The 449,721-nt window shown below is 37.6% G+C and overlaps 19 protein-coding genes and 2 long non-coding RNA genes across 43 annotated transcripts in view; 7 read left to right on the forward strand and 14 right to left on the reverse strand.

Moving 5' to 3' along the window:
* Nucleotides 1–11,754: 11,754 nt before the first annotated feature.
* Nucleotides 11,755–32,849, reverse strand: cd209 (CD209 molecule). Of its 2 annotated transcripts, XM_043250019.1 has the most exons (5): nucleotides 32,615–32,849; nucleotides 32,359–32,517; nucleotides 32,152–32,279; nucleotides 30,801–30,904; nucleotides 29,537–30,702 (listed from the first exon to the last, which is right to left on the reverse strand). In XM_043250019.1, the coding sequence occupies exons 1-5, from the start codon at nucleotides 32,787–32,789 to the stop codon at nucleotides 30,573–30,575; spliced, it is 696 nt and encodes a 231-aa protein (XP_043105954.1). In that variant the 5' UTR covers nucleotides 32,790–32,849; the 3' UTR covers nucleotides 29,537–30,572. The 2 variants fall into 2 exon arrangements, with proteins under 2 accessions (XP_043105955.1, XP_043105954.1); XM_043250020.1 differs by lacking the exons at nucleotides 29,537–30,702; nucleotides 30,801–30,904 and adding an exon at nucleotides 11,755–13,734.
* A 31,950-nt stretch (nucleotides 32,850–64,799) lies between these two features.
* mtnr1bb (melatonin receptor 1Bb) lies at nucleotides 64,800–82,657 on the reverse strand. Its single transcript, XM_043249973.1, has 3 exons — nucleotides 82,350–82,657; nucleotides 81,984–82,232; nucleotides 64,800–67,080 (listed from the first exon to the last, which is right to left on the reverse strand). The coding sequence occupies exons 2-3, from the start codon at nucleotides 82,177–82,179 to the stop codon at nucleotides 66,233–66,235; spliced, it is 1,044 nt and encodes a 347-aa protein (XP_043105908.1). The 5' UTR covers nucleotides 82,180–82,232; nucleotides 82,350–82,657; the 3' UTR covers nucleotides 64,800–66,232.
* Nucleotides 82,658–94,790: 12,133 nt separating this feature from the next.
* On the reverse strand, nucleotides 94,791–147,824 carry LOC122353179 (protocadherin Fat 3). 5 transcript variants are annotated; one of them, XM_043251124.1, is made up of 31 exons: nucleotides 147,434–147,809; nucleotides 143,542–146,841; nucleotides 136,617–136,934; nucleotides 134,036–134,097; nucleotides 129,992–130,306; nucleotides 128,528–128,738; nucleotides 127,926–127,997; nucleotides 127,169–127,305; nucleotides 126,452–126,727; nucleotides 125,319–125,529; nucleotides 120,998–125,092; nucleotides 120,290–120,486; nucleotides 119,972–120,125; nucleotides 118,213–118,446; nucleotides 117,553–117,945; nucleotides 116,713–116,927; nucleotides 116,292–116,429; nucleotides 115,847–115,990; nucleotides 114,469–114,666; nucleotides 113,461–113,738; nucleotides 111,993–112,534; nucleotides 110,974–111,105; nucleotides 109,711–109,868; nucleotides 108,341–108,815; nucleotides 108,089–108,242; nucleotides 102,700–103,502; nucleotides 101,284–101,385; nucleotides 99,398–99,457; nucleotides 97,115–97,153; nucleotides 96,808–96,873; nucleotides 94,791–95,743 (listed from the first exon to the last, which is right to left on the reverse strand). In XM_043251124.1, the coding sequence occupies exons 2-31, from the start codon at nucleotides 146,822–146,824 to the stop codon at nucleotides 95,181–95,183; spliced, it is 14,025 nt and encodes a 4,674-aa protein (XP_043107059.1). In that variant the 5' UTR covers nucleotides 146,825–146,841; nucleotides 147,434–147,809; the 3' UTR covers nucleotides 94,791–95,180. The 5 variants fall into 5 exon arrangements, 4 of the variants coding, with proteins under 4 accessions (XP_043107059.1, XP_043107061.1, XP_043107060.1 ...); XM_043251126.1 differs by lacking the exon at nucleotides 127,926–127,997; XM_043251125.1 differs by lacking the exon at nucleotides 96,808–96,873.
* Nucleotides 147,825–148,009: 185 nt separating this feature from the next.
* chordc1b (cysteine and histidine-rich domain (CHORD) containing 1b) lies at nucleotides 148,010–151,512 on the forward strand. 2 transcript variants are annotated; one of them, XM_043251093.1, is made up of 11 exons: nucleotides 148,010–148,187; nucleotides 148,556–148,605; nucleotides 148,703–148,759; nucleotides 148,836–148,993; nucleotides 149,193–149,296; nucleotides 149,383–149,441; nucleotides 149,541–149,611; nucleotides 149,738–149,843; nucleotides 150,072–150,191; nucleotides 150,371–150,433; nucleotides 151,144–151,512. In XM_043251093.1, the coding sequence occupies exons 1-11, from the start codon at nucleotides 148,124–148,126 to the stop codon at nucleotides 151,303–151,305; spliced, it is 1,014 nt and encodes a 337-aa protein (XP_043107028.1). In that variant the 5' UTR covers nucleotides 148,010–148,123; the 3' UTR covers nucleotides 151,306–151,512. The 2 variants fall into 2 exon arrangements, with proteins under 2 accessions (XP_043107028.1, XP_043107029.1); XM_043251094.1 differs by having other exon boundaries at nucleotides 150,072–150,204; nucleotides 151,144–151,281.
* A 338-nt stretch (nucleotides 151,513–151,850) lies between these two features.
* On the reverse strand, nucleotides 151,851–154,765 carry kpna7 (karyopherin alpha 7 (importin alpha 8)). The gene is made up of 10 exons (XM_043251092.1): nucleotides 154,577–154,765; nucleotides 154,336–154,476; nucleotides 154,176–154,261; nucleotides 153,830–154,098; nucleotides 153,642–153,724; nucleotides 153,304–153,567; nucleotides 153,005–153,238; nucleotides 152,358–152,540; nucleotides 152,109–152,255; nucleotides 151,851–151,981 (listed from the first exon to the last, which is right to left on the reverse strand). The coding sequence occupies exons 1-10, from the start codon at nucleotides 154,640–154,642 to the stop codon at nucleotides 151,892–151,894; spliced, it is 1,563 nt and encodes a 520-aa protein (XP_043107027.1). The 5' UTR covers nucleotides 154,643–154,765; the 3' UTR covers nucleotides 151,851–151,891.
* A 1,518-nt stretch (nucleotides 154,766–156,283) lies between these two features.
* On the forward strand, nucleotides 156,284–180,968 carry grm5a (glutamate receptor, metabotropic 5a). Its single transcript, XM_043250903.1, has 9 exons — nucleotides 156,284–156,441; nucleotides 157,830–158,568; nucleotides 163,721–163,970; nucleotides 169,670–169,905; nucleotides 170,898–171,144; nucleotides 171,350–171,518; nucleotides 172,526–172,652; nucleotides 175,928–176,867; nucleotides 179,023–180,968. The coding sequence occupies exons 2-9, from the start codon at nucleotides 157,884–157,886 to the stop codon at nucleotides 179,906–179,908; spliced, it is 3,540 nt and encodes a 1,179-aa protein (XP_043106838.1). The 5' UTR covers nucleotides 156,284–156,441; nucleotides 157,830–157,883; the 3' UTR covers nucleotides 179,909–180,968.
* A 2,167-nt stretch (nucleotides 180,969–183,135) lies between these two features.
* On the forward strand, nucleotides 183,136–189,280 carry rab38b (RAB38b, member of RAS oncogene family). Its single transcript, XM_043251203.1, has 3 exons — nucleotides 183,136–183,431; nucleotides 185,916–186,196; nucleotides 187,680–189,280. Exons 1-3 carry the CDS (start codon nucleotides 183,221–183,223, stop codon nucleotides 187,830–187,832), a joined length of 645 nt encoding a protein of 214 aa, XP_043107138.1. The 5' UTR covers nucleotides 183,136–183,220; the 3' UTR covers nucleotides 187,833–189,280.
* A 10,408-nt stretch (nucleotides 189,281–199,688) lies between these two features.
* Nucleotides 199,689–207,068, reverse strand: tmem135 (transmembrane protein 135). The gene is made up of 15 exons (XM_043250841.1): nucleotides 206,887–207,068; nucleotides 205,642–205,769; nucleotides 205,204–205,296; nucleotides 204,998–205,031; nucleotides 204,722–204,787; nucleotides 204,178–204,224; nucleotides 203,934–203,975; nucleotides 203,627–203,779; nucleotides 202,637–202,706; nucleotides 202,239–202,406; nucleotides 202,026–202,089; nucleotides 201,874–201,950; nucleotides 201,267–201,365; nucleotides 200,896–200,963; nucleotides 199,689–200,822 (listed from the first exon to the last, which is right to left on the reverse strand). The coding sequence occupies exons 1-15, from the start codon at nucleotides 207,025–207,027 to the stop codon at nucleotides 200,690–200,692; spliced, it is 1,383 nt and encodes a 460-aa protein (XP_043106776.1). The 5' UTR covers nucleotides 207,028–207,068; the 3' UTR covers nucleotides 199,689–200,689.
* Nucleotides 207,069–207,854: 786 nt separating this feature from the next.
* On the reverse strand, nucleotides 207,855–213,208 carry cct8 (chaperonin containing TCP1, subunit 8 (theta)). 2 transcript variants are annotated; one of them, XM_043250911.1, is made up of 16 exons: nucleotides 213,050–213,208; nucleotides 212,056–212,146; nucleotides 211,893–211,972; nucleotides 211,620–211,769; nucleotides 211,165–211,345; nucleotides 211,006–211,067; nucleotides 210,784–210,921; nucleotides 210,499–210,677; nucleotides 210,330–210,396; nucleotides 210,123–210,210; nucleotides 209,516–209,631; nucleotides 209,352–209,423; nucleotides 209,109–209,273; nucleotides 208,882–209,001; nucleotides 208,630–208,762; nucleotides 207,855–208,091 (listed from the first exon to the last, which is right to left on the reverse strand). In XM_043250911.1, the coding sequence occupies exons 1-15, from the start codon at nucleotides 213,107–213,109 to the stop codon at nucleotides 208,655–208,657; spliced, it is 1,677 nt and encodes a 558-aa protein (XP_043106846.1). In that variant the 5' UTR covers nucleotides 213,110–213,208; the 3' UTR covers nucleotides 207,855–208,091; nucleotides 208,630–208,654. The 2 variants fall into 2 exon arrangements, with proteins under 2 accessions (XP_043106846.1, XP_043106847.1); XM_043250912.1 differs by lacking the exon at nucleotides 208,630–208,762.
* A 1,309-nt stretch (nucleotides 213,209–214,517) lies between these two features.
* Nucleotides 214,518–222,236, forward strand: map3k7cl (map3k7 C-terminal like). The gene is made up of 5 exons (XM_043250678.1): nucleotides 214,518–214,869; nucleotides 215,291–215,372; nucleotides 217,045–217,103; nucleotides 219,217–219,332; nucleotides 221,295–222,236. Exons 2-5 carry the CDS (start codon nucleotides 215,297–215,299, stop codon nucleotides 221,473–221,475), a joined length of 432 nt encoding a protein of 143 aa, XP_043106613.1. The 5' UTR covers nucleotides 214,518–214,869; nucleotides 215,291–215,296; the 3' UTR covers nucleotides 221,476–222,236.
* Nucleotides 218,257–219,807, reverse strand: LOC122352922. Its single transcript, XR_006251939.1, has 3 exons — nucleotides 219,520–219,807; nucleotides 219,198–219,318; nucleotides 218,257–218,872 (listed from the first exon to the last, which is right to left on the reverse strand). It is a non-coding gene; the product is annotated as an uncharacterized LOC122352922 (long non-coding RNA).
* Nucleotides 222,237–222,520: 284 nt separating the features above from the next.
* On the forward strand, nucleotides 222,521–233,139 carry bach1b (BTB and CNC homology 1, basic leucine zipper transcription factor 1 b). The gene is made up of 5 exons (XM_043250677.1): nucleotides 222,521–222,668; nucleotides 224,411–224,661; nucleotides 225,107–226,159; nucleotides 227,207–227,413; nucleotides 231,999–233,139. The coding sequence occupies exons 2-5, from the start codon at nucleotides 224,422–224,424 to the stop codon at nucleotides 232,443–232,445; spliced, it is 1,947 nt and encodes a 648-aa protein (XP_043106612.1). The 5' UTR covers nucleotides 222,521–222,668; nucleotides 224,411–224,421; the 3' UTR covers nucleotides 232,446–233,139.
* A 7,106-nt stretch (nucleotides 233,140–240,245) lies between these two features.
* On the reverse strand, nucleotides 240,246–284,134 carry grik1a (glutamate receptor, ionotropic, kainate 1a). Of its 5 annotated transcripts, none has more exons than XM_043250674.1 (18): nucleotides 283,162–284,134; nucleotides 271,340–271,507; nucleotides 270,280–270,537; nucleotides 266,717–266,898; nucleotides 266,376–266,429; nucleotides 265,542–265,715; nucleotides 264,694–264,837; nucleotides 258,264–258,371; nucleotides 257,997–258,041; nucleotides 256,193–256,300; nucleotides 255,341–255,544; nucleotides 253,785–254,008; nucleotides 251,896–252,014; nucleotides 247,692–247,909; nucleotides 245,327–245,552; nucleotides 244,425–244,675; nucleotides 243,095–243,247; nucleotides 240,552–240,690 (listed from the first exon to the last, which is right to left on the reverse strand). In XM_043250674.1, the coding sequence occupies exons 1-17, from the start codon at nucleotides 283,283–283,285 to the stop codon at nucleotides 243,113–243,115; spliced, it is 2,742 nt and encodes a 913-aa protein (XP_043106609.1). In that variant the 5' UTR covers nucleotides 283,286–284,134; the 3' UTR covers nucleotides 240,552–240,690; nucleotides 243,095–243,112. The 5 variants fall into 5 exon arrangements, with proteins under 5 accessions (XP_043106611.1, XP_043106607.1, XP_043106610.1 ...); XM_043250673.1 differs by having other exon boundaries at nucleotides 240,584–240,704; XM_043250676.1 differs by lacking the exon at nucleotides 243,095–243,247 and having other exon boundaries at nucleotides 240,246–240,690; nucleotides 283,162–284,133.
* Nucleotides 284,135–284,227: 93 nt separating this feature from the next.
* On the reverse strand, nucleotides 284,228–285,910 carry LOC122352923. The gene is made up of 2 exons (XR_006251940.1): nucleotides 285,485–285,910; nucleotides 284,228–285,116 (listed from the first exon to the last, which is right to left on the reverse strand). It is a non-coding gene; the product is annotated as an uncharacterized LOC122352923 (long non-coding RNA).
* Nucleotides 285,911–286,744: 834 nt separating this feature from the next.
* Nucleotides 286,745–343,000, reverse strand: tiam1a (TIAM Rac1 associated GEF 1a). Of its 9 annotated transcripts, XM_043250663.1 has the most exons (28): nucleotides 332,089–332,295; nucleotides 315,425–315,517; nucleotides 313,321–314,263; nucleotides 311,713–312,187; nucleotides 311,028–311,200; nucleotides 310,345–310,569; nucleotides 309,555–309,740; nucleotides 307,444–307,590; nucleotides 307,216–307,290; nucleotides 305,401–305,571; nucleotides 303,793–303,897; nucleotides 302,965–303,046; nucleotides 302,799–302,885; nucleotides 299,965–300,177; nucleotides 299,282–299,409; nucleotides 292,924–293,148; nucleotides 292,691–292,759; nucleotides 292,454–292,579; nucleotides 292,213–292,321; nucleotides 291,631–291,810; nucleotides 291,302–291,420; nucleotides 291,027–291,135; nucleotides 290,581–290,639; nucleotides 290,160–290,256; nucleotides 289,681–289,768; nucleotides 289,035–289,207; nucleotides 288,198–288,726; nucleotides 286,745–288,136 (listed from the first exon to the last, which is right to left on the reverse strand). In XM_043250663.1, the coding sequence occupies exons 3-27, from the start codon at nucleotides 314,251–314,253 to the stop codon at nucleotides 288,209–288,211; spliced, it is 4,872 nt and encodes a 1,623-aa protein (XP_043106598.1). In that variant the 5' UTR covers nucleotides 314,254–314,263; nucleotides 315,425–315,517; nucleotides 332,089–332,295; the 3' UTR covers nucleotides 286,745–288,136; nucleotides 288,198–288,208. The 9 variants fall into 9 exon arrangements, with proteins under 9 accessions (XP_043106598.1, XP_043106599.1, XP_043106600.1 ...); XM_043250664.1 differs by lacking the exon at nucleotides 332,089–332,295 and adding an exon at nucleotides 342,941–343,000 and having other exon boundaries at nucleotides 286,745–288,726; XM_043250665.1 differs by having other exon boundaries at nucleotides 286,745–288,726; nucleotides 305,401–305,568.
* A 6,508-nt stretch (nucleotides 343,001–349,508) lies between these two features.
* sod1 (superoxide dismutase 1, soluble) lies at nucleotides 349,509–351,911 on the reverse strand. Its single transcript, XM_043251148.1, has 5 exons — nucleotides 351,754–351,911; nucleotides 350,719–350,815; nucleotides 350,534–350,603; nucleotides 349,943–350,060; nucleotides 349,509–349,856 (listed from the first exon to the last, which is right to left on the reverse strand). The coding sequence occupies exons 1-5, from the start codon at nucleotides 351,823–351,825 to the stop codon at nucleotides 349,749–349,751; spliced, it is 465 nt and encodes a 154-aa protein (XP_043107083.1). The 5' UTR covers nucleotides 351,826–351,911; the 3' UTR covers nucleotides 349,509–349,748.
* Nucleotides 351,912–352,618: 707 nt separating this feature from the next.
* scaf4a (SR-related CTD-associated factor 4a) lies at nucleotides 352,619–362,818 on the reverse strand. The gene is made up of 20 exons (XM_043250853.1): nucleotides 362,665–362,818; nucleotides 360,205–360,288; nucleotides 360,001–360,045; nucleotides 359,755–359,916; nucleotides 359,508–359,637; nucleotides 358,310–358,452; nucleotides 357,994–358,170; nucleotides 357,739–357,827; nucleotides 357,560–357,653; nucleotides 356,647–356,799; nucleotides 356,482–356,555; nucleotides 356,209–356,399; nucleotides 355,978–356,078; nucleotides 355,780–355,893; nucleotides 355,215–355,371; nucleotides 355,031–355,134; nucleotides 354,792–354,945; nucleotides 354,368–354,448; nucleotides 354,169–354,252; nucleotides 352,619–354,056 (listed from the first exon to the last, which is right to left on the reverse strand). Exons 1-20 carry the CDS (start codon nucleotides 362,692–362,694, stop codon nucleotides 353,194–353,196), a joined length of 3,030 nt encoding a protein of 1,009 aa, XP_043106788.1. The 5' UTR covers nucleotides 362,695–362,818; the 3' UTR covers nucleotides 352,619–353,193.
* A 3,148-nt stretch (nucleotides 362,819–365,966) lies between these two features.
* On the forward strand, nucleotides 365,967–369,304 carry ugt5d1 (UDP glucuronosyltransferase 5 family, polypeptide D1). 3 transcript variants are annotated; one of them, XM_043251199.1, is made up of 2 exons: nucleotides 365,967–366,136; nucleotides 367,639–369,304. In XM_043251199.1, exon 2 carries the CDS (start codon nucleotides 367,644–367,646, stop codon nucleotides 369,240–369,242), a length of 1,599 nt encoding a protein of 532 aa, XP_043107134.1. In that variant the 5' UTR covers nucleotides 365,967–366,136; nucleotides 367,639–367,643; the 3' UTR covers nucleotides 369,243–369,304. The 3 variants fall into 3 exon arrangements, with proteins under 3 accessions (XP_043107134.1, XP_043107135.1, XP_043107133.1); XM_043251200.1 differs by lacking the exon at nucleotides 365,967–366,136 and adding an exon at nucleotides 366,189–366,546; XM_043251198.1 differs by lacking the exon at nucleotides 365,967–366,136 and adding an exon at nucleotides 367,237–367,468.
* Nucleotides 369,305–388,038: 18,734 nt separating this feature from the next.
* Nucleotides 388,039–407,466, reverse strand: postna (periostin, osteoblast specific factor a). The gene is made up of 26 exons (XM_043250834.1): nucleotides 407,332–407,466; nucleotides 406,528–406,626; nucleotides 402,588–402,652; nucleotides 402,004–402,161; nucleotides 401,636–401,800; nucleotides 400,657–400,803; nucleotides 400,402–400,543; nucleotides 397,882–398,094; nucleotides 397,609–397,743; nucleotides 397,139–397,287; nucleotides 396,774–396,910; nucleotides 396,352–396,482; nucleotides 396,131–396,261; nucleotides 394,822–394,924; nucleotides 394,555–394,622; nucleotides 394,384–394,429; nucleotides 394,229–394,261; nucleotides 391,558–392,151; nucleotides 390,903–390,968; nucleotides 390,606–390,698; nucleotides 389,563–389,622; nucleotides 389,416–389,475; nucleotides 389,276–389,332; nucleotides 388,996–389,082; nucleotides 388,883–388,924; nucleotides 388,039–388,670 (listed from the first exon to the last, which is right to left on the reverse strand). The coding sequence occupies exons 1-26, from the start codon at nucleotides 407,448–407,450 to the stop codon at nucleotides 388,618–388,620; spliced, it is 3,153 nt and encodes a 1,050-aa protein (XP_043106769.1). The 5' UTR covers nucleotides 407,451–407,466; the 3' UTR covers nucleotides 388,039–388,617.
* A 3,308-nt stretch (nucleotides 407,467–410,774) lies between these two features.
* trpc4a (transient receptor potential cation channel, subfamily C, member 4a) lies at nucleotides 410,775–422,591 on the reverse strand. Of its 2 annotated transcripts, none has more exons than XM_043250835.1 (11): nucleotides 422,109–422,591; nucleotides 418,498–418,901; nucleotides 416,388–416,906; nucleotides 414,654–415,002; nucleotides 414,412–414,551; nucleotides 413,815–414,146; nucleotides 413,533–413,728; nucleotides 413,052–413,246; nucleotides 412,632–412,673; nucleotides 412,297–412,386; nucleotides 410,775–412,085 (listed from the first exon to the last, which is right to left on the reverse strand). In XM_043250835.1, exons 2-11 carry the CDS (start codon nucleotides 418,873–418,875, stop codon nucleotides 411,555–411,557), a joined length of 2,772 nt encoding a protein of 923 aa, XP_043106770.1. In that variant the 5' UTR covers nucleotides 418,876–418,901; nucleotides 422,109–422,591; the 3' UTR covers nucleotides 410,775–411,554. The 2 variants fall into 2 exon arrangements, with proteins under 2 accessions (XP_043106770.1, XP_043106771.1); XM_043250836.1 differs by having other exon boundaries at nucleotides 422,104–422,591.
* Nucleotides 422,592–448,739: 26,148 nt separating this feature from the next.
* ufm1 (ubiquitin-fold modifier 1) overlaps nucleotides 448,740–449,721 on the forward strand; it is a 6,852-nt gene continuing 5,870 nt past the window's right edge. The window contains exons 1-2 of the mRNA XM_043250767.1: nucleotides 448,740–448,897; nucleotides 448,998–449,054. Of these exons, the coding sequence (XP_043106702.1) occupies nucleotides 448,896–448,897; nucleotides 448,998–449,054 (59 nt within the window). The 5' untranslated portion in view covers nucleotides 448,740–448,895. The remainder of the gene's footprint in view (nucleotides 448,898–448,997; nucleotides 449,055–449,721) is intronic.

A 449,721-nucleotide genomic window follows, 5' to 3' on the forward strand; every position in this document is an offset into this window, starting at 1 on the left:
TTGCATACACACACGCACGCACACACACACACACACACACACACACACACACACACACACACACATACACACACCAAGTTGTGTTATTGTTTGTGAATATTATTGGTCAAAATCTTTCTTTCTTTGAAAAGAATTGATTAATTTTGCTGTTGATTTACATCTTAAATGAGACGTGACAGGAAACTACTTTGGGGAAAATGCTCAGTTTAACAAATAAAGACATCTCGACCTACTTCAGGTGCAGGCTTGGAAGCCACAGGATGCTAGTAATAATGTTACGTAATCAGGATATATAATTAGGGGCTGTCTGAATTTCAGTGATCATTTTCAAGTTATGGACAATATTACAATTCTGAAAAATAAAAAATAAACTAGTAATGTCATCACATAATTAAAATACTCGCACCAATGCACCAGTATTAAAATTCTGACTGATTGTTTTTACATTATGGCTGATATTAAATACTAAGCTTTTTTTTTGGAAATAGGAAGAACAATTTAAAAATTTCTGCCCTGTTATGGCCAATATTATAATAAAATAAAAAATGTCTAAATAACAGGATACGTGAAAGTATGCATTTATATTAAAATTAGGGAAGATAAGCCAAGAATTACTTTAAATTCTGTATTATTTTGTCAAAATAAATTAACACGAAAATTTAAATATTGAGTAAAGGAAAATTAATCTAATTAGGTAATCAGAATGAAAGATACAAAATGCAATGTGAAATAAGCTGATAATTACTGGCTGATCTCAAAATTATTGTAATGAGGACAAGGAGGCTGTGTTCGAATTCATATGCAGGGTTTATTAAGAACAAAAGAACGTCAGAAACCAGAGGGCAGGCAGAGAGTTAGCAACGTCAAGGCAGTTTGTTCAGTTAGAGGTTAGAAGTCAGTTAGAGGGCGAATCCGTAGGAGTGGTAGGTAAGCAGGCAATGGGTCAATAACAGGTAAACAGTCCAATCAGGCAACAAGTCAAAGGGGCAAATCCGAGAAACAGGCAGAGATCATACAATAAGTTACAGGCAGAAAAATCAATGGAACACTTGGTAAGGCAGGTAAACTGGCAATACTTCGAGATGAGTGAAACATGTGCTCTGGCTTTATGCTGGGCAAACAGGAAGTGAGTGCAGAGGGAGTGGAACAGAGTCAGTATTCAGGTGAGGGCTCTCTCTGCTGGCGTGGCGTTACAGAACCCCCCCTCTAAGAGCGACTTTTGGAGCTCGATGTGGGCGTCCCCGTGGTCATGGTGCTGGATGGTTGGGTCTGGCTTGATTAAATTCCTCAACGAGAGAGGGATCAAGTATGTCCAGGGCGGCTACCCACGATCTCTCCTCAGGTCTGTAGCCCTCCCAGCCCACCAAATTTTGGAGCCGACCCACTCTCCTTCTGGAGTCCATCAACTCATGCACCTGATAAGTGGGGTGTCCTTCAATGTCAAGAGGCGGTGGTGGTTCTGGGGCTTTATGGCCTGGGTCAGCTACCGGGTGGACCGGTTTCAGGAGGGAGACGAGAGAGGACGGAGAGATGTGGTAGTTAGCAGGAAGCTCGAGTTTGTACGTTACATCATTGATTCTCTCGAGAATTTTAAAAGGTTCAACATACCTTGGGCTGAGCTTCCTGGGTAGCCGCAGTTTGATGTCCCTAGTTGAGAGCCAGACCCATTGTCCAGGTTGGTAGGGAGGGTGTGGGCAGCGTCATCGATTAGCTTGGAATTAATGAGTTCGGATTGCTCTCTGGAGACAAACATGAGCACTATTCCACACCCTGTCACTACGTCGAGTCCAGTCGTCCAGTCTGGAACAGGTGAGGATTCTCCTAACCACGGGAACAGAGAGGGCTGCAATCCCAAGACACATTGGAAGGAGGTATTGCCAGTGGATGAATGAGTAAGGGAATTCTAAGCATATTCCGCCCAGGGTAAGAACTCCAATCACCTGTGCTGCTGTTGACTACAGTATGTCCTCAAGTATCGACCGATTGCCTGGTTAAGTCGTTCCACTTGACCGTTTGATTGAGGGTGGTACCCGGGGGTGAGGCGCACATTTATATAGAGGTGCTTACAGAAAGCCTTCCAGACTTGCAACGTGAACTGAGGACCACAGTCACTGACGATACCCTCCGGGATACCGTAGAATCGGAAAACATTGTTATGCTGGGCAAACAGGAAATGAGAGCAGAGGGAGTGAAACAGCAAAAGCAAACTAAATTTAAAAGCAGGGGAAAAGAGCACAACTAAAAATTACATATGGATCAGCAATTTCTTTTTTTTTTTTGTCAGATTATCATGCAACCCTATTTAAAATAAAGAAATGACTAGAACTGCCATCAGAAGAGCAAAAGGAAAACACAGCTTTGTCTGATTTAAACTTGAAGATGTCTCATACTTCCGAACTAACCTGTTACCTAGATATTCACATGCATTCGCATGTGCCATTTCCATTCCTTATGGCCTCTGGGGGCTGAAACTCATAATCATTGTCTTGTAGAAAAAGATCAAAATCACATACTATCAAATAATAATGAAGCAATGAGTGCCTTAAATGGGGAGGGAATTGATGGCTCTATTCAATTATTTTGGAAGGGATATAAGGGACGGTAATATATCCATGAATGTGGCAGCTGATCGCAGCTTGGGGAGATATAAACTGTAAAATATAAAATCTAAGCAGCATCTTGGTAATTATGCAGAAATGTGAAAAATAATACTGGGGACAAGTGTACTTTAAAGGTCACATATTCTACACCTTACTGGAGTTTTATTTTAGGTTTTTATGGCCTTAATAATATATATTTGCAGTATAAGTTCCAAAAACCATCTCAATATATTTTTATCGCTCCTCTCTCAGGAGCTCTGCTAAGAGCAGGTCAAATTTGGCCTATTTAATATTCATGAGCCTCTCTTCTGACGCAAGGCATGTGTGTAAAACAACAAACTGACAATTATATATATAATACATATATAATCATTTGTGATTAACTGTGGCTGGAATAATAATGCAGTTGTAAAAATAGTTCCCAGCTCAAATTGAAATGTATATACATTTGCATTATGACTAGATAGAAACGGTGAGATTGTCTTTACTATAGATGTTACGTGTGATTCACCTCACCTCGTCCTTTGAGTGAGCATGTAACGTTACAGGTCGGCCGATCTGGTTTTATCTCTTAAAGTTGAAGAAACACAAAAGTCACAACGGCTTGTAAAAAGACAGATACTTTATGCAGGCTGTGTTCATTTCACTGTGGATTGATTGTTTTGAAAAGTATACGGTAGTTTCATAGCCCCTAGACCTCAGTTATCATGAACATTGAACAGCAAATTTCGGTTTTGACAATATGGGACCTTTAATATAGGCATAAAGTATTTAGAGAGACAGGCTGGATGAATAGATCTGTATAAAAGATCTGATGTCCTCAAGTCAAATTACTTCAGAAGGTCAAGATCCGCTGTCGTCTGTAATATTTGCCTGTCAAAAGAACGCACATTTGAGACTTTGTATTTTGCCAAAGGACTAAAATATCCTCTTTCATTACAGGACTCAGTGAGCAATGCATTTGATTCAGAAATTGAGTAAGTGTCTGATGTAATCTATATACATAACCTCTAAAAACTGTGTTTGTGTGTGTGTCTGCGTGCCTCCCTCTGAGGCAAAGACTCAGGGAGAAATTCAGTGAGGCTGAATATCATGAATGCAAGCCTGCATCATTTTAATGAATAATTCGACGAATAAAATTGTGCAAATCAGGTAATCAGGCAGTCATGCACAAAATATTCCTGCTTGTCGTTATCAGCGATGACATGAATGTCTTTGAGCTTGTAAACAGACAGAAATTGTGCCCAGACAAGAGCGGTGAAACAAATGAAGTTCTGATGTAAGTTTCATCAGATGTTCAAAAAGGAACAATCGCTACGAATACATAAAATCGTGTTTATCTTCGCTATAATGAGGCTTCAAATTGAGTTTTGGTGAGTTCACCAGACTGTATCTTATCTTTAGATATGGTACGATATTTGCTTGTGCCCTAGTGGTTCTAATCTCAAAACCCCTACAAGATATATATATATATATATATATATATATATATATATATATATATATATACACTGTATGTATATATATATATATATATATATATATATATATATATATATATATATATATATATATATATATATATAATATTACAGTAAAATATTACAGTAAAAGTGCACTAATCATGTTTTTGGGCTGGATTGATTGCCATTTTTATTATCAAAGTTTTACTACAAATGCCATGATTAAACTATGGCTATAGTGTAGCAAAACCATGGTTAATGGTTAACCATGGTTGCCATGCTCTAACTCTAGTCAATAATAAATGTAATAGATTCATGAATAAATATATTGTAAAGCAATTTTCTGTCATTAAGCACCAAATAGATTACATCAGGCACCAAGCTGTCCAGCTGACCCTCATGGCGATTTTAATTTCATTTTAATGTGACATTTTAGGCTGTCTAGCACATGTCCAGCGTATGGCATTATGTATTCAATGGTATTTTGTTAGGACAGTCTGTACAAGGCCGTTCTGAAAAGAGCTCACGTCCATCATTTATTTGTGAATCTAGCACATAATCAATGCACCCACACCCCTAGTAATGATAGTCCAGAGCCTCTAATAGGATCTCTATTAGTGTTATGTGAAGATGAGTGAAAGTGACCTTTTCTCAAGTCTTTTTCTCAGTTAAGATGTCGCACATAAGCAGCACATGTGTTCCTTTGATCATCGTATCATTAGGCCACACATTATCATGAACACATCGAGTGGATGAAATTAGGGCAGCTAAATTCAGGTTGCCAAATAAATGCGTGATATAAGCAGGGTTAGAAATATTAAATAAATATGCATGAGATGTTTTTTTTTTTTTTTTTGCACAAATTTTGTTAGGATGTATTTATTTAAATTAAAAACAGTTAGCAGTGATGTTGTGGTGCTGTTTGCTTTACATTATTGTTTTTGTAAATATTTATTTATGTATAAAGAAAAATAATATAGTATGTATTTATTCATAAATAAACAAAAAACGTATGTTGTGGTTTTTGTTTTAGTTATTGATTTTTTATTTATTTATGAAAAACTCTGTGTAAATGTATGTGTTTATTTAGTTATGTTGAACTAGCTTGTAATGAAGGCCGACTAGTTTTATTTCTTTTGTAAAGCCCATTTTTAATTCCGTTCGGAATCATGAGCATTCTATTGGAAGGCTTGACAGACCGGTGGATTCTAAACAGCTCATATCTAGGGCAAAGACGCAGTACATCACGAGCTCATGTTAATTTGTCATCTTAGACAGGATGTTATAGTGTCTTGGGTGAAAGATGATGAGTCTCCATCCATCAGAGAGGTCAGGCTGCAGAATAAGGCCTGTCTCCTGGAGCGGAACTGCTTTAAGTGGTTTGCTTAAGGGTACACAGTGGCCATCTCAAAGAGAAGTCACAGAGCTAGCACGCTGCCAGTGATGCTGAAACCCCCGACCTCCTAAATGGCAGCCCAATACGTCCTGTTCTTCTATAGTACAGAAAAATTATCACGCCAGTACTTTGAGGAATATGACTGAGAGCCGAGAAGCTTGACACTGATTCAAATCTACACTGACCACTGTGATCTCAGACAAGTCAATGATGGAGAGGAACGAAATGTTCCAAATTGCTCTTTGTCCTCTGATATCTCCAGCACCAGTTGCAGTCATCATCCATTTCTCATGCCCACATTCTGTTATGTTATTTGCTCTGACTGTGACTTCTGTCTCCTTAGCTCATAAGACATGTTTTTTCTTTTTATCTAAGTGATAGTTAAAGGGATAGCTCACCAAAAAAAGGAAATTCTGCCATTAATTACTCACTCATGTTGTTTCAAACCTGTAAGACCTACGTTTATCTTCAGAACACAAATGAAGATATTTTTGATTAATTCCAAGGGCCCTCTGACCCTCCATAGACAACAACGATCAAGGTCCAGAAAAATAGACAAGGTTAAGATAATCCGCGTGACATCAGTAGTTCAACCATCATTTTACGAAGCTACGAGAATACTTTTTGTGAGTGAAGAAAACAAAAATAACAACTTTATTTAACAATTAGTTTTCTCCGCTTCACCCTGGTGCCGTTTTGGAAAGTATCACATGGGTAATATAAAGTTCGCTTAACGTTATTAACTTAGTAGTTGTAGTAATAATAATATTTAAAATATAGAAATTACTATTACAAATAATAATCATAAAAATAACTAATGTCTAATAACCATTCATCAATAATAAGCACATAATAAGTACATAGTAATAATAATAACATTAAAATGAGATACTAAGCATTTGTCATGCATGATAGTATTAATAGTATTTAATCATTTTACTTATTATTATTCTATAAACATTAGATCTCATGCAACTTGTTTACGTTCTTTTATTTGCTGTTATTGTTTTTGTACACAAAACACAAAGATATGTATTTTATATTCACATAAAACACTTTATTGATTTAAAAGTTTTATATTCCGACATTGTGGTACAATTAATTGGACCATGAGGTATACTTTGAAAACCTGTCAACAGTGTTAGTATGAGGAAGAAGTTAAACCGACATTGACCTGTGTCAACAATTCATTCCCACTCAGCCCACTGAGCTGCTGCATTGTTTGAGTAAATAAACCTTGATGGATAACCTGGTCACGTCTGTTAAGCAATGACTCATTGTCTGAATCAAATACTCCCACACGCGTAGTCACTGTGGCCCTTTTCATTAGGTTGTATATGCGGTGCTCTATTCACAGCAGGATCACAGTTTCTCCAGTATTCCACAACATTCAGTTTGACCCATAGAGAGGGGCCAGTAAAACTCTTTCTCTCAAACAGGTCAGTCTCTAGGGGGCTGCAGCACCTCTCCTGCAGTGATCTGCAGCCTCTGCACACTGAAACCCATCAAACCTACACCATTCTGTGCCAATGTCAGATGACTGTTTATTGCGGTAAACTTGTGATGTAATAATAGTTATAATAATAATACATTTTTATTTAGTATTATGAATAATATGAATAATATGTTTCTAATGCAATAATAATGATGATGATAATATATTATATATATTTTATATTGTGTATATATATATATATTATATTGTATTTATATATATATTTTTATTGATAAATAAAATGTGTGTGTATGTGTATAATAATTTATATCAATTTAATAATTCATTAATTGATTTACTTAAAAAAATACATTGTTATTATGATGTATTTAATTATGCAATAATTAAAATTTAACACATTCATTAAGGTGTAATATATTTATTGAGGGAAAAGTTGTAGTGTCACCCAAATTGTTAATTATTAACAGTAATTTTATATATTTATATGATTATTATTTATTTATTAAATAATTAGGTTGTAATTATGATTCATAAAATATTTTACTTTCATTTATGTAATATATATATATATATATATATATATATATATATATATATATATATATATATATATATATATATATATTTTTTTTTTTTTAATAAAAAAACCCTTAATGCATTATTAAAAATAATGTACAAATGTATGCATGCATGTATGGGTTTATGCCAGTCTATCAGTCATTGAGTAGAGATATATTTGTTGAAGTATCTATATACAGGCTCAACACATTGGCTATTGAATGAGACCCAAGACAAAACCTGTGACATTTTAATGTGAGTGACATCATATAGGTATTATGCTGAAATTTCTGGGAATTCAAGAAGTGTTGTATTCCAGTTGATACGTAAATCTTGTCCGGGTTAATATTACACAGTTACACAGAGCCTCACACAACTCAGCTCAAGCTAGGCTTGGCCTTCAGCCAGATATGGTTGGCAGGCATTGGATGTAGCGGGCTGAAGCAAGCTGGACAGGCTGCTCTCTGGGGTGTCGTGTGGCTCTGAAGTCCTTTTAACTGGCGTGTAAAGAGAGGATTCATTTAGAGCCTCTGTCTCTTTAGCGGCTGACAGCGGAGCTCAGGGGAGGATCAGAGAGCAGCTCTCCCTCTGCTGAGCCTCTTAATCACATCTATAACTATAGAAGACTACAGGCACACACTCACCAACACTTGGACACTCTTAAATGCAACCACTCAGAATAGCATATTCCACAATGTATGGGAGATCGAGGCTAGTTGTAACACACACCCTTAAGGTCGCTTTAGAGACACTTTTTTGACAGTTATCTCAAAGTCAGAAGGTATCTATACCTCAAGAACTGTAACAGTTTTGAGTCAAGTTATAGGGCCAGTGTTACTAAACGAGAGAAATTCCAAAACAGTGCAAATGGGAAATGATTTCCACGGGACTAAATGAAGGTTTGCTGTTTATTGTTCGGAAGACACTGAATAAAGTATGCGCATCCCTCACACTGCTTTGTGCGGTGAATACAGGCTTCTTGTAGTTGATCCATGCTTTTTTTTAAGGTAATAAAAAAGAGGAGATTTTCCTTTGCTAAAGTAAGGAAACGTTGTCTCCTTTGCTCCTACATTTCTCAGAAACACGTGCCTGATGCATACGTCTTACCTGTATGTCATCTGCTTGGACGTTTTCCTTGTGCCACTGTCAACAGAAATTGAGAAAAAAGTGTTTATATGGATAATTGAAATATTAGTGAAAATATATAAGTGATAATATAAGTGAAAATATGGATATTTATCTTACAAAAATTGCCACCCAACAGAGCAGAGTCAGTGATGTTTTGCTACGTTTGAGCGCACTTTATTTATTGTGTTTGGACTGTTAAAAGGAGTTTAGAAGTGCCGGGACAATTTGCCAGGATTCATCTGAAAGATTAATATGATTCTTTAAAGGTGAATAAAACACAGTTTAATTTTCATTTTCTGGTGAACTAACCCTTTAATGTTATTTATTTATTATTTATATATAGTAGTTTATATATATATATATATATATATATATATATATATATATATATATATCAGTTTTTATAGATAAAACATTCTATAAATATTCTATAAAAATACAATATGAATTGTTTTTTAGCAAAAACTTTAACGTATGTAAGATCAAAGGGATTTTTTTCAGTTGCTATAAATTACATTCATGTCACATATAGATCCTCGGTTTTTCTTTTCTCAAGATCACACATGAAGTGTACTTTAATAATTAATGCGACGCCGACCTTTCCCCGTGTTCTCCATTTTGCCCGCATCTCTTCCACAGACCACCTGCAAAATTCTGATAGCTAAAATCAATGTGTTTTTCCCTCTCTTTCTGCTAACATGCCTTTTTCTGCATTTCGTTCTCTCGTTCTTCCTTCCTCAAGGCGCTCTGGTGCCGTGGCGTGAATCTGCTTTAATGAGCGCTTCATTAAAAGACCGGACTTCTCTCGTTCTCGAAAACCCACGTTTAACGTCATCGTCACCTCCAAGCATTGTTTCATCTTCTGTCCGACAGGCGAATGTTCATTCCATTTTAACTGTATGAAATTGAAATTGCATTAAACACGATTTCATAGGCTATTATGTTTTTCACGCCTCACTCTCTGTGTAATTGGCTTGTTTATATGCAGCCTTTAATAATGAGTCGGTATTCGTTCATTCAAGAGAAGTTTGGAAATGAAATTTCATTCTTAATTAAACCCCTGATGCTGCTTCCAGCTTGCTTTTGAGATTAAATTGAACCTCCCTCCACATGTGTAATGCTACCTTTGAAGGTCTGAGCATTGTTTCCCTCGTACTATCTGTAATTGAAAGTCAACGTCAGACAACGATGACGTCCACTAGTCTGAACATGTCTGCGGTGCGCAAGTGAAACGTTCTTGACTTTTGTTTACATTGAATAGAGGGTTGGTGTCCACGGGAAATTGTTTTAATCTCAGCCCATATCATTGATTTTCTTCCAAAACTGTAATTTCTGCTGGCGTTTTAACCCTCCATCTCACACTGTGCAGTCAAGGTGACTCGGAGTGTGCTGGTTGCTGTAATAATTGACTTTCAAGCGGTTTACTTTTGAGAAAAAAAGATCTCCAACCTGCTTGTGTCATAGCACACGTTGTTCATTTCAGTGCACGGCGTAACCGAAAAGAGATGATTTGTCCATTAAGGAGGAGCGAATGTGCATAAGGACCTCTTACACCACGTCACTGCTTGGGGACGAACAGATCTCATCGTGAAGAACAGCATGTTGTGACATCTTTGTTTTGCATGAAGGATCTCCAGGGATGTGCTCATTAATCTAATGACTGATACTGGGCCTGTAGATGTTCCAGGCTACGCTGGCTTACATAAACGGGCTCAGAGGCTTGGAGAAAGACGCCCTTCTAAGGATTGTGTCATCCATGCCTTCGCTCTGTAAAGGCACGTGAGTTAAATGTCGAGGGGCACGTACAGGTTCCAGGATTGTGCTTCAGTGTATATCATGTAATTAATCAGGCTTTAAATTGGTTCCTAGCTGCAAGAGGACATGCTTAATCTACTGAGCGCTTTAAAGTAGACCAGTTTGTGATTAATTTAAAAGTGCAGTGACACAGTGTCCTTACATATAGCTAGACCTTGAGATAGTTTGTTTTTGTTGCTGCATGGTTGGAGAAATTGGTGTTTCATGCTACGTTCATGCTACATATTTTTTGCTAAAAACTAAAAACTAATAAAAATAAAAAAACTTAACTGTGTAAATTTTGCGACTTGGGAATCATTTTTACTTACAATTATTGCGCGTTGTAGTCAATAATGCAAAAACCGTCAAGCGCAGGAATTGTTTTCCAGAAGTCTTCAGTGGTGTTAGCTCAGATTTTGTAATATTCTGATGCTTTCCTGGGTGCTTCACAGCACTCTTCAGACTAATATGCCAACACGTCCTGCAAGCTCCAAGTAATTGTTTACCGATCCTCCGTAGGATGCTGTCCCCTCAAAATCCTTCTTTTCCTGGGATTTATTTCTTCCCTCAAAGCAGCCGTGCTACAGGGACACCCAGGAGGTAAAGCAAGGCTCTGAGGCTGCTTCATCCTGATCAAATCTCACGACCACTTACTGTAGCAGAGTGCCAGAAGCTATTAGCCGTATCCTGACAGAGACGCGCTCAGACAAGGGCTCCCGCCATCACAAAGATGTCAATTAGCATCAAGAACGACAGGTGCCTGTAGCCCAAGCAGCATTTATTTGTACACTGTGTGTGGCTGTGAGTGAGGGACAAAGGAGAGAAAGAGCCAGAAATCCACAGAGATGTTTGCTTTTACTTGTGTTTTAAACCTAGGAAGCTGCATAATTCCCACAAAGACAGCTGCACACTAAGGCAACACACTAAATGAAATCATAAACACAAGCGACTGTTTTGAAACGCTCTACATAGTGCGTCATACAAACAGAGATCTGCGCAGAAAACACAGGGGAGACTCGACTCATAATTGATTTCTGCATTTATACTTCAGCTACTGCTTCTGTATCGCTGTTGTTTTTCCTAAATCTTGACATTGCAGTGCTTCCGTTACTGTTGCCCCATATATGATGAACTGCATGTCATGGTCCTCACGTTTTTGATCAAAAAACACCCTAAAAAGAGTAATTATAAATGGAAATTTTAATATAGCAATGCAGAGCATTGTAGTATTGTAATAAGCTGAAAAAGACATACTCTTTAGTGTAAAAGTACTCTGTTTTCTAAATTATTTTTTATAATACAATTTAATACAGAATAAACATCTCACTCGTCTGTCAAATGGATTTATTTTTCCCCTGAGATTGCAAAGCATTATGGGATTTTATTTTCCATAAAGGATGATGCTGCCTAAGAATACGTTTTTGATGCAGATAAATAAATGGAAGGTTTTAAGAGGATTTGTATATCAAATAAATGCTGTTCTGTTGAATAAAGATACAAATATTTCTTGACCATCAAATCAAGATATTTCTGAAGGATCACGTGACACTGAAGACTGGAGTAATGATGCTGAAAATCGGCTTAGCCATCACATAAATTACAGTCTTTCTCACTTGCTAAAACACAATTTCTGAAACCTTGCTCCATTTTCTGAAACCACAAAACCTCATCTTCAAGCACCATTTACAAAACCTCAGACTCTTGTAAAATAAAACTTTCGCCTCAAAACAGTTTTACCTGTGTTCAAAATCAAGCACTGCTCTCTAATCATAAACTATCAAGTAGTCAGCATACAATACAACGAAAAATAGAAAACACATTGTTCAAAACAAAATATAGTTCTTAGGGAGAACTAAATTTGTAATCTCAAAAGAAATGTAATAATCTTCCTTCATTGCATTTGATAAGTGAAATAGTTATAGCACAGTAGCTCAAAATTGAGGATTTGTATTCGATTGTTGCTACTTGTGTTTACCAGTATTGAGGAAGTGCATTAGATTAAAGAATGTGTTTTAAGAATGAGAACGAGAACGTCTTTCAAGTTTTGCTGAAAATTCTAAATCTAGATCTGCAAACTGTGTTTGATCATGTGAGGTGGTTTAAGTTATTGACAACAGACTGCAACAATTAGCTAACTTTTTTTAGCGTTTTAGCAATTCAGTAAAACTGTAAATGAATTTTAACATCTATTAAAATAAAAGAAAATTATTTTTATTTGTAAAGATATTTTACATTACCTATAATGGTCACTTTTGGAAAACTGAGATGTATATCTGAAATGAAAATCTGACACCTGAATAAATACGCTTTCTTTTGGTGTATGTTTGACCTTTCAAGCTGTTTAAATTAAGTCCTTAGCAATGCATATTACTAATCAAGATATATTTATCTTCATGGAACATGATCTTTACTCAATATCCTAATGATTTTTGGCATAAAATAAAAATCATTTTCTCATTGCTGGCTACAACTACACCCATGCTTACCATATTTTGACGAACATAAAATAGACCTATTTAAAAAAATAATAAAAAATCGTATTGACCCCAACCGTTAACATCAAATTAACCTAAAATATGAATTTAAATGGGACTAAAATAACCCAAACCCACCACAAGCCCCAGTTGTGTTTGCAATAGTCATGTGCAAATATACAAGCACATGATAATAAGGTTCTGTATCTCAATCCGTCCCAAGTGGGAATAACAATCTTCTTCTTGAAAAGTGTTTGGGCATGGCTGTCTCGGTAAACATCCAACATCCCAAAGAGCACCGCAAACACGTTCTATATTCGACTGCAAACAGCCTCTTTCAGCAGCGTGTGTTGTGGGAGCCAATCCGTGACTAATGAGTAATGACTAATTTCCTTACTGAGAGACAGCTGGAGTTCTCTAGAGGAGCCCAAAACAATAAAAGTGTTTGTCTATGGGCTTCAAACCCATAAATTTAACAAATGTACCGCACATAAATCTGCCGTCATACAAATCCCTCGCTGGAGATGAGAGTGTAAGCCTGGTGACTTCACCACCCCCTTTTGAGACAGCAACATGGCTAATACCCAACGAAACTGATCCGTGACTCAACTCGTCTCGATGGGCCGTACCTGAGCGCAGGACTGTGGGGGTGTGAACCAATGTCAAGCCTTTCCAACAGATCTGTCGCTGGAGAATACGAGGCGTCCCCGCTGTCATAACAGAGAGAGAGAGGAAGTGGGACCTCCACTGAGAGTCTCCTTTGATGGGCCATTCGTCTTGGCACGCTCAGCTGATGTCAGATCAGTATTAACCCAAGTGTGAGTGGTAATGACTCACTGAAACGCTGGTTCTGATACTCCCACACCTGGAGAGATGGATTAAACAAAGAGGGCGTGAGACGGGTTTATCAGGTGTCTGTAATGCAAAGGCAAATGGCAATGTGCTGTAATTAATCACTATTAGTGCAAACCAATTTGCATTTGATTTTTTGCTCTCTACTGTCTGCTGTTAGCATCAAGTTGAGTGTTCTCTTTGTATTTCTTTCCCTTTTCTCTTTTTTTTGTTTCTCTTACTTCGTACATCTCTTTTTTGATGAGAGCATATATTATTTAGTCACAAATTTACATGAATATTCTTATTGAGGTTCAAGGGCCGGCTGTATTCACCAGGCCTCATTTGCACTGAAAGAGTTTTGTTGTCGTATTTAAGGCTTTATCAGCTGCCCTTCAACAGCAGAACTCATCCCAGACAAAATTAGCTCTGTTTATGTATCAGCTATTATTCATGAAATGGAAAAACTGTTAACTTTTGAAATGAGAACTTTTTTTTTTATTTGTTGTTATATTGTCTAGGTGTTTTTATTAGCTTTTATGTTGCTATACATTTGCCACTTGTGTTCTTTTAGCAAGTTGCCAATGCATTAAACGCCAAGTGCATTACTTCTGGAATATTTTGTTATTATTTAAATTTAATGCACCCCATGGGTTATGTAAGGTTCATATTCTTTTAGGAAGGGGTCTCAAATAACAGGTTGACATGCATTCAAGGTCAGAAAAACACTTTCATTTTCTTATAATGTGTATTTTATTTTTTTAAAGTGAGTGAGAAATTTTTTCTTCAGCCAATGAATGATAAACACATTCACAGCCAATCAGAATCCAACAAAGTAAAGAGCTTAAATAATTAAGCAAAAGATGACAAAACTGTAATGACCACGTAGAATAAACATCATTGGCAGGTTGGTAAGTCAGTTCGGGAAACCTGATTTTAAATATTTTTTTGTTTATTTTCGCAATAGTGACTCATAAATGACACACTACTGCTTTACTCCAAAGCACTTTCAACAGTTCTTTGAAACCCAGACGACTTGTTTTAAGTTAAAAATAAATAGTTTAGTTGAAAAACACAGAAATGAAAAGGTTTTTGGTATTTCATGTGCAAATGATTTCTAATGTTTTGGCCATGAAATGAGCACCAGAACACTCTCCAACTTTTTTTCCACATTAAAACTAGTTCTTACTCCACCAACTGAATCACAGTTGCTAATTACTTGTGAGTGAGTCAATGAGGTGAGTTGCTAAGTGCTTTCTGGCTGTTTCAGGCCAAAGGCCGCAAAGCTGGATGTGACTTATGCAAATCCCTGAGTGATAAAATTCAGAGCGGAAAACAAGAAAGCATTTAAACCGTGTGCCACGTGCATGTTCTAAAAAAGCAGTTAGATCTAGTAAACCCATTTCTGATTTACATATGATGTGACATGTCCTAGGGATTGCCCGCATGTGACTAATATGTGTTTGTGTGCATGCACATGTGTGTTTCTGATGATGTAACTGATGATGTAAATGTGTCTGGTGTCTGTTGGAGTAAGGTCACATTGTGTATCAGGGAATGAATCAAGGTGCTTCAAATTTGCTTCAAGTTAATTTCTTTTGACCCTGTCCTCAATTACTCATCTTTTCCTCCGCTCACAGCTGCTTTTACCTTACACTTATAAAATAAAACAATGAAAAAAATGAAAATGGTGGATATATCTGGCCTGACATAACAGTTTCAGTGGAAAACTCTGCCTTCAGGTCTTTAAAGCTGTGAAACAGTTAATACAGCATATGGAGCATTCACATGTATGCAGTTGTCAAAAATGTGCAGTGCATGTACATTACATTTTATGAGTTTTTTGAGAATCAATCCTTGGCATGAAATATCAGTGTGGTTGCTTGATTTCACATATTGTATCATTTATTGGGAAATGTAAGTTTCTCACCAATCTTTATGCACTATATATCATTATTTTTTCAGTATTTACTTGGTTTCTATTTCTGTTTATCTCTTCGCTCTGGTTACTAATAGCCAGTGGATTCTCTTTGAATTGTGATCCTTCAGTCTAAGAGGGTGTAAATCTTGACTTTTGAGCCAGCAGGAGTTGGACTAACCATCTTCATCTTTACCATGTTGATCTTCCTCTTCATGTTAGGCATGAGTTATCTTCATACTTTTTAAAAGTGGAGTGGAGGATCTGCAAAGGATGTAGGAGGTTGAGAAGAGATGGAGGAGAGTTTCTATGCAAACATCCGCTGAATCCTTTTCTTTTTCCTTTTTTTTTTTCTGAAAAACATCTAAAGAAGCAATTTTATCCTCAGGGAATGAGCTGGGCTTTTTTTTTTTTCTGAAAGCAGCCCTTAAGCAATTTTTTGTGACCCAAATGAGAGTGTGCTATACCGTTTATACTGGTTTATGTGTGATTTAATTTGACATCAAGCAGAAAACTATAATCTATTCTGTGAATTGAAGCACTTCAAGTGTAGGACGGTTCGATGATCGCACTGGGGGCGATTTAGATGTGACATGTTGCAACATTATGCAACTATTGGTTGTTTATTGCTAAGAAACATTGCTAACTATATTTTCAATATAGTAATTAAAACAACTTTTCTTTATATCAGATTTTTTAATTGAATTTTAAGAAAAAGGTAAGGACTGAACTTTTTGAATCCGAGTATCCTCAGAACACAGAAAATAAAGAGCCCACTCATATACACTCCAACACACAATGGATGATGAGTCCGTATTTTGAAATTGAAGTGTGTTTTGCTCTAAAAGCAAGCCAGTCATACTTTGAAGCTCTTCAGAAGCCATTTTCTCCTTCAAAGATTTTGTATTGAAAAAAGGTGTAAAAATGAATGAAAAATGACTCTGTGCTGACAAGTCATTGCATCAACTAGAGTTTAGAACAGTGAAGGAAGAAACAAGCATTAATAGCAGCGATGACCACTTTTTTGGTGAAATTCAGCGTAGTTTTTTCTCTAGTTGTTTAAAAAACAAAAATGCTACATGATCAAGAATTTCTGCCAGGTCTTTAAATTGAAATACTTTTTTACTAGATGTTATCAAAATCATAATCATGAGGTTCAAGTCAGCAGGAGTTGTATGAGTCAGACTATTTGATGAAGACGCACATCAAAAGGCAAATCTGAACTTTGTATGATCAGAACAGTGACAGAAGAGAAAATGTGATAAAATGTTTGGTAAGAGATAATCGTTAGTAATGGTATTCATTCAGCACTTGATATGTAAATAACCGGATTTAATTAAGCAAAAAAAAAAAACACTGGCAGACAATTTGCAAGTCACTGAATAGACGGAAGTGCAATGTGATCCAGGTTGGAATTGCTTGCTAAATTCAGGTCAGGTTCACGTTGTAATACCATGCCTCCCAATTTCAGATAACATTAGATTCACAGCTGTACAATAACAGCCTTTTTTCGTTTCCAACAAATCCCTGTGAGACTATGCTTTATCTGTGATGGGCTTTATCATTTAATTATGTTGAAAATACAGACTATTATGTGTGACGCACGTTGTGACACAACTGACGCACCGTTGCTTGGGTGAATCAGAAATGTAAACCAGGGATTTGCGTGAGTTCTAGTAGTTGCAACTACCAACAGAGTTTTATCACAACATCCTTAAGTCACTGAAACGAAACTAAGACCTCAGTACCTTATCAGGTATCTGCCACCGGAATTAGTTTGTAAAACCACACAAAGTAAGTGTAGATTGGACTTTTCTTAGGGTTTTTTTTTCTTATGATTTGGCTTTACTGGCGTGTGAGGCTGTTTCCCCCTCTTCCTCTGGTTATAAATGTAACGTTCTGAGCATCATCCCATCCTGTAGAGCAGTAAGTGAAAAATGCGCTTCCTTTGCTGAGATCAGCTGAGCTTTTACCAGAGGTAAAAACCAAAAAACATTATTAGTCGAATGTTACATTTTTGTAACTTCCACACTTCATTATCAAAACTTTCCTAGGGAGCTGCTTTATGCGCCTTGTTCAGACAGAGAGCTGTTTCAGCCATAAACCAGTTCATTCACTTTTCATCAGAGTCATTATGGTGAGATGTGCTTTTGTAGCGTTCTCCTGCACTACAGAGAAAAGGCGCAGTGGGAAGGCAGCTGACATGCATCTCCACACATATCTCCCCCGGAGCAAGGCAAGTAAAAAAACATTCACGCTCTCTTCTTCCACCTTTCTTGCCCATCATTTCTCACTTTCTCTCTCATGTCTGCACAGTTCATCTTCTCTACATGAACAACCATTTCTGAGATTAACATCTCTTCAAAAATCAGACATAGGCCTGCAAAAGTAATGTAAAATATCATTGACAGAATTAAGCAATCTTACAATGTGTCGCTTTACAGCATTCCATTTAGGTCAGGTTTCAGGTTTAATTGGGTTCAGGTCCTCCAGGAGTGGGATTGGACACTCCTAGCCAGGAGGGGGCACTGTTTTGTTATCAGCAGGGTGGCTACCCTAGAACGTCCTGTCCCAATGACTATGATTTTCAATATGAGACATTCAGGTGTTAGCAAGCTATCCTTTCTGTCACATCTACATAATGAATATGACATGCAGCATATCACAATAGTTTTGATGTAAATTTTATTAATTCAAAGCAATAAATACAGAATCGAGGAACATTATGCACAATTATGACTGCTTTCATAATCATGAAGCCACGATCAGACAATCACGCTTTTCTCTTGTTATCCCCACCCTCTCGTTCTCTTTCCACACCACTCATCTCCTCACTTGCTGTCTGTAAATAGCCACTTTTGTGAGCAGAGTGAAGACAAAAGGGAAGAAACAGGAGCAGGGAAGAAACGTGTCCTTTGGCTTCAGAGCACGGCAGGCATGGCTGATTTGTTATTGGCTAAAGGGCCTTGAGATTGGCACTTCCAGGCGATTGTATGACAGTGTTACGATGGCACATTCAAGCATTTAGAAAACCTGGGAATATCACCTAAACTTTTTACTTATCTATTTATGCTCTGAACAGATGCGGTCTACTAGAGCGAATTGCAATAGAATGCACAAATCATGTGAGTGACAATTACCAAGGCTGAGAATGCAGGATGAATACTAAACTGGACCTCTAAACTCAAGTAGGAGCCCATCGTTATTTAAAATGCATTGAACTTCTTATCGTCTTCTGCATGTGAATCTAGTTAACTTGCTAGTAAAGTGCCTCAAACAAAACTCTGAATCTTTTATGTTAATAACCTGGCAAGCTTTGATTGTTCCTCAAATACAGACATTGTATCAGCTTGACTTTTCTTCCAGGTAGACTCAAAAACACCTTTGTGCCCTTACTTTTGGTTGCAGTGTTAAAGCCAATCAAATGGAACTGCTGATATTGAGATGCCACTTTCTCAGGAAAGTTTCAGGAGTTTCAGGTAGGTATATGATTTTACATAGAGTAAGCCAGGAACAGTGCAGAGTTGAATCAAGTTCTTGCACATCAAGGAAGTGATAGGAGTAAATTTCCAGGTGTTAAAACAGGTCCTGCATCACCTTTTCAGGTGCCCTCAGCTGGCTATTAAGTAGAGAGTTGCAGTATATCAGTTTTCATTTTGAGATCTGTTAAGTAGAGCTTGATCAATGAAGATATAAAGATTTTGTGGAAAGTGGAGCTCAGTACTTAAGATTACGCTTTAGGTAATCGGTTGCCATCTAGATTGATCTATTAAAGAGGCATGGAGAGAACCTTTCTGAGACTGCAGATGTGGGGACAGAAAAATGGAAGGTAGTGGAAAGCTATACAGGGTGAAAGTTCAAAGCAACCTGGTGATCACTGAAAAAAGAAGAAAGGACCAAAGTCAATCCCAGTGATGAGGGTTCAGGTGAAGGAATCTTTTCAAGTGACATGATAGTTGTATAACTATGACATATAGTTGTAGCATTTAAAACAAAAAGCCAGAAATATAAGTAAAGAGTCAACCTGAACCATTTAATCAAGATCTCTGAGAAATACCAGCCAGATATCGGGACAGTTTAGAGCAAAAATCACTGACCTTCCAGAAACAAGATTAAACACCATCGCAATGTGTTATGGCAAAAAGATTGGATTATTTGATTTGTGAAATGTTTATAACCTGATTTTGATATGGGCCAACTAGGTTTCAATTCTCTGACTACAGCTTGTTCCATAGCTTTAGCTTTGAAAGGGGACTAAGTGAGACTTCCAGGTAGTTTCCAACATCAGAGAGCTCCAATTTGTCTTCTTAAGGTCCGAAAAGGCAGCTCTAATAGGTAAGGGAGTCTGAGTGCAGTAAGGGCAGTAAGGCAGAAGATCAGAAAAGATCTCATTGAGGAGAGGGAAAGGGATAGGTGCCAAGAAGCTGTTTAGTACTAAATGAAGATAATCTCACCTGGGAAGATCTCAAATTGGGGTCAGCATTGTTATCATGGCACCAAGTTCTTACCTGTCTGAAGCAGTACAAGTATGGCTAAGTTTTAAAACATGCAGGATATTCAGATCTCTTCATTTACCATTTTTCTAAGTCACAGCATGTCATTGCTAATGTTTGCTCAGTATGGGATGGGAGTAATTTGAGTGGCATGCCATTTGCCAGCCTAGAGTTTGACTTCCAGAGTTTCTAGTACATCAGCAGGGTTTCTGGCCAGCTCGATTGGCACTGTTTACAAGGCAAAACTCCATGATGTCCCTGCAGTCTAAACAGAGACATCAAGACAAATTCCCCAGGCCTTTATATTACAGGACTACACTGCTAAACTATCATTAGCCAACATACTCTTGCCAGAGCTTTTCTCCCTACTGTTTGCAGCTTTGGAGTTGTCCTTTGATTTTGGGTTAACACAGCTAAGCATAATTTTGTTTCCACTATCTCCATCCACCCCCTGCTGAAAATACGGCTACTTTTAAAGCGAAATCTGCATTCAGAGTGTTTGGAGTTTATCGAGATGAACTTGAAACAGTGTTTATGCAGCTTACCATTAAACACTCTATGTGTGTTGATGCTGAGGCTGAATAAACGGTTTGTATAGAGTTAGTAACTCCTGCATGGAAAGACGGATGATTTTGTAACTGAAATATCTTTGAGCCAAGCTTTACCGCTTCAGGCTTAGCCAATTTATTGTAATATTCTGGTTCAATGAGAGGTAGGCTTTTATGTGAATATGTCATTGTTATGTCAGTACAGCCAATCCTCTCTCCAGGCCGTTATAATACTTCACTCGCTATGGCAGGCAAAAATAGAGGCATTTTTGGATTATTACTGTCAGAGTGTCAGACTTTCATCACCTCAGTTTGCCTTATATTTTGAGCTCTATGTTCTGTTGTTATCAGTATCCAGTTGGTTTTGAAGGTGGCCTATTTTGTTGGTTGTAGCAACACGTTTGGATAAGCCATTCCTATAATACTTAAGATTTAGTAGCTAAATTCCTGATAAATCTAGATCATGTTTTAATTAATGACAGACATTTTTATAATTTTTTTATCCCTGTAATGTATGGGTACTCAGTTGTGAATTAACTTATAAAGGACTAAATTATATTGTAGTAATCTACAAGAATATGATGAAAAAGATGTAATCCATAAATATTGAATTAGTTCTTCATTTTTATAATTAGTTCTTATAATAATATAGGCCTAAAGGTTAGTTTAATTCCAGCAACAGTTAGTTTGTTGTCTAACTGTTATACACATAAAATCTTTGCAGGGATAGTTTGAGGGTTACTGCAAAGCAGTCATTGCTGCATATTAAGTAGAACGCTATTAAAGAGCAGATGCATGCAGTTATATTCAATTATAAAAGCATTGATTTGATTTGAGTGACATGTTGTGCTGTCACATGACTTTGAAGTGGCCTTAATACATATGCAAACAAAAGATACAAAGTTGAGAAAGTCTTTGTAGTGTCATTCATGAATGTTAAATATTAAGAATAAATGTTGTGGAAATTATATCTGGTTTGATTATAGATGATTGTTTTCTTGCATCAGCTGAACTCCGAAACAGTATCAAGGTTGGTGGTGTCTTTTCAATTACGGTGTGAGGTCTAAATCAGGTCAGACCACAAGCAGTTTCCCAATGCAACACTGGCGAATCCATCTACAAAGCAGAGTGGATTTGTGTTCATACTCTTTTTCTATTGTTCTACACTAATGTGGTGTAATGGAGAGACATAGGAAAAGCTGTGTCATTCATAATCCTAAAACCTGGATGCGAATTAGCATATTTCCCTATTTATGCAAAATGCTGGTTGCTAAGTTATATGAGTTGGTTGTATTAGCATTAGCATACCCTTGCATACTACAACATAAATGACACAAACAGTCATTCCTTGAATATAAATTTTGAAACTGCACAGCATAAGACTTTTACAATTTCTGCTGGATTGCAACCATTGAACGGCAAACTAACTTCCTATTTGAGCTGGCTTTAAAGGCTGTTGTCTTTAACTTATACTGACACCTACTGGTGTGGATGCTGCATTGTGTAAAAATATCCAGTAGAAATACTGTAGAAGTGCATGATTCAACAATTAGCTACATTTAATTTGTTTCATGAGGAGAAAATGATTGAGTCACTGTCATGTGCTTTTCAACAGAGCTGGATGAAAGGAGGTCAATTTAGACTAAGTTTTGGCACAAATCCTATAACTGGACATATGCCTACTCAGAGATGACGCAGAAAACAGATTAGCAGAATGATCCGCCTGGATAAATGTCCGTGGTAAATTCATTCGACTTATCTCACTGATTTAGGCGACGCCTGTGACAGTTTTTAAACAATGTCTCAACTTTTCCATACAGAATTTGTTTTGATATCACTGGTTTTTCGTGTTTGCATGACAGTTCCTGTAATCCCTTTTTTAGAACATCACACTTCCCAGATTGAACCAGATTGATCAAATGACTGTAAAAACAAGATTTTCAGAGCAACAACATTACAAATGGCTGCAACAGTATATGATCTGATCTGATAAAACACCCTTCTAGGAGCCGAAAAAGAGATTTAGAGAGAAGATTAAGGAGGTGCGTATGGAACAGGGATCAGGTAATGGAAATGACAAGACTGTTTCGGCGCCACTGGGCATGTCAGACACTATTTTGGCTTTTAACTGACAAAGTGCAAGGTGGGCAAAGGCAGATCTGATGGTGGAGTGATGTGACGTTAAAAATTTCAACTCTACTAATTACTAATTTTGTAAACACTTTAGAATAATGATCCGTCATTAATGAATACCTACACAGGAATAAATGACTAACGCACTATTAACATTGTAATAACTACTATTATCTAACAAGAAATTTGATTAACAATTTAGTAAGTAATAGCACTCACTTGAAACTGGTAGTTACAATTAGCTGATCAAAAACTATTCCACTTCATATATGCCAGAGAACTCCTAAGAACTATTGTATACAGGTTCATAATTAAAGTTAATTTTGCATAATAAATAATTCATTCCAAAATTAAGATGATGGTAAAACGGTATAATGACTATAAAAAGGAAATAAAGGAATACTAATTACTTGGTTCAATATTCTTCTTCTTCTTCTTCTTCTTCTTCCGCTTATCCGGGGCCGGGTCGCGGGGGCAACAGTCTAAGCAGGGACGCCCAGACTCCCCTCTCCCCAGACACTTCCTCCAGCTCTTCCGGGGGAACACCGAGGCGCTCCCAGGCCAGCCGAGAGACATAGTCCCTCCAGCGTGTCCTAGGTCTTCCCCGGGGCCTCCTCCCGGTGGGACATGCCCGGAACACCTCCCTTGGGAGGCGTCCTGGAGGCATCCGGAACAGATGCCCGAGCCACCTCAGCTGGCCTCTCTCGATGTGGAGGAGCAGCGGGTCTACTCCGAGCTCCTCCCGAGTGACTGAACTCCTCACCCTATCTCTAAGGGAGCGCCCAGCCACCCCACGGAGGAAACTCATTTCGGCCGCTTGTATCCGAGATCTCATCCTTTCGGTCATGACCCAAAGCTCATGACCATAGGTGAGAGTAGGAACGAAGATCGACCGTAATCGAGAGCTTCGCCTTGCGGCTCAGCTCCTTCTTCACCATGACAGACCAGTACAGCGACCGCATTACTGCAGAAGCTGCACCGATCCGTCTGTCGATCTCTCGCTCCATCCTTCCTCACTCGTGAACAAGACCCCAAGATACTTAAACTCCTCCACCTGGGGCAGGAGCTCCCCACCAACCTGAAGGGGGCAAGCCACCCTTGTCCGACTGAGGACCATGGCCTCAGACTTGGAGGTGCTGATTCTCATCCCAGCCGCTTCACATTCAGCTGCAAACCGCCCCAGCGCACACTGTAGGTCTTGGCCAGATGTAGCCAACAGAACAACATCATCAGCAAAAAGCAGAGAAGCTATTCTGTGGTCACCAAACCAGACCCCCTCCGGCCCCGGCTGCGCCTAGAAATCCTGTCCATAAAAATAATGAACAGGACCGGTGACAAAGGGCAGCCCTGTCGGAGTCCAACATGCACTGGGAACAAGTCTGACTTAATGCTGGCAATGCGAACCAAGCTCCTGCTCTGATCATACAGGGATTGGACAGCCCTTAGCAAAGGGCCCCTTACCCCATATTCCCAGAGCACCCCCCACAGGACACCACGAGGAACCCGGTCGAATGCCTTCTCCAAATCCACAAAACACATGTGGACTGGTTGGGCAAACTCCCAGGAACCCTCCAGCATCCTGAAGAGGGTATAGAGCTGGTCCAGTGTTCCACGTCCAGGACGAAACCCGCATTGTTCCTCTTGAAGCTGAGGTTCAACTATCGGACGGATTCTCCTCTCCAGTACCCTGGCATAGACTTTCCCAGGGAGGCTGAGAAGTGTGATCCCCCTATAGTTGGAGCACACCCTCCGGTCCCCCTTCTTAAAAAGAGGAACCACCACCCCGGTCTGCCAGTCCAGAGGCACTGTCCCCCGCGTCCACGCGATGCTGCAGAGGCGTGTCAGCCAAGACAGCCCTACAACATCCAGAGACCTGAGGTACTCCGGGCGGATCTCGTCCACCCCTGGTGCCTTGCCACCGAGGAGCTTCTCAACAACCTCAGTGACCTCAGCCAGGGTGATGGTCGAGTCCCCCCCCGGGGGTTTGCCAGAACCTCTTTGAGGCCGTCCGATAGTCATTTTCCATGGCCTCCCCGAACTCCTCCCAGACCCAAGTTTTTGCCTGCACAACCACCCGGGCAGCGGTCCGCTTGGCCCACCGGTACCTGTCAGCTGCCTCAGGAGTCCCATGAGCCAACCAGGCCCGATAGGACTCCTTCTTCAGCTTGACGGCATCCCTTACTTCCGATGTCCACCATCGGGTTCGGGGGTTGCCGCCACGACATGCACCGGAGACTTTACGGCCACAGCTCGGACGGCTGCGCGCCGACCAAAGAGGTAGAGAACATAGTCCACTCGGACTCAATGTCTCCAGCCTCCCTCGGAATCCGGTCAAAGCTCTGCCGGAGGCGGGAGTTGAAGATATCCCTGACAGGGGTCTCTGCCAAACGTTCCCAACAGACCCTCACAGTGCGTTTAGGTCTGCCAAGTCTGTCTGGCCTCCTCCCCCGCCAACGAATCCAACTCACCACCAGGTGGTGATCAGTTGACAGCTCCGCCCCTCTCTTCACCCGAGTGTCCAAGACATGCGGCCGGAGATCAGATGATACAACCACAAAGTCGATCATCGACCTCCGCCCTAGGGTGTCCTGATGCCACGTGTACTGGTGGACACCCTTATGCTTGTTCAATATTCTGAAGTGAAAATCATCATAACTCCCTAATATCAACTAACATCATTGTAAGCTTTTGAGGTGTACGTAAGGTTTTGGATAGTACTGCCTCAAGTGTTACTACATCCTTCTGAAGAAACTAAAAATTATTTGCATCCGTGTTGTAAAGTGAAGATCATGGTAACCTTCTCGTAAAGTGAATCACTAACCAGAGCCTTACAAAAACCTCAAAAGTTTACAATGACTTCAGTAATTACTAGAGAGTTATCACAATCTTCACTTTAAAATACTGATCCAAAAAATAGTAATTCCTTTAGAAGTATGTTGTAACACCTAAATAACTACTATTCAAAAGCTTACAAAGATTTCAGTCATGAGTTATCATAATCTCTACTTTAGAATACTGATTCTAATAATTAGTAACGTCCTCTGAAGTATTTGGTAATACTTGATTCATTACGAGTGGGTTACCATGACTTTCACTTTGAAATTAATTGTACATTATGCATTATTCATATTAATTATGAACCTGTACACAGTAATTCTTAGTAGTTCTTCGGGAGGTCTAAAAAATAAATAATAAATACTGATTAGCTAATAGTGAACTACCACATTTAACTAAATACTATTACTTACTAATTCATTAATCAGAGTTTCTTGTTAGTTAGTAGTAGTTAGAGTGCTAATATTGTGTTACTCATGTGTTCTTGTGAAGTTATTCATTAATGATGGAATCATATTCTAAAGTGTTACCCTAATAGATATAGACTTTCTGCCAGTGTTTCTGTCAGAATACATTATTTGAGTCCAAATGGTTGCAAAGAACAGATAAAATTGTATCCTGAGATCACAGACAACAGAAGACCTTCCTTCAGACAATCATCCTGCAAAAGTAGCATACTTTCTTATCTGTTTGTTGTTGCAAATTAGTACTGCCACCTCTGGCATTTGTTGCAATACAGTTCAGCTGTAATAGCATTGGATTATATGCTGTCTGGGAACATATATGCTTTTCATAAATGCCAACTCAATTGAGGTCTGTACTGAAAAACGAGGCGGGGGAAGAAAATTGTGAGTGTCATGAGAGGTAAAGTCAGAAATCTGCTGATTTTGTGCATTCCAAAGAGGATTTGCGAATAATCCAACAAAACACATAAAAGGAAAGAACCATTATACCGAACAGGGCCACGTCTGTCAAAACAGTTTGGAAATTGTGGTTGTTACTGTGCGCAATTATCGAAAAAAAGGTGGGTGGATGGTAGAAGACATCTGAGGGGGGAAATGAAAAAGGCTAAAGACAGAACGAGTGGGAGAAGTTGATGTTTTTGGGCATGTGACTCCTCGGACCGTCCCGTGCACCGTCCTATTCTCTCTCTTTCCTGTTTTTGGCTGTCTGTTTTTATAGGCTTCAGAGATGAGCGCACGGACACATCAGGCTATTTTGGGGGGAAGCTGGTTTTGTGATTCCAATGACGTCGAGAACACTGCCCTCCTAGTTTAGGCTGATCCTATCTGATGAGCCTCCAGCACTCTCTCTGGGTCCACACTGAACTCTCTGGCCCTGCTCCATTCGTGGACAATTCCCTACTGCTCCGAAATACAGCTAGATATTGCAGAGTCTGCTGTTATGCATGACTGGCTCTGTATTTGTGTGCGGATGTGCGTGAGGAGAGAGGGAGAGAGAGAACGATGGAGAGAGAAAAGGAAAAATTTGAGGAAACTTATATGGCCAAAAGTACATATATTCAAACGGAACAGTCTTGTTGTAATGATGGAATACAAAAATGCTTCAAGCTGTTGTCCCAAAAAGTTAGAAGAACATAGTCTTCTATAACAGGAATGTAAAATAAAGAAAAGTGTACATTGTCATGCATAAAACCGATTTAAAATTATTTATTATTATGATAATTCTTTTTATATCTGAATTTGTTTTTTCTTCTAAACCTTCTATTTATCTATGTATCTATCTATCTGTTTTACTTTCTCTCTATCTATCTATCTATCTATCTATCTATCTATCTATCTATCTATCTATCTATCTATCTATCTATTCATGTTTTACTGCATTTTGTATCACATAGACTTCCTGAGGAGAAGAAATGTCTTTACAGTTTTTCTCAATTGCTTTGGCTCAATTCTCGATTGTTCAGGTCACTAAACCATTAGCTTCTTGTTCACATCAGCTTGAAATTTCTTCTTGATTTTAGCAAACTGCAAATGCAAAATGTGTGCAAACATTAAGTACAATTATCTGCAGTTTGCGCAACAACTAATTGTGTATGGCTTGTTGATCAAAACTGATTAGATTCTCACTTAAACCGTCAAACTCTTCACAACTTCTCAAAGATTTTTCATTGTGTAAGCAATCACATTCAAAATGATACATTCAGTTATGATAAGTTAGTATATTGGCATAAATCAAGAACAAGGCTTTTATAGCACACATACATACATATATACTGTACATACACATATACTGTATATATATATATATATATATATATATATATATATATATATATATTGCAGACCCATTAGCAAGGAACCAATTTAAACAGTCCATTTAAACAGCTCTGCTCTCTAATGTCATTGCATGCTGTAGCATTAAGTCTTTTTCTTTCGAATATGTCTATAAACGTGACAGACTGTTAGTTTGCGTGATGCGTATGTGCATCATTACATGCTTATTTGTCTGAGTTGTGTGTGTGCTTGTCATCACTCACTGTTCTTGCTGTAATATGCAGCAGCTCATCTCAGTGTTAGTGCTCCAAAGCGGGATGGATTGCATAAGCCCTTCACAATCCGCGCTTTAACCGCAGGATACGAGGATGACGGGCTGGCTCACGGCTGCATGGAAAAATGAATCAAATCTCTCTCCTGACGGAGGAAAAATACCTTTTTTGGATCTTTGACAAACACTTTTTGACAAATGAAATCCTTGCCGAATGGGGTTTGGTGATGAACAAACGCACATTGAATCTAATAATCTTGCCCTGGGATTAAATTAAATTTAAATGCAAGATGGCAAAACAGTAGAAATTTTTTCATCACTCATTTGCTCAGTGATTCTTTTATTCAGGTGATCTGTTTCCTTCAGATCTCTTACTTCAGCTATGCTGAGGCGCACGCATTATTTAAAAAACTAGTATAGATTTATACGGAGCTCAGAATGCATGTTTAATTGTGTCTTTTTGCTTGCGCGTAAATCTAATGCCATTGGGTTTGTTGAAATTTCAAGGTTGAACTCTTAGGCTTGACAACTACCTAACTTGATAATCGGCTTGTCGACTGCAGTGCGAAGCAATGTGCAATGAGCAATCCAACATCCTGGTCCCGAGGCTGCATACATCCTCAATGTACATATTCTGTCCTTAACAACAACTGGCACTGGAACTGCTCATTGGTCAACATAGATGCATGTTTCAGCACCTACATGTCATTCTGTCTCAATCAGGATCAGTTTGCGCTAGGTATTGCTTCAGGGCTTTAGGTTCCTGTTGTATCCCACCCAGGAGTTAATCTTTAACATTTTGCTAGCATAAACGATTCACCGTATCCCTAAATACTTTTACTATCTGTCTAAAGTGATGCACACATCTTTTCAGCGACCACTTTTTGGGAACTTTCATGCTGCAGTGTATACAAATGGCTTATTTAGCAGCTTAGTACTGAAACAACTATATTTTATTCTTGCTTATATTCTGGAGCACACTCTGCGTGAGACCATTATAGATGATCAAAGGTCTTCTCATCTGCCAGGAGAGAGAATCAGAGTATGAAATGTTCAGAGACTTCCCGAGGAATATTCCATTCTCCACAGTTTCCATGGGAACCTTCTAGCATTCCAGCTTGCTACATCCTGCCTGAGACTTTCGTCTGTTGATGTGACACCGAAGTCCATTCAGCTAATGGGACTCTCTCCAAACCCCACCAGAACAAACAGTATCTCTCTAGACAGCTTGAAGGGGGTGTTTATGCAACATATTGCTATATTTCTAGAAAATATTAGCACCATTTTAAAGAAAATACTGTAAAGTTTGAATAAAATAATATTCTTTTTAGTACTGTTTATAAATGTGTGTGAAAGGGCTAAGTGCTACATTATTTCACAAATGCATCGATTCACTTCACTTTATTTTTTGGGTAAACCATTCCTTTAAACTAAATATCACAAGAGGACTTGAGCGCTGCATGTCATCACACCCTGAGAGGTTAAAAATTAAAAAGGTGGACACCATCATACGCTGGAACAGCACTCTTTCATGAACGTGCGCAACACAACAGCAAGACAATTTTTACATTGATGAAGAAACCATTGCGTCTCACAATGTGGTAAATGCAGTCAGACAGAGAAAGAATCTAGGAGCTCAGGATAAACTGGTCGAAGGAAAAACGTGTTAATGTGTGTGTTGTGTTGATCCCTGTTAAATACTTATCATTCAAGCCTCAGCTAGCCTGAACGCCTGACGCTGCTGGAAAACAGCGTGAGGTGAATTATTGAATATCTTCAGGTTTTCACCATCAAGGACGAAAATCATGGCCTTGAGAATAGAGAGAAAGCTACTGACATTAACACCCGTGCAGATACTTCTCTTCTTTGTAGTGCTGTTTGAAGAGTCTGTTTTTTGTTCCCTTTCGTGGTTTAGCTTACATACATACATACATTTTCCACGTTTCCACCTCCGTGAAGTTTAGTTAAGAATGAAGTCTACGTCAAAACTGTAGAGTAGTGTGGGTTGAACACATTTCTGCAGCAAAAAAGTCGATTATTTAGAGGACATTGTTATTGTAAAGATCTTTCTGAAAACAATAATGTCCGATGAATAATCTGGTATATTTGTGCTGGTGATGTTCTTCATTTGAAACGGGTCTAATAAACACAGATCAAAGCACAGACTCCAACTTGAAAGTAACATTTGAACGTTATTATATTATTGTATTCACTCATAAAAAACATTGGCATGTATGGGAAATTGTAAACAAACAGGACACAATATTTCATTTTAGCAATCATTTGCATTCTTTTTTTCAAAGCTTAAAAAGATGATCACCATTTACTGCCATTATGATCAAGCAGAAGCATAATTAAGATTGAAATGAAGATTTAACATTTGAACTGTCCCTTTGAGAAAAAAACCCCCAACATTTTGCATGAACTAGTATATGGTTTAACAAGAAGTATTCTTCTCACAGATCCACTGATAACCTTTAGTACATGAATTATCAACCCAGCCTGAAAAATGAGTAAAAACACAGTTCTCTTTTATATTTCCATTAGGTTCTCCAGCATTCCAGAACCTGCAGCAACGGATCAACATTAGATTTTTCATCTTTTTGTTTGATATGATACTGACTTAGAATCATCATTACATAATATTCCATCCATGATTCTTCACCCGGAGGTCATGGTGGTACCATCAACCCATTTCCATGAGTCCTCCACATGAATGTCAGTCAGACCAATCCAGACTCCACTGCCAGAAATCTTCCTAACGAAATCCTTACAACATGTGATGCATTATTGAACACAATTATATTGTATTTCAAAATTAATACAAACATAACTTTTGGTCAGGATGCCCAGTATTCTTAATTTAAGTGTCCTTAAGTTTGTTTAATCATTAATTATAATAATAACCCCATACCCATTACAGACACCTAGTTTCACATTTTAGTTTTCCATGCAAAGATGAAAACACAGTAAGTGTCTTTTTGTCGATGTTGAACTCTCAGTTTTGGCTCATCTCCAAGAACACAGGCTACCTTGAAGGAGCAAAATTGGAACGACTAGGACACAATCATTCCCAGAGATGTGCCGTATTGCTCAAATGACTCAGCACAATTTAAATAGAAAGAACGCTCCACTAAATGCACAATAATTATAACATCACAAATGCCAAAACTTATTAAAGTACCCCTCTTATGGGGTTAATAAAGGTTCATATTTTGGTTTTGTGAGTCCCAAACAACAGGTTGAAAAGCATGCAAAGTCAAAAAGATTTTTTTTTACCTTATTTGTTCAGTGACTTCCAAACAATTCATTCAATGATTAATTTTTCCAAACCCTATTGATGATTGGTCAATTTAATTTGAAACAGTGTTCGCAAGCTTTTAATGCTCCAAAAGTGGCACCTATTGGCAAATAATGAATATGCTAATGTTTCATTTTGACATCAACATGAAACGACTTGGGACTTGTTTTAAAAGGCGACTCATTTTAATGATTCAGAGTGGACTCTTTCTTTTGAGAGACAATAAGTTTATGCACGGTGCACTTTTAGATTTAAAACATTGCAGGATGTTTACAACTTAGAGTTGTGTTACATACTGTATGAAAGGCAATTTTCAAAAATCCATAATAGGAGCACTTTAAAACTAAAAAAAAAAAACATAAAAAAACATTGTCTGCCTGCAGTGATTTCTTACAGTTCAGTTTTTCAAGTCTGTATTCAATGCAAACTCAGCATCAAGAACACATGCATTCTTGAGAATTGAAACTAATCTTTAGCAGTTGATGATAGCGTAGAATGTGTGCATGTGGAAACAAGATTCATACTGAGAAATAGAGAAAAATCAATAGGTCTAACACAGCTCCTATAGTTTTGGCTTAGTTTCTGACGTTTTTACTTTGTAGGGCAGTTAATCAATACATTTTATTTGCATTTATTTTTCCACCAAAGAAGATCGTCCTGAATAGTTTTTAGATGTTTGTAAGAATAGAAAATAACTTTTTTCTCTTTCACTCACTTGTTCCTCTCTGTTGTTTATGATGATCAGATCCGATCCTCTCTTCAAACAGTCTTGTCTGCTATCAGCCCAGCTCTTCCACTCAGAAGAGACATAGTAAAGACTGGATTGATAGTAAATCCATTCATCTACAAACACAACCAGTTATCGCTTTATTCATGAATGCTGTATAAATTCCATTTTTAATGTTAAGTCGTTCATGATTACCGATTTCATGAAGACATTTCCACAGTTCAGCTGTGCAGCTTGTGTTGTTTGTATGGATGTAGACACGCAGCACTATGACCGCAGTCAGCAGAAGAACACACAGCACAACCAAACACACTACAGCTGACCTGTAGTTTCTGATCTTCACACAGTCATATCCTGAACAACACAGACATGATGTAAAACAACCGAACATGTTCAAACTGTTATGTTTTCATCTATTTATATATTTGATGGTAGAAGTAAAAGTGATTACCTGTACGTTGAAGCAGCTGGTGTGTGTTTGACTCTTTTCTGAAGTCATGATCTCTTATATTCATCATCTTTTCCACCGTCTCTCTGTCCTTGTCCTGAAGCTCACTGCTCACGCACTCATAAATAACCTCAGATATCTCTAGTCTATTACAGTCAGACTTTATAACACTGAACATTGCTCTGCTCAGTTTGGCTGCTCTGCGTGTCTATGCAATATGATTCAGTTTTTTATCAACACATACATCTAAGCACAACGGAAATTAAATGAGTTAAGCAAAACATCACATGATCATTCTTTTCACAGTTCCTCAAACTTCCTTCTGTATGATGTATATCTATTAAAACCACATCTGATATTAGACTGTATAACCGTCCACACCAAAACACTTGTGGAGTGGTTCTCAAACATTTTGATTCCAAAATCTTCAATTGTCCTCAACAATATCCATAGCCCAACCGCATCCGTACAAAATAACCAACTACAATACCTATCATTAAAACTAAAATGATACAATTTCAGAGATTTCTTCAAGGCTTTCCTAAAATATCCTAAAATATCCAGGTTTTTCACTTGTGCTATGTGGGTTGAGTTAAGGTTTCACAAAATATGATGACTAGTTATTATAAGATCATTGTGTTAAGGTTAGAATTGCTTTGACGTATTTGTATTACATAAGCTGGATATTTTTCATGTTGGCGACCTTGACAAACAAAACTCACCAGATCGGACATCGGAGCTCCCTTTTACACAGCATGTATTTTTATTTTATTTTATTTTTTTATCACATTTAGAATGTACTTTCTACTGTTTAAGAAAAAAACATTGATAACAAAAATCATGTTCATTTCAAAATAATATTTAATAGTACTTTACATATAAAAGCAGAAAAGAAAGTATTCCAACAAAAGTCAAATAAAATAAAACTTTAAAACAGGCTTGAGCCTTCTTGCTATTAGACCATGGATAGAAGATACTGTACTGGATTTAATGTAATGAGGGATTTCATGCTGGATGTTGTTAAACAACGTTACAATTCATTGATTGCACCATACTTTCTTTTCATTTCTATGAAAGATTAAATATGATGCTACTCTGACTGCAAGGTGCCATGTCCTCAGTGTGACATCTCATGTTTTAAAAGCAATAAATTATGAAGGAAGCCAACAATGTGTAAAATGTAGTTGAAAAATGTCACATGCAATTCACAATGGGGTGAATTAAACTAGGTGTTAGAATACACATGCATTTCAGTCAATGACTTAAACTGTGCTTCTCTCACACATCCAATTAAATTGCCCTGTACATGGATGATCAGCCCATTCTCCAACAGTTAGAGCACAGTTCTTTCTTCTATGTCCATTGAGCTCAGCAGATATCCAGAACCTGCATGAATAGATCAGCATTGTATGTTTAGTGCTGCTTTATGACACTGACTGTGATAATCATTTACTAAATAATCAGTTCTGTGTTTTCTCACCCAGAGGTGAGTGTGCTGCCATCAACCCATTTCAAGCTGCCCTCCACATTACTGTTAGTCACACCAATCCAGACTTTGTTTTTATCATACCTTTTTGTAACAAATTCCTGAAAAGATGAAATTCTTATAAGAATAAAATTCAGCTGACTGTACATTCAAGCAATCTGTTGTTTATGATGACCAGATCTGCTCCTCTCTCTGTGCAGCCCAACTCTTCCTCTCAGAAGATAAATAGTAAAAAGTGGATTGATAGCACTTCCATTTTTTCTAAGTTAATGATATGACTGTGCCTTTAAGAGTGCACGGAATGAAAACACTTTTACAGGTAATGAAATGAATAAGGGATATCTGTCACTAAGAAAAATAAGACGTCTAGCACAGATGTGATGACCCTCTCAGCACTGGCTGAGGTAAGTGTTAAATATTGGTTTCTGCTTAAAAAAAGGGGAGTGAATGGAAATACTAAAGCAGTTACATGAGGAAGTGGCTAAAATAAGAAAGACACCATCTTTCTGTCAGTTCCCGATGACTACAGAGTTGAGAAACAGAAAGTACAGAAAGTATCTCTATATTCTCAGCAGCAACACAGATGCAACCAAACAAACCAGTCCAACCCGTAAACTATTCCAGTGCTTGCGCTTTAACGTTTACTGGCCTAATGATTGGATATGTGCTTTCCCTTAGTTGACAAAAGCATCATAAAAGGTTAAATGTAAAATGATCACAGCATCCTACTTTCTGTCCTTACAGTGGTGTACAACATCAGATACCCACACTCGAACGCAGAACAAAATATGAATAAATATATATATATAAATAAAAAGTATTAACAGAGCAGAGCTATTTATCTACATAGTGTAACTAGACATGTTTTGAATTACTGTGAACAAATCCAACCTTTTTTTTCTGTTCATAATTTAAGTGATTTATATATATATATGACTTAATGATTTAAGTTCTCCTCTCACAGGTGTAGCCCATAATTACTCATTTCAAGTAGATATTTCTGCAGGTCATTGTCCTCCTGCTATAACTGCTTTCTTTGACTGCAGTCAGCAGAAGAACACACAGCATAACCAAACACACCACAGATGCTCTGGACATTAACATGATGCTAAACGACTGAACATGTGCAAACTGTAACATTGAATCTAATGAATGAATGTGATTACATTTATGCTGAACCTATCTGTACGCTTAATTCAGACGATCTGCTTTTCTTGTCACCTAAAACTAAACAGCGGAACTGAGACCAAGTAAATGTATGATTCATCATATGACCATATCACATTTATATTTATATTTGTATTTATATTACTATAGCAAGTATTTAGTTTACAGAGCAAGATGGGAGGAGTTTATTAAGAGCAAGAACAAGTTATGAAAGATCCACAAACAGTTAATGGTTGTTTTTTTTTCACGATCGCACTTTATCTCTTTAGGTGAAGGAGTTATAATAGAACACTATCCATTATTTTCATCTTTTATGCTCTTTAAGGTGTCAAAAAAAAAAATCATCATTTGTTTGTCAAATGTGTTTGGTTACAAATGTTAGAACAAAAGCTTCAGAATGCAGTGTGGTAAAGAGGTTAAAGGGAATGATGGACCGCACAGCATAGGACGTTCTTGCTCAAAGAGAAGCTACAGGAGCTACAGGAGAAACTGAGAGATACAGTATGAAGTGCAGCACTATCTTTCAGAATCACTTCCTGACAATTACAGATATGAAATTCAGAATGCGTCTCTATATTCCCAGACTTGTGCCTTCCCTCAGTTGACAACGTGCATCTGCTAAAGGGTTAAATGTAAAATGATAACCGCATTCGCTTCCTCTTAGTTACAATGGTGAACAACGTCAGATACTGACACTCAAACAAAAATACTAATAAAAATTAAATAGAAAGTATAAAGAATTAAGTCCTTTATAGTAAGTGTTAAAAATTTAAGTATTAAATGTAGAGCAGGTGTATTTATCTTTTATTATGTAACCATATGTTTTGAATCACTGTGAACAAATCTTATTTTACAGCATAAAACATGTAATTTATGTGATTTTCTTGCGCTACTCTCACAGATCTAATTAGTTACATAATTACATGGATTTACTGAGAGGTGAGTGTGCTGCCTTCAACCAATTTCCACCTGCCCTCCACATCACTGTAAGTCAGACCAATCCAGATATGAGCATCGACAGACATCGGGTTGTTGTTCAGGAACAGACTTTTTCCTTTTTTGAAATCTTTGATCATGATCAGTAGCTGATCTCTCCCTTCTGTGAGTTCAGTAATGTTGGTTAGCAGCTCATCTCTCTCTTGCGTGCAGTTTGTATGGATGAAGACACTATGACTGCAGTCAGCGGATGAACACACAGCTGCTTTGTAGTTTTCGTTCTTCACTGAATCATTTCCTGAACGACACAGACGTGATTTTAAATTACTGTCTCTGTCCTGAAGTCATGATCTCTCACACAATCTACACGCAAAAATGTTGTGATGAAGTTCTTTGCGTTTCCTATATCTCACAGACTAAAATAATTAAATGGCAATGGAACAGCGTGCGGTAAATGTGCGAAGTCTAAGATCATGTGACAAACTGTTAAGCCTTTTGCAAGAGATTTGCAGCAAGAGTCTGGCATTAGAGTTCATTGTTGCTTTCTGTGTGATATGGTACTGACAAAGAGTCATTTATTCAATAATAATAGGTTCCTCTTCAGGAACTCGAGCTGCGTCACAAACGCTTTGGGAACGCCTTCAGCGTGCGCCGTTCTGAACCACGTGTAAAGTCTGCCCAATGGAGGGGAGCGACGTCATGGACGAGATGACGTCGCCGACCAGGAAGTATAAAGTGACGCTCTGCGATGCCGGCACCAGCTTTCTGCGTTCAGTAAGCGCTACATGTTATTGTCTGTCTATTTATTGTCTGTATTGTCTAGCTTAAAAGAGAATATATGGCTGATGATCAGAAATTAAAGAGAAAATCTAAGGCGAAACACGCTGGTGTGCCGTCGCGTTTCAAGCGGTGTGCTGATCCCTGCCCTCGTTATATCACGGGTGGGGACACACACAGCTTGTGCGTGGCGTGCCTGGGAGCGGAGCACGCGGCGTCAGCCCTCGAGGGGACTGATTGTCCGCATTGTTTGCAGCTACCGCTGCGAACACTCCGCTCCCGGAGGTCTCTCTTTCACGAGGGAGACTTCACCAGCGTCCCCAGGGGTGCGGGACCCGCTTCCGCCGAGGCGGAGCGACGAGCGACGCCTGGGGATCGCAACTCGATCTGGCGGAGGAGATGGAGACGGGCTCGCCCCTTTCTCCATCGGAGTCCGCCAGGTCGGGCGCTCAATCCCGTGGGTCGAAGCCCGCACTCCGGCTTCTTCGGCCACGGGGAGACGCCCACTCGCGGCCACTCTTCCTCCGAGGAGGTTGATGTTGACGCAGGACGATGCGCGCCGCTGCACACGCCGCAATATGAGGAGCTCTTAGAGGTGGTAACTCGTGCGGTTGCCAAATTAAACATCGATTGGCCCGCCGAGCGAATTGCTGAGCCTCAGAAATCTAAATTGGATGAAAGGTTTCTGAGAGCGGCAGCCACCTCTGAGACGGAGCCTTCCATTCTTCCCAGACCTCCACAGTGAGCTGTCGAGGTCCTGGGAAGGCCGTACTCGCTCGTGTTTTCTCCCCACCGCTGCTAGTCATTACGGTAATGTGGCGGAGTCGCGGAGTGCGGCTATAAGGCGATGCCCGGGTAGAGCAGTCTCTGGCTACCTATCTGTCCCCGGTGCGGCATCGTCTTTGAAGGCTCGACCTTACCATCAAGGCCGCTGAGAACAACGTCGGCTTTGATGGCTGAGAAGTACGTGGCAGCAGGATTGGCTGGGGCTTGCATGCACACTATGGCGGTGTTGCAGGCATACCAAGCCGACCTGCTGAAAGAGATTGATGAGGAGAGGGGTCAGGTCCGATGACATCGCAGAACTGCGTCGGACGGCTGACCTCTGCCTCCGCGTCACCAAGGAGACCGCCCGTGCTGTAGGGCGGTCATGTCATCCCTTGTGGCCGCGAGAGGCATCTTCTGGCTGACCCTGTCCGACATGAAAGAGCGGGACAGGGTCTGCTCCATTGACGCCCCTGCAGCCTTCTGGCCTATTCGCGACTCCGTTAATGAGGTCGTCGATAGGTACCAGGAGGCCCGTAAACAGGCGGCGGCGTTCAAGAGTTTTCTCCCGCGTCGATCTCAGGGGCATCGGGACGAGAGATGCCCCACCGCGCGTGCCCGGCTCCTCATATAGGCATGTGCAAAAACAGAGCGTCGCCTCTCGTTCCCCTCCTAAAAAACAGCAGGGGGCGAAGCGGCGCTCTGGGCCGGGGGCTTCCGGTCCTAAAGACCTGAGGGCCTTTTTGGACAGGAAGTCCACGGCCAAGAAGCCCTGATATGAGTGGCTCAGGGCTTCTGAGGGCTGCCCCTCCTGGGGAGGATCAGTTAATGCCGGGTCAGACGGCACCCGTTCCTCCTCAGGGCCCTCAGGAGTAACTCCGCTGTCTCTGCCCTCGTGCCAGAGTGCGGAGGCTTCCAGCACGTTTCCCCAGCCGGATTCACCCGAGGGTGCGTCACGGCCGGGGAACGCGCTTCCCCTGCGGGGGTCCCGTTTACAGCTAGCCCGTTGTCTGCCTGCCGGTCAACCGTTTCAGGCCACCGGGTTACCTGTATCTCACACACCAGAGGTCAGCCTCGAGAGGCTGATTCCCTTAGTAGATTATTTAGCAGCGTGGAAACTTCTGCCAAATGTATCTCAATGGGTCATACTAACGATAGAGAAAGGCTATCGAATTCAGTTCGGTTTTCCACCACCGACATTCAGGGGAGTCACACCGACAGTAGTCGGCCCCCAGCAGGCTCTGGTGATGGAACAGGAAGTAGGATCCCTGCTCAGGAAGGAGGCCATCGAGGTGGTCCCTCCTCATGCTGTGGAATCTGGGTTTTACAGCCGCTACTTCATTGTTCCAAAGAAGGACGGGGGGTTGCGTCCTATCCTAGATCTGAGGGTCTTGAACCGCTCAGTCAGCAGACTGAAGTTCAAAATGCTTACCATCAAGCATGTGGTGACTCAAATCAGATCCGAGGACTGGTTTGTCAACATAGATCTGAAAGACGCATACTTCCATATATCCATCCTTCCTCAACACAGGAAGTTTCTGAGGTTCGCTGGGGCGTAGTATACCAATATCGAGTACTTCCGCTCGGCCTAGCACTCACCCCGCACATTTACGAAGTGTATGGATGCAGCTCTGGCTCCACTGAGACTCCAGGGCATCCGCATACTCAATTATATCGACGATTGGTTGATATTAGCTCAATCAGAGCAGATGGCAGTTCAACATCGAGATGTTGTTCTGTCTCACATGGGGGAGCTGGGTTTGAGACTGAACGCCAAGAAGAGTGTATTGCGTCCCGCTCAGAGGACCACATACCTAGGCGTGGTGTGGGATTCGACCACAATGTGGGCACGCTTGTCTCCTGCCCGTGTGCAGTCAATCCTCATGTCAGTCGAGAGAGTCAGGGAAGGCCAGTCATTCACTGTCAAGCAGTATCAGAGACTGTTGGGCCTGATGGCAGCTGCGCCCAACGTGATACCTTTGGCCTGCTGTACATGAGACCCCTACAGTGGTGGCTCAGGACCAAGGGGTTCTCCCGAGGGGAAACCCACTCCGCAAGATCAAAGTGTCACGCCGTGCAGTTCGGGCCTTAGACTTGTGGAGGAAGCCTTGGTTCCTGAATCAGGGCCCAAGGTTAGAGCTCTATGTCGCCGGACCTCCCTTGCGACAGATGCATCCCTAACCGGTTGGGGCGCAGTATTGAACGGGCGCCCGCCCACGGTCTGTGGAGCGATCACCACCAGGGGTGGCACATCAATCTGCTAGAGATGTTAGCGGTATTTCGTGCTTTGAAGCACTTTCTCCCAGACCTGAGAGGTCACCATGTGTTGGTGCACACCGACAACACAGCGGTGGTCTCTTACATCAACCACCAGGGAGGTCTGCGTTCGCGCTTCTTGAACAAGCTGGCGCACCAGATCCTTGTGTGGTCCCAGGGCAAAATCTGCTCGCTGAGAGCGATCTACATCCCTGGGCATCTCAATACGGGAGCCGACACCCTGTCGAGACAGGTGTTGAGGCCGGGAATGGATGCTTCACCCCGACGTGGTGAAGCAGATCTGGTCGAGATTTTACCAGGCAGAGGTGGACCTCTTTGCTTCTCGAGGGAATGCACAATGTCCTCTGGTTCTCTCTAGTTCATCCAGCTCCCTGGGACTGGATGCCATGTCACAGGCGTGGCCAAGGCGTCGCCTGCACGCATTTCCCGATTGCCCTGCTCCCGGGTTCTGGCGAGTGCGCCAGGACGGAGTCAGACTACTGTTGGTAGCCCCGCTCTGGCCGGGCCGAGTATGGTTTGCGGACCTTATCGGCCTAGTAGACGGTCATCCGTGGGAGATCCCTGAGGCCGGATCTATTTCTCTCAGGCGGGGAACAATAGTTCACCTCGCCCGGAGTTGTTGAAGCTGTGGGTGTGGCCCCTGAGGGGGCACAACTCATAGCCTCTGGTCTTTCAGCTGAGGTTGTTGAGACCATCCTCCAATCCAGAGCCCTCTACGAGGAGCGTATGCCAGGAGGTGGGAAATGTTCACTTCCTGGTGTGGAGATCGCCACTTAAACCCAGTTAACTGCCCAGTAGGTTCAGTGCTGGAGTTCCTTCAGGCGAGATTCTCCACCGGGTTATCCCACTCCACCCTAAAGGTCTCACGTGGCAGCTATATCTGCATATCATGACCCTATTGGTGGCCACTCAGTGGGTAAACACCCATTAGTTACACGATTCCTCCACGGTGTGCTGAGGCTGAGACCTCCAGTGCGGACCAGAATTCCCCCCTGGGATTTGGTTGTGGTGTTAGAGGCTCTGTGTAAGGCACCCTTCGAGCCCCTCGAAGAGGTTCCCTTACCGGTCTTATCTTTTAAGACAGCATTTCTCTCGCCATCACCTCTCTGCGGAGGGTGGGAGATCTGCAGGCCCTCTCAGTGGCCCCTACTCACCTGGACTTTGCCCCAGGCATGTCCAAGGCTTTTTTATACCCACGAGTGGGTTATACACCTAAAGTGCCCTCTGTTACACCACAGCCGATCGTACTGCAGGCCTTCTGTCCTCCCCCCTTCCAGGATCCAGACCAGCGGAAGTTCAACTGCATGTGTCCAGTGCGAGCACTGGACACTTATGTGCTTGCCAGGACTGCGTCTCTCGGAGGTCGGACCAATTACTTATTTGTTTTGGTCCGACAAATAGGCGCTGCCGCTAAGCGGACTGTTAGCAGGTGGATAGTTGAGGCTATCCACCTGGCCTATGAAGCCTCTGCACTCCCATGCCCTCTCGGGGTCAGAGCGCACTCTACAAGGGGTATGGCGGCCTCTAAGGCCTATCTTAGCGTGTGTCCCCTCGGGACATCTGCAACGCTGCGAGGTGGTCCACGCTCCACTTTTGCCCGGTTTTATAACTTGGACATGAGGGCTGCTCCTGGCTCCTCTGTCCTTTCCTGATGGGTGGTCTGAGGACCCCCTTTCAGGCAGGGCCTTGGAATTATGGCGGCGTGGGCATCTCGTTTTCCCAAAGCGTTTGTGGCGCAGCTCGAGTTCCTGAAGAGGAACGTCTCAGGTTACGAATGTAACCATGGTTCCTCTCTAGGAACGAGACGCTGCGCCCCGATGCCATACTTCCCGCACCCCTGCCGCGCTTACTTCACTACGAGGCTGGTGCCGCATCGCAGAGCGCCACTTTATACTTCTGGTCGGCGACGTCATCTCGTCCATGACGCTCGCTCCTCCATTGGGGGCAGACTTTACACGTGGTTCAGAACGGCGCACGCTGAAGGCGTTCCCAAAGCGTTTGTGACGCAGCGTCTCGTTCCCTAGAGGAACCATGGTTACATTCGTAACCTGAGACGTTCAGTTTGGTGATTTATGAGCGGAAGACACAGGGCTAACTCCCTGAACACCACTACAAGGTGCTGTAGATCAGCTTAGATCTGATCATTAAGAACATTTTGGGCTTACACAAACAATTTATTGAGATGCTTGCTTTAATGTGACTTTGAAGTCTACAAAATCTAGAGACTTCACTAACATAGCTATGAAAAAGCATTATTTTAAAGTGTCAAAACTTCCGTAAATGTCAGCTTTTTGTTCCGTTTCAGTACATCAGTAAGTCAACAGACCCTATGCCATGCAGAGGAAAATATAGTCTCGTTAATAAAAATACATGCTAATATTAAATTGTTTATAAGCATAGTCAACCCAATGTTGAGAAGTCCTCAAACAGTGATGAATAAAATATGCAAGCACTAGCCTTAATTAAAAGTTTTGTTTGCAGTTGGATGCTTTACATGCGGCAACAAAACGATGACTGTACAGATTAATTACCCTTGTGTGCCATGACTAAGATGAAATGTTTTGTTTTGAAATGGGAAAGATTGAGTTTGTATTGCCTCTGATAATAGATGTCATTTAAGATGCAGTCCACAGCCCTAACAAGGTCTTGAAAGTGTTTCGGAGCCTTGAGGAATTCTAATGTTTTGAATCTCTTAAGAAGTGACCTATTTACACTGTGTTAGAGAATTTAATTTCCACTAGATTCACACACACACACACACACACACACACACACACACACACACACACACACACACACACACACACATGCAATTTAGACTGCCTACTTTAAACTGAAATGTGAGTTACTAGTATGAATTATTATGCAGTACTTAAAACAAACTGAATAAATCTGTGTTTCTAAGAAAGAACTTCCATTTCCAACAGTGGGTCAGTGGTAGAGGTGAGCGATATGACAGTAGAGTGGTAAGTGTGAGGGCAAAAGATTTCCTCCAACAGTTTTTTGGTAATGGATATTGGCTACACTGACCTAGGCCTTAAGAAAACCACATATATATTATTTTGTAACTTGTTAATAAAAAAAAAAAAAGACTCCACCCCCCTAGTTTGCTCCTTCTGTTCCTTATATTGAAATCTAAGGTTTTGGGCATGTTGCCTACCAGTATGAAGGAGATATACCTTTCTGAGAGTGAAATAAGAAGAGAGTCTTGGCATCCCATTTCACCCTTGGTGCCCTCTATCTTTTACTCACCGTATCTCTGTGTTTTCGAGAGTGTGTTTGCCACTCATTATTTCCTCTCTCTTTCAACTCTAAGACTTCTCCAGGTGTTGGTCTGCCTTTTAGCAGGTCGAACAGCCACCTGTGGGTCACAACAGCTCCCTCTGGTCCATCCCCACCATCTGCCCGACACACGAACACACACACCAGCCCTTACATACCGACATGACATCTGATGAATACAGAATATGCGGTGCCAGTATTTTAGGTATGTTCGGTGAATGTAAAATATAGCTTAAAAGGCTGTTGCATCTCAGCTTTCGGTTCAATTCTCACACAAGCGAAGCTTTTATATGCTGAAGCATCTGCTAATCCAGATGTTTGGTTGGTGTGTATATTATTGTTATTTAATTTTGGTGCATTAAATCGGGGTTTTTACCTATTAAATGTCACTTTCTCTTTGGATTTTAGTGGTAGAAGTGTTTTGTGTTGTGAAGAATCATTGCTGTGAAATTATCACAACGCTACTGATTAACAGACTGATTGCTCGATACTGATTACTACAGCACTACTGATTAAATACAGAATACAAAAGCACAATTAATCTGATTACAGTCTCAGAGGACCGTGGGAGACACCAAACACTGTCACTGTCTAAACAGTGCTTTAGTTTTGCAACCTTATACTGTATATTCCTAAATTATATGTCATTAAAGCATATGAATTTATCACCATCAATTAGTCTGGAACCTCTATTGTGGTGTAAAGGTCAATTAACACCACACAGACAAATGCTAACAAACTCATCAATAGTATATCATATAACTCATATTCCAAGTCTTTCTATAGCTTTGTGTAACAGACTGAAAATTATTGTTGTTAATCTTACTATTCACTTTCTGTAGAAAAGAGCAACTTAAACATTCCGCTAAACATCTTCTTTTGTGCTTCAGAGAAGAAAGAAAGCAACGTGAGTTTCAAAAGACACGAGGTTGAGTAAATGATTTCAGAATTTTCTTTTCTGGATGAACTATTGCTTTCACTTCAAACTAGTTTAACAGGGCAGGTAAGGTACCGTGAATGAAAAATAGAAAGAAGGAATATTTCAGACACTGTATTCTCTTCAGGGCCCCCGAAGGAAGGATGTAAAGAAGAGGGAAAAAAACAGCTTCTTCTTAAGATGTGCTGTTTAATGGATTTTGGGGAGCAGAATCAAAGAGGCGACAGAGAACATTTTTTTTTCTTTACAAAAGTGTGTGTGCGTTTGTGTGCATGTGAGAAGAGCTGAATATGCATCTCTTTTACTTAGTTGAGGACAATCATCCGTATTACGCTGCTAAGTCCCAAGGACATTTCCCTTGAAAAATAAAACAGAAATTCTCATATCATTAAAAGCAGAACGAGACGTGCATCAGTGAGAGGCTTGAGCTCAGTTTTGTGTATCACACAGACTAAAGCCAGATTTTACACTCGTATTCATCTCCTCTACTGCATTACAGGATTTGGTCTTTAGCTGTACTATTGATTTTTATTTTTTTATTTTTTTTATTTTTTAGGCTTTTTCATGAAACTACAAAGCAAGAAACATTACTGAACTTTCATAAGTGGGTTTGCCTCGGTCCATGTTTGCAGATCTTATCCTTTTTGGGCCCTTTTTCCTTCCATTGTGTTTTTAAACTTGTTTCTTTGGTCTTTGTACAAATGGTAATGATCTGGCAGATATGATGGTTTGTTAAATAAGCTTCTTTATCTGTTGTTTCTTTGACAACACAGACTCATTCCTGAGACTTTTACAAAGGAGCTTGTAGGCACTAGGGTGTTTTGTTTTCTAGGTTGCTGGTTGAGTCTTTGTGTTTCAGCACACTGTAAAAATGATTCTAATATCAAGTAAATAATGCAGGAAAATAACTACTTTGTTGTTATTTTGGTCAGCTTACAAGTTATGAGTAATGCATCACTATCTATCAGAATATAAAGAGTATTCGTGTGATGTAACATTTTTAAAGTTGTATTAGTTTTCACTCAACTATTGTTTTTTTCAGTACTTTATTTTGAAAAATCACTCAGAATATGAATTAAGAAAAAATTACAAATCATAAACGTTTGAGTTAAAACAACTTAAACTTTCTTATTACTTTGAGTTACATGTGTCTCTTTCTCTCCATCCCTATACATGGATATACATTTGTAAATGTACAAGGCACTATGCATTAAAGTATGTACTACACTGATTTTGAGAAAATCTGAGTGTGACCAGCTCTCAGAGTTTGCTTCGGGGTAGAAGTGTTAGCATAGCTAAGCAAAAAGAGATCTTTTAGGACCGCACTAGTATCCTAATAAGTCTTGATATAACAGATGGCCTTAATTTGTGGGTTATATATGGGGGGTTCAAAAATGCTGTTGTTTTTGACAGCGTTTTTGACAGTGATTTTTCCCAGCATTTTTTTAACGCTGGCCTGTTGCAAAAGTGATATGTATTTGCAACAATACAATAATAAATAAGTTAATATTGTGGTATATATTAGACACAATATTGTCTGATTTGACCAAATTGTGTAAAAGAAAATATAACCTATAAAGCCAACAGAACTGTTGTGTGTCTCCTCACAAAACATAATTTGACTTGAAGCATCACTGCATGACTGTTCTTGTGAATGACATCAAAGTAACGCAAGAACCAAGATGTTAAATAAATCTTGCTGTTTTGCTTTTTTTTTTAAGTTCTGTTGCCGTTATGCTAAGTTCTGCTACAGTTGTTTTTTTCATCAGTCTGTATTTAAAACATTTGAATGGCTAAATGTAGAAATGCACACACTGCTCACTTTTTTCCATTTCTATATTTCCAAAGCTATATTTATTCCAAAGATACTACGAGCTAGTCTGTGTATTCAGTACAGTAGGTATAACGTACTGTAAGTTGCTTCAGAGGCATAAGGTATTGCAAGTATTAAATGCAACAAAAATAAAACCTGCAATGACATAAAAAAGTGGACATTTACTTTTGGTACTTGAGTACTTTTAAAGGCTTACGTAAGTAAAAATCTGCATTTACAACTATCACTTACAACTATCAACTATCAAATGTAATGAAAATTTGACCAGTTGTATATTTGATAGGTAATGATTTGAAATAAACTAGTATTGACATTTTTACTTTAAAGTTAAAGTTCAATTAAATTTTTTTTAACTAACTTTTTTTTTTTTTACTCTGAGCTCTATGGTCTCATTTATACACTGCAGATGGGATATTTGAGGGACGTGATGCCCACTAGGTCAGTCCCGTCCCGCCGTGCTTGCAGACAATTGACGCAAGTTTGAAAATGGCAAAGCCATAAGTGGTTTACAGAGACAATCATCACTGACATTAAGAGAGCGCCATGTCAAAAAAATCTCATCTTACACAACACTCAGGAGAGGTGTTCTCTCATCTGCTTTGTCCCCACCCTCATTCATCACAACCTTTTTTTAATTTCTCCATTTCTGTGTCGGCACATCTTTACGGTTGACAGTCAGAATAAGTAGTGTCAGCAAGCAGATTGAAAAGTTCTTTTCAGACATTGTAATCTTTTGTTTCCTTGAAGGAAAAGAAAACCCAAAGTCTGGCTCTCACACAAAGCCAATTATAGGCACAGTAAAGGGACATTTCATCAGGCAGCAAAGCTGTCCGTCACAGATGTAGATGGTTTGACTGGAGTCCCTCACGTATCACTGCCGGATGGTTTGAAGACAAGGTCATGCCTCTCAATAAGCGAGACATTAGTGAATGTCTCAAACTCATTCGCTGTTGCGATTCTTACATAATGACTTTATTTTGTATTCCAGGAAAGCCAAATGTAGCAAATGTTCATTTTATGGAATGAGCGCCTTACATTATGCGTCTTTTTGTACTTGCTAGGCTTCTACTGAACTAAAACATTTTCTATTATTGCATTTGTTAGTCCTTTGTGTGCTTTTTCACTGTGTCTCTACTCTTACACCCATGTAAAACTTATACTGGATATTACATAAACGCCCATATTTTATACAACAGTTCAGTATAATTTATAGATGTCATTTATAACCTACATTAATGAAGCACTTTACAGTAAATGCGTTCGGTGGGCCAAAATCAATATCTCTTTAGTGGTGTTAATAAATTAATTCTCTTACCCTGACATAAATCATTCTGCAATAGCACAATGTCCTCCAAAATCTGTATCAGTTTGTGTATTATTTAATGCACATGACAATTTGACGAAGGGAGAAGGAAAGAAGGGTTTGACAAATAAATCATGACTCATGACAATTAACAGCGTTACTGAAGCATTCCAGAGAGGCGAAATTGCTCAAATCCACAGCACACATTCAGAATGAGATTAGGGTGGGACGTTTCTGGACACAAAACCACCTCTGCTTGGATGGACCAAGAGGAGGCGTTTGTGCATGGGAGAGAGGAGAGAGCTATTCTCCTATTGTCACATATTGAAATATGTGAGAATAGGAGAAGAGTGGGTGTAAGTTTCTTTGCTGACGTCTTGATGATTTCTATAGAGTCTCCCACTCTACATTATGCAACTATAATGCTTCAGTTTTTCTACATTTGTTGTTTAACTTTTAATTTTATCTTCAAGATTTGATATTAATCGTCATTAATCAGTCATTTAATAAAACACACTCTAGGTGTTCTGAAATAGGGCATCCGCATTGTGCATGTTATCACTGCACTGATACAATCATAAATGGCAGATGAGTTTATATCACAACTTCATTTTTGAGATTTGATCTGTCTCCAGCCTCCTTAAAAAATGCCAACTGAAGTATCTGCAGTTGTATGTTGATGCTCAAGGAACTTAAAGAAATGACAGTAAAATTCTGATAAGACTCACTTCATAAAAAAACACCTACGCATATTCACACAGACGTGCGAAGTCAGCAGTTCAAGGACAGATATGATTAATCTAGTAATATATGTGGGAATTTTGCATTTAAGAAAAGTCCAACTCTGTGAGAACTGGTGAAATAATTTGAACCTTCTGAGCGCTGAATAATAACGCTAACAGCACATGACAACGATTCATACATCATTAAAGCTTTTGCAGTTGGCTTCGATATTAAAGCCTCAACTTAAACTTTTCTTATTACTTTGAGTTACAGGAGTCTCGCTCTCTCCATTCCTATACATTGACTGCATTTAAATTTGTAAATATATAAGGCACTATGCACTAAAGTATATACTTCACTTATTTTTAGAAATTACAGAGTTGAATTTGAGTGTGACCAACTTTCAGCATTTGCATTGGATCCTAGTATGCTAATTTATAAAATTGTGTCTTGATATGGCCTTAATTTTTCACATTTGTGATTACATGTATTAGATATAAGCATACATCTTAGCATAGATTATTATTACAATCTATTAAGTATGTTACATAGTACAATGGAATAAAGTTGTGGTCTCTAACCAGCTAAAACTAGCATGATGGTTGAACTGGTCAAATCTCAGTTTTTTGGCAAGGACACCACCTGTGATATTTACATTTAGGTAATTAGCACATCCTTGCCTCCCCTAAGCCCACTGAGTTTTAGCAGACCCCATAAAGCATGTGGTAGGTTTAACGGGACGTGATTAAGAATGAATGGGAAAAGTCATTGCGGTATGATTGGATATGACTGATTGTGTTTGGCTGTGATTTGTTCATGTAATAAATCTCTTGTGTTGAGTTATGTAATCAGATTACTTTTTTAAGTGGCCTTTTACGTTCACCACAAGACACTACATGACCAGTTACACGTCACCCTGGACTGCATTTCCCATCATCCACTGCACTGATTGTACACAGCTATTACCAGTCTCTCAACTGAAAGTCACACACCCTACTTTTTGCACTCTCCTAGTGCTAGCTACTTTACCAAGCCATTCCGTGTTTATTTTCTGTTTAGTCTCCTGTATTGTAACGCGATATTGTAATGTATTACTTATAAAGTAACTTTCCCCAACACTGAATGAAAGCTGTGTAACCCAACCGATGCCAGGCCTGCCAGTGTCCATTTGTCAGTGCATGCGAGTAATGAGTTTAATCTCTCCAGAGACTGTGCATTCATATGCTGTGATTGGGCCTGAGCCACGTCAGCTACAGGATCTTAATCTCAAATTGGCCTTTAATGTTTAAACTAATTTATGCAACAGCATGGAATATGTGCCCGTGCTGCTCCCGCCTTTATCTTTGTACCTCTCTGCTGAGCAAGCCTTTCGATTATTTATTTATTTCCTGCAGATAAATGACACCGAGGGTGACCATCTGCGCAAGTAATTCTACGTCCTTAGTCAATAAGCATGTGAAAGATGACCGTTTCCAAGAAGAAGCATAATGAGTGGCTGATGTGAATGAACATATTCATGCATGAACTCACAAACACACACTCCTCATTCCAATTATCTTGCACCTGTCTTGCTTTCAATAAGAGAGACTTTACTAAAGTAATGTTCCCATTATGGATCTATTCTTAGATCCATGTTAACATAGCCCGCATGGCCCTGCTAGGTCAGACAGGCCTGAGTGGCACATGCTGCAAACTAATGAGCACATTTCAAGCAAAATGTAGGAAAGATACGATCAATCCATCGCAGATATTACCCTTCTCATATAGACCATTATGGGCAATTGTGAATGTGCAGGTAATGGACAAAATGATTTGTATTTTACATAACCATTGCAAATCCCAGATAGCCAGATTTATGTACTACACTATTCAGACATAAATTGTTTGGCAAAGTAAATATTTTATAGGGCCCATAATACAAAACCAGCAGGTTAAGTATAAAAATCCATCAAGAAAGTACACAAAATAACGGCACATAAGTATCAAAATATTTTTTAACCACTGTTTGAGTGTACTTCAGTGCACTTTGTTTTGAACACCGTTTTTACGTACCTTACTGCACATTTCATAGCAGTTTCAAAAAAACTGTCCACTGAAAGATTCAATGATGGTTGACATAGGTATGTATTGCAATGGTTCAGAATTGAAATATCCATGAACTGCTGCTAAAAGTTAGTGCTTAAGTCGTAAAGGAGCTCTTCGCCTCAGAAATACATCTCTGTACTCCGTGAGCTACCAAACAAACCTATCGTCTATGAAAACCCATCAATATGAAGCTGGATATGTGTCATAACGTTCGAAAGCATCAGTTTTCAAATATTATTAATATTGATTTGAAGTCATAAAATGTTATTCTCCACATAATTGTGTGAAAATTATGCTTCATTAAACGAAACTCTGTAAATTCGTGTGAAAAGGACTAAAAAGCGTCAGAGTTTTACTGCCTCTAGTGTTTGTTTTGGAAACTGCAGTGATATGTACTTGTTGGTACATATTTTGTGTCTTGCTAAAAAGTGCACCCAGGTACGTTGTCGAGCCCAGGTAGGAAACCAAAAAAGCAGCTTTGTCTTTGTTTTATGTGGCGTGAGAGATCACACTAAAAACAACGTCTCAGTTCAAACGGCAAGAAAACTGTCCACTGAGTTGGTCATCCTTTTCTCATTACTGCTGTTTTTTTAATATGAATCAAACATGAATGAACATCTCTTGCCTCATGCAATCACTCAATTAGTGTTTCAACCATGAAAAACATCAATAAACAGCTTGTAAATAATATTCTACGTAGCATTTCATTTACTCCGTGGAAGTCATCAATGTCTACAGCTTGTCAATTCACCAGAAAAATGAAATCTAGTTAGAAGCATGTCACGAAATATTAGACAACTATATACTCGTCATATTTTACTTTACCTGTCAGTGTTACCTGTATGACAGCCAGTGTGTAAATGAATATATTTCAACAATAAATAATAATTTTACTATTTATAAGGTCATTTAAACTGCATTATGTTCTATTGACATGTTTGCATACAATTTTGAGTGTTGATTATCTAAAATTAAACAATAATAAAGTAATTTAATTTACATTTGGGCTCTGTTGTTAAGTGTAACCTTATAGTAAGGTAAAAGGCTCCCTATAGTTTAGAGCGTACAGATTTTAGTTCTAATTAAATTTATTTGGTCAATGAAAGTTACCATGGATTCCAGACCTTCAGCCTTCAGTCTGAAGGTCTGGCTATATGGGAATACACCACTAGTAGACAGATAATTAAGGATGGAAATGCAAAGTAAATGAACATTTAAATGTAAAAGACTGATTTTAAGATGCTTGGTGACATTGCAATACAACTATGGTTGATTTTCTAATGAAAGATGTTTCAGTATTTTCCTAGCACTGTTCGGGTGCACTGTTAACAAAGTTTCTCAAGGTTCTTTATGCTTTCGTATAAAAGGTTACCTTTTTACACTATACAGATGTAGTGCAATAGAAATGTTAAAGGTTCTTCAAGCAATCAAAGATGGCAATAAGAAGAGAATATAAAGGAAAAGAATCAAAAATGTAGTCCTTGACTGTTGGGACTCTTTTGAGAAAGTCAAAGTCATGTAAATAATTTCTAATAAAAGGCTGATAAATAACTTTCTTCTTGTATCTTCTTGAATCTTTCTTCTTGTAAGGTCATATGTAAGTTGTGTCAAAAAAAAAAAAAAGTCTCCTTCTGTATTCTCCAGAGCACAAGCACCACAAACAGTTAAACCTTGGAACGTCTTAATATTTTATTTACATTGTGAATGTGCTCAGCAACGTTTCTCAAATGCTGAACATGTTCAGAGAGCGCGAAATACTGAAAGAAAAAAACATTAAATATCAGCTTTTGCATAATTAAACACTTGAACTTGCACTTTAAATTGTTGCGAAGGCTTACATTTTTTAATATCAAGATTATGTAAGGGGTGTTTTGTGGCAAACTATTTTTTAATCAAAGACGCTTGTGTGTGTGAGAGCAAACAGAACAAGAGAAAGAGAGTGAGCACTGAAGCGTCCTCTGGATTGACAGGTTAAATGATAGTTTCAAGATAACTCTGAAGGACCTGAAATTACAGTTGTTAACTCATTTGAAACCAGGTTGATCTGCAGATCTACAGCTCGGAGGTTAAACGGCTCTGATATGGTAATCAGCGCATTTCATCTTATCATCGAGGGCCGCCCGGTCCACATGTACGTAGGCCATTGCATTACTACACAGAACATCACCTACGTCATTTAAGTATTAAGTGTCTTTTCACTTCATCCATTTGGGCCTTTGAAATATGCAAAAGAGTCTTTCAGTCAATTTTTTAACTTTGCATATTAATCAAAAGTGATTTGGAGCTCACAAAAAAAATAACTTTGTTTTAATACCGCCGGAAAACTAATGGTTTGTAAGGGTTGTTTATTTAAATGTGCATACTTAATGCACATAAATAAATATGTTCCCTGCCGCCTTTTAAGTTAAAATGGCCTAAAATGCACCGAAAAATGTTTTTAAAAACCTCTGACAGTTGTCGCCTTTATTTATTTAGTGAGGATTCATTTAAATGTAATATTAGCTGTTTCCTATTATATAATATTAAATATTATGTTTAATATATGAGCTTAATGTTACTTTAGGAAAATTCCGCGAGACTGTGTGTGTTTTTGTGGAGTCATCAGGCATGCAAATGTCATCATGGTGTTTATCCTGCGATCTGAGAGCTAAAGTCCTGCCTCAAAATTAAAATTTAGTCATGCATAGAGTTTAAGCTCACACTGACGGATCTTAAGCACACTTTTAAACTTGGATTACCGACTTGAACAAACTTGCGATTTAATATGATAATATGAAGTAATACGTTACGCTCACTTGAGCTTCCTTTTTAGCGTGACTTTTGTTTAAACTTTCTCTTCTGTCTTTTCCTCCTCCTCCTCTAACAGGGACACAAGTACACTTCAAATACGCAAGTCCCCTCATTCCCTCGCCGCTGTGCTTCCTTTCATTCTCTCAGACACAGAGGACACAAGAGCACATCCAGACAAACACAGCGCCTGACAGAACCGAGCGGCTGAGGTGGAGGCATCATTTAGTATTTATAAAACGAGACTGTCGGAGCGCGTTTGTCTGAGCGTCTGAGCAAACACATTGCCTTTAAATGCACCTCAATGAGGGTAAGTGATCCTTTGTTAGCAAGACATCAGCCCCCAAGATGGGATCAGAGAATGGGCTTCATTGGTGTGTAAATGGACCTCATGACTTCCCAGCTGGGACGATTCTGGCAGAAGGACAACTGACTCAAATCACCATCTGGACAGGGACCAAAAAAAGCCTGAGTGACCTTAGGAAGTCTCTTTTTCCTTTTTGTCTTCCTCGTGGCATCTCATTCTGTACGCTTTCAAGCCTCCAGTACGCAATGAATGATTCTCAAGTATGCGTTCTCACAATTACGCTGGAGGACAAAATGAAGAAGTGCGTGGATAACGATTAGGTTGAGCCCCAGAAGCACTTGGCATAACATTTGTACGGTTTAATTGACTTGTGCAAGTTAAAGTCTGCAGAACGGCTACATTAGAGGCGCACAAATCAGGTGCTATTGATTGCAACAAAGTGACTAGACGCTTTTTACAGTGGCCTTGGAACCGGGAGCCTTTTTCTTGTAGCTGCAGGGATAAACCACATTTAATAATTTCACAATATTGTTGTTTTGACTGTATTTTTTATTTAACAGATTAATATAAACACTATTAAATGCGCTACATTTGGTTGGATCACAATTGATTTTCATTACAAAAAAGAAAATATTCTTGAGCAGCTCGTGCTTTTTGATGTGGGGTATGTTTTTGCTGCTTCTTGTTATTTCTTGCCCCTTTTGCTGCACCATGGACGCAAACCTCAATTTTGAGCTTTTTCAAATGAACCTGATACTGAAGGCAGCGCTAAAATAATCATTCACAAACCTTGGCTTCCAACTTGTCCAAAAAAGCCAATGTTTACAGAGCTCTAGCCTAAAATACTTTGCCAACTCAACTTCTACAGTTTTACAAATAGCTTCATCGCGCTCCCTGGAGATTTATAGATTCATTAGTAATGGGAAGTCTGACTCAAATTGGCTCTTTCAGTCAATTAGTTTTGATGAACCTGTTTAAAAATCGATTCAGTGGTTCTTTTGCATCACTGTTACATGTTCCGACTCCTGTTGTGGCATTTTTAAATGTTCTAATAAATTCTCACTAAGCCATTTAATGCACAGATTGTGGTTTATTGTGCTTTTTTTTATTTTAATTTCGTGTGTCCCTGTTCGGTTTTAAGCCTACTTTAATGGAGATTAGTGTTCTTGCCACGTAATATCCTGTGACATTCAGTGATTTTCCTGCATATTGATTATGATTTTAATAAATATTGATTAAGTTTTTACATATGTGCTTAAACCCTGCAGCACAAATTCCAAAATAATTAATTGGGTCTTAAGGATATTAAGAGAATAACTTTTTTTCTAATCAGTTGTGCATTTTGTTTTTACAGCAGTCACGATTTAGCGCATAATAGCTTCGAGACATTTATTAAATGCAATTTGCATTTACATTAATCAGTAATAAAATTCATTTACATCTCTTAGCTGATAATGTCTTTGCATGCATAAAAAAACCCTTTAAATGTCTCTAAAATATATTTTACAGCTCATTGCATTAGCTATAATGTATGCCTTTTAGCTAGTATTTCTAAAGTATTTCTTTCCACCTCTGTATTTTTGATTTATTTTTATTGCATTTTTTAGTTTTAGTAATTCACCTTAAACTCATTTAATTCTTAGTTCATCGCCAAGGCTTTTAATGTTTATATTTAGTTTTAATTCAGCGGTTCAGATGGGTTTAGTGAACCAGATGTGAACTGATTCATTAATAAGATTTGACTCAGAAGATCCATTCATTCGCTGTCAGATTTTTAATTTATGAATAAGAATTTGCATAAAATACGCTTTTTTTGCATGACTAAAAATCAGATGAATGTTTACATACATTACAAATGTAAGCTAATTAATGCTAAATTATCCAAAAATGAGTCAAAGTAGCTGAGATACGCAAAGCCTGTGGATTAAGCGCTTATTGCATAGGTTTCTCTCCCAACCTGAAAGTAATTCTCACTTTTGTTTCACGCTGTTAAACTTGTGCATGACAGAGAGGATTTAAGATGATAGAACAGGTGTTCAAAAAAACACAGGTAACGACACCCAGTGTCCTTCAATACGGCGAGCGCTCGCTCTGTCATTAACCTGACAGGAGATTACTCTGAGCTGCCAGAGGCTTCCAGGGGCATTTCAGTATGATGAAGGAGAATAGGACCATCATCTTCACCGTTACGATTCCGTCATAGCCTCAGTCCGACCTGCAATCACAGCCCGTCTCAGATAAACGCGGTTTAAAGAAGTCTCTCGCTCATATTCCAAGGTCTTTGCGTCACCTAATGGCTCTGCACTTTCTCTTTGCTCAGGAAGGGAGAACGAGAGAGAAAGTGACTGTAAGATATGTGTGTCCGTTGCAGTATGTCACGAGGGCATGACAGGGCGATTGCTGCACACAGGCGTCACAGAGACGTTTTTATTGTGCGCTTTTAATAAATAGCTTGTGAGAAACTCACAGAGTCAGGAAAAGTAAGGATACTAACTTACCAATTGGACTGTACCATTTTAGCAGTCTACAGTACTATGTTTCCTTTGTGCCTGGCGTATCACGTAATGTCATCTTATGGTAGTGTATATCATAAGTATCATGCTATTTCCATCTGAAAACACCAGCACGGTACTACCACAGTACTCTTTTTGGTTACCAGAAGGCAACTTTTAATGGGACTCTGCGGAGGATAAAAGGAGGCAGAAAGGACATTGATTTTTTGTTCATGTTCCCAGACTGCAATAAGGTTAAACTGAAAGCAAATTAATTCTTTGAAAGTAATGTTACGCGCGTCACCTCTCTTTGGTTTTTCATAATTAAAAAAGACAAAGGACTCAATATGAACTGAAAACACTTCAAAAAGCAAATTAATGCAGTTGTTATGCAAAAAAATAAAAAAATAAAACAAATATCTGAATTAATAAGGAATAAGAGAAAATTTAGACAAAGGGGATACTTCAAACACTGCTAAGAACTCAATGAAATCATTTAAAATGATTGGAACTAGGATATTATGTTATTTTCTTCAAATTTTTTTAACTCTATGTATTTAAAACATTACATATTTGATTGTTTTTGTTGTTGTTTATTTAAAGTTTATCCTTTCAGATTGATTTAGTTTTAGTTTGATTTAGTTTTAGCGTTTTTGTAGTTTCACTTTATTTAATATTTAAGTTTCAGTATTTTACGCCATGCAACTAAAGTAAATGCTTTAACATCTAATATAAATATATCAAAATTGTTATGCAATATATGCGCACGTGATTTATATATTTATTATGTACATACAAATACACACATACAGTACCAAGGCTGTAACCGTGTCTTGAACATTATATTAGGGGTGATATTGACAAAAAAAATTATTTTAACAATCACTAGACAATATTTTTCTGAGTGTGTTGTGCTAATATTTTAAGGGCTGCTGTGGACCGCTGACTCATATCATTGATATTCTTCATATTCTGTATTGTGGTCAGTTCACACTGTAGGAAATTAATCTTTTACAATAAGTTTTAGCTGATTTTTACATTTGAGGGGCATTTTAACCTATATAAAGCAATTGCTGTCTAAAAGTGTCCATTGTGTTTTGAATACTTATATTTGAAAGTATTTAATAAAAGATACTCTGAATGTGAAATTAAAACCGCCAGTAGGTGGCAGTACGTCACGGAAAAAAAGTGAGTCATCACGATTAAACCAAATAATTTAAAGGGATGATTCATTTAGGAACGAAATACTGTCATGTTGCTCACAGACGCAAAATAACGCTTGGTCAGTTAACTAGGCTATACGAAGTGCTATAAATATATACATCTTCTGCCCCCGTGTCTTGGGTTTGTGATCAAATTAAATAGTAAAATAATAAAAATCACTACATTATTTCAACGACGTGTGTTTGAAGTAATATTCACAGCTTGTTTGTAAAGTCAGACTCTCTCTCTCCCTCTCTCTCTCTCTCTCTCTCTCTCTGTCTCAAAATGGCCACATTTGAGAGAAAGTCGAGTATTTGCTTCACTGAATATATCTCTCAGTCATTTAACATTTCGATCATAAAATTAGATGATCTGCAGCTCATAGCCAATGTATATGTCCTATTTATATAATTTGTTATTATTAATAGTTTCTCAAATAGTTTCTTAACTATACACGTATATGGGTGTGTATTTGTATATACTTTATATATAAAACTTATATAAAACAGTTTTAATCTTCCACTAAAGAGCAAAACAATACCACATGGAGGCAGACAGACAGTATCATCAAACACTTAGTAAAGACGAGAACGGACGATTAAACAGAAGCAACCTGGAACTTATATACACAGGAAATTACTAAACGAACTAGACACACCTGAACACAATAAGACAATTAACAGAAAGTAGGGCACACAGAGCACACGGGACAAGAGAAAACAACAACAAACAATCCAAATATTATAATATATAATTATAATATTTTATTTTGGCTGTGATTAATCAAAGTTAATCATTTGACAGCCCTATAAATATGTTTAATGGCATTAAATTTGATTTGCAATCTAAGAAAACAAAATCACTAAAATGTATTTATTATGCTTAATTTTATTTGAGTTAGTTTCCATTTCCCCCCATTGTGTTTATATTTTAGTTCATTTTTAAGCCATGACAACCCCGTAATGAAAAAATATATATGTGCTCACATGCACATTTATCTCTCACCTGCAATAAACTCGGCACATCTTGATTGAAACTGATTTATGTTTTTGGTCTTCAGAAGTCCCCCTCCCAACACGCTGTCCTTCCTTACAAGCTCCGAGCGCAATTACTCAAGCGTGGTCAAAGGAACAACAATAGTATTCCAAGGTCATCGGCAACGAGCTGAGCTGACAGTTGGCAGGCCGCACAGATACACAGTAATTTACTCTGTCCTTCAGGACATCTGCCTTTCAGGAACCTGCCACACCAACAGAACAAACGCTCTGTCATTACGGGCAGCTTCTTCTCTCCAGAAGAACCCAGCTGAGTTTAGAAGTGCGTGCTTATTATTTTATTACGGTGCAGATGGCGTGCCGGTGCACCTGTGGTTTTGCGTGTGCACTTATGGGTGCTGTGACTTCCGGGCATGTTGGAGCTCTGGGTTTTTGTTTGGGGTTTGTGAGGTCACGGTTTGCGAGAGGATTTAAAGTCGCTGCAGGAAGTGAGGTTTATGATTTCTGGACGCGGTTTTACTCGTTTGGTTTGTGAGTGCGCGCACACACACACACACACACACGCACACACACGCACGCACACACACACACACACACACGCACGCACACACACGCGCACACACACATACGTGCAGGCGCATAGCGAGCCCAGAAGCTATTTGGACTAATCTCAAATTAACAAGTTAATGCATAATATTATAATATTTCATAATTTAGTACTTTAAATGTGTTTATTCAATTTGACATTTCAACTTATATAGCCCCCCAAAAAGTCAGTCATTCCAAGCCAGTGCGAAATTCTTTCTTCTGCGGAACACAAAAGAAGATATTTTGAAGAATGTTAGACCATTCCACTTTATAGACAAAAACTATTTCTCAAAATATTGTGTATGTATATATATTTAATGCACTGCACACAGTGAAATCTTAGTGGCTCAGAATCATAAATCCTTTTATGAATGTACATTAAACATAAAAATATTTTCTGAATGACGCAGTACGATGACTAGAATGAGGAGAAGTGTTGTTATTGAAAACTAAAGGTAAAACTATTTAAAAAGAACCTTTTCATTATTTGAAAAAAGCTGGAATAAAATATAAATATTAGCTGAAAAAGAGTCTCGCACACAAAAAAACCACAAAGAAGTGTTATTGTAAACTAAAGGTAAAACTATAATTTGTATTTCTTTCTTTCTTTATTTTTGTAGTTAGATAAAATAAACCCGAAATAAGGTGTAAATAATAGATTACATTTTTTAGAAAGGTTGCCTTGGTAACTAAATAAGTGGAGCACTTAGTAACAGTTTCTCAGGCAGGACTTAGAGTAAACCAGGATTAGGCCATAGCTCAATTAGGACATTTAAATATTTTTTTAGAAACGTGCTTGTTTATAAAACTGATATATTTTAAGATCAGTCAGTGCAAGTTTATTTCAGTTGAAACAGCTAAGATTTACATTTTCATCTAGGATTAGGCCTAAGACTTGTCCGTGAAACCGGGCGTATAATTACTAAAAGTAAAATAAAAATGAAAGCACACAAGAAATACACCAAAAAATGTAATGAAATTAAAACGAAAACTCAATGTAAAATAACAAAAGCTAATAAAATCACAAAAATATCAGTGAATTGAGTGATGAATACAAGCATATGCGGACACAGCTGCTATAGCCTGTAAGCAGGCAAGCATTTATTAGATGCTTTTATCCAAAACAATTGAATTGACTTGTCACGTTAAGTGGCTTTTTTATAGTGGTAACTAATGGGTCACCCCTCGTGGGGTTTGAAGCTGCAATCTAGCCAATGCATTGGTTCAAACTGCTGAATTAAAGTACCCCCTCATGATCTGCTCCATGAGATCGCTGAAATGTTCCTCAGCATTCTCATTAAGAACAAACAGCAGCTCAGCATGCCGCATCCACGCCTTTAAGTCATAAATTACGCCTCTTTAGTCATTAGACTGAAAAAGCGTCAGTGCAGAATTATTCTTTAGCAAGAAATGGATTTGCATAGATGTTGAGGAGGAAGCTTTTATCACGTCGTGGAAGATTCAGATCAACATTTGACGGCAGCGGTGCTGGAACCCAGGGCGATTGTGTCTCTCTCTCTCTCTGTGTGTGTGTGTGTGTGTGTATGCTTGAGTGTTTTGCTTATTCATGCATGCATGTGACATTTCATGAGAAGCCAGTTTACATCAGTGCCTGTCTGTAACCAAACAGCATTTCCTGTCTGCAGGTTGGCAATTCAATATCACATTTTCACAAGCCCAATAACCTCCTTTGTGATTTTAGAAAGACAAGGTCGCAAAAGGTGAGAGAGCTTTTGAGAGAAGTTTGAGTGCGAGAGCTGGCGGATGTCATGATGTGTCGTAAGTGGTTTCTGATCTCTGTCATTTATGTCGTGCAGGACAGAGTGTGTCTGTTTGTGTTTGCTTAACCCTGCACTGCAGACTGTCACCCCGAGGAAATATAAAATCTTTTCGTAAGCAGTTGTTTACTGGATGTTTTAATCCGAAGCGACACACTCATTACACGGACAGTCTTTCTGTGGCGACCTGGGCTTTAGTGTCGTGTACAAGGACTCAGTGGTGATTGATAACGACTTGCTCTTTTTTTCGGTTTTTGATTTGCGATAACGTGCAAGGACGTGCGCTACAAAGACAGATGGACGAAACCCCACAAATTATGTTTTTAAATTATGCATGTTCAACAAGCTATGAATTTTTTTTGTTTAAGAATTTTTTTTTTATCAAACAGACCATCTTATATGGAATCATTTCCAATCACAATGGCATCAAAATAAGTATTTATTAATTGACCTTTAGCAGGGAGATCGTGACTGGCCAATCATAACACCACATCTGGTGTGCACTGATGTCTTTCTGAGGTTAAAATAATATTCATGTTAAAATGCTTTAGGTAAACCTGAAAAGATGATCAGTTCATGCGCCGCTTGAACTAAGGCAATGCAGTGATGTATCGTGACACATTAAAGAGCCGTAAAAAATTGTATCGTTTGAATTACTTCAATTACAAAATTTGAAAGCTTTGTTTCATAACTGAAGTAACCTTCCCTGTCTTGACTGTTGGCGTCTCGCAATGTGTTTTTGTGAGAGAGATATGGCTTGTTGGGCATAGCAACATTTACCAAGGGGCAGCGTTGGGCATGTTACTTTAAAAAAGTAATTAGTTATATTTATTAGTTACTTCTCACAAATAAGTTAGTAACTGAGTTACATAATAACTGAGTTAAAGTAACTAATTACCAGTAAATATTGCGTTACTTAAAAAAAATTATGAATTAATAAATAAATGAATAAAATGTCTAACTTGGATGCCCCCAGTATTAAATGTTAAATTAATAAAATAGACACTAATATAACAATATACATTCATCTACATTTATCTACTGACATATAGCAGCAGTAAGTCAAGAATTATAATATTATTATAATTTAGCATTATATGGCGATAGAACTTTTGTAATCAGAATTATCAAGCATGAATGCGTATTTATCATGTTGAATAATAACATTATAAATAACAATTCAGATGGACTGAAAAATACAATTCTAATAACATCATAGTAAATGATGGTACAGCACATTTATTGTCAGTAGCGGTAACACCGTTGTAACTGGGGAAACGGTAATTTGTTTGATTGCGTGTTACTGAAAAAAATAATGCAGTTAGCGACACAGTTATTTTTAATGCTGTTATTCACATCACTGCCAAGGGAAGGGTCTTTTCAAAGGGTCTTTTAAAAAGTATCTTTACAATGAGAACTCTAAGCATTCCAATGGCGACTCTAACCATACAAGTTATTATAAAATGTATGCAAAAACACTACAAAGAACTACTTTTAACTGATATGTATGTCACGATAATCCACGATTTGACCAAAAACACATCATCGAACTGTTTATTTGGACCCTCATCGCCGAACTTGACATTGTAGGTTTTGGTGTTTAGTATTTTTTTGGTGTTTTGTAAGACGCTCACGCTAAATGGCCTCAACACTGACTGCAGTCTAGACGGTTTTAAGCATGGGGGAGTATTATGTGTATTACATGAGTATGATGGTGGGGATTATCCATGCTGAGGGTTGTGATGGGCCGGTAAAGGTCCCGGGCTTATTTTTAGTCCCAGTTCATCCCTGAACTGTTTTGACCACATGATGAGATATATACTTGACATTTTGAAGAATAATGAAATCACGCAAATACACATGAATACCAAGAGTGTATGGCACCAGCAGGCAGTTTCTCCGGAAACAAAAATGTTTCGATATTATGAGTGTCACTTTTAATTACGGCGGTTTTTCAGACGTTAAGTGCGTGCAGGCAGCGCACGCGTATTTAAGTGAAGTACACTTACTGTATTGTTTGAATGAAAGCGGCTGCCGAATAATGCTGTAATGTAAATATGTTACAAAAGCAATGAGCCCTGAATAAAACACCGTAAACACTGTAAACATCACGTCGCGTGCAAAAACACGTGTTAACCTTCCGCATAAAGAACTTATTTGAATTTACAGCCGAGGGCTTTTCTAAGAGCTACAACAGTGATTAAGCTCAGGCAGTCTGCAATAATTTACCGACCCGTGATCGAACCTGCGATTGTTACTGAACAATCCCAAGCATTTTAGAAACGTGCATCTTTACGTTCATTGATTTACATGCAAAGTGTTTCTTTAAGCAAGGATATGAGTGCATGTGTGAATGTTTACCAGTCTCAGGGGCCTTTAAGTGTGCTGCATAAATGTTTTTAAATCAGGTTTCTGTATGAGCGCTCGTGAATGTGTTTGAGAGATGAAAGCGAGAGCAAAGGTAAATTAGAAGGGCTTGTAGTATCATCATTTTCCCACAGGGCAGTTTCATCTGCTGAGGGAACCACTTAGTTCTCTCACTTCACGCTGCGCTATACAGTTTAATTTGAAGTTTAAAAATTACTTGTTGCAATATTTACTTTCATTATGATTTCTTTTTTTTTTTGCCCTGGCAAAACAGTTGTCTGTACGTTGCATTTAATACAGCCAATTCTATCTGTGCAAAATCTTCTATAATTGTAGACTGTTGCTGTGTTCGGTCTGATTTTATTAGATGTTACATAATGCGTGCGATAAACCAAAGCGTAACGTGACCAAAGTGTGCGTTACACTCTCACAGAACTTTTCATATCTGCTTATTGATTCGCGATTTACGAATCAACGTATCCGACCGCCACGAGTATATGTTTTTGGTGCAGAAACATTTTATTTTTATCTTTAGGATGTCGCAATTCAGTGTGTGTGTGTTTGTGTTTTAGTTGCTTTTACATATATTTGACAGGTTTGTCAAGTCGCCGTGCAACTCAAGAGCTCTGTAAGGCAAGGTGAAGGGAACTCGAGCTCAGAGTCTCTTTTGGCACAGACACGCGCTCCGACTGGTTCACGGATGGAAAATCAAACCTGAACATCTTTCTCGAAGGTTTCAAAACCAGTTCTGACCCAAGAAGTGACCCACTGTATTTTTTTGTGCTCTGCAATCTTTCACCACTTTTCAATGACAAGCATTTCCCCTCTCAACAAGAAAAGGAATAATGCATCTACATGCTACATGCCGGTCTTTAGGATCTTTTAATGTGTTTGAAATGTGTGAAATGTATTTGAGTAAAACTACATTAAAACAGTGCTATTGTGAAATATTAAAACTATTTAAAATTATATATTAGTATATGTATAGTGCCAAAATGTAATTCATTACCTGTGATGGCAGAGCTTTTTTTTTCTTGCAGCCATTACTCACTGATTTTTTAAAAAAATATATGTTTACTATTATTAATGTTGACTGTAAATCAATGGAACACCATTTATATATGTTTTATAATATTATTTACAATATAAATGTATTTACTGTAACTTTTAATCAATTTAATGTTGCCTTGTTGAATAAAATAGTGTACCTCATATGTTTTAAATTTAGACTTGATACCTTTTATGTAAATTATGTTTTTTTTTTAAAATGTAAATTCATGTGGCCTTTTGGTGCTGTCGCTCTAATTAAAATCGGTTATTCATTTAGCAACCCTATTTGTTTTAGTGCCTTAAAAATCTGCCTCCGAATTAAGTTATATAATTAGATTAATATGAATTTAAATAGATATTGCCAACTTAAGTAACTTTCAAATTAGCTGGCCTCTACTATCTTAGCAGAGAGCACTTGACTGTGAGTGAACTACATTAAATCACAAGTAGCGTGTCGAAAGTAGTCTGAACTTGACCATGACATATTTATTTTCACACAAATAATATTCTACATTCGAGAGCCTCGTTAGTTACAACTCCCATTACATTCCTGCCGTGGTTTTCGACCGGACTTCTGGATAATGCATTCAGCAAATTGACGACAAGATCGCTCTCAACTTGGCCAAATGTTTATGTTATCAACCACCTCAGTTCACCATCTGCTGGGACGCCAGCCACACATCCCCCATAATTCCCTGTGCAGATGTGGCCATAAGGAGCGAGCTCATCCCAATCTCTCCATGTAATCCCTCTGCGGCCCATTCATACCAGAGAGAGGTTGCACAATCACCGATAGACTTGGCTTTCATCAGTTTGGTTCTTTTCTTTTATTCAGGTCAATGGTGAGGCATGTTCTCACACAGTACAATCACGCTGCATGGAACGTCTCATTATGGCGGGAGGATTAAATCGCACATCATCAAATCAAGTGAAAACAAGCACAGATAACAATAATACATTCAGACCAGGTCTCGTTAATACTTTCCTCTTTTGCCAGTAACCTTTATCTTGATCGGAATTCCTGCTGCGTTTTATTCGCAGATCATTTGTTGAAGAAAATACATGGTTTCAGAGTCATGCGCATTTCCTGGCAGAGTAATAACCCCAAAGTCATGAATGACATTTAATGTTTGAAAGATAAGAGGTGAAAACAGATTGAAACTGATTACTGACTGACCGCTCGCTGTCACCGTTCGCTTTGAAAAAGCTAAATTTGTCTTTGCGGAATCCGCATGAAGTGCTTTTTTTTTTTTCTTTTTTTTTTGAAGCTTGTGCTTTATCTTGCTGTGCTGGAAGCTCTTCGCTCATTAAAGCTCTGTTGACATTACATTTAAATTAGGTTGCTCTCAGAATCTCATTTGGTTCGATATGACAAACTGATTTGGTATATCAGATACTTACTGTCAAAGTATTAACATTTGGCACCTTGATTAAATATATGGATTTTTTTTTCAGATTTGATGTGAATGTTCAAGTGTAAGGCAGAAGTTCTGAATTGAAAATGGCTAAAATATGTGATACATACTTGTTTATACAACATATATACAACAGACCCACAAAATTGTACAAAATGTCTTCAATAAATATGCATGGATCATAAACAAATCATAAAACTTACTTCATTTAATTTTCAATATAAATGGTGAGATAAATATTTATTAATACGATTAATAATAATAATAGTGTTCTGAAATGGATCACAACATCAAAAATAAACAACCAAGGCTCACTGGAAACATGTAACTGCCCACATTTCTACATACTGCATAAACACATGTATACATGCTAAAATGAACATTAACCTTTGCATTACATAAATTGCTCCGTTTGAACATATTTTTTGTCATTCACCTGGTATTTTGGTATGTGTCCTGTAAAAATAGCTCAAAGCTTTGAAGCTCAAATGTTGTGGTTGCTTCACCAAATGTGTTTTTATCAAATATTTGCTCTTCTTAAAACTAATCGGCAGGGTTTAGTGTAGGTGGTACATTAATTTAAAATGCAATAGAGCATTTGTGCAGCACTCTTGACTACTGAATTGCCGTGTTACAAACAATGTAATAAAGCATTAGTTCATTCATGTTCAGCTGTTTGCTTTGAAACTGCTGTGAAACATGCTACAAGCAATGCGATATCATTTTCCAATGATTTCGTTCTCACAGGAATGTCATTTTCATGGTGCTGTGCTGTTTAATAAACCTGCATCTTCAACGGAGAAAAAAATGAAATGACTAATAGCGCTGTTTGTAGATGAGTCACCTGAAAAATTCAGTAAAACGTACTTAAAGTTTCAAGTTTTGCAGAAATTTAGGCACTCACAAATTTCCAATAAGCCAAGGATGAAAATAAAATAAGCACCCTGAGTTGTACATAATGGTTTTGTAGCATTAAAAAAGTCAAGTGTTCACAGTTCAACGCATATAAATTAGCTTCATGCATCCATGACGTTTCCTCCTAAACAGTGATCGGCTGAAAACAAAAGTTACTCGTTGTTATTAATGGCTGGTGAGGGTTTGCTCCTCATCCCATCTGTGGCTGCCCTGGAGGTCTCAGTCACAAACCTCCGAGGAATCCACACCGACGTCATGATTCGCACGTACTCCTTTCGGAAGTTCCGATTGAGGAGTCCATAAATGATTGCATTGAGGCAACTGTTGAAATAGGCCATAAAGTAGCTGACCACAAAGAGCCACTCTGGAATACGTGGAGCCATGACCTCTGGGTCGATGGCCACCACGAGACCGATTAGATTGAGTGGAGCCCAGCAGATTGCAAATAAGACGAACACCACGAACATGGTGATGAAGTTGCGCAGGTCGCTGGGTCTCACCCTTGAGCGTTCCTCGCTCTTCACCTTCCTCCTCACCTGTATCACCAGAACCCAAATCCTCAGGTAGCAGAAGGTCACCACCGCGATGGGCACCAGGAAGTGAACCACCACCACCACCACAGTGTAGGAGCTGCTGGCAGTCTGAGTGAAGGTGCAGGAGTAAACACGGGGGTCGTAACTCAGCGAACCCACAAAGAAGTTGGGCAGAATGGCGAGCACAGTGAGCGCCCAGATCAGGGCCACTAACAGCAGAGTGTTACGGAAGCTGTAGAGACGTCCATAGTCAAAGCTGTGACAGATGTAGCAGTAACGGTTGATGGCGATGCCGGTGATGTTGAAAACCGAGCCGATCACACTCAGGCCCATTAGAAATCCGCTGATTTTACATTGGGTTTCCCCCAGAGACCAGCCGTCGTGGAAGATCGCGTACAAGACCAGCGGGTAGGGATAGAAAGCCACCACCAAGTCAGCGAAGGCCAAACTGACAACAAACACGTTGCCTGTGCAAAAGAAAGAGGGTTTGTTAATCATCTCATTTCTATGAGCACAGATTGATGTGATAGCACAGAATGTTATGCCGACTGTGGCAAAATCGAAAAATGTATTACCTACACCTGCTCCTGGTGCCCCTCTGTTCTGTAAAGTTTATTTTCAACCTATTTTGGCTCATCTGTTCTGTGATTTTTCAAGTGATCCTGAAGAGTTTGATTAGCGGGTTCAGGTGTGTTTGATTACGGTCGCAGCTAAACTCTGCAGGACAGTTGGTCTCAGAAGCAGGTTGATACATATTACATGAATAAAAATCTTTTTGTTTGCTTGGTGAAGGATCAAGTGACATTGAAGACTGGAGTAATGGCTGCTAAAAATAATATTGATCATTACATTTCTCAATATTACTAGTTCTGTAATAAATGAATACAACTTTGGTAAGAATTAAAGTTTTCAAAAACGTAATTCTTTACTTTTTGAAAGGTAGCATAAGCTGACCCCAACCTTCCTCTTAGTTAGCGTTTCTGTTGCAACGAAAACAATGTCAGCTGTACGTGAAAATTATAACACGTGTTTATGATTCCTATAAGTACATTTATGTTGACTTTGTCTGGATTAAAAAGAGCCTTTTCACAGTATACCTGTCACTTTTGATGCCCTGCTTCCATTCTTTCCAATCATGTTTTATGCCTTTTAAATTGAATATAGGGCTACACTCATGTGAACGACATGCTGAGAACAAGCGAGCAAATAAGAGAGGAAACAAGAATTAAGGCTGACAAAGCTACAGAGTGAAAAGAAAAGACAAAGAATGAATCACATCAACTTCAAAAGCAGGATCCCCAGGGAGTGTGAAGCCTTTGATTACACTGTGACAGCAGAAAACACATCGCTCCATAAAACAATGCGTTCTCTTCTAGCCTCTGCCCTCTCAGATTAATCTCATGCATGGTCTGCTGTGTTAAAAGTTCTGTTATGTCAACCAATCCATTTACTCACTTTCTCATGTTAAACAGTCACTGTTTACAGCCGGCGTATAAACAGCTGACTGAGTCATCTAATTAGTCCAGCTCGCCCCTCATTCTGTGTTACTGGTAGCAAATATCTGCATACAGATACATTTGCTATAGATATACTTAAAGTGTCATTTTTCTCATCACAATAATGAAAGTGAAAAGAAGCGGAAAGTTCACATGCCCAGCTCACATTTCAGCTCAAAATAAAAAAAATAAGTGAAAAATGTATAGAAAATAAAGATTTATTTTATGATTTTTTTTTTTTGGTTTTGAAAAAAATATATAAAAGTCAAAATGCAGTTGATTGAGATTAATTTCTAGGTAAGAAATAGGTAAGTCTAGGTAAGGAATAACAAAAAAATACTTGCTAACTAACACAATAAATCACATTAAAACATGATAACAAAAAAAAAACATGATTAAAAAAACTAAGATTCATCTTCTTTATGCACAATATTCTTATTTTCTCCTTTTGGAGTAAAAGGTAATCTTGACATATTCTTGCCAAGTTTCAAGAGACTCACCTTTAAAAGAATAAGAAATGATTGTATCAAAGTCATGAGCGGTGAACAGCTTCAATGAGGCACACATTTTCCCCTCATCGCCTACAGCTTTTTAGACATCCAGAACATTTTAACATTCAGTCAGTGTCTTTCCCCCTTCCCCGCCCTAAGACTCTGGATGAAACGTGAGGGCCATAAACGTACGGACCCCCATTAATCAGATTTTCCTGTTGAAAGTGAAGCAAAACATTTCATTTGGATTTTGTCAGATATGACCAACAGCAAAGCATACACAAATCAAAAATGCTTGCTTTTACAAAAAAAATCAGAAGGGGAAAAGCTGTTTTTCTCTCCCATCTTTTTCAGCAAATGTCAAAAAGTATTTCTGGCACCTCTCAGCATGACATTAGAGAGATCACAACCCAATATTCTCTACTGTTCATCATGATGGCCTTTTAAAAATGATCCAAAAACCTAAAAACTGTTTTAGTCTGTCATGTTGAAATGACACTGACTCTTTTCAGCTATTCCCTTTTCTTAGCTTCATTCAGAGGATAAAGCTAGAGTCTATGAAATGATAAACACAATTACCCTGACCTACCTGAGCCCAACCTTCTTCTCTGAGCTTTCTTCTCTTTTCTTTGGACTTTTATCCCCAGCCACTATAATTCAGCTAGAGATGAAGCTTTCAAGGTCATAGAGCTGCTCTGTAGATGAATGTATTGTGAAATAACACACGATGTCAGCTGCTATGAATGGCATTTTTGTCTTCACATATGTGAAGAAACCAACCTGTGTTTTAAAATCTCTTAAGCCACTTAATGTGTGAACTTCACTATCCTAATCCTCTTACAAAAGGTTATGTTTCAGTAATGCCTTTGGTCATGATAAAAGCTCTTGTTTGAATTCATATTTATTTATTTACCTTTACATAACCCATCTCTGCATATTTAAACATTATCAAGAGATAATTATGCAGAATATTGATGTGTTTTCAGACAAAGATAAATAAGTAAACAGTGCCCATCGAGCAAGAACGATAATTACAGCATACAGCATAATAATAAAATGAAAAATAATATATAGTATTTTTTCAACCTGGTCTCATTAAAAATATGTACCACTGTGTGCTTTTTGTGCAACACCGTTTTATGTACCTTACTGCACGTTTCGCAACAGTTTCAAAGAAAAAATTTCACAGAGTGGCACTAAAACGCAGGTTTAATATGTGAACCCTGGCACATTTTTATTATGTTGACATAGGTAAGCATTGCTGTTTTTATTAGGCTGCTTCAGTTACACATCGCAGTGTTCAGAATTCAAATATAACATAATATCGCTAAAAGCTTTATCATGTTGGAAATATACCAATCCAAGCCTAAACCTGCTCGACAGTGTTAACCAATGCAAAACTAATATAATTTTTTTTTACACAGGATTCGAACCAGAGCTTTCCATCGCCACGTGAGCTACCGAGTAAACTACTGTCTATGAAAACCAATAGATATGAAACTGGCTATGTGTGATGCTAACATTCAAAAGCACCAGTTTTCAAATCTCCCAACATATTAATATTGTTTTTAAGGCATAACATGACATCTTCAAATAATTGTCATTATTAATCTAAACTCTGTAAATTTGTGTGATAAAAGGTGTCAGAGCTTTTGGAAACTGCACTGATGTACTTATTGGTACATATTTCCTGCATTTTTGTAGCATTTTTTGCAAGCTTCAGCTCACTCTGTCTTAAACATCAAAACATGACAACTACAAAAGCTGACAATTAGAACCTAATGAGTAATGAGCCTTTGTTTGATTAATGGTGTACTGTGTGTGTGTGCGTTTGTGTGTGTGTGTGACAGATCGAGACACAGCAATCTAGTCTGATGTGAATATGTGCACGTGATATGAATAAAGTCTAGGTGAAGTAAGAATAAAAAGAAATCTAAATTGCCATTCAGCTGTACTCACAGACCTTGCCACATATAAGATCATGCAGCAGGTTTCCCACGTCTTGTGACTAAAAAATGTCCATGATTTTTCTTTGACTTTGTCCATTTTTTGAAGCTGATGAAAGCTTTCAGATCTGTACAAATTTCCTGAAAATGTTCAGGACTATCGGAACTCAGAGACTTGTATTTAAAGAATGTTTAGTAAAATTTTGCATTAGATCACTAGCTCATCAGTTGATCATTTGCAGTGAATGGGTGCCGTCAGAATGAGAGGCCAAACACCTGATAGAAACATTCACAACACGTGTCATGTTTACGGCTTCGCGAGACTGAGCACTCGAGATGTAAAATTAACTTAAATGGATTTACTCCAAAACGGCAAAATAAATTTACAAAGGCAGGCACAACAAAAACCACATAAGGACATCAAAGGGACATTGACGTTCAGACAAACTGAATACAAACACACAGGACTTAAATACACAAGGTAATTAACTAAATTAACAAGACACGGCTGGAAGACAATTAACTAGAACTGAACGTGAAGGGAAGGTATGGCACAGAGAGCACATGGCACGAGACAAAAACAATAAACAAAGTCCAGAGACGTGACAACACGACTCCTGTTCATAAATTAATGTACTGTGAAGTGAAAAAGCTGCATGCTTTTAAGAAATAATTCTATCCTCATAAAACATTTTAACTTTAAACTGTCACTTCTAGCCAAAATATCAGCCCGTAATCAATGATAATGCTTCCTGTAGTGAAAATATCTATCCCCTATTGTGCATATTTCTATTTCTATCATAATTCCTCTTCACCTTTTTCACAGGAGAAACCAATATTATGTTAAAACAGTGGATTTTATTTTTTCATTTAATAAAATCTTAACTGATAAACTTAATTTGTATGGATTACTTGGCATCCCTTCACTGCAAAAGGATCCACTGGTGAGTGATGTAATGCTAAATTTCTCTGTTCTTATGAAAAAAAAAACTCTGGCCATGTGTAAGTAAATATTTCTTTAGAAAACTTTCATTATTCCTCTACTAGCACATAAATGTCACACATAGAGATGTGAAGAGGAATAGTGAGAAAAGAAAGGCAAGTAAGGACAAGAAGATGTCTTAGTTATTTCCTATTTAAAATAGTTACAGTGTAATGAAAAACATCACAGAGGAAGCTGGGGAAAAGTTCTGGAGGGAGAACAGAAGGCAAGGGTTCTTATTCCGTGTCTAAGGCTCATTATAAAAGCACTTGAACAGGGTCAGACTGGGTTATGAAACCCTCAGAGTACAGTATAAAATGATACGTGCATGCCATGCTCACCTGTCAAAGACTTTAAACGCAAAAAAGAAGAGCTACAGCTGTAAGACACACAGACACTTCTGCTTCAACATGCCCACAAGACAGGTGGCCTTTTTTGCTTCTCCTTACGGATCTAGACAACCTTTGCAATTTTGTGAAGCAATGCCAAGCACGATAATACATCTTGACCCTGCATTTTCTAAGGATTTCTCAGGAAATCCTTTATTGTGTCCAAGTAGTGTATCCGGTGAGGTACAGGATCTCTTGAGAATGAATGACCACCAGATCAACGGAATAAAATTGAATGACAGTCAGTACGGTGCACTAGTGGGCCCTTTCATATAAATGACTGTTTGACCTTTTATTTACAAGAAATTAAATCAATACTGTGATTAATTCACTGTATAAAAACTGTAGAGTTTTAATCATAAATGTAATAATAAAATGAAACTTTGTGAAAACCCAAAGGTCAGTATATCTAGAGAATGCAGACAGAAATCCATGCTCATACATAGTAAGTCTTTAACTGTTTCATTGCACTGTCCGTGGTGCTGAAGTCAAACAGTCTTTTTAATGTTTTAGCCTATTTCAAGAGCCTTATGCTCACCCAGGCTGTATTTATTTGATCAGAAATTCAATAAAAAACTGTAATATTGAGAAAAAATTTTACAATTAAAAATAATATATTAATATATTTTAAAATGTCGTTTATTCCTGTGATGACAAAGTACAATTTTCAGCATTATAGTTTTTGTCACGTGATCCTTCAAATCATTGTAATTTGATGATTTGGTGCTCAAGACAGATTTTTACTGATAAATTCACAAACAGTCGTGCTGCTTAATATTTTTGTGGAATGACATGCAGTTTTCAGGATTCTGATAAGAACAGCATTTATTGGAAATATACATTTTTGTAATGATATAAAAATCTTTGCTGTCATGTTATCAAACTTTATGATGTATTATTCCAGATTCTAAGAAAGTAATCTAACTGGAAGAAGAAGGAGGTAAAATGATTGATTTGTGCTTTAACCTGTTTCATGTTCCTTTCATTAAACTCAAAAAGAAAAAAAAAACTAACTTAAAATAATTTTGGCCAAAAAAAAAACTTGGTCTTTCAGAGAGTGAAAGGTGATCCATGCGTAATTAGAGGAAATTAAATTTCTGATGGAAGTCCTTGTTCTTGCTGAGCATGGCTTATGGTTCACTTCGAGCTCAATTCCACTTAAGTTCAAAAAGTGTAATTACTAATGGAGGAGGATGACCTTGAGGAACTTCACATGCAGCCTAATTTATGTTCTCATTAGCACAGCATCTGCGCTGTTACTCATAATTGATAAAAGCTGATAGCACACGGAGACCCCTCGACTGCATATGATTAAGGATCAAGACAAAAAAGAAAATGTTACAGAAAATGAATTAGGAGCCACGGTGTTGTCACAATATAACTGACAGTGATTATTGTATTAATATGTTTTGTTCTTTACTATATACACACATTATTATACGTTCATTATGACTGAAGAAATTCAAATGCTAAAGACAGGATGAGGCATGATGCAGAAAAGATAAAAACCTGGATTACCTACAGTTTTCATGTGTCATATGTATTATACATTAGAAATAAAATAGATAAAAAAAACATAATTCTTTTTTTTTTATAAAATTGTATTTATATTTTTTTTATAAAACATTGATTCCTTTTTTAGTGGGTGAGTGCTATAGAAAAAAAAATTGTATTGGTTCATTGCTGTATTTTAACAAGACTGATCTTTATTACTTCCTGTTTCAAAAGAGAAAAAATGACCTGTCTTTGATCACAACCTTTTAACATTTCAAAGGTTTTTTTTTTTTTTTATCAGTGAGGAGCTTAGCATTGAAAGTATAGTTTAAATGTTTAAAGTATAAATCTTGAACCTGAAAGGTTAAAGCACTTATCGATATTAACCCAGATGAGTATTATACTCACTCCAGCAGTTACATTTTTTATACATATATTACAACATGCAGCAGGGTGAAGGACTTGGGTCAAGGCAGATTACTGAGGAACCACTTTTCTGTTCCTTTGGAGTGATATATTCACAAGGTCATTTCATACTAGGTAAAATATGTAAATCACATTATAAGGCTATTGCAACTTTTGGGATATGCAGATGAGGATGGTGACATGTTTTTTTGTTGTATTTTTACGGATTGCAAATTGTGGCAGGGGTTCGGTCCTTGGGGATACGAGAACTCGAAATGATGAAAAACTGGACTGAGGCCCAAATAGAGCGGCACCGAAGGCTAATCTTAATTGGTACCCGGAAGCATGCACTCTCAGTAGCACCAAATGACAAGCACTACTATTGTGCCCTTGAGCCACGGCCACTGCCACTGCAGCTTCAAACAGCTGCCCTCTCACTTCCAAAGGATACGATGTCCTGTAATACTATTACAGCAAGCTGCTTATTTCATGACCAATTAATAAAATATATTTATTGGCACGAACTAGCATGAAAAAGCTGTAGTGTAATTATTATGATTATTGGGGAATTCTTGTGAACGTGTGTCGACTGACACGGAAGACAAGAAATAGTTATAGCCTTGAACGTGGTAGTCGTGTTGCTGGTTAAAAAAATAATTACCCAGCAACGAAAAAAATTGGGGGTAAAAAAAAGCACAAATATCTCAATTTGTGTTAAAAGGTTTATATCTTAAATATCTTAAAAATATCTTAATTTGTGTTAAAAGGTCGCTTGGAACGGCATAAGGGTGAATAATTTAAAAAATTGGTCCCCGAAAAAATGAATCATTTATGAATTATTTGGGTCACCTTTGACTTCAGAATTCAGAATTTTCCTTTTTGGGTGAAATAACGTTTTAAAGTATGCACTATACAAATAGTTCTCGTCACATACAAAATCTGGCCCTTTCTGCTTTAGAATTTGTCGTTGTCCTCTCAACGTTCAACTGCTGCTTGAGTTTCACGTCATTCTGCCAACACGAATTGAAAAAGACTATATCCCACCTGTATGAAACCACACTGGCTTCTTTCCAATCCAGGCTGCGATCAGTCAGCCCACTCTGAACCTCAACGTTCCTTCTAGGCAAACACTATTACATCATTCAGCCACATAAAAAAAAAACAGTATCCTCATTGAAGGCCTCCATCAAAATGTCAACATGTTGACCTTTGACTCCTTCAAAGCGAATCGGATGAGTCACGGAGTAATGTAAATAAAATGTCTCAGACTGTGTTATGTAACAGCAGGTTCAACTTAGTCTGAGTCGAAAGCTTTGTTAGGATGATATATGTTACGTTCAGTTTGCAGAATTTTTTTTTTTCTCAACAGTGTGGATTTTTATTTCATGCTGATGTTGAAGTAAAGCTTTAAAGGGTTTAAAATGCTTGAGGCGTGCAATCTTTGATCAGATCAAAATTGGGGTTCATGAAATTCAGATTGTGCGCCTCAGCCCACAATTCCCAATGATCAAATGATTCAGTCCAGAGCTTTGCATTATTATCGCTGGTTTTAGGGTGTAGAACGATGGATTTCATTAAACTAAAGTGATCAGATAATGCTTCAATGTACGCATACATAAATGGATCTCAGAAATCTCGGCACGCAGCGATTTTTAATTTATTTATTTTTTCGCTGGGTCTACGGTTTGTGAAATCGGGAAAGATGGGTTTGAAGATCATGGTGGTGTTCTCGGCTTGCCTGTCCAGGGTTTTGCTGTTTTATCTCGTGCCAAGGTACAGTCAGCATGCAGCATGCAATAAAATGTTTGCCTAGAGAGCAAAGTAAAGTTTGCAGAGCTACGAAACCCTTCAGATGCAATTCAGTTCAGTGTAATTTAACAAGCTTTGTTATGAATGCATTTTTATGGCATTTCCACATAAAAATTGGTTGAAAGAGGGAGAAAAGGCATTTTAAAAAGGATTGTGAGTTGCTCCAGGACAACTGTTACTGTCACTTCAACTATGCGACTGCAAGACCTTTTGTTTAAAGTGTCTCTTGAATGATACATCCTGAGACAACAACATCATGGTCCACTGAGAATCAGGGACGCATCTGTTAAATTGGACGGAAACAGAAAGGGTGGACATATTTTTGTTTCATGCATTCAAATCCAAGCGTCTTTCAAAAAGTTTAAAAGAGGCTGCCATCCTGAGAACAGACAGGCGGAGACAAACAGTTACTGCTGTGAACCTATCATCAAGTAAACCTGAAAGCAAAGCCGAAAGTCTGTCTCGTATTTGAACCTGCGGTAGAACAAAACAAGAACTGAATACAAACGGTTCGGTAGAGATTTTCTTTTTCTACCTGTTAAATTTCAAATGCCTCCCTGAGCAATGACATTTGCTGGTATATCAGTGAGGGAAAGACTGGAAGGAAAAAAAAAAGAAAAGTGAAAGAGGGAATAAAGGACACCAGCAAAGTTCTATTACATTGGTGAATTCACTCGTGACAGGCTCTCCTGGTGCCACTGTAGCTCAACCAGGCTGAATGGGTCGTAGAGAATTATGAGATATTCAAAACCTTTTGGCAAAACAAGTCAAATTCAATAAGGGAGATACAAGCCCTTGTCATAGGGGGTGTAATAGAAAAAAATCACTTAACATTTACTCTGTCGTTCATGTGATGAAGTATATTATTATGCCCCATGCCATACAGCAACGTGCAAAAGGTCGGAACGTTTTTTAATGCTTTAGAAAGAATCTTTTTTTCCCACTGTGGTTGCACTTATTTGATCAAAAATATCATTACATATAATTACAATTTAAAATAACTGTTTTTTATTTTAATATATTATGAAAGGTAATGTATTTCTGTTATGTTAATAATTCTAATATGCTAATTTGCTCAAAAATGATTTCTTATTAAACCAGATGTGCTGCTTAATATTTTTGTACAAGCAGTGATATTTTTTATGAATACGTTCATAAACAAAATTCAAAAGAACTACATTAGTAGTTTAATCAAAGACATTATAGAAATGTTTAATCAAATGAATGTGTCTTTACAAAAGAAAAATATTAATCTAATAAAAAACTCTACTGAACCCAAACGTTTCAACAGTAGATTTTTTACAAATTTTTAAATGAAAATGTATATATAATAAATAAATATTACATATTAAAATATTGACTGAAAATGTTTGTGACTTTAAATCATTTGACTACTGTTGCTATGTATCTATGTGACTTCTAACATACAGTAAAAAGTCAATGTATTAATAAATATTCGAAATATGTCTAATTTATTTTCCTTTTTCTAAATAATGCTTTAAGCAAAACATGTTTATTTGAAAAACGTGAAATCATATATAGTTGCGTAAAGCACTGGAAACAGCAATAGGTTATGTAATATTTTGTGGATTTAGCTGATTTTGCTAAAAATGATCTATGCTGTCCTGAAATTTTGTATGATAATCAAAAATGTTAAAAGACGCATGGTCAATAAATATCAAAATGTACTTGACATCTTCAGCCATATCTTTATTTCCTATTAGACATTATGCTCATTTTTTCCTACTATGTAAATAAGTTATGATTAAATGCCTAACCTTGGGAAAAAAGATTATTTAAGTCTGGTACACCATTTCATAAATGTAATTTAAACTGCTACTCCAGTAGATTCATTTTTTAAAGCTCAAAATGGACTGCATAACAGAAATGACCCTACTATTTTGAAAACAGTAAAACAAGAGTAAGGTCGACTTCTTGCTCTTGAGAAAAATCTCAGAAAGCTCAGCAAGTCATCTGCTACATTATGATCTTAAAGGCCATGCTTTTAAAATCCTTGGTATTGACTTTCTTTAAAGTGGCTAAAAATCCTTGTGTTGCTTGTCTCAAAGTAGACCTTAGTCACGTTAAGCTGTGATGCCTCTGAAAACAGTTTTACTGGCCTGTGAGGAGGGTCTCTAGGCACTAAGCAACAGCAGGTGGGCTTTTCTCTCTCTTTAGTCTGCAATGTGCATCAAATACAGCTTTCCAGCCCAAACCCATTTCCCAACAGAATTGCTCAAGGCAGTTACATAAGTTTCTTCTAAATGATTACAAAGCATTCAAGATAGATATAGAAAGGATTTGGGTTTGAATGACTGATCCATTGCTGTCCATGGTGCTGACACGCATTATCTTCATTCTTGTCTCTTGTAGCCAACTACTGATGTTGCTAATAGCTGTCTTTCTTTGACTGCCTCTGTTCTTCCTCTAAATGTCAGACAAACACACCCATCCATTTTGCTATTGGCTTAAATTTTCTTGGGCGTCCCTGCATGTGTCTGTTTCTTTGACAGGCAGAGGTGTTTCCACACTTGCGCAGGGCATAAACACTCTGGCAGTTGACAAGGAAAGCAGTTCACTTTCACGAGGCTCAAAAGCTTAGAGAATCATGGAGAAATTCAAAATCACAAACTCAAAGAGAGAGAGAGAGGGGGGAAAGCAGATATACACCTTATATGGGAAGCACCACAGATGCTGAAAGGCTTTGACAACTCTGCGGATGGACACTGACCCGGTTTAAGTTTAATCATGCATAGCCCTGAGGCTGAGAGAAAAGCAAGAGTGCACAAAATTCCCCTAGAACAAGAATCAAAGAATATTTCTTCAAAGACTTCTTAAAGCAATAGTTTACTCATAAATGAAAAACATCCACCTTTATGTTACATCAAAACCATGACCTTTCTATTTTTTGTTGAAAGCAAAAACAGGACTTTGAGTCATGTTCAAGCTGTTCTTTTCGACACAATGAATATTTAAAGTGACTAGGAACATTATGTTGCTTGTAATGTTTAAGATTTATTTTTTTTTTGCTGTAAGTAAGACTTTGAGACAATGTCAAGATGAGTTAATGCAGGCGGTTTTCTATAAATATGAATGTGAAGTTCAAATCTCTCATTTAATCTAAACCTACAGCTGATGCCTTGCCAGTCACAGTCATTCACTGATTACTAATCTTCTCCAAAGTCTTGGCTTCGAGCCCACTAATGTTTTATTTTATCTGAGCAAAAGCAAAATTACAAGACTACACTTCCCTAATCATAGAGCAGGAACACTCTGTCTGTCTTCACTCATTTTTAATGGTCTCATGTGGTTTACAGTGCCATTTTGACCACACACACATCAGTGCACACAAACACGTGCTGACGGTCTCGCTGACCACTGAAACGTCTATACTCATGTGGCACAGCACGGCCTGCCAGGAATCTGACAGCAGGAGGACTTTACTTGGCATTCACCCCCCTTTCTAGAATCGCTATTGCATAACCACACAGGGGACAGTGCAAGGGAGAGGGGCCAACGGACAGTGATACTCCAGAAGCCCTGGCTGCCATGTGCCTGACAGCTGAAAGAAATAATTCACCCATAATTTAGCTGAAAATATATTCACTTGCAGGGAATAGATATAAATAAGGAAACAGGAAAAAGCTTTGGAGAAATGTAACATTACATCGCTTGCTCTCTTATGGATCCTCTTTAGTGAATGGGTGCCGTCAAAGTAAGCATCTGGCATCAGCCAATTATCGATTATCAACCTGCGATGCAAAAAGCTGTGTGTTTATCTATAGCCACAATAAAAGTGTAATTGGTGCCTGATCTGTACATATTTCTCTACGGATTCAGATGAGATGCCATATTAGACAGAGGACTCGTATTTCAGTCCGAAGCAATGGTTTTGAAGATAAAATATTTTATTGATGAATTTGTTTAGTACATGTGTATTGTCGTGCTGTTCTGACATTCTTACAGCACCCATTTACCGCAGAGGATCCAATGGTGAGTAATTAATGTAATGTAATTTGTGACCATTGACCACAAAACCTGTCATAAGGGTCAATTTAATAAGCTTAGAATAAATAAGCTTTCCATTTATGAACGGTTTGCTATGATAGGATATCTGGCTGAGATACAACTATGTGAAAGTCTGGAATCTGAGGGTGCAAAATGATCAAAATTTTGAGAAAATCGCCTTTAAAGTAGTCCACATGAAGTTCTTAGCAATTAATGTTACTAATAAAGAACATAAAGTTTTAAAATATATTTGCTGTACAAATTTACATCTTTACTTAATATGCTAATGATTTTGGGCAGAAAAAAAAACGATCATTTATGTACGTTTGACTATTGCTACAAAATTCCAATGCTACTTATGACAGGTTTTTTGGCCCGAGTCACATTTCTCCAAATCTGACTGGGTGAGCAAACAAACTCATCTACATCTTGAATGGCCTACAGACGGGTACATTTTCAGCTAATTTAAATTTCTAGATGAACTATTCCTCAAACGTGAACTCAATATGGAAGTAATAAAACTAATAAAGCATGGAATCTGTTCTGCATAACATAAATGGAGAAGCAAAAGACATGGAGAGAAGAGTCTTTTTATACAGTCTCTTTCATACCCACCCTCTCGTCAGAATGTGCTTCGTTATCGTAAAAGACTGGCATTTTTACCAGTCATAAATCTTTTATATCCGCGCTTCACACTGGGTGATTACGCGGTGAATCTGCAAACAGGATTCTGGGAACATACGATTTTACTTCCGAATACACTTGTTTGGAGAACGAGGCTTTCCGTTTCTGTCGTTTCTCAGCTCCGTGCCCTTGTTAGTTCACACAAAGCGCACCGCTAAAGATCCGTGTGCCGTTCCTCGCTGCTTTAATGCTTCTTTGGGTGTTAGTGACAATGTTATTGCTTGCGTGAGATGCCTGATTGCCCCTGGTAATGACAAAGGGCTGAAAGACGAAGGAATAAATTCTCCTCCTTCACAGAAAATCCACTCAGGCGGGAGGCGAGAAGACATAAGCAGTCGCCACGGCCATTGAGGGGGGTTGGGGGGGAGAGAAACCACGCAAAAAATCTGACAGCGTTCACACTCAATCTAATGAGCCGTTGATGCCACCTCCATGTGCTCGAATTGCTTTGGAGGGGGAAGACAGAGAGAGTCAGGAGTGTCTATCAGACAGAGGGTGATATAAGAAGCAGACTTTGAAGCAGACAGGTCTGGCTCTTGCTCAATGCGAAAAAGCATGAGCTTTGAAGTGCGCTCTTGTGTGAGTGCTCTCCACGCTTATGTCCCTGCAGATGCACAAACTGTCAAGGGGTTCTGAATGCAGTCCCACTCAATTGCATCAGCGGCGTGTGGAACAACCCCACAAACATGCGTACGCATATTGTCACAGGCACTGAAAGAGACGAAATCTGTCTCTCCGAATCCCTCAGTGTCACACATCACAAGTACATCCGCGGTGTGACATCATAGTTCAACAGCTGTTCGCAAAAACACTTTTAAAGCAGGATTATGTGTGAAAACACAACGTGTCGATAGGGGTCATTTGAGTGGGTAATTAGATTTAACGTCAATTTTAAAACATCAAACATGTCCATTTACAATTAAATAAAGGGTCTAATAAGGCTCAGGAGGGTGCCAGATTTTCAGCGATGTACACGTCCAATTATGCCAAACTACAGTCAAAAGTCTTTGAAGCCCATACTGCTGAGAGCGATAAGCCGCTTTAAATTTTTCATGACATGGTCAAGGTGAAGTGAACTTAACACTACCAAAAGCTCAGACTTAAAAAAATGCTGAAACAAGGAGTTTCTCCACAAAAAACGAACTTTTATATATCGATACAGTCGCTGGAAGCCTCGGTTTCGTCCATGCATGAGCATATTCAGTACTAAAATGTTGCATTTTAATTAAAACAAACTTTTAGCTGTCGGTTAAATTTCCCGCTTTAAAAAAAAGGCTGACTTTTGCTGTTTCGCTTTGGAACGGTTATGTAAGATGTTTGCCAATTTCAAAGCGTTTTCTTGTTAGTGCGATAAAGTAATCCTTCATAAATAGTCACGCTTAAATGCGAGCAGTTACATTCACCTCAAGACCCTTAAAGCGCACAGGCAAATATGTTAGAGAAGCACGTTTTTTTCACCATGTATAATTTACACCCAAGGCAGCTTGTCAAAGGAGATTCTTGTCAAGCAAAAGGGGAAACAAGTCGACTAATTACTTCATTCAGTACATTATTCATTATCCGTATCCCCATTCAACACTTGAGCCTAACGGCACGTGAAGCGCTGCATCAATGAACGGCGCGCGAACGTGGCGCGCGCAGCCCAGAAAGATAAATAAAAGCTCACCAGCATTTCTCAGTTTCCGATTCCTGAACACCGAAATTATGACTAACAGGTTACCCAAAACATCCACCACAGTGGTGAAGATCAGCACGCTGGCCAGCACCGCTATCGCCCAGGCGGGGCGCGCGCTCGAACCCAACGCGCGACCGACGTGCCCCAAATCTGTGCTGTTCGTCAGAAAAGCGATATTGTCTGGCATCCCGGACCAGCTTGTTCTCTGAGGTTTGGTTTGCTAAAAGTTATTCACGCGACCTGTGGAAGTAAAGAGGAGAGAGAGAGAGAAAAAAAAAACTTAACGTTCTGCGCATGCTGTACAAAAAGCGTTCGTACTTGAACATATCGTATGATTTATTTCTATTTATATTTTACTTGTAAAAAGCGAGTCATTCCAGCTGGATTTCAGCAGAAGTTGGGAACAGTTGAGCCGTACATCTCTGTCGTCTCTGGTTGATCCGCTCTCCTCTCATCCCTCTCTCCGGAAATACGAGGTAGAGTCTGTCTCAACATCTTTTCAGCACCTCAAACTCTTTTCTGTCTTGTAGTTGAGTTGTTCGTCTAGCGCGAGTATTCGGCTCGCTTCCCCGTCACCTTAAAACTGCTGAGGAACTGGAAAGTCTTGGCGCCGCGTTGCCCCATGGCGACCGTTACGTTCGCTCCAAGTTATTTTTTAAAGCAGCTGCTCGGAATTGTAAATCCAGCGCGTGATCTGGGGGGTGGAATCTGGCCAGGTGATTGGCTCGCGCTCATAGCCGAGACAAATCACTCACTGCGCAGCGCGTCTTTTATTTGCGCGGGAGTTGTCATAACAACCCCCGCGCGCCTCTAACCTGAAACACAAGGTAAATGTTTGTGTGTGTGTGTGTGTGTGTGTGTGTTTAATATAGGCCTATTTGTATAAAATGTGTGTTTTGGTAACCAACGTGTATTAAATGTGCTAACATTTAAAAGAAATGAGGTTTTGAGGAAAACATTGATTTCTCTCCATAAAACATGAACACCTTGGATGACAAGTTATTGGTAAATTATTAGGACATTTTTTTCTGGAGGTGAACTAATATTCCCCACAAACAAATAGATTAAAATAATATTAAAATATTGTAAGGTGGACAATTAGTTCATCTACTAAAATAGTTTTATCTTAATCAAAGTATGATCTTTAGTTTTTGGGGTTTTTTTGGAATGGTAGTTTGACTGCTTGACATGTAGCCTGCTGCCAATAATAAATAATGCAAATTTGTTCATTTTTAATTTGTTGGAAAGACAAAAGCCTTCCAAATGCATAATAACACTTATCTAAATAATCCACTGAATTATAATTCTAATAACGATTAATGCCTTCATCAGCAGCTGACGCAATGTTGAGACGCTTGTTAAACCTTAAACGATTTTTATCAATTTTGTGGCCAAATGCTGACTAGTAGTGACAGCTTTTTTTGTGTGAATTTCCGCAAAACTGAAAGACTTTCTGAGTATATAATATATATATATATATATATATATATATATATATATATATATATATATATATATATATATATAATTTATAAAAATATTCCTATTTTAGAAAGGAACATTTAAAGGGTGAAAAAGAGGAATTAGAGAGAATCAAGAAAAATGTTACTGTAGTCTGATTACGAGTATTTGACATTTAATACGGTACATGATTTTTGGAATCTGATTAAATAATCCAGATTACATGTAATCAGTCACTACCCATCTCTGGTCATTGCATGGATGGGTAAACATGTATTACTAGGGCAGGAAGAAAAATATCATGTCTCTAAAACTACTTTCTATCTAATCAATCAATAAATTCAGCTCAACTGAATAAATAAGAACATTTCAATAAAAGTGTTGTTGAATGTTGTCTGCTAAAATGTACACTCTACGACAAGATATATTATAATAGCAAAAAAAAAAAAGTTAAAACAATGATTACCTGTACGAAAACTGAACAAAACCGAAATCACAGCTCAGTTTTATTTTCATTTCTAACTGTAGTCAATTACATAGGGGTTAAAGTTACTTTAGTAACTATAGCAACAGTAGGACAGGTGCATTGTCTTTGAGCATCATCATTAGTTGGCTGAAAGCAAAGATGTTGCAGACATGTTGATGGAAGTATCACAGGAGGGAAAGCTTGCTGAATTATAATATTCAAGAAATTCACAATGTGTTATTTGTTCTTTGCGAACAGCTCAGTTGGGTAATGAATATTATTTCTGTTCTCCTCTTTCTTTTTACTTTTATGCTACTTTACATATAAAGTCATCTGTGTTTGTATTTCATTGACTTGTGAAGACAATGTCAGGTGTAGCGTGTAATATTTAGGAGTATCTATTGACAGAAATGCAATATAATCTACGTCACCCTGTTTTTAAAGGTGTACAAAGACCTCACACAACGAACCTTTATGATTATATAATCGTTACATTAACTTAGAATGAGCTGTTTATATCTAATCCTTACATGGAAGTCGCCATCATGTTTGTACGGTAACCCGCGTGGTACAAACAGGGCGCGTTTCCTTACTGTGTTGTACATGCCAATACAACACAGACACGATGATGAACAAGTACATTTTCAACATTTTTATTGAACAATTAAGTACGTGTAATTTCTTAATTTACCTTTGTAAAGACCATGACATCTTAATCCTACATCGGCCACCGTAGCTTCTCTAAAGGGAGAGATGAGCGGAGGAACGAGACGTCGGGTGCAATTCAAGTCAACTGAGGAGCAATTGACAAACACATATATCACTTTTGAGGTAGACCAGCCACATAAGAGGGAAATCACCATACACGAATCCTAAAAATTACAATATTTTCAAGAATGCACCCACCATCTCAGTTGTTACCTCACCCACAAAAGGCTGAATGCCCAAGAGTGCTACAGGGATGACTTATCTTTACAATATAAACACAAGCTCAAAATATGCACACGTTATATTCTTTCGCAAACTATTAAGGGATTTTTAAAGCACTTGTCTTTAAATAGATGGTTTCCAACAAGTGTTTTAATGATACTACAGAGAATGTCTGGGCTTTAAATGTCATCACGCCAAAGAGATAAACGACTACTCACTGGTGTGTTTTTTAAAGATTTGTCATGTTTATAATCACGCTTTTGAAAACTATTTTAATTCAAACATTCAAGGAAAACGTTAGCTTTTTTTTTCATAAAGACTGAATGAGTTTGTAGAGAGCAGTTGTATTGCATTGTATTATTTATCTTTTTTTTTTTTTTTTTTTTACCTGAGGGAACCAGGATAATGCTAACTTCCAGGATGGCCTACAAAACTACGTCATAACTGCAGTGCTCTATTGGTTCTCAAGAGCTGCCTCAGCAACCAATGTCAAACACTGCAGGATCCCAGCGACACGCTGCTTTTGTCATCACAGAATAAGATTTCCCTCTATTCCACTGAAAAATAAACACACTAGGAAGCCAGAAAATAGCAATAAAGTATTGCATTATGTGGAATAGCTTTTTCAAATAATGTTATTAACTGAAATCAAACAATGAAAGTGAAATTGCAATATAAAATGCCAACACAGTCTCATGGCAACTTATGACTATGTTTTAACGAATTGCTGGTGAATTTCATCTGCTTACGCCCCACAGCGTGTTAGGTTCATCTGTGGATTTAGGGGTGGACCTTAATGCTTTTTGTCTTAAAATGTTATGTTTTCGTACAAATTAAATTGCATGAATTCTGCCAGCTCTTACAAGTTGAAGGTGGCCAAAAAAAACCTAAATAGTCTTTATGGAACACATTGAATAATTGGGACACAACGTAGCCACCAATGAACAAAGATATAGAATATTGTGTAAATACCAAGAAAGCTCACACAATGCCAAAATTTGCATTTGGGACTGTATATGTACATCGGCTGGACCAAACTACAATATGCAGTTACTGTAAGTTAGCATGTTTCTTCATTGATAGCTGTTAACCATTGGCCACGCTTTCTGACTAAACAAAACAAGTACTTTATTATAGTAGATGTACCAGTAACAAATATTTTTAAGGCTCTTTATAGTGTAAAACTTTTTTTTTTTTATCAGCGAACCAGGTTTTCCGATTCCAGAGGTCCTGCACCAGCCAAGCAGCTGCTATTTGCAACATCTTTGGGTCAAATCACACTTAGCTGTTATTTAATCAGTATAGCAAATCACTGGCAGGCAGGACAGTCTGACATGGCAAAAGAATGTTATTTTCCTCTGCCCTTCTTCAGCCCTGCAGAGATCAGTAATACTGGATGGAAGCATGTGTAATTACTCCGCATTGATCTAAGCCTTCTCACCCATGGACACTCGGGTCTGTTGAAAATATCCTCAGGGTATTTTTCTTCATTCCCACTACAAAGTAGCATAAAGACTTGAATTGAGACAGCTTGGCAAGTGGTATATTCAAAGAAAATGTGGGAAGCCGGAAGAGTGTCTGAACTGTGCTCTACACTTCAGTTTTCACAGGCTGTTAAAATAGAGAAAACAAGGCAGCTCTTATGTATGAAATTTGCAGGCGTAACACATGAAGCGATTGTTTCTGCTGTGTTTGCAACAGTGCCGTGCCTTTTAACTCACCACAAGCATCTGTTGGAGACCTTTTCACACTGTAATGTATTAATTAAGCATGTTATCGCATAAACACCAAAGGTTGGCTGCACTACCTATGTTTTTTTTCACTATAATCATCAACTGTTTTTAAGCACAACCCCTAGAGACTGAGGAAATGCATTGGATAATAGGAATGATTAGACTCAGTGTTCTCAAGCCGAATCACACCGGTACATGGATCTCCATCGCTGCAGGAGATCAGTTTAATGAGAAGACTGCTATCTGTAGAGGACTTAAACACAAGGGCGAAAAACATGTGCTCTGATCCCGTTTACACTAATCAAAAAAGACAGATAGTTTTTTTTTTTTCCAAAAGAGAATTTTATATCTCACCATGCAAAGAATATTTTAAATGCATACACAGCGCTGCTTTTCAATTTCAATGTTTCATTTGTTTTTTGTGCTTTTCTATTGTTTTCTATGTAAACATGCACCAGATGGACATGAAAATAAGTGCAGCTTAAAAAAAAACAACAAATCTTTAGACCTTGCTAAATTCCACTTCCCTGCATTTTGTGGGTTTGAATTCTACAATGCAGCTTTTCATTTAAATGCAGCGTCTCTATGCAAATATGTTAAAAGTTTTGCGTTAAGTTAAAAGTTGAACTTTTAAAAAATGTGTCTCTGGACCTTGTAATGTTTTTTTTACATTACCCTGCCCCTTTTTTCTGATCCTCTATGTAAAAATGCTAGTGAGACATGTTTTATTGTTGTGCTCATGGTGCTTTAACATTTTTTTTCCCATTCCACTGCAGTGTGTCTTTTAAAAATGCAAAAAAACATATTCTGTCAGGGGTGTGATAAGCACGAGAGCACACAACGAGAATAAATGAAAATAAAGAGTTTTAATCTACTCAGTGACGATGAAATAAACAATATACATACAGGCAGGCGGATAGAACAATAATCACACACAAATAAAGATGAGATCGGACCAACAGAACTGAAAACACAGGACTTAAATACACCAGGTGAATGACTAAATTAACAAGACACAGCTGAAGACGATGATACAATTAACATGGAGGGAAGGCAGGGCACAGAGAGCACATGGCACGAGGCCTTTTTTCACCAAACTGTAAGGCAAATGAATTGTCACTAAGCAAACAAACCCGTGATCCACTGCGACAAGCTCAGTGGAAAAAGACGGTGAGAAATTTGTCACTGTACTAGTTGTCAAACTCACCTGAAATCAACAGAAATTCCTGTGCACTTCGGGTGAATTGCTTCAAAATGAGTTTTATATAAAGTTCCATTTCAGCTATAGGATGATGCCTGTAGGCAGCAGAACGCAAGGTAGTTCACTGTATTTTGGGACGGAGCCAGAGTGTTGGAACTGAATTCACATCTTGACCCTCATGTTCCATGAGCTTAGAGCCGTAGTACCTTTGAGGTAAACAGGAGTATGTAGGAAATCCATGAGTGACACTAATAACCTGCCACTTATTTATAGATAGGCTGACTAAACAGGCAGATTCGGGGGGGGAATGGTAAATTGGTGTCACAGTATCTGAATCATTGCAGTGCAGTTATTTTTTTTCTATATGAATCCAGAACCTAAACCTAGCCGTGAAGAGCAAGTCAGGACAACTGCTTTGTGAAAGGTAATGGGGCTGCTATTCATTTTTGCTCCGCAATCTCCAGGCTTTTTTTGTCAAAAGCGCTGTTCAGAAAAGATCATTTTTATGTGAACAAACAAGTGAATGCGTACATACTGTTATAGAACAGGACTGGGCTTTTACTGGACCAGTCTTGCCGGTTAGTGCGTTCTAGTGAGAAATGAAGTGAGCATAAAACAACCTCTGGTCAAATGCAAATATGATTATGCCTAATTGCCACGCAGACTTTGGTGATTTAAGGACACCATGGAGTCGTTTGGATTCGTTTGAATAGCTGGAAGTTATTTACAAGCTGGAACATGGCTCCAAGCTAAAAGCCAATCAGACAGGAAGTGCAAAGCAAAGAATAACAGAATGACATAATCCAAACTAGCCTCAAGGGTGCCTTATTCAACTTTATTTCGACAAGGTGCACTTTTTATTCGTCGGTGGAATTATTCATGATCTGATGATAATTTGAAACAAATAGATATTATGTAACACTTAGTTATCAGCAAAGAGAATGTCATTTCCCAGCCCGAGTGCCTATAATGTAGCTTAAAAAATAATCATTATCTTAACACAGCGTGTCAGATCAGTTTGTGGTTGTTTTTAACGAGCAAGTCATTAAATCGTTAATTCAACCGGGCCCATCGTAGACGTAATAGTTGAGACTTATGTAGTTTCGCTTAGAACTGCTATGAAAACGAATTTCGAGATCTTTAAGTGACTTGGGTTCCAGCCATAGTTTAGCTAAATGTCACAATCTAGCATGCTTGATGACACGGAGGCGATACGGAAAGCTGACTGGCTGTAAGTGTGGAAAAACACTTTCTTTTATTTTTAAAACAAACAAACAACGCATTTCCAAATCTTCGATTCTGTAATTTGGCCTTACATCATTGGTCAGTTTAATAAGGTAGAAAATAAACACGCGGTTTACAAAAACCAGATGTGTGAACGGCTAACGGGAGAAGCTACTGGGAGAGTGTGGTTCACAAACATTTAAAAACACTAAACAGAAAGATTCTGCCTATTTACAGCACGTGTTTGTTATTAAATTCATTGTAATGTCAATGAATTTGGAGAATTCTAACGGAATCTCTAAATCCAGGCTTTTCCTCACAATCTCCCGTCACTCTCTTTAAGCATATGTCGCTCTGTAAAGATGAGCTTGCAGCCAGAACCTCTTAGCAATGTCAAATGTGCCACCCTCAAAACCAGGTCAAATACACCCTACATACAGATCCAGATTACACACATCACATTAGCCAGCTCTGCTCTTATAGAGAAACCTACAGCGTAGCTTTATTACCTAGCTAGATTATTTTTTTAATATTTAAAATGACAATTATTTTAACGCAAATTACATCACGTTAAGCCATGCCATTAACTATAGTTTTACCTAAGACTAACCATGTTTTTGCAGTAAAATTGTGGTTAGGCAAATGGTAATGAATGTGTCACGTAAAAATCATGGTTACTACACTTTTACTATAATAAACCATGGTTAATTTTTTAAGGGATACAGCCAGAGGTTGCCAATGAGAAACAACTGAACAGATAATCTCTGAATCCTTCTGCTCAGCCAGCTCCAACAATCATAAAGTAATTAGCCTACCAATATAAGCACATTCACATTGACTTTGTGTTTTTTTCCCCTCAAGTTTTGCTGTTGTGGTCTGAAATGTGGGAGAAACCTTTCTCAATTATGCCCTCATAAATCGAACAATTTCCCCATTTAAACAGTCTGGGAAGACTTTCCTATATAGCTACATGTGTCAGCAAAAGACAAAAAGGGAGAATTTGGCCCAACTGAGCGCTCTGTAAACATGCTTCTGTTGTCAGTGCGTCTTTTTCTGGCGCGTGGTGTTATAAGCTTGTGACGTATACCAGCAGCATCTGTTCCAAAGCGGTGTGTTTAACATCCACGGTGCCAGAGCTCGAGTGTGTGTCTGTGCGTGTGTGTGTGTGTGTGTGTGCGTCTGTCTGGAGGCAAAGGCAGATGTTTTGCGTGGAGATGAGGCCTGGTTAGTGTGTCTAATCTGGGTATTATTCAGTAGACTGTGTGGGTATAATCACCCCTAACTCTCTCATGTCTCCGAGCAGAAACAGGGGAACGATAATCCAGCATCTCTCCCCCACTCCTTATATAACCAGCCGTCTTTCTGTCAGTCCAACGGCTTGCTCTCACTTGTTTTAAAAGTCAGAGGAAGTGGTGGTGAAGGAGTGCGGTTGGGTATACTTAAAGATGTAAACAGCTGTATTAATTCAGAGGGATTACGGCTAGCTTCATTCGCTCGAAAATTATCCTCCTTGCACTCCACGTTGCATGTTTGATTTAGCGGAAGTCGACTCAGCTGTGGCGGTTGTGACCTTGTTTTTAGGATTAATTACCCATCAGTCTTCAGTGCTGGAGTTTGATTGGCATCATTTTGGAAAGCAGCGAAATCGTTTCACTCACAAGAGACTGGAGATGGAAAACAGAGATTTCGAAGAGGCGGAAATGAAACAACATTTTGTCGTGAATTTGTGCAATGTTCCATAAACTGTTTGATTAAACAAAAGTATTCAGCTCAGTCTCTCACTATTTTATGAAGCGGTGATATCATATTATTTCATACAGTGTGATTAATACGGATTTGGATGATTTTAGAAAAAACGTTAAGCACCGTTAAACCTAACTGGCAACATCATGAAAAGAAAAAAATGGCACTATTGTCTTACCATTATGTCTTTTTCCCACACAAGTCAGAGTTTATATTTCACAAACTACTTTTCTTGTGTAATTTTGAAGATGTAAGCTCTGAATTAGAATTCTGAAAAGAAAATTCTGATTAGAAAATTTCTTTTTTTAATTTTTTAATTCTATTGCAGAACCAAAAAAGTCAGAATTATGAGATGTATGTGAGGTATAAACTGGTAACTGCAAGAAAAAAAAAACTAAGTCAGAATTGTGAGATAAGAAGTTTTATTTACTTAATTTTTTTATTCTGTGTTGGCTACAGGATTTAGTATAAAATAGTACCAGACTGCCCTGATAGTGTGTTGAAGGTATCATAGTGTGAATGCCAACCTGGTCTCATAAAAATATGTGCAGATTTTGTGCGACACTGTTTTTATGAGCCTTACCGCACGTTTCACTGCAGTTTCTAAGAAAAATGTCAACTGAGTGGAGCTAAAACAGCCTGGCACTTTTTTATTACGCTGATACAGATATGCTTTATAGTGGTTCAGAATCGAAATATTCATGGACTGTTGTTAAAAACTCTATCATGTTGGAAATATACCCTACACCAAATCCAACCCTAAGCATACCGACAAATGCTAAACCGATATAAAAAGGCATTTGTTGATGCAACCAAGTCAATTCAGCTCCCTTTTATGCAGATTTGAACTGTTTTGTCGACTGTAGATGCACAGGATTCAAACCGGAGCTCCTCGCTTTTCAAGTACATCTCTATACTCCGTGAGCTACTGAATAAACCTCCTGTCTATAATAATCCACAGATATGAAGCTGGATATGTGTGATGCTAACGTTTAAAAGCCTTCCTTTTCAAATATCCCGCCATATTAGTATTGTTTCGAAGCCATAACATGATATTCTTCGAGCAATTGTGAGAAAATGACAATTAATGCCTTTAATAATTTATTTTGGAAACTGCAGTGATATGTACTTGTTGGTAAATAATTAGTGTCTCGCTAAAAAAGTGCACCCAGGTACGTTTATGCCATGAGAGTCGGGAGATGAATGCAAGTTCAGCTGGCCATAACCCATTTTTCTAATCTGCCACCTAACTGACTCGGGTATGAATTAATTTACAAAAGTTAATACACAAAGTATTTTTTACTGCAGTTTTGAACAGTCTTCAAAACTTCAAAAGAAAGAGCAGTCACGCTGATACACCCACAACATAAAAGCACAAAAAAAAACAAAAAAAAAAACACTGGGTGTTTACAAAACCTCATCTCTGATGAAACCAATCTTGGAGAAGTCCCCGTACAACAAAGAGAAAAGGGCCAGAAATGAAAGCGTCATTATGTTTCGATCACATAAACCGGATTCCTGGAACCTTGCCCATAAACAAGCTTTGGATCATGCAATCGGATTGTGTCGTCTCCAGTACAGTTGTCTCTTTAAACGCAAAAAATAATGCATTTGGAAATTCTAGAGTGTCTTAAATTGTTCGCGTTCAACAGGAGCGGCCTTTTGTGCACTTCTTCCACAAAAGACGGAACACAAACAATGATGTAACTACTGTATAAAAAAAAAAAAACTGGAACATCGTGTATACCGCTGTTATCTTCAACTGTACTCTTGTGGCTTTCTGTTGCGCACGGGGAAGATTGGCTTGTGCAAAGATTTGTTTAGCTCATTATGTGTGATAACGTCGGTCTAACTGTTCAATTAAGTGTCAATCAGGAGTAGAAATTTTCATCAATTGTAAAGTCACATAAATTTGCATAAAGGAACTGGGAGTTTTTCAGACAACAGAAGCTTCTGTCTTAGAAGAATTACGTACATGTGGCTTAATCTTATAGCCATGAAAAGATTACGTGATGAGAATTTGTGCCAAAACATCTTTACGATTGAGATATATTCGGTATTCCTCGTTAAATCAATGTAAAAAAATAATATATAAAGATAGCTGTACATTAGTTACTTTTTATTTTACACTGGACAGTACGTTTAATTCATACATACAAGGTGATTTCTACACATTAAATGGACAATATTAACATTTATGAGCACAACACAGATCTTTAGAACCGCTGACCCACAGGGTCATCTTGAAACCATTAAAATAATCAGGTTTATTGCTTTAATAAAATATTCTCTGGTTTGTTTAAAGAAACAAACTAAATATAAAATTAAATAAAAACACTCTTCATGCTTTTTGCTATTTGCTTATCATGCCATGTAAAATGACTCTGTGCTATAAAAACAATAAAAAAATAAATAAAAATTACAAATAGAATTTCAATAAGTCTATGCGTGATCACTAAAACGAGGTATTAAAAATATCTAAAATATTTAATCAAGGACAAACTAAAAAATATTTATGCCAAACTCCAAGAATTTGATTTTCAGTATGATTTTTATACTGTATATATTATATTGGGCAACTGCTACTGGGGATGAAGGAAAACATATTATAAGCGTTTAATAAGCTTATATTAAGAATATAATAAGCATAATGTCCCTTTTGTAGCAACAACCTTAATAAAAACTTTAAGTTACAGTACGTCTATAACATTCTAAACATTTAACAGATGTTTCTGAAGTGTCAAAACTGCTCCCGTCTAAACTAAATCAAAATCACAAAAACAGCAGCATAAACAGCAAAACACTAAAATGCCAGATGTGCGATGAGAGATTGTCATGTGTACAAACAGCTCTACATAAACAGCTCTTCATTTATGTAAAATGCACCTGTGTGCTTTCATTCCTGGAATCATTTTGAGTATGCATACATTACAAACCTTGAAGCTTCGACAAAAGTGTAGTTACATGAGCTTGTTTTTCTCCACAGCTTCTATATAGTCCATGGAATGAAGCAGGTTTCCTCCGTCTCTTGAGACAGTTTTCACAGCAAAACACTGGCTGTTCAAAGACGTACTTGGAAGATTCGCTCCTCCTTAGTCATAAATATTAGCGGTACTTAACCTCTTTCACCTTTGTCCACGGCAACGTTCCAGAGGCCCTACGACTAGTTTTTATTAAACGTTTTATTCAATTTCTACAGGATAAAATAATAGTTTAATGGCAATTTAAGCATTTACGTATTTTTCCAGAAATAACACTTTTAAAATAGCCTCATATAGCCATGTTCTCTAAGACTGTAGGAATCCAGAGAGGCTCAAAGAACTGTATGTTGGTTTTAAATCTTTTGAGGTCATATAGAGACCCCCTCGTAAGTTAGCTGAGGCCTCCCGGTTGAGAAGCACCGCTGTAAGTGGACTTCATCAATAAAATATGTGGTTTCTCAAACACAGTAGCATGCCAAGTATACAAACCCTAATCACCTAATCATCATCAACTTTTTAGATGCGCTTGTGGAAAAGTAGGAGTTAATAATGCTCTCACACACATCTAGTTAAAATACAGTTCACCCAAAAACGAACATTTACTGTCCTTCACGTGATTCCAAACCTGTACGACTTTCTGGAAAAAACATATAAGATATTTTGAATTATATAGTTATTCATTCTTCAAAATAAAGTCCATTGCATTTTGGATCTCCAATCCAACTGTTTTGGACTTCACTAAAAATATCTTTTGTGCTCTACACCAGAAAGCTGTATAAGTTGAAACGACATGAGGTTGAGTAAGTGATGACAGAGTCCTCGTTTCCAGGTGAAATATTCTTTTAAAGTGCCCCTATTATGGTCCCCAACAACAGGTTGACATGCATGCAAGGTCAAAAAACACTTTCATTATCTTACAATATGCATTTAGTTTTACCTTCTTCGACCCCCGAATGATTTGTTTAATGATTTGTTTAATGATTCATTTTTCCAAGTTCCTGATAAAGCGTTGCCAGAAACCGCTACTTTTAATGCATGCGTGGCAAACAACGAAAGCTTATCTGCAGCAATTAGTCCAATTGGTCTTATTTTTAATTAATCACAGCCGTATTGCCTGATAAAGCGTTGCCAGGGAAACCGCTACTTTTAATGCTCCAAAAGCGGCACCTAGTGGCAAACAACGAATTAGCATTTTTCTTCAGACCAACGTGAAAAGGGAAACAAGTGGGCGGGCAAAATGCTATCGTTTCATGTTGATGTCGACATTAAAACAGCTTCGGATTCATTTTAAATATGACTTATTTCGATGATTCATAGTCAACTTTTTCTTTTGCGAGACGATAACTTTATCCACTGTGCACTTTCAGATTTAAAACTTACCAGGATGTTTCCGTTCACTTAGAGCTGCGTTACACACGTCCAGTATAATCAAGGAGTGTTTGTTAACAGTCAGTAATACTCTCTCATGCCTGAGAAAGAAGTCTTTGGGCTCTGACTGCGCAAGCGTTGAGCCCGAAGCGAAATCCTGCCCAGTCTGTCGATCTCCTGCTGGCTGCCGAAAGGGTGCGTGTCCTCCCAGACACGGGGACGCTCCTCCCAGGCCAGCAGGGGAGGGTGAGAGAGCAGGTACTGGCTGGAGTGATGATAGTCGGGTCTGGATCGGCCCTCACTAAAACCCAGCGGGTGAACAGTAGAGCCGTTGTCGTAGTGATCCGGGTGACGGTATTCTTCATACACAGGCGAGTTGTTGTCGTCCAGGGTTAGAGATGTGTGGAAATCCCTCTGGCCCTGGTATCGTCGTAACGGGTAGCCAGTCTGCAGTGATAGGGTGCTGCCATCCAACCGCACACTGCCGCCCAGACGGAGAGGGGTGCCGCCCAGCCGCGTAGGGGTCAGGGGAGGTGGAGGAGCAGGGAGGGGTGGAGGTGGTGGTGTAGGGGTCCGGTCTCGAGGCGATGATTCCAGTCCTGGGAGACATGTGTCAAGCCACTCCGAGGTTTGCCATTGGTAGGCTGGAAAATAAATGCCAGGATATGAGTATCACAAAGTGCCCAAGTATAAGCAGCTAAAAAAAGTAAAAGACTTTATTGTATTCAAAATATATCTTTATCCAGTTTTCACACTATTTCAGCAGACATTACACTTCAGCCTCACATGACCCTTCAGAAGTTATTCTAATATGAAGATTTTGTGCTCAAGCAATATTGAAAACCGTTTTTTCAGCTTAACTTGTACTTGTGTTTTTTGTTTTTATATATATACTACTATATACTATATATACTTTAAATGTACTATATTATTATTATAAGCTATTTTTTTATTAATTTATTTTTATTATTATTAATATTATTATTAGTGACCCTGGACCACAAAACCGTAAAGTCACAAGTAGCACAAATATATTTGTAGCCAACAATATAAGGGTGTTATTATGTCAAAATTAATCATTTTTCTGTTATGCCAAACATCATTAGGATACACAGAGTCCAGAGATGTGAGGATCATGTTCCATGAAAATATTTTGAAATTCCCTATTATAAATATATCAAAAGTTATGATTATTATATTATATTCGTTGCTAAGGACTTCATTTGGACAACATTAAATTTCATATATCAACGTAAAGCTTATTTGTTTAGATTTCAGATGGTGTATAAAAAAAAACAACAACTTATGACTGGTTTTGTGGTCCAGGGTCACATTTATTTATTTTATTTGAATTATGTTAACACATAATTATTATTTATTCAGAAAATACACATTAAACTGATTAAAAAATGTCTCCTATTATCCACAAAATACAAGAACAATAAGAAAGAGAGAGAGAGAGAGAGAGATAGATAGATAGATAGATAGATAGATAGATAGATAGATAGATAGATAGATAGATAGATAGATAGATAGATAGATAGATAGATAGATAGATAATTTGTTTTGTTTTGTTCTTTTTTCTCAAATTTGTTTTGGAAAACAGTTTACTTCAAGTGAGAAGAAAATGCAAACTGTCATGGGACCTTGATGTCTGAATACAAAAGATCTGTGGTTTAGTACAGTTAATCAAGATATGAGCTCTTACTATTCATAAAATACTCTTTGACGAATTCCACGCATATCTCATCCTCACAGTGGAGGTGTGGGCTTGCTGTGTAGAGACATAAAATGAAAAATGTTTCAGGGGGAGAGTTTTAATGAGATGGAAACAAATAAACAAGAGCCAAAACAAAACAGTTAGAACAATCAACCTGTTCATGGTTGATGAAATATTCAAGATGGAATGTTTTTATGGGTTGCATGTAAAGGTTTAGAAATATGTCTGACCAGGTGATAGGGAGGAAGAGTTATATAAGTAAAATGGAACAATAAACCAAACAAAGGGGACTCACAGGTGGTACTGTGAGGCTGCACGTCGCCCAGACCTGCAACTGTTAGGAGAAGAGGAAAACACACCATGTATCACTACTTATGTTTAGCCAGACTTACTCAACATCCTTGTATAAATGAGCAGTATATAACTACTGAAAATTATGATTATTCAAGGGTTTAAATTTGAATTAAACAAATTCATATTTGATTAAAAATAAAATTATTTTTAAAATATTTACAATTAATAATAAAGTGTGTGTAAGAGATATAAATTGACTTAAGTGTATACATTTAAAATACATATGTTTGTTTATATATTATTTTAATTAAATAGTAATAATGGAAATATTTATATAATAACTGAAATATATGAAAAAACTGCTGAAATTTTTTTAATTATTGTTTAATTCAACTAAAACTAAATAATTGATATTTGATAAAAAATATCAAAATTAGATTAAAATATTATATTTGTAAAATATGTGTACATTTTCCATTTTAAATGCACATGCAGATTCAATTATTTAAGATAACTTAGACTAGATTAGGTTACACCAGTTATTTATAAAATGTAATGAATATAATAGCAATAACAATAAATAGTAAAAGTTATTAAGGCAGTTCTAACATTAAATTAATCTGATTTTAAAAATTGCTAATTTTTAATTAATATAAAACTATATATAAAATCATTATATTTCTGTTATATTTATAATATATAAAATTTAAATATAAATATTAATTAAGGTATTTAGAATTAGCAATTAATACAGTAATAGTAATAAACGGAATAACAAATAGAAATGAATAAGCAACAACTAAAAGTTTACCCATTTTAAAAGTTTAAGAATGCTGGTCCAAGACCCAAAAAAGTTGTTGATCCAGGAACATGTCCTACTTGGATAAATCACATTGTGCTGTTTAGCATAACCAACAAAAACAGTCCACTTTCATCCAGACCTCTGAGAAAGAAGGTGGAGCTGAGAACTCCACAGACAGCAGAAATTACCATAGAGTGTGAGACTCTTAAGCAAACAGCTTGTTTTCGCACTGATTGGAAACAGCTTTGGTCTAGGGCAGGTTTAATTAGAGACTGGTTCTGGTGAGCCTCAAAAAACAGGTCACTGCAGCTGAGCCACGGAGTGCGGGGATGCTGTTCTTCACTAACTAAATAGTTCAGCTTTTCAATGCAACTGGATTATGTGAGTGACTAAAATGCGAATCTAAACCTCGGTTTTATTCGAGTCCAGAGATGTGGGGTTTAATTAACGGCTCTAATCCTGCTTTGTCCAGCGTGACCTGAACTCCTGCGTGAATGGACACTTCAGTTCCTGTGCTCTGGGACTTCACCTTTAGCTTTTCATGCAGCGCGGTTTATCCCTCTAGCATTTAAACTGAATAATACTATAAAATATTACTACGTGGCACTCTACTTGACTCTACAGCTCTATATTTCATTCTGTCAGTTGCATGGTCAGTTTTTCTTCTATAATGATGCTAAACGGTTGTATCCAGGCAACCGATTTCCTTGTAGTGCTGGATGTCTCTAGTATCACTCTATACATTTCTTTCTTCTCACACAATAAAATACTTTCACCACAAATCAATATTTCACATCCATTTATTTATTTATTTGCCTAGAAGCCATCTAATAAGCAGTAAGTTCTGCTTCGCCTCGATGACTTGGGTTTATTTTGCAATGGTGACTACAACATTTCTAAATAATATGCCATAACATGGTAATATTTTTTTTTTTTAATTCTGAAATATTTGTATATATTTTAAGTAGAAAATCACATTAAAATTGATTGATGTCATTTAAAAATTGAATACATTATTAAAATCAAGGGTTGCATGTGTATAGAAACAGTCCAAAAAAATATTTTTATATGTAATATTATACAAATTATTTAAAACGTATCATTTCAGCAATAATGTGTAAATGATTTTGAATGAAAAATTATTCATTCAGACTGACTGAATGAATAAATATATATATATATATATATATATATAGATAGATAGATAGATAGATAGATAGATAGATAGATAATGCAAAAATAATATTTAAGAATGAATGAATAAATAAAAATAAAGGATAGATAGATAGATAGATAGATAGATCATAATAAGAATGGATGGATGGATGATGGACAGATAGATGAATAAAATGAAATAAATAAAGAATGAAAGAAAGAGGACTGGACAAAATTATGAAGAGAAAGATCAATAGTCCATTTTGCCAACATTTCTCAGTACACTGTCACGAGGCGCTCAGTCATGTAACAGAAATTGAGTCATACCTTCATTTTCTATGCTGTCCACTGCATTGTTCACCAGTCGTATCACCGTCACTATGGAAGCTAGGGCACAACCAAGTGTAAAATGTCAGGAAACAATTGAATCGATGATCAAACACTTCAAACAAACATCAAACACTCATTGAAAACCTTACATAAGCATTTATATAAAACACTATGACCCGGTTGTAATCCTCCAGCATCATCAAATCTGCTAAACAGAAGCAAGAGGAACTCTGATGTGTCAGCCTGCCATTTATTTTGTACAGCCGAAGTGATACTACATTACTGAGTCACGATAGCAATGAGGTTTGGAAAGCATATCAAAGGCAGATGGATTGTAATTACTGCTCTGACCTATTCAGGCTTTCACTTTGTTAAAGCAGGGTAGGGTTATTACTAATCCTCATGATTTCCTTTTGGAAAGATCAGACAACGCAAGTCATCTTAATTAGGTGAATGGAATAATCAGTTAGCACTGCCTGAGATTAGGTCATTATAATACAGGTGTGTGCGTGAGAGTACGTGTATAGGTCAATGTGATAATGATGCATGTGTTTGTGGTCTCTTTAGTATATAAATGCAGGAAGTGACTCAAATTGGAGTTCATCGCTCAAAAGCTATCATAGGGCTTCAGAACACTATGTGAAAAAACAGATAACTGTGTTAGTTAGCTATTTTTTTTATTTATTTTGAGCCTGGTCCAATAACCCAACTGAAGTCTAATTCAAATGCGCAATGAAATCGTTTTTTTGCAAATTAACTCTATCATGAAAATAAAATAAATCTCAGAGAGCTGACAAAGTACAAAATACACTATAAAAAAAAGACTAAATGTGTTTATTATAACGAGTTAATGGATACTGTTTATTAAGTTCTCCTAAATTAAAAGTTTTTAAAATAATGTTCTGTAATTGTTAATAATTACAAATCTAATAACTTGCAGTAAATCATAGTAAAATGTTAAAAATGATGGCTTTTTATACTTCTTGCTAATTATAATGTAATGTTGAATTGCTATAACTGCTAATTTTATCCCCAGAAATTGAATAAAAAAAGTATTAATAGTATCAGTGAAGCTGACCTTCATTCAATATGCAGTTAAAGGGGCCATTAAATGGAGAAGCAAAATGGTCTTAATAACAACACATGAAAGATTACTCTACAGTTCAAAAACTCCCCAGTTTAAAATATTATATATTTTTTTTCCTTTTATATTCTTCCAAAATTTTGAAATCAGTTGCGATTACAATTTCCCCTCGACTCACCCCTTAACGTGTCAGTGTCATGAAATAATTGATGAACAACTCATTTCTGTCCATCAATCACAAGAAAGATACTGCTGTTTTTGGAGCAAAACACCTTCCTAAATAATATAAACTAACCTCGAGAAACATAAATCTGAAACTGCTCCTGTTAGTCACTGAATACCATCTCTTATCACAAAATTCCACCATTACATATCATTTTCTGTATGTAAAGAGTTTTTCTTAATCAACCGACAGCACTATTTAGCGTATCAAGGCTGACTAATACAAAGAGCTAATAAGCGCAAAGAGACCAGGCTTATACAACAAGATAAATCAACGCATAGGGTTTATTCAATATTTTATGTAATTGCTCTGTGGTTTATTCAAAAAGATTTAAAAATTGCAGTGTTGGCCAATTGATTTTTGTGGGACCTTTGAGATTTGGGAAATGTTTATGTATGCTCACAGGAATGGTTAAAACATGACAGGATAAGATGCTCCAAAAAGTCCACCTTAAATTCGATTAGCTGAACTTTTCCACAGTTAAACTTTTTGAACATCCTTTGAGCCGAGAAAGTTTTTGGAGGTTGTTTGGAGGGTGCGTTAAGGACTTTGGGGCTTGTAATGCATGCATCTCACCGTTGTCGTCGCAGGAATCGGACTGGAAGGACCTGAGGGAGTGTGCCTCGCTCGTGCTGCTGTCGGAGAAGCAGGTGACCTCTTCTGGTGCATTTCCAGCTTCTGCAGAAGAATACAATAGTGCATTCTTATACACTCCCACACACACACACACATGCAAATACATAAAGCTGTGCTGTAGAATTCTCACCCCATGATAAAAACTATGTTAAAACTAAAAAAATTATATATATATAGAGATATATATATATATATATATATATATATATATATATATATATATATATATATATATATATATATGTGTGTGTGTGTGTGTGTGTGTGTGTGGTTGCATGCATGTACACACACACACACACACGCTACTAAGGGTACATAAATTTGAAGGAAAAACACAACAAAATCTAAATAATGGTGTGAAATATTATTGCAAAAAATATTATAAAAAACTATTTTCTATTTTGATATATTTTATCATGCAATTCATTTTTGCAATGGTGCTCAAGAAACACATATATCTTTTTTTTTTTAAGCCAGTGAAAACATAGCCATGTCGAGTCTGAACTACTGGCCCATTTTCATTACCAAACAGACATCTAATATCCAAAACCCAGACACGCACAAACAAACCCGCATTTACAGCTTAATACTCTCTACGGCATAAAAATCTTTCAAATCTGCTAAAGTGAAAGAGCAATAATATCCGTCCTATATTTATCCCAGATTGCAAAAGCAAGCAACCAGCCCATGACAAATGCTTTCTGCTTGAAGAAAACACTAACAAGACCAAGGTTATCCACTTAAGAACACAAAAACTTACATTAGATAACACCTAGATAACGCGTAACTGAAATAATCACCCTCACATATGTACTAGCTGCCAACCTACACGGCCAGACTGTTAAATATTTTATGAGGAGAAAGGCTCCTGTTGGCCTATTTCGTGCTACAATACAGCACAGCAGATGGTTCTGATTACTATAATCTGGTCTGTTGTGAAACAATTTATGAATCCCTGGTCAATTTTCATGATGGAGCCAATATAAAAAAGCGGAAAAAAAAACAGCAAGAAGGCTCAATACGAAAAAATAATAAAAAAGAAACTCATTGGGAAAGGAGATTCGATTCAAACCCAGCTATTTTTTAATATATATTAACGCATTATGCATAGCATTTATCACAATCCAGATGGATGTTACCGTTTGAAGATACACTCTAAATGTTTTGCTTTCTCCTTTTGTGTGTTATCTGGAAGGTAATTACACTCCATCACACATTACTGAATGGAGCCTGTGGTGCATATGTATAATCTCATCCACACATTTAATTGTCCACGTGGAGTTACGGAGTCGCTGCAGTTTTGTTATCCTCCGTTTGATCTGGCTTGAGCGGAAAGTGTGTGCGCCAATTCATTACCCTCGGCTCTGTACGCTTCCTCTCGGTCCGCGTGATAACCCCTGTCTTCCCACTCCAGAGCTTGGACTTGATGCTCCGTGGCGCTGTCCTCATCGTCATCGTCCTCTTCCTCGTCTTCCTCTTCCCACGGAGGCTTGCGGATCGGGCTGCGTTCAGAAAGGTTTGGTGAGATAGACGGGGGGAGATTGGGCGCCACGCTGCAGACGGCCACGCCTCTCCGCGGCATCCCGAGGATGTGTGGCGGATCCATCTGGAAGGTGCTCATCTGCGGAGGGCAGGAGAGGGTGGCCAGCCCTCCATCCGTCTTTTCCGTGTCCCCTCGAGGGATTCCCTGGCAGTGGGGAAGCGTGTAGGCTGTGGGCCGCACCATGACCTGCGGCGGCCCTCCTGCGCTGTCGTTCCTGTAGAGGCTGGCGCGACACTCGCCGCTGACCCGTACGGCTTTGAACTCGATGCCCTCCGCTCCCACACCCGTCTTCTGCAGCATGTAGTTGCTCTCCGTGGAGATGCCCACCGCCTCCCCGCGGCTCCAGTCCTTCCGGAGGACTTTCTTGCGGAACGCGGCCAGCAGGGTCAGAAGAACCAACACCACAAAGAGCAATACGCCGATGCCGATGATCTCCCCCGGTCCGACGTACGACAGGGCCTCGGCCTGAGTGTCCGGGACATCCTGAGACGGCTGGCCGCAGAACTGACCCTCGAAGCCCGTGGTGCAGTTACAGTAGAAGGCTCCGAACGTGTTCACACACGCCCCTCCGTTCTCACACTCCTCCCTCTCACACTCGTTCACATCCTCGTCGCATCTGTGGACAGAAGGATAGTCAGACTGCTGGGAAGGAAATACTAGGTTATTACTGTATACATAGCAAACTGTTCTTTAAAGCGGTGGTCTCAACTCAATCCCTGGAGGGCCTGAGTTTAGCTCCAAGCTTAATCAAACACACCTGATGCAGGTAATCAAGCTCTTCAGGATTACTAGAGACTTCCAAGAAGGTGCGAGTTCGACTTGGTTGAAGCTATACTCTAGGCAAAAAATAACATTTATTCAACTATTCCAGATGTTTTTGATTTTTTTTTTTTTTTTTTTTTTTTAGACAAACACAAATTAAGATTTTTAGAAGAGTAAACTTTTTCTGGGAGTTTATATGATTCGTGGAAGTAACCCAAAATCTGACGCTTCAAAAACTTCTAAAAAGTGCTCAAATGGTCGGGGGGTTTATTTTAGTAAGTAAAATAAAACCAGTCCTAATGGTCAACTGAAAAAAAAAGTGTAATGTAAAAGCTGAATAAATCAATAAGACAATATTCGAATAAAACCATAAGACAATGGCGTATATATATATATATATATATATATATATATATATATATATATATATATATATATATATATATATATATATATATATATATATATATTAATATTGACTCATTCTAGTATCCTTTTAAAAATGATTATTTGTGATTATGTATTTTAAACAACTGCATGCTACATTGTAGGGGAAAATTGTTATCTTTCCTTCTTCGGTTTAATCTAATCTTAATTACATCTTCTGATTGATGGGATTTAATGGGATTATTAAATATTACATTCATTCATCTCTCTGTAAGTGAAGGGGCAAGTCAAATGCATTGTGGGAGACTATACCGGCATACAGTCCTAAATATGAAGTGGAAAGCAGTACCTCGCATAATTACGTTTGCGTTTCTAGAAAAGCTGATGATAAATGACCTATTACTTCTGAACAAATGTGCATCCAAAGAAATTCTTGCTATCAGAGGAAGTCACGGGAGAGCCTTTGTTATGTTCATAAATGGTGCAGAACTGTAAAATTGTGATTATGCAGATCACATGACAATGCCAACCCGCCAGATGCAGTATGACAGAAATCATATTGCATTCACACACACACACACACCTTTTAGTGTATTTTTTAGACGTAAAATTCTCCATATTAAATATTATTAGTATTAAAATTACTATGAAATTTTATTAGCATTTAAATAAACCTTTTTTATTTTGTAATTTATTCCTGCGAAGCTGAATTTTCAGCAGTGATTACTTTAGTCTCTAGCGCCACATAAACCTTTAGAAATTATTCTAATATGCATATTAGTAATAATTTCCAACGTTGAAAACATTGTGCTGCTTTATTTTGTTTCATTTGTGATGCTTTTTTTTCAGGGGGTTTTTTTATGACTCAAAAGAACAGCACTTATCAGAAATAAAAATATTTTGAAAAGGTCTTTACTAGCGCTAATAATCAATTTAATGCATCTTTGCGAACACACTAAACACTCTAAACTATAAACCGCATGAAGTAGAAGAATATTGCTATTCTGAAGTGAAAACAGCCTTAGCGTTTCTCTCATTATCTAATTAGTTCTCAGAAGCTGAGAGAATGGGGCTTCTTGTTGCCTTTTAAGATTCATAAATTTTCACATTTAGCTGAATTCCCCTCTGTGCTGCAAACTGCGAATACGTGACGATCGGTTGCTCAGAGAACTCTTTATACGTACTCTCGAGTACGAGAAAGTTCAACGAACCTCTCAAGCGAGCATAAGAGAGCATAATGAGAGGGTTGTTTGTATTGTGTAATGTAATGACACAGCTGGTAAAGCAGAGAAAGTAGATATATAGTAGTTATATAAAGCAATTAGATTTTCATTACTTTCTCCCCACTTTATAAAAGGACAGAGAGGAAAAGGGCACAGGTCCCAAGTATCCCACGTTTGGCGATCGGGTTGTTCAGTGTAGGTTCAGGTTTGCCTTGAAAAAGAAACAACAGCACCCTCTAGTGGAGAAAAAAACTAACCCTGCATTAAAAAAAAAGAAAGATTAGAGAAGTCTTAATGGGATTTTTGATGGATTGCTCTAAAGACATGTTGTTTATTTATTAAACGACTTTAGTAATTAGTGAGAAAGGTCTAATTAACGCAAGCAAACATCATACCTATTTTACAGTGTACAATCAAGGTCTGAGATGGAAAACAGCAGGTGAACGCTAAGTGTAATGACATTCAGAAGAGAGCGTGATTAAAGTAAGCTGCTGGTTACCAATTCTGCTCCAGAAGACAAACTATTTTTCCTCAGAAATGACATTGACCGTTAAACTGTTTGATTGTAAAAAAAAAAAAAAAAAAAAAAAAGGTCCTTTAAATGTTTTGCTTTTGTTAAGCATGTGATTATGCCCCATGATTATGTTTTGGGAGAAAATAAGCATAAAATCCATCTATGAGCAATTAAATCTCAAAACAATTTTAAATAACGAATATATAAAAATCATTAGCACAGTTGTGATTGTTTTTGATTGTCAGAGGAAAAATGTTCTTTTTCATATATATTATTTAAAATGAAAAAAACACCTTTTAAAGCTAAACAATAATGGACGTTTTGGTGATCAGAAACCACATTAACTGTCAAATATAATACAAAACTTTACTTTTAAAAAATTATTATTGATATGAATTACAGTTTTTTGATCAATTACCATATTCGGTGCGTGTGTGGTTGTGTGTGAGAGTGCACCTGGTATTTGTCACGTTATGGGGACCAAATGTCCCCACAAGGATAGGAACACCGGTCAATTTTGAACCTTTTGGGGATATTTTCTTTTAGGTCCCCATGAGGAAACAAGCTTATAAAAAATACAGGATTTAATTTTTTGAAAATCTAAAAATGGCAGTAGTTTCCTGTAAGGGGTAGGTTTAGGTGTAGAGCAATAACACATATACTCTGTACAGTATAAAAACCATTACGCCTATGGAGAGTCCCCATAAAACATGGAAACGTGTGTGTGTGTGTGTGTGTGAGAAGCCTCTAAGTGCCGTTTAAAATGTCTTTCTATAATGAGCATTTTTATCAGGCTCCTGTGTGTAGGTTCAATAATTTCACTTTAATGGCAATGATTAGGTTCTTTTCATTGCCATTTATGTGAAATAACTGAACAAAAACATAGGAGCCTGATAAAAATGCTAATTTTAGAAAAAAATCAAACAGCACTTAAAGACTGTTGCATCTGAACTCTTACATATATGCACAGGGGTTGAACAATAAAAAAATTGAAACACTGGCCTATTTAGTGTTGGAGGTTTCATGGCTGTGTTTGAGCAGCCTGTTGGAGAGTGTGCAGAGTGTGAAGGTTTCATTAGCAGAGTAATAGCACAGTTTTGCTTAAAATATTGCAATGCGCACAACATTATGGGTGACACATCGGAATTCAAAATAAAACAAATAGTTGGTGCAAGTCTTGTGCATCTGTGACCCAGACAGCAAGTCTTTGTGATGCATCGAGAGCCACTGTGTCCAGGGTAATGTCAGCATACCACCAAGAAGGACAAACCACATCCAACAGGAGTAACTGTGGAGCTGTCTGAAAGGGATGTCTGGGTGCTAACCTGGATTGTGTCCAGAAAACATAAAACCACAGCTGCCCAGCTCACTGCAGAATTCAGTGTAGACCTCAACTCTCCTGTTTCTACCAAAACTGTCCGTCGGGAGCTCCACAGGGTCAATTTACATGGCTGGGCAGCTATAGCCAAACCTTTGGTCACTCATGCCAATGCCAAACATCAGTTTCAATGGTGCCAGCAGCAAAAATCTTAGGCTGTAGGCAATGTGAAACATGTATTGTTCTCTGATGAGTCCACCTTCACTGTTCCACCCACATCTTCACTGGGTGCATCAGTGATGGTTTGGGCTGCAATATCATGGCATTCTCTAGGTATATTACTTGTGCTAGATGAGCATGTCACTGCGAAGGACTACCGAACCATTCTGGAGGACCATGTGCACCCAGTGGTTCAAACATTGTATCCTGAAGGCAGTGCCGTATTGGTCGTAAAAGGAGGCCCTATACCATACAAATAAATTATTGTGGTCTAAAACCAGGCATTTCAGTTTCATTGTCCAACCCCTGAATATATATATATTTTTTTTTTCTCTCTGAGTTAAGAATGTACTTAAGAATTGTTAGAATTGCCAATATTTTTAATACGACTATTGGGTCAATCTATTGGGTAACACCACTAAAATAATGTATATGTATTGATATACATATGTAAATATTTATAAATTAGCAAACCTAAATATCTGAGAACTAATTATTTTTGTGACATTGTTTTCAGAATAATTGGCTGCCATATTACATGCAATATATTACATATGTTTATTTATGTAGTATGCATGTACATTTATGAAAATTACTAAGATTATTATACTACTGAACACTACTGTTTTGTTTTTTTATTTTATCTTATGTGATATCATTTCTCTCAGTTACTACCAAACTGCCTGTGGTGTGACACTCTAAAGTTATTCAAGTCTGAAATGTATGCAAGATTTATGGTAAACCCTACAAAGAGTATATAATGAAATAAAATGTCTCACATGAGTCCAGCGAAGCCTTTGAGGCAGCCGCAGAGGAAGGTGTTTCCCACAGCCTTACAATCACCTCCGTTCTGACAAGGTGAGGGCACACAGGAGGTCACCTCCATCTCACAGCGGGACCCTGTGAACTGTGGCAGGCAGCTGCATGCAAAATCTTGGGACAAATACAAAGAGAAATAAGACTTCTCAGGCTAAGCACTAAAATCTGAAAAACTGACGCATTGATGGTTGCATGTGCTTTCTATTTCTCACCACCAGAGGGTAGCTTTGTACAAGAACCACTATTCAGACACGGTCCTCCGAGACAGGGATCGGGGTATAAAACACATCCTAGCTTCACGTCACTCAGCCCAGCTACCTCTGCATACCGGCTCCTCTTATTCTGAAGAGGGAGCTCATTCCCGTTCAGCATGATGGACCCTAGGCACCCCTGGAAGCCTTCTTGTGCCCGCGGGGGCCTCTGGCCGCCTCTGCCCACTGGTCCGCGCAACACCTGAGCCCCGAAGAACAGCGATCCATCTGCAGCCAGGGGCCAGATGCGGACAGGGGCCCGCGCAGAACGCCGGCGCTCTACATAGCTGTCATCCAGCGAAAGGAGAGTGTAGTTGCTGGTGAGCTCTAGGGTCACGGCATGCCAAGACCCATCATTGATAGGACGCCCAGAGATGCCCAGGATGTCCAGTCTGTTGTCACAGTCCATCTGGAACCACAGACGCCCTTCCTCTATCTGAAAAAAAAAACAAGCATAAAATCTTTTTTATTTTTTAACACATATTATATGCATATATATATATAGCGCATATATATATATATATATATATATATATATATATATATATATATATATATATATATATATATATATATATATATATATATATATATATATATATATATATATATAGATATAGATATATATATACTATTTAACTATTTTTTTTTTTTAAGTAAATAAGTGTATGTATTATTAATAGTGTATATGTGCATTGTGTATATGCAAATGTAATTATTGAATTTGATTTACTTAAGTGCATAATGTTATACAGAAAACCATTAAAAATTTGCATTTTTGATGATGAAATTAACATAAATTTTAATTAGCTACAATTATGTATGCTTAATAATGCAAATGTGTGACTACAGATACACAGCCATTTAAAAGATCAGTAAAAAAAAAAAAAAAAAAAAAAGGTAATTTTTTTAAAATCTTTTTTATTTAAATAATTTATATAATTAAAATGCATAAATGCTTTCAAAATTATTTTTGACTCACCGTTGAAAAATCATAAGTGTTTGCAAAACAATATATACATGTATACATACATTATATATACATAGAGCACATAATAAGAAAGAAATGTTTCTCAAGTAGAAAATCTGCATAACTGAATGATTTCTGAAGGATCATGCGACACTGAAGACTGGAGTAATGATGCAGAAAAATCAGCTTTGCATCACTTGAATAAATTGCACAAAATATGATAGGATAGGCTTATTTTGAATTGCGATAAATAACTCTTAACATAAAAAACGTCTTTCAAAAACATGAAAAAATTGAAAGGTAACAAAATCGTGCTTAATAATGTGCACATAATCTATGCAATAATGTGTGTCCTTCTGACCTTGAGCAGTGTGCAGGGGTCAGCGCGTGTATACATGATGACTCCTTGGCCGTGGAGCGTTCTGATTCTCAAGCCCAGCTTCATGTCTCTGCTCCTATCACCGTCCGTCACTCTGTATTTGATGTAACTGTTCCCTGCAAAGCTCAGAGATGTTTGTCCTGCCAGCGCAGGTACAGAAATCAGTCAGTCAAGGGCTAACTCCATATTTCAAAATCTGCTCCTCATACACACTTTCACAAAATATTCGCAGAAGAGTTTTGGCCTCAATCACGTACGAAGGAGCGTAATTTAAATATATATGTCTGACGCACCCTCAGGATATTCCACAAGAAGGAACTGTTATTTTGAAGGGAAATGAATGTTTACGTAACTTTTGCCAACCGTATCAAGTTAAAGGAAAATGCATTGTGAATTTTTGTCTTGTGTATTAGTAGTGACACACTTGGAGCTGCCTGAGGGGCTCAAAAAAAAAAAAAAAGTAAAAAAAAACATTTCTATAAGGCATCACTTGTTTTATATTATTGTATTATATTTCCCCCAGAATGTTTTCATAAGCTTCAAAATGATTCAAAATATTAGTTAGTAAATTTTTTTTATATATGTTTAGAAATTTTACAATAAGAAAGTATAATATTTAAATAAATGCACTTGAATTTTAATTAATTTTATTAGGTTAAGCTTTATTCTCTATACTGTAACTACTATTACAATCGAATTAAATCAAATAATTATTACTACAAACCTGAATTATTACAATTAAATAATATATGTAATATTTGTCATTTAAAAAAAAATTAATTAAAAAAAATGGTAACACTTGATAATAGGGTTTATTAATTAAAATTACCTGATCGCATTAATTAACATGAACAATACTTTTGCAGCATTTATTATTACCTTAATGTTAATTTTAGCATTTATCAATGCAATATTAAAATCACAAGTTGTGTTTAACATAGTTAAATGCACAGTGAGCTAACATGAACAATGAATGATTTTATTTATATGAACTAACATTAACAAAGATTAATAAATACATGTATTGTTTTTCATGTTAGTTAATACATTAATGTTAACAAGTAACACTTTCATCAATATGCTGCATTCAAATGTGGACAAGCATTTGAATATTTACCAGCTCACACGTGTTGAAAGTGTTGCAGAGCCTCTTTTTGAAATATAAAATGCTGCTTTAACCAACATTATACATGGCCTTAAGCCAGGGTTTAAAAGGAGCAGCGTGAAAAGCCTATTTGATCTAACCTGCGCACTTGTCCAGTGTATCAGGCAGACACTGGCAGAGAGATGGCGCTACGGGGCCGCTGCGCACACACTGCATGTCAGACGGACACGTTTGGCCATCACAGAGCTCCAGAGAAGATGGACATATTCCTCCTGCAGTGGGTCCAAAAAGTTAGAAAGCAGGCAAATGGAAATTCGGCCGCTCAAGCTACTGTTTGGATTTGATCAAACAGGATAAATAATGCATACTATGAAATGCATCCTATAATAAACAAGGTTGCCAACTTTGGTTACCAGGGTGGAGTGAGATTTTGATGGAATGGGCAGATCAATTACAGGCACCTCTTTGAGGTGGCAACAAATCATTTTTATTTTATCCGAATACTTTCGGCTACTGTAGTACAATATTCAGTTTTTGTCATATAGTGCATGCTGTTTTAGAAGGGTACCAGCTTGTAAATCTCTCATTATGCCATCAACAAAAATCCTATCAGATTTTTCTTTTTGTCGAATTTAATTTTTTAATCTTTAAACTTCTAAGTAAATAACTTCTTAAGTTTTTACCTCAGATTTTATGTGAAAAATGCGGGCAATATTTAATAAAAAAAAATTATTGAAAGAAAAGTTGATAAAAAAAACTAACTGAATTAACAAATAAAATTAACTAGCATTTTTGGGAAAAAGAATGGTGTTCAGTAACAATATTTGATTAAATTTCTCATTTTAAACTCATTTTATTGTTGTACGCTCTCTGCTTTTGAAGTTTAGAGTTGGTATTCTATTCGCTTGCTCTTATATTTTGTGAAACGGAAATATGCGCCTGACCTTGAAGTCATAACTTTTTCATAATTAAGAACATAAAAATATGATGTAAGCCAAGTATGTTTAGCATTTTCTTTTTATTTCCCGTGAGTTTTATTAAGGTTAGCGTGAGGACCCGAAAGCGTATGTCTCGCGCCAAATGTTTGATCTGGCAACCCTGGAATAATTCTAAAACGCTTTCGCCAGTTTTATTATTTGGACTAAATCAAATCACTAACCTGGACACGTGCACATCTCTTTCCTGCTGAAGCGTGGAGAAACAAAGCTCATTCTGGAGGTGGTGTAGGTGACCAAACCGATGGGGTCGAGACTGAGGGTGAGCTCGCAGACTCTCTCCCCGCACTCGAGCTCTCCTGAGCAGCTCTGATCCAGGACGCTGACCACCCTCAGCGCTCCCTTTAGAAAACCCTTCACCTCCTCCAGCTTGAGAGCCAGCTCTCCTGGACCCGTATAACCCCCATCTGGTGTCTCCACGGCAAGGAGCACCTCCAGCTGACTGGAGCGACTCAGTGGCTGCACTCCCAGGATGTGAAGAGGGTCTGGTCCCTCAACGGCACCCGTCCCGTCACTAACCAGTGAGGTACGGAGCACCTTCTTCAGCTCTTCCATGTACACACCCACAAAATCCTCAGGAGACAGGTCTTGGAAACGCAGAGTCACTGCATTCTGCACCATCTCATCCGTGGCTTGCTCCACCTGGACGCTAACACCCACGGTCACAGAGAACCGCCCGTCACTCACCGTGGCATTTAGGGTGTATCTGTAAAAAGATTTTACTGATCATTAAGCAGCTATGCAACTAAATACGCATCTATAATCGCACATCGCAGACTATTATATATCTGCAGCGTATTGTGAAGAAAAAAAGAGAGAAAGCTAGCCATTTGTACATTTTAAAGCACTTTTATGTGGATTTGGTTATTTATTTTTGTTATGGATGAAAGATTATTTCCGTGAAGGAATTAAAGAAATAAAAATAGCACTTGCAACCTTTTCATTACAATTCTATAAAATCTGAATTCTGAGAGGTTGCCATTGTGACAAAAAAGGTATACTAAGGTAATTGTGACTTTTTTTAATCAGACAAATCACAATTTATTATACAATATCAGTAGAGTATCATTATAATTCAGTATCAGAATTGTTAGATGGTAATTCTGCAATTCTGACTTTTTTCTCAGAAGTGCAATGAAGTAAGTTAAAATTGATATAAGATATAAACTCAAGATGCAAAAATGTATTTTATATTCTGAGGTATAAATAAGCTTTCGTAATTTTATAAATAAGTTCATATCTAACAAATTGTCTGAGAAGCATTTAACAATGTCTTCAGTCAAACCTTCATCTATAGTTATTTTTCAAATGATTTTTATATCTAGATTTTATTGCGCTATGCTTGTATGATGTTCAAGCTTTCATTTCCTCCACCACAACTGCAGCAATGGTTATTCCTCTGGATGGTTTTTATTTCTTAATTGTAAAATGTAATATGTCTGAAAAAAATATTATTTGTGTTGTTTTTATTACAGAAAAATAAACAAATATACTAGTTTAAACTATTTAAATATAACAGTGAGAGTGTGAAAGAGTGTTTTAGGGAAATCATTTTTAGATTGGGGTCCACTGGCCAAAACAGCCCATACTTGAGGAAATGCATATTTCAAATTATATGAGCATTTATTTTACCTTCCAGGCTCCAGACCGTTTAGTGCCACAATCTTCCCGTCCTGTCTGTTGATTTTGAAAAGACTATTTGTTTGTGATTTCTGACTGAAAGACAGAACATCATTCTCGTCTCGGTCTGTGGCATAGATCTTGCCTATAATCCCGCCAGGAAACACATCTGCTGCCATGACAATGTTGATTTCCAGTGGGAAGGCCACAGGTTTGAAGAGGCTGTCTCCGATGACACGCACAAACACAAAGGATGTGGAGGACAGACGAGGCTTCCCTGAGTCACGCGCCTTGTTGACAAGAACAAGATCACACTGTACAATTCTAACAATTTAAAACCTGATCAAACTAAAGAAATTAATCCCATAGAAATGTCACAACAGCTATGTGGGCATTTCTTCATTTACAGGCACTTTTATATTTCAGAGCTTGATTTTTTATTTCATTTTCTGCTATATGAAGGTTAAAGTTGTGTAAGAATAGTTAACTATTTAATTATTTCATTAACTGATATATTGTATTTTCCAGTTATTGTTATAGACAGCTTTTATTGTTTTATCCTTGTACTAAACACACATCAAAAAAATATTTAAAACTATGATAATCAAACAATGAGTTAAATAAATGTATTTTATTAACTATTAACAATACCAGTGAAGAGCATAATTGATATGAAATATGGGACCTGTGACGTGACAAAATAAGAAATCTAAAGTAAATTTAACTTGAGAACATTGTATTGTTATTTATTTTTTTAAATACGATTTGTTCAAACTTTCTATACTACTATACTGAGCTTTACTATATTTTGTTATATAAATATAAATGATGTATAAATGAGTTGATATAAATGAGTTGTGAAATTATTCTGAGAAATGCAAAAACGTCAGACATTTCATTCTAGAAAAATGTTTGCAGAGGTCAAAAGTGCTCGTAGTTGAAGAAACACCAGCATGAGAATTCTATAATTCTGAATTCACTTTTAACTGACAGGTTCTTTTTTTGAGCTGCTGCACTAACCTGTATCTCAAGCATATACTCTCGTGTTGCATCAGGACCAAATACTCGGCTCGTTCGTAATTCTCCATTCTGGTCCAGACTGAAAGCATTGCCCTCATTTCCAGACACAATGCGAAACTCAAAAGGTGCACCATTTCTAGAGGAGTCCTTATCAGAAACTGATAGTGACAGGATGGTAGTTCCTGCAGGCTTGTTCAGCTTGAGAGAAAAAAAAAAAAAACTAAATTAAGTTTTTTTTTTTAATTCAAAAAAGGTCTAAAGGTCACGATTTTATATTTTATAGAAAAGTGAGTGTCTATACTACAATGCTACGGTGCTGTGGGATGTTTGCCTGGTGTTTTTTTTTATGAGTGACTAGGGTAATCGTTAAGGGGTTGTATCATATCCCACCCTAATTTATATGACATTCCAGTCCATATATATTGCTCAGGTACTACCTTTCGAGTAAGTCTATGAGATTTCTTAGACACTTTATCACCCGGCAGGGGTGGATCATAAGTCACAGCATACCTCTCCTCAACAAGCAGTACATTTCATTTCCATAGGGAGATGAGTTACGTGCCAAAATGTAATGCTTAAAAGTAGGGGAACTGTATTTCAATATTTTTCAGCCCTTTTAGAATAAATCTCAATATTTATGTATTTGCACCGAATGTTTTACTCGTATTTTCATTCAAGTAAGTGCTAAATTATGAGAGCAATACATTAAATAAAGCAACACAAAAACTATAAAAGTTTCCATTTATATGTACCAATATTAGAGAATATAATTGGACATCACATAATAGTCATAAACTGCAACTTTTTTAAGAATTTAATACTTAAATTCTTAGGGAGCGCAAAATTTATTTATTTTTTTAATTAAAAAGTTACAAGAGTTAAATGAAAGAGTTACAAAAAATCTTAAGCATCGAATCCGTATATTAGAATAATTTCTAAAGGATCATGTGACACTCAGGACTGCAGTAATGCTACTGAAAATTTAGCTTTGGAATCACAGGAATAAATTACATAAAAGTTATTTTAAATGAGTAACATTTCACAATATTAAAGTTTTATTGAATGTTTTACTGTAATATTGATCAATAAATGGTTCTTTGGCCATATGACGCTTTCTTTCAGAAACTTTACCAACCCCATATGGCAATGTATATTTTACTAAAGCACATTTAAAATGTCACGGCCGGAACATCTCAAGTTCTAAATCGATGCAGTTTGAACTGAATTACAAAAAAATTTATGAAACCATTTTTGCTCCTGACCATTTCAGTCAGAGAAGTTAATAATTAAAACAACTCCATCCTAATAATTACATAGATTAAAGATAATCTAATGACACATTCTTGCTGATGACAAACTAAAGAGTTAAACCTCACACCTGAATAACAGCTGAAGCATTCGCAGGAGAGAAGATTGGCGGGTTGTCATTCACATCGGCAATCTCGATATTGACATTCACAGTGGTTGACTTGGCAGGTGACCCGCTGTCAAACGCTTGCACAGACAATGAGTAGCTGGAGACCTTAAGCAACCGAGACAGGAGGATAAATGTCAGGCAAAAACAGTTCAAAACGACTCAACTCTCGATAAATGTCTTTAAAACAACAACAACAACAAAAAAAAGAACAGGACCGTTCGCTCACCCACAGTCACTCAAAAGCCTCAATTTCAGCCCTACATTGCCTAATTAAAAAACTTTATGGCTGATTTAAAGATAATTGGCCGAAATCATGCAATATCTCAAGAGAGTGACTAGAAGAGCCACAGCGCAAGGTTGTCAAGATCCATTAGCCAAACTAACCGAGCTCATTCCAAGGACTAACCGTCTCTCTGTCCAGTGCCTTGTTAACTTTCAGAAGCCCGGTGACAGGGTCGATCCAAAACTGATTTTCCCGGTCCCCTTTCAGAATGGAATAAGTGATTCGCCCATTGATTTGACTGTCCAGGTCTTCTGCAAACAGCTGCACATAACAAACACAGATAACAAACCTATAAATTCTAGCGCATTTGAGAGCAAAGAGGCCAAAACTCCCTGAATTTATTCGGATCATGAAGCAAATTACACCCTCATACGGTAAATTATATTACAGCTCAAGTACACAGTACAAATGAATAACTAATGTAAGTTCATTAAGGGGATTTATGCGAGCAATAAGCTTAATTATATGCTAGCTGTGAAATTGAAATTATGTCTGCGGCTAATTAAATGCCAATGAAGTGGCTCGGCTAATGAGAGAACTTTACCCTCGTGACCGTCTCCCCGATAGCTACGTCCTCGCTGATCAGAACATTGTAGATGTCCTCACTGAATGAAGGCGAGTTGTCATTGACATCCAGAAGCTCTATGGTCACTATTGTGGCGGCTCTCAAGGGAGGCGTTCCACCATCAAAGGCCTCCACATTTAGGAAAAAATCCTTGCAGAGCTCATAGTCAAGATCATCCGCCACAGAAATTATGCCTGAAATCATGCAAGATATGAGTCAGAGTAAAGCCAATTAATTTATATGAATATGACAGACAACACAGTTACATAACTCGCAATACAAAGGCTCCTTGGGACGCATTAAAAGCCTGAATATTTAGTTCACGCACAATAGCCAAAAGAAAGTCCTTCCCAGCTGTGCCTTCAAGAGCTTAATTCTTTTAAAGTATGGGTTTAGGCTAAAGCACTTTATGCTTTTGTCAAAAATAAATGCATGAGAAGTGATATAACTGGTTTCCACTGACTGCCCACATCTTTCTAAGAGACAAAGAGCGCTCTCAATAACCGTTCACATGTTTTCTGCATGTTAAGCACCGGTATTAGAGTTTCGTGGAGCATTCATAACTAATTTTCCCATTCGCTGCACTCATATTGTGCTGCTTTAACAGAAACAATTTATCAGATCATAATGTCTTGTCTACAGTCAATGGACTTTCTTACATTTCTGTCAATGATTCGTGAAAAAGCAACAATAAATGAACTGACAATAAGTCTTTGTCTGTATTAATCACAAATGAGCTCCCAAAAGAACTCTAGCGAAACATTGTCAGACCAGAAATACATTTTATATTTGCAGAAAAAGTGCATCTCTCCGCCTTGCCTGTTGAACCATCAATGGAAAACTTCCCCAGCTCATTTCCAGACAAGAATCTATAGTAGATTTCTGCATTCACTCCAATGTCAATACTCATGGCAAAGACTCGCAGAACTTCTGTTCCAATAGTAACATCTTCAGGCACTGTGACCATGTAATCTTGCTTTTGAAACACAGGTGGATTGTCGTTCACGTCCAGAACCATGATGGTGAGGTCCACCTCTGTGGAGAGCGAGCCATCGCCCCCTGATCGGTCAGTAGCCTTGATTCTGATCTGATACGAATCTTGCACCTCTCTGTCCAAAGGCTTCTCCAGGATCACCACACCAGACGATGGGTCAGCCGAGAACATGCCACCAGCGGAGTCAACAAGCGAGTACACGATCTTCCTGTTTAGCCCTGGGAGAAGGCATATTTTAGAAGACTATTTTGCTCAAACATGTAATCAAACATGTAATGATCATTTTATGATCCAAAAAGGAAGTACGGCCTGTACTTAAAAACTTTATTTTGCTATTTTTTTTAATACTGATATTTATAGTTTTTAAAATCCTTGCAGGGCTATTTAAAATAAAGTGGTGAAGGAAAAAAGCTGTTGTAATCAGTCACAAGATCTCTTATGCTCTCACAAAAAGTTGAACCTAAATGTTACACAAAAATACATACCTTCATCTGGATCATTAGCACGAAGGCGTGTGAGCAAGGCCTTGGGTGCCGCGCTCTCATATACACTCGCCATGAACCGTGTGAAGGCAAATGATGGTATATTATCATTAACATCCAGAATGGTCAGAGAAATTTCAGAGCGACAGAACAGCCCTCCTCCATCTGTAGCCTGTGCTATCAACTTATAACCTGCAGTTCTCTCACGGTCCAATAAAGAGGCCGTTTTCAGTTCACCTGGTACCGAAACAGAGAAAGACATAAGAAAAGTGCAAAGACTCACAGGATGGATTTCAGAACCACAGGCCAGAACTGCATTAAGTAAAAACTTCTGTCAGATGAATAAAAGATATTGTAAGTGATGGATGACAGTGCTAAATATTTATCTGTCATAAATGTTTCATTCAATCGAGACTTGTGACGTCAATGAATTAATTACTAAATCACTGCCATCTATCTAAAGACACTTTAAACTTTTCTGTCATTCGGGGATAACAGGCAAACTTGTTAAAAGTTATCTGAAAACCAAATATTCTATTTATTCTAAATATTCCAAACAAATATTCTATTTATTCAAATAAATTGAAGACTGGAACACACAACTTTTTTAACACATGGTTACACAAGAAAAAAAAGGGCATCATACATTAAAGAATTCACTGCCATACTCGCAAATCACTGCAAACACAACAAACATGCATAAAGTTTCAAATCAACTCAAAATATTGAATGTTTGATATCCTCAGACATAAAAGAATTCGTCTGTCATACGTAATCTGTCAACTCCAAACACTTCGAAAGATACAAGTTCTATGTTAGTCATGGGCTGGTTTTATGGATCTTGGATTTTTTAACTTGTAAGGAGCAAAGGTTTAAGATGAATGAGTTTTATCAGACACACTTTGGGTACCCAAAGGGTTGTGTACTGTCACCAATTATTTTTAGCATTTATACAAATGTGTTATGAGGATAACTATTATGTTGTTAAATATGCAGACTATACAGTTTTCCTATTTCAAAGCGTGAGGAGTCATGCAAATCTTAAATTTATTACATGCTGCAGCAAAGCATAGCTGAGACTAAATATAACAAAAACAAAAGAGATGGGGATTGATTTAAATAACAAATGCTCCAAAAAAAAAACCCCATAGCTTATTCAGGACAGACAGGTTTATAAAGTAGAGGAGTATAAAACCTTCATAACATTTTGGACACAAAGTTTCAGTAGAATACAGAAGCTATTATCAAGAGGGTTCACCAAAGAAAGTTTGCCCTGAGGAAACAATTCTTCTTGATACAAAAATCTATTTTAAGTGTCTTTTATAATACTTTTATTGATAGTGTCTTAAGTTTTTCATTCTAATGGTGGTTTGCATCTATTTCTATTAAGAATAAGCATTGCCTCCAAAAAATAGTTTGACCTTGCTCAGAAATTACTGGTGTAGCACTGGGGAGCTGAAAAAAATCTTGTTTTTGGGCAGCAAGTAATAAGGAAAGCTAGATGTATCATGATGAATAATGAAATGCACCCCTTGCACTTTGAGACAATGCCTTCTGGTAGACGACTTAGAATTATTAAGTGTTTAACCAACCGATGTAAGTTTTTATTATGAAGCATGTTGTATTGTTGCAATTTGTAATTATGTGGAACTGTGTTTTTCAGGAAAAAAGATCTGGACAAAAGTCATGCAGTGTATTCATTCAAGCCTAAAAGCATCAAAAACATGAAAGCACATGACAAAAGGAGTTTGGACAGAAATACCAGTATTTGCATCCATGTAAAAATCTTCAACGCCAATGCCAAACAGAGAATACTGAATTTCTGCGTTGACGCCACTGTCCAAGTCTGTTGCTCCAACTGTCAGAATAGCAGTATTAATAGGCACATCTTCTGGAAACGAGGCCTCATATTGTGCCTAAAAATAATGATGAAAATGTATTCAAATAATGTATTAAATTCTTAATACTTCTGCATACCAAAACCTCATTTACGTACATCAGTATGCAAGCAGTAAACACGGTAGTTGTTAACTTGAGCTGTATGAGATGACAAATGCCAGCCTAAATCAATTGCACAGACCTGATTGCAGATGGGGCTGTTGTCATTGGCATCCATGACAGTGACCTCCACGCCTATGCGGGTTACAAACAGGCCGTCGCTGGCTGTGATATTGAGCAGGTATCGATCCTGCTCCTCTCTGTCCAAAGGCCGCTTCACGAAGACCTTCCACTCCCCCTGAACAGGAGCCAGCGCAAATACCCCCTTGGGGTTTCCTCCTGAGTAAAAAGATGGCAGCAGAATTGAGATAAATGAGCAAGGTAGATTTGCAAATCTCTGTGATGGCCTGCACAGAGACCAAACCGTCAATTCTATAAACCCATTAGTGTTTATATGCTCTAAGGTGTTATTGTTCTTTATGTAGAATAAAACAAAATGCTGTATTTCATAAACTGTATTGAACACATCATATTAAAATGCGCTAACATGTATCAAAATAACTCTAAGAACAAATTAAGTGAACCAGAACACTTAGGAACACTTTTGTAAGGGGTATATATTGCATCCCAAGTTATTGGAAACAATAAACTGAGCTTAATTCTAACAATCTGTTCACATCCCCAGATGGGCTTTAAACAAAGTAATGTGACACATAAAGCAGATGGCTCTTTACTCATATAGCTTTTGCACACTTAGTTCATTAAATTAAACCCTTTCAATGTGATTATCTTTCCCGGAGAGCCTCTGTGAGCCATAAATCATCCTCCAGTGGCCTACTTTAATACGCACCTGTGATATGGAAGCTGACAAGCCGATTCTGATCAGAGCTGTCCCCATCACGAGTGCTCAGCACTGAAACCACTTCTCCCAGGGGGTCACTCTCTCGTACAGCACCTCTGTAATATGCTCTCTCGAAGGTAGGGGGGTTGTCATTAACGTCTGCGATTGCAATGGTCACTACTGCTGTGGAAGAAAGCGAGACACCCTCACCCAGATCAGACGCCACCACATTGAAGGTGTAAGATGGACACATCTCATGATCCAGGTCACCGAGAGTAGTGATCCAACCAGTCTTGCTGTCAATAACAAACATGGCACCAGCAGCAGATTTAGAGCCACTAGCTTTGTCTTGCTCTTGGTTTAAAGTTGTTCCAAGGCTATAATTAACCTGTCCATTAGAGCCCCAATCAGGGTCAAGTGCTCGTACCTGGATGACCCGTGTACCCCTAGGCATGCCCTCCATAACCATGGCAACATAAGAGCTGGTTTCGAATAATGGTTTGTTGTCATTAACATCCAGCACCTTGACTTCTACATCCACTACAGACATGGATTCAACTAGTGCCTGTCTCATGGTGGCTGCAACTTTGAAACGATAAATGTTAATGAGTTCATAATCAAGAGGGTTAACAAGTCTTAGAAGTCCAGTTTCTCTCTCAATCAAAAATGTCCCACCCTGGTTACTCTCCCCAGTCTCTCCATTCACCACAGAAAAGAAAGCTGTTTGACCAGGACTTAGGTACACTGATCCCAATACTGTCCCAACAGATGTGTCCTCTGGGACCGTGTAGGAATACTGGGGTTGGGTGAAGGAGGGTACATTTGCATCAGGTGGTAAGACATGAATAAATGCAGACACAAGGGAATGTTTGGCTGGAACACCTCCGTCAGTAGCTTTGACAAAAAAGGAGAGAACCGTTCCTCTTAGATGTGCCATGCTCCCCTTTGTGACCATCCAACCACTGTCAGGTTCAATTTCCAACACATCCACAAGAGGAAGCCTTGCCTCACTGTACAGTGAGTAGCTAACTCTACCATTATCGCCGGAATCTGGGTCCTGAGCTTGGATTTGAGTCACCAGTGATCCCATTGGCACGTTAGCTTTTATGCTAACTCTATATTCCATAGCCCTAAAACGTGGCGCGTTGTCATTTTCGTCAGCAAGAATTACCCTAACAGTGCAGAAGGAAGCTCTTCCCCCACCATCAAGTGCCATAACAGTTAGCACAATGTCTCTGTTTATTGGGTTCTCTCTGTCGAGTTTCTGAGCTGTAGTTATTAGGCCATCAGCTCCAATGTAAAACTGTGCCTTTCCAAGGTCATTGATAAAGGAATACATGATCTGACCAAAAATCCCAGAGTCCTCATCTGTGGCACGCACTTGAATGACTTTGGTACCGGCTGGTGCATTTTCCCGGACCTCAGCCAAGTAGAACCTTTGACTAAAGACAGGGCTGTAAAGGTTGGCACCCATGACTCGAATGTTTATCTGTGCAGTGTTGGTGAAGACCCCATCTGATACAGACACATTGAGGCTGTATGCTGGCCGTATGCCCTGCCTACGCTGGCTGGACAAGGAAATGACACCTGTCTGAGAGTCTATTATAAAGTTCATTTTCTCATCTCCAGAGAGTATGCTGTACCTCAAACTCTCTGCATCTGATCTGTCTGCATCAGAAGCTTGGACACATGTCACAATGTGCCCTCGGGGAGCCAGTTCACTCACAAAAGCTTCATAAAGTGGCTGGCTGAAGGATGGTGGGTTGTCATTCACGTCACTCACTAAGACTGTGACCGTGACCTCACTGCTCTGGGATGGGGAACCATTGTCTGTTGCCCTAACGATAAAGCTAAAGCTCGGTGTAAGTTCATAGTCCAGAAGACGGGCTGTTAACACGAGTCCACTAGTAGTGTCAATGTGAAAGTAATCTGTGCTATTAAACCCATCAGAGAGGATTTGATAACTAATTATACTATTTTTTTCAGAATCCTTGTCTGTCGCCCAAAGCTGTAACACGCTAGACCCAATCATTGAGTTTTCTTTTAAAGTGGTGGTGTATGATGCATTACGAAATGCAGGGGCATTGTCATTTACATCTACCACAACTATGTCCACATCTACTTCGGATCTGGCTCCAGTGAGAGTGTCTGTAGACCTGATGGTTAGCCTGTAGTTGGGTGTAGTTTCATAGTCTAAAGGATATATGACACTAATCACACCACTCTCAAAGCCAATATCAAATTGGAAGAAAGGATCCCCTTCCACAATAGTGTATATAATGTTTTGGCCCTCTGGGCTGGTGGCATTTATGCATAATATGGGAGTTGACACTGCAATATCCTCTCTAACTGATATGCCATAAAATGACTTGTCAAAAACAGGCATGGCCTTGTTCACAACTGTAACTGGAAGCTTGACAACAGTGGAGAGGGAGGGGTAGCCAGCATCACGTGCAATGACCACCAGCGGATATTCAACATTGGACAAGTCTGCATCAAAGGCCTTTTTAAGATTAAGCTCCCCAGTAAGCTTATTCACTTCAAAATGCGGATGATTCTCCTTAAGCTCATAATATACAGCTCCATTTATCCCTTTGTCCAAATCTGTCGCAGACACCTGGAAGATGGATGAGCCAGGTTCTGCATCTACCTGCACAGCCGCATAATATGGAAGGCCTAGAAACTCTGGGGCATTGTCGTTAACATCCTCAACTTCTATTCTAATGGTTACTCTAGCAACTCGCAGCTGGTCGTATTCTCTATTTGCCTCAACCACCAGCTCATACAGTTCCTGTTGTTCTCGATCGAAAGGGACTCCTGTGGTTTGAATGACTCCTGATGTGGGACGAATTGTAAAGCGTGTGCCTGCATTCAAAAGCGTGTACTTTAGTGGTTCGTTTAAACGGTTTCCTACAGCATTTACAATGCTCACAGTGGTAATGTTCACGCTGTTCTCCAGTACAGATGAGGAATATGTGGTTTGACTGAAGAGGAGGCCACTGTCCATAGCCTCCCTAACTAACACAGTCACAAGTGCTGTGCAAAAGTACCGCCCGTCTGACACTTTGACATTAAAACGATAGCGGTCTTTGGAGAGTTTATTGTTTTTGACCGTGAGTATGCCCGATGATGAATCCATTTCGAAGTGCTCCAAGTTGCTATCAGCTAAGGAATACATCAGATCAGTGGTCATGTCCGGATCAGTGGCTTCTACTCTCAGAACCTCAACCCCAACATATGTTGGAAGAAGCAAAACAGTGTCATAAGCTTCTTGTGAGAACTGAGGGGGAGAGTCATTGATGTTCACAACCCTGATTAGGACCTTGGCTGGCTTCTCTGCTGTCAGCTGAGGCCTGCCACTGTCCCTCACATTAACAGAAAAATAAAAAGCACTGAATGTTTCATAGTCCAGTTTAGCTATAGTTCTGACAGAGCCTGTTCCTGAGTCCACAGTAAAGAACAATTTTGCTGTGTCCTCCACAATCTGGAAGACCAGGAGGGCATTGTGATTCTTGTCAGCATCTGTGGCTTCAATTACCAGGGGTTTTCCATCCTCACTTATCACCACACTGTTGATGGGGGCTGCCTCACTGATGGTCCCTGTATATGTGAGCTCCTGAAAAACTGGAGGATTATCATTTTCATCAACCACTTGGATGCATACTGTGACACTGGAGGCAATCCCAGCCATGTTTACAGCCTGGATCACCAGCATATATGAAGAGGTCATCTCAAAGTCAAAATTCCTTTGTGTCGTGATGACACCCGTATAACGGTTTATTTTAAACCTCCTTTCATCATTTCCTTGTATAATGTCATAAATCAGTGTGGTTCGGCTAATTGCACAGACCAATATGACAAAATTCCCAATAGCCACATTCTCAGTGATCTCAGCCTGGTATTCTTGTTGGGCAAACTTTGGACTGGAGAAATCTGACAGAGAGACGGCGATCCTAGCAGTAGTTGTGCTACTTAACGCCGGAGTACCTCCATCTGTGGCTCTTACAGTAAGGGTATAAAAACCCACAGTGGTAAGGTCGAGCTCTCTGGCTACTGAAATTATGCCAGATAATGGATCTATTCCAAATATGCCACCAGTGTTTCCTGTAAAAAAAAAAAACATCACATACCTGTCAGTTCATGATGAAAAGGGGCATGTCAGGTAAAGGATATATTTAAGATAAATCTTACGACTCATGACAGGTTGAAAGAATGAGCTAATGCATCACACTCTCCATGGAACAGACAATCAGTTTTACTCAAAACAGCTGAACAATAGAAATGTTATCAAGGAGCGCAATAAATTTAAAGCTGAGAACAAAGTGTTTACCTGCATCAATTGAGTAAACTATCTCGCCGTTTCTCCCCGAGTCTCTGTCTAGTGCGATCACCTGCAGAGCTGATGTTCCTGGTGGGGCAGACTCAAACACTGTACTATCATAAATAGTGTGAGTAAAAAAGGGAGGCTGGTCATTGGCATCCTCCAAGGTCACAATAATCCGTGCTAGGTCTCTATAATAAGGAAATTCTTGATCTTTCACCTAAACAAAAAAAGAAAGAGGAGGAGAGACAGGGCAACAGACCTGAGAAGATAAATTAAGATTTTGCATAGAAAAGATTTGTGAGGAAACAAGTAAAAAGAGAAAAAGGTAACAGACAGAAAGGAGCAGTTAAAAATGTGAATTGTCCGAATGTAATAATTTAATTTATACATTTTAATTCAATTAAGTATTATTTTAAAATATTTGTAATTATTATTAGACATTTGTTTTATCTTATTAAATTAGAAAAATGCACAATTCTCTGATCTTTTGACCTCACTGTAACATATGTGAAATGGTCTGTTTCAGCTTTGAAATCACTAAACATCTACACATTTAAAGCAATGGTTCACTCAAAACTGAAAATTATGGCACATTTTACTCACCCCCAAGCCATCCTAGGTGTATCCGACTTTCAGTTTTTTTAAAAATGTATCCTGGCTCTACCGAGCTTGGTAAAGCTAGTGCATAGCGGGCGTTATTTTGAAGCTCTGTAAATCAAATATATATATGTCGTGAAACTAACCCATACACATTCAGGGGGTTATGACATGTCGTTGTTCTCACGGAAAAAACTCAAGTCAGTTATTTACATTAGAATTTGAAAACTAGAAATATTTTTGTTACAAAAAAAAACAACACATCGATCTGCTTTAGAAGACATGTGATAACCCCCGAAGGCATATAGGTTTGTTTCATGACAAATATATCTGATTTATGGAACATTAAAATAACGATCGCTGTCCACAAGCATTACCAAGCTTGGAAGAGGCCAGGATAAACTTTAAAAAACTCAGATTACGTTCGTCTGAAAGAAGAAGTTCATACACACCTAGGATGGCTTGGGGGGTGAGTGAAATATGCCGCAATTTTTTATTTTTGGGTGAACTTTTCCTTTAATAATTCAAATGTTCTTTCTTACCATAATAGTAAGGATGTGCTGAGTGCGGATCTCATAATCCAGTCGATCTGCTGTGTACATGACACCAGTACCAGGATTGATCCTAAACATCCGCATGCTAGCTGGATCAACGCTGCCATGGATAGAATAGCTCAACTTCGCCCGTTCATCTTTGTCCCTGGCCCGGACACGCAAGACCTCAGTGTCGGCTGGTGTATCTTCAGACACCAAGACTTCGTATGTACGCTCAGAAAAAATAGGACTGTTGTCATTGCTGTCCAAAACCTTTATATAAATCTGTAGATACAACAGACAGAGTCATTTTTAGCTTTTCAAAGAGACATTCAATCTCAGTTAAACAGATGCATGAGTAATCTACACTGTTGCAATAGGCACTTCTGTCAAAACAGCTTAAATAAGAAACAGAAAACGCACATGCTAGAGTGACAATATAATGTAGGTTTCTGGGACACTGGAATACTCAGCAGCCCCTGGCATATCTGAAGACATTTTCAGTGAAGATTATATAGATATCTCTTTCACACAGCAAACTTGTATTGATAAAATTAGATAAAAGCTGGCACGCTGCATACAATCTTTCAGACATTTCTCTCTTGGATATTTCAACCACAGCTGCCAGGAATATTCGTTTTGCAAAGTTTCTGGCAAAGTTAGCAAACCTGTAACATCTGTTAGGAAAAGTTTCCAAGAGGTTTGCATAACTAAAAATACACCTACCTGTGTGGTAGTAGTGCTTGTCCCATCAGTCACCTGTACCGTCATGTTGTAAAGCGACTGTGTCTCTGCATCTAGAGGTCTGGCTATTACTATAGTCCCCATCCCTCTCTGAATATCAAATGGACCATTATAGTTACCTATTACACCAAGAAATCACAGTTAGCATGAACTAAAAAATGTAAAGTGCTAAAAATGCTTTGCATGCACTTAAAAAAAATCCAATAAAGAGGTAAAGATTTAGCAGAAAAAGGTCAAGGTAAACACTCCACCAATCGAACTGTCATGCAGTTTGGCATGTCTGTGAGTAATACATTTTTTATGTTTCACAGCGATTCATCAAAGTTTCACGGCTTTCGAAACATCAACTGCTTTATGTTGGGATCTTTCCCATCAGCCTCAGGTCTCTTATCTTCGTCTCCCACAAACATCTGTGTCAAGTTCAAGCCTCTTCACGGCAGATTCTCAAATCATTAATTCAGGTCCATTCTGACGGATAAGGACAAACTTTCAGAGCATCTTTAGTATGCATTGCATGCATCTGTTCCAATTCCACTCAATTTCCACTGCACTTAAGTGAGATCAGAAGACCAAAAGTCTGGAAGGTATCTCAGCACTCAAAGTGTTTACAGGATTGAGCGCTTCACGTTTGCCCTGCAGCAAATGGAGTTTTTAAAAGCGAGTATCTAAAAGTATCAGATAAACCAGCCAACCCTTCACGCTTAGGAAAATAACTACAAAATACTGACAGTTAGCCTACCACTGTCAGATGAACAGTTTCCACCACAGGAACTCTGTGGGATATAAAACATCTCCCGGGACGTTCTTCCACCTTCTCAGAAACAGATACAGATGAACACAGAGAAAAAAGAAAACAGAAAACTGACATTGAAGTCCCAACCTCATATTAAGCTAGACAAATTCAAAAACAAGTCTTTTTTTAAATGCTAATTCATTCTTCAGATTTCCAACTAAAATTGACACAAACAATTCTAACACATGGGAAAACATCTGCAAAGCTCAGCGAGATTCAAAATACTGAGAGGATTTAATCAAAATGACCATCCATGCATCTTACATTGAGTAAAAAGTATAGGTGCAAATGATAAATATGTAGAAGAGCTATAAGCAACACGCAAACAGAGTAAATCATTGTCAGAATAGTTTACCACTGATATCCACTCCTTGAAATTACATTTACATTTACTCATTTATCCGCACGGTTTTATCTAAAGCATCTGAGGAATGCTACAACACAAGCGATTCATCCAAAGCAGACAGTAGCATCTGTAATATGAGGGACATTAAAGTTTGCATCCCGACCTAATTTATGACTGGAACTGCTGCATTATTGATGCTCACCAATGATGTCGAACCATAAAGGTGTTTCTGTCTGCCAAACAGAGACCACTCCAACTGACTCATACACTTTGGCGTTTTCCACCACTGTGAAGTTGTAAATGGCTGTGGTAAATCGCAAGGCTAGTGGCGAAGGCACGGGCTTCCGAATCCATTCAACGTGCAAACGGGCAGTCGACCACTTCTGAGGGCTCCCATTATCAACGGCTTTTATCTGAGAGAAAATGAAGAAAAACAAAGTGAGAACTATATGCTGTTTTTTTTTATTGGTAACACTTTAAAATACTGTTTTGTCAATAATGAATAACTACACATTGCAGTAACTACTATTACATAACAAGAAACTCTGATTAACAATTTAATCAGTGCTCAGCTATAATTGGTAGTTCACTATTGGCTAATCAATAACTAAAAAATGTTTCACACATCCTGGAAAACTCCTAAGAACTACTGTGTAAAGGTTCATAAATAATGTGAACCATGCATCATGTATAAATAATTATAAAATGACGATAATACTATCCCACTAGTAATGACTCAAGTATTACCAAATCATTCTAAAGGAATTCTAATTACTTGGATCAGAATTCTATAGTGAAAAGCATAACTCATTAATATTGGCTGACATCATTGTAAGCCTTTGAGATAATTGTAAGGTTTTGGATAGTGATGATTCAAGTGCTACTGCATCCTTCTGAAGGAACTGCTAGTCAGCATTATAAAGCTAAGATCACAGTAACCCACTAGTAATGATTTAATTACTAACCAGGACGTCACAAAACCCTCAAAAGTTTACATTGACTTCAGTAATTACTAGGGAATTTTCAATCTTCACTTTAGAATACTATTCAAAAAATATTAATTCCTTTAGAAGGATGTAGTAACATCTGAATAACTAAATAACTGAGTGACAGACAAGTTCCAGCTTCTTGGCTGACTTCTGACTTGACGCAAGTCGAGTCATAGCTCAGCCAATAGGCCGGAGCTACAGGAGTCAGTTATCTAGGTTAAAACTTACAAACTGCTATCCACCCGCATTACCAAGCTTGGAAGAGCCAGGATAATAAAAAAAAAAAAAAAAAAAAACTTTGTTCATCTGAAAGAAAAAAGTCATACACACCTAGGATGACTTCAGGGTTAACTATTCCCTTAACATGCCCTTCATTTTAGAATTAATTATACACTATATATTATTCATATTAATTATGAACCTGTATACAATAGTTCTTTAGAAGCTATGAAAAAATATATAGTTCTCAATTAGCTAATACTTCCACATTCACTAAACACTGTTACTTACAAATTTATTAATCAGATTTTCTTGGTAGTTAGAAGTAATTACTAGAGAGCTAATACGGCATTACACATAAGTTCTTGTGTAGTTATTTTTTAATTATTGAACATGATTCTAAAGTGTTACCACTTCCTTTAATATCCACTGAAGTGCCCATCTGTCTGATACTTTACTGTGAGTATATCATAGCCACCAGCTGTGACCATCTTCCTGGAAGACACCATAGCTGTCTTGGCATCGATTACGAATTTGCTGTCGTCATTTCCATCCACGATGCTGTAGGTGAGATCTGCATTGGACCCTTCATCTCGATCGTAAGCAAAGACTCTGTAGACAGGATCACCGCGTTTGTTACGGTCCCGCTCTGGAAGGCTGATGCGGTAAACAGCCTCTTTGAATTCAGGCGTATTGTCATTCTCATCTTGAACGTGCACTATCACCCAGACAGTAGACTGCCTAAGGATCCCTCCTCCATCCATAACTGTAACCTAGATAAACAAAATCATGGTAAAAAAATCCATTGCTTCTGAAGATAAAGTAAGCAGTACAATTCATTTCAGTGTCAATATTGGACATTAACAGGTCAGAGAAGCTGCAAATAGAGTTTTTACATTATTCAAAGATTTCCTTGTTGTCTCTTCATACCTTCATTCATGCAATTATGTATATTTATTTTTACTCATGTCTTGGTGTTAGTAAAATTTCTTATTTGAAATAAATTATTATTTTTCAGTTAAATCAATCAAACAAGACTGTAAAGAAATGTATAATGTTACAAAAGATTAATTTTATTATTATTATTTTATTATCACATTATGGATTCTACAAAAATATGAAGCAGCACAACTGTTTTCAATATTGATAATATTATTTGGAAGATAACTGAAGACTAGATGGTGAAAGTCAGCTTTGCCTTATTACATTTTAAAATATATAAAATTAGACATCATTATTTTCACTTGTAATATTTCACGATACTGTTTTACTATACGTTTTAATTAAATGAATACTTGATGATCGCCTCTTTTGACTTGGGCCAGTATGTGACCATTTAGCAACTACCCTAGAAACCACACAGCAGTGAGCCAAAAATCATTCACACACCTTAGCGACTTCACAGCAACTCTACATTGTCTCTCTGCTCTCCAAACAAATAAAAAATGAATATAAACAAAACTGTCCCCACTCAACCTCAATTTAAAATAAATGAATAGAAAAATACATCAATACAATGTGTTCTTTAGAAAACAACACAATGATCCAACTTCTTCATGGAGCTCCACTGGAGATTCCTAGAACTTGATCAGACAGTGGCCACTAAATTGGGGCCAGGGGCATATTGCGCCACTGCAGAACTCAGAAGCAGCGGCTCATGAAAGTCTCTATGAACTAAATCTTTAATGGCCACCATCCGCCGTCAGCGCCACGCTCTGGAGATGCTGATGCCTGGGTGGCTGTCAAAGCAGGCACCTTGAGGCATTAGATGTAAGATATGAACTTTGAAACTTGAAGCCTGCTGCAGAGTGAATCATCATTTAGTGAACACAAAAATCAATGGCCCTCATTCCGCTCGGTCCATGTAGAGCAGGGATCACGAGGAGCCACACCCATCCCATTGATCAGTGCTACTGTACTGCCCCCTTTGACTGATCAGTAATTTAAGAGCTGCTCACCAGACTGTATGAAAATTAGCACATCTGCACGTGTTTTGGAATTAAATAAGAGTCCTTGGTCAGTATGTGCTGGCTTTATCCTCTCTGTCACTCATAATGCAAATGAAGACAAGTCGTTTGCTGTCTTGCACCTCATTATAAGACATTAGAAATAAAAAAGCACATGGAAACGCTGTTGCTTCCTCACTCAATACTACTGATTCTCCTTACATTCAAATGAATTCAGTAGGTTACTGGTAGCATCTCTCTATTTCGTTGGTCTAACAAATGGGTTCAGTCAGTGTGTATCCTGTATGATGATAATCAATAAAATACTTGAGGCTCTTGATGGGTAATCATTTTAGCCCAGCTGCACTGTAGTTACATCATAGTTTTGTCACTTATGACTATTACTGGAATTATATGACTTCGTTTTATAAACTATAAAATGCCCTTGAGAATAGATAAGTCAATAGATTTGCTTTTAAAGGGATAGTTCACCCAAAAATAAAAACTGTTGTTGCACTTTCGCTCATGTCATTCTAAATCTGTATATGAACTGGTTGAAATGCGTGAATTGGTAGAGATTTTGGACTATCGCCTCTATCATGTTACACGCTCATGTCTTGTTGTTTGCACGTTTGTAAGCATTGCTGTCAAAAACAACTGTTTTTAAGGCATTGAAACGCAATTAGCAGCAAAAGAGAACAGTAAATTAAGTAAAAACAACCAGCTAAGAAAGAAAACTATATTTAAAACAAATATTTAAGACAACAAAATCTATCAATGCTCTTGGCTAAAACACTTTTTTTAAATTTAGTTAGAAGAAATATATAACTATAACTATATACACACTATAACTATGTAGCTATATTGCTATATAATTACCATAAAACAACATTACTAAGATTTTGGCCATCTTGCCCAACCCTAGTATATACAGTGGTGTAAAAAAGTGTTGGCCCCCTTCCTGATTTTTAATTTTTTGCATGTTTGTCACACGTTAATGTTTCAGATCATTCAACAAATTGAAATATTAATCTATTATAACACAAGTAAACACAACATGCAGTTTTAAAATTTTTTACTGTGAAAGGAAAACAAACAATCAAGAGTTTGCAGTAACTTGCTGTGAGTCTGTTACAGCGCTGTGGAAGCATTTTGACCCACTCATCTTTTTAAGGTCATGCCACTTGCATCACAATAGGATTCAGGTCAGGACTCTGACTAGGCCACTTCAAAGTCTTCATTTTGTTCTTCTTCAGCCATTCAGGTGTGGACTTGCTGGTGTGTTTTGTATTATTGTCCTGCTGCAGAACCCAAGATGGCACGAACAGATGGCCAGACATTGTCCTTCAGGATTTTTTAGTAAAGAGCAGAATTAATGCTTACATTTGTCACAGAAATTCTTTCAGGTCCCGAAGGAGAAAAACAGCCCCAGACCATTACACTTCTACCACATTTTAGTGTTGGTATGCTGTCCCTTTTCTAAAATTACTTTTACACCAGATGTAATGGGACACACCTTCCAAAACGTTTTGTATCGTCAATATTTTCCCAAAATTCTTGGGGATCATCAAGATGTTTTTTGGCAAATCTGAGACAAGCCTTTCTGTTCTTTTTGCTCAGCAGCGTTTTTCATCTTCTTATGGTGGAGTCATGAACACTAACCTTAACTGAGGCAAGTGACCTCTTTTTGTGACCTCTTTGATGAGTCATCACTTGCACTCTTGGGGTAATTTTGGTTGGCCGGCCACTCCTGGGAAGGTTCACCACTGTTTTGCCATTTGTGGATAATGGCTCTCACTGTGGTTCGCTGGAGTCCCAAAGCTTTAGAAATGGCTTTATATCCTTTTCCAGACAGATAGATCTCAATTCAGTTCCTGAATTTATTTGGGGGGCAAACCCTTTTTTCACATATGGCCATGTGGGTTTGGATTTTGTTTTGCCTTCATAATAAAAACCTTAATTTAAAAATGCTGCTTTTACTTGTGTTATCTTAGATTAATATCTAAATTTGGTGAATGATCTGAAACATTAAAGTGTGACAAACATGCAAAAACAAAAAATCAGGAAGGGGGACAACACTTTTTTACACCACTGTATATACTAGGGTTGGGCAAGATGGCCAAAATCTTAGTAATGCTATTTTATGGTAATAATATAGCTATATAGCAATATATAGTTATAGTTATACATTTCTTCTTAGGGGCCAACACTTTTTCACTATTCTATATATATATATATATATATATATATATATATATATATATATATATATATATATATATATATACACACACATACATACTATATATACTTCTCTATATATTCCAAATCTTCTGAATTCTTACAATATTACTAAGGATTGGAGTTTTTTTAACTGATATTTCCACCCATTTAAAGTTCCAATACGACATCATCTGCCTTAACATATGCATACATTGAAAATGGTAGTGCTGATTAATATATATATATATATATATATATATATATATATATATATATATTAATCAGCACAACCGTTTTCATCACTGATCATACAGGCAAAGAAGTATTCAGTACCTCTAGGAAGTGCTCTGCTTGTTGCTCTCTGTCCAGTTTCCTTGATGTGGTGGTGATGAGTCCTGAAAAACAGTATTTTTTTTACATGATAAAACTCAAAAAAACTGCACACTTCCTTGACAATCACGCAACGAAAGAGCTGCAACAATCAGCATGGAAAGCCGCTCCACTCGACAATGATTAATAACATGTCAGCAAGGGTGCATAAATTTACACAACACTGTTTGTTTATTGCAGAAAAAATAGCAACTCACGACACAAGGGCCTTTGGCGAAAACCCACAGATGGTATGTGGTGAACGCATAGGGTTATTTTTCAAACCTCTGGTGGCTTTAAAAACACTTCAGTGCAGACAGAACAGCAGAGATTGAGAACAGGAAGACATTCCTGAATATGAATGCTTCCTTAAGGCACAAGACATCTGGATGCTGCAGTCTGAAGGTAAATAATTTTAAGCAGGTCTATGGGTTTGACAACAATTCCTGCTGTGAACATACTGACAAGCTGTAAAGAAGGGGGCTTGAGAATCTCAAAAAGAAAGACACCAAAAATATATTTACCCATCCTCATCTCATTTAAAGCCCATATGCCAATTCTGTCGATCACGGAAAGAAAAGTTTGAAGAATGTGTAACATATTCTCCAACTATAGCGTGCATCAGTGATATATTTACGACTTTTTAATCATACTTTTATGTTTTTTTCCACCCTTTTTTAATTGTGAGTGCATTTCTCCTTTTGATTTTCCACAGAACAGTGATACGTGGCATATATATATATATATATATATATATATATATATATATATATATAAATGTACCAACATTCTGCAACTTTCATCACTTTGTAGAGCAATGTGATCATTTTAGCACAAGTTCCCGTTATTTACCTAACATAAATCTATTGTACATGCTTTCTGAGCCAGTGATTCTCTGTGAAACATAACCATGGCAACAAAAGAACTCCTGATGGCACAGGTTGAATTGCACTGCTGGAATCCACAGCATTCCCTAACGTGTGTCATCCAGAGAGACTCAATTAGAGAAATTAGAGAAGCTATGAACTCACAGAGGCGATGAGGGACTGAAGCACAAAAAAGGAAAGTATAAGCGAAGGATTTTCACTCATAAGCCATTCGTTTAAGAATAAAGATATTGTCGGGAGGGAAAAGAAGAAATCATATAAGATATGACTCTATTAGAGGCAAGCGCCCTAAACTAATAATCAAACATGCACTCTCTATTTTCAGGGTGCAGTAATTGGTTGCTGGCTTAGTCACAGCACATTTGTTTTTATAAAAGAGCTCACAATGCAATTTATCTGAACACTTAGGCTGAGTTCAACAATCACAAAAAGAGAGCTAGATAAGTGGGGAGCAATTACAATGGCTTTTTCCCAGCAGTGGCTGAAGTTAAAGTAGAATCTATGACTGTAGTTCAGGGTCAAACTATAAAATGCCCAAGGTTTGATACTTTTGGGTTGATTCGAGCATAATTTAATTTCCTTCCACATATTGTTTCTCATATATTTCATCCTTGAATACTCAAAGGCTGTCATATAGAGTGAAATAGAGTGTTACCTTTCTGCTCACTACATATCGATGCATGCACACACTCGCTCACATCTCATTATATATACTGAGTAAGATTTATTGAGCTTAAACCTCTGTATTCCAGTGTAAATATGTGCTGCCACATGCTGCCTTGGAGGGATTTGCCGATAGTAGAATGAAAAGCTTTCCTGCTGGCAACCAAACCTTGCTTAATTAATTCACTGACTACAGCTGCATACATAAGCTCCCATGACTCACTTCTCAAATGACAAGGAAAGCAGCACCTCAGTGTAATCAGCAGTGCAGCATGCACCCAGCATGCCATGGGATCAGAGCTCTGCATGTGTGTTAACACTTCACACTAGAATGTCCTGACACTGAGCAGATTACAGCCTGTGCTGCTCAGTTTGTTTAGTAGTACTTGTGAAAGCATCCGAGAAGGCGATAGAAGGGAGATTGGATCAGCGGACAGTGCGATGAAATTTCAAAGGAAAATATGATCAAAGATTATTTGCTCATATTAAAAGGGAAATCAATTATTTATTATTGAGTTCCTGTAGGTCTGCTTACTTTCTTTAGGTTAAAAATGTAAATGATATAAATGTATGCAGTATGATCTTTGTATATTACAAATGTTTTATTTTTATATTAAAAATGCAAATGACAAAGTTGTGCCATATAATCTCATAATACAAATGCATGCAGTATAATCTCACTAAATTCTTAATTTTATATAAAAATGTAAATGCATACATTTATTTCTTACTAAGTATGAAAAAATACTGATATAAAAATAATAATTAAATGTCATTTGAATTTAAATTCTTAGAATTTCAAGAAAATATTGATATGTGCAACTAAATGTGATTTGTCTAATTTAACTGCATTTAATTAAAAAAAAAAAAAATTAAGAATTTCCAGCCTTGGTAATATAATGAAAAATAAAAAGATTTTATGAGTTTTTTTCTTCATAGAGCCAAAAAGAGAGTAAATAAAATAAAAATTTAATTAAAAAAATAGTTTTTATTACCTGTGTTGGAATCAATGGAAAAGAAGTTCTGAGGATTCCCAGCCGTGATACGATATACGAGACGGCTATCTGAGGCGGTAACATCTGGGTCCTGGGCTTGGATACGGACCACAGACACATCTTTGGGAGAGTTCTCCATGACATACGGGTGATAAACGGGTTCAGAGGTCAAAGGTGCATTATCATTCACATCCTCCACCTGGATAAACACCTCAATAGAAGCAGAGAGCGGCACCACGCCACGGTCCGTTGCATATACCGTTAGCCAGTATGAATCTTGAGTCTCGCAGTCCAGGCTGCCAGCGGTGTAAATCATTCCTGTGAAAACAGAGAAAAAAAACATATTTAATATTGATCACCTGTTTGATGAATTCAACAAGAAGTACTTGACATACTCTGGGAGCTTTTATGACATTTTTTTAAGACACATCAACTGCTATCAGCACTCTGGCCTGAGTGAGCTGGGAACATTCACTTATTTTTCAAGCTATCCATAACTTGGTTTGTGATTCAACTACATCAAAAGCGTCCAACCCAACCATGAGTCAAACTTTGGTGTCAAACTTTATTAAACTGTAATGTGCCTAACATTTTGAGGAGATTACGGTCAGGCTGAAAGATTAATGTTTTTAGGCACACACTCCCAGAAACCAGAGTTAGTTCAGCAGAGTGTTTCAAAACCAGAGCTGGTGTGGTCTGCCTAAAAGTGTAATTTCTCTTCAGATTTTCTCCGGGGAAATTTACTCAACTGTCAACGATACCTGAGACCAACCTAAAGCAATTCAATGAAAATGCTTTTTTTTTTTTTTTTTTTTTTTTTTTTTTTTGCAGAGGTTCGTTCTCTTACTACAGTCTATTGCCCACAACTCAACTGTGAAACGATTAGATGCATATAACAGCGTCTAAATGATTCAAAGAGGCAATGAGCTACATAGAAATCATTATTGTAGGGGTCAAAGGGGCTAGTTGTCACAAAGGGTTTTCTACAATTTACAGTCTTTCTACATATTGCGTAAATGTAGTATTTCCTGAAGATCTGCTTATTTTGTGTAGATTAAAAATGCATTTTAACGTTAATTTATTAATAAATTCTACTATATGATCAATTAGCCAGATATTTAATTAAGCCTATAATTAATGCCTCTGTTTAAATACTGTTGAGATACAATACATGACAACATATGTGACAACAAGAAATTTGCTGAAACTAGCCCCAGTCTCCTCTATATAACATTGTGTCAAACAGTCTGTTTACACTTTAGGTGTAATACAGTTACACGTTGCAGAGGACATGTTTGCTGAGCTGACAGATTTTTAGCTGGTGGTGTCCAATCCGAACTGACATCTTGGACATACCACTAACTTTAGATGGGCTGGGAATCCCACCGCAGGGTACAACAGCTCCACTCAGAGCCTGTATGACCTTCAGGTCTTCAGCACAGCACATCTAATCATTCCTGACCAAAGTGCTGGCTCTGCCATTCTGTGATTAGGAGCACTTCGACATTGCATCACGGGCACATGTAAATACGATCACTGATAGGAAGGGTCGTCGCTGACAGAATGACCCATTTCGTGGCTGTGCAATGCAATGCGATGAGTCGATCGGTCAACCATGGCACAGAACAAAACCACCCGGCCGTGAAGTGATTCAGCCGAGGGGATTCCGACCCCTCATAGCCAGCAAAAGCTGGGAAAAAAAAAGAGGAGTACTCACACAGCATGCAGGTCCCTGATTCTTACTAAAACCTTAAAAGCATTGAGAAGTAGGACACCCGAGGGGACAAAGACACAAAGGATATGGGTGAAAACTAAACAGGGACATCTGAAGCTGACTGAATGGTTGCTCAGTGAGCTAACACAGTGTGACAGGTCAGCTTGCCTGAAGGAAATCTGCTATATTCACAATACACACCTTCAAAGAAAAACAAAACGGCTCCTCTTATTTTACTTTTTAATCAACCTGTTAAACAAAGAGCAAGACGCAATACATACTGATGAAGCAGACAAACAAAATGTCTCAAAAAGTACTTCGGCCACACTCACAAACAACTTTACGTACATTCTAAGGGTGTAAAGTACGAGGGAAACTTCATTAGAAACTTCCTAGGTGCATTTGAAAAGTGACAAAGTTTCGTCATTCGAATTCTGTCAGTTTTCTTTTAGGTAATACAGACAATCAGTTCTTTATTACACTTTGATGTGGATTGACACGTCGCTGTATGAAGGCCTCAGTTCAAACAGCAGCGCAGAGCGCGACCTAGGTCTCATCTAATTATTCAATCAGTGTTTCAACCACAAAAAACATCAACAAAACAGCTTTTAAAGAAAATGTTACTTAGCGTTTCATTTACCTCATGCGAGTCATTAGCTCTTCCATTCGCTAGGGAAATGAAGTGTAGGAAAGAGCATTTCGCAATATATTAGACTCTATTATATTTGATATTACTAGACTTGTACTTTATTTTACTTTTCCGGTATTATTTAACAAGTCTTTAAATAAATGTTATGAAAGTTTGAGTAACAACAATTAGAAATTGTATTATTCAGAAATTAATTTAAATCTGCATTATGTGCAGTGTATATAATTGCATACAATTGTTTAAAGTTGAGTGTTGATTATTGTATTTAAAAACAAATAGTAATCAAGTTTAGGTTTGGGTGCTGTTGTTAATTCTAGGTTTATAGTAATTGCTACAGTTCAGAGCATAAGATAAAGTAGATTTTTATCCCTAGGAAAATTGTAATTATAACAGAATTTTTAAGAAAGCAATTTAATTTCAATTAAACACTTTTTAATATAAAAAAAATTATTTTGTGTGTAGTGTTTTATATTGCTGTATCAAGCGGAAATGCTTTCAGAAGAGCTTTCAGTACAAATCATACCAAACTGTGATGCCAAAACTGGCATACTGTTAGGTTTGTGTACCATTACACCCCGAGTATGTTCTTATGCAAAGTTTCAGATGGATTCACATGTTACATTCAACTGCATGTCTGAATTCTAATGTTGAATCTGGATTATAATGAAGGAGAACTTGCCCGCAGCTAATAATTTGCATAAAATATGCCCAAACTATGACCTATGACCCAGACTATGTCTGTGTGCCTTAAAAACTCACAAGGGGTATTACTAATGTATTTTAAATCATAAAATAGAATGTGAAAATACCTTGAGCTTGTGCAACCACAGAGCTCATTTCTGGCATTTAAGCATAAACCCATTGAAAAATCCCTTTAGGACTTCAGGATGATGGAATTGGAAGTGCTAAAATGCTAACTCATTTCTAGGTTTTAGCCCAGAAATATCACCCCTGTAGCACTCCATTATCAAACCACTTAAAAACACAACAAATGTTTTTTTATTGTGTTTACATGATTTTATTGCGGACATCTCATTTGCCAGATGCTTGTGTATCAATACGATCTAGTTTTTACTTTATTTATACTAAATTACAAAAGAAACCTGTTTTTTGTGTGAAAACATCAAATCTTATCACATATATTATACAATAGCATGCAATATATATGCGAAATAAGAAATATTACGAGTGGTAATTTGCAACACTAAATTCTAACCCATTACTGTATGTCTAAAGTCACAGAATTGCTAAACATGTAGATTACATGTAAAAAGAAGACATTTTAATGAATTTACCCTCTTTTTCTGTCTTCAATCCCTCAAGTCTTCCAATGACTAATCAAAAACCAGCAGAAAAAAGTTATTAAACCTTTAATTTAGGTCATAAATAACGTTAATACATAAAGACTTTCAGATAGGCACTAAATAAGATTGGTCTATTTAAAGAGGTTATCAAGCTGAAAGGTTTCTTTATGATCAGTTCTCACAAGATTAGCAAAAGTCAACACGTATCAACCCGGCATTTAAATGATAAGCATTTTGAGCTAAAAATAGAAGTCTTTCAGACCTAAACAGAAAATGAGGGTTAAATGAAAAGTGTACCAATTAATCTAGATAGTTCCAGTTAAAGTGAATTTGATGGATGGAGAGAGGGTTCACTAATGAGCCATTTCTTCTGCCTTTAAACATGCTGGATTTTTTATACTGCAATAGGAGTAAATTGGGGTGCAATTCAGTCTGAAATGCAGCCAGAGGTACTCTTATTAAATTCACGTCTCGCGTCTCAGGAAATATAGAAAACATAGCATGTCCTAACATAGAGTTTTCCAGGAGTAAACATCCTTTGAAATTCGGAAAGATGTTAAAAATGTATGAAGTTTGCTTTTTAAACCCATACATGAGATAACTAAACTCAGTGCAGAAACAAAACGTTAATTGATGTCATCATACCACATTAGACCTTTTCATCATATTAAAAAAAATCCTTTGAACCAAACCGCTGTAAATTTACAGGTAACACAAGCAATTAACGATCATATTAAGAAGACAGCACTCTGCATACATTCATATACTGAGAAACAGCATCAGTCATGTCAGAAATATGACAGATGGCATAAAAAAGTGACACAAGGGTTCAATGCTGTCTGGAACAGGACTCTACAGACTCAGACATGTTTTCCACAGTTTTGATTCAAAGATCCTAGCTTTGAAGCTGAGGTTGTTTTGATGGAGTCCCACAGGTTCTGATGCTGAGGCTCAGAAATTCTACAAAACACGAGGCCTGTCCCAGCTCAAATTAAAGAGACACAGATTTACACTAAGTGCCTGATTTTGTAAAGCATTTGAACACGAGAAACTAATTTGCTGTCGCGAAAGGGACTAGAGAAATGCAAACGATTTGACACGCTGCAATTGGCTTTCAGCTGATTGTGAATCTCAAACCACTGATCATGCCATTGAAAGCAGCACTAAATCCATCTGCGTCTTTAGCTTTACAAGCCATTGCTTTTCGCATTTATCATTATTCATGAAAGCCATCCACAGGTGTGTATTATAAACATCAAGGACTGCTTATGGAGGTAGAAGGCAGAAAATCGGTGAGGTGTCCTTCAACTGCAACAGACTTAAAAGGATGATTATGTGTTTTGTGGTTAGCAATATCACAAAAGAGGTCCCAATTATCCTCTAAGAACTTGCAAATTGGAGAAAATAACCATTTCAAATGCAAGTCACATTGACAAGCATGTCATTTAGTTTAATAGCAGATGTTTTGCTGTAAGTGAGACGGTAGCCATAATGCTTTTGGTGTCAGCATTTTAATTTCTAATTCCTTGAGAAAAATCGTAGTTCATATTTTAAGATGTAAACAATCAAATATTCATAGTTTGTCCTGAATTCAGAACATAATCAAGCAGAACTAAGCCATCAACTCATCCTTCATGTCTACAAACAAGATCAAGGGCAGTTCTTTTTATGCCAGGCATCTTGAATTATCTGTAGTTCACACGCATTGCGCCTAAACATGCTGAAAAGGCATTTTTCTCTTTCAGCATAAATCTTTTCCCTGTCTTTTTGATTCTACTCCAAATCTGCATCTTTGTTACGGTCTGAGAGAAGTTTCCTCTGTATGCCATGCAGGCATCAATAGGAAAACCCTTGATATCTCCCCTGAATTACAATCAAAGTTCAAGAAGTCTGTAAGAGGAAGTGGGCTTGTGGTAAAGATCCTCGACTCCCTTATGCTCCAAAAATATGTTATCTTTCAAAAAGAAAAACAGAATACATCAGTCTTGTGCAATGTGTGGGGATGTGAAGCACAAGCAGCCCTTTGCATAGGTGTCTGAGAGATTTTGACAAAGGACTTAACCTGACTCTGGAGAAAAAGAGGCCAAATCTCAGAGGCAAATTAGAGCTGAACTTGTTTCTCGACAGGCGTCTGAGTGAGAGTGCACTCTGATTTATTTCCCAAAGTGTGGGCAGGAATACCAATGCCTGCTCAAAGCAGCAGAGCGCTCTGCCGATAAGGCCTTCATAAATCCCACCAGCCTTTTTAGTTCACTCTTGCATCTGAGCAATGAGACTTCGTATATATAGAAATCACTTTACATACACACAACTTCAACTCAACACATCTCAACTAGTAGCTGAGATCAAGTGTCTTTGATTTCCACTTGTTTGGATGCCTGTTGCATTAACTGCCCACTTTCAATCATCTCAAAAGTCCATCGACAACAACAAGGACTCGTAACACAACAGACAACATGGCAGCTAAATGGATCTCGGTAGGCGGATATGTAGTGGGTGCGCTGAGCCAATGCCACTGTCCTTACTTGTCCCAGAGGTTTTACTTTGAAGATGAAAGACAACTCTTGTTCTCATGTATTCACTTCCCCTACAACTTGCCTTTTGCTGCTGGTAGGGCATTCAATTCTCTGTGGAAAATCCATGCTCATTTGAGGTTCTGGCACAATTGTGCACCACTTGCTTACTTTAAACAGGGGCCTGATTAACAGGCTCAGCCTAATTAGCTGACATGTGAATGGAGGACCACAGTTACATCCTACTGCCAGTTGTAGTTCTCTAATCAATAGTCATTAGTTGTAATTAATAGTGAAGCTGGAACCACATAACAAGTCGTAACTAAGCAACTAAGCATTTTTTCTTCTTCAGTGTTGCAAATATCAGATCTCACAGCAAATGCCAGATCTCACAGATTCGGAAAATCACAGACTGTGAAAATCACAGAAGTACACTGTTTCAAACCACACAGAGGTCAAGTCCTACCTTTCTAGGTCAGTGGTCTTCTCCAGTGGCGGCAATTTCAGAGGCAATTGTAGACTCAGAGCACAAATTCATTGCCAAGAGAAATAACGTCACTGTGACCTTTTAATACCATTCAGTCAGCACACTGCAGTAAAATGTTAGGGCATAAATTCACAACCATTTTCACAGGTTTTGTTTTATTGTGAAAGCATCGACTCAGGACTGGTTAGTCTTCAAAAAAGACAAAGAATAGCAGACAGCCCAAACAAAAAGGCACATAAAGAATTAAGCTATAGATACCTGTTTCTTCATCAATGGAGAACCTTCCAAGACCACTTCTAGCTTTCATAGAGTATCTGATCACTCCATCTCTGCCCTTGTCATCATCTTGAGCAGTCACCTGGAGGACACTTGTTCCATGCCGAGAGTTTTCCTTCACAGTGCCCCTCACTGCAAATTCTGAGAAATATGGCTCGTTGAGGTTCTCATTGACATCAATGACTTCCACTTCAAGGTAAGACTCGGACCGAAGCTTGACTGGAAAACCCAAGTCCTCTGCTACTACCGAGAGATTGTAAAATTGTTGCTTCTCATAGTCCAGGTCTCTGGCCACCTTAATGGCACCACTTTCAGGATGGATCTTAAATGTTCCATTGAAATCATTGGGCAGGGAGTATCTCACCCATCCTCCAGATCCAATGTCGGGATCTTGAGTTTGCAGCCAAGCTATAACAGCACCTACAGGAAGGTCCTCCAACACACGACAACTGTAGCTCCTGGGAATAAACATAGGGGCACAGTCATTCACATCTTCGAGGTAGACTCTCAGTGTTGTCTCTGAGAACATCTGATTCCCTCTTTCTGCCTTATCCTTGGCATGAATTTTGAGGGCGAAATCCGAGACAGATTCCCTGTCCAACTGACTAGACACATAAACAGAGCCGGTCTGGCTGTTAATGGCAAATAAAGGGGTGTTTGTTAACAAGGTGTATGAGATTTCACCGTTCTGACCGAGATCTTCATCTGAGGCTGTGACCTGGAACACTTCCATACCGATAGCTGCATTCTCTGGTATAATGGCAGTATAGCTCTCGAGGGAGAATTTTGGGCTGTTATCATTCACATCATCAATGTTAACTGTAAGCAATCTCCAGCTAGATCTCTGTGGAACGCCCAAGTCATAGATAGTTATGTTGAGAAGGTACCGATCTGTTCGTTCACGGTCCAGTGGCTGATAGATGTATATTAGGCCACTTTCCATGTCAATATTGAAGCAGCTGTCAATGTTCCCATCTGATATGGCATGCAGAACGCGAGCATTGAAGCCTGTGTCACCATCATCGGTGTTTACTTGAAGAACACTGGCTCCCACGGGCATATCCTCACGAACTACAATGTCAGACGGAAAGGATTCAAACTGAGGTGTCTGTCTGTTAACAGAAAATAGATCTGTGTAGCCTTCCTCCACTTTGGATTTGCTAATAGCAGTGGCTCTTTTCAAAAGTTTCTCTGCTAACTTCTGTGCAACTTTTGTGTCTCGACAATTGAAACTTCTTGCTGGCATTCTGCCTCTGACCATTGATATATTTACAAAGGTGGGTGCGGAGAGCAACTCGCCATCTGACGCAGCTATTTTTAAACTGAACTGTTCATTCTTTATACTCATTGAAGAGAGGGGTCTTTTCAATGACAACACCCCCGAGTCTGGGTTAAGAGTAAAGGCATCTTGCTCATTTCCAGAAAGAATATTATATTTAACCAACCCTAGCTCATCTATATCAATGGCAGACATTATGATGATCGTCTGACCCACAGGAAAATCACGCCCTATCGTACCTTTACATGACACACGCTCAAAAAGAGGTTGGTTGTCATTAATGTTCAACACTTGTACCGTGACATTGACTTCACTTTCTCGTCTGTAAGGCGATCCCCAGTCTGAGGCTCGGACGGTAAACACGTATGTCTCCAAAGATGATTCAAAATCGAGTTCTTTGGATGTCGTCAGCTCTCCTGTGTTTTGGTTGATGATAAACGGAAGGGGCTGAAGGCTGGCTATGCTGTATGTTATGCACCCATTATCACCTTTATCATCATCCACTGCTGATATAGTGAGAATGACCGTGCCAATGGGGACAATCTCACTGATAGAGACTTCATAAGATGTGCTAGTAAACACTGGGTAGTTGTCATTAGCATCCTCAACTGTGATTTGGACCTTTGCTGTAATGCCACTTAATGTCTCCATCACCTCTAAATTGAAGAGCTCCTGTTTTAATGTGGTAAACCGTTTTGCTGTTGAGATGACACCAGTAAGTGGATTAATGATAAAATAAATTGAATCTGAGGTCAGGCTTAGAGCATAACTGACGACTGGTGTTCTTGGTGATATCCTCACAGTCTCTATTATGGTCCCCGGTGGTGCAATCTCAATAATTGAGGTTTTGTAAATCTTCTTTTCAAAACTCACCTGCGCAGACTGTGGTTTTTTCACTAAGAGCTGAACAGACTGAGTGTTGGACAGTCTTGGTGGTGTTCCTCGGTCTTTGGCTTGAAAAGTGAGACTGCAACCATAAGGAAATGTGTCCCAGTTGACTGGTTCAGACATCTTAAGCTTGTATTCATTTCCAAGTGGAGCTCTGTCAAAGACAAACTGTTCCTGCGGGTCACCTGCAATGATGGCAACCCATTCAATTTCTCCATTGGGTCCCTCGTCCAAATCTTCAACAGTAACAATGGCGTAAACTGGCTCTTTGTCTGATATTAAAGGGTAACGTGCGACTGCAGTCAGCGTTGGAGCGAACTCATTGATACGCACAACACTGATCACTAGTTTGGCTGTACTGCTAATACCACTGTTCCCATAAACCTTCATTCCACGATCCACTGCTAAAACCTCAAGGTCGAATCTGCTGTTCTTATCTGCATTTAGCTTAGCTGTGAGCGATACCACCCCACTGGTTGGGTGGACAGCAAACTCCTCCACATCTTCTCTGAAGAAATAGTAAAACTCGCCATTAGAGCCGATGTCTGCATCAGTGGCGGTCACCTGAGCAACGCTTGCACCCAACTGAGAACTCTCTGAAATATCAATGGTATAGGAAGTGGGCGAGAACAAAGGTCGGAGGTCATTCATGTCCATAATTTGTACATTAACTGTCACATAAGCCTCCAGCCCACCTGTGCTGGTAGCCCTCACCATTAACGTATAATTATTCTGCACTTCACGATTCAAGATGGCAGCGCTCCCACCATTAGTCCGTATGCGTAGAAAGCTAAAGTCCCCCAACACATATTCCTCAGCCTGAAACAGCCCCTCATCGTCTCCAGATTCAATTGAATATTTGATGTCCAAAGGACCAAACTTAGATAAAGGAATCCCCATTTTAACCTCAGTCCTAATGTATGTCCGAGCTGCAGAGTTCTCATAAATGGTGGCATTGTAGAGGAAGGCAGTAAATTGAAAGGAGGAGGACCCTGGCTCCTGCAGTTGCCCCAAACAAGGAAGGAGGTGGAGGAGCAATAAGGAGAAACTGGTGAGACAGATCCTCATACTCCCCCCAGGGCAGCTGTTTATAGCCATGCCATCATCCAGTTATCCTGCAAAAGAGAGATATATATGCAGTAAACTATTTCAATCTAAAGCATTCATCTCACAAAGACATATCCTACTGCTCACATAAATGCGAAGGCAGTTATTTATTAAGAAGCCCTTGGTTTGGATTAAATTGTCAAAAAATAAATAAATACCTGACCCTGTTCTCAATGGACTCAGTAATACCCTTTCACAAAACACTGACAAGCGAGTTAGATGGTAATCTCGCTGCAAGATTGATAACAGCAACGAAGAGCACAAATGAGGGTTAATATAGCCATATATGTGACATACAGGTAAAACAAGTAATATTTGAATATTCTTATAAGTAAAGTGCAACAAGAGAAAATATGAATAAATTACACGTAACCTACAGTTTCGCCAAATAATTTCGTATTGAATTTGAAGTAAATAAGTTTGATCATGTCAAACAAAACCGATTCTCTTCTATGAACGCTCGAGTCTCTATTAAAATGCGATTCAATCAAAGGAAACTTTCGACGCTGTGGACTCTAGAAAAAGATGTTTGTCACTGAGACCGAGCACTCACTTGTTCTTCGATAATTAGTGCATCAAAATATGTGAATGCGCTCTTACCTCTGGCTTAGGGAGAAAGAAATCTCTGCTCTGCAGACATCCAAGAGCCCGCTTTGTGAAACTACATCCTTCACTTCTTTGCCATACAGGACTCAGTGCCACTCACAGTTGACCGTAATCAGCGGAGCGCGCACCTTCTAAAGCGCGCTCACGAATGCACGTTATCCCGTGAATGCGCAAACGAAACCGGTGTTGCTGCTGCTGTCCCATAGCAACAAAATGATCTAAAGCTCATCTCACGCCAACATTAGACAATTAGATTAATGTGTTTACGCTGAACAGAGCGCGCAAACGATACTGGTGTTCTTTAGAATATCGTTCAAAACGCATAGAATTATGGCAACATTAAAATAACCATGATAATTCGATTTTTTTTCTTCAGCGACGGCGTGAAATAGAATTGAACAGGGTTCATTTCCGTGCACTGCCTTGTCTGTTTTTTCATTCACAACTCCGTTAGGTGGTGCATCCCATCTCTCACTCTGATCCCATCATTTCAACTAATTCCGAGACATTCCGAAAATAGACGAACGGAGCCGAAGTGACGCACGATAATTTACGGAAATCGACGAAGGTTTCCGGAAGGGACCTCGCGACGGGAAGCAGCAGCAGCAGCAAGCTAGTCAAGACTTCGGATCATTCCCTCTTGGCCACGTTGTACAATATATGTTTTAATTTCTGTCATACATTATGTCTGTACTGTGTTATAATAAAGGATGTGGACAACGGTTTGATCCTGACAAGAATTCAGACGGTAAGACTTAACAAACAAACGATAGCCGGATTGCTATAGTAGATAACGTTAGCCGGATAAATGCAGAAAGAAAACCTTTTTTCTTTAATAGTCTTTATTGATGTACGTGTAGTATTACCGGCATACGACCGCCTCTCAAGAGTCACATATTAATTTTATTTTAAAGTCATTTATTATGTTAATTTAGGGAGGCACATACAGTGCTGGTCATTATGAATGATGCATAATCGATAGCTCCGGTTTACTAAAAAAACATTATTAAGTTTACAGATAGAAGTTGTTTGAGTAGCACACTTGATCTACACTGACATGTGACTAGGTTCTTGTGACGTCACATTTCACGCTATAAATCTCTTTTTATCAAAAAGACGCATGCACATACCACCCAGGAGTGCCAGTGTTTCATGATGCATTGAAGGTATGGACACGCACGAAGATCAGTTTACTTATTAATGTGAAATTTAACTGTTACCTAGAGTTGAACCCATAAAATTATTTCTGTCATTGCTTCCCAGGGCTGGTCTTGCTGCAAGAGACGAACAACTGACTTTTCGGATTTCCTCAGTATTGCTGTGAGTGCTCATCTGTGATGAAACTGACTGAGCGTTTTCATGGTTAGCTTTAAAACAGTTTTTATGAATCTGTTAGGGGTGTACGAAAGGCCCTCACAACCAGGAGAAGCCCTCTGAGCCTGTTAAACCAGAAGTGAAGTCCTCCGTGGACAAGAGTGTGAATGATGTGAAGCCAAAGTTTAATGAATGCATCACCCAAGCACCAAAACCTCTAGAGTCTATTCGGCGACCAAGGTAAAAGCACACTTGAAGACGACAGGGTTTTCTCCATTTTGTATTTTCTGGTTTATTAGTTTCAGAAGATGAAGTAATGCAGCATTAAGTCTACTAAAGAGAAGTTCTTCTTATTAACAGTTCACTTAAACAAAACCCACATTGATGCTACAACCTATAATCGATAAATGACTGAAAACAGATGTTTTCGTCTTTGTAGTCCAGATGAGCCTTTCTCCGTTCTACAGCAGAAGATCTCTCCTTCGCTCAAACAGGCTTTAGAAAAGCTTAAATTAACTGAGGAAAATGCACAGGAGATAAAGGGTAAGAGTAGCCCGACCATCCTTTTTCCCACCTTTCTATATTTGTCTTTTATTCTGATGCATTTTATTCTCTTTCTTGTATTATAGAGGAGGATAGTGATGAAATTAAGATAGGGACGTCCTGTAAGAATGGAGGCTGCAGTAAGGTACTGTTCTCTATGCCTGCTTCTCCGATTAGAAGCCTTGGCACATTGGGCTTCTTTAGTTCATTAAAAACAATGGTTTCTCATTATTCTGTTTTTCAGACGTTTAACGGACCAGACAGTGATGAAGAGACATGTTTGTATCATTCTGGTGTACCTATCTTCCATGAAGGGTAAATGAGCGCCAGATCAAAACTGAATACTACTAAAAAGTACTAGAAAAGTGTAAACGAAGAAGTCTGAGATGCATATCCGCAGACTCTGCAATTAAGTCCTCTTTTTATCCTTTCTCATAAAAGGATGAAATATTGGAGCTGCTGTAAGAGGAAAACCTCAGACTTCAACACGTTTCTGTCTCAGGAGGGCTGTACCAGAGGAAAGCATCAGTGGAAGAAAAAAGATACCGTAAGTGTCTACCCTGAGATTTAAAAGTCAAAGCACTATATTACTTTAATTGGATTTTTTTTTTGTTTTTTCACATCCAGTCCAATAAAAAAAAAATGATCTGGCCTTTTGCAGGCCAATATCCGAGTTCCAAATTAACAAATAATTTGTTGAAGGCCTTAATGTTGAATACATGTACACGTGAATCCTATTTTAAGCAGAGGATGCCATTTTTCTGTGTGTACACAGGGAAAGAAAGTTGTGCCGTGCAGGTTTGATTGGCACCAAACAGGAAGTCAGGTCATCATTTCCATTTATGCCAAAAATGCAGTACCAGAGCTGAGCTTAGTGGAGGGGAACAGTACTGTGGTAAGGCACCAAGGTCATTTCAGTTCGATTTTTATGCTGACATTACATAGAAAGTCTCATAGGTGTGGTTTTTTTTATTGCTAATTTCTGCACTCAATATTTTACTGTATAATTTTACATTTATTTTCAAGATTCTGCATAGAGCTAATTTAAAATATTTTATTCTCAAAAATCCGCAGCTCAAAATCCACATTATATTTGAAGGAGAGAAAGAATTTGAACAGCACATCAGTTTGTGGGGGGTAAGTATAGACTTTTCAAAGTACTTTAAGGAACGCTTTTGTTTTTTAGGGTCATTCTCCAACTCCCCCAGATTTAATAAGTTGAGTTTTACAGTTTTTGAATCCATTCAGCCGATCTCTGGATCTTGCCATAGCACTTTTAGCATAGTTTCGATATTTTTCCTATTTAAAGTTTGACTCTTCTGTCGTTATATCATGTACCAATACCCGCGGAAAATAAAGTTTTTAAAAATTTTCTAGGCTGATAGAATTAGGAACTCTACTCTCATTCCGGCGTAATAAAGTTTGCTGCTGTACCATTTCCACAGCAGGCGTAGTGTTATCATGCAGCGCTTGAAACAGCCAAACCCTCTTGCTTGCACAGGGAGCGTGTCTTGCAAGCTGGGGACACAGAACACTGAGTGATAACATTGCAAGTTTTAAATTGGAAAAATAGCAAAACTCTGGTCACAAGGCAATACTACTGGTTTAATTGGATTCAATGATCTATGCTAAAAGTACTATCACCAGACCCAGAGATCAACTGAATGGATTCAAAAATGGTAAAACTCAACTTACTAAATCTGGGGGAGTGGATTTCCAAAAAATAAAGGCGTTCCTACAGGTAGAATAAGTATATTCACAGCTTTTTAAAGCTTATTGCTTTAAAAGGAAACTTTATCACCAGAAAAAAAATGGATTAAGACTTTTTGGATTTGCTTTTCCTTTAGGTAATTGATGCAAGTAAAAGTTTGGTGAACATGATGGCTACCAAAATTGAGGTCGTGTTGAAGAAGGCAGAACCGATGTCATGGGCCCGACTAGATCTTCCACCTGTAGCTCCACCAAAGGAAAAAAAGGAAAAAGATGATAGTGAAGATGAATGTGATTAAGAGACTAACTATTGCTCTGAATAGCGATTTTTTTTTTTTTTTTTTTTTTTTGGGATTGTAAAGGCTAAATGAAGCATGAATGAATTATAAATTTTGAAAGCTCTTCATGTATGTCCAAGGTTAAATTCTATTGTACAGGGCATGTGTAGAAGGTTTTTTTTAAAAAAAAACCTAGTTACACAATACAATATTTTGTTTCAGACCAAATGGCTGCAGTCCCAGTGATTGGCGCATTTCTTGGTTTTGTCAAAAGTCATTGAAGTTGCATTCATGTACATTTTGCGAGAGTTCATAATTGAAAAGAGATCAAGGTAAAACTGCATATTCTATTATGACACTCGCAGTTCAAAACAAGTGCTTTGAAACTGTTGCAGCTTAATTTAGTTGTGAAACTGCTTCATGAGTTAAAAAAAAAAAAAAAAAAATTAGATGAATTAAACATGTTAAAAAGATAGTATACCCAGGACTGACAATTGTTAAAATTAGAACCCATTAAAATTTGTACGAATTCTTGCCCAAAAATCTGAACGAGAAAAGCCAGAACGTACTGCAAAAAATTTATTCAGTCAAAACTTTAAAAAGTAAATCAGAAGTCAAATTTCTTTTGGACATCAGATGCTCCAAAGACAAAGTTTGAATCTGTGGCTTCCGTTGTCAGACACTGATCATCACCATCCTGTGCGCAAAAATAAAAGCACAAACACATTGGAATATGCAGATGGGAGAGGGAAACAAATCTTTTCAAAGTATTACAATTGTTTGACAAGAAACCTCACATCCTAGAAGTCCCTTGAGATACCCACCTCGCTGAAATACTTCTCAATAAGAGCTTGAGCTGCCCGATAAACGGCATTGTTCTCATGGTTTTGAAGAAACTCAATTCGATCTAGCCCTCCTACTTCTTCCACCAACAAACAAAGCTTGTCCACCTCCCCAAGTTTCTCAGCAGCCTGCAGAAGGCACACAGTTAATATTTTAGCATATCCCTCGCAAGTACTGGGAATTGCAGAGGGGTTTTACATATTCTCTTTGAAATCATGCATTGGACTCACCAAGAAAATGTTATTTATGGCATCTAGGATGACCAGGACAGTCTTAGTGTCTTTAACTTGAAGCAAGTTCAAGATTGCCTCCAAAGCGCCACACTTGACCAAATGAACAACTTGGTCCACGGTCCCACCACTTGTGTAGTTGGTCACTGCCCATACGGCTTCTCTCTGGGTTTTGAAGTCACCCTGCATAAGTACAAAGAGCGGCCCAGTGGGTCACAGATCCAAGATCAAACTAAACTGACTTTAAAAGATGCATTGACCGTTAACTAGACATCCCATTTATGAATCCCAATTAGCAGCATTCACAAACATGCAAAAAAGTTTAAGAGTACCAAAGCAGCAAATCAGAGAGTCCGATGAAACTACAAACATTAGAAATGGTCTGAAATTCTTGCACAAGACCAAATTCAGTATAGTTGCGTGTGTAGCTTACGTAATTACCTCAACAATAGCATGTTAAAAGTATACTTTTGCCAGCTGGAAAGGCAGTATTTCAAGAAACCCCAGGAGGGGCTGTTTGTATAATTGGCCTCATTTTATGCCCAGCGTTAGGAGAAGCAATCAAATTAAAGCCAAAATGTTTTATAGGCAATTCCGTGTGGGCACAAGACATTCAGCATGCCAGCAAAACATCAGTTACAACGTACATTCCTTAGGAGATCCACTAGAGGAGCCAACAATCCACACGTGATGAGCTGTTGGATCTGCTGGCAGGGTCCAGCTGCAATGTTGGACACTGCCCAAGCTGCCTCCTTCTGAACACTGGACTTGGGGTGTCGCATCAGCTGGGGCAAAGCACTCAACACGCCTGCATCAATGGCTGCTTGCGTCTGCAGATCTGAACCACTCACGATATTCCCAATCGAACGTAGGGCCGGTGTCTACATCATAGAGAAACTACTTTTAAGCAATTCAACACTAGAAAGTTAAACACTAGGGTACTTACCACCACAGCAAGTTCCTCAAATCCCAAGAGCTCAACCAACCGTGGAAGGATTCCGGTCTTGATGACCACATCAATCCGCTCGTTGGGTCCATCAGTGAGGTACGAAACGGCCCAGCATGCATCAGACAGGATGGATTTGTCACTGTGGTGGAGCAGTTGGATGATTGAGGGGAGCATTTGTTGGACCGCACTGAAACGGGGGAAGGGATTCTTGTTCCTACAAAGGTTCGACAGGGTCCACGTAAGATTGCGGAGGTACCCCACCTGTAAAACATTGAGGGTTATATTGTGTTTTTGCACTTGCAGACACAGATGTGGGGTGTCCAGAAGGAACTCACAGGAGCATCTGGCGTGAGCCGTGCCAACAGTGCAGGGATGACGCCACAGTCAATCAGGGTGTCTCGATATGATGGACCATCACCTAAAAAGGGAGAACAAAAACTTTCAACATCCTTTCTGAACATTCAAGTACCTAGTTCTCAGGGCAGAGTGCCACGTTCTTTTAAGATGTTCAAAGTATTCTCACCTGCAATGTTGCCTAGAGCCCAGACAGCCTGTTCACTGATGTTCAGCATTGGTGAAGCTAGCAAGGCAATAAAGGCTGGCACTGCCCCGTGCTCCACCACCTGCTGTGTGTGCCAAGAGGTGCCAGATGCAACATTAGTGAGAGACCAGGCAGCCTCAAATTGCAGCGTGGGGTCATCATTCCTTCCTAGAAACTCCACAAAGCGAGTCAGAAGTCCAGCTTCTACGATCTCCTTCAGGGGAGGGTTCCTCTCCCGAGAAAGCAGCTTCCTGCAAGCATCGATTGGAAGACTAGTAATGCTCTAAAAGAAAGTTAAGACCAAAGATCACTGAAGTAGTTACTGCACCTTGCTGCTTGACAACCCTGTCTCTGCTTCTCTGGGCAGTCACCGTTCACACTGGCAACAATTTCTTGAATTGCTTCAGATATGACCTTAAAATAAAAACAGTTTCAAGATAAATTTCAAGAAATCTTTCATTAGAAATCATATTTTTACAATCAAACACCTGTTTGTTGTCGGTGTTGTACTCTGGTGACAAAGGCTCCTCATCTCCCACAGATGAAATATTTCTCCTCTTCATAATACTCTCAACCTTGCTGGCTTTGCGAAGCTCAACGCACTCTGCAATTCTGCGGTCACGCATTTTCTGCAAATACAGATAGAGTGTAAAGACATCAAGAGGTTTTAAGGTGTGAACAGTTAAATGGGTGGAAAAAAAAAAATCCTAGTATGGTTACGCAGCTCACCGTTGGTTCCTTGCCCTTATTTTTGAACTTAGACATGCGTTTGTCAGACAGATTTTCAGTAGGCATTTTGACACTCGGTGCACTAGGCAAAGGCTAATCAACAACAACAAATGTATTCAAGAATTTTTAAGACAACAATAAAACGGAACCGATCTTTCGAGATCACCTTCAACTGCAATAACAAGCAGTCAGCTGCAAAGAGCACTAAATAGACCAACGGAATTAGAATCAGGTGATATTAATTTGTAGCCTTGCCACACACCAGGGGTGTGCATAAATTGCTTAGACTAGCCTTTAAAAGATTAATTTAAGTTTCATTTGGACTGGTCAGATCTGTTTAAAGTCAGTTACAAAAAGACTGGCCCAATTTTAAACAGAGAAGTAAGACTGATTATATTGGCTAACTGCTAGTTGGTCAAACTGGTTCTTAAGACACAGCCTTAACACAGTGTCTATGTTTATGCAACTGGCCCAGATGAGATGATGTGAATAAAATGTTTTATGCTTTGGATTTGGATCTCACAACTACAGTATAATGAAGTGGTAACCAGTTATATATATATATATATATATATATATTTTATGTTTTCTACAAAACAAAAAGTATGTTATTGCCATCTAGAGGCCAATAGCAATATGCTGAAATATAGAGGATGGGGATGATGTACATGCTTATATTGATATCTTGTATGACTTTACAGATTAACTGAATTTAATAGTTTATTTGTTATCACTTTTGTATAGATTATATAAAATAATCTTCATTTAAAAGTATGTAAATTATATTAAACATTTCATTAAAAATGCATACAAGATAAAAATGTTTATATAAAATGTACACAAAGTATAAAAAGTTCTCTTAAACCTGTATGTAAATTGCGTAATATTAATAATATATATTTTTAAATCATCTATTTACAGCCATTAAATATCTTTAGTATGTATTAGTATGTATGACTAGATATATGAAGGTGATTTAGCAGTATTTCACAAAAACAAGTACAAATTAATATGTAAAAATGGGTTACAGTTGTAGTAAAATACCTTATGCGTCTCTCTTCTTTACAGTAAATCAGTCTCAAATGAACTGGTCACAATCTCAGATTCACAACCTTTTTTTTATTTTTATAATAAGTTGTTTGGGTTTAAAAGTGAATTACTTAAATAGTGAGCAATTGATTGATAATAATGATAAAATTACATCCTTTGTTAGTTATAGGTTACATCTGTTTGTTGTTGATGACTTGAGACAAAATGATTGAGGGGTTGTAAAACAAAAAGGTGTGAAGTAGCACTGATATGCAACAGAGAATCTAATATTCTGCTTCACCAGGTGATGGCGCTGTGCCCGTATGACTGGGGTTAGTGGTCAGAAATTCCGCATCAGCGCTGTTACTGTCACTGGAAGAAAGATTTATGGTGACAGAATTGTATTAAAAGCGTTATAGTTCGTGAAATACGAGATGGTCGAACCTTTTACATTCTGACCTTTAAAACATATATTTGCCTAAACTAATCGGTTGATATGTTCATAAAACCAAGGGCGGCCACTCCAATGAAAAATAAATAGCCTTGCACTTTTTAAAACATGTCTTAGAGGTTTATGGGCATCAAAGTGGCACGAAAATGATAACGCCTACCGACTAAAATGTTTTAATATATTTATGTATATAGACTTCTCTGTTACTTTTGATTTCGGAGCGGTCATGGACTGCGAGAAGGAGACGTGAATATATATTTTTCTCAAAGTCACATGACGCGCGCGAGAGTTGTAGCTGAAGTGAACGCGCATCGCACGCGCTCATACACCCAGAGACACTCCGGTTGTGAGAAGACGAGCGATGGACCAAATTAACGACTGCACGGTGAGTTACACTATTACTGCTGCTTTTAGCATCAACGGTGTTATTTAACACTTTTTCATCGGAGGTCTAATGCCTCGCGCTTAAGTTCACGGTCCCGTTTCTGTTAATTTAAACGGTCATATGTTTTATTTGTCCACCAAGTTCTGAAGTGTGTGTTATGGCGATATATACAGGGGCATTTCGCCACATTATTGTTATTCGTCGATTCAGATTTACCGGTTTATGGTTGATGCTTCGACTGTATTTCAGCACCACGGAGAGCTCAGACACCGCTAGTAACTTTATGTTTGCCACCCTTTTAATTTGTCTTTAACTTGTTGTTTAAATAAACAATTACATGGATAAATTAATCCCACAAAGAAGGGTGGGAAAAAGCACATCATCCACCATAGCAATGCTGTATGCATTTCTGTACTGTTGATTAACTGTTGGTGGTTTGTCACGGATCCAATTGAACAGGATGCACTTTGTAAGTTTGTCCAAGAGTTTTGTGTTAGAGGAAGTCAGTTTTCTGCTGAGTTGGAAAACTAAAGTCCTGCTGTTTTAAAAATTAAGAGCATAACCTAGCAATAGAAGAACATAAATAGTGAATTTATATACAAATACCAACTCATTTTGAGCACAGAGGTAAGTATGAAGAATCAATCTTATTAAGTATACATGAGTTCTGTGTTCATACAGTGGGTTTCTATTAGTCTGTTGCAACAAAAAGTAATATAAATTGTGATTAGACATCAAAAACCGCCCCAGATCCCTCTTCCACGTTTTCTTGATTTCTCCAAGCGATCTGTAAAAGTATGAGATACAACCCTCAGACCCTGCAAACTGAAAGAAACAATATTTTTTTATGATATAATGGCTCACATGTAAGTAACTAAAAATCATTCTTGGGAATTCAGTATTTACCTCTCTTAAACCGTGTATCTCGTTTTAATGAAATTAATAATTCATTTACAGTAATGAAAAGAGGTTAAAGAGGCAATATAAATATTCAGTGGCTGCAAATCTCCATAAGATCATTATCCTCTGGGTCTCGCTGTTGTGGAAAATCTCAGAGGTTTTGATTCAGAATGAATACATGAATCAGAATCAATACATATTTAAAGATTTACATGCTCTTTGTTTCTAGCAGGTCATTGTTAATGATGCATCTCATTACTGAGATCTAACAGAACTTCTCTGTGTGCTTTTCAACTTTGTTTTCCTCCTGATCTCGAGATATTTAGAGGAAGGCAGAAAAATCCTCACACTTTAGAATAAGACGTTGCCCTGGCGACAGCTCATCCTTATCACGACTCTCACAAATATGCACCTCTGTGATTCAGTGGGAGGTTGATGATCTCCAGGGATATTGTTCTGAAGATTTCTGCTTCTTGTGACTCTTTCAGATGCCCTGAGGGACCTACCGGTATTCGACACTCTGATCTGAGAGGGCCGAGGAAATGGGGATTTTACATTTGCTGGTGTTTGTGCTGCTCGGAGACAGATTGGGTCCTACGCGGCCAGACATTTTAGCGAAGGCCCAAGCCAGCGAGCGACGCGTCTTGGCGCACATTCCCGGCGACATCATCATCGGGGCTCTTTTCTCCGTCCACCATCAGCCGCCGGCCGACAAGGTTCACGAGCGCAAGTGTGGCGCTGTACGCGAGCAGTATGGCATCCAGCGGGTGGAGGCCATGATGCACACCCTGGACCGCATCAACAAAGACCCGCAAATCCTACCCAACATCACGCTGGGCTGCGAGATCAGGGACTCCTGCTGGCATTCGGCCGTGGCTCTGGAGCAGAGCATCGAGTTCATCCGTGACACTCTGGTCTCAGCCGAGGAGGAAGAAGGTATGTCTAAGTGTTCAACTGAAGGCGGAGGAACACCTATGAAAGGGAAGAAGCCCATTGTAGGGCTGATCGGGCCTGGATCCAGTTCTGTGGCCATCCAGGTTCAGAATCTCCTTCAGCTTTTCAACATACCCCAGATTGCGTATTCGGCAACCAGTATGGATCTCAGTGATAAGTCTTTGTACAAGTACTTTATGAGGGTGGTGCCTTCTGACGCCCAGCAGGCCAGAGCCATGGTGGACATCATCAAAAGATACAACTGGACCTACGTTTCTGCCATTCACACTGAAGGTACGCGATCTCTTTCCTCTGGGGGGCATTTTTCTTCACGGTTACTATGAGATTTTCCACAACGCTTCTTAAAAGAGCTAAATCTGGCCTCCAACTCTTTTATTTTGCTTTTGAGCCTATTCATTTTTTAGTTATGGAGGTTTAATTTCTTCATCGCATTAGTATTTCACAAAAGTCTTCCAGTGAAGAAAGGCAGATCTCCAAAAGCAACTAAAACTATTATTTAAAGTCTTAAATCTTCCACGTTTTCAAAGCGAGAGGTTTTCAAGGGGGATTTTATTAGGTGATAATGCATCGCTCTGTCTGTTACGGTTCACCTTTATCTTGGCCTCTACAGCGAAACCTCTTTATTATTCGTAGAAAGAAATGTCACATCTTTTGAGGAGTCTTCATAAAGAGTTTATGTCTCTAATGCAGCACGTGCCACATGTAGTCAAGATCTAGGCATCTGCTAATCATTTTTATGTACTGTTTGGTTTTAGTCAACTAACGAATATTAAATCGTAACCTGGGTGAATTCATTCTATATTGCAAACTTAGGCTGTATATTATAAGTATGTATTATATACATTAAATATTATCCCTGTTTACAGAATACTACAAACTGAAAAAGTTCGACTAGAAGATCGATCGTGTTAATTGCCAGCAGGTAGTTAAATGTTTTCACCCACATACAGAACGAGGAGCTGTGAAATGCTCCATAATGTTGATTAATTTGCTGGCGTATTCTGTAGCTCCGTTTGTAATATATCACATTTTGACATTTGTAATTTGTGGCTCTATTGATAATGTAGAACAAATGTTTGCAGTCGCATTTGATTTGACTTGTGTTTAACCAGCTTGTCAATCAACACACTGAACGCCAGTGGAGAATAGGTGCTTTGCCCTAGTTTTACACTACAACCACCAGTAAAATTACAGTAGACGCATGTTAATGAAAGCTAATAGCGAGGCTGCTTTTATAAAACATTTTACATTTTTAAAGGTAGTAAAATTCTAAAGTTCCCTTTCAAACCAAGGCCATTCAGACGGCGCGTCAAGCAGCACCGTACCTCTCTGCAGTTTTGTCTATCTGTTGTTTCATCGTGTTCAAGAGTGTCTTTGATGTTTGAAAACACCCCATGATGCTTTGCACGCGGCTCGCACGGAGTGAATGGTTAAACACACTCACGTATTGTGTTGCTGCTGCTCTTTTGTTATGGCCTTTTTTGGCCTCATGACGGACCACAGAACAAACAGAAATGATTAGCTGAAAGGCGATCGTGATGATCATTTACATCTTTAGCTGTGTTTTCAGAGTCGGTGGGCGTTTAATGAATTTTCCTGTGCGAGCGAACACGCTGGTTGAAGACTTGTCGCTTCTGCAGCATCTGTCTCTCTGTAGGAGGCATCGAAAAGTCGAGGTCATCGGAATATCTTCATTATGAGTGCAGAGGTCATTTTAACCGTATTTGCGACCGACCTTTTGAATCGGATGACCACTTGTTCTCTTCTCTTTATCGGTGAAATGCCTGTAAAACATTATGTAACTCTACTTTTTTAATTATATATCCATTTTTATCTGAGACAGAAGGTTCTAGTGAAGTTTGTGAGCGGCGAGGGAATTAATTCACCGAACTGGCACAGAGGAATGGAGTGAAAGATTTGAAGAAGATCTTCCCTGAGGAGAGAGATTAAGAGATGAAGTCATGCACATTTGGAAATACACTTCTCAAATCTGAGACTTCAGGGAGGAATGAGATAGTTTGTTTGATAGTTTGAAGTTATGCACAGGTTTTGCTCTTAGATTTATTAATTTTCCCTTAATTATTTGATGTATAAACACAAATATGATGCTATAAATAAAAAATATTGCAATTCTCGTTTTTTTTATTTTTCAAATTTTGGTATCGTACTGATTTATGAGTTTTTGCGAACAGTTCAGGATGTTCGAGAGTAAGACAAAGCACAAAACACCACAGAGTCCTTCGGATGTATTGCTAATACTTAATGAAGCTTGTATTTTTGTTTTTTGTCATCAAAAGCGAAAGAAGTTACGAAAAATGGACGGTGATGTCATTAATTTGTATCTGTTAGTTAAATGGTAATAAAATGATATTTAAAGTTAGTTAAAGGGTTACAAAACAGTATTTAAATGTAGTTATTTTGTCCTTTAGACACAAATTTGTGGTGTTTGTTTGCTAAAAAAATACTGTAAAAACAGTAATATTGTGAAATTTTACTACAATTTAAAGTAACCGTTTTCTGTTTAAAAATATATTTTACGCTGTAATATATTCCTTTGATGTCAAAGTTTAATTTTCAGCACCATTACTTCACTCATCTAATGTGCTCCAAGAAACATTAGTTATTATCATGAACAAAAACAGCTGTGTTACTTAATTGTTTTGTAGAAACCATGATTCATTGATAAACAGAAAGTGCAAAAACATATTTAAAATAGATTTGAAACATAATAATCGTGTCACTTCCAATAAATGCAGTGTGTAATTGCTGAATAAAAAAAAAGCATTATAAAGCATTATAAAAGTACTGATATGCGTAGAAGGAGTGACCAATATCTGCTGCATTTTTTTAGCAAAAGCATATTTTTTGGTACAGTTCTACAAAACTTTCACGTTAGGATGACCAGCAGTGGACATTTCTCACCTTGCAGAAACAACTCACTCGTTGGAAGGTTTAAGTGGTTTCCTCTGGGACCTGATGGTGAAGGGGGTCTCATTACGGTTCACCTCAGCCAGATTTGAACCTGAGTCCAGACTGTTAACCACTACAGTCACTCCTTATTCTTGTATCAAAGCTCCATCTCTGGAATGATCTTGTGAATGTCGTTTTAATCATCGTAATCTCCATTATCAGAACTCATAATCTCGGGTGAAATTAAGATGTGCGCATTGATTTGAAAGAAACAATGAAAGTTGATTTGTTTGATGTATTTGAGGTGCATGTTTCCCCTTTATCAAGACATCATCACAATTCTATCAAATTCACACCTCATAAAATGTGTGAAGACTGGGAACATTCCTCACACAAAAGTAGGTGACCTGATTTTTATGTAAATTGGGGGAGTTTACCCCTGACGCTTTATGAAAGAGGGGCACCATGGCCTGTTTTTCATTAGTTTTTCAAAGCATGGAAAAGTGAAATCTATTTTTATTTCCTACTGAATATATATTTAAGAAACAAAGCACAGAACAAGGATGCTTTTATAAAACATAAACTCTATTTTTAGGGATACTTGGCCATAAGTTTCAATCCAAGTTACTTTCAGCAATACAAGGTCATTTAGTGAGAAATCAAAATTTCCATATTTTCCAGGATTCCCGAAAACTAGTGTTCAATGTACCAAATGTTTCACTTCTCCCTCAAGTGGCCCACCCAGTCAGGTTGTACGGTAATAATGAGGAAGTAAGATAGAAGAACTAATTATTAGAATATAATGTGGGAGAGTTATATGTAATTCATATAATGTATTTATATAGCACTTTTAAAGCTTTAGCGCACAAAGTGCTTTACGCGACATAAAAAGACAATCATAAAAGAAACGTTTATGAAGAGGAATACACAATATAAAAAGAAAAAAAATCACAAGGTGTTATAAGCACATTTAAGTAAATATTTTTTCAGTGGCAAACTATTTCATTGTTTTGGAGCCCTCACTGCAAATGCCCTATCTTCTTTTTTTTTTTTATCTAGTTTTAGGAACTGCCAGCAATTCATTAAAAGAGGATCTAAGACATCTCCCTGTTCCTTATGGTTTCAAAAGTTTAGTTAAATACGAAGGTTGGCAAAGCCGTTTAGAGCTTTATATGTCAATAAAATATTCTTAAAGTCAATCCTAAAATAAACAGGTAACTAATGTAAAGAAGCTAAAACAATGAAAATGATGATATAACTTTGTTAATGTCAATAATCTGGCTGCAGCCTAAATTACGATGGTTCAGAAAAAAAAACAAGGCATTGCAATAATCAAAACTTCTTTACATGGAATTCAAGTGTTACATTTGTATCAAAATAAATACCCAAATTTTGTACCACCTGCCAATTATTAGGAAGAACCCTATTTAGAACACATTCAATCTGATTTCTATTTGTGCTCTGACCAATTAACACCACTTCAATCTTTTCAGTATTAAATTGCAAAAAGCCATCCAATTTTTTTAAATCCATTATACATGCTTGAAGAAAATCTAAAGTATTTAGATCCTTCGAACCCAGTGATGAGTGTAATTGCAAATCATCTACACAAGATTTGTATTATGTTGTCGGATTACCGCACGTAGCATGTAAATTGAAAACACAATTGGTCCTAACAGGGATCCTTGCGGAACTCCACATAGCGCTTCAGAACGTTGTGATACTTCACCACTTCAAAAGTGTCCTGTTTGACAAAAAATACGTAGACCAATCCAGCACCATCCCTGAAACTCCCACCAATGTTTTTAATGTACTTATTAAAAGGGGGTGGTCAACTGTATCAAAAGCTACTGTCAAATCAAATAGAATTAAAAGTGAACATTCACCAGCATCCTCTGCCATCAATAAATCATTTATCATCAATCACTCGTAAAAGGGCACATTCAGTGCTATGGTCAGCTCTAAAGCTAAAATATTATTCTCATTTATAACCATCAACAATTGCATTCCTACCGCCTTTTCTTTACCACTGCAGGATCTAATAAAGGCTTGTTCAGGATCGGTTGGACCGTAGCAATCTTAAACTCCTCCGAAACACATCCAAAAATGAGAGAACTGTCTCTGACTCTTTAAACAGTCTCACTGGAATCACATCATTAAAACAACAATACCTCCCTACAACCTAGATTATCCTCCCATTGAACCAAATAAGGGATAATCGAAGACTTATACTCGAGAGCTTATTCAAAAAAAACCTAGAATTGTGCCTGTTGTTGTCAATTAAATTACAAAAATAAGCAGACTTTGCATCTTTTACCGTTTCGTTAAAAAACAAGACAGTAGCATCTACAGCTCTTCATATTCTCCTGAAGATTTTAACACGGCCATGGTGTTTGTGATGGCCATTTCTGTCACAGTTTCATTATAGCTGTTCAATTCCAAGCTAATTTATATCATACACAAACAATCAATTACAACAATCAGCTTAAAAATCATACAATCTCTCAATCTTCAGGGAACTACGGCGAGAGCGGGATGGAGGCCTTCAAAGACATGGCAGCAAAGGAGGGCATCTGTATTGCCCATTCTGACAAGATCTACAGCAATGCTGGAGAACAGAGTTTCGACCGTCTGCTCGATAAGCTGAGGAGCCACCTGCCCAAGGCCCGAGTGGTGGCGTGTTTCTGCGAGGGCATGACCGTACGTGGCATCCTCATGGCCATGAGACGCCGCCGTCTAGTTGGAGAGTTTCTGTTGGTTGGCAGGTGAGTTACCCAAAACACGAACTCTGTGCACATGGATTCATATTTTTAGCAGGCATTTCTTATCAAAGCAACGGGAAGAAAACACTGCTTAAATTGTGCCTGAGAGCTGCGGCAAGCACTCTTGGCAGGTTCAGGAAACAAATCTTGTTTTTTTGTTGTTGTTTTTTTCAAAGTGTAGGAGGTGTATTAGAAAAGCTTACTGTACATAACACTTACTGCTGCAGAAAAACAACTATGCAGCATGCTCGGGAAATATTGTAGAGGAGTTGCCACACGTTTTACTCCAGTGACTATTTCTCAAGAGTATAATTTGTTTTGAGTATGTTTTCTTTTTTAATTTTAGACTCTCTTTAGATACATATCATAGTCATGACTATCCAATTAAAAGATTCCGCCGTAATTGCTCATGAAAAAGTTTCTTGGGGCACGTTGTCATATTATATAGTGTACATTGCACAATTTTTACACCACCATTCACAAATCTGGGTTTGGGGCAGCCTCGTATTACAAGTCAATTTGGTTCTAGTTTCAGCCTCGAAACTCGAAAACCTTTCTGCAATGACTTCCCAGTGTGACAACTAGCCCCAGTCACCCCTGTCTTCTACATCTTCTTTAATGCATGTTATCTTGTGCTCATATAGTGCTTTTTCCACAGAGAGTGTGAGTCAGATAGGGTCACGCCATCAGCCAGTTCTCTAGGTATTTCAAAGATACTTTTGAATTTCCACCCACTCTTGTTGATCATCATCTCCAACTCTTTGCTTGTGTGCGTGAGAGAGAGAGAGACAAATCAAGATGGATCAAAACATGGAAGCAAGGCTCATCTTTCTGTCTGTTATCACCACAAATGTTGCCATCACCATCATCATCATCATCACCATAACAGTCATCCACTGCTGAAGCAAGGTATGTGATTTATGTTTATTCCTGTGATAGGCACTTGAGTCATGTTATGATAATGTTTTGAGTAAGCCTGCTGATTCTGTAATGAGGACTTGAGAGGTTCAGTCTGTAATGCTGGATCTGATTTTACAAGTACAGATTGTTTCTTAAACGCTCTTACAGATGTCAGCTTCACCTAATATGTTCTCTTCCCATCTAAGAAAGACATTAGAGACGCTTGAGTTATTTGTGAAAGATTACTAATTCACCATTCAGTGACTGACAGAAAAATAATTGTATGCGACAGATCCTGTGAGAAGAATATTTAAAAAGTTTGACTAGGCATCGACATCTTGAAAAATTTGCACGTGCTATTCATAGTGTCAAATGAAGTAAGAAATGATTCTTCCCATTTTTAATCTCCTGGAGTGTGACAACTAAATTACCTATTTTTAGCTTCACCCCCCAATTCAGTTCAGGCTGTTCCATTAATAAATCGCTTATGGATATTACAGACTGAAATAATGTATTATGGCTTTGAGATATTAAACTAAGAATAATCCCTCCAATTTCTGCTTCTGTTCAAGAGGTCTTCGGTTGGATAATTAGACATTCAATTGCTGGTGGATGTGTTGTAAACTTTTGGGTGAAGGTGTCATTTTTTACATGCTTACAAAAAATTTACTTCACCTTCTGCTAAATGGAAAGAAGTAATATGTGTGTGTGTGTGTGTGTGTGTGTATATATATATATATATATATATATATATATATATATATATATATATATATATATATATATATATATTTAGTTTTTTACTTAATTTAACAAATTAAGTTATTAGCAATGCATGTTATGAATAAAAAATTAAGTTTTAATATATTTACAGTATAGGACATTTACAAAATATATTCATGAAACATGATCTTTTTTTGTTGTTGATTTATCCAGTAGCAATTTATAAAGTGCATTGTTTAAAGGGAACCCTGGGTATTAAGACTTGTATGGCTTAATATAGCATAAATTATGTCCCTTACTAGAATATACTAGAAGAAAACTCCTGAATGGTTTATATTATTTAAAAAAAGTCTGGAATGTGGGAAGCGCCATTATTCTGATGACGTAAAATGGTTGCAATTGTTGATTTAGACAACTCAGAGCACACAATAAAAAGTAATAAAATACTGATACGATGACCACAGCAAATAAATAAGCTTACAGGACACAATGGATATAAGCATAGACTTAAACCAAATGCCGTACAATGATTTTTTTCCCCATAAGAATGCCCTAGATATTGAGGGAAATCCGAGATAAGAAACTCCTCCCGCAGCCGTGGCAAAATAATAAGCGTGGATATGTTTACATCCTAATGGGGTGGCATAGCATTTATTGTCTCAGCCGTTTGTAAGCTGTTTCAGTAGATGTGGTTTACTAAAGACTCAAAGGCATCAGAGCCAATGTGGATAGGACAAAGAAATGGGTCTTCACATTCTTGATATATATCACTTCTCTTGTTGCCCTAAAACTAAAAACGACACAATATTTTGTGAATTTTCTGAACTGTTTATTCTGGGTTGTGTTGCAATAAAAAGTGCCAGTAGCTCACCGAGCGCAACCATTTCACAACTTTAGAACCAGCTGACGTCAAAGTGTACGCATCTGGAAAATCGTTGTTTTGGTGAAGTTTAACAGGCTGGTTCATTTGCTCTGTGGTAGGGACCTATATTTTGCTTATTTATGCGGTTCCTGAATATTTAAAGAGGATCTATTTCAGAAAATGGTGTCATGGTCTTTATTCTGGGCCACTGGGCATTCCACACAGCCTGGATGCGCTGAGAGAAGATGCCATGTTTATGGGGGTGCCAGTGTGTGTGTGTGTGTGTGTGTGTGTGTGTGTGTGAGTGTGTGTGCGCGTGGGTGAGGTGTGTTTGCGCGTGCATGAGTGGATGACCGAGTCTGTGTGTGTGTGTGTGTATTTGATGAGGTGTCAGACACCAGCTCCAGGGAAGGTAGCGAACATTGAGTTTTTTTTCTTTGGTTCAGTGAGAATATGGCCACTGCGTCTCTGTTCCAGTTTCTTGGCTACAAAAGTGATAAAGAGTCTCAAGACAATAACAAAAAAAACCCCAATGTGCTTTCTTTGGTCTATCGGTAGCTTTCTGGTTTGCTTTATTTGGCATTAATTCATCAAAATATATTATCAATATATACTATTTGTGTTAATCAGTGTAATCTTCTAACGTACAATAGATTTTGATTATAATTACAAAATGTATTTCAAGCATGAATTTCCAAAATGAAAATATTAATATAAATGTACCCGTATTCATTTTATTTGGATAATGTAATTAAATTCATATTAAAAAATATATTTGAAAAATGTCCAACAAGTAAATATGCAAAACTAAAGCATATGCATAAAAAGCCACATTTGTATAAGTTCCTTACAAAAACAATCGTTACCAAAGTCCGTTTGTCAACATCCTCACTCAGCAGCCTATTGACAGCCATGGAAACAGTGATGTCCAGGCTCCTCCGTTTCACAACTGAATGACTTTCAATTATTTACTAATGAGCAGTTTGCAGACTGTGCCCAGCCATCTGTCTCTAGTGAGTGTGAGGACACTATTGTATTCTGTTGTATTATCTTTCAAAATGTTCATCAGTGAAGTGCGCACAAGAGCTGATCTATTGCCGATGAGGGCTGATCTGACTCTCCCCGACGCTGGGGATGGATAAAAATGTAACCTAATTTAATCATCGGTTTCACTTTGCAGCATCTCGTTTGTGTAAATCTGATATTATTTTCTGTCTTTAATACAGCGGCTTCCCACATAAATGTGTGTGTGTGTGTGTGTGTGTGTTATTCATCTGTGGGCTAATTGTTAACAGATTAAAACCGTGATCCGTGTAGATTCCAAAAACGTGAAACGCCCACAGACATGCTACAAAGCATAGAAACATTATATTATTATTATTATTATTACTTTTTTTTTTGTTTCTCTCTAAATCAGAATGAGTCATTTTTTATGCCTGACCGCATTTAAACACAATTACAAAAAGTAATACTTTGTAACAAGGTACCGTTATTATGCATTAACTAACAGTTACTAATAACGAACCGCACATATTGGCATTTAAAGTTAGTTAATAAGATTTCAACTGTTCTTTGTTAGTTCATGTTAGCTCAGGTCAGTTTATTAACAAGTGCTGCTTTGAAATAACAGTAACTTTAATTAATAAATGCTTTTTAAGGTTTTTATTGTTAGTTCATATTTATTTAATTTAGTGTTATTTAATGTTATTGTCAACAAATCCTTGTTAAGTGTAATCAAAAAAATTACTTCAAAACTGATAATTAATTAATCACCTGTTGCACAGGTATTATTATTAGCGCTGTGAAATCATTAATCTCATCCAAAATAAAATGTTATATTTAAGATAATAAGAAATATTTTCAAAATATATACTGTATTAGTCTGTATTTATATATATATATATATATATATATATATATATATATATATATATACACAATAAATATACACAGTACACACATGTATATGTAACAAAAACTTTGATTCTGGATGCGATTAATCACAATTAATATTGTTATTGTTATTATTTTTAGTTTTTTGTTGTTGTTGTTGAATTTGACATCCTTTCCTATCAAAATGCTTGCTACGGATGCAAAAACACAGAAAATCTAACCTGATCTTAAAATTTTATGACGGAAGAAAGTTTCAGAGGCAGTGTTTGAACACGACTGACATATTATGGTCGTATTTTTTTTTTAACGTGTAAAAATTCCAGACTAGTTTTTCAGACGCAGTGTGCAATGACTTTCAGTGTGTGAGGTTTCTGTGTGGGACTCATTTTTTAGGATGACAATCCGAAAAAACACAGACGTAAATTTCGAACTCGGTGCGCAATGACCTTAACAGTTTAAAAGATGACTCAGAATTAAATCTAATTCAACCTGTACATTTTCTACTTAGATTTAAATAAGATTTTAACTGTTAAAATATCTATTAAGCGAGAAATGTCCTACTTGTTGGTAAATATCAACATAGCAAATGCATACAGCAAATATATGCCCAACCCTACTTTTTGTATGTTTCAATGTGCACTAAAATGCTGTCAGACATCTTTGTAAAGGCAGTGGCGCCTTTGCTTTGGCATTTTTGTTGTCTTTTTTTAAGTTTTCCTGCAGCGGCAGTGGGCAGAGGGAGGCTGACCTGCTGGGGTCAGTGAGTGGGTTTACTGAGCTGTTCAGCTCTTTTCCATGAGATGATTCAAGCTGCTACTAACATGCTCCTCTATGCTTCCCTCCCATTGCTTTTGCCTCCAAGGACAAGTTATGAAAGCCTCTCCTTACCTACCATGAGAACAAAAACGATACCTCCCACACACTGCTGAGTTGTGTAACGTTTAGCGCTGCGAGTTTAGGAAGCGTTCAGGAACATATAGACGGATTGGACGCTATAGAAAAAAAGTGTAATTTATTTTTCTTGCGTTTGGGTGAAAGGCGAAGGTAAGACTCGTCTGTTGTCATCCAAAGATCCTTTTGATGCTTAATGGCAGTATTTGGAGCACATATATATCATGGAGACGTTTATTATGAGTCTGTCACTATGAAAAACTGGCCAGCTCTGTCCTCAAGACCTAATTCACAGAGTAACCTGGTCATAACTGCTGGGCTTTGCCTGTTATGTGGGTCAGTTTGGACCGGGAGGCTCCCTGACTGTCTCTCAAGGGGGTTTGTTCTATATAAAAGCCATTCATTACTCGCTTGTCTCTTGCACACTTTGCAGCGATGGTTGGGCTGACCGCTATGATGTCACTGACGGCTTCCAGAGGGAGGCAGCCGGGGGAATCACTATCAAGCTGCAGTCTGCTTACGTCACGTGGTTTGATGATTACTACTTGAACCTGCAGCCAGACACGAACATCCGGAACCCCTGGTTCCCTGAGTTCTGGCAGCACCGCTTCCAGTGTCGGCTGAAGGGACATCCTCAAGAGAGCACCAAATACAACAAGACCTGCACCAGTGAGTGGAAGATGTTCTCATCAACTCAGATTTCACCATTTTGAGCCTGTTTATCTGGATGTCTGTCTTTTCATCAGTTCATCCATCCATTCAGTCCCTAAATTCATCCGTTTGTCGATCTTCATCCATCCAACCATATATCTGTCTTTTCCCCAATTCATCCATCCTTCTAAATGTATATGTCCATTATTTTGTCTTTCCTCCCATCCATTCACTCACAAATCTATACATGTTATAGATTAACAGCTCATCTATTCATTCATTCAATCTATCCTTCCATTTCTTATTTACTCATTCATCCATCCATCCAACCATGAATCCAACTATCCATCAATCCATGATTTTGTCAGTTAATCTATAAATAGGTGATATATAGATGAATGAATATTAATCTATATATCATCAATCTGTTCATCTTTACATCTATTTGCTCTTCTAATACTTTGTCTTTTTTTCCATCCATCTTTCATCACTTTATTTCTTCTGTACATTCATATATACACATTATCCATATACTATGTCAATATATTCATCCATCTATCCATCCAAACATCCAAATATCTACATCATTCTTTCATTCCATCAATTTATCTATGAATCATCCATCCATCGATCTGTTAATCTGTATATCTTTACATGCATCTGTCTTGTACTTCCAATACTGACTGTTTTTCCATCTATTTGTCTTTTCACTATCCATCCATACGTCCATACATCCAAATCCTTCATTCCATCAGTTCACCTTTTCATTCATCTAGTCATCATACGTATATCCAGTCACCCATTCTTTTTCTTCATCAGCTACTATCCATTTGTCCATCTGTCCTTTTATTCATCTATCTAAAAATGAATCTTTCAGTCAACAAAAATATAACGAAGACAAAGACTTAACTGTGGCAGATGAAAGCACAGAATACACAGTACAAAAAAGTTTTCTTAGAAGTCAGTATATTGTTTGTTCCGTTGTTTGTTTTCACTGCACCATCTCACAGAAAAAGAGTCGCTCCGACACCAGTACGCTCAGGACACGAAAATGGGCTTTGTGATCAATGCCATCTACTCTATGGCTTACGGCCTGCACGCCATGCAGAAGTCTCTGTGTCCCGGCTACGCAGGTCTGTGTGAAGCCATGCGGCCGATTGATGGAGGTAAACTCTTAGAATTCCTCATGAGGACAAACTTCACTGGCGTCTCGGGAGAAGTGGTGCTGTTTGATGAGAACGGAGACTCCCCGGGGAGGTAGGAATCATTCATATTGTACTCCAAACGCAAGTAAGAATGTGCTTCTAAACTCCTTTCAAAGACAACGAAAACAATATCTTGTTGATGTCATGATTTTCAAAAACACCTTCCTTCAGAGTGAATGGCTTTATGAGTAAAACATGAATGATGCTGGGTTAACCGTTTCACTTCCATAACAGTGCTTTTATGTGTGTTCCTCCAGGTATGAAATCATGAACTTTAAACAGATGAGTGAGGAGGACTATAGCTACATCCACGTGGGCAGCTGGGACAACAGTGGGCTGAAGATGGATGACGAGGAGATTTGGGCAAACAGCAGTGCCATCATGAGATCAGTGTGCAGCGATCCCTGTGAAAAAGCTCAAATAAAGGTGTGTTTTTATACGAAATGTATTTTATTTAGGTGTATATGTGCTTATTTATTATACACTACCATTCAAAGGTTTGGGACTGGTAAGATTTTTTAATGTTTATGAACGTTTATCGAGGCTGCATTTATTTGATCAAAAATACATTAAAAACAGTAATATTGTGAAATATTTTTTAGCAAATTGTAATAACTATTTAGAATTTCTTCATATTTTTAAAAAATGTAATTTATGCCTTGATGCAAAGCTGAACTTTCAGCATCATTACACCAGTCTTCAGTGTCACGTGTTCCTTCATAAATCATTCTAATATGCATTTCTTACTATAACCAAAGTTGAAAAGAGTAGTGCTGCTTAACATTTTTGTGGAAACAATGATAAATGTCTTCAGGAATTTTTTGAGGTTCAAAAGAACAGCAAGTTTAATCTTTAGTAATATTATAAATGACTTTACTATCCCTTACTATCACTATCAATTAAAGTCATTATTTCTGAAAAATATCCTATTGACGTATTTGGACACAGGAGCCTAAGCCATACAGTGGTATGCGAAAGTTTGGGCACCCCTGTAAAGAAAGAATTCTTGCACACTTTCCATAAATCATATCAAGTTTATTTCACTTCTCAAATATCACTGTGTTCGTCTCCTACATGATATATTTAACTGAAATTTCTTATCCAGACAACTAATGATTTATAAAGGAAAATCATGAAAATTTACAGGGGTGCCCAAACTTTCGCATACCACTGTATCTTCAGAAAGAGGATTATCATATAAACTTGGAAGTAGAACTTTGAGCACCCAAAACACCTTGGCAACCACTCAGAACACCTTAGTAACCACATAGCAATGCACTAAAACCCACTTTGAACACTGTAGCAACCGCATAGCAGTGCACTGCAACCACCTACAACACTTTGGCATTGTGGTGGCGGCTTTGAGAGCAAGCATTTTCTTCAGAGAAATCTATAACTTACATAACTCGACCTCTCTGTTCTGACCATCTCAGGTTATCCGTAAGGGTGAGGTGAGCTGCTGCTGGACCTGCACTCCATGTAAAGAAAACGAGTTTGTGTTTGATGAATACACCTGTCGAATGTGCGAGCTTGGATCTTGGCCTAGAGATGACCTCACAGGTGAATCTATATCCACCTTCAGAGAAAAATGTAGTTCATCCAGAACCATATTTTACCCATGACTCTAAACTTCTCAAACCAGCCACATGAGCTTATCATCTTGTACAGCAGCGTGTGATATAAGTATCTGGGTCGCAGAATAACATTGGAGACCCATTTATCTCTTAGAGCGTTATTTGAGAATCTGGACCATGGCAACTTAATGCCAAAAACAGAGATTTGGTCTTGGCGGGGGTCCCCATCAGAATGTTCCAGAATTGCTGTCAAGCATAAGCCCTGAAGCAGCAGTCTCTCAGCATGTAGTACATTACTGAGAGCCGAGGCCGCTCTGCTGTTCATGCAAGAGCTTTAATGCCAATTTTAGACATTTAGTAGCAGGTGGTTTTGAGTTTGAGTACCTGCAGTTCTTAGTACTTTTTGTACTAATAGAACTAATTTAGAACTTTTGGAATTTTTACTAGTGTTTACGCCATTTATTCATTATATAAAGACATAAAAAATTAATATGTAAAATATTTATTTTTTTAAGCTCTATAAACTGTATTTTCCTGGAAATGTTCGACAAATGTACATATATGCTTATACTCACATTTATGAGTAAACAGTAGCACTTCATAATAATCTCCAATACTTTACCATTAGTTAGTGCATTAGACATCATGAAGTAACAATGCGCTATTTTAATAATTAATAAACACATTTATTGATCTTGGGTAATGTTAATTTCTACACATGTTAAGTTACATTTTGAGTTGTATAAATTAACAATAGTAAATCAATGAACGTGAATTAGTATATTCATAATTTAACATTAATGGGGGTTTGATGAAAGTGCAATAGTTAAATAACAAAATGTAAAAATGAAAATGAAATAACTAATAAAAACAAAACCTAAATAAAAACAATAAAAAAATTAATGAATAAACATTTTTTTACCTGCATGTCATATGACCATTAACCTACATCACAGAACTGTGAACATGCAAATTTTTTGTTACATTACTGAGATATTTAATTAAAATATTACATTTTTCAAAATATTTGAAAGAAAATTTTGAAGGGGTTCAGCTGACAAAAAACTAATTTGGGAATACCTTATCTAATAAAAGTTGGTCATTGTGAGTGCTTAATTTATAATTGTTTTAATTCAGATTATGTTAATTCAAACAAATGTTAATGAATTGAACCTTATTAGAAAGTGTTCATGTTTATCCTCAAATATGAATATTAATGCATGCTTTTTTAGCTGGACCAGCCTCAAAATTGCTGTTTTTAGTGCTTAAGAAGCGCAGATTATGGTGCAGCTGGTATCATATTTTATTCCTGATTGAAACATGTTATTGAAGTGTAATTTCGACAAACATTTACAGAGATTTCAGAGCATGACTAAAAATAGCTGCCCAGGGGCATTACAAATATGGCTGCCGAATACACCCACTTGCCCTAAAGGCACTTTCACAAAAGCCTTTGATAAACAGAAAACCGTTACTTTCCAGAGTATCTCATGGTTTTGCTGGTTTGTGAATCTGACCTGTAAAAAAAAAAAAAAAAAAAAACACCAAACCTCCAGTGTCATTTGGCCAACCTCATTAAAAGCTATCCAAAACCAAGACTCAGTTTTATCCTCATGCACTGACTGTTGATGCAAATCACACATGCTAAATATATCAGCGCTTGTTTGTCAGCCTCTAATGCATAATGCATGGCGCTTGGTTGAACGGATGGTTTTGTTTATTTTTGCACATTTTCTTTTTTTGTTTTATAAAGTTCTACGGTAATTCAGCCACCAGTTTTTATCTGCTGAGTGATGGATGTTCTCTATACGATTCTCATGTCACACATCACGATTCTGGAATTGGACCTTAAAACAGAGTGCGACCAAATGAAATATTCAGCATTGCGTAAATAATGATAATAAATAGTTTTAGATATTGAAATGTGAAAAAGATTTAATGATACTCCCAATCCAAAACTAAAACCGCTAGGTTTTTTTCTTAATGAGTGAGCCATTTAGTCATTTACTCAACTGATTTGTTCAAAAGGCTGATTCATTCACAAGCTAAGCAAGTGACTGTCTTTTTGAATAGGTCAATGAATCATTAGCTTACTCCAAAAGCAGAGTCATTCAGTATCAAAACATCACTGTATGTTGCTGAAGAAATGCAAAAAGTATACATTTAAATACTGAGTATTATAACTTAAATATGTGTACTTACTATATGGTCATGGTTAGGGTTTGGCTTTAGGTTACTTGAATGTAATTATGCATGACTGTTATTATGTGTTATAATAGTAAGTATGTGTAACAAGGACACCTTAAAATAAAGTGTCATCCAAAACAAATGTAACTGTAATCTGTTACAGTCACTGGGGAAAAAAACGTGTAATTGAATTACAGTTACTTGCAAAGTAACATACATACAGATATGATTGATTTCCATTGACTACTTTAAAATATCAGCCATCAATGTTTCAGGAGTTTAAGACACATACTTCTGCATAGCTTTTTTTATGTCCTATTTGGGTGTATGTGCTTTACTTATTTATTTATTTATTTTTAAGATTAGCTGTTTTTTAACAATCTCAAAGTAAAACAATGTGCTAAAGTGTCATTTCGTTACGGCTGTGCTTGAAAATTCAGTTATTATAATATTAATAGTAGAGAAGAAGGATTTTGAATGTCTTACAGTAATCAGTGTTGAGTACTTCCGCGAGGTGAACTCTGCCTGCTTTAAATGTTTCTAAATGAATGTTTCCCACCAAGAATGATAATGATAACTATAAAGATAGCAATATTAGCGTTCACACCAGCAAACGATATCGTCTGTTTATTTTCAGTGTCAGTGTTTTTATCTTTCATCAGCTGGAAAAAAATTAATTCTGAACGTGATTCCGACAACATTGTTTCTCTGTGCCTAGTTGTGGACTCTTCTGTTCTTTAATATTGAGAATGATTTTTAAAACAATCTTAATATTGATGGTGTTAAATTTAATTAGTTATTACGTATTACAATTTAAATAAGGTAGCTTGTAATCTGTAAGCTATTACATTTCCAAAGAACTTTTAGTAGCACTTTATTTTACAGTCCTGTTCCTCGTGTACTTTGACCTTATTGTAGTAATTGCAATAGCTAGGCAATAAGTAGATACTAACCCTGAACCTACCTCATGCAGTTACCTTATATCACCAGCACTTTGCAATCGAACATTTAATGCATCCATTTTACATGCTAAATCGGCCCTACTGATTACATTAACATGTTCATGTTTCTCAGGCTGTGAGCCAATCCCGGTGCAGTACCTTCTGTGGGGAGATCCTGAGCCAATTGCCGCCGTGGTCTTCGCCTGCCTCGGCCTGCTCGCCACCATCTTCGTCACTTTAGTCTTCATCAGGTTCCACGATACGCCGGTGGTGAAGTCCTCCAGCAGAGAGCTGTGCTTCATCATCCTGGCCGGCATCTGTTTGGGATACCTGTGTACGTTCTGCCTCATCGCTAAACCGCACGTGGCCTATTGTTACCTGCAGAGATTGGGAATCGGGCTCTCGCCGGCCATGAGCTACTCGGCCCTGGTCACCAAGACCAACCGCATCGCTCGCATCCTAGCCGGCAGCAAGAAGAAAATCTGCACCAAGAAGCCTCGTTTCATGAGCGCCTGCGCCCAGCTGGTCATCGCCTTCATCCTGATCCTGATTCAGCTGGGCATCATCGTAGCGCTCTTCATCATGGAACCTCCGCAGGTGATCCACGACTATCCGTCCATCCGCGAGGTGCACCTCATCTGCAACACCACCACGCTGGGAGTGGTGGCGCCGTTGGGCTACAACGGGCTGCTCATTCTCAGCTGCACCTTCTACGCCTTTAAGACCCGCAACGTCCCCGCCAATTTCAACGAGGCCAAATACATCGCGTTCACCATGTACACCACCTGCATTATCTGGCTGGCTTTCGTGCCCATTTATTTCGGGTCAAACTACAAGATAATCACCATGTGTTTCTCCGTTAGCCTCAGCGCTACCACTGCGCTGTGCTGCATGTTCGTGCCCAAAGTCTACATCATGTTGGCCAAACCTGAGAGGAACGTACGCAGCGCTTTCACCACGTCGACCGTTGTGAGGATGCACGTGGGTGATGGGAAGGCTGCCTCGGCCGCTAGCCGCTCTAGCAGCTTGGCTAACCTGTTCAGACGAAGAGGATCTGGCACAGACACTGTCAGGTCAGTATGAGGCCAGTGTTATTTATATTTTAGTATTTTTTTCATTTTGAAAATTTTTAGTTAGTTTGTTATTTTATTTGTTTTTCTTTTTTAATATTATTCTTAAGGGGTAATTCATTTTTGGTTTAGAAAAAAAGGTGTCAACAAACACATCTTGTGATATTAATATTGTAGTAGTAAATGCTAAAATTAGCATTGACTAAGATAGTTTTTGTTAACTAATTTTGTTAACTAATGAACTTTTCAAGTTTCATCCTATATATTTATTAATATGTTTAATATTTCATTTTATATCTATTGATATTTATATATATTCTTATATATCCTATATATATTTTTTCGATATATTCATTAATATGTTTAATATTTCATTTTCTTTTAAGATTTGTTTATTGATAATACAATAATTATTTAGATTTTTTCAAATTATTATTTATTTTATTTTATTTTTAAGTATTACTTTTAAAAATATTACAGTTTTAGTCAACGGTAACCCAGTTTGAGAGGTTACAATAAATGCTTGATCATAATTTCAGAATTGAGATTATTTTATTCAGATCCCGAAGTACAAACATGTATTGTGGTCTTTGGTTTAATTGAGTTCACAGTGAGTGAATTGAAGGATAATGAGGCATGACTTGTCAATTCTTTTTCATTTCAGTTTTGAAAATCCTTATTTTTACTTCTTCGTAAGAAGATGATGTGCAATCACTGCTCTCGGGTGCAGAAGAAACAGCTTCTGAAAAATAAATATATAAATAAATAAAGCTCACATTAAATCTGTTTATCTCTCAGTAATGCCTGCCAAAGGTTTGCTTTTGAGGATGAAAATGAGTTTAGACTGAAAATGAATCAACTCCCCAACTGAGCATATTTTAGAGCACATAAAAAATGCCAATATTCCCCTCGAAAGAGAAAAAAAAAAAGCCCCGACCAATTACCCTGTATGCCTGTGAATCATTCCTGGAGCAACTCCGGAGTTACGCACATTTGGGTCGATTGGTCCCCAGGTGCATTAGGAGAAGAGAAGTTAGAGATTTCCTGTCTGACGTATACAGGATGGGGCGAGGGTGGTAATTGCGCTTGGAATGGATGGATTGGAAGTGCTAATAGCAGGATCTATTCTCTCTCGTCTTTAAGCTGTAGTGTAAGGACATAATATAGTCCATAAATGTAGTCTAAATTTCTGTGTTTTAAAGGCAGATCGTTGTTCGACTGACATATGCAAGCATGTCCTTTAGATAATCAAGTAACTTATTATCATCACAGAGGCACAAAAGCCTCTATTCATTCTTACTGTTACATAAAACGATGTGTTGTTATGTGGTTATCTAAATGGTGTTTTGCAGTCAATTGCTTTTTTTCACTTTATGTCCATTCACCTTTTAGTGATTTCGATTAGTAGCCATATCAGCTTAATTGTTTTTACAGGCATGTTGGTAAAATCCCATATTCTGAACCAATCAAAAAAAAAATAAAAAATACACACACACGTAAATGTTTAGAACATTCCACATAATTAACAATTATTTTTCAAATATATACATTTTTGGTGAATGTTAAAGTCATTAAATAAACATATAATATTGTAGTATATACAATACATTTTAAATATAAATTAATAGTTTAAAAGTACATGTAAAATTATTTTCTTTGCATTTTTCTGTAAATTTCATTACATTTTACTAGTATTTTACTATGTAACAAATTACATGTTACAAAATATATAAGCGATATTATTCTTTTATTATTATTTCTTTATTATTTTACCATGTTTTTGTGTTACTCAGCTGTAATTGTAGTTATTTTTAACCTAATCAAAATAAATTCAGTTTGAATGAAATTAACTGGAATGCACAGTAAACAAAAAAAAAAACATGATTTTTGAAAACTGTTAAAAACTCTTCTCACACACACACTTTATTTTAGGATGTCTTAACTAGTTTCTTATTAGCACGCATATTACTAGAATATATGCCATTTATAAGTAGCAATTAAGCACATATTAATGCCTTATTCTACATGACCTTATTCTACATCTCTATTCTACAATTTTACCCAATACATAAACTTAACAACGAGCTTACTAAACGTGTTCATTTATGCATAATCAATCGAAATCAATCAAATACACATTGCCATTTTCTTTCAACAGTTCCAACGGCAAAACAGTGACCTGGGCTCAGAACGAGAGAAGTTACAGGCCAAACCTATGGAAGCGGATCTCAATCCACATCAAGAAAAAAGAGGAGGCCAACCAGACGGCCATTATTAAGCCCTTCTCAAAGGGCTGTGATCGGCCTCCAGACCCCGGGGTGAAGCTGGCATACGACGGCTCTCAGAAGAACCAGCGCTACCCTGTAACCTACCGGCCCCGGACCCCTTCTCCTCTGCCCACCGTGTGCCAGCGGCCTTCGATGCAGCGGCGGGAGATGGATGATCGTGACGAAGAGCGCGCGGCGGTGGTGGCTATACCCTCATACCTGACGGAGCGCTTGCAGCACGGCGCCCCGTCCCAGACTTGCATCATGGATCAGATCAGCTGCGTGGTCAGTCGATTCACAGCCAACATCAGTGAGCTCAACAGCATGATGCTGCCGGGGTCACCGCCGGGAACGGCCGTAAACACGGCCTCCACAGCCCAGGTCCCAAGACCCTGCTCCCCTACTTTCCGCCTCCACCCGCAAGAAAGGCCACATCCAACCACCGTCACCACCTACGCAGATGTAGTGGCTGCGGCGAACACCAACCCGCGCTCCGCGGTCGGCATCGCCGGGGGCATCATCGCCGGAGGGAGTAGCCGGGCTTCACCCGCCAGCCTTTTTGACAGCACCTACGACTCTTCGTGTGCGGTCAGGACCACTGATTTTGAGGACCTGGGCGTCTTGACACCACCCTCGCCATTTAGAGACTCCTCCGTGGACTCCATCAGCGAATCCCCCACTTCGCCGGCCTCGGAGCTGCCGCTGTGCGAGCCCTGCTCCCCGATTTACGACCAGCTGGTGCTTCGCCACTACAGCCAGAGCTCCTCTTCGCTCTGAGAGATTATTCGGAGCGCAGGAAGGAGACAGAGAGGCAGCTACTGAGATCCTGCATCTGCTTAGATGGCAAAACCCAGCTGTAAATGTCAAGGAGTGTAAACTCTTAAATATAGAAGCACTCGCTGAGGACGTTTTATGGTGCTTGGAATCCAGCCCGTCCTCAAAATCCCAAGCTGCGTCGGGGAAGGCACTTCACCAAACTGCTTTTCGGATAATTAAGGATGTACTTGATATGCTCTCGTGCGCCAGGGCGCTCTGACACGTTTATGGTCCTTCTTGGCAAGATGTTACCGGTGTTGGTCAGTTTGTGTACTGCAAGTTTTCCTGGCTTTTCAGCTACTTAATAACATTCCAACGACGTCAATCTACACAGGAGGGAGAAATTACAAAACTCCTGCTCCAGGGGATGTCATTTTTATCTCTCTCGTCGCCTGTCAGCAAGATTCCTGAACGTCTTGCACGATTCTTCACGTACAACTGAAGCGCAAACGGTTGAATGTAGGACCAAATGAAGCCTTTGAGCGCAAAGTAGTTTGTTTAAATATTGGTCATTTTTGTTATTTCCCTAGTTTAGAGGTTGCATGTTCTGCCACTTCATATAACTTCATATAAAATAATATTTATTATTATATTTTTCATAATAAATCAAATAGAAGGGGTTGCGAGGGCAGGATTATTTAGATATCGAGCAAATCTAACACTTTAATATAGATAATATGTCTTTCAGATGACTGGATTTATTTATATGAACATGTCCCAGTATTACTTGAAGTATTTATCTTATAAATCTTTAATTTTTAATTTGAAAAGATGAGATTTGAAAAAATTATACAAACTATAAAATATTTACATTACCGCTTAAAGGTTTGGGGTGAATAGGATTTTATTCAGTAAGGACAAAAGTTATAAAATCATCTTGAAAGTAATCACTGTTTTCAAAAGATATATATATAATTAGATAATAAAATGTTTTTTTATCGTCAGATTAGCATATTCAAATTAATTTTGAAGGATTTCTGACACTGACGAAATTCAGCTTTGCCATCACAGGAATACATTTTTAAACACATAACACTTTGATTTATTTTTATCAAATAAATGCAGGCTTGGTGAGCTTAAGAGACTTATTTCTAAAAATTAAAAAATAAAATTACTGAACCCAAACTTTTGAACAGTTATGTAAGTTATTTATACATAAAGCAATATATTTGAATGCAGGGCCTATTCTAAAATGATAATAATTCCATTTCCTTTTTCAATCCACTCAGGCTTTTGTTCCAAATCCATACATACAGTAGATGAGCCAAAAACAAAAAATTCCCATTCTTATTACACTGTGGACATGATTCTTACACACAGGGCATTACAGTTTTCATTGACAAAGCCTATACCACATGAAAGTCTCAGATTAAAGGTAGGATTTTTGTATGAACTTAAGATGAACTGTTTAGACTTAGCAGGAATGCACATTGTACCTACCAACAGACATCTATTCTTTTAATCAATGTGCAATATTCTTCTTGAATAGGTGTAATGTATTAAGGTCACATGTTTGCATGCAAAGCAGTGCCATTAGCTGAAATAAGTGCTTAATGTTCTTTTGAGAACTTTTGTACATTTTCTAAAAGTCTTTTGCATTTTTCGCTCTTTGCCTTTTCTGACAAGACATTCATAGAATGTAGGTTTCAGCCGTGCGTGTGTGATGTATTTTTCTACTAACTATTTGTGCTGATTCAATATGATGGTCATAGTGGATTAAGCTTCGTGACAGTGGGACGAATGTAGCTTGCGATATTTCTGTTACTTCGAGGTTTCAGTTATGGTGTGGATAAGCCTTTTTTATTTCTCTTCAAGGCGTGTAAAAATATTGGTTTTACCTGAGTGTTATTAAAGGGGACTCGATTACAAATGTTGTTTTACTTTAATCATTTTATATTTTTTTGTATATAATCACAAAATGAAGTCTTTAGAGATGCTGTGCACCACAACTGGAGTTTGCGTGGTTGTGTTTTTTTTACAGTATAGTTCCTTTATGTGCTTCTCTCACTTTGTGTTAGAGTACATAGACAGACAGAGGGATGGATGGATGGATAAAATGTCAACTAGATAGATATATAGATAGATAGATAGAGATGAATGGATAGATAGATAGATAGATAAAATGTCCGATAGATAGATAGATATATAGATAGATAGATAGAGATGAATGGATAGATAGATAGATAGATAAAATGTCCGATAGATAGATAGATAGATAGATAGATAGATAGATAGATAGATAGATAGATAGATAGATAGATAGATAAAATGTCCGATAGATAGATAGATAGATAGATAGATAGATAGATAGATAGATAGAGATGAATGGACAGATAGATAGATAGATAAAATGTCCGATAGATAGATAGATAGATAGATAGATAGATAGATAGATAGATAGATAGATAGATAAAATAAATGATAGATAGATAGATAGATAGATAGATAGATAGATAGATAGATAGATAGAGATGAGATAGATAGATAGATAGGATAGATAGATAGATAGATAGATAGATAGATAGATAGAGATGAGATAGATAGATAGATAGATAGATAGATAGATAGATAGATAGATAGATAGATAGAGATGAATGGATAGATAGATAGATAGATAGATAGATAGATAGATAAATAGATAGATAGATAGATAGATAAAATGTCCGATAGATAGATAGATAGATAGATAGATAGATAGATAGAGATGAATGGATAGATAGATAGATAGATAGATAGATAGATAGATAGATAGATAGATAGATAGATAGATAGATAGAGATGAATGGATAGATATAGATAGATAGATAGATAGATAGATAGATAGATAGATAGATAGATTTATAGTTATATTTCTATATATTAGATAGATAGATAGATAGATTTATGGTTATATTTCTATATATTAGATAGATAGATAGATAGATAGATATGAATGGATAGATATAGATAGATAGATAGATAGATAGATAGATAGATAGATAGATAGATAGATAGATTTATAGTTATATTTCTATATATTAGATAGATAGATAGATAGATAGATAGATAGATATGAATGGATAGATAGAGATGAATGAATAGATAGATAGCTTTGTGTCTGTCATCATGAGTAAACAATCTCTGACTGGACGGGAAACCCTGGCAGGATATTTAGTGCTCATGAGCAAACAAAGTTTGTCTGACAGCTGGTCACAAGTTTTTCCACGCCCTGGGCGGCGCCAGTTCAGGTCAATGACAGGCGACTAGTTAGTGCGATAAACACTGGACACACAAATGTCCTCAGCGATGCATAACAATCGGAAAGAGCACTTGTACAAGATCCTTGTCATCGGTGATTTGGGAGTAGGGAAGACCAGCATCATCAAACGGTATGTGCATCAGACGTACTCCACTAACTACAGAGCGACCATCGGGGTGGATTTTGCGCTTAAAGTTCTTAACTGGGACTCAGAGACGGTCCGGCTGCAGCTGTGGGACATCGCAGGTAAGAGAAAGTAGGCTAAGAGCAGTCAAAGCCAAGACATATACGTGTCGGCGTTTATTAAAAACACGCTGAAATGCAAGAATTGCAAAAAGTGCTTTTGTTTTTAAGTAGCACGAAACTCGCGTAATGGAATTGTAGCTAAATGTTCATCGTTCCTTAAAAACTATTACCACAGTAACCATAGATTCAGTCAAAATGCAATATTTACAGTTAGTTTTGCTGCCATACGTGTCTTTAAATAACATTACTCTTAAAACCTAAACTGTAAAGATATTAGTCATTTGAATGGAAAACAGGCTACTGTAGGTTATCTTACCGTTTAGGTTCAAATGCATAGATCTATTTTAAAATGAAATGTACTTAAATTGGTTTTATCCCTAAAAAAATAACATTTGACTACTTTATTTTACTTTTTTTGTTCTTTAATAATATTAGCCATTTAAATAGGCGTAATTTATAAGGTTCAAGGTAAAATATTGTTATCGTATTGTTAACAGTATCATTGTTTTATTAGCAAAAAAGGGAATACTTTTTATTTTTATTCTTATAAGTATTCTTGTTTTTTAATTTTTGTTTTTGCTTATAGTTTTGTAACGTTGATAAATTAGTAACCATAGTCTTACTACAAATAAAACAAAAAACGCTAACCATGCTATTTATAGTAAAGCCGTGGTTATAAAAATGGTATTCCGCCAAAAACGTAGTACTACACTTTTTTGTACGTGGTTATTTTTTTATTTTTAATTTTTTGCAAGGGCTCGTATAAGATCCTCGACACTTTAAAGAACAGTTCTTCGTCAATATCAAATTACGGTTTAACGTCGTTAAATTGAAAGTCAGTTGATCTTGTTCAGCGTCAAAATACGTTTTCGTCCTCACGTGTCAGGCACGCGCCGCTCAGAAGAACTGGTTTTCCGCGTGCCCGCGCGGAGAGCTCTCTCACGTGAGCGAGATTCAGAGATGAAGCGATGAAACCGATGAAATCTCTGTAAACAAACCACGGGAAAGAGTATTTCCAGCACGTACTGTTCTCGGTCCTCAGCTACCGCAAATTCCACTTTAAAACAACACACCTGCTCCCACAAAAACACATTTCCTACACCAATGCGGTTCTTAAAAACGTTTGCCTCAGTTTTCACCAAAATAACATGCTGTATATGAAGCTAAATCTTTCTAACATTGTGTTTGCATCACTCCAGTTGTCGTAACGTTTAGCCAATTTTATTGTATTTAAATGAAATATCATACTTATCCAAATTAGCAGACTTTCTCTTTTTGCTAAGCAAGGTGTATGAGGCCTAATGCAGTCATACAGTAGTAATTAAACCAATCATAATCATACAGGCCTAGGTACTCAAGGGTTTGTTCCTTATCATTACTATACTATTCTCAGTAAGACTGGCTTTTTGCTCATCCTAACATGACTCAGCAGTCATACTCACACAGTCATAAACTCCTCGTGGGCTTCATAAACTCCTCATTGCTGCCCGGGAAGTCATCTGACATACAATTTCATGAAGTGAAACACGCCGAGTTCATTTTCCTTGTTAGTGACTAATAGTTTTCATCAAAAGCACGCACATTTTGCCAAGCTGTCAAGTCGGGTGACACTTTCTGTAATGGGCATTCCCCACTGCTTCGTCCAATTTCAGCCAACGACAGCCTCCAAAACTCTTTTTAAAACCTGAAAATTGATTTATTTAGACTCTGTTGTTGATTTACATTATTCATTGCGCAACATCTGTGCGATATCTCAAAAGGCCATATGGATTAACAAAACCAATACAGCATTTCTTGTTTCGTGGTCCATCAAGTGCGAAGCAGACTGCTGTCGGACCCGCGGAGATCAACACGCACCTCCTGATTCTAATTTTGAACAAATAACAGAACAAGCTGAGAGAAACAGCTGTCCTGGGGAATGCTGTATAATACCGGCAGCCCAGATGAGTGGCTGCATTCAGAGTCAGACAAGAGAAAGGAGCATAGACGGAATGTGCCATTAGCCGGAAAAGTCAGTCGTAATGAGCATATTCAACTGAATAAGAACCACAGGAAAGTTTGCTGTGGATACTAGTCAGAACGATGCACGTTGCGGGAAGGTGAATGCACAAAAAAAAAAAGAGTCATGTGTTCTTCGGCAGTAAATGTAATCATGCCACATTTATCCTCTTTCTTAGAATTTGAGGCCGTGAGCTGCTACTTAAAATATCTCACTATGTGTAAGCAATTTATGCATTCAGCATACGCTCGCATTTAAAAAGCCTTTCTTAATAAATTAAAACTCTCATTTAGCATGAATACATCCAGTGTGTATTTCCCACCAAACAAATTCAGCATTGCTGTGCATATGAAACTTCTTTTAAGAACGTAAAAAAATCCTAGCAGCCTCAAACCTCTGAATAGTGGTGGCATTTTGGCTTGTTGTGCCGTGCTTTTCCCAGTGGTTTTATACCTTTTTTTCTCCTTCTCCATCTACACTGTAAGGTCAGGAACGGTTCGGGAACATGACGCGGGTTTATTACCGGGAGGCCATGGGGGCGTTCATTGTTTTTGATGTTTCCAGACCCACCACGTTTGAGGCTGTCTCCAAATGGAAGGAGGATCTGGACTCAAAATTAATACTTTCAAATGGCCAGAGTATCACCACAGTGCTCCTGGCCAATAAGTGCGACCAAAATAGAGACTTTCTGACTAACAACAGCCTGAAGATGGACCAGTACTGCAAGGAGAACGGATTTGTGGGCTGGTTTGAGACGTCTGCGAAGGTAAGGCATAACATTTTGGACACAGAAACAGAAATGAAAGAGATATTTGTGTCTGGATGGTTTCAGATACCACGTTCATTAAAGGGTTAGTTCACACATGAAAATTAACCTGTTTTTTTTTCACCTTGAAAGCATTTTAAGTGTATGGGACTTTCTTCTTTCCTACAAATCCATTTGGAGTCATATTAAAAATTGCCCTGGCCCCTCCAAGCCATGAATCCCCCTGAAAAGCGATTGAGCTAGGTTTGGGTAGGTTTTGCTGTGAAAACCTGGCAACCCTGGCTTCTGCGTTCCACAGTCATTGGTAGTGTTTACTAAGTATGAAACATGGATAATTATTTTACAAAAACGCATGGATTTGCTGCAGGAGGCCTTTATTTACCCCTCTGAGCCTTGTGAGGTTTTATTATGGATATGCGCACATTATTTCACATCTTCTGAACAGTAAACAACAGACAACCGTTTATCTCCGTGGAAAGGCTTGGAGGCGCCAGGACAAGTTTTTAAAACTCTGACTGGATTCATCTGAAAGAGGAAAGTCACATACACCCAGGATGTTTCGAAAGTGAATAAAACGCAGGTTAATTTTCATTTTTGGGTACACAACCTCTTTAATGTATCGCGGGAATTTAACCAAATCATGGTATCACTATCAAGATAATACTGTGTTTTGTTTGTTTGCTTTCTATATGCACGCTTGTATTCTTTGGAGGGCCATGTAAATTCCCTGGTATGTAAATATAGCAATAATTTATACTAAATACCATGGATTACAATCTTTTACACGGTACAAGTTTGGAGGTTTTTCACTGATCGATTCAAAAGAGATCTTAGATTTTATAGTGACACCTATCGTCTATTATCTTTAACAAAGTAATAAATTTATTCCGCAGCTAAAAGCGTTGGGAGAGTTTTATTTGTCATGTGTCAAAAAAGATTATTTTATTTGTCATGTGATCTCAAGGATCACACATTATTGTACAATTTTATGTACAATAAAAAATGCTTTTCTATCCCTCTGTCTGACAAATATCTTTTGACAGAACTTGCACTGTCAGAGCCTTTAGTGCTTGATTAAAGCCTCTGATTGAAGGTCATTAATATTTGCATGCTAATTAGACCTGCCACTCACATGCAGAGCAGTTGCTGAGGGAAACAGGAGAATGGACTCTTGGTATATTGGGACGGTCTCATTAAAACCAGTAGAGAGGTTTCAAATGGGATTTATTTATTTATTTCATTTATTTCAGCACCTCCATCCATTCGTTCTTAATGAAGAGTCCAATCAGACTTAGATTAACCTCCGTCTAGTAGCATTTCCGTGGGTTTTAATAATTCATTACTCGACATTAGGTCAAGTTCAATGGCATCGAACACAGTCTTATTTCAGAATCAACAAATCAAACTATCTGAAACCTGGTTGTCTAAAAAAAAAAAAAAAAAAAAAAAAGTTTAATGCATGTTCTTTCCCTCTACATTTTAGGAGAACGTCAATATTAATGAAGCTGCCAACTTCCTCGTGAAGCACATAATTGCCAGCGAGAATGATATCTTGAAATCAGTGGTTCCAGATACAATCTCTCCACAGCTCCACTCTGATAAAGAAATGACCTGTTCTGCATGTTTTAAACCCTGAGAGAATGCGGCAGCAGCACTGGTGATGACCTTCACGCTCCTCATCCCTCTGATTCCAGCACGATGGTCAACCATTGATAACCACCACAGATGAATGTCCGTTAGTTACAGCATTAAAATACAGACACTTTGAGCTTGCACACAGAGGAAATGTATTTGTGTCTGAAGCTTTTTTTTTGTATTTTTGTGTTATGTCTAACAAAACCTGGGGAGTTCTGGACTGGCATGCTTGAACGAACAAGGTGAGAGATTAGAGCTTCTGGGTCAGACACAGACTGATTATAATTTCAGAAACAAAAATGCTTTATCAGTATGCACATCAAAATGCAGACTAATTATCATTTTTGGTTTTGGTGGACTGAGTTTTAATAACCCCAGGTGTTAACAAATACAAAAATAACATTACTTTTTTTGCAAACTCATGTCGAGGCACTAAGATTTTTTTTAATATGCATCTGCATTTCAGCTACATTCCTGGTCTAATGTCACAAAAAATGCATTTTGCATTTGGGTTATAAATTTTCACTTTTGAAACGGGAGGTTATGCTTTAGGTTCTTCGCAATTACAAACCAAGATTTGTCTCTTGCTAATTGGAGGCAGGAGGTATTAGTAGCAGGGACATTTGATTGTGGAAAAAATCATGTAGTTCATGATAAGTCATCAATATTTTACTTTGGTTTATGCATTTTACAAATTTTAATGGTACTGTTTAAATGTAAAGTTAATTTTGTAAAGGTTTCTATGAAGTTCACCTATCTTCCCAATGCATATTATTGATGTTATTGTGAACATCCATGCTTATGTTTAATTTAAATATACAACCAATGGACAAAGCATTTAACCCATAGAACTAACTACGATATTCTGTAGTATGCATATTTTACCATACTGACAATGTTAAAGGACTGTCATGCTAAGATAAATAATACTTTATGAGCTATTTATCGTTTTATTTACAGCACATGAACATGCAGTTTGTCATATCATATTTATGATTAAGTTAAATGTTGCTTAATTGTCGCAAACAATTTATATTTGTAAAAAGAGAGCTGCCAACCTCTTCCCTCATCCTTTCTGTCTCCTTGAACATCCTGGCCCTTCTTATCTACTGCCATCCTTCCATTTCATCCCTTTTTTCCACTCCTATTTTACTCTCTGCATCTCACATCTCCTTTGCGGTGATTCACCGTATGACTCATTGACATTATATAAATCTCCCATGATTCCCTACATCGCCATGTGCTTTATTCAAATCCTTTAATGTGTATATTGATCTACTGGCTTTCCATATCCATCTGCACCTGCTGCAAACACAGTTTTTATTCTCAGATATTATTTGCCTGTGTGGGAGGTGTTGTGTTACGAGATTGAATTGTATCGTTAAATATGTTTCTGTGAGCCATTTCATACCTTGAATGTCAAGGTATAAAGAAACACTTCGAAATATGAACGTCTGTTTTGTTTTGTTTTGTAAGGTTTTGCAAAATGACGTGACGAAGAAACATTTACGCTTCGATGAAAAACGTGCGTACATTTAGAATGAAATAAAACTGTTTTGTCGACTGACTTCATTCTTACAGGATTAGCATCGCTAACATAACAGTTATCATCACCAATCGTATTTAAATAGGTGTATAACAACATAAACGTGATCTCTCGTGTGAAATAACGGGCTGTGGCAAGGTTAGACAAATTACAGCCTTGTAGTTCTTTCCACAACTATATTCATCTCTAGTGTTATCACCATGACAACTATTTTTTTGCCTCTGCAGGCTATACTTCTGTTTTGATTCCTTATATGCCAGGTTCCTGGAAAATTCAAAGAACTCACTTAGAGCGCATTGATTTAATCAATAATGCGCCTAGCGCTCACTTTATCTAGTTTAAAAACACGCATTTAGAATGAGGATTCTAGTGTGTCCGTTCATTTGGGCTGCACAAGATGTATATGGATGAGGACAACGGCGTCGTGAGAAGCTCTGTGTCCCGCTAATGGACCGCATGACTGCATCTGCTTTCCTCTCAGGAATTAGATTTCACTTCCGCAGGTTGCTGGAAAACTCACAGGCCTGCTTGAAGCCATATGAGCGGCATTGCTCTGTACATAACAGCTTTAGTAATAAGAAAGAGAGAGAGCGAGATTAAAAAAAAAAAAAAAGCGAGGTACTACTATTCTCGAGGAGTCATCAAACTAGCCTGAGATATTCTAAATGTGGCAGTTTTCTCTTCTATCTGGCGAGCTATTTGGTTGCTGTTAGTCACAATGATGCACTTATGCCGAAAGTTACGATGAACAAGGCGAGGTCACCCTGACTTGCTTGGGCAGAGTTTAAAAAAAATAAAATAATAATGAGTTTTTGAGTGTTCCTAAATGATAACAAATCCTATGTCAAAAACTTTATGAATTTTAAGTTGCACCGGGGAGCCTAACATGGGAGTTGGGGTTGTCGGTGGAGTCTTTGAATCATTGAGATGACTCTAATGTTTTCATTTATGAGCTAAAAAGATTCATTCATAAGCCTTCGTGTAAAGCATTTAGCTCATTGCCGCTTTAGGCTAGGCTGCAATGTGAGTGTATTTTTGCATTATGAACACAAAACGAGTCACTGAATCAATCTCACTACTTAAATAACAGAATTGTAATTGAGCATGACAATTACGTGACACACGGATACGGATCAAACCGAAATAAACGTAGAAAGTGTGTCTGTGTGGCACAGCTAATAGCAATCGGCAAAATGGCGCTACAGTAATGAGGAAGAGATAAATTCGTTTTATTTTATTTGTGTGCAAAATGTGGAACGACATGGGGGTGAGTCGGCGATTAAAGATGGGGTAAGCCATGTCTGGAAGGTAAAGTTGATATTTAAAAAAACAGCAAAACAGACAAAAACACCAAAACAGATACACAGACGTATGCAACCTATGCACGACCCTAAGACACGCCCCTTACTGCTGATTGGCTACAAGTTAGCTTTGGCACTCCTTTAATGACAAAACTTTCATTTAAGGGTGGATCGGTTCTTTAAGTAACTAAATCGCATGGTTTTTTTAATGTTAAAATTTAATATTTACAAATTAGATTTTGTACTTGCAGCGCTACCATAGCTAGCATCTCCCTTGCGCAAACATCTGACTGTTTCACATGCATTCTGATTCATCTTAAAGACGCAGTTTAAGTAGTGAAACGTGACATACAGCCGTTTCAGCGATTTCAACAGCAGAATACAAGCGTGCTAAAATAATGTATGCACGGGAACCGGCTTTGGAAGCAGACTGCTCGTTATAAGTCTCGGCTTCCGGCGAGTGAGCGGACGAGAAGTATCGCGGGTGAGAGAAAACGACTGAACGTGACGGAGAGGGAGTGAGGGTGTCGCTCCTCTCTCCGACTGTGACAGAGTCCTCCTTCGTCGAAAACAGTCGAATTAAACAGCCGAATTCATTTGCTCCAACATCCCCGTGCCTTTGTCGCTTTCTGCAACTCTCGCAGATGCGCGGAGATAAAGACGAAAGCGGAAAATCGAGCTGGAAAGGGTGAAAGAGAAGGGCGGCCGGATTTTGCGCATCCCGCGCAGGACGTTTTTAGATCAAACAAGACGCTTAATGACATAATTGGCGTTCGGGTGGTGCTATTGAAATAGAACAGAAGAGCTTTAAATGTGGCGTTTATGGGGGAGTGGACATTTGCATGGCTACCTATGTTTATTAAAAGCTCTGTGCGCTTCTCTTGAGCTCTCTGAACACTTCATATTAGCTTTGCCGGAGAGAGCATCCCACACACAGACACCCACACAGCCTGACACACAGCCGCTGAATCTCTCTCATATAGAGCAACACACACACACACACACACGGGTAGATGGAGATGAGCACACATAAACATCCTCCCACTCACATACTTTGCATTGTTCAGACTTATAGAGATAGAAATCGCTCTCTTTCTTTCTCATTACTTTTCCCCACACTGGCACAACCGTGTACAGGACAGGATGTACTCGAAGGTACTTCAAGGATTATGATGGTACTGCCGTGATACCTCCAAAAACTGCTATATGGTTTGTGCTAAAACAGACACGGTAGCTGTTATGATGAAAAAAATAAAAATAAAAATGATAACACGACTTGTGTTTTTGTTTGTCTCGATTCTCTGCAGCGCTTGAGCTCGCAAATAAGATTTTCATATGCTTATATTACATAAGGAACCATTTAGATTAAAGCAGCTTATTGGATATCGGATCAGACTAAACATCAAGCAAGATTTTCCGACAAGAAAATGAAGATTTAAAAACGCTGAAGCAGTTTTGTGGTCAAAAAAATAAATAAAATAAAAATCAAATGAATGAATATTGCTTATAAAAAAAATATAGATATTTTCTTGAGAAAAAATTAAGCAACAATAACAATTATTACAGTAATAATTATAATAAAATACTGTATGTGTTAAAAACTTTCTGTGGAATGTCTAATATATAATAGCACTTATTACTATTATTATTTTATGCAATAAAAATGCATACACATACTTTATATACATCTTACATATAATAATAAGAAAAATGTAGCCTTCTTTAGAGGTATCTTGCATAAAAATGACCATGAAACATCATATATTGTGTGTATATATATATATATATATATATATATATATATATATATATATATATATATATATATATATATATATATGTATATTGAGATACAAACGCATACAGTATGTATTTAGAAAATGTTTACTTGTATATATATAAATATATACATGTATGCGTGTATAATAAATATATACACTACACACAAACAGGTTATATAAATAAAAACATTTGTTTTGAATGTGATTAATCATGATTAGTTGTTTAGTTAGAATATTAGGTAATATTTACATAGCAAAATAGTAGGTAATATTTTATTTTATCACATAATATTAATAGCATCAAGTACAAACACACACACTATGTGTATATATATATATATATATATATATATATATATATATATATATATATATATATATATATATATATATAAAAGAAACAGCAATATGTGCATGGACATTTCTAAAATGTCTTTCTCACTTCTTGAAGTACATTTCTATCTGGAGTGACATCCATCTGGTAGTCAGTAGTGCAATTCAAACCCTGTAGACACACAGGAAGACTCACACAGTGAGAGCAAAAATGTTGACAGACACAGAGATAAAGAGAGATAAAAGATTAAAACTAACAGAAAGAGAACACATATCCAACTGTAGTTCATCCCGTGTCTCGATCTTATCAGTCAGTGTCACAGCAAATATGAGAAAAGAGACCGTTTCGCAGGAGGTTCTGTGGACAGAGAAACTTTGTGTGTGATGAACTATAAAGATATCAGATGTGTTTAGAATAGCGTTCCACCACACACTCTTTTTGCAGCATGCAGTGCGCTTTGTGCTACATGTTCTATGAGAATGCTAAACAGTGGGAAAAAAAATTAAGAATAACTTTATTTATAATTATCATGTTTACGCTTATGATATATCTTGACACTACTAATGTCTGCACACTTACAACTGCTCCATTAAAATGTTTATTGCAACGTTTCGACCATCGACCAGCCAGATCGCATGCCAGTTCGTATATATTTTACGAGGCGAGTAAAAAAAAGAAAGGCACCAATACACACCATTTTTCAAGTCCACCCATGTTAATCTACTCTCCTGTCCAATTTGTTAGTCGGACAAACGTCAGATTCAGAGTCACGATTGGTCAAATCACCTGTCAATCAAGCTCCCTGCGAAATTGCACTGCTCTAAGAAGAATATGATTTCTGATCATTGTTTTAAATGTTTTTTTTCTGTGCTTTGATCTCTGAACTTCATAACGCTTGACTATCCGGATATACTGTAAGAAAGCTGTTTGGGTTCATTTGTTTAAGAAGAGTTTATGATGCCAGTTTTCTTCTTTTCTCTTTTCCTCATGTCTGTAGTTAATCGCTTCGACTGGTATTAGCAAGAAAAACACATTGACCTAGTTAGTGGGTGGATGTGAGCACTGGCTGAGCGCTTTTAAATGCTTTTTAAAGACATTTAACCATTCAGCTTGTTAGACTACCAATGTAAAGTCATTAGTGTGGTCATTAATGGCACTTCATGATAATTAATTATATATAATCTTCTTTTACTTGACTCGGTAAACAACCACCTAGCAACAACCGGCAAAGGCTCAGAACAACACGGCAACCACGTTGATACCCTAGCAAACAGACAGAAACCTTAGCGAGCACTCAGAACACCCTGCTTAGTGACATCTAACAGTGACAGCCTAGCAACCACACAGCAACCCCGGCAGCCACTCACAACACCTTAACAACCATATAATAACAACAGAATCCACCCCACAATATCCAGCAGCCGAAAGACAACCTTAGCAACAACATAGCTCCCACATAGTGACTCTAGAATCCTCAGCATATACAACTACCCTGGCAACTGCATGGCAACCCTAGAAAATCCTGGCGACTGCATAGCAACCATTCACAACACCCTAACAACTGCATAGCAACTGCAGAATCCTCCAAGAACATCCTAGTGATCGCACAACAATCCTAGCATCTGCCCAAACATATTCACAGATAAACACCAGCAACCACCCAGTTTTGCATAACAAAATATTTTAAAACAAAAACCTTAGCAACCACCCAGAATACCCTGAAAAACGAACAGCAACTCTGGCATCCACCCACAACACATTAGCAACCACATACTGATCTCATAGCCAACTTCAGCGAACACTGAAGAATCCTCCTGGTAACCTAAAAATCAACCCTAGCAACCACTGCAACACCCTGGCAACCACCAACAAACATTCATAATTCGTTCAGAAAGTCTATAAATCGTATCGTCAAAGTGTCAATCTTCTCATGTTTAGTGAGTCACTCCTTTTTACGTAAATGACTGCAGTTAAATTTCTTGTTTAAAGGTTTGGAGGAACTGGAAGGAGACATGATGCAGGTTGTGTCTGTTATTGGATCAACTCTCAGGAGTATTTCAGGAAACAATGAACACACTTCCTGTCTGCTGTCTGAAGTGACAGGCGTTTGACAGCCCCCTAAATGTATGTCAGTCAAAACACGCTGCTAACACTTAAAGTGCATCGCTGGAGGATGTGTGGTGACATCAGTCAAGTGCTCAGAGCACAGGACTTGATTGAAGACAGAAATCTTTGTTGCTAAAGTGTGTGGCGCGCTTCTTTCCTGAATGAGATCTACCAGCGTTAGGTAAGACCTTTAAATATACTTCAAGGATTATTAATTCTTTGTTAGTTTGCAATAATGACGCATTAATATTGTCGAGCTTCATATTTTGAACTCATTGATCATTTTTAGTCCTACAAAGATGCAGGGTATTGTGCGCCTCTCTGCTCAAACGACAGGTCTGTCATTTTCTTTAGGCAAGACTAGCACACCTCCTTCCATCAATAAGTGGGACATTTGAAATAGACCCCAGAGTGGACTCTCAACGGACTAGAGTGAATCAAGAGCAGCCAGTGCTCAATATAGAATATAGATTCATGTTAAATGAGGTACAGACCGTACAGTATGCCTGCACACGCCGCCAGAGCTCAGAGAGCACATCTGTCCAATGCAAGCTGCCTGCTGAGAATTACAAAAGCTCTGAGGCCGGTATACTTCTGCATTTAATAGTAGATTAAGGGAGGAATGTCTGTAGTAAAATAATTAAATAAATCAAACTGAACTTGCTATATAAACTGCAATCTGCAAGAATAAAATTACATAAATTGAGCTTTATTAACATTGTGGTTAACAATTTTGAAAATCATTTTTATTGATATAATATATAATAATGATATAATAAAAAGTGGGAAAAAAAAGACAATTGGCAAATAAATATATTAAATAACGATTAAGTTGAAAACCTGTTTACAACTCAGATATAAATTAAAGCAAAATGCAAAAACGTATTTAATAAGTAATTAATAAAAAATAAATAAAAGGACTAAGACAAAATAAATCACTATGAAAAATACAAGAGAAGAATTCTTAACCATTCTTAATTAATAAAAATTAAATAAAACGAAATAAAAATACAATAACATTTTTATATTGGCTGTTTTTTTTTTTTATTATTATTTTATATATAAATCATACGTACATTTTTTGGGACAAAAAATGAAGGCACGTCAACAGATATCCCGACCACCCTAGCAGCACAGGCTATGACAGTTCTTGCTTTGTTCTTAAATAATACTTGGTTAACTAAAACACTTATTTTTCTGGATCCATGTAAATGAAAAAAAAAAATGTTAAAAGGACATTCGTTAACCTTTGTTGTGATAAACGCTTCTCCGTTTAACATCAGGTCCTGAAGCAAAACCAGGCTAGAGCCCGCGATTGTGAACCAGAGACAGTGAAGCTACAGTCAGACCCAAGTGACCAAGAAAAGAGCAGCTTTTTCCACAAAACACAAGGACAGTGTCGTGGCCAGAGATAATGGCCTATATTGGCTGCTCTAGTGACTCACTGGCTCCAATAAGCTCATTCCTGTCTGCCTTGGCCTCTTCATCCACTCCATGGCACCAGACGAAGTCAGTGGGGGTGACATTCTGTCCTAGATTTTATGGTTATGCTGCAGGTTCATGAGGTTCATACAGCAGTAACGTGTAATGTTTAACTCCGTTTGGGTCGCTGTGGGACCAGAAAACAGCCAAAATGTCTTCTCTGCATCCAAACGGTTATGGCAGAAACAAGAACAGTCTGCAGTTTAGGTTTAGTGGATTCTGCATATAGAGCAGAGGTGTAGTAATCAGCTCTTTCCTGTAATTAGACAGAACACCAGTGAATGAGAGAGGACATAATGTGTCCCGTTCCGTTCTGCTTGGCACTCTTGGGCCTTGCCCTCCAGACATGTCTAATAAGAAGAGAGTGTAATTAAAAGAGAGAAAGAATGAATAAAGTCTCCGAGACTAACGAGCTACGGAGGGCTGATCGAATATTTAGCAGCGGCGAGGTGAGCAGCGATTGAAAGCGTTTGGCTTTTGATTCACTGGCAGATTTTTTTTTTTCCCCGTAGAGTTTGCAGTTTCGTGCGAGATGATGAAACTAAAGGCTAAAACCGAACATGAAAATGGTCAATAAATGCAGGCCATTCATTTAAACGAGAAACTGTGAGAATAAATTCACAATTGCAGGAACCTCTCAAAGCACCTTACCCACTATTTTTTTTTTCTTTTGCTTCCAAACTGTGCTTGTGCCAGCTTTCTTTAACATAGATGCCAGTTGGTTTGGTTATTTTAAATTATACAAACATATTAATGTCCAAATACTTCTAGGGGCCACTGTATAATAACACTGGCTTTCCTCTCTCTCTCTGTGTGTGTGTGTGTGTGTGTGTGTGTGATTTGTAAATCAAATAAGCTGCAATGCAAAACGTCCCATTACTTTTTGCAAAACAGACTTTAGATGAGCAAAGGATTATGAGTTAATGAATGTGGTGAGTAGTATTAATCTTCTCAACAGTCTGCCTGGAGTATTCCTCACTCGATACCTGCCAGACTCATTAACATCTTGGGTCTCATATAATAAATGTGTTAAAATAGGCTTAAGTGGATTAGATTTTATTATAGATTTTGTGCGGCGGTCCATATATTAAAACCCCTGTGGGTCGGCCAGCCCACTCGATGCGGTGTGCTGCGACGGTAATATCTGGTGAAATATTCTCCAGCCAAATCAATCCACAAGACGACTTCACCGACATCAATACAACAGCAAGCAGACATAACCGCATCACTTTGATCAGAGCGTTTGTGTGGCCTCATTCTGCCACGGATCCTGACAACCTGGAGGCAGAGGCAAGAAAGGACATGCCATGATTAGGTGTGCATCTGAGGCTAACCACACACACACACACACACCTCTCGCAGGTTTCTAACAAACATGACAGCTTGACATTGCACCTGGGTTCGATTCATCTGGATCAGGTCCCAGACAAGTGTGAAGAAGGGAACTGAGACAAAGAGAGCATGCAGCCCTCTTAGTAACCTTGTAAGGTGAACCGTCGCAGCTTCTGCACATTTTGAGTAACGCCAGGCTGCTGCACGTACAGTATGGAGATGATTTTCAATAAACACACACACACACACACACTCCGGCCGCACATATTCACACTCTCATCCTCGGAGGTACTTCACACTGTTTGATGAGATTCAGTTGCCATGGAGACAGCTGAAAATGATTGATTGGCCAGCACCTGAAAAGTGCTCACCGAAACTTCTAGATCAACCGGTTATTTTTAAAGGCCCTGTGGGAAATCTCAGCGTGAAGGACGTGGATCAAGAGAAAGTTTGCTACATTTACCACGTGATATAAGCTGAAGGTCATTGCAAAAATACTGGCACAATTAGAGACGGTTGCACCATAAGATGAAATTAGACCGCTAAAGACACTGAGGCGGGAATGGAAGCGTTCCTGCAATTACAAATGGGTGAATTGTAGCTTATATTATATTCGCTTTGTTTGTTGTTAGGATGGTAAAATATTTTACAAGGTAAATATTTAGCCTGTCTTGTCTCAGCGGTCTAAGATTGTTCATTAATAATCAACGTGACTATATGGCCAATCAAATAAAACATGGCGGGCTTTTTCGCTGTTTGACTCCAGCGCCACGCTTCGGTTTCTAACGCTGCAAGATATAAGAAAATATTTGATAGCCGTTTTGATAGAAATGTAAAACGACCAGCGGTAATATCATGCGATCAAATTAAGTGACTTTTCGCCGTTTTTAATTAAAAATACTGGTTTATTCACGTAATCTAATCCACAACGTCTCGCATTTAATTCTACTCCTTTTCCATCGCTAGAACGGAGTTGGAAAAGCTATTCTTTTCTCAAAGAGTGCAATAGCTAGCTAAAACGCGCGACGTCAGCCGTGCCAAGGTCACGGGTTCGACTCCAAAACACACACACACACACACACACACACACACACACACACACACACACACACACACACACACACACACACACACACACACACACACACACACACGCCGATAAAATGCGCGCTTTAAATGCACGGAGAGTTTCACTTTTGAATAAAAGTCTGGCAAACGAATAAATGCACTTTGGAGGTCAGGCATCTTTTTTGGGCTGCTCTGAGTTTTCACTTCTCTGCCAGTTCGAATGAATCATTGTTCACTCCCTTGCGCGCAGGCTTGAGCAGATCCCCCTCTCAGGACTGAACGAGTCTATATCACACCGGCTTTTCTCCGAAGACTGGACAGAAAGGCACAATCTGAGAACCATTTCACACGGAGACTTCTCTGCAGACAGCGAAGGAAACGAGAGGACAAGACGTGTCAACGTTTCGTGTGAGCTCAACAATGCCGAAAACATCTCCTCGGTGGACAATTGCAGAATATTTTCGTCTAAGGCCGTGCGTTGAAATGATTATTATCTGCATTTTTGGATGCATATAAACAAACATTCAGCGCGCACGCAGTCGAATGCGCGTGTCCTGCGAGAAATAAAGGCACTGCTATTTTAAGCTCTGTTTTGCGTGGAAATGAACACTTGATGTTTGTGAACTATTAAGAACGTCGATGGATTGATTACCTGGGATTTAAACTCAGTTCAACATCGCCCCCCAGTGGAGGTTTACACGAATCCTTTTGTAGTGCATCTCTCATCTAAATGTCAAACTACCAATTCATTAAAAAAAAACTACATTCAGGAAGGATATGTCGAAACTTTGTACCATAATAATAATAATAATAATAATAATAATAATAATAAAACCATAAAGGTCACAATTGGCTTTTGTAATTTGAGATAACTGTACGGTAGCAATAAAATACTCTTAGAAGCTTATTTCGTCAGAATTTGTTTAATATAAAGCTTTTGCTTTTATACAAACATCAAAGACATAAGGCTTTCTTTTACATAAATTACATTTTAAATTCACAGCAATACTTCGATTATATTGTCAGCTTTTACTCTATATATTGTTATTGCTAATTAAAAAAAATCTCTGCTACTGAAAGTGAAAGTCCATTAGGGTGACTTTTAATCTGCTTTTCTCTCCCGAAACAATATCTGTGACTACCAAGTATGCAATAAAAGGTGTTAACTTTCCATAAAACCTGTACTTATGAGAAGGTCTCAATATATTTCTATTTGTACACTAAAGACAAAGAAGAGATCATACACAACCCTGATGTCAGGAAGGTCTTTTTTTCCATGGCTTAACCCGCATATCCAGACAGTTAATTACTGATTTGATCGTTTTGTGTTTTTTTTTGGTAGGATTTGACATGACAATGAGCAAAAACAATCCAGCATCACCTTCTGAGGTGGCCAACCGTGCTGTAAACAAATGTGTCCGTGCTTTCCTACCAGGATTTAAAAAAAAAAAAAAAAAAAGAAGAAAAATAAAAAATTAAATGCATTTTATAGTCTCAAAGCCGATTGGTTAATTCTGCGGACTATGAAACACAGAGGTCACAAGTCAGATCCCAAGCAGTCCGGAGATTGCTGAGTTAGCGTGAACACATTCCTGCTCCGTCATCCCGTCCTTGAAAATCCAATAAGCAACCATTATCCTATGAACTTCAAATCATCTTCAGACAAACCGATGCCGATATTGTGCGTACAGAGAGGTCGCATCTTGCCTGTACTAATTACACCCGCACAATGTTTCAGATCCACATCAACGTAAACATAACTGCCTTCACACTTTCACTTCACATTTAAATGACATAGAGCGCCAGGGCGAGAGAATGTAAGAGAGAGAGATCGTGTGCAAGAGCTTTCCGTGCCTTTTGTGTCACTGTTGGTCTCTGGGAAGACATCTCGCAGACACCCGGGGTCCGTCAGCCCAGCCGTACGTCCATGTCGACGGGACACAGCACGTATCTGGGGTCAAGTGTAGGCGTGAAGTCGGCGAAGTGCTTAGAAGCCTCGGTCCCAAAAACGTCGAGCACTTTTCTGTTCATCAGAGCAAACCTGGAAAGAGAAATCCGTAACTTGATGCGTTCAAGAATGAAATGCGTTCGTCACAATTTCCACTAATACGCACCTGCCCTTCGTCAGCCGCAGTAGAAACTTCCAGTACGATGGTCTCAGATTCTGCACTTCCATAACCGCCTGGTGAGATCCACCCAGCACGTGTAAAGAAAAAACCTTTAACTACGGGCATGTTTAGTTCATGTTCAAAGGCTTTTAAAGTGCAATTAAAAGTGCTGTCTTTCGTTAAAAAAAAAAAAAAAAAAAAACACTTGGAGTGATTCTCATTCAGTTCATGACCATCAAGTCCATCAATAAGTCACACCGACGCAAACAGCTTCTGCATTTTAATGTGATTTGTATTTTCCCTTGGTGTTAAAGTGTCCTTGGTTATGCCGAAGGTGCTTTTAATCAGGTAGACTTTAAAAACCATTTTAAACTTACCGCTTGAAAACAGATGGCAGTGGAGATGGCATAGATTACGGTGTCGGCCTCGGGGAAGTACGGAAACTTGCCTGCCTCGATCCCTTTGAAATACAGTGTCTAAAAAGACAGTCGATACATTATTAGTAGACCATGCATACACATATTATACCGTTTATTCCCCTTGCGTGTTTAAGAATTATGTTTAAGGCTTTTATGGTATTTTACTATATTTTAATATAATATGAAATATAAGAATAAATAAATATATATATATATACACACACACATATAAAGTTTTTTTTTTTAATATATACTGTTTGTGTGTGTATTTATATATACATAAAAAATATCATAGTACATACATATATACTTTTTTATCTATTATATCTATTTATCTATATCTGTATATAAATATATTCATTCTGGTGTATTTTTTCAATTTTGCATCTTCACAGGTCTAATATGTAACTGCATGAAGAAGAGCAGCTAGAAGAAATTCACATGGTTTTCAAATTACATGAAGTATTTGAATTTAATTTAATTCTAAGACCCCAGAGAAATCATTGAGAGACAAGTCGTACTACTTTGAAATCACTAAAAAAAAAAAAAAACAGAGAATCTTTACCTCCACTAGTTTGGAGAAGAGGTACATTGAGATGGTGGTGCTCTTGTAAAAGAACATCGAGGTGCCAGCAAGAAAACCTGAAAAGACAAACGGAGAAAAAGGTGAGATGAGAAGCTCTAACGGCTGTGCAAAGCATTCAAAACACTCCTTACCTGCTATGAGAGCATGGAGCTCGTCGTCCAGGTTACGCATCCATCTCAATAAACAGCTTGTGCCCTTTCATAAAATGGAAGTGAGATGAAAAAAAGTTCACAATTGGAAAAAAGTGTTACTCAGAAAAGAAAGAAAACAAAACCCCCCTAAAAGCTGCAGAGAAACTTGCCGTCTCAAAAAAAAAAAAAAAAACAGCAGTGGAGATGAAGTACCTTGTATATACTGACAAAAGATCCCAAGAAAGCTCCTAGCTGGAAGTTCTCTTTGTTGTAGAGCAGCCAGAGCAGTCGAGAGGGTTTTGTAAAGGCCTGTCTGAATGCTGATGGAACCTTCAAACAGCACTGAATGAGGTAACCCACGCTGAACATTCGGATGAAACCCTTCAGAAACACAAAGCATCTCAGGAGCTGCTCTCCAGAAAACATCTCTCAACTTCGTGTCAGCTGTGAGTTAGTGAGCAAAGGGCACTGCTATATCGACAGAGCCTTTAACCCAGATAAACGCAACACGTTTGCGCATTCACATCCTCTCTCCCCCATTCAAACGCAAACGCTCAGAACAAACACGAGTGGTTTGAAAGACAGCAGGTTAGGAGGTCTCAGACGCTTACTTTAACACAGTAGGAGATGCAGTTGTCTTGATAGTGTTTGCAACATCTATGCCTGGGTCCATGTTTGCATCTAAAGAGGACAACACACACAATGAATGCAGACACAAAATATGTTATGAGTTATGAGGCAGGGGAACATTCACGCATGAAAAAGAAGCTGAGTGTTGAACAGGCAGGACCAAAAATTATAAAAACTCCAAGATTCAAATGCAATTCAAACATGCATTTATACCCGCTTTGTTGTATTTTCATTTTAGGTCAATTTGTTTTTTTAAGGAAATGTATACTTTTATAAAGAAAAATAGAAGCTATTTCTTTTGAACACTATTCAAAGAATCCTACAAAATGTTTCAAAATATTTGGTTCTCTCTCTCTATATTATATTCAATTATTCAATTAATTTGTACGTCCAAATATAAGCGATGTGTGTGTGTGTGAAATATATATATATATATATATACACACACACACACACACACCAAAGCTTTGCCATTATACAAATAAAGTATATTCCAAATATAGTAGAAGAAAATTTAAAACTGTAATAATACTTCATAACACTATGATTTAATGAAAAAACTATGAAAAAAAAAAGATCCTTTTAACCTAAACTTAATCTAAATTAATCTAAAGTGTTCACCTTGGTATATAATTTTCTTTCAAATACATATGGAGATTTGATTTTAAATTGTATTACTGTAGTCAATAAAATAATGTTCATCTCAAACATCATTTAATATTATTAATTAAATTGACAGTTGCAATTAATTATTTTCTTAAACATTTTTCATATCTTGAAAGCCCTAAAAAATACATTTTGTAAGCTACTTCGTGCCTGATATTTTCAAGAATTAAAGAGACTTAAAAAGTCTTTGCGTTGTTGTGTCCAGCAAAATACAGTTTACCTTAACTGTAGGTTTTCAAGGTAATGGATAGAATTACATTTTCTGTCCAAAAAAAGAAATTCTCATGTGCATTTCTCTCACTCACATGGAGTCTAGGAGTTTGCGTGTAAATGCTCTGATGCAGCTCCCCCGGGAGGCAGGAGTGTGCTCCGGTCTCTCGTCTCTCTCCGAACCCTGTCCGTACGCATGCTCAGCCAGACAAGAGTGTGTCGGGATCTCCTCCTTGCCAACTATAAATCTGCCACAGCCAGACACATAATCTCCTTTAAAAGTCTGACACGAGTTGGTTATGTTCTTAACGGGGTGTTTCCTAAGGGCCTTAGGATTAAAATGGCAAATCCTTTAGAATTTAAGGACTACATAAAGTCATGCAAATCGATAAATAAACTTACTTTAAGGCAGAGAATGCGAAGCCATTCAGCCCGTCTTTGCATCTGGAGATAAAACCAGAAATCAGAAAGTTAAAAAGGCCGACGTCTGTAACCGAACAAATGGGTTTTTATTTGAAGAGTGCCCCTGTCCACCCCAGCCCTGCTCCACAAGTCTACTAATGAGATGACGTGTTAAAGAAATAAAATAACCGGGCCTGGCGTCCTCTAGGACCGGGACTGAGAGGCGGTGAGCTGACCGACTGACCTGAAGAAAAACATGTAGAGGGATGCAGTCAAGCAGAAGAGAAGAACCTGGGGGGGGGGAAGGTGGAAATGATGAGACTGACATCACATGAAACTTATCATCAGGTCAAAGCTAGTTCAAAGCAATAAAGATTTTGCGAGCATGTAAAGTGGTCTTGGATCATTAGCGCTAAATGATCTCAGCGCGTGATATAATTAGGTCTATTTACACTAACGCTTGCTTGAGGTCAGCACTCTTTGTTTGATTTTGCCTCTTATGCTCAAAATGTCTGCATTTATTTAATATAGACATACAATAACATCGTGACATATTATTGCAATTTAAAATACAATAATATCAGTGTCACGTGATCATTCTAATACGCTGATTTGGTCTCAAGAAACAGTTCTCATTATCATCAGTGTTGAAAACAGTGGTGCTGCTTAAGATTTTAAAACAATAAAAAAAATTTTAGATGAACTGAAAGTTCATAAGAACAGCATTCATGAGAAAAAACAAAAAACAAAACTGTTACCTCTGAGCGGTAGCATGAACTGTAACGTACCTCTCCGTGTTTCATAGGCTTAACCAGACCCCTTGTGACAGCCATCCGGAAAATCGTCTCTGTTGCCTGGAAATGACACAAAGCACTTAAGATCAAAATCAGACAAGGTTTACTTGAAACAGACAGTTTGGATCGCAGCTTTCCTGAAAAAGTAACACAAGTGACAGATAACAGATGTGATGTTGACTACTGCCAGGAAACGGTCATGCAACTATGATAGATTTGTCAAGACGTAACACAGCGGGACCGAAAAGAAGCGAAGCTGAATCGTCTTACCAGGTTTGCCATGTAAATTGTTAGGAGTCCTCTCCTGAATGACAAAACAAATTGTTTGAGTTATAGTTCTTGGTGTGAATTGGCCTTTACTCGTTTCCATCAGAGAACATTTCCATACGCGGTTTGGTTTAAACTTTGGATGATTTGTATAAAATTTGCATAAAACACAGGCCAAAGGAAATCTATGATGAAACATCAGGGCTAACCTGCTTTTCCGCTCTATTAGTATGGCGATGTATGAGGCCGGCAGTGCCGCCCCAAAGCCGGCCGACCAGGAGTAGAAACGTCCCAAAAGCTTCCTGAATAACAGAAGAGAGGATAGCTAGTCATTTACAAGCATGATCTGACGTGCCTTCAAACGACAATATCACGGTTGAACGTTTGTCTCATTTGGAAGGGATTGAAATAATTAATTCACAAATTAGGCCAGCGGTCCGGTCACGCGAAAATGCCAGTCATAAATCCCGGCGCGTAATTTATTTGATGTGTCAAAGGTCTTTAGAGTCGTATTTGGACGGCTATGTGCGTAGACTTTAAACGGCTGATAAGGACAGGGATTCAAAGGTCGCTCATGTCCGAACGCCTGCACACGTAGGACGGCAAATGTTTCCAAGCGCTGTTTGTCAGCAGAATTTTAAGGTTACCGGAGAATGCAGAAAAACGCAATGTAGAGGCCTCCATTTGCGGTCAGGAAAGAAGTAGACTGCAGGATCTCGGGAAGCAGCCTTTTCTTGTAATAATCCTTTTTCCTCCTCCTTAAAATTGCTGCAATCTTGAACACAAGGAGGGCATAGAGCGCATGTTAGAGAATTTTTCTGTTATTCAAGGAAATCAATTTCTGACTTAGCTCTCAGTGCATTAAGTGCTCTATTTTAAGCAAAGACATGAACACGTTTAACACAATGGTTTCTTTAGCCAACATGTTGGCGCTCTGCGGTTTGTCACCTAAATATCAGTGACCCACTGTCTATTGATAGACCGAGCCATAGTTTTTGAAGCTGAATCGAATGCCAACTCTGAGACCCTACAGTTCAGGTGTTGCACCACTTTATAGTTTTGCAATGAAAGCTAAAGACTCGTCTAAAGTTGACAGAATGATGATCCTCTGTCAGACCTAAACAGACTAACAGCCAGTCATACGAAGCCATGACAGTCAAGTAAATATAAGATAACGTTCTCTGATTAATATATTTACTAATGTGGCGTCCAGCCAGCAACCTGAGGTTAAGCCGAATTAACCAGGTTTAATTTACCTCAGAATTTCTACTCTTAGGTCGCTCGTCCGTCCTAGCTTTAAATTATGAATTATGTCTAAAAGAAGCAGTATGAAAAGTTTCAATATAAAGCATAGCATATATCCATATACAAACAAGCACAGTTAAATCAAGAATGAAACTAATAACCAGTTTAATGCGAGGCAGTTCGCCCTAGTCAAATAAAACATCTTAAACCTAAATATCCTGCCAAACACGTTAATGGTAAACAGTTTCGGTTTAATGGGAATGACTTTGCAAATTTAATGTATAAACTAGGCATTTTATATTCAAACGACAGGCATAATTTTAATTCAATATTCAGAATAAAATAATAATAATAATAATAATAAAAGTATTGCACAAAGTTCCGCAGAGGATCATGACAGTTTGGTCATCCAGCAGGTTTCTGTCGCTTATCTGACAGTGTCATCAGTCAAACGACATTTTTCTACTTTGAACACTATTAAACGTAAAACATGACGGGTCGAGACCCACGTCTGTGCGTTTATTTCTAAATAACTTTGCAACTGTTCGAGGCCCTCGCATCGCCCCGCAGGACTCTGCTGTAGCTGCCAGGCTAACTGCGCCCTTGCCCCGGCGAATGAACAGACAGATCCGCGCCGAAACACTCACCAGATACAGGGGAGCATATATCTTGAAGGAGACCTCCAGAGCTCCGGCTGTCACCTGCAGAGTGGAGGCTATACACGAGGAACTCCAGGTGTGTCCTATCTCGTAGCAGCTATGCGGTATGGACTTGCTGAGAGCAGCCATGTTTAGCACCTTGCCGCGGGAGCGCGCGTCTACTGTTTTCTGCTGGAGCGCTCCCAGTGAACGCGCGCTCCCGGAAAGGGAGGATTAAAACTGTGACCGTCTTTGATAAAATAAGAACATGTTAAATTGTAAATTATTTATATAATCAACTAAGTTATATTTTAATAGCTTTAATAATATTAATAGTTTAAAATATAATCCAAAGTGACGTTAATTTAATGCACAGCTACAATTCAACTTTGTTAATAAAGACAATATTATTAGAATTATTTCTGATATATAATACTAGGTAATACATTAAATACTGAATTATATTATGTACCAACACAAACAAAACGTATGGATATTGGAGCTAAAATGGAAGAAAAAACAAACAAAACAAAACGCAGCAGCAGAGGACCTATGGTATAAAAGTGCACATCCTCTTTCATTTGTAATTTTCCTAAATTCACTGCAAAATAAAAGGGATATTTGAGGGGGGTATTGAGGTAAATAAAGTAAGCAGAAATATAATCCAAAAAATATTTACCAGAACAATGCTCCAAGAATTTCCTTTACTATAATAAACTGTCATGTTGATGTGGCTAGATGAATAATAGCTGCAATTGTGCAATTCTGTAATTATACAGATATTATTATAGGGAAACTACCTTCATCCCATAAAAGAAAAAAAAACATTCTTTGATCAGCTTTGAGAATATCAGCTTTAGCTTGTGCCTAAACGTCTTAACAGGCAGATTTAATGTTTTCAAGAATATCAAAGCATAAAAATTACACTGAATTGAGTTGTATCCCAAGCATTATTATAAACGAAGAGACAAGGAGACTGACAGCTCAAGTGCCTTTATTGGGACCAGAATAACAGCTCAGAGCCACTCACGGCTTATCCTTAAAAAAAAAAGAAAGAAATACAAAAAGAATGGGTGCTAGATATTAAATACACAACACTTGAAAAGCTAAAGACGGTGACAGGGAGACGCAGGTTAGTGACATCATTCATCCTCATCCCAATCCTTCTTTCCTTGCGGAGCTTTGGGTCCACCGGCCGGCTTGGCCATTATGATCTGAGGAGAAGCAGACACTGTCAGACACTTACAGAGTAAAAGACAGTCATTTGTGCACAGCGCGATATCCTGTGTAGAAAAAGTGCTTTTAGTGCATGCAGCATGCGGGTAAATTGTGCCAAAATGTCAAAACGTCAGAGTATGACACAAATTAGTGTTGTTCGTGAAGGAAAAATAGATCTTGAACTTGGGTCTAAAATAGAAAGTTAAACCATCATACTTATCTCTAATTAAAAGGGGATAGTTAGATGCTGTCATCATTTACTCATCCTCATGCAGTTACAAACTTCTTCTACAAATTTCTTTTATTAAAAACTAAACTTTTTTTTTTTTTTTTTTTTTAGAAGAACAACTTTGGGTAAGCAACGCCCAAAATAAACGTATTTAATGATTCTCAGCTCAATTTAAACTATTTTATCTGAGGTGTAAAACCAGGCTAGACTCGAACTGATGGTGAGTTTCCACACAGTGTTCATGCAACCCGCTTCACACACTCCAGTGGTTAGGCACTCCAAACAGTGGGGTGGTTTTTGTGCACCTTTGCAATTATTTGGGATTTCTTATCAATGATGTGTATCAAATTTGTCTGGCTCCTCATCCCAACCATCTTTGTCCCAGTGTCCTTGCTGTTTGGGAGCTTTGGGTCCCCCTGCTGGTTTTGCCATAATGATCTGGCATATACACATCACGTTATAATCCAGAAAGCAGCGCGCTAACAGAGCACCTCAATTTACAAACATGAGTGGAATATGAAACTGAAAGATGAGTAATTGTAAAGCGAAGAGCTAACCTGATCCACGCGGAGAACGGTGATGGCTGCGTTTGTGGCCAGTTTGATTCCCCAGTGCTTGACCAGGTACGGATCGAGTACGCCAGCCTCCATCATGTCCCTCACTGCAGGACCCTCTCCCTGATTGGTTTAAAACAAGCATATTAGTCTTGAAACCTTGAAATGCGTAATTTAATGTGCTTCTTTCTATTCATATCCAAATCAGTATCTGCTTCTTTTCCCCTCACCTCAATATCAAAACCGGAGTTCTTGCTGCCCTCGTGGTGCGCGGCGTACAGTTTGGAGATCAGCTCATTGCCCTTGACGCCAGAGTTTTCTGCCAGAGCGCGGGGCAGCGCTTCAAACGCCTCTGCGTACTTCTTGATGGCGTACTGCTCCAGGCCTGGGCAAGACTTCAGAGGACATGTTCGAATTATTTACACTCTTTAGCTTTTGCCAACAGCAAAATGAGAGGAGATTGATTTGCTTACTTCTCCATAGGAGGTGATGTGTTTTGCCAGCTCAATTTCAGTGGCACCGGCACCCGGACAAAGTCGTGCGTCCTGAGGGGAAATGTTTTTGTTAGGATCGCATTTTGTGATTTAAAAGGGTTTCATTAGAGGTGTTTTTGTTGTGGGGTTTTAAAGTAGCTCACCCTGACAAGGACTTTAAAGGTGTTGACTCCATCATCGATGGCGCGCTCAATGTCATCCATCAGGTTGTCTGTGGACCCACGAATTACTAAAGTGGAAATGGCGCCATCCTCTTTATCTAGGGATAAAAGGAGTGAGATAGAATGAGGTGTCTGGATACATGACTGCCAAATTAAAAAAAATACATTTAGCTCAGTTTGCTTAAGCTACATAATCAAGAAGAAAAAAAAAATTATCTGCAGAACCTGTTGGAGGGTAAGTGCCACATTTCACCCCAAAATAATAATAACAACAACAACAACAACAAATATTTAAATATATTACATGTTGGTGCATTTTAGCACTGGTTTACATTCAAGTACAATTGTATTTATTTATCAAACCATTAAAACCCTTTTCATGGTTACAAATAACTTATTATAATTATTTATCCCTATGATTGCAAAGCTGCATTTTAAGCAGCCATCCGGATCTGATGCTTAGAAACACGTCTTATTATTATCAATATTTAAGAGTTATGCTGCTTTATATTACTTGATAGTAATATTAATAGTACTTACACACAAACATTATGTATGGTATGTTAAAATAATGTTAGATTTTCCTTACCATGTTTGAAGACCACAACCTGGGTATCTCCTACTTCAGAGAGGTACACACTGTCACAGTGTCCCATCTCTTCCGGGGTCGGGGGAGTCTGTTTTGAAAAAAGAAATAAACACAACATCATTGAGAGTGACCATAATGATGCAAAACGGCTTGGTACCAACTCAAAATGCAAAATGCACTCATGAAACGTAACTCTAAATAACTCACCAGTCTGGGCAGTGCTGTGGCTCCCACCGTTTTGCATAGTCTTCTGAGATCCCATTTTGAATTCAGCCTGAGTGAAGTACAAACAGCATTCATACATTTTCCTTATATTCTCATTCTCAAATGCGGATTCAAGCAGCACAAAAAAAGAAAGGTGTCTTCTCTCTCTCACCTGACCACCATGAGCTTGTACTTGTTGGCATAATGAAGGGCCATGTCAGCAACTTTGCCCCCAGTCACAACCACATTGGCCCCCGAATCAGCAATAGACTTCACCTGGGCCTCCATCAGGTCCTCTTCTCCTTTACTGAAATTCATGAGCTCCTCTGCATTCTTTATAAGTACCGTTCCCTTTGAAGCATCAAAAAGAAATATTAAAAGAAAGCCCAAAAACCAAAAGAGAACATAATTTCATGCACATTATTGAAACAATATACAAAAGAACGCGTTTTCCTACCTTTGTTTCAGTAACCATGCAGTCAAATGGACAGGAGAACACTGCTATTTTTGCATCTTTCACTGATGTGAGGTCTCCTTCTGTCTCTTTCTTAAACACCATCCCGTGAAGCATCATAGAAGAGTTCAGTCCACAGCCCTACAAAAGAACGCAACGTAACTGAACCTGACCCACAGACACTCAGGAGTTTTAAAGCAGAGCCTAAATTCACGTTACACTTACCAAAATTTTGCACACTCTGACATTATCGACATTGAAACTGCCAGACTCGGGGAAGATAGAGACTGTAAAATAAGTAGTAATAAAATTTTAATTATTATAATGACTAAAATACAAAACATTGTCACAAAATTAAAAGCCTTCCCAGCAACCGTGCCTTACCGCAGGCCTGTGAGATAAGGTTGGCCAAGAAGTCCTCATTGCCGTACTGTTTGCTCATGACAGCTGAGCGGATCATGGCTGTGGCCTCATCCAGATCGTGCAGGTTTTTCGCAGATGAACAGACGCAGTCGGGCAGAATCTCCAGAGCTTTCTTACATGCCATCTCGTAACCCTCAATCACCTAGGATTCAACAATTACCAAACATACGATCAATAATGCAAATATCTTGTATAGTAATTCTCAACTTCAGATGAATTTGCAGGGATTAATCATGCTATTCTACCCTCATAATATATTCATTAAAAAATTCTAAACAAACTAATAGCTTTTAGTATGGGAACCAAACTCTGAGTTGAGACTCTAAAAACAAAAGGTTTTTTTTTTTTATAGAGCCACTTAATGCAACCCTCTTTCCTGATAGTGGCTTACTGCATTAGAGTGGTTGCTTACTGACCTCTGAGACCGACAGGCCCATCCTCAGCAGCTCCTCCGCAAGCTCCAGAAGAGCTCCAGCAAACACCAGCACAAAGTTTGTGCCATCGCCTACTTCCTGCTCTTGCATGTGGGATGCCATCACGATCATTTTGGCAGCTGGGTGCTGAACCTTGAGGGAAGGAAGGAAGGAAAGAATGAAAGGGAGAGACATTAGCATATTAAATTAATAAAGACACATATGTTTTCGAATTATATGCATGAGCTCCTGCTTTTTTGTTTTCACATTATTTACCTCCAGCTCTCTGAGAATGGTGGCTGCATCATTTGTGACGAAGAGTTTCTCCAAGTGGTTAATGACCATTTTGTTCATACCTGTACAGAAGTAAACGACCGTGTGACATCCAGTGATATCGCTAAAATGGTCCAATTCATCGTAGTGAAAAAAACTGCCTCACCATTGGGTCCGTATGCAGTTCTTGTGGTCTGTGCCAGTTCTTTGCATGCCTGGATGTTCCTGAAAACAGCCTCCTCAAGACCTGAATAGTGCTGATCGTAAAAAAAAACAAACAAACAAATAGCAAACGTAAGTCAAAAGTCATTTTGAAAACAAAAAACATTCGGGGCTGGTTAGCGTACACAGTATAACATGCTTGCTGATCATATCAAAGTGAAATACTAGGCAGTGAGAAATCAATGACATTTCTATGATATAGAGCGTAATATACTTCACTGCTATACCTCTATGCATACTTTATTTTTATAACTCTATTAGAAAGTACCTTTAGCAGTAGTTATGATATTTGATGGTATAATGTTTATCAAAACTGCATTTGTCAGAACCATGGGCGTGAATATGTTTTTAAAAAGGCTAAACAGTTACAAAAGCCAAAATTAACTGCAAAATCTCAATTAACTTCAATCTCTTTCAAAGTTTGGTTAATTCCTATAATTAAACGATCTGATCAGCATATGAACAAACCGAATATCCAGTGATTATGAATGAGGAACTGCCCCTTTACTGCTTCCTTTATTGTCGGATTATTCGTGTTATTTATTTTACAGACGTTAAATAAAACCATACGTTTACACAGCTTTGTCAAAACCAAATTACTTCCTCCAAATGCCTATATAAGTCAGCTGGGTGAGTGATGGAGGTGTGATCGGTGTCTGTCTGTCAGTGGCACATGTCCACAGCTAACATGCTAACTTCATTCATCCGTTACTTTCTAACAAACCCAAGTCCCGTCAAAACCTCCACATTTCATTAAGCCCTAGCAGCGATGACGGCCTTGTACAAAACATTATTCTTCCGCTGAAGTCTGAAGCGCGTGCTGGTTTTACCGGTAGCTGGGCGCTAAGAGGGCCGTGTTCTAGAAACCTCTGTGAGGAGTCACTGCGAGCGCCCTAAAACAACACAACACGAGCTAAACACCGCTTCAACAGCCCTACCTTCGCACCATCCTTTAACATCTGAGCAAAGCCCGGGGCTTTGGGGACGTGAAGAGCCATTTCGAGCGGATAAGATGAATATTACACTGATGCTGGATGAGGCTGCAGCGCACGAGAAGCATGCAGCTAAGAAAGAACAGGCGCCGCTGCCGAGAGCGGAAACACGGATCACTGATCCAGACAGACCAGAGAGTGGAGCGCCGATACAGTCGATTGATCCCCACCCAAAAACAGAAAATATTTTGTTATATTGATTTATTTAATTTGAAATTTATTGTTATTTTTTTTTATTTTATATTTCTGTCTTTAAAATTAAATAAAATCTAAACATATATTTAAGATATTTAAAACTATAAAAATGAAATAATCAAGATTTGTAAAATAAAGTACACCGTATAAAAACACATAATGAAAATAATGAAATAATAAATCAATACAGTAGAATAAATAAGTAGAATAAATAAATAGGTCAAACCAACTTCTCAAATGCATGAAAACACACACACACACGCACACACACATGCACACACGCACATATTTTTTTTTTCTATATTTTCTATTTGATCTCAGTATTTTTCTGGCTGTTTAAATATAATATCAAGATTTGTTGGTGTTTAAATATAATATCAAGATTTGTAAAATAAAGTACACCACATAAAAACACATAATGAAAATAATGAAATAATAAATCAATACACTAGAATAAAATACATAAATCAAATCAACTTCTCAAATGCATCATAACACACACACATGCACACATTATTTGTTTTTTTTTCTCTTTGATCTCAGTATTTTTATGGGTGTTTAAATATACAATTTCTAATTTTAGATTTAAACAATTTAGATATACCTCATATGATTATTCATATCACTTTAAATGAATTAATAATCTAACCTAATCCTTTGTTTGAGGCAAATTAATCTTTGAACTTATTCTGCTATACTTATTCTACTATCTGTTGTTTTTTTTTAAATATATATATATATATATATATATATATATATTTTTTATTATTATTTTATGTTAATGCATCTTTTTAAATATCAAAATTCAAATTCAAAATTCAAATTTTATTTGTCACATACACTTACATACATGGTACGACATGCAGTGAAATGTTTTTTACAATTGTCCAGCGTTGGAAAGAAAACAAAATATATATCTATATATATATATCTATATCTATATATATATATATATATATATATATATATATATATATATATATATATATATATATATATATATATATATATATACACATATAAATATAAAATATAAAAAAATATATATACAAAGAAGTGTATATATTTTATAAGTGTATATATTTTATTTTCTGTGTGTAAACCCATGTTTTGCGATCGGTTTGATGCACACAGCTCTGAAAAAGTTACAAATCATAACCCCGAACCCTTTTCTAAAGAAAGCTCATAACTACTACTACTACTACAACAAAAAAGCAACCTCTGCATTGTTCTCGTGAGCGTGTGAGTGACTCGAAGCTGATTGGAGAGATGGACATTGTTGTAGTGTAAAGTCATGCCATCTGAGCCGTTTAATTGGCGTCTGGCTGGCACACACAGAATCACAGTGCCACTCCGACAGCCTCCCGCTCGAGAGCTCTGATTGCTTTGGCTGCGGTGGTGAACCAGTTTTTGGCTTCTCGGTGTACACTACGAGGATTACGACTAGTTTATGAAGATCTACAGGACTCTCAATGGAGTGCGTTCGGCTCTGTGTCCTCTGCTGAGCGACTCTTGAGGCTCTTTTACGATTTTTATCAGAGAGTTTTCCGTAAACACGTTTCTACTGTCAGGTAAGGGCTTTTTTGTTCTTTCTTGTAGTCATATGTAACAAACGAAACGTCTCAAAAATCTTCTTTGAGCTTCAACAAAGAAAAGTCACAACAGCCAACAAGCCTTTTAATATTAATATTAGCCTTTTTATATTTTCCGTGACATTAACATTGCGCTTTCAGTCTTCTGTAAAAAAAATTTATATATATAAAGCATAATAAACATACATATAGTATTACTATAAACAACACTGAGAAACACTGTGCAGCCGATATGATCTCATTTGCTGGCTGGAAGAGGATTCATCTCCAATTGTTTGATCCCTGATGCAACTTTGGGCCCATGATGAAACCTTCTCACCACCACCTCTGAAAAGCTGCTGATCTCATTCATCTGAAGCTTCACGTCCACCCTTTTAATCCACATCTGCCCTTTTTCTAGGAATAAATGATCACTTCAACCAGACGAGTCTCTGCAGACAAAGCTGAAGTACAAATCGCTTTCAGTCTCGACGAAACCTCAGGTAACGCGTCCGCTGAGAAGGACGCGCGGATCATTACTTTAGACGCTTGTGACAAAGACCCTGCGATTGAGAGACTAAAATAGAGACGCGGCCGTACGATGCGTGACTTCTACCAAAATGGCAACAAGCAAAACCCACCCAAAGCCTCTCATGTGGGATCGATTCAGCTTTTGCCATCCTTTACAAAGAAACAGGTGCCCTCTCTATTTTAGTTGATCTCTGGCATCTTAAAAACAAAATATCTACCTAGCCACAAAGTCAACAGCGCTGTCAAAGTGTTTTACAGCTATTCGGGCAAATGCTTTGATGGCAGCTGCTGCCTGGGCATTGCAGCATCGGGTTTCTGTTTTAATACCTCACTGCTGCATGATGCACTCATTTGCTTTTAGAACACTGGCCTAAATTTAAAAGCATTTAATACTTCGCGCGTCGCCGCTGCTTTGCCCTGCGGCCTTTCTTTCCCGAACGTTCAGCACAAATAGAGCCTTTCACATAAACATGCTACATTTAGCCATCGTTCCCATAATTCCTTTTCTTTTTTCTTTTATGTGTGTGATTTACAGTCACTCATTTACGAAAACTAGAAAATCTTAACATTTATTTACTTTAACTGAAATAACAAAAACAACTAAAAGACAAAATCAACTCTGCAACATAACTTTAAAACCAACCAACAAATAATAATAGCAAATATGTATACATATACATATTTATTAACTAGGTACGTATGCCTAAAACATGCATGTGTGTGTAATATAGTAAATGTTACATTTATAATTTATTATATATATATATATATATATATATATATATATATATATATATATATATATATATATATATATATTATTAAACTGTTAATAAAATAATTCTGATATAAAAGTCTACAAGTACATATACAAAAATAGAACAATTCCCGAAAAAAGGGTGTGTGTATTTTTATAATAATATATATATATATATATATATATATATATATATATATATATATATATATATATATATATATATATTATACATAATACAATTATTTTTATATGTAATATATTAACATATTACAGTATATTATATAAAACAATGAAAGACTGATGGAGTGGAAAAGCTAAATAATACACATGCGGCGTGAAAGGCTGTTCCTCCCCACCTGGCCACAGGCCGCAGGAATCCCGTGCATATCGCGTTTCAGATAATACCCTCGCAAATTTGACCGTATATTTATGTTTTAATTGGCCGCCCGGCCGATGCACGACTGTAAACAGGCCTGTTTTTAGCTGGTTGCGTCACAGGATTCTCTTGGACATAGCTGGCGTGGCGGGAATCAGCGCAGACAAGCTGTCTGTCAGATCGCTCGTTAAAGACAAGTCATTGAGAAGAACCCAGGAGATAGTTACTTTCAATCTGTCCGTTCAGGATTTAGAGTCCATGGCCGAACAGCTGCGGCTCCAATCTGGCTTTCGACACTGATCTGGAAGCAGTTTCTGGGTGAATAACCACGTGTATGTTTAGACCAGAGAAACTAGACCTAGATCAGTGTAAACATCTAACTGCTCATGCGGTATGATTTGGCTGATTAGACGGATGTAGATGTCACCACCGATGCATTGGAGTGAACATCTCAAACATTAGGGTTCTCATACCAGACATGTTCCCTCTGGCTTTCTTTTCCTCTCAGAGTTGAGGGATGCAGAGGATCCCCTTCCATCATTCCCTGACCTTGAACAACGTCTGCAGGTAATGTTTAAAACATGACGGCATGTAGTGCTGCACGCTTAACAACACAATTACTGAATCTGCTGGAAAACACCGCCGTAATAAGCCTCTGGAAGCCTAGATATCATACAGCTCACTTTATATCTCACAGCTGAAGACTGTTGCGCATGTGAGAGGTTTTCAAATGATCCTGAATGTAAGATTCACAAAGAAAGAAGCAAAACCGGAAAGGAATAGTCTGAACCCAGGCAACATTATAGACATCTGCAGGTCACAGAAATACATAACTGCTGCTTTAAAATGTTTGTTTCTCTCTTTCTTCAACTATCTCCTCCAAACTGACTATTTTCGGTTATATGGCCAACATACAGAGAATGTAACTTTGTCATTGAGGAAATGTTTTAGCAATGCTTCTGTATGACCACAAGATGGCCTTAGTTTTATTTGCTATATATATATATATATATATATATATATATATTATATCAAAATGGCAAATTATACATTTAAAAGAAAAATAAATGTATATTAAATACAAGTATTAAATTTAGATTCAATGAAAAAAAGTATATTTGTGTGTGTGTGTGTGTGTGTGTTTTAATGCATTGCTATTATTGTTGCTATAAAAATTAATTTATTTAATGCAAATAATATTTAATACTAGTAATAACAACAAAGCAATTTATTTTTAACATTTATTTTTGCCATTATAATCTCATACATGTATATTATTATTATAATTATTATTGTACATAATATACATACATTTCTTAAATAACTGATAATTATTTAATAAAAACATTATTTTTTTGCCACTACAAGTCAATCATTTCTTATTAGTATTATTATCACAAAATAATAATTATAATAATCATTACATTTAATTTTACCAGAAGCCCATGTATTATTATTATTCACAACATAACCATCAGTTTTATTTTATATTATTATAGCTTTTGTTGAATTATTATTAAATAAAATTTTAGCTCATAAATGACATACTTTTTTATCTAATACACTTTTTTTGGTCTTCTTGTGAACAGTTTGAGAAATATATACTTCTCATAATCATGATCATCAAGAATGTATAACTTGCTTTTCATTTTCGCGTGATGTCCTCCAACTTTTCACAATCCAGTCAATTCCTGATGTAAAAAATGTCCTGACCAACAAATTTTTACCAATGTTTTACTCAAAAAAACAAACAAACAACAAAAAAAACTACATTGCACAATTAAATAGAGAGTGAATGCTGTATCATGCTGACATGAAGAATTGGTTTTTGATCGTTGTCAACATAACTAGATTAGTATTTTTTTTATACAGTTTCCTCATAACTAGTAATTTACTGACATGTTTTATTATCAAATACTCCCTCAGACTGTTTTTTTAGGGAAAAGGCTGAAGGGAGTAAACTTCCATATTTCTCTTCGCGTCTTTATCCATCTCTATACATTCTTAGCAACCTATAAAGCCGTTTATGAAATTATTAGTTATTAGTTTTTATTTATATTTGTGCTTTTAGCATGCACTTCATTTACACGAACAACATGTTGCATGAACAACATTAAATAAAAACGAAATAATTCCCCATAAAATTGTCCCTCTCTGAAATGCTGAAATATCCGAATAGGTTGGACTTAACACGCACGCACACACACACACACACACACACACACACACACACCCACACACACATTAGGGGAAAAACTGGGAGAAGTTGAAGTGTTTTGTCGTGTGGATGATATTCTGTAGGACTGTGGTTTGAGTCATCGCGAAAGAAGAAGTTCCTGACACAAAAGGAATAAAAAAAGTCAAGCGTCTCACAAACTGTTTCCACATATTATGTTTCATCTATTGATTGAAACCCTCTCGTCAGGCCGTATGACGATTCTGTGTATATTCCAGGATGTAGCAGACAATCCAAATATAACATCATAAAGACAAAAAAAAAAAAAAAACTAAGTTCCTGAATTCAAGCCCAGCCACTGCAGCCACACTGTGACACACTTCTTAACTAACTTTTAAAAAAGAGCTATTGTGATTTGTGCTGAAGTATTAGTAAAAACAAAACGCTTACAGTTTCGCCAATAAAAAGAAGTGACGCAATAATACCGTGGCTTTCTTCCCCTAGCCGGTGCTGCCGTGTCGGTCTCTAAAGGAGTCCATAGAAGTGTACAAAAACCACTGCAAGATGGCCAACGAGTTCAGCCAGGTCAAGCACGAAATCGACAGGCTGGAAGACAGAAAGTAAGCCACTCAGACACAAACACGCATTCGTGAGCTGTTAATTACCCTGTTAATATGCTATTGTCATATAAAAGATATACATAGGGCTGTCAACCGATTCATTAAAAAAATGTTCTTGTGTAATATAATCATTCGACTGCACTAAACTTTGAGACAGTATATAAACAAGACAGTTGATCAAAGCTACCTTTGTCTGCCTGCGCGGAGTCATGCTGCTCTACTGGTTAAAATAGGCCTGTGTAATCATGACAAGACTTGGCATACTGTATTGTGGTATGCAGGACTTTTTGTTTTTTTGACATTGCAAAACCACACTTTGATGAAAACGAAAGTGCACTCAAACCTAACAAGTGTTCTTCAGTTTTTAGGATTTCAAACAAGTAAAAAGTACATTTGTGTTTTCAAACCACACATTATAGTACACACCACAAAATACTCATGACAATGTATGTAAACATAACTAATGTTAAATGCATATACAACCATATAATATTTGTACACCATAAATACTATTATTATTTATAGAATTATATCACACAGAAGAATTTATATATATATATATATATATATATATATATATATATATATATATATATATATATATATATATATATATATATATATATATATATATATATATATAGTGCTGTCAAATGAAACACTCAAACATTATGTAAACTATTTTGGATTACAGTTTGTCTCAATTGCTTTCTCAAATTATTATTTTTTTTCCCAAAACAATAATTTCAGGTTTGTGAACAATTATCTTCTTGTTCACATGCTTTGGCACATGCGTGCAAACATCAAGTACAACTGTCTGCAGTTTTGCACAACAACCAATTGTACACGGCTTGCTGATCAAAACTGATTTAAATCGTCAAACTCTTCACAACTCAATCATTTTTCATCGTGCAAGCCATCACAATCAAAACCATCCATTCAGTTATGAAAACACACATTTATTTCTACGTAATATTGACTATTCTCAACAAATATCTATATTTATATCTATTTTTATAGAACCTTAATTTCCTAATTGACTGAAAAAAAATTATTTTTAACAATTTGTCACAATGACAAAAATACTTTATATTTTGGTGGCTTTGGCCTAATTACTGACAAGATATATATATAGTTCTATTTTGAATAAAATGATTTGCAAAATGTGCTTTGAATATATATATATATATATATATATATATATATATATATATACATACAGAATATGTATATTAATTATTATCATTAATATAGTATATATATTATATTATATAGACTGGTTCTGGTTTAACACAAAACCCTTCTTGTCATCTAAATGCCGCTGTAAATTTCCAGTGTTTGTTCTCTTTCTCATCTTCTTTTTTTCCTCATGTGTTTTCCGCACATGAACTTTTTCAGATACACTGGGTTCAGATAAAGCACAGAGCTCAGCTAGAGAACCATTTCTGATGTTCCCTAGTGATATACTATGTATATAGCATGTCTCTGATTCATCGTCGTGCAGTCAAACATTTTTCTGCAGTGTTTTCTGCGTTTTAACCCTTCAAATACAGAAACAAAAGGCAGCACATTACAACCCTGCTCCAACTGTTAATATTCCAAAGGCCACATGTAGATCACCCGCTGTCTTTGCAATGTAGTGAAGCGTTACAAATCACAGACAAGCCATCAAGGCATCGTCGTCGTCTGCTGTATATGATTTAGTTTTTCTTTTTTTCTGATTGAGATCATTGTATCAACCCAGTTACCCAGAGCTATGGCATCAACAGTTTCACTTCCTATTAAAAGGTTTCGGGCATAGAACCGCCGACTGCAGTCACCTGTCTGACACCCAGCCCACATAATATGCTATTTTGGCACACACTTTTCATATTATCATTACATAAAACACAGTCATTAAAAGACGTTATGTAATGAATGATTAAACCGTGTTATTTCCCTGTTTGTGTCTGTCACGCTCAGGAGAGAGCTCATGGCAGAGCTGCTGGAGGACGAAAAGGCGTCGACGGAGTTTGCGCGACTCGAGGAGGAATACAGGACACTTACGGAAGAGAACCAAAACCTGATAACAGTCCACAGCCAACGCGCACAACAGCTAGAGACGCTCCGAGTGATCAGTCAGAAGAGGCAGGGCTCCTCGTGACCTTTGACTTCAGCGCGAAAGACCTCTCACCTCTGGGTCTTCACTACTGCTTATAAAAATCTCAGCATTCCTTCAGTGCTTGTGTAATGCACTGAAGCGGGGAAACCGATCTCGGATCAGTGTGCTTAGACCGAGAGACTTAATCGGTGTACATTTGACACATTTTAAGCGCTAATATGCGTCTATTTCAGAGCTGAGAGGTCGCCTCACTCATGTATTTCTGACACTGCATTCTGAATATACACTATTTTTCTTCGTGCGTGTTTCTTGACAGATGTGCTTCACTCACCTATATTGTACAAATGAAAGTTTTTACCGTTTACTGTCTGCCAGTTGCATAAAAAGGGAATTAAGGAATTACATTTCTGCTCCGCTATTTGAGTTCAAGCTAGGTGATGATAAATGTATGACTATACGCCATTGTTTAGTCACTCAGCAATAGGGAACTTGGGTTTCGAAATGTGATCTGCTCATTTTAGGATTGTGAAACCCTTCAAAAATATCAATGGCTGACACCCCATCCCACACAAGTGAAATACCAGAGGTGTATGTCCACAAACCAGTTTAGCAGTGTGAAAGGTTTGCTTCCTCCAGATTTAGGGGTTATTTAGTCTGAGGCTTTGTTTAGTTAGTTCTTCTTTCTTTATCAGAATTAAGATTTTGAATGGTAAAAACGTAATGCTTATGTTGACATTTAGACTCAACGTTTTACACTACAGTGTTTACTAACCATACTATGTAAACTGTACAATAAAATAGTTACATTATTTTATAGCATTGTATAACTCACGACTTTAAATGAAAAGCACTGTTATGGCATTAATGATTTTTAGACTTTAAGTTAGGAAGACACAAAGCTTCAGTATAACGTATATTGCATTTCGTTTTTTCCCGGGACTGAAGAGGTTAAACGTCTGTCAGTCTTTACAGTCGACTGTAGGTGAGGTCTGGCGACGAAATGTAAGGAAGTGGCGATGTTAATGATTGACAGGACAGAGGGCCAATGAAAGGTCCGTGTTTGAGAGGGCGGGACAAAAACAATTTTTTTTTTGGCAGAAGTCACATGACACCAGAGTGACACACAAGCGCCTCCTTATTTTGATAGTTACAAGTGAGCGCTTTAAACAAGCCTAGTTAGTATGTAGTATCAAATCCATCAAACTTTTTTCGCTCTCTCTCCGGTGATATGACAGGTGAGTTTACAATCTCTCGTGGATTTGTCGGCTTTTTGTGTCAAAAGAGACAAAGGCGTTGAGAAAGAGATCAGTTAACTTTATAGTTAAAGTTTAAAATCTAATTTAAAACGTATTATTTGGTTTAGTTCGGATATAGTTCTGTTTCACGCTATACGACGTCGACTTTTTTCTTAACGACCAAGACTGTATTCTTCTGTACAGATGTCTTTTTTCCCCCCAGTCGGACGCAGGCTGTCTCAAAACATAATGGGCTTTCTACCCAGACAGCATTTTAGCGTCGCATCCGCGTTCCGAAGGTTCTATTTAAACATTTAAAGCGCGCCAAGGACGCTGCCTAGGTAGGCGGCTCACTATGTTTTGCGACACAAGCGTAGTGTTGGGGTTTTATTACATCCAAGGCGCGTCTGTTGTTTTTACTCGACACGGGATTAGGGAAACGAGCTCGAATATTTCCGTTTAACAACATAAAATGCCCCAGCCGAACAGCATGAGGCAACCGGTCCCCGAGTTCCTCGTAAAGTGTAGGAGTAATGGAGAGGGACAGACGGGGAAAATGCTTGCTCATCCTTTATCAGCAAAACCCAGTGAGTCAGCATCGAGAGGCGCGCTCTTGCGCCACTCACACTCATGACTTGACTAGGTCAAATACACGGTCGAGATAAGGAGCTCCCGCGGGTAAGGACACGTAGGTAGCGTTTCAAAAAGCGTTTGTTTTTAGCCTCACTTCCCGCAGAACGAGTGTTTTTTTAAGAAGTAAGGCACTGTTGGCTTGTCGGACGGACAGCTGCAAATTCGATAGTTTCATACAAGTTTAATGAAAAGAAGTTAATACCGAGAAGCTAGCAGACTGCCCCGTTAATGAGTAAATCATTCCAAAACAACCCAAAGCTGGCCGAGCAGACAGCAAAAAACCGAAAGAGAGCCGTGAGTGGAGTGGCATTCATTTACCCTCCAAGTACAAAGTGCCTCTCTTATTCCGTTTCGGGTTTTTTTTAAACTAGTGACATGCACAAGAGCAGGCAGATTCTGGAAATAAAATAGTCGTCTCCGTTAACAATAACTCGCAGGTCCTTAAAAAGTTTGTTAAAGCCCTCAGCCTGCATTCTTTCAACTTATGCTTTTAAATAACCATGTCAAACAGTGGAATTCTGGGTAAAAAAAAAAAAAAAAAAAAAAACTACATTAGCATTATTCCGAAAATAAAATAAATCAAAACAAGATCTTTGCTTTAGCCTCTTTTTAGCCTCAACAAAAACGTGATAATGCATTGTTCAGCCATGTCCTGTTTTGTGCATGTTCTTTGTATATAATAAATGATAAACCAATACGGGTGTTATAATTCACCTCTTTGCTAGTTGGTGGGTTATAACTTTTTAGGGAAAAATGTATGCTTCTGGAACCAGCGCTGCTGAAAAAGTTGCAGAGCATTGTTGTAATTTGTAAAAAAAAACAAAAAAAAAACAATAGGGAATTTAATATTGTGTTCACGACATGGAAATCTTTAGAGTAAATATTTTTTTGAGCTCTGAAATATTTAACTTTTTTTAAAAGCTTTTTTAAAAAACGCTGCATACAATATTGACAACATAATGTTGTAAGATCTCTATCCAGTAAAAGGAAAACCTTGATGATGCTCGCTGTAATGAATGAGTTAATCTGAACAGAATAATCTGTTATGAATAGCACACACACGACAGTTTAATGGAACTCAGCTCATATCCTTTGTTTTTACCATACAGATTAACTCAGCATGTCGGTGGAAAACTCCAAGTCGTTTAAGTTCACCTTCCAGTCGTCTGTGCACAGTTCCCACGTCCTGCAGTGTCTGAATGAGCAGAGAAAGAAGGATCTTCTGTGTGACGTGACTGTTGTGGCCGAGACCCAGAGTTATCGGGCCCACCGGGCAGTCCTGGCGTCCTGCAGTGATTATTTCAGCGCTCGTTTGTCCAGTCATTCACCTGAAGGAATTATCCTAAACCTTCCTGATGAGGTAACAACAACATTATTAAAGGAGGAAGCTCATGGGATGTCTCTGGCCCAGTATTGATGCAGAAATATTTCAAGGGAAAGTTTTAATTCTGTCATTAATTACTTGCCTTGATGTCATTCAAAACCTGCAAGAACTTCGTTCATCTATAAAACACAAGTTAAGATATTTTTGATGAAATCCGAGCTTTTTGCCCCTCAATAGACGGCAACATAACTATCACCTTTGTGGCCCAGAAAGTTTGTAAGGACATTGTTAAAATAGTGTTAATGTTAATTTTGCAATTAAAACCATTGAAAAATAATCTAGATAACTTTATTAAACAATACTCCTGAGACAGAATTGAAATTTTTATGTGAACTATCCCTTTACTTCAACGTCTATATGAGATATAATGTATTTTTATGTATTTGATTTAAAACATACAGTTTTTTTTTTTATTTTGAAGGTTTCCTCTGAGGGATTTGAACCCTTGCTGGACTTTGCCTACACCTCAAAACTCATCTTCACCAAAGAGAACGTGCTGGAAATCCGCAACTGTGCCTCTGTTCTTGGTTTCAAGAACTTGGACAAAGCCTGCTTTGACTTCCTTCTCCCCAAGTTCTTTGACAGCAGCAGAAATGCATCCAAAGTCCAGAGAAAGTGCTGCAAAACCAAATGCTGCAAATCACGAGGGGCTGAAATCAGCTCGGTCGATGGGCATGACACTGTCGATGAAGACAAATCATTACTTCAGCCCTCTCAGTTGCAGCTTGAAGTCAAAGAGCCATCTTGTCCTCCCTCGGTGGCCATCGAGGACGTCGGAAAAAGCTGTCACGGCCAGGAAGACACCGATTACTCCTTTCTGTGCCCAAAGTACCGGAAGTTTCAAATAGCTTGCGGGAAAGAGCGATCCTGTCTGGATGCTTGCGACTCAAAACCCATGTCCCTTGACAAGACAGAAGAATGTCCTTTAAACTGCCTGCCTTGCTCAAGCAATGAAGACGGCAAGGAGATGTTATCGTGCGAAAAGACACCTGAAGATTCTCCTCTGCCTGAATGCTGTCCCCTGAATCCTGGTCCTCGCACGGGCCAGCCGTTACTCGCCATCTGTAACGAGTCTACGCAATCCGTTTGCGACTCGGGACCGGAGGATGCTGTGAGGCCGTACGCGGAGCTCAAAGCGGACCGATGCGGTGAACAGAGGAGCTCGGAGGAAATAGAGGTGGCCAAACAGCTCACGTTCTGGCCGGATTCGTGCCAGGCGTCTCGCTCTGACCTGGGCTTGGTGACGAAACCCTTGAATCTCAACTGTCTGAAAAGCTGCCACCCGGACCCCAGAGCGGTGGAGTGTCCGTTCCTGCAGAACTTTGGCGCGGTGGGAGCTCACCTGTACGATGGAGAGGGGGGACCCACTTCACAGGGCAGTCCGTACGTGCCCTCCAACCAATCAGGGGAGGACTCTGATAGCTTTGACACGGAGGGGGACAGCGAGTCCTACAGCAGTGAACGAGTGTGTGAGGTGAGGTCTGCTTGCCTTCCCTAAGCTTCTGTGCTTGAATGATGCATGAAATTGTGCAGTTTGTTGAGGAAAGATGTGCATTACGGTTTGTTTCAAATGTCCAGTTGTCAAAATGAAAAAATCATAGACTTACTTTACAGACTAAACCTTTGTGAAGATGTAATGATTATTACTTTGCTGTTTTTATTGTAGTAGCATTTTAATAATAATAATTATTATTATTACTAACAAGTATATTCTCTTAACTAAAGTCACATGTTTAACTTCAGTTTTAATTAACTGTTTATACATTTTATACAAATATATTATGTTATGATTATTACTAATATCAGCAGTCATTATTAGCAGCACTTATATAAGAATACTATTATTCATATAGTATTGTATTATTAATATAATGTAATTATATTAATGTGTATAATTATATTCATACAAAATTATGATGATGATTATAATTATTATCCAAAGTTGTTTTGTAATTGAAATGATTGTGAATTTATTTAATTTTTTTTTTTTGTCAAGCAACATATTTCTTAAGAAGTTATAAAGTTGAGCAATTTCATTAACAAATGGTCTTAATTAATAAATGATAAAGTTGAGCAATTATTCAGCAATGCATTAAATTAGTTACTTTTGCCTGTTAATAACATTTGATGGGTGATTTTCCAAATGTTGCAAATAAATCAGTATTAATAAAGAAATATTGGTCAGTTCAACAGTTGGTGTATCTCCCTTATCTAATCACTAGAACCTCATATAGTTGGAATAGGCAAAAACCTGGCAACCCTAGTAAGCGTTAGTTAGCTTTGTTAATGTTGGTTAGACTTTGCACTGCTCGGTGCCTTTTGAGCAGTCTGGAATCATAATTACTTTGCACATCTGATAATGCCTTTTCAGACTCCTTGTGAGGTTCAAAGTCCACACGAGTGCTGAGTGAAGACCTTAAAAGTAGCATTAACCCATAAATCTCTTACTGAAAGTTGAGCAAAATTAAGTCTTTTAAATATAAACCGTTGTACTCACGGCATGCTGGTGTTTTCTCTTCAGATGGCGCTGCCGCTCTCGGTGGATCAGATCGTGTCTCTGAGCAGGAATGACTTCCAGCAGATGCTGAAGCAGCAGTGTTTAACACGGGAGCAGCTCGATGTTGTGCATGACATCCGCAGAAGGAGCAAAAACAGGATTGCAGCCCGGCGCTGCCGCAAGCGGAAACTGGACTGCATACACAACCTGGAGTGTGAAATCGTCAAACTGGTGAGCATTCAAAAGATCCTTAGTCTGAGGTATCCCTAAAGGTTTAAAGTTTATAGCTGTGCACCGGTGCTTCAAATAACTCGTTCAGGATTAAAGTTTTCATCTGCAGCTGCTTTTTCAGTGAATTTCACAAAAAAAACTGTATTGATTGCACAGTATTTTCCTTCAAGAAAATGCACTATTTAAGGATTTTTTTAAATAACATTTAATAAGATGAGCTATTCTGATTTTTGTAATGCCGGTGTATGTTTTGATTAGATATATCAAATTATTTTTTATTAATATACCGTAAATTCTGGACTATAAAGCGCACCTGCATATAAGCCGCATCCGCTCTATTTAAAAAGTTTTGCTCTTCCCGCTGCCTCCTCCAGCGTCTCACCATAGACTCATTGACGCTAAGCTTCCGAGCGGCAGCGCGGTTTCCTTCTTGTATAACGAGATCGATGGCCTTCAACTTAAAACTTGCATCATACGAACTTCTTCGTGTGGGTTCCATGATGAAGGGGTGAGGATTTGAAAAGATAGAGTTTGACAGGATTGGCAATTTGTCATCCTTCTATCCGCTTCTACCGACTTATATCTGCTAAAGAGGAACTAGCGTATTCTTCTTTGCATTTATTTTGTCTTGGTTTTGATTCTAATTCCGGTTAGAGCGCCCCTAGCGGTGGGGAAAAAATCTGCAGAATAGCCGCACCTTTGTATAAGCCGCATGGTTCAAAACCTATGAAAAAAGTAGCGGCTTATAGTCCAGAATTTACGGTGTATATTTGTATAAATAATAACATTATTAACCAAAATAATATAAATATTTTAAATATTATTATTTTATTTATTCACACTTTTATTGTGGTAAAGAATTGCATGGCAATTGTAAATGTAATGGTCCTAAAAGATAATAATTGATAATTTAATTTCTGTTTTGTTATAATTGGTGTGAAATATGACCTAAACAGGTTTTTGTTAGATTTATCCATACATTTGCATTGCGTAGAAAATGTACATTTATTATTGCTCAGTTTTAACAGCTCATTTAAATAAATGGGATATTAAATAAAATAAATATTGAATAAAATCATAGTAAGCTATGCCTTGATTTATAGATGAATTACATTGCTTTTAACAGTTTGTTAAAACAATGTCTTCTTCTTCTTCTTCTTCTTCTTCTTCTTCTTTTCTTCCGCTTATCCGGGGCCGGGTCGCGGGGGCAACAGTCTAAGCAGGGATGCCCAGACTTCCCTCTCCTCAGACACTTCCTCCAGCTCTTCCGGGGGGACACCGAGGCGCTCCCAGGCCAGCCGAGAGACATAGTCTCTCCAGCGTGTCCTAGGTCTTCCCCGGGGCCTCTTCCCGGTGGGACATGCCCGGAACACCTCCCTTGGGAGGCGTCCGGGAGGCATCCGGAACAGATGCCCGAGCCACCTCAGCTGGCCTCTCTCGATGTGGAGGAGCAGCGGGTCTACTCCGAGCTCCTCCCGAGTGACTGAACTCCTCACCCTATCTCTAAGGGGCGCCCAGCCACCCTACGAAGGAAACTCATTTCGACCGCTTGTATCCGGGATCTCATTCTTTCGGTCATGACCCAAAGCTCATGACCATAGGGTGAGTAGGAACGAAGATCGACGATAAATCGAGAGCTTCGCCTTGCGACTTAGCTCTTTTTTCACCATGACAGACCAGTACAGCGACTGCATTACTGCAGAAGCTGCACCGATCCGCCTGTCAATCTCTCGTTCCATCCTTCCCTCACTCGTGAAGCGAGACCCCAAGATACTTAAACTCCTCCACCTGGGGCAGGAGCTCCCCACCAACCTGAAGGGGGCAAGCCACCCTTGTCCGACTGAGGACCAAGGCCTCAGACTTGGAGGTGCTGATTTTCATCCCTGCCGCTTCACACTCAGCTGCAAACCGCCCCAGCACACACTGTAGGTCTTGGCCAGATGCAGCCAACAGAACAACATCATCAGCAAAAAGCAGAGAAGCTATCCTGTGGTCACCAAACCAGACCCCCTCCGGCCCCTGACTGCGCCTAGAAATCCTGTCCATAAAAATAATGAACAGGACCGGTGACAAAGGGCAGCCCTGTCGGAGTCCAACATGCACTGGAAACAAGTCTGACTTAATGCCGGCAATGCGAACCAAGCTCCTGCTCTGATCATACAGGATCGGACAGCCCTTAGCAAAGGGCCCCTTACCCCATATTCCCAGAGCACCCCCCACAGGACACCACGAGGAACCCGGTCGAATGCCTTCTCCAAATCCACAAAACACATGTAGACTGGTTGGGCAAACTCCCAGGAACCCTCCAGCATCCTGGAGAGGGTATAGAGCTGGTCCAGTGTTCCACGTCCAGGCGAAACCCGCATTGTTCCTCTTGAAGCCGAGGTTCAACTATCGGGCGGATTCTCCTCTCCAGTACCCTGGCATAGACTTTCCCAGGAGGCTGAGAAGTGTGATCCCCTATAGTTGGAGCACACCCTCCGGTCCCCCTTCTGAAAAGAGGAACCACCACCCCGTCTGCCAGTCCAGAGGCACTTTCCCGCGTCCACGCGATGCTGCAGAGGCGTGTCAGCCAAGACAGCCCCACAACATCCAGAGACCTGAGGTATTCCGGGCGGATCTCGTCCACCCCTGGTGCCTTGCCACAGAGGAGCTTCTCAACCACCTCAGTGACCTCAGCTAGGGTAATGGTGAGTCCCCCCGGCTCCCCGGCCTCTGCTCCCTCAGTGGAAGGCGTGTTGACGGGATTGAGGAGGTCCTCAAAGTATTCCTTCCACCGCCCCACAATATCCCCAGTCGAGGTTAGCAGGTTCCCATCAGCACTATATACGGTGTTGGCAGGGCACTGCTTTCCCTTTCTGAGGCGTCGGACGGTTTGCCAGAACCTCTTTGAGGCCGTTCGATAGTCATTTTCCATGGCCTCCCCGAACTCCTCCCAGACCCGAGTTTTTGCCTGCACAACCACCCGGGCAGCAGTCCGCTTGGCCCACGGTACCTGTCAGCTGCTTCAGGGGTCCCTCGGGCCAACCATGCCCGATAGGACTCCTTCTTCAGCTTGACGGCATCCCTTACTTCCGGTGTCCACCATCGGGTTCGGGGTTGCCGCCACGACACGCACCGGAGACTTACGGCCACAGCCCGGACGGCTGCGTCGACCAAAGAGGTAGAGAACATAGTCCATTCGGACTCAATGTCTCCAGCCTCCTCGGGATCCGGTCAAAGTTCTGCCGAGGCGGGAGTTGAAGATCTCCTGACAGGGTCTCTGCCAAGCGTTCCCAACAGACCCTCACGGTACGTTTGGGCCTGCCAAGTCTGTCCGGCCTCCTCCCCGCCTAACGGATCCAACTCACCACCAGGTGGTGATCAGTTGACAGCTCCGCCCCTCTCTTCACCCGAGTGTCCAAGACATGCGCCGGAGATCAGATGATACAACCACAAAGTCGATCATCGACCTCCGCCTAGGGTGTCCTGATGCCAGGTGTACTGGTGGACACCCTTATGCTTGAACATGGTGTTCGTTATGGACAGACCGTGCCTAGCACAGAATTCCAACAACAGAACACCACTCAGGGTTTAGATCGGGGCCGTTCCTCCCAATCACGCCCCTCCAGGTGTCACTAGCATCACCAACGTGAGCGTTGAAGTCCCCCAGCAGGACGATAGAGTCCCCGGTTGGAGCACTTTCCAGCACCCCTCCCAAGGACTCCAAGAAGGCCGGGTACTCTACACTGCCATTCGGCCCGTAGGCACAAATGACAGTGAGAGTCCTCCCCAACCCGAAGTCGCAGGGAGGCGACCCTCTTGTCCACCGGGTTAAACTCCAACACATGGCGGCTAAGCTGGGGAGCTATGAGCAAGCCCACACCAGCCTGCCGCCTCTCACTGCGGGCAACACCAGAGTAGTGAAGAGTCCAGCCCCTTTCGAGAAGATGGGTTCCAGAGTCCAAGCAGTGCGTGGAGGTGAGCCCGACTATCTCTAGCCGGTATCTCTCAACCTCACGCAACAACTCAGGCTCCTTCCCCCCCAGAGAGGTGACGTTCCATGTCCCTAAAACTAGATTCTGAGTCCAGGGGTTGGGTTGTCGAGGTCCCCGCCCGACTGCTACCCAAACCACAAGGCACCGGCCCCTTACGGTCCCTCCTGCAGGTGGTGGGCCCACGGGGGGATGGCCCCACGCCGCTGTTTCGGGCTGAGCCCGGCCGGGTCCCGTGGGGCAAGACCCGGCCACCAGGCGCTCGCATGCCGGCCCCGGCCCCAGGCCTGGCTCCATGGCGGGGCCCCGGCTGCGCCATACCGGGCGACGTCGCGACTCCATTCCAGGTCTTTTCCATAAGGGTGTCATGGACCGCTCTTTGTCTGGCTTGTCACCTAGGACCTGTTTGCCATGGGAGACCCTACCAGGGGCATATAGCCCCGGACAACCTAGCTCCTAGGGTCATTCAGGCACTCAAACCCCTCCACCACGTTAAGGTGGCGATCCTCGGAGGGGTTAAAACAATGTAATCCAGTAAAATATTACATGCAACTCAAATGCCATATAAATAATATTTGTATGTATGTATGCGTTTTGTTTGTGGCCTGCAGAGAAGCGAGCGAGAGAAGCTGACAGCTGAAAGGATAAAGCTGAATCAGATGAAGATGAAGGCCTGGGAGAGTTACTCCGGCTTGTATGAGAGGGTCTGTACCGAAGCCTCCCTCAGACCCGATCAGCTTCAGGTGCTGGCCAAATATTCCTCTCCAGACTGCCCGCTGTCTGCCTTCCTGTGCCCCTCTCAAGACCTCTCTCAGAGTCCCCAGGCTTCGGACCCCTCCACGCACACCTGTTGCCCCAGAGCCAAACCACCGATTAATTCCTCAACGGAAAATACCGTTGCACAGTCAAGCTCGCAGAACCTGTTACCTCTCAGGGTCTCCGAAGCTCCGTCACACACCTGTCCCCCTGACGCCTCGCCGCTGGACTGTAGTTCGGTGGTGAAACTCGCCACCGAGCTGCTCATCGGCGGCCACGAAACGGACCAACTGCAAAATTAAGCACGTTGGTTGAAGGAAGGACCACAGGAAATCACTGAAAGACTTTAATTATTTACTAAAGGTGCATTTAACAAACGTGACATCACTACTGTCCTCGTCTGATTGTAGGTTGTGCGTTATATTTTATTTTTTTACTCGGACCCTTTAAGAATTAGCATTAAGCTTGTGTCGGTCAGTGTTTAATGAAGTATTCCTTTACCTGCCTAAAATGGTAATTTATAGTCTAAACACAGGTGTCCCCGAACATCCTCGCATTCTGATGGAATCGACCTCAACTCACGGGATCATTTCTGGACTTACAACACAACGAACCTCATCTCACAGCTCAGTAATAACCTCTTTTTCTTCTCAGGGGACGTAAAGCTATTGGACTACACTGTTTTCGCTGAAACTGTGACACTCAAAATGTCTCGAAACTTTTTAGAAGAGACCACTGAATCTGGGAATCAGACTCTCAGGTGTTCAGAACTGCACATAATGTAGTTTCACTAATGTTTTTTTTTTGGAATTAAAAATGTCCAAATCCATTTACAAGTAAAAAAAACGGTTTCGTTGTATGTGTTGATTTAAATAAACATCTCATCTCGTTTCTTTTTAAGTTTAATGTGATAACACTTTAATTATTCCGCTCTGTTTTCTAGATGCTTGGGACCAAATTATCAAAGCTTGATAATAAATGACTTACAAAAATTTGTACATTTGACAATTTCTTTTTTTTTATTTGACTGTAAATCTCTAAAAATAATGTTAGTTGTTATTATATAAAATATATAGTAATTTCTAGTAGTTGAGCAGTTAATTCTCATATTGTATTTTCTGATAGTTTTGTCAAATTTGTCCTCTCCCCAAATCGCTACTGAAACACCCTAATAATATATTAGAAGTTATACTGCCTTATTAATGTTTGCTTACATCAGATTGTAATTTTTTTTGTAATATTTTTGCTATTTAATAATATTGAATCAATGGAAATTATTTTTTAACAATATTTCAAGTAATTTATTATATATGTTATAATTTGAATTAATTTAATTTAGTTTTTTTTTATTTTGTAAAAAGCAAAAAGTAGATCATACCGATTTAAAGGTTAAGGATTCATTACTTTGAATATAATTTAACCAAAAACTTTTTTTTTTAAACTAAATGTACTATAAAAAATACAACTATAAGTACTATGTTAGAAAAAAAAATCTATATTACATTATTTAAATATGTTTTATAGAAATATTGTTTACCGGCATGCCCTGTTGTTATTATTAGTAAAAGCACTTTAAAATATCAGGGGTGTAAATTGAAGTAAATATACGTTTATATAGTAGAACAATACCTATATATTTAATTTGGGAATCTCGAAGTGAAGGGTATTGTTATTAACAGTATTGTACCAACAGATGGCAGCACCAACCCAACAAAAAAATTCCCATTTTCCCATAATCCCAGCACCTGTAGCCGCCTCGGTAACGTGTAAACACGCTTCAGTCTAAACAAAGACAGCTCGGGGACAAATTCGTGAAATAATTTCATATTACAATCTGTGTTGTCTCCGAACTAAGAATGTGCGGCGGGATAATGACAGGCTGTGAGGCATTTTTCATCGTTTCAATCACTTTGATGGATACGTTCTGTCCGGCTGTCAGCTTCTGAACAGCGTGTTCATGTTTGTGTGTTCTGTTCCGTTCCCTTGGGTTAATCTGGCATGATCATCGCTTTCTGTACAAAGACAGCCATCGGTTATAATTGATCTTCATTTGACAAAGGACCATCAGAAAACAGATCCTTTTTTTTGGGCGTCTCGGTCTCCTAGTATCCCGGTATTCATTTTACAATAACAATCACGTTAATGTTAACATTATAGTTAAAAATCATAACCTAATAATAAAAGAATAAAATTGGTTTGTGAAATAAGTATGACTGTCTTTCTTAAAGCAACAGTATATATTTTGAAAATATTTAGGCCTACATGTATATACACTTATATTCTTATATTATATAAATATAAATATAATAAATTTTTAATCATGCGTTTGTGTTTATATATACATAATAAAATACACATATAGACGGATTCAACCGTGTATATATACGCACCTATGGTTTCAGCGGCAATATAAACAAAGGTCACTGCGCATGCGTGCTCTTGTGGCCCTAACTTCCGGTAGACGGCCCAATAGAATCAATAGCAACAGCCAAATCCTTCTAAAGTAGATTAATTTTGATAACAAGCAAAATATGTTTGCTGGGTAAATCAGACGGATTTATTAAAAATGCCAATTCATTTTCTGCCAGCGGGAGGAGCTTTAAGCGCGAGAAATGGTAACGGCTGTAGACGAAGCAGCTCTGAGCTTACAAACGCTTCCTTACGTGCAGGATGAAATGAAAGCATTTTCCTTCAGAAATATAGTGATATAAACACCAAACACCTCAGTTTGACTTTTAAACGTGCATCACGCGCGTGCTTATGTTTATTCAGCTGAGCCTTTTGGAAAATCAGTCAGTTTAATATCGCGGCGGGTCACCACAAATAAATAAATGTATGGGGAAAACACAACCCACAGCACAATAACCTGAGACTAAACTCATTATTCGTTAGCTGGGTTTGTAGCCGGCGGACCGATAAACAAACACAGACCGGAAGTTAACTTCGGGCCGGGCGCTTGCGCTCGATGAAACTATACACAGGTGTAAACGAACACTTTATTTTGGATAAGATCAATCGAATTAACAGCATTAAATATTCCAAACCCATAAGACGTCTAATGTGGAACACAAAAGGAGATGTTTAATGGAACGTCCAAGCTGCTCTTTTCCATGCAATGAGAGTTTACAGGGACTAGAAACTGACACTGCGTGGAAAAATCTCTTGTATTATTGTTTGGAAAGGCATAAGGGTGAGTAAACTGTCAAGGGCAAAAATGAATGCTTAAAGTCTGTTTCAAATAGACAACCAAAGTTTTGTGCCAAGGTCGTGTTGATGAAGCTTAAGATAAGACATCAGAGAAAGAAGAGGCCTTCAGAAAAGTACACAGATGCATCCTACTGTGAGACAAATTGATTTGGTGGATGATAACTCGATGTGGCTTTACATCTAGGTGCCATGCTTTTATTTTATAACGTGCCACGGGGAGCATAAAGTCCCTCGCTGCTTTGAGAGGAGTTTCTCAGGTAAGATGAGTGGAGCATGTCACATGCACGCAATCTGTGACCTCATTCATTCAAGATTACAATGTTGAAGACAAAAAAAAGAGAGGAACGGCTTGGGGTTTTGATTAAGAGTTATGAGGTTAGCAGATTAGGGACGGGGAAAACAGTATTACGGCAGTCTAAACCGAATCCCAGAATTAATCAAAATACTAAAAAGGAAAAAAAAAAAACCTTAAGCTGGCAGTAAACATCATCACATTCAGCAGCACAGTAATATTATGCCATCTGTGTGGACTTGAATAAAAGCTCTTATTCACTGATGCACTACACAAGTGCAGAAATACGATGATATTCACTCGGTGTGAGTCACCGATACTTTTTTGTGTGTTTGGCATTTTCACTGATACTTTTGCTTAATTTCCATATTTTTCAGAGCCACCCCCACAATCCCAGCCATGGGCGTCATAAGCCATGACCACGATCTTCTCAAAGACCTTCTTCAAGAGTGAGCAAACAATTCTCCAGTTCTCAATAAAAAGGTTAGTTAGATAACAGCACCCACTAAACACCTTCTCTTTCTGCTCTTGACCTCACACGGGCTTAAGTGTCTTTTGAGGTCTGCTTCTGCAAAAGAATATCATAAAAGAAGCTAAATTAAAAACGTAATTATCATTTAAGTGACACGGTAATGGAATAATGCTCATTAAAAAATAGACACATTAACATTCAACCACAATTTACTCACGTCTGTAAAATGTCCAGTTTTTTACGGAAAGAAAGAACAAAAAGCAAAACGAAACATCAAAACGAAGAAGAAGAAAAAAAAGCACCTTTACATTTTTCTGCGTAACTCATAGCCCATTGGATGTCTCTATAAACCTGACAGGACACGTTCCGCACTGAATATGCTCCTGCGCAAATGGGACATTTTTTAAGAAATAATAAAAAGTTGTAGGGACTGTATTATGACGCTCTTTTATCAGTCTCAGTGCTTGACAGCCTCTGCGATGTATCAGAGAAGAAGTAAAACAACAACAAAACCCAAGTGAAGAACACTGTAAAAAAAAAAATGACAGTTGCCATAAACCAAGTGAATGAATTTTATGAGTCAGTCATTTTCCGTGAATTAAAAACATACATCTCGAGTCCAACCGCTGAACATGGACTCTTACGAGCTCTTTCTTTGAACAAAATTCATCCAATGAGTTGGTTCTTGTTCTTTCATTTTGATTCAAAATCATTTCAATTACCAATCAAGTCCAATTACCGAACTAATGGTGCCAGTACTTTTAGTGAATCAAGCGCATATGTAGACGTTGAGCGATGTACATTACAGTGTTGTTAAAGAAACTAATTTTGTCATAGTATTTCATGAACATCGATGAACGGAACACATTGTGTAGGCTAGACTGTATTTTTGGTGTATTTTAAAATGGTGCGTATATAAAATATAAGCATCAACTACAGTATTGAAATATTAATAGTATAAGTAGGCCTATGCTAAATTATAACCAAAAAGAACAAAACATGGATAAACTATCCCTTTAATAGCAAATTAGTCACCTAATTACAAGCCAACAGAACAAAAGTAAGACGTCTATTTGTTTTTAAGTTACCCTCAGCTACACGGTGTGAATCTTTGTGGTTGGTGTACCATAATACAAAGGCCTCGCTAATGGCACCGCTGTCTAATCAGTGCACAGGCTTGCCTCTCAGAAAAAGGTGACTGTTATTTGGCATAAGAGGACAGTCATTAGCTCTAATAGAGCACTTGGACTTGTGCATGTCATCTCCTATGGCTTAATGTGCGTTTGAGGGTTCTCTCGAGAGCATTACAGAAACTGTGCACCTGCAGCCCTCATTCAAAACCTTTGTCCCACCCATAGACAGGATGACTTTATCACGGCCAAATGGTTTGGAGTGTGTATGTGCGCCGAGTTCTAGGGAACAGGGACGGTGCGTTAAAAAGGCCTGAATGGATATCTCACGCTGAGATAAAATAACCCAGCATGCTGCATGCATCTGGTGTAAATGGACAGCAGGTGTACCTTTAAATTTGGTAATTAAATGCACTTCCTCTGCGAATTGTCGCAGGGGACAATTTCCATGCCGGTCTAGTGCTTGGTTAGTTGGTCTAGTCTGGATAAATTCAAAAAAAAAAAAAAAAAAAAAAAAAAAGTAACCTATTCACACTTAAGTCATTCAATAGCCATTCCGGAGAAAAAGAAATTGAATGAATTTACGTTTGGGTGAATTCAATTAAATGGCAGTACATCATGACTGTCTTCAGCTGCAATTGATTTAGGTTAAAAACAACTCAATATTTAATTAGCTGAACAGTAAAATCATAGGAGCTGCGATCGCTTTCCTGCATGCCGGTCAGCATTTCACCATCCAGTCCAGTAGATGCTGGAATTAAAGCCATACAGGTTTGAAACAAACAAAATAATATTTACTAGCGAATTATTCGTCAAATGTTTTTTTCTCAGGCCCGATTTAGTGAATTTCGCACCATTATCTGGAAAACACGCTAACTCTGAATTGAAGTCCAGCCTGCGTTTATGCCTGACACTGGAAAACAATCCCATGTCTTTTTCTTTTTCTTTCTCTCTCTCTCTCTCTCTCTCTCTCTCTCTCTCCCCTGCTTCCTCTCAACCTGGCTTGAAAAAAACATGTTCGGTGTGTTTGCTTTGACATACACCGTCCCATAGGTTTTACCGAGCTGTTCAGCAGACAGAGTCAGAGCAGAGCTGTCTGTGAAGTAACAGGTGAACGTGAAACAGAAGAGCAATTTCCTTGTCTCTTTTAAACGAAGGCTTTCAAAACGAATCAAGGTGTTTGTCAGATTATACTCTTCCAAATGCAGGCTTTACATCACAGGAAAAAAAAAAATTGTTGTCCCAAATGGCATGCATTAGCATAAAAACATAAAGCAGAAGACTGATCTGTCATTAGTGTTAAAGTGACACCGACAGACAGATAGCCTCTGTTCTCGTGTGATGTTGCTATTAATCATCACAGAGGCACTTAGCAGCACACGGACGGATCACATCTGCAATGTTTGTTTACCGAAGCTGATTGCATTCGTTATCAGGGGACATCGATCTGACCCTTAGCTATGACTGAGGCATTGATACGCTGTGCTGATATCATATACTTGATCTAAATCGAGCAAACAAATCATTCAGGAGGTTAAGGTGATTGTCTTTATGTAGACGCATAACCGTATGATTTTTGGGAAGAGGAAAACATTTACATAACGTTAACATACAGTGGGTTATGGAAGTCTGCGAAAATCTAAAAATAGGTAGATCGATAGAGGACAGATAGATAGATAGATGGAAAGATGGACTATTTTTAGGCAGCTGATCAGTAATTTGGTGAGATTGTGACAAACCAAATACTAGGAAATTCTGAAATAAATAATAAATAAAATAAGCATTTGAACCTTAGTTGTACATGATAAAAGAAGTAAAGCTTTTAAAGCAAGGACTCTATGAAAGTCGTTTTCAATGGCCGTCGCATGTGTTCAGTGAAGTCTGAGGACTTTGAAACCAACTGCCAGGCCCAAACAGCCCCTAGCAGTCCTTATCTTATTAAGTGTGAATGGCCCACAGTCTCTCTGAAGTGCTATCATTTCTATACGTTTGCCAATAGCCCACGAGCTTCCCTTCACATGTGCGCAAACTCACAAACACAACAAAACATCTTTCATGTGTAAATTTCCCAGAGGCAAAAAACGATCCAGAAAATACATTGTCTTTCTAGACCGGACATGGCTGACCTATATATGCATAACGGAAACACCAGCAAGTCCAGTTATATACATACACGTGTGTGTGTGTGTGTGTGTGTGACCCTGGACCACAAAACCAGTGATTTATATAATCGACAAGCTGAATAAAAACGCTTTCCATTGATGGGACAATATCTGGCTGAGATACAACTAATAGAGTCAAGTCTGGAATTTATAAGGGGTGTATTTAGAAAAAAAATCTAAATACTGAGAAAATCACCTTTAAAATTGTCCAGATGAAGTTCTTAGCAATGCATATTACTAATCAAAAATTAAGTTTTGATATATTTATCAATAGTTTTGACCCATTCAATGTATTTTTGGCTATTGCTATAAATATACTCCAGCAACTTAAGACTGGTTTTGTGGACCGGGTTCACAAAAAAGTTCTTTTGGACGCATTTTAAGCAAATTCATCTGTCGCACAAAAATCTAATCAGGACGATCGCCCCTCGTCTCGGAACGTCTTATCTTTTCTGTTATGCATTAAAGCACATCTGATGTATTTTTGGCGAAAAGGCGTTTAATCTTCAGAGAGTAATTTGTCTGGGTCATGGAGCAGGTAGCACTTGAAGCAGAGGCTGACCTTTGAACTTTATTTGATTGTGCCTCAGTTTGAGGGAGAACACTTCGGTCAGTCCCTCGAGGCATGCGCTTTGTGTGCAGCAGGCAGAACGTCTTGAATTGTTAGGGTCAAAATGAAAAAAAAGTAGTGGAGAAACAGTCATGCCTTGCATTCCCATTGGAACAGTCACGGATTAGAAGCGTCTCCTCTATAATTTTCCGTTGTTATGTAATGCTGCAATTAATAGAACCCGCGTCACTGATAAAAGAACGTCTGGAACAAGATAAATGCCCAAGAGTGTGTAAAAAAAGTACGCATTTATTTATTAAATCAAGGACAGCACAAGAAAATGCTACCGTATAATGCTTGTAATTTAATAAATATCTCAAAATAAATTATTCCTTTCATTTTCAGTTCAGATATCACCTGTGGACTTAACACAAGACCAACACAACACAACCTGTTATAAAAACCTGCAAATTCATGAATAAAAAGCACATAAACAGTTGATTGAAAAAAAACGAACGGCCTCGGAGATCGATTTCACCGGCAAGCACGTCAAACGTTGAGCCGCTCGTTGCTCGTGTGGCGGTCGGAGGTGGATCTAGGCCATTGTCTCTTTCCTCTGGATGCGTTTGGGGTTACATAAGACTCCAGACAGGCCGGCTCTTCCTCTGTGTCTGCCTCTCTTCCTCAACGCCTTGTGGCACCTGAGGGATATGCCCAGGTCTTCCATCACAGCACTGAAAGAGACACACTGTCAAAAAAGAACACGAGGGCTTGTGTGAGTCTCTACACACACACACACACACGCATGCATCCACCCCCCCCACCTAACGGCGTCCAGATGGTTTATTCAAATGAATGTGATGCTTATGGTGTCACCGCACTGCAAAATGTATGATAATATAAAAACAAAACAAACAGGAAAATACATGGTTGGATTTGAAAATGACTCACCCTCAAGCCGTTCCAAACCCGTAAGACAAATGAAATGTTTAGAAATTTGATGACCCTCCATAGACAGTGTGTTCCAGAAACATGGTAAATATATTGGTAAAACAGGATGTGACATCGGTAGCTCAACTTCAGCTTTGCCACGCTAGGAGAAACAACATTTTTGAAACAAAAATAACACAATTTACACAACCATTATTCTCTCCAGTTACTTCTTCCGCCATGATTTTACGTCAGATACGTTAAAGAGTGTGTATGCCTTGCAATACTGTCTAAAATGGCGGAAGACATAACTCAGGGGAAAAAAAAAAGTTGAGTAAAATTCTATTGCACAAAAAAAAAAAAAAAACTGAAGATGAGCCACTAATGTCACGTCCTGTTTTACCAATGTATTTACTACGTTTCTGGATCTGAATAAAGTTGGTTGTGTTGCTGTTTATGGAGGATCAGATGGCTCTCCTATTCCTTCAAAAATATTTTAATTTGCGTTCGGAGGAAGAATGGTCATATGGGTTGGGAACAGTAATTAGTGACTTCATTTTCATTTTGGGATGAACTAACCCTTTAAAAGGCTAGTGTAAAAAAAGCATGAAATGATGCGGAGAACAGGGATGGGAGTTTAATGCTGTGAAACTCTAATGCAACTTCAACTGAAAATCAGAAGAAAGATTTGGTTTATATCGCAAGGACGCACTATAGATTTGACTTGTATTGTGATTTTGGTTTTTAGAGAGATTCTCCCGGCTTTGGTCTGGTCTGAAGGCCGTGTCTCTGTGCCGCTGGGGATGTGGGAGGCGGATAAAGCGGTGGATTCGCTCCCGGCTGATTACGGTTATCCTGTGGGCTAATTTCAGAGCCGGTAATCTTACACTTTTTAATTGTTCTTTCTTTTTGAGGGCATCAATATTTAATCAAGTCATTATGAAGACTCTTCTCTTGATGTCTTTTCTCTGCCAAATACAGCTAAAGTTAATTATGTTCCAGAGAATGATATCAGTGTTTCACGCTCAGTGTCAGGTGTTTGAACAAAGAAGTGGAGTTCACTGATTGGAAAAAACACATTTACTATTAACTCTACTTGACGGTGGATTCTCTATGTGCCTTTTCATTAACATTTCTATTTCAACATCAAAACCGACAACAAACTCAATATTTTTAATATATATATATATATATATATATATATATATATATATATATATATATATATATATATATATATATATATATATATATACCCAGTACACATATTATGTAAATAATATATTATTAAATAACAGCACTAAATTCATACACTGAGGTTATTATTTATTTAGATTGAGATTATTATAGTCATTATTTTTAAATATAAAGAATATTAAATAGGTTGGTATTTTTAACAATACTGATAAATATTATATCAATGTTCATAATACAGACAATGTATTAGTACATTACATATAGAATAATTAGTTTTTATATACTTTTATTTTAAAATAATTTATATTTTAAACAATTTAAATAAAGAATATAATTAATGCATTGGTATGCTTATGATTATTAATATTATTTTTTTTTATATTTATTCAGACCTTGTTAGTATCAAACTAAAAGCAGTACTGCATTTAGAACAGTACTGCATTTCCAACATTCAGTTCATAAAAAAAAAAAATCATATTTATTTAAGTGAATAATAGATTATCTTGAGTACATATTTTGTATGGACTCTAGAATGTCATAGATCTATCTAAAATAAAATAAACGTTTCTGTTTTGTAGTCTGTTTTGCCTCTCTACTCGAAGAATCAGTGGGCTATAGCAGAACAGATCATTATCATATCCCTCATTATAATTATCATTACCTTCACTGTGCAGGCTTTTAAAGGAGCAATAAGGACATGAAAGGTAGAATTTAGGCCATCAAATATAGAAGGTCCACGCTTAATTTTTTTTGCTGCGAATGGCCGTAATTGAATAGCTTCTACCAGTAAATAAAAGTTTCAGAGAGCACTCAATTTCTTATCTGTCTGCAGACAGTGTGTGCAACGAGAAATGAAAGTGTTCTTCATCTCCTTGAAAACCGTACTAAATTTCTGAGCCGCATGGGCGCTGGATTGAGGTCAAGGGTTTGGGCAGATGGTTTGGAAGTAACCAGTGGACGGGCGAAGGAGGGAAAGGGGTTTTATTTCTTTAAATAACGCACAGCCCTTACAGATATGAGAGTGTGTGGCTAACACGAAGAACATATGTCATCCCTGAGGAGCCGCCCGCTCTCTAAATCTGTTGATAAGGACGTGCCAGAGGAGGAGATGGAATCGCTTCTTTGCAGCTGCCGGGATTGGACTCCGTAAAAGAAACAGAAGGCCTTGTGCATGCAGATCAATGATAAAAATAGAACAGAAAGACAAAAAGCAGGACAAGATCAGTAACATGCAAATGATCAAACTGATAATAAAATACAAGCAGCATTCATGTGCAAAATAAATAAATAAATATGATGCAAAAATACGCATTCAGTTAATGTACTTTAGCACTGAATCGGTACCAAAACTTTGTCTTTGGTATGATGCTAACCGCTAATACTCAATAAATACCCTTGGCCAACTGAGAAAATTAAACTAGGGCTGTTAATAATTTGTGCAATTTTTATCATGTAATTTTTTTGCACTTTAAGTAAAATGTGCACATATATATGCATATTATATATAATACCAATGCAATTTAATCTCATAGTCTATAGTCAATGCATGCAATTTAATCATTTTAATTATTTTTATAATTACATAACTTTTTATATTTTACACAAATGTATTTATAGATTTGATAAAAACAGAAATAAAGTAAAAACATTTATATATGACATTTATTATATGTGTGTTTTCATGTATTATATATAAAACTGTAAATAAAAGTCAATGCTGTTTCCTCTGCAATAATTATTTATTATAAACTTACCATAATTGTCTGATGGCCTTCTTATTAAAGAAATTATATTTCACACTTTGAATTTAAAAAACAAAATCCTTCTATTCGAAGAGTGTAAATGACTTTACTTTTGTTAAACATGCCATCTGGATTTGATCTATAGATCAAACAGAACAATTAAAATGTCAAATTCACTGAAATGCATTACGGGCATATTTAATGACTGTTGTGCATCAACACATTCAATTTTACACTTCACATCACGCTGTTTTAATTGCCAAACTGTGCTGAAAGCCAGATCAGGTAATAAAACTTGCAAGAGCGTGATGGTGTGCTACAGTAAAATAGTGACATTTTTTTTTTTTGGCTATGTATGTCACGCAAAAACAAGCAAGCTAACCAAAATGGTTTCCGAAACGTAGAAGTAGAACACCTGCATGATAAACAGAGTGTGCTTTAATTCTGCGACAGGTTCCTGTCCAGTGGGCTGCTGCAAAAACATCCCGCAAGTGTCTCATTTGTGTTTACACGGCTCATTTTGGCTGTGACAGCGGTGAGGTAATTAGCTCCTGTAAGACTCGGCCCCCGAGGGACTGTTCCGCCAGCCTCTCACTCACCTCTTCAATATCGCTGTTTTTGCGTGACTTGTAGATGAACTCTCCGATGGCCACGAACACAGACAGCACGAGACCGGCGGCCAGCACGATGAAGATGCCTCCGATGTTCTCCACACCCAGAGCGTTGGCCTCTTTGTTGTCCTCCTCAGGGCATCCGTTACCTCGCCACCATTTCTCCTTCATCATGTGCAGCTTGCCCTCTTCTTGGAGCTGCAGGATGGCAATGGTCACCTTGTCCCGGTAGGGTGAGCCTGCAAAAGAAAAAAAAACAAATAAAGCACACAGAAGTGTTTAGAGAAGTCAAACTTCTCATTCATTTAAAAAAAAAAAAAAAAAAAGGATACTGGATATTCAAAGAAACACTATTAAATGTAATATTTAACAAATCTCTGAATGATTATTCAGTTTTCATACTGTACATTTTGTTTTTCTTTTATTCATAAAGACACAATAGTATTTTTTGATATTATGACACTTAAATATGTATAATTATTGGTGCATCTCTATTTTAAAGCAAATAAAATGCAATCAAATATTCAAATTAATTATATTTGTATATTTATATACATTTTATAAATGCGTACAATTTAAAAAATATTTTATGAACACTTTTAAATTACATAGATGCAAATAGTCAAACTAAAAAAATTTGGGGTGAACTGTCCATTTGATGAAATTGAGGAATTAAGTTGGATATACACATTTCTGAGATATTCCTCATCTGACAGAATGCAGCAAATAAGCAGGACAAAACCAAAGCAAGGCAAACCAAACTCAACAGGAAATCAGCGGCTGGGATGTGTAGTGGGTAGTGGTTCCCTTCATTACAAATGACCAAAGGACACATTTTGAAAAAGACGGACAGTATGTGTACAGTTAGGCAATATGTGGGGCACCCTTACCTATTGGTGTGCCAACTCCATATCCCTTCGAGTCGATCAGGCCTCCGACTTGGGTGAGGTTGCAGTTTCTCTGGGTGATGTACTCTATGCTGGTGGACTCCATGAGGAGGGCATAGTCTGTGGTCAGGACTCTGGTAATCCCTTCCTTGTTGTTCTTCACCAGAGCTGTGTTCTTCCTGCTGCTCATGAATGCCCACATCTTCTCGTACGTTGAGATTTTAGATTTCTGAAATTTGAAATAAAGAGTCTCAGAGAGTTGATTCTGTCTTTAAAAAGCGCACCATTAAAGACATGAGTCACGCCGCCTGGATCAATATTTCTTTTCGTTCTATCTGGTTCTCGTCTTCGGATCTCGTTCTTTCATCAGCTAACTGGAATGGGCTTTTCAAGTCTGGTAAGTTCTCCCCGATCTCTCATTAGGCTGAGTCAAAAGGGGACAAGTTGTAAAAATTTTGTTTCTGAGTGTGTCAGCGGACAGCAGGGGGAAATGGGACAGCTGCACGCTAAATCTTTCACAGCTGATTCGATTTGTCGCGGTCCTCCACAGGCCTGTATTTTTCTAGATATATGCGGATGTAATCATAGCCTACAATCTCAGTGGATAAAGCTCACACCGGCCTCTGTACACACTTCTGGGCTTTATCTGTGTCACTTGTTTGTCTTTCTCTCTCTCTCTAAATGATGAATGGTGCATATGTGTGGCTCACGCTCATAAGATAGATCACTGGATTATTGGAATTACTGGAATTTTAGATGGCTGGATTGGTAGAGGTAAATAGAGTTCAGGAGGATTTCAGGCGGATTTGTGAATGTGTACGCTTGAGGTATTAGCAAGGACTCTGTGATGGCTTCCTAGAAAATGAAAAGAATCAGACATTTAAATAAATAACTTTCACTTGGCTGAAAGTTTAATTTATCGATTATATTATTGCTCATAATATTTAAATGCAAAAACCTGCATTCAATATTTATCTTGGATATTATGTGGTTACATTTAATTAAATTTATTATATTGAACTGTATGAGCACATTTACCTTTTCTTTTTTAGATCTGCTGTCATCTATCACTTATGTAAAATTATGTATAAAAGCATAAATAATTTAATTACCTTTTTCATGAATAGTTATGTTGGCATAAACAACAAATTTGGATATAAAAGCATATATATATACACACATATATATATATATATATAACATGTTTTTTTAAATATATATATTTTATATTTTTATATTTCTTTAAATGAATACTTTTATTTAGAAAAGATGTATTCAATTTATCTAAGTAACAGTAATGTTTTTTTTTATTACAAAAGATTTATATCTCAAATATTTATTTTTATGTTCAAAGAATCCTGAAAAAAATTATAATTCGAAAAATGTAAAAAATCTGATTTAAAATCACAGGATTTTAATAAATTTTTAAAATATTGTTTTATATCTGTCACGTTCGCGCTTTCGCGAGACTGAGTATACGAGACGTGAAATAAACTTAAACGGATTTAATTCCAAAGCGGGCAAAAATAAAGATACAAAGGGCAGGCAGAACAGACAGGCAGGCAGGCAGGCAAAAACCAGGTAGGGACATCGACGATCGGACAAACGGAACTGAAAACACAGGACTTAAATACACCAGGTTAAATGACTAAATTAACTACACACAGCTGACGACAATGATATAATTAACATGGAGGGAAGGCAGGGCGCAGGGAGCACATGGCACGAGACAAAAAACATAAACAAAGAGTCCAGAGATGTGACAATATCATTTTTAAATAGTATTTTTTCAAATAAATGCAGCCTTTTGAACAGCAGTGCTAATACATACAGAGCATATACGCATAATTTTGGACAAAACACAATAAAATGTTATTACTAGTTATCGTGGGACATGTGAACAATTATCAGCAAATTGTGTTTAGCATAGCTACCTGATTTTACCTTCATTTCTTTAGTAAGTTTGCCCCTAAATCATCACAGACAGCGTGTGCAAAATAAACAGCACAATTATCGATCGTAATTTATTTGTAGAATTCCCCTTTCAGTATGAGGGGACATTTATTGGATGTGATGTTTTTTGGTTAACTCAGCTCAAAACTCATCTGTGTGTGACTCTGCATCCATTTTATTAGTTTGTATCTTATCATGAGACAGATGCACAAGATTGATCTTCTTATTTTACTTCCTAGCAGAAATTCAATAAACTTGTTTCTAAAAGCTCCAGCTCCTCCTGTATAGACGGCCTCTTGTAAAATTGATAATTTGCTGAGTGTTTGGATTGCGGCTGACTGTTCCTTCTGTATTTCAATAGCTTTCATGTGAACAGCGTGTTGGGGGTGAATCGATCCAACGTGCAAGATGTTACCTTAAAGAAAGTCATTGTGGAGCCATCTCTCACTGCTCCATATTCAATTCTAGTCTGCTTGGCTAAATCGTCGGCCGAATCGATTGGGGAGTCCATTCTCTCCACTGTGAGGAAAGCTGCCAGGTTGGCCGTGTAGGAAGATATGATGATTAAAGTGAAGAACCACCAAATCCCTCCCACGATTCTGGTGGACAAAGCCTTGGGCATCAGCTCAGATCCTGAAATAACATACAAGCGCTTAAAAAAAAAAACACAGACACTGGCCCCAGAATGTATTTGGACTCTTAAGCCTTGCTGAAAAAATGTTTGAATGTCATTGCAATTGATAACAAAATACAAAACCAAGTGACATTTAATGAAAAACAGCTTTATAAGCAGATGACATTTAACAAAAAAAAGTGTTAGGTTTTGTTAGGTTTGTTGGGTTTTCAGTTAAATAACAATAGATATGCTGTTTAAATGGGATGAACACATTTGGTATCTGTGATTGGGAACTGATTCTTACATCCACTTAATATTATTTATTCTTGTTCGTATTTTGATGTTTGATATATTCCTTTGATATTCTGGTGTAAACTATGCTATTGGGAGTCTAAATAGCAAAAACCATGAAATCCGATTAATGATATTAATAAATAAAATTCTTCTTAACTACTATTTCATCGCATTTTAAACCAGCAAGACCTTTGTTCATCTTCGGAACGCTAATTAAGATATTTTTGATGATATCCGAGAGCTTTCTGATTCCATTGACAGCAACACAGCTAGCACGTTCAAGGCCCAGAAAGGAAGTAAGGATATTGTTAAAATAGCCCATGTGGTGCAACCTCAATTGTTTGGAAGCAACAAGAATGCACAAAGAAAACAAAAATAACGACTTTATTCAACAATTTTCTTCCATTCCAAAATATCTTAATTCATGTTCCAAAGATGGATGAAGGTCTTACGGGTTTGGAACAACATACTAATATACTGAAAGATAATAATAAATTGAAAGCAATGCAGAGTGCTAAACTAAGGTCTTAAGAACGTTTTCATTCGATTGTCATGAATGCAGACCCTGATCCAATCAAGATTTACATGAACTTTGAAATTCCATTAAAATCAGGTTTCAAATGGTCAGACTGGATATCAGACATTACTTTTTCCATTATTCTTTTCCAGAAGGAGAACAGAAAAAGAAACGCTTTAGGAATAGAAATGCTGCTTTCCCCTGAACTGCTGATGCTGCTTGATACACTTTCATCAACTTTTCTGAAGTTCAAATATTTTAGAAGCACTGCCTCTGAGAAAAAAACAACCCCTGATACACAAACGCATGCACATACACACATCTCCGTGCAATCTCAGAATCGCCCAGGATACCAGCAGCTTGAAGCTCGCTGTGACAGACATTTATTTTTATCAAGGGCTCATACTTTCGGTGTCATCACACTCATACTATCCTTTTACTTTCAGCTTGATGATAAATCTAATGTGCATTATTCTAACTGGGGCTTTTTACTGTGGCTGGATCACTTAAGGCATTGACAAATCACTGAAAAATGAAACCATCAAGGGAACTGTACTTCATCTTTGCAAAAACCCAAAAAAATATGAAGAATCCTTATCTTGAACTTTTTTTTTAACCTTAAGCAAAGTCACCATTGTGATTAACTAGGTGTGTTATTAAGATGGGAGAAGAATATCCTATTAACTGATTAATATGTGGCAATTTTGTAGTTAGAGAAAGAGCACTGAGTCTAAGTCTGATATATTATACCGAAAGCTGCAGTGATTGTTCTTCATGCACAGACACCTAGGTGGGGTGGCTAGAAGTTGAAACGACAGCACAAACTCACAGTGTGCATGTACTGTATGTGCATTTGTACGCCTTCGGCGTCATGTGGAGCACAATTTTAAAATTCAGTTTGATTGCCAGCTAAATTATTAGCTTTGATCTAAATGATACATCTAACGACAGTGATTACCCACCAAAGCAGTCAGCAAAAAAACACCTCAAAAAAACTGCCATACATGCTGTTTTCCTTTAAAGTAGTCAGTCATGAGAAATGGATAATGATTATGTATTATGTCAGGTATTTCTTAAAATGTAAAAGTGTTTACTATCTTTCAAAGCACTCTGTTAGCATTAGTGTAACTAAAAAGTCAAGACTTAATATGAATCCTGCTAAAAAGTAAAAGTAAAATTTTTAAGAAGGCCGGGATGGTCTGTTTTGATAGTTTTAGATTGTTGTTTGGCTAGTTAGCTAGTTGGGTTAGCTAAAATAGCTAAAAACCAGCTTGAAAAAACTAAAAAACTAGCTCCTGGACCCTACTGAAAAAGTAGACTGGTTTTAGCTAATTTAAGATGTATTAACAGACTAACCAGCTAAAGAAATGGCCAAAAAATTTAAAACCAGCTATGACCAGGCTGGAAAACCAGCTGTTTTTTTTTTTTAGCAGGGATAATCCATGATCCTGACCTTTCAGTAATGTTTATGCTAATAAATCCCTTTGAAAGATACTAAACATTTTTACATTAGCCACCTGGGGAGCGTGAGCTTACTGACAGACACCATGAGGTGTGTTTATTCCTTTGAAAATGCTGTCTGTGTTGCTGCTCTCTTATAATTAGCATAGCTAAATGCTAACTACTGACCTATGTCTTACTCTTAAATGGCATGGGGAGAACACAACTGTCAGTCATAGTCCTGATTTTATCACAGTGTTAGATGAGATCACAACATCTATTTAGTGATGCGAAAAGAAAAGGAAAATCATCCGGACAGTTGACGAAACCCCAAACAGAAAAGCAGAGGCCAAACTTTCAATAATCCTCTTAAATATTGCTCTGACAGCTGTGTGACAAAAACAAACAGCAACTATTTATCGTATGTTGTCACTGCTTTTCTGCTGTTGGCTAATTAGTACAACCCTGCATGCTTTATTTGATGAGATGTTTTAAAAAGGTGACAAGGTTATTTCAGCAACCTCCTGAAGGAGCTTTAACTGTGGTAGGTAATATTGCAAATGCACACACACATGCACACAAGATGGATACTTAACTAATCAGCCCAATTAACACTGAGTGTATGGGTTTTTGCTATCCTTTGTGATCCTATTTAAGGGTCCATGCCATAAATATATTTTATCACTTTTTATGATAATGTTAGCCAAGGTTTCTTGCAGCAACAAATGTAATCTAGTTTTAAATAACCAGTTTTTACTCTCTCTCACCTTTAGAAGAGAATTAGAAAATTAACATGTTATGTTTTCGCAACTGTACCTTTAAGACTTGATTTTCTTACACCCTCTTTAAAGTTTTTTAGACACTGAGACACCAGAAACACATACAAAATCTGCAAAACCGTACAATCATTATCAGCCTTGCCATCAATAAGCCCTGTGTTAGTATCTCTTTGGCAGATTAAAACTTACCATGTTTTTCAGATACATTTAAACGGTATAATTCACAAACAAATGCAAATTTGAATATTTATGACCTGCTTGAAGTATAATGAAATACCCCAACATCCACCGATAACACAACTGCACTCCACCACTTTTCTGTAAAATCCCGGTTAGCGGTCCTTCTTCACGGCTGAGTGGTTATTCTGATGTAAATAAGATTTATCTAATATTTCAGAAGAAAACTCTTTGTAACGTGAGGTCAGACTATCCTGCATAATGATTTGTCTGGTTCTCCCGTGCTCATTAAAGCCGCTCTTGGCGTTTCACACTTTTCTGCACACCTGACAGGTCATCCATTTTGTTTCATACCTTCTGAAGCGGAACCTACAAACCTCTCCTCACTAGCATCAGATCCATTACACCAGAGGAAACCTAACTAAAAGTTTGCAAGCCGGAACAAAAATCAATTTTATAACTGGATGTGACTTATAACTGTGCCAGAGCTGTGTTGCCATCTTTATACAACCACAATTCCCTACTGCATGAATGTCATTGCATAAAAAATTTCAATCCCCTCTAAAAAAAACACTTAACAACTCTTTCTTTTCTTAAAAATCATATCTATTCATTTCAACCAGCTGGTCTCAAGGTGATTTTTTTTAGTGAAGTCCCTTATGCTCATCTCACACAGATGTAGCAGAGCGTCCGCAGTGCTCATACCGTTTTTTTTATCTAAATAAATGCCACTTGGTTCAATGTTTTATGTCAGCTAAAACAAAGGAGCAGTCTTGAAGTGTTTAGTGTCACATACCTTGACGCATTAGAGCCGCAACGCCAAACCATAAACTATTCAACAATGTGAAGTTGTTCTCAACCACTTCAGAAGACGGGTTGCAGGGGTGAGGGTTATACCATTCATACGGCGTAAACCTGAAAAAAGTGTTAAAGAAAACAGCTTTACACAGGAAAAAAAAATGCAGACAACACAGAAGACTGAGTATTAATACTGCGCTTGAGAGCCTGCATGTTTGGCAATTTCTAAACTGCTTTCGCAGAACAGCTAAAAATGTCCTTCTTGCTACAGGCTATCAATAACCGCTCCAACCAAAGCTTAATAAACATCTTGCCTTATGAAGAAACTTTCCAGTGCTTCAATCTTTCCGATTAGAATTTAGTTTGAATTTCGCACGTCCTTGCATTGGGTTTTAGGGTTAATGGATATGTTCCTAAAATTAATAGATAATGTTCTGGCAGATAATTACCTGTAAAAATTCACAAAATATTACTTACTAGGATAATCATAAATTAGCCAACACTTTTAGTACACAATTTCTTCTAATGTTTGTTCATTGCTCGTCTACACCTACAGCAGACACCTACCAATATAATGTCAATTAACTGTGTTTATGTAAAAATTCACAAAAATTTAATTTATTGGGATGCCAATTTAAGATGCAAATTTACTGTGACGAATTCTAAAAGAATAAAAACAATAAATATTTAATATTAATAAACAAGATCAATAAATGAATAATAGCAAACAAGCTTTTTGAACACAAATCGATGTAATGTTTATTCATTGTATTTGTCTGCCTTGAGCACTTTTGCATCACATATTTTTTAATCAATACTTTTCCATCTTTTTTTTATATAAAGTGCTGGAAGCCAAAAAGGGAAACAACCGGCGGAAATTTCATTTTGGAAGTGATTACAGTTACACAAGAACATCTGAAAGACACATTCTCCATTCTACCACTCAATAATTGGGTCATTTATAAAACCCTCATGGTGAATCGATGCCTGATCAGAACGTGTCACAAGACTCATTTGTCATGCCTCACGGTGGGTAGAAGCTCACTCTATAAACTGCTACTATCAAAGCTGCCAACTTTCAAGATCACAGTTTAAAAGCCCCCCAACCAACTGTATCTATGAACAAATGGGTCATCCAGTGCACATGAACCCACACTAACACTGAGACCCCACCAGATGTCCATTAAAAGAGTCTGATTGGACAGCGTTTTCATTGCACATTTGCATTTTAATTGAAGCAACCAATCATCTGGCTCTGATGGGGTAGTGTGGCACGCTTGATATTCTCTTTAGGTAGACATGGAAATCTGCCCAATGCTTATAAACTGGGCTTCAATACAGAAACAACCTTGTACTCACTCATACAAAATACAAAACATTGCTATCTGAGAAAGCGCATTATGCATTTATTGAGGAAAAAGTGCATCTGGACAACCATGACTGAAATTTTTACATCATTAATCTATATTCCAACAGCAATATAATAAAGTCTGGGCACCGTGCTTATTACTTATTGATCTGCTTCAAGATCAAATCAGCATTTTGAGTCTGCCGTCTCATAAGCGCAGTGATATAATGTGAGAGAAATACACTGCTTTAAATGCACTCCCACAAAGAAACTTGATATCTACAACAGCTTTAAAATTTAAATCAGAGGGCGCAAAAACTTCTTGACAGCTTCAAAGAGAGATGTACAATGTTCCCTTAAGCTGCAGATAACAGCAATATTCTTCAAATGACAGGCTGATAATGTGTCTTCACATGTGGTGTCAAGTTATAAAACATCTGAAGACATTTTTTGAACAATTGGGTCAATGTTCCTAGATCTGAAACCCAATTTGCACATTTGCTTTGCTGTATTTCCAAGAAGCAGATGTTCATCCATACCTGGCTATCACAAAAAGCACACAGCTCACTCCAAGACAGGCCAGAAGCACGTACATCCAGATATCCGGGGTGAGGGGGTTGAGGAAGGAGAAGACACCTGGATTGGTGCCGTTTGGTTTACGGTAGAGTATACTGATGCCCAGGGTCATGAAGGGTTTGGAGAAGTCAATAACTTTCTCTCTGACATAAGTGATGGTCAGTGGAGCCACAGCCAGGTCAGCTATCTGGTTAAGGGGACAAAAAGAGATTTACAAGACTACAGTAGCTCGTTTTGACTGCAGGGAAGACAATGCAGATAGATGTAGATAATATCGGCGTTCAATCACTGAGATACAAACAAGTAATGCCTGTGGGGATGGCTCTCACAATCCGTTTGAAGCTTCCTGTTGTTTTATGAAGCTCATTTAAACAAAAGATGTGCAAAAAGCCTCTTTTGTAAATTTGTATTTGTACTATACTTATGAATACTGCAAAGACAATGGGAGTCGATGAAGGTGATTAAAAACTAAATCAATGTCGACGTTCAAGGGTATTCATAATTTCAAACAAAGACTTTTTACAGCAAGATGAAAGCACAAATGCTGATTTACATTGAAAAATATCTAAGAAATTGTACAAAGTTAAGTAAAGTGATGTTTTGTAGACTACACAAATGTAGTCTTCCTGCCACACTTTTGATAAATAAACGTAATGAAGCAAATTAAACAAAATATGAAACAAAACATAAATCTTTGCTTTTCTATATTGCCTGTGAAAAGCAAAGTTACAAAACATCCATTAGAAACTGAAATTTCTTGATTAATCAGAGTATTAAAGGGATAGTTCACCCCAAAATTAAAAGTTCACTGTGGTGTTCCAAACCACCGTGTTGTTCCAAGAACTTTCTGATCCTCCGTAGACAGCAATCCAACTACCATGTTCAAGGCCCTCAAAGGTAGTAAAGACATCATTAAAATAGGCCTTGTGACATCAGTCCTTCAACCATAATTTTATGAAGCTACGAGAATACTATTTGTGTGCAAAGAAAGCAAATATAATGACATTATTCAACTATTTATTCTTCTCATTACAGTACCACTGATGTCACATAGATTATTTGAGTTTTAAATGTGGTAGTTGCATTGCTGTCTATAGAGGGTCAGAAACCTTCTGATTTCATCAAAAATATCTTGTTCTGAAGATGAACAAAGGTGTTACAGGATGACATAAGGCTGATTAATGACAGAATTATCATTTATGTGTGAACTATACCTTTAACATTCTGGTTGTAGTCTCTCCTGCAGAGTTTAGCTCCAACCCTAAAAATAACCTAACTGCATCCTGAAGACCTTGATTAGCTGGTTCAGGTGTGTTTGATTAGGATTGAAGCAAAACTCTGCAGGGACACCGGCCCTCTAGGATCAACAGTCTCCACCCCTACTCTAAACGTGTAGAATGAGATCTATACTGAAATATAACAGAGTGAAAGACAGAAGGTCATCTAAAAAGGCTGCATTTGGATGGCATGATTAAAAGACCTTGAGCATCTTTGTAAAGCATCACGGGAGATCACTCACATGATCGATTAGTTCCCGCACCATGCCGTTCCATTCGCCTTTGTCATTCTGAGCTCCATATTTCCCATCACCAACCAGCCTGACTTCATAAGTGAATCCCAGGATGTTCGACAGCTCTTTAAGCAGGTCTAAACAGTAGCCCTCAAAGCGATCGTTCCCATAGAGTACCTTGTCAGACTTCTTATGCATAACATAAGGGTTTTCCTGTTCACAAGATAAATTGACATGTAATGAAGCAGTTGATGAAATGTATTATATCAGATTGAAATATGTCACAAAGGCAAAGTTAGCTGGCCAGATGAGTCAAAAACCAAAAAAAAAGTATTTTTTTGTGCAAACATTTACACATAATAGTGCTGATTAATAACGATTAACCACATCCATATATATATATATATATATATATATATATATATATATATATATATATATATATATATATATATGCGTGTGTGTGTAATTTTATATATAAATACACACAAATGCATTTATATTTTTTCTTTTTAAGAAAAATATGTTGTTTATACATATATAATAAAACAATATATTAATATAAATATATACACACGTAAACATACTTTCAAAATCTATTCTGTATGTGTGTACTTATAATAAATATACACAGTACACACACATATTATGCAAACGAAAAACTTTTATTTTGGATGTGAATAATGGCGATTAATCACTTGGCATTAATATATAACTGTATTTTTCTCATGCAGTTATGTTGCTAAAAATTACATTTGGTAATTACAACCTTGAAAATATTCACAGGGTGAATACAAATCTGCACTACTGAAAAAGTCAGTTTACATAAATGAGGGAGTGAAATTTAATTTATAAGTTTACCAGGATTGTGGTGACGATAAGTGTTCTGTTAGCCATAGAGTCTGTGATGTTTTTGTTTTCTTTCATCTCAGTCAGTTTGAGGCCGTTGTAAGAGTTCCACACTCCAATCTAACAATACAGCAAAAATGACAAAGCAAGAAGAACATGAGTCTCTGTTTCCGAGATGACAGTAAAAGAGGGACAGGCTTTATCAGTGAAGACTCAAAAAATAGGTCAGGAAAGGAAGGGAAAAAAAAAAACTAAATGAGAGAGAATTCTAGGTCTAATCCATTTGACTGTAAAACACTCCTTAACTGCCCAATAAAACCCAAGAAAGCACTTGGCTACCCTATTTAATGCATGGTCTACAAATTATGAATGATTTTGGTGCGTTAATTATTAAATCACACAGGGAAGAAAATTCACTTTTACTTTTTACCTGAACAAAACATAAATTTTTTTTGTCCACTAAAATAGAAGGTCATAGTAAATATTCTTAATTCATCACACTTGAAAGCCACTGAATTGATGTTGTCAAAAATAGCACATATAAAAAAACATTACGAGAAACACAATAGGTCTGTAGATATAAAAGTGCGTACTAATCTACTTGCTAGCCAAATACATATAATACCATTTAAATCATTTCTGAAGGATCATGTGAATCTGAAAGCTGGAGTAATGGCTGCTTAATGAAGCAGAAAACGTTCTTTCCGACATTTCTGCAACCAGTGAAGCTATTCTGTTATCTCCACCATTTTTCAAATCATAGAGGATGCCATGTGAAAATGAACACAATAAGCATAAGTAGACAGATGGAAATTGTGTAAAGAGAAGGTTTATTCGCTTTGATGTTTAATCTTTTATTTTTAAGATTTAAAATATAATCTTTTGAGAAAAAGAATTTCAGAAATGAAAATTAAATAGGTGATTGGGATTTTTGTTTCACAAATATGACTTTTCTCAAAACTGTGAGACTGTATCATGTTGTTTTTTTTTATTTTGAGACATATACATGCGTTAAAAATGTGCAAATACCTTCTTTCATTTTTTATTCTGTAAATGTAATACATTTCCATTGAAATCAACACTTGTTGCCAAATTAATAAATAACGTACAATAACAGCTAAGAAGGATCTCAACGAGGTAGAAAGTGGTTAGAAAAGCTAAATTATGACACTTTTGACACTAATTTGACTAACATTATATAAGAGCTTAAAATAAAATAATAAATAAATCTAAAAAAACAATAAGAAGAAAAGTCCCTTTTAAAAACAGGTTGTCAGCAGTAAAGGAATTAAACCAAACTTGCTTTTCTCTACTTAACAAACCTTTTGTTGACACAAGCATAATCTAGTGTACGTTTATGTATGGCACTTGTCACACAGCTCATGCGAGTCTGAAATGAGCGACTTATTCAAATGAATTTTAAAAGTAGATTAGAAATGCTCTCTAAATATCTGCCCGTGGATTAATGCATGTTTTTCTGCACGCCTGAGCTGGCTTGTATGGAGATGTGTTACTTACTGAGGCGCGAAGCATTGCAGAAAAAAGCGCTCATTTTATAACGCTGGATATCGCGCATGGCGATTTAACTGTCATAACTATAACTGGCACAACGTTATGCGTCTCGGCGAGACTTTCTGGCAGAAGTGATTGGCAGCGATCTCTTTCCATAAGGAAGTGAAGGGATTTCGGCGGGGAGAGGGAAGCCGATGAAAGGGCACTGGGTTTACTGAAGTGAATTTCACACAGGGGAGGAAATCCAAGCTCTCCACAGGTCTTAATCACGAACTCAGGGAATGAAACCAAGACTGGAACAAACCTTTGTCCATAATTTAGTAGGTCGTGATGCAGCATCGGCCGCTCGCTTTTAGGAAGAATTGAAGAGTTGTGTAGTCAGCATGGGAGAAACAAGGTCAATACAAATGATCTGGATAATTAATAGGTCTGCTTTGAGAAAAACATACTCAAGAGTCCACTCACAGGGTATTCGTTTAATATATATTTGAAATGCATAAAGACACACGGTTCGGCGTCATTTCTTCTGCTACAGGAATCATATCATTGGCGTCCAGCTAAGCTGACTCACCTTCGCTGTGCCATCCTCCTTCAGGCTGATGAGGTCTAAGTTGAACTCTTTCCGCAGACCATCAGTCTTGTTAAGGACTATCCGTCCAGTCAAACCATCCCATTGGGCCTAAGGCACAAAAACAGTACACAATGAGAATGATGCACAACATCGGTTTTACTGCTGTGTCTTTCAATCATAGCGGTAATGGAATATTATGCAGCCTTGGGGCATGTGTGTCTGTTAATACACACACACACACACACACACACACACACACACACACACACAAAACAGTTTCAACTAAACATTTTGCTGGTCAGTTAAATTTTAGTAGAATGGATTATTGTGAAGATAAATAGAGTTTAAACACGAACACTTGGATCATGTGCTTGAGGTTTGCCCAGCGATAAATAAAAGTTTTACCACATTTTTAATCTTTTATGATATAAGTGTGCAATACTGTGGGGAAAAAGCAGCACTTGATCTAATATAAGGGAAAACAGCTATATTTAAGTGTAGTAGTGAGTAATAGTTAACCCAAAAAGGAAATTTCTCTCATTTATTCACCCTCATGTTGTTCCAAACCTGTATGAGTTTGTTTCTTATGTTAAATATAGAAGAGAAGATATTTTGAATAATGCTTGTATTCAAACAGTAGATGGTCCCCATTTACTTCCTTTTTATTTTATCCCTATTATGAAAGTCAATGGGCACCAACAGCTGTTTGGTTTTTTTAAATATCTTACAGTATAAGAAAGAAACTTTTACAGGTTTGCAAAGACATGAGGGTGAATTACAACACAATTTTAAAAGTATTCCTTGAATGCAAGTCAATCAAGTAAAGTAAACAATGTCTTTCATTTGTAATTCTTAATTTTATGGTCACAGTTTTCTTTTTAATACATCAAATCATACATTTGGGGTCCATAAGGTTTTTCTTTTCATTTTTTTTGTTTTTATGTGTTTTTCTCGTATGCTCACAAAGGCTGCATTTATTTGATCAAAATAGGCAAAGTCATCTTTATTTTATAGCGCTTTACACATAACAAATTGTGTCAGAAAGGTTACAGAGATAAACAGAAATATAAGAGAATCAGCTAAGGAAACTCAACTGTGGAGACGGTTCAGATTCCGCAGTAAAGCAGCTCTAAAAAATAATGCCATTATTCAGCATATTCGAATTACTACACACAAAAAACAGTAATATCGTTAAACAGTTTTACAGTTTTTTTTTTTATTTAATCTGATTCAAAAGACCAATGTTAATTTGAAATAGAAATCATTTGAAACAATATAAGTGCCTTTTCATCAACTTAATGTGTCTTCATAACATAAATAATTTTCTTATGAAAAATCTGTGCTGTACAACACATAAAAATCGATATCTCTGTCAATGTTTGTGTTGGTTTTGTGTCCAAATTTGGAAACAGTATTACAAAACGTCTGTGTTGTTCCTCTGTGAATAAATGTAACCACATGGTTCTAGTTCTACGGAAATGAGGCTCCAAACCAGCTCATATTTGCAATATTAAAGAGGAATATTAAAGTGTGGAAGACGGAGAGATTTAAAACTACTGTTGTGGCTTATCACAAAGCAAATCTTATAGGTTTATTATATACTTTATTAAAACAGTCTATACTATCTTGCTATGGCGAGTGTACATACAGTGTGACATTTATATTAAAACTATTCCTAATCTTAAGACGTGTCTAGTGTTTGATGATATTGACTTTAGCGTGTATAATATACATAAAATCTAATGATCATGTCACATATTTTTCATTGACTGCTTTCGTTTACAAATGCAAGATCAGACTGTGTACTTGTTTAACAGCATACTCCTAAATTAAGTTATGCATACATTTCTATATATTTTGAAATCAATAAAAACAGATTATGATATTAATACATCAGAGCTGCTAGACTTAATTTTCGGGAAAAAAATAACAAGTGCTCTTCCCTACACTGTGTGGTCAGGCCTGACTGTATATTGTTCCCAAAAGCAAAAACATCAAACTACCGTCATTTCATTTCCCCTAGCTTTGTTGTACCAAAAATGAGAGCAAACAATCCCAGAATTCAATCAGCAGAGGCAACTAAGGAAGAGTAATAGCCCTGTTCAAGCCCTCTCTAGCTTTGATAAGTGGGTGGGATATCAGAAAAACAGCACTTCTGTTCTCAAGGTTGCAGCGTTTCTCAGAGTACATCTCAAAATAACAGGAACGGCTGGCCTTCAACACGTCACCAGCTCATGCTCAGGTGGATACAGCTTCACTATCCCGCAGGATACTGGGAGACTTGATGTTAACCTCGATGTAAACCATTTCCACCATTTCAGGGAACAGTAATGGAGCCACTGGAGACAAGTGGTGCACCGCATACTAATGTGTTCACATATGCCAGAAATTTTATTTAACAAAAAAAACAGACTTTGTTTTGAAAGGTGACAACAGGAATTCACTTGTTACTAATTTGTCATTAGCTGACACTTGTCCAAAGTACCCCTGGAGCAACCCAAGTGCCTCGCTCAAGGCCAAAACATTGCTAGTGTACAGGGCATCTCCTGTGGGATTTGAACCTACAACCTTTGGGTTACCAACACGAACCTTTAACCACTATGCTGCTCCACCAGCTCTTAGATATAACATAATTTTCTGAGACATCTGGCATCTCTAGTTAGTGCTGACTCACTGTCATATCCACTAAATTGCGGTGTCGATTAACAATGGTCACATGACTGGCCACTTTAAATGTCTTTGATTTATGGGGTGAGACGGAAGAAAACCTTTGGTCATGAAGTCAGGCGCGGATTATAAGCATTGCAAAAACAAAACAATGAATAAAGTAGCGATTATAAATGGAAAACAATAAAAAGCAGGAACGTGAATATTTTAAGTAAGTATAAACTTTAAAGTTACATTTAAACTGTGATTGTTGCAACATTTCGCTTCATTCTGAAAGCAAAAACGCTCTTCTGTGTATAATATGATCATGTCAACACATATTTCCCTTGTTGTTTTTGAGAAGCAGAGGGTGGTGACCCTAATATGTGGATCATCTTTGGTGCCAAAAATAACATAATTACACTTATTTTTCACTTCAACATCTAAAATTTGGCCGCAAACAGGAATAAATACTGTGAAAACCTCCCTTACACGTTTGACTACAGCTGCGGGTTTTGTGCAGTGTTGTTTCGTCAGAATCGTACGCAGTGGAATATAATCAATGCTCCTTAATGGCTTGTAAAAACATTTTTCTTTAACAATTTTTTTCTGCCACAGTACAGGAGCTCCATAATTTGAAATTATATTTCACGTAATACATTCCGTAGCATTTTCCTCATAAAAGGCAGACCCCATAAGCAAAACCGCACTGATCAGCATCTCCTGCCCAGCGGGTCAACATAAACAAATACTATATTTAAAGCTGCTCAGCCTTCTGTCACAGTTGATTAGTCACACCGAAATTCACATTACATTACTTAAGAGAGTGAAAATGTCTTAAATGGACAGGACAAGCAAGAAAAAGAGTAAATGAAATGAAGAGGGATTTTATTTGTCCTGGCAATCTATTTAAAACACCCCAGCATTGCTGCTGTTGTAGTTAAAGTGAAAAATTTCAATGGCCGCAGCACATATGCAGTTCACGGAAGGATGTGTTTTTGTGCTCTACAACATTTTGCACATTAAGAGTGCTCCTTAGTGTCTGTAGAGAGGCCTCTTACAACACAGTGTTTTATGGCTTTAATGGGGTTGTATTACAGAGTTTATGGGTCGTTAAAATCTAGCATCTGGACTCATTAGTGTTGGCATGTATAGAAAACTAACTCCACACTTGCTCAACTCAAAACAAGCCTAATTAGACACTTACACACAAAGTGCGACATTTTTCAGATACTCAGTACTTTCTCCATTCCTAGTTTAACATGTGATTTAAAGCCATTTAAAGGTTAATTTTCTTTAAAGTGTAAACACTGCAGCTATGTGGCATTTTCAAAACATAACAGAATACAAATCATAACGTGGTTTTAACTGTAAAGAAACGCTACAGTAAAAACCTGTTAAATGCTTAAAGGCAAAAATCCTGTCAAATTTACAGGGAAAAACCATAAACTCACATTTCCAAAATTCCCTGCATTGCATTTCAAATTTTATTTTAATTTGATGTTTTTCTTTGAGATAACGAAATAACTCTTATCAATTATGTTTAATGGGGTTGTATGTTAAATGTAATGTTGTTAAGTTAATGTTGCATATTTCAGCTGAATGACACTAAGCACCTTCTGTATATATGTTTATATTTAAATGCTGCTTGTTATGGGCCTTGGTTCATCTTAATAGGTTGGTATATTAACATTATACCAGATCATGAAATTAAGGTATTTAACTGTAAATTTAACTTAAAACCGTAAAACCTGTTTGCAAAAAGTTTTTACAATTTCAATTTTAAAAGACAGACCTATTGTGAACTAAAAGGCTGTTAATCAATAGTTTCTGTTGAAGCCATCAGTCAATGTTTTTTTAATAGAAAAAAACTACAATGCAGGCAATGAAAATTACCCATGGTTCTGCAGAAAAATATTTATCAATCAGTGAAGCAAATAAAACCAAATAGCCCACCCATTGTTGTGTTTACAATTTTGGTGACATGCTTCAGCTTTAACATTATTGTATGCAATACTAGCCAGAGAATTAGACCGCCTTTCATTCACTGAAACCACGCATATTTCCAAAAGCCCTTCAAAGACATGTCAGCAAACCAGACATCAGCAAATCCAAATGTGCGAAATGATTGGCAGTTGGCCTGGTGCTAAATTTTCTTGACAGGCTTTTTTGTTGTTTACGGAGACTAGGGCTGTCGTAGAGACAAGCGTGATTCCTCATGAAACCTTTTTCTGTGATTTCTGTCAGGTAATAGCATAGGTAATAAAAAAAAAAACAGCTAACAGCAGCTTTAAGTCCTGCGGTGCTCTGTGATTAAGGTGCAAACTGAGTATCAAGGACTAAGGGTTCCCAGTTCAAATATATACGACAGACTTAAGCATGGAAATAAATTCACCTTCTGCATGTGCTGAGCCACGCTGGGCCACCCCCTTTCTAATGCACTGTGTCATTATTCATTTATATATATATCTACATATATCTACCATAAAGCCTCTTTCATTTCTAAAGCCAGTAACACTCCGACTGCTGAGATGCTATGCAAGTAGAACTGAAAGCATATCTAAAAATGTTACCGAAAAACCTATTCAGAACAAACTTTCATTCCCCTCGACAGCCATTTTGTGTTATCACAAGCATTGATTTTTTTCTCGAGTGGAGGGACACACACCCCACTCTCAGACATGAAGGAGGACTGTTATGACCTCTCGGTTCAAAGGCGGTGAGAGCATCCAGCAGTGATCTGGGACTTAAAAAAAGATCAAAACGCAGAGGTACCAGTATTCATTTTCAGGCACCTCTGCCCTGAAAAACATGTTTTTCATCTACAAATAAATTTTTATGTAACCTGCGGGTCAAAAATCAAAGTTTAAAAAAGTTCAAAAACTCTGTCTGATAATTCATTTACACATACAATGTGATTCACATTATTCAGGAGATCTATCAAACTACTTCATTTCCAGCTGTTACAAATACAACGTGGACGTGTCAAGTGATGAGACAAAAAGTTTAATTTTATAATAAACAGAGACTACAAAATGATTGAAGACACCAAAGCTCAAGTGATTGTCTCATGTAAGAAACTATTTTCACTGCTCTGTGTATAGTTTTCATGGTTGATGCAAGAAATATGAAATTTGGCACACATTGTTCATTTATTTTTAAGAATGCATCTTCACAATGATGATTTATGCACTCCTCCAGTTTGTATACATACACTACAGTTAAAAATTTTGGGGTGAGTAAGATGTTTTTGAAAAAAGTCACCAAGGCAGCATTATTTGCTGCTCAAGAAACATGTTCCTGACTCCAAACTTGTCATAAGCGTTAAACACATTCACCTGCAGAATTACATTTTTAGCAGTAAAATCTTTTTCCTTGTCAAAATAAAATGTCAAGCATTTAACAATATCCAAATTATAGTGCAAAATGCCTGTAGTGAATTGTTTCAAGTGTTACGCTTTATTTTTAATGTCCAGTGCTCACTAATAACTATTAACTAAGACATTTCCCATCAATAAACTCCTAATTTGATGTTTATTATTCATAAGTTATTTGTTAAATGTGTTTGAGGTAGGAATAATGATTCTAAAATAAGGCCATGCAGAATACGGCATGTTAGTTATAAGTACTTATAAACAGCTAAATGTAATTTATTGAAAACAGAAAAAGTTGTCAAGTTGGCTATATTTTACAAGTGTCTACAACTTTTCATTTACAATAAAAACCAAGTTTACAATTCAAATGAGTGGAATGTGTTTTTCTACATAAAGTACAATAGTCTCACCTCTTTAAACAAGTTCATGAAGCGTGGGCCGTACCTCCAGGGCTTGTGTCTGTGGCACTGCAGGGAGCTCACTGTCATCTGCGTGGCCCGCTGAGACGCAACAGCAACCATGAACACTGCGTCATACATGAGCGCAGCTTCGGTCTGTGGAAGGAGAGAAGAATTTACACGCAAAACATGCTCGAAATATAATCAAACTTCATTATGCATTAATATACTGGCAGAAGGTGTTTTTTTTTTTTTTTGTTTACCATTTGCACGATGCTGAATGTTACGTAACGATATTTAAGTTTAATATCCTTCCCATCTGATCACAGTAAGAGAGCCCCTCCCAGCCCCCTGCTGCATGCACCTTATGTTTCTCTGGGTGTTATTCAGTGCTAAAATGTGACCTGGATGGTAAAAATAGATTTGAATAAATCTCCTGATGCTCGCTGCTTTAAGCCCTTCATGCATGTCTAATGAGGCTGAGTGCGCTAGCAGTATCTACACTGCCTTCTGGAGGACGGGTAGATTAGTCAACATCGGTGAGACTTAATCCCAGTTATTCTAACGGTGAAGGAAGGGCTTAAAGGGAGAAGTTAGGCTCCTGTTTTAGTTCTGGTCTATATGTAAATGAGGATTTTGAGCAGTGCGATCGGCTCATTTTACTGTGCGGTCACACTATGCAATCGACAACAGTAACAGATGTGACTCCAAATTGTCCTGCTCATGCAATATCTTACAGGAGCAGATCAAATGCGGTCTCTAAATCTTAGAAGCCATCCTGACAGTTAAAGGGTGTCAATTCAGTTTAAAAAAACAAAGTAGATGTGAACATAAATATACGAGAGCGGACCGATCCTCACAGTCATAATGCCGCTCATCAGTCCACTCTCAGGTTTGGGTGGTGCCAGCTGGCGCTCCGTGGACCACTTCTGGATTATGGAAGCCACGTATGGATCATCTAGATTCAGGAGGCGGAAGGCTGTCATGTTGACTCCACTATAGCGGTACGGCTCGAGATCCAAAGCAAACATATCCTGCAAGGCAACGAGAGTTTGTCCAGACTTAGCCTTAAGAGCTGTGCAAACTTTGCACAAGATATGGACTCTTCATGCCATGTTTGAAATGAAAAGGATCCCTAAGCCCTTGTTAGGAGGTTCATATGTTGGAATTTTTAATCAAACTGGCCACAATACGCAGCAAGTTGAACTGGACTTTGAATTACAGAAAGAAGAAGTTACTAAATTACTAAATTCATCAGATAATGCATTTTAGGAAAGAAAGTGTCTACATGTACAAAACAATGCACAAAAGTCCCTTCTGGCCAATTTAATGGTTTCTCGACGAATAAAAGTATACATTTTTGAACAGTAGTGTATTTACTCGCCTGTTATGCATTGTATGGTACAATTTCACAATTTCATGTGTGAATGAGAATGTCAGAATATGACATTTTAAGCCCTGTGAACACTGTCAGACATGAATTAGGAGGAACAGTTCCACAATCTGACATGAAAGACAGCTGATGCCGCCCAGGGTGCATAAGGGTTTCATGTGACAAAATGTCAATAAGGTCGAATCATACAGTCTGACAAGCATCAGTTACAAAAACAGCAGAAAACCACTCACCCTGTTCATCAACTCATGTTATGAAAAGCGCTCTTATTAACAGCAAGCAGTCCGCTTTTCAGACTCACCAAAGTAGTGAAGAAGAAATGGTAGTACTCCGTCATCATACCCATCGACATCAGCTGTGGGGGAGAAAAACAACTAAACATTTTTTGGGAAGGATTTGAAGGAAAAAGAAAGTAACGACCGACCGAGTGTGAAATAAGAGTTTCAGCGGTATTCAGGAATGAAGGCAGCATGGAGCAAACTGTATTACATTTTTCTGTTTTAAAGTAGAGCTCTGAAATCCTGCTGCGGCGCAGCATGCAAGACCACTTCACTCTCATTTTCAATCCATTTCAATCTGCGTGACGTACTTTGCGAGTTCAGTGAAAGTTCAGAGCGAGAATCTACAGAAATAGTGGCGCACCTGTTTGAGAAGCTCAGCGGCTACTTGGTAGGAGCAGTCGAAGATGATGTAAAACTCTTTTTCTTTCTTCATCTCCTTCAGTAGGGGGCGACTGTCACCTCCTCCCGTCGCCAGTTGGCGGATACGAATCTTCAGGTTGTTTTTGGACGGAGCTTTGATCAGTTCCTGCATACGCATCAGTCCTTGAAACAAGAGAATACAAAAGGAATGATCGAAGGTGGGGGGCAATGGAAGAGATACAAACTAATCACGAGCTGCAGTAATTACACTTTTGATTTCCCCAGTGTGATAGCAGATGTTTACGTGGACCGCAAATTGGGACTCATCTATTCCGTTGATACATAACAATCAGATGCTTTTTTTTCAGCTTCTCTTTAATCAAAACACTCAGACTATAGCAGCAAAAAGTAACGCTTTAAACTGTGGCGGGTCAAAATGTTATTTTGAGGCCGAATAGAACTGGGATAGGGATGAAAATGTCTGTAAGTCAGTCTTATTAGATAATCTTATACATCCACTAAAGCGTAATTGCATATTGCTCTAAATCTTTCTTATTATTTCAACAGATTTGAGAATAGTAAGGCCTAGAGAAATCCAGAAATATCCTTTTGAAATGTAACATGGTAAAAGCCTAATGGTTTTGCAGAGGCTGGATCAAATCCACGGGTCTCTGGGGTACAAACGTCCACAAGGCAGAGTGATGCAATGACCTCCACAAACACACAATCTCAACTATAAGCCACATTTAACGACATCTGCACGGTACAGAAACTGCACTTTTTCCATATTATTTGCACCAGTCTCATTTGTACTATTTTTGACTTTGGTTTGACTTATATCAACACAATAACTGTTATTTTAGTAGTATTAATAAACTACTGTAGTATTTATTAATATTTTGAAATAACATGTATTTTTGCATTTATAGTAGTGCTGTCAAATTATTAATTGCGTCCAAAATAAAAGTTTTGGTTTGCATGACATATGTGCGTGTTCTGTGTATATTATTTATTTAGGTATATATAAACACACACACACACACATAAAATATGTACATGTAGGGGCCCCTAAAAGTCACAAGACTAAAATAAAAAACTTCTTCATTGCTCCTGTTTCCTTGTTTTTATTATTCTTTATTATTCCCTGTGTATTCTCAAATTGTTTTAAAAATGCATCAAAATTGTGTTATAAACCACGCTTCCAGATCATACAGTATGATTATAATAAATGTGAACATAAATGAAAATAGCATTTTATATGAACTGATCAGATGTTGATCTAATTCAACAATTTCATAAGTTGTCATTAAATCATCAAGGCTGTATTAACACTGTGGCTGTTTGAACTAGACTTAAATATTAAGGGATCGTAAATTGGATTACAGAATTTAATATTTTGAAGAAAATATCCTATGCAAGTTCAAAGGGAAATTCAATAAAAGAAGTGGCAGAATAATATTGGTGACATAAATTTCTTACAAAGGCAACGCTGAGACACAAGTGAAATGTAAATGACATGCATAAAAAAAATATGTTGTTCATAATAAAGCCGCATAATACAACCGAAACACAGATTTGAGCAACAAAACTGCTTTGATGCTCAGAAAAAAACAGGTATGGAAGCCTTTTAGTCACAGGCTACACTTATTTGCCTTGATTTAGTCTTGGCCATATAATGACGTACTTGCATGCAATGATAAGATCGTAAATCATGTTATCAAAGTATGTGATTTCGAGACATAAACACAGCGAAAGTACTGTGTAATTTGTGTTTTCAAACAGATGGCTCACAGGAATTCAAGACAAATCGCACTACAGCAGAGACGGTGTGATGTGTAAATACTAGGGTAAATTTGCGCTGGCATCTGTTCCCTGAGCTCCCCTAATGATTTCGATCCAAGCCACTGGCTATGAATCAGACACACTAATCATTCTGAAACTGGTCAATCTGACCGGGTTTTATCTTTTGCAAGCAATTTCTGCAGAGATATTTTAAGCTGTAGAAATAGAAGTATTCGCTGGGCAATTTTCCATTTTGTTTTGCCTTGCGCTGATTTGTTTTTATGTGTTATTAAACTCTAGATTTGTTTGTCTGCATTTGATTTGCTCTCCAAATGAGTTTGCTGCCATCAGGGGATCTCTTGAAGTGTGTTAGTGAACTACAACATAATGCAGAATTTGCATATAATACGATTATTTTGATACTTTTTTGCTGCTTTTTTAATTGAAGGAGAGGGGGAGTTGGATCAGGATGTGAAAAAAGCCAAAAAGCAATCAAAACATTTGCGTTTGTGTAGTTGGACATAATGCAACGACTCACTTGATTTTGCGGATCATATATGACGATATTTTATTGGTTAATATTTTATTCTTCCCCTTTGTGCCCCGATTACATCAAAACGATGTCATCTCAAAGGCAGAATAAGTTATTACAATTTAATGTTTCTTTGTAATAATGCACACTGATGAATTATGCACAAAACTGACTGATTAAAATGCTGAGTTATACTCCTGTTAAGGTGATTTATATATCTCTATTGTTTGATTCTTCTGATAGAGCGTGTGAAATTTTATTATCTCTTTGAGAGAAAAAAAAATATAATTAATAATCTGAATAACTGTCACAATTGCTAACTGAATGAATATGAGCCAAGGCCTGTGGAATGCAAGGCTGTAATAACAACGTGAGAGAAGATGTTCAATATCCATTCAATATTTCGCTGCTTTCTAAACCATTTTGGTTCAGAAAAGGTCACGGAGTCAGAATATACAGAAAATGAAATATGGTATTGAAATGATGCTGTCAAAAATGAAATAAAGTGATAAGGTCAAGGGCGAGTTAAACCAAACTGATCTAGAAAAGCAAATGAACACTTGCCACCTGGAAACACATTAAATGTGTCAATGCCGCATCTAAAAGTTTTGCCACTGTGCAATTCAAAGCAGAGATTCAATGCAAAGAAATTGAATTTAAATGTTGCGAGTGACCCTGCTAATTAAAGTAAAACCAACATTTACACATTCACGGGCTGGCTGTGTGCAATGCCTCGTCTATAAATGTGCTGCTAGCAAACCGGTTACAGAGCTGTCCTATATCAAGCATTGCCAGAACAGAAAAAGCAAGTTGACAGCAAAAATATACAAAATGCATGAAGGGATCCCTGCTGAAAACACAAGCTTAGACCACCATCAAAACCGGTTTATGCTGGCTTAATGGTGGTTTATGCTATTTATCAACAAAAAATTACCAGCATGATCAGCAAGCCCATGTTCGAAAACCAGCATCCAATGACGCCATAAGCAGCGCTCGAGTTACTGTTGAATTCACTTTGAATTCCCCCTTGTTTCAAATATAATAGAATGTAAATGTATGTGGACATCAGTAACTCTCTCAGGCAGAAAAAAGGATTCCAGTATAAATGTTGTGGCCTGCAGTCTTCCATTTTAAAGCTCTAAGGTGTGAAGATTTCACTTCAAAAAGCCTCTCAAAAAAACCTTAAAAAAAGCACACTGAGCTGCCCTTCAAAAACTGCCACCCTTTTCTAAATCATAACAGTCACTCACCTGTGCTGTCTTCGTAGACCACAGTAACACACTTCCATTTGTAGAAAATGACAATGTCCAGGATAGCCCTGCTTATGGAGGTGTACTCAGGGTAGAGGTTAATGTAAAAATTGTCCTTATTGTCCACTGATGGGTGTTTCCAGCGTGTCTGGATGTGCGGCACCTCCAGGGCATTGCAAATGGATTGGACGGCACTGACCGAGGAGCTGTGAGAGGGGCCGAAGACCGCAGCAACCCCCAGGGCCAGCTGGTCACATACTGGGAGAAGAAAAATGGAGAGAAAGAACAGACAGGGGAACAAAAACATGTGGCATGAAAAAATATGTGGTGGCATGGAAAAAAGAAGAGAAAAACATAGAACAAAGTGTGCACGCAATAAAAAAATAGTCTAGCCTTGTTAGTTTATAAAATGTATAAGATTATAATGGCATTTTCCATTTAAACTGTTGGTGAAGTACAAAAATATATTGTTTTTGGAGACCTGCATGATACGTTTCATTAAATAGTTCAAAACACAAAATTAACAAAATAGCTAATTGTGCATCCGCAGGTTAAAATGCTTATTTAGACCGTCTTTTATTGATATTTTCAACTGTATTTAAACATTTAAAATAACTATGACATAACACTGAACTGATATTCAATTAATAATAATAAATTATGGACCACAAACCCAGTCTTAAGTCGCTGGAGTATACCTGCATCAAGAGTCAAAAATACACTGTATGGATCAAAATGATCCCTTTTTCTTTTATGCCAAATATCCTTAGGATATTACGTAACGATCATGTTCCAAGAAGATATTTTGTAAATTTCCTACCATAAATATTAAATAAATATACCATAAATGTAACTTATTGCACCCTCAGATTCCAGATATTCAACTTATGACTGGTTTATGACTTATGACTGGTTTTGTCACCCATGGTCACAAATAACTACAACCCAAGAAAAGATTATACATGAATGCAAGTATATTGTATGAATGAATGCAAGTAACCTTTTTTTTTTTGTAAAATAAAACTGTAAGATAAATACATATATAAATAGAGAGTCATACCCCTTCTGGAGGCTTCAAAGCTGTCAAAGAGGTTTACTCTCTGGATATCGTAGGTCAGTGTGGTGTTTGGCATCAAGGTTCGGTTTCGGTTAATACTTGTAACTGCAAATTTAAAGGCGAGTTCATCCATGCTGACTGGTTCATTCTCTCGCGTTTCAAAGATGCCCCCTTCAATCAAAATAAAGAGAAAACTGTGTTAAGCAACAATTAAAACTGTTCTTTCCAGTCAGCAAGTACAGTAGATGTCTAAACGCGCTTAAAGTGAAAGACATTTAAAGACCAGTGTGAAGCTAATGAATTAGTAAAGTTAAAATCAATGCCCTAGTAATGCATACATCTCATTAAAATTCAATTCAAAGCACTGGTGCAAAGCTAATCCTAAAACAGACAAATCCAGCTTTTAATACGCAGTTATTTGAAAACATTTTAAATCAGTGCCTAGCTACATACAGTATATGAATTGAACGTAACAATATTGTCCCCTAAACAAATATACATACATAAACAAACACACAGAAACAAATAACCTTTGCCAGAAATGACCTTTCATGCACATCCCAAAAAGAAAGGAACTAGTTGGCTAAAACAGCTAAATCTATTTGATATACAACATTCTTGTCCTCTCTGTTCATCTAAGACAGACAAAACTTAAGCCACATATGAAAATTAAAGTACTTTTCTCAAGGTTATTCTTTTCTGATCACTGTTCATAAATGATATCATTTGTCAAACAGTTGACAAGGTTCATCTGTTAAATCATTTATTTCCCTGCCTAGACCACGCAGACGCTTGACATAAGTTGACAATTAAGGATTGCAACAACAGTATCTGGGCAGAGGTTTCATTGCTCTTTATTAAATAGCAGCCCTTGAGTGATGGGCAACGTTCAAAACATCAGGAATAGCCTTTGAGTATTTTTCACTTAAGCAAACACTGTCAGTACAGTCTGTAATAAAAAGGAGAACAAAGAAATCAATTACAAGAAAAAGAACAAAGGGTTTTCCGTATCTAACTGTAGAGGATTACCAAAGTTAAAAAAGCACTGAGCGTCTTTGTTAACGTTGCCATTCATTATTAAGACCATAAAAGAAAGCAGCCTGTCTATTGCTAACATGCACGTTAGACATTAAACCAACCATTTTATGAATTGTGTTAATTCATAAGAAAAAAAAACACTGCTGTTTAACCTAGTACGATGCATCCAAATACCGAAACCAATACACGATGTCATTAGCTTACAGGTTTCAGCAGGTTATTTAGCGATCCCATAACATTTAGAAACTCTTAAATGGCAAATCATGCAGATTTAACCGCTTAAGAAATTCAGACTAATTGGCCAACACCGTGTTTGACCTTTAACATGCCATTTTTAAATCACTTCCCTCGCTGGCAGTGAAGCTTATTCTCAAAATTGCGCAAGGTTAATCAACATCATCTCTTCTCAATGATCACATGCAAATCAGACAATCGTGAAGATCAAAACAGACCGTTAACACCTGAATCAGCAAATGATCACGGCCAAAACATCAGACTTTGTTATTGAATATGCCAATCAAGAACCAATTTAACTCAGTCGGGTGCAAAGTCTACACGAAATAGATGTCTGGAGTAAGTGGCCAAGACTTTCAGTGGAGTGTATCTCCAGAATTATGCATGAGCATCTGCTACCACACACATTGTTATGTCCTATTACTTGTAACGCTGCAGATACTACACATCATAAGAATACAACGCGTCTGGAGGACATCCACCTGAGATCAGACCCTATTCATAGACGGCCAACAAACAGGTCTCAGCAGGAAATAATGGGCAATTAACTCGCCAATAAACAGTCAACCTCCAACAGAGAAAGTGACAGATTGGCTCTTTAATGAAAAGACTGCGAATGAAGATAAGAATAATTAAAAGGAAATGTTAATGTGTGTGAGATGAAGCTCATCAGAGTGTATATACGAGCTTCTGTGAAACCCGCTCTCAGTGGCATGTTTTGGATTTTGGAAAGCCGAATTGGAATGAGCGGGACTTAAAGCCAAGCCAGAAAGTCCTGCTGTGGATAACACCGTCTGATGTTCAGATATAGTCCCTCGGGGAGAGCGTGGACCGAGCACTCCACACGGGGAGAAAAGGAGAGGAGATTTTGTCTGTGAAAAAGTGATTGCTTTCATATAGAGGGAGATGGTCAGGCCGGGTTGGATTGGGAGGCTGGAGATGAGAATGAAGCCTGAAGCTTTTCTAGACGAGGCAGATGCACTAACACGAACGAGAGCTTTTTCAACAAACAAGTCTCGGTTCATTTTTGTGGAAGTATCGGATCTATGGTTTTGCCATGTTTATTTACTATTTTTCAACGATCACTAAGAAGTCTGATCCCTCATTGATTTTTTATTATCCTGGAAACACCGAATCCATCCAGCTTCACTTTTTCTTTAATTGGCATATTAAGAGTCAGCCATTGGAACCGAATAGATTTACAGTGTCTTTAAGACATCAGGCGGCATTAGAGCGGAATGAAAAAGCCGACAGAGTGGCATATAGGCACTCTTGTATGTGTGCGTAGGCGCTGTGATGGTTACTTGAGCATGCTTTAATGCTTTATTTCTATTCATTGGAAAATGGTCCCCTAGGGATGTCCAAAGCCTCTGCCATTCACCTTGGAGACCGCAACTTTAATGAATCCATTTTCTGTCATGATGTTTGTGTCATTATATGCATTTCGCCCTTGTGATAAACAATAAGTTAACAACAAAGTTATGGGTTTTGGATCTATATGCTTTTAATGCTGAGGCAGAGCTTTGCATATTTTTATGATTGAAAAAAATATTCTGTCATTATTTTACATCAAGGACCATGTTCTTCTCAAAAGGTAACACACTGAAAGAAAATATAAATGCATGACAGGGTTATTATAGTTATATAATTTGAACATATTTAACAAGGCAACATTTCTCATTTAATTTTTTTTGATTGATGTAAAAGATTTAAAACCTAATTAGAAATGAATAGACATTAGACCAAAAAAAAATGACAAGAACACATAAAAAAACCTAAAACAAAAACTAGAACAATATCTCAATTATACTAAAACAACATTTATACTAAATGTGACCCTGGCTGTGAAAACCAAACCAAAGTCTTTTTGTGTGTGTGTGATTTATTGTTTTCTACACTGTGTGAAAAAGTAACCTTGATATCTTTACATTGACTGAGTAAAGCCATGTCAAAGATCGAAATCATAGTGAAATTTATGTTTAAAATCAAACTTTGATGCTTATCTCATAATTAGATTTTGAGACTTTAGCCTGGATTTCACAGAGAGGGTTGCATATACAAAAAAGCGTTCTGCAGCTCCTCAGACCACAGGAACGAGTTACTGTCAATTAGTTGTGTTGTTAATAAAGAATGTCTTGGGGTTGGGGGTCTGATCTCCCTAAAGAAGGCTTTATCCCCCTGAAAGATGTCAAAAATCTAGATGTAAGGGGATCAGACGGAAATAAAGACATTTACTTTAATATTACAATGGATTTCTTCAGCCTTGACTGATTTAAACAAACAAACAAAAAAGGCTGCTCCTGATATTACCTGAGCGGTTGAAGAATTGAGATGTGCTCATTCAAAGATGTGCATTTATCGCTTGGACAGAGCAAGAAAGTTTAAAATGCGTGTGTAGATTCAGTCGAGCGATACAACTGAGCATTTTTTTAATGGAGCAAACTGTTTGCTAAAATAACCGTAACATGCATGCTACTGAATTTCTCTTGGATTAAATCCAACCCAACCCAAAGTACAATTTATTGACATTTATTTCGTTTTTTTTACACTTTACATCTAAACTTTTAGACACAGCCCAGTTTGAAACCCCCTGCAACAGATATCACAGTATAAATTCTAAACAGGCAAGTAACTTTAAACGCCTAATTTGACTGTCAACAAACGCTTGAGTGGAAATATTTGCTTCAGATTTTTTCTTTCATTAAAATTCTGCCCACATAAATAACTATCCTACAGAGGTTAGGCCGTTTTCACATTTAAATTGACATAAATTAGCTGAATTATGGGTAATTGTCACCATTCCCAGACTGTGCTGGATGCATTGTCTTTTTCCTTTTTTTAGCTCACAAGGTCTTTGTGTCCCTTTCTCATTCTTGCACATTTTATGCATTCTCATTTTCCCTCGGAGCTGGATGAGGAAGGAAACAGCAGGTCTTTTCATTCAGAAAATACAGGAGTTTTAGCACATAGCTATATATACCCTAATAAAGAACGTGTGCAATTGTAGTCAAAAGATGTTCTTTGACATTTCTTCATATTCAAAAGAATTTCTTGAAAATGTTACCAAAATTAACATCTCAAAGGCCTTTTGGAGATTATGTCTGAATGCAGCCCTGCAGCATGCTCTTGGTCTTGAAGTGCCTTCATTTTTCCCTCAATTACTGAGTTCAGTGAGCACCACGTCTAAAACACATTCTATCAGAGTAAGTGCCTTTTTAAAATAAGTACGTACTTTGTTACCATTTAAAAAAAGTTCTATATAGTTTGAATGAATGTGATATGAATGCAACCCTGACATACCACATTCATCATGTTGTCAGAATCATGAATCTCGTGAAGATCTCAAGAAATTTTAGCTTATCCAGGCACTTTTCCCTGAAAACTGTAAACTCAAATATGCTACATGCTGATTTCCATCTACTGTACTGGACAGTAAGGAAATAATGTATTTGGATGTATACCCAAATCTTTAGGGATACAATATGAATATTCAACGTGTTCATTTGACCTTGTAATTCCAACTTTCTCTGTGGTTTCAGTCTGTTTTTCATCTCCCGGATCATTCCGGGAGATATTCGAATTGATGCTATTCAATGTTACATGTCTGTCAGTTCTAACAATACATCAGTGTCATCGACCGCACTGCTTTTATCCAGACGGAATGCTCCGATCACGAGTCCTAGAATGAAACATTACAGTAAGAACACACTGAATGCTCAGGGTGGATGTGTAAAGGTTTCATCCGGGTTTTATCCTTTTTTGGCAAAAGAACAAGCAGTTTTACTAAAGAAAATATTTCACAAATGCAGAGGGCAGAACGTGACTGATAAATATAATGTGTTGTTATATGATTAAAATCAACATTTCATGTTGATGATGAGTTTCCATTTTTCTCCAATCAGATAATTAATCACGTTAAGTACATTTTTGTTCAAATTTCTCTAAATCTTCTTCGTCACAGCTGTACTGGACACCTGATGGCCTGGATACATGGAGTTTGTTTACTAACTCTAAATGAAACTGTTTGTTTATCTTGTCGTGATCCTTTTCGTCTGTTTATCTCTATTTCATGCTGCAGTGCACTGTGACCGCTAGCTGTCTTGCTGTCACGACTGGATCGTGGATGAACACAGAGGCATCAGGAAAAAGACACTGCACAAGCCTGTAATCACCTTAGTTTAACATGTTTTTTTTTTATTATTATTATTATTACTGACCTAGAGAGTCCAGAGAATTATATATCAGCGTTTTTTTTCCAAATTTTTTTCCAAAAAACACCTAGGACTAGTCCTTAATTTTGTTTTCTATTATTTAACAAACCATCTGATTGACAGCGGTGCCTCTAGAGGAAATGTTGCCCAAAAGTATATTTAAAAAAAAAAAAATCTAAAACATGCAAAGAATTTGCCAAGTTGGACTGCCACTGACAGTTTAAGAGTTCTGAGCGATATTGTACTTTTGATTGCTGTAACACCCCTTCAGTCCATATGGCCATGTGCTACATGTTTGAACCCCTAAATATATATTTAGTTTATACAGTGAAGAACATGCAGTGTTTTATATATTTGATAACTTCATATAATGTATGTTGCATCTCATACCTGTATTTGTTCTGCTGTATTTTTTGTCCTATTGCTTGTAAATAAATGATATTAAAAAACAAAAGAAAAAAACAAAAGAAAAAAACAAAAAACACACACACACACACACACATATATATATATATATATATATATATATATATATATATATGTGTGTGTGTTTTGTTTTTTTCTTTTGTTTTTTAAATCGCTGACTGGTTATGTGTTTTCAGTGAGCTTGGGTTTTGTTTTGTATTTGCCTATCCTTACAGCAAAGTAACAGTATTGTGATTTAAAGGTCATATTGCCCACCCCTACATGGATGAATCATTTACAATATAATCAATAACATAAAATGCAAATCTTGTAGGTTTAAAAAAAAAAATGTAAACAGAAATTGCTATTAAATTTCACATATGCATGCAAACAATGAGAACTAACAAATCTAATGAAACGTTACATTTTGAAATGTATTATTATTTTGTAAATGAATTAATCAGTTTTATTTACTTTTTATTGAAAAATACAGATTATATCCATTTCATTTTAAAAGTCGCATTTGCACATTTCAACATTAACTTTAAGCGAAAAGAAATGAATAATATATTTCTCTTTAAAACTTTTTAAAATCTGTTTAGTGCATCTTTATAGTTACTTCAGTTTATATAATACTTTTAAAACTAAAATTAAGTTCAATACTTTGCTACAAATATTGTGGCTCTTTTGACAAAATTATTAAAATATTACCAACTTCTAAGTCGCTTTGAATAAAAGCATCTGACGAATTAATGAATGCAATTTACATGGTTATTGATTAATCAAGGTCATCCAGAACCTTTCCAATGCATAAACTCCCACAACAAATGCACGCGTACAAACGCAAACACGCACACAAGTGACTACTAAATACTCAGGTCATCTCGGACTCAGTCTTTTTCTTTCTCTCTGTTCTTCTTTTCAACATTTCTGTCACTGTCTGTGATGTATTCCACACACTCCTCATAAAGACATCGCAATGATTTCAGCAAACACGCAGGCCAAATGCATCATCAAAGAAAAAACCTTCTTTCTCATTCAAATTCATGAAATCTTGTTCAAACACATCCCTTCTGACAAACACAAGAAAACACAAAGGGATAAGGAGTCAGTATGCATACCAATGCTCTCGCGGAGAAAGAGCCAGAGACATTAGCTGTTCTCCATTCTCTCCGCCACTGTGATCGAACCCTTTGATTTTCTCATGGGGCTCATTCCATACGCTCGGATTTGTTTATTGTTATTTCAAGCGCGATCTATAAGAGGCTCAATAAAAGCGAGTACGTTCCGACGCAAATGCTTACAACCTACATCGGTCGCTAATTATTTGACAGATACTCTTTAGAGTGTTCAAAAACATGCGACTTTGGAAACCAGGTTCTTAATTCGCCATAGCTCTACAGACTTTTAGGGAAATTCTGCTGACGGTCAAAGAGCAGTGCCATTTCACAGTGCTGAACGTACATCTGAGGCCACATGGATCCAAATCTAAAAGGATTAATTTCCCCTCGTAGCCTGTGAAATACTTCCACCAGCACTGCACATTCCCTCAGTCAACACTGTGATACTTCCAGAGCGCCGAGATTATTTTAAACCGCTCTCAGGAATGAGCTGATGCAGCTCTAAATTTAAGTATTCTGTACAATTTATAAAAAAAAAAAAAAACAGTAATGTTGCGGAGTTTGACAATAATTATAAGATTTATGGAGATCTTAAACAAGAACGCATGCGGTAACGGTCCTGCCCGACACAGTTGGACCAAAGCCCGACACTAACAAAATTGCTGCCATACGGTCACAAAATCTGTGCTAGTAACCAGTGGGATGATACATGGCTTCAGCAGACATCCTATATAGGACACATTTATGATTTAATTTTCGGGGTAGACAAGTAAACAAATTTAGTTTTTTTTCCTTTGTGACTGTATTGAATTTACATTGGCACGCTCTCAATGGCATCACGTAAATGCAGGTTACGGTTACTGTGCCATTGTAGAAATGTGATAATTAATGAAAGCCACGGTGAATGCATAATTCATTTAGCATCTGATAATATAGGGGTTAGATAGACAAAGCAGTTCAGCTTTGTGTCCTCAGAATAAATAAATAAATAAAAAGTGTGGCTGTAGTCCTCCAAGCAAATTAAAACAGCTTTTTCCTAGGTCACTGCACCCACCCAAAAATTTGTCGTTCAGTAGTTCTTTGACATGGTTGCCACACAAAAAGATGTAGTAGTAAAGTAGAGTTAGTTCATCCAAAATTACTCACCCAAAAAATGTTACAATTTATATAAATTAGGCAAAAGGTATTCTCATAGCTTTTAAAATGTTACTATTTTAACGATGTCCTGACTATCTTTCTGGTACTTGAACGCAAGCTGCATTGCTGTGAAGGTCAGCGAGCTCTTGGACTTCAACAAAAACATCTTTAATTGTGTTCTGAAGATGAACAAAGGTCTTAAACGTGTGGTCTGATTGCGATTTCTTTTGTAACGTTAGGAAAGGCCTGATATACTTCAAATAAAATCATAGGATGAACTGAAATGACGTCATTTAGAACAACATCAAGCTAAAAGTTCATTTTGATTTTGGCAGTTTGAAATGGCTGACCAAAGCAAACTTATTGGGGAGTTCGTTATGACCCTTAAAAACCTTTGACCTACCATTGGTCAGAGGTGGTTACGCAATTAATGGGTATGTTCTTTGACGTAGGATTTTTTTCCCGGTTAGTTTCTCTTTCAGCTGAGGTCAAGCAAGGGAGCAACAACTCCAAGTCACAGATGTATCCACACCTGTACGATCGCTCACAGAGAGAAACTCAGCGAAAGCAATTCATTCTTACAAAAAGATTACAACGAAGCTTGTGTCAACAACCCAGAGTTATGCAAAAAGCGATGGAGAGAAAGATCAGATGCAAGTTTGTCAGATGCAAACACAGATGCATTCCACTGTACTGCCGTGATGTTGTTCCTTTAAAGCGAATTTAAAAGGTATACAATAAATAAACCGTTTCAATCTAATTTGTAGGGTGTGTGAAAAATGAAATAAACCTTATATATATATATATATATATATATATATCGGGGGGCTTTAGTGTGTAATGCTGCTGTTTGAGGATAAACAATACCTGCAAAGTTACAATGCTAAAAGTTATAAACAAAGATATCATCTTTCTACAACAAGTTACTTTCCGGGTTCATTACACTGAGAACCTAAAAGCCCTGCCCCCAGGAACACGCAACAAAGGGGACAAGGCCATGCTTCGCTGCTTTAGAGAAGAGAAAAAAAAACTAGGGATGCACGAAAAAAAAATCTACTATATGAATTTTTCTTTTATACCAAAAATCATTAGGATATTAAGTAAAGATCACGTTCCATTAAGATATTTTGTACATTTCTAACAGTTAATGTATTAAAACTTTTATGTAATGTACAGTTAATGTACTAAAGACTTGCATTGGACAATATTAAATGCAATTTTCTCAATATTTTTATATAATTTTTTTTTTATCTTGGTTAAATATTGCCTTGTCCTAACATGCATCAATGGAAAGTTTCAGAAGATTTTACTGGTTTTGCGATCCAGGGTCACATATACTTTAGTTCTGCAAAGGTTCTCTAACTGTCTGGACTTTCTGACTTCAGAAAAGCATAAAAGTCATTCAAAACAGCTTTTGCTATTGTAGAAAAAATCCTATTCATAGCAAACGCATAAGAGACATTTGACATTTGACAAAAGCTCCCCAATGGTTTCAAGCCAATAAATCATTCTTTTGTCTTGTTTTAGAGTGTAATATAAGGATTTCTTTTTAAATAAAGTTCTACATTTTTAAAAATGCATTTTGTTAGGTATATTTTTTTAATTATGGAAAATGCAGCTACTGAAAGTGTAAAGTACGGGTTATCTAGATAAAGCAAATAGCATTCAGTTGGTCGTGAGATCTCAAAATGGTGGCTGCCACGTGATGGACCTGCTACATTTAGGTTAAAACAACTCCTATTACGGATATGAATATATTGTCAAATTTAATATTTCACTAAATCCACTCCATCTGTGATAAAGTATGCAAACACGACACAAACATCACTATGGGAAGCAGAACATATACAACTTATCTTAGTATCTCAGTTTTTAACTCGTCCTTAAACTGCAAATGGCTAATCTAACTAATCAGTTACAGCCGAAGTCGAACTTAAAGTAGTATTGAGCTGGTCATGTGATCTCAAAGTGGTAAGTGCCTTGGGACAAACCTGCTCAAACTATTTTACAACAGGAGGTGCTCCAGTAATATCTAGCGTTAACAAAGCCGTCATGATGTCTTTTATAAAAATTAAAACCTTTTTGTACTGTCAGAAGTTATGCAAACTGAAAGTGCAAAACCATGCATCCAAACCATTGTTTTCAATTGTTGTCTACATCCCTCAAAATGGTCTGTACAATTAATGTAGAGTCACCGTAAATTAAATAGAAAATAACTTTAAAAACCAAACCTGTTCTGTATAATTTAACATCTAGGCTATTTTTAGCTCACACTTAAACTGTGGAAAAGAAGCACTAGCTGTACCCTGCCAAGCAACGTTGACATGAACATTTGTGAAAAGCTGAGGAATGTCAGTGTATCCATTATGGCTCGCTGTTATGCAAACTAAGCTCACCATCACTCCATGTCTCAAGCGACTTGAGCTTTAGATGCCAATCATAACATTCAGATGACAGATGGCAGCTGGGTGCACCTATATTTTCAAGAGCACATAGGGACAGTCTCCTGTATCTCCAACCTGATATACAATGTCCTACCCAATCAATGTGTATGTGTAAGGGTGTGAGTTTATCTAGAAAAAAAGATTTGTTGCTCCAACGCACATCCATCTTAAAGACAGATCGCTGCGTTCAAGATGACAGAACATCTGTAAACCAGCAATATCTGATAAAAATAAGACAAATGTCTCTGATAAAGAGGGTCCAAACATGGTGTGGGTGAAACAATACCCCTCGGGGCGAGAGCTGATAAAATACCTGCGGAATCAATAGGGCAGTCAGAAGTTTACATATGGGGAGAAAATACTCTTTCATTTCGCTCTATACACAAGTCCTAGAAAAAATGAGCCACATTAAGAGTGGATCTATACCGTAAACATAAATGTAGATCATTTCAAAGTCTAGTATATTTTATGGAGGAATGATGCATGTCCATATAAGCTATTTTTTAAACTATTAGCCTAGTACAATCCATCCCACAGAAGCAATACACCAAGCTTTCTGTTTCAACTGAAGTCCCATCATTTGGAGAGGAGCATCAAATCAGTCTTGGGTAGGAAAGAGGATTAATGTAGGTTGTTAAAACTGCTTTGGGGATTTACCGTGATGGCAAAGTCAGACAGCAGCAATCATCAGACCCTACTGTCCTCTATGTGACTACAGGACGCTTTATCTCAATAACACACAGAGGAGAGCCAGTGATCAAATCTCTCAAATCTCGTTTCAGTGATGATGATCCTGATGGTTTAATATTAAATGAGGAATGCATTTATGGTTTGTTAACTTTCAAGATGACCTGCCAGCTACACTTATGATGTAAAGAAAGGTCAACCTATTAAAAACTGTACAAGTGAATGATGTTCTTTGTTAATGATTTCATTCCATTTTGAGATTTTTAACCCTTGGTTAGACTTCTGTAACACACAGAATAGCTGCTAGTCAAGTGAACGTGCAGATCATATTCTACATGGACGAAGACACGACAAATAAACTGAATGCATTTAGAGGTCATAAAAATATCAGATAGAAGGTATATTTTAAAACAAGCAATAGCACTTCAAGTCGCTTAAAGAGCTGTGAGGCGACAACAAAGACACTCGATGCTGAACAAACGCTGAAAGTTTACGAATTAACAATAATTGCATTCGACAATGACGAGTCACGATAAACAATCACTTACCAATCCTTATGACCTGCTGGTCACTAAGGTAAAACTTTGACATCAAGTAAAAAAGGAAAAATAACAGTCTTTTGCGCTTCTCCATGGCTCTGTAATCAAAAGAGGAAAAAATAATAAACTTCATGTCATAAAACTGGATTTAAGGAACCATAGCGCGCGCTCGTCAACTTCCATTCGCCTCCCATCGCGCGCAATGGAAACAGCTCCTCGAAAAAGCCGGTTATTGCCTCAAAAACAACACGTTATCATCCTTTCCCAGAAAATCCACGATGTAACACTTTCTTCAAGATATTTCAGGTAGGATTGTGCCGATATCCTTTGTTCATCGCTTCGAATACTTGTAGCACTCCGCACGCGCACCGCGAGGATAGTAAAGAGCGCGTGCCACTGACCGACTCATGATCCAGACGCTGGATTAAAGCAAAATCTGCTAAGCGTTTGGCTTTCTTCGAGACGTTATCTTCATTTCTAAGCTATCTCAGACCGAAGGTAAGTTTGCAGGCTCTTAAATTTTGTTTAGTGTTCTATTTCTGTTTTTATTTTTCAAACTGTTGCGATCCGTTTTAGGCAAACTAAGATGAATGCTGTCTCGGGAAGTTAGATAACTGCTCACAATTAGTTAATGTTCAAAATATAAGCGTGCACGGTGCAGTCCAGAGAAATAGTGATGATGTCTTGTTCGCACGAAATGTTCTGTTGAACCGATTCTTGATTGATTCGACCGAAATGATTCGCAAAGCGTCGTGGATCGCTCGGGTGCAAATGATAACTTTGTTTAGCAAAAAAGATAGAACACATATCGTCAATGTGTAACTCATAGCCTATTGGTATTAATTATTATTATTAAAATATATCGGAGATCAAAAATCAAGCATAATTCTTGAAACTCTTATAAGTGATGACTCGGTTGGATTTGGTCTTGTTTAAGGGAAAGAACCGATTCGGGAAATTGAATCTGCCCAACGAACGGCACAGTTAATTAAATAACTTTCTTTTTTTGCCAAAAGGTGGCGCACATCGCCTCCTGTTGGACGAAGCATATAACTGAAAAGGAAAAAGCAGGATACAAAAAACTAAAGTGGTATTTATTTGACTAAATTAAACACCTTAACGTGATGCCACATCATCAGTTGTAGCACAAAATATCCCTTCAGTTTTTATTTTGATGTGATTTAAAAAGACAATTTGTTACCAACATATCCATTTTTACAATTCTCTAATATATCCGTGAGAGTGTAGGCTGGCTGAGCTGAAAAGTGTGTCCAAACTGATGTCACTATGACTGGAGGACTCTGCGATGCTCGTTTCTTCTCCTGCCCTGACGAGGGGCCCGGAACAGCACTGCAACAACCCAGCTGTGCATAGCAAACACGAGGCCAGCCAGCCTACAAACAGAGCCTCCCCCATGTGGAACCGACCGGAGCTCAGACCACGATCAGCATGGAAGATGCCGAGCGCCGTCCAGGACACAGAGATGAGAGTAGTGAGTGAAGCGAGCAGGTGCAAACAGCCTGCTCCAATCAGGCAGCGCCTGGCAGTGCTGGGACGGGTGCACTGAATGCTCATGAGTGAACCCATCCATGCAACCGCGGCCAGAACCAAAGAGAGAGTTACAAAGTAACGGACTGACCATGGGGCTGGATCTAAATGGGCTTTGCATGTTAATGAACTGGCATCGTGGATAACAGAACATTTAGTCCAAAGTCCTTCGTATTCTGTCCCTGATTCAGAGCGTACAGTGAGTTTCCACCTCGGTAACCCTGTGATCACAGCTACACAGAGAAAGCCGAAAAAAGCACAAATCATAGCTACTATATCAACACATTGGATTCTTCCTCTCCTCAGTCTGATGAATGTTTCATTAGTTTGATTCGGCAACTCATCCATGATTTCTTCTCTTTTCCAAACCTCTGTTGTCGGTGTCTGCTAGTGGCAAAGCTAATATTGATGATCAGCTGCGGATGGTAGGAAAGAAGTAAAGAACAATTGCAGTTCCGGTCCTAAAACATTTCAAATAATGCATGGTCACATCTTCACCTCAGTGCGTTTATTGACAGGTTTACGATTTATTATTCATTAAAATTGACCGGTCAGCAGGCAGAAGTGTGCAGAAAGAATGAAAATGTTTTAAGAGGTGAAAAAAAAAAAAATCGCAATCCGTAAAGCAGATCGACCACAACAAATCATTTCGTAACCTATAATAAAGCAGTTCAGTGATCTCCTGATACTGACCTCCAACTGCCTAGTCAAAACAAAGCAATTCCAGCACATTCAGCACAATAGATTTGCGTATTAAATGTCATTTACAATTCTCTGTACTTACTTGGTGGTGGATAACATTTCTCAGAGACACCGCACGGAATCAGACCAGGACTGATAGGGCTCTGGGAGTGCTAGAAAGTTTTTATGATGCATGCATTTCCCAAATTGATGTGGGACAACTGTTCCTTAGTTCGTTCGTTTTGGTAATATTCTTTTTCCCTCAGTGTCTCATGGTCTGACAGCTACCTAAAATAGAAATGTGATGTGCTATTTAGCAAATGGAACATTTTATTTATTTTTCCTTTGATGGCAAAGAACTGGTCATGAGTGCTGTATTTACTGTAAACACCGTAAATGGTGTTTCATTTTCTAAATCAATATGGGTTTCTGGTGCACTTCTAAACTGCTGCCTATTGATTCTAAATGAACTTAAAAAAATACTATATATATATATATATATATATATATATATATATATATATATATATATATACTTATCTGTCTGTCTGTCTGTAATGTTGAGAACGGATTTATAATGTATTATATATAAATGCGCTGTACAAAATGAGTTATATAGCATAAAATAGCATTAAATAGCATTACATAGCAATAGCATCACAATTAACATCTGTATACATCGGATCCCTGAAATGTATACATTTAAGAAAGTAGCCTAAGAATTTTTTTTTATGCAACAAAAAGAACATCTCATGATTCAAACTGTTCTTTATATAACAATGTATCAAGAGCAGGAACTACAAATGGCAACCACTTTGCTTGAACACACTTGTCACAAACAAGGACAAAAACAACAGCAGAGGGGAGGAAATGCTGGCGCTGCCTCAGCGTCCATTAAATATGACTCATTTGTACACTATTGTGGTGGAAAACAGAAAAGATATTGTCGACATTGTTTTGTGTTCGTTGAAGTCATTACTGACGCATTTTTATGAAGCAAAAAGCGCCAGTTTGTCGTTGCTTCAGTGCCACCTTGTGTTTGTACCTGATACGACAAGGACATTTTCATAAACGTTACACTGGTATCAATATCAGTGTTAACCCCAAACACCCTGGTTAAACCATTTTTAAATGGTTTGTGTATTTGACAGAACAAAGAAATTCATACAAGTTTGGAACTACTTGAGGGTGAGCAAATGACCACATTTTAAATTTTTGGGTGAACTATTCATTGAAGATTAGGCGTGGGTTTTAGTTATAGGAACCAACCAGGTGGAAGCATCCAGACATAACCCCATCAAGTTTTCACAGCGTTAACGGAGTCGTATTCTGCAGAATTAATTTTTAATAAGACAAGCCACCGTTTAAAAACCACACCAAACTTTATTTAAAACACAGCAAATAGATGCCGCGTTGACGAAGAACAGACCACGTACAAAGTTATTTGGATAAAACTGCAAATATAAATTAGGAAAATTTATTTTCGGTTAATTATTTCCACAGTATGAACATACACAGTCTGAAAGGCAGAGGGTAAAACCAAGGAGCTTTGACACTTTCGTCATTTCCACTAAAAAGGATCCATGGCTGAAGGTGCAGTGATTGTTTTTCACGTGGAAGGGCATCTCTTATTTTAAAATACACGTGCAGGGTGTAACATGTGCGTTTTCCTCTTTATCATTATACAACATACCATAAAACATTTCAAAAATCATTCTCACCGAGACAAATTCAGTATAAACAGGACGAATCTGCTACATTTTAGCACTTTGTAGGGGTCCTTTGAATTAAAATAAGTCATTTATGCACCTAAGAGTCTGGCTGTTGAATTCACAAGAACACCAAAAGCCCACTAAGCGAGGATTATGGGTAGATTAATTTGCTAATAAATAAACAATTATTGCAATTTTTCTACCATATTCAAGTAGAACATCATTTGTGTGTGTTTGCTGTACAGTGATTGTAATACTGGGTTGCTGGTGACCTATGAACAAAAGGAGAAAAAAAAAGCAAGCAAGGAACTGTTGGGTTTGTAACAGGAATGGCATTAAACGGCTAGCTGAACTTATGACATTTTCAGGGAACGTTGCTGCACTCAACAAAAATCGCCTGCGTGTAGCCATTACGGAAAACTAGTGAGGTTATTATACGAAGCATCAAGTCACAAATCCCTGAATAAAAATGAGGACATGAACCACAACTGAACAGATCGATCATGATCTTGCATTTCAAACAAAAAAGATAAACTGAAAGAACATGTAGCTGCCTGTCTGTCAGTATGAAGCCTTTATAAATACATTGGCTGTACAGTTGGCATCTTGTGATGTCTGGACTTAAATCGTTCACTCAAATCAAAATGGTCAAATTTACTTACCCTCAGGTAGTTCCATACCTGTATGAATTTCCTTGTTCAGCCGAACACAAAAGGAATACAGGATGTTTTAGGTCACCATTGACTACCATAGTAGGAAAAAAAAAAATACTATGGTCAATAGTGTCTTAAAACAGCCTGGTTACAAAAATTGTTCAGCAGAACAAAAAGATATTCATACAGACTTTGACCTATTTGAGGGTGAGCAAATGACGACAATTCATTTTTGGGTGAACTATTCCTTTAAAATAGCAGGAAGTCTGCATTGATATTTGGGTGGAGTGGTTTGAAACATCAAAAAAAAAAAAAAATCTATGGTTTAAAGTTCTTCAGTTCTGGCTTTCAGTAGGATTGTCAGTGCATCGTGTCTGTGAAGGCTTGGACTCAGTAAGTTTCTGCCTTTCCACGCACAAGTCTATAAAACAAAACGTCACAGCTCGCAAATTCCCTCTCCACTCAGAAGATGTCGCTGTTGCAGCCGTTTTTAAAATCGTCCCTGCGAACCCAAATAACCTCGCAGTCCCTCTCGGATGTGACGCCCTCCACGGCGCACTGCTTTCTCAAGAGGGTCAGCTTCAGGGGGGCGTGGGATTTCGGAGGTTTGTCGTCCGAAAGTCCGCTGAGACCTTGGTCTTCGTCTCCTTCTACCGAAAGGGCTTCTAAAGACTCCTCCAGACTCGGCTCAGAGGAAGGGCCCCGGACGGATTGACAGTACTCATCGTCGTCACTGAGGATGTCCGTCTCCTTCACGTCATCCTGGTTTTCGTAATTCTGCAGGTCGAACTGATCCTCCACCCAGCGGTCTGTGTCTCGGATAGGCTGCTGGGGTTTCTGGAGCGAAGACAGCTGGGGCTCTGTCGGGGAGATGGGCGAGAGCTCCTGGGATGAGCCGTCATCGAAAACCACACTCGTGTCTATGGTGAAACGACTACGGATCAGCTTCCGATGGCCAAGGGTTCGGGATGGAGCTGAAACTGGAAGAGAAGAAAGCATGAATGCTAACTGTTCTCTTAGAAAAGAAACCAGAGAGTCGTCTGCTTTAGTAAAGAAAGTAAGCAGCAATATCATCTGCTGGACACTAGGATTTAAATTTGTTATGTAATAATCAGCTCACCCTAAAGCCTAAAACAAAACTGCGGCGCTAATCTTGTTAACGAGAGCAAGATGGAAAGCTACACAGTGGGAGAGTTAGCAGGAATAAGGGAGAGGAGAAGATAGATGGATAGTGTTGCAGAAAAAAGAAAATCAAATGTTCAATTTACATAAGATGTCCCCAACATACCCGCTCTGTTTATTGTGGGTCGTGAACCCTTTAGCGCACAAAGCCGCTTCCCTCCAAAGGGAATATATTGCTGATTCGGAGGCAAAGTCTCTGTCTTCATTAACTGACGACGTTGTTTGTTCCTCAGGATAGAATGAACGGTCTTCAAGAAGTCTTTTTTACTCTCTGGAGAGCTGAAAATAAATATATATATATGCTGTTTTACAGTGGGCAGTTTTACAGTCATTATATCCACTAGAGGAGTCTTCAGGAAAAACAAGTTGGTTTGACCTAAATATACATTTTAAAAAAAGTAAGGGCTAGCAATAGCATGACTGTTGCTGAAATTATTTTAGTATGCAGCTAGCATATTGCTAAAGTGTTTCAACACATGATTTTAAGTATAGTTAGCTTGTTTCAACATTAAATCATTTAGCATAATGCTAACACGTTAACAAATGTATACTTGCTTCTAGCATGCTTCTCAAAAACTCAAGTTGCCGTTATAAAAATTTTAACGGTACTTAAACAATAGATTAGCATGTTAATATTGCCAGCCAATATTATTAAGGATAAGACACTATTTCACAAACAAACCACCTCTTACAAATGAACAAATGAATAAAGTTAAAACACGGTAGCCATAAATTAACAATGATTTTCTCACCTGCAGCAGATGTGGAAGGTCCTCTCGGGTCTCCCTTCAGATTCTGACCTCATGTGAACAATCTCACACATTGCAGACCCTTCTGAATCTGAAATTGAAGCAACGCCAGGTTAACAGTATGCTGGTTAAAAGGACTGTGGGAAACCCTGTAAAGTACAAAACCTCCCAGTTTAGCCCAGGGTTAATGAACCTCATGGAAGACAGATCCTGGGACAATGAACCAAAGTGCAGACCCCAAGTTCCTGTAGGATGACTTTTAACCCCTAACCATCAATGGGGAATATTAACATTCTGGCTTCAGCCACTCGAGCCAAAGCAAACTTTAATATGCTCATCAAGTGTCATCAGGTCACATGGGATGTAAAATGTGTTAATCACATTAACAAAGTTAAATTGAAAACATGAAGTTAATATACCACACTAGTGAGAATGAAGTGGGGAAGAAGAAAAAAAAAGTAAACCAGTAGATCAATACTTACTAGGTACATTGCCAACTTGGAGGGAGTCTGTAGAGATCATGTGTCTAAAACGAAAAGGGTCTCTCTCATCAAGGATTGAACCTCTGTGAGATCCACCCTAGGACAAAATAATTAAAAAAAAAGTGTTTTTTTTCCTGAAAACAGGAAGTTAGGGAAGTGATGTTCCCTATATCACATAGTAATATCACCAACAAGTGAAAGGTCTCAGAGTCAATGGTCACAGAGTTTTGCAGACCATGTACTATAAGCCAAAGAGACTACAGAAATGAATCAAAATACAAGAGAAATGCATCTTCACTTCACACCGGACAACGTATTAACCCAAAAACTACACCTCCTTAAAAGCGCTAGTCTGTGAGCACTTAAAGCCTATGTCAGATCTCGATTAATGAATAATGAAGAAAGGGGAAAAACCACTTACAATTTTTTTCTTGTGCTTAGAGCAGTCCTTATACACAAAAACAACTGCTGTTCTGAAAACTGAGGATAAAAAAAAATGAAATAAAACATTAAGACACACAAAAGCATATGACAAACATTCACAATAGAGATGCTTGGGGCTCTTTTAGAAGAGTTGGAGTAAAAACGTGACCTGGTGAAATACTTCAATGGCAAACTGACCCATTTTTAAAGAATCTGAAGAGTTTCTTCTTCGAAAATGTCTTAGCCAAGGGGTTAAAAAAAGCCTTGCGTATAAATGCAACTTTAATGTCTTAAGAGCCAAGGACAAGGTGGCTCCTCTAATGCCATTGTGCCCAAAGATATAGCTGGCCTTTACTGATGCAAGGAACCATTACTCTAGGGAACTCAGTAATGAATAAGAAAACAGGATTCTATTTCAGGAAGGAGCATTTTACAAACACTCACTGAAGGAAGCCAGCTCTGGGTCCCTCTTCCCCTTCATGAGAGAAGAAGGTGGGTTGATCCAGACCACTGTGTCATGCAACAAGAGGTCTCCCATTGACAGATCAGCAACCTGGGATAAGAGTAAACAATGTTGTAAAATATAATATTTGCTTTTTTTAGATGTTAGATTGCATCAGTGCACACATTTGATGTGGCATTACAATATTTTTTTTTTCACAAAGTAGCAACAAATGCAAATTTTAGAGTTAGAAAGACCTGAGAGGGAAGAACTGTACCTCTTTTTTGTCCGAACTCTGCTCGTTGATGAGTTGGTCAAACACCGCTCCATATTCCTCGTGAATCTTCTGCATTTCATTTATGTGACTGGCCACTTTGTTCATTGCTTTCATTGCAACTACAAAAAGATAAGAGACTTAATAAACAACTACAAATTAAGAGTTAGAAGCTTTACATTTATAGCTGGTGAAGGTTTTTTTTGTCTACTTGAAGCATTTTGCAAAAGCAAAGCTTTTCTAGCTCAGGAGAGGAGCTGCATCATATTACACTACAAACAGATCCACCCATGGTGTAAGATTATGCTCAGGATCTACATCTCCATATTTACCATCCAGATGGTAATGTTCCTCGCTGTCAGGGTCAGTAAGGGAGTAAAGCTCTCTCAAAAGTAGTGGGTACTTTAAGACCCTCTGAATGGGTTTGATCAGGTAGGACTCCAGCGTGGAAGAGTGCTGTTGCCTGGGGTTCCTCTCAGCCAGGAATGCCTTGAACTCTGGGTCTGTTTTAGCTTCACCAAAAGCATGGAGGAGAAGTTATGGGATGAGACAGGAATTTCAAATCAGTTGCATCAGTAAGCTTTTATTTTTTTATTATTTTTTTTTTTTAAAACAGTATAGACCTCTAAAAAGAGTCATCATTCCTCAGTAAAATGCTTTGGGTACATAATTTGCTTGTGAGTGTAAAAACACTCTTCTAGCTTTGAACAAACTATGGAAACTGGCGTTTGGCAGTCATAAGGCTTCAGAAAAACAACAAATGAAACTAGCCAATGCAAAGCATAGGCATTTAGCATGGCAACTAAAATAAGAAATGGTACTCCAGAAACCAATGGCTCCCCTGCATTTTTTAAAACACTGCTAATTGTGCTAATGCTAGTAAACCAGTCTATAAAAAAATGCAGTGGCATTACCTTTGGTAAGGACCTTCGGGACCTTTGTGTGGCTGGCACAAAAAGCACTGTAGATCTTAAAACGGTCTGCATAGTACAGGAAGGATCCACCAAGAGAAAACAGAACTTTCTGGAAGACAAGTTATAAAACACTGAATTTAACTAAAACATACAATTAGGATAAAATAGTGACCTTCCTATGGTGCCAATCATATTTAGCATTCACTATAAAAACATGTAATAAGAATGAATATAACTGCACCTTGAATTGATCCACCCTCTCCAGCTTGTCTAAATCTGACACTAATCTGGTTCCATCTTCCAGAGTTTTCAGAAACTCCACTTGGAAATCTACCATCTCTGCCAAGTTTCCAAAAAGCACATCCAGCTACGAGTGTAGAGAGAATAAGAAATTCGGAAACCTTATGTTATTAATAATATTTTCAGAAGTTATTTTATTAGATAGATAGATAGATAGATAGATAAATAAAAGTCTCACCTCATCCTGTGACAGGAAGCTCTCCTTCTGCAGGGGGTTCAAGTAGCGCTCTATCAAAATGTGCAGGTCCTGCACAAAGAGTGTGTCGAAGACTTGTTCATGTTTGGCTTCAGCACAGCTTTTATATTAGAAGTTGTAAACCAGGAGTGATTTTCATCCAGCAAATCTAACATGTTAGTTTAAAAAAAATAAATAAATACAAAATTCAAACGTCACTTTGAAAGCATACTGACCTTAACATAGGTCCTCTCAGTGTCCACCAGCTCACTGATGACCTTACGCAGTTTATCAGCGTCTGAGAGCTGGCGTGGGGTGAAGAGAACTGGCGGGGGTAAAATGGGGCTGGGCACACAGGAAGAAGAGGAAGATGTGGAGGAAGACGAGGAACAGGAAACGGGACCCTCGGTGGAATTCATATCGTGAAGGTTACGGCAGAAAGCAGTCACCTGCTCTGTACTCTGTGGAGGGAAACATGTCAATTTCAACATCATGACCAATGGATGTCTTTTAAAATCTTAACATTAAAAAAAAAAAAAAAAAAAAAAAAAGACCCACATGCCTCTGAAATGTTCACCAGTAACAGACACACACCCACACAGGTATTCAGAGCATTCGAGATTCAGAAAGATGCATTTCCAGTTCCAAACACACACTTTCAGTGATTTTCTGGCTGAACTCCAAAGACAAGGCACATCATGCCTTGGCTGAAGTGTAATTGCAAGTGTCTGTGCGATAAATAACTTTAAGATGGTCTATGTCAGATCTTTGAAAGGACGTAGTAATTTAGCACCGAACAGCTTGTCTCCTTGGGAAATCTGGCACTGGGCGTATTTTCCATCTAGGAACTTGTCAACAAGTTTTCAAAGAGTACACCCTGCACTTAGTCAAGATTACTTCGGCTTCGAACCATTTCAAAACACCCTCATATTTCTATAAACAAAAACTACATCCCTTCGTGCTAATTACTGAATGCAATGCATTTTTTTGACCTCACTGACAAAATCACAACACACAATGCAAATACCTGAAAGCAAGCAATTACGCACCTAAACGATGCAAACCAGTCAACAGATTTCAATCCATAGATCTTTAACATCACTGTCACATATCGTATGTCACCGCACTACTACAAGAACACCGACTCAGGATAGTGTTCAGGAAGACGTGGAACAGATTCACACAGACAGGAGGAACAGAGGACAGATGGGGCTTCCAGCAGCATGAATTCCTCTCTGATAAACGCATAGTGACGGACTGACAAAAAGCCTGCACACCCCAGCATGCCTTAACCAGCCTGGACAGCCTGGAGAGAGGTGGTGCAATGTAGGGAGATAAGTAATGAGCTTCATCGTTTTTACAGGTTAAATACAATGAGCTTTTTACCACAATATCTGTTCTATGCTTTAGACAAATATTGTGGACTTTCCTTCTTTTTAAAAAACAAACAAAAAAAAAAAAAAAAAAGACAACACAATATCCACCAACACATATATAGTAATACGCTTGCATTGGAAGTGTGGAAAGTGGAAACTGTGCAAAGTGTTCCAAGCAGCTTTCTGTTTGTGTGGTGAATGTGTGTGACCAACTCGAAACTGGTGTGGATTCACTATTAAAAGAACTTGAACATAGAGACAACAGTTCTCTGAACAAGTAGACAATGGTGTAAAAATCACTCTGGAGGAGGGACTACTTTTCTAGGTGGAGGAATTTCAGAATGTTCTACCGATGTAATGCCCCACTAGCAAAATTTTAAGATTTAATGGGTAGCACAGAAGTCGCTTTGAAACCAAATAGCTTTATGTTGGTTACCATGGTGAACTCATTTGATCAACTCGAAATCATGCCCAGGGAACTTTTCCTACTTATGTGAAATTCCCTTTAGCATGAATCATTGACCCTGCATAAGACAGCAATGCAACTGCCACATTCAAGGCCCAGAAAGATATTAAAGGTTTATCACCACCCCCATCTTGTTCCAAACCCATAAAAGCATCGTATTTAAGATAATTTGGATGAAAATCAGGAGTATTGTAACTCTCCCTTTGACTGCCAAGTTATAAACAATGTCTTTCATACCGTTCTGGACTTTGACATGGCCAGAGTAGTCCATCTGTCATCAGTGGTAAAACCGTAACATTATGAAGCAATGACACTTTGTACGTTTAGTCGTCTTACAATAGAATTCTCTTGGACAATTGTTCCATCATGTGTAACAGCAGAAATCTGGATCTTATTTTGTTAAGAAAAATGTAATTTTGGTATTTTTGGGGGCTGCTTTTCTAGGTGGTTGAATTTCTGTTTACACACTACTGGCTTAATTCCAGTGGGTGGAATGGAATCTGCTCCATGTAAACAGTGTTACTTTATGGATAAAAAGCAAGCGAAAGTAGCTTAATTAGTCATAACATGATTCAAAAGACAAGATTTTGTTTAAGTTTGTGCAGAGAAGGTCAGTAAAGGACCATGCAATGTATGTGCTACAAGCTATTAAAACATGTTAATTTGTGTCAGTTTACAGAATTTCCAACAGAGGGACAAAATATGGTTTTAAGGGGTAACTGTGGTTGTAAGGCATTTTGCACAATACTATACGTCTACACAACATACTAATCCACTAAATCTGACAGACACAGTGTTATAAAACAGGGCTCATGAACTTATATAATGCTGATTAAGTATATCACAGACACGAAAGGAAAACACACTCAAGCTCACCAATTGCAGCATGTCATAGATGGACTCTGAGGAGCGTTTGGAGCTCCTGTGCCTCCACAGCACAGACATTCTGCCCCTCAAAAGGTCACAGATTTCACACCAATGCAACCCGCAGTAAAACCACAGGAAGCGCCTCCAGCTCCAGCTTCTCTTTACGCACAAAACGTGTCACCACCAGACCGTGAGAGCGAGAACCGAGCTACTCCAGAAACAGATACGCCGAGTGAGTCTTCTTCACTATGAACTCTACATTCCACGAAAACTTCCCTGTCCATACAGCCTCCTCCCTCCTTTCCTAGAATTTCTTCCTATGTTTCTGCTTGTCTGAGCTGGTTTCTAACCGGATAGATGGAATGGGGCTCTGACAGCTGTGGTGGTACAGTAAACACTCAGAGAGAGGGAGAGAACGAGGGAGAGAGAGAGAAAATAATAATAATCTTGTCGGCAGCAGGATGAGGAGGACAGAAGGGGAGGGGGACACTGGGACAGCCACAAGCATCACATTATCCCACAGCTGGGAAAAGCACAGCTCAGGTGAAAACGTCAATATGCAGAGAACAAAAGACAACAGGTGTGGCACAATGTTTGTCTTTGTTATGACGAAAGCATGGAAAATAATAAACTTGGACAAAAATGGTCTTGTCAGAGCTAAAGCAGCCATTAACGCACAGGTTTCTAATATGCTGAGATACTCATACAGGTGATACAGGTTTGAGCCTGGCTCGCAACATGTCCTAAATTACTCCTTTTCTCTTAGTAATTTAGCAATCATTCCACTTATCTCTATACACTTTCGTTGTTTTTGTTTTCATTTCATTTCTGCTAATATATATATATATATATATATATATATATATATATATATATATATATATATATATATATATATATATATATATATATATATATATATATATATATATATATATATATATATATATATATATAAAAAAATTATATAATTATATTAATTTTAGGTCACCACTGCTCACTCAATGCCGCGTTTTTTTTTTTTTTAAATAAAAATATATGCAAGGTGGTTTTGTAAAAATGTCTTCAGGGTGACTAAAATAAATAAGACCTGCTTGCTCTATTATAGTAGCTATCTCTCTCTTTAAGCAAAAACACAAAAAACATTGTCAGAAACACACTTGACAAGAGCCTTTAATGGCTTGTTAACTCATCTTATCAATGCATAGACTCACAGAAGACAGGAAGAATGTTGCCTTTCCTGGAAAGCAATGAAATGCCCTTATCAGGCGCTTAAACTGACTTCACAACTGCACATATTAAACAGAGCTCAGTTTCTTAAAGCAGAAATCCATCCACGGTTGGAATTCAAAAGGAACATCTTTACATTTACATTTAAACCTTGAAACTCGGAATTAACTTTTACATGCATGCTACTAGGCTCACAGGCTCGAATAAGAAAGTACAGACCTGCTTAAAATGGTAGAACAGCATTGGTTTGCACAACAAAGTAAAAAAACAACTTCGCTTATCCAGTTTCTCTCTCTTTCTCTCAAAACTCACCTTAGACAAGCTTATTGGCTTTGCGATGCCTCGGAGCAATTACGACTGGAAAAACATGCAAATCCATAAATTTCTCAGGAGATTTCATGGGATGCATGTTGTAACAAGCATAAAGCTCCACATCATGTGCATCCTCAAACCAATCACGATTAAAAGAATTCTGTAGTACAAACCTCCCTCTCCACACACACACGCACACACGCACGCAGCTAAGCCAGGCTGATGTGAAAAGTCAATATTTTAACAGTTAATAGCCTAAATCCATGAACATGCATTTGTATTTCTCTCTAGAGTGAGAACTCGAGGGAAGAACTGCTCGGATGGTTGAACTCGAATTGTAAATAAGTCTAGAGACCGGCAGGGGAAGAAGTTTTTGGGTTTAGCAGGATGTTGCACCACCCTCTGTGAGATACAAGCAGTCATTATCAAGCTTGGAAAAATAATGAAGTCCTCCTGTCCTTTGTCTTCTAGGTTGTCTGTTTCCTCCGGCGGGTTTCTCCATAATTTATCAGCGTTAAGCGATTCAAATCGATGTGCATAATCAAGCAATTAGAATGCAGAGCTAATTAAAGAAGATGTCCCCCTCTCTCATTCTCCCTCGTCTCAAAGCAAGAAAAGAAAACATAAGTGACGTGAGATAATAACGATAACCAGCCATGTGATTAATACGGGAAGAGAGAATGAGAGAAAATTAATCTCATAAATTATGCCCAGCTGAATCAGCTCCTCTCTGCCTGTCATTGTGTCAAAACCACATACAAAACGCACATTTCTGACAGAACAATAGACAGTATAGCACAAGAGAAGCTTTAAAAGAACTCAAATACGGAGAGAAAGCGTGTTTCGCGCCGTCTTAATGGTCTGACAGTGTCCAAAAAGAGCATTGTGACTTCACATGTCAGTGTCAATTACCAGCATGATATTAACCTCCTACCAACTGATTCAGCAACACGACACATGGACGGGACGGGACAGGACAAACACGCAAGCTCTGACAGAATGTGGTGTTTTGTGGGTGAATTATTAGGGCTAAATGTGTTTCTGCAACAGATGGTGTGCTGGAGAACAGGGCAGAGAGACTGTGGCCGGCTGGCATTGTCGGTGTGACAGACAAGGACGCACAGAGAGAGAGAAAGAGGAGAAGGAGAAAAAAAAAAAAAAAAAAAAAAAAAACATACAAAAGACAAACAAAAGGGGAGGCCATCAGGTCAGTAAACGATTCTAATACAGGCGACAGTAGGGAAAAGAAGCCATGAAAGAGAAATCAATCCTGAGAGTGACTTTATAACATTTACACTGAGGAGAAAAAGTGAGGAGTGGAAGTTGCATAGTTTGAGTTTTTAGTGTGACTTCAAAAGATTGAGACCACATTTAAACCTGGAAATTTTTTTTATAATATTAAAGATTGTGAATTATTTCCAGATCACTTTGTACAAACTGTGAGCTACTTGTCTACTGAAGTACAAGATGTTCTTTGGGTCATTTTTGAAACTTTTGAAGTGCTGTTGACATTAAATATTTGTTCAGTTCTTTTCACTCAGTTTGTTCTGATTACCTAAAAAAAGCCGTATTTTTAATGCAAAAAGTGGCCGCAGCTGTTTGGAAGCACAAAACTGTACAAAAGCTGCTAGTTAGACTGCTTGATATTGATAAACTGGTATTTGGGATCATAAATCATATGTAATTATAAACACTAATGTAGCTCAAATTGTTTTACCCTTTACTGTACTGTGCCTTAGTAATTTATCAATAGCACCAATAAATCATTTCGAGCAAACACCGAAAATAGCTCACACGTTTTAAAATAATGTGGTTAGGAGCGCATTCACTAGTGGTCTCAAACCTTTGTATCCTTGAATACATGTATGAGTGTGTGTTGACAGGTTTCATCCTTTGTGTACGTGGTTACAGTCATTGCTGATCTTGACCTTCATTAAGCAGACTATGTCATTACTTCTACTCTGTGTGATAGTACGAGTATGTGTATGTGTGAAGAACCGCAAGGCAAGACAACCTGTCTTCCCATCTGCTGCCGTCTCTGAACGCAGCCTTGAAATCAAAGGTCACTTAGATCACATGACAAGCTTTCAACCAGCCATCTGATTTCAGTCTACCTCTGACCCCACGACACACTTTATATCAGAAAAAGAGTCTATATTTAGTATTTTTACCCACACCAAACGAGAAAAGCCACAAAACATCACTGAAAAGGCCCAGCTACAAATAAACTAGGATGTCAAGCTCTGTCAATCAAAACCAGAATCTCATTCTGCTACAATTCAGCCAGACAGGCAGTTCAAGCAGAGGGTTTTTGATGAATCTTCATAGCAGGTGGTCTCTAACCTTGTGTGCCGAGTCCGTTTCATCCTCCAGGCTGTCAGCAGGGCTCTCAGCCATTAGGTTTACCCTGTCGTCGCCGGTGTCATCAGGGCTGTGCAACACCAGGCCAAGACCTTCATCCAGGATGTCCTCTAGAGGGAGCAATGGAGACAGACAGGGACAGGATGAGCTGCAGGCTAAGCACTGATAGCTTTTTTTTTTTTTTTTTTTTTATTAATGCATTAAAATTGAAACTGACAGTAAAGAAATTCATATCAGCAAAATCGTTTCAGACTGATAACGATAAAAGATACTGATCACTAAACCAGCATATTAGAATGATTTCTAAAGGTTATTATTTATCATTGGCTAGAAGTAAAAACTATTTATTAAATAAAAAGCGACATTTAATAAAACATTTAATCCCATTAAAAAGATATAACAGAAAATCAGTTTGTACAACACTGCACTGAAGGCTGGACTGATGGCTGTTGAAATTTTTGCTTTGTTATTACATGTATGATTTGTTATGATTGGACGATATCGGTCTGAGAAAATCTGAGGGATCAAAAAAAAAAAAAAAAAAAAGAATTAAAAGCTGGAACAATCTCTCTTCTACTAGCAGTTCCAAATAAAACCGATGACGACGACGACAATACAGCGAGCAAATATACGAGGAAAAAAAAGACAGCAGTGATAAAGTTTACCCTGACTTTGGGAGAAGATGTCAGTGCAGAGGTCCTGTGCCCCATCCGATCGGCGGGGAGGCATCTGGCACAGCTGGTGCGGATCGGTAGCGGGCAGCGTGCTGACAGTCAGGGTGAGAGAGGGCAAAGAAAACGCAGCCTGCATATCAGCCAACTCCAACACACTCGCCGGCTTACTGTTCAGCTTCAGAATCTCATCACCTGCTCGCAGACCTGGACACAGCGACAAACAAAAGCTCAAATCAAGTTTGTAAACCCAAAACGTAAGCGCATCACTCAAACACACGGGCAGAAAGTTCATTCGTTTCTCTTTAAACATTTAAAAACCTTGTTTTCTTGCCTAAGTACAACACTTTATGCTGTCACAGGTTAATTATTCAAGCATGAAGTTAATTATTTACACAACCACATTATGAAATGATTATTTCCTTGCTATTCATATGTTTTAAAGTAGACTTGTTGTACATGTTGTACATACAGGATGAGAACAAAGAAAGCAGCTCATTTGCTCCTCCCCCAACCACCTGACTCTCTCTCTCTCTGTTAATTATCAATTACCAACACATCAGCTGCTCAATTAGCCTCCGATAGCTCAGTTAACGCTCATTAGGTGGGACTGCCAGTTTAATTGATTATTGATGCCCATGTTCCTGCAGGAACTGAATTTTTCTCTCCGTTGCTGAGCTTTTATGAATGCTGTATGGGTTTACACACATGCCTGCACGCACACGCTGCCTGAAGTGTGACCCAGTTTTACATGAAGCGAAATGTCAGCTGTAATAAAGCTTTTTTATTGGACGGCTCGGCTCTGCCCCTGGCAATGGAGCGATGATGAATGTTGGGGTGATGTCATCAACAAGCGCCCCCGGTGACGAGCGTCCAAACTGTCCTGAATTTGAGTATTACCTCCAGCAAATATTGTCCGTGTGTATTTCACACACACTCGCTTCATTCAGTTTGGACAGCACACAGTCTTAATGAGCCAATGCTTTGTTGGGGCATATTCTTCTCCGACCAAAAAAAAAAAAAAAAAAGCTTATAAACTGTCCGCTTGAGTATCCATCTGCCTTACTGTTCATCCTTTTCTTGTACACTTCCACTTTCGCAAGGCCTTCTGGGTAGAATTACTAAAGATGTTGAAACAAAACCCTGCTAAAAACGTCTTAAACCAGCTTGGTCAGTTTGGTCGGACTGGAAAACCATTTTAATCCAGCTAAAACCAGGGAAAGTCCATGCCGATTGTATACTGGGAACACAGTCACATTCAACTTTAATACTTTGGGGTTTAGCACAAATCCCTGACCCTGAAAAAAAAGCTTGGAAACAATTTTCGCTCAGAAAATGTACAAAAAATACATTCACCAAAATTAAAAAACAATGAGTATACTTAAGTACATTTCACTCAGTCACAGTTTATAAATATAGCACTGGGGAAAGCGTGCTATTAAAGCATGTGGTTCACTTGCAAACATGTAAGCGGGAGAGTAGACGGCTCATTATTCTTTTAAGATTACATGTCCACACAATGAATTATTATTCAACTGAACACAGAGACCTCAATACTTAGTACACCATAGATAATGACGGTAACAGTCAGTGGACAGTGTTTGACTTTATCATTTTGAGTCGAAAATAAGCTCCAGATGTCACAAAACATCAAGCTACTAAACCTAACAGCAAAAGCAACAATAAAACAATGTAAACACAATGTTTTTAATTATTCATGCCCCAGTGCATGATGGAAAAAACGGGATCATAACGTTGATATTTACTTAAAGAATCATTGTAAACATAACAAACAAAAGTAAATTATACTTATAAGTTTCATTTATACGAGCTTAAATTGAGCGCTAATATAGAATTTGCTTTTATGTTTTAATTCTTGTCGAACTAAGTTATTTCATGTAGAAATTACACTTGTTTTTATGTAGTATTTACTTCACCATAAAACCAGTTTTTACAGTGTATGACAAATAATAAGAATAGTGATGCTTATCTCAGTGAGTGCTGCTAATTAAAATACTCTGACACTCAATAACTGGAACAGAGAGTATCTGAAACCGTTCTGAAGGCTGCTCTTAATGAATGCACTCGCTTGGCACAGATATCACTGGCAGCGCGTAATGATTTTAATTTGCTCCTCTTGGTAATCCTGCGCTCATGTGAGGGCTTTTTAAATGATTTTCCTCCAGTCCGGTGGAGATTTGGGTCAGTCTTCGCAGTTCAGACTCCTGCGTATTCCCCTGCTAATTTTTTAGCGGTTTTGTAGACTACTACAGGTCAGGCATAAGGTTTTGATTTGGACCCGGAAGAGCTGCCAAATAGAGGCAGTACAGTAATCTAGGAAGTTTTTTGGGATGCACTTACACAATGTTGTTTTCAACTAAAAACAGAAAATATGTTTTTTATATGTTTTTTGGCAGTTCATTTACACGAGGCCAGTGTTTTGGGAAACTTCACCATAGCTGTCTCTGTAAACTACAAAAATTACAAGAAAGTCTGAAAAGTTGACAACAATTCATACAACAGATTTTTTTCCCATTGTGTTTTGCTGATGTTGCGACTTTTTATGTTGTGTTGTGCTAATGTGCTAATGATTCATTGTGTTTCAGCTTGTTTACCATATATTACCTTATATTGTGTTATTGTAATTTTATTGTGTTGTGACTTGTTTCCATAGTGTTGTGGAGATTTAGTTTTGTTGTGCACTACTGAGCCTTAAAATATATAATATATACCTTAACTTGAATTTACAGTTTCAAAGTATCTTCCCCAGCTCTGTATATAACTGAACTGTAATGAAGAACTGCTATCTGCTGAGTTTTATCACACACCTTTGGCAAATGCCAGACCTCCAGCTTTCACTTCAGTGATATGAAGCTGCTGGCCTCCATCCTCCTCTACCACCACCACCGAGAAACCTGGAGAAGAGAGAAAGAGACATGAATAACTAAAAAAGCAACAAAGAAGAGGAATAAATCAGATGAACAGCATCGTTACCGTAGCCTATGGCACAGGACTCATCTCTGTCAAACTGGATGACTTTGGTTGTCTTGGCACAAATTTCGATTTCTTTGTAGAGCTGAACAAAGGAAGGGAAAGGGAGGCTCATATTGATTGCACTCTACGGATGTACAGTTCGTTTACAGTATGACTTCAGGAAGAGCTAACATACATCATGGAAAATGTCTTAGTCGGCTGAAATTTATGGCGTTGATATATACGCTAAATAAAAACCAGCTCATTCTCAAGAGAGCCTGAGACAAAACTGGGGCTTTGATCATTTCAGAGAGAGTAAAAGTTAAAGAAAGTCAAGTCTCTACAGAGAGAAAGAGAAAAGATGAGAGGAGACATGGAAAACACAAAGACTCTCTGTCATCTTAGAAGAACGACCATGAAAAAACCCAGCAAAGTAAATTAGCTTTTGAGGTTGCATAGTCGTTGCAGAGGTGGTTTTCCCCAGACTCCACAAATACACACACACACACACACACACACACACACACACACAAACACACACACAAACATATACGCACACACATACACAGCTAAGGGGATAGAAGAACTATTCAGAGTGCATTATGCAGTACATGCATCTTCTACATAATTCATAACATATGCAGCAGCCTTTCCTCAACACGGTCTGAGAGTTTAGACTCGCTTTAACCTACATCGCAGTCAGAACTCAAAACTTTTATACTATCTGTGGCGCATTGCAGAGCCGTCACAGTCTAATAAATTCACCCCACGCTGCGTCTGTGACCGCTAAGCGCTCTTAGCTGTCCAGGACACGTGTGGCCGCTGACAGGCCTTTTTTGTTGGACTTACCAGGTCACAGAGGTCCTCCTCAGGCTTGGGGACGTACAATTGCACTTGATTGTCAACGAGGAACTTCAGCCGTATATAGTGCTTGGAAAGTTCCAGTCTGTAAACCTGTTTAAAAGAAAAAAGAAAAAAAAAAAGAGGAAAATGGATATAATTGCTCAGGATTACTATAGTTAACTGAAACTAAAAGCCTAAAAAAAATAACTTTGTTAATAAAATATAATATTAACAAAATGATGCATTGTGTTTATAGATGTTTTCTCTGCTAAAATCTGCTACTATATATTACAAAGAAAAAATATAAATATATTATATTATAAATATAAATTATATTATATTAATATTACATTTAGCACTAAACAAATATATAGACTGTATTTATTTTTGAATGGTTGACTGTACATTATTACAAGAGGGTTACTTACTAAATAAGTAATAAAAAAAACATCATAAAACATTGATTTGAAGTCAAATTATGTTCTGTGAGAAGAAATAGACCGTGAGTTGATACAAGGCATGAAGCATTTATGTAAGAAATTGTCATATACTCTACAGTTTAGTACTTATTATATAAATGCGTTTGACTACAGAATGCTGCAGTTGACCAACCAGAATAAAATATTCCAGAGAGCTGTATATAAAGAAGATTAACAAATAAAGGATGTCTCAATAAATATCGAGAAACTATTTACATTCAGCAATAAACCTCAGCATTTAATCTGTTGACATTACTTACGACCGTTTTAAAATGCTAAGAAAATGTGTCCACGACAAAGGACGTCAACTTTATGTTTGCCAGTGTGAATTGGATCATATTTTATTTCAGGACTTGACAGAAATCCATTTCTGCGATTTAGTGCAGCCACTTCGCGGGACAATTTATTGCAGGTCAAGTTATTTATAATTCTTTATGTTTCATGCTACGCTATTACTGACTATCTAAAAAGACGCATGTAGAGGACTCATAATTTTGAACACCGGACAGAGTGCAGTGTGATTGCTCCACTGGCATTCAAGTGTGAACTGGACGTGTGTGTGTGTGCGTGTGTGTGCGCGCGTGTGTGTGTGTTCTTTACACAAATGCTTGAGGACTAATTTACGAGAACTGTGGATAAGAGCATTCTAGAACACCCTACAGTGATAGCAGCTGGGAACGGACAAGGAAAGAGGCTGAAAGCTACTACAGCAGAATGATAACAGGAAGATAACCGCAAGAAGAAATAATCCACTGACACTTCAGCGGTTAGCCTTGGGAAATAGTAAGTTCTAGCACTTTCTCAACAACTCTGGGAGGGGGGCGAGTTTCGTGTTTTCAGGAAATGAGTTACATGAGATGCTAGCCATGGACAAATCATGATCTGCTTTTATGATATTGAAGTGTATTTTAGGTGTTAAATTTCCTGGCCATTGTTGCCAGTGCGCTGCAAGATGATGGCACAGTGAAACTAGGATCTTGTTTGCTAAAGAAACACATGGCACGGCCAACGTATCTGTTGCTAATCGAACAAAAGATGACACATGCAAGGCGACAAACAACCACCGCTCAATAGGTTTCAGATGACCATTATATCAGGGTTAAAAAAACAGAAACAAAACAAATTTGGAATTTACCCTGCACAGTGCCTCCAGGGCCTCCATGGCTGTCTCCCCTGGCTGTATGGTAGCCAACACAGGCCTATCATCAGGTAAAGAGACCCAGGACGGGGTGAGACAGTCGGGTACCCAAACCTCACTGTCCGTCTTATGTTGGGCGAGACTTTTCACCAAAACCTCTTGGGCCTTCTGGAAAAAGAAATAAAGAAACAACCTAATAAGGGAGGTGCTTATTATCAGTTGTAAATAATGTGATGTATTTCTGAGCTAATAAAATTTGTGATGTACTGACATGCAATTACTTTCTTTTAAATAAATATAAAAAACAATATTAGATATCAGTATGTATTTTTATATATACCATGCATTATATTACTATAGATAATTATTAATAATAATTAATATTTAATTAATGATTAATAATATTCTATATGACTGCTGATATATTTATATTGCACATACCTAAAAAAATAAACTACCTGAAATTATTTATTTATTTATTTGAATATTTATTATTTATTCATTCTTTCTATGAAGATGAAGGCTTCACAGCGTTCTTCAGGATACACATAAAGCATATTATTGTATATTATTATTATTTACTATTTTATGACTACTTTTTTATCTATTGGATGGACACCAAAATCACTGCTGATGTATTATGCAGCCCCTAAATAAATATAAATATAGGGTGAAAGTTGAATTCATTCACCTAAAATAGTATTATAGATTATTTATTTATATCTTAACAGGCCTGAACTTCAATTCAACCATCTGAAATGGTATTTTTGCTGATATGTTGTCTTAAAAATACAGAAAGGAACTTGATTTCATCCATAATAAATGTCTTGATTGATCATTAACAAAAAAAACCCAAGAAAATCAAATCAGACTCTCTGCTAATCAAGCATGCACAATCAAGCCAGGAATTTGCATCAAGAAAGCAAATAGGGTCAATTTCATGTTTCTTAAAATGTGCTAGAAAAGTGAATACCACAAGAAGATATCACACAAACCACTCAATGCTGATTTACAAAGGTCTCGGTTTTCCGGTTATATATTGCGCAAATCAGCCTTATCGCACTTAAGCAGAGCTGTCTGGATCGATGCTCCAGACAGTGTGATGATATCTAATCTGAGACTAATTAACTTGGCATCCAAGCACTGCAATGTGCAAGCCTCACACAATACTCAGCGCCTCTGTCTGACATCGGCACTGTTGAACGTCTGGCGGGTGATCGATGAGCTGACGTGTACAGGCTGGGATGTTCATTGTGGGTCTTTCGAGGGCTCTTGGGTCCGTCAGCGGGTCTGGCCTGCTGTCAGTGACGGCATGCTGCCTGGCTCAGATAGCTTATCCCACACTATCGGGTGACAGCCTAAGCGCCCTCCCCTTCCCCTCAACAATCTGCCCGCAGAGTAGCTGCGATGGTGGTCCCCCATCATGGAGAGACAGCCCACACATGGCGAAGGAGAGCGGGAAATGGGTCAGAGGGACTTAAACACACTCACACACTGGCAAACACATGCAGACAATACATTAAACACTCCAACATTCTGTCACTCACACGCGCGTACGCTCCCCTCCCAAAACACCCGCCATCTGCCTCCTCTCCTGGCTGATAATGGACGTGCCGGGTGGGAGTGGAGCCCGGGCCTCCCGCCGCTTCTCCCCGAGGCCCTACAGCGCAGCTTGGGTGTCTTAACTCTCTCTAGCTCTCTTTGGGAGCTCCATACAGCCCTAACATCTCAGTTCTTACGCGATCTGCCTCTGAAAGCATTCTCTTTGAATGTTTTAATTATGCAAGCCATGCTGGGAAGTGTCCTCCTTACCAACATCTCCTTTCCAGTGTCCTCAAACATGTGCTCGAGATTCCTCTTAACCGACTCTTCACCGTCTACGAACACCTGAGGTTAAGACAACCATAGCATAAATGAAGGCATTTAATGCACTTACAGCACATAAAAAATAACTACTGCTAATTGCATGAAAAATAAACAGTGATTCGTTTTATCAAACATGTGTATGTAATGTTTAGCAGATGCCTGGCAGATGCTAACCTGGTTGATGCTGGGTCTGCCTTTGGTTTTCTTTTTTGAGGTAGTGTCCAGACCCCACAGAGAGGAGAACCGGCTCTTTCTTTTACTAGAGGAACGAGACAGGGCCTGGGTACGTCTCCGAATTCCTCCATCCGTCCTCGCTGCCACCTGTCCAACACAAACCCACATACAGAAAGTCAATAAACATCTAACAGAGTTTCACGCACATGTGAGGATCATTTTGAACAGTTTAGCATTTGTCACTATGAAAGAGGTATTAAAAGAAGGAGTTCACCCAAAAATGAAAATGGGAAAAGTGCAGCATGAGCTTTGTTCAAAACATCTCCTTTTAGATTTGTCTGGTTTTGGATAACAAATAAAAATAATTCACATTTTTGAATGAATGGTCGCTTTAAATATTTCACCAATCCCATGATTGTACAATAAACATAAATATTAAACATCTAAGTAACATACTAAAGCGTAGATTTTAGATTTATTTACATAACATATATGTATGAACTGTGTATATTTATTATTCCTACATAAGTATACACGCACATACAGTAGCCTATATATTTTGAAAATGTTACATGTATGAATTTACATTCATATAAGAAATATATTTAATATATAAACATAACACATGCAGTGTGTTTCTTAAATATATACAAGCATGGGTGTGTATTTATATATACATAATAATACATTACACACATATGCTATGTAAACAAAAACTTTTATTTTGGATGAAATTTAACGCAATGTTTTTACGAGAATATATCCACAACTATAATGATAACAACATAGAAGAACAACATATTTGGAATCACTCTCAGAATGTTTTTTTTCATCAGTGTTTTTTCATAACTGCAGCTCGCACTGGTGGGAACGCTAATATAATTATAGTTATTGTTTTTGATGTGAACAGGCCTTTATTCTGCCTACAGGAGGTTTTAGCCTTTATTGATTACAAATGGCCTCAATGACACTGAGAAAAGATGAGGAAAGAGAAGGAAAAAAAGCATTCCTTTGCCTTTAGGTTACAAATAAAGATCAGTGATGGGAAAACTTCTGACACCATGAGTCATTTCAGAAGAAGCACACATCAACTGCCATGGTGTGAAGATGTTCTGTTCACACAGCCCAACATGAAACCACATTCACATTTCTGGGAAAATAAATGTTAGTGCCACAGAATCCACAAAGGATTTCCTTAGTAATCAGACCACATGAAGGAGTTTCCGTAGACATGAAAACTTTAGCGGACATCTGCAGTAAAAGACAAAACTCTGGTTTGTTTCATATTTTAGAAGACAGAAGAATTGAGACATTTAAGACTAACACGTTTTCCCCTGGTTTTACAGACAATGTTTAAGCCTAGTCCTAGACTAAAATGTAAACCTGAAAGGAAAGAAACTTGCACTGACTGATCTTAAAACATGTCAGTGCCTTTGTTTTGTCTTAAGATACACAACAGTAATGCTTTTTTCTACAGGAAGTTTATAAAAATGACTTTAATGTCCTAGTTAAACTATGGCCTAATCCTGGCTTAGGCTAAACCTTGTCTGTGAAACCAGGCCTTAGAGTAGTAGTTAGTGACGATGCTTTTAAAAACACAAACTAAATAGCAAAATAGCCAAAAGCAAGTTTTGCAAAGACAGTTATTGATCTACCGCTTGAGTGCCGTTGTCGAAAAATGCTTCCGTTTTCAATACTTAAAACATCACTGATTTTCTGTCAATGTTGTTATGTAATTAGTTATGCAATCAAAATGGGAGTTGTATATCCACGCCTCACTGTGACTCTTCTGAGGTGACAGTTGTGGTCCTCCGGGCGCATATTACGCCATTCTGTACATTCTCTGCTGAACCACAGGAATGACAAAATCACGATGGTGACAGCATGTTTTGTTATGCAGTTTCTCTTAGGACTCAGGCCAAGAACAGGCTGGCAGAAAGCTCAGAACTCATCCGCTTTTTGTGGAGGGGATTAAAATGAAGTGGATATTAACTAAACATGCTTGAGAGTGTAAATGAAAGGAGTAAGTGTGTGAAACTGAGAGAATAAGGGAATAATGCGATGATACTGCGAGTTTTAGGGAGGTTTGTATGTATGTGTGTATTTCATACCAGGGCATGGAAGGATGATACTGAAAAAATGCCAAGACGACCCATGGATAGTTTGGTGGGGCGGGAAGCAACGGCGAGTAGGCGTTTTGGATTTGGAAGCTCGCCGCCCTGCAGGCTGGACAGGTAACAGCGGTACCGGAACAAGTCCATATGAAACTGCTCCAAATTCTGCTCCCAGAGGAATATCTGAACAAAAGGATAGAAAGACTTCAATTCTCCTACTTTGTCAGTATTTTAACAAGCTCTGTGCTTATTGTTTTCTGTGTTCACACACTGATGAGGGCCCTTAAGCTGCTGACTATTAGAGTGTGGGCAGAGCTTTTAATACGGTTTTGTTTACTGGAGGAGGACGCTGGGATAAATCATTAGTCAGCAGGCCTCCTCCAAGCCAGCATGACCTGAGTCTATTCAGAGACCATGGAGGAGTAAGCCCACCTCCGCACAAACAGACAAGTACATCACATACACAATAAGAGAACAGACACAATTTTACTCTTAACTTTTATGTAAAATCAAATCACATGTCTGTTTAAACAGACGCAGCAAAATTATACAGTAGCATCAGATTTGAAATTGAAATCTGTTAAAAGTCCTACAAAAGAAGCCTGCTTTATTTATAGATTTTTTGTTGTTGTTTTTAATTAGCTCAACCAATGATCTTTTTGTGGAAATGTCTGTTTGTCTGACCAATTTCACCAGTAACTAAACATAATTCTAGATGCCACTGACTCTCCAATAATGAGCACAATTTAAAATCTTAAAAAAATCAGAAATGCATACGCGTCCATACCTGCTCTAGGATAGTCTTCCTCTTCTTCCCATCAGTGACGGCAGAGAGCTGCATTTCGCCCATCTTCTTCATTTTCTCATCCATGTCGATCTTTTGTTCAAGCTTCTTGATCTCAGAGCGCAGCAGGCGTTCCGTGTCCTCGCGGTGGTGCTGACGGGCGACGGCTGCGGCGCAGGCCGAGTGGATGGCGGTTATCCAGTTTTCCAGCTCTGTTTGACTTGATGTCTAAAAAGAAACAGAACTTTTATTTGTTTAAATTTTGTTCACAATGAACAAAACAAAAGTCAATATATATCAATATATATATAATCAACATAGAGCCCATTTCTTCTTTCAGAGATTCTGAAAAAAAAAAAACAGTATACTTTTAACCATATGACAATCACATAGATTTGATTGTTGGGCCTGACACGTTAACCTTTAAGAATGTCACCTGGTAAGCACAATGTTGTCAGTTGTAATAAAATGTCACACAGACACACAGAAACACTGTTCAGCCGTTTTGAATGATATGGTGGACCATGAGAATTGGTGTGTGACAATACTATGAATCAACTGCTTTCAGGTTGTCATAAATGTAGGGACAGAAACATCAACAATGGTTTCAAATGCTACCCTGAAGAATTCAAGTTCATATCAGTAACTATAGTTTTTTTAATCTTTTGAGTTTCAGACCATCTTACCTGGAAAAGGAAGGCATCACCTAGCGCATTGCTCAGACAAAACACAAAGTCTTTCTTGGGATGTTCTGGGACAGCCTGAACAATGCTGTTCTCCACCCAGACCGCATGTTTGTGGATGCTGTTGTGGTCGATCCCTGAACGTCCATCCGTTTGGAAAAAAAACAGAGTGCATCCTTGGAGGATAAAATGAGACAGAAGATCAGAATATAACGTAAAACAAGTTTCAGGATACACCAGTAAATATATGAAAGTTTGATGACAAGGTTTTGGTAACCTGTAATGTCTCAGACGTTTTACATTAACAACTGCAGCAAGAAATGGCCCAGGGCATGAAATTAGATTGTGACTTATGTCATGGCAAGGTTACAAACATCAAACCGCCTTAATCAAAAATAAAATAAATGTATTTATTTTAAAATAAATGTATTAGGGTTTGATATTATTACCTTGATGTGAAATAGCTGGTGAATGATATTTTGTAACTGGCATGGGGTCAAGGAGTAAAATGCGTTGAAATGTGGGACGGAATACCCAGTAAAGTCTGCTTTGCTGTTTACTGTTTAAATGTAAGAGGCCAATCAGGCCATTCACAATATACTCATTATATACACATGTTTTTTTGAGTAACAGCTAAGACTTTATGGATAAAGCAGAAATAGTAAGAGTTCAATATGGTATTCCAAACCTTTGAGTGACACCCAGTACTGTTTCCATTTCCTTTTTGCTGCTGGCTCCACCCTCTTATTCTTTTTGTGCACCAGGAAGTTCTTCACAGACAGCAGGCCGGCCTTCCGCACAGTGCCCTGCGCCGTGCTAAGCAGAATGTCTGAGGGGTAAATAGAGCTTAGCGTTCCACTGCTCCTCTCATCGCTAGCAGCTGAACCGGCCTCCTCGAGGCAATCCCACGTCTGTCGGGAGTTCAAGTCCAGTTCCTGACGGAAGTTCTCGTATACGCCTTGATCTCCACCCGGTTGCCGGTCTCCTCCACCTCCGCTGCTACTGCCGCTGTCGCTTCCTGCGAAGATGCTTCCGCTAGCAGTAGAGTAGACGGAGAAGGACGCAGACATGGCCTTGCAACGGCGTGAGGAATGCTCGACTTCAGCCGCGCCACCGTCAATACCGCTGTCTCCATATTCGCTGCCCTCACCGGCCGTGATGTCCTTCACACAAACAAAATATGTCACTGGAGACAAAAGGTGTCACTCCCTCTATAGTTGCAGCTACATCCTCTAAACAAGAATTCCTTTTTAGAATTTTAATCTAAACAAAAGTTTGACATTTGATAAAAATTGTAATGCAAACTAACTTCCATTAAGCAGCTAAATGGCTCTTTTTCTTTCCTCTTTTGACAGACACAAAGAAAGAGACTGATCTGTACTTATTCTCAACTTGTTTACCTGGGCATGAAAGAGGAACAGAAAGAGGAAGGCAAGAAACTGCAGCTTCCCTTTGCCAACAACACAGAAACACTGAAGTTCCTCGCAGGTAGATCATGTGAAATATTGTGTTTCAAAAACATTAAGAGCCTTGAGCAGGTGTCCAAAGTAGCTGTCAAAAGCATGAACATGACTCAGGGAACATTTCTATTGTCCCCTGAGACCTTTCAAAGTCAGAAGCTCTTTGACAACCACAGACAGTTCACATCACATCAAATATGCACAAACATGAAAGTTAAAAGCTATCTGAATTTGGATTTAAAGACCCTAAAGGGATGTATCTTTCACATTTTCACTACAGCTAAAAGTAGAGGAGATTCAAAACTAAAAGAATTTCTGGTAACACTTTCTATGAAGCCTGTATTTATAATACAATACAACGATATTCTTATGGCATTATAATGAATGCATAATGCATTTTAAATAACTTTATAATATGTTGTATCATATGTTGTATCAACCGTTTTATTGTGTTACAATATTTACTTATATGTGGTTATAGCTTTTATGAGTATGGTCATTTATAACACACAATGAACATGATTCATCCACTTAAGTTACAATATATTATATTACACTTAAGAATACCCTTATAATGTATTATAAATACAGGCTTCATAGAAAGTTTTGCCGAATTTCCTTAAAAGAATCCTATTAGGTAATTGCTCTTTATCCATTTCTTGGGTCAACTACTTTAAGCTCCCAACTAGATTCTACTATAAAGGAATGATAGAAGTTGAGAAGTTTGGAAGTAGACAAAGTGGAGTTATGAAACATGATTCATAATAATCTGGAGATACTGCCTGTCTATATTTTCAGATGACTTGGAAAAAACATGAGTCAGAGGCATAACTCACATGTGTTGTTTGCGCCCGCCGTCCCTGCATACGTGAGCAGATGGTAGTCTGGTGATTGGACAGTCCTTCCGACAAGCAGTGAGAACGACGACAAGGTAGAGTGTACGCTCCATATCCATTCCCTTCCTCCTCAGCAGGAGACAAGATCTCACCGTTCATTACACCCCCCTCCATCCTCTCGGGATTGTGACCATTATAGAGATGGTGGGAGCCACGAAGAGGAGGTAGCCTCTGCGTGCAAAGCTCGTCTAAAGAGTTGGCTCTCTCTCCTGAGTGAGTCTCGAGTGTCCGCGGGCTGGAGGTGCGACGGCGTCCTCCACAGTTGGTGAAGCCTTTGTCTTTGATCTCATTTGTCCCTATAATCTCCTCTGTGCTTGTCAGATGCTCTTGGCTTAGATCTGACAAGGAAAACTCCATGGAATCCTCTCTCCACATGTCAGCAGATTTGGAACGCTTCTTCTTAAAGCTTCCACCTTCTCGAGGGCCGTCTCTGGTCCTCTGTAGGTATGTGTTCTCACCAGTGAAAAGTCCTTCATCATCACAATTGTCTGCCACCAATGTGTCCAACTCCACTCCGTCTTCAGAGCCTGGAGTGGTGGTGGGATCTCCTATGTTGTCATGGAAGGACATTGGCCGCAAGTTCATGGCCATCCGGTCCACCCAAACGGTGCCTCCGTAGCCCTCCAAAGCATTCTTCTCATTGAAGGGTTCCAGTCCATTTTCACTGAGGGATTGTGGGATGGAAGGGGTGCTGCTGGATTTTGTGCTGGTCTCAGAGTTGCGGTGTTCAGCCTTGCTGGACGAGGCATGACGTGATCGTCGAGACTGCTTGTTAGATATACGAAGTGATCGGGTCATGTGTTTTCGTGAGAGGTGGCCCTGCCCCTCACTGTTGTAGGCGTGGTCACCATTTTGGCTTTCTATGTTTCCCATTGTTTAACGTCTGTGGAAGACACAACATGGGTTAGATATAGGACATGTCACTGCCTATACAGATGAAGACCTACTAATCACTAGCAAGATGTCTTGTCTGTACGTGCCTGCTTGCCATTTAAAAAATAGTTTTGCATGTTTTTTGGGCTCTCAAACCCGACAGACCAGCAAACACTACATTCTTGCAGAGATACTTTAGAGACCATATAAAACTCATTGCAGCTCCAAAGCAATATACCTGCTAAGTCCATATAAGGGGGTAAGTGTTTTTACAGTGCAGGAACACAAAGCGACAGAATAAAAGATGATCTACCTACAGAAGAGAAATTCAGTCTCACCATTTTTAAAAGTGAGAGCTGAATAGCATGTGACCAGAGCCTAATGCCAGAAATATCTCTGACGCACACAAAGACACAAAGCGAGAGAGAGAAAGAGTGAGCGAAGGAGTGAGATGTGAAACCTCTTAACCCACCATGGTGGGAACATCAGAGGAATTTTTCAATGACCTTCATTAGAGAGTTCACCATTTGTGTATTTCAGATATAACTTCTTGAAATTTTTGGAATGGTTCAATTACAGTAAAATTCAGGCAAATTAGTTCTATGAAAGAAACAGGAAATCGTATAGAAATCCATTCTGTACAGTCTCTAGGATTATTTTTATTAAATCATTTTGGATTGAAAAAATTAGTCATGAGAGATATTTGCTCTGTTCCAAAACTTATAGAAGCAGTTTGTAGGCACACTCCAGACATGAAGGCTGTCCCAGAAGGTAAGTTAATCATCCTTCTTCGTAATTGCTCACGACACCTAGTTTGCACAAGCAATAACAGCCAATCCCATAATGTTCTCATTCTAATTCCCATTGTGATGAGTTTAGGAAAAAAAGAATTCCAGATTCTAGGCTAGGTGAGAGAAACACTGATTATAAATAATTACTTGATTCAGTTACGTTTTATCCAAATTATGTTACTGAAAGTAGTAATTAAATTGCATCATTTTGACCAATATTGAAGACTACTTTGCATTTCTTAGGCAGTTTAGAATATTATATAATTAAATTAGCAACATGCTAATGAACTCGATTGCTGCAGTCGGCAACAAGGCAGCTCAAAACCAGAATTCCATTGTGTTAGTATATGATATTAAGTATATATGATAGGCAGTAGTACCTGAGGCAGAAGCAGTGTATCAGATGCATTTCCAGACAGGCATGTTCCTATTTATTGACCTCATGGACCTGATCAGTCCTAAGGCAGTTTTCCCTGGAAAAGAAACAAAGGAACAGTGAAAGATTAAGTCTAGACACAAGGATAGTTTGGATTGCTGTTCATAAATAAGGTTTTGGGTTTCTAAGTATGCAAAGGGTGGATTGCAAGACACATATGAGAACATGACAGCTCACCTGTTCCAAGGTGCGGTCACAAAAACACGCACAAGACTTGTACAACAATACTTCTCACACCCTCCCTGCTGAACAAGAGCAAGAATTTTCTGAAATTCGTCTCAGTTCCTTAAGAAGCCAACAATAGAGTAATTATGGCTACCCAGCATGAGTCTTAAAGCTAAACCCAGTTATATGTTCTTCAATGCCAATCTGACCTAATTTCTTCTAATCCAGAGAGAAGAGCAGAGAGAAAACCTCATCTCCATACTGCAGCAGGTATAAATATGAGAAGATAGTTCAGACTACACACTCGAAGCACACTTTACGGATTAGCCTCAAAATGACACGGTCACTGTTCCACTAACCAGGAAACAGAAATAAAATTTCCAGTTATTACAGCACATTGGATCTATTTAAACTTGTATAGAAAGACATATTCAGGCCATAGAAACTTGAAGAGGACTCTTTTGACTTGGACCACCTCAGACCACATTGGTGACACTCTAGCATTTTGCTGACAGGTTTACATGCACAAAAACCACACAAATGCTGCCAGAGGGTTTGTGATTCAAACTGTGTGTAAAACAGAAGCACTGTTTGTTGGGGTCAGCGTGTATGTCTCTGGATCACATCCAGCTTCAGCAGTAAGGGTCAACAAGACCTTAAGGCCGATAAAGTGAGAGAGACAGAGACCCATCTGACGATTTCTATCCTCAGGACGGCAGCTGGCTGTTGTATGTTTGTTTTTGTATGTGAGAGTAGCGGTAGAAAAACTCAGTACTGCACTGCAGTATACTCAACCTTGCTGTAGAGTTACATAAACTAGAGTTGACCCCATTTTTCACCGTAGTTCGCTTATTTTTGCAGCTCTGGCCTCCCTGCTCCTCTTTCGGATCTATGCCCTTTCCTTTATGCTACAACCATTAGATTTGTCCTCCACATATTTAAGCTTTTATATTAGTGATTCAAGTGTGATGTGAAACTTTGCTATGGAAAAAAACATCTTCAGTTATGAAAGAAGGTTAATCGGTTTTGCAATAGCTTTGAGTTCCCATTTCATGCTATTCTTAGAGTTGCATGCATTATGTAAATCTGCTATCCTGCCAGCCTTATTTAATACATGCACACACCCACATATATGTATATATTTTCAAAAATTTCTATATTTATAGTTCTATATATCAATGTAACATATTTTTCCTCAATTTACACACACACACATATATATATATATACATATATATATATATATATATATATATATATATATATATATATATATATATATATATATATATATATATATATATATATATATATATATACATATACATAATAAATACACACAGTTCAAATACAATATGTAAACTTAAACTTTAATGTTGAAGGTGATTAATCACAAATAATTCATGCAGGTACTGTAAAGACAACTGTTATGTGTATTCTGTCACTGTTTATTAACTTATCAAGTTTTAGATGCTGTATCTATTGTATCTATATTTTCTTATTGAAATGCCTTCAATTTGGAAACTGCTGCGTGAAGAAAATTTGTAATCATGATATTGCAGTGACATTTGTGTGCCATTCATGCATTTTTTCTTTGTAGATTTCAGTCATTCTGGAAAAATCAAAGCTGCATTTAAATGGAAAAGGCTGCTCATAATGGCCGCCAACTTGCCTTTCCACTGTCTGTTTCCCCTTTTAATGTGGGCTGTGATGGTATATAAGCATATGTGCACTAATCAAACACATATCTATTACCATCTGATCTGATTCCATTAAATATCACATCCTCGTCTTCGAAAACATACTCCAGATGGAATATCTCAGCTGGGATCTACAGTTAAAATGTCAGTGCAGTCATAACCAAAAGGTTAGTGAAAATCGATGAGAGAAAGCGTGATCCCGATGAGCAGAGCGGCAAACGTGAGTCAGCGAATGAACCGAGTGACCCGCTGCCCACTCTCTCCCCCTCCTCCTCCTCCTCACCTACGAGACGCTGGGATTCAGCGGTAATAATGTGTGAGAAATCTCAGCGTGACGACAACAGACCCTCTGCTAGCGCAAACACAATGTGATGATTGCTACGTAAAGTCAAAAACACGGGATAAGATGCTGATATATGTTGTTGTTTGTGAAGGCGCTAGATGTTTTGTTGTCTGGGAGCCGGACGTCTCCTGCAGGGTGGAGGCAGGTGGAGAGGATGGAGGAAGGGTGTGTGGTGGTGGAATAGCCTGCTGGGCTTTGCAGTGTCTCACTGTGAAACTTTAATCACGGGCACTTAGGAGGACACCTCCTCCACTTCACTTCCCTCACTGTGAAGGATGTGCTAGCCTGAGCTGCGTTATTAAAGCACACACACACGCACACACACACACACACACACCTCACTCTCTCTGATCCCACTTCAACTTCCACACCAATATACTTCTACAAAATACTACAAACAGATCTATCTATCTGTCTATTTATCCTTTTTGTTCATTTTTTCTTTCATTTTATTCAGGTGATCTTCCATTTATTTCACTTTTTCATTTTGTGTTAGTTTGTTTTTCCACTTCTATCTATTTATGCTTTTTACATTTCTTTCTTTCTTTCTTTCTTTCTTGTATGTATTTATGTATTTATCTATCCATCTTTTTATATATTTTTTATATATTATTTATATCCATCTTATTTACATCTTTATTTTTTATGTTATCTATCATTTATTCTTTCTTTCTCTTTCTTTCATTTTTAATTATTTATTTATTACATTTAGTTTATCTACCATATGTTCCATATATTATATTGTGTTGTTTCTGTCGGTCTATCTATCTATCTATCTATGCATCTTTTTTATATCTTTATTATCTTTTTTTTTTTTTCATTTAGGTTATCTACCATTTGTTCTACTTTTTCATTTTGCGTTCTCTTCCTTTCATTCTTTCTTTCTTTCTCAAACTGTTATTCCCCTTACTCTCTTTTTTTCTTTCCTAATCTGTCATTCCCTCTTTCATATGTCACATTTCTTTCTGTCATCCTCTTTCATTCCTCCCCGTCCCACTCTTTGATGAATGTTTTCTCCCCCCGTCCTCTCTGCAGATGAGCGTAAAGCTAATGTTTGGCCGTGAGGAGGGAGTGTATTGTAATGGAATAATGAAACGGACTGACTCTACCGAACATCCCGCTCCCTCCCTCGGATACTCTTTTGTTTGAGGAGAAAGAAAGGCTGTAGAGTAGATCACCAGCACGAGTCGACTGTTAAAAAAATCATGTTATCACAGCTTTACTTTCTTCAGGTGGTCTTTAGCTTTCTCCGGGTACTTTAGAATAATACAGTCCTACAGGTGACACAAAACACTTTCAACCTTTCTGAAGAATATGACAGCTAATAAAACACTTATAGTAGTGCACAGTAAGCTTCATCTAGCTCTCAAAACTGAGTGAACAGATGGTAGGAAGGTATAAGTGGGTGTGAAACGAATAACGCTCTTTGAAACAAAATTCAAGAGTGGAGCGACGAGTCACAAAATATATCATTACTGAAATATAATCATCTGAAATGTCTCCATTTATCACATTATAAATTATTAAAGCACAGACGAGCCTGCTTGAGAACAAATACGGCAAAACTGCACTCTCAAATAAAGTCTAAGTCACCAAACCTAATTCAGTCAGATATTATAATATAAATATAAGCACTGGGAGGCTCTGATTAGACATTAAAAATGAAGAGAAGAAGCTCACTAGACAAAGAAAAGCAACGAGTGATGACTGCTGTAAGAGAGGGGGAAACAAACACAAATGCATTATTCTCGTTCCCTAAACCTGCTCCCATTAGTCCAGTACTTAGTCTTTTTGTTTCTGCTGCTTGTCTTTAAGGCCTGGGGCAAAGAGCAAGGTTTAAAACCTCCCCAAAGCCCAGCACTGCTTCACTGAGTTGAGGAAGACTACGGGGCTTTTAAATGCACTCCCAGACAGACAGAAAGAGAGCCGGCGAGCACAGGAGAGACTGGATGGATTAGAAATGCTCCATTGTTCCCTCAGATGGAATCTGTAATTTTGCATGTGCACAATCTACTCTTGTTAGTATAATTGAGAGAGCGCAGACAAAGACACAAGAATAATCACTGCCCACACTCTTTGTCTGTCTCTGCTGACTGATTACCCCATAGATAGGGCCGTATAGTATCATATGTTTAAAATTGCATTTTGTTTCGATGATATAAAATGAACAGATTTCATGAATACTGTAACAATTATAATATGATATTTGCTATTATATGCTATTCATTTATAATATGCTATAATATAGGCCATTCGTTTTCTAAAGACCATCTCGGTAGCGACCAAAGTAACAAATAGCAAATAGTTGCAAATACTTTTGTGCAAGTTTGATTCATTTCTTCTTTCTTTATATATATACTGATTTGAGTTGTCATATTGAAGCGGTATAAGTATGGAATCAATCATTTTTACATTTTCTTTAGATTATATACATTTATTCAGCAAGATGAATGGTCAAAAGTGAATTTTTTATTTATTTTTTTGCAAATAAATGCTGCATTTTCATCAAAGGTTCATCAAAAAAAAATTACATAAAAATAAATTATATATATATATATAAATTGTTTCCACAATATTAAGCATCACAACTGCATGTCAGCATACCAGAATGATTTCTGAAGGATCATGTGACATAAGGCTGGAGACCTTTTTTTTTTTTTAATAACTGCATGTTTTTGATCAATTAATTTTAGCCTTGTTGAGCAAAAGAAACTTCTTTCAAAATGTTACCGTCCATATCTTGCATACACACCTGACAGCTATATCAACAGCATGTTATTATGAGAAAATCGTGACCAGTTATTTGATATTTATATTCTACAGAAGTCCACAGAGGTTTCTGATGAATATTATGGTCACAGTTTCTGTGTAAATGTTGTCATGGAATCGTGAGTAAGAGTCAATACCAAAATAGCGCAGAATGTCACTATCACAAAAAAAAAGAATCGTTTCGTTTTATTTACATTTCCAATCACCACGTCTCTTCTTACTGACTAGTTACATTCGAGGAAATAACTTGTTTGTTCCTGCCACAACGGCCACCAAATATTTTACACTTTTAACACAGTCCCCACCCAGACACACTTCCCTCCAACACCCAACAACACACACACAAACTTCTCAGGTATCAGATAATAAAGTCTCTTTGCCTCACGTCCTCTATCTCTGCCCTGACATCTTTTTTTCTTTTTCCTTTGTATGGAGTGATCTATAGGTGCACTTCTTTTATTCTTCCTCTTTCATCCTTTAACCACCTCTGTTTGAACAAGAGAAAAACATTCTCTCTCTTCCCCTCCGCTCCTATGCTTTGTTTTCTGTTCATAACAAGTGTGATTCTGCTTAGTCAACACATATAAGATCTATTTTACAAAAACATGCTGAACCGAACTTGAGATGAAAACCCAGCAGGTCGTTTGGTGCTTGGAGTGTTTCACGGGAGCTCCATAAATCCATTCCCGCTGTAATAGTGTTGACCTTTTGCTTTGTGCCTGGGAAACCAATTTAAGATCCCTCTAATAGCCCATCCACATTCACTGCTAATTGGTGCATGTCTCTTTAAACAATGCCCGAAAACCCCGAGGACCCAGAATCCCACCCTGCCCACGGGCGACTATCACCTTTCCTCGCATTTTTCCATGGATTCCTGACAGGGAATGACCAACTTAGTTTGAGATGAGAGGGACTTGAAAGCCGTGATGAAACACCCGTAGGAATAATGGAAAAGAAAAAGGAGCGAGGGAGAACAAGAGGGAGCCTGACAGTGAGAGGGGTTAAGAAGAGTTTAAAGAGGAGACTTCATAAGAAGCTTATCACCACAGGTACTGAAGTGTAGTTCGTGTAGTTTTGGTACTTGTAGCGACGAATGAAAACATTATCCGCACCAAGATGGAACGATTACATCTTCAAGGGTCAATTTCTTTAGCAGGAAAGTAAGGTTGAAGAACATGTCTTTTATAAGGTTTATAAAAATTATATTACAACGAAGCATTAATATAATACAATATATAATATAATATAAATAGGAAAATAATATCATAGGAAAATTAAAGTCTTAGTAATATATTTCTATATTTATCAACATTTTTCTGCATTTAAAGTCTTGTTATTTTTTTATTTATAATAAAAACATTTCATTATTTTCATTTTTATTTTTATTTTATTCGCTATTTACATATATCTTCACATTTGTCTTTTTATTTTAATAAAATTATTATATTAGTTTTTATAATATAATGTAATTCTATTTTGCCAAGAATAAATTACAAAAATAATAAATATAAACAAAGCTGAAGAATCGAGAATATGTACACTGACAATAAAGAAAGAAAAAGAAAATTCTGAATGCAGCGCTACTGAATTGTGCCTCTTCAGTATGCCTGACTCGGGGTCATCTCCTGATCACATCCCCCTCTGCTCCTTATTCTTTCCTGTCGCCTCTGTCCTATCCATAATAGTGCCACAAATGCCCCCTCCCCCAATTTTTTTTCTAAACCCATCTTAACATCCTTATGAAGTCAATAGCTTAATCATTCATGTCACTATCCAAAACAATAACTAGCACTAGCTCTAAAGACCTACAAAGGACAGGAGATATGAACTGTCCATTAATCCAAATGAAGTGACAGGACTCCCCCATCATGTCCCCAGGTTCTTGACCGTGTCCGTGCTCCTCAGAGCTCAATGAACCTGTAATGAGAGGCTGGTGCTTCAAAAGCAGTCTGGCCCCCCCGCTTACCATCATTTATGTTATTATTCCATTGCTTCTTTTATAAGAGCGCAAAAATAAATTTGTCCAAAAGATAAAAATGTGACTCATTTTTCACACTTAACATTTATCCTTTTCTACATCAAAATGATTTAAAAAAGTAAATTGGATTATACCGTTTATTCTATAACGTGACTTCATAGATATCTGTCTGCCACCGTTCAGAGAAGAGGAGGATTGTGGCTATTTCCTCTGGGAACACCAGACCGGTTTCCTCTCTTTTGTTCAATAACGCACCATGACCTGGAACGGCATGTTATCTCTGCTTTTCAGACGTGTTAATGATAGAGTGATGATGAAAGAACAAAGAGGAAAGACTGATAATATTCCAGAGTGACATCCCATCCAGATCAGGGTGACAAAAAGGTAGAAAAGTAAAGAAAAAAATGATTTCCTATTGGATTTCAAACCAATTCAAGTCGATCGGGTTAGTAAAAATCTAAGTCTCTATAGAAAAAAAGGTTCAGGGGTTTGTTTACATGCGTATTGTAATCTACAAATGTAAGCCTCAGGTTGACATCAAATAAGAGTGTATCTGTGGCTGGGTCTCTCTTTAAATCCTTAGAGTTGGACCCTTCAAATCTCTCTGTTTCTGAAGGCCTCTGACCTGCGGATGAAGTTGGATCAGGACTAGGCCTATCGAGAGTCTACCGTGTCTCAAATAAATCCCTGTCTAAATGCGGAGGCCATACTGTATGCTCCTCAAAGGCTTTCTCATCTCCAACATAGAGCTTAGCATACCTCGTCCGCTGCTCTCATTCAACCCATTTAAACCTCTCTGAGGGGGAGACGGTGTCTGCTGTTCCATAATTACGTCGACTGCGGGGAGCACAGATAGACTCTCAGGAGACCCAGAAACACTTTCTTTCAATGTCTGAAGTCACATTCATTTCTCTCATCTGTGCTTTTGTTGATAGTGCATTAGTGAAAAGTCACATGTAAAGCCTTCAAATAAAAGTGCTCAGATATTCCTATATTATTTTATTTTATTTTATTTAAATGTATTTTTATTTTAAGCATTATTTCTATTCTATTCTATTCTCCTGTATTTTATTCTGATGCGTACTCGACAGTGCTTTGGTAAAAAAAAAGTTTCTATTAAAAAAATTACATTGTATTCACTGAGCTGCTTTACAGCTGAAATTTAATTAGATTCATAACTGAATAATTTTACAACATTAACATTGTTATTTTCCTGTTTATTAACATTAAGCTGCTGTATAAAAATATATGACTTTCAAACAAAGGTGTTCTTTTTGTAAATGTATATGTATTCTTTTATTTTTCTATTCTATTCTATTCTATTCTATTCTATATTCTTAAAGGAATATTTGACTCTTGACCACAAAAACATATCATAAAATATTTTTTTTTAAAGCTCTCTTTTTTTTTGCTGTTTTTCAAAAAGCTGAACAAATGCGCTTTCCATTGATTTATAATTTGTAATGATATAGGACAAATAGGACAATATTTGGCTGAGATATCATACAAACAAAATATCGTAATGCAACGTGACCTTTCTTTCATATCCTAATGATTTTTGGTATAAAAGAAAAATCTATAATTTTGACCAACAAAATGTATTTTTGGCTATTCCTACAAATATAAAAATAAAGCTTAAGAACCTAGTGTTTTAGTAAGGTCATATCCAAAACTTTTATTGATCAAAAATCTATTTATTTTACATGTTTTTTCATATTAATTGACCTTTATAATTAAAGTTTTTTTTTCTATTCTATTATAGCATGCTCTATTATATGCTATATGATGGCAATATAGTGACTGTTATCAAATTCAGTTTGAATGAGCCACGTTCAAAGGCATTTTAATACACCTGACCACACATTTTATATTAATGCGAGCTGCTATGTTGCTTGGCAACACTAAACAGTATTAACGGCGCATCTGTGTTTTTAATCATTTTGCAGGTGCTGACATTTTCTACAAAGCAGCAAGTCACTTGAGACCATGTGTTACAGTGATTTTACCTCCACTTCACATCACCGCGTACCCACAGTGAAATCACTGTAATGCATGGCTTCTCGTGGCATTTTGCTTTATTCTTTCAGGTGTGAGATTCATCATTATGGCCGCACTCATGTCTATATCCTGATGTTCTACACCCGCACACAATTCATCGCCATCATCCTAATTCATCTAGATGCACCAGTCATTATCAGGTTAGAGGCAGTGAAGTTGGGGGAAATGGAGTGTAAATGGGGCTAATTTGTGTCCTCTGTCTGGGGAAAATGGAGTGATGACATGCAGGAAGAGAAGAGGAGGAGGAGGAGGAGGACTGCAGATGGGTCCTCTCACTGATCAGAGGGGAGAAATGTTTGGCTGAAGGGCTCACGATTTACACACTTCCAATGACACGCTTGAACAAAGAGTGCCAGTCTGGGGAAAGAGAGAGAGGGAGAAATCGAGAGGGCAAGAGACAAAAGGATGAATGTGGATGAGCATGTCTGGATGCTGCTGTGTTCTCTTCTCTCAGCTCAAATATCAGAATAGAGAGAGACAACTTTTAAAACACATGGGAAAGGCCACAGTTTGTTCTTCAGCTCTAATATATATAATAAAATACTAATAATTCATTATATGGGGAAAGAGGGAGCGAAAGAGTGGATTTTGTCACAGCTGCAGACACTTATGTGTTACTTTCAAGCCATGAACTGACTAAAGAAAAAACTACTAGTTGGGACTGACAAATTCTCACATCATATAGAATTTTTTTTCTTCAGATTTCTACCACATCTACTTGCATATGGTGTGTAAACATGGCTGGGGGGAAAAATCTGTCCTAAACAAAACCTAAATAAACCCATTGCTTTTTATTACAGAGAGAGTATTACGGTCAGATTCAGAGCTGTATTTACTGTATGAGCACCACAGTGCAACGAGACATTCAGTGACTGCAAGGCCAAGACCCCAAAGTCATATGTCAGAATGGAAAAAGTTGTAAAGATCACAGTTTGTCCAGTCTGTAGCACCACGGCAAGCTCAGGCTGAACAAATTCTCAGCGCACACACGGGTATCTTGTGTCAAGTGTTGTGGGAGAGAATGGCCACTAATGCTGGCAGTTCACACATCCAGAATGAGCGCACGCACTCGTAGCTTTGGGATTCCTGCTGCTGACGGTGAATGAGAGGTAGGATAAGACTTTGGCTCGAAGCCAACAGCTCTTCTCATCTGGCAGGAAGCCCCAGTGGAAAGGAAAGGAAAAGAGGGGTGGAGGGGGCACTGAAAGCCACACCGCTGCTCTATAGCCCTTCCTCAGCACACCTGAGACCAACGGACAGAAACTTCCACAGCTGATGAGAACAACCTACAAGCCCTGACAGGTCTGGAGAGAGGAAATGAGTGAGCTCAGAAGGCCTCAAGCCATCTTTTAGGACCTTAACAGACTTCATTTGGGGAGGAGGGGTAATCTTGAGTGCCTGCCTTCCGTCATTCTCTCATTCTTCCACTCTCTTATTCTCTAGCTTCATTTTTTTTGCACCTGCGTCAACAAGCAGAACCTCACAAACAAAGTGCTCCTTCAAGAAATAAAGGGAGAGGAAAAAAAGGGTAGGGAGTTGAAAGACTTGAGCTTTTGCTTTGGGCCCTGAAAGGACAGGAATGTCACACGCAAACAGAAGAGAGACAGACAAACTACAAAAGCAAAGACAGAATGAAAGCTCATTAGAAGAATAGCTTTCTGACCATTCATTCAATTCTTTCTTTTTTTCATGTATGCATCTCTCTCTAGTTTTAAATTCAAATTTAAAGTAATAGGCTAACCATTGCTGCTGGATAAAGCCAAGAGAGATCTGATCAAAAACAAAACAAAAGAAAAAACAAAAGCAAAAATGAAATAATACAAAATAAAACGAAGCAAAGTAAAATAAATAAAAGTTATTCAAAATATTACCATAATTCTTCATACCTTGTTGCATATTCTTATTGTTTGATTGCAGTACATAGAAAATATGGTTAATTTTGCAACATTGTTTTTCTCTTATACAAGAAGAGGAACTAACTTTACAGGAACTGCCCATGCCCTCCATGACTGGTTTGTGGTTATAGGTGAAGTAAATCTAGATCTCAGTGCTAGATGATTTCTATACGACTGGAAGGCAATGAATCTTATCTCTTCATCGTGATATTTTGTGTGTGTGCGCGCGCTAGTGAGACTCAGCCTTTCACCACAGAGACACAATAGAGCTATTTCTGAAGCACACACACGCCATCGGACAAACCACTACAGATCAATACCCCATTACCACATCAGTGCCAGACACTATTTAGGCTCAATTCAGAGCAAGACTGCTGACCAACTTGTCCTTTATAAACCACCTCCATCTCGCACACATCCTGCCAGCACACAGCCAAAAAACCACTCACACACCCAACCATATACACTGTAGATCTCACTTTCTCCTCCTCAGCAGGCTGTCATGTCCCACAGAAGGTGTCTCATCAAAGTGCGTCAGCAGTGAACACACTTTACCAGACTGCTAATGAGAAGGCTGCTCATTCTGCCAGAATTCTGCAATTCATGAAACAGAAGTTTGTATTGATAGGATCATATCTAAACATTTCATATACATCAGAATTACAACTGTACAATATTTAAAAAACGCAAATTTCCCTTACCAGTCTACACAGACTATTTACAAAAAATAGTCATTTAGATATTACTGTAATACTAAAACATATGACTGCCCACATTTACACATGCATGACTATGCAGCATAGAGTAAAAATGGCATAAACTAAAACATAGCCACAAAATTTTTTATGTTTTAATGGAGATTGTAAAGTAGAACCGCCAAATTATGTTGCAATAGAGAGAGCCAAGTATTGTTTCAATAACATTAGTATGCAAAGTTATGTTTCTAAAGGCTGGGGCACATCAAACTATCTATATCAACAGCTATCAATATTCATAATTTAAAATGAAAAAGCGAAATAAGGATATACACGATATATATGGAGATATACATAACATAAACGAAGTAGTGCTTGCTTAACATTTTGAATATCAGTTATGCTGTTAACTTTCTTCATTGTAAGTGGCTTGTGTTGTTATGAAAATATTCATATTAGATGCTTGAGATATTCGTTTTCGTCATTTTCACTTTACTTCTCACTGACCCGTTCGCTAAACTAAACATCCAGAGATATCACTCCCGACAGTCCAGGCGGGCTCAAAGCTGATTTAACATGTTCAATCGAGCAAGAACTAATGTGTGGAAGACACAAAACAAACTAGCAAGACAAGACGCTCACCAACCGCCTGGCGTTGACTGATGGCAGACCATCAGCTTGGTGTATCCTAGGCTTAAACAACAGATCCTTTCAAAGCAGCATATATACAGAAAACAAAAAAAGGCCCTAAAACAGAGCCTTGAGGTATGCCGCAGACAATATTTGGGTCATAACCTACTGTTTCCACTTTGGGTCAGTAAACTTTTGGTTCAATAGCCTTGACTAACATCATAAGTGAACATCATGGGAGGAGGGAATTCCATTCTACAGCAGAATATACAGAATTATTTCTAGTTCTAGTGCAGTTGAAAAAAAAAAACATTAAAGCCAGGAATCACAGATTGCATCTGTGATATTTTTAACGTCATGTTGCCTTTAGGATACTTGCACTATCAAGCTAACAAAGAGAAAATGTGTGCCTCACTACGAAGAGTGTAATCTTTCTCGAACGGGACCACGATGCCCCAAGGCAGCAAGTGTGTGACTTTATATTATTGTAATCCTCTGACCTTGCTGTATGTAAAAGCCACAGCGAAGCTTCGCAGCCTGTGCATTTGTGCTGCACGGAGCTGGCATCACAGAAAAAGCTTTTGCTGAAAGCAAGAGGCTGCTTTTATCACATCTTCTCCTCTGTGCCAAACAAGCGGAAGAGGCTCAACAAAACCTGCACCCGCATGCCACAAGGCAAGAATGAAGACACTCAGGTCTCCGCTTAAAAGAAAGCTAATTTGGAAAGTAAAATAGACCAGCATGCAACAGCGGTCTCTTTTCAGACCAAGATCTGATCTCTTCCAGGTCAGTGGAGGATATTGAGGAAGCCAATCTTTTCTCCCTGATAACCCGTGCTGAAGGGGAGTCTCTTTTGTGCTTTGACTGAAAGGATTTAGTCACAAACAGAGATGGGAACAAGTTTGATTAAGCAGCATTAAAGGGATAGTTCATCTAAAAACTCTTTCACTCACTTCAATTTTGGGTGAACTGTCCTTTTATGAACTGAGAGTCTTTATTCTTTGAGACTCTCAGACTCAAATTTATCTGACTTTAAAGTTTGACGTGGTTAATTCCCAACAACCCCCCTCTTTCTTTTTATCCTCCCTGTCTCTCTTTTTTTATACATTATTCTTGTCAATGGTCTCACTAAAGTCGTTAAGTGAATAAGTAAGTAATCTGTGGTTTGCCTGCAGCTGTGTGGCCCGTCTCAACAGGCTTGCGGTCTGAAGATCTTCGAAGATTAAAGTGATCTGAAATGTGTCAGATCAAGGCCTTTGTTGTGACAGGTAAATTTAAATGCTTAAACGGTTGTGGATTTTCCTTAAGATGTAGTTGTTTGACTTAAAGGTGCTTGATCTAGGTGTTAGCAGTCCATTCACAACTTACTGCACACACTCTCTCACACAAAGATCACCTTACTAGAGTTTAAACACACACATGCACATACTTTCTATTTTCAAATTTACACCGCTACTTTGTTCTTCTTTTGGCTTGGCATGAATCACTTTCTTATGGAATTGGACTTCTGAAACCATGCATTTGTGTATGAGTCTTCCTGCCTTGGGGTTAGAAATGTCATTTTTCTGGTTCTGCAGGATTTAGACCAGAAGAGATACCTCTTGTATCATTATGAAAAAGCATGACATATACAAACGTCAGCAAGACCATTTACACACACACCCTTACTTTAGGCATCTTCCTATAAACCAGTTACAGTACTTGGAAAAAAAACACTTCACTCTATAATGTCCCATTTCTTTTAATGCCTTTAATAGAAGTTAAAGGTAAAAGGTCAGATATTGTGACCTTAGAGGAAGTTTTCTTCTTGTTTTCTTCTAAGATGTTTTTAGAAACCTACACTGTTCACACACACATAGTGAAACAAAGCCATGTATGTTTTTAAACCATTTTTTCTCCCATTACCCTCTCTTCATCACTTCCTGTGGGTCTACGCTTAAACAACCAGTCAAGTGCTAATATTGAAAGAGGAGGACACGCTGAATGAATGGAGGACACGCTGCATTAAGAAACAGACATTAGCGAGAGACAATGGGGAATATCTGTCAGGTCTCGCACATACACATCTAACATGAGGATTACAATATTGCATACAATACAGACTATTCCTGATGGGTTTACAGAGGACACAAGTCACGGATAATCCATAATGGTTATGCATTTCTTGTTTGATCCTTTCTGTCATTTGGTTTCTAGGTTATATGTATTCATGAGCTGTCAGTGAGAACAATGACTGCATGTGTTTGATCGCAACGTAAAAAAAAACTGTATCAAACTACTTTAGAGTATCTGTAAAAAGTTTAGAGATAAATGCTTTGAAAAAACTCTCAAAACTATTTCCAAACCTCTTTCAGGATCAAATGCAGGTGCAGCGGAAACCAATCAAGGCCTTAATGTCTTTTTTTATTTGCTGGAAGTTTCATTGTTTGTTGTTTTCCACTTTTGATTCATTTATTGTCTCCTTTTTAATTTCTTTCAAATCAAAAAAAATCTCACTTGAACTAAAATGGTAGTGTATTCTCTCTTTCTCTTTTTCCATTCAGACACTTTTTATGAACGCAGAATCTCGCCTATCTCTCTTTATCTCCTCATCTCTTTTATTAGCTTTGTTAATGTATACTTTAAACATGCTGTGGCAGTGCTGTGACCCATTTAAGCCGTATTTCCTACCCCCCACACACATATAGTTTTTCTACCCCCCACGTTTCACCCTGATGCCCTCTGCTTCAGTGGGGCAGAAGAAGGAAGAAATGCCCTGAGGGTCGCGGTGAAGCCATTCTGTTACTTAGTTCCACTTAACACACTTACAGAGCGAAGCAAAACAACATGATTGCCTTCCTAAGCCTTCATATGCATACACAAGCATACACTTCTATACAAATACAGTATTAGACCAATAAAGTGTTTCAAATACAAGCAAATGGATACTGGCACACAATCATGCTTGAACACACACGTCCCATTTCACTTGAATAACCAGCAACTACCGCAAGGTCTGCAATTCCCAAAGAATCTCCGGTATTTTATGTGTTAATGTGGTTTTTGCATTTCTTATGCCCGGTATTTGAGGAACAATCCTTTCTACTACTTATTGACCCAAACTACTGGGCTCGGAAATCAATTTGACTGTGTGATAGCCCTTTTTAAAGGAAGGAGTGTGTTTATTGAGTCTAATCCATTGATTAAACAGCGTATGACGGGAGCAAGACAGACGCACAAGATAAAGTCCAGATACGAGCTCCTAAAGGAGACAGGTAGTCTCAGTCCAGTCTGTTTCTGAGGGAGACGTCAGTGATATGTTGGTGTAGGAAGAGTGTGGTTCATTGTTTGCTGTGTTTGCTCCTAGACTGAAGTATGCAGGAGTCTTTGTTTGGCCCGTCTGAGTTCCTCCACAGCGCACTCTGCGATAATTCATTCATAAAGCCACTAGACCGCTGGGAGACCTCAGGCGACCGAAGAATCTGGCACCCCGTGTGCCATCTCTGTCTGACTGTGAACAGCTGAGACCCGCAACAGTGACCCCGCTGAGCCCAGACAGACCAGTATAAACATTAGTGGTCCACTTCAGCTAGGTCTTTCTTTCAGGACTGATCGTCTTTTTACCTTGCTTAAACACATTTTAGGTGTCTATATACAATATGTAATTTTATTTATATTTCACTTTGCTGTCTGTTTTCCTTTTGTATCTTTTCTCTGAATCTCTACTCAGTTGCTTTTTCAATTCACCTCATCACAATGAATCACATTCCACAGTACTGTAGACCACACACACACACACACACACACACACTCCTACTCAAAAACACACACTGAACTATCCTGGAGCCGCTCTGGTGGTTTACAGTGTAACTTTTAAATGAGGCACATTATTCATGAGAGAACACAGCAGAACTTAACAAGGCTGCAAAACATTTCAGACAGACTCCGTTGACAGATCTGCGAATACATTATATTCTGTAAAAGCACGTTGTCACTTACGTCTCATACTTACAAAACATTTTAACACTGAAGACGATTTGTGACAGAACGGCAAAAATATAGAGCAAACTTGGGAGGTTTACTCCGTACAGTGAGAAAATTCACACGCACACACAAAGGCAGCATGTGGGAGAGAATATACACTGGCGGATCCTCCTCCTTGGCTTATAAGCATTTCTGTCTAGATGAAGGGCTTTTATGACCATAGAATCGTTCGTTTTGGAAACCTCTATGGCAAGGAAACCTTATTAACCAAGCAGTGTGGCATTTATCACTGTCAGCCATCCACTCGAGCGCGGTCCCAAGGGACCCAGAGAAAGTCCAACGGAGAGACATAAATGTCCAATTGCAAAAGACAGTAAAACAGCATGGGAATACAGTTGGTAGTGCGGCATACCTCAGAGGTAAATCCTAGGTCCGTTTTTGTTCCTCAATAAAGTATCCAAACATCAGGAGTTTGAACGTCTTCTGGCTCAGTTCACACAGGTAATGTCTCCTCCAAGTACTGGCTGTAATCCTGCACGTCTCTGTGTCTCGTGTCTATCACAACTCCACAACACACTCACTCCAACCATGTGAGGATGAGTCTGTCCGCTGAGATCGCAGAAAGGGGTGTGTGTGCGCTCTCTCTAGCTCTCTTTCTCACCCATTTGCACAACCCTCCCCGTTCCTCCATTTGCTTCTCCTCCCCCTCTCCTTCTCACCTCCCCCCTCGCTCTTCCCCCTCTCCTTCTCTCTCTCATTTCACCTCCTCTGGATCAACAGTATCTGCCAGCACGCAGCCCGGGTCTTTGCCCCTAAGCTTTGAGACACCCTGTTTCCTTTTAAATTGCTTGCCTGTGAGCCCCTAAGATAACATACTTGTGTACACAAGTCGTACACTAGAACATACTCACATAATAATGCAAATTTTGTCAAAGTATTTTACTATATTTACCACTGTGTTATGGTATTATGTGAAAGATAAAGATAAAAATAAAAATAAAAAATCACATAAAAATATAAATAAACATTTACATAAAATGTTAGTATAAAATAAACGGTTCACGTTTTAAAAAGTAATGCTAATGTTTTTGTGTGTGTACTGAAGCTTGGGAAAGCTGTATGTGAAAAAAAGTCAATAAAGTATTCCCATGTCACATCTAATGCGCCGCTTATGCTTTTTTTTAATGGTCAGATTTTACAAGCAGAAGTATTTTCATTGTTGCACTTAACAATATATACTAAGATATAAAACAATGCAAATTGAACTTTTCCCTCATTATAATTTTGTCAAATTAAAGGTGTCTAGTCTGTCCAAAGTCCATAATACACATTACAGATCATGCCTATAGAGATAAACTTCTTTGTTTTTCTGTGGATTTATGGCTGAAAACAGAGTTGTGCAATGCTGCGGGTCATATCCGCCTCTGGCTAGTATATCAGTGGGAGAGGGGGGCGTGGGAAACTCCTCACTGATCTTAGTTGTGGAGATCAGGGATTTAACCCACGGCAAGCTGCTGGGAGCAGCCACTGCACAAAGAACTAGTATTATTATTTCAGAGACCCCACTGTAAACGCTGGTCAATGAGTAACTGGTGCTTACAAACCTATTGAATAGAAACCATAGGTGTATGAATGCATGTACATTCCTTGAGTGTTTCCTCTACAGGCTTCCACAGAACCAACCCCTTCATGCTGTTGCGTCACAGTACAGAGAACGTTTGAAGCTAGGAACACAACTGAAAAAGCATATAAAATTTACAATCTAGTGTAATATATAGATTTACACATACACATAGACACACACACACACACACACTCACATTATACACACTTGCATGGTCTCAGGCTTAGAGTCAAGTAAGGAGTGACAAACACAGAGTCATCAATCTGGTTATAACTCTGGTAAAGTGTCTCTGGGTCAGGCTTAAGATGAGGGCGGCTGTGTGGCCAGGATTCTCATGATTGGGAGGGACAGATTTAGAGCATTTCACACAGATCAGTGAGTATGACAGAAGCGTACGCCTATAATGACGCGCTGGGTGAAGGGGAGGAGAAAGAGAGTAAGAAAGAGCGATATTTAAAATCAACTACATTTTCCAGATTTACAATGGCTTTACAAAGACTCATAATCTGTTGATCACCGAATCTATTTTCTACTTTATTGTAAGAAAGAATTAATATATGAAGAGTATATATATATATATATATATATATATATATATATATATATAAATAACATGTATGCACTACTGTGTATATTTATCATGTATATATAAATACACACAGATGCATGTAAAATTATGTGTTTTTTGTTATATTTATTATATATACACCCACACACACACACACATACGCACACTTACAATGAAACTCAAATTGCACAACCTTTTTGCTTTGAAAGACTGTAATTCTTTTTAAAGCTCAAACTACCCATTTACTGAAAATGCATAGAAAAAACTGACTATATGATAACGGGCATGACAATATGAATAAGAATTTAGAGACTTGCATCACTGCAATTCTCCAGAAATCCATCTTGCATCTACTTCAGTACTTCACCAACCGTGAGAGCCAAACATGTCTGTGCAAGGAGAAGGGCGTGGAGAATTAGATGATGTCCCGTACTGCTTTTCATCACCTAAACTTCCCTTCAGAACAAAGCAGACACACCTTCACTCCTCGGGCTGTTGATGACATTCACACAACAAACAGGCTCTAAGGAATCACAAAACGACGTTTGAATCAGACACACAAAAAGTGAATAGAATTGAAGTTTGGTGATGTTTTACCCACAAGCACAAGTTCTTCCCTAAGCACAAGCGGATTCTGCTAATCTATTGGCTGAATATCACTCACCGCGTACTGGATGACTGCAACACTAGAGTGATTCGATTACAGAAGCCATGAGCGTGTTTAGACAAGCACGCAGAATAACGAGTCAAGGTGTGAGATGCTCCACCTGTATGCTGTTCTCCAGGGTCTCGCACGTTGTCAGTCAGATCACAGGTCTATTATTCTCCAACCCTCTCACAGACACTCACATTATCAAACACAAATACGTAACTGCTATTCCTACTGTTATTCCTACTTTATGAAATAATATGCCATTTGCGCTCTTTTCGAGAACATATCAGCATATTAGAAAAATCATGAAGACCCGAATCTAGTATATAGACCCCAAGTACTCTCGACGAAAGTCTACTGCGTGTGCTAGGGCGTATTTCCAATATGAGAAATACGGCTGATAACAAATCTCATTGTGTTTTCACAGACGAGCAAGCTGAAGCTTCCTGTCAGACGGTTTTAATCAGAATTCAGAAACGGAAAGAAAAGAAGCTACTATAAGGAAACGTCATACACAATAGAATAGGTAAGACTGCCGTTCTCTGATCTTCACTGACTCAAACGCTGATAAAAGGTACAGGCGGCTGAAGGGGATAGAAAAACTACATTAAGAATGGGTCTAAGATGACGGGGGGAGATTGAGAGGGTAAAAGAGAAAAAAGGGTGAAAGGGAAGAGGGAATGATAGAAGACTCACCCCCACCTCTCTGTCTCTCTTTCTCTTTCACTGACTTAATGCCTTTGATTGGCATGGATTATTCATTTGGGCTGGAAATTGTTTACAGTTATGCATTCATTATTTATCTTTAATGTGTCTTATACAGTGCGGATACAGGCACATGCATTACTTTATTATTATTTAAATGCTGACATAACTTGACGTAACATAACCTGAAAACATATTAAAGAGTGAAACATTAGAATATTACTATACTATTATTATTATTATACTATTAGAATTTGGGCTTAACATACACCCTCCGAGCTTTAACTTGAGGGCATTCTTATCAAAACTGGAGGAAAGGTTAAAGACTTACAGCTCTTTAATAAGTACCTCCCCCGTTTATCAAGGGAACGTAGGTAATTGGACAATTGACTCAAAAGCTGTTTCATGGAAACATATACATTTTTTATGTATTATATGTTATGAATTATGTTTAATTCTAACTTAAATTAGACATCATGTTTCTTTTATATATATATATTTAATATAAAAGCACTTTCATAATTTAAATTTGCCTACCATTAGTGTGTGAGATTTGCATGTCCATATCTAGATCTTACATCTAGTTCTTTCACCCTTTTTCCCGTAAGCCACACACCTGCTGACATTGTCTCTCTTATCTCCAACTGACTCTGCAGCGTGAAAGTGAGGTCACACTTAAATACGGGACACATATATATATATATATATATATATATATATATATTTTATCGAGCACCTTACCATGAGACAACTCCCTCATAATCCACACACATACACAAATGCATGCTAAAACAGCACACAAAGCTGCAGGTGTTCGGGACTAAGTGTCTCAACTAAACTGCCCGTGGACCCTCCAAGCCTGTCGGTATCCTCTTTACAATTTCACAGAGCGCACACAAGGGTAGATCACGCCATCATTTGTGTGATAAACTCCATTGCTCTGCCCGCAGCAAGGTTGGCACGGTCAGCCCGAAGCTACAGAGGCCACCTGGATAAACAAATGAATAAATCATCTCCAGAACACCTGTGACTACAACCACAGAGCGGCTACAGGGAGTCTGAATCACAGCACGAATTCCAAAAACAGAAATACTTATTAAAAGAGTTTATCATCACGGAGAACATGAAACATGACAGGAAGATGTGCCATTTGGCATCTCCCCTACTTTATTAAAGGGTATGACGCTGTCGCATTACATAATATTAGGCCTTTAAGTATTGTATTGGCTATTGAAAAAAGTTCCTGGTTATGGATGTTTCTCTCTCTGACAAAAGACAGAGTATGACGACACAGGATGCGACTTATCAACTGATAAAAATAATCTGTGCAAACAAAGTCTAGTTGAGTGTGCAATGGGGCCCTCAGAACATTAAGAGAAATTATCTAGGATATAAGAACACACAGAGAGAAGAATAAAGACTAAGCATCTCGTGTATAACAATTTTTGTACAAACAAATCATCTGTGACGTATATACATTGACATTTTGTTTAATTGGTTTAAGTTTCAAACAGGAACATTTAGTCACAAGAAAGATATATGATTATTTAACTTAAAATTGCTATGAATTGCAACTTTTTACGCGGATTTATAAGTGTCAAAAACCACATCGGGGATGTTTTTTTTAAAAAAAAAAAAAGCACAGAAAAATGTTTTAAATAATTTTAAAATTAGGGTTAATTCTGTCTAAATCTGGCAACAGCATAAGACGTCAGCTACACAAATATACATTTCTAATATGATGTTTATGTGCATATTTAAGGGCGGTAGCTGAAGATGCAGGAATAATATTCACATTACCGCATATTACATGCAGCTTTACAGGCGGAGTGATTTCTCATGAATTACACAAGCTCCAGTTAAGCTCAGCAAAGCTGATGGGCATCTTCTAACCAGACATGCTAATGCAAGAACACTGCTACATTATTACATCTGACAGTAAGCTGAAAATGTGGGCCAAGTCTATTGAGGCCAGGAAACCACTGGTTTCGTGGGTCTTCCTTCTCTGGGAGATGTATTATGAATGGGATGAGTGCAAAAACCAACAGAGGGACGGATGGAATGTGTGTTTAGATGTGTGGTAGAAGAAACACAGAAAGACTGAGGAGGATGAAAAATTAAATTCAGGGAGAGGACAGACAGAGAGGTGGATAATGGAGAAGAAGAGCAGGAAGGGCAGGCGGAGAGAAAGACAAAAAAAAGGAGAGAGAGGTGCGGAGGTGACCCGGGCTGCTCTCATTAGGCTGGATGCCCAGACAGAGTGTCCAAGCGCTGAGGTTCTCTTCAATTTACATCAAAGCCCCTGGGACACAAGTCCAGGCACCAAATCGAGTCAAACGTTCAAGTGATGCAGAAAAAGAGAGGTCTGGCCGACTGGGGCTGAGAAAAAATTCATTATGAAAACACACACGCCAAGATGGGCTTGTGGGACTTGACCAAACAACATCACTGAGCAATTTCTGTTCTAAAATTGAAATATGCAAATCTAATCAAAACGAATACGAGGGCCCGGTTGACTTTGATTGAGGTCTTCAGTGTGACGTCTGTTAATCTGGGGGAAATGTCGTGCGGACGCTCGCTGTCTGCTTGATGTAGGAGTCTTGTAATTTGCACGCTGACAGCTTACTGCTTGACGGATGGATTATGGAATTTTATATGGAATGTTTTGTAATTAGAGGGTTCTGTACGCTTAAAAAAACGTCCTGGAAGAAAATTAAGAGAACGTTTCCGTTGACTTTACATTTCCTTTAACCCTAAACAAAACACAATGTTAAAAAAACATTAAAAATGCCTAATTTACACATTACTAGAATGAATAGGAAAAGTAGTCAGTAGTTACAATACTGCTCAAAAGTAACAATAAAAGCATTTATAATGTTTAGTGCTGTCAAAATAAATAGTGCTGTCCAAAATAAAAGTTTCAAAACATCCAAAACAAAACAAACAAAATAAAACGCATATTTTTATATAATATTCTTTATATTACTGATAAATATATTTAATGAATTAACATATTTTTCTTAAATATATTCATGCATGTGTGTGTATTTATATAGACATGCTCTAAATATAATATAAAACACACACACATACATGTAAAAAAAGTTTTCGGATGTTATTAATCATTTGTCAGCACTTTGTGACACACACCAAAAATCCCCCACACAAAATTAGCATATAAATACGGTTTCTGAAGGATCATGTGTCACTGAAGACAGGAGCAATGTTCCAAGAATATTAAAAAATAAAATAATATATATATATATATATATATATATATATATATATATTAAAATAGTAAACAGCTATTTTAAATAAACATTATATTTCACATGCAATATTTTACACTGTTTTCAATCAAATAAATAGCCTTTGTAAGCATATAAGATATAAAAGCATTTTAAAAGCATAATATATATATATATATATATATATATATATATATATATATATATATATATATATATATATATATATATATATATATATATTGAACCTTTTCAAAAGGTACACCTTTGTACCTATTAGGTTGAAATACGTACACTCTAAGTACTGATGTGTACATTTAGGGCACAAAAATGGACCCTTAAGGTACAAACATGTACCCTATAAAAAGGTACGGTCCCGGTGAGCTTTTGTACCTATATTTCTGAGAGTTTATAAAATCAGTGTGTGATCCATGGAGGCTGAATCAACTCTGTAAATCTGAAAATAGCACTGATAGCCATCACCGCTTCAGATATTGCGATTTTTGGTTAGGAAATGTAATAGGAGCCACATGGGCATGAGACTAATAATAGTCACATATCTACCTGCAGTACAATAAATCATTGAATCATTCGGAGAGATGATAACATAAAAAGCTCATCTGAGAGCAGACTCGCCTCCCAGTCACACTGAGCCTTTGTCAGTGGAGGATTCAAAGACTCTAGAAGGAACAGTAAAAGATGAGTCAGGAGGTAAATGAAACAGAATAACCATTAAATCCGGAGCTACTGGTGTTATAAATGTGATATGGGCAGTGTATCACAATGCCACAACCCCAAATGATTTTCTAGCCTATATCTAAATGACACGTATAGTAATTAATTAACAATCGACAATTATTCTAACTTATTCTAACTTACCCCCAGAGCATACAGAATAAACTTTGCTCAACTCTACAGTTGCCTCACGCAGATTTCTCCCTGACCTCCTGCCTTAGAAATCACGCTGCTGGTGGTGAAACAGAGGAGTTGTAACTTAAGTAGAATCCAGCCTGCAAAGGCTGTACATTTAACCCAAGCATCCTTCTCATCAGCTTTCATCATTGTTACTGGAACACAGCACAATAGCTCTGCTCCAGTTTCATGCCTGTACGACACAAAACACAAATACAAGCGCTCGGAGATATAGAGCATGCAAATCAAAAGCGATGCGGCAGCGCTAGAACAGTCTGCCCCTGGCGTGTCTCTCACTTCCTTCTTCTCCGCTGCCCTCGCTCTATCTCTCTCTTTCGTTCCATACCGTGAATCTCTTATTTCCAGGTCAGGCAGAAAAGATGTGATCTGTCTTTAATTCCTCTCGTATAGTTCTACTTGTCTCTGTATAATGGCTAACTGGATATGAAATGCGTGTTAAATTCTCACTTTAGCGCACACACTCTTCAAGGTCGTGCTGATTTATAAAAGTCTTGATCTTCAAACTAAATTCAAAACAGCATGTTCATTTGAATTTAAGGAAGCAGAATTAAAATGCATATTTTTTTGTGCCTATAAACAGCATACACGCAACATTTGCAATATATATAAAAATGCATTGTTATAATATTCATCATGATATTAATTCAAATCATTTAAATAATCATAAATGATATAATAAATATGCTTTCATTTAATAAATAATAGTTCATTAATATGCATAATAAGTCCAAATTAATGGTGCATTTATCTTTTTATTTATTTATTTATTTACACACGTCGACACATTAAATGTGATTACATTCACGAAATATTCTATGTCAGAGCTGAGTTTTGAACATTGTCTGTAATAACAAACAGAGATAAACACTCTCGCAGGCACACAAACCCACATAATACAAAGCGACTGAAATCCCATCAAAACTACTTAGAGTTGAAGAGATGCTTAAGCATCGTTTTGATGAGGACAGCGGAAAAGGGGTATGAGGAGGGAGAGATGGAGAGAAAGTGGGGGATTAAAACATCAGAAGGTAAAAATTCTTCCCAGACTGATGTCCTGTCCCAAAGGAAAGGGAAAAAAAGCATAATCCCTCCCTTAAACGGACAGCCTGCACTTTTACCACCCACAGAGTGCTACACACACACACACACACACACACACACACACAGTAGCTGAGTAAGCAAATGTATGAACTCTTCCCGGTTTGTTTGTCCTAAAGATACCTAAAGGTGCTGATCTAGCCCCAGACTTCAATAAATAAAGGCAGAATGACAGTTTTTATAGACCAACCACAGCATTATTCTGAGGTCTGACTTTACCAACATGTATTTTTATATTCCATGTCAAATGTAGGAAAATGTTCTGTTTTCTATTAAATTTTGTATTGCATTTCATTTTGTTATATTTTATTTCAACACATCTTACATTTAATTATTTAATTTTATATATAATTTAGTGCCGTCAAATAAATAATTGTGATTAGTTAATTGCACACACCACATATTATGTGAACAAAAACATAATCATTTGACAACACTAATGTAATTTCAGAACAAAACATTTCATAATTAAATAATTAGCACAATTATTAGTATAATAATTATTACTAGCACACTAATAAAAATATCTAAATGTTAGCCTATCCCAAATGATAATACTGAAATTTGAAATATAATATAAATGGTTTCAGAAATTAATAAAGAATTTTCAAGCCTTCATGTTTTGTGCTTTTGTGTTGTTTTAATTTAGGTTTTATTTAATTTCATATTTTAATTTATTTCATTGCATATTTCTTTTTTTTGTTTTACTTGCAAATTTTATTTCATTTTATACATTATATTTATATTTATTTTCCTTTTTTTTTTTTTATTTCATTTGACTTTGTGATGATTTAATCCAGTCCAGACTCATCTATGCCACAGGATAGATGATTTCAGGTTTTACTACACTCGTGAGGACATTTGTTCTTTACAAAGATAGCAAATCCTGCCCACCACACACAGAGGGTCTATAAAAGAAGTACCTCCCCCTACTTAAACGGCAGACGTTGCTGAAAAGTCAGCTGAGGACACTTCAAGAGACAGTAATATCTTCACATACTGTAGCTAGTGATACTGTTGGCACAAATCTGGAAGAATAACCTTTGCCCCTTGAGATCTGACCCAAGTATACTGGAGATTAGTTCAAAATCGGTCAAGAAAAAAAAAACACACACACAAAAAATCCACAGACAGACAGACTGCAAGGGCAAATGAGGACAAATCCAATAAAGAAGTCTAGCAGCTGTATTAAGCCGTTAAACAGAGTTGCGTTTGCATGCTTCATTAAGATGCTGAGAGTTATCAGAGATGCGCACACACACACACACACACACACACACACACACACACAGACGGCTTTGTCCAATCACCCCTGCACTCCGAAAAATCCCACCCACTCTCCCGTTTGCCTCCAGGTGTTCATTTCTTTCTCAGTACGCCCCCCATTCCAATTAATGACTCTAATTGCATCCCCTGTCTAACGAGCTCGGAGAAAGAGAAAGGACTGTTTTTTACCAACTCTGAAATAACCTTAACCTAGAAGCAGAGGTCAGGAATAAAAACTGCCTATGGTATGATAACACCAACCTGCCAATAATAACCGTGCAACCCTAAAGCGACTGCACTAATAGTAAGAGAATGACAAGTCAATCATTGCTGACACAGGTTAAACCATATTGACTAAGAAAACATTTGGGTATCTAACAAAGGTTATCACGAGCGTGCACATGTGAAAAAGTCAAAAGACAAAATAACAACAATTATTAGTAGTATTATTATAAAGGGAGTGTTTTGCTGTTGTGGTTGTTGTTTTAATTATTTTTAGATGTTTAAGATAATTGACCCTGAAATAATATAGATTAAATAATAATAAAATTAAATCAATTTGTCCAGATAATAAGCCCTATTTAATATAACAAATAATAAACGTTTCAAATAATAAATTATTAACATAAGCAAATGCAATACAGCACTAAAAAAATTCCATAAAAAATGTATGCTGATTTTATTAAATATTTTAATATCATATATCAGCATAAACATTTTATTTAACATCTTTAACATCTGCATTCAATTAATTCACATTGTAACAAGCGGCCTATACAGTATTAAAATATTATAAAAAAAAATTATGCATTTATTTTTATTTTATATATTATATTTTCATATACTTCATTAATTTTTTCAGAAGTAATTTACAATTATATGCATTTTTCCCCGTAAGATTACGTTATGTGTACAATATATACAAGTTTGCAGTTTCATGTTTAAAATGTTTCAAAGTCGCCCCCTCCATCACACACACACACACACACACACACACACACACACACAAACAAAGGAACAAAGCAAAACCCATTTATCGCATTACAGACTTCGGCAATAATTTTTTTAATGAATCGGTTCAAACAAATGTTCATTCCCACATCTTTGTCCACAACACCTGGTGGTGTTGAAAACTACCCAAAGGATAAAAAAGAAGGGATCTCGACTCACCGCAGCGCACATCCAGGTGTAAGCACGCTGCTTTCTTCCTCAGTCTGATCCCCCTGCAGCCACACCTGTAACAGTCATTTGCATGTGCTTCAGCATTTGAATTAGACATTTAAATAACGGCTGTTTAAAGGAGCTAATCCTCAACCCCACAGAATACTAATAAGAAAACAAGGAAGTGATTTGTGTTGCAAAATTGATGTGAGCTTGGCCAAGTACATTCTAAACTTATTAACTGGAGTAATAACTCTGCGCAGTCCGTTTCATTCCACTTCCTGTTTACACTAGAGTGGGAATGTCCCAAAAACTGGCAATCTTTCATTTGCACTCCTCTTGTGGCAGGCTGGACTGTGTTTCATCATCAGAGAAGAAAAATGTGAATGATATTCATTTATATGTCTGATTTTCAGTTCAGTTTAAAAGCTTGGAGGGGTCTCTAACGCAGAAATCTAGAGGTACGTCGATTGCTTGGCTAGTGTCGGTCTACAGCATCCTGTCTGCGTGTTTGTCCCATCACTACAGGGTCGAAAGGTCAAGCTTTATGGTTGGAGCTGTGAGAACCGGCCCAGAGCAAGACTTTGATAAGTAGCTACAAATAAGCATATTCCTTTGATGGCATGCCAAATAAAACATAGTAACATTTTGAGGTCACAAAAGTAGTTAAAAGCTATATATACACACTAACAAACGTTATCGCGAAAGGCTACATTTAAACACTTCGAAGTAGATTTATGCCTAAAAATATGATAATGCACAAAAAAGCACACATATCTGAGGTCAACAGTCAAAATAATTTTCATTTGCATTTCTGTAATTTAATACATTTTACTTTCATAATATAATGGAATAGTGCTGTCAAACGATTAATCACTATTAATCACATCTAAAATAAAATTTTAAATAATATGTATACATATTATGTGTATATATATATATATATATATATATATATATATATATATATATATATATATACATATATATACACACATATATATATATATATATATATATATATATATATACATATTTAAGAAAAAATATGTTATGTTTATATATTAAACATATGCATATATAATAGAAATGTATACACAGGTAAATTTTAAAATACATGCTATATGGGTGCATTTTTTATATATATTAAAATTAAGTATATACAGTAAATATATAACGTAAACAAAATTATTTTTTATGTGATCGTTATAATATAATCTTTTTTATTAAATGTTGTAGCACATTTCCATGCATTTAAATACAGGCCTGATAGTAAAGTTTTTTTAAGCTTTGCATCTTTTTTGCACAATATTCCTGTTTTAATCCTTTCAAAATTTTGATTTTGAACGGCCTTTTCAGTGTGGTGTCCACTGCTTTTTAAATATAAATTCGTCAAATTTTTTTTTTACTTAATATTTTCAAGCACACTGATCTGACAGGGTCGTAAAATTAAGAGCAGATGTTAGTAATTCCACTTGATCTGTGGAGCAAAGAGGTCAAACGCACACTTAAGTATGGGTTATGACATGTTCATTCAAATAGACTCTCGCAAATGCTCAGATACTCCAGATGCTCAGAAACACTCAAAGTCAAAGAAAATAAGATCATATGGAATGAATGTGACCTGAGTCAACTCACTATCGAGAAGAGTCCGTGAACTCCAAAGGGTGCAATAAAAGTCCAGAGGTGAGGTCTGTTTTGTGTGTCCTTCACTTTTCTTCTGCCAGAACATGAGAGCTGAGCAGAGAAGAAACTTTCTCAGGCAGTAAAAAGTGACTGAACCCCAGTGAAAGTGGACCACACAGCGATCCTCCATCTTCAGACAACACAGGCGCAGATTATTTCGAGGTTCTGGCTGAATAACACACATACCTGGGGGGCAAAGGTCTGGTCAGGAGGATTCTAGAGACATAAGAGAGAATTCAGTGACCCCCGGCTTTTAGTATGAGGGTCATGTACGGCATCTGTCCTCTAGCATAGGTTTTAAAAATATCCCTAGACTAAACATAGCCATAACAGTTTACTGTAAAAATAAGAAGACACATTTGAGGTTCCTCGGGCTGAACTGGAGGACCCCTCTGGAGAACTTCTTGCAGCTTTTGAAGATGTCAAATATCCTACTGTACGCTGAAGAAACATCACTACGTGAATCAAGTACCTCAAATTATTTCCCTTATGACATGGTTCCTGGTATTTTTGACAGCATTGGAGGAACTTCCATCTCAGCCACACTGAGAGAGCTCCTAGACCAGGGGTGGGCAATTAATCAGGGGCCACATGAGAAACTAGAATTGCGTCGAGGGCCACCAACTTTTTTTCATTGTAAAATGCTCTAAATTAAATATTTTGAATAACTGGTACTGATAATCAGAAGATTAACACACTTTGTAAATATTTAAATTAGGTTATGTGAAATTATGGTTTATAGGTTAAAAAAGAAAACAAAATCATTTTTGAATCAGTGCAATTTATTTTTAACTTGTTAATTTTCTTCCAACAATGCAACAAATTGTGATTTAAAGCCCTTGCTCTGATGAAGTTAACTGTTTTACTGACAGCATCAACTACATGTTTCATTTTTAACACTGTCTTACACAACACTTCCTGATGTATGATACAATGCAAAAATGTCAATTTCTGAACAGGGTTAATTTCTGTGACTTTATCCTGCATTCTCTTTAAAAGTCCAACATTTTTCCCTGTCAGATTTGGACAAAACTCTGGATCTGGTGTTGTCACACCTGCAAGCTTGTCTCATTTCAAACCTAAAATGTTCAAACATGCATTTACCTCTCTAAATGAATCATTACCAGTAGTTGTGCCTTTTATTGACTGCATGGCTGCCACCTCCCCTGTGATTTGAAAGTCTGAAGTTACTCCACGTAAGAAGATGAGGAGCTGGGCGGTGTCACGTACATCGCAGCTCTCGTCCAAAGCCAGAGAAAAAAAGTCAAAGTCAGACGCTCTGTTCCTCAGCTGAAGCTCTAAGTTTCCAGCGATGTCCTCTATCCACCTCGTTACAGTGCGTCGGGAGAGTGAAACGCTCTCAAATGCGCCCCTTTTCTCCGGGCATATCAGCGCAGCAGAGTCCAATAAACATTCCTTTAACTCTCCATCGGAAAACGACTTACTTTTTTTGGGCGATTTTGTAAGAAATTACATAACTTGTCCTGACGGCTGCATCTCTGGCAGCGGGAAGTTTAGTAAAAAAAATTCCTGTTGGGTTTGTAGTTTTGCAAGCAATGCATCAGACTCCCTTGCACGCTCTTCATCGGACAGATTTTTGTATTTATCTTCATGCTTGGTCGTGTAATGGAGATTCAAATTATACTCTTTAAACACAGCAATCTGTGTACCACAGATTAAGCACACTGCTTTACCTTTAACTTCTGTACAGAAATATTTGACAGTCCATTTTTTGTTAAAAATACGGCATTCTTTGTCAACTTTTCTTTTCTTAGCGTTAGCCGATATCTTGAGGGTTAACCGTCTTGTATCATTTGTAGTTGTTAACCGTCACCCACTTACGTGCATACGTTCGTTTAATTAGTGACGTAACGCTTTTCAAAATAAAAGTTTTAAAAAATTGTTTAATTTATGATAATTATATTTGACCTCGCGCGGGCGGAAACCAACGTACAAAGGGCCGGATGTGGCCCGCGGGCCGTAGTTTGCCCAGGTCTGTCCTAGACGGTTTCCAACATATCAGTTCACTCTATAAGAGATTAAAGCCAGGATTAAGAGAGTCGGGTTTAACCAAACAAAAGTATCCTGTTTTAGTTCTTACAAATAGGAAGTTACAAAGAGATGGGACAAGATAAAAAGTGTGAGAACTATAAAGCTAAACCCAGAAACAAGGACCAAAATGTCTATAAAATCAAAATGAAGTTCTTTGATGCATGAAGAGGCCTTATGTAACATTAACATCGAACCAAAACATCCCCTTAGATTCGCACTCGCCTCCCACAGTGATCCAGGACATCTGGCCTGGTTGCTAGGAAACAGAGGTCCGCACAACCGCTCAGGTGAACATAATTAGTTTAAAAATGATTTAAAGATACAAACACCAGCAGATAAACTTTAAATCACAGATCCGGCCAGATCAAAATGTCTCCTTCATTGTTGAATTAAATTGGGCTCAGTGAGATTTGTTAAAGAAATGTAGGCTGTGTTCGAAATGTCATGCTATCATTCTGCAGTACCCAGTATGTATGCTCGGCATAGTATTTTCTGTATGCACGAAATGCCCGGATTACCTGCTATAGTGTGTGAAATCTGATGTGTGCATCTAAAGACACTGTGTGGGGATACCGTTTCCATGTGACTCTCATCTTCAAACGCGTGAGTGAACTAGAGGCGGGGAATAGGAATTATAAACGTAACACTTTAATACGTGCGTACTGTATATATACATGTGAAGTACACACTTTCTCTGTGTGTCTAAAAACTGTATCGGCGGTAGGACAAATTGTACTTTTCGATCAAGTCAAGTGACGTCACCTTTATCTCTATAACATTTTATACAGTATTGATTATTAATAATAATCCTAATATTGAATTAAAGTGATATATAAAAATATTATTTCAGCTATGCAAACAAAATTCAATTCTGCTTAAAAAAAGGTATTTGCTCTATTGATCTATTTGATTGATATTGCAAACTGATGTGCTTTAGCATATTGTTTTAATTTATTATCATAATTTAAACTAACTGCTTTGGAGTGCACTGTTTTCGCGTCTCACACATTAATAGAAAACATTTCTTTAGCGTTGAAAAATAAGGTGGATAATATAAAATTATTCATACACACACATATAATGTAATACATAGCAATACTAAAATGATGCAGAAAATATCTGTCTGCTCATGAATTCTTGCTGTAGCACGTTTGCTGAGATTTTAAGAGGAAAACTTTGGGTTTAGAGCAGACTCAATTTCTACTACTACGCCTCAAGCTAAGCCTTCATACAACCAAAACAATAAGTATCCTCAAGCACGTGCGAGAGCAAGCCAAACGAGGGACATGTATGTGGTTTTCATGCATGTTTGCCATCTGTGCCAAATAGCAGGTCAAAGTCAGTAGCCTATACATGTGTGCAATCTCACATACAAAGTCGGTCTTTGTAGGTGCCACTTTAAAGTCTGGCCGTCCAGCCCACCCAGACGATGAAAGGCTCTGAAGCATTTATTAGAGTGGAGATGCTTTGTGTAAGACAGAAGACCCTGTTAGTGTGTGTTGGCATTATGTGAGGCCTATGACTTGCGCTCCTGGGACGGGCGGCTCCTTCATTATTCATGATCCGCCTTGCCGATGCTATTTATACCAGCGTTTTGACTCATCACGCTCCAGTGATTCTGTCTGCTTCTGGAAATTTGTCCATGTGAGGACCATGATTGTACTTCCTCAATGCATTTTAAGGCCTTGTTGCTGCTGCACCTGTAATGAAAGAGACAGAGAAACGTATTACTCACAATAAATTACATCAGAAATAATTTATCACACGATCGCCGTATTTTTACTCCCATCTGGATTGAACGCACGGGGTATGAAATGTGCAAACTGTAATGCATGCGGAATAAAGACAGAGAACACCAAGTTTTTGTACATTTTAACATCAAAAAACACTTGTATTTTGGGTGCAATATTGGTTGGTATTTGAACTGTGAAACTCATCTGTGGGTCTTTGCAGGTCTTGGTTCTCGGGGGAATCTCATTTTCTCTGGAGAGGAAACTAGAAATGCCAAGTTTCTTCACATGGGAGGCTGCCCCATTAAAAGAGAAAGAGGTTTTGGAGCATGTAATTTCAGCAGCAGTCCGCTGGCCATCTGCGAAATCTGGCCTGCACCGGGCGCAGCTGTTTAATAGCAGTTTCAAATATAGAGTCAAATGTCAAGGGCGAGACCACCCATTTAAAAATCATATTCATAGAACGACTCTGAAGGATTATACGGATATGTAAGTTATTTTAAAAATATCTTAAAAGCCTAAGGTTAGTTGTCTGTGCTGGTCTCTCAACCTGGCCGAGCTAGAGACCGACTTGCTAAACTGTGTTCTCCGAGAATGAAAAAATCTTACAAAGCAAACGCATAAGGTGTTATGAAGTAATAATTCAAGTAAGCACTGTCAAGCATTGCAAACTACCTAAAATTGCTTTCATGAAGGTACTTTTAGGTCTGACCCACGGTAACGCAAGAAAAGTCTGCCATCTAGTGTTGTATTCTCAGCAACGACCTCCCTTAAATACATTTACTATGGTAACCAGTTTCCAAAATACCATAGCTGCCACATGAAAACAACAAAAAGGAACCCTCTTCCAGCAGCTTTCACTTTTAATGATAGAGAAAAGTGTTACTGTAGTAAAGAACTGGCAAATAAAAATCTTCCAGTTTTTCAAAGACATTTGATCCCAGAAACAGCAGTTATTTTAGCATTTCTTGTGTATACGCATGTGATTATATATCATTTTTGTATTTTACATTCCTTCCCCCCCCCCTTCAACAAGCTAAATGTTTTAATAATCTAGCAGTTAACCCCTCCCCCAGCTCAAAAGTGTAGTTCATAAAGAGAGACGCATATCCAGTCTGCTCGATCTTTATTGAATAAAGCAGAGATCAAAGGAAACGGACATCACGAAGGCAGATCGTGCCCACATAGACATGTGCGGACAAAACAGCTTTTTATGGCTAAAGTATATTTCCTTAAACATTAACTTGTAAAAATAGATGCAATCGTCAGTTGGCTAAGTGCTTACGGAGAGGGGCGATACACATTGGTCTCTATAATTTCGAAGCCAAGTCTTTGATTAGAGCTGGACTTCACTGAGTGATGCCTATAACGCCACAGGCCAGACGACCTCCAGCGTTGCCAGTTTTAAGACTTTCTTCATTGCCTCCTTGACCCAAGTCATCCTCTTTTTCATGGATCTAGAGCAGAATATACACAGTGAGGCCAGGTGGTTATTGCCATTAGATATGCTGCTGATTATAAATCCACAGAGTTGTTGACTTACCACCATGGTCCTCCCAATGACAGAGTGTTCACCTGACAGGGTCACCAATTTATCCTCAATGTCAATTTTTGCAACACCGTTGTCAGCAGCTATCACGTTACCAAGGTCTCCAACGTGTCTGCGGGACACAGCGCATTGCAGCAATTAAACATTTGCTACAACCCGGCATATATTGGAGACTGTTATATATCAAAAGTAACAAAGCTCATTGCGATTTCTTTGGATGTGATGTGTTCCCCATGTTCCTATAATGCTCTTAAAAGCTTGAAATGTACTCATTTTCATTCGATCTCAAAGTTCTGTATTTGGGACCGTTTTGCTATCAGTTGTCATTTACTGTGGATTCAAAATAATCATCACATTTATAGCTCAGCTGATCAACTCTTAACTCTTCTTACTGAATACAAAGTAACAGGACACCGTTTAGGAGGTACTGCTCTTCAGATATAGAGATCTGACTACTTTGCGGGCAGGTAGAGTTTGTACTGTTACCTAGAACACGATTAGATCATAAAACTGAGCTTTTCACTACATACAGAGATTAGGAAACACGTAAAGGGGTCGCGCCGTACAGCACGCTGATAAACTCACCTGACACCAGCATCTGGCCCACCGTGATCTTTATTGTAAGGGTTGAAGTGCGGACCTGCACTGATGCAGCCTGTGAGGAAACAAAATGGTTTAATGTCCAAAATAAAGATATATCTAGGAGGGTTAAGGTAAAAAGGGTTAAGGTCTTCCGAGTCGTAAAGGAATGAACATGTACTGGTGCTTACCGTTTGTGTTGTCTCCAAAAGCATGGACATGGAAACCATGCTTTCCTGGAGTAAGGCCAGTGATTTCACCCGAGAGCTTCACTGAAGACTTCTCATTCTAAAACAAACAGATCACTCGTTTGGTCAGTGATGGTTTCATAACCCTTCAAAATAACAGAAGCATGTTAAGCTTGGTGCAAGCAACACAAAGTCACGGGATCGATTAGCAGGGATTGCATCAACAATGCAAGTTAAATAAAACCACCTGTCAAATGCTTACTGTAAAATAGGTCTAATTAATTCTGATTTATTTATATTTTTACAAATAGCTTTGACATCTAATTTTTACTTTATCTAGCAAACACACTATAGGAAGTGACGTTCTTCCTCAATGCTTTTGTCTGGGGTTTTAAATCAAACTCATTTTTTTTTTACTTGATTAAAATGATGTTTAGATACTTGAATTGGAAAACACACTGAATACACTACACGTTTGAAGAGAAATTAAATGCTTTTATACCAGTACAGTTTGAGGCTCTGCCAGCATTTAATGTGTGACAGCAAACAAACAGACAGAGGAGCATGACTCAGCAAACGTATCCCTTCTAGTTTCGCAAGAATTTGAAAAGAGATGTCTGCCACCAAACGCTTCAGAGCGCTGCAAATGCATAGTTTCAACATTCGCATGCATGCGTGCTTCGTGCAAATAATTAGCACAGGTGTGCAAGGTGCGCATACTGGACGCAGACCCGCCATCGTATCAAAGTTCATTGCTGAGCTGCTCTGAAGGGTTCTGACGCATTTATGCAATGTAACATTGTACAGTCAACAAGTGAAATCATGAACAGGCCACTGGAATTTAATATCAAATTTCTACATCAGTGTGTACATAAATTCTGCACAGCAAATTCAATTCAACTACCTAAGCATGCCAAGCAAATGCGTGGACTCTTAAATTATGGAGAACATATTTGACGCGCCGTAGCTGCAGGCTAGCTAGCTGCTCTCCGGCTACAGGAACATCATAACAAGCGCCGCAAAAACAACACCTTTTACCTCTTGCTCGAAAAAAACGGTGCCTGTCACATCCCCGGCGCCTTTAAGTACACAAACGGCCTTCTTCGCCATGCTACTTTTGGTTGTAAAGTTGTGAGTGAGAGTGAAAGAAACGGATCGTGTTTGATAAGAGATAGGAGGCGCGTGAGTCGAGCTGACCAATCAAGTGGCAGAAGAGGCTCGTCGACGGTGATTGGGTCAAAGTCTGGCGTGTCACGCTGTCACATGGAAGTGACGTAAAGTCCTCACATTTTTATACTTGGCGACTTCTTTTTCAATAAAAATTTCTAATTAATTGAAATTATTCATTTCAAACAATTTCTAAAATAGTTCTATTGCTTTTAATTCTTTTTTAGTGTATGCTTCTCTCCGTATTTGTTTCAGTATTTATGTAGGTTAAAATGTTTCATGGACTGGAGAAAAACGTCTTATACGTTTATCATAGCACAACTACAGTAAAATATTTACAGTAGATGTTTGTGTGCTTTAAATTATTGTACTTGTATACCAACCTCATGAAAATTTGTAATGTGTTACGCTGATGTAGAAAATATTGCAATTGATAAATCAAAGCACATGGTTGTCACTTTGACCTTGACATACAGTCACATGGCAGTCCTCCACAGTCAAGACCTATTCATATAGATATAGATGTCCTATTCAAACCATAACGAATGGTTTGGAAGTAGAGTCACAAGATAAATACCACAATATGGTTGCATATGCCATAAGGCCCAGTAAACAGTAATATGTTTATTGATGACCTTTAAACTTGATAACCTTACGAATAGTTGGCACAAATACTTATAAAACACTTGGGCAAATGTTAAAAAGCCTGAAAACAACTTGCATATTAGTCAGTTCATTCATTTGGTATGAAAATATTTTTATTAAAACCAAATTCCTATCACTGAAATATTTGGAGTTCCTATCTCCAAAAACTTAAAAATTATAAAAACATTGTGGGTTTTTTTTGTATGTTGTAAACATTAAGTTAAAAACATTACAGCAAAAGGTTCTTAATATCTTATTTTAGTCAATGTCTCCATTACTGAAACTCAACAGGGATATCATTATAAAGAAAAAAACAAAACCAAAAAAAAAAAAAAAAAAAAAAACGGCCAGTCAAAATCTACAAACATTATTCGAGTAATGTTAGCATATTTACAGCAGAATCATTAATTGTTTCTTTTCCTTATCTTCAGTTTTAATACAACATTCAAGCTTCATTGAGGTGGGACAATAAATTCACAAGGCAACGCTCCGCGTTTGCCAAAAGATGCTTTATAAAGTCTGAAAAACTTGGTTTGGGATGAAGAACCAAGCATCAAATGCATAAAGCATCCCACAACAGTTGGACTTGGATTTCTAGCCAGCAGTATTCAAGATTAGCACTGACATGTGAGAAGCTCATGTGGTTTTGACATATAAAAGAAGCCTCTATGACTCTTCCGCATGTGTTTGTTCAGCAGATTTGTTCTCTGCTATAGGTTCTGAGGCTTTAGAGTCTGCTGTGGCTGCGGTGGAAGGTGCTAGAACATCTGACTTGGCTTGAGGAAGTTCTTTAGTAGCGTTTGCACTGGGCTCCTTGGTATTTGCTGCAAGTCTCTCGTTGGGTTCCTCGCTGGCGAGACCCAGTCGATCGAGTCTATCATCTCGATCCCAGCGTGTGCTCCTCTCTCTGCTTCCGGCAGAGCGCCTCGTTCGCTCTTCACCGTCCCGTCCCCTATCTCTGTCCCGATCCCTTTCTCCATCCGGACTTCTTCTCCAGTCCCTGCGTTCTCTCTCTCTGTCCCATCCGCCTTGTTTTTCCGGCTCCTCATGCCAGCCTCCAAATCGTTCTCGACTGTCCGGCCTCTCACCGCCACGACCCTCGCCGAAAGGGCGCCGCCCTCCATACCAGTCCTGTTCTCGATCCCTGCCCCTCCCTAAACTGGGGCGCTCGCCTCTAAACGGCCTCACCTCGTGATCATTCGGCCCGTCTGGTCTGGGCCCACTTGGCCTCATGAAAGGAGGTCCAGGAGGGGGGAAGGGGCCCCTGATGCCATGAGGAGGGGGTGGCATGCCGAAGCCCCCGGGTGGTGGCTCGCGGTGCATCATCTGAGGTGGACCCCTAGGCGGCATCATCTGCGGTGGGATGGGTGGCATGCCAGGTCGAGGAGGTGGAATGGGGAAGCGCTGCATGTGTGGAAGCGGCATCCCTGGGGGCCGCTGGAGAGGCATCATACCTGGCCTTGAACCTAGAAGACCTGGTGGAGACTGCATGCCCATCCCTGGTGGACCTCCAGGAGGCACCTGGTTTCCTGCAGAGTTAATGAAATAATGAAATCACTTGACCAAACATAAAAATGACTATATTAAAACAGTATTTCACAATATTTTTAAATTAATGACACACAGAGGCAAAATACCAACCTGAGTTGAATCCCTCTGTTCCATCGCTGTTGATTCTTGGGGCCATACCTGCTGGATCATTCAAGTCTTCAACTGAGCTGCCAGCTGCAGCAGAAAAAACACAAAATCAGGTCAGATGGGAAACTTGAAAAAACTAAACACTGGCTTACGAGCCTTTTAAAATCTAAATTAGGTAGGTTTATTCATTAAGCCCGCCCACCTGGAGGCATGCCGATCCCTGCTGCAGGTGGAGGCGGCCCAGTGGTGCCCAGAGGAGGCATGGCACCCGGGGGGAGAAATCCTGAAACAAACAATAAAACATGTTAGTAACTGGTACAATACTTCTCTGAAAACAAAACATCTAGTCTGATACCACACTTAAAGGGTTAGCCACTAATGTCACATGGACTGTTTTACAGATGTATTTACTACATTTCTGTGACCTGGATCATTTCAGTTGTGTTGCTCTCTATGGAGGGTCGGATAACTCTCTGAGCTCATCAAAAATATCTTAATTTGTGTTCTGAAGATGAATGAAGGTCTTGTGGGTTTAAATTAACATGAGGGTGAGTAATTTATGACAGAATATTAATTTTGGGGTGAATTAACCCTTTAATAGCATTGTGTGATTAGTATCTCTGTACCTGGTGGCATCTGCATGGGGTTAAAGCCTGGACGTATGAATGGACCTGGGGTTGGGGGAACCCCAGGCGGGAACGAAGGGGGTGGGATGTTCATGGGTCCTGGGAACCCTGGAGGTGGGACGCTGACTGTTCCCATAGGCTGAACAGGAGGAACCTGAAGAAGGACAAAAGCAGGAAAAATGTATAAACAAGACAAAACTTACAAACACAGAAACAGGAACCAGGGCTTTATTAGTTACCTGCATAGGTACTACGCCTGGACTCTCCTCCACTTTTCCTATCTCAGGCCTGCCGTTCTGCGATTCTTCAGCCTTGTCCAGCTCAATCTGAGAGCTTCTCCATTCTAAACATGGACATGCAAACAAAGACATTACAATATGACCTCAAAGCCTAGCCAAACTATTAACAGGTTGCAATAGGTACCTGGTGCAAAAGTATCAGGGTCCAGCATCCCTCCTTCTCTAAACACATCAAGGTCCTCCATCTTTACTTTGGACCATGGTATATAGGTTACACCCAACTCCACATCCCAATACTGCTTAAATTCAGCCTTAATGCCCTTATTTAGAGCCCAGGCAATCTGAAAAACAGTTATATAATAATAAATAATCATTATTATTATAATAGTGAAAAAAAAAAAGTTCCAAATATTTAATTCATAAAGATTTTATTAAAAAATATTAATACTGTGTGATGGTAAATAGTAGGTATTTAAGGCCTATTTACATTGTTTAGAATTTTCTATCATGTAACATTTGAAGGATCATGTGACTGACAAACATTCAGCTTTGACAATATAACAAATTACATTATAGAAACTATTAAAACAGCTATGTTAATTGTCATACTTTAAAATAAAAATATTATGCAAATTATTGTCTTGATTACCAACTTGTTTTAAAAACATTTCAAAAGTTAAGTTTAAAAGTTTTAGTCTTTTTATGTGGTTTCATTTTTATCAGTATTTGCTAAAATAACCATCTGATACCTTAATGGCTTTCTGGTTGACTTTGTATGGACCTCTGCTTAGTTTCTGCAGGGCTCGATAGGCATCCTGACGATGAATCATGACAATGTAGGCACAACCACGAGGAGGAATCATCTATCAAAAACAGACAAAACCAAATTAGACTTCACCACAAAAATCCAATATCATCTTATGTTCCTCTAATTCTCAAGAACATACATTAATTGAATCAATTTGCCCAAACTCCTCTAGTAAACAAGCCACGTCCTGTTGCTGTGTTCTTTTATCCAGCTGTCCCACCCATAGAGTAGTACTGCACACTGAAAGAGACACATTTTCACACTGGTATTAGGAAGGTTTCTTATATATATATATATATATATATATATATATATATATATGATCTGACTGCATCCAGTTGACCAGTGGTTAGTAGTGAGCCTCGCTTACCACTGAGAGTGTTATTCTTTACAGTAGGAAGGCCTTTTTGTCTTCGTTCTCTTTCCTTTTCTCTGTCTCTTCTTTCCTGAGACCGCGAGCGAGGCGATTGTCGCCGCCGTTCTCGAGAGCGTGACCGCGACCTCCGATGCCTCATTCTTCTGGTACGGGAATTGGACCGAGACCTTCTTCTTTTAGGAGATCTTAAAAAAACCCCAACAACAACATTTAATCTTTTCACGAGGACAAGTGTTGTTCATAAAGACAGTGATGTGTTGTACGCACCTCGACCCTGAACGTGACCTTGACCTCTTGCCATCGGGGTAAGGCCTAGCCGATGCATCTGAATTCATCATTTCCTGTGCCATAGTTATCAGAGATTAGAATTCAATTCTACAGCAGATTAACAGTTGAGAATCGCTTAATTGTTCATTTCAGAAATGATTTTACCGGATGCTGATGTCCAGTCATGTGTTGACTGAAGCTGTCATTCTGAGGGTGAAAAGCTGCATGTGCCTGCCCCATCTGAGGCATCATGTCTGAATAGGGCTGAGGGGGCATAAGACCAAAGCCTTGGACCTGTCCATTTGACGGTAGAACACCCTAAGCATACAAACAGAAATACGTTTCCTTCTAAATACTGGAACTAAACTTATGCATAAAACTGGAATGTTACATAAAAAGACATCCAATGAGTCAAAAAGAACAAAATCTTCACTTTCTGGTAAACTGGCAGTAAAGATCACTAAGAAAACTGGGAGAAGTCACGTTTTTCATACATATAATAAATAATTTGTGCCTCAAGAGCAAGCGGACAAAACACAAATGCAGTCTTTGCTTCCGTAGGTGCATACTGCTGTTCGGAAGACAATTATACAAATATACGATGACGACAGACCTGTGAAATGACTTTTGATGAGCATAGAGGAATTTAGTTGCTAAATGTGTTTCCATAATAGTTTATGCACATTTTTTCTTATTGGATTTAGTTTATCCTACTCAAATGTAGGTAGAAGTTTATATGCGCATTTGGGTCTGGTGGACCCACTGAAGTTTTGGGTATTTAATTCAACAATTAATCAAACATTAAATGTTAAAATACTCAAAAGATGTTTACCTCATCCCAATCACAAGTCACATAAAAAGCCTATATAGTTAATATTTACACTTGTTTGATCACATTTTTAAAAATCAAAAAAAAGGGTGGGTGTAGTGAGTGATCACTTAAAAATAGTTTTTTGTTCTTTGCAGAAAATAAAACAAATACCATACGTGGGTTTATACAATATTCCAAAATGTGCATAAGAATAGATGAATGGAAACATATCTAATGCCTCCATATAAGAGGGCTACAGTAATTTACCTGTTGCCGCTGTGACATGGCCATCATATGTTGTTGAAAGTGCTGCATCTGATTGGCTGGAGGAAATCCTGGGATGGTCTGCTCAGGAAAACCTCTGCAAAGAAATAAATTGAAAACTCTGCACAAGCTCAGCGGGTGATAAACACCAGCGTTCAAAATATAAAAGAGATGCTACTTACATAGTAGGTTGGACAGATGGCGTTTCATCCTTCTTTGCTTCCTCACCTGCTTCTGGCTCATCGTCATAGTCAAAGCGGTCCAGAAGCGTCTGAAGAATGGAGAGGAAAGAGAATTCTCAGTGACTTTAGGCCAACATACACATTTTCAAAATAAATGAGTTGGTTGTTATATTGGGTTGGTTTTAGGGCAATCTGTCCCTGATGTATCGGGCATTGTCAGTGCTGGAAAAAAACACAACTGATCTCTTTTTTCACCTTGTCGAAGGTGGCTTTCTTCTCCACAGGCTGTGGTGCATGATGGATGTGCTGATGCGTGAGGGTGGAGGAGGCAGTCATAGCCTGGGCCTGCAGGTGGAGGTGACTCCTGTTGTTGTCACCAGCTGGAGACTGAGGTTTCTCTGGAGGCTGAAAGTTCTGTAGCATCTGCTGAAGCTTTAGAAGATGGTGAACGTGAATATCCCGAATGGGCTAAAATTATTTAATGATTTCTATTTTTTGCAATAAAAACACCCCAAGGCGTTTTGTCCTTCCCAAGCAACTGATATGCAGGAAATGCACTCAGTCGACTAACCTGCTGTCCTTGAGAAGACTGAATAAACTGAGCAACAGCCGCAAAGGCATCTGAGTTCTGAAGCTGAGGCACAGCTGCCGCGATAGAATTAGCCGACACCACAGGATGAGTCTCCTGTTCCCTCACCGGAGACTGTGGAGATGCTACAGAAACACACTGACAATCAACTTTAACTCTAAACTCTAAAATTAAATGTAACAGGTATTTTAAAACGTATTTTAATTGATGATGCTGGAATATCGTAGTATCAGAGTTATGAATCAATACAATACAATGAACAATTTGAACTAATCCACAGACAAAAATTTAGCAACTCAAACCATTTTGATACTGAGGCTAAATTTAGAGACACTAATAAAACATCTACACTAAAATTTAAATGTTTGGAGTCTGTAAGACTTATTTTTTTAAATGTGAAAGAAGTGAAAAAATTATGCTCGGAAAGGCTGCATTTACTTAATCAAACATACAACAAAACGGTAAGATTCTGAATTATTATTATTTTAAATAGTGCTGTCAAATGATTAATCACATCCAAAATAAAACATTTTGTTTACATAACATAGGTATGTGTAATGTATTATGATTTATATAGATCAGTGATACATACAGTATCCTGGAAATATTTACATGTATATACATTTATATTATTATATAACTTTATTTAATATATAAACAAAATGTTTTTCTTAAATATATACATGCATGTGTTTATATATACATAATAATTACACAGTACGCACTCATACACAAAAACCTATTTTGTATGCAATCAATTACTTGACAGCACTAATTTTGAAATAACATTTTTAACTGCATTACAGTCAAAAACACATTTATTTTTGTAAAGGTGAATTGTCAGCAGACATTGCTCCAGGAATTATTCCAAAATCCTTAATTGGTGCTTAAGAAAAAAATAAGAAAACCTTCTGCTGCTTGTTTTGTATTTTGTTCATAATCATTTGATTAATTACATTTTCAAAATAACAATTTACTTCAAATATAAAGCTTTCAATTTATAGTTTCATAGCTGAATAATATTAGCTTCTTTCAAACAAATCTTACTTACCCCAAACATTATCTACTGTCTTGCTGTTCATACTTGCATACTTACAGAAAGACAAGTTTGTATCACAAAAACAAATCTCATAACAGATAAGTGCATTAAAATGAGATATTCACAATGTCAGTGTCTTACCCCCATCAGGTCCATTGTCCAAGCCCGATGAGCTGCTGGATCCAGCCGCCATGTCCAATAGAGGCTGGATTACGTCAATTTTAAACACTCCATTCTTCTGCCACAGGTTCAGCACTCTCACTATCTTACTCTGAAGAAGAAAGAGAAGCATTATAAAGTGAGAATCATTTAAATCACACAAGAGTATGGAATAAAAAGCTGAAATAAAAAACAGCAGCACATAGGTGTAATGGCAGGTAATTCTCACCCTATCTTCTGTGGGACACAAACAAAGATTCTCAAATGTTCCTGTGATGTTTTTGGTGAACCTAGGTCCAAACACATCTTTATCTGCTCCAAACTGATGCCGTGACTGTCTGACGATGGAATCCACCACGTATAGCCCTGGTACTTTGTACTCAGGTTTACACTGTTCAAAAAAAAAAAAAAGCATTCAGTAAATAAACGTAACCATCAACAATCCATCTTCAATGCAGACAAGATGCGCACCTACCTTCTTTATGAACTTTTCTACAATTTGGACAACATGCTTATATAACTGGAAGACACAAAAAGGAAAAAAAGATTGCATGGAAGGTTTTCAAATGTGTCTCTGTGCTAAAGCACACACAAAGTATTGTATTTTAACCCAACAGCATTAGGTATCAGTTGTGATGGGTATGATTACTGAGCTGCTTCAACATCAAGATAAACTTACTTTAATGGCTTTTATGGCAGATTTGGTGATGGAAATCATCTTGGCCCTCGAGATGGGAGGCTTGGTGTCCATCAAAGAGAACAACTGCAAATGGAGCCATAAAGTAATGTTAAGGCATGCGATGCAAGTGAGGCTGAAGTGAAACACAGAAACTCCATAAATGGGTAACCTCACACCGAAAGCCTAGAAATGCTGGCAATACTTGTTATAGTGGAAGCAACCTCAAGGTTTTGTGGATATATTCTTTTTAACAAAACATGAAAAGTCCCATGATATTGCTATTTTTTAGATATCGTGGTATTACACCATGGGGCATGAAATACATAAAGAATTTAATACAGCAATATCAAAAGTAGTATGCTACTCATCCCATCTCTTTTTTTGTATCGAATATGCTTTGAAATGTAACTTATAAAGACCATTAACCAAATTGTTCCTCTTGTCATGCAAAACAGCTTTGGTATAGATTAAGAAAAGATCTATATAAATGACTTGCTTTATTACTTATAAAGAAGTACTTCCCCGTATGTCATCTTAATATACAGAGAAAAAACCCAAGTCACAAAAAAAATCCACTAATCAAACAAATCACACCAAAATAACTCTTTAACACCCGCCCACTTACAATGGAGGACTGTGAAGGATGTTATGGTCTTCCTGCAGTCTGACCTATTTTAATATATGTGCATATGCATATTTAGAAATAAAAAACAAAATGCACGGTTTCTAAACACATCATAAAATCTAAAGTACTTCTGTATTACATAGTATACCAAAACATTACACTAAAAGAGTAAAACGTCTGAATTCATAGTATTAAAAAAAACCTAGTACTAGTGACCTAGTACTTCTGGTGGGATTCTGAGATGTGCATAAACACTTTATTATCCCATGAAGCCACGGGAGAGGATGTGAATGGCAGTGGAACTATATCTGATGAATTTAACATTTCATTCATAACACCTATTTGTATAATATACAAAGCATACTTTTTCTAAAAGTAGTGAAGTACATTCAAATGTATTCAGAAGCTCCCAACTAAAAATTACAATAACTGTGTAACAAATTACACACTATATACTATGTACTTATGCACAATGTACTCAACCCTGTAGTTTATGCATTTTTCATTAATAATCAAAGTCTGACACCTTTTACTGCAGGTAACCTTGTAAGTAAAATTATGGTTTTACCCCCCCAAAAAGAACGTACTGGCAATATAAGGTAACTACATGGGGTATGGTTAGGTTTAGGGGGTAGGTCAAGGGTTAGTACGTAGTTATTACCTACAACAGTTAGTATGCTGTTATTACTACAATACATACAGAGTTTGGGATTAGGAACAGGACTGTAAAATGTGAAAAATACTTCTGGAACCAAGATTGCTGTAAAAGTTGATCAGCACTGAGGGTTTTTTTCTGCACTACATTTAACTATCCCGACATAAAGACGCTGAAGCAATGGCGTGGATTATGGGAGGGAATATCAACTTGGTTGACCAATAACACACTAGCGAGCCTGTGCGAAAACGTGCTTGAAAACAGTCATTATCCATCTTCGATTTAGTAAGGTTTGTGGCGCAGACACTACACAGGTCACCTATAAATTTGGAAAAAGCAACATCTTTAACTATCCCTTTGATAAATAATCGTCCATATTTACACACTCACTCACACAAAGCGAGTCTACTGATAAACACCGGACTACAGTAGGCGGAGGGTCGATGAACACAAGCCATTTGCATGTTTCTTAAAGGCACAGTAACAAAAACATTCAGGCCACAGAACAGAAATCGGTCGTTTGCGGCTACAGTTTCATTGTTTGGGGTGCAAAAAGCGTCATGGGCTTTAAGAAAATGAGGCTTTTCGTGGTAAATAAATTATGTTCTTGTGAAATAAGTCAGCTATTTCTGTCACAATTTTAGACAATTAGTCATTTGTGGACACAACTGTATATCTCGACTATTAGCCAGCGATATAAAGTTCCTGGAAGGATGAACTGTGACAGGTTATAGATGCTCCCTGAATGAACTTACGCTGGAGGAGGGAGAGAGAGAGAGGGGGGGAGAGAGAGAGAGAGAGACTGTAAACAACACGAGAACTAGTTTGTACCTCATCTTATAACTTTAGCACAAAAGTGCATTCATGCATCCTAGATCAGGCGTAGAAAAAAGCCGAAACCAAGAGACAAACTGACCAATTGCAGACCACGCTGCCTCTAACACGATTAGGCCTGTTATTATGGCGTTTAAAGCACCATAATACACATATCTAAGCATCTACTCTAACATTTACGAAAGTACGGACTCGTATGAACAGCTACATCCAACCTGGCAACATGCAACTGCGCATTTTAAACACCGAGGCCTTCATCTGGCTTGGGCCGTTGCAACACATTGAACGCTTGTGCTCAAAAAACCGCCATTTTACAGCCGTTTCGTCTTATTCAGCACACACACACCTCGTGGTTAAAAGCGTTGACGGCATCCATGGTGTCCCGTCTCTGCTTTGCAGTAAGTTTCTCCGGTAAAATCAGAAATATGTGTGGTGCTGTCCTCCAGCAGGCCGCCCCAACATGTCCGCCCCTGGCAGCAGACAGACAGCTCGGACTCGGAGTCGGCGCGGTACTCGCGGTGCAGGATGGGATTGAGAGACCGCTGTTCCAACGAACGGCCACTAGATGGCGCGAGAAGAACGCAGGCAAAAGCGAAAATCCTATTAGCTTCTATAAGGCTTGATTTCACGATGATGCAGATTTCCAGGAAACAAACACAAATAAACACTGCTATCGAAACACACTGCGATGGATATATCAAATGTAGCTTAAAGGAACAGCTCACTCGTAAATGAAAATCATCATTCGCTCACCCTCAAGTACTTCCAAACCTGTATGAATTTCTTTGTTCTGTCGAAAACAAAGGAAGATATTTCGAAAAAAAAGTATTTTTCTTACCTACCATGGGAGTCAAAGGTGACCCAAAACAACCTGGTTACAAACTTTCAAAATATCTTCCTTTTGTGTTTGGCAGAATAAAGAAATGCATGATTTTTTTTTTTTTTTTTTTTTTTTTGAGCGAACTATTCCTTTAACAAGTGTTCAAGCAATCATGAAGATCTCTTATAACCATAATTTTCATCTTGTTTGCACAGAATGTGAACCAGTCATATAGATTAAAATATACACTAATTCATACATATTTTATTACACAGAAGATGATTTAAAGATGATCCCATTTGACTTGCAATGAAAAATTAAACGCATTAAACAGCCATATGTTTTGCGTGCTCCAAACATTATAATGATTATAAATTCTGTGTTCCTGGATTATAAAACATGAAAATATGGTTTCACTGCGCTACATATGGTTTATCAAATCCTTCGGGCTTAAATTCTGCTCATTATTATTCCAAATGCTGAAGGCTGCCTGATGTTCACCCACCGCCCTTGACGGTTCGGATAAAACTGATGATTCAGTCCCTCTTTCATGAGCAACTGCATTCACTTAAAACTTGCTGTAGGTCTGTAATAGGAAACAGCTGATTTTCAAAGCGTTTGCGAGATGAAGATGCATTCGAATTAAAAAGGACAAAAAGATTAAGATGCCTTGAATACGTTCATGACAAAGCAGTACACGTGCCTAGAGGCCCCCCCTGACCTTTGGCTCTTGTGTCACACTGAAGTTCTTTGTTTATTAAAATTCAATTCAGAAATCGAGCAAAGGAATGCACACTAACATTCAAAAGCTTGGGGTCAGTAATATATTTTAGTGCTTTTTTTACGCTTTAGTTATTTGATAAAATAAAGTAAAACGGTAATATCGAAATACATTTTTTTAATATACGTTTTAAAATGCTATTTATTGTTATACCAAAAATTCATTTTCATCATTATTACTCCTTTTTATTAATACATATTATTATTAATGATAAAAAAACCTGTTCTGCTTATGTTTGAGGAGACTGTGACACTTTTTAAGGATTCCTTTATTAAGGATTTATTGATTTGAACTAAAAATGAATAATTAAAAAACTATTTGTAATCAATTACCACGCGTGTCTGCTGAATAAAAGCATTAATACTTTCAAAAACAAACCTCACTGACCCCAAACCTTTGAAAAATATAGTCTATAGGGTCGCAAAACTGTAACTCCATTAGAGGGCGTCGTTTAGTTAAAGACAACTCATTAATTTTGAAATATTGTCAAACTATCCAAAAGCAGCTCATCATTCATAAAAATTATTCCGGGGGAGCAGTCTGCAAAACATTTCAGAATATAATGGTTACACTGTTTATTTATATGATCTGTTCAAATTTCACAAACATTCAAACTTTTTCCAGTAAACCGAATGAGTGATGAGTGTATTATTATTATTAGATTACAGAGCTCTTCACTTAATTAAAGTATTAACCAGCCATATTAACGTGCACAGTGTTAATGTTTGATGGACATGCCACGGTACTCTAAAACAAATGGCTTTAATCCAAAAGTGAAATCACGAGCTGAAACAGATTACGTAACCCTGCCTCTGGCTGCTTGGACCGCTCACTGTCATTGTCTTAATGTAGGAAGAAGGAAATAGTGAGATCCAGAGAAAGTATCCAGCTTTACTATGGTTTATTTTGCATGCCTAAGTGACCGGTGAACAGAGATATTGTGTAAGACTGTGTAATCTAAACCATGATGTTTGGCATCACACTGCTGGCATTGTGTTTTGCTCCAAACGTTTTAAAGATGACGTTAAATCTGATTGGGAGAAGAAAAAGGGGTTCTGAAAGAAAAATGCTCTCAGTGTAAGAGGATACGACCCTTCAGGGACAAAACATTGCTCAATATGAACCTCCAAGTTGCCATGGTATATCTGAGTAAGCCCACTATCTTGTTGCACTACCTTGATTTGGTTTATGTAATATCCCCTCAAATATTTAATTGTGTTGACAGCTCAGGGAACGGGTGCTAACACAATTTCCAGGTTAAGATGAGAAGAGGTTGCAACGAAACCTTTATAAAATAGTCTAGCCTGAAATTAATAGGTGCATACTTCACTAAAGCTTAACCCTGTAAATCCTGAAATAACAGCTAGAACAATCTATATCATTTTGAAACATCATTAAACGTTTTTAATGGACCGTAGTGTGATACAGAAAAATATGGAGCTCGCACAGGGGAAAAATGTCTTATTTAGAGGCCCAAACTGTACAAAAGTAAAGATGAAGATGAATCACTGAGATGTTTATAACAGTAGCAAATTATCCTACTTTAAAATGCATATACATATCCGTTGTCACTCTATATCTTCCAATAATATGCTGTAAGATGATATTTAAACTCTTAATTTAATGACAAAAATACAGCTACACCATGATGATTGACAGATGGGCAAATACAAGTCACTCAAAAGCCCAATGTATCATATTTGAAACATTTGAAAACTAGTTACAAAAATATTGAACATTTGCACTATTACTGTTCAGGAAGAAAAATATACAATTTGACCACAAGGGCCATAATGTCACCTGCCATTCCTCTTAAATGTTTCAGGAAATTTACAAATAAAATAGTTCCAGGCAGGTATTTGACCGCATTACAGTTCCATATCACTTCGCCAAACTCAAAAACACTGACCAATCCAATAAATATATAACAAATTACTATTTTCCACGTTTTTCCAGCGAAATTTTTATTTTTATATTTATCTCTGGAAAACACCTCTGGCTTTGTCTACTGTACAAACACGCCTACTGTACATAGCACACACACGGAAGCGCACACGACGTGCTGTCAGCGCTGCCCGGCCACTTCAGCATTAAAATAGTTTAGTAACTGAACGGCTACATTACTTTTTTTTCAGCAGAGAGGTGTAACTTTGGCTGTTCTTAACGTGTTCACACTTACAGTTTCGATAGTAGAACGCCGTTGACGCACGGACGCAGGTAATTAACACACGCTCTCTTCTCTCTCTTTTAACTTCAGATTGCATCGTTTATGCATCTCTAGCTCTACGACGACGTTTTGGGGTGACCAACTGGGGGATTAGATGAGAGGCGCAAGAAAGTAGTCCCGAACACGAGCGTTTTAAGGGGCAAAAAAAAACCTAACAAAAATGTCTTAAAATGAAACATCTCAGTAACGTCTTGAGATGTGGTAATATAAGCGGAGCTAGTGAAAGCCTGCAGAATTATTAGAAAATAATACATAGAAAAGCGTATAAGCTTCCAAACAACTTCTTTGAGCACTTTGTTACAAAGAAGGCTACATCATTAAAATGAGCTTGACGTGAACCTCCATCAGCACGTGCCCGAGCAAGTGCAACTCCTAGGCCACTTCTCCAAAACGACTATAGGTATTTATTTATTTTTTCTAAATATTATTCACTGTTTCACCCCCCTTTTCATGCTTTCATTCTTCGACTTTGATTCATACTTTGTCCTGCGGGCCAGATATTTCCATCCATCAGAGTATTAGTCCTGTCTCCACTTGTAGATTTCTCTTAAAGTAAGCATGTCGTGTGCAGGTAAGCGCAAATGTGTGTCTGGATGCCTTCATACATTGACATCGGGTGGGTTAAATTTGAGTATATGCTGATAAAGACTGACAGCAGAGCACATACAGTATAAGTGCTGGGTGACACATGAACGCAAATAACAATCAAGAAAACAACCACCAGCAAACTGAGCTGTCTGACACGTATAGCCTATGAATTTGGAAAACAATAGTGAAACACATTAATATTATACATAAAATCTGAATTAAATAAAGATTTTTATAATTAGATCATACTTAATGTTGCCTGATATTAAAAAAGTTTATTAATAATCTTAAACATAAACCTGGCAATATACACACACAATAAAATTAAATTTTACATTTAAATGCATTACCATATATTAATTACCAATATGTAATTATTATTACCAATATGTAATAATACCAAAAATGTTTATATATTTATTCTTTTTTTTAAATTTTTTTTAAAAAATTTTTTCAAAAAGCAAAATAAAAACAAAAAATTTACTGACCCTAAAGTTTTGAATAGTAGTTTATATTTGTGTCTGTCTAAACTGGATCAGGATCAAGGGTCACATAACAAATGTGTGAGTGCACCTTAAACTATATGCAGTGTATGCCTGTTAATCATTGATCAGAATGTTAATAATTTAAGTGGACCTTGTAAAGCAGAATTTGAACTTGGTTCAAGTGGTTAAGATGAATAGGGCACTGGAATGAACAAGTGTTGGTCTTCCACTCATGCATGAACAATTACGGTAAGAGTCAGTTAGTAAACTATTTAGTTGTGTTAGTTTGGTACATTCATTAAGTGTGGGATGAAGCATGGAAAAGTATGGAATATTAATGTACAGATGATTTCAGTGAAAAATAATATTTTTGTGATGGCAAAGGAGGTATAACTACAACATATTCTTTTTTTCTTCAGATACAATGAAGTCACTTTCCAACCAGTCACATTTCATTGTTGGATTATTTTTGGCATTTTCTGTTTTCACTCTGAGCTACAGCGGAGGTAAAGTTTTACTGTATCCTGTCGATGGAAGCCACTGGGTCAATATGAAAGTCCTGATAGAAGAGCTGCACTCCAGGGGCCACAGCATCACCGTGATCCGACCCAAATCCAGCTGGTACATCACGGAAAAGTCCCCTCTCTACACTTCCATCACAGTCACAGACGAAATAAACGAATCCAATGACTTTTTTGAAGAGTATTTATTCAAAGTGATAGAGATAGAAAGAGGCGATTCTTCTGGACTGTCATTCTTGAAGCTCCAGGCTGATTTGTTCTCCATGTTGTCAAAAGCACACTATATTATGTGTAAAATAGTATCTGTCATTTTAGAAGATAAGGTGCTTGTGAAAAGACTTCAGGATGAGCGGTACGACCTGGTGCTCACCGATCCTGCTTTAGCAGGTGGCGTGATTTTAGCGCATTATCTAAAACTCCCTCTTGTTCTCAATGTACGATGGATCACAGCCGGTGAAGGACATTTTGCTATAGCACCATCTCCAATGTCTTATGTGCCTTTACCAGGCTCTGGCCATACAGATAAAATGAGTTTCACTCAAAGGGTTAAAAATGTTTTGTTTCAGAGCTTTACATTCTTCCAGGAAAGATATGTGGTTGGTCCACATTATGATGCTCTAATAGATAAGTATTTGGATTACAAAACGGACATTGTTAGCCTCATTCAAGCCGCTGATATTTGGCTCATGAGGACTGATTTTGTCTTCGAGTTCCCGAGACCGACCATGCCAAATGTTGTTTACATGGGGGGATTTCAATGCAAACCCTCCAAGCCTCTTCCTGCAGATCTGGAAGCGTTTGCGCAGAGCTCAGGAGACCATGGTTTTATTATAATGTCGTTGGGAACACTTGTTAAAAGCATCCCTGCCGACATGGCTAACAATATTGCAGCCGCTTTTGCTAGTTTACCTCAGAAAGTCATCTGGAGACATCTTGGAGATCGTCCATCCAACGTGGGCAACAACACTCTTATCGTTGACTGGATACCACAGAACGACCTCCTGGGACATTCCAAGATCAAAGCGTTTGTAGCCCACGGAGGAACCAACGGAGTGCAGGAAGCCATATACCATGGGGTCCCGATCCTGGGCGTCCCTTTGTTCTTCGACCAGTTTGACAACTTAATTCGCATTCAGGAGAGAGGAGCGGGAAAGATACTTAAATTGTCAGAGTTCAGCAGTAGTACTTTTGGACAAGCCCTACGGGAAGTGCTCAGTAACTCCTCCTACAGGACAAACATGCAGAGACTCTCCAGTCTGCACAGGGACCAGCCGATGAGGCCTTTGGACTCGGCCGTTTTCTGGATCGAGTATGTGATGAGAAATAAAGGAGCGACTCACCTGCGCTCAGAGTTCTACAAGATGCCGTGGTACTCGTACCATTCTGTGGATGTCTTGTTGGTTCTTTTCACTGTGGTTGTTGTGTTGGTGTTTTCTACCGCTGCAGTGATCAGATACGTGTGTTATAAAACGTGCTGTAAGCGAAAAATAAAAAACGAATGATGCTGTAGATTTTTATACTCAGATTTCCATGAATTCCAAAAATAAAATAACTGTGGAAATGCTTCACAGTGTATGTTTATGATTCTTTTAAAAGAACCAGTTCATGAGTCATTTGTTTGGCGAATTAAAGGAAAAGTTTCAAAAATTTAAATTTACTCACTCTCAAGTAGTTCCAAATTTGAATGAATTTCTTTGTTTTGCTGTACACAAATGAAGATATTTTGATGAAAGTTTGTAATCAGGTTTTTAAGGACACCATTGACTTTCATAGTCAATAGTGACCTAAACAACCTGGTTACAAACTACTTGAGGGTGAGGAAATGATGGCAGAAATAAAATTTTTGGGTGAACTATTCCTTTAACTACACTGCTCGTGCTGTTTAAAGCATAGACTTAAAAAAAAGATGAAGTGAAGCAAAAAAGTCCCGAAGATAGCCTCTGCTATCTTACGTAGATAATGTCATTTGGGTCCAGAGTTTGCAAAGTAGTGATTGTGAGGCGAAGTTGTCATTAAGCAGACTTGTAAAAAAGAATGATTAATAGTCATTTAGCTTTAGTCATTAGTCATTTTTTCCCTGCAAGGCTAACGCTAAGCTTTTTCTCTTAGCTATAGCTAGGCAATAACATGTATTTACTAATTAGCTTATGAAGCACAAATTTAACCAAACTATGATCCATTAGATCCCTTCAGTAACACTGGGTAGTGGGAACATGCTAAAATATTTTTTTAATCTTTTTCAAAATATAAGAGACCACAAACACAAGGACAAAAAAATCCTGGATTTCACAGTTTTGCTGCTATAGTGTGTGTTGTGCCGTTGTGTGATGAAGAAAGTAAACCACACAGTCCCGAGACTCCCAACTGCTGTGAACACGGGAAATCTCCCAAATCTTCTGTGGGTTTATTGGAGGGTCGCATACCAGCTTTTTATGCGATCTCACAAAATCTCTCGAGACTTGAGAATAAATATGTTTTCCAGCAGAAGTTGTGTAAACACTCTGTGGCCACAAATCGACAAGCTCCATCTCTGCTCTTCAAATGCATTGAACATACATAAGCGTAATAAGAACTACATGAAATTTAAGAATTAAGCTTCGGGGGAAAATGTATTGTGTAGATTGATAAAATTTGTTATTTTTGATTTTAGTTTGGCTTGCTACCATTCCTTTACCAGAGAAGGGCGGTTTATGTCCTATAGTGCAGCCAGCTTAAGATTTAATAAAGAGAACTGAATCACAAGAGTCAGTGATTTGGGAATCAAAAAATTGGTCACGTTGTATGTTTATAAATCACTAAAAAGAAAGGGACTTAACAAACACTGCAGATTTATTGTGATCGCTGAATAGTAGAGGATGGAACCAGTTCTGAATGAAGAAATGATTTTCGGATTCCAGTCCTAAAATAATAAATAAACTATTCATTGTAAGCGCCATGGTATAATATTACTTTAAAAAAAGCAGTTAAACTCGCACTTGAGGCATACTTGAAAAACTCAGCTCTGGGCTAATGTTTCTTTTTTGAGACTATAGCTGCAATCTCAGTTCATGTTAGAGTGCTTTTTAAAACTTATGTTGACAGAAGAGATGAAGAGGATGAGATATGTGTCATTGCTAGCATTTTCTCTGATGCTTTGGAGCAACCTGAGCTCATGGAGGTCACAACAGAGGGCCGTTTCATATGCCACATGTGCTAACCTGCTTGCTTTATTCAGAGAGACTCTAATAGGCATAACAGTGTGAAGATATTATCCCTTTTACGCACGATTAGAGTGAACCTTCAGAGCAGTTGGGCATTTGATTACATCCAGCTGCAGTCTATTCACTTTACATGCCTGTAACTGTCAAAAAATGTATTAAAAATGATAAAATAATATATTTATACCAAAGTTTACAACAATAGCACAGTATATGGATTACTGGTCTGCACCAGCGGATCACACTGTACTATTGTTGGAAATGTTTGCAGATTACCTTGTGGTTGTGTGATGTGGTATTATAAAAATGTAAAGGGGTTTTAAATCCAATGAGTCACGATGTTAACAGACCATGAACACAACCAGAAATCCAACATATCTGGGTTTTTGCACGTAAGAGCAGCTGTTTTACTGACCATGAATAACTGTCCGTGGGTCAGAGGATGCTGAACCCTGAAACATAACAATCTTTTACAGAAGTGTTTCAATAAATTTGAGTAAACCATGGCTATTTAACCTAAACCGCAGGCTCTTTAAATAGACTTACCATTATTTATTCAAACAAGGCTGCAGAACGATTGAGGATAATTACTCGCTGCACTTGAGGATGTAGTGGCTTAATATTACCTCAATGAAAATGCACGATAATGTTATTACGAGCTAATGATTATCACATTTGTTTCATCTCAGATTACTGATTCAGTTTGTACGACCTTTTTACAGATCACTTCAACACAAGCATTCAATACTGATCGTGTTTGCTGTGATGTACACTTCCAGTAAAAGCTCATTTTGACAAAACGCAGACCTTTACGATGAGGAAAATCCACTAATTTGTTTCAGGTAATGCAAACAAACAATGGCCGAACGGAACAAAACACCAAGGGGAATTGTAATGAGCTTCCCGAGACGTGTTCGGAGCAGCAGTCTATTTACCTTACAAGCCTTCGGTCTTGTGTGTGAGAAAACGGCCAGCCAGCAGGAAGAATTTAAATGAGTCTTGCAGCAATCGTCTTTGCTCACAGCATGTTTGAACTGAGGTTTCACTCACACAGCTCTGCATCTGACGAGAGAGAGTCATTTATCATAAAAGACAGCTAAAAATAAATATGTACATTTTTCTTGATCAAGAGTTTACAGCGTTAGCCTATTGTAATACAAACGAGCGGTCTGCCTCAAAATGGGAGAGCGTGAGCCAATAACGTGCAACAATAGGCCACTAGCCTATTACATGTGCAGCTTTTTTGCTACACACTGCATGTTATGCACACACAAAATCATTTCTGTATGTGTTGAAAAACTAGTTGAGATGAATTATGAGGTCTAGGTTTTCTCAAAAACATTAAATAAATAGTTTCTGACAGTAACAGATACTGTAGGTTATGTGCAGAATTGTACAGTTTCTAAAGACTATCATTGCGTCATTTCTCATCAATTTAAATGTTTTACAGGCCTTAAAATTATAAATGTCAGCTATTAAAACGTTTGTTATTTTCCATCTGTCAGTTAAATTTCACTGCCGCAGCAAATATTTATTAAACATTCTGACTAGTTTCACTCAGATTGTTTTTGGCAGCTCGATTTTTCCCGCCGATATTTTCCGTATTTCCGCCTTTCGAAGCTGGTACTGCTACCACAGACACAACGGGATGTAATATAACTTAAATATATAAATAAATAAATAAATAAATAAATATATAAATAAATATATAACAAATATAAACAAACCCAAACGAAACAGATATCGTTATTTCAGGTAAGCGTTTGCAAAAATCGTATCTCCCATGTTGCAGTACAAATTCTCGCCGCAAGGTGGCATTTGTCCGACGTGCACATGACAGGTGAAACAACATTAAAATTTGACATGAAAATAGTGCATTTTTTTCAAAATGGTTTCAGGGGACCATCTGGAGCACGACGTGCAAGAAAAAAAGACATACCTGAGGTAAATAACGACACCTTCGGTGTGAAAAAAATGACTGCATTCACACAGAAGTTTCAATTATATACAAACATAGATCGAATGTCTTTATCGTTGTGGCATGTCACAGTTTAACAGTTAAAACTGTATTTTATATCGTGGCAGATGTGAGCACGCAGATGTATATTAGTATTGTGGGCTTTAGTGAATCTAGAGCAGAAAACAATAGACCTAACACCCTCCGAGAGCCTCTAACAATGGATGATTCTGGAAGTGGAAGTAATTTGACTGACAGATGTTATTTAATGCAGTGAAAGCCCAGCCTTGGACGCAAGCCCCATCCATCCAGGCAGCCCACATCTCCTGCCTAGAACCTGGCCAGACACTCACTGATTAAGTCATGGTTTCATGCGTTTAGACTGGAATCTGTTTTCTCAACCCCTTCTTTCTTATTTCTTTTTGCCTGTAGTTCTTACACTAACATTTCTTGACCATACTGTAAAAAACACATATATATTTGATTGGTTTTTAGCATTTCCAGATTAATTTAAATAAAATGATATCTTAAAGTGGTATTACTTCTGGGAGGAAATAGTCTGAGATAGTCTAGTGATTTTATATATATACAGTATATATATTTTTTGTAATATACTTTATTTGTTTATTTTTCAGTATTTATAAACAAGCAAACTTTCATGCTGAAGAAACTTGTGCTAAATTTTCCTTTTTTATCCACCCCTGCCGCGTGCCATAACAAATGCACAAGTCATAAGGCCCTGGAATATCATTTTCTTTCTATAATTTGTTTATAATTGTTTGACTTTACAGATGTGACAGCTAAAGAGATGAAATTAAGGGTAACAAACAAATCCACTAAGACTTCAGGTCTTCTGTCACTCCCTAATGATGCTCAACCTCATTTTTCCATTTGTGGTGTAGGGTAATTCCCTGAATCACTTTTGTTAAAACCGTCCTATAGTATTAAAACGTGATCCTATTTATTTTCCATGGAATAAATGGGGTCTACCTTTGGAACAAACTGTGGCAGGACAAATAGCGTGCCGTCTTACAGTAAGTCTTATTAATGTAAAATCTTTCCTATGTAAATTGAGCTGCAAACCTTTGCTCCCTCCAACAGCTGCATTTGAAAACGCATGTGCTTTCAAAAAAAAAAAGATATTATTTTAATGTCAAATCTCAGCCATTCCAGGTTTGGCAATGGCATCCTCACTGTGCACAGATGGCTCAAAAAGGGGAATTACAGAATGGAAGAAGGTGCTCACAGGTCTATTGTGTGTTCAGATCCGTATAGATCTGATATAATACATCAACAGAGTGCACAATAGAGAACATTAGTGGAAAGCTGACACGGTGCCCGGTGAATCTTGCTTCCTTTTTGTGTAAAGGTTGTTAAAATCCAGGTTTTAATCTCATCGAGCTGCACAAAGGCCCCTGATGACATTACAGTATCTTCTTCAACTCATCTGTTCCCTAGGTCATGGATCAATTCAGCATGACGAATTACTTTAAAGACCCAAACACTCAGATGCTGTTTATTTAAACTTTCAAAATAAATTAAAACGTCCTGCAAACGGTGTTTTCATAAAATATAAAGAACTATTTTCAGCATTGCTAAAACTAAGAAATGAGCAGAAAAGGAAGGATCATGTGATACTGAAGTAATGATGTAATGAGTAAGTAATGATGATGAAAATTCAGCTTTGCAGTCATAGTAATGAACTACTTTTACAAAATATATTCAAGTAGAAAACAGTTATTTTAACAAATAAATGCATCCTTACTGACTTCTTATGGTTATTTTTATTGGCAGCCAGTATGAAGAGTATGAAATCGCACACTCAGACCGTTTGTGACCATTATAAAAGTGCATTTAGAATGAATGAGTGTAGTATAATCTGGACATACTACATCTACAATATCAGCATTGTCAATGCCAACTTAGACAGTGTTTATCAATCCACTCCCGTGGCCTCATGGGTAGTAAAGTAATGTTTAGAATCTTGTCAAAAAGAATGAAACCTTGAATTGAGAAATTTCTCGCCATATTTTATACTTACTATGTAATAGAGACGTATGACTATTTTGAAAAGTGAATAAGGAGTGGACTAGACACACCCAAGGACAAGACATTACTGGAAACAATGAACAAAGCAGACAGGAAGCGAAAGACAGGAAATGAGACCTTTATAACTTTAATCATATCAAAAACCATATCATAATAAAAGACACTGACATAAAAGAACACAAAGGTACGGACGTCACAAAGACAAACCCAATACAAACCACATTTTAGGTTTCCTGACAAAGCTTCTTTTTTTTTTTTTTTAAGTGAAGGGTGTGTTGTATTTCTTTGACTGATGCAGGCATGGCAAAGAACAGCTGTGTGTGTGTGATTATTTGATGGATTTTTTGATTATGCGCTAAAGACCGTTCTGAAATGTACAAAAGGAGATTGCCCGGAGCATTTATTTTTTTTTACTTTGCTTAGCAGTTTTTTGAGTTATCAGAGAGACACTGTCCGCTTTAAGACAGTTTAAAGCCAAAGAGCACAATGCTTGACAATATTAACAAATGAGCGCATGCGGCTATGCCAGTTTGCTGTTGCAAATTCAGTTTCTGCCCACTTTCTATTTTTGATTTTCCTTAAAAACATTTCCTACTGTAAAACGTTTTAGCCTTTGCCCCCTTCCTAAACAAATATCATGTTTCCTCTCGACGCTGAGACCGTTTTTAAGCAGCTCTCACACCCTTTAGGAAATGGAAAGTTTGAGTCACAGAGAAAGCGCATGTAATGGGATTCAAACAAGCTTAGACATCACCTTGAGCTTCATGTCACTGTCCAACATGAGAAGCCTCAACAAGTCTAAGCTGAAACGAGGCCTGCTTTGAAGATCATTCATAAGAATTTATCACCTGGACATCTTTCATTTTTGGTGATTTATGTTTTTTTTTTGCCTAATTTCTCTGAGGCCATACCACCATATTTCAGTTCTAATTGTAGATAGATGGATAGACCGATTATCACATTGTTACAAAATAAAATTCTATTTCAGATAAATGTTGTTTATGGTAATAAGGAGAAGTGTTTTCTGAGCATGAAATACACTAACACACTAACACTGTACTAATGCGATTATACATTTCTATGGAAATGCATGCTCTAATAATTCCAGTATTTTCAGATTTATCAATTTTCACAAAAACCAACTTAAGCTGTGTTTACACCAACCGTGTGATAAATCGGAAAGAAAAAAGTGACATAATGCAGGCATTCGTTTCCTTCATGCAAACACAAAAATACCAAGAAATACAAGTGTAACTGAAATAAATGTTCTGGTGCTGTACAGATGTTCTGTGATGTTCTTCTCCAGCAAATGAAAGAGAGTTATGGCAACTGATCAACAAACAAATAACAAACAAAGCCCTGCTGACAAATAAATGTGATATAAAAGAACTTTATATGTAAGACTCCACTGGCCAAAAGGATGTTATTGTTTGTATAATGCATTTAAGGTGTTCAGAACAAAATTGTGTTTGTGTTCTGACCCCTCAGATTCACCGAGGAGATGTTATCTCCAATATGATTCGTGAAGACATGTTGCTGTTTTAACCTTAATAACCTCTTCTCATATTTTTTCTAAACGTGACTCACATTAATCATCACTCAAGATTCAGTTCTGCCTGGAACATCAACAGTGTTGATTTGAGTTGTCATCTACAGGATACGTCAATGTTTAAAAGATGACAGTTTAGAAACGCAGGCATTGTTTTATTTTACAGTGGATGTTACACTTGGCGATGTCTTATAACTGGCTGTCCTCGGGAGAAGTGAAGACGGACACAACACCAGAAGGTCAGTGAAGCGCTAAATTACGATGAAACATTGAGAAGATGCGTTTATTCTTAGAACTAGACTGAAAAGACGAGCCAACTGGAGTGGTTTTCCTGAGGTGAGCAACAGATGGAGAATAAGCAGATCTGTTAGTATTCCCATTCATGTTGTACATCAACTTCGGAACATCAGACTAATGACTCTCTAAAGCCACTTCAGTAAGACTTGTCACTGCATGAAAAATTGCACGGTGCCGATCCATGATGACTGTGGAAATTAGAAAATGGAGAAAGCCAAAAGTCAAATATGTATGAGAAACACCTTATCTGGACACTTCCGTTGCGTTTGCCAGTAATGAGGTGTTTTGAAAATACAGCTTTTCCCGTGGAATAAAGGAATCATCAAAACGGCGCGTTTTTAAAGCAAAGGCAATTGTTTTCTGTTTCCTACTGAAGAAGGATTTCCGCACCGTAAAAAGACAAAAAGTTGTTTCAACTTGAAATAACTTGTTCCCCCGCTGCTTAAAATTAACTTAAATTAACATTAAGTAACTTAAAATTTTAAGTTGACTACACACACACAAAAAAAATTAGGCAGCGGGGCAGCAAGTTATTTCAAGTTGAAACAACATTTTTTTTTACAGTTCTTGTTTTGATAAAAAAAGAATGTTAGATTAGAACCATTAGAAAAACCATTAGAAAAATATCATGTTGACGTCAGTCAAAGTCAGTGTGAAATTTTTTTAAAATATATTAGGCACATTTTAGTTAATAATATTATTGATTTCTGTTGTTAGACAAACATTTTAGTTTGAACTGAAGCATTTAGTACACTGTAAAAAACAAATCCATAAAATAACAAAATAATTCACGCATTACACATAATGTTATTCATTAATTTTACTGACATTTCTGTTGATTCTAAGACACAATGTAATGAAGTGTAAAATTCAAAATACTGGATAAAACATATATCATATATATATTAGGTTTCAGGAGAATATGGAATATTATTATTTTTAAAAAAATATATATGGTATATGTTATTTATTTGTCATTGGCGCATGCTGCATAACCCAGCATTTTTTAGAGTGTCCAATCCATAATCCCAATTTCAGCATGTTGTACAAATTAACCATTCGCATGAAACTGCGTCGAAAAAAAAACCTTTTGTTTTATTTATGAATACATTTTCCAATTTCTGATTTCCCCAAAGGCAGGTTTGTCAGATTTAACTCACTTCTGGGACAAGTTTTGTCCCTAAACCACAGCTAAGTTCATACAAACCCGCATACATAAACCATATATAACCCCATCCATCAAGTTTAGATGCTGATCTTTCATATGAAAGCAGCTATGCCAGAAACAAAGATCCAACTTGAATCCCATCCAGATTAATCAATCCGATCCAAGAGATACCGTAACCACAATGGCTTCAGTTAAAAGAGCTGTATAAAACACGCTCCAAACCTCTGAGCTCCTAAACACATACAGTGTCCCATCTGTCTAATTAGCCAATGAACTTTAATCACACTAATACAGTCCAGGAAGCCTAGTTTTTTTTATATCCTTTTGAAATAGTCCCTTAGGGGACAAGATGCATATATTGAGTAATCAATCTCAGTTGAATGAATTTCGTATCTACTGGATAAATCAAGAAAGCATTGTGCATGTGCTCCTAATTGGTTCTTCTTCAGGTATGCAGGGTTTTCAAGCATCACAAACTCTCTACTAAACTCTCTAGGTCTTCTCGAGTAAATAAGTCCTGCAATATCTCAAGGGCGTTACAAAACACTGTGGGCAAGGTAAACACTGAGTCAGTTTGGGACAGCTGTCAGATGGTTACTCACTGTGGAACGAGGTGGAGCTGAGAATGATCTCTGTCTGCGAGTTTGGATGAACAGGACCCAGCGGTGCCACCACAGATTTCCACTCACAGTGTTGTAAAAAGTGGCTGCAAGTCAAAGTAAAAAAAATTTCCATCAGGTGCATTTATGCCAACTGAAGAGTCACTCAGTCCAAAGCAACAGTGGTTTCCACACCACATCTGAAACCCTTTCATATTGTTTAGGAGGTTGACAGCAAAATATGGTCCAAGCATAACAGAACAAATGTTAACATTACCCCATCTGTGTTGTAGTATTTCTAGAGAAGTTAGATCTGTGGTAACAGAATTTGATGATTTAAAAAAACAGTAAAACCTATTGTTTAATCATTTATTTGAAATGCTCTTCATGGACAAATGTGCATCATGTGAATACTGCCTGAGCCAGACTTGGGATCTGAGAAACATATATGGGCAGAATGATAAATTTGATCTTTATGCGATTGCCTTATCAGTGATGAGTGCAGTATTGCCATTTTGCAAGGCTGTTAATCTCGACAACATTGGCAGAATTGTGATTTAATAAAAGGTATTATTTGCTTACCATAATTTAGGGCAGTCTTTGTGTCAGCAGTTGGCAGGGCAACACATTTTTTCTTAACAGGAAAAAGCCGGTTCAGTAGGGGATAGTTGACTCTTGCAGGATGACCGTGATGCTCCAAAACAAAACATTCAATCACAAGAATAATATAAAAAGGTCCTGAAGCTTGAGTTCTGAGTCATTAAAGCAAAAGACTACAAGAATTTGAAATGTTTCACTCACTTTGTGGTACTTAAAGAAATAGTTCTACCTTTTTTAAAAGAAAAAAACCTCTGTGTTCGTCTGAAAGAAGAATGACATAAACACCTAGGATGGCTTGGGGGCGAGTAAAACATGAGGTCATTTTCATTTTTGGGTGAACTATTCCTTTAATAAAATTAAAATCATGCGAAACCGAAACATTTTAAATCCAACTGTATGAATTTAACTCTCAAATACTTATCTTTGAGCCTGCTGGGTCGCAGACAAGACAAATAACAAATACCGTTTTATATGCTTGAACACTGGAGCAGCTCTGAACATCTGTTCTCCAGTTAACTTAAACTGTACTATACCCAGAGGTTTGGCGGACCCTTTAGATGTTAAAATCTAGTCAAACTTCCAGGGATTGCATATTCCTGCGCATTTAATGAAACTGACCCTTCTGGCAGCATTAGCTTGTTAGCTAATAGCACTGTCTCCTGCTGTTTCATTTCTAAAAGAAACGGTCATGTTTTGTGCCATGCAAAATTCCTCAGTCCTAAGAGTGATTTTTGGCCCTGCGTTTAAAGGTAATTATGACTAGAAAGTTCAGTAAATTACACTTAAATACACATGGTTTGCTGCCAAATGCTCGCCAAAATATGGACTGTGCCAAGGCTAAAATACGAATCCATATGTGTTTACATCAGTTTGTGTTGTGAGTGTTTGGAGACACTGTCACTTCCTGTGAACTGAGAGCAAGTTCGGATTCTGTTTCATCCCAAAGAGTACTACATAACAGACAACACGGATACATTTTAAAACAGGGATTACTATTGTATGTCATCCATTATCCTCGCTATTAAATGCACAATAACACTGAAGCCAAAGCATTCTCTGGTTAATAGGCAATAAATAAGTCTGTACATGTTTATAGATGTTCTTTTATTTGTTATGTTTGATTCTATAACCTTATGAAGGATGCGAGCATCGTAAACACAGCTGCCTGTGACCAGTTTTGCAAATCAAAGCATGTCCTTTTTCTTTTTTGCCTCACATAAAAGATTTATTCGTTGGGTGTGACGTTTTTGACAGTTTATCATATGTCCTAAAAAAGCACCCTGAAGATACATGCATGTCACCTGGTCTTTTTTCTTTGCGAGATGACAAGCTGGCGTGTTTGTAGTTGCATGTATGTAGTTTTAAAACACGTCAAGCATGTTTATACAAAGACTCTTTTAACATGTCAGGGTGAAGCTGCAGTTGGAATCATAAAAATTGACTTTGCTGGGATTAGTACAGCCGTACGGAACATAAGTGGTAATAATCACGGTCCTAGACATTACATTTTAAGACCTCGTTTTTTATGGCTCCATTTTTGAAGGTTTGTAATTTTAGGAGTTTTGGGATCCTGAGATCAGAAGAACTGCGTTGAAGTGATTTGAGGTAAAAGGCAATCTAACAAATGATTCTTCTTTCCAAATGTCATGAAAAGGAATGAGGTCATTATGGCACTCTATTGTTGTGAGTCATTTTAAAGGGAAAGTGTGCACAAAAATGAGAAATTCTGTCATCATGTACTCAGCCCTAATAGATTTTTAAACCTGTATGACTTTGTCTTCTGTGATACACAAAAAGAAAGACAATAAAATAGGGACAATAAGGCACTTAAAGTGCCCCTATTATGGATTTTTCCATAATATATGTAAATAATATAATATAATATAATATAATATAATATAATATAATATAATATAAGTAAATGAAAACATCCTGGAATGTTTTAAATCTGAAAGTGCACCGTGTATAAAATTATTCTCAAAAGAAACACTCGACTCTGAATCATTGACACGAGTCAAACGAAAAATGAGCATATTGACATTTTGCGTAAACACTGCTTTAAATTAAATCGACAAATCACTGGCGGGGTTTGAAAAAATTAATTGTTAAACAAATCGTTTGTCATTGAACAAATAATGTAGGCTAAAAATAAATGCATATTATAAGAAAATGAAAGTGTTTTGGATCTTGCATGCATGTCAACCTGTAGTTTGGGACTCACAAAACCACAATATAAACCATTCATAACCCATAAAACGGCCACTTTAAGAAAGTTTTGGGAGAATCGAGCTAATTTAATAATTTTAGAGTAAACATGGCATGAAACATCTTTTGGTTTATAGAGAGATGACACTGGGACTAATATAAAATCAGATTCTTTCACGCTTATGATTTTTTACTATCTCTCAGAAAAACAGTATAAATCACAGCTGCAGGCCTGCTCTAAACTCAAGGTCACTCCCGTTCTTATGAGTAAAATGAAACAATTTAATGGTCTGTCACATATCACGTTTCATCAGACTTTCGGTTATAATGGATGACAAATGAATTCACATCTCCTGCTTATGCACCACAGACACGCAAAAAAAAAAGAGCTGGTTGCAGGTTATATGTTTTAAAAATGAAAATGCAAATCATTCATTTGCTCAGGTGCATTAAATAACTGCAGGCTCTTACAGACACAAACATTGTTTTATTTCATCAAACACAATGTTGACCGATCCATTTGGAATTACACAGAGCTCAGTGTGAATGTCAAACAAAAATGGTAGCTGTGGTGTTTGAATATGAAATGTCATAGAAATGAAGTTCAAATCAGTTCATTTATTCTCTCAGTATGGAGCACAGCTGAGGAATTCCAAATATGTAAAATAACGAGCTAAGAGCCGTGAAGCTGAACTTCATGTCCGCTCCACTGGGATATTTATGCTTCTAAAATGCCTAGAAGCTTAGCATAATAGAAAATTCTAAATAAAAACTCACACGCGGTACAATTATTAATAAAAAAGACAATCTCAATCTCAGAAGTCATAATAGACTAAAATCACAACAAAGTTACAATTAAATTTGTGACCAGAAAGCACATAATCTACTATAAAAGTAGCCAGTATGTGTGCAAGCAAGAGCATCCGTTTGTTTCCAGAGTGTGTTTTTTCCGTTAATTTGTTAATACCATATAAGGAGAATGAAGGCGGAGCAAACCTCACTGGCTCTCATGTGCAGAGTTGTAAAAAGTAGCCTACTTGAAAACCATACTTGAGTAAAAGTACAGATACCTCACAGTGAAAATGGTTGTACTACAAGTCACAAGGCAACCCCTAACAAGTGTTTTTCCAAACTTCTTCCCGTGATTCCCTCCCATGAACTAGATGTACTCTGTTCTGCGCTCTGACGTTACATAGCCCGCAAAACAACAATGGCATTTGGATTTGTTTTGTGGGTTTATGCAAGTGGTACATGGTGAGAAATAGATGTTAGGAAAACATAACATTGCATTCAAATGAATACATCTAGGTACCATAATTCCTTGCACTGAGGCAGTCTGGCGTTGAATCATTACATTTGACAAAGACCTACAGAAACACTATGGCTGTATATATACAGAAGGCTAACAAGCTGTACAAGATAAGATGACTACAGACACCACGGGAGATGACATAAAAGACCAAGACAAGGCACAGAAAATGTAACAAAAACAAGAAAGAGCTCATTTGTGAGGAGACACCGCACAAAATTACAAAAACAAAACAAACAACAAAACGATATCCTTCAAAAAGGTCTCTTCAGTATGATGGATAAATAAAATAATGTTAAGTAAAATTAAATAGTTAAAATCTTTCAGCGGCCAATAAATAATCTACATTTTAAATGTAATGAAGTAAAGACTACAAAATATCAAAAAAAAAGGTTTATTTTCAAAGAGTTTAATTTGTTGATTTGTGTAGGGGGTGCAACTCACACAAACTTATTTTTAAATAAAATATTTGATTACATTTAGTCTGTAAACGAGTACTTTTTTAAAATGTATGAAGTGTTTTATAATGTAAAATGAAATGCATTATATGAATTGATTCAACTGTTTCTCCAGTGAACACCTACAGGGATAGTCATAAACGCAACTTATTCCTTGTTAAATTTAATCTCTAAGAACTTGCGCAGAGCTTCCAGTGAAGTATGGCTGTAAGCCAGTGTCCGTCAAGAGTTTCTTGGCTGTCAAATCAACAAGAAAAATTCTTGACTTTAAAGTCACAAGAGAGCACACTTTTCTCTGAATTTGGGCCTCCAGTGTTGCGTACAAACAGCAAGGATGCCATGTTTCTAGCAAGCTGCACTCCATCAGTCATTTTTACAGCTTTTGTGTAAGACTCTCTAGAGCCATTAGTCTTACAGATTTGTGTTACTGACCTTACAGCCATTGATTCGCTCCGCATTCTACTACTATATGATAAACTTCTTGCTGTGCCCTGACAGAGAGAAATAAAGCATTATTACATGTCTTGGGTATGAAAAGACAGTAGGGCTGTTTCAACATACTTTTATGTTAATTCTATCTGTTGAAACGGTGTCTTTTAAATGCCTTTTCCTAATTTGTACAGTCCCGTTTATAAATTTCTCTGGTTGTGGTCCACCGAGGGTTCATATGAAATCACCTTTGTCAAGCTGTATCTGTTTAGTGTTTAGAAACTTTTGTTAAACTCTGACGAAGGGGTTCTTCCATTATTCATAAGAGGGAGATGTAACTTAAATGCAGAGTGTTTTTAAGTGCTTTAAGTCTTTTGTGGACTGTTTCAATTTATGCCATAGTTTGTGTAAAACTGATACTGAGAATATTTTTAATAATCTATATCTATCCGTCATTGTCACGGTGTGGTGCCGGGAGGAATGTACAAAGATGAAAGTTCAAAATAAACAGTTTTTTAATAAACAACAGAGAGGTAAACTTGCACAGAAGGGTAACACACACACACACACACACACACACATAAAGGGGAGATAATAGGGATAATTAAAGACACACACCTGAACATAATCATATATATATGGATTTACATAAATACCCGTATTCCGATACACTTTCTGCTGACTTGTGAATGTACATTTTTTTTCCAAGCAAGAAAAAAGTTCAAGGCCATAATATTGTTAAATGACAGCAAGAAGCAGAAGTATAGTTATTTGCTTGTGTTCGAAAGGTCTGAAGTCCCATGATGAAACAGACCACAGCCGCTTCGGTATGTTTTATGACTCGTTTGCTCTAGTAAAAACCCCTAATCACAGCAATCTTCCCCACGTGCAGGGTCTTTTGAACACCACTTGAGAGCCTTTCCTCCTTTCTTTAACTTAACACACACAGCCTGCTCTTCCAGGGGACCTGTCCAAAACTCACACCGCAATATTCACTTCATGTTTTTTTTATGTAACCTAGTGATAATATTTATCACCAACCATGTGTATTCAATATACACTGTTTTGGTGCTTTATTGTGCCCCTATAAGCAAGTTAAAATAACATAACAGCGTTTTTTTAGCCCCAGCCAATGACAGATGAGAAAAGGTGTATTGTTCTTCCAAACTTTTTTCAAAACGCTATTTTTAGATAGATAGAAGTGAACTGAAAAATCTGTCAAAATAACAGTCCATTAGATTTAACTGACCGAGAGAAACACAATTAAAATAATATTTTTTAATGATCATGTCTGCTGTTTTATTACTTAAATTCCTATATTCAAACAGCAAAGCCATAAAAACTGAGTTTTTTCAGTTCTCCAGCCAATGGCACAGCAGATGTACTTCTGACTTTCTCTGTTGGAGCCCATCTCTCAATACTGAAGCCACGAAGGAGCTCCTGAACCCTGCAGGCATATCACTCATCACCTCACTGCCATTATAAATCACTGCAAAACTACATGCTTACAGCCATGACGACTTTATGTCAGATATATGACTGGAGTCAAAGGCATGCCAACACTCTGATATCAGGAACAGCATCTTGTTACACAGAAGGAGGTGCCTCTCAGCTTTATTACTTGCCTTAAGTCAGTTAATATAGTGTAGATATTGTGGTTCTTTTGGAATAAGAAAGTGCCCCTATTAAGCCTATGGGTTATAAAAGATTCATATTTTGGTCTTGGGGGTCCTAAAACAAAATGTTTACATGCATGCAAGGTCAAAAAACACTTTAATTTTCTTATAATACGCATTTACTTTTACCTTATTTGTTCAACGACTCCCAAACGATTTGTACAAACGATTCATTTTTCCAAATCCTTCTGGTGATTGGTCAGTTTCATTTAAAGCAGTGTTTGTGAGCTTTTAACGCTCCAAAAACAGCACCTGGTGCCAAAGAATGAATTAGCATTACTTTACAATTAGCATAGTAGATCAACAAGTGGTCAGGCAATATGGAAACGTTTCATTTTGAGGTTAACCAGAAACGTCTTAGGACTCGTTTTAAAAATGACTCATTTGATTCAGAGTTGACTCTCTCTTTTGAGAGACAATATCTTTATACATGGTGCATTTTCAGATTAAACATTTTGAAAGATGCTTTGTTACACACCGCATGAAAGGTTATTTTTAAAATCTATAATTAGGCACTTTTTATAGAAATTGCACTCAATTATAGTAATTTGTAGTGAATAGATAAGTAACAGGCTTTTTTAAAAATTGCTATTTTAGTTTTTATAGTGTATTTATTTTTGCCTTTTTTATTATTATAAAACATAATAAAATAAAAAATTATATTACAGTAATATTGTTCTATGTATAATACTAAACATATTCTGACCAGTCTAGCTCAGCAACACTGATGCTACGAATGGTGTGTGTCTGGGGTGCGGCTACATGTTTTTTGACCAATGGCAAGCAGGGGGAGTGGTTTTGAAAATCCTGTTTTATAAGATTTTACACATCAAACTGGATTCTGGACTGTAACTCTTGTATTGCGTAGATACTCAAGCAAGTTTTCCCTCGGTCATCTCTCCAAACACTAGAAAGTATGTGGCTGTGCAGAAATGTCTCTATGCACGAGCACACACAGAGATGGTAATAGAACACATATGCGAACCTGCAAGTTCAGCCACAAAACACAAGACGTTCTCTGCTGCAGATGTGTGGAGAAACAAATGATCTTTACTATCCTCCTTATACTGTACGTGCAGGTCAGTTGTTGTTGGCGCGCTAAGGATGAACTGGGATCCAAAAGCATGAAACTTAAACAATTGCAAAAGGAGAGGTACTAAAAGCTACCAATCTAAGGTTACATAGGAATCAGTAATTAAATAACAGAAATGGCAAACGCAATGTATCCTTAAAAAAAAGCAGTATTATTTAATGCTAATTATATTTCAATATCTGTTGACATATTTACTGACATATGGCTTGAGACTTATTGAACTTTATTCGGAGGAATATTGTGCATACAATATTAAGCCTAAAATGTGTCTTAAAGGAACAGTTCACCCAAAAATGAGAATAAGCCAATAAATTACTCGCTCCCAAGCCATCCTAAGTGTATATGACTTTTTTGTTTCAAGCGAACACACATTTAAAAATGTATCCTGGCTCTTCTAAACTTTGAAATGCTTTTGGATAGTGGCCATTATTTTGAAGCTCCATGAATTGTATATATACATCGTAAAACTAATGTATACACCTCCGGGGGGTTAACACATGTCTTCTAAAGCAGATCGATTAGATTTTAGTAACAAAAATGTTTCTATATGAATTTTTTTATTAGAAACTGAAACCGGCTATATGCGTGTCTTTAAATCCAAGATATTGTTTTCTATATTTTTTTCCATGACATAAATATATAACATATGTAAGTACATAAGTGCATATGTTACATAAGTTGATTAAAGTCACACTGATGATCATTACTCACAGATGTCTACTTCACTTCACTGATATTGCTGTAGGATGAAAAGGTCCACTGGATGATTGCAAAATGTATGAGAACGGGGATTAATTGCTTTAATTAAATTAGTGTTTAGTATCATTACAATATGTATAATTTTTTGTAAATATGTTGATTTAATTTTAATGTGTTTTTGTCTTTTTTAAGTTAATAATAGTGATAATAATTAATTTTCCATTTCAGCTTTAACATAAAATTATGATACTGAGACACTAGAAATAAAATGCATTCAACGTTTTCTCGTACAGAAAAGCAAAAGAAATGTTTATTTTTTCAGTACTCAGTATTCATTGAATTTTTAACATCTTTCCCTTTAGCAAATAATTAAACAGCTTTAAACTGGATGATAGTGTGTCACATTTAGTTTAAAGGGTGTATATACTGTCTAAAACAATTCACCAGACTTGACAAGGTTATCCTCCCAGTGAAGTCTGGGGCTTTGGATTGTATATGTTATGGTGCAAAGCTTTACTTCTTTCAGACGTAAAGACATCCATATGTCTTTATGTAAAGGCATGCATGCTGCTACATAATCCCCAATGTCAACGTACATGTTTCTCTAACTCTACACTGTTTGTTTTTGCATTCACTTCATGTCATTTTTGACATGCTATTTATCTAGAGACAAGAACATAAAGGGATTAATGTTGTTAACTCCTACTAAAGTCAGGATGAATAGCAAATTGACAGCAGAACGTGTGGAGACTAAGAATCAGTCACTTCAAAAATGACTTTGTACTTGGATACAAATGGTCGGTGATGACTATTATCATTAAGCTCATCATTAGCAGTCACTGCCATCATATTCATGAAGTATATGATGCGAATGATCGCTAATGATGATCCTAAAAGTCACAGTTCATGCTGTTGTTCAGTACTATATGGTTCAACTGCTGTACTACAGATAAAAAAAAAAGAAAAACAGACAGGCCAGCTTTTTGGAGATAAAAAAAAATCACAAGTAGAGATGCTATAAACAGAAAATATTTTATTTGTATTTTTTTTTTTTTACCCTGTTGAGGTTTGTTCCAATGTGACGATTTGAATTTCTATTACTAAAAAACTCTATTGAAAAAGAAGAAATGGAAAATTGTAGATTCAAAATTAACAGAAAATTAGAAACAGATGGAAAGTTACAAGCTGCATAATTTAAAGGAAACTCAACAGCCAAAGCTTTGCTGATCCTTACAGATAAAAATGCATTCATGTCTCTGAATGCGAGCACCACAAAATATCATGTGCACGACAAGCTCAATGACAGGCTCATACAGTATATATATATTTAAAGAAACAATATAAACAGCTTAAAAAAAACAAACAAAAACGACCAATGTCTCTCTTTAGAACCACCACCATTTCACGTACCCCTTATCTAAGTTGAAGTGGGGTGCGTGCCACACAGATCCAAGATATTACTGCATTGGTTTGTAATGTGTAAACATTCAATGCGGTTTGAAGTAACAGCGTATTTGCAGGACAAACACACTGTTCCACAACACTGTCTTTCACTTTAGCTGGATCTTCAGGTAGAGCGAACCTCATTCATCTCACTGTCTGGGTCTGGAGTGATGCCTGGCTAGTCTCACTCTCCGTCTTGATCCTGCGTTTTAGAGTTCACAAACACACACATATAAACAAAGCAGTTCTAGTTGTTCTCCATCTCATTAATGGTTCGTTTGAAGGTCTGGATTATGGTAAAATTGGTTATTAGAACAAAAAGATGCTATGCTAAAATGTCTACTGAGTCTTAATTCATGTAAAAAAGACTTAATGACTTAAAGACAACAGATGTTAATGAGCTGAAACACATACCTTGTGGTTGTCTGATGGCGGCTCGTTTTTTAGAACGGCCCTCTGAGAAGTAAAATAATTCAGTTAAACCTCGGGAATTAGATCCATCCTCATATTATTGTGAAATCACTAACCCTTGATGATTCTGGTGATTCTCTCCGATTCTGATTCAAGGAGGTCTGGACTGTCCTTGAAAGATACAATCTTTGAAAAATCTGGTCCTAAAAGAAAAAAATTAAATAATTCAGCATGTATGCATATTATATATAATTGTTATTAAATCAAATGTATATTTTTATCATTAAAATGAATGTAACTGAAACCAGTCACTAGAAATAATAGAACACACGCAGACTCAAAGAAAATAAAATAAATATTTTGGGCATAAAAACTTCATAAAAAATCATTTCTTACCTTCAATTATCTTCGGTTCTGGTTGAACTACTCTGGTAACAGTGGTTTGTCCACCTGCTGCACATTTAGATACAAAAAGATTTTATTTGGTTTGACAATTGAAACTGCATCTTACCCCTTTTTGATGTATTGTGTCTCACCTTTAATGATCTGAGGGTCTTTCTTAATTACTCGTGTAAACGTGGTGAGCCCTGGTTCAGCTTCAAGCAAAAACAGACGTCAGTGACACAAACATCTGAGCAGAACTTAACTCACATCATAGTGTAATTCGCTTTATTAGGCCTTACTTTCAACAACCTTGACCCCTGGTTTGATTACTCTAGTTATGGTGGTGATCCCTGGTCCACCTTTGAGAACAAGGAGACATGGGAACAATGGATGAACAAACCTCTGAGAGAAAGTCGAACCAACCACGAGCCAAATCAGTGAGTAATAGTCAATAACAAAAGCCGTAATCTCAGTTTAGCTGTACTGCTTAAAGGTTCTAAGAGTGACTCTTTCATTTAGCTGAATCATAAGTGCGATCTTGCCAAAAATGAATCAAAACCATAGAGTATGAAGGTAAATCAAGAACATCTGGAGTAGAGCCATGTGTATGAGCCATGGGAAAACCAACAGGGTTTTATTCTGTTACGTAACTGCAGATTGTAATCCATGGGCATAAAATTAGACAGACAAACAAACATTAAACAATACTAAACGAGAACGAATCACCGCGTTCACAGCTGCTCTCAATAAAAATGTCAAGCTCTTTAGGAAGCTACAAAAGAGTTCTACAGATCCCAAAGCCCTTCAAAATCATAAATCACATTAATGTTTGAATCAGTGGCATAAAAAAAAAAACCAATACGGGAAAGAACATGATCATTGCACATGCCAAGGATTATGAGTAAAATTGTTTGGCAGGAGAGAAAGATATATCTGAAAAATTTGTGCTCAAGGGGAAGATTTAAGAACAGTCGCTTTTTTCAAGCGTAAATGTAAGTGTCAATGAGTTTGATGCATACACAAATTGTATACGATTGAAAATGTTTTACCATTAACTGAAATAAAGACAAAATAAACTACAAATGAATTGAAAAGTCTAAACTAAAATAGAAAAGCATGAGCTTAAACTGGTCTTAAAATGTCTTAAACGTAAACTAAATTAAAATGAATTTAAAATTAAAAAAATATCAGTTACATTAAAATAAAACTAAAAAGAGTCTAGGATGCAGTTAATGTGCAGAGAAAGGGCAACTTTTATCATTTCAGCAACACTGAGGCTTAAATATAGCCAATTATTATTAATATGTCTACTATGACTCATACAAATCTCTCGTGGACTAACCTCCCTGAGTGATTGCATCAGTGATTTGTTTGATATCTTCCTCCCCAAACATGCGTACGTCGCCACTCTGAAACGTCTGCAACTTGGTTACATCTACAACACATATATACACAATGTTTTAGTTATGTTTTATCAGACAAAATATCAAAAACTACAGCCATTCTGAAACAAACTTATCTGATAAACTATTTCAAATGAGAACGTACTTGAACATACTGAGTGTCTCTTTCTAATCCGAATGATGTATATTATACAACATGTAACCAAATAAAGCTGTTCAATTTTATATTTAATCACCTTCACCCACGATTCTCTTGATTTCTCCCTCAGCATCAATTTCACCATCAGATGAGGCACTGTGAGCTGAGTAATAAAGGCAAAAAACAAACAAAAAATGGGTTATTAAAAAACAGAGGTTTGTTATTTTAAAATAACCTTGTTACTTAAAACATATAGTTCATCCAGCATTTAAAAAAATCACTTGCTCACCAATGAATCCTCTCCAGTGAATGGGTGCCAAAAAACAGCACAATAATCCTCAAGTAATCCACATGACTCCAGTTAAATTAATATGTTGTGAAGTGAAAGCTGTGTGATTGCAAGAAACAAATCCATCATAAAAATGAACTATTATTACCTGTTATGAACTGTTATTACCTGTTATGGTGGATATTTCTGTGCATACTTCTCTCCTGATTCAGACAAAAAAGCAATATTATGTAGAGATTTAATGATGAATTTGTTTTCAAACATGCAGCGCTTAACACAATGTGAAATAATGGACTGGAGTATTGTGGATTACATGTGATGTTTTTTATCACAAAACAGTTTTGAGGCTCATTCTGATGGCACCCATTTACATGTAGAAGATCCATTGTTGAGGAAGTGATCTAATGCTAAATATCTAAAAATCTGTCACAATGAAGAAAAAAAACATCAGGTTTGGACATACTTTCAATGAGCCTTGTGACCTTTGTAATGGATGGGCTTCCTTCCTTAACTTGTTTAATTTTGGTGATGCTTTGCTCTCCTCCAACCGCTCCTTTAACTATAGTGATGCTTGGATCTCTGTTAGTCACTTGTGTAATTCTGACGCTTGGATCTTCTTCAATCACTCGCGTCACTTTGGTGACGCTGGGATTTTCCTCAATCACTCGCGTAACTTTGGTGACGCTGGGATTTTCCTCAATCACTCGCGTAACTTTGGTGACGCTGGGATCTTCTTCAATCACCCGTCTAACTTTGGTGATGCTGGGATCTTCTTCAATCACTCGCGTAACTTTGGTGACGCTGGGATCTTCTTCAATCACCCGTCTAACTTTGGTGATGCTGGGATCTTCTTCAATCACTCGCGTAACCTTGGTGACGCTGGGATCTTTTTCAATCACCTGTCTAACCTTGGTGATGCTCGGATCTTCTTCACTTACTTGTGTCACTTCAGTCATGCTTGATTCTTGTGTAACTTTTGTGACGATTGAATCTCCTTTGATTACTCGTGTAACTTTGGTGACGTTTGGTTCATCAATCACTACCTTGACCTTGGAACCTGAAGGAAAGGTAGAGATCCCATCAGGTGGCACGTCAAGACTGATTTTTCCTAAAAATCTGCTCAGTACCAATTATTTTTTCTTTGCATAAAGTATGACTGTCTTTTCAGGTACTGATTAAATTCAAGTTAGTTTTGTTTCCAATGGTTTTGAAACCATTGTGCCATTTCTCCTTGCTGCTTTTACTGATATAAATCACAAGTAAATGATCAAAGATGAGAATCTTTGTCTAAGCCAATCATTAATAATCTCTGGCGCTGTCAGGGCTGTTAATGAACACCAGACCCGTCTTTCTTTCTAGACACTGCAACGGGGGTCACGTTTCGTGCTACTGCTGGATTCATAAAACATAAATTTGTATATTCTGCCAAAGATGAGCTAAGACATAGTGCACATGGAAGAACTGGCCGCGGATCAGGATTCTAAGTTCTTTGATTGCAGGCTCAGCTCAAATGGTACTTTGTTTTTTATGATAGAATTCAAACGGTGTGAATAAACTTTTACTCATACTATGTACTTATTTAATGATTTCAGTAACTAGGTAATAACTATGTACTAACCTTGAAATTACCCCTAAACCGAACCCTACCCCATGTAATTACCTTACATTTCCTGTACTTTCTCAGATAGCTTTATGCACATGCAAGGACACATACTGTTAAATAAAGACAGCAAAAACTGTGCAAAAAAACTACATTACAGGCTATAACCCAAATGTGATTATAAAAAAAAAACATTTGTGATTAAATCCATTTTTTTAGTTAATAGTTGATGATAATGCTAAGAATTAAAACAGTTGTGATTCTTAATATTTTTGTGGAAACAGTCATTGTCATTGGATATATAAAGTTAAAAAGAGCAGCCTTCATAACCTTTTCTAACATTATTAATGTCATTGTTGTTGTTTTTTAAGAGGTACTGAAGATGAAGCTTTATTTTTTTTTAAAAAAAGTCCCCAAACGTTTTACTTTGACATGATATTGATTGTACTCTGTGTGGTTTCAAAGACAGATTGGAACCATTGTGACACACAGATCATTAAATGAATGACACATGTGAATGTTACACTGTGAAATCGACTTATTAAATTCAGCAGTACAAAGACTCCAAATGACTTGACTTTCATTAGTACCATCTGTATTTTATTTAGAACTAACTTTGTCAAATAAAAAGATCTTTCATGGAAAAACTTTGTCTATCATTTTCTAATAAATAATAGTCCCGCTATGAAACTGGGTCTCTTACGGCGTACCCTCGCAAAGCTTCTGGCAATTCTAGATTCGATTTATAAAGACCTATGATTGTAAAAGTTACATTAAAGGATTTACAATTTTAGCCGTTGTCAGTATATTGATATTCTATATACTATAAATTTAAAGTACTGGATGAACCAATCTTGGCCTCTGACAATTAGTCTACACATAGTAGCTCTACAAAATTGTGGGAGTTTAATTTGATGAAAGGTAACCAGCGAATGCCTGCTACTGCATTCTGAAATCCAAAGCTCCGTTTTAAGTCTTAACTCTCAAAAACACTGCCATTACCTAAACTTTAATCACTTTTTACCTTCTTAAATCTAAGCCAAGTTTCCAATAACATCAATTTACGTAAATTCTGTTTCAATTTTACTGTCCTGAACTTTGACATTCACATAAGTCTCCTGCCATGGTCTGAGGCAAAATCCTCTCCCTCTCTGTCTCTAATGGCTCTTTATCGGCTGTATCTGTCCAGCGACTGCCAGAGGAGATGCCAGTGCTGTTCCAGCCAACAGAATAACATGTGCTTGCTCTCCTCTGGGGCTCTATGAAGAATCGGTTTTCTTGAAATGCAGCTGAGACAAGGTTCAGGCTTGTTGTATTGGATAATGATTGGGTAAATACACAATTTTACAAATAGGCTACCTAAAAGTGCTGCTGGGAATAATGGGCTGGCAGAGAAAGGCAAGCCTGAGGAGTTCGTTGTTGGAATTAAACTGAATAAACGCTTATGGATGTAGAAAAGGAGGAAATGGATGAGAAGAATTGGCATTTCGAGGTCTAAAATGAAATATTAAAATAAAATAAAGCATTAATGTACCTTTATCAATGACGTGTGTGGTTATAGTCCTCTCTGCAAGGCGAAACACAATATTCATTAATTAAATCATGTCCAGTGTAATCCATATGCCATTGATAATGATATTATGTTATGTGGAACATAAAAAGAGAAATGAGGGATGAAGCTGAACTTACTGATGAATGTTAGTGGAATTTCACGATAGGTGTATCCAGATACAAACTACACACAAACCAAAGCAAAAAAAAATAAAACTGGTATGTTTGTTTGTTCGGTGATGAACTGGACTGTGTTGAATCTGTTATATAATGTGAGTCAGTGTTCAGATATGATGTGTGCTGCCGTACCTTCAGCTGCATGTATTTGATGAGTCTCCTCAGCAGAATCAATATATCTTCACGGCCAACTGGCAGATCTGTGAAATGCAGTAAAATTCTTTATTAAGCTCTAGGGATTGTGTATTATGGCTCAGGAACTGTAGGGTTATATAAGAATAAAAAAAAAAAAAACATTGAACACCATCTATACAATTGATTTTGAGACGTCCCTTCAAAATATGACATTTTGAACATATATTCACATATAGTGATGGTTCGTTGCTGTTAATAATTCACCTTGAGGATATAATATGGTCTTCACTACATGAACCACTCCATTCGATGCCATAAGATCAAAATCTGGAACCTCCACTGAATTTACATTGATGGAGTTGTTAACCTTAGAATGAAAGAAGATGGTAATTAATCATTAAATTCTTTTTTGTATGCAATTTACCAGCAATTAAACAAATGATTTAATATAATTAGTTAATTGCAATTAATTGCTTCTATAATAAAGTTTTTATTTACATACATAACAAATGCTTATACGTATATATTTATTATATAAGTACAATTTATATATTTAAGATAATGTATATGTTTTAAAAAAAACACATTAATATATAAATAACACAAACATTTAATTTCAATGCACTTAATCACAAAAAATCTGATCGATATTTATGCATAAATATCCGCAATATATACATTATATAAACATAATATATACAGAATTAAAATGTATAGAAAAATAATAAATACAAATAAGTAAATGACAAAAGCTGTTCTGAAAGATTTATTCAAGCGTAAGTGGGATAATCTTGTAAGACCCTTTGAAAGTTTAATCCAAGAGGACTTCTTTTTGAGAGGTAATTTCCTTGTTTTGGCTCTGTGAGATATCTGTATATAAAGTGCGTTCACATTTGCAGTGCTGTTATCCGTTTTCAGCGAAGGAAGTGTCTGGACATTAGGAGACCTATTGTTCTGGCTTTTAGAGGGAGTTACGGGTAATGGAGTTTCTGAGATTTGAGCTGTTTGATTCATGCAGTAAACTCTCTGGACTTTATGACCTTACCAGTGAAAGAATTCCTCCAAACACACACTCAAAAAGGGCCTATGTCACAGACCTTCAGCGATACACAAACACAAAAAGAGAAACATTTTTCATTCTAATTATGATGAGATGTATGTTTTTTTTATATAATCAAAGCAGTTTCATCCTCAGTGTTAACCTGCTGGTATGTTTCCTGGTAGGATTTACGTGAACGGTCTGGACTTGGTTCATGGAATTTTTTGAAAACAGACACAGGAAATTTGTGCTGCGTCTAATTGCATTGTCTGACGATAACAGCATGTCAGGTCCTTCCTCTCTTGTGCTACCAAAATATTAGTATTGGCTCGAATTTAAAAGTCATTCTTTTTTATTAGTTTTATTATGACGTGGATAAGCTAATTATGAGACGTCTTAATCATAATCGCTGACGGGATAAAGCCGACATTTGAGGAAATTTCTACATCTTCACTTATTAATCAGATTGTTAGTGCCTCAAAAATCAGACCCATAAAAGATTGTATCTTAAAACAACAATCCCGGTGTACTTACAGAGAGGACGTGAAGGTTGTTGCCCTGAATGGTCTTGAGAAGATTAGTCACTCCACCCTCCAAGCCTCCGTTAATAAAGACGCCATTGCTAAAGTGGTAGAGCAGGATCGCCCTGAGGGCATTGGTGTCGCCTAGATGACAGAATAGTCATAATGTCACTGTGAGGAAACAGACCTATCAAAGTTCACATCGTCTATAAAAATAGAGAATGATAGGTTTACTTTTCAGAAGAGTGATGTCTTCCTCTGTCAGGGTGCCAAAGGCAGCATCTACAGGAGCAAAGAGAGTGTACGATCCCTCCTGCCTCAGTAGATCTGTCAGTCCGGCGCTCTCCATCAGAGACAGGAAGATCCTGGAATGATTCAGACAGTCTATAAATTATTCTACCTGGTCTCATGGCATAAACTATCTTGGAGCAGTTTTTAGTTTTTAGTCATATTTCCAACATGAGCATTAACTTTTAGCAATAGTCCACAGATATTTGACTTCTCAACCTCCGCAATGCATGTCTATATCAGCATACAGAGGTACAGGTTGAAATTATTTATGCTTGTAGTATATAAAAGTTAAAGTAATATTATTTTGGATGTTTTAATAAACCGTTAATAACATTAATCATAATAAGTCGTGACGATAATCTCACTTGAAGCGTCCGTCTTTCAAGAGCAGCTCGTAGATGGTCGTCTCGGGAGGCTGGATCAGTGATCGCATGAGATGAAGGACTCCGTTACTGCCCTCTCTGCTGCCTCTGACCATACATGCGTTCTCAATACACACGGCCTAAAACACACACGCATGAAAAGGAGAATGATAGCTGTGACTTGGACACTTTGCATGGTATTGAAAAACAATATAGTTAGACAAGGGAAGCTTGAAGAAAATAAACAAAAGCATAAAATTTTACTGCCTGCTCAGTAAACATTTAAAAAGTGCTCGTTTTCACTCATGGAGTTTACACAATAATTGTTTGCAGGTCCTCAGTCTTTCACTAATTTATTTCTCTCTCACCGTGCGATAAATAAAGACTCTGAGCAGTTTTCCTCCCAGGGTTTCGAGAAGCTGGCCGCTGTAGAGGTCGCTTAGAGAGACTTTGAGTTTCACAATGTGGTTTTCCAGAATAATCTTCAGGAGACGCTGATCCATGGACATGACCTCATCTGTATGACAGGTGGAGACACTTTAAGTTATTGTAGCATTTTAAGATTTCATTTGAAGATACAGATAATATATATTTTTTACAGCCTTATGCTATCTATCTGTGTGCGTTTGTGTGTGTGTGTGAGTGAGTGTTTTTATATAATAACTTAGCATATACAGTACAAATATAAAAAAAGGAAAGAAAGAAACTAACATTTTCAACATTTCTCATTAGTTTATTCAGGTCTCCTCCAAAAGAAAAATGAAAACAGACTCCTGGTGAGCGCTCACAGTTATCTCAGCAAAAATGTCCTGCTCATAGATTCATTAGGTTAACTCACCAGAGAAGGCTCCATTCATTGGGGCAAGAATAGTATACTCAGTCTCAGGCTGCATAGCGGCAGACAGACCGAGCTCAGACACCATGTCACTGAAGACGCTCTGAGATTTGCCTATAAGCTCCATCACCTGCTTGGCTGCAATATCAGACACACTTATAACAACTTTTAACCATTTAGATGTTATATCAGTGACAATAAATTTTCAAATTTTAATATATACAAATGTATGCAATAAGGATGTAAAAATAAAGTCAGGCTGAGCCCAGTGGATACCTGAGTCAGGCATGAGCACCTGGTCAATCAGATGAATGACCCCATTGCTGGTGACAATGTCCTTCTTCAGCACCATCTTGATACCGTTGACCGTAAGGCTCTCGCCATCACATCCGATCTCAATATTACTGCCCTCAAGAGTCCCATAGACGGAGCCAGCCATAATGGCCTCAGAGCACTGCACTGTGTTCAGGAGGTGGTACTTCAAAAGGGCTTAAAAAGAAACATTAAGAGAGATGGAGAACGGTTAAGTGACAGATTGAAAGATAAGCAGTGTGCTGACCTGAACTGTTGAGATGTCTTTATCGCCACAGTCCAGTAAGCATCAACATATAGACCACTAGAGAGAATTAAAAACACAGGAGCTCAAGTTGTCCAGTGGGACACCCGCCCAGTTCTTCCTGTGCGGAGGCAATGTAGTGGAGAGCTGAGTCTCTTACATCAGCTGTGATATCACTTTTCCAGCATCTGAGCTTATTTTGCCAATTTCCTGCATCTGTTTAAGCTGTACATGTATGTACTTTCTGACAACTTTAAGTGCTTTGCCAAACCAAAACAGCCTTCTCAAGACAGGCCCTATTCATCTACACTAGCACATGGGCTATTGGGTAACAGTCAGCTGTGGCACGAATTAAGGTACTCTTGTGAACGTGTGTTAAAGACTGAGACAAAATTGTTGAATAGTCGTTATTTTTGCTTTCTTTATCCTCAAAAATCTGTAACTTCATAACATTACAGTTGAACCAATGATGTCACATTTAAGAATGTCCTTACTACCTTTCTGGGCCTTGAACATGTAAGTTGTTTATGCAGGGTCAGAATGCTTTTAATTTGTGTTCCAAAGATGAACGACAATGGGTTTGGAACGACATGATGGTGAGTAATTACAGACAGAATTTTCACTTTTCAGTTCACTGTCCTTTTAATTGATATTATTATCAACATAGATGTGCATATGATGATCTTATTTTTGAACACGACAGTTTCTGGAATTTTAGTAAATGATTTATAAAACATCTTAAATGCATCTCTTTTTTAAAATGTCCAATTCTTCTTAAATTCAAGTGCACCATTTTTTATTATAATTATTAATTTCAGTAAATCATTTATATAAATGAAGTCATTTTAACATACTAATTTAAAGCAGTTGAAATGTTACTCAGCTGTGCTTATTATAAATTTTAAAACCATGATAAAGCTATGGAAATTAATACATTTTCAATAAAAAATTCTATACAATTTTATCACGCTCTAAAATATATTATTAGAAGTTATTTTTGTGAGTAAAAAAAAATATTAAACGACAAAACTGTATCCTGTAATCTCAGCAAGTACAACATGAACTTTTTGGGAATTAATTTCATTATTAAGATATTGCCACTCCTAAAGTTTGGAAATAAGTTTTGTCATTACAGCAGAAGTACCACAAATACCCTGGCCTTATTGATTACTGTCTTGGACTGTTGGGTCTTGGAGTCAAAAAGGCTGAGAACCACTGGAATGGACATCATGTACACATTGTGAGCAAAGCCCACGAGACCGCAGGACCAGTGAGCCATTTGGACAGGACCAAAACTCCTGTTAGAGCCAGAAGTGATGTAATGCTGACTTTATAAATCTGTGTGGTCTTTCCCTTCTAGCCTAAAATGAGGCATGCTAAAAAAATTTAATTTAAGTAGACAAAATACACAAGGAAATCAGGTGGTGTGCCGTAGGCCTTTAAACCAGAACCCCGATGCCTGATCTGCTCTAATGATTTGCGTTTTTCACACAGCATTTACTTTTAAGATAACTGGCCTCAGAAGAACTGAATGTTTACTTCAAAGCTAGTCTTTGCTTTTGAATATAGGACTCGACATTATTTTCTTTTAACGCTTTTTCTATAGTGATATTCTCAGTCATCTAACAGGTCGCACAGATTACATTTTTAACTAGACTATCTTCTCATTTTAATGGGGAAAACAGGTTTTGCCTGTTAAAAGACTTTGATTGTCTGACCACAAAATAACAAGTATCAGATTATTCAGCATCTAAGCATTTCCCATCAAGAAGCTTTAGAGGTCTTGACCAAACTTGGTTTTGGATCTTCGTGTGGCTGCGGCCAGATCCGCTGTTTGCCCGCCGTCTGAGAATGTGCTTGGATTGGACTGCATTTGTGCAGTTTACTTAAAACACGGTGCTGCTAGTCTTTCAAATCTTTGAAGGTGATTATTCATTATGTGCATGTTTTGTGCGCACGTTCAAAAGTTTGTGCTCAGTCGTTGAATGTTTTTGAATGTTCTATGCTAACCACACCAAGGCTGCATTTATCTGAGTAAAACAGTGAAATATCATTGCAATATGAAATAACTGCTTTCTATTTGAATTTAGAAATGCACTACATTGCTGTGATGGCAAAGCTGAATCATTACTCCAGTTTTCAGTGTCATATAATTCTTCCAATATGCTGATTTGCTGCTCAAGAAACAGGATTAATATCAATGTTGAAATATTTGTACCGTGCTTGCGTTCTGTGATTACCTTGAAGTACTGTGGTGTCACTCATAAGTCTCTCAAAGACTTCATTATCTAGATTATCAAAGGCCTTGTTGGTTGGAGCAAAAAGTGTGTAGGGTCCGGGTTCTGCCAGTTGATCCTGGAGACCCGATCTCGAAGCAACCGTCTATAAAAGACATCACAAACAAAATGTTTTCCAAGATTGCTCTCTGAAATAATAAGCCTCTGCTGAGGAAAGTTCAGAAAGCTTGTATCATATTTGTTTACAAAAACACATACGTTCAGTGAAGCCAGGTCATTGTTGGACTCGATCACTTCCTTGATCGTTGAGCTTACAGCGCTGATGACCCGATCAATGACATGCACGACTCCATTAGTCGCCACCTGGTTACCGTGAATGATCCTGGCACAGTTCACAGTGACAACCTGCGAAATTGTTGAAAAACAGTTTAGCAACTTTAAAACTAGTTTGAATAATTTCTTCAAATATTTTGTGCTTCGCAGAGAGAAGAAAGTCTTACAGAATTGGAAAGACATGATGGTGGGTAAATAATGGACAAAAATATTGGCACCCTTGGTAAATATGAACAAAAAAAGGCTGTGAAAATGAATCTGCATCATTAATCCTTTAAATCTTTTATTTTTAAAAAAAATCACAAAAATTTAACCTTTCATTAGATAATAGGAATTTAAACTGGGGGGAAACATAATGATGAAATAAATGTTTTCTCAAATACTCGTTGGACACAAAGCACCCCAAGAAATTTTTAGGGTTAAAATATCTCTGAAGTATATTCAGAGATATTGTATAAATATAAATATAAATATAAATATAAATATAAATATAGCCAAAATTCCCTTAATCATCCATCACAATGAGAAAAATCTAAAAATGTATATGAAACATAATTGAACAAATCAGTGAAGTGGTTTTAAGAAGTGTAGGTGCAAACAGTATTTTAAAAATTAATAAAATAAAATAAAAATGAAAAGGTAAATCTGCACTAATATAATTACTACAACAAAAACAAACTGAAATAAAAATAAATTAGCTGAAGTATATTAATTATATATTAATAATAATAAAAAAAACTTTTAAAAAATGACAAACACAAAACAAAATGACTAAAACTAAAAATTAAATTTAATTAAAATGGAAAATATCTAAACTAAATCAAAACATTTATAAATACTACAACAATATCTAATTATTAAAATGCTTTCATATACACAATGAATTTGAATAAAAGAAACATACTCCATTTGAGTAGTGATTGATATAGAGGCCTTGTTTGTTATACATGGACTCTAGGATCATATCATTCTTCAGGTCTTTGGTGAGAAGACGCTTGTTGACCATGTGATAATGGAGTGCATTGTTAAGCTCAGCGTTTCCACTGCTGACCAAGGCAGCTTTCGATGTCTGGAAACAGAGAAACAAAGCTAAAATGTCAGCTCTTAGAAAAAAAGGCAGCATGACGGCATATCCCCAATTTATTTCTTTTTAATAAGTTCCAGTCAATGCTTCACTTCTTAATAACACGCACATTTGATCACCGATTTAAACATAGCATGCAAATACCGCGGCTCGAATGAAGTCAAACGTGGCGTGGGTATTCGACTCACAGGATCTAACTCTTCCCAGGCATCATCACTGGGTGCAAACATTGTGTAAGATCCCGCTCCCTCGAGTTCTTCCCTCAGTTTGGATTGATCAGAGTATCGTTGGGTGATCTTGGCGTTCACCAGATCCAGGGTGCCAAACACAGAGTCAATAGGAGCCACTGGGAGGTGGAGCAAAATTTTAAGGATATAGAGTTTAATATAGAATCTTATGCGCAGTTTAGAATAACGTAAACCTCGAATCTATGTTCAGGACTGGATGTGGCTCATTAACCTCATGTATAAGTACAGCCAGCTGGGTCTGGATTTTGTTTAGAGAACAAAAGCTAATGTCCTCCTTCACTGAACTCATAGCCAATGAATAACCTGACATTTAATCTAAGCATGACCTTAAACTTAAATCCAACATGTGATAATTGTTGGTGCTTAGCAATTAAAATGACTTTATTAACCTTTGTCATGTGCACCACAGACATGTTCACACCTGAAAAATTATGCTGTGTGGAAAAAAAATATTGCATGCATGATAACCATTCAGACTAAAAACCATATATTTCTGTTGATGAAACAAATAAATGAATACTGACCTGCAGGGCACCCACGCTTTCCTTCTAACTTCATATAACCCGGACAGCACTCATATAAAATCATCCTGCATAGAAAGATTCATGTTAGAAATTATAAACATCAATGACGTTGCTAAGATGATTACTATCTTCGGTAGCTGAATGTAAAAAATGTCTACTAAATTTGTTCCGTTGTTTTAAACGTAAGGAACTGCCATTTTGTTCATATGAATTCCTGAAAACTCACCTGATAAATTATTTAAGCATGTCTTGTTAATTTTGAAAATGTATTCAGATGTGCCTTTTCGTATAAAACATGTTTGCTCAACCATCTGGACTTTTATCTGGGTTTGTTATTGATTTAGTGTTTTTTTCTGTAACGTTGTTGCAGTTTTTAAATACTGAACTGATTCACAAACTTCTGGAGTCAATACATGTAAATGTGCAAAACATTTACATCATCCACCTTCGTTAAATTAAAAACTTGAATAAATTACAAAATATTTGAAAATACCCTCTTTGTGAACTTTCATCAACCAAAAAATAAAGTATTTACAATTGCACAAAGATGGTTTCTCCTTGGTATGTTGACAGTAAAACTAAACCTCAGGTTCCACAGTGTTACCTCATCGGCAAATCCTAAAAAATTTGACAACATAAGAGGGACACAACCTAAATCTGAGCCAGCCCTGACAGGGAAAGTGTACGTGTGAGGTCACTTGCCTCTGGGCTGTTTTGACAGTATGATTGATGTTTATTTTTAGCAGTAATTTCAACTGGTATCTATATAGAGTATCTGGCATGCAGTGGGGGAAAAAATTGAAGTGTTCCAGCTGTTTATTGAACACATCGTGAACGTTCAGGTTGTTCTTGGAGGAAAATTTTATTGCTCAAAAGGTGGCTCGGGTGGTCTCAGTTACATTTCACGCAAGTATCAACGTTGCTTTAGATGATTCCCGTTAAATCTGATACAAATGAGAAAGTAGCAGGCATCTAATATTATCAATAAAATCTCTTTCAAGTGTAAATTCTTATTCAGCTTTTGGCAAATATGAGCCAAGGAGAGATATCTCCAGACACTTCAAAGGAGAAAGGTTTGGATTCTTTTCCTCATTGAAAAAAAAAAATCAATTAGATTTAAAAAGTAAGCCAGACACTTTCAAAATTCTCAATTTGCACTTCATTTAATCTCAGCGATGTCTGGAGATATTGAAGGGAAATGTCAAGTAAGAAATTAAGCACGGTAAAACTTTCAAAAATTTAGTATGTGGGAAAAGGCTAGTAAAGAAAACAAAATCTCCTTTGCATGCTAAATATCTTAATTTGTGTAAACAATTTTATTGTATTTACATTTAAATCTAGTTTAGGATCATTTTAGATATTTATTAAGAGTAAACACAGTCATGTGAATGTTGGCTAGTAGCCTAAAAGCTGTTCTAATGCACTAAGAAAGCTTTCTAACAGCTGCTTGCAGATGGCGTGAATAAAATTCTCCCATGACTAATGTCGTTCCTCACTGGTTTTTGTGGCTTGGAGAATTATCATGCCATGTAGGCCTGCTGTTTGTCAGACAGCGATACGGTTTGAAGCACGCACCTGACACTGCACAGATTCAATTGCTCTATTTCTCTTTTTTATCATCACGATAGCGTCTGGAGGCACAGACATTGCAGCTGTGGAGGAGTTCATCCCCTGACACTGAACAATGTTCCCAGTGTCGGTGAAGGGAGGGAAAGGGAAGCCAGCGGGACCCCTGAGAAAAGCCTGACTCAAATTTTCTCCAATGCGGCCAGGGGAGAGAGACAGCAGGCTGGGCAGCTCCAGACCTTCTGCTGTCCAGAGTTTAGTCAGGGGGAACCGGGGGGAGACGCCAGGCAGGGCTATTTAGTGCTTTTATTATTGACCTCCCAGTAGACTCATTCAAAATTGCTTTCATATGTTTCCTACAGTGACCAGAGGGGCTGCAGCCATATATGCTGGAAGAAATCCAGGAGAAAACAACACTGCAGGTGAGAAAAAGGATGACAATTGAGCTGTACCATAAATCTCACAGGAGCATGATTAAAGTTCGCAGGAGACTCTTTGTAATTCTGTATATGTTTCTCATGAGAAGGCTAAACTAGGGGCAACAGTTAGAAAATAATTAAAATCTTTATATTTAATTTCTATAAATAGAAAACATGTATATTTTATTTGGCTTCTCTCATCCAACTCAATGTCTGTATGTAAGACTACAGGTATGAAGAAGAATCATTGTTTTAGGTTCCCGGACATGCTGCTGCACGATTAAACACACACACACACACACACACACACACACACACACACACACACACACACACTGAGATAACGCCCATACAATTGTCCTACACACGTAGTGGCTGCAAAAGGGATAGTTATTTGTACAATTAAACTGCATGTAAAATATAAGAATGTATTACATTGGATCAAATATATAACATTATTTTTATGAAATGCTTTAAAAATGTATATGCTTTTTTTTTTTTTTTTGAAAACCTTTTTGCTGCTTTATATGTAGAAACTGTAACACTCTGCCATACAGAAACATGTGGTAACAAAAATAATGCAAGAAAATAAAATATATTAAATAAATGAATACTTTTATTTAGCTAGGAAGCATTAAATTCATTAAAAGTGACAAACATTTTTAATATTACAATTTGTTCTATTTCAAGTTTTTAAAAAACTGTTTAAGAAGCAAAAACTAATGTCAACATAGATAGTAAGATTGATTATTAATTATTACACACCAATAACTGATCACAACTAAATCAGCATATTAGAATGACACTAAAGAATTCACAATTTCACTGAATTTTTTTTTACACTTCACCAAGATAAATGGCATTTTAAAACATATTAAAATAGACAACAGCTTTTTTTTTTTTTACATTTTTAATGCTTCAATATTACTATTTAAATAAATGCAGCCTTGACAAACATAAGAGACTTTACAAACTATTGTACTAAGTATTCCCTACATGAATACTTGGTCCCATGAGAAAAACAACTTTCAGAATCACTTTATGTATTTAAGAAAAAGTGTTTTGTGTGAGGGGTAGGTTTAAGGGTAGTGTTAGGGTAAAGGGAAAAGAAAACACAATTTGTACAGTATGCAAACTATTACGTCTGGAATGTTCTCTTAAAACATGGAAAACTAACATATGGAGATACCTAAGATCAAAAAAAGTATGACAAAAAAAAAAAACACAACCGAACAGACATTTCCTGAGGCCAGAGGTTTTTCTCTTCTATCACACTCCACAGATCTCTGCCAGTGGAAAGGCTGAGTTGAGGTTGAAAAGTTTTGCCTGCCAATTACTAGTCACCAGTCCCCCAGGCCTCCATCACAGTCTCACAGAGCCCAGAAACACGCTTACATCATCCTCTCGGCGAACATGCAGTAATTTAGCGTGGCACTTGTGAAGAAAACAGAGCGAGAAGCCAGTGGAGCGACAATAAACATGTCATAGTCAGCACACATGAGCTGCGGTTTATCTGCCATAAACAAGTACAGTAAGATGCACTCGGCTGACAACTGTTGTTTCATCCTGCTGCGAGCTGGGAGAAGAGCTCCAAAGTCTAATATGTTTTTGTATCATAAATCATATTGCTCTAGGGAGTATTTATGCTCTGGGCCGGCTTGTATAGGCAAAAATCCCAAACTGTCTTGAATCATTACTACTTAAAAAAAAAAGAACAAAACTGATCTGTATGAAGAGTACAAAACAGCTTGGATTTCTTCAGCTTCATTCACTTTCCCTGAACCACCCTACAGCACTGAACAAGCCTAACCAAAGCAATCCATCATCGGTATGACCCACCGTCATTTGCAGAATTATAGCTGCTGTGTTTCAGTGACCCCTGACACTAATAAGACCATGGGCGAAAACCCGGCGGAAGCAGAGAGGGTCAGAGTGAAAAGCAATTGATAACTTACGCCTTTTTGCCACAGATGGATTTGTTATACCAGTTCCTGCATGTGCTGAAGTACTTTTTCTTGGTCCCCATGACCTGCTGTAAAGCACACACATTGGGCCTAGAAAAAAACAAGAGAGCAGAGGGAGCACATGCATTACAAAAATCCCTCTGGCAGTGATTGATAACCGCGTGCATGACAGACGCAGGGTGTTCAGTTAGGCAGGTGATTATATAGAAGTTCTGACAAATTGCTTTAAACAGCTGACTAAACAAAGTGAAAATTGCCTTTAAGTCCATTTATGTCTTAAAAATATGGTTAATAAATAAAGAAAATAAAAAAGATTTAAATATTTATCATTGTTATGTTCATGATACATATATATATATATATATATATATATATATATATATATATATATATATATATATATATATATATTAGAAATAATTAGTAATTACAATACATGCACTTTATTTTTGTTTCGTTTTTATTTACATATATAAAACTTAACTGAACAGATATATACTGTTTATAAAATAAAAATAAGAAATATGAAATACAGTGGGAGTTTGAGACTTATAAGTAAAAAAACTTTTTTATTTAATACAATTTAATCTAATTTTGCAATTTCACCCCGTTTTCTGCTGAAAATATTACATAGCTACATAATCTGAAAGAAAGATCAGAATTTAGTTCTAATTTCACACATTTTTATACAAATTAAAGCAAATTAAAGTAATGGTGCAGAATCATTTAATGTATTGTAAACTTTCTTTGTTTAAAGAAAAAACAAAGGTGAACCTTTAAAGCAGTCAACCTTACCCTTCATTCTTAGCCCTGATGCGACTGTGTGTGACTATCTTGTCATATGCTGAAGACTCCACCTGGTCCAGGGAAGACAGCGCCAGGATGGTAAAGGTGGCCGTAAACTGGAGTATCATACTGGAGTATCCCCTGCAGATCAAACCCACTGAAAAAAACAGAAGGAATGGGAGCGAGCGGCAGGGAACCGGCCTTTATAGCAGCCCTCCCCTTCTCTTTCTATCTCAAACACACACAATGACACACTGACGGAGATTAATACACAGAGAGAATCAACCTGCTTCCTATGGATCCGCCCCCTCCATGAGAACCCTGCACGCCTAAGAAGGACCTTCTACTTTTACAGAGACAGAATGAAGAGAATCAGCGACCCTCACAGCGGGATGGCATCTGGAAATGTTTTGGTGCATCACATATATTTTATGCCAAATGTTTTAGGTGCAGTTATTCACATATTCTGCAAACATTGCGCATTTTTGTATCGCTACAGCTAAGTGTAAACCTTTAAAGTTTTATCATTGAATTACACCATCACTTTCTCAGGTGCTCTGTTGTTTTATCTGGAGAAACAGGATGTTCATTATCTGTAGAGAGCTACTGGGGGAATCAGATGAAAGAATAACTGTAACTGTTCAATCTCCCGCCAGGTTCTTTATCATCGGGCCGCTGTCCATATCTGGATTCTGACGGTTTTAAGCTGGAGCTCGTGGTTCAGGCCTCAGGCAGTCCTTTGGACAAGTCAAAGCCAGATGGGACTGTTTTAAAAGCTCCCAAGAATCTCATCTGCATTTATCTCATGCTGTCTGGCATGGAAAGGTAAGTGGGGGGAAAAAAGCGAACAGACCTTGGGAATAATTTCAGGGATTTGAATTAGTGTCAGAAAACACAGGTTTAAGAATTATGATCGTTAATTTATGTCTGTTTTAACCCTGTGTGTGCATCTACCTCTAGTGGTGGAGTCCTAGCAGTACACAAATGACAGTCGAACTCCCTTTTGCTGCAGGAAGTAAAGAGAGTTTGTTGTCGCTGTTGTAGTTGTTTTAATAATGAAAAACATCATAAAGATTTAGTTTGAGTCTCTTTACATCCTGACGGAAATCAGTGATTCGAGTGGTCTAAATATATAATTATAAATATATTTTTTCTGAAGGCTTGGGATAGGATAGGATTGGACGTCCCACCTGTCTGTCATCTTTTGTATTTGCATACCTCCGTGGAGCCAATAGCGAGAGTTGGGGGGTGTGTCTTCTGCAGCAGGCTGGTCCAGAGGGTGTTTACACCTGTATGAATTATTTTTTCTTAAGAAAGTGCAAGCTAAATTTGAATAATCGCCAAAATACACAGAGACAGACAACAAGGTACATCAAAGGCAAATAGTGTTTTACAAGATGGAGGATATTTTTTTTTTTTGAACGGGTTTTCAAAATATTAAGTCAGAAGTATTCCTTTAAGCATTTGTTAAAATAGCATACTTTTGCTTGTTGAGACTTGCTTTTTATAGACACATAAGACTAAGAGCTATGTTTGGGGCGTTTTTGCAAAGGTTGTTTGAAAAGATATTTTATTTTTGTAGTTACACTTGGAAGTAGCTCAGAAACGGTCTGTTCTGGTTTTTAAAACCATGATGCAAGTTTATCAGGATTGTGATTAAAACAACCATGCCATGACCTAAATGAATGCAATATTACACAAACAAGAAGTCTGATGTTGTGTCTCAATAATATATTGTTTGTTATTTGTTACCAATGTTGATCTCTGTGCGACAGTACGATTATGTGACAAGCTTTTTAATTTTGAATGGCAGCATATGTAAATGTAATCTACATTTTTCCTCGTAGTCTGTTATTTTTTTATTCCTATTTTAACTGTACAGATTTATTGACAGAAAACCAATGCCATAACAGTTTGAATGTCACATCCCTCTCAAAATCACTTACAGTTCATTGCTGGATCACACAGTTTGATGATCCACAATAAACCCTGAACCCAAGACAGATGGGCTGAGTGACGTGTGTTTGGAAGGAGATCAGTACAAAATCATAGAATGATCATTACGTCCAAATCTTTGTCATTATTTTTCTTGCCATTTCTCTTCCTGCAAAGGCACTTTTATAGGCCAAACTCTGACACCAGCCCTTCCACCTAAAGGCCAACAATCTAATCTGTCTGGATGTTCAGAGTATAGCTGCACTTTTCCCCTCCGGAGTGTTTCAATCTTTGCGTTTGAGTCCATTGAGAGCTTGTGTGAATCTAAGGAATTTTAACATTGTCCTTACTTCCTTTCTGGGCCTTGAACATGGTTATGTTACTGTCAATACAGGGTCAGAAAGCTAAAATGTTGATTTGTTTTCCAAAGATGAACAAATTATGGGATTGGAACAACATTAATTGGAGTAATTAATGACAGAATTTAGATCTTAACTAACCTTTTAACTGTATTTTTTGAATTTGTGTAAACTTCAAAATGCATAGTATTACACAAGGCAAAACATTTGTAATGTACTCTTTGCAAGCCATAATTATACTTTACTCATCAGTGCATGGTCAGAGGGATTTCATTTGGTTATTAGGTTCTGCAGTGGGTAAATAACTGATGAAATGGGTTGGCAAGCAATTCAAAACATTGCATGCATGCAGTGGCCAAGCATTTGCTTAGTGGCATTATTTAATTTCATTCTCTCTGCTGAAATACTTACAAAATCAGCTTTTGCGCATATCAAAGTAACACTGTTCCTGAACAAATTGGATGATTCAATGTGTTTAAATGAATCAGATGCATTAATACATGTTGTTCATTGTCACCTACTGGTTACCTGCAGAAAGAAACATTCTCACCACTAACACACAGACTGACTGTGGAATACACAAAGATCAAATTTTCAGTATTTTATCTCTCTTCAGTGATGTAACTGTTGAAAATCCCTGTGAGTACAGCTCAGTAGTTCTGGATTTTAGCATTCGCAAAGCATAGAGTGTCAAAGCATTGCCCCTTGCCGCAGTGCAAATGACTCGCTGCTCTTTTAAACCTCATTCAAGTGCCCTTGGGCTGCACACTGGACTCTCTAGGGTGCTAATTCAAATAAATTATAGATAGGCCTTTGTATCCCAAGGAAGGACAGAGAATTTGAATCAAATTGGATGCTGAAATATGCCCACAGTTTAACGTTCCCACCTCATCAAACTGTGCAGCACTGCTGGAGTCTGAGCCTATTTACAGTAAAACCATTACAAATCTTCCATTTACATTAATATAGTAGATAAACTGGTGCTGGTTAACATGTGGCATGCCATGGGTCAAAAGAAAATATAGCACTACAGAATTTACATTCAATCAAAGGCTTACGCTCTCACTCAATGTGAATGCAGCGTGAGATTTAATTTGTTCCCTCGGGTTATGAAAATATATACTGAGTCGCTTACAATAATACTCACAATAGTCGTAGTACAGCATATAGTTATTTATTTATATTTGTGCATTAAATCATTACCTGTAATATGATGCAATAATATGTTATGGAAACAACAAGGATAGATGGAACAAAACATTGAGAAGCATAGAGGACTATGTACTGTGCAAACTGTATAACACCGTGTTCTCCTTGTTCTTTAGGATGAATACAAATGAGGAGGAGGAGGAAACAGACATGACTACACAGTACATTGTACCATACTGACTTTATGATATGCAGTGTTTACTTTGGACTTTAATCCATGTTTATAAAAAAGACACCCTTCAACCGGTTCCTTCTTTAATACAACTGCTCCTTGCTCAATGCAAAACGTGACTAAAAAGGTAAAAAGTAGTAAATATTTGCATAGTAACCTTTATTAAAATATTAGGTTGCATGACGGTAATGACATCTCTTAACGTTGGAACCACAGATAGCATAAAATGCTAAATCTAACAGAGTAAGGCAGAATGAAAAGTCTAGAACAGCAAGGGGTCGGCTATTGCTCCTTCAGATATGATTCAGCAGAAAAAGGAGCAGAGCAGCGATAAACTACAGTAGCATTTACACACTTGAGAGTGTAAATTACTGTGAATGACAACGTTGGCCTCCATATTCTCCTAAAAGTGGCAGTCATCCCTGAGACTCCAGAACGACACTTGATGTTCAGTCCTGCACTGGACCTTCAACACACAGCTGCTTCTGGGATAAAGAGAGAGTTCAGGTTAACAGCATCTTTCGCAGCAATCGGAATCTGTCACTTTTTCCAAACCATTATAATCTGCTCCCTTCGTATTCGTTTTCTTCCTTCATCTCTTCATCACACATATAACGCATGTATGACATTTCTTCATCCTCCTGCAATGTCATTACGTTCTTCTCCGTTCCATTGTTTTGGTTTTTGCTTTCTCCCTTCTCGTCATCATCTTGTTCTTCACTTTCAGATTCACCAGCTTCTTCTGACACAGAGTAAATCTCTCCTGGGTTGTTTGGCCCTTTGCAGTTCATTAGATTGCTAACAGTATTTTTTGAAATGATGCCATCCGCTAGGCTGCTTAACCCAGCGGGCTTCCAGGGATTGGCTTTGGATCCTCCCTCCTGGATCACAGAGGCGGCGACGTTCTGCAGTCTCATTTTGCCTTTTAGTTGACTTCCAGCTGAAGCAGAATTGCACTTTAGAGGGTTATCAGGATACACTAGGTTTGAAGCTCCCGTGTTTCCTTTTGAGTTTGACACACCAATCTTAGTGCCCTTCATCATTCCCATCACCTCGTAACGGAAGCTTGAAATGTCCTGTTTAAGCTCCTATGGTAATAATAACCACATATTTGTCAAACAAATCAAGCAAGGTCAAGAATAATAATACTTAATATAACAATAATTTAGTATTTATAATATAATAATCATGATTCTGTGCACATATTTGTGTGTACATATTTATTATGCATACATAAATACACACATATGCATGTATATAATTGTCAAAAATATATTAAAAAAACCTAATATACTTTACCTTAAAGTTATCCTCAGTTAATCCTTCTTCTTTTTTGGCATCCCTTATCATTGCTGCCACATATCGCTTAACCAGGTTTCTAAGTACCTCCTAAAAAAATGAATTCATTTGATTATGAACCAGGAAAAGATTAGACCGAACAAGCAGCCCAAAGAGTCTTTCAGAAGGGTCAAAATGTATTTGAACGGTAGATTAATTTCAAAAGGACTTATGTTGATTTACACTGTATGAAATGAGAGATTGTGGTGAGCTGGAACCTTTCATCTGTTGATCTGACGCAAAGTGCACTTTTGTAGACAGATTTAATGATTGGTTGCTTTGAAAGACACCATTACCTGGTACTGACGGTTTGTGCGGACGTTTTCAGCAGCGCGCATCTGAGAAAAAAAAGAGAATAGATCAATTGTATTGATTTTTCATGACACCTTCTTTGCTATATTACAAGGTAGTGACAATCTCAGCAGCTCCAATCACTTGTTCACTGAATCATTTAGCCTTGAGCATTTTGAGTATTACTCATCATACAGAGCTATTGTATGACCAATTTGTTTTGGTGATGTTTGGTTCTTTTTGAATATTGACAATATAAATCACCATCTGTCTGAAAAAACTGCATAACATTCCTATAAAAATCCCTAAAACACTTCAGAAACATGAGGGTGAATAAATTATGACAGAATTTAAATCTTTCAAGTGAACTAACCCATATTTGAATATTTATTATAAACAGAAGAGGAAAGCAAATAGCTTATTACCCCGAGTGATCCAAACGTCTCTGCTCTTTTTCTATGTTTAATATTGAAGCAGTGGGTCTTGATCCATCTGATGAGGTACCATGCTGATTTTGGACTTGGAATGATGTTGAAGGGTGGAGGCAGCGTGCCGCCCTCCTCAAAGTAGCTCATCCAAAGTTTCGTTCTGGCAAACTTCCACTCAATATCAGCATGGTCCTGTGGAACAACCAAAGAGAAGAGCTGAATATGCCAATTAAACAGTAAACTGAAAGAATATCTGAAGAGTTCATTTGCAATTAAATTCGGATAAAGTAATATCAATCAAACTGCAGTTAGGGTGTTTTGATTAAATAGTAATATCTTAAACAAATACAGGTAATTTACAAAATTAAAGTTCTCTTACCAAAGAGGCATAAACTGAACCAACAAGGCAAAAAGTGATATAAAAAACAACATATCATTTATATAGATAAAAAAATAACTAATAATATACAGCACTTACAGCAATATGTTGGTAGGAATTATTCATCATAGCAATAAGCATATTAAGAAGCACCACCAGAGAGATGATGTTGTAGGTCCCAAACATTGTGGCTCCAACAAATTCGGTGAATTCGTGTTTGGCGTCAACATTGGTCACATACAGGGAAACAAGCCCAAATATAGACCAGAACAATGACTGCAATGTCTCAAACATGCTGGAAAAGACAATCCAAAAACATATCACTATTTTACTGCAAAACAAGCAAAATTGGATCAGTTCTATAGATATGAGATTGCTTACGTGGTGAATGCATTGTTCTGCTCTGAGCAGCGGATACCCTTGCATGTTACATTGTTTGTCGTATTTTTGCCCTCAGTTTCATAATAGAAATACAGTTGATTGAGTCCATTTGCAAATGCAAGTAGCACCAGGCAGTAAATGAAGAGGAATTTGAGGATGTCCAGGAGCATTCGGCCGAGAGAGATCTGTAGGGGGCCCAGGTGCGAGTTGGCTGTGAAGAGTGAAATCAGTCGGAGGGAGCTAAATATGTTGGCAATGGCGAACAAGGCCTCGCCCACCAATGCAGGGTGCCACATCGGCCAGCCCTCCCGGTGCCCGTAGTTTTCAGAGCACTGCAGGAACACAAGTGTTGAGATTTACAATATCATCATTTTTTTGATCATCACCTATTTTGAACAGTATCTTATATTACTGTTCATTAGTTTTTAAAATGAATGTTCCAACTGGAATGTTCCAATGCCTGGAATGTTCTTTTGATAAAATATGTGATAATTTGGAAAATGTTTAACTTTGTAATGTTAATGAAAAATTGAAAAGTTTAAATTATGCCAAATTCGGTTTTATATAAAAAGTGTAAAAGAGTATTTAGTTTGTTACCCTAAAGTAAGTGACGAACTTCAGTGAGATGGTGGCCAGATACAGAGAATTCATGACAAAGTCCATGAGGTTCCACCAATCGTGAATGTAATCCTGAAAGCCACCGTCCCACATTTGTTTGATCTCAGCCCATACAAATCCTATAAAGCAAAGAAATTCAATCTGCAACTGATCGAAATTCAAAAATATGATCGAAAAACATTCAAATCAGACAAGACTTTTCAGCCCTAAACACAAATCACCTAAAACCCATGGTAGGATCATCCATTCCACGTTGGTGGGATCCGGACGCTGCTTGGTGGACCCCAAATAATTGTTCGGGCGGTCCACGTGTTGGGAGGCCAACAGCAGCAGAAAGAGGAAGGTCAGATAGGAAGCAGTGTGGCATATAAATTTGATGAAGGGTTTCCGGATGAAGAGGCCATAGTGGCTCTTGGGAGCGATCAGGTAGAATAACGAAAAGAAAGGGAAGAGGAATCCGATGAACATACAGGTGATGAACTTGCTGGCCCAATGGCGGCGTCTCCAGCCTGAGAACTCATCGTACCATCGAGATGCGAGCAGCTGCTGACAGTTTGGCTGTGCTACAAACTAACCACAAAATAATGAAGAGAGATTAAATTGACAGTGAATGAGTAAATTCACTGTTAACTAAATCAAGACAAACAGCACATATTATCAGCACATGTTATTGGGATTTTGCTGAACTCTAATTTAATGATCTGCTTGCATTTTCTCACTAGAATGTGCAGCAAAGCAAAATCGTTTTCTGCTTTCTATCATGCATGGAGACTGTCATCACTTTCTTCAGTTGCGTAAGAAACGCTCTCTGCAGGAGAACACAAATAACAGAACCATGTCCTAATGAGAAACAAGTGCCATTTGTAAAAGAGCAAACAAAAAAGGCACAGAAAGGCTTACAGTAACACACTGTTCTTTTCTCTCAGGCTGCTCTATCTGGTTCTCATCATATTTGGTTTATATTCCTGTATGGATTTTGCATGAGAGCTTTTTTGCATCTTTTGTAAAACCATCTGGGCTCCACATGGAACCCAGCAAGCCAAACAATGACTTGTGTGTCATTTTTTTCATGTCAGTAGTAGCAAATCAGCAGAATATGGGTTAAAAAATTTAATAATGATTAGTTAAATAATTATGTATTATATATAATTGTAATACTACATATATATTGTTATATATATATATATATATATATATACAGTATATATATATATATATATATATATATATATATATATATATATATATATATAAGGTGGCTTCTTTCACAACTTGAAATCACTTCTTTCCCCATTTTCACTCCTGTATAAGCATGTGCAGTGCAATACAGTACCATACGTATGCAATAAAATAAAAGCCTGCAAGTTGATGTATAGCACACAGAAGCCTGCAAAAGAAGAAATTTCCTTCTACCTTTCAGAAAGAAAGATCTTGTAATGTTTGATGTGCACAGAAGGGGGCAACATAGATCTATATAATGTTGCAGCCACTCTGCAGCGTCACTCTAGAGCAGTGGTTACGCTCCTGGATGCCCCAACACTGCACATTTGGCATGTCTTCTTCAACTTGTCAGCTCAGTAGTAGATACTCCCAGATCTGAAATGGGCATCCAGCAACATGGTTGGGAGCCACTGCTCTAGAGGGAATAAAAACAACCTACCTTCTTGGGGTGAAAATATTCTAGTTTTAAATCCCAAAATTTCATAAATAGAAAAACACCACCCTGAAATAGATCCACAACCACATTGGCAAATCAACAAGGTAGCCATCCAAGCACAGTCCCTGACTACCGAAATAAATAACTGTAAGCATCTATGTTTGTAATAATGAACTTTTGTAATACGCTCAAGTGCTGTTCCTAGCTGGAGTCATTCTCTTATGATCTTGAAGTAGTCGTAGATTGTTTTCAAAGTTGTTGTTGTCAAATATTGATGTATGAAGAGAACAAAACTCACCTCCTTCTGGTGGTACTTAATAGCCAGTTTCAACCTGGCAAGATCATTATTCCCTTCATCCTCCAGGAGATTCACATCATCCCTGTAGTTCAGAATCAGTTCGAGCTCTCTGGAGCTGCGCGTTTGATCAAGCAGATCTTTGGCGAACTGCTTGCACTGCTGGGAAAGCTCTTCATACTCTGACTTGAATTCATTCTCCACCTTGCTGAGCTCCTGAAGCTCCCAGCTGAGCTGGAAGGCCGTCAGGAAGGGGTCTTCGCTGGAGAGGGCGATGAGCGAGGGACTTGCCAGGGCTCTGTAGATGTTGAGGCGGGATCGGGAATGTCGCAGGCTGTCTACGTCTGAGCTGGACACGCATTCCATGCAGTTGCAGCGTACCTGGTGGGGCTGGGGCATGGACACACCCTTCTGAACCAGCATCTTGATGATCTCATAGTTGTTGGTGTGAGCGGCCAAGATTATGGGCGTTATGTCAGGGGTAAAATCAGAGAACTGTTTATCCAACAGGATAGGAGGCACCTAGAAGTGAGAGAAATCGGGGGTTGACAATCACTTCACAATTATGTATTTTTGTCTTGCTTTCTGGTATAAATGTGTTTAAAACAAGATTGAAACTTTGTAATTTAACTACATTTAGTTACTAAAATAAGAAAAAAAACGTAATAGCTTAATTTTAACGGTTTTAATATTAATGGTTGATTTCTCAGAAAACAATACCTCTCCCAGTAGTATCTTATTTTAATGATGTTTTCACTTGGAAAACAAGGCAAGAATACTGAGTAAGAAATTGATTTATTGTTAAAGAAGCCACAAGCTATCACTGTGACCTTTAACCCCAGGATGCTTCATGGTGTCTGTCTCTACAGTAAATTAAAGTTCATGCAAGGCAAGTCAATTCAATCAGTCGATCTTGCTTACACCCCCGGGGAAGATATTTTGTGTGCAGGATACAAATATTGCCCTCCAAGACTGCATTTACTTCATTTAAATTACATACATTTTATAATACCTTTCATATTCTGAATTTTCAGCATCATCACTCCAGCCTTCGGTGTAACATGATCCTTTAAAGATTATTCTAATATGCTGATTTGGTGTTTATGAATTTTTTTACACAATTGTCATGGTTGAAAACAGCTGTGCTTCTTAATATTTTTTTGTGGAAACATGATATTATTTTTTTTCAAGATTCTTTAATGAATAGAAAGTTCAAAGTTTATAGAAGTTATTTTTTTATATTTCTTGCTGAAATTATTATAAAAAAATATTATTATTAAAAACTCAAAAACAGATGTAGCTGTTTGTCTGTAGTAAAAATTATTTGGCCACTATTGTGCACTATGCATTATTTTACATACACATTATGCCATAAATGATATAAAGTCCAAATATAATCTGGTTGCAAACCACATGAAATGTGATCTGCATGAGGCTATGTAAAATTTCATGTGGTTTTGTTTTGCTTTTAGATTTTTTGCTGCCTGTATGAACAAGACTTTAAGCTGCTCAATGCACGATTCAATTACGCTGTGCCTTCCCACATAAACTTAAATATGTATTTAATTTACTAAACCAGATATTATGACAAATTCACCTTATTTTTCTGTGAGACATGGTGGCATGACGATCAATTTGCTACACTGTGTGCCACAGAAGTCATTAGCACTTTATCTGTAGCAGGGGTCACAGCCCTTCAAACAAAGTGGAAAATTACTTAATCTTCAGCTGCAAGACAGTGAAAAGGATAATACAAGTCATCTTCACGGAAAAGCAAGAAAGCACTATTAAGAAGAGCACTACTTTCAAAACTTTTAATTAAACAGCCAGGTCTACAGGGAACAAATCGCTTTCAGAGAGGATTAGTGCTTTCTCGGGTTCCAGGTATCACTGCGACATGGTTAGGAAAACTATTTAAAACGCTCTGAAACAGTTTGGAAGTAATCTGAACATTTACAGTCACTTCACAAAAGAATGGATTACCAAGACAACTGGGAATTCCTGCAAGTGTAAGTTGAATTAAAAAGAAGACCCACGAGACCCTATAGTAGGTGAGACATCAAATTGTTTCAGGTATACAGGAAACTAAATAAGTCAGAGATTGCCATCTTACCTGCATGCCTCTGCTGGGCTTTTTATGATTCAAAAGCAGCTCCACAGCCCCCACCACTTCCTTTCGTATAGCGTGTAAAAGTGCATCCCCCACGTACACGTTAAAGCTGAGCAGCAACTCGATGATTTCCAGATTCTCATTCTCAATGGCAATCAACAGAGCTGTCCGTCCCAAAGGATCGATGCAGTTGATGCTGATTTTGAAGTAGATCTCGGCCTCTATCAGCGCTTGTTTAACGCTGGCATAGTCGCCTTTCTCCACAGCGCACAGGTAGGCCTTTTCCAGTGGTGACAGTTCAGACTCGGCTCGAACTATTCGCAGAGGAATCCGATCCCTGTATGAGAAGTTGTCCGTTCTGCGAAAGTAGAGCTGTGACATTGCTGCTATGCCTTCATGTGAGACAACTGGACAAGAAGAGAGAGGGAAACAGAGAGACCAAGTACAGACAATGAATGGATGCTGGCAAATGAGGGAAGGAATCGTGCATTACAGAGGAAATAGCCCTAAGCGCTGCAAACCATCATCTCCACACCCAACATCCCATTAGCATGACACTTAGCACTCATTTGCTTGGTTTTCTGTTGACTTTGAGGTTATTAGATTTGGGCGTTATGTTGAAGGCCACAATGTTAACCTCAGATACTTGTAATGGGACAAGATCTTAAAGAGCAGACTTGAGTTAAGAGCACACTTAATGTAAGTTAAGTCATAAATGTATGAACTGGGTTTTTGTTTTTAGGGCAACTCATTCAATCATTCATCATTAAAGTTATCAATAAAATGTATGTAGGGGATTTTACCTGTTGACACGAAGCTGTTTATCAGACATCTAACATCTAGGATCAGTTTTGCTTTCCCTCACCACACAAATGAACTCTGAAAATGCCCTACTGTAAGCTGTCATTTGGATTGATGTAAATCAAGACTGCTGCAGAGATGCTGTATTTTTGTAGAGTTTAACACAGAAATGAGATAACAATTTATCACTGGTTCAAATATGGTCTTTTATCCAGTTTGTAATGTAGCTGTAAGTGAATGCAAATGATCTACAACATCGTAGACAAAGTTGAAATTATTGTCTCCCAAAAGAAAGAACTGTCATTAATAATTGAAATCCCCACTTTAATGATAGGTACAAGTCACTGGGGAACACATATATCATAATAACATAACACTTAATTGCGGGATTCGCAAAATGCTTGTTCTTGAAAAATGGCTCAAGTTCACTTGGACCAGCTGGCTCCTCTGAATCTCAAACTATTAGTCTGACAAATAATGGGTCTTTATATCTTCTATCGATTATTTAAAATATGGAACTATTGCAATTATCATTTCTGACATAAGCTTTATGCGGTAGACCAATTAAAACAGACTGGGCCATCTGACCAATCAGGGCAGAGTAGTCTCACAGAAAGAAGGGGATAGATGGACTGAATCTTGCATGCATGTAAACCTATTATAGGAGAAATAATATAGGAGACACCTTTAATAAGGTCTGTGGTTAACACAATGTCACGATATTTTTACTAGGGATGTCCCAATCAGGTTCTTTGTACCCCAGAGTTATTGAATATTTCACAATAATGAGTCCCAATACAATACTTTTATTTTCCTATTGCTTGGTGCAAACTTCAAGTACTTCAATTACTAAAATCAGTGTAATTTATACAGGAATGTGCAGAGAGTTTCTTCATCATCTTGATTTTTATATCCTTTTTTCTGGCAGTTGTATTGCTTTAAAATTCATAAATGTTGCGTTCATTTATGACGATATCATGACCATCAAAACGTACAAGAATCATAAACTTTGATGGTCATGGGAGCTTATTTTTGCAATAATCCAAAATCCAGTGAAAATATCCTACTGGGTTTTTTGGGGCTTTCATTCTAACTTCTGGGTTAGCCAACAAATTATGTCATGCCTGCACTGCAGAGCGATCTGTAGGTGAAATGGGTACATTTTCTGTAGTCACTGAAATCTGCATATGTCCTCCAGATATGAGCTGGATATTTGTCAAAATAGGTCTATAGCATCAGGGGAGTGAAAATCAATATCTAACTATCCACAATTGAGTCAGCTTGTAGATGATGCTGATGTTTTATAGGCATTGTTTTCTTGTCTGTGTGATAATACTGTTTTAACATTTTCTTAAACAGATACTATTCTAAAACCTCAGTGTTTTATGGGTGAAAATATACATAAAGTTAAACAAACACTTACACTAGTGACTGACACTGACAAATATAGTCTAGTGATAAAACAATATGGTCCTCCACAGCCTTCTCTGTGTTCTCATACAAATTTGTAGACTCGTGAGGATCTTACAGGCTTCTGTCGTTAAATGTTTTGCTTTTTTTACTATTTTAACCAAGTTGCCTGAATTCCTTAAACAACTTAAAATATTACTAAAGTAGAAAACATGTAATAATTGTTACAAAAAATGGATAGATTAGAGTTTTTCTCTTAAGTTGTCTACATTGCAAGTCACCATATGATTATTTAAAGTTATTTCTTCATAAAACCGTTTACATTCTACACAAATGCTGTTTTATGTGCACTGACCCAGTGGTCACTCACTCCCTTACACTATTTGCAATAAATAATGTATGATTTTTTTAATCTAAAATAATTCAAGCTAATTTATTTTTATTTTTATTGAGCAAAAACAGAAGATAAGACTTCAATACATCGGTTGAGTACACACTTTCAGAAGACTACATTGGATGAACTTGATGATAGGCTACAAAACAGGCTATAAAATAAAGAAATGTGATGTAGGCTACTTCAACCAAACAAGTGTTTATTTCGTTTTTTTAAGGCGTTTTAGACACCTCTGCACCCCGTAGATTTGCACTCTGGCGTTATTCGGTGCATACAAGAACCTTTTACCGAGTGAAGTGGTTTTACTGTAATTTACGAGGGCATTTTCATAATGTGCGTTGATGAACACAGATCAGTGCGCAGTGCGCTCTTCAGTCTCCACTCATGACTGCCGCAGGCTGTGTCTCAAAATATAGTGAGCTGCCTACCTCGGCAGCATTTCTGGCTATATACGTTTTTGTCACGTTTTCTTAAATATGTATATATATATATAATCCAAGCGCATATCCAATGCCCAAGCATGACGCGCGCTATAAAGGTAGGTAACGTGCGTTAGTGTGAAAAGCAGGCAACATTTCATGCGGTGCTGTAAAGCAGCCTTGAGAGACTTACTTCAGATTGAATATATTATTGGTTTTCAAATATCACAGTAGTTCTCTGGAAAAGCGCTTTTATAAAACGGAACTCGTTGCCACTTTAAAGGAATCGTACACCCAAAATGCAAATCCTGTAGTCATTATCCTACTCAGCTTGTGTTTGTTCTAAATCTGCATGACTTACTTTTTACTGTTAGACGAAAGTACATGTAATGATTGCGTCAATATTCGTTGTATTTTAAAAAGACGCAACAAAGTGAATGGTGACCGGCGCTATTATTCTGCCCGACACCATCACTGGTGATTAACGGAAGAAAGTCACAGATTTAGAACAACCTGTGGGTGAGAAAACAACAGAAATTGCGTTTTTCTGGTGAACTGCGCTCTTATAAAATAACGGAATCTCACCTCACCTGTTGGTTTTGGATGTTGCACTGACTCGTGACTGATCCCGTCTAACTAACGTACAACAGGTGCCCAGCGCGAAGAAAACCCGTTACACTCCAACCGCCTCCACAGAGAAAGAAGCGCGAAAATGCGCAACGATAGAAATAGAACGCGGGAAAATAATATCCATTTGTACGCGCGGCGAGGCTCAGCGGTCCTCTCATTTCGCATTCAAGATGGAGCTAATCTGCAGAGTTTCCCAAAGCCGAACATGTTTGTTGTCTCCGGAAAGTGCATGTGCGAGATCTTTGATCGTTTATCATCTTCCATATTGGCTTTCCCAAGTAGGTTTCACCGCACTTTGGTGTGACGCGTTCTCATCTTTCCATGAGAGTTATTTTGATCATTGAAGAGACTTGGAGCGCAAAGGCTACCAGATGTCCTGTCTGCATAGTCTCTCTCTCTTTCTCTCTCTTTCTCTCTCTCTCTGGCTCTTGAGAGAGTTCTTGTACGTGCATATGGTTCACCACTCGACGTCTAGTAGTAGTACCACGGGCAGTCTTTAAAGATGAACTCATATTTTAAACGCTAATTTAAAAGGTTTGCACATAATAAGTTGAATAGCACTTTTGAAAAAAATTAAGCTATTTAACTAGAAAAAAATATATAATAATAAGTTAAAAATAGACATATAATAGCCTACAGACTACCTAGAAAAAGATGGCTCCTTTATGGGCAGTGCCATGTATGTAATCACATGACCAATAATAATTATAATAATAATTACTTTATATAGCTAGTGCTTTCAGTCAGTCTTTAAGGCACTTAAAGTGTAGAATTCAACAATAAGGAAATATTATTTTAAAATCTACCAATAACTTAAGGTTTAACAGCATAATACAGGCTATAGTATGAAAAATAGACTCTGAATGAATTTTCAATAATTATCTCAAAACTGATTGTAATTTATCTCAGGAAAGGGTTAAAGGGGTCATTTGATGCGATTTCAAATTGTCCTTTCTTTTTGGAGCGTCGCAAGCTGTTAGTGTATGAATAAAATCCTTAAAGTTGCAAAGACTAAAGTCTCAAAACCAAAGAGATATTCTTTAAAAAAAAGTTAAAACTTTTCCCCCACCCCCCTAAAACAGCATGTGATTTTGCAAATGTTTATGCAACGAAAGTAGGCGGGCTATTATTCTAACTGTGGACGCAACTTGCGTGTCATTGTGAAAGTGAAACTATTTTTTTGTGCTTCCAAAAGAGGACACTACTGGAAAACAGTTCAACAGAAATATTCAGATGTCTTCAGCACATTTATGGAGGACTGTTTCCTGAACCTGGGAGCAGCCTATGCTAGCTGTGCACAGAAGCTATGGGGCAATTCTAACTAATTGTCTGGCGCTTCTGACTCACAACCTTTAATTAAGTGCTGTTGTCGCTTTTCATTTCTCCGATCATGAATGCAGACATGGTGTTATGTTTAAAAAGACAGTACTAAGTCATGATAATCAGCAATTATGTCTCCACTGAATACAACAAATGCATAATTTGTAATGTATTTTATTGTTTTAGTGTCATAGCTCCGGCATGTGGCATCATGTTATGATAAGCGTAAGGTATTCAGCCAATCACAACGCACTGAATATCTGACAAATTAGAGCAAACCTCGCTTTTTTAGAACCACGAGCTTTGCACAAAGCGACCTATTTCAAATGGCGGGGCTCAGAAGAGAAACAATAATGTACATTGTGTAAAGTATGTGGAAAATAATGTGTTCTTAAACCACATATACCATATACACAAAATAATGTTCTTTTTAGCAAAATCATATGACCCCTTTAATGCAGAAATGTCATTTTACACTGAGATGAAAATGTTTCCGAGTAAATCGAGACACTGTCCTTCTGAATATCATTTGCTTTGGCTCAACAGCAAATGAAACCTGCAGATTTATCATCAGGAATTTATCATTTTGCCAAGCTGTCTATTAGAACAGATGAACGTTTTGGACGGTCTAGTCTGTAAACCGATGAGCACCTGTGCCATTTATTCACAACAGTACAAATGAAATGTGTCCAGGCACTGAGACGATTTTTGTCTCTCCTGTTCAAACCTGTGAAACTGAGTCACTGATCTGGGCTGGAAGCATTAAGTGTGAAGAAGCCAACTCTAAAACTTCACATCCTTCCTGCAATTTGTCAGATTAACAGGTTCAAACATCAGAGAGCAAGACAAATCAAACTGCAGCAAAGATATTTCATGTCATCTCATAGATATGAAGGACATACAAATCTGCTCCATAAAGCAAATTTCACATAATTCCTCAGCAGCTATTGCAAAATATTCACCACCTGTCGTAATCAAACTCCTCTGAGAATATGCAGGTCTTCAGCCCAAACTGAAAATCTGTTTCTGTTTTCATTTTTTTTTTCTCTCTTTCACAGTTATTATCAGTCATCTGATTCTCAATGATTAAGAAGATTTTTGCAAGCATCCTTCATGGACCCACCACGGGATGAAAAAAAGGTAGTTTCAGCTGTTTATCTCACAATTGAGACTTTTTTCTCACAATTCTGAATTGAGATGCAAAACTTGCAACTGCAAGGCAAAAGTAGTAATTGCGAAATGAAAAGTAGCAACTACTTTTTTATTTTTAATGGTAAAAAATCTGAATTGCAAAATGTCAACTTGGAATTTTTAGAAAAAAAAAAGTCATAATTCACAGTTTATATTACGCAGTTCTGACTTTTGCATTTTTCACCCTTCATAAAAAATGATCATAATCAAAAGCCATAAATAAACTTTTTGTAATCCCGTCGTGGAAATGTCCTATAAATATTTTTTGAATTATTAAATTCAACTGGAAATTCATTTTATTAAATATTATATGCTTGTTAGCTTAGCAAAACCAACAAAATGCTTCTGAAATCCACTTCTGAAGTTCGCTTAGCAGCAAACATATCATAAATAATTCAACAAAAAAAACATGTTAAATAAATTCAGATGTGTAAGCTTGTATCCCGGTTGCCAATTAAAGCCAAATAATCCATTCAAAAACACCCAACCATGCTTTTTTCACTTCAGAAATAGTATGTTTTTCCTTCAAGTGCTGCTGGAGACACTCTATCCTTTCAACCTTTCCTCTGGCTATAATTGTTTATATAACACAAGCTGAATAAATCATGTAATATCTATACTGTGCTACACCCTGCAGATTCCTTGCATGGGAAATAAATATGTCAGTGAGAGGTAGGATGATGGGGAAACAAACAAACAGCTGAATTAGCTTTTAGATGTTCATGTTTCTATATGAGCCCTGTGTGAAAGCTGGGTATGCTGCTACCTCCAGGCAACAACAGAAATATCTTGGTATCTCAATATAAATACTCACAACCTACATAAAGAAAAAGAACAGAGGAATCAAAATGAGAACAGAAAACAAATTCAATATCGCCTTCTTAATTGCAAACTTTCTAAACGAATACCAAAAGTTTCTCCATTTAAATCATTAAAGCATGTGAGCAGATAAGTATTATAAAATGGGATAATCTTGCAGAATGTCAGTATTGATTTAAATGGGCCAGACACAATAAATTAAATGTCTCGTGTTCTTTGTTAGTGTAGGCGAGTTTGTATAGCCTACTTGTCAAGCTTCTATATTCACGGAGGCTGTTTAAAGCCGTATTAGTGTCTGCTACAAAGAGACCTGGCTAATTAAAATTGATTGAATTTTACCCTTAGAGAGGCCATGGCCAGACACCGCATGTTCCAGTGATCAAAATTCTTGGACTATTTACTAGCATTTATACATACAGCAAGACAGCAAACCTCCTTTTAATAGTAAAATTGTTAGCAAATGCACATTATCTTTTATTCAATGCTTTAAACTCGTTTCAGTGTCTATTTTAAAGGCGCACACGAAGTATAAGTATAAAATAAACACTAATGCTCATTACAAATTACACTCATTATATTACTCATTACGCTGCTTCGAATTGGGTAGCATCCAAAAAGATAAATAGGAAGTATGCAAATTCCATAATTAGTAACTGTTTTTAAAAATATGCATTGTAAAACTGATCCTGATTTAATTAATTATTATTTTTTATTTATTTCAACACACCATTACATAAAAGCAGAGGATAGATACATTTTTAATTAATTTTAATGCATCCTGCTATTAAACTCTGCTTTGTTTCCTTAACATATTGACAACCACCATTGACAAAGAGAAAGCCATATGAAGAATCAAAGTAGCTTTTCCACAAGTTGGAGTATAATATGCAGGAGTCATTAATGTGAACACAAAACGCCATTATGGTGACATATGTGACCCTTAAATAATGCAATAAACATTCATTAAACAACTGAAGAGGTGAAACCCTAATGTACTTAACTAACTGCAAAAATGACTGATTATTGAAACAAAACATAATTATTGTGTCATACACAGTGAATATATGTTAGAGCTTACTGTAAATATGTATAATGTATAATTAACAGCATTTTACTGTAAAATTACATGAAATGTATAGTTAGATCTTTTACAGTTTTTCCCTCTATTTACACTATTTTTCAGTTAAAAAAGCATTTTTTTACGGCATGGATAGATAGCTTGATAGACAGACAAGCTTTTTGGTCTTACATAATTGCTCATTCTTTATCCCTTCCTGCACCAAATGTGCTTACAGAACAAACAAATGCAAATGTTCCCTGTGATTTCATTATCCAAAGAGTTACATTTTATATTGGCACCATCTCACCAAGCTTAATTCATAAAGTTTGCTGCCATTTCCAGGCTTTTATCATTAGCGTGTGGTTAATAAATGCAGCGTGTCTCCGTATGGCAGTGGAATATGTTCTCTCTGTGGTAGCTTCAATTTGTCTGGCTCTTTCAGTTTGAATGGATGGCGAGCCAGGCTTTTCTCCATGCTGACTTCACACTGCCGAGCTTGATCTGTCACACAGAAGCCACAACAGTGGAAAAACTCTCTTGGAGATCTGAGCTGTCATCGCTCAGGGCACCGGTTTGCTTATTTTGAATGAAGAAATGTGAGAGGGGTTGACGGCAAACTGTCACTTGAACAATGGGGACTCAAATCCAATGCGTCCAGAACAGAATAAATGAGCAAAATATAGGAGAAAAGGCGGAAGGGGGGGAGGGAAAAAACACCTCCTGTTACCTAGGCTACGGGTCTCTGGAGATGGTGTGATGAGCGGCCGTCACATCGCAGTCTTGTGAATAAATACGTCATTAACTTGTGAACTGGGTGGCATCTCAATTGCTTCCCATCGGTGACCCCACATTTTGGACACATGTGATTTTTCAGTCTGACCGAACGCCATAGAAATACATTTAGAAATTGATTAGAGGTCTTACAGCGCGTACATTCTGACCTTGCTGCCACAGGAAGTCTGATGAAGCGATACAATATTTTGATACACTGTCAATCACAAATTGGCTTGTTGTGTTTGTTTGTAATAGGAATGTGAGTGGACTAATGAAGCATCTGAGGGGGCTATTGAGAGCAGAAAGCTTCCCGCTGAATGCTGGACAGATTCTTTGGAAGGTTGTTGGCAGCACTGGAGCGGGATAAAACAAAATCACCTCAGGAGCTGCTTGATAGTCTTTGATGGCTTTAGGAAGCCTTACTGAGAAGGATGAGATTCATGGGTTCAGAGCTGTGTGTTAATGAAAAGGATTTGCGAATTACACACTTATCCGAATGGAGCGACTTTTCAATTAGGTTGGAAAGATAGAGATTGCAAATGATGCTTTACATCCATATTAAAAGTCAAAATACTTTGAAACCTTTATGTGTGTGTGTGTGTGTGTGTGTGTGTGCCTTTTCAAATCCCTAGCAACAACAAACACAAGCTCTGAGCTGAAAAAGTATAGAAAAAATTGCATCTCCAGTCTCCTTTTCACCTGCCTCAAGAGACTTGTGTTTGAAATCCACACTTTGAGGTAAACATTATTGAACCCAAGAGTGGTACATTATTGAACCCATGTTGTTTTGTTGTTGGTGATGGTATTTACATAAATTAATCTCCAGAGACCTGTAGGTATTCTGTAATACTTTAGAATAGGTATCACTTGTTAACTATTAACTACGACTTTTCCCTCAATTAATTCTTCATTTGCTGCCTATTAATAGTTAGTAAATTATTTGTTAAGATTAGGGATGTAGAATAAGGCATTAATATGTGCTTAATTAGCTATAATACGTGTGTAATATTCTAGTAACATGCATTCTAATAAGCAACTTTTTACTTATTGGACAAAATTCCTTAAGTTTATTGCTGTTACTGTGGCAGCCAACAACAGCACTGCTTAACCATGTGCACATTTTTATATTTAGTTACAGTGAAAAAGTTTCAGTCAACCTTATTACACCATTTTAACATAGATTTCTATAGAGACCGAAACACTGGAGCATCCAAAAGATAGATTCCATCATGGCGGCGCTCATAGTAGATATACACAGTAGATATGTTTTTACATTTCTTGCAAAGTCTTCTAGATAAGCTGTAAGCATTGAATTTTTTATGTGTTTGTGTCAAAAGAGCTCTCTTAGAGTTTTGTAATCATGAGAAACATCACTGACTTCTGTAAAATACCTAAGAATCCATTTTTAAATAAAGACTGTGGTGGCCTCAGTAGTTGCTTTGACCTTTATACCTGACTTCAGAGTGAGCTGCAGAACCGGAATATCAGCATGTTCGTGTCAAGGCATGGGTATAAAGTTTCGTATACCTGGAATATTCCTACACCACACTGACCCCTGGTATATAATACCCAAAATAGCATGTTAAAAGCTGGCAGCACAGTTGTTATGACCTTTATGGAGAGAGTTTAGGGCTGAAACTTCACGTTCACCTCAGAGCACCCCTCCAACTCTATTATACAGTAGATTTATTACATAAATTAATGTAAAGGGATAGTTCACCAGACATGAAAGTTCTGTTATTTATTACTCACCCTCATGTCTTGAATCAACGCACGTCGAAGACTTAAACATAAGAGAAGAAATTTGTAAATAAATAAAAAAGAAAACAGTTATTTTAAATTAGTTTATAATATTTTACAATATTATTGTTTTACTGTATTTTTGCTCCAAGAGCACAAGAGTCTTTTTTAAATTGTATGATACAAATTGAAGATTCAAATTTCTGGTATGATGTGAACTGCCTTTAAACTTAAAAAAAAAAAAACAATAAAATAAAATAAATTGTTTAAAGCAACTGCTGCAATTTTGCTACAGTTGGTCTCCTGAGTGCTAACGGGAGAAGCAGGTGACTGAACCAGATACCCTTTTAAATAATAGCAAACTACAGCTGAATTAGGCTCTAATTTCAGATAAAGTTCATCAGATGCCTCGGGACAAAAACATGTCACTCACTCACTTTACAAGTGTGCGTGCCCCCTCTCAGCAGGCGTCTGTGAGGGCGTTTTTATTAATTAAAGATTGATCCAGGCTGCAAAAGAGTTAAACGCTTCCTGAAATAAGTATATGTTTGTTGAAGATATTTTCATCAGAGAAAGTGGCTTCCAGTACATCACAAGTTCAAAGATCATGCAAACAATACCAACAATATCTATGCACGGCACAAAACGTTTTTTCCGACCAAATGGGTTTACAAAAACTACAATTTGCAAGCACTAAAAGCAAAAATCCCGTTCACGGAATGAATCCTTTGATACGCTTTCCTATTAAATGGATGGCAAATTCAGGTGTGATGGCAAGATAAGCCTTTGTCATGAGTCGGGGTGATATGAGGTGTCTGTATTCTGGAGGTGGTTTTATTTCCAATGTTTGGATTCTCGTGAAGCGAGTGGGTGGAGACAGAAGATGAAACATATTTCCCACTGTCTGGAGCTCAATATGAGACACGAGTGAGCAGCTAATAAAATTCCCTCCAAGCACAGCCAAGAGAGCGACCAGCTACTTTAAGACAATTCTGATCCGCCACAAATGCATCTGCAGAATTTTCACTCCAAAACACAAAAGCCCAACAGTATTTTAAAATTCATCATTTTAAGTCACCCATAGGCTTAAGAGGAAATAGCAATTTTGAGACGCATTTAAAAAATAATGAGGACGAAAACAGAAAATAATGGATTTACTCATATGTTTTAACAAATAAAGGGTCAATTTGCTGGTGACAGATAAGGGAGAGTTTTAAATAGTTCATCTGTTTCTGGAGTTCAGTTCGCATGATTGACAAGTCAAGTTAAGTCAACAAAACAGTTGGATTTGTTCCATTTCAAGGGTCCAGATAATTACTTCTCACCATGAGAAGATGGATTTTGAATAGGGCTGAAAAATCAAACCTAATTCATTTCTTGCCGAGAAATCTTAAGGCTTCAGAGAAAACTTACGACAGAAGGTTATCGCAATATAACGTATCAGTCTTGTTTCCTTTTGTGTTATTTCAGTCTAAACAGAATAAAATAGCAAAGGCTTTTTGGAGATCAAGGTTGTGTCTTAGTTCTTGACTGTGCACTCAAAATGTCAGAAAAAGCTTGTTATTACAGAACACAATCTACAAGAGCTGAGAACACCATTAACAGTGTGAACATTTAAAACAGAAAGCACTCTGGTTTATGATTGCTGTTGTTTCGGCATTCAGGGTATAGTCCCTAAATGACGATTCAGTCATTATTGTCACACCCTCATAAACCCATATACTATTATTTCTCACAAAAGTTACGTTGTGTTGTTACACAGGTCTTTCTATAAACAACAGCTCACTACAGATAAAACACCACAGTAATTGTCTGTAGCACTTTATTTTACAGCCCTGTTCCACATGTAGTTTCTGTCATGATTCTCTTGACAGATTATGCAAACTGATGATATTCAAAGCGTTGAAGCGTTGAACTACTTGGAAAAAGCTGATTGATTCATGTTGCATACACAGCCAATAGGCTTGCTGCATTACATTTAAATGGCTTTTTATTTCACAGTGTGCCTTTAGATTACTGCTGTTCATTTCAATTGCATGTATTCACCACTGGCAAGAAATATTTTGCATTTATTTATTTTTTTCAAATCCTCTCATTTTGTTTGCTTAAAAGGTCTACTAACCAATGTAAAAAAGTAGACTGAACAAAGAATTTTTAGAAATCAGTTTTTTTTTGCAGTTTTTGTGTGAACTGAACAAAAATTCTCTGTACATGTTGCTAGCAAAAGTTGTTTTGTTTACCTTGTTTACTCAAGTATTTGTATTTGTAAGCATTGAAGGACTCTTTTGTTGTTGTTTTTTGTTGTGTGCCATGTGCTCTGTGTGCCCTACCTTCGGTTCCTGTTAATTGTATGATTGTCTTCACCTGTGTCTAGTTAATTTAGTGATTTCCTTGTGTATTTAAGTCCTGTGTGATTGCTGAGGTTAATACGTGTGGTTTATGTTCTGCCTGCCTACTTGTGTATTATTATTTTGTCCGTTTGAAGAGGATTAAATCTGTTTTAGTTTATTTATTCTCGTCGAGTGCTCCTTCACGCTAAACCACACCGTGACAGTATATGTGCATCTCATTGCATCTCATAAATGTTTGACTTTAGTTTATGAGGCAAATACTAAGGAAAAAATCTTTTGTCGCCCTGACAGACCTTTTAACACTCAGTAGACTCGATTTTATTCATTAGATGAACTAAAGTCGTTTGTAATAGACTGTCTTATTTTTATTTATCTTTTTATTCATTTATTTATTTTGTTCATTCAAAATTTATTTTATTCATTCATTCACTATTAAATCCATATGGCAAGACTGGTTTCTAGTCTTGTGTTTCAATGAACAAAAATTTGGAATAGCATAAGACTGAGTAAATAACAGCACATATATAAAAACTTCTCATATTTCCTATCAATAAAATCGATAGCAAATGTTTCACATGGTCATAAACTGCATGATTTTGAAAGTGAACCCATTAAACCATCTTACTCGGAATGAAGAATGGCCCAGAGTAAAAATTTATTGTGCAATTATCTGGTAACAAGTCAAAGAGGAAGACAGACCATCCCCGACTTCTTTAGGGTGAATAGAATCATAATCGAGTAACGCTTGTGGCTCCAATGAAAGCCAACACTTCACTCCTGTCAAACAGACTAACAATGAAGTGCGTGTTGTGCTGGTAAGTGCGGAAAGGAAAAACTAATGGAGCCCAGAGGGCTGGAGAGTGTTTTTCTGAGAGTGAGGTAATGACTGTAACCTCTGCTGCCGCCCCATCTGCCAGCTCAGGCTGAAAAACCACTCAAACCAACTGAAGGAGAACCTGGCAGGCTACAGCGGGCCAGGCAAGGCTTAGGAAATGCTTTGAAGAAACTTGTTAATCAGTTTAAATGAACCACTATAAAACTCATAAGTTGTACACAAAATATCATTGTGTTAATGATCTGAATAAATATATATATTTTGTGTTTTTAATTCAGTACAATGCTTTAAAGAGGCGGTGCGGTGCTAATGATGCTCACTAGGAAATCAATTATTTACTAAGTCTTTAAAAGGTCGTAATATCTCATTAAAACCTGTATAGGGTTCATTTAGTCTGTTGAATCACACTAGGACTGGTGCTCAAAAAATTATATAATCTAAGAACATAAGTTGTTCTCCACACGGTTCAAAGATCTCCTCAAAGGCTGCTCATCCAGACGGTGTGACATGAATGCCACCGAATGAGATTTCACCTAAAGGAAGGATCTGAAAATAGCAGGTGCTTTCAGCTGTTCATACTGTTGACTCTGCAGTGCTATATTCCGCTGGAGTCTGTTTTTCTGCATATAAACCTCATTATATTCAGCCAAAAAATGTTCTGTGAAGGTTTTCCATGTTATTTTGTGACACTGTATTACTGGGATTTGCCAAACAACATTACTAAAAAAATGTATTCATCGTGCTTTGCTTTAGAAGAGACTCATAGGGACTTGAAATGCAATCCTGCTTCATAATTGACTAGCAAGGACTGAAATCAGAGTGAAGAGCGATGTTTTCGAGAGGTATAACAATTAAGATAAGACATTGCTGAGATTTAATCAACCCTGCCACTCTGAGCTGTTTATTAAAAAAAGCCAGTGCTATTTATAGAATAAGAGCTGCTTGACAAAAAAAAAAAGATTTAGAATGCATATTTTGAAGAAATTATCACTGTACTATGAGATATACAATTAAATTCACTTCAACACAAATGTAATGTTCCATTACCGGTTTCAAATATCTTAAAACTAGATTCAATAAGAAGTACAAAAAATGAGTCAATATGTAATGGGAACTCTGCAATATAAAAATACGTCTAGCTGTAGGACTGTGTGGTACTGTTTCATTTTATACACAATATTGTCTTCAAGAATCATGTATTTCATTCCTGACTGAGTCAGTTTTTGCACAAATCTGTGCGATAGATTCAGTCACAACAGCAGTCACTTGTTTCTTTTCTGAATGAATCAGTGATTTGAATGAATCAGTTGAATAAATGATTCTGGCAAAATGAGGTAACCTCCAAAAAGAGCAAATGAAAAATACCACATCTGCACAATCTGGAATGTGCAAGCACACGGGCAAATCAAATAAATTATATATCAAAACTTGCAATCGTGATGATCACACGCTTTAATGTGTTTGTGTGAACATTACTTTAATGTGTTCATTGTTTTCATTTGAGCTTTTGAGGTTAACTTACTGGAAGGTTTAGAACTGCCATTACTTTGACGCAGTTACTTTAAGAAAACGTGAAAAGCACTGTACAAGTAATAGTGAAGTCAACTCAATTCAATACATGACTATTGAGCAAAATAATAAAATAAAGTTACATTTAAAAAAGAAAAGGACTTTAATAGACATTAATTTTTAATGCTCTCTCTCTCTGTCTGTCTTACAGTAGTCGTGTTTGGCCTTTTTGAGTAGAAACATCAAATGGCACTGAAATGGCTTCCTGTTCTCCTCTCTGAACACATTAGGGCCACTTTAGCTGTTTTTTATTGCCAGCGGTTTCCTGTTTGCCATGTTGATTGTGGCAGGGAGAGAGAGGGACACTGTTGTTTTTTTCTGTAATGTGGCTGGACGCAAATGCAAACAAATCAGTTTAGACATGAGGCCACCCCAAACCACAAAGACAAACCCATTTTCCTCATGCGCAATCAGGCACTGATACAGTACATTCAAGTAATATCATCTATGCGCTGTACATGCATGCGGGCTACCATAATCAATACGCATTAGAAAAATGACCAAAATTACCAGTAATGGAGTTTTGTGTATTTTTAAGTGGTGGGAAGAGCATTAGGCGCACCGATTTTATTTTTTTACATATGATTCAGCAAACATGTATCGTACTTTTAAAATGTATAAGTTGTAAACATCTTATGAAAAAAAAAAAAGATCTGAACATAAAGCTGTAATATGACCATAATCGCTGCATCTGACGTGATTCACCCAGACCCATCTATTGTATTTATGTTCTAATGATATATTATTTTTGATCTAAGCCTCAGGGATTGTCATACAAGCTTGAGCCACATATATATGGAACTGAGGATCAAAGAGAAACAGGCTTGATTATATCCCCCAGGTGGTCATCATCTGCCCTTCAAATTACTGTCCAACATACTGACATTCCTCAGATATTTATTGGCTTGTGTGAAAAGTGTCCGTCTCAACCCCGTTAAAGATATCCACAGACATACTTTCTTTGTACTAACATTCATTATCATCCACTGACAATCATGTCCTACACGCCTACATGATGACTTAAAAAAAAAACACGAATTATAGAACTAATGATCAAGATCACAGAGCAGGATCGTGTCGTGAGCCTCACACTGTAATTTTAAGTGACTGGTTTGCAGCTGTGCTATGCATACAACAACCACATAAACTGCATTCTGTTGTATAACTGGACCTTTGGAAAGCCTGCTGTGTGGTAATTAGTAGTATACACAGTGAACTCTTCTGGTTTGGTTTTTAGCTCGTTTTTTGTAGTCGTTGTTGCATAGACGGACTTAAGGAAAACTGTTATCATTTTGGAACAGCAGCTGCGAACAATTTAGGATGTAAACTCGAATGGAGTCCTTGAGATTAGACACAAATGAATCATGTGGGTAATTGATTTTTTGATTAGCAGTAATGTACACAGCAGCAGGTGCCAAATGTTGCTGTTGGCAACAGAATAATCAAATATGTAACAGTCAGTGGATATGGGTCTCATTTATTGGTAAATGCATAAAAAAAAAAAACAGAAATGCTTGAAACGTTAAACAATTACGGGCAAGAAACTCGAAATCCGTTTCATGTGGATTTCACGTAAAAGCTGTTACGTTATTTCAGAGAAACGGTTATTAAGGAGCCAGATTGCATAATTAGGTATTGTGGCCGTGCGCAAGTTCCTGTGATTTAAAATTAATTCTGCACAAAAAATGGAAAAGGGCATTCGCGCTTATGCGTCTGTCAAACGTAGCGAAGCTCAAACGACTAAAACAAACTGACCTCTGGGTGATCCTGCAACACAAATTGTGGGGAAAGCCCACTACAGATGGCTTACAGTTGTAATGTAGGATTTAAAAAAAAATCTATAATAAAAAGAAAAAACACTTTTGGAGAAAAGCAGTTAAATGTCGCAGTGTGAAGCAATTGAGCACCTACGGACCAACCGCAGAGCAATAACAGCTCGATGTGGATTCTGAATCCAGTGCCAAAAATCCATTTCCTGTCTACAGGTGTGCTGTGTTGTCAATCAATAACTGCTCTGAAATCATTTCCCTCTGCAGCGGTACAAAAATATCCAGATGATTCACTTTTCCTTCTGTGAAGTGGAAATTCAACTGCCTCTCAACATGGGGCTGTTCTATATTTAGCGCCTCTCTGTCTCGCTACCTTTTCTCTCTCTCTCTCTCTCCGTCTCCTTCTTTCTGCTTCTGTGTGTGACACAGACAGATGCACATGCGATCATCCGGTGGGTTTTCTGAATAAATCATTTGTTACGTTTAGGTATCCTGTGTTACAATCTGTTCATTTTTTGGGGTTCGGGAAGTTCCTAATAAACATCCTACACAATAAAGAAAGCGATACGTTATCACTGTCCTCAACGTGTAGACCTCAATGGAGCCCACGGGTGTTGCCAAGGGAGAGATCAATGATTTGGAACAGGCGCTGTTTCTAGTCGACATTAAGTTGGAGAAGTGAGGAGAAAGACAAGGTTTTGCGCATCAATGCAGTTTGAAAGATTAACCTCCAAATACAACCCTGATATTGTATCTTGCCTCACGACATTTCTCAGTATCTCTGTTTTTCTTCCCTCTCATTGGCTATAGGTCATTGGCGATGTCATTTCTGGTCCAAACACATTTCACACTGCAGTCGCAAACAGGTCCAGATGTTTAGCATGCTAAATATCCCATGGGCTTCTTTATTTTTTACTCAAAGCCTTTATTTATAATGCATTATAAAGGGTTATTAAAATGATAAAGCATTATAATTAAATATATTGTGGGTTGTAATGCATTATATCTTGTTGTCAGTAATTATAACCAAATTTAAAATGCACAGAGTAACAATAAATTGATGTGTTATAATGTATTGTCTGCGGTTACAATTATTCACGGGATTGTATAATGCATTATAAGGTGCATTGCCAAGCATAATTAATACATTATTACTTTCATAATGCATTTTACATAAAGGCTTTAAGTAAAGAGATACATGTTGTCATTCATATGAACTAGCACCGGTTTCAAGCATTTGTCAGTGACTTTAGCAAGTGATTTTTTTTCTCCTGCTATGTAGGAAAATATGCATAAGGAAAGTTGGAAGTAAACTTAATATCAAGTGTAACAATATTCCAGTATAATGGGTGATGTACTTATGACATACTTTTTTTCCAAATGTCAAATGCCACCACACACACACACACACACACACACACACACACACACACATACAAAACAAGACGTGTCTGATAACAAAACCATTGACAATCATTTTGATATGTATTATCATTGATCATTTTTGTATTATGCTGGGTTGGCACTTAAAGGGTTACTCCACCCCAAAATGAACATTTTGTTATTGATCACTTACCTAAACTTTGTTTGTCTTCGGAACGCAATTTAAGGTATTATGGATTGATAACAACATTTTCATATTGGGGTGGAGTAACCTTTTAATGTCCATTATAAAAACTAAGAGGTGAGGCAAACCCAGTGATCTAACCCATTGGCCCTGAATTATGCCGCTAAAAAAATATAAAGTCCATGTCTATGTCTGTCTATGTCACCCTGAAGTACAATTTCAAGTGAAAGAGGCAACTTTAATGAGGCATTCTGCTCTTGAAATAAGCAATCCTTCATTATCACTGCAAGACATGAGAAATAGATTTCATTCTACTTGTGTTTCGGCAGAGATAATAAAAAAAGCGTAGTACTTTATAAAGGTTGAGCTCACAGTGTGTGTCTATATGTCTTTGCCTGTATGACATCTGTTAATGGGGCAGGCGCCACATTGAACCGAGGAGCCAAAAGCGGACGTTTGAGGAAGATGACAACAATATTAGATGACGCAAAGCTTGGTGCATGTCTCCAGCTGCACATGCTTCATTAAAGGGTTAGTAGGTGATGCCTGAAAATGTGACGAAGGCAGTGGGTGTATTTTATGTACAGGATAGAAGCTAGCATTCAAGAATAAAAACAGATCAAATTTATGATTTATTTATTGAATGTTCATGGATGAATATACTAACAAATATAACAAATATTGATATATCATAATAATTAAAAAGTAAAAAAAAAAATAATAAAAAAATATATATATATATATATATATATATATATATATATATATATATATATATATATATATATATATATATATATATATATATGTATGTATAAAACAATAATATAAATAATAAAATATTTAGATATTGTCACGTTCTCTGGACTTGTGTTATTGTTTTTGTCGTGTGCCGTGTGTTCCGTTTGACCTACTTTCAGTTAATTGTCTCAGCGTTTACACCTGTGTCTTGTTTATTAAGTGATTCCGTTGAATATTTAAGTCCTGTGTTTTCTGTTCCACTTGTCCGATCTCATCTTTATGTGCGTGTGATCTTGTCTTATCTGCCTGCCAGTATTTATATTGTTTATTTAGGCATCAGAATAGATTAAAACTCTTTATTTTCATTTATACTCATTGTGTGCTCTACTGCTTATCACACCCGTGACAGATATCATATTTGACTTCTAGTTTAAATTCAATTTTATTATATTTTCAGATTTCAGTTTAAAGTTTAAGCTTTTTTTTAGCTTTCACTTTTATTTTATCTACTTTGTTACAAAAAATATTTTTTCATCTAAAAAGTGTATTTTATTTCTATTTATTCATTGATTTAGCCTTATTAAATCACGTTAATAAAATATTATAATATATTGTCATGACAAAACAGTTTGTTAGATTAAACAGGCACTTTTGTCTAGATCTCATTGTATGAAACAAATGTAATGTAATTTCACAATGTAATGTAACACACTGAAACGCTGCATTAAAGTTGCACGCTGGACTTTATAATGAGCACAAAAACAGTTGGGCAGTCAATTATGGCGCCATAATAAGCGTGAGATTATTGATCATTTAAATGTAGCTGTACCTCCTCGATGTTATTTCAGAGCGAGTCTCAGCTGCCCACGCACTAAATAAAGCTCAAGGCGCTAATTAGCAAATCTGTGATTACGGTTCAGGCCTCTGACTCCTTGTCATCAGAGCCTGATCATGAAAGCTAAATATAGAGATATAAAAGAAGAACTGAAAAAAAATTCCAGTCAGACTCTCCACTTATAAAATGAAGAAAAAAGCTATAAATGTAAGCTTGAAAATGAAAACACATGTATGAACATAAATTCAAATTCGCTTAAAACATACTCGCCCTCAGGCAATGAGTTTGTTTCTTTAGACAGATTTAGACACATTTATAAGCATTACATGCATAAATTAATACTCCGCAGTAACTGGGTGCCGTCTGTTAATTAATGTCTTGTGATACGATCTGTGCATATTTCTCTTCTGAAGCAGATGTGACAAGATTTTCACTGGAGAAAGCAATTTCATTCAGACGACTCATATTTATGTTGGAAGCCGCAGTTTGGATTACTGCGATGCTTTTATCAGCTGTTCTGACGGCACCCATTCACTGTAGAGGATCCATTGAAGAGCAAGTGATGTAATGCTATTATTATTTTAATTTCAAGAAACAAACTCATCTATATCTTGGCCTGAGGGTACATTTTTGGGTGAACCGTTCATAAAGATTGCTCTCAGGACTTGGGATCTGATTGATCAGATAAAAAAATCATATTATTGTGAACTGAATTAAAGTTGTACATAGAGGGATAGAAAAAAAACCCCACTGCCCTTAGCCTTCCTGAACATGCCCATGCCACAAAAACAAATATATCTCTTCTCAAACCCACAATAAAAGAAGAAAATGTTTCTGGCAATGTTAATGATGTTTAGATGTAGACTGTCATTTCTTATAATCACTAAAATGGGGCATCTGTGGCTTTGTTTTGATCTTATGATCACTGAATTGCATTTTAATCATAATGACTCACAGCATGTCAGCTTTCAGGTGTACACACATTTATTTGCCATCCTTGGCTGCTTATGATTACCGATTTGCATATTGATCGAACATGCAAAAATGTGAAATTCTTCACCACAGAAGCTGAATACCTTAACGCATGACAAAATCAGGTCCTAAAAAAATGTTTTAGATGAAACGCAGAAAAGAAAACATCAAATGGCAAATGAACGTGGATTTGCATTTTCCACCTGCGAAGTTGTTCTCTGTTATGGCCTAGAACTCTGATTGTATTTGGCATGGAGATTACAGATCGCAGGGACCTGTCAGGAGCAAGTAGACGTGAAGATGGTTGATGTATAGCGTGCTGAAATCAATAAAATCTGCATGAAGGGTAAAAAATATAGACATCTGGACTACACTGACACAATTCAATCACCAGCAAAACCTCTGTATTTTACAAGCGGCATTGGAGAAGTTCCACTTTATAGTAATTTAGCATCTATTTGCCACAATCGGCAAATCTGCCATGGCTCAATAAAAATGAAAGGATTAGCTTATCCAAAAATGAAAGTGTACGCTCACATTAAGGCCATTCAAGAGTTTGTATTCATCAGAACTATTTGGGGGAAATTTAGCATTACATCACTTGCTCACAAATGGATCCCCTGCAGTGAATGGGTGCCGTCAGAATGAGAGCGCAAACAGCTGATAAAAACACAATGATTCACAAATAATTATTAAATCTCCAGTCTATCAGTTAACATCTTGTGAAGCAATAAGCAGCAAATCCACCAAGACATTTCAACTTTTTAAAACCACAGTTCAGGTCCATATTAATTCTCGCTACATAGAAAATGTTGTCAAAATTCACTGCTTTAGAATTGTTTTGGACTGTTTTTGCTCTCAAACAGTGCTTGATCTGTGCATATTTCTCTCCTGATTTTCACAAGACAGCAGTATTATGGGTTTTATATACAGGGAGTGCAGAATTATTAGGCAAATGAGTATTTTGACCACATCATCCTCTTTATGCATGTTCTCTTACTCCAAGCTGTATAGGCTCGAAAAGCCTACTACCAATTAAGCATATTAGGTGATGTGCATCTCAGTAATGAGAAGGGGTGTGGTCTAATGACATCAACACCCTATATCAGGTGTGCATAATTATTAGACAACTTCCTTTCCTTTGGCAAAATGGGTCAAAAGAAGGACTTGACAGGCTCCGAAAAGTCAAAAATAGTGAGATATCTTGCAGAGGGATGCAGCACTCTTAAAATTGCCAAGCTTCTGAAGCGTGCTCATTGAACAATCAAGAGTTTCATTCAAAATAGTCAACAGGGTCGCAAGAAGCGTGTGGAAAAACCAAGGCACAAAATAACTGCCCGTGAACTGAGAAAAGTCAAGCATGCAGCTGCCAAGATGCCACTTGCCACCAGTTTTGCCATATTTCAGAGCTGCAACATCACTGGAGTGCCCAAAAGCACAAGGTGTGCAAGACTCAGAGACGTGGCCAAGGTAAGAAAGGCTGAAAAACGACGACCACTGAACAAGACACACAAGCTGAAACGTCAAGACTGGGCCAAGAAATATCTCAAGACTGATTTTTCTAAGGTTTTATGGACTGATGAAATGAGAGTGAGTCTTGATGGGCCTGTGGCTGGATCGGTAAAGGGCAGAGAGCTCCAGTCCGACTCGGACACCATCAAGGTGGAGGTGGAGTACTGGTTTGGGCTGGTATCATCAAAGCTTGTGGGTCTTTTCGGGTTGAGGATGGAGTCGAGCTCAACTCCCAGTCCTCCTGCCAGTTTCTAGAAGACACCTTCTTCAAGCAGTGGTACAGGAAGTCTGCATCCTTCAAGAAAAACATGATTTTCATGCAGGACAATGCTCCATCACACGCATCCAAGTACTTCACAGCACGGCTGGCAAGAACGAGTCTAAAAGAAGAAAAACTAATGACTTGGCCTCCTTGTTCACCTGATCTGAACCCCATAGAGAACCTGTGGTCCATCATGAAATGTGAGATTTACAAGGAGGGAAAACAGTACACCTCTCTGAACAGTGTCTGGGAGGCTGTGGTTGCTGCTGCACACAATGTTGATGGTGAACCGATCAAAACACTGACAGAATCCATGGATGGCAGGCTTTTGAGTGTCCTTGCAAAGAAAGATGGCTATATTGGTCACTGATTTGTTTTGGTTTTATTTTTGAATGTCAGAAATGTATATTTGTGACTGTTGAGATGTTATATTGGTTTCACTGGTGAAAATAAAAAATTGAAATGGGTACATGTTTAAGTTGCCTAATTATGCACAGTAATAGCCACCTGCACACACGGATATCCTCCTAAAATAGCTAAAACTAAAAACTACTTCCAAAAATATTCAGCTTTGATATTGTGTTTTTTGGGTTCATTGACAACGTTGTTCAATAAAATTAATCCTCAAAAATACTACTTGCCTAATAATTCTGCACTCCCTGTATTAGCCAGAAGCTAAAATGTCTTGATTTAATTAGTTTTTCACAAGCATGCAGCTTTTCTCTTCACAGGATGTTAACCGATGGACTGGAGTTGTGTGTGTTATTTGTGTATTATGTTTTCACATCAGCTGTTTGGACATTTATTCTGACGGCACCTATTCACTGCAGTGGATGAGCAAGTGGTATAATGCAAAATTTCTCCAAACCTCTTCAGATCAACAGACAAACTTATGTGTTTCGCGAGGATGAGCACATTTTCAGCAAGTTTTAATTTCTTCATTGAACCATTGCTTTAAAGAGTGCATTTCAAGGTAATACTTTACATTTAATGTTTATTAGTTAACATTACTTAACATAAGTTAACATGAACTAATAATGAACAACACTCCTACTGCATTTATTAATTTTACATGAACTAACATTACCAAAGATGAATAAACACATGTATTGTTCATTGTTTGTTCGTGATAGTTAATACATTAACTAACGACACCTTATTGTAAAGTGTTACCCGTTTCAAGTACGCAAGAGTAAAATGTTGACTTTTAATCCGGTGTAAAGACAGAATATGTCACGATCTAGACACAGAATGCGTGTATGGATTTCTCTCAGAGATAAACAGGCTTTCGAAAATCGCTGGAAGCCCTGATGAGCAACTGTCTCCCTCTTAGATTAACACAGTTCACTTCATGTTAAGAAATCAGCTGTAGCTCTACACGGTTAAAGTGGGCTTTGATTGCCTTTGTCTTAGCTGAACCATTTAGCTTATTTGCTCCCTGTCGTTTCAGGTCAGCGCAGCCCATAGAACCAATCAAGTGGACACAAATGGTTGTGTAATCCAATTGAAAATACATTTAATCGATTAAATCCTACATATTGGCACAACCTCTGTTTGACCAGATAAGGTTGAACTGTGTCCAGAATTGTTGAATCTAATAGAATTGGTGGACCTGAACGGAGTGAATCAGATAAAATGGTGATTATCTGTTCACCTGGACACCTTTCTGCTTATTGTGAACTACTCGATTTAAAACAAGCGTGACTACCACCAACAGACTTGCAGACGTGGAATATATTCCTCCGAAAATGCCTTTGTCGACTTTGTTTGTATTTTTGCAGTAGCTATGGAACTTGGATTTCTTGGAAAGAAATCAGCATAACTAACCATGCATAAGAGCAAAATAAATTAAAGTTAATCAAAAAAACATACTGCCTTTTATCTGTTCAGAGCTGTTGGCAGTTAGAACAGCACATTCAACACACATTTAATATAGGTTTACCTAGGTGGTCCATTTAGATAAGTTTAAATTAATCTCAGAAATTAAATCAGAGGTCATTTTTAATATGTACAGTTTAACATTTTAAATTAGATTTTGTCAAATTTTAATTTTAGTTTTTGGTTTTTTTTAGCTTTCAATTTGATTATTTATTTTTACTCTGTTTTGTTACAAATAACAATTATGTTTTCATCTAAAAAGTCATTTTTTTATATATATATATATATATATATATATATATATATATATATATATATATATATATATATATATATATATATATATATATAATATATATAGATTTATATATATAATATATATAGATTTATATATATAATATATATAGATTTATATATATATATTATAGATTTATATATATATATTATAGATTTATATTATAGATTTATATATATATATATTATAGATTTATATATATATTATAGATTTATTCTTAATACATTATATTTATTTTTATTTTCAGTTTTGCTTTACTAAATTTAGTTCAAGTTTTTGCTTCTGTTTTTGTTTTTCACTTCAGTTATAGTTTATTAATTTTTGTACATCAGCTTCAACTATTTCGTTGCTAATAGCGATTATGCTTTTTCCATTAGTAGCTTTTTAATATTTATTTTATTTCAGCTGCAAAATATTTTCACCAAACGAATGGATATGAAAATGTACTTTCCGATATACTGTCACATGACAAAACAGTTTGCTATATTAAACAGCCACTTTTGTCTAGATCTTCTGATGTGACCCTTGACAAAATCTGCAGCACTGCAAAATGTCACAGTGACCAAGTAGCACTGGGTCCTCTTTGTTGCTCAACCTTTCAGTCTGGAACCAAATTGTGACGCTCTGTCGAACTACTTTCGGGCACCTTGAATGAAGTGAGTGTACTGTAGGTGTTCAGCACAGTGCTAGTTTAATTAGAGTTAAAGTACAACATACAGTACGAATACCTTACTAAGGAACTTGCACTGAACTTCCAATAAAATCATTTCATCCTGGCTGTTTTACGTAGGCTAATTTTCAACAATTACAGTTAATTTTGCCTGATGAAGGTCTGAAGCAGAGAGCGTACTTCAATAGCACTTAAAACGCGTGGCAGAACAAATACAATAGAAGATTAGTAATAGCAGGGCATTCAATCTTATGAAATGATTGCACATGTTCTTTGTTTCTAGAATATACGTAATTGAAGCACAATGTTGACCTTTTCTGCATTTTATTTTTTCTTTCTTTTGATGCACGAGCACTCCGGTTGGGAGCTGACAGGTACATTCAAAGGTGTTTAAAGCTGAATGAAACGCTGTTCTGTTCTTTTCAAAAAGGCATGTAGCACTTGTCGGCATTTCTAAACATTATAAATGGAGAGAATTACCAGGACACAAAAGAGGCCCATTTTTTACAAATGACTGGCACTAAGCATTGCTCAGACATTGAAGCATCTTTAGTGCATGACAAAAAGTTCTTTATCAATTAATTTTTTACATAATGAACATACATTTTTATACAATTAAATTGGCCCTATTATGTGTATGACTGGTTCATGTTTTGGTTTTGGGAGTCCCAAACAAAAGTTGACATGCATTTATTTTTCCCTTTACTTATTTACCGATTTCAAAAGATTAATATTTCCAAACCTCTCAAGTGATTGGTCGATTTCATTTAAAACGATGTTTGTGAGCATTCAACCAGTCCGAAAGCGACACTTGGTGCCAAAAGACCAACTAGTGGGTGGGCTAATATTTAACTCAGACGTCAACATGAAACGGCTTGGGATTCGCTTTAAAAATGACTCATTTCAATGATTCAGAGTCTGCTCTTTCTTTGAGAGCCAATCCTTACACTGTTGAGTTTAAATATAATTATTTAAGCGTTACAACTGAACTACTGGATTCCAACACAACGGGCATACATTGTGTTTTGTTGGTATATCAAGAACAGACGAGAACTTTGTGCACAAGAGCAAGTAGAGATATCCCTGAGGGCAGTCCAGAGCCTCCTTAACACTCGTCTGTTCCACTGCACCGAGGATGCCACACTCCTTTGCCCTTATCAAGAGCCAGCAGATGTTCTAAGCTGTCCAAATCCTCCCGCCTCCCAAAAACAACCCGATTCTGACTGAAATAGCCATCTAGATTCAGCTGTCGAGCCCTGAGGAACCACAAACCGACTCTGCGCGTTATTTATAGCATAGGTGAGGTGTCACGCTCAAGACGATGCAAGAGGAAATGGTTACGATAAAGGCCTATGGCCGCCTATACGAATCTTGCTGTGAATGCAAACACAATGGCTATGAAATCACGGTACAGAAGGACCATACGTGTAGGTGTGGAAGGTTTTATTTTTAGAAACACGGCAAACAAAGATTCCTCATCCTCCAAAAATATGACTCATTTTAAATCACATATTGCAAATTTCACTGCTTGGATATCTCAATTTTATGAAATCAGTTGGATGATTGGAGAAAAAAGGATATGAACAGTCCCTGCTTTAGGTACAGCGGGTTTTCTATGTTTGGCTTGTAAGGCTGCATTGCTCTTATAGTGTAGACAGAGGTTCTTCAGGTCTTTTGCTCTAGATTTTTCAGCACCATGGACAGCAAACAAGGACACTTTGAAACTGGCTTCGTTTCAATTCCTCTAAATACTGCCTTGCATTATAAATAAATAAATGCTCATATCCTGACAAGCTTGGACAGAAGAAGGTGTTATCAATTCACACATTAATTTAAGTCTGTCCAAATTCAAAAAGAACAAGAAGAAAAAGAAAACATTAAAGGGCTTACTCATAAAGACATGATTTGAATTTGTATGGAGCCTGATGATATAATGTTTCTGTGAAACACTACCTTAATTGTCCTTTTTTTTATTTTGTTATTGCATGTTCCTGATCTTGTTGAATGTTAGACCCAGCAAAATGTTTCACACGTTGAAATGTTACATTTTATTCAAAATAGGGTATTATTTTATAATATTTCTTGTGGAATATCTTTTGTAAAAGAAAATAGGTCCTTTTATACAGAAGTAAAAATGTTAATTATATTATATTTATATATTTGATTAGATTAGATTAGATTATAATGTATTAATTATTATTTAATTATTTAAATATGATAATTTTGTAATTAATAAGAATATTCTATATATATATATATATATATATATATATATATATATATATATATATATATATATATATATATATATATATATATATATATATCACTTTTATAACATTATTATTTTATAGTTTATTATTTTTAATCCATGATGACTGATACAAGTTATACTGTTGCATCATATTTTGTAATTAACCAATCAATAAATATGACATTTGACAACATGACAACTAATGTTAAAATATAACACAGTAAGAGACATATTTAAAATTTTTGTTAAACATTATTACTACTTTATACATTACTAACAATAACTTTATTTGGGTTTTTTTCATGTAAATTTCATTTATTTTGCATTTCCTTTAACAAATCTCTAGTGCGTTTATCATGCGACATCGTGCAAATAATCCTGATGTAATCTCGCATCGTTTGAAGTGTTCGCCACATCTATTTTCTGCCTTCATTTGTCACAGCTGAATTACTCGTTAGATTGCATGTACAAAAAAGTTCATCTGACAGTATGAGCGATGATTTTTGTTTCTCACCCTCATCACCACGGGAACGGCACAGCTGCTTGTCTCCACAAATGACTCACTACGAGCCTCAGCACGGGACATAGTTAGGATTTAGACGACAGAGTCAGGAAATTCCTCCAGGAGGTGTCTGTCAAAGAAAGGAACGGGCTTTTGTTCAAAGGTCTTTCTGCGTACGTCTGTAATATTAATTACTGAAGACTTAGAGTGCATAATTGAACGCTTGTGTTTTGAAGGCGCCACGGCTCCTGTCTCTGGGCGCAATTTGAAGATGCAAAACTACTTTCAGTGTTGGTAACGATGCAGGTTTGTATTCGCAGGAACGACTTTTCCGCTTTATCTAAGTGGTTTCAATAAGCCTGTGACAAAAACGTAATGGACTCCTGCAAAACTGTCAGCGTCTGGTGAATTTGGGTTTGGAGTCACACAGAGAAGTCTGTTTTCTTCAACACCCACATGTCCCTCTAGAGAAGCTGCTGGCAGTGTGCCCTATGGTGCCAGCAAGCAGGGTTGGCTTTATGAGGATGACTCATGAGACTCAAGTTAGCTTCCAGCCCTCCTTAAATCCAGTAGCCGCCAGCGCTATAGAAGCTGCACTCTGAGACCAGCCAGAAAACAGACCTCTGGGCCAAACGGATTATGGCAAATGTGTATTTAAATGTGATTAAATCAATTGTTCCAACACCGGTCCACCCCCGATTCCTAATTGGGCTTAAGTGGGCTTTTTGTATGTGAAAAATTATGTGAGTATTACATGCAGGCTTATTTCTATCTGTGTTGCTACACTGATGCTGGGTTTTCTATTTGAAGCTGTGGCACATCGGTTCAGGCGTTGCATTGGAGATATGAGACATGAAAAAATACAAATAAATAAATAAATAACGTCCTTACTAAGTCCTCTGAACGTCTGCCAATAAATAATAGTCTAAAAAGAGTGAAACGCAGCACTGGGTCTCCCAGATACTGTGAATTAACTCAACATATGCGGAAATGGGTAAGAAAAATGACTCACTACTGGTTTGAACAAAATTTATTCTTTTTTTTTTTTTTTTTTTTTTTTTAAGTTACTGCTTTGTTTCTGTTCTAGTACCTCTGATGTTAAAAGTTTCTCAAGAACAATGATAAAAAGTACAATGATAATTATTTTTGTAGACCTAATTTCATTTCATTTAAATAATGAGCAGAAAATCAACAACTAAATGGCATTGACTACATTTTCTACATTTTTATCTCTAAGATTTAACTCAAAATCTGACCGTTCACACTTTAAAAGTTTCAAATGACAAAAGGTACTGATTTTCTGTCCATTTATGAAATTTAGACCAGCTGTTAAAGGCAGTAATATTAGCCTAATGTTAGAAAAGTTTCGATAATATGTCTTTAGATAGCAAACAACTTATTTAATAGTTTTTACAGCAATAAAATAAGTAGGCTATTTATACATTTTACGTGGTAAAATCATTTTAGGGCCGCCGTGTATATAAAAATGAATCACTGTTTCCTTTCATTTTACATGCTCTTAAAAGCCGAGTTGCATTAATAACACGCTTTACGGTAATACCCACTTCAAGTCGGCTTGAAACTTGCCTGACTAAAATGCAAAAGCCACGACATTTTCTGTTTTGTCTGCTCACCATATATTTTTTTTATTCTATAAAATACATACACATGATCCAATCGATTAGGTCTAACTTTAGCAGCGTAAAAAATGGCAAAATAACGGAACGGCCGGAAAAGAGAGGTCCATTGAACAGATGACGTGTTACAGCGGGTCCTTGCTTCTTCCGGGTCCGTGTAAACAGTGTGCGGTCCTGCCATACAAATCAGAAAAATGTAAGTGAACCATTTATCATAAAACAATACTTTATCTTAGTGCTATAAAGTATCATGTCTATAAACAAACTCCGTGAATATGTGTGTCTTTCTGCATTAGGTCGAAAGTAACGTTTAAAATCACGCTGACGTCGGACCCTCGGTTACCATATAAAGTGTGAGTGACACATCACACAACACATGACATGCACTAAACATTAATATTCATGTTTTAAGGGATTCATTAGCCATGATCCGAATTATTCATTCTGATAGGAGCGCGTTTTATTACGTTCCCCGGCCCTTTAGTTTGAATAGCAAAGGGTTTTTTCTCTTCGCTATTTATACATATTATTATTATTATTATTATTATTTTATTTCTTTAAGTGGGTAATTGATCAATTTTCGGCCTGACTGCACAATTAAACTGCCACTCTACTTTTAATATTTAGTTTTAGCACAGCTGTCAACAGAGAAGTGTAAGACGGTACTTTAAGCCTAGATAAAATAGGTTCAACATTTTATCTTCTAGATATCATAATATTTCTCATGTTGATTAATCGTAGTACATAAAGAGATCTGTTTTGTACTATTTATTTTAATGTTAGGGTTAAATCATTTTGAGGAAACAGCCTTTTAAAGAGACCTACAGATCATCTGTCGCAAGACAAACTATTAAAACTGTATTTTGCATTTTCTTTCCTCTATTCTGAAACAAGCATGACATGCTCAAAATTGAGCAGTTCATTAAAACTCTCGTCTGCTATATTGATTGCAATCACTGTAGTAGTGCTGTGGTCAGTGGTAATCTACGGCTGTCACACTGTGTCTGAGAGTGCTCTGTC

This window comes from Puntigrus tetrazona, chromosome 10, assembly GCF_018831695.1.
Source record: "Puntigrus tetrazona isolate hp1 chromosome 10, ASM1883169v1, whole genome shotgun sequence".
NCBI classification, from domain to species: domain Eukaryota; kingdom Metazoa; phylum Chordata; class Actinopteri; order Cypriniformes; family Cyprinidae; genus Puntigrus; species Puntigrus tetrazona.

Coding starts and splice junctions, on each gene's coding strand:
- cd209 (XM_043250019.1), bottom strand. CDS start 32,789: ATGTTCAGTGTTATAAAGTCTGACTGTAATAGACTAGAGATATCTGAG. Junction 32,518..32,614: donor CCAGCTGCTTCAACGTACAG/GTAATCACTTTT, acceptor TGTGTTGTTCAG/GATATGACTGTGTGAAGATC. Junction 30,703..30,800: donor GGTACCACCATGACCTCCGG/GTGAAGAATCAT, acceptor CCGTTGCTGCAG/GTTCTGGAATGCTGGAGAAC.
- mtnr1bb (XM_043249973.1), bottom strand. CDS start 82,179: ATGCCAGACAATATCGCTTTTCTGACGAACAGCACAGATTTGGGGCAC. Junction 67,081..81,983: donor TCGGAAACTGAGAAATGCTG/GTGAGCTTTTAT, acceptor TCTTTTGCACAG/GCAACGTGTTTGTTGTCAGT.
- LOC122353179 (XM_043251124.1), bottom strand. CDS start 146,824: ATGGCTATAAACAGCTGCCCTGGGGGGAGTATGAGGATCTGTCTCACC. Junction 127,998..128,527: donor TTTATGGTTCGACATCATTG/GTGAGCATCAAT, acceptor GTTTCTGAGAAG/GTGGAAGAACGTCCCGGGAG. Junction 126,728..127,168: donor CAAGCACTACTACCACACAG/GTAGGTGTATTT, acceptor TTGTATCTACAG/ATTTATATAAAGGTTTTGGA.
- chordc1b (XM_043251093.1), top strand. CDS start 148,124: ATGTCTGTACTGTGTTATAATAAAGGATGTGGACAACGGTTTGATCCT. Junction 148,606..148,702: donor TGTTTCATGATGCATTGAAG/GTATGGACACGC, acceptor ATTGCTTCCCAG/GGCTGGTCTTGCTGCAAGAG. Junction 149,297..149,382: donor AAATGCACAGGAGATAAAGG/GTAAGAGTAGCC, acceptor CTTGTATTATAG/AGGAGGATAGTGATGAAATT.
- kpna7 (XM_043251092.1), bottom strand. CDS start 154,642: ATGCCTACTGAAAATCTGTCTGACAAACGCATGTCTAAGTTCAAAAAT. Junction 154,477..154,576: donor ATAAGGGCAAGGAACCAACG/GTGAGCTGCGTA, acceptor CTGTATTTGCAG/AAAATGCGTGACCGCAGAAT. Junction 154,099..154,175: donor CAGGGTTGTCAAGCAGCAAG/GTGCAGTAACTA, acceptor CGATGCTTGCAG/GAAGCTGCTTTCTCGGGAGA.
- grm5a (XM_043250903.1), top strand. CDS start 157,884: ATGGGGATTTTACATTTGCTGGTGTTTGTGCTGCTCGGAGACAGATTG. Junction 171,145..171,349: donor AACGGAGACTCCCCGGGGAG/GTAGGAATCATT, acceptor GTGTTCCTCCAG/GTATGAAATCATGAACTTTA. Junction 172,653..175,927: donor GCCTAGAGATGACCTCACAG/GTGAATCTATAT, acceptor CATGTTTCTCAG/GCTGTGAGCCAATCCCGGTG.
- rab38b (XM_043251203.1), top strand. CDS start 183,221: ATGTCCTCAGCGATGCATAACAATCGGAAAGAGCACTTGTACAAGATC. Junction 183,432..185,915: donor GCAGCTGTGGGACATCGCAG/GTAAGAGAAAGT, acceptor CTACACTGTAAG/GTCAGGAACGGTTCGGGAAC. Junction 186,197..187,679: donor GGTTTGAGACGTCTGCGAAG/GTAAGGCATAAC, acceptor TCTACATTTTAG/GAGAACGTCAATATTAATGA.
- tmem135 (XM_043250841.1), bottom strand. CDS start 207,027: ATGGCTGCTCTCAGCAAGTCCATACCGCATAGCTGCTACGAGATAGGA. Junction 204,225..204,721: donor AGCCTATGAAACACGGAGAG/GTACGTTACAGT, acceptor CCCCCCCCCCAG/GTTCTTCTCTTCTGCTTGAC. Junction 200,964..201,266: donor CTGCCATCTGTTTTCAAGCG/GTAAGTTTAAAA, acceptor GGATCTCACCAG/GCGGTTATGGAAGTGCAGAA.
- cct8 (XM_043250911.1), bottom strand. CDS start 213,109: ATGGCTCTTCACGTCCCCAAAGCCCCGGGCTTTGCTCAGATGTTAAAG. Junction 211,973..212,055: donor AACTGCATACGGACCCAATG/GTGAGGCAGTTT, acceptor ACTTCTGTACAG/GTATGAACAAAATGGTCATT. Junction 210,678..210,783: donor GCATGGTTACTGAAACAAAG/GTAGGAAAACGC, acceptor GATGCTTCAAAG/GGAACGGTACTTATAAAGAA.
- map3k7cl (XM_043250678.1), top strand. CDS start 215,297: ATGATCACTTCAACCAGACGAGTCTCTGCAGACAAAGCTGAAGTACAA. Junction 215,373..217,044: donor CAGTCTCGACGAAACCTCAG/GTAACGCGTCCG, acceptor TTTTCCTCTCAG/AGTTGAGGGATGCAGAGGAT. Junction 217,104..219,216: donor ACCTTGAACAACGTCTGCAG/GTAATGTTTAAA, acceptor TTCTTCCCCTAG/CCGGTGCTGCCGTGTCGGTC.
- bach1b (XM_043250677.1), top strand. CDS start 224,422: ATGTCGGTGGAAAACTCCAAGTCGTTTAAGTTCACCTTCCAGTCGTCT. Junction 224,662..225,106: donor TCCTAAACCTTCCTGATGAG/GTAACAACAACA, acceptor TTTATTTTGAAG/GTTTCCTCTGAGGGATTTGA. Junction 227,414..231,998: donor AGTGTGAAATCGTCAAACTG/GTGAGCATTCAA, acceptor TGTGGCCTGCAG/AGAAGCGAGCGAGAGAAGCT.
- grik1a (XM_043250672.1), bottom strand. CDS start 283,285: ATGAAGTTTATTATTTTTTCCTCTTTTGATTACAGAGCCATGGAGAAG. Junction 266,899..270,279: donor GGTCTACGAAGACAGCACAG/GTGAGTGACTGT, acceptor TCTTGTTTCAAG/GACTGATGCGTATGCAGGAA. Junction 258,042..258,263: donor AGGAGGATGGCACAGCGAAG/GTGAGTCAGCTT, acceptor TCTTCCTAAAAG/CGAGCGGCCGATGCTGCATC.
- tiam1a (XM_043250664.1), bottom strand. CDS start 314,253: ATGGGAAACATAGAAAGCCAAAATGGTGACCACGCCTACAACAGTGAG. Junction 307,591..309,554: donor TATCATCCTTCCATGCCCTG/GTATGAAATACA, acceptor TGTGTTGGACAG/GTGGCAGCGAGGACGGATGG. Junction 292,322..292,453: donor AGAGGGTGGATCAATTCAAG/GTGCAGTTATAT, acceptor CTTGTCTTCCAG/AAAGTTCTGTTTTCTCTTGG.
- sod1 (XM_043251148.1), bottom strand. CDS start 351,825: ATGGCGAAGAAGGCCGTTTGTGTACTTAAAGGCGCCGGGGATGTGACA. Junction 350,816..351,753: donor CCGTTTTTTTCGAGCAAGAG/GTAAAAGGTGTT, acceptor TGTTTGTTTTAG/AATGAGAAGTCTTCAGTGAA. Junction 350,061..350,533: donor GGGCCAGATGCTGGTGTCAG/GTGAGTTTATCA, acceptor TGTGTCCCGCAG/ACACGTTGGAGACCTTGGTA.
- scaf4a (XM_043250853.1), bottom strand. CDS start 362,694: ATGGATGCCGTCAACGCTTTTAACCACGAG. Junction 359,638..359,754: donor TGTGTCCCACAGAAGATAGG/GTGAGAATTACC, acceptor TTTCTTCTTCAG/AGTAAGATAGTGAGAGTGCT. Junction 355,372..355,779: donor TCAACCAGAAAGCCATTAAG/GTATCAGATGGT, acceptor ACTGTTTTTCAG/ATTGCCTGGGCTCTAAATAA.
- postna (XM_043250834.1), bottom strand. CDS start 407,450: ATGATACTCCAGTTTACGGCCACCTTTACCATCCTGGCGCTGTCTTCC. Junction 394,925..396,130: donor ACAACCTTCACGTCCTCTCT/GTAAGTACACCG, acceptor TTTCATTCTAAG/GTTAACAACTCCATCAATGT. Junction 389,333..389,415: donor AGACCCTCAGATCATTAAAG/GTGAGACACAAT, acceptor CTAAATGTGCAG/CAGGTGGACAAACCACTGTT.
- trpc4a (XM_043250835.1), bottom strand. CDS start 418,875: ATGTCACAGCTCTACTTTCGCAGAACGGACAACTTCTCATACAGGGAT. Junction 414,552..414,653: donor GATCCTACCATGGGTTTTAG/GTGATTTGTGTT, acceptor TTTGCTTTATAG/GATTTGTATGGGCTGAGATC. Junction 413,729..413,814: donor CAGAACAATGCATTCACCAC/GTAAGCAATCTC, acceptor TGTCTTTTCCAG/CATGTTTGAGACATTGCAGT.